We start from the raw sequence: 522,665 nt of genomic DNA on the forward strand, positions 1-522,665 counted from the left end.
CACTCACGCATGTGCACTAACACAGGCTCGCGCTCAGCCTCACCCAAGCACCGTTACGCACGCGCGCTCACACCCAGTCTCACGCACGCGCAGTATCACGCACCCGAAGTCACCAACCCCCAGTATCGTACACTCAGCGCCACAGGACACTCGCACGCATGCCCAATCGCACGCGCTCTCGCCCCGCCCCGCCCCGCCCCCGGCCCCACCCCCCGCACTACATGCCCCAGGCAGCCGCGCGGGCGCATGCGCAGTGCCTCCCGCCGCCGCGGGCCGGGACGCGGCAGCCCCGCACCAGCCGCCGCCGGGATTCGGGGTGAGGGGCGCGGCGGGCAGGGGGCGGGCGGGGCCGGCAGCCCTTTCCCCGTGGGGCGGGGGGGGCCGCGCCGTCTGTGAGGGTCCTCCCGCTCCCCCCGCCGGCGGCCGGCACCGAGAGGCGGCCGCCCCGGGCCCAGTCCGGCGCGCTCGGTGCGGGGCCGTCCCCTGCAGGCCCGGGGGGACACGGGCGCGGCTGCCCTCGCAGCAGGCCCGGCCCCTTCTTCGCCGCCGGCGGGGGTCGGTGCCGCCCGGACAAAGCCCCCCCCCCGCCCCGCGCCTGCAGAGTGCGGGGCGGGTCCGCGAGGGGCCTGACCCCGGAGTTAACTGGGGGTCTGAGGCGAGGGCGTCGCGGGGAGGCCGGGAGGCGGCTGCGCTGGCCGCGGTGGGTCTGTTGGGGCTGCCGAGAGCGGCCGGGGCCGGCCTGAGCCCTGCGGTAGGCGCTGGCTCCCCTCCGCAAGGTTCGGCCTTGCCCTTCCCGGCAAAAAGCAGGGAAAGAGCTCTCCTGGGCCAGCCGAAGCTCTCGGGAAGCTGGAGGAGCCCTCCGGACCTTGCCAGGTTTGCACCCCCACAAGCAGACAGTTTCCCCGCAAATAAATAGCCGGCTTCGGTGCCCAGAAGGAGCGAGCGAGCGGGATGCCGGGCTTGGCGTGATCCTGTGTTCAGGTGTACCTGCCCTCTTCTCCCTGCCTCAGCTTTCCTATTCATTTGTGCCTGAAATAAGCCCTCTGCCTAGCTGATAGGCAAATGCTTTGTTCTGCTTCAGTTGCGGTCCTTATTTTCCCCTCCAAAGGGAACTCTCTTGAAGCTTATTTTGAATGGAAGGAGTCCAGGTTTGGAGCGGTCGGGTTTTATTTCTTCTCTTCTTTTGGCTGTTAATCCAGCCACCCTGTGCCGTGAGGGTTGGGAAAGGCTGGAAGAGGGCTGGACTGTGTAGAGGGCAGATCGATCTGCACAGCTGGGGTTATTGATTTGATCTCTCCTCTGCCGCCTTGCTCTAGGATTACCCTTGGTTGCTGCTAGCTGTGTGCGGGTCAGTGCTGGGTGCATGGAAGGATGTGCTTAGGTGTGAGTTATCTCACAGTTAGAAGTGCAGAGCAGATGATGTGGGGGGCCCTGGCAGGGTGGTTTGGGGTCAGGGTCGCAAAGGGCTCCTTTAATCCTGCTCTGGTTGTGCACCCTGCACAGGGTCATGGGCTTATTACAGCCCTGCTGCCTCCCTGTGCTTTATGTGCTCTTCTAATCCATGTGTAATCTTTTCCCATGGGCTCTTTGTAGCCTTTCCAGTCCCATCTCTCATGGTGTTAGTGGCGCTTAACAACACCTCCTGGGCACCCTCTTTCCTGAGCAACCTGCTGAAAATTCTCTGTTTTACCAATCTGGTGATTTCTAAAAAATTTCCTTTTAGTGCAGTCCAGCTCAAGGGCTCCTGAGGCCTTTTCTTTACCAGGTAGAAGCTAGCGTATCTTTTAAACTTTTATCAGCACTGGCAATTTCAGTTCAGAAACTTAAAAAGGGACTTGGCATTTTTAGAAATCATCTCAGACCCATGAATTTTAAGATCCTGTATTTAAAATGAAAGAAAATTCTGCTTTCTGGAAGTAGAACAGGTTTGAGAGTTAAACATGTCTTTTAAATGCTTTAATTCCCACCTGCGCCTCCCCAGCTTTCTCACCACCACTTGCTGGAGCTTGAGGAGCAAGGAGTGAATCTGCTGGGAAACACAGCCGCAGTGCACCCAGTTCTTTTCCTGTCCAAGTCCCCGATTAAAGCCATGTGGGCAAACATTTCAGAGGTTGTGCTGAGGCATAAAGATCCAACCAAACAAATTCAAATTTAAGATCTGAGCCCAAGATACAAATTACTTCCTAGGTGGAAGGCAGTTGGCCAGTATATTTAAGTTTGCACTTCAAGTAGTTGTGCTTTTGTTTTCATTTGGGGCAGGGTGGCACATAGGATTTCTAATTGGAGCCAGGCCTGTTTGCTGAATAAACATAGCTTTTAGGGTTGGTATGATTTTTAGCTTTTCAAGGCATTTTTAAAGCTCAGGGTGAAGAGTTACAGTCCATGGGATTTTAGCAAGGATGTGTAGCTGCTCTGTGTGGGCTGCCAATCTTCCCGGGACAGAGCCACCGTGAAGGAGCTGGTGCAGCTGAACTGCTGCTGCTGGCATCCAAAACGCAGTGCTGGTACAGTGAGAGGTGTAACGTATCCCAGGCCACAGCCAGCCATCTCCATACAGCTGTTAGCTGCCTACCCCAAACCCTCTCTGCCTTGGTGTAACACACATGGCAGCCCAAGGGGGTAGGCTGAAAACCACACGAGCAGCTCAGGTATTGAATTTCTCAGCTTTTAATATTTGTGTGCTGCTGAATTCACAGAGAGAGGAAAGGAACTGCAATTTCAGGCCTTTTATTTCTCTTGCTTGCCTTAGCTCAGGGACTCGTGTAATTTTGGCTTATTGAAGCTCTCCCGCATTCCTTGCTTCCCAATCCATGCAAACAGCTGCTGGCTCGAACAGTGTTAAGCAGCAAGAACTGGCAGGAGGCTGAAATACACCCCTTGCTCCTGCTTTGGACCAGCAGTCCCAGCACAGGAAATATTTTTCCATTCTGATGGGGAAGTGAATGTCGGAGCACGTGGCACCCACGTGCAGCTGGTCTGGGTACCTTTGCTTGTATGTGGGAGCTGGTCAGCACGTGTCGCCCGGGATTCAAAGCATCGCTGCCTTCTGAGGGGAGAGCAATAGGCTTGTGTCACCCAGCTCTTCTCTGCCAGTGTCCCAGTGAGCATGAGGCAGTACATGAAGGAAGCAGATTTTCTGCTGGGATACCCTCTTTTTTTCCATTTCCTGCTGCTGTGTTTCAAAAAGGAAGGAAAATGAATCGCCGACCCCCTCCAGACAGCTTCCCTCTGCTCTCCTGCTCTGCACGTGGCTGTAGGATGCACAGATGAATATTTAGTAACAACAACTTTGGGAGAAAAAAATGGTGTTGGTTCTCTGTTTGGGATTCAGAGCACCTGATGCAGGTGGGTAGGACAGAAAAGCCTGCAGCCCTGCTTTGGCTCACCCTGGTCCAAGGTGAGCATGGACATGCTGGTGGTCCCCGAGGAGGAGATGTTTTGGTGTGAAACCTGCCATAAAAAAGCTGGCAGAGGCAGCTGTTGAGTTTGATACTTCAAGTATTAATTTGCTGTTTGAGCAGTAAAATAACCATCCTTGGTGCATTAGGGGAGAATGAGTTACATGGAAAAGTTCAGTTGCAGAGACCAGGGGTCTTCTGTTGGTGATCTAGAGCGGTTTGTCACCAACACCAGTCGAGCCGGGGGTGTCCTGTAAGAATCTCAGAGCAGCTCATCAACTAATTTACAATGAATTCCTGGAGAAAGTGTTGCTTTCATCTTATAAATGCAGACATGTGGGCGTGTCTGTACTTTGCTCACTCTTCTTCTATTTCTTTTTTAAGCTAGCAAGCCACACAAGCATGATGGATGGGACGCTCCACGGAGCGTGGGATCTTCCCCATCCAGCAGGGATGTCATTCTTTGCGCAGATGGCATCCTCCAGTGGAAGCCACCCACTGCTTCTCTGCCTCTTGGGAGACCTGAACTTTTCCATTTGAGGGGAAGGAAGCTCATAGCTCCCTGCTGACTGCTGGGAGTTAAGCGAGCAATCAATGACATGAGACCTTAGGAGGGAGAAGGCAACTTTATTTTAAAACAAAATGAATTTTGTTCATTCACAGTCATACCCACCTGTTCATGAGCACCAACATGGGGATCTCCCAAGTGGTCTGTCTGGCATTCAGGCATCAAGACACGTGTCCAGATGGTCTGGACAGGATTCCTTGCGATGCCACAGCAGACGAGGAATGCCAAGTATCAGACCTATGGTGTCTCTTGGACAACTTGGCCACCATGTCATGGCTTTGGGTCTGCTTTTTTACGTAAGAGTGATGGTGATCTTTTGTTTCTGCTTCCTGTCCCTTCTCTGTGAGCGGTTAGGATTTACTCACTGCCCTTTGTGTCTTTATCTGGATGTCTTAAGGCTCCTACCCCATTCTCTGTTCTTCCCCAAACCATCTCTTAATGGCTCAAGTCTCTGGCTTGAGTCTTCGCTGATGCAGATTGTCCTTTGTTTCAAGATGTTCCTTGTTTTCCAACCTGAGGAGCTGCAGCTAGGTATGCTGAGATCTTGCTAAATCACTGCCCACAGCGCAGGCTATTTATTAGGCCCTGCGTTCTTCCTGGTGCTTCTGTACTCACTGCCATCCATTCTTCGCTCAGATCACACTCAATGTATTACTGCGATTTGCAGACTGTGCATAAAGGATTGTCTTCTGGCTGTGTATGCATGTATAACGCTGTACAGAAGGAGTCAAGAGACTGATCCTGGATCAAAATTGAGTGATCAGAAGCCTGGATGGAGCTAATGTAGCCCTGGAGCTCAGATTAGTGAGAAGAGTTTGCGAACTGCTTGTGTAACCAAATCATTTGTGTGCACAAGTGCTCAGAGAGCTCCTGATCACAAGCTGGTAGCTCACATTGGGTTGATCAGAGCATAATGCTTCCAGGACCGGTGCTGAGCACGGAATGGGAGGCATGCAGAGTGGCCACTTGCCTTGGCATGCTCCTGGCTAGTGAGCAACTGAACTCTGCCCAGTGCAGACCAGCAGCAGCTCTGGGTTGGTTTTGTACAGGTCTGCAGTGACTGGTGGTGTCTGGGGTAACAAACCATAAGGAGCCGAGTCTTTCTGAAGAGTTTTTGCTCTAAATTAGCAAGAAAAATTGCTAGCATTGGCAGAGAGTGGGTGGTGGTACCTCATTTGCCCTTGACTGGAGGGTTTTGAGGCCGATCCACTTCTCTGTAGTCCCCTACAGAGAATCTTCTGTGAAAGGCCGAACTTGTTTCCCTCTCTTAAATGGCTTGTGTGGTATGGATTCAGGGTGGGGTGGATTTGGGGCATCATTCTCAGCTCCATGTGCTTTCTTTGTTTCTTGCTGCAGGTCCCCCAGAAGGAAATGGTGTAAAGCCAGCCCGCACAGCTGCCACTTCCAATCGCGGTGTGCCTAAACCTCAGGGAGGACCATGGCAGCAGCTCAGGGAGCAGGAAGCAGTTCAGCCGGGCCATCCGGACTCCCCAGTTCTGCCCCAGGGCACAGCAGCAACTCCACAGCAGTGGCGGTGTGGGAATGGCAGGATGAATTTGGCAGGTGGAGGCCATACCGAGGGAATGTCTGCAGCTACATTGAACAGGTTTTTCAAGCCTCTCAGCAGAAGGGCCGGCGTTCGGGGTCGGGGCTTGTCAGCAGCATCCCTTTGGGACACGCGGATCCTGTCCTGGCCCCCTATGTCATCGACATTCCAAGTCTGACGCAGTTCCGGCAGGATACAGGTAAGGGAGCTTCCCCGCCCCACCTGGGGTTTTGATGAGCTGCTTGTGTGCTTGGAGATAACAGGGACCTTGTTCTGCACAGGAGAGCCCTACAAAGCTCTGCTGTCGCTGCTGGGCAGTTCTTTGACGTGTGGTGTGTCTGCTTCTCTCCTGAGGCTGACTGCTGTGCAGCATATTAGCATGTGAGCAAATCAGTGTTGGCTGGCGTGAATTTGCGGGACTGGGTGCAGGCAGGTGGTGGTGATCTGTTAAGCAACCTCATCTTGGGACCTCCGGAGCTCAGATCTTGTGAGCCAGAGCCCTTGGAGCTGCAAACTTTCTTCCTGCCCCTACCCACATCCATTCAAAACCACTTGCATAAAAAGGTCTTTTTACGATTCAAACCCTCCCGTTTGAATCCCTTGTTCCCTCTGCAACTGGAGTGCCAGCTGCTTTACCTTGGCGTGCTGCCCTGCGCAAGCTGCTTTGCGAAAGCCTGCAGCCCCCACAGAACGCTGTAATGCTGCAGGAAAATATTCCCCGCTCTTGCACTATGTGAGGCTGGCTTGCTTCCTCCCAGGGAGGAAGGGTGGGCTGGTCTTAATAAGCAGGATTGAGACCTAATTGTCATTCTCATCTCATCTGTCTTGGGGTCACTGAGACTAGCAGCTCAGAATTTACTGAGATGACTCCTACCCTCTATTGCTCCAGATGTGCTGAGCAGCTGTAGCTTAGAGGGCAGGAGTGGAATGCATGCTCTTCATCTCTGAAAAATCCAGGGAGATCCCAAATTACCCACCTCGAATGAATGGCTGCTTTGGGAAATTCTCCATGCGTTGGTTTCCCCTTTGTCAACCTTTTTCCCATCACCCCAAGCTTTAGAGATGGGCAATGCTGTGGTTTCTTGCCAATTGAAACAGTAAGTGAGCAATATCTTGAATCAACTGCACAATTGGGCAATTCCTATCGGAAAGGGAAGTGGTTAGAGAAAATGTGAGCGGTCATCACAGCTGCATCCTTGTTTTCGTTCTGACTTGGTGACCTTAGGATTAGTTTTTCTTAGGGGTGTCCTGGGTGAGGAGCTTTCTTAGCTGGATGCCTCAGCAGGGCTGGCTCAGCATGGTCTATTTGAGCATCTGGAAGCCTTGCTGAGGCTGTGGCTTCGAGCAATACAGCATGGACTACTGGAGCTGGCACCAGCAGCTGGTTTTTTTTCTTGTTTTCTTCACACCAAACCTGGGAAGGAACCTTCCAGACTCTTGTCCTTTCAGCCAGTGCTCCAACACATGGGCAGCAGCCCAAGCTGAGCATTGTCAGGAAATGGCCCAGTTTGGCGAGGGTGAGCGGAGTGGCTGTGGGATGTGAGATGTGTCCCAGTATGAGTGGGACATCCTTCTCCACAAGTGGAGCTGTCTCTCCACAAAGGTCTTATATCTCTTTAGACCCTTGTGAAAGATCTCAAAACACCTAGCGAATATTGGCCATCACAGGATGATTTGGAGCTGGTCATCTCTGGGGGACAGCCCAATACAATTTTAGAAATTATGTTGGCTGATGTGATCTCATCTTCCCTGGGATGAGATCTGTGACTGAGTCATTAATAACAAAAAGGCTGATTCCACTTCACAGATCTTCTGCAGTATTTTCCACCGATTTAGAGGGATGCTCATCAGCATGGCCAGGTCTGTGAGCCTCCCTCCACAAGTGCCTGTGTGCTCTGCAATGTGAATATTGGAAACACTCTCATCTCCCCTTTCAGTGGCCCAGTTCTAAGCAAAGCTTTTTCTCTCTGCGGGGCTCTGCCTTATATGTGAACCTCTCTGAGTGAGGAGCCAGTTGACCTTTGTCATGTGCTGGAGAAAAGAATCTCTGCAGGAAACATCCCCGTGAAAAATCTTTAAACAGAGCAAAAAATAGGCTGTTGTATTCTGCTCATTAGCTATTAGACAGACAAATGGGCTCTTCAAAGGAAGCCAGAGAGAATAACAGGAAGCCAGTGTTAATGAGACCAGCATCCCCACCAATGGGGAATGACAGCTGTGCAGGGGCATCTTGAGGGCAGGATTAGTTGCGGGCTTCAGCTGCTGGTCGAGGCAGATTAGCTGGGAGTGAATGCAAGGGAGCAGCAGGAGTTGTCCTCTCACTACAGCTGTTTGCCCACCCTGGAGAGGAATGCCAGTTTTCCTGCCAGCGTGGGGGAAGGGGGATGTTTTCCAAGTGCATGGCTTTGGTCTTGTTATTGACTCCTAAAAGCTTTTCTCCCTGCTGCTGTTTTGGCATGTTAAAAATACAGGTTGCTTACAAATCCCTCATGTCCTCTCTGTGCTGCTTTTAACTTCTGGCTTGCCAATGGAGCAGGGGCAGCCTTGCTAATATCCTCTGAGATGTGTCCCGCTGGGCTTGCTGACACCTTGCTTTACCCATGGTAGTCCCCTTTCTCTGGGGAGCAGGTTCCCTGCACTCACCTCTAAATGTAGTTCACCATCTCACTTCCAGCCCAGTCTCATCCCAAGTCCTCCTGCTCCGGTCTTTCGTGATGTTGCTCACCTCTTGAGGCCATAGGCCGTGTGTTTCTAAAATTTGGCAGGACTTGTTTGTTGGATGGGAGCAGTCATTGCTAGAGTTTGCTTTTGGCTGTTTCACCTGCTTTCCCATGTAATGTGTTGATTCCTGGCTGGGGAAGGTCAGCTTAGTTCTGCTGACACATTCTGCCCTGAGTTCTGCCAGGAAAAGGTCTTGTCCTATGGGAATTCCTGGGCTTTTTGGTTGAGGTATTGGTGTTCAATCCTGGTTCTTATGGGGGAGGTTGCTGTGTTTCACTGGCTGCTAGTAGCTTTTTAGCTGTGCTGATAAGATGTTGTCTGTTGGATGGTGTCACTGGAGAGTCCTGCTCTGCAATAAGCAGGACGATTGGTGGTGCTCTGGCCACTGAAGCAGAGGTTGGGAGCAAGTGCTGGATCTTTTCTGGCTGTTCATCCCCTGCATGGGCTGAGGCAAGTCATTCCAGTCCCCAGCGCCTTCAGCTTCCCAGCTGAAACACGGGTCCTGCTATTCCTTGGTATGGCACACCCTGCCTTTGAGAGAGCCTCAGCCTTTATGTCAGCTCTGGAGCTCAGATCTGCCTTTCCTGATTTAGTTTCTGCAATGACACGTGAGACTTACCTGCACCCCAGCGCAGGGTGTTGTTATGGTCTGACCACCAAAGAGCTGTGCAGAAACCACCAGCACCATTTACAAAGAAGCACAGGAGTGCAACAGGAGCAGAGATGTGACTTTCATTCTTTCAAGCAGAATTTTTAGCAGTGAGGAGGCAGTCAATGCTCTTACGGTTTGAGTCAAGTCCTAGTAGTTTCCACACTATCCCAATACTATGGGGTAGAAAGGACAACAGTATGAGGTAGAGATACTTGAGCCAGCATTCAGCCGGCCAGAGCCTGAACGCAGGTAGCGATTGGGTTTTGGCAGTGTGGAGTCCCACATGGGCTGTCCTCCCTCGTTCTTGGAGTATGCTTGCTGGGTGCAAAGCTTGCTTGGATTGCCTGCCCCCAAAGAGCTGCAGTATCCTGGAGCAGTTCTCTGCAGGCTTTAGGTGCAGAGTGTTGTACATGTGCCCATTTTCACCTGGGGTCTGGGACCATAGTGTCATAACTCTCACGACATCTTAGGAGACTTTAGGTTTTTTTCCTCTTGGTGCTGTTCTTCTCTGAACTCCTCCTGTGTTGTAATGACTTGCCGCATCCCTGTTCACTCCCACCTGCCTGCATCCCTAGACTTGCTTGCCCCACGGCGTTTTCCGCTCCTCTTTCTCAGTGTGGAGTGCTGCTGAGGATTTTCCCAGCAGCAGCAGTTTTGACCCTGCTGCAGAAACCCGTTTTTGCAGAGGTTGCAGAGCTTCTGTCTTGCTGGGTGGCTTACCTCCCTTTCATTAGGCTTTCTCTTTTGTAAAGAAAGGAGTAAAGTAACCAGGAGTGAAGTCACACTGGAGAGCCAGACTTCCAGGGGGTTTTGAGCTCCTGCTGTTGCTGTCGAGCAGCCTTGCAAGAGCAGCATGTCTGCTTTCATTTCTCTTACTTTGTCTGAACAGCTGCTCTCTCCAGTTTCCAAATTACTTCGTTGTGTTCTCCTCTCTAGTCTTGCTACATCTCCCAGCAGTCAGGAGCCTGGAGAAGCTAGCTGTGTCTGTCCTCTCCAAAGCCCTCATCCTCACCCTTGTGAGACTTCACCCACTCCCCCAAGAGCAAAATTGCTCAGACCCTCATGTAGCAAAGTGGGCGTTTAGCCCCTTAAGTGCTTCTGCAAAGCACTTCCCTTGGTGTCGTGTCTCTATAGTTACTCTGTTGTCAAGGCCGTGGGAGTTGGTTTTTTTTAACCAGATCTGTGCCTCAGACTGATTTTTTTTTTTTTGTTACTTTTATTTTAATGTCAGGGAGGCATATGTGATCACTGTGCCTTTGTGCTTGGGTGTGTCTGTCTCTGCATCTTTTCTCCTTCCCTCCTTTCCCACCCTTCCTCCCATCAGCTTTTGAACCTGTTGCCAACCTGCAATCAGATTTGGCAGAGGGACAGGGATCTTGGGGATATTGCGTTTCTCTAAGCTTCTTGAGCAAACCCAGCCCTGTCAGGAAGAGAAAGTCTGTTAGTGCCCCTGCCGAGGGAGAGGTGAGGAAGGCCACCCTAATGTAGGCACTGCAGATCTGTGCAGAAACAAGTCCCTGAAACCAGGTCCCCCTGACTACTCACAAAATTATTTATTTCCCCCCCCTCCCCACGCAGGGACGATGCGGGCTGTCCGCAGACATCTCTTCCCCGGGGACTCTGCCGCCGGACAGGGCATCATCTGGGAGTGGCAGAACGATGAAGGCGGGTGGTCTCCCTACGAGATGAACGTCTGTGTGTTCCTGGAGCAAGCCCGTGCCACGAACCACCAGCGAGTAGATCTTGGACCGTTAGGCTACAACTATGAAGTTGACTTTGTGGCTCAAGTCCAGACCAACAAGACCACAAGGTTTCGCCGCGGCGTTCAGAGGCGTTTGGACGCCCCGTACCCAGTGACAGCCTCCCCCCCGGCTCCCATTCACACAGGGGTGGCTTGTTCCTGCCAGCAGTGCTGGCTAAATGGTGGGACTGGTCCCATCACCACGCGCTACCGGCACTCTATGATAAACTTTCCCAACTCTTCTGCTACTCATCAGGTTTCCAGTAGGACAGCGTCAGTAAGTTCTTCCAATGTTGGCTTCGTGCCCTATAACAAACCGACTTTGTCTGGAGCGAGGTCAACGCCAAGACTCAATGCACAGAGCACCTGGGCTTTGCCTCAAGGTGGGGGCCCCAGCACAGGACTGCCTGCATCTAACGGAGTCAGGTACAGACCCTAATTCACCTCTAAATACTGTGCATGTGTCTGAGAGACCTGCTGTGCTCACGTCTTCGTTACCTAGGAGCCTCTCTGTCCCAGAGGACTTTCCAAGGGTCCTCTCCCTAGGCTGAGGGAGGTGTTTGTGCCTTTGTGTCCTGTACAGTGGATGAGAAGGCTTCCGCCCTGTTTTTCCCTTCTTTTCTCCCACTTGAAATCTAATCCCTGTCTGCTAGTCTCCCTGAACCACTGGAGAAAGCAGTCAGGTTGAGATACTGCAGGTTTGAGGAGATCAAAGGTGATTGGTGGCATTTCTGGTGACACTTAAAAAGAACTTTGAGGGGGACTGAGGAAATGAAAAGGGGACTTGTGAACACTCAAATTTGAAATATGCAGTAAACAGAGTGGAAAACTGCTGTGTTCAAAGCTCCTCCCCTTCAAGGAGGGACTACAGGACTCGCTGCCTGTGCTTGAGACCTCATGAGTTCTGTGACAAAATCAGGAAGTCAATATTGGACATTTTTAAGGTGAACAAGCGGAAAACAAACCTAGGACATAGATTTGACCAAGGATTTTTTTAATCCATTGTGAAGATGTTTAGGAAACCAAATCAGTAATTTACTTCCCCCTTCCTTTGATACCTTGAACCATATTGATCCCTCTCTATCTGAAATTAGTGGGGTGACACAGGCAAGTCGAGTGGTGTCCGGGCTATTTGTCAGGCTAAATGCTGATGCAGTACAGAGGTGCCACTGGATAATCACAGAAGAGGTTCATTTTGCATGTGCTGAAGTGTTGTGGGGCTTCACTGTTGCAATGTTGGAGGACTGGAAGCACAAGGAGGACTGTAAGTGATTTAAAAATCCAGCTGGGCCTCACCTTGTGAGGATTGTTTGCCATGTCATTTCCCTTCATCTTTCTTCAGTGACCTCCTCCTGGCTGGGTGCTAGGGAGGGCACTGGCTCTCTGGAGGGAGCTAGTTACTTTGAAGGAAGCACTGGCAGTTCTTGCGGTGCTAGCTGAGGTCTAGCTTTCCTCTGTTCTTTGAGCTGCCACCCCTTAAACGCTCCAGCCTGTATGGGTGGGTCACCTGTGCTGGCTGCTGATCTATTTTCACCATGGTTCTGACAGGGCGGAAACTGGTGTGCATCTCGCAGCACAGGATTTCAGCTCCCGTCAGTGAGCGGCTGGAACTGAAGGAGGGCTGTGATTGCACCTTGCCAGTGTGGGAGGAAGGGCTTTGCTTCTATTCAGGCCTTTCAGCTGTTGCCAGCTAAATGAAAAGCAGTCTCGTGGGCTGACAGCTCAGCTCCTCTCCACAGCGTGGGCTGCTAGGCCAAGCAGCGGTCGGTCGTACCCCATGGGCTAGAGCAGGGCTGTGGCACCGGGCTCCAGTGGGGATTCTGTGGCTGGGGGAGACCAGTGTCATCCTTGCAAAATGGGGCACTTCCCTCCATGTTTTTGTAGGATGGGTTCTGTGAAGCCCGGACACCCAGACCCAGCCAGATCGCCACTAATCAGCTTTCAGGATCTTGACCCTTTTGTTAACCGAGGTCTTTGTGGCCTGTCTGGTGATAATGCTTGCACCGAGTATCTCTGAACGTTAAACTGAGGACCAAGCAAGGGCTGTCTGACTGCTCTCTCCATTTGTAAACTGCTGGAAGTGTACAGAGCAGTATACAGATTTCACTGTAAATAATCCAGGTGCTGAACTGCTGTGTGAGCACCTGAGAAACTAAAGGTGAACTTGCCAGGGCTGGCTTACCTGTCCAAGCTACCCAAAGTAACAACAGAGATAAGAGATCTAGGAGGGTGTTGAAAGCACATTCTGCTAATTACTTGAGGCACAGGGGTTTGAGGTTTATTTTGAATCTTGTTTGTATTTTAAACAAGATGATGAATCTTCAGATGTTTTCCTCAGTGTCATATCAGGAGTTTCCCTTTTCAGGGTCATCTGAGTAAAATGACTTCCTGCATCCTGTTCTTCTTTCTTACAGTCTCTTTCTGGTGCTTTCTTTGCACCTGGTGATTTTTGTGGTGTCTTGAGCATCCGCAATACTTCTTCGTTCCAGTCACCTTTGAATCGGGCTGAGAACCAGAGCTTGGCACTGCCTGCAGGAGCCCCGAGTAATGCTTTTGCAGTCTCCTGAAGAAGCTGCCAAATTTCCCCCTCTTGCAGGAGCTGCTGGTCAGTGCGTGGGGCTGCCCAGCTGCCTGGAACCCACATCCTTCCCTGGAGCCTCAGCGTGATTTGCAAGTGACGATCGGGGTGGTAATTGCTGATAAAAACAGAGCCAAATACTGCAGCAGTTGCCCTGCAAGCCTGTCCGGAGCCGATCAGGGTCTGGGTATGTTGTGTGCTACTGACTGGGGGGACAGGCTGTTCTGAAAGGAGGGAGGATGGGAGACAGATGTTAGAGAGGGGTGGCACAGGATCCTTGTCATGAACTGAGCGATGCTGGCTAGCAGGAGAGCCAGGAGGAGATCCGTGGGTGCCCAGCCAGGGAGGACATTGTTGTGGCAGCCTGCTGGGCTGGGTCCCAGGAGCTGCCAGGGCAGTGGGCAGCTCTCAACGGCTGGTTAAACTCTCTGACAGGCAAGTGCTGGCAGATCTTGTGCTGCATTAATGCAACAGCCCTCTGGGGCTGGTGTATGCCCCCATGCTCAGCTGCTCCAGCTCAGTCCTTTCTCAAGCACTGCTGAAGGTGGATTTTGTGGCAGGAACATCTGGTCCCCTCTGCGACAGCCAGCCCAGGGACAGCAGCAGAGGGCAGAGCCTTCCTGGAGCACTGGGACCGCGGCAGTACTGGTGACAGCGTTGGCCATGGTCAAGCAATGCTGTGGCTGGTCAAGGTCTGCCGGTTGCAACCTGTTTTGCTGCTCACTGTTTGTGGTGTGCAAGGGGTGAGGTGGCTGGTAACTTGGCAATGATTTGTGGCTGAGCCGGCCTTTCTGGGGGATGCGAAGGGATCGTACGGTTAAATCCTTGCTGGGGACAACAGAACATGCCACGTGGGGAAGGCAGCAGCTCTTTGGATGCTTGGAAGGGAGAATACAAGTGCTGGCAAACTTGTGGGACAGGCACTCTCTGTGTAAATGCTTCACTCCCAGCTGTGAGCCTTGGTCCCTGCTCTCTTGGCTGCCGGCTGGCTCTCCCCGCTGGGGTGCAAGCATGCCCTGAGCAGGGGTGCGCTGCCCGGGCTTGCCGTGGTGAGTGTGATGTGAATCCTTGGCAGGCGCTGAGCTTAGACCAGACGTGGGGGTGCTGCTGGGCACTTACCTGGCTACATGGCTTGTCAGGGAGGTGGTTTTGCAGGTAGGACATTGCAAGCTGTCTTTATCTCTACAACTCCCTTTCTGTTCATTAACACTGGTATTTTCCACTGGATGTATCTGTGAAAGCCTGTTTTTTCCATACCCCTCTACAGGAGCATACGTGGATCACAGATCCAGCTCGTGGCCATGCACTGAGCCCAGAGGGTGGCAGCAGCGGGGGGCTGACCCTAAGTGGTCCCCAGAGAGCGTCACAACAAAGATGTGCATTGGTGGCTCTTCATGGATGATGGACAATATCTGGATCTCCAGTCCTTTGGGATTAGTTTGGCATGGGGTGCTCTCCTTCCTCCCTGCCAGACAGACAAATGCACACAGGGGGGCAATCTCTGTCTTCCAGTTCCATGCTGTATGTGAAAGGGACTTTTTCAGCACCAGCTGGCAGCTCGAGATGGCTTTTTCCCTGTCACCCCAGTGCTGGGTTTGAGTTGGAAGCGCTGCTGGGTGGGTGTAATAGCTCCTGGCTGGGGGTACAGTCTCAGGCTCGTGAAAACCATGTTCCAGCAGAAAATACTCTCATTTCTGTGCATTAGGGGAAACCCGAGTAGCAAACTCTAACAATGTGTTTCATTTAATTCCTAAGCCCAGAACATTCCTGGGTTATTTTATCCCCTAGGTTCCCCATTTTCCCCCCTCGGCTGGGCGTGGCGTGGCGTGGTGGTTAGTTCCCCTTCCCTTGCAGTCGCTGCCCCATCTCCTCCTCCATCACTGAATACTGCAGCCTTTGTGGCAGTGAAGACAAAACATTAATTATCCTCCACTAATTATCCCACCAAGGGTTTCTGTGTCCAGCATGCAGCATTGCTCAGTCCTCTTAGCTGTGATGTGCTGACCCGTGCTCAGAGACCAAAGGGAAGGGAGCAGCAGGCTGCGGTGGATCCTCTGGTGTCTAATAAAGGTTGTGTTGTGTTCACCCTGCAACTTTTGGCTCTGAAGCAGCCCTGGCAGATTACTTGCTTTTACAAAACTGCTTATCTTCACAAAGCTTGCAGGGATGACCCAGCTCCTGCCTCTCGGAGCTGAGCTGCAACTGGCAGAAGGGATCAAAAGCTATTAGGGAGAGACTGAAAGATGGTGCAGTTGTGAACACCCAGTTTCTTTAGGAAACACAGCTAAAAATGGCAGTACTGAAGAAAACCTCTCTCCTGCAGGGCTGAGGAAGGTGTAGTTCATTCTGGAAAGCTGCCTAACTCCCTGTGTGGCTGAGACAGTTATTTCTAATATGCAGGCAGGAATAGCCCCCAGTATGGGCTGCTAGTAGCACAGGCATGCCTGAGCTTTTGTGGCATTGGTGGTGATTAAATATATTTCCTGCTTGCTGTGGGGCTGGAGGGCAGATGCTGGTGTGAGAGAAGGTGGAACTCAGGCGGTTCAAAATACAGGTTTAATTTCCTCATGTTCTCAAGAGGGTCAAAGTCACTGGAAAACCCAGAGAGGAGTGCCAAGGCTTAAATAGATGTTAATATCCTTGGCTCTGCTGCTAATGTATTAAATACACGTGGGCAAGTTATTTTGCTTTTTGGTGCATTAGTTTCCTCCCATGTATTAAACATAGTTAGCGAATCCAGCCTCCCTCACAGATGGCACTGAAATCTGCAGATGGAGCATGCCACAGTAAGGGTTGTGTCCTTATATCAGTGCTGTTAACCGGATCTACAAAGCAGGGGTCAGCACCTTGCTGTGTGCAGCTCCCCAGGCTCCCAGCTACCTCCTGGTGGGATCCGTCCCATCCCATGCAGGGAAGTGTCTGTCCCTGGGTCCGTGGGTTAAGAGCTGCCTCGCTCCCTGTGCTGTGCTGGCTAATTAGAGAAGGGCACTCCTGAAACGCGGTGAGGAGTGTCCTGCTTGTAATATGAGCAAGTAAAGCTGCAGGAAGCAATCTTCTGGGGGGTACACTAATTAGTGCCCCAGCCAGGCAAATCCCTGCTGTAGCTCTGCTAGCCCCTCTGAGCTTATGTGGCTTTGGGTGCCAGTCTAGGTTGTGCCTGCAAGTAAGGCAGGCAGCTTAGGTAGAGAGGATTTTGTTTAAAAGTGTGGGGAATGGGGGCCTTGGGAACTGGGGAAGGATGGTTATAACATTGTGTTCCTAGGAAGGGTCTGGTGCTGTGCCTGCCAGTCTCCCATAGCGAATAACCCACGGTCAGGGCTTTGTAGGATCAGGAAGTGTAACCAAAGGACCAGAAGCTGGGTGTGGCCTTTCCTTTTTTCTTTCCTCCATTGCATTTTTAGTGTCTTTGTCCATAGGCACACCCATGAGGTCTGGGGAGGGGAGGTGGGGGTTCTGCTTGGTGCTGGTTCTGCCCAGCCTATTGTGACTTGTCCCACAGCTCCCTGGTAGCCAGTAGGAGCAGGGGAATCTCCTCTGCCTGGTGCCAGAAGCAAAACCACAAATCCATGTGGCTGTGACAGCACACCAAAAGGTCTTCCTTTGGAGGGACTTGGTCTGGGTTTTGGCATCATCTTGAGAAGAAAGGTAGGGAAGAAACTGCTGTATGGTCATTAGTGTCATCATACAGTCAGTTAGCCCTGGGAGGAAGGTTACACCTTTGGATGTTGTGGTAGCACTTGGTGTTAATGTGAGGAGGGCTGGATGCAGCCCTGATCTGGGAGGAGGAGTGCTGGCTATTGTCCAGAGGGCTACAAAGATGCTGTGATACAGGAATATGCAGCGATACAGGAATATGCAGCCTGCTGGCTGCAGGGGGAGAGGAAGGAAAAAAAGACTCTGTCAGGTGGGGAGGGGGGAGTTGCTACAGGCTTCCCCACTTCTGTTTTGTTAGGATGTTGTGTTCATGCAGCTTAGGTGAAGTTCAGCTCAAGCCTGGCTGCCTGGTGCTTGAAATAGCAGCAGCCACAGATGCCACACTTCCTCTCTGGCCTTGTGCTTTGCTGTCTCACCGGTGTTGCAGTATCTTGAAATTCTGGAGAAGCGAGTGGTTTTGTTATGCTGAAATAGCAGTCTGCCATGTCTGCCCCCTATAGCCGATTCCCACCGCTTCTGGGAACCAGTGATGGCATATCTTATCAGGATCTTCTTGCTGAATCTTAGAGGATAGCGTCTTATTTTGCATCCCTTTCTCCACAACCTGGTGACCCCTGCTGCACTGAGTCACCTCGGGTGCACAGAGCAGCAGGAGAGCAGGAGCTGCAGCGAATGGCAGGACAGAATTCCAGGACCTCACCCCAGCCTGGCTCCAGCTTTCTCCCAAGAAGCCAGCACTAGTATGGTGATACTGGAGTAGCTTGAGTCTGAGCTGGTGCACTAGATACGTATGTTGGTGCTGCTGGCAAGCCTGCTCTGGGAGTTGAGGCACCGCCCGTGTTATACTAAATAGCAGTATCTTTCCTTGTTACTTTTTCCGGTTCCTCCTCCATAAAAACCTGCTTCAGACCCAGGGTAGGCTCAGAGGAGTGCTTCTACACTCTAATGTCGTGGCAGCACTTCCTCGCACACACTGTGGCTGCAGATCTACCTGGGAAGTGCTGTCGCAGAGGTACCTCAAAGCAGCATGGATTTCCCTTGATTTCATCAGCCTTATGTCTGGACTTTCTGCAGATGTAAAAGAAATCACAGTGTGTGGCAGCCCTGCCGGTACGCTCACATGTTGTCAGCTGGCTGGGTCAGCACATCCTACAACGTTGTTAGATGAGATGCTGCTATCTGAATGTATGTGTGTTTAGCCCATGTGAAATAAGAAGTATTAGGTTCTTCCATCATGACATCAGCTGGCTTAAAGACTCCAGCAGTCAACAGTTGACACACTTTGCCTTTACACCAGGAGTGCAGCTGATCAGCGATTGTTTCCTGGCTGACAGATAGTAACTCACCCTCAGTATATTTGCAGCTTCCAAAATTTGATTACTTGCAAAATGCATCAATTGCTCATCCATTTCCCTCTGCAAATCTCAAGGGCTCTTCTCCATTGAAGCTCTAGCTCCTGGGTGACTTTGACTTAAGCCTTGCAGTGCAGGAGAGAAGAGTCAGGCATTTCTCTGCTGGTCTTCTCAAAGCGTTACCAGCAGTCTCCTTCCCAGAGCAGCTCTGGGTTTGCGTTCTTCAACCTCAGCTGTAGTGACCCTGTGCTCCAGCCCTTTGGAAGGATCCCCCACTGCCACTGTGCTTTCCTGGCAGAGCTGAAGGTTCAGCTTTGTGCTCTGCTGTGTTTTTACTTTCCATGTGGAAGTGAAAGCATCCAAGGTGGCTGCTGCACTTCATGGTGTGATGATGAAGCACAAGCTCTTCAGTTTCAGTCACATGCAGCATCACAGATTGGGGTGGAGGGAGTGCCCGGGCACTGTGTTGTCTTCTCAGTGGGAGGACAGAAGGAGGAGAGGTCCAATGCCTGTCTGATTTTTGGGGGCAGGTCTCAAGTTCCTTTTCATTATCTGGTCTTCAAATACCCTTCTTGTCTGTAGCTGGAGAGGGAGCAGCCCCGCTACTAGCCATCACCTGAAGAGGATTGTAGGAGCAGAAATGGAGCAAAGGGATGAGAGGGAGAAGGAAGAGGGAAATACCTGAGAAAGAGCTATGATGAAGATGCTGAATCAGGAAAGAATAAAGTCATAAAGAAGAGTCACAGCATCTGATTCAAAGCCTTTTGAAATTGAGGGGAGGATTTCCTCTGTATTTGGTGGGTTTGAATTGGGCTGTAGTGAGAACAACCCACTGCATCATTTGAAGACATTGCAAAATTGGGGGCAGTGGAGGGGAAAAGTTTTTGAAAGAGACAGAATGGAAACCTCTGTGGCCTGGAGAGCTTTTTAAGGGTCCGGAAGAGCTGGTCTCGCTTGGCCAGGCTGTCAGCGCAGCACCAAGCCCTGGGTCCTGCCTGGGCGTTTCTTCAGGGAGCTCAGCACGCATGTCAGAAACTAATTTGAATGGTGGCAGGTAGGAGAAGAGGGAGGTGAGTGTGCGTCCCTGTTGCAAGGGTGGAAGACAGCCTTGTGTCACTCATCTTTTCAGTTCTGGTCATTGTCATGGAAATGTGGACAAAGATTTTAGCAAGGCTGAAAGGAGGGACTTCTGTCTGTGATGCTATTTTGGGCAGAGTGGCAGCTTTTGCATCTCAGCTGGAGAGAATTAGGTTTCCTCCCTAGGTAGTGGATGGCATTTGAGCACTTAGCCACTTTAGTCTGCTCTGCGAATTCCAAACAAGGTGGCCAGGTTTGATGTGATTTTGGGTGTTTCGGGGAGTCCTTGGAGATGGTTGTCTGAATACACTGTGTATTAACTGCAGCTGATGTGCATGAGCCTGCATCTATCCCAGGTACACAATGCCACCTGAGACAAAGCCCGGGGTGGCTTCTCTGTGCCAGCATATTGGATTTCAAATGTTCCACTCTGCTTGCATGGATCCAGCTTGCCTTCTCTAGTGACACACTCCTTGGCTTTCATGCTGCTGCTCACCCTTTCCTTCCTAACTCCTGCCATCAGCTAATTGCATGACCTTGGCTGCCCATGTATCCCAAACTAGCTTGAGGTGTAGTTGCCAGCGCTGGGAAACACTGCCAAAACAAGTAGGTTAGGAACCTTAAAGGGGATATTAGGTGTCCAAATCCTCTTGATTTCCAAAGGAAGGTTGGTGCCAAACTCTTCTAAGTCTCCTTCAACCTTTCCTCCCTCGTTCCTACATCTTGCAGTAACCGCTTGGATGTGCGGGGAGAGTCAAGGTTTGATTCTGTTCAACCCAGGGCTGCAGCTGCATATGCTTGAGCATTTTTCTTGGCCTTTCTCTGCCTCAGTTTTGCTATCTGGAAGGCAGTGGGCAGTGGTAATGCTTGCTTCCTTTGATCTGTACAGCTGCAGTTTCTCATACAGCATGGGGGTTCATCCACTGGTAAGCGGTGTTTCTCTGTCTGGAGACCAAGTCACCTGGAAGGTTTAAGGTGAACTTCGCTTTATCCTGGCAGTTCCTGGCTGGGTGGTACTGGTACATACCTGCTGGTGCAGCAACCCATTGTAGTGCAGGTCAGGTGCTCAAAGGAAGCTCTTTAGTGGAGCAGCAAGAGCAGAGATGTATCACGGCATCAGAGCAGGGGCTTGACAACAGGCGCCACCAAGAGGAAGGCATGAGTCAGGCCTAGCATCCAGCCAGGAAGAGATGGGGCTGCAGACAGCTACCTACGACATAGGTTTGAGCTCCACCTTGGACATCAGCAAACCTATTAGATAGCTCTGGTAAGGAGTGGGCTCCTTAAATGTAGCTGCTGGACCAGTGGGTAAAGAGTACATGGGTGGGGGTCCCAGGTGGGGCTCATCTGAGCAATTAATCCCTGTTAATATATCCAGGGCCCTGGCACTCCAGAGGCAACAGTGTGCTGCAGAATTGTTTCTGTTTTGTTAGTGCTTGATTGGTGCTGTTGAACTTGTTGCTTTTTCTCTTCTCTCTCTCCAGTGCACCAAAGCTGCCAGTCAAGATGCCCAAACCCAGCAAGGTGAACCAGGCCCTGGCAGGTAAGGATCCCGCCCTGTCCCTAGTGTTACATGAGCAAGCAGTTTACCTTTCTGAGGTACTTCCCTTCCTTTGTTAGTTTTTAGGAAGAGTCTGAAATGTTACTGGAATTTAGGTCCAAAGACTTTTCAGAAAGGCAAAGAAGCTAAACTTGGGGGAGAATAGGATGTTTAAGCCTTAGTAACTGGTTTTCTCATCAGTGCTGGTCCTGAGGCTCTCAAAGATGAGTGGGTTTATTTGGGAGTTGGGTGTTCATCTTTTCCTGTAGGTGTGGATGAGCAAGGAGCAGGGAGAGCACATGGCTCAAGCTCAGTGCTAGGTGTTACTTGCTACTTTTTTTCCAATTAGGGGGAAGAGTGGTGTGAGGTGGTGTGTGGTTTTATTGCAAAAGCCCAGGTGGTCTTTAGTTTAAAAAATTATTGTGATGCCTTGTCGTGGGGAAAGGAGGGGACAGAAGTTGAATCAGACATTGTTTCTTGTGGCCATAGACTAGAGGTGTGCTCGTTATCATCCAAACCTGTGAATACGATACTAAATATACCTGAGGAGCATGTCTGGGAGGGATGAAAGTGCCAATTTTTCATGCGCCTTTTCAGAGTAGATTTGGCTGTTAAACATGAAATGGCGTTGCCTTGAAAATGACAACTTGCGCTTGCAGCTTTCAGAGGAAGTGTTTCCATGCCAAAAACCATCAGTGCGTTTGCTCTGTTTTGACTCAGCCAGTGCCAAACCGTGGGACCCTGGCGTGGTGGTGCCTGGGGAGATGGGTGTTCTGCCGAGAGCAGATGTCTTCTCTGTACCGACACTGACTGTGCACTCAAAATCATATTGTGATGTGGTAACCCAAGTGTAGAGGAGTGGAAAAGACCTGGTGTATTGTATTTTCTGGGGGTTTTTGTACCCATATCAGGCATGACAGAATATCTGTTAACACTCTCCTTCATCTGGCTCTTGTCTGTGTGTGGTCTGTTGAGGTTTTTAGCTTCCTGGACACCAAACTTTGCTCCTGAGCATGTAGAGACAGTTATGCTCTCGCTCTTAGAGAAAATGGTTGCCACCTTATTTGAGGAAAGGTGATGGTGTTTGGTCTCCTCAAGTGTCAGGCCTTACCCTGCCTAAAAATGATTCCCGGGATTGATGTTTCCATCATCTAATGTTAGTACCATCATGAAAACCGTGACTTGCACGTCTCTCTAGCCAAACAGGCACTGTAAAGACTAAACCGGGTATCATCTGACAGCAAGCAGCCCATCTGTCTCCCCATTAGCAAATCAGTCTTTGTGGAAATGAGGTGTAAAGTCAAGCTCAGACTTTCTATGCGGACGACCTGGGTAGAAAAACTTCCCTTGCTTATAAAAGCTCTGAATTTCAGCCCCTGACTATTAGCACAGACTGTGTAATTAGGTACTTAATCACATAAAGGTAAATACAGCAAAGAACTGAAGAGCCCTGGTGAATCCAGGCAGTGTTGATGTTGGTAATGGTGATCTCATCCTATATGTATAGGTCATCCACTGTTAATTTGGAAGAGGTGAATACCCATGGTCCATTTGTGCCTTGTAATGCAACGTTTAGCTGCAAAAGGCTGCAGGAGAGCTCAGTAGAATAAGCTGTTCACCACCATTTAATAAAATAAAATGAAAAGGTTAAGCTTGTAATTGATGTCTCTGTTGAAGGCTGGGGGTACAAAAGAAAAAATAATTGCTCATTTTTAATAATATTCAGCTCTCCGTGAGGCAGCTAGCAAAAGGCACACCGAGTTGCAGAGGAGTGCAGAGCTGCATGGGCTGGGCTGAGCATGGTCAGCACAGAAGCAACTCCCTGGGGCCAGTGTCTCCTTCAGATCTAGGTCTTTCTAGGGCATAGCTTTGATTAGCACTCTGCTGCCTCCTGCCAAACGTGACAGACCTCAGAGGTGCAAGGGAGGAGAAGAATCTGAATTTGAGTCTGTCCTTAAAATCGCACAGAAGCAGAGGAAAAATCTGGACAAGTTAATTAGCAAGTGAAAGGAAAACAAATCTCTGGAAACATTTCTGGTAAAAAGCAAGCAGCAGAGTTCTGGTAAAAAGGCCAAATTTTATCACGAGGTTAATTGGCTGGGTCTTTAGGGACACCTTCTTCCCCTCCACACTCCCCTGCCTGTTTCTAGGACCTCTTCTGGGAAGTGGTATTTTGTTCATATTTAAATTCCTGCAGATGGTGTTTGTGTTACTTATTATTCAGGTTATTCTCTAACACAGGCTGGGCCCCTTTTGTTCCTCCGGTCCCCGCTGCACAACTCCTTCCTTCAGCATCAGCGGTGGAAAGGCTGGGGTCCTAAGGGCTCCCTGATGACTTGGAGGAGAAGGGAGTCTCAGACAGGAACTGAAGAAGGTTTTATTCTGGGAAGTGTGTCCAGAGGTCTCGCAACCCTTGGTCCCCATCCCGAGATGCCTCTCAGCAACTTTGGCTCTGGTTTGATGCAGAAGAAATAAAACCTCTGAATCTTATGGGTGATCTCAAGAATGCTGTAGGTGCTCCTCTTGGATGCAGAGGGAATTTATGGTGGATAAACAGGAGATGGGGGATCCCTTGGTTCTGAATGAGAAGCTGGGTTTCGTTTGTGTGACAGGCACCTGGGGATCTGAGTGAGGGATTTTTAAAACTCAGTCCGGTGTCTTCCAAAAGCATCACATGGGATCCCAGAAATCATGAAGCTGACTTTAAAATCGTGTTTTGTACAAAAAAAATTTTCCTTGCTTTCTGCTATTTTAATACTTCAAGGTGTGTGTGAAAACTTGGCTTTTAAGCTTTTTCTTTCCCACTCAGTATTCAGTTAGTATGGGGAAATGTCAGAACAGAGATCTGAGCCAACTGTTGTATTGGTGTTTAAGGATCAGCTGATCCTTAAATCTCTTGGTAATAATGTAGTTTAGCTGTGTGCCTTGGGACTGGGGGGTGGACTATGTGGTCATATGGAGGCCTTTCTAATGTTATTTTTAAGATGAAGACTGGGAGTTAACTTTTTGTTAAATGAAACCAAGTGTTTCTCATTTGCAGGATTCCCAGAGCTGGGGCGTTTGGGAACATACCAACCATAATTTGCTGGTGGATATAATCGTACAAATTAGCAGTACTTCTCTGAAATCTCACGTTATTTGAAGACAGGCTCTGCCCTTTCCCCTCTCTACCTGCTTAAATCTAGACTGGAACCAAAGGCATACCAGTCTGAGGTCTGTGCAAATACAGACCAGTAGCCAGAGCCAGTGGCCAGAGGGGCACGTTAGGCTGAGTATGGGAGCAAGTATGGTTAATGCTCATTATGTTATGTAAGGGTATTTTTCCCAGGCTCAGCTTCTGCACTGGATATTGCAAAAGTGACTTATTTACATGGCAGTCTGAGAAAAGTCAGTGGAAGTTGTCATAGTTCCAGTGAAAATAGCTGTACCCCAAGGAGTCGGTAACGTTGTACTTCTGGTCAAGTAGATGCTTTGAGCAAGAGAAAAGAGACAGTTCTCTAAGCGTGCTTATTGCAGATATTTGTAGGATCGGATCAGGTGCCAAAGGATGTTGTGCAAGGTTTTCTGTCTCTTCCCTCCTGCAGTCCTTGCAGGGAAAAAATCCCAGTGGCCAACGGAAAGTGTAAACATATTCATCAATATTTTTCAAGCTCCTGGAGTACCTAGGGAACAGCAGGAACCCTTGCAGAAACGCGTGGACATCCAAAGCAGTCCTGCTCTAGGGAAGCTTATCCTGCTACAGGTTGGCCCTTGGGTCTTCAGGTGAGAACTTATTCAGGTCCAGGGCTAGATTTGCTCCTGACATAAATCCACAGATGCCAACAATGAGTTTGAATTGAAATTGTGTCCATGGGTCAGAACTGCAGAATCGATCTGCAGATGTGATGTATGTCATTGTATTGTTTTGGCACTTTGTATGAACACACGCTCCCACAGAAGGCTTGGATCACAGGAGATCCCTTAGTGGGGACTCTTGTCACCAAACTTGTGGGAGGATTGTTAGAGGCTGAGATTTTCAGTATTGTATTAGAACTCTAAAGGAGGCATTGCTGCTGGGTTTTGAGATGAGCCAGAAGAGCAATGTAACACCAGAACAGCCCCTTTTTGGATGCTACCTTGATTTGAATCTGCAGAAGGTGATTCATTGTGTGTGTCTCTGAAGGCAGCAGAAGGTAAAAGTGGAAAATTACCTTTTCTTGTCTGGTTTAAGATTGTCCATGGGAGAACATCTGGGTGGGGGTAATTCTTGTGGTCCCATGTTTGCCCTGCACTGTATGTCTGCATGGAGTTGTAGATGCATTTGCAGCTCATAAAACAAAAGAGAAGGTTCCTAGAATATTTTTTTTTTCTTTGTGATGATTCATGATGCTGGCAGGCAGTTTTGGACATGTTATTCCAGGTATGAGAGGGGCTGTGTTAGGAGGTGACAGAACTCAGCTGAGGTTCTGTGGCTTGTGCTCTCACTTGGTTTGGTTTTGGAAGGCAACATTTTGTTCTCTGACATCAAGAGTCTGAAGTCAGTTGTTCAGCCTCTGCTTCTGTGGTATTCTTTTCTTTTAAAATGGGCTTTGCATGTTAGTGTTAGCAAGACAATATTGATCTCTTAGGCAAATGCAAAATTAATGCTTCTTATCAGTCAGCTGTGTGTAGGTGGTGATAATCCCTGTTAGTCTTTGGACTTGCTTTTCAAATGTCAGTCTCTGCAGTCAGTGTGATCGCACTGCTTAGAAGCAGGTTTTTTGGAGACAACTTTACCATTTCCTTTTCTGCACCAATTCTGGGGAATTGCATTTGCAGCCTCAGTGGGGTCAGGCTGAGTTGATCTTGTGCATGTTTCTCAGGAATGTTGTTCCTACAGGCTCTCTAATCAGCATGAGTTGGTACTGCTCTTCTGGGAGTACCTCCAACTGTCCTTTACGCTGCTGAAGGGGGAAAGTACCTGCCTGGCGCACATGCAGGCGGCAGCTTTGGTGCTGTTGCTGGGCTTCAGGTGTTCAGTTGTACTCGCTCAAAAAAACCCAGTAGCTTTTGTTATGGGAACCCTTAAGCTGCTGCTTAAGGCTCGAGTAGTGAAGGACTGCTGGCTTAGTCCAGGGTTGAGAGCATGCAGTAGTCTTGCAGCCTTCAGTTCAAGACTAGGAAGTTATTTTGATCGTGAAATTTCTGGATCCAATGTTCAGTTAGAGGCTTGCTGGCTTGTACTGACGTCAGGGGCTCTCCTCGGCAGTACCTGCTGGGAACAGCCCAGCACTGTCAGTAGGGTGAGGGGCACTAACTTAGTGTTTGTGTGCTTTGAAGATCCTCCTCTGGCCCTGCAGCTCCTGGGAGATGGGGGGGCTACACCTCAGATCTAGATCAACAGTGATGGTACCTAATGAGGGTGATCCATGGCTGCCTGGTTTGGTGTTACCTATTTCCATTTGGAGGCGCATGTTGAAACCATGCATTGGGCAGCCTGGTCTTCTGGCCAGACCAGCTCTGCCAAAGGTTTGGAGAACGCTGGGGAAATTATTTGATCCGTCTGTGCCCCTCTCCCTGTCTTGTGAAACCCTTTCTGTCTGTCTTTTGGTCCTTAGATGGATGGTTTTACTAAAACTTTCTCAACTATGTGTATCAGGAAAGGACTCAAACAGGTTCCGGAATATTTATTGTGCTTGGACCTTATGTGGAGCAGGCACAAAACGCGATCGGCCCTGCATAGGGGTAGTTCTGCTTGGTGGGGCATTGACACAGGCTTTGCGCAGGGGATTTCTAGTCACAAGGCATGGGTTCTTGACTAGTTGTGTGTTTGAGGCAGAAAATAGTCTTAACCACTTGCACACAAAGCTGCTGATACTTCCCTTCGTAACTTGATTTTCAGTCGTGTCTGGGCAAGGTAACTCTCATTTGTCGTGAACAAATGTGCTCCTATATCTTCTGTTCCCAACCCAGCCAAATAGATGCTTGAAAAAAGAAAATCCTTAGAAATCTCAGCTTTGGCTGTGAATTACTATGCAGGATGCTGGCAAGAGTTTCCATAGTGTTAGGATGTGGCTTTGCATGGTCTACTGTGATAGGTAACTTTTGGGGAAACACTGGCTTTTAAGTTGTCTGTTGTCAGCTTGCAACCATAAGCATTTTTATTTCTGGTGATGGCTGTTGCAGGTGGGGAAGTCACTTCTTGGGAAAGCAAAGGCAGGTGTTTTCCTTGAATGTAAGTTTAAAAGCAATATGCTACCGTAGAAATGTCATGACTTGTAACTGGCCTGTATTTCATGGGCAAGCATCATATTAGATCAGCATGATCAGTCCTGTAGCTCTCTGTGCCAGTTTTACCTTCAGGGAATGGCTGTCCTTTTTAATGATTCATTAGCTTTAATAAACTGCATCCCATGACTATAGCTGGCTGGGATGGGGTTGGGTGAGAATTGCATTGCAGCTGGGGGTGCTAGGAAAAACTGGAGTGCCAAGGAGGAGATGGTGTGGGGTGAATTGGGGGGGCTGCCACCGTGGGGCTGGTCAGGCAGGGGATTGAGTGGGGCAGCTCCAGCCCATGGTCAGCCCAGCACTGCTGCAGCATTTGAAGGTAGATAAGCTGCACTCTGGGGATTGGATTGGTGTGACACCTTTGAAACATGTAGCTTTAGGGGGAAGTAGCTGGGCAGGACTTTTAGGGGTTACCGGTGATGCCCCTCATCCTTCAGGCCCCCAGGGTTAGAGCTGCTTCCAGGGCTCTGGTGGGACTTTGCACCACAGCAGACTCAGTGCCTGAGGAGCCCTAAAGCCAAGACAGAGAGGAAGGTCCTGTTCACACAGCAGCTCAGAGGGTCACTGATGAGACTTGTGCCCATATTTCCCTGCTTTAATTTGCTGCCTGGGCTCCTCCCTTTAAAAGTCTCTGGATCCTGTCCTTGTGCTGACTCCAACCCCATTGCCTCTCAGATATTTTATGTCCTCTGAATCAAGGGCTTGGGTTTTGTTTTATTTTATCTCTTTTAATTTTCTTTGAAAGGTTAAAGTTTTTTTAATGAATGTGTTTCCCCGTTGTTTCCTTCCTGCATGTTGATCTCGTACCCGCTGTAGGCATGACGGCTATTCTGATGTCAGCCGCTGGACTCCCTGTGCACCTCACCTGTGTGCCGCAAGCTGCCAGCACCCATAAAGCCACTAAAAAACACAGCTCAGTTAAGGAGGGGAGGAAAGTGTCCAAGAAAGGTAGTTCCTGCTCAAACTCTGATATTTGCTTCCATCTCCTTCTCTTTATCTCTCTGCACTTGTTCTGCCTCACTCCTTTCCTCTTGTCTCTCCCCCTACCCTCTTGGCTCTTCTGATTTGACTGATGATGTTCACCCCATCAAGGGGAGAAGCAGGGCACGTCTCCTCTGGCCTGCACAGTCTCTGACAGGCTGTAAAATAAGATGATAAAGTAGACCCTGTCCAGTATGCTTCTGTCAGTCATTAGAGCTGGAGCAACCTGGTTGTTCTCTGTGCATGTCAGACTCTGCAGTCTCCCCCATAGTACTGCTGTACCCTCCTGGGGATCCCTGGGTGTCCACGTACCAGGACCTTCTCAGACTTATTGGTGGGACAAGTCTGGGAGCTGAGGGACCATCAAGGAGAGCATTTAATCCATATGTGCTCTCAAGAGAAGGTTTGCTTCTGAGCCATACTTCTCATGGTTGAGTCATGGGATGAGAAGGAGCTTCCAGACAAGCAGGTCCCTGAGTCATACAAGGCTTTCAGGGTCAAATTGCAGAGGATTCGTTCTCTCCACCTCTGGGTTGGAAGGGAGTGGAGTGGAGCCCTCTGTGGTGGATGTGCCTGGGCAGGAAGGGCCGGGTTACCCCAGCTCCTGCTGAGCTGAGCCGCCTCCAGGGCAGGGCCTTCATTTCTCCTCTTCATATCTCACTAGCAGCCCGCACCCTTGCCCTTGCACAGTTGGTGAGTTCCCAGTTTAGAGCCTGGTTTCCATCCATGTGTCGCAGCCCTGGGACCCCCTGGCAGGGGTAGGTGTGAATCCAGGCTGGTGTAACTGTAGAGGTGGTTTGCCAACCCCAGCACAGGTGTCCTGGAGTGGTCAATCACCACCAAACCTAAGGTACTTCCCCATTCAGATAAGCAAAGAGGGGATTTGAAGGGGGTGTGTGGTGTTCAACATGGAGATGCTTGCATTTAAGAAAGAGGGAAGAACCCTGAGGTGGAGGGGAAGAGGCATCTGGCTGTTTGGGGAGTTTGTTGGTGCCAGCATCTGTCTCCTTGGAGTCTGTGCATGCAGTGAGGAGGCTTGATGGGCGAGTAAGGTCCAAACCTGTCTAAAAGAGGCAGGAAGGTTGGTAGAAGGCAAACAGAAATTAAATGCAGAGAGAGGAATCTTGTGGAAATGCAATATGGAGGGAGCTAGGAGGAGGAGATGCAAATGGCAGGAAGGAGGAAGAGAGCAAATGTGGAGTAGGATGTGTGATGGAGGGGGAGGAGAAAGCAGGGGGCGGCAGAAGCAGTGAAGAACAGGAGGAGCAAAGGAAAATGGGAGGTGAAGGAAAAGAGCTGAGCAGAGGTGGGTGGCAGAGGGGCTGGATGAGGATCTTGCTCTGCAGAGCCAGCTGGCAAAGTGGTGGGTCATGTCAGCTCCTGGTACTTCACTCCTCAGGGTGGGCAGCATCCTTGCAGCCCTCTGCAGCTGGGGATGAGGACTGGATGGTGGGGACGCCTTGGAAACTGTGCTGAAGCAGAGCTGTGGAGGGGCCAGGCCCTCCCATAGAGGCATTGCCTTGCCCCTGTTGCTGGAGGAGCCTGAAAAACTGAGGGCCAGGCCTGCCATTGGTGTCGGTCACCTGCAGCTAGTTAATGACATGAAACTAGCTGTATTTAGGGCAAGGTGTGGCCACAAACACACAGCCCTGCTCCTCTGCAATGCAGCTGGCTGCTGGCTTTTCCTCAGTGGGCTCAGTTGGTAGCAGCATGCTCACAGCATTCAGCCCCTCCTCGGTGTGGAGGAGATGTGGGTGCAAGCAACCGCAATGCTTGCAAGAGTGTGGCCTTAATAGGAGGGTATTTCTTGCAACTTCTGAGCAGGGTGGGGAGAGCAGCAATGCAGAGCATGAAACGGGGCAGGTGGGGAGGATGCAATGTGGGCCGGGGGGTGAAAGCAGCACACACCATGTTAGGTATCTGCTGGGGGAGCAGAGGGGCAGCTGTAGCATACTGGCTGTTACACACCCTATCAGCAAGGCCTCTTCCTCAGCGAGATGCCGGTTCTTCAGTATTTGCTGCAGCACTCGGGTGCACGTGCATGTTGCCTGCCGGGGCTGCTGAGCCACACCTTGGCCAAAGGCTGGGTGTGCTGGGTCAGGGACAACACCAGCCTCTGCCCCCAGGGGTGTTTGGGCAGCTGGCTCAGCCCCAGGGCTGTGTGGAGAGCCAGGCTTGGAGGCCACCACCTCCCTGCCACCTCATCAATGCCACCTGCTGGGGCCAGTGCACCTCTGGGCTGGGGAGCAGAGAGGGGACACCTGCAGGAGGTATGGGACAGTGTCTGGGGAAGGGGCACCAGGCAGCTCCTTTTCCCATCTGGCACGGCAGGATTAGCCCCAGCCATCCTTGTCCTGCTCAGGATGTGCTGCAGAGGAGATACTTTGCCAGCTCTGCCCTTTCCAATGCTGACCTGTGAGAAGGGGCTGCTTTTCTCTCTTCAGTTTGCTAAAAATCCTGTCTCACTTTAGAAAGTGAGGTCCCCTTTTGCTGGGGGCAGGGAGGCTGGTCCTGTAGAGTGTGCAGCTCCTGGGTTGAAGAGGGTGCTCAGTCCGTCCAAGGAACAAGCTGGATTTGTACAACACCCCTCTGGGCTTAGGAACACTGCTCTGCAGTAAAAGTACCGAGCCTGACTTTCAGCTAGACTGTTCTTTTTCCCTTCATAGGCCCTGAAGCTGCCCACAGGCAGAGGTGGTCCTGTTTTGTGTCCTGAATTTCTGCATGACATGCCCTTTCCCCTCCCACACCCCTCCAGGTTTTTCCATCATGGAGAGCTCTAGGAAGAGCTGTACGTTCAGGAGCAGACCATCGGTGTGCTGACTACAGCCAGATGGTGTCAAAATAGGTGGTGGTGGGTGCAGCATACGCCTGCCGAGCCCCTTCTCACTCCCTGCTGCTGCTGCAAATCCTGGCCCCAAGCATTGATGGAATTGCAGCCAGCTTGGCAAATAGCTGGGTTGTGTTTAATGAAGGCGCTAATTAGTCAGGACTTGTTAACACTGTTGCTGTTCTGGCAGTGATGTCTCCGGCGCAGACCAGTGCTGCGCTGTGGGTGCTGTGGGTCTCGGGGAAGCCATAGCGCAGTGCCTGCCCGGAGACCTATCGGTGCTGGCACGCGGCCTGGCAGCGTCTGCCGTCCTGATGGATCGGCACTGCCTTCCTGCCAGCCGGCACAGTGCTGCGCTTCCTCGGGCGGCTGCAGCCGCCGCCTCGCGCCAGCACCCCTGACTGCGTGCTCAGCTGGGCTGAGACCCCGATGGGTGTCCGGGAGGGAAGCGAGTGGCTTGTCTGGCTCTGAGTGCTGTTCGGGAGTGGAGCTGACTGCCATGGAGGGGGACCGAAGGGAGAAAGCATTGTTTTGAGTCTGTGGTGCTACTTGTTACCCTTTCAGCTGTCTGCTTTTCCCCTGCGCGGAGGTTTTCTTGCACATCCTCTCTGGGGTGGGCAGTCATGCACAGAGTGCTGCAGTCACAGAGGGAGAATTGATGAGCATGCTTGTCCCTCCCTGCTGAGCAGGATGGAATCTGGCTAGGCGAGGGGAGTAATCCCAGCTGACTCTGGCTGCTCCCCATATGTCCTGTCCATCCGCAGCTGGGACTGCGGACTGTGCCAGGGCCTGTGGGAGCAGGGAGCCCATCAGAGCCAGGGGAGCTTGCTGTTCCCATGGGAGACCATCTCCTAAAGGAGACAGGCTGCAATAATAGGGCTGCTCTGTGTCGCGATCAGAGCAGCCAGGTTGCTTGGTTAGACTGCTGAAATGCTAAATATGGAGAAAGCTGTTTAACCCCAAACCTCCTCTCACCAGCCCTTCTAAGTCCGGGGAACAGAAGGCAGAGGTGATCAGAGTTGGGTGACTGTCCATGGCAATAACTAGAAAAAAACCTGTGTCTGGCCTGCACAGGATATCAGGAAAAAAAAGTCTGCTGCTAACCATATGGCTCATTTTGGGATACAGAAGGAGGTATGTTACTGCTGCAAGCATTTGGTTGCTGAGGAAGGATTCAAAACAATCTGTTAAATGTTGCCCATGGAAAGCCCTTGCTTCAGCAGGCAACTTATTATCTACAGGGAGGAAGGGGAAGCATTAAAAAAAATCGTTATTCCTCTCTTTGTAAATGAAAGAATGGTAAACATTCCTTCACATCCCAGATAAATCAATAGCACAGCATTGCAGCAGCTGGTGATAAACAGCATCGGTCAATTCCGCTATTGCATTTTCAATCTGCTATTGAATCCTGAAAGCTGTGGGGACTGAACGGGCTTTGATCCCAAGGGATGGCTAGAACAAAGATTTGGAGGCAAACACTTTTATGGAGCAAATGTTCCAGTAAGAAAGCAATTCATGTGCTGAAGCATTTGTGGCTTGTGCTGTGGCGGGTGCTGTGCCTCCCAGCCTTCTAGCTCCCGCCGTGTGCTGCTGTGATGTGGCCTGCCAGATGTGCTGGTCTGCCCAAGCAAGAGCCTGTCTTCAGAGGCAAGTTAGGCTGTGTGGGCTTTGCTACCCTTGCTGAAACTGAGTTCTTAGCATCAAAAGGCTTCCTTGGGACTGGACATTGAAGCACTTGAAGCTGGGGACAGATTTTTCTAAAGTATCTGGGCTCCCCAGCCCCTTCTCTCTCCAGACAACCTTGGTGGATCTAAATGCATCAGGCTGTTGTCACAGCAAAGTGACAGGAACAGATCAGAGATGCCACAGTGTAAACCCATCAGGCATGGGTTTCCTAAGGGTGGCTGAGGGCTGCATCACCCTCTTCTGCCTGTCTCATTGTCCCCAGCTCCATCCTAATGCCAGCTGGTGAGGTGGTGTAATGCCATTTGCTTTGCCTGGAATCCCTGCTGTACCCCACAGACTCTGCAAGGAGCTTGTTCTCACTCTTACCTGGCTCTGCACTGGGATTTTTGTCTCCTTTCATTGATTTGATTCAGATGAGCCTGGCTGGTTTTTAGGCAAGTCATCTCTTTGTCTCTTTGGGCTGAGGAAAGTCAACAGCAAGAGAAATGCACAGCAGGTGCTGCAGGGAAGGAGCATCCTCTGCCATCCTGAAGAAGGTGAATTGCTCTAAAGGTGATGAGATCTGCTGTGCAGGTGGGAGCAGGTGAGCTGGGGCGTTCTGCCAAATACTGGGCAGGCATTGCTGCTGGTGTAACACATCCTCCCTGCTCGCTTCCTTCACTGTCTTCACCACCTTGTCTGCATATCTTTTTGGCACTGCTTTCTCCAGCCCATAGCCAGCAGAGACGACAAGGTCACTTTCAAAAAGGGCCACATGGAAAACACAACCCAGACGGGGGACTTGGTGGTCAGTCTGGCAGGCAGCATGGGATCCTCAGGAATGTGAATGTGGTCGTCATCATGATCAGGTACTCAGGGAAGCAAATGGAGTTATGGTGGGTAGCAGCTAGCCCTGTTCACACGGTCCTCTCCAAAACCTGCACAGCAGAAGAAGCTGAAGCCTCTGTCTCCAATGTGACCATGAAGGTCTCTTGCAGTTGCATGCCAGAGCCTGGTTCCAGCTGCCATGCCTGGAAGGTGCCACCCTGTGTTTGGCATCCTGGAGCAGGGCTGTCACAGAGCACACAGCTAGGAGGGCTTCAGGCACAGTAGGCACTGAGCTGAGCTCTGATGATGAGCTGAGGCAGTTCAGACTGATCATGTCCCCTTGTGATTTGTTCCTGGCTGCAGCTTTTCATAGAATTATTAAGGCTGGAAAAGACCTCTAGGATCATCAAGTCCAGCTGTCAACACTACCATGTCTCCTAAACCATGCCCTGAAGTGCTATGTCTACATGTCTTTTAAATACCTCCAGGCATGGTGACTCCACCACCCCTCTGGGCAGCTTGTTCCAATGCCCAACCACTCTTTTGGTAAAGACATTTTTCCTAATATTCAACCTAAACCTCCCCTGATGCAGCTTGAAGCCATTTCCTCTCATTCTATTGCTAGTAACTGGGGAGAAGAGACCAACACCCACTTCACTACAACCTCCTTTCAGGTAGTTGCAGAGAGCGATAAGGCCTCTGCTCAGCCTCATTTTCTCCAGACTAAACAACCCCAGTTCGCTCAACCTCTCCTCATAAGGCTTGCTCTCCAGACCCTTCACCAGCTTTGTTACCCTTCTTTGGATGTGCTCCAGCACCTCAATGTGCCTCTTGATCTGCTGTGTGTGAGCAAGGTCCCAGTGGAGAGGATTCCTGGACCTGTTTCTTACCTTCAGAAGAGGCAAAGCAAGGAGCTGCATTCCCTGTGGGGTCTGGTGATGAGGCCTTGAAGCAGCTCCTGGCACTGCTGAGCTCTGAGCCCAAGAGCTGGCAGGCTGGGGCTTGCCCAGGCTCCTGTTTATCTCTTGCTCTTCTTGCAGCAGTTCTTGGAAGTGCTTTTCCTGGGAATTTTGGCATGCCCCTGAAGTGGAAAACACCTGCTTCCGTGTTTTTCTTTGGCTTAATGCTTATTTTATCCTGTTACCACCTTCCTGACTAAGGGTCTCCAGAGGGCGATCCTCACAGCTCTGCTCTGCCTGAGATGTCAGACATCTTTCCTCCTGCCTGGCACCAGTGCTTGGAGGGAGCATACATTTACCTCGAGGGCTCTTTTTCTTGTTCAGTGTGCTCAGTCATCCCTTCCACCTGCTCCTGCTGCCAGAAATCGTGTGTTTCAGGATGGCCAGGAATCCCCCTTCTTAAAATAACTCATCTTCATTTAGGAGAGTCCAACTCCTAGTTTATCAGTCTTAGTTAGCTAAACTCTTCCACCCCTCTTGCAGAGCTGGCGTTCACAGGAACAAGGGGCTCCTATGTGACACAGATTCTGCACCATCCAGGTCTTTGCCTGTTTAGTGACACCTGTAGTATGTAAGCAATCCTTCCCTTCTGCTTCACCATGTTTGCCTCTACCATGAAAAGTGGTTATCCAGAAAATAGCACCCTTCCTGCTGGTGACAGAGACTGCTTTTTGGGGTGGCAGAACAGCTGGTGCTGGCTCTGGCCTGACTGCCTCTTGATGCACAGCTATTTCAACCACAGAGGCAACACTTGTGAACCCTCCAACTTCCTTGAAAGCCCCAAAGTGGATGGGGAGAGCTGAAGGTGTGTGTTGTGCAGGTATACCTGCAGTTCTGATGCCTGGCAGTTGCACGTGGCGATGCTCTGCATCCACCTGGGAGCATGGCAGTTTGCAGTAACAGTACTCTGCTAAAGCACAGTTGATGTCCTACAGTGGCTTAGAAATGAGCTTGAGAGCAAAGCCCTTTGGGCAGTGTTGGTGTACAACAGGATGGAGGAGAATGGAGAAGGAAGAGCTATGCCTTTGCTGGCCTGTTCGTCACAGCACTGCTTTCCCTGACCTCTCCCAGAAGTAGATTTGGGAAGGGTGGGCAAGGTTCCCCCTGCCAGGTGGAGTCATAGTGCCACTTGTGCAAACATTGCCTTTCCTAGGCTGGAGGAAGAGTGTGGCAGCCTCTGTGATGGGCCTGATGACTGGTAAGGAGCTCATCTCCTCTTGCTCGGGGCTGGGTGCTGTTCAAAGGCACGCGATGCTTGCTGGCTTAAGCCAAGCCTTCCTGGGCAGCTCTAAAAGGATGGGATGGGAGTTGAGGTGACAACTGATGCTCTCAGCAGTAACTTGTAGTGTTGTGTGATGTTTGCGTAATCCCATAATGCATCCAAGGGGACCAGGGTGCTGGTGGGTTGCTTGGGTGCCCATGCCTGGGTGGATGGGAAGCAGGGATTATATTTAGGAAAACGTGAAGATATCAGTGTTGTGTGCTGCAAATAGGGTACCTGTCAAAAAGCTGGTTTGTTTTCTATACTCTGTGACTTGTGCTGTGTCTTGTTGGATTCAAATATGTGGAAGTTTGAGAGAACCACTATCTTATGCTAAGGATGCAAAGCTCATTCTGCCATACTTGAAACAGGGCCTGAAGCTTAGTGTATTGCTAGGTCTCTCCTTATCAGGTGCCAGCTGCAGGGTGTGAGAAGGCCCCATGTCAGCTGGGGCCACGTGGGAATGCCTTTTCTCCTTTGACACCACAGATGAGGTAATCCTCTATCCCAGTGAGACCACAGTGCCCTTGAGTTTGATCCCAGCTGGCCTCTGGTGAGCATGAAGTAAGTCCAGCTGGGACCTGGCTGGCATCGCTTAGGGTACATGGGGAGAACTGGAGCACAGCAGCTCCACGGCAGACCTCTGGGTGTACAGCACAGGACACCAATGTCTGCCAGTGGGTTCTCCCATCTGCAGCACTTGTGGTCCTAGTGGTAGCCATTTCTGATAGCAAAGCCTTTGCAGGGCTTGTAGGGGTCAGTTGGAGCAGCCTCTTCTCCCCCTCTAACCCTAACCTTTCTCCTTGGCATCCTGGCCAGTGACTTGCTTGTCTCCCTTCCCTCTAGCTCACCCTGCACATGCCCATCGGCATGTCTGATTCCTTCTCTTCTTCTTTCATCTCTCTCCTTGTGCAGCAACACCAACTGAGCCAGAAGCAGTGGTGAAGAGGTACCTGGAAGAGGTGAAGGGCTCTCCTGCTGATGAGGTGAGAGGACAGTGAAGCAACTCCAGCTCACCCAGTGGCCTGTTTGCTGGGGTGCTCTGAAAACCACGACAATGCTCAAGGACCATCCTTCCTTGGGCATCCTGTGTGGTAGTTACTGCTGCTTGCAGTGGCACTGTTAAAGCTAGGTGGAGATGCCTCAGCACTGCCTGAAGCCCACGCATGGTAACTGGTGACTTCTTGTCAGAGGACTGTGACAAAGCAAGCATGGTGTGGGATGAATACCTAATCCTGGCAATGCCTCTCCATTTGCCTTGGAGCTGGCTGCAGGGCCTGGGGTGGTGGAGGGAGTTTGACTTTAGTGTCTTCTCAGTGTTCATAGAGGTCAAAACTACAGAGATCAAAACCCTGCACTGGACCCGCTCTGTAGAGGAGTAGGACATAACCATACTCAGGTCTCACTCTGACAGCAGCTCTTGTCCTGTGCTGTCCCAGAGGTGGAGGAGTGGGGTGATACCAGCCAGACAAGGAAACCTGTCTCTGCCCTTAAACCTCCAAGGGAAGGATTTAAGTTGAAGGCAAATCTTCCTGAAGCATCTCCTTGATCAATTCCTTGGTGGGTCAGTCATTACCATCAGCCTGTGCTTGCACTACATGGTGGTTTTCTCCTTGCTGTCTTGGACTCTAGGACTGTATCATCTGCATGGAGAAGCTGTCGTCCCCCTCAGGTTACAGCGACACATGTGAGTGCAGCACAATCAAGCCGGAGACAGTTGGTCGTCTGACAAACTGCCAGCACTCCTTCCACATGCTCTGCATGCTGGCCATGTACTCCAATGGGAACAAGGTACCGAGCTGGCCCATCCTCACCAGGTCCTCTGTGCCTGGATGACTCAGCTGTGGAGCTCTGATGCCTGCTTCTCTCTGCAGGATGGGAGTTTGCAGTGCCCCTCTTGTAAAACCATCTACGGAGAGAAAACCGGTACTCAGCCCAAAGGGAAGATGGAGGTCTCCACTTATCCCCAGTCCCTACCTGGCCACAAGGACTGTGGGACAATCCAAATTGTATATCACATCAGCAGAGGCATCCAGGTGAGTGCACAGCATGCTCGCAGGAATGTCTGCTGCTGGGTAGCACAAGCTGTGAGAGCCTCCCAGATTATACAGGGATCTAGTATAGTACCTGCTGGCAGCCCGCCACTGAGCAGCTTAAGGTGCCTGGAGCCAGCAGCTGCACTGGCTGTTCTTTAGTGTACGGGTGGCTTGAGTCTCCTCTGTGAAAGATTTCTTCCCCCTTCAAGAGTGGCCCCAGGGTCTGCAACAGCCGTTTAACTACAATAAAGGCTAACGTCTGTATGAAGCAGAGAAGAGACTGAGCCTGGCTTACAAGGTGGGAGATATCCCAACATCTGGTTTTGCAACCCGTGTCTGAGGTTTCAGTGGTTGCAGTGAGTTTGCAAAGGTTTGAACCAAGTGGTGATCTTAAGGTGTCATCAGACCATGTGGAAAAACCTGTGGTTTGGGGTAGTCTCCCACTGGAATTTAATCTGAAGAGCTGGCTTTGTATCCCAGTGTGAGACCGCTCTTGGAGGACCCATAGTACTCGCATGTCCCATAAGAACAAGTCAGATACCTCATGCTTACTTCAGCAATACCTTGCTCCTTTTACATGGAAGAGCTGCTTTGAGATGGACCTATGTCAAATCCTGCTGCCAAGGGATTGTCCAACTCATATGAAGATGGATCCGTGCCAAAAATGTCTTACCTATTGCAGGGCCCTGAGCACCCCAACCCTGGGATGCCTTACACAGCAAGAGGCTTTCCTCGCTATTGTTATCTACCTGACAACGAGAAAGGCAGAAAGGTAAGGTATCATGCCCTGAAAACACGACCCTTCTCAGGTTGTCTCTTGGCCCTGTGTTGGTGGATTGGTGCAGCAGGGTTGCTTTTGGGAGCTGTCCTCATGATGCTAACTAGCTATTCTTAGTAGTTGCCCATGCTGTTTGTTCCTTACATGTATTTATAACCCCTCTGCCTTTGAAGATCTTTACCGCTTCTTCACAGTTTTGACTGTGAAGACTTCACTATCCTTAATCCCTTTACTAAACAGAATCATGTCTGATCTTTTTGGAAGACACTTCTGGCCTGTCTTGGGCTGTGCAGTTACAAGGGTTTGCACGGCTGAGCTCAAAGTCCAGTTGCTGGCTCTTCCCACCGCTGTTTCCTCTGGGTGGGTGTATTTGTCTGAACTTGTGCCAGTATTTTTCAAGTCCTGGAAGACCAGAGTATGCAGGGAATGGTTCTTCCCATCAGGGGAACCACATGGGTAACTAGGAGGTGAGGGAGATCCTGTCCAATGCTGGGATCTTGCGTTTCCTCCTGCTACAGCAAGGATATAGGCTGTTAAGCTTCTGCAAGCTGCTTTCATGTTTCAAGTCTCCTAGCTGCTGAAGGCCAACTTTGGTTCTTCTCTTTCCACCCATAGGTCCTTGAGCTCCTGAGGGTGGCCTGGAAGAGACGCCTGATTTTCACCGTGGGCACTTCCAGCACCACTGGCGAGAGCAACACGGTGGTGTGGAACGAGATCCACCACAAGACAGAGATGGACACAAACCTGAGCGGCCATGGCTACCCTGACCCCAACTACCTGGACAATGTGCTGGCAGAGCTGGCCGCGCAGGGTGTCACCGAGGACTGCCTGAGACAATGAGCTGAGGTGGGGGCCCGGCTGTGCCATGCACATGTCGGGGGGCCCACCTAGTGCACTTATTCCTGTTGCCTTAAGTTCCTGTGTCTGACTGCCTGTCACATTGAGCAATAACACTGTACTGCGGGAGCCCTGCCTGTTCTCTACAGTCTCTTTTTTTGGGAGGGAAGGATATTTTTGTAGAAACTGCGCTTGTGTCTCTGGATAGGGTTGATGGCTGCAGCCAGGACTGGCTGGGAAAGTGGTCCAGAGGTGACTGACACCCTTGTGAAGGCAGAACCTTGCCCTCGTAATGCCTGGGGACAGGATTGGGGGTGGGGGGGGGTGTCTTGCTCCCCTGGATCAGCTGGAAAGCAGATGATGGCCTCCCTGTGCCACACTGCAGCTCTCTGCCTGAGGCACCTCTTGGCTTGAAGCCTCCTGCCCCTGTATCTCTGCTTGGTGATAATAAATACTTCATTTCTATGGCAAGTCACTGCTTTGCCTTCAAGCTGCCTTGATGGCTTGGGGTGCCTCCCTGTTCGGGGGCCCTCTCTGGGTGACTAGCCTGCTCTGTGGAGCTGGAGACGCTTGATCCAGCCAGGAGACAGGAGGGAAAGCTCAGCTCTGCTGGAGGGACATGAGTCTCTGCAGGGCAGGACCCAGGGCACTGGTCCCAGGGCTCAGGGTTTGCAGGCTGTCAGTACTTCACCTGCTGGAGCCTGGTGGTCTGTGGCTGTGGTGCTGGCAGAGGTGACCCAGCAGTGTCTGTCCTGGGAGAAGTCACAGCCCACTGGCCTTGCTGTGAGCCACCATCCCTGCTCCTATTGTCCTGAAGCCCTTCTGGCAGGCTCTGCCCCTCTTTTCCCTCTCTCAGGTGAACTGGCAGCAGTTTGGGGCTGTTTGTGCCTGATGAAGCCTCTGCAGGGAGGTGGCCGTGTAACAGCTTTGTGCTGCTGCTGCAGGGAGCGCTGGTGCCACCAGGCGGTGACAGGCCACCTTCCTCCCTGCCTCTGCTGCCAGCTGGGTCTGAGCAGTATGGCAGTGATGCAAGGCTGCCAGCAGAGATGCTCTCCAGGAAAGACCGTGTTCCTGCACCATCAGCTCTGCCTGTTAAAAGATCTACTCCCTGCGAAAGGGGTATTGCCCCAGTCCCCGTGGCCTTGCTGGATGTTGTCCCTGGGCTTCTTGTCATGTGGTAGCTGAAGCCTTTCAAAGAGCTGTTTCTGCCTGTTCCCTGCCCTGTGGCCAGTTCCCAGGAGCTCTGCCCAGGGTAAGTCCCTTTGGCTCATCAGAGGCCGTGATGCCATCTGCTGTTTCACCTCCTTCCCAGGAGATCTGGGGCATGGTCATGCCTTGTGGGAGCTGCTGCCTCAGCATCCTCCTGAGACCAGCGTATCCTGAACCAGCACAGGGGCAATTTACTTTGTCACGCCAATATAAAAATGAAAGGGTTTTTGGAGCTGCCAAGGGCTGGGGCTTTCCCCAGTGTCCATCTTGTGCTTGCAGCCTCCTGGTCACCCTCTGCTGCAGGTTCTGGGGAGAAAGCCCTCAACCACCTAACCAAGTTGGGGTGCTGTAAAATTGGCAGCTCAGTGGGAGCAGCATGTATGTGTCTGCTTTGCTGAGCTCTACAGAAACAGCCTGTGTCTGCTCTCATGCCCTGGTTGCAAAAGGGAGAAATTTCTAGTTTAAACCTCAGCTTTCTATCCCTAGATCATGTTTTCTCAGCAATCAAAGCGGTGAATTAAAGTGAAAATTGAGCAGGGCTCACCCAGCAACATTTCCTGCTGAGTGTGGCCCAAGGCAGATGCTCCTGTGCGTGAATCAGCTGGAGCTTCCCCATGTCTGGGCTGGTTCAGGGCTGGGGCACCGCAGCTCATCCCTGGCTGTTGCATCCTCTGCCACAAGGATGAGGCATCTCCTAAAATCCTTGCCACGTTGGGGCTGAGCCCTGAGGCGGGTCAGCCCCCATGGCAGGGGGGTGCAGGCAGTAAAGGGGCAGAAAGCAGCAGAGCCATGTGGTCGGGCACCTGCTGTGCAGCGAGATGCTTTGAAGCCAGTCCCCTCTCTGTCCTGGGCGAGGGCTCCAGGGTTGGCACGGGGTGAAAGCATGACCGCGATGCTGTGGTGCCAGTTGGAGCTGGGAGGGGACAGAGCCCAAAATAAGTGCTTATAATGCTACTGGACAGGTCTGACCAAAAGACTTGGATCCCCTGGCCCTGCCTGGAGACTCAGGGCGGGTGTTTCTCCCTGTGGTGCCGACTCATTTGCAGCAGGGTGGTTATTATTAGGCAAGCCTTGACCCTGCAGGTATGCTGGCCCCACATCCCAGTAGTGGGTACTGGCAGCTGAAACTATGACTCAGTGTCCCCCTGAGTCACCCTGCCCCCCTTGCCCTGCCGGGGAGTGCAAAGGGGGGCTGGCATGTCCCCATGGGCACCTGCTGCTGGGGGGACCCTGGGGCAGCTATTGCTGGGGAGGAGGAGGGGAATAGAGCAGGGACTGGAAGAGGGAGGAGGGATATGGAGGCTGCAGCTGTGCCTGTTTATTCCCTCTGCAGCTGGACTAGGTAATCTTTGAATGCCCCATTTCCATTTAATCTAAAGGCCCAGTCTGGCCACTTCGGGAAGGAGGGGGAATCCCCTCCCACGCAGGAGTGGGCAGCCACTGCCCTTGGCAAACACTGGAGAAGGAATGCTCAAACCCTGCTGCCTGGAGAGCAGCTGGGGGGGCCAGCAGTGGGGGTCCCTGAGCTGTGGCGCAGCTCCTGTTCCAGGGACACCATCCCTGGCCCCATCCTAAGGGCTTAGGGGCCTTTCCCCAGGGAGGGGGGCCGTGGTCTGGCCCCACTCCAGCAAGGGGGAAGGATGGATGGGGAAGCGTCAGCATGGGGTGGCCCTGGAGCGTGGGTGCCTCCAACGCCCAAGGTGCTGGGAGGGACCGTCCACATTCAGCACTTGGGTTTTTGGGTGAGGTTTGGGTGCGGGTGAGCCTGTCCTCAGGGCAAGGCTGGCTGCACCCGAAAGCAGCTGGGTGTGGGCCCGCTCCTCACCCTGGCTCTGGGGGCCGGGTTAGCAGGGTGCACCCGCAGGGAGTCAGGTCCTGGTGGGGCAAATGGGGGTGCAGGACCACTCACTGCCCCCATAGCCCCAATAAAACCTCTGACTCCTGCTGACTCGTCCTTGAACGTGCCTCCGGTGCCTTGTCCATGCCTCAGATTCCCCTTTCACATCACAGGAGGCTTGTGCCCTGCATCCTCAGCTCTGGGCTCCAGCGGGACGGTTCCCTGGGGAGGGCTGGGACCAGTGGGTGACCCGGGAGGTGCAGACAGCCCCTTTGCCCGCGGGGTCTTGCCAGGCCGGCAGAGCCGGTGCAGGAATGTGAGGCTGGGAGGGTCTGGCACCTCGGGTCAGGCAGTCCCCTCTGTGGGGGCTCACGGGGCGGTTCATCCCCTCGGCAGTGGGACGGGGTGAGCGGAGCAAGGCACCACATCCAGCCCTGCTTGGACAACACCATGGAGCTGCTGCGGGTGCTGCTGGCGCTGGCTGGGATGGGCGCAGCCACAGGCCTGGGTGACTCCCCCGGTGGGGATGGGGCAGAGGGGGAGAGGGGCTCAGAGGGGCTGTGAGGGGTTTTCCCTGTGGGTCTTTGCAAGGTGTTCATGCTGGGGAGGGGATTATGGGGCCAGGCGTGGCTGGGGGGCCCCCGGACTGGTGCCACCCCCCTGGTGCTGGAACCGCCAGCACCCTGTGAGCTCCTGCTGTGTTGGTATTGGTGTTGTGGACCCCAGCACAGAGGCAGGCTGGGCTCAGGCGCTCGCTGAGTGGTGCAGAGCACAGGGTATGCCACTCACCGCCTGTCCCCCCAGCCCTGCTGCCCTACATGCCCCGCGTGCCCCCCACGGCGCTGCCAGGGAAGCTCACCGCCTCCACCTTTGCACTGGAGAGGCCCTGCTGCATCTTTGACCAGCATGCGAATGCCTCTGACACCGTCTGGCTGGTGGTGGCTTTCGCCAACGGTGAGTGCCTGCTGCTCCGGCACGTGCTCCCTGCCACGGCGGGGGACATGGGGGACCCTCACTGCAGCTGCTCACCCCTCATCTGTGCTGCGCAGCCTCGGCTGCCTTCAGGAACCCCCCCTCCCGGGCTGACGTGCCCCTGTACAAGAGGCTGCCCACCACCCACTTCTACATGACGCTGGAGGCGGCAGCAGCCACGTATGCCTGCTCAGCACCGAGCCCGGCCATCCTGCGGGTCGGCAGTGACACGGCATGTGGGGACCAGGGCGGCTGTGGCCCCTGCAATGGGCCCCTGCCCTCCCCGGGGCCCTACAGGTGAGGCTGGTGGGATGGACCCCGCCATGGAGGGCATGCTCGTCCCCCCACAGCTGTCACTGCCGTACCCATCCCGCAGGGTGAAGTTCCTGGTGATGGGCTGCCATGGCCCCAAAGCGGAGACGAGGTGGTCCGACCCCATCCTCCTGCGGAGAGGTACTGGTGGCGCTGCTGTCCCCGCACGAGTCCCTCACACCTGCCCAGTTGGGGTGCTGGCATGCGGCTCGGCATCAGCCCTATGCCATCACCCCAAAACACAGGTGGGGAGAAGCGGTTCCTGATATTTCCCGGCCACCCTCACCCTCCCCTTTCCATCACACCATCCCTGAGCCCCCCGTGTCGCACCACGTCCCTCATCCTGCCTCCTTACAGCCAGCAGTCCGAGCACCATCGACCCCGCGCCCACGCGCCGTGGCAGCGACGTGGTCGTGATCGCCTCCATCCTCGCCAGCCTGGGGGCTGCGCTGGCTGTGGCAGTGCTCAGCGCCATGGGGTACGGGGGCTGCGTGAGGCCGCGCTCAGGGGGTGCATCCGTGGGGGCCCTGGGAGAACACTCCCTCCTCGGCCCCAACAGCAAAGAGATGGAGCAAAGGAGAGGTTTTTAAGATTTAAAAAGCCTTTTTTTTTCTTAAATTGTGGGTTTGCTGTAGTTTGGCAAGAACAAAAGGCCCCTTAGGGGTGGCCAGTGCGGGAGGGGTCCGGCAGAGCCCTGTGGACCCCACTTGACACCTCTGCTTGTCTCTCCCTGCAGTGCCAAGGCATGGGGACTCCTGTGCCACCAGGATTCAGGGACCGGCGCCTTCACCCGCAGGTCCTACAGGACTCACCACATCCCCCCAGCGCTGCCCCAGCCCCTGCCCCCCGGCTGCAGGTGCAGCCCCCCAGGGCTGGGCTGCTTTGTCCCCCGGCCTCCTGGTCCGTGTCCTGCTGAGTAAACTCTCACTTGACATCTTTCACTGCCTCCTCCTTGCCTGGCCACAGGATGATGTCTGCCCTCCGCTTGCTGCCCCGCTCACGCACCAGCTTGGTGCTCTGTTCACCAGGCCCCCTGCCATCGGATGCCCAGGGCTGGAGCTGCTGAGGATGGGGGCAGTGGGACCCCCAAAAACCAGCCAAGGACTCAGCTTGGTGGCATTTGGTGTCAGGGGGGCACATGCTGACACCAGAGGGGTTTGTGGGGAGCCCCAAGGTGGGCATCACCCCAGGGTGGCACTCTCTGCCTGGGTGAAGGCTGTTGCCTGTGCCACAAGCACGGCAGCTCTCAGCACGCCTTGCGGACAGCCACTTGGGCATAGCAGAAGAGCAAAATGCTCCCTGGGGAAACAAGCCTGACCTGTTTGCCGCGGGGCCGTGGCCAGCGCAGGAATGTGGGTGGTTGGCAGCTGCAGGCAGGTCCCGTGGGGATGCAGAGCCCTGCTTGCCTTCACTCCTGCCCTCAGCACTCAGGCGCCCACACGATGCTCCTGCTGCTCCTCCTGCTCCTGGCGACGGCCCACGGCCTGGGTGAGTCCGCCAATGCCATCAGGCTGGGCTGGGGGTCTCCGCTGTCTCCTGCTTGGGGGGTCCCCTGTGCACAGGCACTAGGACCCCCACTGGAACCTGGAGGTGCAGGGCAGCTGATGCCCCCCCCCCATTCTGGGTGCCACCCCTAGTATCCCTGCTGTCACCTTCCTGGGTCTGCTGGCACAGCACGGGGTCCCCTGGGGTCTCACAAGGGTGTGTGTCCCTCCCCGGGTGGTGGCACAGGGGTGACTTTGCTTCCTCTTTTCATGAAATGCATGCCTGATCCCCAAAATGGGGGCGGGAGGGGAGCGGGGGCCCTGCAGCCGGGATCACAGGGGGGATCACAGGGGTCAGCTCCCTGCTGTCCCTGTCCCCACACCAAGCCCCCGCACAGCTGCAGCTGGTTGGAGCCACCGGTCAGGGGCTGCAGTGGGGTGTCCGCACCCTCCGCTGCACCCCCCCTTGGCTTCTCACCACAGAAAAGCTCCACTACAAACCAACCCTGGCCAGCACCACCCTGGGGGGCCTGACGACCGCCTCCACCTTTGTGCTGGAGCAGCCCCACTGCATCTTCACCAAGGAGCTAGGCGGTGCTGTCATCTGGCTCGTGGTGACCACCTCCAAGGGTAGGTGACCCGGTGAGGCCCCCGGGGAGCAGCCCTGCGCAGGGGTGCGCACCGGGCTTCCCGTACCCCTCAGGGCCCCTCCTCACCCCCATCCCCACAGCCGCAGGGAACTTCAACAACAGTGTGGGACCAGGGACCCCCGAGCGGGCCTTCCAGGGCTTCCCCACCAGCACCTCTGCCTACATGACCCTCAACACCACCCTCATCAACTACCCCTGCCCCAAACCCTCTGGGGAGATCACGGTGCTGCGCGTCGGCAGCGAGACCAGCTGTGCCAAGGATGAGAAGAGACCCACATGCAACGGCCCCCTGCCCAGCCCTGGGCCGTACCGGTGAGCCTGCTCAGGGACGTGCCCCCCACGGGGCCTGCCAGCACCCCACCAGCTCCAGGGAGCACAGCCAACCTCCCCTCCCACCCCAGGGTGAAGTTCCTCGCCCTGGAGGACTCCAAGCCCGTGGCTGAGACAAACTGGTCAGACTCCATCATGCTGAAGACAGGTACTGCTGCCAGGGTGCTTGTCCTGCCCCTCACATCCATCCCGCAGCTATGGGGCATGGGGGACCACAGGGTGGTCCTGGGCGGGGGGGCTGCACGCCAAGCACCAGCAGCTCGGCATGCAGCACGCCTGCAAGCAGCCGGGGAAACTGAGGCAGGGTGCTTCTGCGGGTCCTGCTGGGGTATGATGGCATTGTGCGATGGTGCACTGTGTTTGCGTGGTGCATCTGCACGCTACCATCGGTTGTTGCGCTTGCACGCTGCAATTGCACATTGCATTTGCACAGTCCATTTACACATTGGGGTCGCATGTTGTGTTTGCGTGCTGTATCTGCATGGTGCAACTGCACATAGCGATTGCCCATGAATGCACTGTGCCCCAGCTGGGACCCTGCGCTGCCCCAGGGTTCACATGCTGCTCCCTCCGCTCCCACTCTCTCCCCAGCCCGGCAGCTCAGCAGCATCCCCGTGATGGGCAGCGGGCGCAGCGCCGGCATGATCGCCCTCACCTGCATCCTCTCCATCCTCTTTGCCATCCTGCTGGCTGGCCTTGTGGCATTGCTGGTCTTCTGGGGGTGAGTGCCACCCCCATGTCCCACCGCACTGCCCAGGAGCCATGGCGGGTGCTGGGCACACAGGACCAGTGTCAGAGGGTGGCACCGGCACCCCATGGCCCCCACCCTCAGCCATCAGCCCCTCTTCCCTCCCCAGCTCCGATGTCTGTGGTGGCAGCAGCACCTTCAGCAAGTCAGAGCCGGTGACAGTGCAGCGGTATAACACCCACCATGTCCAGGACCAGACATCTGGCCGGCTCTGAGCCTCCCCCGCGGCCCTGCGCTGCCTCGCCGCTGCCCTCCCTGCCTGCTCCTGCACTGGCTGCTGCCACCTCGCGCACCCTTGGGTGCCCCGGCAATTGCACCATCAGCATCAGTGATAGAACACCCACCGATGCGGGGGCATGGCCAGATGTGCCCCATGGACCAGGGCCCCGGAGAGCTGTGACGGAGCAGATTAAAGGCCTTTCTGTGTGCTTTGTGTCCAGCCTCCACCTCCTGTTCGTGACCCCCCCTCAGGAATGGCACCTGCCAAAACCTTGCCACCTCCCGCAGTCCCTGGGAAAAGCCTCGCGGCCCTGCTCCTGTCCCTGTGCAGGGCTCTGAGCCCCCATCCCGGGGAGGGGATGGCTGCCACCCAGGGCACAGTGCGTCCGGGGATGCTCTGGGGTGGGAGAAGCATTTTCACACCTGGCTTGGGACATGCGGTGCCGCATGTGCTGGGATTGGATGGGGACCAAGCCCCCCTGCACCAGCCCTGGCGCTAGGGTGAGGGGCAGAGAAATGCCCCCAGGAGCGGGTGGGGGGGGCAATGGGGGGTGTTTCTCCCTGTTCCCTTTGCCCCACGGTGTTTTCCCCAAGCCCCAAACCTGGAGGAGGGTCTCCCCCAGGAAGAGCTGGCCCAATCCTGCCCAAGTGCTGATGTTCCCCTGCTAGCCACGAGGTGGCAAGAGGGGACTGGCAGCCCCGGGCCTGATCCTGCACCAGGGGCGTAGGAGCCTAATCCTGCACTGGGGTGTGGGTCCCTGATCCTGCTGTGGGGAATGTGAGGGCCTGATCCCACTCTGGAGTCATGGGTGCCCTGATCCTGCAGCCTGGACAGGATGAGACGCCCCTGGTGCTGAAGACAAGAAGGCCAGAGAGCACTGCAGAGTGGCCGTGCCCCACTTCGAGTGGAGTCAGGGCAGGTATGCATATAAATATGTACCTCATATACATATACATATATATATATACACACACACAGAATCATAGAATCATAGGTTAGGTTGGAAAAGACCCTTAAGGTCGTCGAGTACAACCATTAACACAGCACGGCCAAGCCCACCACTAAACCATGTCCCCAAGCACCACATCTACACATTTAAATACCTCCACGGATGGTGACTCCAACACTTCCCCAGGCAGCCTGTTCGGGAGCTTGACAGCCCTGTCGGTGAAGAAATTTTTCCTAATATCCAATTTATGTATATGCATATACATATATTTAAAACCCCATATTTTTTCCATAGGCGCCATGCCAAGGGTGGCATCACATTTATACCTGATCCATGGTCACAGCGCCCTTACCAAGGTGTCCTTACGCTGCCCAGGGAGGTGTTAGCATCCTGCCCCCATCCCCCGCTGCTGGCAGGAGCCAGCCTTCATGGAGCCCAGCCAAGGGAAATCAAGCAAATCCGGCCATTAACCCCTGTGGAGATCGGCCCGGGCGCAGCAGAGGGACCGTTTCACCCTGCAAACGCGCGTCCCCGCCACCCTGCCCCACGCCTGCCATGGAACACCCGCGTCGCCTCGCCCGCAAAGCGGCCGCACGCGGCCGGGGGGCGGCTCGGCCCCGGGAGGCGGGAGCGGCGGTGCCAGGGCACTGCGCCTCGTCCCCCCCTGCGGGGGAGGCAGGGCTGCAGGACGGGGCAGGCTGTCCCCGCGGAGTCCCCGTAGTGTCCCCGCAGCGGCCGGGCGAAAATGCCAAGGACCGGCGGTGCCTGCCGGCGCGGCCCCGAGCCCCGGCTGTGGCTGCCCGGGGAGGCCTCCGGCCGAAGCAGGTGTCGCAGGAGGGATCCCCCCCCGCCCCCGAAATCCCACCCGTCCCTCCGGGGGGTGCTGCAGCGGGGGGGGGGGGGAGGGGAGGGAACAGTGCCTTAAAAAAAGGTAAAAAACCGAAGCAGAATGTGGGGTTTTGGGGGCACGGGGCAGCCGGGAGCCGCCGGTGCTGAGCCAGGGGCTGCAGCTCCCCGGGTTGGTGGGGGGAGCCGGGGTCAGGAGGGACCCGCTCCTGCACTGCCGGCCCAGGCGGGGCGCAGCGCCCTGGAGCCGCGGCCGGTCCCCGGCGGCCGAGCCGGCGTCCCGGGGGGTCCCGGGGCAGCGGGGGGTGCCGGCCCCGCCCCCCGCCCCGGATCCACCCCTTGGCCGACAGCCGATATAATCACCCAATCACCGCCTTGGAAAGGGCTTCCTGCCCCGCCCTTTGTCCCGCCCAGCGCTCTGATTGACGGCCGGTGGCGCCGGCCCGCACATGGGAGCGGGGCCGGGGGGCCGCGGGTTCGAGGCTCGGCTCCGCTGGGCTCGGCTCAATTTAACTGCCCGCCCGCCCGCCATGGCCCGGCGGAGCGCACTCTCCATCCGCATCGTGGAGGGCAAGAACCTGCCCGCCAAGGACATGTGAGTGCCCCCGAGGGGCCGGGAGGGATCTGGGGAGGGAGGACATTCCCCAGGAGGGAGCCCCTTTCCCCCAAGAGTGATGTGGGCTGTCCTCCAGCAGGTCTCTGTGCTTTAGGGACACCTCCCAGGGTGGCTTTGGGGCATCCCCCCTGCTCTGAAGGCTAACTCAGGATGGCTTGGGGTACCTGCAGACAGTACCTGTGCTTTGGGGGTTCCCCCCAGGATGGCTTTGGGATGTTCCCCCAGCAGTATCTGTGCTTTGGGGGTTTCCCCCCAACTGGCTTTGGGGTCCTCTTGCACCGGGGGCTGCCCCCAGGATGGCTTTGGGTCATCCCCCCCAGCAGTGCCTCTGTGTTAGGGTTTACCCCAGGATGGCTTTGAGATTCCCCCTTGCATTGGGGGTTCCCTTCAGGATGGGTTTGGGTGCCCCCAGTAGCTCTCTGTGCTTTGGGGGCTCCCTCAGGAGTGCTTTGATGTTCCCCCTTGCTTGGGGACACCCCCTGGGATGGCTTTGAGGTTGCCTTCCAGGAGCACCCAGTGTTGTTGGGTGCCCCGAGCAGTGTCCTCACTTTGTGAGGCTCCCCCCACCATGCACCCTCCACCTGCAGTTGGCCTGGGAGCTGGGTCCTTTGCACCCCCAGATAAGCAGCAGGACCCCCAGTACAGCCATCCCGCAAAAGGAGCCCCGATGCTCTGGCCCCTGTCACCGCTCCGTTCCCGGCTTAAGCCCTCCTGGCTGTGGTTCAGGGGTCTCTGAAGTGGCTCCTTGGGTTGGGCTTTCCCTCCTTGGCAGTCCCCCAAGGGCTGCCAATGTGTCACGGCGTTATCCTCATCACTCTGATCCTCATAGGGTGGGATGAGGGGACAGTGTTGGGGTGTGACAGGGGGGTGGCATTGGGGTGGCCCAGAGCCACAGAGGCAGCGGAAGGCTGTGGAGGAGTGCTTGGCAGCTGGGCAGGGTCAGGGTTGCTGGAAAACCAGCAAAAATCCCTGCAGCCGTCATGGAAAAAGAGGATAAACATGGAAAGAAAAATGTCCTTTTTTTTTTTCCTTCTTCCTTTTTTTAAATCCCATGTGTCAGGGCCTGATTTTTAAATCCCTTGGCGTAACTCCCTGCTGGGAGCTCGAACCAGCGCGAGTAAGCTCGGATTTTTAGGAAAGCTTGTTGCAGAAAGCTGCTGTGCAACAACACCTTGAGCAGAGCTTTCCAGACCGCTGGCTTTGGGACACAGCTTTGGGCAGGGATAGAGGCTGCCCCAGCAGGGAGGATCCACACGCTGGATCCCGCACACCTCCCGCTGCCCGACCTTGGCCGCCGTCCTCCCCTGTGGATAAGGACTTATGAGGTTCCTCCGCTCTGCCTTGGCACAGCCTTTGGGCTTGCTGCCGGTTTCCCTGGAGGAAATCCATCTGCGGGGTGTCAGCACTGGCCCCGGGCGCGTTTGCAGGTCAGACCCTGCTTGCAAGCACCCATGGGTGATGGGGCACTGCCAGAGCCCCATGTGCCCCCCAGCTCCTGCAGAATTCAGCACAGGGAGTCACAGAAGCAGGATTTGGCCGATGTTGCTGTGGTTTGTGACCCCCCCCCCAGTGCCACCCTGCTCCACGGAGCCGTGCCACCGGCAGCCCCCTCCTCTCCCCCGGCAGCAGCAGTGTGATTTCCACAGGTTTTAGCACCGTGGGTCTCCTGCCTCCTCCCAGTGCAGAGGAGCTGCTGTTTGGTTTTGCCTTCCAAACAAGTGCTCACCCAGCTCCGGGCTTGGCACCGTGCAGCCACGAAACAATGAAACTGCCCATAAAGAGGCAAGAAGCCTGCTTCTGCTTTCACCCTCTGGCACGTCACTGCCTAGTGCTGGGGCCAGAGCCCAGGCAGGTGGGAAGAGCTGCAGCAGCCCCGGCATGGCTCTGGCTGTGGTCTGCCCCCCTCTGTCCCCCTGCCCAGGGCACAGGGGGAGCGTGAGCCCCCTCCCAGCTGGACGCTGCAAAATCCACTCTTTCTTCTTCATTGCATGAAAACAAGGAAAATGATCAGCTTTATTTTATTTTATTGTCTTTATTGTCGCAGCCCGCCGCCCCCGGGCTGGCCAAAGCGGCGCCGCTGTCTAGACCAGTGAATTTTTAATTGCAAAACTCTGCCTCAGCCCCCAGTGCTGCCTCCCGGGACGGATGGCGGTGGGGAGCACACATGTTTATTTCCTCCACCCTCCTAATTTATACTGTGCTATCAATCTTTAAAGCTTCAGTCTTCATTTCCTCTTTTTAAAGCCCAACCTTCCCCTTTCCTAGCTCCTTCCCCTGCACCAAACCCCCAGCCTCACTTGCCTGCAGCAGCCCATGCTGCAGTGGAGGGGCTGGGGTGGGTGGCCAGAGCAAGCCATGCTCTGTCTGAGCATCAGCAGGATGCCCAGTGCCTGGTGGAAGCCTGCAAACCTTATAAACCTCTTCCCCTGACATCTCCTGGGCCCTGGTTAGCATCCAGGAACAGCAATGCTGTGCAGACGATGTTATCCGGTGTGGTGCTGGCTTCCCCAACTGCCTTTGCAGTGGGGATTTATCCGGCACTGATGCCGATCACAGGCTGCCCAGCAGCTTGGGCACCTCTGCAGCTGCTCCTGCAGCCATCCCGCAGCCTGTGGAGGACAGATTTTGGCTACCCTGTGGTTTAATTCCCAGAGCACGCAATGCCCCAGTACTGCAAGGGTGGCTTCGTTGCACTCTGCATCCCAGGGGACGTGGAGCAGCCCGTGTACTCGAAAGGTCCCCATGTTGGGGACAAGATTTTCCTGCTGCTGGCATCAAGACAGCTCCCATCTGAAGCCAGCCCTGTGTTGCTGGGCACGGCTCAGGTGGGCAGATGTTCCCTTTCTGCCTGCATGCTCCCTGCCCGCTTGATGGTTTGCATAAGGCAGGAAACAGCAGCAGCAGGCTCTGGTTAATGGCGCTTCATCCACAGCTCTCATTAAAACCCTCTCCAAAGGGCAGCTGGAGATGGGAGCAGGCAGGCAGAAAGCTGCTCTTAGCAACGCGTGACCTGAAATGATTGGGGTGGCTCGGGATAGGGATGCCAGCATGTTGCGTGGGATGCACAGCCCAGGGAACCCCCCAGCAGCCGTGTTTTGCAGGGCATGGAACTCCCCAAACCCTTTTAATCCCCCAAACCCCTTTATTCCCCCCAGCAGCTGGCTCTCAACCTCCCTAGTTTTGCAATGGGAAAATTGCTCCTTCCTCGGGACCCCTCAACCCTGACCCTTGCGCACCCCCCCTTCTCCGGGACACTCGTGGCTGGCTGACGAATGCTGCCAGGACCGGTGTTAATGAGTAACCGTGCTCAGAGCAGGCTGCCCTGTGCCGGCTGCCTGCAGGGCAGGAGCCACAACCTTTCCACCCTCTTGGCCAGTACCCAGGTCCTGCTGGCTCCTCTGCCACCGGCCAGAGCCCCCACCCCTGCCTGCGACTGAGTCACCTTGTTTCTGGTGAACTGGGGCAATAAGCTGTAAAATGGTGACTTTTTTGGCAGCAGTGCACGGGAGCGATGACTCGGGTCATCCCTGGGGAGGAAGTGGGGTCAGAACATCGTGGCAGCTGCCAACAGCCAGCAGGGGCCACGGCACGTGCTGCCTGCCCTTCGCACCCTCTGCATCACTGGGGGTGTCCCCAGGGATGTCCCCATCCCTGTGGAGGTATCGGGGCTCTGGGTGTGCCCTGGGGCTAGAAGACGCTGCTGTGGCCTCGCTCCCAGTGCGTGCAGCAGGGCTGCGGGTGCCTGGAGCTGTTTCAGGGAAAGGGTGGGTTTTGTTTGTTCTTCACCTTCCTTTTTGGAAGAGAAAAAACGCTTTCAGCTGCCAGCGGGATGGAGTGGCCGGATGCAGTCAGGGATGTGTTTCCCCAGGCTGCGAATGAAGCTGGGGTCACCACATGCCTGCAGCCATGGCCAAATCTACCCGCTGAAGCCTTTGGTTTCTGGGGCTGCCTCTGTACCCCAGCACCCCATAGCCCTGAGGTGTCCCTACAAGGGGCACCAGCAAGGTTCCTGCACTGTGGGGGATCGCCCATGGCCATGAGAGCCCCATGGGGTTGGGGCAGGGGGCTGGCAGGGTGGCCAGCGGCGCTGACGGGGCTGTGCCGTGTCCTTCCAGCACAGGGAGCAGCGACCCATACTGCATCGTGAAGATCGACGATGAGGCCATTATCAGGTGAGTGCCTCCATGTCCCTGGCTGGTCCCCAAACCTGCCGGCACACCTGGCTCCTGGCGGGTTCCTCCACCTACCCTGCTGCAGGTACCTAATTATTATTATTTATTATTATAGTATTATTATTCTCTGCTTTGGGCTGAGCTGCTCCTCCAGACACAGTCTGTGATGTCTAACAGCTCCTGGCCACCCCCCACCCTGTAAGCCACCTCCCATGTCTTGCCAGCCCAGAGTCACAGGACAGGACAGGGACCCTGCCCCAGCTGAGGGATCAAAACTGTGGGTGCTGCCCCCAGCCACGTGTCACCAAAAGCAGGGAAGCTCACAGGGCTGGGGAGACGGGGAGTGCCCTGGCGAGGTAGCCCTGTTTCCCCCCTGCCCCGTCACTGGTGCCATCTGTCCCGCAGGACTGCCACGGTGTGGAAGACGCTGTCCCCGTTCTGGGGGGAGGAGTACGAGGTGCACCTCCAGCCCACCTTTCACAGCATCTCCATCTACGTCATGGATGAGGATGCACTGAGGTACGGGCAGGCTGTGGCACGGTGGGGGGTCAGCATGGGGCCTCAGAGGTTGGTGGCTTTGGCTGCCTGCCCGCTCAACCCTGTTGTAGACACCAGAGAATCCACACCTGGCCGTGCTGGCTTGGGCTTTGGGACACAGATGGGTGAAACCATTTCCTAAGGTTATTTCTTCAGCTGGCAGCAAAGGGTGGCGGACATGCCCCACAGGGACAGACATGCCATGGTGTCCCCAGCCTAAGACCCCCAGACGCCTTTCCCCCAAAACCGGGGCTGTCCCGCCCGCAGCCTGGTGGAGCAGGCAGGCTCTGATCCCGTGCCGTGTCCTGCTCCCGGCTTTTATTTTCCAGCCGCGATGACGTTATCGGGAAGGTCTGCATCACCCGGGACACGCTGGCGGAGCACCCAAAGGGTAGGGGGCCAGGTGGCCGGGAGCGTCCCAGTGGGGACCCATCTCCCCACCCCTGTGACGAGCCGGTCCCGAGGGCCCCCGGATGCCCCTCCCATGAGGGTGCCCCCTTTTCCCACAGGCTACAGTGGCTGGGTGAGCCTCAGCGAGGTGGACCCCGATGAGGAAGTGCAGGGGGAGATCCACCTGCGGGTGGAGGTCCTCGGGAGCCAGGGTGGTCGGCAGCTGCGCTGCACCGTGCTGGAGGCCAGGTAAGGAGGGGGGGCATGGGTGCCCGTAGGTATTTTGGGAGGGCACTGGCAAATTCTCCCTCTTGTTGGCAGGGATTTGGCCAGGAAAGACCGGAACGGCGCCTCTGACCCCTTTGTCCGCTTGCGCTACAATGGGAAGGTGCAGGAGAGCACCGTGAGTACAGCTTCAGTTCATCGTGATCCCCCACCTGCCGGTGGCGCAGGTGAAATCATCCCAGTGGGAAGCCCAGACCTCGGCCAGGAGCCATCCCTGTCCCCAGGCATCCCCAGCTTGGTGTCCCTGGCGGGGTGTCGGATCCAGCCGGTGAAGGGGGATAAAGCCGTTGCCTTTGTAGGTGGTCAAGAAATCCTGCTACCCCCGCTGGAACGAGACCTTCGAGTTCGAGCTGGCCGAGCTGGCTGAGGAGAAGCTGTGTGTGGAGGTGTGGGACTGGGACCTCGTCAGCAGGAACGACTTCCTGGGCAAGGTGAGCCCCCAAACCCCGTCACTGCTGCCGGGGGCCCTGCCTGGCTCCCCGCGTGACTCCCTCCTGCCTTCCCCTCCCAGGTGGTGTTCAGTGTCCAGGGGCTGGAGGCAGCCGGGCAGGAGGAGGGCTGGTTCCGGCTGCGGCCAGACAAGTCCAAGACAAGGGAGGACGAGTGAGTCTCAGCACAGGGGTGTTGGGGTGTGCCAGGGATGGTCCTGGTGCCCTCAGGGGCATTGGGGAGGGGGTTATTCTTGGGAACTATCATCCCTTTGGAGGGGCAGCTCCTGGAAATGCTTTTGTCTGGGAGGGAGGGCAAGTGCAGGGCAGCCCCACCTGCCTGCCCCATCTTTCCTGGGCTGTCGGGCCACCTCCTGCTTGGTGAAGTACTTCATCTCCATCCCCCCACCCACCCACACTGTCTTCCTGCAGGCACCGAGGCAGCCTGGGCTCGCTGCAGCTGCAGGTGAGGCTGCGGGACGAGACGGTGCTGCCCTCCCACTGCTACCAGCCCCTAGTCCAGCTCCTGTGCCAGGAGGTGAAGGCAGGGCACCAGGTGAGGGGTCCATGCAAAGCCCTGCGAGGGCACCCACCTTCCTCCGGCTCTCTGCCAGCACATGCGTCTCCCTTGGGCCATCATGTCATGGTGCCTCTCCCCACCAGGATGGCCAAGTGCACCTGGTCACCCTCTTCGATGAAACCACCACAGCTGAGTGCCGGCAGGAGGTCGCAATCAACTTGGTCAAACTCTTCCTGGGCCAAGGGCTGGTCAAGGAGTTCCTGGACCTGCTCTTCGAGCTGGAGCTGGCCAAGCCCTGTAAGGCTGCTGCAGGGAGTGGAGCCGGAGGCTTCCAACCATCTCCTGGGGCAGCAAAACCTCTAGGACATTCTGTGGTGATTTTTTGGGGGGTGACGGTTGAGGTTCAGCCATCATGCTATGGTCTGGGTGGGAACGTCTTGGGTTGACCCCGAGCCACTCATGGGCTGAGGTTGGCTGAGGCTGGGGGAGGAGTGGGTGGTTTGAGGTTAGGGAATTCCCATAACTCCCATGGATACGGGGCAGGGGGCGGAGGGCCCAGCCCCTATAAATGCCCCCCATGATTGCAGCTGCCCAGTGGGTGACCTGTAACTGTCCCCCAGGCCACAGATCCTCTTGTTTTGCAGGTGAGCCCAACACTTTGTTCCGGAGCAACTCCCTGGCCTCAAAGTCAATGGAGTCCTTTCTCAAGGTGCCACACCACCTGAAACCTGCTATAGGGCCGGTTCCCAGGGGAGCGCTGGGAGGGCTGGTGGGGCTGCGTCTTCCCCTGGGGCTGGGAGGTTGGAGAAAATCCCCTGGGTGACCCTTGTCAGGGAGTCTGGGTGTGTCGGGTGCCAAACCTGTGGCCATGCCCCCGTCACTGTTCCCTGCACGGCCCCTCGGCAGGTGACGGGGATGTCGTACCTGCACGCTGTCCTGGGGCCCACCATCACCCGCGTGTTCGAGGAGAAGAAGTATGTGGAGCTGGACCCCGGCAAGGTGGAGATCAAAGATGTCGGGTAAGGGGTGTACGGGGCAGTGGGGCTGGGGGGGGACCCTGGCCATGGAGATGATGGTGCCTGTGCCTGCAGGTGCTCAGGGCTGCACCGGGTGCAGACGGAGGGTGAGGTGATTGAGCAGAGCTGCCAGCACCTCCAGTCCTACCTGGGTGAGCTGCTGGATGCCATCGTCAAGTCGGCCCCAGCATGTCCCCCCATCATCCGTGCAGCTTTCCGGAAGCTCTTCTGGCGTGTTGGGGAGCGCTTCCCCCAGCACCAGGTCAGGCTGTGGCGGGAGATAGACCAGGGGTCAAACAGGGGCGTCCCCAGGGGACAGGGTGCACTGGGTCCAGTCCCCAGCTTTGGTTGATGGGATCCCCTCCTGGGCATGGAGCTACCACCCCCAGGGACAGGGTGCAGGGCGGCAGCAGGGCCATGCTGCACCCAAAGAGCAATCCTGGTGCTGGAAGCCAGCCCCCGTATCCCTGGCATATTGATGTGTGCGGTGCCCAGGGATGTCCCACGTCAGGACAGACCCTCACACATCTTCCCCTGCCTCCGTTGGCCACAGCACGCCAAGTTCGTGGCTGTCACCAGCTTCCTCTGCCTCCGCTTCTTCTCGCCAGCCATCATGACCCCCAAACTCTTCCACCTGCGGGAGACGCACGCCGACGCACGCACCGGCCGCACGCTGCTGCTCCTGGCCAAGGTGGGACGGGGGGAAGGAGACACTGGGGGGATGGTGTCACACAGGTGGGGTTTTTGGGGTGCCTGGCTGCTTCCCACTGGGGAGGGCTGGGTCTGCTGCCCATGATGCCACTGTTCCCGGGGGTCTCCAGGCTGTCCAGATGGTGGGCAACATGGAGCCAGTGGCTGGGCGGGCCAAGGAGGCCTGGCTGGCCCCGCTGCTGCCCGCCCTGCAGCAGGGCATTGCCCAGATGAAGGACTTCATTGGCCGGCTGGTGGGGACGGAGGAAGAGGAGGAGAAGGAGGAAGGTGAGGGGCAGCCACTGTGCCCCCCCACTATGGTGATGAAGGAGGGGCCGCTCTTCGTCCATAAGACGCGGGGCAAGGGGCCGCTGCTTGCCGCTGCCATCGCCAAGAAGCTCCACTTCTGCCTCACCAGGGAGGCCCTCAGCTTCAGCAAGAGCCCCGGTGCCGAGGTAGGGGGGTGCCGGGGGGCGACGGTGAGGGTGGTGGCAGGGTGAGGGTGGTACTGACCCCTTGCATCATGTCCCCCACCATCAGCGTAGCGGCGCTATCGCCCTGGCCGACATCCTTGCTGCTGAGAAGGTGGAGGAGAAGAGCTTTGGGAGCTCCCATGTCATGCAGGTGGTCTACATGGGTGCGGATGGGCAGCAGGAGACCGCCTACCTCCAGTGCAAGGTGGGATGGGGACAGCAGGGACAGACATACCCCCTGAAGGGTGTCACACCTCACTGTCCCCCTGCAGTGCGTCAATGACCTGAACCAGTGGCTGTCAGCCCTGCGCAAGGTGTGCGTCAACAACCCCCGCATGCTCCACGCCTACCACCCCGGCATCTTCCGGGGGGACAAGTGGAGCTGCTGCCACCAGCGGGAGAGGACAGGTATGGGGGCGGGCACCTGGGTCCCCCATGGGGGTGCTGGTGGGGTCCCCACAGCCATCGTGAACCTGCTGTCCCACAGGGCTCGGGTGCGACCGGACCCGGCACGGTGTCACCCTGCAGTACTGGAGCGACCCCCTGGACCCCGCTGCGGAGGCACAGCGCCTCTTCCACCACCTCCAGGGCCTCCGAGAGACCCTCAGGTGAGACCCCGCCCTGGGGGGGGACCGCCCTGCACCCCCATCTCCTGCCAAGGGCCCATCCTTCTCCTCCTCTCCTCAGGGAGAAGTACTGGGAGCTGCTGGAGCCAGAGGATGCCCAAAATGGCCCCCGGGGTGAATGTAGGTTTGGGGGGATTTTGGGGCCCCCATTGGGGGTGCTGTGGTTGGGACATGTCCCTGGGTGTGGGGGGAGTGGGCGGGCAGTGATGATTGTGGGGTGACCCTCCTTGGGGGATGCAGGGTCTCACTGCTGCTGCCCCCCCCCACACAGGTGCCCCCTTGTCTGAGGGGCTGAGCCGGCTCTTCGGGGTGCTGGGGGACCTGGAGGGCTGCCACCGCCTGGTGCAGCCCCCAACCCCCCCAACCCCCACCCTGCTGCAGCTGCAGACATGAGGGGCCTGGAGCCCTCCCCGCCCTGGGGGTTGGGGTCCCCACGCTTCGGGGAGCGCGGCGGTGGCAATAAAGGCACTTTGTACTCTGCAGCCCTGTCCTGTCCGTCGCTGGTGGGGACGCTGCTGGCTACGGGGACAGGCACTGGCGGCTCTGTGGGGAGCAGCGCCGGGTTGGGGACTGGTTAAAGCTCTGCTGGTGGCACTGGTTGGGCTACTTATGGTGGCACCGGTGACATTACTGGTGGCCCTCTAGGGCCAGTGCTGGTGGTGCTACTGGTGGTGGAGCGGGGCATTGGTGGTGGTTCTGCTGGTGGCCTGGGGTGAAAGCACTGCCGCTGGCTCTACTGGTGGCTGCACTGGTGGTGGTGCTGGTGGTGACACTGGTGACATTGCTGGTGGCACTGGTGGCATCGCCAATGGCCCTGCTTGTGCCATTTCTGGCGGCTGCAGTGGCAGAGTCTCTGGTGGCCCTGCTGGGGCCATTGCTGGTGGTGTCAGTGGTGCTGATGCTCCTCATGGCATCGCTGGTGACCTCGCCAGCGGCCCCGCTGGTGTCCCGGCTGGTGCCGCCAGCGGGGTGCTGCTGGAGCCACCCTGGGCTTTGTTGCTGTCACACACGGTTTAACTGGTCTCACTGGTGCCGTCGCTGCTCGTGGTGGCAGCGGTGCCGTCACCGCCGGTGATGCCCTCTCCGCTGCCACCGGCCGCCGCGTCACCCCAGCGGGGGGGGGGGGGCGGAGCCTGCGCCGAGCCCTCCCGCCCGCCTGGGGGCGCTGTGGCTCGCCGGGCGCCGGCGGAAGTGACGCAGCGGGGCGAGCGGCGGCGGCGGCGGCGGGATGAACGCGCCTCCGGCTTTCGAGTCCTTCCTCCTCTTTGAGGGCGAGAAGAAGTGAGGGGCGGCGGGGGTCGGGGCGGAGACCCTGCTCGGGCCGCCGGGGGGGCGGGGGGAGGCCCGGGCTCCCCGTACGGCCGGCCTCCCGCCGGTCCCCCGCGGCCTCCCGGTGCGTATCCGGTAACGGCCCGCCTGTCTCCTCGCAGGATCACCATCAACAAGGACACGAAGGTGCCCAACGCCTGCCTCTTCACCATCAACAAAGAAGACCACACGCTGGGGAACATCATCAAGTCGTGAGCGGCGGCGGGGAGGGGAAACAAATTTTGGGGGTGTTTGGGGCTTTTTCCTGGGGAAATTGCGATAGCTGGTGTCAGGTCGGGCACCGCTGCCTTTAAAAACGAGGGCCCGGTCTCCACAGACGTTGATAATGCCCAGTGTGAAAGTATGGTGGCGGAGCCCAGCAGAAACATGGCTTTTAAAATTATTTTTTGTAGTACAGAAAGCATTTATACTTGTGCTCCATGGTTGTTCTGTTGCTCTTCCATTCCAGGCAGTTACTGAAAGACCCCCAGGTATTATTTGCGGGCTACAAAGTCCCGCACCCACTGGAACACAAAATTATCATCCGCGTCCAAACAACCCCCGATTACAGCCCCCAGGAAGCTTTCACCAACGCCATCACGGACTTGATCAGTGAGCTCTCCCTCCTGGAGGAGAGGTTCAGGGTAAGCGTGTTTCTTGTTTCTTTTGACCAAGCTTCTTGCAATTAAGAGTTAAACAGAGAGGAGTAGTGTATCCTAGAGTTGCTATTTTAGGTCAATAAATTCGTCAGAGCCCCGCGGCATTGCGTTGGGTCCTGTCAAGGCGTGGTGGAGCCTGGCTGCTCTGAAGGGTTATTTTCATGCGCAGCAAGGGTGCAGCGGGTGCTCTGTAGCTCCCTAGGTGCCCAGCGTTAGCACTGGCTTCTCACAGTCGTAGTGTAGAAGCCAATTTTCTGTTCTTCCAGGTGGGTTTTTTTTTTACTTCTGCCATAACTCTGGGACAGTGGTTTTTTGTTTTGACCACTTCTCACTGATTCTGCTCAACTGTGCAATGGTATTTATTTAGCCCAATTTTTGTGCCTCAAATCTGCCCGAAGGGTTATTCAGACAAAACTGGGGGCACTCTGACCAGGATACTGCCTGTGTAATGTTCTCTGAGCTGCCCGTAAAAGGTAACAGTGCATCACCTTTGTAAATAGGTTTTCATTATAATTTAAGTAGTATTTTTCTGGGTGGTGTAGAGATTTCCACTTTTTCGGGGTGGAAACCCTTGTGCCCTTATATTTCACAAAAGACTGTTATAAATGGTTAAAGGAACCTCCTCCCATTCTTGTCTTAGCGCATGTGTTTTTCTGTGTTTTACAGGTGGCTATTAAAGACAAACAAGAAGGAATTGAATAAAATCACCCCGTTTAGAGCGGACTGTACTTCTGATGCAGAATGATGCACCTTGTTACTTGAATGCTATATTTAAACCTCTAGTCATGGCAAATATGTTCCCCCTTGTCCCACTTATGATTAGTTTTTGACAGCAGCAGTGGTATTTTTGTGGTTGGTTTGTTGGTGGGTGTTTTGGTGGGGTTTTTTGGGTTGTTTTTTTTTGTTTGTGGGTTGGTAGTTTTTTTTAAATACCAGACAGGCACTTTGCCAAGAGGATGAATGTCTTGTTTGATTTGATGGATAAGGCACTAACATGATTTCTACTTTTTTAATTTGAGCCTTAAGGCAAATATTTGTACCAGGCTGTTGGGGAGTTTACTGTCAGTGTACTTCCAGAACAAGAAGCTGCTGAGTGACAACTCTCTGCTTTTCCTTTTCAAAAAGTCTAGGCACTGCCACCTGAACTGGTATTCTGTTTTATTAAGTGTCATTTCTATAAAACAAATGCACAAATTGTGAAAACTTACAGTAAAAGAAACCGGATGTTTACAATGACTTGATGAGTTTAACAAACTCTTACCTTTTTTTCTCTTGCACGTAATAGCTGGTCTAGAAAACTTCATGGTTACATGGGTAACAGTCACTAATACTGCACTATTTCAAAGCACGGGAACGAAACTCTGTTACAAGGAACTATGACTTCTTCCAAATTGCTGTTATGTTCACACTAGTTAGAACAACAAGGTAAGTAAAAGTAGGGTCTGATACCACATTGTTTATTAGGACTTCGCTCAGCTGCTCCCCGTTTGCTCGAAGCTCTGGCCACTTGAGAATCTACGAGGAGAACAGAGTTTGGGTGGGAAAGGAAGGGTGATACCATCTCTGAAAGTGGGAGGCTATTCATTACTGCAAGGCCTGGTTTGATGATTGGGTCTCTGGAATCCACTTCCCTACTGACCTGCGGAAGCTGAATAAAAGGTTCTTCCCCTTTCTGAGGGAGGTGGTGCAGGTTTATGATACTGCTCCTGACAGAGCAGGGCTTAATGATCAGAAAGGAAAAAATGAAAGCAGCTGCCCCTCTGCTGGCGGAACTGGCTGTTGTCTTGGGCAATACACTGCCGAAACGTTCATGGAACACTAGGTTACCTCATACCTGTATATGATGGTAGCTCAAGACCGGGCTCTGGAGTGAGCCTGTGAGTGGGTGTGCGATTGTCCTTTCAGCGCCTTCGCCATGCAAGGGAACAGTAACTGCCCAAAGGAGGACTGGCTCTGGTGGCCAGGGACATACCAAGCAAAAAAAAAAAAAAAAAAAAAGCGTGGCGTGAGCATACGAAGGAGCAAGCCCTTTCCTGCGTGCCGTACTGCCAGGGAACGGCCGCTGCAGCTTCCCTCCCCTTGGGCCATCGGGGAAATAGTGTCTGCATGCTTGTATGCTCGGGCTCTCCAGTTTAACCATCGATTTTTTACTGAGGGTCCTTCTGCTAGGAAAAGTTGCCAAGCTGCAGAATGCAGGAGCAAACAGAGGTGCTTTACAGCTCCTAATTCCTGTCACAGTTGTGTTTGCATGAGATTTGAAAGATGGTCTTGGTCACGGTCTGGAGATCGCTTTTAATTGCTTGTGCGTGCTATGTAGAGAAAACACTAGGCATGTTCTGGTATAAATCTGCTCAGGAGCCTCGGGGCAGCTGCCCCGGGGAGGGCCGGAGGCCCAGCTCAGCCCAAAGGGTAAGTGAGACCTACCTGCGTGGGAGGGATCCTCTTGTCCGAGCGTTTTCCCTTCGCAGAGCTCCATGCTGTCGTGTAGTTTGAGAGGTTGTACATCCACACATCTCCCTTCTCATCACCACAGAACACATAGTCTTTTGCTGTAAGACCAAAAGCAGCAGCTGGAAAATGAGTGTGGACCTGAGAGTCCCCACCTCTATAAAGCAAAGCCCAAGACAGTGCTGTAGGATCCCAGTGGAGGGTGTCATCTCTAGCACAAATATGTTAATCTACCTCACTCTGGAAAGCGCCTTGGTTCATTTAAAGATAGAGTAAAATAGCTGATTTATTAAGAAAGGCTAGTGGTAAACGTTTTTGCATTTCTTCTAACTTTTTCAGCCATTTTGGTTTTGGAAAATGGCAGTCAGATCAGGGTTGTTTATTCCTTGTTCGTCTTAAAAGCCAGCTGCCCTGGGTGTGGCATTCCTACCCCTTACAACAGCTGCAGTAAGCATTAAAATGGCTCTAGAAAAGCTACAGGGCCAAGTCATCAGCTCTACATGGAGACTGTACAAGGAAGACCATGTTGGCACTGTACAGTTGGTGTAACACCAAGCCTGAGCTGTTCCCCTGCTGTATGGCAGATAGTATAGCTGCATTTCTGTATTACTTATTTATATACAGCTGGTGCTGGGCTGGCACTGCCATGCAGGGAGCTAAGGGCTCTTGTGGCTTGCAGAGGGGAGACCAGACACGCTCACTCTGATGGGCACTGGACCGCAGGCCTCTGTCTCCAATGACAGGCTCCTCTGACAGGTGATGGGAGGCACACACAACTGGTCAAAGTAAGTCTTGACCCATCTCTGCTCCAGTGACTGGTGCAGCCTCGCTGCTTGCCCCAAGGCAGGGTGCCGCCTACCTGGGCAGGTGCTGAGCGTCAGGTACGACAGGTCTGTCGTGGACCACTCGAGCTCAGCTAGGATAACTGCAGCTACTGTTCGCTGATATCCTTTCCCCTTTGTATCAAAAGACCGACTCCAGCTCCATAAGTATATGCATCCCAGTTTAGAGCTCTTGGAAACTAGGGAAGAAAAATGGGAGAGGCTGTGTCAGTCGCTGAGAAGTGAAATGCCTCAAGACAAAGGCTGGCCTCTGGTGAAGGCAGTCCATCCAGAAGGTGGCTTTTAAGACGTGGGACCTGATACCAGCAGCAACTGTTTCCACCGCCTTTACCTTATTCCCCGATCACTGGCGGCTGCAGAGGCATTTTCAGTCCCATGCTTATGTTCCTGAACTGCAGAACAAGCATAAGCTACTCAAAAAGACCCAGCCCACACTTCAACCACGCTCCCAGATGTGGCAACCCCCAATTCCCCCGCAAAAAAAACACTGCTGCCACCAGCCCTCGAGCAGAAAGGGCCGCTCCTCCCTTCCACTTTGGCGCTGCTCAGCCAAGCATGCTCTTGGGGATGGGGCCACCTGATTTCCAGTCCTGCTCGGGTGGGTTTGCACCTCTAGCCCACATTTTAAGGAAGGTGACTCTGGGAGACAACTCCAGTCTGTGTAGCCCCTTCCCCCCCCAAAGAATCGATAAAAGAGGTAGTTACACCCCATTCTGTTCCTCTGCCCATCATGCTGGCTTCAGCCTGCCACGTGCTTTTTCTGGATTGGCCTATTGTGTTTATACTCACCAATGACATCATTGTTCAGAAAAGCCAAACCGTCGACCCTGTGAGATGTTGTCATGTCTCCATCCTCATCAGGAAACTGGAATATGGCTTCAAAAGGCCTAGAGTAGGGGAAGGGTGAAATGAGTCAAGTCCTGAATGGGCAGCAACAGCAGAAGGGTGCTCAGGTACAGAACCCGCAAGGAAAGTAAGTCAGGTGTTAGTCTCGTGCCAAACTCAGATGCTAATTCCCACTTGAACGTAGGCTTTCAGCCACCTGGCTTTATTAATACAGCAGAAGCCATTTGCTTAAGCGATTGCTGTTTTACTTCATCTGTTTTTGTAGGCATCAGGATTAGTGTATGTCAGCAGGGCACGACTTCACTTGCTTCCTTCTTGCGATTTTTTTTTCCTCTGTGCTCCCACAGAGTGCCAGTTTCCTGGGTAACCTCACGTACCAGCAGCAGGGTAGGCCTTGCTGCGAGACTGGAACTCGATCCAAGATTTTTACGCTCCCTTACACTACTTACGGGCCTAGCGTCCTGAAGTTTTAGGGTATCGTATTACACTCATGTCAGCCCTCCTGCAAAGCAGCCTGCAACACTTGTAGAGTGGAGCACCACTACAAGCTCAGGGCTGCTAGCTTGGAACACTCCTTTAGCATTATGCTAGGACTTCTCCTTGGCAATATGGGAAGGGGAGCATGTTTTAAGTTTGGAAAGACGTGCTGCTTTTCTTGCTCCGACCTCCCTCAGTTAGAAACAAAGCCTTTGCTAGAACTACCTGTTCTTGTTACGAAAAGTGAAGGCATGCCCCCAGCTTTTGGTTGTCACCTGCTTTTTTGTCCCTTATCCAGTTTTATATTCCAGGCAAAGCAGCCACCTTCACAGCCAGCCAGCAGGTACTGCTCTGGGCAGGTGGGGACCAGGGCAATCCGTAAGGGAATGGAGAGTGCTTCCAGCACCAGCAGCTGGCTAAAAAAAAAAAAGAAAATATAACAAACAGTCAAGTGGTGCTGCGAAGTGACAGTTATAGGCTCCTGGACTGGCCACATCTGGTTTTTGAACCTTTACCTTGCTTTGAAATTGTAGTCACAGTCTGGAATCCCAATATCCCAGAGTGCAATTCGCTTGTCATAGGATGCAGCTGTGGGACACAGAAGAGAAGCAGGTAGTGACACCGCTGCTCATCTGGCTCTTCTTGTGCTGGCTGGCAATTCTACCTGTGTCACAGGCTGTAACACTAAGCCTGTGGCATCAGAGAGCTCATGAAAGCACAGCAGCAGTCGCCAAGGCTTCTGACTCAACACCACTTCACAGACATTGTCAAACATGCACAGTCAGTAATTTGCAGTCTTATCCTGTGCTCTAAGAGGAGCAGATAAAAGAAAGTTTGTTTCCTGGTGTCCATTACCAAGTTGTGGCTTCACAAGGTCATTAATTAGTGCCCCTTTGAGGTCATGTTTCTGGTCATGGGTTCTAGTGGAATCTAAAACATGAGCTCCAACCTCTACTCCCAGGCAGACCCCATTTTATTCCACATATCCATGGCTTACTGTGTTCATATCCACAGCAGCTCCCTTTGGGAAAGTTAGGTGCTGGCGTGAAGTGTGAAAGACATCATCTTTGTCACCAAGCTGATATACTGGTATCAGAAACAATCCTAATAGATTACTCAGAGTAACCCGGAGCCCAATTAGATGGCACCCCTCAAACTCAGAGTAAACAGGTTAGTGTCCAGTCCCCAAAGACACATGCAAAGACTCTCACTTTACTACTATACATTTTTCTATGCAGTATAAGGAGCCTTGCTGTCCACACCATTATATGGATGTGCTAGCAACCTCCTTATCCCTCTAGGCTTCTGCTTTCTACATGCTTGGGCTTATTCTTGAAAACTATCCACTACAGACACCCACGTTTTAAAAAAATGCCACTTTCAATGGTTCACGTAGCACTCTAACCACTCCAGGATGTGCGTAATTGTAGGCAAGAGAAACAATGTCCTGTGGGCTGCAGGTGTGGTGTGAATGGCTCTAACAGCTTACCAAACAGGCCTGACAATGCGGCTGCAATTTGTACTATGGTTCATTTCCTACCAGGCTGTAAGCCTCAACCTCTGTAGGCCCTACTGTAGCAAAGCTCTCTTCTACGTCCTGAATAGGAGCAGAATAAAAATTTCTGACGAGGCACAGAACTCAAAAAAAAATTTTCATTTATTCAAAAGCAATTAAGCACATAGTTTTGCTCGTTGGAAAAAATGAAATCCAACAGCCCATTATACGCTGCATTGCCCCTGTTGCCATGCTCGATGAGAGCCCTGGCAGCTGACCGCACAATGCCTGGCCCCCAGCAGGCTGCTCTGGCTATCATTCTTCTTACTCATCCCTGCGGAACGGATCCACTACTGGGCTTGTTTGTGGCTAATGCGTGAGCGACAGCCACCCTGAGAGCTACCGAGAGAAAGACAGGAGCTGCTGCACCTCAGCTGAAGAGTCAGGCTCTGAGGCTGAAACAATTTGTACCTTCTGTAGATTACTGCCACATGAGACTAACAACACCCTCTCTATAGCATCTGTCCGTGCTTTGTGTGTGTGTTTGTGCTCCCTACCCACACCTGCTTGCACTGGTGACAATCCCCGTTGTTAAGGAAGCCCAGCCTTTTCTACATTAGGTATTAAAGCTAAGGAGATTCTGAACCAGACACTTACTAAAGAGGTGAGTTTCTTGAGTCGGGCTGAAGCAGACAGTAGCAATGGGCTTTTTATGAGCCTTTATCTCTCCGTAGCAGAAGTCAGCTGCCACATGGATCAGTTTGACGATACCTCTCCTCCCAGCAGCCGCCAAGATATTATGAGATTTCTTCCGACTGTCACTGATTACCATTGTGAGGGTTGTCCATGCAACACTGAAAAACTCCTAGGGTAGAAAGAAACCAAGAACAGCGTGAAAGAGAACAGCCAGCAGGATGGCTGTTAGCTCATAGATAAGACAACTATCACGAGAGCTGTTCGGGTGAAATGACACAACTATTTGAGCTGGAGCATCAAATCTCAAGAACACAAACTATCCCAATAAGATGTTTATTCCTCTGTGCCATCAAGCACTCTTAGCAGACTGAATACACGTACATATGCCTGCGTGAGGAGAAGAGAGGCAGACTAATGTTTTAAACTAATAAAAAAAATAAAACCAAACCAGGCTAAAAGGGTAAGTAAGAAATGTTTACTATCTATCTACATCCTTTCAAGACCTGTCCACGCTACTGCCTGAAACCCTTTCAGAACTGTTTGTAAGATATACTATGCACACATGCATGTAATTATAACGGACGATGGTATTTCCATTCGATGCTTACTCTTCCCGCTTGAAACCTACCTCTGTAGCCACCTTATACTTTTTCAGCACTGTCCCCGTCTCACAATCAATCAGACAGACAGATTCCCCTCCACATGTTGCCACAGTTCTGGAGGAGCTCACAATGGGATCTGAAAGATGAAAAGAACAGGTGAGAGGTTCCCAGGTTCATGGATAACACATGCAGACTGCAGCTTATCACTGCCTGGTGCTCTCCCAGTCTCCTGTTTTCAAAGTCAAAGAAGTATGTAAGCAAGTCTCTTCCTGACAACGGAGACTACAGCTTGAAAGAGCAGGGGTCTAACGCATGGAGTCCGCTGGGATTCCAGAGCCGGGTGGTTCTGGGAATCCTGCAAACCTCTTTAAGAGCTCACCTTTCCTGGCTCCACAGTCTAGCAATGGCTCGAAGACACAGGACCAGAGCTGCGTTTTAAAATCCTCGCGGCTGTTGCCTTTACTGTGACACTGAAGAAAATGCAATGGCTCTGCACTGACATCCTCCTACAATAAACCATCCACATTTAGAAAATTCATTCCCTGACAGCGGTTTGCCTGTGATTGCCTTGACAGATCCTCTACTGAACACAGCAATCTGAGTTAAACGGAAGTATTTTTCAGCCCTTCTGTGCTACAGAGAACTGGAGAGACTGAGGTGCCACCAATGCTCAAGACTCCTAAACCAGCAGGCAACTGTTTAGAAAAGATGTGCCCAGCAGACCCCACAGCGAACCCCGTTTCCTGCTGCAGAGAAATGTGAAAAACCCTTTAGATCCCACTGGTCTGAGCTGAGGGGGAAACACCTTTCCCCATGCAGCCATCAGTTTGACCCAAGAGCAAGTCACGCCAGTCCCTTTTCTAAGAACAGGCTTTCAGAGCACCACCTCAGAGCACTGGTCCATCCATCCCCTGCAGGAGATTCACTGTCTCCATGGGGGGCCTTCCCTGATGCCTCTGAAAGATTTAAAACAACAAAAGAAACCCTAAACCAAAACCGGTAACTCACAATGTATCTGGCCAATTATGAGCTCCAAGCTGTGTAGAGCTCTGATGAAATCTGAATGCAGCTCCTCCCGCTAAACCAAGAGGTCAAAAGCCAGTCCCAAGGGAGCTGATGAACATACCTTGCCCTTAGAGTTCTTCACTGGGGTCAAGCTAACAACTCCATTGTCCTGCTCCTGGCTTTTCTGTTCCCCTGTCAGCTGGCTGGACCTTCTGTTGCTTTGCCCCTTGGGAAACTGCTCTCCATTCTTTTGTGTCCCTTCAGCTTGCTGCTCAGGGGTTGCCTCTTTGGCTGGCTGGTTCGATGTTCTTGGTTTATCAGGAGCTGGGTCATCCTGCGCATGACTGGACTTTCTGGGATTAACTACAGCCTCCTCCTCAGTGTTTGCCTGGGACTTGGACCTCTTGTTTCCAGAGCCTGGCTTTGAATGATTTCTTTTCCTCTTGCTGGGCGTTACCGTGACCTGTAAGGCATGTTGTCAGTTTCTGCAGAAAGTTTCTAGCTTCCCTAAGAAGTGCAGATGATTTGTAAATCAGAGATATTAATTATTCAAATGCAAATACCCTCCCACGGTTACAGACTGGGTTCCAAGAATCAGACAGCCCAGAGCTGCAGAGTTCCTAGAGGCAGAAGCTAATGAAAAAAATAATGCAGCCAGCCTCATTTTCATCTCCCTTCCCTTGTCCCAGTTCCTTGCAATTCACATATGATGCAGAAAAACAAATCCGGCCACAGACTGAGGGGGTTCAGTCTGCAGCCGTTTCAAAGAAGGCAAGCACCATCACAGTCTGGCCATGCATCAGCCCAGTCCTCTCATTAAAAACACCCCTTCCTCAAAGGAGAGGTGGAGTCAGTAGGACTATACTCATGGAATCTTTTGGGTTGCCTGTGAGAATGGAAGCACACTCCTCTTGCAGCTGTTGAACACAGGCTGCAGCCTGAGACTGCCCCTTCAGTTACCAAAGGGTCGTAAATGTAAACTGACAAGTGCTACTGAAATCGTAAGAAATAAGAAGGACATTGTTAATGTAACTGGAAAAATCACCTACCTGACTCAGGTCCTCTGCAGTTTCGCTAGGGCTTTCTGTACTGTCTTCCTCATTTTCATCCATCTTTTCCTCTGGTTCAGGATCTGTGTTTAACTCCAGACCCAGTGAGTACGCCAGAAACTCTTCTGCAATCATTTTCACCTTAGAAGCAAATTTGTGGATGTATTAGGGGGGGAAAAAAAAAAAAAAGACAAAAACGCAACAGCCGTCAAACTCTGATGTGTAATGACAAGAGCTGCTTTGCTGAGTTTTTACTGAAATTCATGTAGAATAGTGGAAGCAGATATAAGTGATGGAGGAGTCTTCAGCTGACAGCCTGGCAGGCCAAGTCCTCTGCTGCCATTGCATGACCCAAGAACTTAACTTTGTCATGGCCATCCAGGGTACACATTTGTGAAAACAACAGCACAGCAATGAAACAAGTCAAAGGAGAGATGGGAATGTGTGCACATCCAATTAAAACATTCGTTAAAAACTAAATGGTATCTTTCCCCACTGGGAGTAACTACAGTTCTGCCATTTTCTTTTCTTTTCTCCTTTCATACAGCTTCCATCAAGAGTTTGCCATTAGAATTATTTGCAAATAAATAAGTACTAAGGATACTTTTACTAATTAACAAGACTGCAGTATTATTATTGCTTATGAATTAAAAACAGTGTTTAACGACAGTCATTGCAACTTGGTGTACACTTACTCCTAGTGCTTCTGCAACTGCTTAACAAAGCAGTGAAGAAAACCAGAAAAAAAGTGATACAACCTGTCTACAAGAGCCCTGATACCCTTGAACCCAAATCCACAGAGCATTTTAATCAAATCCATTCAGAATCAGGCTGCAGAGCTCTTGCCTGAAGGACGGAAGGGTAAGTGAAATGTAACCTACCCGCCAGCGGGTGAATTCACTGAGTGAGCTGGGTCCATATACGACATTGGTTTGTACTGATTTCAGGAACTTTTTCTTGATGGACTTCACTTGCTCAGCTGTGTATTTCTCAGGAAGTTGGTCACGGAAGAATTTTTCCCAGTGAGCAGTAACCTAGGCAGAAAGACTGAGTTTATTCAACAGAATACTACGGAAAACCAGAGCAGAAAAGCACAAGAATACTTGTGAAAGCATTTAAGAAGCTGCCAAGTCTGAGGTGCTGCTAGCTACGATGGCACTGATTCCATTTATTTTATCAGTGTTCAAACAACAACTTCAGCTAACAAGAAATCTAATTCCTCTGAACCGAGCTTAAATGAATGTGGCTCAGCAGACACCGTCAACACGGACCCAGAGCAATGCCTGATTTCACACCTCTGGAACCACAGCAAATGGTCTTAAGGAGTTAGTTAAGATCAACTATCTAGAATATAAATGGTACTATTTGTGCAGTACTGCACAAAACCCCCCCTTTTTCGTAACAGAACAATAATTTTGCTCAAGATCACAACATGCTTCATGGGGACAATCTGTCAGGAGCTAAACTGCATATGTGAGTGAGTGAAAATACAGTTCCAAACACACACAGCTGAAGAAGAAAGAACAAATCCTTGTTTCTGATGTATGCTGGAAAAAGCAAGTTTATCCTTAGCTTGGTTTTGTGCTCCTCACTCCTGGGGCCAGAACACTAACACAAAATAGATGGGGAGGTGTATGCAACTGTTATGTCAGCACCAGGCTTCTTCCATTTTTGAATGATGATTGGAGTGACCTGAAAAACTAGAGGGTCAGATGCAGACCTTGCTGGCCCTGCTCCTGTGATTTAAACCAAAGGCAGAAGTTGGCTGCACAGAACAGGTAGAGCAAATGCAATCAGTGACCAGAGAAAGCAGCAGGGAGACATTTCCGAGGTGGCCCATGCTGCAGGCTGTGCTCATATGCTACCAGAATTATTATTAACCATTTGATGCTTGTTTGAAACTCTGTCATTAAACCCAGCACAGTATTTAGTTACTTCTCAGGTGTTTAGAGATTAAGAAAATATAACACATCTTACCTTGCTGGTGAGCTTACGACTGTTGACACGCCTCACATGATTAGCCAGTTTGGTTATATCCTTGCCATTGAGTAGCCGAAGATTTTGCAAAAGGAACATTACTTTATAGTCATCATTGAGCTAGAAAGAGAAGACATTGGAGTTACAAAAACTGTACACATGGTACTTGCTTTACCTTTAGTCCTTTATTAAAATACAGCCAAGGATAAGAAGAATATATTTAGTCAGGAAAAAAGCATTTCATAAAGTCTTCTCAGCATTTCTGACTTGAATATACCCTTTAGTGGTAAATTAACCTTTTCTTATGAGTTGGGATCTTAGCCTGCAGACAAAAGACCTGCCTCCCGCTTACGCAATACTAACATCCAACACAAGGTGGTAGCAGTGTAGCCAGGCTCATCTGCTCCGGCCCCAGAGCAATGCAGGGTATTTTGTTCACACCCTTTAACTCCGAGTGAGCATCTAGTGCAGAGGAAGGTCTGCCCTGGCTACAGTAAACGAATACCAGCAGGGCTGCTTTGGGTCAGGTGCGGTTTAGGTCAGACCAGTTCCCCACCCCAGTTTACCATGCAGCCATACATATACTTCTGCCAGCATGCAACAGCATCTGGGGACGGTGATGGTGGCTGATGCCAGTTTAAAGCACAAGTAAAATTACAGTTTCGGATGCTTGAACTGTAGAGTCAGAAAAGCCTCTTGGGAGAAGTCAGAAAATCTAAACTAGACTAATCACCAAGTTTAACCCCTCATGAGAGGGCCAAGGCTGCTCTTCCAGAGCACAAGGGGCACTAAAACGAACACATAAGGAGGACATTTCTCCACAGTCATTACTATGTTTTACAGAAGCATGAGTGTAAGATATCCTGCCTGGTAAGCTACCTAAGATGGGACTCTGGCATGGAGAATCAGGAGTTCAAGACAGCCAGATTTTAATATCTGAGTGGTTTTGGGCAAGTCACTTCTGCAGATTGTAAAATAGTGGCACAAAATGGTGAAGGGCTGCAAAAAAGACTGGCTGCTTCCTCGGATGCCCTAACGCTTGCTGCCTAAGAACAATATAGAAGAACCAGGCATAACTGCTGTTTGTTTCACCCTCTATTTAACGCTTAGCTTGAAAGGTTGGGAGGTAACTCACTGTCAAGTACACATTGTTCTCGTAGGTTAGCTCCTCGAGCAGAGGGAACTGTTTCAGAGCAGTTACATCTTCCAGTTTGTTGTTGTTGCAGTTTAGGACACGCAGATCAGGCAGGGTTAGACTGTTGGGAAATTTGTCCAGTAAATTATCAGAGAGATCTAGTTTCTGCAGATGCCTCAGACGGGAAAACAAACGCGGGTCTAAGTCTCCAGTCTTCAACTGCAGCTTGGACAGGCTGAAAACAAAAGGGAACATGAACTATCTGCAGTTCTTTGGAAAAACAAGTGTGGCTTTCACAGGATACAAGATCCCACCTGGTGGCACCACTCAGTCTAGCAGAACTCACTGGGTAAATCTGACTAAACCTGCTTTTTCTTGTCTGCAGCATTCTGGACTGCAAGCACACATATGTGGAAAAGATGCTGTGTCTGAGCTAACAGACACCATCAGAAGCTTAAAGTCTACCAAAGTATTCACAGTACAATTAACCTGCAATACAGATAAACTGCCTATGGGTAACAGAGCTGGCTGTGAGCAGCGAGTCACTGGGAAAGTTCTTGTTCACAGAAAAAATCACTACACCGCTAAGAATTTTGGTCTTTCATTCCTTTGCAATGTAAATTCAACAACACAAGCTGTGGCAATACAAGACACTTATTCACTGCACCATCAGTCTACCCTGTCCATAGAATACACTAGATTTGTTATTTCACTCATCTCACAACTGGTATAAGAAATATAAGACTACAGTGATTCCAAAAGGCTAGCCCCGTCCTCCCCGTCACGCCATGCTGATGCTTGCACTCACACAACGATGCCGCAAATTGGATAAGTTTGCTGATCTGGCTCAAAACTTTTCTTCTCTGCATTAGAATTTAAGTTCGGGCCAAGTACAGAGGAGGCGCCCAAGTCATTTGGCTGTTTCCAAAGAACTAACTTCATAAAAAAGTGTCATTTTTCCATTTCTTTTCTAGTGATTTTTGCTGCAGAAACTTCCAGCGGCAAATATGGAAATCTGCCTAACAAAATCCCAAGGCTGCCACCAAAACGGAACCATTCTGTCCTGAAAGAAGAAATGCTACAATATTTGTGAGGCAAAAAAAAATATAAAATGTTTTCTCTGTAAGAAAGTGAAAACTGCACATTATAAGAAGGGTCATTTGGATTAGATCATTTAGTTTTGCTCCAAAGCGAGCTTCTAGCCCTGGTAGCCAACAGCTCTTGAGGACAAAAGCCTGAGCTCCTTTAACAAACAGACTCTCCACCTCTAAGGATTAGGAAAAGAAGGCCTTTTAAATATAAATGAAGTGTGAATAAACAAGGTAAATAAACTTAGGAAGCAAGACAACTCCTCCTTCACTTGTCTTAGAAACCTAAGCAGCCAGTCAAAGCATGTAAGAAAGTTTGATGAGAATTCAGCTGGCTGCAAAGCTGAGTGTGACTACTGTGTCATTTGGGGAGAAGCTCAACAGAGTGTTCTCCAAATGGACTTTCTGAAATACAAACCTTCAAAATCACAGTACGAAGCTGTATGGAAAAAGCCACGCTCTAGAAATTCACTCCTTCAAACATCTCAGCACCAGTTTGTACCCTAATTACTGCAGCCTATACTCTTCAGGTAAATTTTTGAGTTTCTCTCTAAAAACAATTAGTTTAGCACAAGAGAAACTAAAAGAAATAACTTTAAAGGGTACGTATGAAGCCCAGAACTCTTACATCAGCAACAAAAACAACAAAGGCGCCAGCCAGAAATTGGCTAGCTGAGTCACTCAGCTTGACCAGTTCTGGAATAGCAAAATTCCATTGTATTAAACATTTGGAAAGACACACATTTTCAATGACCTCTGTTAAGGATCTGAGCAACAAAACTGTTTTTAGTGGTTTCTAAGTATTTCAGAGTTCATTCTCCCTCTCTGCAATGTTTGAGGTACCAACATAATTGGATTTAGAGGAGATGGAAAGTGATGGAGGGAGACTAAAAGATAGGGGAAATAATGCCAAAAATATTTTTAAAACTCTCTAAAAACAAGGCCAGAAAAGATTCTTTTCTTCGCATTAAGCAATTGCTAGCAAAGACAGAAGTGTTTTGGGGGTAGGGAGTATATCTTGGGGCTGGGAAATCAGGACCCAGCCTTAAGCAGTTTTACAGAAAGAAGGTGGCAGCATATATACAATATAAATGGTGAAAAGAGGTGGTAACTGCTGATAACTTGTCTAGTGAATGCAGTTCCGCTAGCGCTCACTGATCCTGCATTGAGAATGCCATCTCCCGTTCTGTGCTTTGTAACTGACCCTCTTTTTTCAGTAAAAATGCTTAGGGGAAGAAAGACAAAAAAGGGATGGCCCAGGCTGAATTCAGCTGGAATTTTCCATGGGCCTGTTTGCACTTACTTCAGCGTCTCGATCTTTCGGAGCCTCGTAGATCTTGGAACTGCTCTTTCCAAAAGAAGTTCTGTAGTAATTTTTGACATTTTTAATCTCCACCCCTCTGCTGGAATCACTGATCAGTCAGCTGTAAGATCTCTTCTTGTAACCTTCCTGGTAAAACAAACAGGAATAAGGGGAAGTCCCTTTAACTGACTTCAAAAGGGGGGAAAAAAGAAGTAGCAAGGTTACCTCCTAATTTTGCTGCTGTGTTTGAAGTCGTCTTTTTTACACAGTTGAAATGAAAATACCAGAGATTGTGATTACACTGGGTACACGCTCCCAACACACTAACCCGACCCATCCCCAAAACAACAGTGATACGTGTCTCAGCTATTAAAGCGACAGACTTGCTGGGGATGAAAGTTGTCCACGGTGTGACGGCACTCGGGACTAGGACAGTCTCACCGTTATCTATTTGTACCTCTCTTGAGCAACAGGGCTGTGCTCCAAGAACTCTGGCATGCTTTCAAATAAACAGCAACAGTAAGAATAAATACACCTGTTGTGAATGTCTTCCTCCCAAGGAAATGACACAGTGCACTCACTGGCCTGACCAGATGGGATAGACCCTTGGCTGACAACTTCTACATTCCCTAAGATTTTGGAAAACTGAATTAATTACCAGAAATATAAATACCCACTAGTCAAAAACATAATTTCCTCACCAAGGCAAAAAATCAACAGCATTCTGTACGTTATTGGTAATTAACAAATGTCTTCATGCATCATTGCAGATAGGAAAGTACACGCACACACACAGATACACTGATATTTAGAATAACAACACTGATAGGGCCAAAACAGCTTCATGAAATTACTGGTTCGTGGCTTACCACCCTTTCTGACACAGATTCCAAGAGAGGGAAATAAAAGAGAAAAGAGCTCCGAGGCCATGCTCGCTACTGTCTTTTTGTGTTAGTCTCACCGCTGCCTAAACACCCCTCCAGTAAATCACGAGGAACACGCGAGGCACTAGGCTGTCCTTAGGCTTGACTTCAGCACCATAACATGCCTACAGCACCTGGACCATTGGGTTTGATGAGCAACCGGGCACTGCTTTGTTAACGCCTGTAAGTAAGGGGGCTCCTTCACGTATGGAGTATTTTATACCAGCGCAAAGAGCACTGAGCCTGAAAAACAGTTTGAACAGCAGCTGTTTAGGTTTTGATCCTTCAAGCGATAGAGCTGTCATCCAAAGCCAAACCGCCGGATCAGGCCCTTACCTGCTGAACCTAACAAACCTCCTGAAGCTCTCTAAGAAGAATTTTATGCCGACGACTGTGGATGTTGCCCTCACCCTCTTTTTGACCACACCAACACCTCAAACACGGCCGTGCCACCCGTGATTCACGGGGGCTGCAGGGAAGACCACGACATAGCAGGGCCCCATGGCGGCAGGCGATGCTGCAGAAGACACGCTCGTTCACCCCGGGGCCTGGCAAGCCCCGCAACCCAGCCCAACCGGGAACCACCGCCAGCAGCGCCCACCGACCCTCCTCCTGCTGCCCCGCAGCAGCACCTCTCGAGGCCGGCAGGCCCGCAGCAGGGTGTCAATTCAGGCCAGACTAACCCGGCAGAGATTAAAACGAGTTGAGTTTTAACTCCCCCAGGCCCGCTGAACCGCCGCCTCGCCTCGAGTGGGGAGAGCCGGCCGCCGCACGAGGCCCGCGGCACTACCACCGCCATGCTGGGCGTGACACCGATGCCGCCGGCCTGTCAGCCCACCGGCGGTCGGCCTCCGGGCTGCGAGGCAGTCCCGCCGGGCCCTCCGGCGGCGGCGGCAGAAGCCCCGGGGCCGTGCCCGGGCCACTGGGCACCGGCTGCTGGGCGCAGGCCGCGGCACCGCCCGCGTGCATGGAGGGACAGCGGCGCTGGGCTTCGCGCCGAGGCGGCCGGGACGCGGTCGCCGCCTCACGTTGCCCCAAGCCCGGAGGACGCGGTGAGTGGGCCGGCACGGCCGCGGCCTAAGGCGCCCCCACGGGGGGTGTGCGCTGGGCGGCGAGACTACAACTCCCAGCAGCCCCCGCGGCGCGCCCTGGCCCAGCACCGCTGCTCGGCGCCGCGGGGGCTGCTGGGAGAGCGAGTCCGTGTTCCTCCCTCCGTCCGTTCCCCCCCCCCACCCGACCGACCGGCTGCGCGGCCTGGGCCGAGCCCGTGTGTGCGTGTGTGTGTGCGCGTGTGTGTGTGCGTGTGTCGCCCCGCCGCCGCCCCCGGCCGCCCCGCTCCCCTCACCTGGAAGCGAGTCGGGACGCGGCGGCGGGAGGAGGAGAAGAAGGAAGGGGGAGGTGGGCCGTATCCTCACAGCGCAGCCGGCGGGGATGGAGGCGGCGGGCGGCGGCGAAGGGCCGGGCTGCGGCTGCAAGGGGATCCGCTCCTGCCTGCTCTGCGAGGGGCCCGCGCAGGCCGCTCCGCCCCCGCAGGTACCGGGGAGGGGGCGGCGGGGCGGGACCGGGGGGAAGGCGGGGCTGGGGGGGGGGCGGGGGGCGCCTGCCATGTTCCCCTCGGGGCGGGGCGGGAGCTCAGCGCCTACGGGGGCTGCGGGGACCGCCCCCCCCCCGCACCCCCCACGCCGGGGAGGGGTGCCCGGCTTCCCGCGGGGGCTGCAGGGCCCGTGGTGGCGGTGCCGAGCCCCCCAGGGCCGGGCCCGGGTCCTCCCCTGGGTGTCTGTGTGAAGAGCCCGCATGGCTTCGCCTGACCAAGGTTCCAGGTGCACGCAGCAACCTCACAGATCAAGCCAGACCTTACCTGAGTTTCATACGTGAAGACAAGACAGGTTCGCTGCAGCTTAGCCTTCTGGCCTAGGTGATTTTTATCAACTTTTCTCATCCAACATTTATTGATATGACAAACCGTATCTCTACAGCCAGCCTGAGGAACACCAGCCATTAATCTCCTCATACATTTGGCACTGAGGATCATCTCTTCTTCCCTGTCTTTGCAGGATAAAGATGTTACTAGGAAAGAAAAGTGGCTTCAAGCAAGCAACACAGTAACGCTGGGACTCTAAAAAAAGCAGGGAAGAGTTGTTCCCTAAAAGCAGCTATAAAATTTCTCATGTCTACAAGAATCCTGTACAGACAGTTTTCATGCTGCAGCATCAAAGCTGCAGGGGTAAATCATGGAAATACCTTATCTTGCTAAGTTCCCCACACACATTCTTTTCTCCTCCGTTATTTCCACAGGGAGAAGATAATTTCACTTACTGTCCAGCATCAGGCCTAGCTAAAGGAAATGAGCACTTAGAATTTGCTGGCTGGGCATTTCCATTTCCAGGGGTGTTTCTGATGGAGGAGTTCATTAGCGAAGATGAAGAATCTGAGATAGTTGAACTGATGGATCGAGATGACTGGAAACCGTCACAGTCTGGCCGAAAGAAACAGGTTTGACTTCAGAAGCATATTTGTTCTTAGATCCCTCTGGAAAAGGAAAGCTAATTTCAGTTAAAACACAGAATATTTAGACGTTTCATCAAATGTTTTTCTGAATGTTCTCAGTTTTTCCTGAAATCAGTTACAAGAATTAGTTGTCATTAAAGTCAACTTGTTGCAAAAATATGTGATAGTCACAAAAAACGGTATTTGATGGTACATGTTCAGGCATTAAAGTTCACACAATCTCCAAGTGAAAGTAGTGGGTGTTTTGGTTTGTTTTTACTTTACAGGAGAGAAATCTAATTCCAGAGAGATTAATGTAGCTTCGCTGAGTCCTTTTGCAACCTAGTAACCAGGTCACTGGAATAGAGGGCAAGAGAACTCAAAAGTCTTGACCGTGAGCCCTGTGGGGATCGCAGCCCTTCCAGAAAGACTTGGCCTAGATTTTTCCCTAACACTAGGTTTTCCCCCACCCCCTCTTCTTTTCCAACAGGACTATGGACCCAAAGTGAACTTCAAGAAACAAAGGCTGAAGGCTGGCAGCTTTACTGGTTTGCCAAGTTTTAGTAAAAAGATTGTGGCACAAATGAACGCCTGCTCTGTACTAGGTGGTTTCCTACCTGTTGAACAATGTAATCTGGACTACATGCCAGAAAGAGGTTCTGCCATTGACCCACATTTTGATGACTGGTGGCTTTGGGGAGAGCGTCTGGTTAGCTTAAACTTGCTCTCAAAAACAGTGCTATCCATGTCTTGTGATTCAGTGGACAGCATCCAATTATTTCCCACTTTCGGTAAAGAAAATGGGGAATTAAGTCCCCCTGGATCTTTTACACAGACGTCAGCATGCAAAAATTCAGGCGAAGAGGGAATCAACAGCATTTTGTCCCCAAGGTTTGTTCCAAGTAAAGAGGTGACTGTTGCCATTCACTTACCCCGAAGGTCTCTGGTGGTGCTGTACAGTGACGCACGGTACAAGTGGAAACACGCGATTTACCGCAAGCATATAGAACATCGGCGAATCTGTGTCACGTTCAGGGAGCTGTCTGCAGAGTTCAGCGCCGGAGGAAGGCACGAGGAACTGGGTAAAGAACTGCTAGAAATAGCTCTTTCATTTCAAGGAAGACCAGTGTGATCAGCAAGAGGAAGGCAGAATTGCATTTTGTTAGGAAATTTGAAAAATAAAGTACAGAATTTGTGCAACTCGCTTTATTTCTGAAGTGCACGTAAGGAACCAGGTGTGTACAGAGATAAGCTCAATCAAATGGAAACTTAACAAAGAGAAATAAGGGAGTGCAAGGAAGGGATGGGCTGCCTGTTTCTTCAAAGGCTCTCCTGGGCAGTGGGAGGGTTTAGGCAAAAGTCAGATACTAGCTGTTGTATTCATTAGCTGTATTGTAACAAAATGCAAAAAGCAAATAGTCAGTTCTTAAAGACTTAAATTAAACTAAGAAAGAAACTTAGAATCATTAAGCTGTATTCAGCCCAAGATTCAGCCCAAGCCCTGCAGCAGATTTTAACCTTTCCTGGCCCAGGCTTGGTTCTGTCATCCTGCTTTTAGCCTTGCACTGTGCTGCAGGGCACAACTATCCTCTCACCCTCCCTCAGCTAGGTCCTTTAGAGATAGGCTCTCCAGGGGAGGAGGGTAAGCAAGCGTCTCTCCACAGATAGTACAACACACAGAGAACTAATTAAAGTAATTACCCTTTGCTGAAGATTCATGCTCTGACAGTGAGGATTAATCATAAATACTGTGTGTGACCTATATCAAAGAGCAGCAATTGCAGAAGGCCGATGCCTGCTCTTCTGCAGAGACAGCTTGGACAGAGTTCAGACCAAAGACTTGCACAGACTGTGCTATTTTCTGATCATTTGTCATCTCTGAACCCCGCTGTCAACTCTCAGTGGCAAGGGTCTGATTTTGGGAATAAGCTGGGCAACAGACTGCAACACTGGCGACTATCATTTTTTTTCTTGGCACCTCCAGCAGTCAGGTTTGAATCATGCCTTCTACCTAAGATTCAAGGAGTCATTTGTAGCAGAAGCTGATTTGAGGCCATCTGTCTGCTCTGAACAAACTTCTGTGCTCTTGAAAATTAAGTTATGCCGGGGAAAAAGTGCGATCCTGTAATAAACACAGTTGTGCCATCAAAACCAGTCAGCACAGTCACACCTGCAGCAGTCAAACAACGCTTTGCAATGCTGCCTGGTTTTAGCTGGTAAGGAAAGGGGACACGTTTATACAGAATACAGCTGTATTCTGCCCTAGAAGTACTTCCTTGGCACAATGCACGGGTTTTACTGTATAGTAACGTGCTTGTGCCATAGACACTGCCTTCCGCTTCAGGCACCGCGGGGGCAGGAGCTCTTCACCCAACAGTTACTAGAAATCAGTTGGGTGAATCAGTGTATTTTTTTATCAGTTTAAGCTACCAGATAAAATTACAGTCCTTTATGGCTGCAGTGAACTAGTTTTAGTTTAGCCCAGTATTTAAACCGTTGTGGACATCTACATGGCATTTCCAACAGGAACCCAGAAGCAGGGTTCCCATGAGGAGTCCTAAACCCCAAACCTCCATCCAGACTGGCTGCCGAGCGTCGCTGACACGCTCCAGCACCAGTTTCAGCAGTCACAGCATGCCCTCTCTGACAGAACCCCGTCACTGCAAACGCAGCCAGCCAACATGCAACAGGCAGGCCACCCTCGCTCACAGCGAACTTTATCCCTGGAAATTTCACATACACTGCAACTTAGAATCATAGAGTCATTGAGGCTGGAAAAGACCTCTAGGATCATCTAGTCCACCCATCAACCCAACACCCCCAGGCCTCCTAAACCATGTCCCAAAGTGCCATGTCTACACACTTCTTGAACACCCCCAGGGACAGTGACTCCCCCACCTCTCTGGGCAGCTGTTCCAATGCCTGGCCACTCTTTCAGTACAGAAAGTTTTCCTAATATCCAATCTAAACCTCCCCGATGCAGCCTGAGGCCGTTCCCTCTCGTCCTGTCACTGGTGACTTGGGAGCAGAGACCAGCCCCCCCCCCCGCTCCAGCCCCTCTCAGGCAGCTGCAGAGAGCAAGAGGGGCTCCCCTCAGCCCCCTCTGCTCCAGGCTAAACCCCTCCAGCCCCCTCAGCCACCCCCCAGCACACTTGTGCTCCAGACCCTGCCCCAGCCCCGCTGCCCTTCTCTGGACACGCTCCAGCCCCTCAAGGCCCTTCTTGTCCCGAGGGGCCCAAACCTGAGCCCAGCATTCAAGTATTGAACTTCTCCAGCTCACTCCCAAAAGCAGGGCCTTGTGCTCTCAAAATAGCAGTCCCTAACCTTTTGCCGGCAGGCTGATGTGATCAGCACCGTGCCACTGGTGGCCGCAGGGCTCAGCCGCTGTAGGGAGCCTGATGTCCGCAGGCCAGTGCATAGAGCTGCCATTGGAGCAGAGGACATTTGGCCAAGCAGGAGGACACAGCTGGCAGTCTGCTGGAGCTCAGCACAAAGCCACAGTATGGGAGGAAACCCAGGGCAGGCTTTCATAGATAAAGCAAGCGTTGAGCCCATATCCTCATCACCCTTTCAGTATTGAGCCTCTCCTGCAACAGGCTCTTTGCTGAGCAAACTGCTGCAGTCAAGTATTTCCATTAATATTTGGCCCTTACTTCCAATGCTCCCTTTTAGATTTATATTGCGCTTTCAGACTGTTAAAATACTTTCTGTGTGCGTACATGCCGCTTCATTTGCTTCGCAGTGAAAGCAGATGATGGCTTCCAATGAATCAGAGTGCCACAATAACAAGATAAAACAATATTAGTTCATTTTGTGTTCTGCATTTGTTAGCTGAATTTTTCTGCCTCGATCAAACTATACGGGAAGCTGCTGTTCCTGCCAGAAAATTCCAGCTCTTCCTAGTTGATGAATTTTTAAAAAATGCAAATAATTATATTCTGAGCCAGAAACAGAGGGCTTTGTCTAGATTATTTTGAAGTCCAAAACTTAATCTAGTCACCACACAGTCATTGCTATGTCTATCTTTTGACATTTTCCAGCTGTTAAACAGCCTCTTGGGCATCACCTTAGATCAAAATGCAATTACATACCCATCGGTTCTGTATTACTTTATGAAACTTTAAGTACATTCTCTCCTAAAAAGCCAGAATTGCAGCACTGCAGAACATTTAAAATTCATTTGGATTGTCAAATATCAGAAATCTGAGAAAAGTATATAGAGGTTTTAATCTTAATTAATTAGCTCTTAAAAGTAATTTTGGCTACTGTGCTACTATTATTACGACAGACTTTAATGGTCTTCATGTTATAAGAATTCCTTTCACAGCTGTTTATCTTCTTAACCAAGGTTAGCATTTGTAAAACGCATACCAAGAACCAGGCCCTCATTAAAAGGAAGCGCATCTAGTTGTTATCTGGTTGTGTATTTTGAAAGGACAAGGATAATATCCGACCAAGATTTTTAATTACAAAAAAAAAAAAAAGGCAAAACCCAAGTTAACCCATAGAGGATGCTGGAGGACTTGAGCTGCCTTTCAAAGAATCAGTCTGAAATCAGCAAGAAGCATAAAACTTGGCAAGTTTATCCAGTTTCTCTCAGGCAACTGGACAATAACTCAGATAACATTTTTCTACATTAAATATTGTTCATGCAAAGATAAAACAAGAATAGGAAAAGCTAAAATACAGAGATACTTTTTTTTTCTTTCCCTAGCAATTAGCACTCATCGTTGTTACAGCCCTGGGCAGAGGGCAAGCTCCCAGTTGTATGCACGGGTATTCATGGGAATGCTTCCCAAATTCAGCCAGTCAGCGATTACTGAAACAGCTTGGTTTGAAATGGGTGCAGAGGAGACAGCCCGTGAGAAGTTAATCAGAAAATAGCCCTGCTGGCCCAGTTGTGCTGGGATCTGAAGTTGAGATTGCAGCTCACGGGCAGGCATTGAGGAAGCTGTTTTAAAAGTAGATACAAGATTTAGAAGATAACAAAGCTACAGAAGCCTGCCTTTGTTTAAGGCAGGGAAAGAAGAGAAAGGACATTATGAAATCCCATGGAAAGCCATGGAAAGGCAAGAGGAGATGTGAAGTGCAAGCAACCAGTCCCGCAGCTGGCTGGGCACCCTGCACCTCCAAGCCCAGTGTCGCCGTCCCCGTGGCAAAAGTCCCAGCATCAGGGAACTGAAGGATGTTCACTCTGCAGCTGCACCACGCTACCAGCTCTATAAACACTCCCACATATTTGAGCGCTTACTGCAGAGCGCGCTCCCGCCGGGGCTCTTGCACAGTATCGCTTTCATCTGTCACGTGGGTCAGGCCCAGACAGTCAAATCCAACATCTGCTCCGGCTTCCCTGGTCATAAAGCCTCCCCAAGAGTCACATATCCACTGAAACAACGGGGCAGCAGCTACCGGAGCCAGGCCTGCCCCAGGGCAACGTTAAAAATAGGGAGCCGCTAACCACAGCGAAGGGAGAACCTGATCCTGCTCCAGCTCCCACAGCTCCCTCTGGCTCGTATTCGTGCCCAGTCTTGACTCCTGCTAATTGGGCAAGGAGAGAGAGGAGTCACCTCCTAAACCAAGGCAGGTGTCCAGGAACAGTATGAGGCAGGGCCGTACCCCTGTCCTTGACAGCTCCTTCCCCACTTTAGCAAGGGTCTGGAGCACTTTCCAGTGCTGGAGCCTGCAGAGGCATTTTTATGCTGGGCAAAAACTGTCAAAAAATCTGAAAGAGGACCCAGGACTCCGGAGTGAGATCGTGGCTCTCCCCTGCAGCAAGCCAAGGCAAACCCCACTGCAGAAATTGAAGAAGCGGCCCAAACAGGGCAAGACCTGGTCCAGAAAGTCACAGCCCAAGGGGGCTAGAATTAGGGCAACAGCCATCCCAAACTACAGCGCCCAGAGGCCCAAGGCTGGTACATGTTAGCTTACATACGAGCTAACACACGTCGGGGGAGCTCCTCGACACACATCCCAGCCCGAGGGTAGGACTCTTGGGAGAAGCATCCCTGTGCAAGCACTGCAGGAATGAGCCATACAGACCTTGGGAGATCCCAGGAATGACAGACGCCCCAGGAATGACAGAGAGGTGACAGCACAGGACAGACGTGGCCAGGCACCGGCAGGCAAACCCGGACGTGACAGAGCGTGCTGCCAGCCCTGCTGGGACACCAGCGACGGTGTGGAAAGGCAGATATCTCCACACTTGACTGATGGGAGTCCTGCTGACGGCCACAGAGGCAGCAGCAGAAGCAAGGAAGATTTTCTGGCGCTGTAGCAAACACCCATCTGGACAAGTACAACATCCCTACTCTTTTACGGATGAACTCCCATGGCTGATACCACAGGCCATCTTTCCACAATACAATTCTGGTCCTAACAGTGGTGAAAATGTAAACAAGTTGGAGGAAGGGAGGCAGGAACGAGAAAAGCAAATGCTGTTGTTGGGAAAGACAAGTTAGAGCATGCAGGTGATGGGTAACCTAGAGACATCCCAGACACCAGAGTCAAAGAGCAAAAATACTCCCTTGGGCTTCTCATAGAAGGGAGGACTCAGTGGTCAGAGAGACACAAGAAAGCAAGCTGTGAGCAGAGATGGGAAAGCACATTCATTATTTTTCTGTTTTAAGTGCATTCACCCTTGGGACACCATCTCAAACCATACCTCAGGCTCCCTGCCAGAGTAAGGTGATCCCACTCCAGTCACCGATCCACTGCCTTGAGGCTTATCTGGATTCCAATCCCACCAAAGCCTCACCAAGTTATTCTACAAAATTAAAGTACAGTTTCTGCTGCATTTCTCCATTTGCTAAAGTTCATTACATTTGCAAAGAATTAAAGGAATGATTTGGCAGTTTCCAAATGAGCTGCATTGCTTTCACAGCACTGTATGCACACCGTGAAACTTGATTTTATTTTTTTTAGATTACTGAAATGGCTCAATATTTTTCTGAACCTCTTGAGCTCCACAGCACACCGAGTCCTATTATTACTGATATTAAAGGAGACTGAAAGTACAAATGAAAGTTTCATCTTACCTGGTCTGGCTCTGGCCTCACAATAGAAATTTTGTTGGTAGAAGAGCCCATGTGTGTAATACTTGGCAGAAAACGCAACTCTGATTTTGTTGTATAAACCTTTAATTTTTACTGTGGTGAAAAGAGGAGGGAGAGAGGGCAGGCTCCTGGGGAGATCGTATGAATTTCATGACCACCCGCTTCCTGGAGGACACTCCTTATTTTTTGCTTACGTGCATAAGTACAGACTAGTCATGTAGCACACAAAGACTATTTTCTTTGCTGCACATCAGCCAATATGGTACATGCCAACTGCAGCAAGAACAACAGATGAAAGCCACAGACACAGTGCTAAGCAACTTGTTCAGCAACGCTCAAACTCGCCTGTAAACAAGAGACATGAGAGTTGGGTTCCCAAGGCCCTTGCCAGAGAGGAACACAGGGATAGTTTCACCCTGATGTGCTGGGATTTGTGTGTACGCTCCATTCTGGGAAGCTGACATGTAATACACTGCCATTAAATTTCTCAAATCCCAGTGGAATAAGGGACCAGGATTAAATAGAACATTACAAATATCCTTAACAATTTAAGAAACCTGTAAGGCCTGGGAGACTCAAACTGCAATGTTTGAGTGCAGAGCAGGAAATCGGCACAGGATCAGGGCCAAGAAAACATGCCTATGTTTCTTTCAGCCCTGGTGGCAGAAATCGTCTTACTTTCCCTTAAAAGAGCTGATGATTGCAAAACACTCTTTTCCCTCCATAAAGTTACCATAAATCATAAAAGCAGTTTTACAGAAGTTTTCACCCAAAAGGATGCTACAGAATTAACAAGCTTCCCTTGTTAAGCAATACAGATGTGCAAGTGTCATTTTATCCGCTGCTGAAAAAAACCAAAGTCCGTTCAAATGACACGTGATAGCTCTTTAATGGCACACAGCTCTCCTGCCGGATCCAGCTCTGTCAGACTTGCCAGTACAGCTCCAGGTTCCACCAGAGGAGTTGCCTGCTTTGGTGGAGGGAGAAGGAAGCGTTCATTTTTGACAGACAAATGCTACAGCTGACAAAAAAACCCAAACCCAAACAACTGATAAAATACGCAGGACTGGGGCTTGTTCTCTCCAGCAAACCAGGCAAAGACATTGCAATAATACATAAATGGAGACAACATAGTGACAGATTTCTACAATATGCTATATGCTGTCACTCCTTACCTCCTTGAAACTTGCTTTTCTAGTCCTTCAAAGCTTCGACTCATTAAATTCCCTGTCACTGTTCTCTTTTAAGAATGTCCTTGTTAAAACTAAAACACCTGTAAGCCCTCCCTGGGCACTCTTGTGTCTTACTGGGAAAAAACACATGATCTTGGCATTCATTCAATCTGAAGTGATAAATGCTGCTGAAGAAAGTATGACAGAATTTCCCAGCCTCCTCCAATTCGAAAATCTACCTCCCCAGCTGTAAAAATATAGTAAGCAATAGCAAGAAAAGAACATAAAAGCTAAGGCTGATTTCTTCCTCGTTATGTATTTATGGAACACTTGCTTTGGAACAAAGCTGATCAACACTGACAGTTTCTGTTGTGCTTTCCTGGATGTCCTCAAGTCAGCTGCAGATACCCTCACTAACCAGCTCAGCTCTAGAAACAAGCTGCCAGCTAATTGCTGCTGCACTGACAGCCACGGTGTTCTGACACGTAAGACAGGTCCTACACACACACTGGCTTTTTAGGCAGCTGATACAGTTTTACTTTTGGCAACAGAATATTGCATTTGTAAAAAATACAGATTTCTGGCTACCTGAACCCATGTAAAGGTAGACGAAGTTTTGACCTTGAACACCATGGCAGCGTCAACTTAAGTACGCAAGTGTGTAGGACCAGAAACACGACAGAGACCCCAGCATCTGAAGCAGCACTAGAACCCACAGCTATATACGGCAGGCAATTAGCGTTTACATGTTTAAGCCTCAAGACAATCCATCACTGGTGCATCTCACCAACTAGCAAAACAGGTATTTGCTCCTAGCCTTAGCTGAGCGGATTTGCTGGAAGCAGCCTCTGCCTCTCTGTCACACTACCTGCATGCCTCTGTCATGCCCGTCTAACTGCACTTTCAGTTTGTGAAGCTCTTCGATCTCTCGGTTGTGGCGCTCCGTTTTGTGCCGCACCAAAGAGCGGTAGAAGTGAATAGTGAAGACGACAAAAATCAGACCCACTGGGACCATGATGATGGTGGAGACCAGTGCTGACTGCCAACCTGCATGGCTGCTGGGCTTCTCGACGTTGGTGGTCTCATTTTTCGGGATGGAGCCTACAGGCAGAAATTTTATCCAGCACAGAAGCACGACTTCCGCAAGGAAAAGGAGGATCCCCAAGACAGTGGAGAAGCCCCACGCCAACTCAATGTAGGGATGCATGCGCTCATGAGGGGACTCACTGATGGAGTTCAGGTTGTGGATGTTGCTCACTGCTTCCACGTTAGGCAGAATGCAGGTGCTGATGAGAAGGGCAAAGAGATGAACTGCCACGAGCACTGTTGTGCAGGCACTGAAAGCGATCAGCAGCATCTGGGGGTACTTGTACTGCATCTCCAGCTGCACCTCCACCATGGCAACCTGGGGGGAAAGGAACAAAAAGCTTGTCAACAGCTGCTAGTTTTCCTCTTTTCGAGGCTTTCATCCAGGAAAGCATCTTATTTCAGGAAGAGCACCTAAGGTCAAGTACACACTCAAGTCCTTTTCAGAATGGCAGCCTAGATGGATCATTCCCATTTCCCATAAAGATGTACATGCAGTCTGCAGCTTGGCCTTTCTGAAGGCTCACGTGCGCATTTCTCTGCTGTAGTTTTCTGAAATAACATATCTCTTTTTGCAACCATGAGCCATATGAACTGCATCAAACCAAACACACAACAGAAGGAACTCATTAGACAACAAGTGGAGCTCGGAGGCAGCCGACAGCCTGCTAGCCCACCCGCCCATCACACGTTCTCCTTCCGCTCACCGCTTGCAGCTGCAGTGCAGGAAGTTTCAACTTCAGGCACATAAAGAAAAGGAAAAGCAAGCAGCATTTCTGGCCAGCGGCCAGCAAGGTTTTACTACCCCCCATGGGAAGCACACAAGCTACTTCACAGTTTAAGTTAGTCTGCAGTTAAAATAGCTGACTTTTACTCTGAGAACATTGTACATTCATTTTAATTACAGATATGCCCAGATACAAGTTATTTATATCCTCGAATTTCTCCCTTGAGAGCTAATAACTTACTAATATACTCAACAGAAGTGGACAGCTACTGGCTTATGGGTGTGTTCAACAACTGAGATAGGAATCTGTTTTCTCAAAACAAGAGCTTTCATATAGCAAGTCTCTAAAGTTGGCTATTTTTTCTTTAATCAAATACAGCTTAACAAGCAGAATAAGCACAAGAGAGCAAGGGGCTCTTCCTAGATCAGACTGGAGTCCTTGTACAGGCCCATTATCTGGTTTAGCAGAATTGGTAAAATTACTTAACCAACCTGTGAAATAAAAGAGTACTTCTGTGGCAGCATCCCCGAAAGGACTGCAGCAGCTTTGCGCTAAGAGAAGCTACAAAAACAGTGGACAAGCCTATCAAACATTCCTCTCTGGTAACTCTCTAGCAGCTTGCTTGGATCTGCAGCTGCACTTCATGATTCTCACGGATACCAACTTGCCTGGTAGCAGGCAAAACCTCTGGTGATCCCAGGCAACGTGCTGCTCCAGCATGGCACAGCTTGCTGAATGCGTTAAGGAAAGGAGAAGCTGATGCTTGGATGCCTGCCTCAGGGCAGAGCCTCTCAAGGCCATCAGGAGAAGGCAAAATCCAAACAAGCAGCTCCATTCTGGGGGGTAGGTGATTTTTGCACAACAAACTCATTACTCTATCCAGACTTTGCATGAGACCACCACTGAGCAGCCACTTCAGGCTCTGTGTACAAATCTGCCCCATTCACTCTGGCATTACTCGTTAATAATATAATTTAGGCACTGGAAGATTAGGGGTGTGCTCATGTTCTCCCTGTGAGTAACCCTGAAAAGGACCAAAGGGGATTGAAGCAAGTGCCTATCTTGGCATGACTGCTGCCTTACCTGCATTTACTCTGAAACCATCAGCAGCCTGAATGAGGGGATCACAGTCAAGTCTGAACAAGTTTAGTAGCAATCAAGACATAATGTGTATGCTGGGGGCAGCAAATGGTCAACCTCTGCAAGTCCAGTTTTTATACCTACATCAACTATTTAGGACATTAGAGACACCAAAAATATTGTGGCAGTTTGTCGACATTTCCAGACTTCTGTTCCGATTATGATGATAGAGTTAGAGCTGTTGTGACTAAAACTTGTTGCTTTGTGGGAGTCAGAAAGGCTTCAAGACAAGAAGCTCCTAGACAAATTTACAGTGACAACATTTGACCTTAGAAAAGCAGATATACAGAACCATAAAGATAAGGAACTGCAGAGCAAACACTAACCCAGAACAGACCATCCCTCAAGGACAGTACATATGTGATCTCAGAACTGAGTTCGCACGAAAGCAAAAGTTAACTAGCGGACACAGTGAGGAAGAGTATATCCTTCATCCAGAGACCCCTGACGACCACCCTGAGACACCAACAGGCATGTGCAAAGGACATTTGCATATGATAATGAGTTCTTGAAAAATGAAGGTGTATCTTTTCTCAGAAAACTAATGAATATGTATGTAAAGCCTGTAAAAGCTATGCAACTAACCCTGTGCGGGCACACACATGAGGAGGAGTGACCCCCTGTGTGTCCAGCGCTGCAATACAGAATACCTGCTGAATAGTTGTTCAGATTATTATGTCATGATTTTGGCTTTTCATGGCATCAATGAACATGTGCAGTTTTTACTTTTTTGTTTTTTAAAGGTTCCTGTTTGCAGTTTACAGTAGTTCTTGTCATAAGGCAGAGAAAATAGTAATGCAGGACTGGCTTCACCATCTTTTGCAGGGTCAATTTAACTAAAATACATGCCACATTGCCTTGCGTATGTTCTCTTTGCAGATTCCCCTATATCGATTTGAGAAGGAGGAGATCAAACTTATTCTCTGCTGCACTGTTCTGTACAATGAATTTGTCCAGTGCTGTTGCTGTCAGTCACGCCCTATGAGCCAGGGAAAGCTTCAGGTATATTGTTCATTATTGGGTGCTGTAATACCCAGAGACATGGTATTCAACAAGCTGAATAGGAATTGTACCTGCATATTCAATTTATAGCTTTATATTAAAGCTGGAAGCCTGGCTGATGTCAACATATCAATTTCTACTTGTTATCCTTCACATGAGCAGCACTTTTCAGCTAATTGGATGTTTCCTCCCAGACTAACCTATTCCCTAGGGCTAGCTTCAGCTGTGCAATGTGATGAATTTTTAACACTGACTGATGGCTCAGTAAGAGGTATTTCAGGGAAAAACATCAACAATCCAGACAGGGCAGCAAGGCAGAAAAACAGTTCATTTAATCCGAACAAGCAAGTACTGGAAAGGTGAGTGAGCTCTTATCACTTTACCCCATACAGACCATCATGTCATTCTCTGACCAGGATAAGAGAAAGAGGACAAGCTGACATAACCCATTTAAAAATCATTAAATGTGCTGCTTAGTCCGTAAAATTATTAATGTGGCATGTTTGATACTATTATATGCTTCCGTGATAACAGCCCCCTTTATTGCAACCTCTTACCGGAAGCCAAGGTGTCACGGGCTTGACCTGCAAGGCACTGAGCACTCTGCTGAACCGCAGAGTATCTCAGCATAGGTTTAATTTTAAGCTTGAGAATCACCCTGTTGAACTCCATGCTTGCAGGTTTACTAAAGGACCAAGTACTCAGAACATTTGAGAATTAAACTGCAATTAAATTACATGCAATTGTGGGGTTTTTTTTTTAGAGCAGTATAGCCCAATTGTCCACAACAATGATGATGCTCATCTTGAGAAATGTAGACCATGATAGATTGTATCAGGCAAAAGGATGACAAATGGCTTAACATAAACCATGTTACATTCACACAGATGGTTTGGCAGCCGCTAAAAACAATCACTCCAGTAGATCTGTTGGATTTTTTTTTTTTTAATCAAATACACATCCTGTAGCAATTGGACAAGTATCGAGAAGACTGACTAGCGGTAATAGCTCTTACTTCCACCAGGAAAATGATTAAGGAGGCTTTTTAAGCTCCCTCTGAACTTCCTTCATCAGCAGTCTCCCTGGGGCAAACGCGGTAGCCCTACAGCCCACCTCCAAATGGACCTGGCACTGCAAAGGACCCACGTCCTCCTGATCTGCCCAACTCTGCCAGAAATACCAGAGATAGCATCGAATAACAAGGAAGGTTCACATTATTTTGCAGCCTGTCCAGAAGGAGCTGGATCAAAGCCACCGCCTGTTGATTAAATATCCATCAGCTTGTAATAATTTTCAGCCAGTATGGAACTGGCTTGAATCAAACAGACTGACAGGGAAGTAAATAAAGCAATAGCCAAGCCCTGTATGACATTTGTTTACATAGTTAAATGTACACAGGGCTTCAGGGAAACTTATTTAACTCTAAATAGCTTCTCTGCTCTCACCAATAGCCAAATAGATGTTCTTAATAGACAGTAAATATCCATGTACCAAATACCCGCGTGCCAAATTACCAGCGGAGAAATGGCCTGGTAGGAATAGAATACCTCAGCTTTCACTGGAAGGTCCAGTATGATCAGCTGGGAAAAAGCTTGCTAATAAAGAAAATTCCTTATTGCAAAAATTTTTATTTAATACAATTACTGATTTCAGGTGTACTTATTATCTTAAGGTGGTGATTATACTACTTGTGTACACTACTTATAACAATGTGTTTATTTGACTAGCATTTTAAACAGTTTAAAGAGAATAGAAGTCAAATGGTTAATTCTGCGTGTTTGCCAAGGGCTTTCAGCAGCTTCCTGTTGCTCAAGTTGAGAAGGCACGCTTTGTTTTCAGATAGGTGGTTCAGCCCCACAGCATGGGTGGGCTGCAAGTCCCCGAGCCCCAGCAATGCTAGCGATAGCACACCCCAGCCCAGGCACCTGGCTTGGCTAACCACGCTGCCTAGATAGAGCGAGAGTTCACAACACTACAAAACGTTAATTTAATAATCATGTTAAAGAGAACAGTCACAAATGACTGATGCAGAACTCAAGTAACCCAGAGGCATGAAGGGCAAGCACATGAGCTGCTTTTTAAAGTAAGAAAGCTTCTGACTGAAAAAAATCTGCAGGAGAGCACTCAACTTGCTCAAAATAAGGAGGTACCTTCTGACATTTGAGCTCGCAGTCTGGGTTACAAATAAACATATGCTGCACGAAAAGTTTTTACAAGCATCGCATCCACGCGGTCAGCGAGCAGAAAAGAACTGCAAAGCAACCAAGCACCCTCTCTTCCCAGCGGCCTGCCCCCACTTAACTCCCCGCTTGCATTTTTGCAACTTCACTTTGGGTGACCAACTTTGTCATCCCAAACAGACTGTTGTAATGTTACAGATGAATCATGTTCTGGTGGATTGGGGGAGGAAAAAACAGCTGAAGAAGCTAAAATAAAACAAGGAAAGCTATCCAGAAAGTTCCCAAGATCTGTCTTCCCTCCTGCTCCTGAGCTGCAAGATGCAACACCTTCACATCATGTCCTGCTCACCCAGGCGCTGCCCTCTGCCTCTCTGCATTCAGCTGACAGACCTCAGGAACAACCAGACCTGCCCATTTCCTGAGCAGAAAACCTCTCCCAAACAGGTTTCAGTTCTCACTCCCAGTAAGCAAGAACTGGAGGGGAGATGAAGAGGCTCATACCGACACAGCATGGCTGTGTGTTGCTAACACCATGGCTCAGACAGGTCTAAGCACTGGATTGCTGACTGTCTCCATCTGGTGTATTCGCTCGCTCCCTGACATGGTTTTGACCTATGCAGGTAGCTTCCAGGTAACACCCAAGTGCTGCATGGAGGAAAGCAAGTACCAGGGATTATTCTCAATAGGCAGCACTGACAAAAATATACCAGGTTTGGCTCCCTTCAGGCTACAGAGTCCTCTGACACCAGGTCCGAGGCTGCAGGGCCTCTTCTCACACCTCAGCATATAACACGATCTCCCTGATCACGCTATGCAAACTTCGCTCTGGCAGACTGTGACCCAACCTCCACCTTATTTTAGACATCATGACCTGAGAAAACACATACAGAAGTTCAAATAATGTTCAGGACCACAGCAACTGCAGGGGCCGGGAGGAGCTCCACACCCAAATGCAATGTCATCCAAAGGCAGCCAGCAATGACTGGCCTCAGGGCCAAAGGACAGCCCAGGTCTTGTATTGTTTGGCAATACAGGTGGAGCACCTGGGATCACGTGCAGGTAGGGGATTAGTGTTTTCAAAGGGTTGACTTGGGATCGTGTGGGTTGACTGTTAGGCACCTCATGTATCCAAGCTGCCTTTAGAGAACCAGCCTCAAACTTTTCAGCAGCAGCCAAGCAGAAGCCCCCAGGCAGATGCCTCCTGCCTCTTCAGGAAACAACAGTACATCCTGCTTATACACAGGAGGAAGACACTGATTAATAGATGATTTTACAGAACTAAAACCCTCACTATCCAGAAAGCATTGCTACAAAGTACACATACCATTGCAAATCCAGACAGCAGGGCAGAGGTTCTGCTGGAAGCTTTCAGCTTGGCTCGGCTCAGGTACAATTTTCTCCAAGAAAGTGCTTGAACAGAGTGGTGGTTCGATGTGACCAATTCCAGATAGCTGCGCCGAACCCAGTCCCGATAATCCATGCCTTTTGTGCCAGGTTCAGAGCAGCAAGCAGGAGTGGAAGGATCCACTGGAACATTTAATTCGGAACTCATGATGAGAGAAAGGCTGAGGAAATAAGAGAGTCATGTCCAAAAGGAGGTAACAGACAGGACAAGCATCAACTACTGGAAAAGCTACCTTTAAACAAAGTTACCCTCAGTCAGTAGAAAAATGATGGACCAAATACCACCATGCTTGCAAGGCACAGAACAGAGAAAGGACCATCCGTAATTGCTAAAAATGGCCATGAGAACTAGGAAAGATTACACAAGGAAACCTGGGAACTACTCCAGCAGGAATTCAGGAAGGTTGCACAGCATCTGGCTTTTCGTTTCAAAGCTGGCATCTCAGCTTTCCCCTTTAATTCCTCCTTGCTAATAAAAAAAAGTTGTTTTACATAAAGAAACTTTGGAAATGGGGCACCCATCTTGTAATTTTGTTTTAAGCTGACAGTTAATTTCACAGTACATCATGGATTAGCTCCAAATGCATCTCCTTGAGAGTACCAAAGTAACTTCAGCTCATGTGTTCAGGAGTCACTTTTTGCCTTTTCTTTGGAAACCAGGTTTTCACTTTAACCACTGCTCACTGTAGCTTAGTTTAGATGCCAACAGCTCTTCCCCACACTTCCCCAATAGTCATACAGCTGAATGCCGTACAGGGTTAACAGATGAACTTCCCAAGCTCCTGCAGTGGGAAATTAAATTTCCTGAACTGCTCACACTCCACTTATCAGCCACATCTGACCAAGAATCCTGTTCCCTTACTTCCACTGGTGGCTCTTAGCATGAGGAAAGGAAAAGACAATTCCAAGGGGAAAAGCTAGTTGCCTTCCAGGTAGTTTCAGTGTCTTCAGATTCAAGAGGTTACACTGAAAGATGTAAGAAAGCAGCAAGAATATTTCAGGTGGTGAATGCCACAGCAGCCAGCAGAGACAAGCGCGAGGTCCAAACCACCCCCTCCTTACACCACAGCTCAGCCAGGCTGCTGCCGCAAGGCTCTGCTGGTCTGTCATCCATGGACACAGAACAGGAGTGCTAAACGTTTTGAGCAAGAATTTCTCAACTCTGACAAACATCTGAAGCTAGATGTTTAACTCAGCCTTCTGAAGAATGGAAACCATGATTCTCTGACTTATCCCCACATCCACAGCTCCGCCACTGACCACCACAGCCGCGGCAGGTAGCAACACCAGAGCTGCACCACACGAGACCTTTCTGGCTATAAATACTTAGCAGCTCCTAGAAGGAGGAGATGCATGCCTAGAATCACACATGGTGTGGGACTAATGAGTCCCAGCGCCACACCTCAAGGTCATCAGCACCTTGCTGTTCGCTTGAGAGGAGCCCCGGTGCTGCCTGCATCCTCCCCCTGCTCCACCCAGCTCTCCACGTATGCAGGCCACATGGTGACAGCTAATAAACCAACGCTTCCAGTGAGATTTGAGGAAGTGGCAAACATAAAAAGGTCACCAACTCTCCACAACTCTAAATGCTATTACTCAAAAGGAACAAAGCTGTTCCAGGCACAATAAGGAAGATTAGACTGCAGCAGCAAATAGTGTATTGCAGGTTGTAAAATTGTCTGTCCCTCCTGAGCCCAGTAAGCTTTCAGATTTCAGCCCCCTCAGACATAATAAGGATGGCAGCAGGACCACGAGACATGTTCTTCTGGGCAGTTTTTAACAAGGCTACTATTATAGCCCGTGGAGAATTCCAGGATGGCTCCTGAACTGCTCAGCAGTGTTCAAATTATTAAAAAGAAAAAAAAAAATCCCGAAACAAAACCATGAAAGAACTTCCACACAACAATAAAAACAAGAAGAGAATAACAGGGACAAACTTCCCTGCTTGCTCTGTGTTTCCAGAAAAGGCAAGAATCACCTATTTTACAGAAGAGAAAAAAATCTCCCCAGGCCTCCTGGGAGGATCAGGGCAGAGGCATTCTGTGAGCAGCAAAATTACAGAGCTGTTTCCTGTGACAACATCCTGTGTGGATTCTGCAATGTATACTGTGGGGTGAATTTATTAGCTTTGTCCTTAGCTGGGACACTAATGGCCCCTACCCTGCCATTTATTTTCACAAAATGCATAGGAATTTTGTATATAGAAAACTTCAATCCATGGGACAAATTCCACTGAAAAGACAAATGAATTCAGAGGTTACAGAGGGAGAGCAAGAGTACCCAATCACATCTGCTTCTTTCCTTAGAATAATAAGCTAAAAATACCACAAGGATGAATTTTCAGTCTGGAGCAGATCAAGAGATGTTCCCAAATAAGTAAACAGCTTCAGAATAAAATCCATAAACACAAATGTAGCCCAAACAAGCAGTAACAGGACAGCAAACTCACCTTGCTGGTTAAGGACATGGAGCGACTGAGTGGAGGGCTCCAAGGGCTGAAACACAAGACCAAAGAAGCATTTTACATGCACAGTATCTTAAGCAGTTTTACTCTGGAAATACTTTTCAGCCAGTTACCTGCATCAGGAGAGAGTTATTCTGGAGATTTCACGTTCCTACCTTGCAATGCTAAAGGTTCAGGACACTCGCTCTTACAGAAGTAACTATCTTACAGGGCTTTCCTGCACGGGGCTGTTGAATTTTGGATGGAGAATCAGGACTTCTCCAAGAGACCTCTTCCTCAGCCTAACAGCCAGCTCTGGCCAAGTCCATCCCAGCTGTGTCTTTACTCACTTCCGTTGCACCACTGATGCATTTGACCCCGCTTCACTTCACACCGCTGAAGACAGAATGCTCTCTGCAATTGCTGCCTCATATTGATTTTGTTAATTTGTCCAGTGCTGTCCTTCGGAGCAGCAAGTGTAGCAGGGAAAGCCTTCGCTGTGTCTTACATCTCAGCTGCACTGGTGCAGTTGCAAGCGCACATGTGGGGATTTCTTCACAGCAGGGAATGAAGCAGACACCGACATATGCAGATCCCCATCCTGCTGCTGGGCCGGCGTGCCCTGAGGCCCGCACAGCAGTCTCAGCACCACTGTCGGCTTCTCTGCCTGGCTTCAGGACACCGGCCCCCCTCCCGGGGCCCAGGTTTCTGCCCCACACCGAGACTGATCAGCAGCTTTGTACCAGCACCTTTCTCCCCTGTATAGCATCCTTCAAGAGTCTGTGCACCATGGCCAAGCCTAACCCTGGTCTCTGCTACTCTCCCTTCTTCTCCTGCTCTGGTCCTCATTGCTATAGGAAACCCCTTTGCATGTCCTCTTCAGGCTTGGGACCCTCCCAGCAGCACCCCAGGATGTCACAACACCCACGCAGGGTGTGAACACCCCACAGCTGTAACTGCCCCCCTTACACAGTGCAGCTCAAGCAGGGGACACCCCCCCCCGGCCGGGGCACTACCTGAGCAGGGGATTTCTCCTCTTTGCCAGCTGCTCTCAGCACACCCCAGGCAGGATGCGACACCCCCCCCCCCCGCCCAGCGAGGATCTCCTCTTCAACAACACCCTCAGACAGGGCCCCCCCCCAAGGGTGGGGATGCAACCCCCTCACAGCTAGGATCCTTCCCACCAAAGGCCAAGGCATCCCAAGGATCCCCTGCATCTCCTCAGGCAGGACGGGACCCGCTCCCTCCCCGCAGCTGGGATCCCCCCTTCCAACACCCCCTAGCCCAGAGGCTTCCCTGCACCGCGGGCAGGAGGGACCTCCCCAACAGCACCCCAGGGAGAGGATCCCTTTGTCAGGATACGACCCCCACGTGCTGACCTGCCCTCTGCATCCCAAGGGAGCTCCAGAACACGGCCGAGCGGGACGGGACCCCCTTCTCTGCCCGCAGCGTCCGCCCGCCAAAGCAGGGTTGCCCAATCTATGGGGGGATGAGGCGCGTACCCCCCCCCCCCCCAGGCAGGATGAGACCCCCTCCTCTCGGACACGCCGCGCAGAAGATGCTCCCCTCTATGCAGGATGAGACCAGCCCCGCTCCCAAACACCCCGGTGGGGATGAAGCCCGTTACCCCAGCGCACGGGACACCCCCTCCCCACAGTCCTCCAGGACTAAGCTCCCCACCCGGGCAGGACGCGGCCCCACGGGCCGAGTCTCAGCTCACCGTGCTGGCCGGGCAGGGCCGGGCGCGGCGCCCCGGGAGCTCCCGCCGCCGGAGCCGCCGCCGCCGGAGCCGCCTCCGCTGCTGCCAAGGCAACGCCGGGCACCCGCCACGTGACCCGCAGGAAATGGGGCGGTGCGGGCAGCCGCCCCGCCCGCCGCACGTGACCGCCGCCTCATTGGGCCGTGGCCACACCAGACTCCGCCCCTTGGCGGCGGGGCGGGGCCCAGCGACACGCCCCCTCACCGCATCCCGCTGTGCAGCGCCGAGCACCGCGGTGGCGGGGGTGGGGGGCGGAGCCGGGGCCCCGCTCGCCCCCTGGGGCGGGGGGCAGGTTGGCGCCTTCCCTAAAGAGGGGAACGTACGTAGCGGTTACCGGGGACGGAGCTCCCGGGCTGTCCCCCCTCGCACTAGGGCCATGCGGCCACACCTCAGTGGGCTGGGAGCTGGCGGGCCACAGCCCTCGGGGGCTCCTTCTGTGAACACGCACCTGTAGGGGGAAAAAAAAATAAATCAGTTCTGCGGCTCCCTAAACTCATGGTCAGGGTGAAACCTCCCCCTCGCCCCCAATAAAAACACGACTAGGTCTGAAGCATGCATCTCTAAATCTTTCCACGGAGAAGGCATTGGTGCAATAGGATGCAAATCTGCTTTTATTACAACTATTATACAGCAAAAAGTCACCCTTAGATAGGTCAAAAGGCAGTGCTGGCTTCTGCCTCCACCAAGCTGCAACATTCTTCGGCTGGAGCAGAGGAAAGGTCCCCGCCTAAGGGAGGGCTGGGGAAGCCAGGCCGGCATCTCCTCGGCAGGAAATCCTGGATAAACCCATCGGAGGAGCACGGATAGGGACAGGCCTATGGGAAAGAGGAGGAAGTTCCTTTCCTGAAAATGAGATAGATAAAATGCTGAAAAGTGGCACAACGGGTCAGCTTTATCTCACTGTAATCCCATCTTCCTGAATTCGCTTCTGCCTGGGGGAGTGAAAAGACAAAGGAAAACAATTCCTAAAAACTTATTAAGGAGACAAATACTTTTGTTATCCTGAGTGTGCTTTTCACCTCTGAGACTATGAATACCGCTGCTCAGTCACTGCACGAACACTGCTGTCTCTTGGGGTCCCAACGCTTGCACAGATGCGTGTAGAAATGGAACAGCAGCCAACCTTAGCCCCTGAAGATTAGTCTCCGTCAGCAGAAGGAGAGGGACTCTTCTAGAAGAGAATCCAGAACAAGAATTTAACATAAGCAGGTCAAACTCCTTGGCAGCTTTGAGCCTTCAAGTTATTACTGCTTTTCCAGTGCCATATTTGGAATCAGAAGCAATTGTAGAATTGTCCCTCTTTTACTACACATGTAAGCATGTCCCTTTTACTGCTCCACAGATGGCATTTGTCCTGTTTTGAGGTCACAGAATACTCGCGTTTTGTCTTAACAAAGAAACATCCCTTCAAGCCACTCACTTTGAAGCACCTTTGTATTCTGGAAGACATAGTACTGACAAGAACAACCACAACATGGCAGAGTATTTTTCAGAATTCATAGCAACACCTACCAAATACAGCTCCTACTGCTACGTTCAGCCACCTCAGCAAGAGAGTAAGGCAGATGCCACCTTCAGCAACACATTTGGTTTGCTTTTTATGGATTTCACCTACAAACTCAGCATTCCTAGGAAACGTAGTGTATGAATAATTCAGCATGGGTAACGACGGCGTCCTAGGGAGGCGGGATGAGGCCACACAACCTGAATTTGTTTAGTTCACCAAGACTCAAGTCCATCTTCCTCATGACTGGGAGAAGCATGTCCTCGTGCAGCAACATCTGCACTACTTAATGCAGAACAGCACTTGTTTTATTCAGCTCAAAAGCCCGACAAGCTCAGAGGCAGAACAATCTTTATTTGTGAGACTCTCACTTCTCCATCCACAAAAGCTGAGAAACATCAGAACGTTTTTATGGCTCATCCTACGACACAGGCTTATCAACACGGTTTACCTGCCCTAAGGGAGATTCAAGTGAGGCAATTCTCATAACTCATCTCTCTGCAGGGAAAATGCCAACAACTGCAGAACATCCATTCTGCATCTTAAGCGCTCGAGAATGAAACAGTCACAACCTACTCTGAAGCCCCTGCCTCTATGGAGATTAAGCAGAAAACAATTCCACACAGGGGGTTGGTGGGGATGTGGACCTTGCAGCTCGAACGTTACCCAGCTCTGAAGCCTTTGGGTACGTACAGGGGAACTAAACACAAATGCAACTTGCGCTTGATCACATCTGCGTCCCCACCACCACGGTAATACCACCGAGAAGCCATTACGCAAAGCCAGCTCAGGCAACATGCAGGATTTCTGGCAGCACTGTTTGACAAAAGCTAAATCTAAAAAGAAATTCTCCCTTTTTATTGTTTTTGCTTTAAATAATTTGGCATTAACAAAGGCTTGAGAAAAAGTAGCACCACATTCTGGATGCTGAGGTCCTGGGATGAGCGTGTCTGAAAGATAGCAGGCACTTCTAATTAAAGATACACTGAAAAGACATTACAAATAAAACCACCACTGCATATGCTTTTCATTTAAGCACCAGTAAGTAAATATATATATGGGTGTTATGATTCCTACCAGGGAACCGGAAGTTCAAAGCAGAGAGAGCTCAAGCAGAGAGAAAGGCAAGTGTCATTACATGAAGCTGAACACAAGCAAAACCATTCTGTTCCAAGCCTTTCTGCCATAGGATTTGGAGACTTTACAGCTAACACCTTCTTCTGTGTTTTCATGTGCGCCACATCACTTGGACTTTTTGCCCCTTCCTGCAGCACTGCACGTTCTCTTTTATTTTACTGAAATCCTCTTCAAAAAAAAAAAAAGAAAGACAGAACGATCCAACACATCCCCTTTATTCATTTAAAAAATGGGAGAAAATTAACAGGGAAATTTTTAGCAATAAAAAAGGGATCCTGCTTAAAAATCTATAGAACTTGTCTAGCAACATAAACTGATTTCTTTGGGTTAGAGATGACCCCATACAAAACCCCAAATTCAGTCCACTCACAGTGCAGGAGAGTCTGGCTACAGACCACTTTTCTACTTGAGGTTAAACCCTTCCCTTAGATTCATGTATCCCACTGCTACCAGCTTCGACATAAGTAGAATACGTAGCCCTCACAGTAATATTTTCCGTAAATGGTTATGGATATGTTTTAGCTTTCAGGCAGAAAACCACTCTGGGCCATGTTAGAAAGAACTCTAGGGTCACAGAGACTTATGGCTGACTCTTTAGAGCAAACTTAGAGCAGACTGCACAGCAGTTATACAAGCAATTAAGAAAAAAATCTCTTATTTGGCATTTCTCTATCAATAACTCTTGAGCCTGTGACGTGAAGGTCATTCACCATTAAGCAGATATAACGTACGCCAATGGGTTCTGCTTGGCTGAGATGAAAGACTTTCATGCTCCTGAATATAAAGCAATGAACAGTGTTTCCAGCTGTCCCTGAAAGGCCTCATCCTCTTCCCATCACAAAACTTGGCTCTTCAGCATCGTCTTCCTTCTCTTCCTCCTCCTTGCTATCCTCTTCATCATCCTCGCTGCTGACTTGCTCTTGAGATTGATCAGGTTCTAAAAACACAAACAGTATGAATTGATAACATGTTCCCATGTGTCTTCCTTGTTAAGTATTTCACAACAAAACAACCTCAGGTGCTAAGCAAGAGTGTATTAGGTCACACTAATTAGTACAGGTGGGTAACATATTCCCATGTGTTTTCCTTGTTAAATCTCTCACAACAAAGTAGTCCCAGATACTACGGAAACGTCTATCAGGTTATATTAATTTTACCGAGTCATGTAGTGCTCAGAATATCCAATTCTCCCTTGGAGAAATATTCCCTTCCCTCCAACGTTACAACTGTGCCAAGTCCATCATTAAACAACTCCACCTCCTATGGAACATTATTTCCAACAGAGGCAGTCAAACGCTGAGGCGACAGATCATCTCATTCCCAGTCTCGTCTCTGCACATCGGCATGAACTTTCAAGTATCGCAGAGTACTGGTAAAGAATGCAGGCACTGGGAAGTCACAGGCAAGACTTAGTGTATTTCTACACCTACCCAAGTTTACAGAAACTCTTACAGACCCTTTGGTATTCTACAAGTACAAGAACTTGTTAAGATATGTGTAAGATTAACGAGGGTGACAGAAAACTCGTGAAGCCTGCTAAAAGACCTGCTAGAAATTAAATAACGGATAACGAAAGTTAGGTACGTCATAAAGTGGGACCTGAATCCAACAGCCATTCTTCTGCTCCCAGTAGCTCTTGTACCTCCACTGTTTCTCAGGCCAAATCACACTCAGATTAGTTACACACAGGATTTAGGATTAGTGGTCTGATGCCACCACGTGGCCAAGTTCTGTACTTTAATTTTTTATTAGGGGTCTGCACAATAACACAACTTTAACAGCTGACTTTATTTAGCACCAACCTTTATTCTTCATGTTTTCACTACAGCAAAGGTGACAGATGGGAATGCAGAGGTTTTATTTATTCATTCAAAAAGGAAGATAAATGCTTTCCTGCCACATCCGACAAATACACTTCAATTAATTTGGAAGAGCTCTCAGATCTCAATCCAGGGCACACAAAACTAGAAAAAGACAAGCTTGTTCTAAGTAGACTACAGATGGCCTTCACTGGCTTCGGGCCCCACTGATTTTATTTATTTATTTATTTTAAAATAGAGAACCACAACCTGTAAAGAGCTAAGAACTATTCTAAAGACAGGGGAGTTGGGATTCTGGCTTCCAGAAGATGACTTGTTTTGCTGAATAAAAACAGTCCAGCCCAACAACTGGTACAAGGCAGTCCCATAGCACAGTGCCAGCCACTGATCCAGCTCCCCTCTCTCCCAGGCACTCCCTAAAGGGATGGGTGCTCTGTTTTGTTCGCTCAAAGTGAACAAAAGTATGTTGACTCATATGTAAATCCTCCTCCCAGTCACACTCTATAAACAAGTAGCTTAGAAAAAAAAACCAGAACAAAACCAAAACACCAAAAGAACCCCAACTCTGCTACATTCACTTGCTGTCACAAGCAAAACTAACCTAACGATTAATTTGTCCTCCCATGTTTACATGGGAGGCTGGCAATGGTTCAGCTGAAACAGATCCAATTTTGAAAAGCAAAGCAGAAATAAGGTAGCACTGTCAGACAAGTCACTGTTCCAGCAGAATTATCAGGAACTGTTGTAGCTTTAAGACTAAGAATTACTGCGGAGTTAGTGTGCTAATCCATAAAGGACAGCTATTTGAAGGAGTAAGGTACATTATACTCACTTGAAAGGAAGCAACAAGTATTCAGAAGTTTGAGCAGTTACACTGACATTGCTGAATATTAATTCTCAAGACTGCAGGAGAACAGAGGCAGTCAGGTTTTTCACATTTATTTCTATGCAAAATAAAATAGTCATGTAGCGCAGATGGCACCGAGGTGGCTCAATTTCCTACATACAAACTTGTAACTCAGTTTCTTCTGTCTAAGCTGTGCATTTTTTCCACCTGTTTCCCGTACACACTCAAAATATACTTGTCTTGGTTTCAACTGGAATAGAGTTAATTTTCTTTGTAGTAGCTAGTATGGGGCTATGTTCTGGATTTGTGCTGAAAACAGCATTGATAATGCAAAGGTGTTTTAGTTGTTGCTAAGTAGTGCCTACAGTAGTCAAGGACTTTTTCACATTCCCATGTGGGTGCACAACAAGCTGGGAGGGGACACAGCCGGGACCACTGACCCCAGCTGACCCAAGGAATATTCCACACCATATGGCATCATGCTCAGCACATAAAGCTGAGGGGAAGAAGGAAGGCAGGGGCATTTGGAGTGATGGCATTTGTCTTTCCAAGTAACCATTATGCGTGATGGAGCCCTGCTTTCCTGGGGACGGCTGAACACCTGCCTGCCCATGGGAAGGAGTGAATGAATTCCTTCTTTTGCTCTGCTTGTGTGCACAGCTTCTGCTTTACCTGTTAAACTGTTCTTATCTCAACCCACGAGTTTTCTCACTTTTACCCTCCGATTCTCTCCCCCATCCCACTGGAGGGAGTGAGCAAGTAGCTGTGTGGGGCTTAGATGCGACTGGGGCTAAGCCACGACAATACTTAAAGAACAGCCTGTAACAATACTGCCTTTTTTTAGCAGATGTTCTAAATCTGCGGTTTGTCTGAATAGCTGGGGCAAAACATCCACAAACAACAAATGCAGATTCCAATGTTTGCTGTCCAAAATTTCCCCTAATAAAGGGAAAATATTCACAAACAGCCAAGTTATGTGTAAGATTAAATCTCATCATAGAGGGCTTTCAAAGAGCACTTTTGAAACATTAGATAAAATAACAAGCTTCAGGCTCAGTCTTCCTATCCATGTACCGAGAATGCTTGGGGCCAGGGGTGGAAAAAACCCTTCTAGGCTTTAATTAGGGAACAGAACTAAGCCTTGAGAAAAGAAAACTAAGTTTCACTGACCTTTTTCCTGCTTCTTTTGTTCGAGTTTATTTTTCTTAGCTTGCAGTTTCTTCTCTTTTAACTTCTGGCTATAAAGCAAAGAAGGAAAGGCTCTTATGCAAATCCAACATGATAATGCTTCTGCACATTCATACACTGATATAGGACATATCACAGACATCTTGGGAATACAGACCTCAGAAGTTCAATTTGAATTTGGCCTCAACTGAAAATTCAGTGAGAGCAAACTTAGACACAAGATGAACAGAAACTTTTCTATGTTGTTTTTAGTCTAATGGATTTTTTTTAAAGTCTTCCATGATGCCACTGCAACCAAAACTACATGATACACAAGAATCTCCAAGAACACAGAAGGAACAAAACCAAAACTGCCCATACATTTTAGCTACCTAGCCTAATAAGCAAAAAGAGAAAATGGTGTTAAAACCCAGCCTGCTGGAACTGAACATTGGAAAAAATAAATTAAGCTATTACCAGTTATACTTTAATTGAAAAAAAAAAAAGTAGTGCAGTATGCTTTGACCTTTGTTTTTGGCAGTACTTCACCAATATGTGGGGCCCTAGGAGTAACATTAGGGGTAGGAGGGATCTCAGTTCATAGGACCCAGTTCTGTTTGCCTAGCAAATGTCACTAGGCAGAGTAATGGCAGACGCAGGGCAGAGCAGCATGGGATTCCTGTTCCTCTCTCAATACCATACATGAATTTTCTCGAAACAGAGAGACAAGTACTGTACCTGTTAGATCAGGACAGAGCAGAAAGGGTGGTGAGGGAAGTCAGAGGGGCTCCTACAGGGCAAAGCCACTTGGGACCTCCACCATTAGACTATGCAGGGAGGGGTACAAGGAGGTGTTGGAATATTTAGGCAGCATTTGCTGTTTGAACAGTTGTTCTCCATCTCAGCCAGGGAAAAGGCAGCAGGCCAGATCTGACTTGCTGGCCATCTGTTGGACCACACTAAATTGAAGTAAGATGGCAACAGTGTTTGTGTTGTGCACTTCTGTGCTAACATGCCAGTGAGTCACTCTGCACAGGCCTTTCGGCAGCAACTCTCAGCTACAAGGTATAAAACCCTCATTCTCAAAGAAGCAAGAGAGAGGCTGCTCAGGGTCAGATCCTCTGAAAGAGCCAAGGCATGATACCCTGCCATTTCCAAACGGCACTGGCTATGGAATTTAAATTCTTGCAGCACTGCATTACACTTCTCAGACCATTTCTTGAGAGCACCAAGCTTGTAACTTTGTCTAAAACTTAAGATAAGAAATGGTTTCATATTTCTTAATTTTTCCACCTGACTTAGTAACTTGACCTGCCTGAAATCGCACTGAGGCAGGTAGAAGCAGCTACTGATTTTAACAATACTGAACCCATCAGTGGCCTCTTCAGTATTCACAGACTGGACCAGTCACACCGACAGTGTAGAGGCGACAGCACTGTGCCCCATCACACTCCGCTAGTCCAAATCCATATGCATACCCATTAAGCAGCACCCATTTTTGCACTTAAGCTGCTTTGTGTCAGCTGTTTCAGATATTTATTTAAGCCAGATGTACATACAAACCTTTCCTGACATTCAATAGAGTGTGTACTTTGGTATAACAAATATGCAGCAAGGCATGTTGCAGTCAACACCACCGTGTCAGCAAAAGCTGCTCAACCAGTCAAAAGTTATCCTGCTAGCAATGGCACGGAAAATAAACTATGCCAGCAAACCCTGTCAAGTTTACAGCCGCCTTTAGAAACCAAACAATGACATTAATGAAATTAATTTCCACAGCCAGACTTCTCAGCTGATAGATGCAGACACAGAATGATAGCATTTACCCAAAGCATGGAGCTACAGATGAGGCACGGGGCATGGGGGTTTCCATGTCAAGCCTCCTGGGAACAATCTGCCCTTACCGCTTCCTTCTGCGTTTTGCTGTTTGTTCTTCTGCAATCATCTTATTCCTCTCCAGTTTCTTCTGGAATTCCTCATCTAGTCTTTGCTGTAATTGATCACATGTCATACTTTGGTCACAATCTAAATTAAAATACTTGTTTTATAAGTCATGTCCTTTTAGGGAGAAGTCTTTTAGCAAAATACAGAAGGGAGCTTTGCCAGATTTTGCCTGGCTGCTTCTTTATACAAAAGCCATATTCCTAGGTATGTCTTCTGTACAGGCAGCACTTCTAACCTGCAGCCTGAGCCAAACATTGAAGTCTTTACAGGGAGGAATCCTCACCAAAACAGATGAGGAAGCTTCTGCCCTAAAGAATGTTTCAGTAAAAACAAGAGAAAAATTTGAGACACAAACACTAACATACAGATCAAAGGACTCATCTTGGCCAAGAGAAAGTATAGCAATAATACTCTCTGAAAGAGGTGCTATTTTACTTGACCAAGACTTAAAAGAAAGAGATTCGGACTCTGTGCACAGGCACTTGCTTTGGTTCTGTCCATGCAAGACAGTAGTATTAGGGATTTCCAGTTTTTAAAGCATTTTCAATCCAACCTGAGAACACAGAGTATTCACATGCGGTCTTACTGTGCGCTAGGGCCCCCACTGAACAGAGAAGATGGAGCATGTCCAACACAAAGCACTAAATGTTTCAATACTGACAAAGATGCCACGTATCACATATTCCTACATTTTTCCTCTGATAAGGGGTGGTTTGAAACTGAACTATTTGTACATTACTTTAAAAGATTTGCAGTGAACACCAAATAGTTGGGGGAGGGGGTTGGGGGGGGGGGGTGGCAAATTATAGAGAGAGACCTGCTGACCTTCTCAGCCATGGCATCCATGAAGTCTTGCCTTTGGTACTCTCGCCGACGAAGATGCCTGTACACATGGAACTCCCCACTCCCAGCTCCAGCACTGGAACCTACAAAAAAGAAGAGTTAGTCTGCTAAAAAATAATATATACTAGATGCTCACAAATGACTACAGCTAGATGCTGGGGACAGGACACATGAAAGGGTACTGTAAGATAAAAATCTACTAACAACACAGAGTGTGTCACCATTTGATACAAGCTCAAATCACTCACAATCAAAAGCCAAAGCGAGCTGCAAAACCATACACTTATGGGTCACTGCAGTTTCTACTGATCAATTACTCCCCTAGAGAGAATCCAGTCTTAGCTGGACATTGAGGCAGTAAAAGAACTAGCGATCAAACGCCCACCCCAGCCTGTTATAGGCAGAGGTGAGCTAAAACATCCTACCGAGGCTGCTTCTCACTGGTTTTCAGCATTTCATACAAAAAATAAAGGTCAAGAGAAGGGTGACAAACCCCATCATATTATAACCTCCTATGTGAGACAGACACCACCGACAGTTTTTGACTGTTTCTTCATAAATCAAATCCCTATAGCGCTCTCTTCCTGGCATCAGTCTGCATGTTGAAGTCTCACAGGAGCTTTCAAAATTGCACTCCATTGTCTTCCTCTGTCTCCTGAGCCATTTCTCAATGCAAAGCACAAATACATGCCTAAAGACGACACTCAGTAATTAAAACACAGCAGCTGGGACTGCAATAGGGGTCCTCTTGATACCAACAGAATCCCAGGATGTCAGGTGTTCCCAGAAAAACAAGACAGTTCAACTCAAGCACACAGCAAAGCTATCTGAAAAGCCATGAGGGAATTACAATAAGCAGAACAGTTTATTCAGAAGTGTATAAAAGCTTTAGTCCAAGATCAATTATTCTGAAAATAAGAATAAGTCAGCCTCTAGAAAGGATCATTAATAAGGATGAAAGTCCCAAAGAAAGACAGAACTTCTACATGCAGATGAAATTTATACCACAACCTCTATATTTAATCCATGCAGGTAAAAGTAAAGTGTAAGCAGAATACCTGGGTTGAGTTCCTTGCATGGGTTTCATCTCCCTACCTGACCACGTACAATCATATCCACTGCACATGTCTGCTTCTCACTGCCTAAGATTCAGACCCAAAGCAGTCAAAAGAGGGACTTCATAATTCCAGAGCACGCCCACATCCGTAGAAAGGGCCTATTTACTTATAATCATTTACTTGTCATCACCAGAGCAGCAGCTTATTTCACTGCACGCAGTCCACATGCTGGAGTGCCACGGACACTGTTCACTTTGCATTCTGACAACAAGCAGAAAAGCAGAACCCAAGAACCAAATAACACTTGGAAAAGCAACTGTTGAAGCACATTTCATACCCCTTTTCTCCAGCAAAATGAGCAACAACAGAAATCTGTCTCTGGCCTTTTCTGTTAAACACTTTTCTAAGTTTAATATAGCTGACTCTACAGTTATCTGAAGAATAGTATCTTTACCCATCACATCTCTAACAAACTCCGGGGGAGGTCGTGGTGCCCACTCATTCAGTTTTTCAGGAATCGGTACAGTCTTTTCCTGCAAGAACAAACCAACCAGCCATCAGTATCTTCCAGGAGCAAAGTCTGCAATTTTAACACACTGTTGCAAGGTGGTATATATCTGACAACAGCTTCTTCCATCAGCTGACAGATCTCAAAAGGAGCACAGCTGTAGTAATTTCTTCATGCACAAGGGATCAGGAGCAGGCAGAAAATGAAAATCTGAAGGTATCCTCTCTTTCCCTCACATTCAGACCTCCAGGTCAACAAATCCCAGGAGGATTAGGAGTGTCTGTGCTTCTTTTCAGTATGGAAGCTAGAAGGAAGCAAGTCAGCACCTCCAAGCACTTGCAGAAGCTGAGTATACTCTCACTACCAGTAGTCTGGGAAGAGATGAAAGGCGTTTGTGCACCTTCCATGCCAGATCTATGGAGGACAGGGAAGAGCAGGGAAGGGAGAACACATGGTGGTGCAAGGTCAGAGGAAGAACAGGGTGCTGGGAAGTCTCAGCCTCCTCCGGCACACACGCAGAGGGAGGGTGACAGTCTCCACCCGGCAAACGCTGTCTCCTCCTCGGGACAAGGATCAAAACACCCACTTAGAAGAACCAGGGTCATGCTCCCCCCACCCCCAATGAAAGGCAGGGGGCAGAGGAAAGGCCAGCTGGGGTGGGATTCGGTCCCTCTCCCCCCCACAGAGCCCGGGGAGGGGAAAAGGGGGTGTGTGTGTGTGTGTGTGTGTCGGTCCCTCTCCCCTCACGCACTCCGGCGGGGTGGTGGTAGTGGTGAGGGGTGTCGGTCCCTCTCCCATCACGGACCCTAGGTGGGAGGAAGCGGCGGGCCCGTCCGCCTCCCCTCACAGAACCGGAGGAGGGTGGTGTCGGTCCCTCTTCCCTCACGGACCCGGGGCGGGGGGGTACGGGTCTCCCTCTCCCCTCCCGGACCCGCCGCCCCGGGTCGGGGCGGGGACCCGGCGGGTGCCCTCACCGGGTTCCTCATGAGCCGCTCGAGGCGGAGGCGCTGCTCCTCGGCGGCGCTCCGCGGGATGACGAGCGGCTGCGGCTCCTTGCGGGGCCGGGGCGGCCGCGGGGCCGAGGGCGCCGCCATCTTCCAGCCGCCTCCGCGCCCCGCCCCGCGAGACGTCACGCGGCGCGACGTGCCCGGCCTGCGGGGCCTGTCATGGCGGGGGGTCCCGCGGAGAGGGCCCGCGGCGTGTGGGGGACCCCCGTGGGGAAGCGGGCGTCTGGCGGGGCCCTGGGGCACGGCCGAGGGCCGGCGGGAGAAAGCAGGCAGCGGCGCCCCTCAGCGGCGTGCCCCGGCGGCCGGGGGTGGCTCCGGGCCCTGGTGCGGCCTTGCTGCGGGCTGACGCCGGCCCCTGCCTTGCTCTCCCGTGTCCCGGCTGTGCTGCGGGGCCTGCTTCGCCCGGGAGCTGCCTTTGCTGGAGCTCTGATGTCCCCCGTCCCCCCAAGCACGTTCTCCAGGCTGTATCGAGTGCAGTCTGTCCCCAGCAGGGCCCGTTAGCAGGGCAGCAGCTGCTTGTGCTACACTCTGGCCAGGCTCCGGGCTCAGCCCTTAGAGCAGAGCCCCGAGGAGGGTGAAAATTCAGTGCATTTCGCACTGGCACCCTCAGGCGTGCCAAATCCGTTTCCCGTGACGGTGTAAGCGATACGGGACTTCCTAGTGCCTCCCCAGCAGGCTGCCTGCGCCATCTGTTCGTGTCACTTCGGTAATTAACCCGCGCTGCCCGCAGGCTTTGTCCACTGACAGTGATGAACGGCAGCATGGTTCCCCACGGCACCATGTCGCTGGGCACAGGGAGAGGCAGGCAGGTAGCGGGGAGAGGGACACCGCACTGTTCGCAGTTGTACTCACTCCTGGCCTTTGCAGGAACCGCGCCTGGACCAGCTGAGGGCATGTACGCCCAGATCCATGCTTGCCTGATGGGGTCAGAGGAAGCCGTGAGCAGGGAAGAGGAGCCGGAGCTGGCTGTGATACAGGCTTCCTTTGCAAGCCAAATTTCATGTCAAGCTGCCGTGGACCTACAGAAATGGCATGGCATGTGCTCAGGCTGTGCGTGCGTCAGAGAATTAGCTAGTAAAGGTCAGCTGCAATGGAAGAGGGGCATAAGCCTTTGTGTAGTTTATGGAGATAAGCTGGAGCAGTGAAGTTGAGCTCCAGGTTTCAAACAGCTTCGTGCTGTGCATGTGTAGAGGGTGACAGAAAGGGGAACAGAGAGGCTGGGAAGGAGTCCTCCTGAGATTTATGGGTCATTTATAAGACCTGAAATTAACAAGTCCCCCCATGCTCTTCCCCATTCCGTGAAGAAAATCAGAGCTGATCCTCAGGTTCAGCCCTATGTTTACAAAAGACTTTTCAACCTCTACTGAGGTTGCTATGGCAATTGCACTAGTTTATGCCTCGTGTTTGTCTTGCCAACCTGATTTGTAAAAGAATGGTGTGAATTTAGGGTTGGATGCATTCCCAGCTGGCCGTGTTGGCCCTGGAAAGCATCCTTGCAGTCGCAGCCCTGGCTGGAGCAATGCAAACAGCTTTCCCCATGCCATCCCCCAGCTCGCAAGCTCCTGTGCCCGCTGCTCTCCCAGCCTTGGGTCCTCTTCAGTCCACCAGGACAGAAACTAGGTGGTGCCAGCCTGTACTCTGTCCCTACCAGGGAGACACTTCATTTGCAGAGGCAGGGCAGGTACATGCCCCTGTCCCCTCTCAGTCGCTGCAGAACTGGTTTTAGAAGCAGAATGGCTGCAAATCGATTTGAGTTTTCTCTTCCTTCCACTCTGCTGAGTCCTGAGCACAACACAGGCCAGTTTAGCTCACTAACTTGTAAGGTGGCACCCTGTTTCTTCCTCCTTGCCATTGTGGCCACGTCTCCAACACAGAGCTTCCAAAAGCAGGGGTGTAAGTGATGAGCTGTCAGGTCTCAGCCCTGTCATGCCAGTCCCCACTGGAGGAAGACAGAATGGCAGCCATGCCTGCAGACATTGCAGCAGCCTGAGGGCTGTGGGAAGCAGCTGGGCAGCTTGATTCCCTTGCCCTAAGCGTGGCTTGTGCCAGCGACACCTCACAGCCCTGGAAAACAACAGGCAGCTGCCTGTCATCTGACGGAGCCCACGCAAACAGCGTGGGCAGAGAGACCTGAGAGCCTCTCACGCTCAAACTACATGTCTAGGGAATTAGTGCAGACTCTTGATGTATTATGCATGTATTACATTTAAAATATATCTGTCTGGGGAGGGGGGAACAAGACTATTACTTGGGTCATACAAAAATAGGAAGTATTTCAGCATGCCATTAAAAAATACAAAGCCCATGAAATCAGAGTGCTGGGCTGGGGTATGGGCAGAGCTGGGCTTACTGGGACAGGGGATTTGCATTAGAACAGGGAAGTGTTTTCACATTTCAGTGCAAACCACACAAAATATCCAGCTTCCTGAGCTGCATCAAAGCAGCTCATTTGTGTTTCAGAGCAATGCCATTCTGATGAGTTTTCTTACCAAAGGGATCCTTCTGGAAGCACTGTGAGCCTTTCCTGAGAAAGACCCTGCATGTCAGGCAGGCAGGAGCAGCTGCGGGCCGCTCAGACACCTGCATGAAACGCGGAAGACTCTGCTGCTGAAATCCCTTCATATTTTTGCCCTCTTCATAGTAACTGCCAGGGTGCAGCTCAGCACCAGCACCCCCGCAGACCAGTCCTGCTCCATCCCCAGGCGGAGGGCATTGCTGGCACACAATCCAGCCCAGCCCACACACTGAGCCTGCTTGCCCCTTGTTTCACCACTAGATCTCTGCCTTTGTTGCATCCTGCGCCTGCCCTTCCAGGAACTCTGTGAAGGGAAAGCATGTTTTCCATCAAGACTAATGCCTTAATTAGTCAATTTGCTAATATGCTGAGGTGTGAATGGCTTATGATGAGGCAGGAGGAGCAACTGTCCCACAGGCACAGCCCTCATTGCCTGCCTTGTGGTCAACAAAGGAGTCGTCCATATGGAGGGGCTGTCACCTCCCCAGCTCCTGACAGATGATCTCTCCAGGACCGGTGAACAGGCTCTGGAGCCTTTTGGGGAGGGAATGTTTTTGTGAATGGGTGATGACACAACCATGGCCTGATTACAGAGCTGAGCAGCTCCCTCCATCCCCCCAAAAGCCATGTGTTAGCTGTGTCTGCAAGCCGTGTCTGTCACGCTGCTTAGCTGTGACAGTACAGTCTGGGACAACATACCAGTTTTTCATGGGGAATCTCAGCAGAAAAGAGCACACTGGAAAGACATGCAAGGGTGGAGTGTGAGGCACTGCCTCCCAGGAGAGGCAAAGGCATAGGAGGGGGGATGACACACCACAGGGAACTCAGCTGCTAGGAGCTGCCCGCACTGGCCTCTGGCAAGGGAGGTACATCTTCACTCCCCAGGGCTGCTGAGTCAATACTATCAGTGCTGCTTCAGGGATGGAGGCATTCCAACTTGCACCAGCAACAAACCAGACAAAGAAAGTAACACACTGGGAGGAGAGGAAACTCTGCCCTGCACAGCCTGAACCCATCCTCATCTCCTTCTGCCCAACAGCATGAAAAACACCCCTCTTCTCCATCCTTGATGCACTAGACCAGCTCCATCAGTCAGAGGCAGGCTGAGCTCAGCCCTAACTGCCTCGAGATAGCAATGAGGTCTACACACATGTGACAGGACAGCATCCTCCCTCTACTTCTTTGTTTTCTATGCAGCAAATCCAGCAAAGCCCCAGGCTTATGTGCTATCCATTTTGCAAGTGATTTTATTTTAAAACTGGAACTCTAGTTCTCCATTTGTTTAACAAGTCCCTTTTTCTTTAAATAAAATTAATTTATTCTACAGAACAGTAAACTCTTCCAGACTCTTCCCTATTTACAAATTAACATTTTTGCTTGCAGATCATTGCTTCCCTCTCCTTTTCCTATATCCTGTGACACAGAAGGTGAAAAATCAGCCATCATCAAAACATGTGAAGGTCTGTAAGGCAGTGCTCCCATCCACAACCACCTGGCCCATTGGGACCTCAGTGAAGAACAAGAGCAATGTCTGTGCCATATCTGAAGGTCCCCCCTCATTTTGTGTGAAGGAAGAAGGTCCATGTTAAACCCATCAGCCAAGAGCATCTGGCCTCTCCCTGCTGCATGGGCTCCTTCGAGCTGGGTTTTAGCTGTGCTAAGGAAGGAGAAATACCCCTGCGAGAGCAAACTGCTCCCACTGCCCTCAAAAGGGCCAAGGTGGATTTGCTACAGGAATGAGATCCAGCAGCCCTCATCTCACATACCCATGGGCCAGAAAGGCAACTCTCACATTGCAGGAGCAGGTAAGGAACCTTTGAGAACCCTTCTATGCCCTTCTGAAGCGGGAGAGACAAGTGCCACCAGCACTGGGGACATGCTTTGCTAGCTCAGGAAAGAAGGCACCTAAAAAAAAAAATAATTTGACCCAACCCAAAACTCCAGGCAAATTCAAGGGGTTTTGAGCTAGGTTGGGTCTTGGGGCATACCTCCCTTTGCACTAAGTGGTAACTTCTAGCTGGGTATGGTGGGGTCTGCTCTACCTAGAGAGCAAAGCCACCTCACTCAGGTCCTGCTAGCACTGTCACCCAGGTCTGGCAGCCACATGAGGAGCCAGGAGTCCTGGTGATGGGGAAGACAAGCTGGGTGAGACAAACCAAGAGGGATGTGCAAGCACTTTTTCTGCAAGAAAAGCTGCTCTTACAGAGGGTCTCCCACCCCACACAAGGCACACATTCCCAGAAAGGAGCCTGACCTCTAAAAACCACCCTAAGAGCTTCAGTGACCTGTAGGAAAAGCATCAACAACATAGTGCATACCTAGCCACAACGGGTTTCTGCTCTACACTCTGCCAGAGCTCACCTCTGGGTGGGGGCTCCTTTTTCCTGCTATAGATGCATGTGGCTGCACTGATCTATTAGAAAGTCAGAAAGTCACCACGAAGCGGTGACTGCTGCAGTGCCTGGTCCTTCCTGGCAGCAGTGCTGGTACAGCTGTCGCTGGCAGGGTTTTACATCTGCTGGGGAGGGACTTCAGCCATCGGTGAGGGCAATCCCACCTGTCAACTGCAGTCAGCCTGCCCTGGCCCCCTCCATGTCGGCTAGCCGTTCACCCACCTGGCAGCAGCCCCATTCTTTTTGCTCTTCCTGGGCATTTCTATTTCTGTAAGGAAAAAAAAAAAAAACCCAAAACCTTCAATAGCACCTACTGAAGATGTGTAGTGTTTTCATTCCTGGGAGCCCAGCTGAGCACCTGCAGGGCGAGGCTGCCCCTCCTCTCCTGACATAGCCCTTGCCTGGCCTCTGTCTGACCCCCCTGAGACATCCCAAATGATTAACAACTGATGCAAAGCAGGGTGGTTGTCATATTTTTCAAGGTTTGCCTTGAGCAACGGAAAACAGCCCCTAGCTGCAGCAGAGAGAAGGCAGAGCTGATGCCCTTGTGGACAGCTTAGGCTTTGAAAAAGCAAGGAAAAGAGGGAGGAAGAAAGGTATTATCCAAGGACTGTCCGTAGGTACAGCAAGTAGAGAAAGACCAAAGGAACAGAAATGGCAGGACAGCAGGAAAAAACCTTCCTCGAATGAGATGCTTTGGAAAAAACCCCTCTCCTGGAAGAGGGTGGAAACACTTGTCCCACAGGGAGTCTGAAAGCCAGCCTGGATAAACCCCTAGGCCTCTGCAGCAGTGCCGTCTCAGGCGCATGGATCCACATGTGTGAGAAAAGCTTCTGCATGGGGATCTGTCACTTGCACTGTCATCCCAAAATGCCAGAGCGCCTCGCGGCTGGTTTGCAGGGCAATGGTGCCAGAAGGGATGTTGGCCACACTGGGCTCTCACCCCAGAGGGGATGTGCTGCCATCCCAGGAGGGGCATTCCCAGGGAGGAGACACAGGGAGGCCAGCTCGGCCCCAGGAGAGCTCTTGGTCCAGAGGGAAAGGGAAGAGGCTGCAAGCTCCAAAATGGCACTGATGCTTTCAACCTCCCAAACTCCCAGCGCTGCCCCAACTTTGGGGCTGGCACTGGGTCCAGCTGAGAAATTGACTGCCACTCACACAGCCCCTGAAAGCAGCAGGGAACAAGAAGGATGTCCTGGCAGGGTTGCTGGTGGTGGCAGGAGGTGGCAGCGAGGCAGGTGCAGGGGTGAGGGGAATGGGTGCCCCGCATCCCCCTGCCATCCAGCCCCTGGGCATGGGGGCACTCAGTAGAAGGAGTATTGGTTTTCCACTGCCCGGGTCCGGCTCCGGGCACCATCAGCCTCGTGGTAGTCCTCAGCACTGGCGGTGGGGGGCTCCGGCCGGTGCTCAGTGCTGTCGCTGCGGCTCCGGGGGCCCAGGGCACCTTCCAGGCGGTGGTAGGGTGCAGGGATGGTGGCAGCGGGGGCCATGGGCACCCCCTCAGCAGGTGGTGGGGCTGGTGGGCCGGCAGGTGCTGTGCTGCAGAAGTAGTGCGGGGGTGGCAGGTCGACCCGGCAGCCCGGTGGCTGTGACACAAGGGCTGGCGGAGGGCCGGTGTCTGTAAGGGAGACAGGAACTTGACCCCTCCAATGCTGCCTGTGGGCTCATCCCCCCCATCTCCTTAGCTGGCACCTTTCCACACCCACCCTCTCCCTTGCTCAGTCTCTCCATCCTTGACCCTGTCTTTCCCCAACACTCCTTGCCGACTCTCTCCCAACATAGCAGGATGCTCTGAGCTCTGCAGCCCCCTCTGCTCTGACCCCGCTCAAGCCAGGGGACCGACACCCCCATGTGCACGTGTCCCTCCAGCACAGCTCTGCTGCTACATGGTCCTCCCTGCTCACCTTCAATGGGATAATGCCCACCTTGGGGCATCTCCAGAGCCATGCGCACTGACACAGGCACAGCTTTAGGGGGTGTCAGTGGAGGAAATCCCAGGATCAGTCCCTTTTGGGTCCATGCAAGATCCCAGCCCTAACAGAAACCCAGCCCCCCACGTAGCAATGACAATACCCTGGCACCTACCGGGCAGCGGGCTCTGGGCCACGACGTAGCTGCGGAGGGTGATATCGGCTGCACCGCCTGACTCGAGAGGGATGGGGTGCGTGTGGAAGTGGCGCAGCATGTCGAAGATGGTCTGGAACCAGAGGTGCTGCACGTGGCACTGCCCGCTCTCATTCAGTGACAGGCGGAGGTGCTGCAAGTGCACAGGGCCAGCGGGTGAGCTGGGGCTTGCAAGGGTGAGATTCACCTTTGCAGTAAGCAGAAGGAGCCACCTCCATCAGCCAAGGGAGGTTTGCTCATAACATGGGACTGTTATTTTTCCCCTGCCTGGCTAGAAGGGTCTCCTGCTGCAGAGTGTTTCCTGCAAAACCCCACTCGCAGCAGCCCCAGGAGAAGTTTGTCCCCTCCTGGTGATGAACGCTGTACAGAGGCAGCCAGAGAAGGGCAGCTGGGTGCAGCTGGGGTGGGGGCTGCAGCTCCCATCCTGCTGACACAGACAGCCTAGGGAAGCCCACAGCCCATCTGAACTACTTCTTGCAGGACAGTGACAAGACCAGGCAGTTATATCTCAACCCCTCGCAGCACATGCCCTCTGGTAGAAAAGGGACCTGGCAGAAAACTACACGTGGGCTGTTTTTTTTTTGCAGTGCATCTGTGTACTTCAGGACATGGAGCAGACAAGAAAAGGGCAGGGGATGATGTACCAGGCTCTTGCGGGTATTTAATCTCATGCCCACATGGCAGGCACTGATCCAGCTGGGAAAGTGCTGATGGAGCTGGGCAGGGTGCAGAGGGCTCTTGGGGTACAAGGGCAGGTGGTCCCAAGGGATACCCTGCCAGGGTGCAGCTCCCCACAGAGCTGCCTTGTTTGGGGTCACCGCACGGCGCCCACTTGCTTGCGGAGCCCCAGCAGGGCAGGAAGGAGCCCCAGGTGCTGGGCAGGGCTGACACTAACGTTCAGGGAGAAGCAGAGGACACCCACCTTTGCTTTCCCCTGGAAGTTGAAGGTCAGCACGTACTCCCCGGGCCGCGTTTCGCTCTGCCGGATGACGAACAAGCCGTGGCTCCGGGCACCCCCAAAGAGCACCAGCTGAGCCGCCTTGATCCGTGAGAGGGTCCCGTGGAACCAGGGGAAGCTGGAAAGGTTGATCTCTGCCTCTGCCTCACTGTCCTCCGCTGGCCACAGGGAGAGCAGGCTTTTAGGGAGCACCCAGACATCACCCTCTCCCACCCCTTCCTCCTCTCTCTCTGTGCACCCCCAAGAGTGAGGTGCTGGGGCCACATCCTGCATCCCGGTACCTGCGAGTTGCCCGCCAGTGGCAGGGGAGGACTCCAGCGTCTGCAGGAAGCTCTCCAGTGGGACGTGGGTGAGGAGCTCCCCCAGGGAGTCCCTGCCCCGGCCGTGGGGTGCAGGGACAGCAGCGGCTGTGGCGGTGTTGTGAGCACCGGGCAGGGCACATCTGTCTGGTGGCCTGGGCACATCTGGAAGGGAATTTGTAGAGGGATGGGCTCATGGCTTGGCATCACCAGACAAAGCTGGGGGCTGTCCTGCTCTGAAGGCCGCTTTACTGGAGCACCCTGGGCTCTCAGAGACATCTCAGGGTTAGGTTATGACTCTGGCCATAGATCAGGGGAATCCCTTTCAGCCTGCACTGGGTTTCCTTCTCCCAGTGCGACCAGGATGGGGGACACCGATGTGTCTTGGTTGGCCACAGAGACAAGGTGGGGTTGTGCAGGTGGAGGCTGCTCGCTGGGACCTGGAGACCCCAGTGGGGACTAGATTTTCACCATGTACCAGGATGTACAGGGGCAATGTTGATGTCTTAAATGGGGTGGGCCAACTCCCCAGGGTGGGGACTAGCATGAAGAGGAAGGCGATAGACAGAAGATCCATCTTTACAGGACCTGCTTCAGACTTTTTCACTTTATCACTGGCAGGATCTGGCCCCCAGCAAACCAGAGCTGGCACCCAGAAACTCCCACCCCCCCCAGCAGGTATTTTTCCCAGACGTATGTCCTTACCATCACCCAGGAACTCACAGCTGCAGGAGGACACCCTGCCCGTCAGACAGGCTCCCTGCGCACAGGACGCCAGCTCGATGTCGTCCCCGCTGTCCCTGCAGGGAGAGCACAGAGCAGACTTTCACATGCCAGTCGCCACACTGCAGGAATTCATGCATGGCACCTCTGCTCTGAGGCATGCGACGGGCACTCTTGATCAAACAAAATTTCAGCTGTGATCCAGGAGTACATCCCGATGCCCCTTGCTTCCTCCTGGAGGGGCTGCCACGGACAGAAGCGCCCGCAGCATAGAGAGGCAGAGTGGCTGGCAAAGCAATGTGGCCTTCTGAGGGTGAGATACCGGCGTGAAGGGAATTAAACCCTTGGAAGACCTCGCTATATGTGTCACGCCAGCTGGCCCTAGCTGAAGAATTTTGCTGCAACCTTTTTGGTTTGGATGGGAATCTGTCACCTTGATATTCAGCACTTTGCTTTGCAAGACGTACATAGATGCATGCACACTCCCTCCACTGATGTCCACCCAAGGGCACTTAAGCTTTCACCCTCTGCAAAGGGAATTACCAGCCCACAGGAATTACGTCCCCAAAAGACACCAAAAAAAATCAACCCAGGAGACAGCGAGTAGGAGCAGCGCAAGGTGGGGGCCGCAGCATTGCGGCCCCCATGGAGAGCATCCCTGTTGCCCAAACCCTGCCCATGCACTTCAGCACCCTTCTTGTGCAAGCCCCTGCACTTGCTCCACAGCCTATTTTCATCCTGGCTGCCAGCGGGAGCCTGGCGCTGCCGGAGCTGCCCATGACACTTGGCTACTCTTGCTTAACAGCAGCCACGTGGGCACATGCAGCGAGGAAGTGGCTGCGTTAGCAGTAATGGCTCACGAGGGAGCTGATGAATTATTTAGTGGCCAGTAAGTGAATCAGCCATTGGGAGTCATTCAGCTGCAGCCAGTTAAAAACAAGACGGGAGGAAGGAAACCAAAACCAACAACGCTTTGCAGAAAAGCCGTCGACGGGTGCTCACGCAAAGGCTCCAGCATGCAGCCTTTGGCAACAGCATCAGGAGCTGATTGAAAATTCATTCTTGGCACCAAGCATGTGTGTTGGTGTATTAAACAGCTCATTATTATTTGCTCTGGAGTTCATTATTATTTGCTTTACAGTCACGTCCAGAGGCCAAAGTGGGACTGTGCTGGGTGCTAAGCAAACATAAAAGGCTGGGAGGCTGCTGGCAGCAGAGTGAGGGGATGGCACAGGGCTGCCTGTGGCTTCTGCAGCAGCTCGAGGTGAGCACAGCCATGGCACTCGGCTCCGGCTAGAAAACACGTACTGGGAGAAAAAGGGCCATGTCTCCCAGCCTCACCTCCATCAGCAGCCCAGCTTCAGCATCACTTCTTGAATTATACACTTTAAAATGCAGCAAAAGGAGCTGAAGGAGCACAGATCTGGAGTCCATTAGTGCATCCTATCTGCAAGATGCAGCCTGTGCTGTGACCAACCCTGCAGTAGCCAAACTGCATCTCTTCAAAGAGAGGCAGAGGCAGCCTGGAGCCTGCCCAAGCCCCTGTTCCAGGTTTGCTCAAGGTTTTCACCTCTGTAAGCTTGGGCACCTGGTTTTTTTCCAAAATTGTGCCAAGAAGGGCAGTGCTGGGGTTTCCCCAGAGCCCAGGGAGCACCTGAGCTGATCCTGCCTCCCTGGGACGGGGCCTGTCTAGGCCAGCGGAAGGGCAGCAGTGCCAGGCACGTGAACTTCCCTACAGCATAGCCTAATGCATGCGCCAATGAAAAAACAGATGAGAAGTTTCAGCAGGGTAGGTGTGACTCCAGTGACAGCATTAATACCACAGTGATAGAAACATAAATAAATAATAAATTTAGCCAGCTGAATCTTAAATATACAATGGATGCTGGACTGGAAAAAAGCACAGAAAATAGCTCAAATGTAGTATAAAAGCTTCAGAGGGTGGGTGTTAGGAGCTTCCCGTATTGAGGGCTGTGTTCCCAGGTCACCTGCCTCTGCCTGGTCGAGGCAACACAGAGCAGGAAAGGGTGAGCAAGCAGCCAGTGCTCGGCGAGGCTGCACCTCTGACGCACACACACGGCTAACTTTGCCTCCAGACTTCTGCTGGCATGAGTCAGGGACTTTCTGTAATATCCTGAAGCAGCAAAAATTGCATCGGGGTAATAACCCATGCTTGGTGGCGAGGGCACCACAGCAGTGGTGAGCCTGGCCCCTGCACAGCACCTTCCTCCAGCAAGCCTTACCCGGGGTCGATGCAGTCCTGGATATCTGCCACCCAGGAGTGCTTCTGCAGGGAGTCAATGGTCTCCAGGATGTACTCGGCACCATTCTCCACCTGCAGACAATGTGGGACAGCGTCAGGCTGTGGCTGGGGTCCCACCACCCCCTGGGGCAAAGCACACCCCATAACCCAGCCAGACACACACCCCCCATTCACCTGCTGCTATTAAATAGCACTTTGTTTGAACAGGGTGGAATAAGCGCCCTCTTCTTATCCCAGCAAAGGGATGCCAGTGGGTGACCCACAGAAACGCTTTGGTGTATGTGAGTGTGACCTCTGACCAAAGCTGGGGCTTGGAGGAAAACCCCCACCCCACTGTTGTCAGTAAATTAATCACAAGGTTTTTACAGCCTCTGTGGCAAAATCGCACTTGGCCAGTGGCATTGGGGATGCCTGGCACTACACACCAGCACAGTCAGCATCCCTCACTTCCTGGGTGCCACAGTGTCCAAAAACTAGCTCTGCACAGGTAGAGCAGAGGCTGTGCTGTCCTCTCACTGCCCCAAAAGCCTGCCAGACCACTAAACCCAGGAGTTTAAAAAAATCTCTCCTGTCCATCTTTTCTGCCTGCTGGTCTATGAAGCTTCTGATTTCTGATTACAATGGTGTGGGACAGAAACCTACTTTAACAGGAAAAAAAAATTAAAATAAAAATCAGGACACAAAAGAGCCTCAAAAATTTCAGACCCAGAGGATCTGGGCCTTTCTGGGGCCAGGGAGGAACCAGAAGTCCCACATCAGCAACAGAACAGCAAGCCTCAGAAGCCACACCATACAATGCTGCGTGCCTCTGGCAGGTTTCCCCACATCCCTCACCAGACCCTGTATACGTTGCGTTCCCGAGCCGGCGAGGCAGCCCTGACTCCGGGAGGGTATCACATTGCCAGCTGAGACAACCTCCTAGCAAATTAAATTAATCGCAAACAACTGAATCACTGTCCTGAAAATAAGCAGAGCGTGCAGGAAGCGGTACCCAGCATCCAGGCTGGGGCCGAGCAGCAATCTGCTCCCCTGCTGCAGCCCAGGGCTGCGCACGGGCCATCCTGCCCTGAGCGGAGGTGAAGGGAGCAGCAAAGATATCCCCCCACCCCTGCATTTTGTTTGACCAGAGCAAAGGAGCCTCTCTGGCTTCTGAGGGTCATGCATGAAGCTGGCGTGGGAGACAGGGCTGCTCTCTCATGCAGAGCATGTCAGCCAGTGAAGCACGTGCAGGGCTTGGGTATTTTGCAAGTGCCTGCTTGTGCAATGGAAAAAAAAAACCAAAAACCATGTTCTTGGTGTCTGATGGGTGGTGGGGACACGCTGCCTGCTAATTTTTAGGCAATTTGGCAGAAACTGTTCTGGCATGGCCTTCCCAAAAAAAGGCAGGGGGCTTTTCCACCCATCATAACCTGCCAGAGAGTGGTGTGTTGCACACAAATGTTGAGATTGGGCTCAACATCAACCCTGTACATGGGAAGGCAGAAGGGAAACCATCTCCCTTTCTTACCTCTCTAATCCATACCCTGACACTGAGGGGTGCTTCACCCACTCGGTGAGTTCAGCAGCAAAGGGGGAACACAAAAGAGTACCAAGAACATGTCTCAGCAAGGACACACAAGGGCTGGGGCAGAAAATGAGTGACAGATAATAAAATATGTTGGGAATAGGGGAAAAGCATCCTGTGCTGACAGCTGGGAGGGGAAGGAAAAGGCTTGCCGGAGCAGCAGGAGAGGGGCAGCAGGAGATGGGGAGCAAGCCGATGGGCTCAATGCCTCGTTTGCTGCCTCGGCTCACTCAAAGGATCGATTGCAATCAATTAACCCTGCAGCAGTTTAAGTGTCCTGGCCAGAATGGGGCAGGAGCAGGAGGGTACCTGGTTAATCAGGCATTTTCAGACCAGTGGGGTTTGGAGTGTTCCCCAGGGTAATTAAAGAAATGGCTGAAGCAGTCACAGAGCTTTTAGCAGTGGGAGTGGAGAGAGCATGTCTGGCTCCAGAATATGCGAAGAGGTCAAGCCTAGAGCCCTCCTCCAGCAGCCAGAGAAACCAACCCTCCACAGGCACCCAGGAAGCACCCTGGAGCTGAATCTCCCCAGCAGGGGTCTGCCATAACCAAACCCTGTCAAACACATCTGGACTTGCTCGTGACAGCCCCAGGGACGGGGAGCAGCAGCGTCACAGCCTCAGCATTGGCCATGCTTTGAACACTGATGTGGCGCTCCAGCAAGGTCAGTTGCAAGGCACAGTTGAGATGAGACATGTAAGAGGATCTAGAAAACACGATCACAGGTAGCTGATAAGCCATATTCCAAGAGCCCTTAGATTGTTAATGGGTTATCAACAGCTAACAATCAAAGCTGAGGGCTATGCTCAGAAGCTCCTTCACATCAAGGACTCCCTCCATGCATGCTGTTCTTCGGTAATGATTAGGACAACAGCAAAGATGCCTAATCAATTCACAGATGACACCACATTGCAAGTGTGTTGGAGGGTGAGATGAGAATCCAAATGAACTTGAAGCTGAGAAATGATCTGTGGAGGAAAAAGCTCAAGCTATCCCCCAGCTCAAGGACACGGGTGAGCTCTGAGCTCACACCGATTGCCATGGGTGCCTGGGCTGGGGAACTGCAACTCAGTTTGCAGTTCTGCAAATTCTTCTGCAAAAATCATTGAGGGGCTACACCAGCCCACAAGCTGCATACGAGTCAATGTCATCATCAGGGTACAAAGAAAGCAACTGGATCAACTTGGGCTGGGTAAAGAGGAAGAAGAAAGGAGAAGCAATCAAAGGAGAAGCAATCCTTCCCATCCGCTCCTGGCCACAGCACCATGTACACTTTGGGGCACACACTCTCCTGAGCTTGCAAGGAAAGTGGGGAGGACCTTGGGCTGGTCAGTCTGGAGACAAGACAATGCATGAGGCTGGTCTTTGAGGCACAGAAGACAACAGCCAAATTAGCCTCCATGTCTGTGGTGGACAACGGCTGCAGCAGAGGTTGATGTTGAACCCCAAGAAGCTCTTGGGGCAGGGACGATACCCTGGAGGAGGCTGCCAGTAGAAGGTGTGGGACCTTTACAAGGAGCTGGGTTTGGTGGAGAGCAGTTTACCACAGCAATGTGTGCTGGGGCCAGATGGGCTACCACGCACGGGGGCTTCCAGAAAGCCAGGCTCAATTTTTTCCCTCCTCTGCTTTCAGTTTTCTAAGCTTTTAAACAGGTTCATTCTGCCAGGAAGCTTGGCCTCTCTGCTCTGCCTTTGCCACATGCTTTTAGGGAGAAGCATCAGGGAGAGAACTTTTTTTTTTTCTTTTACCAGAGGTAGGACACAGAAATCCTCAAAACACTGCTCTCCCACCCACATACACGTGCTACCTCCCAGCCAGCCATGTCCAACAGCTCTGGTGGAGAGCACGAGTCCATCAGCATGAGCGGAGAGGCACAGCCTCATTAGCTGGAAAGAAACGCCATCTCCAACAGCATGTCCATCATCACAGTGGCACAGTGCACCCCGAGCCGGGACCCTGCGAAATTCAGCCCTGATCTGCTGTGACAGGCTGCTGCCTTTCGGCGAACAGGAGGGACCATTAAGCTAATTAATTGCGTGATATGGAAGACTCTTTCTGGGGGGGGGAGAGAGACTCTTTGCTTGTGCCCCCAGACTTGTGGTGGTTGATCCCCAGGGCCTCAGTGGCCCCGCACAGCCGTTCCCATCACCCTGCCTCAAGGAAATGGCCACCACGTGCCACCAAACCAGGGCAGCGGTAGTCACAAAACCACGGGCAGCCGCACCAAAGAGCATTTTGCCTTGCATGTTGTCCCTGGACACTAATTTAATCCGTCTCCTGGTGACAAGGAGAAGCAAAACCCCATGGTGAGAGCCAGGCAAACAGCTCAAGCCCAAAATACCTGGGCATCAGGTGGAGGTTGCATCATTGCAGGGGCACAACCTGGGGAGGGGAGGCAGGGATCCTGCAGGGAGCATTAGTGCTGTTGGCATCTCAGCTTCAAAAATCAAGGCAACGATCCCCTTGGGGACTGAGCATCCCTGCAGCGGGGGCTGGATGCAGACACAGATGGGGTCCCCGTTGGGCTACACACCGCTGCTGCCCTGCTCTCACCTTTAGGACAAAGGTGTTGTCTTTGTCGGGCATCTCCAACGGCATGGTAGTGCGGACCTCGATGATGGCTGACAGTGGGATGCTCACCTTGGGTTTGGAAGCCTGGGAAAAAAAAAATTAAAAGAAATCAATAAATAAATAAAAAAAACATTGTTCAATTGAATCAAACTCTCCCAGGGGATGACGCAGCAGGGCTCTCAGAGAGGCAAGATCGCAGCTCAGCCTGCACGGTTATTACAGGGGTGGGGGGGGAAAAAAAAAGCACTGATTTCCCTCATGTGCCTGATAACTCTAAGCTCTTTTAATTAAACCAAGAGGAGGCCCAGTGGAAGATAGGGAGGTTAGTGCATTTAACTGCCAAACCTCTTCCTTGCTCCAGCACAGGCTGATATGCCAGCTCTGCCAAGACCACTTACTTCTCTCCTTTATAAACCCTCTCCTGACAGAGATGTGCTACCTGATGGAGGACGGTTCCTATGCAGAAAGCAGCCCAGGAAGACACCCCATTTATCCAGTGCATTTCAACAGAAAAGCTACAATGCAGCAGCCTTAGCCATGCAGGGAATTTTAATTACATTAAAATAAAGAAAAACTAATTTCCCTTGGGGCCCCTGGCACCCACTCAATGGGGGGCAGGACCCAGTGCCTCCCACTTGAAGTGTCTGCTGAGCAACAAATTCCCCAGATATTTGTTTTAATTATAACAAATCCTCCCAAAGGAGCCCGCAGAGCTGCTCCCCGAGGCCTGTTCTCTCTGGGGCTCCGGGATTCAGAGCATTGTGGCTGTGGGAAGCAGAGATGCAATTTAGTTGCTAAAATCTGCACCTGGTGCCTTGGGTGCACAGGGTGGGACATGGCTGGCTGTGAGTGCCGGGCTACAGGTTACCAATAATGGGTCCAGTTCCCATTATTTTTTTTTTTCTTTTTGGGGGGGGGGGGGGGGGGGGGGGGAGAATAAATCCAAGACAGAAGAGGAACTCCTTGTTCCCCTCCAGAAAGTTTAATTTCAGCCACTCCGCACTGTCTCAGGCTGTGCGGGGCTCAGCCCTGCCCTGGGGAATTTTTGCCTCTTGGTGTTTGCACAGGAGAAGGTCTGAAAGGAGCAGGCAGCTGCTTCGAAAGGAAAGAAAATATGGTGTTAATTCACCGGTGAGTCAGAGAAGGGTCTTCTCCAGGAGGGCTCTTCCCTTTAAAGATTTAAAGACATGATCATTGTTTCTGTAGGGCCTGAGCAAAAAGAAACCTGTGGGCTGCTGAAGCAAAGAGCTGTTTTCCTCCAGCTGTGCCAGGCTGGTGCCAGTTTTACAGCTGAATCGTTGCCAGATGGGAAGCAAGACGGGATGAGGGGAGGAAGAAGTAAACCAAAGGAGGGTGTGATTATAACAGGAGAGCAAAGTTCATAAAAGTTGTCATAAAATAATTTCAAAATTGATTTTAAGAGGCAAATCAAGATACACTAAAACAATCCCTCTATGAGCACTCTCAACTGTTTTTAAGAGCAGCAGTTGTTCCATTTTAACCCGAGTTTATTGCCCTTTTGGTGCAGCTGACTTGCCAGTGCTGCTCTGTGCAGCCTGCACCCACCAGGTTCACCAGATCCTCGTGCATCATGCCATGGGTGCAGTGGTTTCCTTCCAGCTGGGTCTTGTGCAGTCCCTGGGCTGAGGAAGCCCCTCCACCAGCTACCAGCAATGCACACCACCCATGTACCAGTGCTGAGCCACTCTATAGAGACGCACTCGAGTTTAAACTTACATTTTATATTCTATCAGGAGAGATGTGACGGTTAGATGAGAGGCACGGACTAACACCGTCAGTGCCGAGGTTCATTTTGGCCTCAGAAAATTAGAAAATACTGTTTAAAAATATGAACTATCCTGCTGTTCCTATGTATAGTGTATGAATCCATTCCTCTACCAAACTGAGGGCTACCGGAGGCTTGGAGCATGCCGAGACCCACACAGCCACAGCCCTGGGTGCACGCCTGTCACGATGGCTCATGTCAGCCCAGCTTTGCTACCAGAGACTGAAAGGCAAGCAGGAAAGTCCTGGAGAAGATGAAATAAATGAGATTTTTCTTCCCTAGGTATTTAAATAACCTGAGATTTCATTACGAGCACATACAAAGCTAGCAAAGCCCCAGGGAACAGCTTATTATTTGCCCTGTGCTCTTCAGAGAGGAGAAAGCACAGCACATACAAGGCATGATCATGGCGTTAACACAAGTGAGCCTTTGGTATCACAAGGCACCCCTTCGCTCAGCCCAGGAGCAAAGGCGGTCCTGCAGCAAGGAGGAGACTGGAGGTCTTATAATCCACATTTCTTGAGCAAACAGCTCCATCACTCACGCCTTTCCCCCAGGAAAACAGGGACAACATTACCCTGCATCGCGTGCAGGGCATTGCATGCATAAGGGGAGGGAGGATGCACCGAGGACGTGCTGCGATGAAAACCAGCTTCCAATTTTGATTAATTAAAGAAGGAGAGATGCAGACAAAGAAAAGTGATATTGTGGGTGGTAATAATAATCAGAATGTGTTCCTCTGCCCAGGAGGGGAAATAGCTGGGGCTGTCTGGGAAGATAGCTGCAAAACCCAACCATGGTAGTGGTGCTGCAGCCCCAGAGGGCAACGCCAAGGTCTTCTGTCCCCAGCATCAAAAAGCTGCATTGGAGGTGGCCTGGCAGATGCAAAATTATTCTAAATGAATTGTTATTTTTAAAAGGAAAAAAAACGCTTTCTGAAAGTGAACTAGCGACCCTCTGAGATCTAAAGCACAAAGCCCAGGCAGCGATCGCAGCCATACTGCTGCTGCGTGAGCCATCGGCCTGACACATCTCTGCAACATGTTGGGAAAAGAAAAAAACCCTTTGGATAGTCTGGACACCGCACATCTTGATGGGCGAATGAGCTTTTCCACCAAGATGGATGATGTTTGGGGGGCCAAAGGAACAGAAAGAGGCTTCAGCGTCTCTCCCAAAGGCTGTGGGGAAGGAGAACGCTATGCCCCGATGAACGGCAGCAATCGGGGCTTGCAGTTTGGATGGGCCTCAACCATGCTGTCCCCTCCGTTCGCATCTCAGCCACTCGACACTAACCCTGCTCCAGACCAGAGCTGGATTTCATCCCAACTCAGCAGCGGAAATAAGAAAAACCTCAAGGAAAGCCCAACTGCTGCTTGAATTTCTCGGAAAAACAGCAGAGAAAAGCCAGGACTTACCTTTGGAGGGACGTAAAACTCAAGGAGGAACCTCTCTCCTTCCACCTTCACTGCTTTCCGGAGCAGGAGGCGGCACTTCTGCCACTGTGAGCTCCCCACACAGTTCGTGTCATCGGCCACCATGTAGCGCAGCGTCCCCTCCCTCTGGATGTCCACCAGCTCCACCTTGGAGGAGGGCACCTTGGACAGGCGCAGCTTGTGGGTCCATTTCTCCCGCGGGTCGCTGGGCTCCTTGCCCCCGGCCGGCCATGGCTCCCTCTCAGCTTTCCGGCCACCTGGGGCAGCCTCGGCACCCGGCTCCGGAGAGGACTTGCGATGCCACATCTCCTTCATACCATCCACCACGCACAAGCTCATGTTCCTTAAGGAGAAACCTTTCTTGAACTTGGGCTTGGTGGCAGCATGGATGGAGACGTCCTCCGAGCTGCGGGACTGGCCATAGGAGGACACCTTGCGTGCCTGCGCCTGCTGCGCCGGGCTCAGGTACCGTCCAGCACCCAGCGGGGTGTCCATGCTGTCCAGGGACTCTGTGGATGTCTCCTCCTTCCTTGGGGTGACCTCACGCCCGTAGGGGACGTGGCAGTTCTGCAGCCCCACAAAGGGCACAATGTTGTATTTGGTGGGGGAGTCGGACACGAACACCCGGCTGACCTCCAGGCTGAAGATGTCCAAGAAGTTGGCAGCGAAATGGTGGGAGAAGGAGGTCTCTGCCCCGGGGGTGTCGTAGTGAGGGTTCTCCTTCAGGAACTGGCAGAACTTCTGGGCGAAGTCGACAGCGGCTGCCTGGGCATGCAGCTCACAGAACTCCCTCCAGTCGGGGAGCGGGGAGGAGGGCTCCTGGCACAGGGCATCGCCGTTCATGGCTGCCCCATTCCACCTGCCGGCAGGCTGTGGGGGCAAGGGGACAGCGTGAGCGCGGGCACAGACACTGGCAAGGACATGGGCAACTCACCCTGTGCAGCCGTACCCCCCTGCAAACAGAGGTCTCCCCCCACCACAGTGTAGGAACAGGTTTGCAGCCCTGGTGCAAAGGGAAGTGCCGTGGGAAAGTGCTTTTGCTCCGGTCCCTCTCCACCTTGTACAGCAGAAAAAATCTTGGCCCCAGCAGCAGCCATAAATTGTACTTATTTTACGATTATGACCATGCAAAAGCGTTATTGATTTCTCATAAAACCGCTAAGGAGTCCCCGACCGGAGGAGCCCAGGGGGATTCGCCTTCAGGATTTCTCTCGCCTGTGTGTTCTGCCTGGGCACGGCGGCAGCTCTCCCATGGGGTGAGGCAGCACCGGGCATCCCGGAGGGGCCTGCACTGGTACACAGGGCAGCACCCTCCCCTCCGCACCCAGCAGCTGGTCCTTCTCCTCCATTCGTAATTCTGTCCTGATCCTCTGCCACATCAATTATTTTTTTTTAAGAGACATCCTAGGAGACACAGATCTTGCTTCTTTTGATGGCAAGGACCAAGCCCAACACACTGCCAGAGCTGCTCATTCCCAGGCTTTACAGGCCAGACCCTCCTTAACCAGGTGACACCTCACCTGGGACAGGCGCTGCTCTCCTGTCCCCCCACCATGGCCGAGTCCTCCCTGTCGGGTCACATCTCCATCAGACCGAGCTGAGGAGCCACATGGGAGCTCAGCCCCTGCCTCTTGCCCTCCCCACTGAGCATCAGGCGCTGGGGCGTAATGGATAACCTCAGGAGTTATCCATTCGGATTCCATATCCAAAGTATCGGCAGAGACAAACGAGTAGGTAGGGTACAAGGGAATAAAAGGAGCCAGACCCAGGGGCCCACCAGTTGAAGGGAGCTGAAGACCAGACCTACATGCCCATGGGAGAAGCACCGCTTTGCCCAACCTGCATACTGGTCCCTCTCCCAGCAGCCACAGGACCCACAGTGGTCTTGCACTTACACTGCACTTCCCAAACCTCTACCTAGCTTTGGGCAGCTTGAACCACCTCCCTGGGGAGACCCCAGCAGCGATCACATCTCAGAAATCATCTCCCAGTGCCGATAATTCTTGTGCCTGCTGGTGGTGGTAAGCCTTCCCCACTGAGCAACTGGTGCACTGCTCAGCCCACGTCCCCAAACTCACGGTCCGTGTGTCCAGACAACCCTCTTTCCGCTCCGAGGGCAGCGGTTCAGCTAATCCACCTCAGCTGGCTCAAATACAGAGCCCAGGGGTGTCTGTGGCTGCTGTGCTCCAGATGGGGACCATGCCTGGGGACAGCCAGAGACCACACCTGGGGAGCCAGAATTCTAGAAGGATAGGGCATTTCCCCTGGATTTTGCCTTCTCCATTCACAGAGCAGCTCCTTTGCTGGCTGTGAATTACTACTGCTAAGAAATCATGCTCAGTGACCTGCCAGCAGCTTACATGGCCAATAATTAATTACCACTTGGATTGGGGTGGGCACCAGGGACTGAGCTAACCTGCTCCTCGTCCTCCAGACCCTGGCCACGTTGGTCACAAGACCCCAGGGAGGAACAAGCTCTGAAGGCCAAGATGTGGAGCAGCAGCAGCAGCCAGTTGCCATTTCCCCAACACATCCCTATGGAGACGAGATGCTGCCTGACCTGCCAACATGAAACATCAGAGCTTTCTGGGAACACCTCTGGCCCTGGAAGAGGATCTCAAACCCCCTCAGACGGGGGGAAACTCATATAAGCAGCAAAAACGCTCAATGGAAAAAGAAACCCTGAGTTGCTTAAGAGACAGAACCACGGGAGCTTGGCTTCTCCACTGTCTTGTAAGGACCACGCAGCTTTTCCCTCAGCAGCACCTCTGCCCCACACACGCAGCATCTTCCCACTTTTGAGATGCTGCTGGGTGTCCCAGCTGTGCTGGGGAGGCAGCGAGGACAGGGCACACACGTGGCCATCAGGGACCCGTGCTGGTGCCTCGTGTCCTGCAGCACCATCACTGGTCCCCGGCAGAGCTCCAGCCCCTGCAGAAATCCCCAGTGAGCCTCTCCCCAGCATCACAGGGCTTTCCCCGAGAGCCAAGCGGGTCCTGCTCACAGGGATCCATGCCAGCTGGGAAAAACCCCAACCCTGCAATTTCAGAACAGTGTCTGAATTTCCCCAAGAGACAGCGGGAAAGCAGCAGAAAATGCAAAATTTTGTTACCCTCCCAGCAAATGCAATTCCTACTTATCCACCCATCACCGAGCAGAGAATTTAAAGGCTCAACTTGTGGCAGCAGCTACTGTCCCTTGGCTTTAAAATTCACAGCCCCAGCTCCCCACCACCACCCCAGGAGTCGCCCTGGCCCCAAGAAACAGGCCAGGAGTATTTGGGCTCGGGGCAGATGGGGAGAGGATTCTCTGCTGATCCAAGCAGGCACAGTGAAAGCAAGGGAGGGGGAAAGGGTGCAAAGGTAAAAGAGTGGAAAGGAGTTTTAGTGGGGAAAAGAGTGAGCCCACAGCAATGGGTTTAACTGCATCTGCCAGAAGAGAGCGGCTTGGCTTTGCCCTGAGTGTTGAGCCCTGGGGCTTTGCTGGTGTCCACCCCCACAGATGGGGGAGAACGCTTCCCTCCATCCATCCATCTCTCCAGGAGGGACCAGTGGTACCGAGCAGGGCCCGCCTGCCTGAAATTGAGGGGTGGCAAGCCAAGATGCAATGGACTCAGGGAGATTAAGGAAAAAAAAAAACCCAAACAAAAAAAGGCACTTCAGAAAAGATAAAGCTCCAAACAAAAAGCCTTGCCACCCAGGCACTGCAGCCAGGCTCAGGCTCGGAGACACGCAAACAGAAGCATCACAGCATCTTCCTTTCATCTGCATGGGGATGACAGACTTTAAAAGGCCAATTTATAAAAATGAAGTCTAGAGGAGAGACATCTGGCAGGTCTGAGGAGGTGGCGGGGGGGTTACTAACCCTGTGCTGCGTCTCCAGCCCCCGCTGCCCAGAACAGGTCTGCGAGCCCCCGGCCAGCACCTCACGGCAGAGCCTGGGAGCAGGCGGGGTGGCTGGGGACAGCCCCCCCCCAGGACTCCAGAGCCATCATCGCCCCAGCAACCACCCCAGCGCATATGCATTCACCTGATTTCAGCGGGAAGCAGGGTCCCAATTATCCGGGTAGATTTACCTTTAATCTCAGTACCTCGCTCCCCTCCATACCAACAGCATTGCCCCACTTCTCGAAATAACTTATCATGCCACAGACAGCACCACCGGGCAGGGCGGTGGAAGCAAAGATGAAAATAAGCTCAGGATGAAAACAAGCAGCAAATCTGCGATTGCTTTTTTGGAAAGCAAGGGCCATCCACTTCCAGCCCAGCTTACCAAGTGTTGCAGCGTGCTCCGGGGCACCTTTTGAAGGAGCCAGATCCCTTTGGAGGTGCTATCGGACAACTCCAGAATTCGCTCAGGGGCCACAGCCTCAAGTCCTTGGCCTGGGTTACACAAAAGGACAGACATATGAATATATAAATGAGGAGGTTTGTTGTCAAAGGGAAGTCACAGAGTGGCCACCAAGGCATCAGGCTGCTGATGAACACCTAACCCACCAGCACAAGTCCCCAGACACCTCCCAGGGCAGAGCTGTGCCCTGCTGCTGCTGTCACTTGAGAGAGAAAGTCAAGGTTCAAGAAGGAAGAAAAAAAAAACAAAACCCCCAGGATTTCTGGGGATCAGCCAAGTGGAAACCCAGGTTGCAACCGCAGGTGAGAGCCAGCTGCTGGCAGCGATGTTATGACAACCTCTCCCAATAAGCCGTGCTGGTGTATCCCCTGCGCCGGGGATGCGTGTCAGCACATACAAGTGGAAAGATCTGAAAGCTGAAGCAAGCTACTGACCCTCAAGAAGAAATGAAATCTAAACTGTCAGCAGAAGTGCAAGAGACCATGGAAAAAAAAAAAAAAAGTCTCCAGTGAAGCAGGAGTTGGGGAGCAATGCCACTGGGATTTGCTGAACCAGAGACGTGGGGAGGAACCAACATCTAATAAGGCATTAACAACCCGAACGTGAAATGCCGGACATGGGACAGCTGGAACAGCTAGCCCAGCACTTGCTCCGAGGGCTTTATTTAAGAAAACAACCCTAATAAAGAGATGTTTTCTTTCTGCCTGGCACAGCAAAGCCAGGCTGGGCCAAAGTGATCCAAAATTCAACAGGAAAAAAAATACTGTTCGATGGAGGGTGTGCGAGGCAAGCCTCCATCCCTCCATCTCCGCTCCCTGGGTCAGGGATGTGCCTGGCTGGGAGCAGGGAAGGGCAGGAGAGGAAGAGCCTGCGGGGAAAGGTGTGCAGCAAAGCCCTGGCTCACGGCGAAGGAGGTCCCCAGCTCGGTCCCGACTGCCTGGGTCCAGCAAGCTGCTCAGTTTCCAGCAAGATCGATGCCATTCAAAGCCCCAGCTGGCGATCCTGAGGGAATGACGTGAGGAAACCCAGGCACCTGCTCCCCCAGAAAAGCGCCTGACCTCAGCATGCTGGGCCAAGGGAGATCCCTGAATCACAAGCAAATCCGAGAGCAAGGCAACACCTCCCCGGCCCCCCTCCCCGGCAGCAGGCTGCGAGGTGACGCTCCTGGCAGGCAGGCAGCTCCTGGCAGGCAGGCGGCCCCTCTGGCAGCTTGCGAGGGAGCCTGGCACCTGCCTGCACGGCCCCGAGGCGCTGCCTGCCCTGGGCAGATGGGGAAAGGCTAAAACCAGGATGAGGACTGCCCTCAGGGATGGTGGGGCAGAGTCAGCGGCAAGCAAGGCTCAGGGCTGATGGCAGAAGGGAAGAAGGCACATCATCTTTGCTCTTACTGTGCAAGCCCAAAGGGTTGAGGGACACATCAGCCATGGAGCTGACATTCCCCCATTCCACAGCAGACACCTGAAGCGCACAGAGACCAAGTGACCTCCTCCCGGGGGGGCTTCCTTTGCCACCTCAAGCAGCTGGGAAGGGTCCCAGCCCTTATGACCCATCAGAGCTTTAACCAGACACAGAGGCTGAGCTTAGGAAGAAAAAGGCATAAGGCAAAAAACCAAAAGTTATCTGCCTGTGCACATTACACATCCCTCCAGACCCACTTACCATCCCCACTGCAGCCCTGGGCTGGGAGGAGTTGATGGCTCTCTGCACTCCTTATTGCTCTGTGTACTATTTATACCCTATAGATCTTAAATCAGGCCAGCTTGTCCATTGGACCTGGACAAGCTTGAGAAGAAGTGTACCTGTGTGAACCTCATGACGTTCAACAAGGCCAAGTGCAGGGTCCTGCACCTGGGTCAGGTGCACCTATCTAGTTGAAGATGTCTCTGTGCATGGCAGGTTGGGCTAGATGACCTTTAAAGGTCCCTTCCAACACAAACTATTCTGTTTCTATGAATCAGAAATGGAAACAATTTTTGTTCCTCTCATTTACTGTTCATCCCACTAAAATATTAATTGAACAGCATTTTGGTCTCAAATGTAATGGTCACACCACCTTCCTTCTGCAAATCCCCCATTAAATGCATGCTTTGACTCCCTGCCCAGATGCACTACGGGTCTTCCTGTCATCTGGAGCCTAGAAAACATCTGCCTGGAGTGAAAAGGCATCACAAGGTCTTTTTCTGCTGCCCAGTGAGGGACCCCTCCAGCCACAGCGTTAGCTGGAGCAGCTCTCAGAACAGATGCCCCCAAAGCACCCCGCAGCGGTGGATGGCCGTCTTCCAGGGCAGGGTTGCGGGGTGCAGGCACTGAAGGGAGATGTCTTCAAAAGAGAAAACGGGCAAGAAATGACCCTTTGTTCCCCCTCTTGCACATATGACAGTCTCCCCACAGTTCTGCGTGCAATCCCCCCATTCTGCATCCCAAAGCTAACCCTGCAGGAACCAATGCCCCCACAGATATACCAGGCTTTGGGGGCCGCATCCCACCTGCAGCTCCAGCCCTGCCGTTGACTTGCCGAGCAAAGTCCCCAGCCCGTAGCACGAGTCACCCTGCAGTGGGAGACCTGCTCCTGGCCAGGACCCCGGGCGCTGGAGGTGGGGCACAGACACTTCTTCCCCACATGCAGCCAGTCTGCCAAGACCAGCCAGGCAGCGCTCAGGCCTATGACAGTCCCCCAGCAAAACCTAAGATTTTCTCCATTTCCCACTATCCTGACCAACTTCATATCACAGTTTCTCTTCAAATCTTCCCTCTGAAATCTGTCCCCATTGTACAGTTTACCAAGTTAATAGATAAGATCCACTGGATCTTAGATAATCTCTTCCTTGAGTAATCCCATCCATCTTGCAGGGAGCCATGCTGCCAGCCCATGTGTGGGGCTGGAGCGTCACCCAGGCCACTTAGGTCGCCACTGATCTGGGTGGAACGCAAGCGGTACCAACCTCACCCAGTGCCGGTGGTCCCCAGGGTGAGCTATGTGATGCTGTGCAGAGCATCGCTACAGCTGGGCATCATGAATGCAGCCTGGGGCTTGGGAACAACGTGCTACGTCTGGAAATAAAGCAAAGACGCTCCCTCAGTGCCCCAAAAGAAAAGCTGGACGTTTCACGAAAAAAATAAAAATAAATATAAAATAAAAAAAAATTAGATTGTTTGGCAAAGGAGGTCAGAAGCTGTTGTCCCTTCCCTCTCGCTCGGGTGCAACCTCACCTGCCCGTCTCCAGCCAGGGAGCTTCCCGCAGAAGAGTAACCAGTCCAAAGCCTATTTTTAACGGCCACAATAGCAGAGCCTCCCGAGAGGAACGGCCGAAGCCCTGTCCCCAACCAAGCAATCTCACATTTCCCTCGCTAAGCCTAGATTTCCTTCCGCCCCTCAGCCCACAACAAAACCCTCCTCCTCCTCTCGACTTCCCATCCTTGTAAAACTATTTGCATGTCCACCTCCAGACCGGACCGCTGCTGGTGCCAGGCGGCAGCAGGGCGCACGCTGTCGTGCGCACACACGTTGTATATTAACCACTGACCTGGTACCTCGGGACAGACCCTTCCCAGACTCGGATGTGCCAGATCACAGGAGATTTAGCTGCTCACTCACCACCCCTAGATGCACCTGAAATTCAGGGGATTTAAAGAAAAAGCCCCACAACATAAAACTAACTGCAGTTCCAAAACAAGTGCAAATTCCTTTCAAAAGACAACTCTTGCTCTGTGGATTGCTATGCCATTACGGGGCTCCTCAGGTGTTTTTGGGGAGTGAGTTGCATGGGTCAGGGGCGCAGGATGCCCAGCAAAGCACATCCCGACGCGGTACGGCACAGCCATCGCTGTGTGCTTCTGTCCTGGCTCACCACTGGGGATCCCTGCTTTTTTAGGGCAGAGAAGCCCCCAAGATTGTTTTTCAGTTATGGCACATAATAAACATAGGATAAAGTTACCTAGGTCTGTACAAAATTTTCTTATTATGTTTTTTTTTTTTTTTACTTTGCAGATCTAATTCCCCATACACATCATTGTCTCATACCCGCCTGCAAACAGCATTAAACTGCTGCCTAATGGTATCTGAGCTTGGAAAATTTAATTCTACCCAGCGCCTTACCCAGGACTGCTACAATCGCTGCTAATTGCTTAAGTGGTGTATTAAGCAAAACACCTCATAAAAATTCCAGTGGGCTTTGAAACCCCCCCTCAACCAGATGATGCCAAAACACCCTGTTATGGCTGCCATCCCTGGCTGGAGATTCAACCTCAAATATCCCCTTTCCCTCCGTTGTGCGGGCAGCGCTTTGTACGCAGCGTGGCAGCCGTGGCCACGCAGGAGGGATTTACAGGCTGCGTCCGACTTCTCTGCCCCCTTCCCAAGGCTTCTGGCCAGGCCACTGCCCCACTGCAGTGCCACTGCAGCCCCTCTCCAGCCCCAGAGTCTTGCATGCCAAATGCTCCCAGGACCCAGTGTCGCAGGGCACAAACCTACTCCCGTCTTCCCGATGGGACCCTGGAGGGGATGCACACTGGGTCCCTCTCTGGGTCTGCATCCTCTAAAGCATGGTAAGCATCTGCAGGTGCTGATGGATGCAGGGATGTAGTCGAGGGTTGCCCTGAGCCTGGACCCTGCGCCCAGCAGCATGGGCGCTCCCCCAGCGAGCAGATTCTCCAAGCCCTTCTGGTTTTCCCTTCAATAAAAATCAGGTCTGGGATGCAATTTTCCTTTAGGGATAACCTTTCCCCCTCTCCACTGTGATGGAGCCAGCTGGAATTCAAACCTGTATTTCCTGGGAGTCAGGGAGCACACCAGGCACTCCCCGCAGTGACAGGGTCTCCGGTGTCCCTCTGCCAGCCTCCGCTCGCACGAGAAGGCAGAGCACTGAGCCAGGCACAAGTCTCCAACCCTCACCCTGTCACCTCCCTGGCATCCACGGGCAGGGAAACTGGCTGAGGGCAAGCGAGGGCACCAACACACGGCTGTGCCGGGAGGGGAGTGCTGCCAGGAGCGGCTCTGCGGGCCTTTGGGCTGGAGAAGAGCAGGGAAGGCAGCACTGCCCCAGGGCATCCCACGCAGCCTGATTCAGCAAGAGCAGCAGATGTGCAACCATCATCGGGTTTCTCTGCCTGCCCTGGGAAGAGGAGGAAGGGCATCATCCAGCAACATCCTCATCTTGAAGAGATGGGCGATTTACCTCCAAGGAATAAGGACAAGAAGAGGGTGGACAAGACCACCCTGCCATAAGCATGCACAAGTTGTGCTCCCACCAGCCCAGGAGAGGAGGGGACAGACCTGATGCTCAAGAACAGCCAGAAGAGGTAGTAACCCAGTAGTCAAGCAACCACAGTACCCCTGAACCAACCGAGGGACTCACACTTGAGGAAGGCAGGAGTTTTAACCCCAAAGCCTTGCCCAGAGCAGGACAGGGGAGGCTCCATCCTGCAGCCCCCAAGACTGACTTGTCTCACTGATGGCACAGGGATAATGGCCACCTTGCACTGGGTGAGGCACCGGGCTCGGGCAGGCAAACCCACACCCTTCTCAAACACATGTCGACAGGCTGGAGTATCCCTACAAGAATTATGCAACTTTTTTAGAAATAAGTTATTCAACGGCCACCCTGGGGTGCACTGCAGTGTTACAGCAATGGAGAGGCACTATGAAGCAACACCAAGGAATGCAAGAGGGCAGGTCCAAGAGCACTCACGATCCCATCTCAGCGCATCTCCTGGCAGTGCACAACCACCAGTCTGTGCAAACCCAGTGGCCGAGAGCCCCAGGGTAGGAGAGCTGAGCGTTTCAGAGGAGCCAGGGTGGTTTAGCAGCATGATCCCTATGTAGAAGCACACCCCAGATGCCCAGCATTGCAACCATGGTCCTTCTCCACTCCCCTCCCAACAAACTGAACCAAAAATTCCCATGGATGGGAGATTTGAATAATCCACTCAAAGAAACAGTGGCAGGGCCTCCCAGGGTTTTTGGGCGGCGTGCTGGGTGGACAGAGCGGTTTTACCTCCTCTCCTGTTGCAGTTCACAGGGTCCCCGAGGTGCCAGCAGCGTGGTTCTTCCAGATCAAATGCATAACTTCAACTGATGAATTTCTGCACTGGAACAGGGGACCAGACTGACTCAGAGGGGCCTGGAAGGCAAAGTTTTACACCGTCAAGCCCCAGAGCAAGCGCAATCGGACTCCGAGCATCCCCTTAAGGCACTTTTCACCCCTAAGCCACAGCTCCCTTGTACTTCAGCCTGACGGGTCGCTTCAGCAGAAACTAGAAATAAGCAGAAGGGCCACAGAGAAAGTCCCTCTGCTTTCCGAAGGCCTTCATGTGATGCAACCCAGCTTCACCAGAGCTAGGGCTGAAGGAAGTTCAGGAGCTGCAGTTGCCCCACGGGTGCCCCCGGAGCCCCGTGGGAATTGGAGGCACCGGCTGCCCGGGTGGGACCGGTCCTGCTCTGCCCTTGGCAGGGCCCGGCTGCCGGGGGAGGGTCGGGGGGGCTGGGGGGAGAAGGCAAACCACCCAAATCAGCCTGCAACCCTCATGCAAAGCCCAAGCAAACAATAACGATTTAAAAAAAAAAAAAAAAAGAGAGAGCGCATCCACTGGGGGTCATGCGCGCTGTCCGTGACCCCCGCCGGAGCATCCCCCGCCCCCGGGCGCTCCGGACCGAGCCGGGAGCGCCGGGACACGGCCGGTTTCGCCTCCCCGGAGCGGTGCCTGCCCCCCAGTACCACCCTCCGGCCTCTCCCCTTCCCCCCGCCGGGGCCCGAGGGGGCGGGGGGCGGCCGGAGGAGCGGCGATATTCACCGGGAGGGGGGAAGGAACCAGCCCGGGCGGGGGGCGAAGGCAGCGGCAGCCCCCGGCCCGGCCGAGCGCAGCCCCCGACCGGCGGCGAGGGGAGGGGGCGGCCCCGCTTCCCCCCCAGCTCCACCCCGCCGCAGGGGCGACCCTCCCCGGGGGGGGGGGGGGAAGCTCCGCGCTCCCGCTGCAAGCGGGGACCCTCCCCCGGGCCTGGGGAAGGGGGGGGGGCGTCCGCTTCCAACCGGGGGTGGGGAATAACCGGGAAGACAAGGGGCCTCCCCCACCCCCGGCCGCCATCCGGTACCGGCGGGATGCGCTCGCTCACCCGGCCCGGCGCTCGGCGCTCCCGGCGCGGCTCCCGGCGCGGCTCCCGGCGGGCCAGCGCTGCCCGGCCGCCCCCCGCACCGCCCGGCAACGCCGCCTCCCGCCCCTCCCACCGCCCGCCGCTTTAAAGGGCCCCGCCCGGCCCCGCCGGGGGGTCCCGCTCCCCCCCCGGGCTCGGCCCAGCCCCAACCGGGTGTAACGCACCGGGCCGGGGTCCCCAGTGGGGGGTGGGGGAGCTGCACCCCGCGTGTGGGGTCACCCGTCGCATCCGACCCCACGGCCTGTGCTGGGGCGGCATGTCTGACAGGGCACCCCAAATCCCCGGAGGGCACCCCAGATCCTCAGAGGGCACTCCAAGATCCCCCCCACCCCCAAATCCCCCCCAAGTCCTCGGAAGGCACCCCCATGTCCTAAGAAGGGTGAGCAGCATTTTTGCGCCCCGTATACCAGCCCCATAGCCCATTTTTGCACTGCGTATGGGAGGGTATTTGGGGTGATCCCCCGGCACCCCCACATGCCTGGGGTTTGGAAGGCAGCGCTGTGTGGCCGGGGAGGGCTCGGGTGGAGATTTGGGGCCAGCCCCAGCGCCTGTCTCCACTGTCCTGCTGACATATTTATAGGGCCCATCTCCGAGCACCTTCCCCTGCCAAGGGGGTCAGGACAGATTTATAATCCACCTCTTACTGCAGGGGAACTGAAGCCCGGAGAGGTTTAAGTGATTTAGTCAGGGGTCACGTTACCGCAGGCTGCCTCCCAGACCCCACATGGCCCCCCCACCCCGGGCCTCCCAGCGGGGTGTCCACGGGGTGGGTAAGGATGACTCACCAAAAAAAAAAAAAAAAAGACTTTGCAGGAGGAACAAATCCTTTTTACTTCTGCAAAGCACCTGTAGGATTAAGACAATGCTGGTTATGTAAGGGGTGGAGAGGGGGGTGCATTTTTATCATCCTTATCATTTATTTATTATGCTTCCTTGCCATCTTCTTACCCCGCAAAAGAATAATCCAAGATGAATTTGGGAGAGGCTGGTTTGGGGGCACTGAGAGGGTACAGAAACAAGAAGAGAGGTTGGTTGTAGGGCTGTTGCACAGTGAAGCACCATTTGCTTTTTCTTCCCTCCAACCCCCCCCCCCCCAAAGCAGAAGATGGCAGCATCTTCCTAAACCTCTTTTTTTTTGTGTGCTTTAGGCAGCAATGTGAAACATGGGGCAAGGGGGGCTTGCAAAAGTGCTGCCAAGGAGGCATGACCGGGGCATGGACTCTTGCCTTCTCTCCTTGGTTTCATCATTGCTGGTTTTGTGATGATTTTGGGTGAATGCCCACCCTCCTGCTTCTGGCTGGTCATGTTTCCCCTTCCCAGGGGGTGTTTTAAGGATGAATTAATGCTCACCGAGAGGCTGGAGCCCGCTGGTCAGCATGGGTTACCCCGGACAAAACATGTTCACCCATCTCCCATGGTGGCTGATGGTGTGTTTCCACTCCCCCCGCCCTTCCCCGGCCTCTCCTCCAAAAAGCCTCTCTCCCATTCATATACATTTTTAAAGAAAATACACAATCAATAGTCTCTTAGGCTGGAATTTCATTAAGGGTTTCATTGCACTCGCTATCGATCGCCAGCAGGGCTGGGAGCCGCGCGCCGAGGGTCTGGCAGCCCTGACGGATGTGGAGGATGCCCTGCCCTGCGCTGCCTGTACCTTGGGACCATCCTCCGTGGGAAGGGCAGCGATGGTAAGGACCACCCTGGGTGTCATGCCAGCATCGCTGGCCGGGCAGAGGATCCGGCTGGGTCAGCAAAGGGGCTGGAGGCTGCTGGGGCATAGGCAGCATGGTGGGTGCAGAGCGCCTGGCAGGGCACGCTGTGACCCACAGTGCCCTGTGCTGCCCCGGCTTGTGGCCCCGTCGCCTGCAAACCCCTGCATATGAACAGCACATGCCACTGGGAACCACCCCAGCCTCTGCTCTTTACCCCTCCTACATTTCAACTACCATATGAGCAGCAGAAAGCCCAGCATCCCAGCTTTTACTGAATTCCCAGATTTTACTAGACAACACTCAAGAGCAAAACACTCTGGTAGCCCAGGGAAGGGCTGGGATTCTGGGATTTCTTCCATGAACCAGGATAAATGCTTTATGACTGCAAACACTTTAGTACCCAACAGGCTCTCTTCTGCCTTCCCTCTGTGGGTTGCTGCTTGTTTCAGGATGTGTGAAACAAGGTTGGAAAGCCTGGCCTTGCTTGCGATGAGACGCCGGCTAACCTTGCAGGGCTACAATTAAAAAGAAAAGCAGGGCTCCAGGCTTGGAAATGCACAGTTTGCAACACTGCTGGTCAGTCACTTGAAAAATCAAGTGAAAAATCCCAACCTTCAAAAGGATTCAAGGGCTAATTTTAGGTCTGCGCCTTGACCAAAGAGATTTACAATAATTGCCAGGGTGAAGGTTTAACTTCTCCCACAACTTTTCTCAGCAGTCCCCGAGGAACTGTGTTCCACTGCGCAAGGAGCATCCCTGGTCCAGCTCCCCAGATTATCTTTTTAAGGGTTTATTTTTAAACCTAAGCCACAGGCCACATTCAACAGGCTGTATATTCTTCACGAGTCCCACTCGCAGCTGATGTGAGCTCCTGTGGAAGGAGATGGGCTTCGGCGCGAATCCTTGGCCCCACTCATCCCATCGCCACGGATGTGGCACCGCTCCCTGGATGGACACCACCATGCCTATTTATCACTAAACCCTTTTAATAGGAACCGTGATGCAAGCAAAGCAGAACATATTGCTTGTAGAAACACAGCCTTTCTGCTATGTTAAATGATTTAAAACTGGTGCTGAACAAACCTAATATCTGCTCGCGTCTGCCAATTCTCATTACGCCGGGACTCCCCCGGAGCTATTAGCTGTCTTCAAAAATCGCTGGAAGGAGTCAAGAGAGCGGTGCAGCCAGCGCTGGGGAGGGCTGCTGGCAGCCACCCGGCTGGAGCGTGACGTGGCCTTGAAATCCTGTGCCCAGAGGCATCCGGCGCCCGAGCCGTGCCAGCTCCGGCAGCGTGCCCTCCGCCGCCCGCGCCTCCCGGCAAAGCCGGTTATTTTTAATTTCACCGCCTGTATCCTCGCTGTGTCCCAGGGCAGGTGGGGGTTTATCCAGGGAGCGGGGACCATAATGCTCGTGCAGATATTCCTGCAAAACCCCAATGCTGTATATTTGCAAAGCCACAAAACCATGGTGAGGAGAGAGGAGCGTGTTAGAGGGAGGAAAGCAGAGGTGGGAGCTGAAGCATTTTGTCCAGCATCCCAGGAAAACGCTGGAAAGGGAGGTAGGAGACTTTGGCAGCTATGGCATGGGGCAGCCCAGCCATGAACCTGTTTTCAAAGCCATTTCATGGCACAGGCGTGGCAAAAAGCCGGCTGCGTTTGTGAGCCGTCAGCTGGGCAGATGGGCCCTGGGCTTCTCCTGGGTTGTCACAGCTGCAAACTGTCCAGGAACAGTCTCTAATGAGACATAAGGGAAGGATTTACTGGAGAAAGATGTCACAGGGATGAAAGGGGAAGGGAGAAGAAAGCAGGAGAAACAGCAGTTTGGTTTTGTATTTATTTGTGCAGGGGAAATTGCTTTAAAATGTCCTTCGGTGCGTTAGAGAAGGCAAACAGCCAGTAACAGCCCTGCTGCAGGGCTGGAGGAGCCTTCCCGCAGGGACTGCGGCTGATGTGAAGACCTTGATGTGCAAATTCCCTTCTCCTCAAACCCCCCGACTCAGGACTTACCTTGGAGAGGGAGAAAGCCCTTTCCTTTCAGCACAAAGACTGTGGCTAAAATTTCCTCTGCTAACCTGAGCTTTTCCTTCCCCCACAGCCCAGGGTGCCTGCGCAGCCCTGGTTGAGCAATGCTCTCCCAACATGACCCTCAAAGATGGACAAGGCCAGCCACCGACCAGCGCAAAGCCAGACCAGCTGAAATCCCCTGGGGGAGAATACACAAACAGGACCAAACCCCACCCTCATCTTCCCCAGGGATGACTGCTGGAGTTTGGATGGAGTCAGAGAGCATTGGCCAAGTGGAGGAGCCGTGCAGTTGGCCAGCTTGCAGCATCAACAGTTCATCTCACAGCCTTCTTGTGTGTGCACAGCCTGTCCCCCACCGTGTCCCGGCTCTTCTGTGCTTCAAACATCTGTTCAGGATCGCGTCCAGTGGCCTGTCAGACCCAGCTAGGAAGGGAGTAATATTGAGGGTTGATGAGTGGGGAAGAGTATAATCTCCTGAAAACACTGTCAGATGGAGAGGGGGTTCGGGACTCAATGCTTCTGCATCTCTGGCAGTGCTGGGAGTGTTATTAGGAGCAAAAAGAGGGTGTCTAGCTCAGTGTCAGTGGACACGATCCATGGCTTCAAGATTTACCATCCTAAAGTGTTTCATTCTGCCTGATCTTGATGCCTCCACTGCATCCTGCTGGGATGGAGCTCACCAGGCCCCTCCAAACGCCCTGGCCCTGCACCAGCTGGATGGTGTTTGTGCTTGCTCAATATCCCCAGGGAGCATGTTCTGAAGAGAGATGATTGCATTCAGAAACGCAACCTCTCCTCTGAGGACATGTCACTCATGACGGAGTTGGGTCTCTGCAGGGGAAGCCACAGGAGCCCAGTGCTGATGCTGCCACTGCTCTTCTTCCTCCTGCCGATGCAAATGAAAAGCGATGCTTTTTCTGTGCTAAAACTTCCCCTCCACGCCCGCTGGCAGGGTGGCAGGTGGAGAGCTTGCCAAGCGTGCAAGCATTTGCAAGCAGGTGCAGAGCCCTGCGTTGGGACAAGCACCCAGACACCGGTCTTTGTGGCGGGGGGACATGAGTGGGTCCACACCTGGGGCTGAAGAGCTGAAACTCTAGCAAAAAAACCCACAAAAAATCCCAGTGTGATTTCTCCTGCCTCCTCTCACCCAAGGGCTTTGCTCCTTTGCTGCTCCCTGCGGCTGTGCGTGCCCTGCCAGGGCGACCGGGTCCGTGTCCCTCCCAGGGGGACAGGCACCTTCTGCACCTTCTCTTCCAAACTGCCTCCCATTTCTGCTGGAGGAAGGTGAGAGGCCATTAGCTATTCTCAGGCTGTCTCTTAAATATCCCTTTTCTTTGTGCTGTTCTGCTCTGCTGGGGCTGTGCTCGAAGGATGGTGTCAGAGGCTTTGTTTCGCCTGGGCAGAGCACTGTGTAGGAACCAGCCACAGGAGGAAAAGGCTTCAAAAAGCCTTCCTGCACATCCTCTGTGGCCATGCTGTCCTGGCCAGGGTTTTTTTCCAGAAGTGAAGCCCTTGCTGCATCATGCTTCAGTCACCTTCTGCAGCTGCATCTATTTGGTGGCCTCTGCTTAGGGACCCCTACTTTGCTGGTCCTGATCCACAGCCACACTGGCAGAGCTGTTCGCCCCGAGGACCACGGTGCAGCTCTCCTGCAGAGTCTGTCCCAGGTTGGATCCTTTCCCCCTTGCTCTCCCCAGGCGTCACACAGCCATGGGCTCCCTTGACACTGCTGCCTCAGGCTCCTTTTTATCCTGACACTCCCTCTGCTCAGTGCCCACAGCCTCCAGCTGGCAGGAGCCAAACCCCTGGAGATTTCAGGCATGCAGAAAGGGCTTTTGCCTCCTTGCTTGCAAATGCTCCCACAACGACAGCTCCTTGTATCTGGTGATGGAGGGGAAACCGCACTGCTCCTGCTGGCGAAGGGCTGATCTTGGCCGTGCGGGATCCTCTCCCCAGCATTTCCCACTGTGCTGGTCCAAGTGGCTCTTTCATTGTGGTTTCCCAGGGTTTTGCCTTTTCTACAGATTGGAGAATGTCCTTCTGGCAACCTTGGCTTTGAAGCAGTCCCACGCTGCTGGGTCAGGCTGGCCCTGGCGTTTTCGCAGTGCAAAGCTCTCCCTGCAGAAGCTCTGAATGCACGCTTGCACATGTGTTAAAAAAAAAAAAAGCAGCATTAAATATTAAAGGCAAAGCCATCTTTGCCTGGACTCAGAGCAGCTCTTAAAAATGTTAGCAGCTCCAAAATCCCAACCCTCCCTTAGCTATGAAAGCTTCTTCCATCTTTTTACCAGTCCTTAGGGAGCCAGTGAGAGGTGTGTGAGCAGCAAGGCTGGTGTGCAAAGTGCCTCCAAAGGAGTTCCCAAAGCGAAGCTACGCAGCTCACAGCAGCAGCTGGGAAATTCCTAAACCCTGTAAGCCTGCAGGGACCCGTGGGTGGAGGGGAACTGGGAAAAAGCTCTAGAAAATCCCAGTTCTGGGCCAGAGCACTGAAAGGTGGTCAGCAAGGGCAGCCCCTTCCCCACCCCAGGGCAGGCTGTCACCCCAGAGGAGGGTGACACCACTCTGGGACAGGATGGGTCCCATGCTGCGCCCACACACCTGGGAGAGGCATCTATTGCCGTGCACCCCAGCAGCATCTGCTCGTGGGGATGTGGTTAGGGTCCCCTCCATCAGTGGGGACACCAGAGGCTTGGCACACTCCAAGCTGCTGTTTTTCCTCTGCTGGGGAATGGTGATGCCTTGCCCGCACCTGCAGTGACTGCCACCCCCACCCCGTGCACCTCCCTGGGGTGGAATGCTCGATGGAAACGGCCTGCAGAGCAGACAGTGTTTGCAGAGCAAAGCAAGTTATTTTAATGCGAGGAGCCCTTTCCTGGCTGCTGTGGGGTGCAGCACTGGCTCCCTGCACCTGGGGAAGGGCAAAGGCTTTTGGGGACGTCAGTGGGACCATTCACGTGGGTCCAGCCCAGAGCCCTCCTCTGTGCTAAACATCTTCCCCAAATCTCTAAAACCACCAAGAGACCATTAAAAAAATACTATTCCCTACAGAGCTCTCTCTTACCCCAAGGGACCCTCACGGGGGGACTCCACTGATCCTGCCGTGACTGGGACCTGCAGGACCACCTCCCCCAGCATCACCTTGCAGCATCGCCCCTCCGGGAAGGCAGCAGCACTGGTAGACAGGCTCAGCGTGGACCGGCACTGTGAGAACAGGTTTCCATAGCGACGGGCACCGGAAAGGCCCCAGATCCTGGGTGTTCAGGCCAAGGATTTGGGGTGGGGGTCAGTGTGCCAAGGGGGTACCTGCACTGCAGCCAGTTTGCTGCTGGGGTGCATAATTCCCCACCCCGTGTTGTCCCTGGGACGGCTCCATGTCTCAGCTCCACATCTCATAAAATCACGCCTCGCATCGCCTCCCTTGATGACCCATGGTGCGTTTTTGCAGGATGCCTGGGGGGGTATCTGTCCTCCTGGGGGGGGTCGCAGCAGGGTGCTCAGCTCCCAGAGGGACCCCAGTGCTGCCAGCCTGGCCCTGCCTCCCCCGGGGAGCTGGGGAGCATAGCCAAGCTCCAGCGGTGTGTATGGGTTCCCCTTGCCCCCACTCCCTCCCTGGCTATTTTTGGCCACATACCCAGCAGGCCACATGCCGGTGTCAGGTCCGGCCCCCCTCCCCCCGCCCCCCCCCCTCGGTGGGGACGTTTATTCTGGGCAAGAGGAGATGTCAGAGGAGGTCGTGCCAGGGCTGTGGTGCTGCCTTCAGCCCCCGGCACCGCTCCTCTGTGGTGGGAAAGCTGTGCTTTGCTGCTGTGGTTTGCACTGGGGTTTTATTTTTACCCATTTTGTGTTACAGTGCTGAGCTCACAGGGGCAGCGTCTGTGCAATGGGGGCAAAGCACCGGTGCAGGGGACAAAGCACTAATGTGAAGGGGCCCAAGCTCCATGCCATGGGGACAACGACCCCTGCAATAGGGACAAAGCTCCATCGATGGGGACAAGGCACAGAGCATGGGTCAGCGCGGACGCCCTTGGGCAGTGGCACTGCCCATCCCCTTGCAGCCATGGACAGATGAAAGGAAGTGGGCAAAACCAGTTAGAAGACAGGAAAAGGGTGTTATTTCTGCCAGCTTGGGTGGGACTTGCCTCCCATCTGAAACCCACACGGTGCCCACAGCTGGGCCATGATTGTGCCATACCCGAGCCACTCAGGCACCCTGGCAAGAGCGGGTGCACCCCTCGGACACCCATGGCTCTGCCTGGCACCAGTACCTGCCCTGGGCTAGAAACTGCCCCCATGGCCAGGCACGTCTTACCTGAAGCCAAAAGGAGATGTGCCTTTTGCCTCCGGTGAGACCACATCGGCAGCACATGGCCCCGCATCACTCCCTCCCCTTATCTTAATTCCAGCACAATCTCTCACCCTTTTGGGTCACCAGGCTGTGCCAAAAGCTGTCACAAGCTCCAACTCGCCCAGCAGCTCACCGCCAGCCAGCAGCTAACCCTCGGCAAGGGCCGCTCCCAGCGGAGCTGCTGGGGCTGAGCAGGGCTCTCTGGCTGCCTGAGCTCTTTGTCTTCCAGGGGAAACTGCCACTGGGGACAGGGAAAAGAAACTGGCTGCCCTGAGACACCACGGGGCCACGAGCCGGGGTTTTCCCAATGAAAAGGCTGCACACAGCTAACGGCTGAGCTTTCCCACCCGGTGCTAATGGCTGGGCTGGCTGGAGACTGCTTGTGGAGAAAGGAGCTGCTGGCTTGGAGCTGTTCCTGGCATGACTCGTTGATTGATGGCTGGGGCATCATTCAGGGAAACGCAGCCAATTTCCCTCCCTTTTTTTTCTTTCCCATCGCAATGCTGGTACTGGGGGAGACCCTCACACCACCATCTTGCAGGGTTGGCAGCTCACAGGCATGTGTCCTGTGCTGGTCAATGTTAAAAAAACATAATTAAGGAATAAAAGAATAACCAGGGCATTTTGGAGGTGCAGCCTTTCCATGCCCACCCCAGCTTTGCAAACGGTTGTGCTGCCAAAGCAAAGCCACAGTGCCAAAGGTGGGCACTGCCCCGGCCCCCTGTCCTGGGGCATCCCCCGGGATGCAGCCACGCAGGGAAGGGCTTTGCAAACCCCCATGGGGTGCAGGCGTAACAGGGGGCAGGGGGACATCTAAGCATCCTCGTGTCCCCCCACCTTTGAAGGCAGGGCTGGGAAATGAAGGGCTTGGGTTTGGCTGAGCCCCTGGCACAGGCTAACGTCCCCGTGGGGAGCTGGGACTCCCTGGGGAGGGTCCCTGCCTATGGCCCCTTAACCATCCCTGGCCCTGGTGCTCTCCCAGTGCTCACCACAGTGGCACTGTGTTTCCACCTTATGCGCCTCATTTACGTTTTCCTGCCTTAATGAGAGCAGACTTTTGTGGGGGGGGGTGAGGTAAATATTTTTCCGCTTCCTCTCTGAGCTGGAAAAGCCTGTGAGGCCCATCTCCAGGGAGGCTCTGTAAATAAGGCGGAGGGGGAGGACCGGGGGGACGCTCCATATGCTGCACCAGCTTTTGGCCCTGGCTTGCCATCAGATGTCTAACACAACAGGAAGCAATAAAACAGTTCTTACCAGCCGGCACCTTCCAGCACGGCCGCACGGAGGGGCCAGCCTTTGCTTTCACCCTCCTCACCCAAACCCCGCCTTAATAACACAACTCCCCTATTAACAGGGTTATTGGGGCTCCCATATTATCAGAGCTTGAGGCAGAGATGCTGAACTCTGCTGTGGCAGGGCACGGTGTCACCCCACCGCTGCTATTTCGGCATCCAGATAACCCTACTGCAATTCCCATGTGCCCCCATGTCCCTCCGCTGGAGGCCGTCACCTCTCGCACGGGTCTGGGCGGCCCAGCTGGGGACAGCCATGTGGGAAGACCACCTCGGCAGATGCACCTTGGCCAAGGGGGTTCCCAGCATTCAAACCCTGCTGTTGTTTTTAAAACAACCCATCTAAAACCAGCAGCCCCAGCTGCTCCATCTATTAGGAAAAAAATGAGAGGGATGATGGTTCATAGACCGTAAAGCCGTGACATTCGCCCCCACGCCATGCGGGCCGTGCACCCTTGGCCGGTAATTCCTGCTGCGTGGCCATAACTCCCGGCTGAACCAGAGCATGTCTTTGAGACAGATGTTCAGCCTTGATTTAAAGGCAGCAAGCAGTGGAGATCCACCACCATTTCACTGCCTGCTTACAGCAGATAATTAGAGCCACTCTTCCAAAAATAAACACCAATCGATCCCTATGGCCTGGCTGGTCAGGCTCCTGCCTCCAGATGTCCAAACCCCTTATATCTTATCCCCCTTTTTTCCGTATGGGCCGTGTCCATGTGCTGACCCAGCGCAATGGACCCTGTGAGCTCCCAGCCCTGTGATCTGTTTATCTGCTGCATTTACTGGGTACATCCTGAACTTAAAATAACCTGCAGTACCCGGCACGTTTCTCCCGGCGCTGGCTCTGCGTGTGTTTTTGTTTGTGAAGCTCCTTTCCTGCTGGCGGGGGAGTCTCGCAAGCATCCTGCACGCCAGGCGCTGCCTCCGCTTCATTCAGCTCCGCTCAAACCCTATCGATCTTGCTTTTCCATTTGCAGAGTGGGGGCAGACACGTTTGCTGCCTGCGCATTAGTAGCTCTGGAGACCTGTTTCCAGCAGGAACTGGACCGGAGGGATGAGGCGCCCGGCCAGAGACCTTTAGAAAAACCATACTATTTTTTTTATAGCACTCCAATTATTGCTGCTGCAGCTTGCCCTGCAAACACTGCCGCATCGCCCGGCTCCTCCTGAGCGTGAACACGTACCGACCGGGCTGTCAGGGCATTCGGCATCCCCTGCACGGCAGGGTCTGGACCTGGATTGGGCCCCTCACCGCGCTCCCCTGCAGTGCACTGTAGCTGAAAATCAAGACAGCTTGGCCGCATTCTGGCAGTGATTTCTCTCCTGTCTCCTCTGCCTGCAGCAAAAACTGAACTTGTGACCCAGATGTGTGCAGCCTGTTATCTCATTAGCCAGCCGGGCTTCCCCAGGAGCCTTTTATTACCATATAAACCTCCACCACCCCCTGAAATTCAGCCTGGGTCTCTGAGCTGGGACAGAAGATTCACAGGTTAAATAGGTATAAAAAGCACAAAGTTATCCCATAATTATTTCCCTGAACATCTGTCGATACTAATTAAAATTGTTTCCCATAATCAAATTTAATACAGCAAGGGAGAGCAAGGGGTCGTGGCGATCCTTTTCTTTCAAGTCACTCAGGGATAAAAGGGGCTTTCAAATCAAATTAGCAAAAAATCCACTTCCATCCTCAAAAAAGGCAGGGACCCAGTGAGGGCAGGGCTGTGGGCTCTCTGGGCAGCACCGTCCCAGCTGCGGGTTGCTTTGGGGCTGCCCTCTGAACCTGGCCAAAAATGGGGCTCACGGGGTGCCAGGACTCAGGGTGGGTGCAGGGGTGTGGGTCAATAGGGGTGTGCATCTCTAGGGCTGTTGGGCTCTAGGGGTGTGCAGGGATGTCTCTGTGGTGCCCAGCGAGCTGCAGGGAAGCTGCTCAGCTGGCAGCGGTGGGGCGACGCAAGGCAACACCTGCTCTCACGCTGCGTGTGGAGGAGCACCGAGGCCCGTGCAGAGGTGCCAGTGCATTCGCTGCTCGCCGCGGCCAGCCCCGCGGCCGTGCCGATGCCACGGGCGGACGCCGCGTCCCTTCTCACGGCTGAGTCAGCCCCAGCCTCTGCACGTGCCGCTGTGGGCCGTGGCGCCTCCGGGGACTTCTGCATTTGGGGAACGGCATTTCAGAGCCGCGGCTGCTGTGCGGTGCGGAGGGTGCCTGCCCTGCCGTCGTTCCTCTCCTTGCCCGACTGTAAGGAGAACTGAACGGGGCTCTGAGCGAGCACATCCCCAAGAGGGTCACCCAGTGCAGCCGGTGACGGGCTGGGCAGGGCGGGACGAGCTGGGTGTACCCCAAACCTCGTGCACGCCAGGACAGTGAGGGCAGCCCTGCTCCCGCTCCCTGCTGGGCATGACAGCACTTACCCTGCCTATGGCAAACCCCGCACAGGGTGAGCTCTTTTGTAGCTCTTGCCCAAGGTTGGGCCTGCTGCTCCCCTTAATTGACCTGCTGCTTTGCTTTTCGGAGGGCAAGGGGGTTTGGGCACAATGCTGCCAGAAATGCTGTGCTGTGTCTTGCCCTTCCCCAACCTTGCCAAGCTTGGCTGGGGTTGCCAGGTGGTGTCAAGGGCTGGAGGAATCATCTCCTGGTGCCCAGTCACCTGAGGACAACCCCCACGTGCAGGGCATCTTCCCAGGCATCAAAATCACAGAATTTTTTTGTTTTATGCTATGCACAAGGATCTCACCAGCTGTTCCAGTGCCCACTGCTCTGCCTGGAGGGACAAGGCTTCCCCTGGATCCCTGCAGCCCCCTGGCTCTGCCCGAGCCCTTCGCCTCCAGCACGTCTGTAGAAAGGAGCTCCAAAAACTTGGCTGAGGCGCTGGCCAGCCATGGGCAGGTGGTGACCCCAGAGCCCTCCGCAGTTCGGGCTTTCCCTGCCTCCAGTCAGAGGTTTTTGGCAGCCAAAGCCGGACTCTTGGGAGCAGCAGTTGTTTGCTGTCTGGGACACCCAGACGTCCCTTAGCTGCCGTAAGATCGCCAGGGCTGAGATGAGCGAGTGGAGTGTTACCCCGAGTGCTGCCGGTGCTCGCTGCGATGCCCCGGGTGTGCGCATCCCCTCTCCGGTGGCCAGTGCCGGGGGAGAAGGCAGGAGTTGTGGGTCCTTGTGCCATGCCGTGGCAGCAGGAATTGCTGGAAGCTGCAAAACAGCTGCAAAACATGATTAGAAGAGGAAGCAACACCCTGCATCTAACCCTCGCCCTCCCCAGGAGGGAATTTGGGACAAATCAGGGAATTTGCCATTTTTCTTTTGTGTGGAGGGAGGCGACGGCTCTGCTTGAGGGATGAAACCCCCAGCTCCAGGGCCAGGGATCCAGTAATACCTGGGAGTCCTGGAGGGGTTGCAAAACCTCTGGCACAGCCCTTTGCCCTTCGGCCCCTCGGGGGGGGGCGGGCCATGGCTCTCAGCTCTCCTCAGACCACCTCGCACTTGCTGGGCTTGGCCAAAGGAAACAGTGGCTAAAACCCAAGGTCAGAGCCTGCAAAGTAGCCTGACCCCACAGGCTGGGGCTGCCAGGGTCTCCTGGGGCTGGAAAAGCAAGAAAAAAAGGAGGATGAGGAAGTGGGGGGATCACGATCAGCTTCCCCCAAAATTAACCAGGCAAATTTACACCATTCAACCTGAGTGCCTTTACCAACAGCTGTGTGGGGATATACAGAATACCTCTGCTTTTGGAGGTTGCCTGGGCTCAAGCCCTTCTGCTCCCGTGGTTCCTCTTCACTGGGACCCTTTTGCCTGGCCCATGGGATGCTGATGTTCGCCGGCAGCCAGGACGGCGGCTCCAGCACACGGGGACAGAGGTCCTGCCCTTCCTGGCACTGCGAGACATCACTGCCTTTAGTTGCTGTAATGGGTTTCTAAAATTAGCTGCACACTCTGCCCTTGGACTCGAGCAGGACATTTCTCAGTTGTTTAATATCGAAAGTCCAAAAAAAAAAAGGAAGCAAAGCACAAAAGCAACCCTGTCAATGCATGTCTAAGTTTATTTTATCACTTGTCCTGCAGAACTCAATATCTATTTTAAGTCATTTATGAAGAGTACAAGTGTGAATAGCTGCAGAAGTTTTGCAATTCCAAGACACCACATACAGCTTCTAAAAAAAGCAAAATTAACCTTCCCAACAAAGCCGCAACAAGCATCCCACCCCTCCCCAGATCAGCTACTGATTTCAGACAGCAAAAGCTCATCTCCTCCACATCTGAAGTCGGTTAGTTTATGAAGAGGTCCCCGGCATATGGCAGCATCACCCCCGAGCCCCTCGCTGTCATCTTGCCCTGCGGGTGCCTCCCTTCCGGACAGGCTTGATTTACCCCACACTGAGCAGGACAGGTGCAGGTTGGTCCCTTGGGGTTTATCCCTCCCTTCGATTTATGAGTATTTTACATTTTGCCGCAGGCCACAGCTCCTATAAATAAACCTGGGCTGCCCGTGGCAGATGTGAAGCCTATTGCTGCCTGCACACTCTGTTAGAGGCCTCGGCTTCCCAGCAGCGTGAATGTGAATAGATCTGAATCTGCAATGAAATATTAATTGGAAGCAACACTACTCTCCTATCTTCGGAGGGGAATTTTAATTGAGGCCCACCATTAGCTAACAAGCTAATATCTTCCCGCACCATACGGTTACAGCGAGCTGAGGCAGGAACAGGGGGTGCTGGGACCTGCTCTTTTTAATTAGAGCCTCTCATATCACCTCTTTCTCCCCAAATCAACCCAAATTAGCAGCCCAGTGTTCATCACCCAGCAAGCCCACCTCCAGCAATTGCTTGATTTGACCTGTAGTTTCCTAAAGGGTCAGATGTTGACCAGATCAACTACAAGGCAAGTAAAGCCCCGTACGATGCAGGTACTGCCTTGGATTAGGTGAAGCAGTTGCACCTAGAAGGGCAACCAATGCTTGGCAGAAACATCTCAGTAAGGAGAGGGCCTGGAGCATCCCAGTGACATCAGTCCTGACCAGCAACACCTCCCGTCATGCCCATTACGTCCTAATTAGCTGGGCTATTTTCAAGCCAACGGCTCTGGTTCAGAAAGAGTATCTGCTGGTGCTCAGCAGCATGGTATGAGGCTCCGCAGAAGGTCTTGAGGAACCTTTCAGATGGAGCACAGAGCTGAGCACCAGCTTCATTTGACTTGAGAAGCAGCAAGAAGGCAACGTGCTGAGCAACCCCGTCTTCGGGGAATGGCTGATTTTTATGTGCCGCTGTCTCGCTTGCTCCACCAGAGCCCAGAAGGACTGTTTGCCTTCGATAATTCAATAAACCAGAGCAAAACAGGAATTCCAAATATCATGACGTGAAAATGCAAGTTCAGGATGTTAGTTTTTCCCCCCATTTCTGGCTAAATTTAGTCCACCCAGTGTTGCACTGGATTTAAACAGGATGGAAAGAGATATTGCATCTGAGAGGAGTACCTCTTATCTTGCATTTTTCATGTATTCTGGTAAAGACTGAGCTTTCTGGGACATCAGGAGGACACAGGCTTCCTCCAGGGAGGGAAGGAGGGCTGGAAATGCTGTGTCCTGCAAAATGAATCTCCATTAACTGAGGCTTTTGCTTTCCAAAGGTGGGAGTGGGGGGATCACTGCCTCCATCCTATGAAGCAGAAAGCAAAGCTATAGCGAAGCAGCTGGCAGGACGTGAAGGGCCAGATCCTGCCGTGGGATGAAAGGGGAGCCGGCGCCAGTGGGGTCGTGTCCATCCATCACTGCCATATGTTGCCTGCGTCCGCGTTCTCATGAAACTTGTGGATGTGGTCGGCGTACCTGGGGAAAGGGCACAGCTACGTTAATTCACAGCAAGGTCCGAAGCACTTCGGTGGCTGAGCAGGAGCCGCTGCGTTTCTGAGCGCTAGCTACGATAATGAGCACCATGCTTTCCTCCAGCCACAGACAGCAGCACCTGGGAGCTGCTCAGGGCAGCTGGAGTCAAGGCATGGGCCTGATCCTCATCCCAGGGCTCACATTTGTGAAGGGATTTGGAAAACATGTGGCTGAAGACAGACAGTTGTCCTGCTCTGTGCACCTCTTCCCCACCATCCTTGTTGGGTTAAGGGTTTAAAACCCAATTAACCACCCTCATTTGCAGGACAGAGGTTCGCCAAGCGGTGCCCAAAAAATCTGCCGCAAACCAGCACGGTCTGTCCACCGAAAACAGTCGGACAATGCTCCCGAGCCCCAGGGCCAGGCTGACCCAGCCTATCCTCACACCCACTTCTTGGCGCAGTACGCGGCACAGTCCCTTCCCACGCTCTCACTCCAGGCTGTTTTGTAGAGCACCTGCAAAATAAGAAATGCAATCAGCTCTGCTTTCACCTGCCCATCTCCGCCCGCCCTCGCAGCAGCCCATGTCACCGCTGTGCCACCCCATCCCCGTGGCCACCAGCAAAGCCCTTGCTGCAGCGCTTTGCAGGCGCCCATGGATTTTGTGCATCAAGCAGAGGCCTAAAGCGATGCTCTGGGTAAAATCAGTTTTGCAGCCTTGCATTACCAGCATGGAGAAACCCAGCGTGTGTTTCAGGGGGGTGCCCTCAGGAAGGTCAGGATGACCTTTTCCAGTGGGTTTTTTTTGCCGGGGCGGTGCTGCCGCAGCTGCGGTGGTTTGGGGCAAGGCGGGCACGCTCAAGGCTGCACAAGGATGGAGAAGGCTTTGGGGATGTGTTTTTGGCACACGTTTTAGGAAGGTCACTGCTCGGTTTGGCTCCTTTTTCCCTTTGTGCCACCAAGTTGGCATTTCAAAGTTGTGGTCCGAGGACACAGGGAGGCAGCAGTGGGTTTTGGAAAGCGGGAGAAGCCCTCCTATCCCAGGCTGATGCATTAAAACCTTGGGGATTTGTACGCTGTTGTTATCTTGTCACTGGGGAAACATTCTAATTCCATAAACACCCCTCAGTGGGCCTCCAAATTAGGGTTAACTGAAATCACGACAAGCAGAAGGCAGCCGTGGGAAGGGGTGAAGGCTGCACTGTCTCCTGGGATTAGTGGCAAAGACATTACTCCCACTGCAGGGATGGAGGAGCCCTGGGTTTGTCCGGTCCCCATCGGACACACAGTGTGTGCCCAGCCCAGGCAGTGCTGGGTGCTGGACTTCAGGCCCTTTTGTGTCTAGATGAAGTAAGATCATTGCAGCCATGTAATATTTATGAATTTAACTTTTTTTTTTTTAGGTTAGAGCTTTAAAGTTTAATGATGTTTAACTTTTTATTTTCTTTGCTCCTTTCCTCACCAAAATAACACAAAGCCAGTTTTACTTTGAGAAGATCAGGATAGAAATATTGTTCTGATCTGTCTTTCATCTTGTTTCACTGTTTAAATATTTATTATTTTGGGTTTTTTTCCCCATGAAATTATAAATAAAATCCCAGAAACTGTGCAAGAATATAGGAGGAGTTTACACCACAACCATCTCCCAGGGGATTCAGGCTGGCTCAAGCCTCTATTCCGAACCAGACCTCTACTTCTCTACTTCCAACCCTAATGTACAGTTGGGGAAATTTGAAAAATAGAGGAAGACAGAGCCGCAGGGCAAGTAGGAAACGTGGGGACGACAAGAGCTCGCACAGGGTAGTGCAGAGCCAGGGCTCATCACCTGGAGGGGCAGTGAATGTAAGCGAGCTCCCCCGTGCAGGAGGTTAAGGGATGTGTCCAGAAATAGGAAGGTGGAACCACACATGGTCTAGAAACAGGCAATGTGGGGTCATGGGGCCATATTCTATTCCTGAAATTTCTTATGCTGTTAGCTTCACAAGAGTTAACCAAAATTTTGCTGCCTGAGAAGCGGAGGGCTTGCTTGCCTGCGTGCAGGGATGGCGACCCAGACCTGCACACAAATACGCTAAATGCCATGTGAGCTCCTGGCATGGTGGCACTGGGGCCCCACAGCTGTTTCTGGGCACAACATGAAGACACACACAGCTTCCAGCTCCTGCCCTTGGCCAAGCCTGTGCCCACCGAGGGTGGCCATTCCCACCCCATGAAGTCAAAGGGGGGGATATTCACTGGCACGTACGTGTCTCTGCTGAGCTGTGCTGCCCACAGTCCCCGCCACCCCGTGCCTCCAGAGCTGGTGATACACTAGCTGCAACACACTTGTTTGGCATAACATCTTGAAAATGCAAAAATTCCCCCTGAACAGGATGCTTGCTGCCATTTTAAAGGGGGTGCCCGCCCCACTGTGGCCCCCGCACTTACCAGGAAGATGAGGCAGTGCAGGAACAGGGTGTAGAAGAAGGCAACAGTCCGAGCCGTCTTGTTGGAGAGGATGAGCCGCCCCTGCAGCAAGAGCAGAACAGCAAATCCCGTTTTAATGTGGGTCAGCGGAAACCAGCCCTCCCCGCACACAGGCTCGGAGAGACCCTGGCCAAGATTGGGGCCCTGCTTCTGCTAGACCTACGTAAACATGCAGGTGAGGCAGGACGCTTTGCCACCCACCTGTGCCCATCTCTGAGCAGCTGCTCTCCTTCAAGGTGACTACCACAAGTACTTAGGCTCTCAGCCCAAAATTGCCCAAACTGAAGTGAATTCAGGGCTGCGAACCATAGGATTTCCCCACACTGAAACTCTCTCAGATTTCATTTTTAACTGCTTTTACCCCAGCTTTCTCCAGCGGCCCTGCCCGCTCTCCCTGCGCCAGCCCTGACTCAGAGCCTGCCTGCGGCTCAGCACCGCTCCAGAGAGAAACCCCAGCAGTAATTAAGTCTTGCACATTTTTAATTCATGAGCTCAAAGAAGCTGTGATTTGCAGCGTCCCCTCGCTGCCTCCTTGGCAGGGTAGCTGAGCAAACGCAGCACTGGTGTTCCCGACGACTGGCCCCGCTGCGCAGCCCTGCCTGCACCCCAGCTCCAGTGCGGGACCCCAGGGATGACCTACTTAGAGGATGATTTCATGGCCAGACTCATGACAGTGCAGGCTCCCAGGCACCCCGGCATGTTTTAGGGGTGACCACTCTGCACCCTGGGGTTTGTACGCTCCTCCAGCTCCTGGCATCCCTCCCTGTGAACCTCCGGCCAGCTCAGCCTAAAGCAACCACGGTCCCATGCCATGGCTCTGGACCCACGGGCAGCAAAGAGCTGGTAAAGTGGGATTAAAGGCTTGGTACAGTGTGGGGCACCCAGCTTTGGCAGCGGCAAGGCTATGTGTGTGCTGAGAGCTGTGTACACCTTCTGCCAGGCTTCAGTGCTGGCTGAGCACCTTGGAAAACATAAGCTCTCAAGGATGTCAGTCACTGCTGGGCTATAGATTTTAGGGGACCTGTGGCCGGACCCCTGGCTGCTCTCCCAAGTAACAGCCCTCCTGCTGCACGGGGGAGGCTCATGGATGGACCTGGTGGTCCAGACAGATCCCTGGGGTCCCACAGCTTGTCCCACTGCCCTTCGTACTTGTCACAGATGACTGTAGTTAAAGGAAGGTCTTCACCCCCTTTGCTCACCCATGGGCATGAGCTCGCAGGCATGTACTGCCTCCTCCTGCTGCCGGTCCTCAGCAAGGCTGGGTACCACTGTGGGAGAGGCCACGAGGTGGAAGACACCAACAGCCCTTGGAAAGGCACACAGCACTGCTCGGGCTAAATAAAGCAAAGCACCCCCAAAGCAGGGACTGCTAGATGGACATTGCCCTGGGGGATTTTGAAGAGCAACCACAAACACGAAAATTCCTTGGGCGTCTTCAAAACCTCACGAGTAACCTGGTCTGCAGGTTTACCCATTTCTCTGACCTATCTTGAAAGATGTACTCTCCACCTTTGCCAGTCCTGTGCCAGCCCACAGAGATGTCCAAGCCCACTGGGTCCCAGAAACCCTGTGGGGCCGGGCTGTGTAATGCTTTAACCCCTCATTTTGGAGAGGCCACTGAACAGCAGCCAGACCCTGACGATGTCTGAGCCCTTCTGGACCATGATACTGGCGTCCCGATGGGAAAACCTTCGTGTCCAACCCTTCACAAAAGCCAGAGTCAGGAGTAACCACAGCCTAGAAAAGCAGCTTATGAACGACAGATCCTACCTTCCGACATAGCAACTTTTTATTCCTGCTGTAAAAGCTAGGGATTCATTATGGACATAAGCACATTCCCCAAACCACCACGTGGGCTTTCCAAAGCTGGCATTAAAACCCACAGATCTCCCACCAAACCAATTCTGGCCTGAAATCTTCTTTGCTATTCACGGCCATGGCAGGGGCTGCTGTAACAAACAAGATTATGTTCTTAAATATTCCCAAGGAATAACTCCCCTAAGTCAGTTTTTTTGTAAATGCCTTTCATTAATTCTCCGTGGTGCTGGCACGCCACCCAATCCATATTCATGTTGGCATTTGCTTGGTTTTTATGCAAATGACAACTTTGCCTTTATTACAAGACATTTCTGCATTCTGTGGCTGTTGCAGACCAGTGGTCCCACATTAACCTCTGTTGTGCCGGATAGCCGGGGGTTAACAGCCAAAAGCTGATCCTGAGCCTGCTGCTAATGTCACAAACATAAGTCAGATCTCAGTAACAACATGTTTAGCTCAGAAAGCAGCATGCACCCCTAAGAGATGCTAGCCAATGCCCACGGTGGCAGCAGCATCTCTCCTGCCTGCCACAGCTCAGGCGAGGACCCCCTGCTGCTGCAGACACCAGCAGCTCCCCAGTATTTTCCCCGATGCTTTTTTGGAAGGAAGAACCAGAGCAGGAAGGATCAGGGCGGGAGAAGTGTTTTTTCTGGAGAATACAGCATCTCACACACAATCTCACACAGAGAACTATGTGCCCAAGGAAGCTGCGAGGCACAGCATCTCCCCTGGAGCGGGACCCTTCGCGGCCCGCCGCACGCCTCCTCCCCGGCTGCGTGGGGTGCTGGGGCTCTCTGGGTGAGTCTGCTACGGGGAGTCCAGCTGAGCCAACCCCACCTGCATGCTGTGTGCGAAGAGGCTTTGCCGCTTGGCTGGGGGTGCAGCACTGAGCCCCCCATCCACAGTACAAACCAGAGAAGAGGCATCTCCTGCAGCCCATTGCATCCACCTCCCAGCGCTGCCTGGGGGTCCTGCGGGTATGGTCAGCGGAGACAGTGGTTCCACAGTGATCCTCTGAGACACAAGCTGGCCCTGAGCTCCCGGGTTGTGCCCTGACACTGCAGTGGCCTGAGCTGCGGCATCTCTGGCTGGGTTGGAGCTGGGTCACCCTCTCTGGCTTGGACATCCCGGGACACCGCGGGATGGAGTGGGGGAAAGGGGAAGGAAAGGTCAAGGGAGAAAAGTGATTTCTCCTAAGCCAAGCCCCAGCGTGGCCCCAGCATGGTCTGCACCCCTGCCTGGGGGAGCGGGGATGGGGTCTGTCCCCCACCCAGGGCTAAACCCAGCAGCAGTGTTCTCTGTGCTGGACCGGGGCTAAAAACCTCTCGCCACCCACTGTGGCACAGCGGGTGCAGCCCACTCACCATGCTTAGCGTGGCTTTATCCCAGGGACTGAGGCTCAGGTATTTCCGCTGGCGTTCCTGCAAGCAAATGGTAGAAGCAGCTGATTTTGAGGCTCGAAGGGCTGATTTAGGGTTTGCAAATCATGGAAGGAGCTCTGTGCCCAGGGAAGCTTCCCCCTCCCATACACAGCCATAGGGGACATCATGTGGGAATAATGTCTTTTTTTTGTTTTTTAAAGTGAATGCTATTTGAATGTGTTTTATGCTTTCAGAGTGCTATCCCTGAATTTCATCTAATTAAATAATTTCCCTGAGAGGTTTCATTCTCCGGCTGCTCCTTCCCTTCCACACACCCAGCCCACCTTGCTGCAAGCAAAACCAGAACTGAGCAAAGCAACCTGCCCACCCACTACAGCGTGCTGCAAAGCCTCCCCCCTCCCTACGCCGGGCAAAGCTGTGCTCTGCAAAGCCAAACGGGGCTGGCTGAGTCCTACCCCGCAGGAGGCAACAATCCCGTGGCAAGAGGGGCTGATGCGGAGGGAGGTTGCCAGGAGCTTTTCATACCTTCCTGCTGAAGGAGGAGAAAGGGTCCAGGCGCTCTTCATACTGGGAGGAGTAGCGCTGCTCGGTGTCGTCCCTGCTGCCGCCCTGTGGGAGCAGAGGCAGGGTGAGAGCCAGTGGGCACTGGTGCTGGCATAGCTGCCCCTACCTAATACGCCCCAGTGCAAGCTGTGTATGGAGACCCAGCGCAGGGCCAGAACTGCCCCCAGCCCACCCTGAGCTGCTCATGTGGAAGATGTGACCCCCCAAAGGATGGAGAAGCACAGCCCAGCGCTGACCGATGGGGCCAACAGGATCCATCACCTTCAAAAAGGAGCAAAACAACAGTGCTATTTAACAAAGTCCTTTCTTCCACAGGGACTCCACCCATGTCCCCCTGTTTTTTGCCCTTTCTATTAATTATTAGTCATCCGTGTCACCAGCTTCACCTGGAAACACCTGGGCTAGTGCAAATCTCACCCTGAATTCCTGTGCTGCTGGACCAGGTAGGAGGAAGACAGTGGTTTAGGAGGAGGAAATGATTGTTTAAACATACAGCTATTATTAGCTGGGCAAAGGGCAAGGAAAATGAAGATAACTACTTGAGAGAAGTGAAAGGTGTAGGTCAGTTCAGACATGCTGGGCTTTAAACTCCTCCTGGGACAGAGGTTCCCCTTGTGCAGCCTCGCAGGCGGCGCTGGACGAATGGCAGCGGCAAGCCCTGAGGATGCCCCTGCAGCCTGCACATCCCTGCTCCTGCTTTCTCCAGTGCTACCTCTGCAGGTCACAAGAACTGGAGACTCCACATCGTTCCTACCCCAAACCAGCCTGGAAACAGCATGTGCTGTCACCGGGCACGGTCACAGTCTGGTGTGAGCCCTGGCTCCCAGCTACGTGGGCTGCACATCCCTGCTCAAGGGCTCCGGTGCTAATCCATCTCTCTCCCTCCCTGTGCCTTCTCCAGCTCTGCCCCGCCAGCACGGGGATGCTGACATTTACCAAGGTTTTTCTGGACCCGCTACTACGTGCTGCTGGTTGTCCTGCCCGGCCGCCCCAGCACAGTCGCCGGTGGCTCCGTTTCACCACGGGTAAACCCCGCTGCACACAGACCTTTAGCAAATATGCCCTTACGCGCTGCAATACGATCCCCGGGTCACCACGCAGTCAGAAGCCAGCGATGAGACCAGCTCCCAATTTAGGGGCAATTAATTCACTATAGCCTGGCCTTATTGAATGATCTTTGATGATTATTTTTAATGTGTCACATGCCCGATTAGGTGGTGAATTATGCAATCCCCCGTGCTGCTGCGTCGAAAGCTCTTGCTCTTTAGATCATGTGAATGGCATTCAGGGGTTGCCTTGTAGCAGCAGATAAACATGGATATGATCTTCCGCAGGCGAAAGGGGCAAAAATGTCAGAGGGGCTGACCCAGCGTCATCACTGAGACATAAATAAAAGAACCAAATAAGGTCCTTCACGGCTGTAGGAGTTTCCCATCCCCAAATGCTATTAAAATATCCATCGATAAACCGGACTCAGTTCAGCCAGCATGGAAAGGCAGCAGCTTCAGGGGAGGATGGCAGGGCAGGCAGGCTGAGGAGCCAGCATTCAAACCGAAGTCTCTTCCCTGGTTATTGTCACTTCTGCAGTTATTAGGAAAGCCTGAGGTCACAACAGCGCGGCTGCAACTGAGGAAGTGGTTGCAATCGAAATCTCCCCAGGTGGCAACCTGTCCTGCATGCAAAAGCCCCAGGGATTTCCAGGGATGAAACCCCCAAGGGACGCGACACGAGCAGAGCAGGTTCCAGCAAGGTCTGATGCTGCTCCCCAGCCTCCTCCTGGCCTTACTGGGATTACTGGGCTGGTTTTGGGCTGGTTTCTGCTCTTTTGGGAAGGCTCTCTGGTTGTCCAGGAGAGTGGAAAGCTGAGCAGCTCTCTCTGCTGGCCACAAGAAATTCAGGGTGTCAGGGAATGAGCATAGGTATGACAGGATTAATTATTTTTCAGGCTGTAACTGCAGGGATTTATTGCAGGAGGTCCCGATTTAACTGCTTGCTGCCTGGTTGGGAAGGAGCATCCACAACTTGCCTGCTGGAGCATCATGCTACCAGCAGTAAGCATCAAAGGGCTTTGCAGCAGCTTTTTCAGGGAGGAAATTCGAGCTTCTGCCATCAAAGATGTCAGTCACCCTTCAGCATGGTTAAAAACCAGCTTCCCAGCAGAGGGGCTGGGTACCTGCTCCTCTAAGCAGTGCACTACACCCTTCTTCACCCCAATTAGCTCCCATTTCCCAGCTGTAGGTAATGTGCAATTTCCTCATCGCTCTTGTACACAGAGGGCAATGGTCTATGTCTGGGGTCGGTCCATCCACGTGAACCCAGCCGGAGGACGGACAGCCAGCCACTCACCCGGCCAGGGTAGCTCTGGAGGAACTTGATCTTCTCATAGAGCTTGATGTTGTCAGCTCTCAGGTTGTCCAGCTCGCTCTGCAGGGCCTGCACCGTGTGCTGCATCATGCGGTTCTCCTGCATGGGGGAGCAAGAGGGTCGTTAGCAGTGAGGCCGGGGGAAGGACAGGATCTAACTGGGTGGGAGACAAAGGGGTTGATTGCTGCATCCAGTCAGGGTTCAGTCCCCTCTCAGTAATTAAAATCCTCTGGCTTTGAATTAAAATTGCTCTCAAATTAAAATTGTCCCAGTTGCTGCTGAATGGGGCCCCCAGTCCAGAACCATTAATGAACCCAATCGCTCCATGGCTGAATATGGGCTGGGGCAGCCAAGGTGGCTGCAGGTGGCTTTGGGCTAAGACCTGGCCCCCACGGGAGGTGCAGAGCCAACCTGCTGGCTTTGAAGAAGTTATTTTAAGCAGTACTTCAACTTACAGAGCTATTGGGTTTTCTACCCCAAACCGTTGCTACATGGTTCCCTATGTGCTTTTTCATAGGGCACCCCTGAATGCTGTGCCAGATGGCCAAGCACACCTGCAAGGCGACAGGGATTTGGACCTGTCCTTGAATTGGAGCAACACCAATGGGCTGAGGGAGGCTTTGGTCCTGCTAACAGCAGAATATGTTTTTCTCTTGCTTGCCGTGGTGCTGCCTGTGCTGTGCTGATAATAAATTCCCCACTGGTCATTAAAGCAGCCAGCCCCAGGCTGCAGGTCCTGCAGTGTGCGGCTGCCCTCCCCACCGACGTACCCCCTCCAGCTCCTGGTTCCTGGCCCGGAAGCGTTCCCTCTGGCTGGAGATGATGGAGAGGAGCGAGTCCACCTGCCCCTCGGGGAATGAGGTGCCGGGGGATGGCGGGTGACCTGCAGGCAATGCTTGGCATGAGAGACAACCCAGCAGACGCCCACCATCTACCATTGAGCAAAGGGGGCTTGCTTGAGGTCCCCCCTCCAACAGCACAGGACCTCGGGGGCACCCAGGGAGATACTCCTGAGCACAGCTGTTACAACATGGACTAGTTTTTGTGCTTTTTTCCATTTTTTGGGACTTATCCTGGGAATGGACAGGGTCAATCCCCAGGGAAGACCAACTGCATTATTTGGTGCAACCCGTGACTGCCTTCCCATGACCCAACCCTCCCAGTTGCTCCCAGACTCTCCCCCATAGCTTCAGCAGCAGCCGTAGCCCTAACCAAAGACCCAGTGCCACAACCAACCTCTCCATCCACGCACTCTTCTATCCCCTTCCCCTCCTTACAAGAGTCACCCCCATTTTGTACTTTCTCCTCTTTCAGCCACCCCAGCGAAGTAGGGGCTGCTCACCCACAGCCATCGCCAGCTTGCCGTGCCCAGGAGCCCCATTTTGTGGGTGCCCCACACAGCTGCCCCCCACAATGGGGGTCTGCAGGTGCCCTAGGGGCTGTGGCCATCCCTCCTCACGCTGCCTTCCTGGCAGCGGGAGGCATCCATGGCCAAGGAAAGGTATATGTCCCTGAAGCCATGACTCAACCGGCTGCACAGAGGAGCTATTCATAGCGCAGGATGGGTGGCTGCAGGTTGTTTGGCTTGGTGGGACTGTTGCTGTGATATTTTTTATTGTGTGTTTTCAAAACAAAGCAAACCAAACAAACAAACAAAAAAAAAAAAAAAGAAGGAAAGGAAGTGGGTTTTCTTCCAGAGGAGCCAAGTGTCATTATTTGTCTGATTCATTTTCTCCTGCAGACCTCCGTGCAAGAGCCGACATAAAGGAAATGTTTAGCTTGCTGGCTCTGGAGGGGATTTGGTGTGGAAAGAACAGGAATTAAAGGGCAGGGTGTTTGGTTCAGTCTAGGTTCACCAGCTCAGCTCGGAGTCAGGCCAGGCCTGAGCCCACTGCACTGTCTCCGGAGCAGCCAGAGGACAGGCAAACCGTGCTGAGCATGGAAACCCCATCACTGGCCTCAGTGAAGGACACACTGAGCCAGCGATGTCTGCACCTGCTTAGCAGCATCCTCATGCCATCATCCGCGGAGGTGCCCACCCTGCCCTTGGTGCCAGATGGCACCCACCAGCACCTCGGCGCACAGCATGGCCCCGGCTTTGCGCCCGCCTCTCACCATAAAACAGCGCTGTGGCCTCCTTGATGGGCTCAGGTATCTTCTCCAGGCTAGGGACTGCCGCACCCTGGGCAACAGAGGCAGAAGGGATGAAACATTTCCCACCCACCCAAAGGTCTCTGGTCAAAGCAAACCCCTTCTGGGTCCCGCTACCGCCCTGGCGCCTGCAGCATCATGAGAACCATTGCTGCCAAACAGGCACTGTGCAAGGATCAAGCCCGAGAGAACATGGAGAGGCTGGTATTCAACTCTCAGAGACCACCCTTTCCCCGGGAAGAAGAGCTAGACAATACCTGGATGCCACCACCACTACCCCCTCCCACGCCAGCACCATCCCATTGCATGGGCATCGTGCAACCCTCTGCTGGGTGAGTAGTGAGAAAGAAAAGGGAGGGAAAAAAAGAAAAACAGAAGAGAGAGTAAAACAGCGTCTGCTGTTGGCCGTTCCACCAGTAATAATCAGCCCCGGGGACATTTTGACTGGTCGCTGCCCGCTGCGGGGAGCTGAGTGCTGAGGGTCAGGGTTACCTCCGCATCCGGGCGATGTACGGTGGACAGGGCCTGGATGGTGCTGAGGTCGTGTTCCAGCTTGGCGATGAGCTCCTTCTGGCCAGCCAGCGTGGACACGGCCTCGGTCATCTGGATCTGCAGCTCCGCACAGCGCACTGGAAAACAGAGCCAGGGCTGTCACCCACAGGTGACCCAAACCCCCAGATTTTGCCAAGGGGACACCGAAAAGCTGAGAAACCCCAACCTCGAGCACTGAAGCCAACTCACAGGCAGCAACCCTGTTTTCTCCTTATTTCTGAGGGCAGCAGGAGGGACCACGTCAGCAACCCCTGCTCTGCTCCAGGTAGAAATGACCAGGGGTCCAACCCACCCCAGTGATGCCCCAGGACAGGCAGCCACCCCCAGGCAGGACCAGTGCCACGTCCCAGCACTGGAGGCAATGTGAGCAAGCAGCTGCTTGCACAGGCATGGCTGCTTCAAATGCATCGACAAAATATTTTTGGTGCCCCAGGGGTACCTGGCAGCATCCTGGCTGGGAGAGCGGGGCTACCTGGAGAGAGATAAGGGGAGCTGAACCCACAAGCCGATCCCCAGGTCTGGTCTGCACAGAAAAGGCATGATGGAGGTGGCCTCTGGGCAGCACATCCCTGGCTGCGGATGCTGGGACAGGCACACACGGTGCAGACGGTGCCACAGGGGGTTGGAGCAGGGTGGGGGATGTCTCCCAGGAGGGGCTCCGGTGGGACCAATCCTGCTCCAAGGTGCTGGGTGAGGCTGCGCAGCCCCCGGCATCCCCGCTCAGCCAATTTTTGACAAACAAGGCCTCCTTCCAGTTGCCCCCCAGAGTAAAACCCACGCCCTAAACCACAACAGGCGCATGCTGGAATGCTCCAGGAGAAAAACAAAAGCCTCTCGTTCCCCTCGTATAACCCCAGCCCAGATGTGAAGCAACAGAGAGATGGGGCCAAAACACCGCTACAGCAAGAGGCGCAGGACCAGCACCTCAGGCCAAGCTTCTTGCTTGTTTGCAAATCCATCCCGAAACACAGAGCATCAGCAAGCAAGAGTCCTGTCCTGCAGCAGAAATCTACTTGGTTCACCTTTCTCCCTTGTTGCCAGCAACGCCTGGGCCTCTGCCTGGCTGAAAAAAAAGCTTAGATCAAGGTTCAGACCCTGCATTTTGCACCGCCAGCCTCCCCGCTGCAGGGATGCAGGATACGTCCCTCTGTGCCTGGATTTCCAGGTGGGTGAAAGCTCAGGTCCCAGCTGTTCCAGTCCCTCCCTGATAATTCCCATTGTAATTATTCCCCTGAATTCCAGACGGCTGGAAGGCAAAAATCCTCATTTATCAACAGCCAGGAAGCCAGAAACACAAAGGCTGCCTGGGAAGCAGCCGCGCTGGGGGAGAAGCGAGGGCAGACTGTTGCGCCCACAGGGCCTCCTACCCTCTCTGAAGACTTCAGACGAGAGGCGCAAACTGTGTACAGCTCAATTCCAGCTCACCCAGTCCTCCCGTGCCGGGAGCTGCCCTGTGCACCCCAAAAGTGGCTGCGGATGGGGGTCCTTGCACGGGGCTCGATGCCCTGCAGGGCCTGGCTGGGAGGGTTGGACTCAGAGTGGCAACAACGGGGCTCGAACGAAGTCATGCCTGAAGCCAACGCTGCTTTCCCATGAAGCGGGGGCTTTGCCGGTGCAAATTTCCCCCCCTTTTTGTCAGAAATGCAGTTCCTATGTTATTTGTAAGTTACCAAGCCTGTCTGCAGGGAAAGGGAGGTGGCACATGCTTCAGACACAACCCATGGATTTATTTTTGTTCCCCCCACCTATTCGCATTTTATAGGCCCCAAATAAAAGGCTCAGGAAAGAGCCAGGAGCAGTTGCGATAAAGGCACAATCCCACTGGAGGTCAGTGTTTCTCAAGAAATGGGGAATTGCTGACTGCTCCTGAAACATGGGTGGCCTGATGCTAAAGACTTGCATTAACAAGATTTGGAAAGAAGAAAACCTCTTCCCTATGGTTAATTATTTAATTGGCTGTCTCTTTAAATTGCATTAAAATGTAATTGGGAAGCTATTACTAGTCAAACATGGGCTGTGGGGCCCAATTCTGCAGCCCTGATCAGTGTGCAAAGGGCCTGATGCTGCTGCTGGCGTGCCTGGGCTGCACCACGGCAGGAGCGGAGGGGCTGGACGAGGCAGGACACGTTCCCTCCCTCCCACCCTGCCCAAAAAACCTCTGCAGAACTGACCTTTGGCATCCTGCTGAAGGAGACCCGAGCCCTGGATCCCAGCTCCCAAATTTCTCCTTAAATGACTTTTTTTTTTTCTTTTGAGTTACATGGACTGAGTTTTTCAGTTTGCTGAGGAGAAAAAAGGGTCACAAAAGAAACACATCTTCCCAGTTTCAAAGAAAGCCGTGCCCTTCCTCCCTTGGGTTTCACTGCCTCAATGCTGGCCAGTCTATGAACCCGCCATGAAAAGACTGGAACCACCCCTAACACTGAAAGCAACCAAAATGCACGGACCTTCTCTCTCATTTCTCCTTCAGTATCTCTTTTCACAGTTGTTTTTTGGTGGTTTTTTTTTAATCATAACTTTCTTTTTTCAAAAGGGCAGTGGCCACCTGCGAGCTCATCACTTCTCTGCCAGCAACCCTTCACCTCCAGCAGCGGGTGGACGCCTCTCCCAGGAAGGCAGGTCAGTTCAAGTATTGAGACTGAGCAAAAGAAAATCTGCCTTTGTCTTCTCTAAGCTGCTGTGCTGGAAAGCCCTCGATCTGACCCTTCAGATGTGCAAATACCTCAAAAGCTGCGGAAGAAGGAGAGGTACTGCAGAAGATAATGGGACAAAGAAGGTGAAGTCCTGCGGAAACTAGGATTTTAATCCATGTATCTTTAGCCTCAAACTCCGTCGTTCCTGACTTTTGAGGCAAAGGAGAAACGGGCCTGACATTGCCATCACCTAATGGAGAAAAGCGATGAAATGCAGCAAGTGGGCAACTGAGCGCTGGCAGAAGTCACCCGCCGGGCCTGGTGCCATACCGCAGCGCTGCTTGGCGCAGGCAGGCCTGGTCCTTCCTTGCTGCCTCCACCTGATACGCAGAAAACAAGCAGCTGAGACCGGGTCATTACTGACAAATATCTTCTGCTTTTCTCGGCGTTCTTGGGAAGGTGGCAGAGCAGATGGGAGCTGGACCAGGAGTTTTGCATGGGGCTCTTGTGAAGTTCGTTTCTAGAGAGCAGTTGGCTGGGTGAACTCTCCTTCTTGATCAGGGTTTTCTTAATTTAAACTCCCCATGACAATGATCCTAAATCCCTAAGCTTTCATCTGGCCTGGCTGGCCAGTAACACAGAGGTCACTAAAAGCAAGTTTCTGTGGACGGGCTCCCGGGAGTTTGGCAGAAACCACCTGCAACAAACGTGGGGCAAGGAGCAAGTCCCTGGTGCAACCACTGAACTTTGGCTGCCAGCAGCTGAACCTGGGCTAGCACCTTAACACCACAGCCAGACCCTGCTGGGCTTGAAGAGAAGCACCTCCCAGGACAATGATCAGCCACAAGCTTCCTCCCACACACCGCATATGACTGACCAAATCTTCAAATATTTTTCGTATCGCTGAACATCTGGCCCATCATGGCCCAGCATGAGTGGGGAAGGGGACCAGGTCCTCTGCAAGGAACCAACCACTTTGCAAAAGACTGGTCACCTGTCAGGAAGAATAATATTGGTAAGGCTCTTGAAAAACATCATATGCTGCCCAAAACTGAATGGGTGATTAGAGAATGAGTGATCCTCTCTGCTCAGAGAGGATGCTGTAAAGAAGATGTCTGCCCTGGGAAGTCTAAACGTACCTCCAACCCACTGCCTGAGGTCACACTGCCGAGAGATGCGTGTTTCTGAAAAAACATGTCAGTGCAGACAGGCCATGCGGTGAGACACAAAGGTGTCTCACGTGGGGAGGAAACAAAATGGCCCTAAACTGAGAATAAAAGGTTTAGATGAATCTCACACTTCTTCCTTGGTGAATAGCACCGTCAGCCTCACACTCCTCCAAAGCTGCAAGTTAAAATCCTTGCAGTGAGTACCGAGGAAAAAAGTCCCGGATTCCGAGGCTCCATGGGCACGTTCGAGGGTAGCTCCGAGCCCAGCAGATGTAGGGGCTCATCGGGAGCGCCTGCAAGACAGCGAGCCCAGCGCTGTCACGGAGCAACAGCAACTTTGACTCCTACAACAAGCCCCAGCAATTGGACTCCCTTGGCAAATCATCCAAAATAAACAGCATCTGTTTTCACAGATGGAGAAAATTAAGACATACTAGCAACTTAGTTTGAAGTTATAAGGCCAGACATAAATAAATGAGAGGCAATCTTTCCATAAGATGGTGACTTGATTACTGAGGATACAGACAGATGAATAAATCACCTTGGGGTGAGATAGGCTGTAACTTGCTACACATCCATGAGACTGGAGTAACTGCTCATGTGTATCCTCTGAGCCTGAAGGAAATGAGAGGTAAGTGGTATTGCTGAAGGGATCTGCAGAGTAGGAGCACACACATGGGCAGTTACTGCAAATTAGCTGATGCTTTGCAAGTTCACACCCTGATTTGCCTTATGGTAACTTTTTAATCTGCCTCCGCTACTGTCTGGCCTCCTTGAATTTATGCAACTGTAAAAAAGAAAGCAAGCAGAGAAGTGATGTGGCAAGCTAGGAGCTTTCTTTGAAAAACAATCCTCTCAGAAGTCAACTGAAGTGCATTGAAACCCACTACTTCAAAGGCTTTAAGACAATTTTATTGAGTGGAAGGAAGATGATGGTAAGATAACTAAATCTTGACATGAAGACTGAGAAACCAAGGCACAAAGCTGGAGACTCGCTCAACACAAACACTGGTGTTTGAGCGTGCCTGGGCGAGGAGTGGGAGCCAGAGGAAGAAGCAGGAAACTGTGTCTGCCACGGGTCCTTTGATTTTTCCACCTTTCCCCAGGTTGAGCCACTCTGGTTAGTGGCCATGTTGCTGTGGACAGTTACCTAGGAGTTGAAATGGTCATTCTTTCCCATGCAGAAGTAAATGCTACGGCTTTTTGGCATCTCTCTCCCATGAGTCTTTTCAAGCCAACAAAGTCTAATCTCAGGTTCTACCTGATGCCAGAGCTCCCAGGTTTATACATAAACTAAGGTGCAATTTCAGGCTCTTGAAATACTTGGCATTTCGCTTTTAAGGAAGTCTGAAAAAGACAGTACTGTTATTGCCCAAAGTCCTGTTCCCTTTCCAGGAGAATCAAAGGGAGATGACTTGGCTCTGCACTTTGTAGCTGAACGCATGAGTGGGACTCTGGCCATGCACTGCACATTGAGTCCTGGATGAACCAGGTCTTTCTCTGTCCGCTTTTTGGTCTATGAAGACACCAAGAAAGAAAGATCTGAGCTAAAATCCTTCCCGCAACAGGAAGGTTGTCAAAGGCCTTTCAGTGTTGTACACCTCAGTGGTTCTGTCCTGACCTCTTCGTGGAGCGGGACAACATTTCTGCATGGTCCAAAGCTACGTGGGAGTCATCCAATCTGTCTTAACTTTATGCAAAGCCTTTTCCTTGAGGCCATCGTTGCTGTGAGCTGTCAGAGGCTGAGAAACAGGACAAGGCAGAAGGGAATGACGTAACATTTCTTTTCTACAAGGCATCAGAGCTCTGTCTCTCAAAACTAGCAGAGTCCTCTGAGATGCAAATCTGTTCAGAGGCAAAGGCTGAAGAGCAGGTCATAGCGCAAAAGCCCAGCTGAGCCATCTCCAGAGGTCCACCTCACATCACATAAAGCAATGAAGAAACATCACCAGCACCCAAAGGGTGTATATTCTTCCAAGAATCTCCCCAGAGTGAACAAAGATATTGGAGACTGAGTGCTCCAGAGATCCCACCAACACTACAGAAGTCACCCAAGAATCAGGCTTTTGGGACATTTTAAAGCAACCTCTCCAGAAATCTCCAGAGAGGGAGGAAAGGTCAGTCAGCTCCAAGAGCGCCTGAGTAGCCAAAACGCCTGGATTGTATTAGTCTTCGAATCATCTCAGCCTGCTGCTTTTCTTACGGGCAGCAATCAGGCTGTCCTTGTTTATCACCTCTGTACCTGCCACGAGATTATTCTCTGATCAGCCCTTCTGCAAGCTTTCTAAAAGGGCAAAAAAAGAAAGCAGATGATGAAAAGAAAGGAACGACGACATCTCTAAAAGCCACCTGCAACTCCTAGCACAATCTACCTAGTCTTTAGCCACAGTTACCAGCCCTAGAAAAGCTCCAAGAATGAAGTGATGAGGTTGCCCTAGAGACATAGAGGCTATAGAAGACATTCAAGGACTTTCAGGGATGTATGCAGAAGACGTGCAGTCCTAGGCAGCAAGGGCTGGGACTGGCACCAGCGAAAGCAACACGAACAACCCTTCTCACTTCTACTTTTGTGTGCTGTCAAAGAGACAAGCAAAAATAGGGACAGTAGAAAGCCGATCACATCCACCACCCTGAGGACAAAATTTGAGGCTTCATCTGCCCAAGTGACAAAGGATTGAGACCACAGGAAAAGACCCCTTCACCCTAGCTGCCACGCTCATCACAAAACATGAGCATCCTCCTTCGAATCCCCTGCAGGCCTTTGCATCAGTGCCCTTAGAACATCTGTGAAGCGGCCTTGGGGAATCGCAAAACAAGGCTACCCAACTGCAGGAAACGAGCGCTCGCCCTACAGCAGCTCACTACCCAGCTCCTCGGGGTTCTCTGCCAGCTGCCGGCAGAGGAGGTGCAGGCAAGGTGTCTGCTCCCTCCCCTCCTTCTCCCTCTTTCTTTTCATGATGAATCTGGAGTTTTGAGGACCTGCTGGGAAGGGGAGGTTTGAAGGACTTCTCCTTCCCTTCCCCCCGGCCCAGGCACTCCAAAATAAACATCCCCCAGCAAAGAAACAGAGTACCACTTAGTAAGTTCTCCCTGTAAGGACAGACATTTCATAGAAGAACGGATTATTTCCAAGGGTACTAAGATAATTACATGGGTAACTAGGAAGAGTTCAAGAAAACAGTTTGAATTTTCTTATCAGTTTCCCATAGCTTGGAGCAAAAACAAAATAAAATGCTCTACTGTAATCAAATCATGTTTTCCGAAGCCCTTTGTTGGCAAGTATACAATTTCTTCACCACTTCCATTAAAACAGAAACACTTAGAAGAAAATGATAGCATTTTGAAATGGAAAGAAGCAGGGCCCAAAAGCACCACGTCAGCTGCTCACAGTATGCTCTTACCCGGTGGGAATGATACTGTGTGAAAAAATACCCCCCTTCCCACCGAAAGGCAAACTACCTCTCGCTGACTGTGGGGCAGGAGCGGGCCCATGGCCAGGACCTGCGGCACTGAGGTGCTCGCCTGGTGCTAACATATTCCGCACCTAAGGATACAGCAAAACAAGGCTTTCTCTCATTAACGCAGCAAATGCCGGTAGTATTTCCTACATAAAACCTCGCCCTTGCTACAACATCTAACTCCAGAAGCAGCTATTTACTGGCAGAAACAGTGGTGAGATACAGGTATGTCCCAGTGCTGACCAGTCTGTGGGAACACACAGCGTACACTTCTCCTTCCAGAAATGAGATTTTCAACATCCTTTTGAAGGGCTACCAATAAAGCTATCACAGAGGATCCAACTATCTCCATGGAAGACTTAGGCTTGGGAGGACAGTCTGGTTTTATCCTTGATGCACGCTTCCAAGCTACAATAGATCCTTCCCAGCTTCTTCTGTACCAGGTCTGGGCTTTCACAAGTATAACACATCTTTTGCTTATAACCATGTGTGATTTTAGTAGTTCAGTGCTGATACCACCGTACCTAAAGAAAAGTGCAAGTTATAAGTATACAAAGGAATCAAGTTGAGTCATAAGACCTTAAAAGTGTAGATGTTTAGTACCAAGCTTAAAGTGATTAGGGTCAAATTATACAAGATAATGCCACTGATAGCAACCAACAGTTTGAGCAGTCATTAAATAGTAGGAGGGGAAAAAAAGTGTTAAACCTAGGACCTTTACATCACATGGAACAACCTGTCCAGATGTTTCAAAAGCAGAAAACACACTTTTATATAGAAACAAAGGCATTAAATAGCATTTTCAGTACATCTTGAAGAGTAGCCCACCCACACCAGCAGAACTAATCAAAGCTGAAGAAGGCCAAGCCACAGATTGAACACAAACATTGCCTTGGGTGCAGTGCTACGCTGCACCAGGGTGCCGGGGCGCGACACCAGCTGGATGGATCCCGGCACTGGCTGGAAGGAGGGAGCGCGTTGGGAAAGCCCAGCCCGACTCCCTGCTCTCCAGGACAGACAGCTGGACTTTCTGGGACAGAACTACAGCAGATTTTCAGCCTGGCCCTCCAAAACTCATGCCACACTGAGCATACCCTAATCAACACAAAACTCAGCCTACAAGGAGGCACCCAACACATGAGCTTACAGCCTGGCAGGGAAAAGATGTAAGATACGTACTGCAGGAGACGATGTCAGTAAATGCAGGTCCCTCAAAATAACCTCCAATTCACAATTCAAAAACGAGACATGAGCACACCAGGTGAAACAGCAGCGCACAGCCAAGCACACACACACTGTCTACCTGAAACCCAGAATGTTCAAGCTAGAGCTTTATTTCACTGGTTTTAAATATATAATTCCACTGATTAAAACATCTGTTCCTTACCAAACTTCAAATTCTAGACTCTCTAAATACTGAGTATATTTATATGAACAACATCTCATAAGGCACTACAAGATGAATTTATATAAAGCATCTGTATAAATAAACAATGAGTCAAATCTCTGGCAAAATTCTTTTACATTTTCATTTTTGAATGTAAAGCACTTGTGACCTCAGACACCTGTAATCTAATTTTTTAAAATTAGCGAATATATCGTCATGGTGCTCAGAACAATCCCTCTTGCAGTCTCAAACCCAAAATACATCTTTGCTGTCCCCAAAGCCAGGTGTCCAACTCCCACCGACTGCAGCAGGCATCATCACACTTGAATTTCACTGAAAAAAGGATACAGTCTGGAAATCTAACGCTTCAATATTTAAGGTATTGAACACACGCCCCCCCTCTCCCCAAAATTGATACACAAAAAGTAAATTTTCCTCCCCTGGAGAAACACAGAGCCCCACCAAACCCGGCCCCGTCGCTCCCCTGGACATCACCGAAACAGAACCACCAATGTAAATGTTTGCTGCTTGGACTCAGGTCTCACCTTTATAACAAAGACAGCCCACACGTAATTGTGTTTGTATAAAAGATATTTACTTCAATTATCACACCTAGGGTGCTAGTGAATAATAATAATAATAATACATCGTGTGAGTTTCATACAGTGATATTGCTTCTCCATATCATATAGGGACCGTTGTACAGTGCTGAGAACAAACATTATATGGCTAACCAAACAAAGACGGAAGAAACAATGCCATTCTGCTGACGGAGGGAGCGCTGCCCTGCTACTGCCAGCCATATAAACTCTTACTTTTATGTTTAAACAAATACCAAGAAATAAAATGTTACAAAAGATGAGTCACAGCAACACAATGTGGGCTTCTCAAAGCTACTTGTACAAAAAAATGACACTTTTTTTTTGGTCAATTGGGTCTTTGTGAGGATTTTTTTTTTTTTAAATCTGTGATTGTGAATATAACAAACAAGCTCTAAAAACATCTAAGACTTAGTGCGTTACAGAAAAAATATAAAATACTGCTAAAAATGTAAGACACCACAATACACTGGGGTAAAAACTGAGCTTATTATTAAAAAAAAAAAAAAAAGTTCTCAGGAAAAAGTACACCACTTTCTGTTTGAGTTCATCTTGTGCTGTGTTAGTAGTCGGGGCATTTCAAAGGTCTGCCCATTATCATGGCAAGTAGTTATTGCACAAATGCAAAGAGTTAATTTTTTAATAAAAAAAAATGAAAAGGGATATGAGGGAAACAATTAAAAAAAACAAAACAAAGAAGAACACCCCCCCTCAGCCAGCCTCCATCTGCTTTGGAATTAACGTCCTAATTCGTACATCCGACATCCTCGCGGCATTTCCAGCGAGTGGGGCGCGCGGTGCCCGCTTTCGGAAAAGGAACGGTAGAAAATGCTTTTCAACACAGAAATGCATAGAGTAGTCTGACAGGAACAACCTTTTTTGTTTTGCAGAGGTTATCCAATAATTACCGTAGGGCTTTTTTTTGTTTTTGTTATTTTCAGACTATGCCGGAAGGAAAGAACCTCACGTGGGAAATTCATCTGATGGTTTTTAGTGGGACACCCTCGAAAGGCAAAGTGCAAATTTGCTTCCAAATCCACAGAAGTGGTGATGTGCCCTGCAACTAGCTCAGCGCCCGCCACCTTTGCCCTCTGGAAGGTTTTATCGTGGGGCCGGCTGGCTCAGTGCTGACCGGAGGCCCTTTGCATCATCCCTCGTGCAGACACACGCTCCCCTGCGACGAGCAGGGGCAATTTCTAGCGCAACGGTTTTCGGTTTGGCTTACGCAGCTTTTCTCCCGCTCGCTCGTGAAGCGTTACCTAGCCAGGGGAAGCCTGTCTGAACGTGTTTCGACACTGCAAGAAACTAAATGACTCCTCCGTGACAAAGATCAATTCACAATGTGTATTTCCAGAGTTCACACCAGGAAAAGTTGCTGCTGCACAAGGTGATTTTTTTTTTTTTGGATTTTTTTTTCATTTTTTTTTCCTTGACCAACTTTGAATGAGAAGAAAATCAGCTCTGAATTCAGAAATTCAAACATATGCCAACAAAGATGAACATCACAGGAAACCAGTCTCTCATTTTAAATTAACACTCGAGTAAATCGCAAGGTACTTTGACAAAGGGGCACTGCATCTTCATGAAATTCTCAGTAGAGGCTCTAGGAGGCTAAGGGTATTTTCTCTCTCTGTATATTTTAAGTCTCTTCTCTCACAACTGAGGCTTCTTATTCTCAGTCCTAAATTATTTTAAAACTATTTAAATAATATTATTTATTAGGCATTTAGATAAAATACTTTTTTTTTTTAAAATGATTGCTCTAGAAAACACAACAGGGGCACAATGATATGGATACTACAGCGAGCCGACACCACCCCGCTCCCTCGCTAGGATAGCCCAGACTTTCTCCAACGTCCGTTTAGGGGATATGCATACTCCTGTTGTGTTTATATCAAACAAAAACAAACCTCAAAAAAGAAACTGTTAAAATTAATCTCATAAATAGGAAATATTAGATTGTTTTCCTAATTACAAACCACCTTTATATATTTCACCTTATGATGCCGTAGAGAGAGCAAGCTTGAAAAATAACGCACAAACACTGGTAAGGGCTGAGGATGCTGGTGGGTGAAAGCCTGTTCTTTACCAAACCACACTAAGAGTGGAATGACTTCCGAGTGCCTCGCCATCCGGAGACGGCACAGCTCTGGGCACGGAAATGAAGACAGCATGTACTACTAATGGCACAAAACGACACAGCGGCAGTTAGCGACGGCTGAAGTCCTCGAGTGTTTCATGGATGCTGACAGACCTACGAGTACGCCGGGTGAGACTGAGCCTTACGAGCATTAGTGGCGCCGGGCGATGGTGGACTTTCTAACCCAAGACCCCACCGTGCTGGAGCCAACCCAGAGGGATTATTTTTTTTCTTTTTCCCAGGAACCTGAATTCTCCTAAACTAGAGCTCGCTCTCGCCTGCGTTCAGGGGTTTGGACACGAACCTCCGAACACAGAGTGAGAATTTCTATTGCACAAACTTAACGCACAGTGTTTGAAGTGCTCGTTAGCAAAGGGGCAACTCCTGTCGGGCCACTGAAACACTCCTCGATCGGTGTTTTCTTTCCCCCCACCCAAATGAAAAGTGGCTGTGAATGCTGCAATCTAGATCACTGTGCTTTAGATTATTCTCCATGAAGAGATTAGGAAATAAGGCACATAGCTTTCCAAGTATAGAAAGTTTGTTAAATAGAAAATTTTAGGAAAGTAGCAAAAACTAAAAACTTAATGGGAAACGTGGTAACATACAGGATTTTGATGACATGCCTACTGAATGAAAATAATTTCAAGCTAAACTAAAATCTTTTACCCCCAGAAAAAAAAACTGATCCATGATCTCCATCTCTCTAGAGGAGGCGAGATGGAAATGGAAGCCCCAGTCAAGAAAAAAGTAGGATACAGATGTGACCTTGCTTATTCCCCACACGCCTCCTTTATGAACTAGATGCTCAAGCACTCCCTGTACAGCCTGTACCAGCATCCAGAGGTAACTAAGTACTTTGGAAACACTTTTAAAGCTAGTAATAATTTACCCACATATAAATAATACATCAAAATAGTACTAAGGGTCTAATGGAAGCTTAACAGAAGCCAGAGAAGTCTGATTGAAAGACTGATTGTAGAAAATATTTTTTGAAGTTACTTGGAGATAAGATTGTACTTCAGAGCAAGTCAAGTGCCAAGTTCTATTTCTTCTCTTGAAAACACAGACACTCGCCTTCTGAGAGGAGCTGCATAACAGAGAGTTTCTGTCTCATTCCTAAGAATACTTGAATTTTCAGCTTGGGGGGAGCAAGAATGGACCACGTGCTTTAATGAGATGCTTGGCTTAACTTACTGATCAGCTGTTTTTGCGATCGTTTTAGAACACGTTGCAGGTGTCTTTACTCTTCACCTTCCTGCTGTACAGATAGAGAAAAGTGTATTTTACATGCGCCAATACCTGGCATATTAACCTCCTGCAAGCCGTATCAAAGCAAAGCGTACAGACCAACTGTTACAGGATGCTGCAGATGAGGCTTGACCCGTCATTTCAAATTACTTGGCTTTTGCACATCTCAGACCCTTGGAATTATTTTTATGTATTCTGAACGTGAACTTCCCCCTCCTTGTTGGCTGAACCCGCGTTATCTCAAACAATCCGATCTCTCAGATGGCTAATCCCTTCTTCACAACAGGGAACTTATCTGACAAGCGGGAAAATGGCATTCTCTATGCATTAAAATACATATTGGTTTTAAGCCCTCACTCACCTACACCCCAAATGATTCCACGGATTTGGCTGTAGCAATTCTACTGCACCATTAAGACCAAGCACGCAACTACTACATATACAGAGGGGCTTTTCCATACTGGAATCATGTACATATACACATTTAACAACCCCTAAAAATGCATATTAATTACCCGCATAGACAGAAGAGGATAATGCAATTTAACACCGTTATTCTTGCTATCAGTAGAGAGACTATGCTGTTATGAACATTACTATAGAATTACACAGTAACTATGCAAAAAGCAGGTATGTCACCATAACAGCAGGAAATTCCTGGCATGACTCTCCATTTCCAAGGATCTTTGGATGAAGATTGTACCACGTAGTACAAACACCTCTAAAATTCAAACAAAAAGTCAAAAACGCGACGTCACGGGGACTTGGAGCATCTACCTTTTGCTATTTCCCGCATTATTTCGTTATGGTTAAAAATTCAGTCATTCTCTGCACTTGGCTGTTTCAAAATATAAAGAAACTGAAATGATACTAAGAAACCAACAATTTTACTAATAAGAGATCTACAGAACTGTGGCAAAAATCTACTAACATCACTGTGAGTAAAGCAAGCTTGAAAAATGGCAGCAATTGTCCTTCGTAGAGTAGCCGGGTAAGGAAAAATACAATAATCTTATTTATTTTTTAAAAGGAGGCTTTTCCTTTCAATGCACTTTAGTGCCAGACCATGCTTGTAAATAGTAATGAAAATCAAGGCCAGGAGTGGGATCAGGTTTTTTCCCATTCACAAAATAGTTGTAGAAACGCAGACTTCATAGACAGCCAAGGACTCTGGGTTTGCCACGGAGTGCCCAGGTTTTGGGAGAAGCAGGTGTGATGCCTCCATCAGCCCTTGGCTGTACCAGAGGGTGTCAGTGAAGAGGTTCACTAATAGAAGTTCACTGAATGACTTTCTTCAACTGCAAAATGACCTTACAACTAATAATTTATATTAAATATGCCACAGTACCACTTGGCTGGGGGGGATATCATCCCTGAGGAGAGAGATGGCACCACTTACCTATTTTTAAGGCTTTTTGAAAACTTAAGTGCACAGGCCTAACGCTAACCTTCTCCAAAAGGATGAATTTCACCTTCAGAGCATAAAAAAATTTTATCCTTGCATATTAATTGGGTAGGGTATAGTACATGACCTGGTCACGTAGGACAAATCAGTCCCTAGGCATAGCATAAAGGGCTTTTCTTGCGATAAAGTTCATTATTAACTATATTTTATATATGGCATAGTCAATATATCCCATAAAAGAGTTGGGGAGGAAAGAACAAATTGGTGAAATAGTACTTCTACATTTTAGAGCTCAAATACATACGTGAAGGAGACAGGGACAGCTAAGTCACTTTTCAAAATAAGAAGGCTGAGCCAGAAAAGAAACTCACATCTCATGCTTTCCATGCCAGTGATTCTCCTTGCAATTTAAAATCATCTGGCAAGATTTTAAATGGCTGGAAGTCTTTTGTCTGTACAGAATTTTTAAATTCTCTATTTTTTAAAACTAAGTTGATTGTATATGCAACACAAAGGGAGAAAATGTTGATGTTCAAACAGTGGGGCAAGAGAAAGTGCAAGGGGAGAGTAGCCGGTCAACATATGAGTGAACTGAATACTGCTTTGCAGCTGTTTTATCCATGTGAGTTAAATTTAGGAATGTGAGGCTGTAAGCAGCTTGTCTCAGTCAGCAGGGCCAAAACGGCCACTCACTTATGGGAAAGACTTGATTTGGTTTTAGTGAACGTTAAATCCGGCCCCCACCTAAGAACCAACTTTTCTTCTTCTTTGCCTCCTGTGTTTCTGATAGTCAAGAAGCGCTCGCAGCTCAACCATACACAGTGGCTTTAAGAGAGGGAACATCCTAGGATACGTACACTGGTTGAAGAAGAAAGAAGAGAGAATTTAAGAAACTCATTTGTTAGAAAGAGCCACAAATGAAGCAAAAATAGTGCCCCCACCTGCATGTTAAAATGTCACCGCTTTACTTTCGGTTTGCAACAAATTGCTAAGATTACCGATCTCTTTACAACCTTGCTAAAGGCACGAGTCCAGATTACTGTAACGTTGCAGTTGAAATAAACTGTTTTGGATTTAAGTGCAAAGAAGTGTCCAAAACCAATTACTTTTTTTGGTGTATTCTCATAATTTATATATGGTCAAAATTATGTGGGTTTTTTTTTTCTTTCCTGTTTCTAACCTGCCCTCTTTTTGCCAGGAGCATTTTTATTTCATATAAGTTTTAAGAACACTCAAAATTAGTAATTTTAAGATGGAAAATGACAGACTTCTGACTCCAATTGTGCTAGTGGGGACTGAAATCACTGTTAGCATTTTCCAGTATTTCACTATATTATTTTGTCAGACTTCCCTCAACCCTATTTTAATTTATCAGCTTTGTAGTTCGAGTTACCACCAGAATGATGCACTTCTCTAACTTACTATTTCTCCCATTGAAGGACTGAAAAATAGCAACTTTTAAGTAATTGGATCAGAGAATATTGCATAGAATTCTGTTGTGTTCATGAACCCTCTTCTCTACACCACTCTCATACGAACAAGTTACATAAAAATAATGCAAAGATCTTTCACCTAATAAGAAAGGCACAGACAAGTTTTTTCTTTTTAACTGTAAGATAGCAGATAGCTCTTTCCTACTACAGCACGGAGTTTATTACTGAAGGACTCACTAATTCACGATACGGGCAGAGTTCACTGATACAGGTTCCCTTAAAGAGTGGCTCTATTTATAGCCATTTTACAGATAAGTAAAATGGTCAAATTTTATGGCATCAACAGCAATTGTAATTAAATGCATTTCTGCCAATAAACATACGCAATTCTTTGTCTGAAATCTGTGTCCTCAAAAATGGAAGAGTATCAGCAATCATACTGTATGACCCTTCTGCCAAGGGACACCCTTCCCTTGCTTTTAGCAAACAAAGTAGTACACTTTTTTCCTTCCCTAACCATCCAGACAGAAAAATTGACAATTTCAACTGCAGTTTAAAGGTATTTCTGTTAAAATAGCCCGGGCCCTTCACTCATGGCTTTAGGAAGAGCATGGATCTGGAAACAGAAAGCGAAAATAAAAATGCTTTTAAAGAACCTCAGGAAAAAACAGACTCTGGCATTACAGGTTTTCTGAAGTCCCCCTGTGCTTTTACCCATCAGGAAAAGAAACGCCACCAGCGAGGCTGTTGCCACGCTCTGCAAGATGACTGCCCGTGAGACGAGCCCCACGTCACACGTGCCTAAACAACGCCTTTTCCCTTCCCACGTAATCGGTGACCCAAGAGGGTAAAAAGCCACTGCGCTTTTCTTTGGCATTTCGTCTCCTCCAACTTTTTGTCCTTTTCTTTAAGTAAAAAACGCTAAGTTATTCCAATACATATTTCCTAAAAGTGTTACTTTCAAATGCGGTGCTTGATCAGAAATACAGCTAAAATCTTTCAGTGTTGCTGAAGTTCAGTCCCTAAACCGGGGAGGTCTCTGCCAGTTTGGAAAGCCAGTAGGTTAACTCATCTCCAACAAGAGAATCTCAGCAGTAGTTCAAGCTAATCCATTTTATACTTTCCACTGAAACAGAAAAGCAGCTGTGACCTTGGCTAAAATCTGGAACAAACAGCTGGGAACGTCACTTATACTCTAGAGCTCGATCTGAGGGTGTTCATCTGCCCGTGCCCTTAGATAAGGTGGTCACTCAGGAACCCAAAGTGACGCCCGGCAGGACAGCCCGGGTCACCCCGATAGCATCTCAGCAGGCTAATCCACATTCAATGGATTAAACAGATCATTAAATATGAAACAACAAAAGGAGCTAAGCCATTAATAAAGTGCCAAAAATATAGGAAATACTGACAGCATTTTATTTGATTAATTTTATAATAGATACCAATGACAACCCTTGGCAGGATGGAGCGACTTCTGACTTATGAATGCTGTCTCTATCCAGCGAAATTACACAATTCAAATGTAATAATGGAGCTTAGAATTAACAGTTAGTGTTATAAAAGAACTATTTCCTCTAGGGCAAGCTACAGATATGCTTTTTAAAAATCATTACAGCATTACAAACTGGGCAGATGCTAAAGAATCCTAAAGAACTAGTGGAAACCTGAAAAACAAAACAAAAATGAACAGGGGAAAAAAAAATAATCTAAGTTTCAAGGCACTTACGTATTGCTTATTAAGAAGAGAGATTGACCTTAAGTGCTGCATTTGCGTTCAACCTGTGAATACAGTTCTGCTGACATATAATGCAGCAAGAGCTCTCAGTAAGCATCATGGAATGCAATCATATAGACACAGGCACCAGAACAGTTTGGGGAATAATAATAATAAAAAAAAAAATCAAACAGAAAAAACCCTCACTATTGAGAAAGCCGAGAGTAACCACTTGACTGCATCAAGCACCTGGATCTCAAATCAGCAGACAAGGACAGTAGAAACAGACTGGCAAGCGTATTGCCTAGAATTAATTTAAAAAACCCAACCTGAACCAAACAACAACAAAGAAAAAAAAAAGAACATAAGAAAATATCCGTGTCTTCTAGTCAGAAGTTTTGCTTCTTGGCTGAAGACAGATCTTGTTATGACTTGTATTAAGGTATGTGTATTTTTACCAGGATGTGCATTTATCTACGGAGCTGTGCTTTGTAAGTCAAACCAGGACACTGTACAGATACAGAGAGGTAACACTCTGCTTCACCACGTTACTCCCCTCGCTGGCCGTTCTCGCGGACTAACTGCACTCCAGAAAAGACGCTGTAACCGCATCCAGCACGTGCTGTCACATACTGGTGTCTGTTATTACAAATTGTCTCCTCAGCTCATCACAGAAAAGGGCAGTTGCTCTCTCCGTTTCTCAATTTTAGTTTTGCATCACAAGTCCCCAATTACCCAAGGAGGTATCCTGAAACAGCTAGCAGTAAAAATAGGAAATAAATCCCTGCCTTTCAGCCTCCTAGAGCCTTCTTTTCTCAATCATGGAAAGGATTGATTTTAGTGTACTGATTCTTAATTTGTGAAAACTTGCGCTAAGTGCTGCTGTTGCATGTTAAGAGACTGTAAATGAAATACATAAGTTCTAAAACATCATGCAAGAAATGTGGTTTCACATCTTACAGTCAAAAATCCTACTAATGAATTAATACAAGCACACTGAGGTGTAATATTGGGAACATACCTTTAAAGTCGGAACTCCTCTCCCCATCCCTCCCTCCCCCAAAATCAGAAAAGTAATATTAATTAAACTTAAGAAGTAATGAATGCACCATTAAAGTGTCATCAAAAAGATGCTGACCTAAGACAAAAGTTCAATGATACACAATACGGTCAAAAAGTCTTCAATCAATAATATACAGTATGACAACTACATCTTGTAAATTATACCCAATACTGCCGGCAGTCTATCCCTCTAAAGAATATTTGCCCCCTTTCATCCCTTCCTAACAATCAGATAATAAAATACAGCACCTATAAATAAGCAAAAAAAAATTATATATATATATATTTATATATATATATATATTCCGAAATCATCTATTGTTAGTTTTAAAGATATGGCAATAAAGGAGTCTAAATTAGCAAACTTGTAGAAGCCATAACTGATAAAACAGCTTATTGAAAAAAGGTGGCAGTAATGCACTCTATGTGTGCACAAGTACGTAAGAAAATACACAGACGTATAAAATTGCACGCACACACTCACGCACACACATCCTTCCACACACCTCTATGCTCACGCATATACATATAGACAACAGGAGGAGTTAGAGACAAGTTAGAATTTGATTTGTACTTTGATCAGCCCTAACCTGTGCATAAAATAATGGAAAAAGGCTGTATTTATGCAGGGCAGAATGGTCTAGACTGGGACTCGAGAGCATGAATGTTTTGGTTTGGAGTTTGGGCTATTTCCGTCCCGGTAAGAGCCCGTCTGGTCGTTGCCATGTACTCTTTTCTCCACGCAAAAATAAGCTTCCCACAACTAAAACGTATTTAAAATCAGTGCTTGTGGCGGGAAGAGAGTCAGTAAATGGCCACCAACAGCAGGAAAAGTTCTCTGTCTGAGGCAGCTCCAGTCCCCTCTTAGTGGTGTGTGACAGCAATCGTACACGTGAACTACGCTTTAATCGGTTCCAGGTAAGCTGAGTATTTCGGGTTATGGAATACATCTCCGAAGTAGCAGGCTGAAATGTTACTGGCCAACATTTTTTGAGCGATCGTTCTTTACTGAAAGGAAATTCTGTACGCTACGAACCAAGTGAAATGATCAAGTACATGCTGTTTCTAAGTTGTCTCCTAAACCTCCTAGATATGAGGTCTGATCAGCGTGCTCTGTGGTTAGAGGTTAAAAAGCAGATTATAAAATACCTAGATTCAGATTTTTTTTTTTGTCCTGATTTGGCCTAAAATGGAGTGTATTAAACAAATTCTGGTCTGCAAAAGACCAGAATCAGTTAAAGCTATGAAACAATGTGCACTACGTGTCAATATTCTATTTCACTTACAAGAAAACACTAAGTCAGCTACCACAAATTAAGATATTTTCCTGATGTGACTTTTTTTTGTTTTGTTAAAAAATATGTGGAGTAAATGTGTTTTTTTTTTTTAATTCAAAGTTTCAAACAACAAGATTCTTTTCTTTTCTTGAAAATATGTAGGAATCCAAACTAGTGTGTTTAGAGTCGGTTGACTGTGCAATCTCTTAGTGGCAACTGAACAGCTACAAAAAACTTTCTTTTTTTTTTCTTTTTTTTTGAAAAATCTCCCCTTTTTTCCTGGTTTAAGAAGATAATAGTGTATTATCGCTCTGTAGCCATTAGATGGCAGATAAAAAGCCCCCTTTTAATATGTGGGTTTGATTTTTTTTTCTTTTTTTTCTGTTTTTCTTTTTTTAAAGCCCACACCAAAGAGGAGGGCACAAGGCAAAGCTGTATGAGTTATTCCAGAAATTGTGGAAATCACTTAGGGCAATAATAAAAACACTTCAGGGTACAAAAAAGCTTGACTACACATTTCAGTTTTCTTCCTTGAAAACACAAACATAAATTGGGCTTAACGCTCCTTTTTGTTTTCTATATGCACCTTGGCCTATGGCGTTTTTGCCCTGTGGCCCGCAGGGCGGTTAAGTGCGCAACACAATAAAACCAGTAGAGGTCCAGTTTCACTTCCCAGCTCTCCAGAGTTGGGCGAGTTTAATCTCAAAACTCCCACTCGACGGCCTCTTCTCGACTCGCGGCCTTCTCCAAGCGGTGGATGATGTTGTTCAAGTTTGCCGCTTTCTTTTTCCTCAAGGAGCTGTCTCGCGTGTTCCTGGAGCTCACCGCCTCGGAGAAGCCGAACAAGCTCTGAAGAGAGTTGGCTTTCTGCGAGGCCGCGGCCGGCGTCGAGCTCGTACTTGGCACACTGGAGATTTTCTCTGAACTTTCTTTTGACTTGTAGGAGCTCTCCCCTGTAAGGACTGAGGTGGAGGCAGCTGAGGTAGAGGCATCCCCTTCTGTGGCAGAGTTTGGCAGTGTCTCCAGAGCTTCTCCCGGGCGCTGCGATGCCGGCGGAGAGCTCTGGCGCGGTGCTCTGAGCCTGCCCTCGTCGTCGGTGTCCTCCAGGCTCTCCGCCTGGAATGGCTCCGCTTTCTCCGAAGACCTGGCGCCTTGCAGTGCCTCTTCCCCCGTTTCGAAAGCCGACTCCGCTGGCCCTCCCTGAGACTTTGTGGTTGCATTGCTGTACTCATCCGCCTCCGGGCCACTCGGCTTTCCTTCAGGTGGGCCTTCTGCGTCCACGCCATCACAGCTGTCTCCCTCGGAGCTGTGAGCGGCCCTGCTGCTTCTGGCGGAAGGAGAGTCGCTCGACCCAGCCTGGCTCTGGCTCCCGGCTTGGATCTCCTCGATGAACAGCTCCCGGCGGATGCGAGACCTACGAGACAGGGGAGACGGATGGTGAGTCTTGCCGGGGGTCACTCAGAACCACCCTGCTCTACCAGATACGCCATTCAAAATGACCGTCCGTAAGACACCATTTCGCCTTGGCTATGGGACAGCCGCACCAAGCTGGGTCAGCGGAAGCACTCGCACCCCTAAAACCCAAAGGACTGACTGAAAAGACGTTTGAAAGAACATGAAATATTGTCAAGGTGCTCTTAATTTCACCTTCCCTGGCCACACGCTCCCTGCGAAGCCTGCTGTGCCAGAAGGGATGCAGGCTGCAAACCCCAGACCTTCATGGCGCAGTGGGAGGGCAGGCAGTCGCAGCCAGGATTTTGAGCAGATAAGCCATTTTTGGTAACTTCTGCAGTGCTCAGTGTGAGACTGACCCTTCTGACTCCAATCAGGATTTTGTGTATTTATTGTAAAGCTGACCTGGATGACTGCCCCTTCTAGTAACCGTAACACACATTACGGAATAAAGCAAAAATATGAACTTTATGCAGATAATATATTTGTACTAAAATGATTGGTGAAAGCCAATGACAGATCATCTTCCCTTTTCTTTTTCAAGTTTAAATTAAGTAACGTTTGTAATTGTATGCTCAATTTTTACAGCACTTGGATGTGGTTTAAGGGACAGAGCTGAAAGGCTCTGCAGCCTCCCATTCCCACTAAAAGTCTGACATCAAGAAGGTGAACCTTTATAATACACTGAATCAGAAAAGGGATGATTTTAAAAATGTGAATACATCTCTAGTAGATCCAGAAGAAAATGGCTTGTAAATACAACCCAGTTCAGATTTCTACTAGAAATGAGCCACAATTTGCCTAAACAACAACAACAAAAAAACCAACAAAGGAAAAATCTGGACAACCCCCTTGGTGTTCTCCTGGGCACCAAGGGGAAACGAAGATGATGTTCTGAAACTGCTCTGCAGAAGCACAGCCTTCTGACTGGTTGTCAGTCTATGAGCCAGTCTGATTTCTGCCTCATTTTTTATTTTAAAAAGATCGATTTCAGAGCATGAATAGTGATAAGGCAAGCTGTGCATTTTAAGGTAATTAACACACTGTACGTGTGGTTAACATTGCCTGGTGTGACACCTTGTGCCTCCTATTACTTGAAGTGTGCAATAATACCCCAAACACACTGCCTTGGCCATTTAACTTGGCCCTTCCTCCCTCTTCCTTCTCTGTTTAGGAGCTCCCAATATCCTCACAAGTTCTGAACAGTTTATGAAAGTATCTTAGAGTCTAGGGCGACCCTTTCTCTGTACTGCTCTGTTAGTTGGAGAAGTTATGACCATTGTTCAGGTCCTAATTTGCAACCAAGAGGGAGCCTCAATGACCTGTGGTCAGGGACAAGACTACAGACACAGGGAGAGTTTAGCAAAACTATCTTTCAGAGTGAAGACAACACTTCTGGTTTTAGCCAGGGAGAACTGCTAAGGGTCTTGCAAATCACAGGTGAAATGCTGTCCCAGCACTGATGGCTGTACCAATTTTTCATTTTTCCCTAAATGTGCTACAGAAGATAGCACACAATGGGAAAAAAATTAGGATAAATGCAGAACACTACCCAAATACTGTGTTTGAAGCTAATGATATTATTGACTTACTTGAAATGCAACAGAGTCTTTCAGCAGTACTTGCTGACTCTATGCTTTTGAAGGATTTAGGGGGTCTGTAATATCCCCTTTGAGAATATTATTCACCTAACAGAAGACCACAGCTGCTAACATTCATTTTCTATTACCATTCATTGCATGCATCCTGCAACATCGATTATCAGGCTCTATTTATGCCTATAATCTCCCTGCATGGACATTGATCCAGAACACGCTGCTTCTATAACATTCCCCAAGCCAGGAGAGGAAATGGGTAAGAGCTTTGTGCCTGCATGGCATTTAAAATACCTCAGCTCTAGGACGATACTGAATGATGACATGCTCACTGAGTATCTGACCACAGCCCTACAGAATACAGGTTCAATGTCTGTGGAAATCCCTGGAATTCACACCCAATATATTGCTTCTGGAATCTAGTCTGGCTCCTGAATAACACAGTAATTAAATCCCTACAGTAAAGAAAAACTGGTGACAGGAGCTAGGAAATTCCAGAGAGCATTCCTCTCCAGTGGAAGGTGTCGGCCTCAACATCAACACATCCTGTCATCATTCATCAGCATAACACAAAATATCAGAGATCTCCTGGAATATACATTGAAGTTCCCTGTACAAGCCTTCAAACAACTGCAGGAACTCATCTAAACAAGCATAATGCTACACTGCATTGGAAAAATATGCCCACAGTAAGAGCAATGCCATTTAGGATCCAAGAGCACTAGACTACAATTCAAGAAAATCTGCTTTAATTCCTGATGCTTCTGTGGTTTCATCTCTGTGACCTTACCAAGTTTCTGTGCCAGTCTTCCACATGGGAAAGCGAAGTGGGATAGAAATCCCTACCTCCTACTCTTTTGTACAGTCTGTTGTCTTAAGACAACAGTCCCTCAAACTGATGAGTCCTGTATATGCGCTTCACTAATGCAAAGCAAGGCATATCCTTAATTTTATGTTCTGAGAGCTATGTGAGTGGTATGGATGCAAAGCCATAGACTTGGAGAAGCCTGCACACATGTCAAAATCCTTTATACCTATTTATATTCTGAAGTGAATTATTTCTTTGCCTCCTGAGGATTTTTTTGAAGTTTCTTTTGTTGCGGACAATAACTGCTAGTGCTGACTTCCCATTTGGTGGATATAAAGGTAGGTTGCGCTGTAGCAACCCAACCACCTTTGGAAAGTGAGGCTGAATCCCAAAGGAAAAGTATCATTGCAAGAGGATTCCCAAGAGACAGGAAGGCAAACTTGTCCAAATCTGTACGCTGCCTCACCTGAAGTTACTTTAAAGAAAAATTTATACGGTCTGAGGTGTGGAACTGCTTCTGTAGGAAGACTCTTCAGTTTGGAAAAGTGAAAAAAATGGCTGAGGGAGAGTATAAAAGAGATAAACAAAGGTAAGTGTGGCCTGGAGAAGATGAAGAGTGGGAAGACTACCCATTTCCTATAATGCATGAGCTGCAGAACAGTCAGATCCTGTTCCCCCAGCAGAACATGTAACTTGTACCTCTTCTGCGATGTCCTGCAAATGATTTAGGAGTACTTCATGCATGAAAGCTAAGAAAGTTATTGTACAGAGAAAAAGAACAGACATGTGTTTTGATTTTTCAGTGGTGGCAACCGCTCAGAGCACCCAGGGCTCCAAACAGGCTTGAAAGATCTCTTTAAAGTCCTGGAGACTCAGCAGCACATCTGGGAGCAGGTCCAGATCACGCAGTGCTGTGAGGCTTGTGCTACCCACCAGCCTACAGCACCTTGTTTATACATTTTTTATTTTGTATACAACTGTCAGCACCTAGTCTACATTAGTGTATAGCTTGGTGTGGCTAAACACGCTGATCAATCATGACTTGTCACGCTTTCTCGCAGCACGCCTGAACAGGAGATCTCATGATAATGAGGAAGATGACACATGCCACCAGTGCTCCCGCACTCATCTGCGTAAGTGAGAACAGCACATTTTGCTGTCAGGCCGAAGGGAACATATTTTCATAGGCATTCCTCCAACTTGTGTATAATTGCCTAGAAGTGGGAATTGGAAGAGAGGCCTGCATTTGGAGAATTCTGAGCAGTGAAAGAGGCTGCATCTGTAGCGAATTCAAGTCAATGAAATTCAGTGTAAATATGATTACTTGTTGGTTAGAATTTTAAAATTTTATATTGTTGAATATAAACATTATTTTACTATTGTGCGTAATATTTCTGAGATATGTCATTAAACTGCTGCTTCTGCTTCAGCAACTTCCCTGCTAAAAGCTGAGAAGGGCCAAGGTGGAAGATACCCTTTAAATGTCAGCAGTTTCTAAAAACAAACAAGTTTAGCAGTCTGGACTAATTAGGAACATTACTGGCTCCAAGTGAAGGGGCAGAATAGTATTAAATCTGGCGTCTCAGCCGTACCTGTTCAATATTCATTAGCAAAAGTTTCTTGAGGAAAAGTCTGCCGCACTAATTAAGATTCCCAATCCCAAGCACAGTTGATAATATATTTATTCAAATCCTTATAATTCTTATAAGTCATTCCATCATTGTTCCTTTTTATCGGTGTCTCTAGGCCAAAACCTACTACAATGCTTCAAATGTGGAGAAGGTTCCTTCTAATATGAGACAGGAACTAAACAGACCAACATCTTATTTCATTTCAGCAAGACTCAATGATTTAATCGTAACAATGAAACAAATCTGTGGCCACATCTGACTTCAGGGTTATCTGTTCTCTGTCCTTCACGCCTGTGCAGAGCTTCCCAGAAATACAGCACACACTGTGCCTATTTTCAGAGCTAAAAGAAAAGAGAAAGCCTCTAAAAGAAGAATCCTCTTTTTGCTCTTACGTGGGGAAAAAGATATGATGGAAGCAGTGCAATTCTGATGCCACCCAGCAGAGGACACTTCCAAGCACTCCCCACCAAGTGACCCAGGCATTACACACGCAACGCACACCTCTGCGTGTGTATATATGTGCGAGTGTATGTCTGTGTGAGCGCGTATACGCAAGTGAGAAAGACCAGTCTGGCTTACTGCAACGGGATTTATAAATATTCATTAGTGGACATCTCTAAATCAACGCCCACTCCAAAACCGAGCCTGTTTAAAAGCACTACTTACATCAATATGTGAATATTGCTGTTCCTCAGGGATGACTTAAAATTAGTCTGGAGCATTAGCATTACCGTTAGTTAGAACCTCCCTGCTGTCGAAACTGTTCATTTTGTACAACCACTCAATGCTAGCAGAAGCAGACACAGTCTGCTGAAGCAGAGCAGCACCCCACCACAGCGCATCACATAAATCCTTTATGAGTAGGGCTCCCGGGAGAGCTCATACCTGTAATTGTGGAACCAGTTGATCACGGTGCTGGTTTTCAAGTTGAGCTGTGTAGCGAGTTCCTCAATGGTTTTTGGTGATGGGTATGGCTTTTGCTGGTAGGCTCGTTTCAGCGCTTCCTTCTCTTCCGGTGCCAGCACCACCCGGGGCTTCTTCAGCTGATGCTGCGGCTGCGGGCTGGCTCCCTGGCTGTAGTCTATTCCAGCAGATGAGGACTCACAAGACTGACTGTCGCTAACAGAGCTGTGTCGCCGTTTCATGTAGGCTGAAAGAGAAGCGCATCAGATCAGCCCCAGCTGAATACAAATGTAAAATCAATGAATATATGAGCTGTGGAACAAATGCGAAGATGACAGGTTGTACAAGCTTGGATGGGCTATTTGGAGAGGACAGAAAGGAAGGGGCATCATCCGAGATCAGAGGAAAGCTAATGTGGGGAGGATGCAAGAGGCAGAAAAAGAAGAAAGAAGGGAAAGAGAAGAGGGTATATCGACTGGAAACCTGCCAAGAGTTTTACGCTTTTTCAATGAACGCGGGACATGAATAACAAGGTTCAGTAAACACGACTTATTTAAAATTCACTCTTTCAAGAGTGGCGAACTTCCAACATAAGCGCCTGAATTAGGACAGTTGCACTCCATTTCAACTTAAATTATTTTGGTTGTTAAACACTTAAGGTGTACACTAAGGTGTCTCTAACACTTAAGGTCTCCGAATTAAAAATATGACTGTGGAAGCCGAAGGCAGCCGCAGCCACAGCCCCATCTCCGACACACGATGGCGCCCGGAGCCCACAGTTCCCAGCGAGGTGCTGCATAACCCATCAGGCGTTTGCTGCTTTCTCCTACAGATCTCTGCTATAGCGGTGACAGGTTGTGAAAGAAAACCAGCCCACAGCATCCTCCTCCCCTATGCAAGGCCCTTTCAAAAAATGCATATACTTTTACGAAAGCTCTTGCTGCACTGATGGAGCCGGCGAGGCCGATGGCAGAAGCCTTGATACCACTGCTCACTCTCCTCCCCAACGGGGACTGAATTATCCTGGCAAATTCTGCAAGGAAAGAGTCCCAGCAAACGCTGTCACTGTCTTGATTGATTTACACCAGGCAAAGAGAGGTGGGATTTACTGCACCTGGCAGTATTATGCACAAGTATTGCTAATGAGGGGGCTGAAAATGGCAAATATAGATGAATCTTGTCAATAAAATATTTAATGACCTGTTAAATACCTTCTAGATATTTAAGAGTTTAGGTATTCAAGAGCTGCAATTTGATAACCTCGGCTATTAAGTTCCAGATTACGCTAGCCTGACATCAGTCTAGCAGGCACTAAATCTCCGACAGCCAGGAGCTCTGACTGAAGCCAGGGACCAATGTGGGGCATGTCATTCCGGTCAGCAACCAAATTCTTCAAAAAAATACATTTCTCCCTCCCCACAGCTCTACCTTTAGGCTGAGGGTGCACAAAGAATAAAAATTCAATGCAATCAAATAAACTGAAATGTTGAAAGCCCTTCTCACACAAGCCAACTTCTGGCAGAGCTCCCTACAGGACTGGCTAGGTTTTCTGTCTCCAGCGGGTTTCAGCATCCTGTCCTCTACACGGTGGTACATCCAGAGGGACCTTTTCACATTGTGTCTCACTATCATCAAAGTGAATTTTGAACACACTCTGTAACCTTTGGGGGTATCTGCATGGCCCTCATTTTGTTTTTCCTGAATATGACAGATTACCTGTGGATTGCCTACTCTGTAAGATCACTGATATGGAACAGAACGTGAGTTGCTCATGATCCATCACTCTGCCATGATACAGTCCTGCAAGCTTTTGAAATAACCATAAAAAGCAAATCTCATTGTTGCTTTTTTCTTTTTAAAAAATAAATTTCATTTTAAAAATCACCTATTGAAGTTGTTGCAACCAGATATAAAACTGCGAAGTCACCACAGGTAAATGTATTATTTCAAGGTGACCTATTGGCCTTATTTTTGCAGCCTTCAAGGAACTGTTACAACCTTCAACCACGGAATTAATCACTCCAGCAACATAATCTCACGTTTATACAAGGTCTTTAATCTCAAAGACTCCTACGTGTTATTTCAAACTTGCATTGACATCCAAACTACACACAAGGTTCCCTTGTCTCTTTTGATAGCACAACCAAGAGGGCTGAAAGACAGCATCTAACACTTCAATGTGCAGCAGCTTAAAGGAGGCCATGAGACAAAACAGAACCTCACGTGGAGTATGTAAAAGGTGTTTAGGCTATCTCTGACCGAAGTTTCTGGAGTTTGCTCAGGCGACTGACTTTCCATGAGACACCCATGCATCAGGATGCTCTGAATCTTTGCTTTCTCTGCTCTCCAAAGGATGGCATTTCTGGCAGCTCAGAGCTCCCATCTTTACACTCCTAAGGACAGCACAGAGCTGTGATAGCTTGTGAAAAATTTCATGCCCTGTGCCTACCTCTGCTTTTGTAACCCCACACTGGGATCACAGAAGTTGCAATAGCTTATCTGCGGCTCTCTCACGTGAATGGAACAAATTCTATAAATGCACCTATTTCCTTAACAGAAAAACAAAAAGGATGCCCCACTGCTCTGTTATAACCATTTTTTTTTTTCTGGAGGATAATATATCATCAGAACAAATTTCCATTGGGCCAAAGGCACAGTCCTGGCACTTGGCCATGTGCTGAACTAGCACCTAGGCTTTAGGCTTTAATGGTGCTCTCTGGAAACTTTACATGATGTTTATAAAAGCTTTTCCTTTTTAATTCTTATTTTAAACATATGTGCTGTGTGCAGACAACATAAGGAGATCATTCAACACGTTTGCGGTGACAGCAAGCCTCAAACTGGAATCCAAGTCACAAACACACTTGATTTTTGGAGAAGTTTGATTTTTGTCTGTGATTGGTCTCCACTCCTCAGGAGACCTATGGAAAAAAACCCAAGTATAATTTGGGCAAAGGTCTAGATCTGGGTCTGAGACTAATTTGTCAAGGCCAGCTCTATCCCCTGAGTTCCACTACCTTTTTACCCCCTGCTGTTGCCATCCCAGCATCACCGTGTCCCTCTGGGAAGACTCCCCAGCATGCGCTCAGCTAGAGATGCCGCAGACGCTACTGCAGAACTAGTGGCTGCCCACTGAGGTAAAACAGAGCCCCTTTTAATATCATTTTTATCTTATGCTGTATTGAACAAGATTATTAAAAAGCGAAATAATGGGGAAATAAAGGGAATTAAATTTTCTCCTGACAGCAGGTTTCTGTACTGTTCAGTGACGAGTGTGACGTTACCAGCAGCACACACACTGGGAGGTTCTAAGAAAAAGGAGTGAACTCTGCCAAGGCAGGAAAGGTGGTGCGGAGTGTCTCAGCCTAGTGAGCACGAACCCCTGGCTTCCTCCAATGAGGTTAGTTAATGGACGTTGCAAATTTTCAGGACCTCTTAAAAGGGACATTTATAGCACAAATGTCAGCCTAGCAGAACAGAAGAAGAGATATATGCAGCTCACCTTTATCATAATTATTAATTTACTCCCTTAATAAAATGTGGCAGAGAAATAATTGATAATAATGTTTCACTGGTAGCAGATACAGTTGCATTGTTTTTTAACTGACATTAGCTGAAGGGAAAGTTAAATTCTTAATGTGGCTCTAGAGCAATTTAAAAGGTTAAATCACAGGATTCTCACCTGCATGAAAGGATTTTGCAGAGAATACAGGGTTGAATTCACTTTAGAGCGCTCTGCTATGAGGACAGCACTTACACAGTTCAGGAGCTCAGTACAGAGTCTCAAATGATTTATAGCTTTATCTCCGTTCAGGTGCCATCTATAGAGCATATGTATTGCACAGTGTTTGATAAGAATCCAGTTTAGAAAATAGTTTTGAGAGGATATTGTCAGTCCTACTTTTAAATTATTTTTATTATATTTTCCTGCATTATGGGCGATATTCTCTTTGAGGCTATAAAAATCCAGCTAGTTGACAATTTTATTTCTGCCATATTTCTAATACAGCAAAAACCATCATGGCTCCCTTTGGTTTACAGTTGTAAGTGGGAAACCCAAGTGGATTTTACTCCCCGTGGAAGATCATACACAATTTGCGATAAGATACTGCACTGCATTATATTATACTGGTTACTATGACAAGGATTTGAATTTCTTCTTAAAAGCATGCAAGACTAGAATTTTCCCAGAAGCTCCCTCACTGCAATTTTTAATATAATCACATAGTTCTTGATCAAATGTGTTAATGCTTTCAGGACATCAGTCAACAGCAGCTCTTTCAGTGTACACAATTAATGCTATGTGCACTAATATCATTAAGGGATAGCTTGAGAGATGTATGTATCATTAATTAGTTAATGATAATGGCAACTTAAGAGTCTCTCTTGTAAAATCACACAAACATACTAAAAACAGGGCTCTGAACAACCACTGTTTTTTAGTCATGAATTTAAAATATAGAGTAGGATAAATTCTCAGCATACACTCCCTACTAAGACCCGATAACAACTTAGATCTCTCACAGGTACATACTCATGACCTAGATGTTTTATGTGATTATGTATTAACACAATCGCCTTCCCCATCCCTATAAAGGCTACAAATTTAATTATTCTCAAACACCCCTTTATAAAGACTGCATTTTTCTTTCCTCCTGGTGACCATCAGTGCAGGACTGGCAAGAAGCTCTCTCAGGAATCGGTGCACAGTTCTTCCAGCCCAACATCTGTGCCCAGCTGCAGCACTATCAACTAATAACCCAAAGCCAGCCCCCAAACTCACATTTCTCATTTGGTAAGGCAAGTTATCAGTGATACACCAGGGCCTCAGTAATTAATCTATAAGAGAATATAGCAATGATTTCATGACAGCTGGTGAATATTCAGGGTTTGGGATTGGTTTTTTGTTTGGTTGGGGATTTTTTTTGAGATTTATCTGCTTGAGCTAGCATCAAATAAAGCTATGAAAAAGCTGTCATGAAGTCCTTTTGCATAACCTTCATAATACTGGATCAATGCTGCCTCTACATTATTTACAGAGAATTATAAAAGGCATGGTCATCTTTGAAATAACGGAAAACATGAGTCAGCAGTCTGCTCCAGGTTACCTTTTTTCTCCATTCGTTTCATATCCATCAGCTTCTCCACGTTGTTGGGATCGTTCAGCCACAGCTGCATGCGGACAAAGGGTTCCCGTCCCTTCAAACTCAGTTTGTGCCAGGGCTTCGGGCGAGCCAGAAGGTCTGAGACAGAGCCTTGTGTTAGCCCTAGGATTGTCTCCCCAAACAAACGCTGACCTAATACGAAATTGAAAATCGCATGAATTCATTCAGCTAACAGATGAGGCTAACTAAAAAGACACAACACGTCTACGAGATAATTCGTCAATTATTATTACTTTAGAATCGCTTGAAAACCCAAATGAAACATTTAGAAGAATAAAAGCTCTCCCCCTCCCACAAAAGTGTAAATATTGAGCTTTAGTTTAATCCTTGGGATCTGACTGTGGCAAAGATGGGAGCTCAATACCTTTGGGGACCGGGACCTTACAGTGAAACAGTGTGCAAAAAATAAAATTAATGAGATTAAAAATAAACTGAACTTTTAGCTAAGCAGGCAGCTAGCGAGAGCAGTGAGGCTACTTAGCTCTTATGCGGGAGGGTAGCGCAACAGCTTCGTTCCAGCAGGGCAACGCAAACTTTTCAAGCAACCAATGAACCAAGACCAACGCAACCCCCCATTCAGAAATAGTCGTGTAAGTGTCCTCAAAGACACATGCACAGATTTTCTGTGTTGTACTATCTGTGGTGTTCTAACCGTGTCTTACCAGCTAGAGATAATCACATTTTACAGTATAACAGCTTTTTTTACAGCAACCCTACAGTACCTGTAGTTAAGAATACTTAATTTTAGTGCTCTTTCAAAATGCTATTGTCTAGCAAGGTAAAACTGTGTATGCTTTTCAATGTACGGCATTTGTATGTGCAAGAGTAACACTAGTTTTACATGGTTAAGATCTAACTTAGCAAGGACTGGGGAAAATGCTTGTGCAGCTCAAACCCAACTGTACGGCTGGCTTTCTAAACCCCTTCAGTGTTCTTCCTAAGCTAAACTGCCTTGATATGCAACAGCTTTTGTTACAAGACAGAGCCTGAAGTCATCTGAGTCATCGCCAGTGATTTCTGATAGAAGTGCAGCTATTATGTATTTTCAAGGTAACCCGAAGATCTTTCTGTACCGATCAAGTTTAGGCCTCAGGGTCTCGTGTCTGATCCATAGTTTTTGAATGCCCTAAGACAAAGCAGAACACTTTTCCTTCATTTCCTAGCAATGCCAGCAGTCTTAGCTAGTGGCAACAAACAGATCCCTAGGGGACAACACAGATGCATGGGGACTTGTGCTCCTACAGCTCTGCAGGACACGCCTGTACTTGCAAAAGCACCATCAGCTCTTGCCTTCACAGCCTCATCTGATCCTGGCAGAAACAGGCTGTGGAAAATATCTACTCCATAACCTCCTGCTGTGTACTTAATTCCATTAATCTCCTCTTCCTCTTTAAAAACACCCCAAAACCTTTGGCCTGGCCATTTTTTTTTTGCCTGTATGGGGAGAGGAGGGCACGTGGGACCAGTCAGAAGCTGTAGAACACCCCATTCAGATGCATGGGGCAGGTGGGTCTGCAAAGCTTTTGGAGGAAGCAGCAGTGATAATGAAAGACAGAAAGGGGAAACAAGGGCAGGGCTAACATGACAGAGCCTGCTAATACACTCTAAAACTAACCCTGAAGATGGTCCTTACAGACTGAACAGAAACCTGAATTCAGAATTCACTTAAGTTCCCAAGTAATAAGTGATTTTCAACTACCCTCAATATCAGGAAAATCAGACAAAATATGTAATTCAGGGCCAATTTTAGATCATGCGTATTGCAGAGTTAACCTACTCCCTGTTTGCCTTTCTATTTAAAAACATCAGTAAAGCCTTATCCATCTACCTTTAAACCTGCCACCTACTAGCCAGATAAGACAGCTACTTTAAAAATATTTTAATTTGTCTTTGTAAATAACCTTCCTTTAATGTTCCCCACAGTTTCTAATCCCAGGCCGTGCTCAGGCTGCAATGTGAGCAGCATTTCTTCCAGCGGCCGCGAGAGCTCTGACAGCTGCTGCGCAGTGCCAGTGTGGCCACTGCAACCGCTGTGTGGCTGCACAGTAAATCAGAGCAGCGAACTGATCTGAGTCAAACCAACCTGCCAAGAATAAAATCGCCACTTCTGACCCAGACCAACTGGCCTGGTTTATCGTGTGGCCACACGAACAGGAATACTGTCACAAATCAGCAAAAAGGACAGAAACAAGCAGCCCAGAGCAGGCACCAGCAATGCTGCCGAAGGTAATGAACTTCAAACGGCTGCCTAAAAATCAAAAATGCAAATGTAGGAGGAGGTAACGTCATGTTCTCTCGGTGTTAAGGACAAACCTAAAGATGTTTTTGTCTTTTATTTTATCCCAGGATATGGCAGGCCAGGATAAAACACCTGAAAGACTCCCAAGCTAATGGGGAATGGGTGAGAAATCATTCTCAGGAGGTAGCAGGTGTATCACACTCCATCTTCATCAGCGTGCTATTAATAACTGGAATATTTTTAAGCACAGGTTTCCTAAAACTCCTGTTAATTCTCTCCATCTTTTTCCCTAATATCCTTCATGCCTGTTCCCACTGATGTAGCTCCTCACGGACAAAACTTTCTGTAAATTATGCTGGTTTTATGGTTAGTCCTGGCTCTTTCTGCAAAATCCCCACCACTGCAACCTTTCAATAGTTCACTGCATTTGCTTCCCTCTGTATCTAAGTTATATGTTGCCCAGCAGGGAACCACTGATAATACTATGACATTTGGGACTAGGAATACTAGCAACATCTCAGTGTTAACGCTGGCAGCATCACTTGCTAAAATGGTGACTGTTGAACGAATGCTAAAAGGCATGGGAGGAGAGACCCGCCAAACACATCTTTGAGTGGTTTTGCACAACCGTGGTCTTTATTGGCTGATGATATTGGAACAACTGAGCCACCATCAGTTGCCTAAGACAGGTTCACAAGGCCCTGTGGCCTAAGACAAAGAAACCTGTGCACCGAGTCAATCTGGTGCACTAGCACACTGAGGGCGCAAAAGGAGACATTGAAACTGGTTCCACACCTAATGCAGAGTTTGGGGCACATTTCCTGGCTCTTCTGCTGCTTTTTAGGCTTGTCAGCCACACTGTAGGAAAACAAAAATCATGGGAAATAAAAAAGACTAAGTAAAAATGGCATCAAAGCAAATGCAAACAAAAATACTTTTTCAAACCTCTCCGGAACACCAGAGCAGGTACAGCACTCAACAGTATTTTGCCCAAAAACTAGGGGCTTGAGCCTGCAAACCCTTACCGTGACTTGTGGCTTTATCTCTACATTATCTCCACTGAACAAGCAACCACAATCTGCCCATGTCAACGTGCATGAGCAAGTAGTTCTGCTGGGTTCAGTGGAACACAATCTCACGCAGGGTATGTCCATGATCAGGGTTCACTTTCTTTCTTCCCAAATTATGTTAAAAGAGTACTTGCAACCTCCCCCATCCCAGTATTTTTCCCCTTTTAAAAAAAATAAAATCTAAGATAATAACACATTATTCTGTGTCTAGCTGCAAAAAAGGCTTTCTTACATACTAAAATAAGGGAGTTTTTACTTAAAACAGTCATAATGTTCTGATAATATGGATGGAATTCTTCTCACTTAAGTATTATCAGCAGTCTAAATCTAAATTCATCTTTTTGGTCTCATCTGTAATGGATGGAGAGAAACTGCTGCTTCTGGAGAGAGATTCATCCCAGCCAGGCTTAGAGGGGATCTCATCACCACGTACCAGGACTTAAGGGGCAGCTACAAAGAAGACGGAGACTCCCATTTTACATGGAGTCCCGTGGAGAGGACAAGGGGGAACGGACACAAGAGATTCCGATTGGACACGAGAGGGACATTTTTCACAGTGAGGACAGTCACCATTGGAATAATCTCCCAGGGAAGGGGTTGGCTCGGCCACGTTGGGCACCTTCAAGAGTCGCCTGGACAGGGTGCTGGGCCGTCTTGTCTAGACTGGGCTCTTCCTAGAAAGGTTGGACTAGATGATCCCTGAGGTCCCTCCCACCTGGGACTCTGTGATCTCAGACATCTATTTGAACATCTAAATGCAGGGAAGATGAATCCCATGCTAAGCCCCATAAGCACGTGCAGGTAACACTGGGGCAGCCTTACTGCCTTCCCACTAGAGACTTCAAAGGACTCCTAAAGTTTTCGCAATGCCTTGTGAGGGAAGCAAGTGTTCGACACATATGGAGAACTACTGATTTAGAGGCATAGTGGCAGTATTAAGTGTGGATTTCCCGTACTCAGATCAGGTTATTCCTTTTGACTATTCCAAATATATAGCCATGTCAACATTACACTCGATTTGACACCCAAAAACTCATGTGAAAGCCAATGCAGCCCCAGCTTTGCACATCTCTAAGCAAAATAACCCAATGGCCCCACACACTTATCTACAACCTGAACTGAGTCTGAATTTACCCTCCTAGCTCTACAGGTACACTATGCTTTTGCGTGTGATGCACCTCCCTCTGCAATCATGCCAGACTCCTCTACTTCACCTATGCCTAAAATGCTGGGGCCTTGAATCTATACGCATGGGGAAAACAGCATTTCTCAAGGAGGGATCTCACTGGCTTCGGGGTTTTGGTCTTCTTGACAGCCTGAGTGACTGTATTTAGGGAGGTGGGAGCAGTATCTGGCTTGCGAGGCAGGAGCAGAGCTTAAGAAGAGCAAGGGTATGATGACATTTTAAGTAGAGTGTGACAACCTGAAGGGATTTTTACAGTGGTTTAAATAAAAATAAAAGTCTCTTTTAACAGATTAAAGCTTAGGCAAGAATCAAACCCAAGTATTCTTGTAAAAGTCTACTGAAATGTCGCTTAAAATTATGAACACTTTCATTTTATTTCAGTCAAGAAATGAGAATAAAGCAATTTACCAAGATTGTTGTCCGTTAGCACTTCTTTGACCCTTTTGGTAATGCCATACGTATCCAGCTCAGGGGACATAGCAACCAGTTCTTGAATGCTGAGTGCCGAGTGGCCCGACAGTGGCAAAGGTGTTGTAGATTGGGATTCAGAAGCAGGCGGCTCGCTAGATTCTTGGGATTTGCCATCCTTACTTGTGTCTATAGCGGGACAGGGTTGCTGTACCAATTCAGTCAGGCTTTTCACTGATTCACTGGAACTCATAGGAGATTCAGGAGCAGGACTGCAACTGGCAGAAGTCTTTGGAGTGCTTTCTGTAATTAAAGAAAAGAAAAAAGTCCCCATTTTAGCATAATTGTAATGTTTTGATTGCAGGATATTTAACTTTCCTTCTCATTTATATTCTACCTCTTAAAGAAACGCCTAAGTATGCAAAATGCTACTTGTTATGACTTGGTTACTAAAAAGCCTCTTTTTAAAAACAGAATTATTTTCTGATTTTATCTTGAGTCATCTCTGCTTTCTTAAAAAGACAAGATGTACAAATAAAAATAAAAATCAGGAAAAAATGAAGTGCAATAGTCTTTAAGGTTGCAAGAAATCTCCTTGGTCAGGAAATCTTATAGTTTTGCTTTCCAGAACATTTTCATATATAAGGATACTCTTAAATCTACCATTATAGACTGGTTTAAGCCTCCTTCTGTGACTTGTAAAAACCTCAGCCGCTATTTTGTAGTGTCAAGGATGGATTTTTCTGTAACTGATACAACTTTGTATCTTGAGAGTGTTACTGATTTCATATTGTTTCTTATCACTCGCATCGCATTTTTGCACTTCTCTTTGCCCAGAAATAGCTTAACAAGATTAAAATACAGTTTGTAATTATGTTGTATTAATTAACATGTTTGAGAATCTGACGTAAAGATAGCTAGTGGATCAGGAGACACCCAAATCTGTTATTGTGATGCTTTGTTTAAAAGAAAGCTTTCTGAGTCTGTTAATTTGCCAACAAAAATAGGTTCTGTACAAAATGTTGTTTTCCCCTAATAAATTCACGTTTATCTCTAACGGAATGTACCAACTGAGCTTATGCAGAAAATCCAGACATCTACGAGTACAGTCTAAACATTTTTTAAAGCAACAACACGTAGACAATGTGGTTTAGAAGAACAATTCCCTTCAAAAGATAAAAGACCACATTTGATTTCTCCATTCACAGTTCTTTCCCATTTTTGTGGGACTGCTTCCTCCTCCTTGCTATCTCGCATCTCATTACTTGACACGGGTAATTGTATGTATCTCAAACTCATACATCAGTGGATTCCTCTCAACACCTCTGAGGGAGCTTAAAATGCTCTCAATCATACAAGGATGAGGCCAGCCTACATCAAAAACTTAGTTCCTCTAACAGAATTGTGTTTTCCTGAGCACTACAACTGTACTAAGAGCGGTTCACTCTGCGGCGTCAGGTCCCATCACTACCACAGCGATGGCTAATAGCAAATTTCACTGTTTTTCAAGTTTGTTTGTTATCCAGAATACTGTCAAATCATTGCAGAACACGCAGCTTGTGTAGCACGGAAACATACCCCAAATACTAAAGGAAAATACTACTTAAGTAGAAGTAGGGTTCAAACGAAGCAGGATGCACAGTATAATTGTGTTGTCCAAGGTAATAGAAGCTGCATTTGAGAGAGGTTCCCTGACACACTTACATAAAGTTGCTCTCTCAAACCAAGCAATTGGACTTTTTCCTTAGCATTTTATGAAGGATGCAAAAGAGGCAGACATAAAAGGAAAGCAAGGCGCATATAAATCTTTAAAGCAATCGGGCTCCTACAAATCTTGTTTCTTTTCTCTGTTCACCCTAGGTCATCATACAACTGAATATAAAACCCAGCAAATGTTATTTTTGTATCAGGAGCAGCAAAGGAATTGTACTGTAAATTTGCCCTGATTCACCCATGCGAGGGACCAATTTGGCAGATCATCCATCTTGTTCACTGTACACTGTCAGGGATGGCATGAATTCCCTACATGATAAACAGATTTCTTCTCAGGTCTGTGTCCTTTAACCCACAGCAAGGTCAAAATTATGGCTGCCTAGTTAATAAACTGCACGGCGCTCGTTCAAGTTCCCTCTAATTTTGTCCCTTGTGCCAGCTTATACAAATCTTACTGAATAACTAGAGCAGCTGCAAATTTCCTATACAATTCCTCATCCGTGCACAGCAAACCACATGCGCACACGGAGTGCAGAAAATATCCAAAATAACCCCCCCCCAACCACACAGGACTAAACAAAAGCATTTACTAATGCTTCTTTCTCCCTCTCCTTTCCCTGCCCAGCCTAATTATGTAAACAACAAAAGTAATCTATATTATCATCTATCACCGAAATGCTCTATGTTGCTCACATATTAGCTTATTTATTTTTTATATCACATATCAAGAGCTTACTTGAATTTCATTTTTAAGACCAATCTGCTGCCTATTTACTCAAAAAGGTAGGATTATCTGAATCTAATTTTGGCAGGCAGTACAGATGACAAACTGCTTTTTTCTTCCCCCAACGAAAGGAAAGTGTGTAGTGATTTCAGATGAGGCATTATGCGCATATACTACAAATAACTCAAAATATGTTCCCCATTCATTTTTAGCATTTTTCCCTTATGGAAAAACGTTTTCAAGATCACATAAATATTTGAGGAAAAGATCCATTATTTGGAAAAGTCAATTCAATAATCAGATAATGCAAACATTTCCTGTTAATCTACTTAAAAAATTAAATAGACATTTAGAGTACAAGTGACTGCTGACAGAACAAAGGGGAAAATTGAATGTATTCACTATTACAGATTTAACTGTCAATCCACAGCCATTTCGCATGTTTTATGAAATAATTTGTCTGTATTCATTTCTCTCAAGTTCCTCACAGGACAAAGAAACAAATTCAGGACATCTGAAAAATAGATATTAAGATTTCCAAAGTAGCAATTGAACATTTCCAATTAAAATTATACATTGAAAGCTTATTTCTTTAAGATGTGTTCTGCTTTTTTAACCCCAGACTGCACTGAAGAACAGCACTAACTTAGGAGCGATCCAGTTTCTTATGAGTGAATAAGTGATGTTCACCAAATGCTTACGCATTTGTATTTAGTGAGGAAGAGATCGTTTTGTCAGTATGAATGTAAAAACCGCATTACGGCAGGCAGTACAACCTGCAAACCCCACGGCCACCATTGATTGATGAAGTTACTTCAATAAATTCCAGATAAATTTTGCTATACCAAAGGGGTGTTGCATTTTGCTTTCCCACAGCCTCTATTCAGTTTAAAACCTGAAGCAAGAGCCCAAAAGCTTCAAAAATAAGGTGCTAGAAGTAAACAGCTGGAGACACTATGAGCATCACCAGCGACGAGGTCACTGCAGAACCTGGGATTTTTTAAGTCTCAGGTACAAAAGACATCCGCCATGCCCTGCGCCTTATAGGGGATGGGAGAAACAGGGTCTCCCCAAACTAACTTGGTGGAAAGATGGTGTCTATTAGGTCCCGAGCATGTGATGAAGACACAGTTTAACACGACAATTTTAAGTAATCGGGGAACTGGTGTAACTTTTGCAAAATTACAGGTTAATGTTGACAAATGTCATTAAAGACTCAGATACATCATAAATGCATTGAAGTGATCCAAATCTTCTAAAGCTGCAAATATAACTGAGTCATGAAAGGTCAAAGGCTCTACAGTGCACTTTATACTTTATTAATTCAAAATATACGCCTAGGGTATAGGGATGTTAGGCACTTCCGACCAATTTTTAAAAGCACATTCAAATATGCAGCACAGAAAATAATAATCAAATGCAAATCAAGTACTAGGAAGTGATGTCTGCATAAATCAGCCAACAATCTGAAATATTTGGCAAGTGCAATTGGCCTCCATTCATAGCAAAAACGTGAAGACAACTGAAACACCAACACTGGCTATTTCAGACTTGATGAAAACAGCTAAGAGAGAGCGATGACCATACAGTGAAGGGGAGCATTCAAGACTTTGAGAGCAAGTATGTCTTCGTAACGACAAATACATCTGATGCAGTTTGCGAACGCTAGGGAGCCGTACTTGGGAGCGTATCACTCCTGTCAGAACACATGGGCCCTATTCTTAAGTCAGGAAATTCTTCTATTTTGTTTTTCCCTACTACAATACTAGAGAGGGATACATAGTCTCAAATGAAGATATATAAACGAATGGAAACAAAGTCAACATTATACAAATACTTTCTGTTTTCTTTTAAAATACGATTTTCCCAACAAAAAACTGCTGCTGGAACGACCGTTTTACTGCAACAAAACCCCAAACCACCGTCACAGCTTGCCCATTCCCCTCCCCACCCCTTAGAAGTTATCAGTTAAGAAACTAAACGAACTTTGCCGACAGTTCAATATACAGTACTAGGGTCTGTCTGAGCGTTTTACAAAACTGGTTGAGAACCATAACAAATTGACCTTGCCTTAATTATGTGAACGCAGAACATCTTTTGTGGTCCTGTGCTCCTCAGCACAATGGATGAAGCCAAATGGTGCTTTGGTCCCATCCATCCTCTACACTTTCCCCATAGCTTCTATCACGACACTGTTTTAGAAAATGTGAGAAAGTCTGAAAACAGAGTTCTAGTCTCAGTTCATTGTTTATGGTGGTTTCCCCAAACTTAACATTAGATTTTCTTACTCTTCTCCATCTACAGGATTTCCCACCCCCATGCTGGGGTCAGGTCCCCAGTACTGGATCCTGGGTCCTGAATTGCTTGAACACTGGCTCTAGAACATTTTGGACTATGATTATTCCACCAGTTGCCTGCAAATTACCTGGAAACACTTCCCCCAACACAGTATTAGCCTGACACATTCCTCTACGAGGTCTGATCATATTCTGCCATTAGAACGTGACAAAATCTCTATAGGGTGTAACGAACCATAGGCTGCACTGGGCTTCCCTCCTGTAGCACTCCTGAGCGTCACCTGCTCAGCTGCATGAACTCAGCAGTCAGAAGCGTTTAATTATATTCTGCAAAACTGCAGGGCACTGGTCAAGAAGGACCATTTTCACGATGTACAGGAACTCTTCCGACCACAGGAAGTAACCTAACCCGGCCCTCCATACAAATGCAGTGGCACAGCTCAGATCCACCGCACACTTCAGCTGGATGCTCCTTCTGAAGCTCAGGACGCTGCAGATGCAAAGACTTGCAGGTGACGTCTGCAACAACCTCCCCAGAAAATCACAGATGTCAACGTGACCTGACACCAGTCCCGGATGTATCCCCCTCAACAGAGGTATCTAGATGACGGAGCAGTGTTGAGACATGGATATGGTTTCACCAGTCCCAGAGGCATCATGCTGCTGTCTGCCAGCACGGGCAGATTCCTCCAGAGAAATTTCCTATACAATTTTGAGAGCCGCAGGTTTGCCACTTTTGCTCATACCCCGCCTCAACTCCTACAGCCATGGCAGCAAACTGACTTTATTGCCTGCTTGTAAATAAAAAGTTCAACGACTCGAACAAAAGCACCTGAATTTGCAAGCACAAAACAGGAGCTCAACGTACCGAGCCTCTCCTCCCAGCATACTCGCCTGCCTATAAAGAGCACACTGTGCTTCTGCAGCTCGGGAACTGCTGTGAGAATAGACTGCCCAGCCTTCGTTGCAAACACAAGCTTAGCTAATAAGCTGCAAAAGGGCTCACGGGGAACGAGGTACAGAACATGGAGAAGATGGGGAAGACCATGCAAAACACCAAAGGTATTCAGAGGCCTCTAAAAGGATTATGAAAAATACTATATTCTAAAGACAGCAGGCAGACAACAGCTGCCTTAAGTTTCAAAGTGGATTGAAAAAGCAGATCCACTATAATTTTCAGAGACAAATCTCTGTAGTTTATCTGATCCACTATTTAAATTTCAATACACAGTCCTCTATCTGCAGTAATAATAACCTAAATTCCATTTAGTGTTCATTTGAGCAGTCAGGATAAAGTCATTTCTTATTATCTCCCCACTGTGTAAAAAACAGCTTGAAGGTAGGAAGTCAGCAAGCATTTTCACCAAAAAGTAATTATTGTAAGTGACATTTTTACTGCTGGCATGCCATAAGGCGAACTGCGCATTTGGAAGGACAAGTTGCTAAAACAAAATGACAGGGTACTCTGTGACATTCCGACAAGAACCCAAACATGATTTAACTGGCGCCTGGTTTGATGCACCACTTTTCGTAATGTCCAAAGCTCAGGCTTCGGGTCTTTGCCAAACTAGTCAAATTCAAAGTTCCTTATTGAGGAACAACGAGAGTCGCCACGTCCTGCGCACAGCGGAGCAGGGAGGCAACGAAGCATCCCGTGCTCTGCTCATTCCCGTTACGGCGAATTAGTACGGAAGATGAAAGCAGACAAATGTGGACAGAAGATTTCTCGGCAACCTCTTAAAAGAGCATTTGCTACTTCAGGGCCTGCATTTACCTCCTCGTGCAGATGACTTAATGGACAACAACAGACCTGGCAGGTTGCCTGAGATCAAAGTGTCTCATACTGGGACTGGATTAGTTTCTGTTTCCTCCTGATGATTATGCTGCCCATTCTATGCAATTTGTAGACCAAAAACCAGGGTGTGCTGCCCCGAGAATCAGGACCTGATCACGCAGCTGATCAACGGCAACATCCTCGGGACAAACACGTCACTCTGTTTCCCAGGGTCTGAAAATTTCAGGGAGAGATTTTTGCTCTCCGACCCTCCACCTAATTTTCCTTTAGTAACAGCTTTTTTGCAGGATCTTCTAAAGCACCGTAACAACCCCCCTCGCCAACAGTGGTGGAGCGCGTTTGTGGAGCAGCACTGCCATACGTCCCTCTTCTGACTAATTAGAAGAAAATACCTGTGAAAGCTGAACGCTTCCTCACAGGTAGTCGTTCTGGTGGATTTACTTTGAGTGAACCTTGCCTATTCACAATTTGCAAATTAATGTGGCTTATGAAAATACGATCCTCCCTACAGTTATGAACTCCCACAGTTATATGTAGGGAGTACACAAACCTCCCTACAGTGCGCACATATAATGATGTACAGCATGTAGGTACGTGCCGTTATAGTTGCAAGTGCTTGGTATAGTTACAATTATAGATTTCCACTATAACCGTGGAGATTTTGTTTGTTTCTTTTGCAAATATTATAACTCTGGGGAAAATGTTATTTTGGGTCTTGGCTGAGAGGGAAATTTTATGTGGAAGTGGGGGAGGGATCAAAGAAAACCCCTTTAGGAAAGTGTGCAGATGTGTGCGTGTCTGCACTGAAAGGGGAGGAAACCAGCTTTGGTTAACTCTGAGATTACTGGGGCAATACTAAAAATAAAGGTCCCCATTCTGCATATGAGTGTATGTTAGATGATGGAGCACTTAAAACTATCTGAATGATGAAGGTAAATGTTAGAAGTACCTGAAAAAAACCTGCTTCTGAATATTGTTAAAGAATTACAACGTTTTGCCGCAATTTTATGCTGCATTTTCAATAATTATGTTAGCTTTGCACTTGTATTTAAAAAGTATGTTTTCAGCCACCCTAGAAACCAGAAGGAGCTGGAGAAATCAAATGAAATTCAGAAAAGTGCAAATAAGATCGGAGCTGGCAATAGACTCATGGAGAGAGATTTACAGCTGGACATTTAAAAGCACTTAAAGTGGTCAGGCAACCAATTCTCCTTTCAATGAAAGCACAACCACAAATGCCTCAGACAGTCTTGGAAATCCCACTATTGCCCCCAAACCTAGATTAAGACTGCAACTTCTCATAGCCAAGAACTGGCATCAGTACCAGTTTAAGGTATTCCTGTCCTGGCTCCACCCTTCACCTCCATTTTTGCCTGACACTGAACCACAAGAGAATCAAATCTGTGCACCAGATTTGAAACACAGCCACCCACCGCCACATACCTGCAACAGTGTGGGTGAAGGGATTAAGAACAGGAGTCTGGGCCTCTTTCCTGATCCCATCTGCAGTGCAAGCCCATCTGCAGAAGGATGTTTTTTTTATGCCAGCCCCAGTGTTAGCATAATGAGGAAAGTCCTGGGGCAGCCTTGTGATTTCAGTGTTGCTTGCGGAACGACAACTGAAGAACACCCTGTGCCCAGGGCCATCCAACCAACTTTATAACCAAGCAGAGGCATGTCTAGCTCCTGCATGATCTATGCCTGCTCCCTCTGGACAGGATGCCGCAAGGAACCAGGGCAGGGGACTGCTCAGCGCACAACCTTCGATCGGGTCTGATCTTTCTCCCTGCACCTGCCTCCTCCAAAGCCTTTGCCACGTGGAGGACGCCAATGCCATCGCCTGGGTCTCACCTCTTTTTCTCTGGCCGCTGCAGGAAGGTATCACTGAATGCCCTGGCTGGTGAACGCTTGCAGCCCCTTATACAAATCCCTCAAGCCCACACGTTCAATCAGCAAGTGCCTTATCGCTCCCCGAGAGGTGTTTTGTGCCCCACTAGTGCAAAATGCCTCAATAGCTGAAAAGTTCTGTTCTGCACCGTACATGCACCGTGCTGCACCTGGGTGCGGGGAGGCCAGTCCAGGTACTCACACAGGAGGAACGGCTCAGCAACCTCGCAGGGAGATGGACAACTGTAAGGCTGCACAAACTCAAACCATCAAACTTTTACTGAGTTAGGAGGACTCTGGTACTTGGCTGTAGTTAGGAGGACTTGGTACCCTGCTGTAGCGCGCATGGGCTTGGATGGGGAGTACGGGTTGCTATGGAAGGGCAGTCTGAACATCCAGGATGTCCAGAATCTCATGCAGAAAGATAAAACTGGAGTTAATTAAAATGAAAAGTTGCAGTGAGATCTATCAGACTTTGGAACAGACACGCCAACCCCGACGAAACTGCACCACCTGATAAAACTCTCATATAAGTAGCGTTAAAGGACACTTTTGAAACACCTATAGGGAAACACGAGGTCTCTATGTAGCCGTGATTTTAAGCATTATTTTACAACAAATGAAAGGGAAACAAAAGGAACTTTAGAATTATTTTTGCTAGATGTAGAGACACACCTGGAAACATCAGAGCGATGCTCAGGTCAGCAAAACCCTCTCCCAGTCTCATTGACCAGAAGTGGATGTCTACGGAAAAGGTAAACAACACAGCAAGCACGTAGGGAGAATCTCCTCAAATGCCGACCTGCTCATGCACAGCTTCTCGAGCCAAAAGTAGGGTCTCTGCATTGAAGAGTGCTGAATGACAATTTTTTGTTTCTACATATCACCTTTAAACAATTAAAAAATCCCTTCTGAACAGAATTCAGGTTTTAAATTAGGTGATTAATGGCAAAATCATGGCTGCCTTAAAAAACATTGCTCCATTCTGCTAATCTTTATTTAATATTCAGATTTTTCTGTGTTTCCGTAACTCAGTCAGAAGTCAATATTTAGAAATAACTGCTGGAAAATATTTTCAATAACCTTATTATTAAAACAGCTTGTGTGCAGAAACTTTATTAAGGATTTTCTGAATATTAAAACAAATATGTCACGAGAGCAATCAATCAAGGTGCCACAACGCCACATAGTTGTACTCTCAGTATAATCAAAATAAATGCATGCACAATACCTTTTGGAAAACCGAGTTAAAGCTTTTAGAGGTTCTGCTGCAGTTTATGGTGTCTTTGTTGACTTGCTGACCTTGTGATTAGAGACTAACGTGTTACCATGTTTATGACTGTTTGTTGGCCTCCTCTGACATAAGCCTGAGTGTGAAGGTATTTCTACTTCCTCCTTTGAGATTTTAACCTCGCCTCTGCTCCAGACAAGAGTATGAAGCAGAATGCATATGTGCACTGTGTACTGCATTTAAATATATCTCCCCCCCTAAACAATGTGGACATTCATTTGCTATGGGCAAGATACATATGGGACGGATCCAAGGCTAATGACTGCCTGCCTTCCCCAATAGAGAAGTCCTATGTAACATCCGCGGCACAGTGGGTTGTTCTTCGTCTTAGAAGAAAGCAGTCGAAGAAGAGTGACCCTGAACATTGCTTTACTAAATGCACTCCTCTTCGGGAGGAGTACAGGCTAAAGTACTGAAACAAAATGACATTTACATTGTACGCAACAATATTATAAAAGCTATTAAGGTACATTATTTTACACATCCTCATAATCTCTCCATACTGCTTTACTTAATTTGTGATAAAATTGTTGAGAAAGGGTACTTAATGTAGGACAGTCAGTAAAAGTAATTTATCATCTTCCCGCTTCGGTGCTCACGTTATCAGCGAACTCATTTTCTGCATTCATCATGCAATCAGCCTATTATTTGCATATTAATCAGGCAGTGGACCATGAAAGAGCCGCATCCCAGCCAAATGCTGCACTATCTCAGGAGGAACACTCAGTAATTATCATACATCAGTGTTATGATGTGGTAATTGATTATAACATCTTTCTGTTGCCCCTGGGGAGTCCCACTGCTAACCCAGCTTCAGGCATTCTGTGCAGATTTTTCTCTGAAAATTAGTGAAACCGTTGCTGTCCTTTTATTAGATTTTTTTTTTTTACCTTTGCAATAGACAGCTCTCTGAGCATTTCCAAGTTACTTTTGCCATTTTTTTCTTTTTTTTTAAAATGAGACCTTCATTAGGGAAAAAACCACCTGCCTCAGATTAGAAAAAGTAAAAAAAAAACCACCAAAACACAAACCCCAAACAAAACGCACCACCAAAAAAACCCCAACAAACCAAAACCCCCAAACAAAACAATTTGGCTGGTTCTTATTCACCCTTGCTCTGTCAAGGCCTGGTGGCTTTTTAGGTGCCGGTGTTGCTTACATAGCACCCTTCCCCACCAAACACAACAAAACGATGCAACTTCAATAGACAGTAATTGCAAAGTTCGCATAAAGGCAGTTAAGCTGCTTTATTTAGGTGCCAAATGAGAGGCTAATTTTGGTCCTCTCGGAAAGGACAAATGAAACATCTGCCAGTTCAAACTTGCGCTATTTTTAGGACCCAAGTTCCAGAGGGGCAAAAGAGAGAAACAGACATAAAACACAACCGTGGCTACACTCAGCTGCTCTCACACCTCCTTCACCTGTGCCACCCCGGCGGAGAGGAGCCGGCGGGGGCAGCTCCTGTCTCTGCACCCAGCCCAGCCTCCCTTCGGCAAGCAAAAAGGAAAGGGGGATGTCTCAGGAGAAGACGCCGGAGGGGACGATCTCACGCCACCCGACAGAGAAGGGTGTTTTGGCCAGGCTCTGCAGCGGGGCCGGGCTTCCCGCGAGGAGAGCTGGTGAGAACACCTCGCGGGGACGTTACTCTCCAAAGCAGCTTGTTGCCCTGGGATGGGCTCAGTGGAGAGACCCCGAGCACTGACAGCAACATGGGGGTATTTTGTCAAGCTCAGGTTTTGCCAATAAATAGTATCAAACAGTGCCCAAACTATTCTGGGGAACAATCACTCTTTTCAACCCCGCTATAGGGCATCACAGATACAGCCAAAGAAACACGTATCTTGCAAGTTGCTCTCAGCGCTATCTTTGACAAGTATAAATATGGGACATGTACTATCAGCCCTATTTTACGTTTCTTGTCATTACATTTTCTCCTTTCATTCGGCTTTTTAATTGGATATTTTTCTATTTTCACTTTTATTTAAATTTGATCTCAAATCCACTTTGCTTTTGTGTTTCTCATCAGATTTAAAATAATCACTGGATTTTTTCATTTGCCGTTTCTCTGGATGGCTGCTAGCAAATTTAAAAACCTCCAATACCCATCAAATTGGGTGAGACAAAGTCATCAGTTTTCCTCCTACCCTAATGCGAACGTCAGGCTACAAGGTAACTTAGAAGATATTAATTTTCTGGTAATTTTCTTTTTTTTTTCCCCTACTTGGGAATTATTTGCTATCAAGTAATATGTAACTCTCAAATCAGAAGAGGATTTCATTGTTAGAGTCTAACAGGCTGTTTATTTCCCTGTTTCAGAGGTACTTGCTGGAGAAGACTGCTGCCTTGTAGCTCCATCCCCATTATAAGATGGGAATAACAACTCGCATGGTGTTCAGTGCTAGCACACCTTTTTTCCAGTATTTTGGGAGGAAAACAGCCTATTATCTGTTCTTTGAATTGAAAGCAAGGTAATTTTCATCCAGCGGAGGAACATTTTGTGATCTGCTGAGCAGCGGTTGGGCTGTTGCCCGGGATGGCTGACGGCGTGATGGCTGTCTCCATCTCACCGGTGGCAGCCACGTGGCCACGGGGGCTGGGCCTGCAGCCCCCTCCTTTTCCCACAAGCAACCAGAAGACCAACATGAGCTTCTGCCAGCTGCCAGAGCCTCCTATTACCAACAGAAAAATATCCGCTCCCTTTGGAGAAGAGCCTTTCCGACCCCTTCTGCAGCTGCCAGCCCACAGGGGACAGATCCCGGCCATCACCCCGGCTCCTGACACCCCCTCCCCGGAGCTGCCTGGCCTTCCCACGCCGTGGGCACGACTGCGACGGCCTTGCTCGCGTTTCAGTCGTTTCAGTGCTGCTCCAGTTATTTTTATATTTGGCCTTCTAACGTATCAGCTCATGATTTTCCACCCAGCTCCTCTGAGGTGAGCAGCTGGCAGGAGAAGCCCCCTGTGCCTGGAAGCAGGGAGGGGAGGTAATGTGGGCCCCCTCCCCAAAGGAGGCTGCTCATCTCCAAATGCACAAGCAGAGGGAAAAGAGAATGCTTGGTAATTAATGAAATGAGGTAATAAGTAATGAAATGCTGAAGAGTGCAATTTATGGAACTCTAATATTCAACAGCCATGGTTTCTTTTAAACAAGGCCTGAAGAGAGCGCAAGGAAGTTCCATGCTCAGATTGATGCTGAAGTTACAGTGGAAGCACACAGTCACAAAAATACACCCACTTTGTAGCAACTCTTACGCTAACTGGTACTCCTATACACTACCTGAGAAGCGTAGTGGCAATAATGGTCAGGAAAGTTTCTTATTTTCATACAGCTTAAAAATATATTCATTCATTACTTCTAATTTTTAAAAATTAAGACTTTGAGAATGAGGCATTAGTGTGCCTGGCTAAATGCTACTGCAGAGCTGCACACGAGCCCCTGCTTGGAGACCTTTTCCCACACACCAAAGGGGAGTGAGCATAAAGGACCCGCATTCCCAAATTAACCACAGAAATAAAACATAGCTGCAACTTCACTGGGTAACTTCTCCAAAACGAATGCTATGAACCCATAACCACACTTCAGAGTGAATTAAATTTGTCTTCAGAATCCAGCATGAGTCTCCTCTTTGCCATGTTAATATGAAAAGCGTGTTGGTTCTTTGTCATTGTAATTCAGCCGCAAGGAATATCTGCCTGGAAAATAGTGTTCACTCTATGATTATATATTTTACTTTAGCACTTTTATAACAGTAAAGATATGTCCACAATGAGGATGGAGTAATCTTCTGCAAGTTTAATCACTGGGTGGTTCAATGGACAGAAAAGAACACAACTGGGACAGGAATTTCTCTACAAATACCAACTATTTGCAAAGCATCGCTGACGGACAAAGGACTACAGCCATGCAAGACAGCCTGGGGAGGACAGACTGAGGCGAGAGGCAGAAATGACCAGGTGATGGCTAGCAGCGATAGCCAACTTTATATATTAAGAACGAACTTGAAACACTGACTTCACGCTGTATCCCCAAGGTCCCAGTAAGGTGCCTTGACAGCGATTCTCCCAGCTTTATTGATACCAGAAAGGCTGCCAGGAAGGTTTTCATGGTCCAAATGTCAGGGAAATGGCACAGAATACGATCACACACATTACAGACAGACTACAACAGCTGCCCTTATGAGGAGCCAACTGATATCCTATGGTTTGAAATCAAGACAGCCACAGCCAACTGCTTCAGAGCCGCAATCCCAAGCCACACACAAAGAATGTGGAAGCTTCACCAAGACGCGCCAGTGTGCTTCAGGATTAGCATGAAGGTAACTCTTGGGCTGACTTAGTTGTTGAGCTCCAAACTTTAAAAGTGCATTTGCACCTAGCACAAAAGGAGACAGCCCTCTCAGCCAAAGGCAAAGACTCTAAAATCGGTCCTCAAACACAAACCACCTATGCAAGGAATTCTTGCAGTCCAACTACTCAGCTATTAAAAGCCACGTGACCTCCCGTCTCTCCCATTTTATAGACTACATTAACCGCAAACATTTCACGTCATACAATTTTATTAACCCGGAATGCCAGCAAATGACTGCAAGACAATCTCTCTCTTCTTTTTGATAGCTCAAATTTGGTATGACACAATTCCAAGGTACTAAGGATCCAGGTCTCCCCGTGCTGATCCTAGTTGTGCTCTGGAGCACCATCTCAGACAGCTCTGCCCGTTCAGAACAAAACAGTACAGTGAAAGAAATAATCATGAACCATGGAGAAACTGGGGGTAAGAGTGTCTCCCTTGCCACCATGTGGCCAGTGAGCTCTTCCCGTAAGCACATCAGGATGGCAATCCTGCATATGGATTGCAAGCCCGAAATATACTCTCTCCCCGCTTGGCTCCTCTCAGCGCAGTCAGTGTGACAGCATCCTTCTGTTAGTAGGTAAATGGGAAGATCTACCCAGCACACAGCTGACTACCTGCCCGCTGAGCAGCTTCTGTACTGAAAAATACTACAGGAATATGTATTACGTAAATAAAAATATAACAGATACCTGGGTTTGTCATCATTCCACAGTATGCCTGTTAATATCATAACTACAGTAAACCACAGATTGCATTCTGATTTTTTTTCAGATTTTCTTTCCCAAGGGATGATAAGAAGTAATCTCCCTGTTGCTACAAATGTTTTATTGTGAAAATAAAGCTTTTATGCATATTTCAGTTGATCTAAATACAGTAGATCTTGGGTTTTTAAATCACCAGATAATATGCAATTATCTCAAGCTAGATTCTGATTTTGAAACAAGCTCTAATTAGCTCCCCATTTTATGCTGCTATAATCCTTTCTTCAACTCCCATGAGTGTTACTATTGCTAAGCAGCATGAGGTTAGGAATGATGGATGATACCCAGAAAGGAAGACAAACAAAAGGGAAATTCAAAATCCCCTGAGATCACCCGCAGCTGTATCGGCAAATGAACATTTCCACATTAGGTCATAAGACGACCCTTACAGAAACACATACCAAAAAGGCACGTCTTTTTCCCACTGAGTATTTGCAAGTCTTTAATGTAGTATATAGAGAGTATACGTCCTTCACAGAGGATAAATACAAAAGTGAATCAAAATTCATCTTTCCTGGGAGTAGCTAGGAAATCAACAGCACCAAAAAAGAAACTTTGTCTTAATGTCACAAAGATGCTCAGTAAAGACACGAGACCCCCAAAATAACACAAACTAATAAGAGCCGTATACAGTCCGAGTATTTAGGAAAATATCCAAGCACATAAACCTTCTTTCGGCACATGGCTACTGTCCCAACCCAGCCCAGCTCTGATCATCAGTAATGGCACTAAATAAGGGCCAAATTCATCATGAAAAAATGCTGATGCAGTTGGGTGACACTAATTCTACTTTTTTTTCCATGTGATTTGGTCCGTGCTTTTGACACATAAATCATTAAAAAAGGCAGATTTACCCAAGGGCATTAGAGCATTTAGGTGGAAAGAAATACACAAAGAAAAAATGTTAGAAAAGGCACAGTGATACTCTTTTTGACCACCTATGGTACAGACATAATTTTTGTGTAAAACACATTCACTGAAACTTGCACAAAATCACAAAAGCCTTGATGAAAGGTCACAGGCAGAAAAGATAGATGTATATCTGGTTGTCATTTCTGTATAAACTGTTTTTTTTTTTTTAAATTCATAAATATAGCTTTTAAAGAAGAAAAACAAGCCAGGCTTCTCTTCGCTATCACTAAGCAATATATATATCTATCTATAAAGCTTATCCATACATTCCCACATATAAAAGACTGATGGGTTCATCTGTCCACGTGTGACAATGGAAAATTACTGGACAAAAGAACAGATTTTCATGAATGAGGTGTTAATCAAAACCTCATGATCTAGAAGTGTAACTAACTGGGTCAGAAATCCAGAAAATCTTGTTAGTTTGATAGAATAGTGCCAAAAGGTAATGAAAATACTCACAGCTAATAAAAGTTTGAGACGTTGCTATACATGTTGACACTCTGTACACTGAAGACCTTCTTGGCAAAGCACTCAGGAGCCACTGAATGTATTAGTTTAATTTCACTTCTTTCCCTTCATACATTCAACAAGTTCCAAACCAATTATATTACATGGAAAAGGCTCCAGACCTTTTCTCGTTTCAAAATTGTTCTGATTAATTTCTGTTTTAAAATTACAAGTAGGCAACCTTTTCTGCCTTGATTTTCCTGGGAAATGTCTCAGAAGACCAGAAAATTGGAGCCGTCTTTTTTATTTTTTTTTTCCCTGCCCTGGAGTGAAGGATCTTTCACAAATGCATAATTATTATTACCTTTTCCAAACTGTTTGCTGCGCTTTTAATTACAGAACAGCTGCTAATAAAAGAAAATTACCAAACTGCCCTTCCTCATTCAAATAACTTGGTTTTGCTCTTTTGTTCTGCATGGTGTCACAACCTTCCTTACTCCTTTACACAGAGAAAGGCGCCAAGAAAAGAACATCTTGTACATGAGTTTTATTTTTAATCATCAGAAAGGGCACGAGCCCATTTTCTCACTTGTAAGTCTGCTTTAAGGAAAGAAGGAGGGCGATCACCAATAATATGATTTTATTAGCCGATAGGAACGTGTCGCCTCACAAAATATTAGCTCAAGGGCAGGAACTGACAAACGAGATTGGGAGTGTGGGAGGGGAGCAGAATATCACGGCAGCAAAACTGAACTTCCTGAAGGAAATCACTTTCAGCTACCAGCGATCCTCATGGGAATCCGTAAGGTGGTCGGATTTTAATACTATGGGCTTGTCTTTCAATCTTTTATAATTACAGTTAGTCATAAATATGATGATTAGCAATAACAATGCAGCCTTGCCCCAGCTCCTCTGATTTCAAATTCCTCTTAAAATGGCTACAATTAATTACTCATATTTTCCATGCTGTCTTTGGCGCTTGTAACTGTAACAGTTACTCTTACATAGTATTGATGCTACAAAAAAGCAGTCACTGCACGCTTTTAAGGAACAGCAGCACATAAAATGTCACAGGAAATTTCCATGTTCGCTAAGTGCTTGGCTACAAGTAACAATAGCCCTATGATTGCAAATAATTTTTTCCCATTTGGTTTTGTTTACATGGCTTGTTTTCACCGGGGCAATTTTTTTTTTTTTGCTTTTATCTATTCGTTTTCAACTGTTCTTAAGAAAAACGTGGACTGAATATCATAATGGATTTTCTTCTAGTAAAATCTTTTAGAATGCAAAACAGTTTCTCAGTAGAGAGAAAAATCTCTTTGGTTGGGATATTCAGAATAAGCCCAGCAAGCTCCAGAAAAAAGTGTGTTTCAGAATGTCAGAAAGGTGGAAAAAGAGCACAACCCATCCTTCTCTGTATCCTGAAACGCAATAGCTCTCCACGACAGGGCCCTGGCCATAAGTACAGAGCAGGGCACACGTATTTTTCTAGAGTACAAAACAGCCCAAGTGGTTTACATCAGTTAAGCGTATCATTGGTAAAAAGTCTGTGTGGGTAGAGTTTGGTATCTAACAGCAGGAACACAGCTGTTCTGTTCCAGCCTCCTGCCTATACTGTGGCCATCTTATAAAACCTTTAGCAATTCTCTTCTCTTTGACACTCATCTTTGCTGCATCTGCTTTTTTGCAAACGGTAGGGGGAGGGAGAAAAAAAGGTCAGCTTGGAATATTTAACAAAGCTTGAAAAAGAAAGACATAACATGGTCTTTTCCCCACCTTCAAATTAACAAAGCAGATTTTGTGCAAATGAAAGCGGAAAAAAAAATACGCCAGCGAGTAAGGCAGCTGGAGTATGTAGATCACATTACAAACGAAAGGCTTGTTTTACAGCCATTGTCACATGTCAAGTTGATAAGCTGAACTATGGTAAAAAAAAAAACCTTACAGAGCCAATGATCTCCAAGATCAGACAGAGCCTCTTTACTTAATATATGCAGCTAAATATGTGTACTCCCTACATCTGCCATAGCAACAAGGAGAGAACGAGGAATTAACTGTGTTAATAAAAAAATTGAAGGGTCTCCTGTATGATACAACAAAATGCAAGAAACCTCTCGGCATCAAAGCAAAAGAAACGTAACAAAAGCACAGAGAATTATTTCAGAGCAAATCATTGAAACCAGCTGATTACCTGAGCTTGCACATCCCTGCTGTAGGGAATCCTGTAATGATGTCACAGAGTGAAGGACTAGATAAGAGAGGAGAGGAAAATCAGGGAACAATAAAAGGAGATGCCAAACCACAAACTAAACAGTAAGCAGGCTCAACAAATAGCAAACCGCTTATCTCTGCAAGGGCACGCTGCTCATTTAAGTCAGTGGCATTATAAGGGTACAACCAAGGCCAAACTCTAGCCTGGCCTTTCTCTATCAATAGGTATTAGGGTAAGAGAAAGCCACAATAAAAGTGTAATTGCAACACAGCATTCCCCCTTTAAAGCTTAGTTCTTCTAGCTCAGCTCCTGAGAAAGCAATCGATATTCTCCTAGGGACAATAACAATCCCCTATGCAACCCTAGAAAACAGCACACGAGATTTTCCAGCTCTTTGGCCAAAATTTTTTGAATTACCTATCGTATTCATGCCTAGATAATATCATCCTAATTAGGAACTTGATAACTGCTGCTTATCAATTACCCATAAACGAGTGCTTCATTGGTAAACATTCCCAGCACGTCCCCCCTAGGGACCAGCTGGGCTGCGAGGGTGGACGCTGCCACTTCCAGTAACGCCTGGACTAGCACCGGGCGCAAGTCTCGCTTACTGCAAATTTAAAAAAAGAAAAAAAAAAAGATTTCCTCCTCCTCAACTCAAACAACATAGTGGAATTTTAATTACCTTGTCCTTGTTGCTGCCCTTGTGCAGGCAGGACACACTGTCCCAGCTCACCATTCAACCAGAGCTGCATACGAATAAATGGTTCTCGGCCTTTTTGGGTCAATTTACTCCATGGCTTTGGCCTGGAGAGCATGTCACTGACACTTCCTTGGGACAGCCCCAATACCTGAAGTGAAGCAACCAAGAACGGCACGTTAACACATTTGATGTGAAAAGGGGAGTAATTTAAGTCACTTTGGTTTCCTTTACTGCTACATCTCTCAAATTGTTTTTATATGGACAATTAGTAAAACTGCAAAATGACATTGGTAGGTAATTGATGGAAATGCTTTTCTCCTGCCGTGGTTTCCTTCTGGAACATGGGTTTTTTCCTGCAGGAGTGGAGCAGCAGCACAAATGGCAAAAGGATGGCATGAGATTTGCATGCTTTTCATATTTTGTGTCAAATAGTTCCATCAGTTCTAACAGGAAAAACACAGAGTCCAGGCACACACAGGCAGATAAAACAGGAAATGATTGGCATGTATTTTGTTCTCAAACAAAAATAATTGGGACTTTTGAGACTAGGCCTATATTTGGTTGATTTTTTTTTGGTATGAATTATAACGATGTGTGTTTTCACCTGTAGCAGCGGCTGCTCCACATAAGTAAATATTTAAGAATACAGCCGACTGCAGCAAAGGGGGAATTCAGACAGGCAGAATGAAATTACTTGCCTGGAATTCAGCACAGGTACAGGGGTTAAAAATCATACTTAATGAAAGCTGCCACGGCATCTTTAATGACCCCAAGAGGTCAGGCTTTTCATTTTACATCTTAGTGAAAAGGTAATAGCACGATGCCAGCTCCTATTATACTATTATATTGATGCAATTCTTTATAGGAAGAAGAAACACCAGACGTCCACCACGTCTTATAGCCTGGGAAGCGTGTTCTGGTGGTTGGGGACCCTCCTGAAATCCCACATGTTCAACACTTAGGGCCCACAACGTCAGAACTTCAGAAAGCCTTATCGTGCATTGCGTATCTGTAATCAAACATTGCTCAAAAATGTCTGAAAGCACACTAAGGTACCAAGCACCAGGTATAAGAAATGACCGTGAATTCTTGACTCGAGCCTAAGGAGAGGTAGGGGATTTTCCATGTGTTTGCTTAAATACCCTTGTGCACATTTCCAAATATTAAAAAAAAAAAAAAGGGGGAAAAATGCTCTTGTGTCCATAATCTTCACTTACAACAAATTCAGAGACTCTCCAGTCCTGACAGCGGTTATTACTCAAATATTCCATGAATTCATTACATTAAGCATGAAATATTGAGTCTCAATAATGTTTGCTTCAGCTTTCAATGTTTCTAAACTCAGGGGCCTCATTTCTAATTACAAGTGGCTGAAACCAATCTTTGTATAAAAACCTACGCAGTTCACAGAATACAGGAAAACTAATACTTTCCTTTGTGAGCTCATTTTTAAAATACTTAACATACGAAGCAAAAACATTTTTCTACAAGACATACGTGGCATATCCCCCTCCGTTAAACTGAGCTCTGTACCAACGTAAGGAGCACAACGCACATTCACAATACTGGTGGAACAAGAGATAACCAGTTCTTTACCTTTTCCCCAAAGATCCTTTGGCAGATGCCATTCTTTGCTAGCTTTTCTTTGACCTGCCGCGTTAGCTCTATCGTATCCACTTCCTGGTACATATAAATCTCATACTGCTCGGGTGTCAGTGGAGGAACTGAAGGTTTGGATGGCTTTGACAAAGACACGATAGGGGATGAAGGGAGGGGGCTATTTTGTGGTGTCTCACTGCGACTCGCCCCAGTCATGCTCAATTCAGAACTCTGGGAGTACGGAGATTCAGCGTTTGGCCACTCTTTCCAATACTCTGAAGAAGATGGTCCTTGGAGCTGGCTACGATCTGGCCTAGTCTGATTGCTGACCTTTTCTTTTGCACCACTGGCTTCCTCAACTTTTATATCTTCGGGAAGAGCTGTATTTCTTCTCTCATGCTGCACAGTATTCCACCAATGGTCCTTCCAAACACCACCACGTCCCAACTCATTTTTAACATGCCTCAACATACCCTGGGCAGAATCACTTATTCCATGAAGCTCTAAAACAGGTGCCTCCTGAGGCTCCTTTTTGAGCCCAGAGAGGTTCTGCAATGCAGAGATACTGGAATCAGTGACAGATGAATGTTTCTTCAGGGATATGGCCAAAGGAGAATAGCTGGAAACCGACGACATTGCAGGTGTAGATACTAGTTTGGGGGACAGGATAGAAATGTCAGCTTGAGATAAAGGTGGTGTTTTTAAGGCAGGTTCAAGGGCAGCCTGCTGTGCCTCCATTTCGCGTCGGGCTTGTTGCAGAATGGATCGAATAGCATCATCAGAATTGCCACTGCTAGATGCAGAAGGCGGCTGAGCCGGCTCAGCTATGAAAAACAACCAAAAGACTAAATGCAACAGAGGAATATGCTTTATATTCAACACGTGCTACTGTAAATATCTCCCTGTCAGAAAAAGGGCTGCAATACATTTCTGGATGGGAGGGAAGGGTTTTCACTAAGCAAAGATTTGCACTTTTCAAAATAAGGTAAGTTTTACAAAGTTCTTCACTGGAAAATTTTCATAGTTGCCAAAGTGCTGGACATTTGCACGCACAGACTCAACTGCAGAAGTCTAGTACTACTCGCATGTTACCCACCATTCTAAAAATTTGCAAATTAATGCCTTTGAAAAATCAAGCCTTCTCCTCTTCCTCCCCCACCCCAAGTGCTCAATAACATTTTACAGTCCTATTTACAAAGTTATTTAACATTTCACGTCTCTCTATCTCCACAAATGAATCATAACACACGCTCAAAACTGAACACAGCTGCATTCACCTGGACAGACTATTTTAATACCCCCTTACAATATAAATAAGGTGAATCCTTTTAGCTCCAAAAATGTAACATACAAATTACAACAAAGCAAGAACTTTAGTAAGAGACTTCATTATTTCATTTGACAAGTTAAATAGCTCCTGCTTCCTGTTTTCTTGTTCCATGGTCCCAACCACTGAAATAAACAACTCTACAAAAATCAGGCTGATGCCTGGCCATCACCCTCTGCCTTATCCAAAGCCCTAGAATGGAACCATGGGTGCCTTCAGAAGAGGTAACACCTAAATCCAGTATTTCAGCAGTGAACCAGGACTCATGTGGCTGTGCTGCAGCGGTCAGGGATGAGCAGAGATTGGAACGTGTGTGTAGAATTATCTCTGCAGAGCCAGGAGGTTTTTGCAATGGTATCTGTTTCCATTTAAGTTAGCCTCCACTGAGGTCCCCAGTGCTTGAAAACCAATTCTTCTGAAAGCTATTCTACAAAGAATGAGGAAAGTGAAGCACTACATAGTAAGAGGGAACCCACACACTGCAAGAAGTGGCCTCAAAGTGAAAAAAGATTTCAAACACGCTGCATATTATCCTAGTAATATTATGCCTCATCTGAACACATTTCCAAATTTGCCTCCCTACATTCCTTCCTGTCACACACTATAAAACACATGAAAACCTAAGAAATGGGAAAAAAGACAGTGGGATGATATTTTCTGTTTCATCTACTGGTTTCATAGGGAGTTTTGAGACTGAATTAATATTTGAAAGGAAGTCTGAGATTCTCAGCTGAAACATGCTATTGAACAACATGCTTGCTGTTTCCTGCACACAACCCACATTTTTTCCTCAATGTAATCATTACTTGTATAATGTCATATTATTCAAATCATATACTAACTAGCCTTTTATATTTTGCCATGAGATTAGCTTAGTTTTCATTTAAAAGACAACTATCCCAAACTGTAAATCAGTATTTGCTTTAAAAACCGAAACAGAAGTAATGCACAGTACTCTCTACTTCAGCGTTCACCCTTTAACAGTGCTGGAAAGTTGGGAGGGCTACGGAGTAGACAGAGATGTTTACTACATGACAGCATACAATGAGAAATTAAACTTATCTTGGACTAAGATGTTAAACTAATGACGTTTTGGGGAAAGGAAATGCTTTTTGGATTTGCCAGTTTATTCACTGAATACATTCTGTTACCAAAAATAAAGTAATCTAAAAATTAGAACTGAGTTTGCCTATACTGTAATTTCAGTACATGATGTCCACAGTACGATGGTACTATGTGACTGGAAATTGCTGGCTAGATCATGACCTTCACCCCGCCAAATCCATTCAGTTCCCTCTCCCATGCAGTTGTGTCCCTGGGGCCCAAGTTAGAGACAAGACAAGAGAAAGCAGGAGTCTTTCCCTTTCCAGGGAATAAACTGGTAGAAGAAAGGATTTTGTAGGTTCAACCTGCAAAGTGAGTGCCTGCAGGTCTGGAGTGGTGTGAAGAAGGCAGAGCTCTGCACTTGGGAAAAAAGGTGTTTAGAAATCTCCCAGTGTTGCTCCCCTGGGAGGAGGGCAGAGCACAGCAGGCAAAGCACCGAGCAGAGACCCCTCCAAGCCGTGACACGTGTAACCTTAACTTGAGCTGCCTTATAGGTGGAAACAACTCCACTAAACAAAGAAAAAATAAAAAAAAATAAAGAAGAGCAGCTCTTCAAACCTACATTCAAGGTTTTAAGAATATAATTAACTGACCAGAAAGCTCACGGTAATTGTTTTAATTAAATTCTGGAATAAAAGGAGCAAGAGACAAAATGAGACCATACCTGTTTTCTGTACTTGCAGCTCCCTTTTGGCTTGTTCGAGAATGGATTTGATGGCTTCATCAGAGCCAGTCTCTGTGGTTCGGATTCTTGTGGTTATGTTACCTGAAGAGGAAAACAAAACTAATGACACCAGGAAAGCTTTTATTTGTTTGTTTGGTTTTTCAGCACAAAGACAGACAGCATATACTGATAAACCACCAGCATCACCTGACAAAAGTTTACATAGGACCTTTACCAACATTATAACACCAAGAACACACTTAACAGAAGAAAAATATCCTTGCTGTGCAAAAGCCTGCCCACTAGCTGCACTGGAACGATGAGAACACTGACATCATCAGAGGCAGAACTAGGGGTCGTATATTCCTTTTCCAGGATAACACATACAGATCTATTTCTTTCCTTTTCTTTGTTTCGGAGGGGGAGAGGAAGGGAAGAAGGGAAAAGAACCAGAGGGGAAAGGAAGAAAGCTAAAAACATAAGGTCAGGAATCACCTTAAAAACTGCATCAGCTGCTAGGCAAAGTAGGATGAGAAAACGTTCAGCCCAAAACAGAATTAAAAAGTAACTAGATAAAAATAATTTTTAACTTTCTAGAGGTTAATACATTAAGAGAAACAGTTATTCAAGCGCAGATACCTTTTGAAGTACTCTCCAGCTAAGAGCTATTACGTGATTGTTTGGTTTTGGTTTTGGTTTTTTAACCACTAAGGGGAAGAAAAGGAGGGAAAACTATGACTCTGAATGCTATTGCACGTAACTGCATTTTTCATTACGAGATTGTAATTTATAAGTGAGCTAGATAATTTCTGACTGGAGTCAAAAGAACTGCAGACTTTCTGGGTACCTGATTTTGTTTTTCCTTCTTCCTCGTCTTGCTAAAAGAAAAAATCTGCAACTAATCTATAAAGAAGAAAAATGTTCGTACTTTCTGTTCAGTGATAATTTATCGATCTGATGCGCACTTATCCTGTTGTCTGTTTCATACACCATACTGAAATAAGTATCACACTAATTTAAAAGCGTATTAAAGGGTATTTGTCAACATAAGCCCCATGAGAAGAAAGAAGTCAATCTAGAGCAGAAGCTGTATGTGACTGATGTTGGATTCTACGTAATTATGCAACTTTCTCCCTCCAAAATCACAAAAATAGCAAAGAGAGCATTTCAATAGATCTGATGATTTTATAAAGCCACTTCTATCACTTATCTCTTTTGATCTGCATACGCAGTGATGTTGGGAGTGGAAAAAGTATCCAAACAGGGTTACGTTAGTACAGCAGCAGCAGAATTAGAACAAGCAAAGTGTTCGTCTAACCCATGGTTTGTTTTATACTTACTGTCTGTTTTTCTATCAGATTCCAGGCCAGAATCAAACTGCACAGTTTTAAGGAAACACACAGCTAAAGCACACTCCACTTCCTAGGTATTGACTGCAAAGAAAAACACCTGCCTGTGACGTACCTTCAGACCCATTTCTTCGTTTCGGTACTTCCTGAAATAGTCTGTTCAGGTTCTGGCCTGGATTCTCTGTTGAAAAACAAGTTTGGTAAGAACAAAACAATCAGGGGATGGTTGCTCTGACATCATGGGCTGTGTGACATGAGAAGCTAGCAGCCTGTCTCTGAGTGCGAGGGTTCGAGCTCTCCTCGCCCCCTCGAGCCTTTGTCTGAGCGCTGGAGGAGCTGGCTACTTTGGAAGAAGCAAGGCTGGCTGATTTGTTAATAAAGATTACAGCTACGTTCGGAAAGGAGATTAGACAGATATAAATAAATGTCTAGAGATACCAAAAATGAAGAGGTTAAAGATGGGCAGATAATCCCCTCAAGTACAATCATCAAAAGGAAGAACAGATTATAAATCTAACAGTGTGCACTTTCAATTAAACAAAATCTAGGAAAATCCTGCCTGTCCTTTCCAATATTTCTTGACTGTAAACAACCTACTTTTCAGTTTCTCTAAATGTAAATCTCAGTCTTCGCTTAAGATGAATCACAATGAAATGCATGCTGTTTCTTAAAATCACTGCCTTAAATACCCAAAGCTGCTTTAAATTAGGATTGTTTTTTAATTACTCGTCTCATGCATCACCTATGATATTTTGTCAAAACACTTTGGGGAAAAAAAAAAAAATCACACAAGACACAACAAAAGTCTGGTCTCAATTAACAACCCTAAATAAAATTTTTCAAGTATTTCTGAGGGCTGATACCCTCAGTAGCTACTGACCCTCTTCACTGTGTATTTAGCTCTGACACGGAGCTACTGGGAAGGGAGGGATCTAAGTGTCCCTGCTGCTTGCCCCCGCTGACAAACACAAGTCAGCGGCTAAAAAAAGCACAAGCAAAGATACTAACCTGCTTGAGTGCTGAAAAGCGGAGTCAGAAAGCTGTACTTTCTGTACCTGACATCTGATTCAGGTGAAACCAGCAGCAACGCACAAACGGCCCCATACAGCGAAGCTTCCAATTTTTAACGTTTGTAACTAACAGGAAAATAGGGCGAGACCCTCGGCCGGCAAGCGCTTACCTCTTTGTCTGCCCTGGATGCTGCGAAGCGCCAAGATGTTCTGCTCATCCGAGAGGAACTGCTTCATCTTATGAAATGGTTCCTTGCCTCTGACAGTCAGTTTATTCCATGGCTTTGGCCGGGCTAGTATCTCACTCACAGACCCTTGCGACAGTCCCAACACATAATGTCCAAATATCCGCTGTCCAATATTGTGCTTGATCAATTGCTCTTTCACCTGACGTGCAATTTCGGCTGTGTCTATCTCCTCGCCTTCAGAGATGCTCCCAGCACTTTCTGACTGGCTGGGAGACGGGGCCATGCCATTTACATCCGGACTTTGTTGTAATGGACTTTGGGAAGATATGGAGTTTGTGCTGTAAGGACCTGTTGAAAAAATCATGCTTGTGCTTCCTGCTTCCTGCATTGCCTTGGAGTAGAAGGACTGCATTAGCTGTCGCTGGAGGAGAGAGTTTAGTGCAAATTTTCCTGTGGAGGCCAGGGGTAAGCTGGGGCTCGCCAGGGATGAGCTGAAAAAGTCTTGACTTAAACCCGTTGGTGAGAACTGGTGTGTACCATTAGTATTGGAAGCCTGCTCCCCCGTGTTGCGGAGCAACTGAGAAGGAGGGGAGGCCGGCAAGGTTGCAGGACGCTGACTCTCAGGCTGGTCTTTCCCTTTTCTCCTGGCTGACCCTACAAGGAAGGTCAAACATAATGCATTATGGGGGATCAAAGAGGGAAAAACCAAGATAAAAAAATGCAAAGTTTGCCCCGCAAAGGGAAAAAGTGCAGATTTACAAGGGCCAATGAAGTGGTGGTGGGATTTTTGTTTTCATTTTGTTTTTGGTTTGTTTTCTTTTTTTTTTTTTTTCATAATTGAAATTTCAGTAAGCCAAACAAGGCCCCCAAAACAAACAACATGCATTTCATGTTTGCACCTTTCTTGTATGTTGCAGCCTGGAGAATCCCCCTTACAAACATTAAAACTAGAACAAGTACATGAAGTGCAGTTATACATTTAAAATAAATGCAGTTACAGACAGCAAGTCTCTTTGTTGTCTCTCATTCAAGGCATTACTCATTGGACCTGACTGAACCCAAATGCAGCAAACATTTACATTTTGGAACAAACCAATTTGAATAAAGGAATCACCATTAGGTGGATACGCCAAGATCACTCAGTTAAAGTCATAAAATGCTTCAGAATTCAGTAATCCCAGGGCCAGTGGCAACTTTTAACTTTCTTCCAGCTGCAAAAACCATAAGCATTCAAGTATCTGGAAATTCCATGACTTGCCATTTAAAAAATGTGCACACAAGATGTAAAAAGCCCACATTAGGAAAGCTAAACGGCAAACGCACTTTGCTAAAAAGAAAGTATTTTGTTTTTCCAAGCTGACCTGCTGGTAGTATATCTAAGTATATCAGACAGGAAGATTATTGTGTTCTACATGCAAACATTTTGCATAACATTGTGTGTGGGGGAAGAGACTTCTGGTGCCACGGATGAATTTGTTCCCAAAACAGAAGACAGCCTCAAACGCTACCACTTGGTACATCTTGTAATGCCTCTCTTTCCTAACCTTTAAAGACTCTCTGAGGTCTCCAAGTTTTATTTTATTATCCAGCCTATAAAACTGTAGAAATCAAACATTATTCAGTGTTCCTGCTGCCTCTTAATCTGTCTGCCATGCACTAGCTCAGACATTCATCTCTCACTCAGCCCTCCCTCCCTCTACAAGGCAGCAAACAAACCAGAATAGCTGAAAATCGTGTCAACCTACCACTCAGGTCACTATTTGTGATACGCAGTGTGGCGTTCTCAGACTGCAAGGAGCGGTTCTTCTCCAGCAGCAGCACCTCCAGCGGTTTAGATGCATCCTAAAGAAAATCAAAGTGGGAGGTTTGTTTCTAAAAGCATTAAGAGTCTCATTCAGGCACTAAAAAGGATTTCAGAAGAAGAAAACAAGTGCTCGTCTCTGCTATGAACGCAGCTAGGGAATTCACCATGCATATATTTGCAGGAATCACTCAGTGCTCCTACGTGAGCCATAGAAGAGATTCACTGTTTAATTTTAATTGTAAATCATTCATCAATTCTGCGTTATTTTGAAACGTGTAACGGAACATTTTCTTAATCCTACTTATTTTAAAATGGTACTGGCAAGCTTTCAATTTAAAAGCTGTAGACTTCTTTTAATCTGATTAAAACAGGAGTTAAGATTATATTATTTCTTCCAGGTCAACTAACCCAAGTTAAGCATTTCCTTGAAATGCTGTGTTTCAGCATAAACGGTTTGTTCAAAAATAAAATCAGTTACAGAAACCTGCCATTTATCTCCCACTAAATATCTAACCCTTGATCATAAAAAAACATATTGAAAATGAATCCCAGGATATTGATATTCAGTTCAGATTTCAGAAGCAGGAGTTTCATTCATAACCTTTAAACTTAAGTAAGATTAATTTGCTGGAATAGCAGAGCTTTCTCCTGCTTTTTCAGTACGCAAAGGTTTGTTTTCTCTTGTGAACATTATTTTCAAGGCTAACAAAGACATAAAAATGCTAAAATCCTTGCTCAGCATACTGTCAGTACAAGAAACATGCAAATCTCAGCGTAGCTGTACACTGGCTCTAGTATCTTTAAAAGACTCAACTTCACAACATTATGGTTATCCACTGCAGCACAGCTGAAACGTCATTCTTTGTCCTTGACCACTTAAAAGGAATAGGCAAAAAATGTTCAGTTCAGCTTTTTACATAAGAAAACATCAGGAAAACAACGATCAACCCATATGTCCCAACATCAACAGGAAATTCTCCATGCTAACACAACGAACTGCAAGACAAATTTTGCGTTAATTAACTGAACTGCTGAAGTAATTAAGAAAACAAAAGTAGGTTCAGTACCTGAGCACCAGAGCTTTCAGATGGTGTGAACTCCATGGATTTCAATATACTGTGGAAGGCAGAAAAAAAATTATTTTCTATTTCTTCTTTTCATAACAACTGCACTAATGAGCATTTACTTCACCATTTCCTACTCTCCAGCAACACCACAAGTGATAACAACTTTCCTTGCAGTAACACAGCCTCATAATGAATACAGAATAACTATTCAAACTAGTTACTGGATAAGAAAATTTTCTCGAGCGTCATCTAAATCATTCCATATGCAATCCCACCAGGCCAGTTTAAAGCGTAAATTTAAAGGTTAATAAGGATATAACATTTTAAGCTGTCAGAAGTGATATAAATTTATCTGTGAAGCTTGAAGGGAATGAAAAAGTTGTAGCAAAGCAACAAAACGGGGGAATCACCACCACAGTTACAGTATTTTATATAATATACACCAGCTCACATATCAAGGAAAATATGCACAAATAATCTTCCCGACCAAGACGCTACAGGCTAAAGGGCAGTTTTTCATTTTAATAACCTCCTAGCTCTACGGCAAAGGGAAGACACAATGGCACAATATTTCTTAAGAAATGTGAAAGATCCAAATATTTATAAGTACATTAAGAGAAGAATCTGATAGTCTCATTGTCAATATTTTATATAAATACCGAGCAGTCAAAGGATGCCTCCCTCCAAAGTCTTTCAGTTAGAGTTGTATCATCTGGCAAACAAGAATCTTACAGGAATACAAACTTATAACTTTTTTTTATACAGGCCTGCTGCAGTCAGGACGTTGAGTTCCTCAGACTGAAGCAATAAAGGATTTCAGCTTCTCATTGTACAAAGACAACATTCATTTGTTGAAGAAAAATACGTAAACAGATATAGATAGTGTTTATACAGCATTTTTCATGTATAACGCACCAGGAACTTAGTGAGGCTGGGAGAATATGTTTAAGCATGTATTAAATGTGGAAACTGAGTCAAAAAAGCAGAAGGCTAGTATTAACATGTAGGGACTAGTTCGGGATGCCACTAGGAGTCAGCCAGGAACCCAGCACTCATTAACTGCTGCAGACCACGTGGCGTCCAGCTCCTCTATAAATCTGTCCGTGCATTAATCCAGATTTACACGTCCATTAAGTGGCACTCTGAAAATCAGTGGCCTCAGTGACTCACTCAAGATCACACAAAGTCATAGCAAATCCAAGAAAAAAAAAGTCCTTCTGAGATAGAAACCTCAGGTACTTCGCATCTGTGCATACTCATTACGTACAGTGTTAATTCTGACAGGCACTCTTACAAATATAACAATTAATAAAATCACAAAATTCTGCCCATCAGTTTCATCATACGGCGTCACTGGATGACACCTCTTGTCAGCAGGAATCACTGCAGATCACAGCCATCATCCAATACACAAGCACATGAAGTAATGCTGTTATGACTCCGCTTTCCGTGGGCAGAACAGCTCACCCACATGCAAAAGTGCCTCTTTTCTGCTATTAACGGAGTCATGCCAGTCAAGGAGGGAGGTTCTGTGTTAACGTCTCGAGTTCTTAAAGATCCTGACATTATATTGACATCACAGGCATATTTCTCAGGTTGCTAATCACTGCTGAAAGCAACTGTTTCTTGGGACACCGCTTCAGAGGCACAGCTCTGTCTACCAGGACCCCAAGGTACTGGAGGAGATAAATATACAGAGACTCATCTAGGGAAAACCCCAGTCACTGGTAGGTAACTGTTTTCATCCTCCCATGGACCCTGCAGGGTATGGCCTCTGAAAGGACAGCAAGTAGTAACGTGTGTCCTCGTGATGGTCAAATAAGAAGACCCATCTGAATGTTTAAGGAAAACAACTGGTAACAGCAAGTTATCATGTGGCAAACTTCCCATGGCAAATCACAGGCGTCTCTCCCATTTCAGTCCAGATCAGCAGTACACTTGCGACGCAGGGCTCCCACTTACCACGCTTTGGTTCGCCATGCAGAGCAGTCCTGGAGAATACCAACCAGGTTCCTTCTGGGGGAGACTAAACCAAAAGAAGCCGTACGCTCTCAAAGGAGTGGGTGTGACGTGCTCTGACCACTACTGTGCTGCCTACAGAGCCAGACCGAAACCAGTCGGAAGTGCAAAGTAAGCCTGAAAGTATTTAGTGTGTGTATTGGGTTCTCAGCACCAAAACTCTGGCTTCAAAGCCCTGGTCCTGGTGTGCCCTCCACTTGTGCAGGCCGCTCTGCCAATGCCTTTTGGTTCCAAGCACCTGCTGGCAGCAGGGACCTTCGGAAAGGATCCTGATCCTTACAGCAGCTGCATTTTTCAGCGAGCTTGGAGCAGGCATGCATATTCAGACCTCAGCTGGAAACTTACTGACCTCTGCCTACTTAAAGCGGATTCTTTGCTACCTGAAATAGCCTTCTGACAATTTCACAGGTAATTTCCTATACACTTAGAGCACAAAATACACTAAAAACCGAGTTGATGGGATCTCAAATTGTGCTTGGAGGAATATGCACTACAGCAGGTTCATCTTTTCAAAAAATATAGAAGTTAAACATGTCAAAAATGACTCTCCAAATGCATCCCAAAAGAGACATTTTTCTTAGGACTGATGAAGCAAAATGTTTCCCCTTTGGGTTCTGGGAATATCTTTGCCCATGAGGCCTCGACTCACTCTGCTGCTCAAGATCACTTATCTGCTTTTTAAAAGAATGATCTTGTGACTTGAATCCGCACATCTACAATGACTTGAAAGATCCTGCTCTAAACCAAAATGTGCATTGGGAGAGCTCGACTTTCTGTTTGTATGATCCTGACTGCAAAGGTGGAGGGTTAGCACTGTCGTATTACTCGAGATGGAACTGAAAGGACACACAGAGCGCTCAGATGTCAAAAATAGGTTTAAAAGCCATTTGACACAAAAGCCAATGCAGAAAGCAAGGAATCCTCCCATCCCAGATCTTGACGTTGACCCAGTTTGGTTCCTCCAAGGTTAAAAGCTGGCTGATATTGAGATCCCTCAGCCTAGAATGCCTCTAACATCCTTGGGAGGATTAAGGAAAATATATCAGAGTGCCAAAACAACTCAGAAGTTTATTCTCTTTCTTCCTTACTGACAAGATATCATTTTTCTTAGTGCATATGTGCATTATGAGCAGCTCATTTTTGTCAGTGTTTCAGGACACAAATGCAGGTATAGTTGGATTCAGTCTAAGGGATACCAGATTTACAGCAAAAAGCTTTTCATAGTTTCCCTTTGGATCAGACTGTCACTCTCAGGTGATGCACATTTAGATTTTTGCAAATCTTTTGGACCAGATGGGAGCAGAGAGGGTGGCGTGAACGAGCTGCTGCGATGATGCAGCATTGCAAACACCTACAGTGTTCTCACGGAGGGCCTGAACCCGCAGCACCATCCAGCAGGACGGTGTACGGACCCCAGGCCACCTACTAGTTAGCTGGCTGTCTCTCCAAAGTCAGGCTGCCCAGATAAAAATGTTACCCACAAATTATGGGATATAAAAGCTGTAACGGCCAGGAGCACTGAGTTAATTTACTGGCACCCAACAAGAGCCACTTCCTGGAGATTCCCCCATCTATTTCACTGCAGACTCATCTCGAAATAACAGGGACAGGCAGAAATACCATATGAACACTGCTGTGTCATGGCTTCTCCTGGACCTCTTATCTGCCTTCCCATCCCTGCCCTCATGTACGTCTGTGTGGTTAAAAAATTAAAACAACAAAAAAAGGCATTACCACCAGGAATACCGGGATCTAAATGAGTTCGTATCTAAAGTAAAGGCAATAAACGAGGTAGGATTTAAAACCCATTTGCTGTTTTGGCACATTCACATTTAGGAACTCATGTAGCAAACTGGAAGGCTGTAGCCTAATTCCCACTCACTACTTTACATATGAGGGCATAAACCAGCTGAAATCTGAAGCTGTGTTTCCTTAACTCAGGAGAGAACATGGACATATTTACCCATATCACTAAAACAATGAAGCTTTTTTGAGACCAGTTAATATTCAGGTATAACGATCAAAGAAATGGACAACTCATTTCACTTGACTGAAACTATACACCTGTATCGGGGTGTGCTGCAGCTGGCAGTGAACCAGAACTACAGCCAGCGTGGCTTGAACGTAGCAGCACTGGTGGCTGGGCAGCCACCGGGCTTGCAAAACCAAACCTGCTTTCCATATTCTCCAGGGATGCGTAAACAAAAGCACATGACTACCAGCCTCATCTGAAATACCTCATTAAACAAGGTAACATTTTTTCCGTCTTCTTAAAATACACACAAAAATGCCACAATGATGAAAGAAGAGATGGAGTTTCTTGCAGTTATTTAAACCTTGACACTAAACATATTTCCAGTCAAAAAACTTCTCTTCTGAACCTGACAGCTTATCTTGTTATAGTTTAAAATGAGGCTCTTTTAAGCCTCTTAAAAAAACCCTTGAAATAGGAAGAGGCTGTTTGTGGCTTTCGTTTAAAACTACAATATATTAGCAAAAATATACAGCGAAACAGGCTCAGTATTAAAATGGTAAGTGCTGAACACTAGCTGGCAAAATCATAGAAAAGGTACTGGGGCCAAAGGCCCTGCATTAAATTCTTGGTCCACGTTACATTCAGCTGTTGGCTGGGGATTTTTAAAGAGTGGTCCTCCTAAAATACCACAGATTTTCAAACTTTTACCCTAGGTGGTTGATAGTTTTAGTGCCTTTTCTTCATGGACACTTGTATTATTTGCCATTGCAATACTCTGCTGGAACATAAAGGACTACTCTCAGATACAGCAGTTGCACTGGTTCTGGATGCAATTTCTGCCAATATTCCCAGTTTCCCCGTCTCTGTGGTTTTGACTGAATTCCTTATTGTTCCAAGAACACAGATTTGTGGCTTCATTTAACAAGCATTATTAAACTAGAATTTGTGAAAAAATTATGTAAGCATTTAACACTTACTTTAATTCTTTCTTAACCTCTTCATAATCAGCCTGTCCTTTCAGTTTTTCTTCCAGTTGCTTTAAAAGAAAGAACATGGATTTAATTATTTACACTTTTTTCTGCCAGCTTTCAAAATCATCTTTAAATTATTCCATATATACAGCAGCGCACAAGTGAGGGTTAATGACTCATACCTAATTTACATATATTAGAAAACAAACTATAACCAATTCAATGTAAACACAATTATACCGCGCTCTTCCTTTGTTTGCAGAGTGCCAAGCATTACAGAATTCAGTAGGTCCCAATTCGGCTGTTTGCAATGTCACTGTCATGTGTTCAATAGAGAGATCGGGGAAGAAGGTATTAAAAATGGGGCAGCTGATGTTTTTACGAAACTGATAAATTCAGTAATCAAGCAGGATGCTTTGGCACATACTGTATTCTTAATAGGGCAGCTCTTGATAACCTTATCTACACGAAACGAAGACTGAAGAAGCTGTTGTTGACTGGAATGCCTTAGGCTTGTAAGACTTCTACAGTGCCTCGTGCCCAAACAAAACAGCTGTACCAAGTCATCTTCCAAGCATTACTTGTTGCAATAACTAATATGATTACACACCGGAGAGGAAGCACTGAGACCAACTCAGCAGGCCTTTTTGCTCAGGTCTGCCTGACCTGAGGCAGTCTCAACGGCTTCTCTTCGGTTTGAAGATGCCACAAACATTGAAACAAACCTCCTAATACAATCCATAACGCAATACCACACAATTGGACCTTACCCAAGAGCCCCTGCTCCCAACAACAGTGCTCATCACTACAGGATAAATGCTTCAGGAGGCCTAAAACATAGTGATACATAATTGATGCCGTTACATTGCTTGCAGAAGCCATGTTAATTTCCCACTAACAATTTCTTTGCTTAGTACAGGCACACCTGATCTAAGCAAAGAAAGAACAGAACTTATGGCCTGCAACTTCCATGGATTCAGGCTAGCTCTGCTTTGCTTAATTTTTTGTGTTAAAATTGGCACAGAATCCCAAAGGTCACAGGAAACAGAAATAACACAAGGACGTACCACCCTCAAAGACAGAGGAAAGGAATATATGACATGAAAAAGAAAAATGGGGCTTTATGTCTGGGAGAGGCTGCCTTCAGTGGAGAAGTGAGCTCACGAAGATCCTACACCCACTCCTGGGCTGCTTGCTGAACACAGGAGGAAGGCAGCGAAGGGCCACTGTGAACTTGGATAATTTTAGCAAACCTGTTTAAAACGCAGCCCCATGAAGTTCAGCACCAGCCCAGTTGTGGGTGCGTGAACAGCAGGGCTGGGACAGATGAACAATTAGAAGTGGGAACCTCTTAACCATGCTGCCTTCTCAAGTAAGCCAGTGCGTAGGTATCACCCATCTCAGAGCTATCCAATGGGTACAGGCAGCAAACCTAAACACCGTGTTACACAGCACCCACAGATTAGCGAGTCCATCATCTAAGCCATCTTAATAACTTAACTGAGGCTTCTTCAGATGGCAACAATAGCACGATGGGGCTTTGCTGGACTTCCAGCTGTTTTGCCGTCTTTTAAAGGATTTCCTGTCATGCCCCTTCCAGCTTACGCATTGCTGGAATTCCTGCCTTGCCATTAGTACGTATTAAAAAGCAGTGACAAAGTGGACATCCATGTTATCAATATACAGCCCTCTTAAATTCCTCTTTCTGCATTTTGATACCATAATCCGCAATCCTTAGTCACTGCTGACAAGAGGCATCTCCCAGCAGTAATACATGAGCCCCTGCTCTGGCAGCTGCTCAACAAGCAACTTTTAAAGGATCACCACCACCACCAGCTGTTGCAAGAAAGCAGAAACTGTTGTTAAGTGTGGAATTTGCACCCTCTGGGACAGGGATGAAATGAGCAGCCTCTTAAAAGTCCTTGTGTCCTAACATCCTCACCCACCAGTAACTTGTGCAGTCATTCAGACTGTGTTAAAAAGAAAAAAAAGACTATTTCAGCTAATTTTTTTTTTTCACTTGAATAAACACAGGGCAAGTTTTAGTCATCTCTTCTGACATGTCCTGCCTTACCAAAGTCCAGTAACTAACTGCAATTACAGGGAGTACCTAGGAAAATTCTGGTTGATGTGACTAGGAAAATCTTACAAATATTAAAGATGCTTGAGGTTTTGATAACCTCCAACATATGTTGAAATCTCATTATAGAAAGGTACTACGTAACCTCTGGGCCTGAGATGTCACTTCAGTTCTCCAAGTTTTGAGGCGGGCCAGCTACAACATGCCACAAGTTGAGGCAGCTTTTCAAGCTACAGCTCAGTGCTGAGCAAAACAGAGTTACTTTAACAAGGAATTCAGCTAGACTTTTTAATGCACCAGGTTAGGCTCAGTAAGACTGGAGAGGGATCTTTACATGAAACCAGTGAGCCAGAGAGCCCTCCGTACTGGGGAGGAGACTCAGCATCATGGCTGACAGCTTTAAAACTCGATGCAGGCAACGGGAGGACCCTGCCGAACACCACGCGACATCTTTCAGCTCTCCTGGGCCATGTCACACTGCTGGCCGCTTCTCACTGCTTTCTGCTGCTCTACAGCCTGAAGTAAAGATACACTGCAATTCACCTCTTCCTTAACTTGCGGCTTGTTATATTTCTGGGTCTACAGCAGATCAGTTTTTACAGTATGGATAACTGGCTATTTACATTAGTCATCAGTATAAAAAGTACTGGAATAAATATAAAACAAAAAATAACCTGGATTAATATGTTAGTTACTTATGCAAGGATATGCTAAGAAAAAAGCCTTTTGTAGAAACAGATATAAAATACAGAAAAGCTAATGATTCCCATCTGAATGCAATCTGTATTAAATGTCATTCTGTATAGGGATATGCTATATACCTTGAAAGTATTTCTGGAAATTTTAAGTACAAAATACAGTCAGGGTGAAAAAAAAAAAGAAAAAAGAAAAAAAAAGATGTTGACAGCATGAAGCTGTTGCGGACTCTCAGGTACTTGTATGCTGTTATAGCAGTATGGCAACCAGCAATATTTTACCTTGAATTGTATAAAACCCACATACATCCATCATTCCCAAGTACCTAATATAGAGATTGTTGCCATGGAAAATCTGCACCTAAACGCATACTTTACTAAACAATATAAACTAACAACTGAGAATGCAATGCCTGTATATAAGCAGACCATTTAAGCACTTGGCATCTTCCCAGTCAATGACTGTTTTAAAATGTATTAGTATGGTAATTGTCTCAAAGAACCCTGTAAAATGCACAGAACATGGTATAACAAAGGTTCAAGCTGTGAGACAATCTGGAGGAACTAATATCTTGCACTAAATATCAACCTGGTTAATTCAGACAAAATATATTCTAACGTCCTCCAACACACCAAAATGCAGGGAGCCAAAGGACAGAGGAACGGACTGGTGGCATTCCTGCACACTAAATTTGCAAATATTCCATGTTAAGAATTGTCTTGCATTTGTTGTATGAATGAACCCATTCTAAAGCATGCATAGATTGGGTCCCCTCTGAAGTTGTTTAAAAAAGAAGTCATTACTGTATTATTAACTCTAGTGTCTTAGGTAAATGGCATGGGCTGTATTAAGGGGCTTAAAACATTTAAAAAACCCCATTGGACTAACGTCATACTTTAGTTTAGAGCGATAAACTAAAAAGCCCGTATTTAACCCAGGTTATCTGATGTATCTCTTTGCTAAGTAGCTCTAACTCCCAGCAACAAAGGGTTAATATAATTATAGTTAGAAAAGTCTTGTTACTAGAGGACATGTTTTGATTATTAGATCAGATGAAGATAAAGAAGCAATAATTTTGAAAGTATTTCTGTATTGTTTCATTAAGTCATAGAGTATTAAAGAATTCCCCCAAGATATGGTCTGAGAACATTGCTTTAATTTGTGGAACTGTGATTCATTTTTTGTGGAGGCACCATTACAATCTCAGTTATTTTAGAAGCAATTCCTCTGTAATCAAACATGAGATCAACACATCACCACTGAGATTTGGTTCTTTGTACAACAGATCACAGACACAGGTTTTCCCAGCACTTTGGGGTAAAAGTATGTATTCTGAAATATTTTTATAGTGCAACAAATAAGGTTAAAGAGGGTTGAAATGACTAAAACTTTATCAATAGAGTCACTGCATCAGACATTATCAACAGGAACCTAAATACAGAGCATTAGCCAGCAAGCCTATGAGAAAATGGAAGGAGATTACTGAAATGAAAATCAAAGACTTGCTCTGTCATTTCTATGATCCTATTCCCTTTGAAGTTAATGGCTAAACTAATACTGACCTCACCAGGAACACGCTTTATTCCAAGAAAATCTGTCAAGTGCAAGGACTCAAGATATTTTCTATCAGGCTTTATGAAAAAAATAAAAAAAATCCCCAACTCTAACACAATGTAGCCAGCAAAATGTCTCCCTCAAAACCAGGCCAGCTCCTTCCTCCCCCATTAAGAGTGGTGCCCACATGGTGACAGATGGGCAGAGGCTGATACTGTCAATATAGGAACCAAATAGGTTTCCTTTGCTCTACTGAATTTTCATAATAATTCTGCAAGGCTGTCTTAAAACATGCAGAAAGCATACTGAATGCAACACTTCAGCTTTCATCCCTAACAGACATTTCTCCACATAAATTACTACACCAGAGCAAAACTGGTAACCTCTAAAAATGTCAGAATTAGAACAATTTGTAAGAGTTTCAATTGAGCATTAAATCATTCTGATGGAGGAAAGCTACCCACACCACAGTCAGAGCTAAGTGGGTACTATCAGCCTCCTGCTTTCAAAAAACTCTCAGACTATAAAACCTGCAAAACTATGAAGTCTTTAATGGAATAGATAAATTTATCTTGTTTACACTTTGAAGCTCATAGATGGTAGAACAATGAAAGAGACAGGAGTTACAGGAAACTGATTCATAACACACGTCAGGAAACATTTCTCATGCTTACTGATAGATCAAAACTGTGTGGGCTAGCGCACAAAGAAAGTAAAGCTGCTGAAGCAAAAGGTAAAAGGGTCACTCACAAAATTGTGAAATGTTTCTTCTGGTTTTAGTGCAGTGCAACTCGTATGCAAACGAATATAGGACTGGACCACTAACTATAAATGGGAATTATGGTGCGGCAAATATACAGTTAAAAAAACTTAAATGGTTATTAAGGCTAAAAAGCTGCCTCTCTGTGTCTTGATTTTACTTGGTTTTATGCTCTAAATGATACACTTCCCTTTTCCAGTGGAGAGAACTGGAGGGGGTAGCATGTAAATTCAAAGACAGACCATAGCACAATAAACATTCCTGGCAAATCTGCAAGTCCAATCACTGGAATGGGAATTAAAAGTTTTAAAACCTAAGAAGGATTTTCTGTGCCTTTTCAGTTCAGCTATTTCACTACATATCCATAAATGTACATATATGTACATAACCATACATATACAAGCATGGTAAATACAGGTCGGGTTTTGTTAGTGGTTTTAATTCTAAAGGTAGCCGTGCTTTACAAAAACAAATTTCATAACAATGAGAACTAGCTAAATTAAATTTCAAGAGAACTGTGATCACTTTGAATAAAATGTCACAGAAACCAGAATTCAACAGCATCCTGAAGAAGTCAATGGCTTTTACGGTGCCTCTAAGAACCACAGAAAGCTTCCATCAGTAAAACCCAATATTGGTACATCAGTTATATCCTTTGAAAGCTGCTGAGCACAGAACCAAGCCTTACTTTAAGTGTGCTGTTCTTGGCGGTCAGCTGCTGCTCCAGCTGTGAGATTTGGCTACTGGAGTTCTCCCGCAGCTTGGTGAGGCTGCCCTGGAGTCTCTGGACGTCTTCTACGAGCTGGGCGATTTCCCGCTCCTTTGCGGCCAATTCTACTTCCAAGCTGGACCGTGTTAGCACCTCGATGGCCTGCTCCTAATAGGAAAAAAATGTATTAGAACACATAAATACAAAAAAGGCAACGAGCTTGCATTCAGGGCCGTTAGGTAAGGACCAAGCATGGCATTGCGTGGCATGAGAAACAGAAACAACTTCTAAATCTGGAACTACCAAGATTGACCGCATGAATCTGGAAGATGAACCCTTCTTCTCCCCAGCTCTTTGGTAAAATAGGGATAACGGAGAGAATAAATTTCCCTTTTCATAAGTGCACTGGAAAGACGCAGCCATGAAAGTCAAACGATTCTATTTAGATCTATTTATTATTAATAGTCCAAATGCTCTGACAACTATGAAAATCTGTGCTTACAAAATACTAATCAGATAAAATATTCTGAAGTAATGGAGCAGAATTTCTTAATCAGGAACAACAGAGTCATGTGCCTTTGGCTCTTCGCATGCATACTGCACGTTTCAGGCAAAATTGTCAAAAAAATGCCCCAAACTGCTACTTCCAATGAACTTGCTCCTTGCATGAAAATTGTTCGCTGTTAACATTATTGCTGGCAGCTAAAGCCTCTCCTCCATGGAGATGAAGATAGATGTGGCAGCTGTCAGATAAGGCCATTCTCCCTTTGGTCTCTACTTTCAGAAATTCCCTTTCCTAAATCAGGATCTTTCTTCTTCCAGTTTCCCACAGCTGAAAAATCTGTCCTCAGGTCTGAAACTTCCTCACTAGACCAGCTTTCTAGTAGGACAAGAAATAAGAGAGGACAGAGAAGTTAAGAAGAAGGTAGATCTATTCAGAAAAGATAATACAGATTAATTGTACCATCTCTTTTGTCTCCCTTTGTGTTAAGAGATCAATAGCTATAATGCACTGGAGAGCTCTGAACCTCTCTTCCATGAAGAATGTAAGGAAATCCTCGTGCAGATCTGGGGAGCACAGGATAGCCCAATGATGAATGCAAGTTCCATTAAAAAGCCTAAAACATGTCTTACAAAGGTTAATGGCTGTTCCTCCGAAAACACCAGTGAAGTAGGAAAGAATCCATTTACCGAGAGAAACAATGATCGTAAGCATTATACCAAAGATCCTACAGTGAAACAGCTGAAAATTCAACCCACTGCTGCTGTCACCCAAGCGCTTTCCTTACAATTCAAGTTGACATTGCAGCAGATTGAAATATACTCCATACCCTCTTTTCTGGAAAATACTGGCACAACAAAATACCTTTTCCATATCTTCTAAACACTTAGCTTGATTCTCAGTGACTACCTACCATTGTATCTCACAGAAAGCTACATGTACGAACAGCAGTTAACAACGCTCTCCTATTACACTGAATTATACTTTTAACTTGAAAAAACCTCTAATTTGCTTGCATGAAACATCACAAGTTGTATAATCATCTGCTGCTTGTGCCTATTGAGACTAGAACGTAGAGTCTGAAATAAGATAGATAATGATCATTTTCATCCTGCAGTAGTTGTCATATTAAATATAAATGAAGTGCAGAAGTACTATTAAATACAAGAAAGACCTAATGTTAAAATAATGATAAGACTAGGACACGAGATAGGAAGAGGCAGGTAATTCAGAGTTACAAGTGATATTCAGGCTTTCTATTTTTTTATTTTTTGTTTTGCAGCCTGCTTGCCTATCTTTTGACTTCTCTGAGAAAATACTGGGTCGTATTAATAGGCGACCAAACAGCTCTGGAGGACTTATGGTTTGTTACTCATTCTCTGCAAATGTATTTTAAAGGCAACCATGTATTTCTCTGATATCAGTGTCGAACATGGATATGGCTTGCAAGGAAAAAGCAATATAAGGAGTGTGATTTCTTTTGTTTGTTAAATCTGCTGCTTAGAAGTAGACTAAATTTCACTTAATTGCATATTTGCATTTAAATACTCCTATTTCTCCTTTGGCAAACAAAAATCAAAATAATCTGTCTGCTCATCTGTGATACCTGTTAACCCAGGACCAGCTGGAGTCCTGTAACAGCACCCTGTGCCCGCAAGGTCCGATCAGCAGAGTCACCACTACCAACCTCCCCAAAGAATGGTGGCTGCTTTACTTAGAAACACAGAGAAGGCAACAAGCAGCCAAACCTTGAGTACAGGGCATCGCCTCACTTTTCTGAGCTTCTTTTATTATAGGTGTAATTCTCAGTTTAGATATATTCAATGAAAACTGGAATGATACAGAATTTATTTCTAGTTCTTCTGACAGCCCATGCACTAAGAATAACAAGACCCAGAAATGTGCAGGCAGCGGGTCCCCGCTAACGCAACCAGCTCTGGGCAAAGTAGGCCCCCTTGGTCTGAAGCTCCACGCCCTTGCTGTGCCCTCCAGGCACACCAACGCACCCTCCATTATACCTCATTGCTGCCTTTCTTTTTTCCTCTGCTGACACTCTTACCACCGTGAAATAGTTTCTGAGAGCTGCTGCTATCTGCCGGGCCTGGTAGCCGTGGAGAGCTATGGACCACTGCACTGGTCACCATGGAGCAGAGCGACCTCTGTCCTTCCCGTGGTCTTGTGCAGCCACCAGCCTCCTTAGAAGGTTAACCAAACCGCAATCCCAAAGGAACACAATTCCATTGCAGTTAAAATATTACTCCAAACAGATATTTTTATAGCTGTGAGCATAAATTGAAAGAGCTGTACTGCAAGAATGTCAGAAACCTGTAAGAGTCAGTAAATATTTTCTCTCACCACATCAGGTGCCTTCTGGATCTGCGTAGCAAGTTGGAGAGATTTGTTAGCTGACGAGAGCTGCTCCCTTAAGGTCTCTGCCTCTCTCTGAGCCACCTCTGCCCTCTGAAGGAAATGAAAAGGGGTGAAAAGAGAAAGTACATTCAGTTTAACAACTGACAATTATTACAAGAACATTCATCAATTCATGCCTGACTGAATATAATTGATTTTCCTAAACACTCAACCTAATAAATGTTAGAAAAAAACATAGAATGTGATGGATTTTTATTTTAAACAGTACAAGGAAGAAATAATTGAGCGATTATGACAGTAATTTAACGCTAGGAGCAAGGAATCCCCTGCTGATACTAATGCTGCGGCCCACTGAATTTCCCAGACTGAATAAATACAAGTGGAAATGGAGTCTTTTTATTCAATTTCTTTCTATTCTCATAGACCAAGCAGATTTTATTGCAGGGTTCCTCATGGGAATAATTCTCATGGGCAAATGCTGAATTAAAAGATATTCTGACCATTCTCTCTAACACACATACAATGTTGTGGGCTGTCTTTCTTCAGTAATTATTTCCCAAAACATGAATTGTTAGATTCTGTTCTTTCAGCAGGTCTATTTATTCAACAATATTTAACCCTAAACTGACAAATTTGCACAGATCAGTTACCAACTGCTGAGGATTTATGCAATATCTGATAAGCCTGTGACTTGGCTACCAGACATAATTCTCATACAAATATTGAATAACAATAGAAAGGAGAACGGCAGAATTATGAGGAAAGATTGTCTGTACAAGAGTTTGGGTAGAGACAGATGGATCAGTAACTTCAGGCAATAAATAGCAGCAAAGTCCTTTCCATAACTGTGTATAAGCTTCTGTTCAGAAAGTGGAACAAAACCTGGTTGTTTTTACAGTATACACTCCTCTTGGTCAGACCCTCTCCTCTTTTTTACAAAAATCTGAAGTTTTTTTTACAAAATCACATTGCTTACCTCCTTGAGTAATGACTGCTTTTCACCTGAGCTACTCCATGCAAATCATCCTGCACTTTCAGCAGAAAATAATTTTCTATCTCCACTTCCAAGACGTACGTCAACTCTTCCAAACCCATGAACTGCCACCAATCAAGGTCAAAGCTTTTCTTGACCAGCCTTTACACTGATGGGTCCCACCTTTTATTGCATAATAAATTCATTTTTAAGCCACCAAAACTGCCATACTTCTGTGTGCCAGACTCCCTGCTTTTTCAGCTAATCCTTTTGAAAACCCAAGTCATCTGAAAGAGCGAATATAAAGCCTATACCCCTGTGTGTGTGCATGGTCTTTGACTAGTCAAAGCAGAGACCTTGCCTGCATGCTTAATCAATCAGTAAACTAACGGCAATCAAACACTAAATGCATCATCTGTGCTATTTGCTCACAACATTATATTAAATGATTTTGCATAGGTTCTACAGCTGTAATTAAAATGTAATTGTAAAACGTACAGTAACTTGGCTCTAATAATCAGAGCATGGGACACAACGTATTCTGTGCGTGGAAAAAATGGCAGCAGCATTAAAAAGGCACAAAAATAAAGTTTATGTTGTTTATGCAACTGGATAATATTAAGATAAAAACCTGACCTACCAACACCGATTGAGATAAATTATTTTCTTGCACTTTATTAGATGTGGATGTACATATATTGATCTAATAACTGCTAAACAACTGCAGCAAAGGAGGACAAGTTGCTACACTGTGGTGCTCGCTCTTGCATCTACTGCTGCATAAGTAATGGCTTTTGCAGCCTTAAGCAATTCTGCTGATGGCTTCCATTCACAGCAGCATTGTTTTGAGAATCTATTCAGCTTGCATGCAAGCAAACCACAGAGGATATTTCTAATAGATGTTACATCTGCATATACAGTAAGCTGTCAGCTGCCCTTTCTGCCTAGCCTCCCCAGCCAATTCAGAACACCTGTTGTAATCCGGTGAATAATATTAGACAAGATTTCATGCTATGCATTGTTAAAAATACATCAACAGAAACTTTGGGCAATTCTGTTTGGGAAATACTAGTCAATTATTCTCTTTTTTTTTCCAGAATGGAAGCTTTTTAGAGCCAGAATTATAGATGTGTTCAGTGTCTGGAAAGCACTTTTGGGTGCTATTGCAATATAAATTATAAATTACACAAAAAGACCTGTTAAAAGAATGGCAGTTTCAAAATCACTTACACTTAAAAGTTTTGAAAAGCCAACCCTAAGGCTGCAGGTACGTTCGGCACCCCCGTGCGCAGGGCTTCGGGAGGCAGGCGGGAACCACACAGTAACATGCTATTGCTTTTTCCCGACGAGACCCCCTGCTTCATTCAGCTCTCGGGATGAATACTGCTCAGTGAGTGAATATTTTCCTTTGTCCTCCTTGTTCTGTGTGTGACCTCTGTGGCTTATTTACTGCAAACTAATCCCACCCTCCTCTGCAGATAGGATTAATCGCTTCCTCACGGGCTGTGCTCTGGTTTCCACCATCAAAGGATCTAAGTGCTTCAGAAGCGTTAATGAATGCACTGGCACAAATGCCCATCTTGAGCTATATGGGTTCCCCAAGCCCCCAGCCTATTTCCATGCAGGTGCTCTGCACGGCAGTGTCAACCACAACCCCACTGCGTGGCGCGGGCTGTGCCTGGCTGCTTCTAATCCACTCGCCTGCACCTGACACCCCATACAGTGGCTACGGTGCTGCTCCTCTGCAGAAACCTCTGGCGTTGCCTGACTCCTACCCCTCCCTGCTTGTCACTTTGCCCCCTTCCCAATTCATTCTGGCCACTGGAAGCACTGTTTCTGTCTTCCCCGAGCTTCACGGTGCCTTTAGCTTCAAAGAGGCAAAAGCAAGCTCGTACCTTGCACGACCTAACGAATACATACAAACTTCCAGAACTTGCCTTACCCCCGCAATTTCCTCCTTCCTCTTTCCCTCGTTGTTTCTTCTCCAAATGTCCTCACAGCAGCCCCGTCCTGGTCCTTCTCCTCCCTCCCTCCCCACCACGAGCCCCCTCTCCACTTCCCGCTCTCCGTGCTCTCACAATGTTGTTGCCCGTCTCCCCGTCGTGGCAGTGGCAGCCTGGAGGAGCATCTCCCCTCCCAGTGCTCCCCCTCAAAGTGGCACCGAACCTTACATTACAACCAAGAGAAGAAAAACCTGGCTGGTTAATGTTCACCCAGCTGGCGCAGTGATAGACTGCAGCATGCTTGGGACAGGCACCGACATCAAAGCTGACAAATTCAAACCAGATTCTGTTGAGTTTGTGTGAACTTGGCTTTTTTTTTCAGACGCTTATAGGCTAGCCAAACTTGGGGCATTTTTTTTTCTTTCGCCTCTTGAAGCAACAGAAGATACAACCCTGAGAAAAACGCAAACCCTCCCTCATCGAGTGCCAAGCCCCTTCTCTTAAGTACGGGCACAGCAGGCTCCTCACCAAAACAGCAAGACCAACTCGTAACATGTGGGGAAAACTGTATTTTTTTCCCTAATCTTGTTCTTAGAAATGGTTGAACAATTTTTCCTGAAATAAGAAAAGAGTGCAGCCAGAGACAGACGCCCAGTATGGAAAATGGCTAAAACCTAGCAATCTTGCACAACTTGGAGCCACTGGAAAGTTCATGCAACCTTTTCTTTGTGTGAAACTATCCCACTTTGGCTAAGAAATATGTATCTCATAATGCAGTTGCTTTTCATAAGTCAAAACTCTTGGTTTCTTACTTCCAAATCTACAATGCACACCCTAGAAAAACCATGACGACCAGTGAAAGTCATGCTATTAGCCTTGATAGAGATCACACAAACCCCACATTGTCTAAAAATGCTATTTTTCTGTATAGCTCAGTCACACAACTCCTCCTAATTTCCGTACCACTGTTTTTCCAGCACCAAGCTACCTCTCTGGTAACAAAATATTTCAAAATACTTTCATTCTCCTTAATACAGCATGTAAATATTGTACTGTTCACAGTGGAGCCAGTAGGTCATGATTGTAATGCTGCCATGCGCTTCCCAATTAAAAAAAAAAAAAAAGAAAGAAAAAAGCCTTACACAATATTTCCAGTTTAAATTATTCTCATTGTTTCCTGACAGGATAATGAATAGCATGAACTGAGTGCTCTTCTACTTACAGTAAAATGTTAATTTGATCAAAGACCAGTGGTATGAATAGCAAAATGAGATACTTGCAAGTAAAAAAGTATAACCTTTCTCTTAAAGTTCCACTATCCAAACTCTATTTCCTTATTACATGCTAAATTCAGCGCTATACTTGGCAAAAATCTTCCTGTAGGCTAGGAGTGTATATTATCACAACTAATTCTGCTGAAGTTAATGAGCCCGGTTATGGCAGTAATCACCATGCTTGGTTTTAAGTGCTTGAAGCTGACATTCTTACTTGCAAGCTGCCACAAAAGCTGTGTTTCTCGGAGTACGAGATCAATTAAAGCACGCTGGTTCAATGTGCTTTAATTTTCTAACTTTTGAGAGATAAGAATTTATTTTAAAACCTTTAAATGACCCTAGATTTCACAGAACAACAGCAACGTTATCAGAAAATCTGTGACATGAAAGATTCTTCAGGGCTCTGACACCTATTTTTTCCAGCAATGGAGAATTACATTTAAAAAAAAAAAAGGGAAAAAAACCCTCCAACAGAGAAGGTTGGGTTGTCTTCAGTCTCGTCTTCAGGCTACTGCGCTTTCCTTTGCGCACCGAAAGGCTGCCAGATAAATGTATTCCCAACTGAAAGCCAAGCATTTACAGGAAACTCCTGTTTGTACGAAAGTAATATTAACCATATTTTGCCTTTATACAGCACTTCTCCATGCAAGGATCTCAATGCACTGTATAAAGTAAATGTTATTATTTCCATTTCACAGACGGTGAAATCACAGGATTAAGTGAATGACCTCATCTGCTACGAAGCAGCGTAACTTTGCTGAATTCAGCGGGGCTATGGCACATCACGGCAGCAGAGGATCTCGCTCATTGCAAGGGGAGTCAGAAATAAAAAGCAAAGACTCTGGCAGCATTTGTGGGCAGTATCTGTGCTAGCCCTGGTGCAGACGAAGGAGTCACGTCAAGGCGAATACCCCTCTCTGTGGGAACATAAAAACAAGGACTGCCTTCTCACCGGTGGTGTTACCACGGGTGGGTCAGTGCAGCACTCGCCCTACCTAGAGTGTGTTGCTTTTGTGTTGCTAAGTGGAAGAGGAGAATTTATTCCATCCGCTGCTCAAAACCATACATATTTTATAGCAATCTCACTAAGTGGGAATATCTTTTCAAACCATTTTCCAATGTGATTTGTTAGAGATAGAAAGGTACCATACTCAATGAAATAAAAAAATAATCTTGAGAACAGCATTTCTGCTAAGTGCCCTGATGAGATTTTCTTTCTGCTTCTATAGCAGACACTGTTCTATGTGTTTTAGCAGTAGTTTGGTTCTGAAAAATGCTTAAACTCACTAACTCTTCCTCTGCAGATCTTAAAATCTAAGACTACATTTCTGCAGAATAAATGGTACTGATCCGGTCTAGATTCTTTACTAAAAGGTTATGTATTTCAGAAAGAACAGTTCTTGTTTTATTGATAACAAGTTTCTATATTGGACTTTCTTTCCCCAGAAAAAATCAGAATTAGAAATCTGGGAGCACTACCAGCACTGTGAAGATGTGAAGAAAGCCAATGGAAACTTTTTGCTTTTCTAAAGGATAACATAGCATAGACACAGAAGAAAAAAAGATTAATTATTTTTCTGTACCTTTCACAACATAGTCCACACACACACACACAAAAAAAAAAAAAAAAAAAAAAAGAGTCCCATGTTCTCCTTCTGTAATTGCTCCCAAAATCTAAGGATACCTATCTCTGAGTCTGTTTTTCAAATCTGTTTCCTCTTCCTCAAGATTAAAATACAATAACCCAGGACCAACCAACCGTAACGGAAGTTGTTCTCTTTCTCTGTTAAAAGTGAAAATGCACTTTTTTTACTTCAGGAAACCCTAAATTACTAAGCCCATTAGACTTCTTTTTTTAAAAAAACCAGTGTGAACTGAATGTATAAAGCCAGTAAACAGATCTGGATACCTCAACGACATGAAACCACAAACTTAGACTCACTATTAAGACCTTAAAATGAGCCTCCCTCTCTTTTTTTAAAAATTTAACACTCAAAAATATTTCTGTTTTCACAACATAGCAATTATTCTTCTCAACAGAAACCTCAGTTTTTCTCATGCACATCTGGGTGATTCCAGGTTGCTACATGTAGTATAGAAACACAAGGATAATTCATTTGAATAAATTTGTGATCACAAAGATTTGTGACTTACTGCCATAAACACTTATGAGAAAGGGTAAACTTGAAATGGCACAGAAAAGTGCTAACCATAAATATTTGTATAAAAATACATTCACGCAACTGTAACCGTAGCAAATGCAGAAAAGTACACTGGAGCTTCATTAACTTCACTGATTGGAAATTATAATATTCTGGGAATCAAACAATAAAAAATTCAAAGATGCTATATCCCAAACTATGATAAATCATTTATTTTGACAAGTAAGGGTAGTTTAGTTTTAATTATTTATTATTATACTTCATAGCATATCAGAAAATATGCAGTGATTTATTGTGCAAAATGAAATCTTAATAAAACAAGTCCCTTCCCCAAACTGCAGGATTATTAAATCTTCATGGAAATGCGAGGGTGAACTCTTAGGTTATTTTCGTTATTGAGCTGGCAGGTCAGTAAAGTGAAAATAAGCAATTCCTATTGCATTTAGTTCTATTTTGACTTCAGCCCTTCACATACTCAAGCCATGCAAGTCATACAACCTCAGGGATGAGGAGGGAAACAGAGAGGGACAACAGATGCCCGCTGCCCACAGCAATTCTGCTGTCTTGCAGATGGTGCAGTCCAGTCTTACTGCTGAAGCAAGAGGGGGCTATCGGCTTCAGACTTTACACCCCTGCTAAAGCTACATGTCATGGAACCAATGGCTCTTCTTGAGGCAGGCATAGGTAGACCAGCCATTTTAATGTACAGTTCTTGTCCTTTTTGTACTGGTTTATACCTCTCAAGTCTTTAAAGTGGAAGGGTTACTCCCAAGGCCACCGCCGACACCCACCTCCCAGCTGGACCCGCCTGACCCTAACAGAGCGTGTGAATTGGTGTACTTAAATTACTCTGTTAGAGCTTTGTGAGCCTAGATGAGACTAGTGCTGCTGCAAACACCCACTCAAACTCTTGGATTAACTGCACTGAGTGCCTGGATTAGCAGCTGAGAAAGGGCTGTCATCCCAGCAGCCGTGCAGCCACCACATCGCTCCCTCCAGCACCCAACTCCAAACCCCTCCGCCCCAGCTTGCTCTGCTCAAGTGAGGGATTTATTTCTCTCATTGGTTAGGGTTAAGGTTTGGAGCAAAATTCAGTTTATACCTTGACTTAACGACACACTGGAGAGAAACGGAGCATCGTGGCCACTACGCCTTTTTCTTTCTAAGGACAAAACTGCAAAGCTCACTGGTATTTAAAGGTAATTATTTCTATGAGCTGTAATTTCTTCTGGGGATGATAGCACACAAACAAGCCCAGAAAGCTCCTGCATGAGACAATCTGAGGATCCAAATGAGGAAAAAACAGAGGGAGAAGAGAGGGGATAGAGGCTGATGACTTAAGAAGAATGGTCCATGCTTCACCCGACAGGACACAAGGGTGGGAGTTACATCAACTCTGTCCCCGTGGCTTTCATCACCCAGAATACGGACACCTGGATCCATGCTGAGTACACTGACCCTCTTGTTACTGCAGATTCAGAGGGGCAAACGGCACTCCCCGCCTCTCAGGAGTGAGAGGTGTCCTCACATGAAGTAAGGGAAGTTCAGAATTGCCAGCTCTGGATTTAAAAAGGGCAGTAACTGAGAAAGGGATTTTCAAGAAATATCAGATATTTAAAAATTTACAGCAAATATTTTTCACATTTTCAGTGGAAACATTTTGCTGTAAATTTCTGCTCCGAATCCCAGTCATTTGGGTCAGTGTTAATTCCAGAGCAGCAAAACATCACATCAAAATCAGCAAGGCAGTCTATCCTCAAAGCAGGAGTCATGCTGAGCATTACTCTTTAAAGGTAGCCTTAATAATAGGGAGTAAGTACTTAGTGAAACGGTAAAAGGAAATGTTAATTTAACTATTAAATACATAATTATGTTAAGTACTTGTTTCTGCAATTGTAACACTTCAGCCTGATGCAAACTCACTTTCTGACCTGTGCAATGGATTTAATTTCTTCCAATTTTTTTTTCAACTGTAAAGATGTAAAACACAGGAATTGCTGCTACGCAGATTACTTAGCTATAATTTATAGAAGTGTTTTATAAAGGTAAAGCATCTCACAAGACAAGGACTATGGGCATGTTTCAGGGGATCAGCTGAGCTAGTCCAGGAGCTCGCTGCTCCTGCTCCTCCACCGGTGAACTTTCCCTTCCCTGTCTCCTCCCTCATGTCGGCACCGCCACTCCTCCGATGTCTTGTTGAGCTGCCTCAATTTGCTAAGCCCACAGAAAACTACCCTGGTCCCTTCACCCCAAATTCAGGCTGTTCTGCAGTTTCTGAGCTCCACGGAGGCAACGAAGGGTCTCCCAGCTGCAACAGCTGCTGTTAGGGAGGGGACAGCACCACAGCAGCCAGGAGGGGGAAGCAGAGGAGGGGGAAACGGGGAGAGGGGACCTAGGATCACCTCTTCTGGCTTTACGACAGCTCAGATGAATTGCACACTGATGTTTACATACAGATTCAGTGTTTGCTGAATTACAGCCAAACTAAGGGTTATGCACCTAAGCAGTTATAAATTTTGACTAATTTAAAAAAAAATCCAACAATAAAGTAAAAAAGAAAAAACAACCCACTTCGCAGGTTTGTTCAAGTTGGATAGGAAAATATCTTTAGCATTTCTCTATACATTTTCCATTTTAGTATGGCAATGAGGGAATGAGAAATACCTGTTCTTTAACTACCTTTCTACTCTGAGAAAAAAAAACCTACTGGGTAAATCATTGCTATAACTTTGCAAAGTGTACTGCCTTTGCAGAAAATACAAAATAATTCTACCAAAACATCTAACACCTACGCCATTTCTAAAAAGTCTACAGATTTACAAATAATTACTAGCACTTTCACAAATATTTAATGCTGCCTACAAAAGTTCTTTGGCAGAACTAAAAACCCACTGTGCAAACCCCAGTTTTCTTTTACTGACTAAATAATTAATCCAACAATTCACAAAACTGCCTTCTGCTTCATTCGTATTTTTTCAATTTATAAAGAATGTTGGGCAAAAGTCCCAATTTTCAAGAAGGGCAACAGGGGTGAACTGGTAACTACAGGCCCGTCAGTCTCACTTCTGTGTCTGGTAAAATTATGGAGAAGATTATGCTGGGAGTTACTGAAAAGCACCTGAAAGCCAGTGCAGTCATTGGTCCCAGCCTGTACAGGTTCGTGTGGGGAAAGTCCTGCTTAACAAACTTGATTTCCTTCTATGGCACGGTCACCCACCTGGCTGACCAAGGGAAGCCAGTCGATGCGATCGTTTTGGATTTCAGGAACGCTTTCGATACGGTCTCTCACAGTGTCCTCCTGGACAAGGTGTCCAGCACGCGGCTGGATAAACTCGTCATGCAGGGGGTGAGCAATGGGCTGACGGGTCGGGCTCAAAGGGTCATAGAAATGGGGTTACATCGGGCTGGCGGCCAGTCACTAGTGGGGTTCTGCAGGGATCCATCCTGGGGCTGGCATCTTTAATCTCTTCGTAAATGACTTGGATGCAGGACTGGAGGGAATACTAGTTAAGTTTGCTGATGACACAAAGCTGGGAGGAGCTGTTGGCACTCCTGAGGGCAGAGAGGCCCTGCAGAGAGCGCTAGACAAATCAGAGAGCTGGGCATCGCCAACTGTGTGAAGTTAACAAGGGCAAGTGCCGGGTTTTGCCCCTGGGGCACGGCAACGCTGGCTGTACAGACAGCCTGGGGAACGAGGGGCTGGGGAGCAGCTCTGCAGAGGGACCCGGGGGCTCTGGCCGACGGCAGGCTGAACACGAGCCCCCAGCGTGCCCTGGCAGCCAAGAGCGCCAGCCGTGCCCTGGGGGGCACCGAGCCCCGCATCGCAGCCGGGCGAGGGGGGGGATTGTCCCGCTCTGCCCCGCGCTGGGGCGGCCTCACCCCGAGCGCTGTGGGCAGCGTTGGGCGCCGCAGGACGTTGGGGGTATAAAGGTACTGGAGAGTGTCCCGAGGAGGCCACGGAGCTGGGGAAGGGTTTAGAGGAGAAACTGTACAAGGAGCAGCTAAAGCCCCTTGGGTTGTTCAGCTGGAGCAGAGGAGGCCGAGGGCAGCCTCATGGCGCTCTGCAGCTCCCTCCCAAGGGGGGGAGGAGGGGCAGGGCTGGTCTCTGCTCTCTGGTGACCAACGCCAGGGCCCGAGGGAACGGCAGGGAGATGTGCCAGGGGAGGGTGAGGCTGGGCATTAGGGAAAGGTCCTTCCCCCAGAGGGTGGTGGAGCCCTGGAACAGCTCCCCAGGGAGGCATCACGGCACCAGCCTGGCGATATTCAAGAGGCACTTGGACAATGCTCTCAGAGACACGGTGTGAATTTGGGGTGTCCTGTGCAGGGACAGGAGTTGGACTCGATGACTCTTGTGGGTCCCTTCCAGCTCAGGACTGCTATGATTCTATGAAGGAGGAATGATATACCTGATATACTTGTCAGCTGCACCAGGGGAGCGTGGGGGCTGAAAGCTGATCTAGCAAAAGGAAAAGGACCAAACAAGACAGCAGCTGGAGAGTGGGATAGTTTTTAACAGGATCAGTGACCTGATCTGGCTCATGGTGCAGCTCGACAATCCCTACTGACAGCACGAGGTGTGAAGCAGGACTGTGTGGTGGGGAAGGAGGTGCAACTACTCTTCCCGGAAGTGAGATGCTCTTAGATAAGCTTCAGCTGGATTATAAAACCATAACCTGAGAGACTCGAGATCTGTAATCTCTGATCCTACCAGACAGTATTGATTAATGAAGTTCACTGATAAGCAAATGCCTGGTCGAGGTTTCCCTCTGTGAAACCATCACCTGTTGCATATATCACCCGTGAATCCTGCATGTCCATACACATCTCCTTCATCACCTCAAGTAGTCACTCAAAGTACAGACTGGACCAGGAGAACACTTTGCCTGGGTGGTAGGTTTGGGTTTTTTGAAACTTTTTATTTTAAGAAGTTCCATATGATTGTGCCACTTTCTCAGGAGTGTATGCACTGGGAGGGAACGTGGGAGAGACATTTCACAGTCTACCAAATTAGCATCTGCAGGAACAAATTACAATTTCTTTGTTCTCCTGCACAGCACAGTCTGATCCAACCCTTGCTAAAAATTAATACGCCAATATAACATATCAGAAAAGGAAGAAAAAAGAGAAGTCCAGACAAGTCCACACAAGCTGGAGCTGCAGCAGAAGGTTGGGCCTCCCTAGGCCAGGCTGTTAGCAGCCCTGCCACTGCTGCAGGGCAGAGCCCTTTAATTTGGGTAAACCAGTTACCTGCACATCCAAATAGGGGCCGACATGATGGATTTAGAAACATAAACCCAAGAATAACTATAGCAGAAGACTTAAGTTTAAATTATTAGAAGGTAAATATATGGCAAGCATTATTCTACTGTGCATACAATCCTTACAGAGTATCCCTAAAGAGCTGTATTTTTCTCTAAATTTGCATATTTTCTTACTCTACACAGTTACGACTGCTAAGTGCATATAAAAGAACTGTCATGAAATCCAAAAGAGAAGGGGGAAAAAAAAGAGTCAGTCACACTTCGGATTTTATGAGGGACTAATTTAAAATCATACCTGATTTGCTCTTTCAAGGTCTGTCATGATCATCTCGATTTCATCAGCCCTGGGAGAACAAGAGAGCAGAAGTACTGTTATCATATGAAGAATGCCTGCTATATGAGTTCATGCACAGTACAATTGCAACATTCATACAAACAATACCAGTTTTCAGGATTTTCTTAAAAGACACAGATTGATCAGCTAATTTTTTGACTGGTGAAATCCTCTTGGTTTTCAGCTCTGTGGACTGGTTTGCAAGTCTCCAATTCCTTTGCCTGTTCCCTTTTTGCAATAAAATAAGCTTATCGATATCTGAGCATAGTCATTAGATCTTTGAAGATCTTACTCCCCAATCTTCTGCAGAAGGGCAGCATCATCTTGCCCACACATAAGGGTTCTTCACAAGTGATAATTGTGGGGAAGTCAAAGACTACAGCTCCTCAGTCAACTACTTGCATATGTGACACAGAAGTAGCCTGTTACTCTTCTGTTTCAGCATGCCTAGAAGTTTGGTTCTAAATTTGGCTAAAAAAATAACATGAGGTCAACGAGACCAAGAAATTTAATTTTACATTATTAGGAATTTTTTTTTTTAAACACAAATTTATGAAACTCTAAATTTAGACTCAGGCTCTTAATGCACTTTACAAAGCTGAACAGGGATGTCAAAGGATTGAAAATTATACAAATAGTCAAGGAAAAATAGATCCTTCAGACATGTGTGTTAGGTGGCAGCTACCAGCCCTGACCCTTTAAAAAACCCAGCACTTCTAAGACTGCTCACACAAATGGATCCAACCCTTAAGCAATCTTTTTTTATCATCGTGCTGAATCATGGGCAAATATTTCACACTCATGGTCTCACCTGTGAAAGGTACCAGGAAAAGGGCTTACAGACCTAAAGGTATGTTCTGTATCAATATAATAAGACATATTACTTCTCTCCAGACATTTTGCCTGTCTTGTATCTCTGGACCATATGGAAGCAATAAACACTATCCTCATCTCCTATGAACAGCAGCTTTAACCAGCAAGTCCTTTTGCAATCTGCCAACACCATAATGTCTGTTTTTTGTTTTTAATCTGTAGCAGATCATTATCAGTAAAAGCTGTGAAATACTGGAATTCCCTTCCTCTGCCAATGCAGAAAAGTCAGGGTTTGTTTTTCTGCTGATCCCACAGAAGATCCATTTTTCTATGCAGGTGTTTGCTGGGAAAGATGGTTAATTGAAATACATCAGGGTACTGGCACACTCGACACTGGATCATTACCCTGAATATTGAGTTACTCTTCAACAGCATTTTAGGTTTCTGTGTGCACACTTAGGGAAATGCAGTAAAAGATCATAATAAGTAAATGTGTATGTATATAAATTAATGGAAAATTATTTTTAATTACAGCCTTTAATGTTGTCGGGGCAACATGAATTGCCTTTTGAAAAAATCTTTTGGACAATAATGGAAAACAGATTAACATGTGTTTTCTTGTGCCGGAGAAGCTAATGTGCTCTTACATTGGAAAGAAATCATGCACACGATGTTTTGAATTAATAATAAATAATAGACATTAGTTACTAAATTGAACAATCACTCCTTGGGCAAATAAGGACTCAAAGTGTGCAGGGAGTAGCCAGAAGGCTAACTTGGGCAGGTTAACATAAGCCTATGATAACAAAATTCTGATCTTTTCAGCCTCTGTAGTTGTGAAACATCTTTTGTTTTAGTCTCCAGTCCCCAAATACTTGTGAACGCACTTTCACATGGAAAAGATGTCCCTAAGAACATGCAAGTGACCCCATTCTGTATCTGTAACAGAGATAAGAGGGAAGAGATCATCCTAACGCGCACAAAAAAAAAGTTTCCCAGCATTTTACAAATATTTTTAGCCAGGATAGTTTAAGGATCCTCTTTATATAAGCTTATGCATTCAGGCTGAATTTATGTGTGAATGCCTCAGGTTATATGGAGCCAGTAAATGATGTCTGGATTATGTCACATGCCTCCCAGATCAGAGCTGGGAATGTCCCATCCCAGCACGCTGGCTACAGCTTAAGTGAATTCAGTTTCTGCTCGCTTCTCTGTAGGGTTTGGAGAACAATAAAATCACTGCCTTTCCTCCCAAAAAGAGGGTGCCAGGTATCAGCCAACAGTCTGAAAAACTGCAGAACCTGAGAAGAGCAAAGGACTCAGAAGCACAAAACCCTCGGACTAGGAGAGGAAGAGCGCCCTGCTTTGGGAGCAGGGTTGTTTTTCAGTTCAGCTAAGGTGGGGTGTTTTTTTTTTGTTGTTTTATTTATTTTTTTTTTAAATAAAAAAGGTGAGTGATGCAGAAGAGATAAGCAGGGACAGAACTGTAAGGGGGTCTGGACCCATCAAAGGACCCTCAACCACCTTTAAAGGTCACAGAGGCAGGTGAAGGGAGCCAAGGGTAAGAAAACAGATGAAGACAGCAGAGCGAGAGAAGAAACAGAGGGATGCCCAGGGTCAGAGGACCAAAGGGAGATGGGACCAAGAGCAGTAAAGCAGAGGAGAACCCCGGGCCAGTGGAAAGGTGCGCAGCTACCAGTAAAACAGGCTGAAACACAGGACGGTGCCTGAAAAATGAGGCGGAAGGACCCAGGACAATCCTGCATTTAAAATGGACAGAGGTATTAATACCGGTATTTGTATGCCATTTCGGCTGGGGTCAGGATTTAAGAGCTCTATTACAGCACTGGCATACGCAGCCAATTACCAAAAAAAGCGACCAAGGATATAGAACGCCATAAAAATGACATTTCTGCCCTTCAGCGTGCACAGATAATTCTGACTGAATCCAGCAGAAGTGTCAAACTGTAGCCAAGGGCAAAATTGTCCCTTTGTCCTTGTATCCAGACATACCAGCTGACTGATCCCGAACTCCCATTTCCCTCACACGTTTTTTCTACCTAGCTTTTCTCCACACAACCTGTCTCTGCACACCTAATACAAGGATGCAACATCCCCAGAAAAAATTCAAGCAAAACATCTCCAGCCTAGCAGTCTGCACACCAATGGAGGTTAATGCTGCAACCATAAATGTTATATTTAAGTGAAGTAATGAATTAAATTACTCTGTATTCTTTCCTAGCACAAGTGTCAACAGCATTCAGAAGAATCTTCAAAAGGAATTCAGTCTTTTCATTTTAAAAGCTCAACTACCACATCAGTAGCTGGCACTCAGCAGTCTGAAATCACTTATTTGAGAAAGTCTCTAATAGCTACATTCACTGTTTGCTCAGCAGAAGTATTTATTATAAAATAAATTACAGTTCTCACACCTTTTATGCACTCACAGAAACAACTTGCATTGATTTATTGTTTACAAAGCACCGTGTCGAATTCAAACCTGCAAGGTACGAGGAAACTCCACTTTGGCTCACTGAATTAGTCCCACACAGGTAATTTTTGATGGATTCACCGCCCGCCACATTTGCTCATTTTCAGCTCTTCCTATCTATTTCTCTTTGTTTCAGTGGAACTACTTGACAGGCAAAACACCATCCAGCTCAAGCCTGCCAGCACCTTGTCCTGCAGGTTTGCATTGAAAGTCTGGTGGGAACCTTGAAGGGAACAATGGCCATGTTTAGCAAATCTGTGGTTATTCTGACCCTAAGTTTCTGACCAAAGTCATTCTGTGTGAACTCAACCCACTTACAAGAGAGACAGATCTGATGATTTTACTTTTAACTTCCTTCCTTCCTGAAGCAACATGCAACTTGGCCTCTTGTGAGTGCCTGGATTCTCCCATTACCCCAAGAGCTGAAGGCAAGCAGAAAAACCCCCAAAGTTCTGTCTGTCTTCAGATAGATATAGAGAATGAGGGCAATTAATATCAATACGACCTTTTGCTAAAATACACTGATATTTATGGTGTTCTACAGCAGATTTCTGTGTTGCAACCCAACATTATTCAAGGTTTGTCAACCTTTCTTAACATTAAAACAGATTATAAGAAAAAAGAGTGGGTAAAAGCTGTTTTCAGGAACTAATATTATCTACCCTGTGTTTTCTCATTGCAGTTAGTATAATCATTTATCTGATCTAATTCCTTATAATCTCTGTGTTAGAGCAAAAGTAATCATGTAAGCAAGACAGTTTTTCAGTCGGTATTGGAGATAGCTTGATGATGTTTCAACACTTTCAGGCTACACAATTTAGGAAATAAAATTTTAAGCCCAAGCATTTGGATCTACAGAATAAGCATCACCAAGTAAAAAGGATCTGAACTGTTGAAACAGCATGACCATGAAATATTCTATTATTTCTTCTCCTGCTACTGTGTTTGAAGTGAAAACCAAAATGCATTAAAAGCTATAGATTTTACAAGGTATAAGCTTTTACCAGTCATGAGAGCCCTCAAAGCTAACATGCCATCTAGTAAAAAAACAAGGAGTTTAAAAAATAAATCAACCAAACCAATCACCCCACTTTTCAATTCAATTGGGAAATAAAAACTGCAGAAAGGCTCAATTTTCTTAAGATCAGGGTAACCGATTAGGTTTGAACAACACAACAAGCAAGCAAATTCAAGAACTGGTAACACGGAAGAAGCTCAGTTCTTTTTCTAAATAAAATTAAATCAGATGAAAACCCTAAACACCATGAAACTCTTCACTTGCAAGCAAGAAGAATCTGGACTTTATGATTAAAATCCAGTTGATCCAACTCCTTCATTTAGATACTAGTTTAAAGAGGCAGAAACAATTCCTTTTCTATTAACATGACAAGTGAATGGTTTGCCAAATCTTGTGGCTACAGCCCCCTAAACATTCAAACTTACTGAACCTTGAAGGAAACGGCTGTTGGATTCTTTGTACATGGAAGAAATGAAAAATACAGATGACACTTTTGAAATTGCAGTCAGTGGCATGGCCAAGAAACTTCACTAGCAGGGCAGATTAATGTTTTGGTTTGGCAAAACACAAACAACATTTTTTCCCACACATTTATTTTCTTTAAAAACATGTATAAGTTTATTGGTCAGAGCAAACAGTATATGGAGCCACTGGGGCTTGTTAAAATGTTCTAATTACTAAAACATTTATGCAGGCAATTTCGAACTAAAAGCATACATTATCAACTAATGTGCATTTATGTTTAATTAAGAAAAAAAACCCAAACCTACTTGTAACATGTATCTATGACTGTCACAGATCAGATTTTGGCCGAATTAGGTAAGCATCTTAGCCTCTTAAAATTAGAGGCAGTATAACCTAGTACTTTGCTAGCACAAGACAAAATGTGAAGAGTTATTTGGGACATTTGGGAGGGGAAGAAAAGAAGTGCCAGAGCGTTAAAAACAAGGGGGAGGGGAGAGAAAAAAAATGCAAGCAGTGCACTGAATTTTTTCAAGTTTCAATAAAATTTTTATCAGGGAAGGTTCCTGGGTCTAAAAGTAATTTCAGATCACTAAACAACGTCAGAATTGCCTGCAGCCCAATGATCATGGCATTGACTCAGGGCACAAGAGCATTTGAATATTCAATTTCATTTTTTCTTTAAGCAAAAAAGAAGGACGACAGATTTCCTACCCAAATTTGAGACTCTTTCTAAGCTCTGCTGGTAGATGCCCTCATCTAATCCCTGCACCTCAGTGACCATGCCAAGGTGCTTGTGGTGCTGGCTTGCTTCATTTCTAGGAAAGAAAGAACCACCAAACACTTTCTCTGAAGCTCTTAGAAAGTTTCCGATAGAAGGTAATATAGAAAAGCACTCATTCTATTTTTCTTGCATCTTGTATCACTGTACACATAGTTTAGGCATTTTTAGAATTCATAATGATTCTAATCCAACAAACAACCATATTATATAAACCCACCTGCATTGCTAATACAGCCTCCAAAAGTTATAGATACAAGGGTCGTACAAAGACAGAAGAAAAAATTGGTATTTCGGCATAACCAGTATAGCACATCAGAGGGCAAGAACTCCCATGCTTTTTACTACTAAGTTCTCGAATCTACTTTTCAAATTGCAAGAGCTATAGGTTAATATTTTCTTTCACAGCAACTCTCTAAGGATCTTCAGATCAGATAATCCTTTTTCCAATGTCATATAAATCCAGGCCTCTTGTAAAAGAATTTCTCTGTTCAGGGATTCATAAATCCACCAACTTTAGTAATGAATTGGGTGTTTCCTTTCCTAGGAACTCAATTGAAGAAAAAATCCTCTCTCCGCTAAGCAGTGAAACACTGAAGGCTTTAAATTGAGAGATCAAAGAAACGCTGTTTTCAGGTGCTCCAGCGACTGCACAATACGTCATCTGGATTAATCTGGGGAATGGTTAAATGTCCACTGTACACTGTCCAGACCCCTCTTTGCAGTTATCCTACGCTAAATCAAGTTTCTCCCGTAACAAAAAGGGGAAAGACTCAATGCTAACTTTTTCAGTTTTTTGGGGGTTTATTAGAATTAATTCTTGCTTCCTCTCATTGCTAGCACTGTATCCATGCAGTGCACCACATACAGACCCGAGCTGAAAACAAACTAAATCTCACAGAAGGATTTCTCATTTAGCACACCAGGTTAGTATTGTAAGTACCAGGATCAAGCAATTGCACCAGCTGCAGGTATGATCTTCAAATAAACGATGTCCTAGGTGCACGAAAGATATCAAGTGATCATCAAATATTGATAAAGGTTAAAGAAACTGCTTATAAAGCCCAAGATATTGGGCAATACCTGGACAAGACAGCAATCATCTTGATCGGTAGAAGGAAAAGACCCTATAGAATGAAATATCCTTCAGCCCATAGAAAAACTGCTTTCCAAGAAAACCTCCACAGCACTTTGTTTTCTCTTTCATGGCTTAAGTCAGGATTTCAAGGATAAGAAAATCATGTTTGCAATTATAAAGTTTTAAGCACAACAGAAATCAGCTTTATTCCAGCGATACACTAGGGAGCAGAGTTTCTAAAGATCAGCAGTGTTTTCTTAATAATTTCTACAGAGAGAAATTGGTATGAGTGACACTAACTGATATGTTCAATAAAATATAAAGAGCAAAAGTAAGAATTATATATAACAGATAGCATCAACTCATAGAACCCCAGAGCTGTAATTCCCGTAGTGTTACGCACACGTGACCTTGGCACACTTTGCAAACCAAAGAACAGTGCTTAACGTAAGCAGCGGGAATAAAGAAAAGGAATATTGGTGGTATTAAATAATGGCCCAATATTACACAGATGGTACATCTTTTTTATTTGATGACAACACTATTTTCTTACGTGGCACATATTCACATATATTGCGCCACAGCCAGCATGAATCTTAGGTCCTCCATTTAAACACCTCTTGCTCAACTTTCATTTTGTTTTTCTCTCCACAAGAACAGGTCTCTTGAGAACTCTGTGTCCAGCCATCATGCTGCCCATTACAGAAAGAAAAAGAAATGCAATAAATCCTTTTTATCCTGGTCTCATCAAACACGTCCTCTTTCACAATGTGTTTTTGCTTTACTCAGCAAAGCCCTGTGCGTAGTGTTAAAATCAGGAATTAGGAGTGCCTGGATTTGGATCATTCTGGGTTTCCTCCCAACTCAGACCACTGGCGACAATCCTCTGGGCCGTAGAGGAGTTCAAAGAAGGCTGTTGAGAAATGAGATAATTTCTGCACCTGAAATTTGCGGAAACAAATAACCTTGTTTAGATGGACCTAAAAATCAGTTTCCACTAACTTCCGAAGAACATGAGCTGGTGAGAAGTCTGCAACCTCATGAGCTGTGGGCTCACGCAGGTTCTACTACTGGCAGGCAGAGAGAGGAGTCCCTGCAATTCAGTTCTGGTGTAATAATTTTGACCTGCCTTTAGAGACTACGGAGAAAAGCAGAAAGAACTTCCTGATGTTTATTTTGTGATCTATTTATGCCTGAATCCCGCCTGCATTAATGCCCTGAGATGGCGATACTGCGCCAGTACAAACCCACCAGATTTGCAGGATCAAGTCCTCAGGGTGAGGAACACAATCTCCAGGTTCAAGTTATACCAAAGATTCACGCTCAGAGGAGCCCATTTAGACAAACAAACATTTCCAGCTGCCTTCCTGGCCACTGCCGATCTGCACCGTGCTATGCCCTAGGTAGCAGGAGTCACTGTCTGATCCAATACTATGGCTCTGAGTATTTTCTAACAATGCAAGATGACACAGATGTGGCAAACTCTCTATTTCCTAGTGCCTCCTGTTACAAATTGAAAGAGCTTGCTGCAATTCCCCTCTCCTGACTTCAGTTGATTCAATAACGTACCAGAATTTAAACACAGACACCCTTCCCTCTCCCTCACTTGCACACAAAGCATATCAAAAGCATGGAATTACTCCTGACTTGGCCTTGAGCAGGCAACATGATGTCAATTTTACATGTTTTATAAAGCAACAGCATGTAGAAAGCAACTCAAATGCAGGTCATATCAAGCATGTGACCCACAGAGCAATCAAAGGCTGCCTGAAACTGTCATTCAAGGTTCAATCATCTTCTTGCAGGAAAAATGAAACATCTGTGGCCCAGAGAATTAAGTTATGTATTGCATAATTCATCTGGTGTCTGCCACAGCAGCCATTTTAATGCTCTAGTGATAAACATGTTTGATTATTTTTGTTTTGTTTCCTGTCGCCTCCATGGTATTTCTATTTATCTACCCGTACTAGAACGCATAATGGAGATAACAAATATACAAAACAGCGTTATAGTCGGCTGATAAGACGTGGGAAATCAGCAGTCTTTTTAATCACATTAAGGCAGCATCGTTATTAAACCTCATGTTCCCTGTAATTGTATTCATTTTGGTTCTTTTGGGTACACTCTGTAGTTAGATTTGGTGATGAAATCATTGCTTCCCAAGGATCCAAACATGAGCTTTGGAGGACTTTCTAATAGAAAACTGCCCTCCTCATACACAAAGGAAGTTGCTCATTGTTCCCTAGGTTTTCAATCCCCTCATTTCTTTTTGATCCCAACACAAGCAGGTGGAACTTGCATCTCATACCAGACAATGCAGAGGACCTCTCTCTGTTCACTTATTCCACTAGTGGATTTGTGCTCTGCAATGTGAGAAACCCTAATCTAAAGCGTCCTTTGCAAGCCTCTTTGGGAAGTGGCTGTTTTATTAATGGTAGCTTAGTTCAATTTACTCCCAGACTTGTAAACCCCAACACCTTCTCACCTGCCATGAACTTCACTGACTTTCAGAGCATGTCCCTGCAGCGCAGGTAGGAATTTAAAGTTCCAGGTCCATGCTCTGCTGTCTGGTGTCTGCTCCTGTTGCTGGGAGTTGACCATTTCTGCAGCCTACTCACCCAGCTTTGGGGGTCACTTAATTTGTTACACAATTAAGCAGAGCAGCTATAGTTTGCACAAAATTTAAAAGATTTGGTCCATACCAGTTTGCTCCAAAAAGGTGCTTGGCACTGGCCTGATGGAAGAAAACAAGCAACAGCCTCTGAAGTGGTGGAGTCTCTTACACATTTTCATGATTTAGAGTCTACAGGATTCCCACAGTGAGCAAAAACTTCATTAGAAAGCAATAAGTCAGCACTATTAGTGAACCTGATTTGGTAGGACCAGAGTTTTACCCGATACCCTGAAAGCTTGCACGCTGTTTCCTGCGATGGTCTGCATGGAGGTGAGTCAGTGGATAAAACAACACATTCTCCCGTAAGCCCAAATACAAATAAAGCACTGTTTCCTATCGATTGTTCCTATAAAATTGTTTAGACAGTATCTATTGTAATAATATCAGCTGTCCCATCTGTGCTTTGTAGCTGCCCCCCATTGCTACTTCCTCCTGCAATATTTCTAGGTCACTCCCTTATCCCCTAAATGCCATCTCTTCACCTCCCAGCCCACGAATGGAAATACAGACCATGGATGCTTTCCAGCAACACATACACGGCTGATCACCCAGCAAGTGGCGAGGCAACTGCTCCTCTCTCAACCTGCAGCCCTCCACTCAAATGGATTATTTGTCTCTCTCTCCTATCCATTCGCAATTCCTGCAAGATTCACCAGAGCTCCCTGTGCTGTGGATTTCTAATTACTGTTGAAGTCAATCATCAGCTTCCAAGTTAATTTAGGAGGGGAACTGACGAACTGCAAATTGATCACCATGCAGGCTGGCAGTAAAACAGACCACAAGCTCATGGAAGCCTCATTTCCTTCGGAAGTCAGGCTAAAGGCTGTGGCCATGAAGTGCTGCTGCCGGCTACGTGTGCATGGACACACGGACAGGCGGCTCTGCTCCCACTGCACAAGAGCAGAACTCGCCATTTTGTGCTCTACTTGGAAAAAATGTATAACAAAGTATAAAAATAAGAACTTCCTTAGAGACCAAGTCTTAACTGATTAACTTTGCTGCTCTACAACTTGCATAAGCTGTTTTATAATTGTTTCTCTAAATAAATAATAATAATAATAGATGGTTTGGCATTTTGGAAATATAGCACCTGCAACAATTTACTTATTTTTACTGATGCAGTTAAAATAGATAATTTATCCAAAATTAGAAACCTTAATTGCAGGCATCTCAGGTGTCATTCTGTTTTATTGTAACAGCAATACTTTAAACGGTGAAGGATCAGCAGGAAGAACTGCCTGTGCTTTGATTAAAGATCCTCTAAAAATGCACACAAATATGTTAACAATGTCACTGGAGTTACAATGTGTAAAATCACTATACATATCTTGGCAAGGTCATGGGTTTTTTGGTTATTTATTTTTTTTTAAGGAATCACCATGCCACACCTGGAACATTACACTAGGTTTTTAGTAGTTACAATCCCAAAATGAACATTCTTCCCTCATCCTACAGCAATGCTAAAATCACATATTTCTGTATGTTTGTTTTCTTTAAAACAAAAATAACCTCAGAAGTTGGGCACTGTTCAGTTTTTACTACAGCAACATACATATTCCAGATTCATCTTTAAGAGTTTCCTTCCAGAGACACTTGGCACCTCTTCTTCTTAACTGCAGAAAGAGCTGAGGAGCTCAGTAATTTGGAAAATCTAGGTATCTATTGATTTCTCCTCTTACTTATTCAGCATCTTTGTCCGTCACTGTAAGAACCTATAAAATGCCTTTCTTCAACTTACCTCAGTCTATATTCAGTGAAACAGATTTAAGTCAGTTTGAAAATAAAACACTACAGTAAGCAATTTTATGTATAGGTGTCACTCCACAGGCATACATCAAGGGAAAATTACTGTTTACCACCACAGCAATGACATACCATCAGCTCCTACCTTGTGGAGAACTGTAATTTTCCAGTGGCTTGAACATGTATTAGGGTAAATACAACAGACTAAAGAAGATAAATCCATACCTATTTCAATCTTAGCTGAAAAGCTCAAGTTCTCAGAATTACCTGTCCCCTCTATCCAGTCTGACTTTGGTAACTGGTACTACGAAGTATAAGTCAACATCCTACAGGGCCTTTTGAAGGATTTACTGGCATGAGACAAGACAAATACATCGACAAGGCCAATAGTCTCCCATTTACTATTTCTTACCAAGCTGCTTGAGTATCCCCCCAAGCACATTTACTAAGAGGCACCCACATATGATAATATTCTGCTTCCCTACACTGTCAAATGTATGTGTAGCATCTGGTCAGTGCTTTATGATGGACAACAAAAAGGAATTACTTAGTGATAGAATCTGGATAAAAATACAACTTATTTTAACCTTTTGCCTTTATCTATGTAAAGGGCATGCACATTGTGCAAAAGAAAAGCTAAATGTTGACTCTGCAGCAACACAGCATTCAAGTGGGAGATGTATTTGGGGAATATTTTAGATGCTTTTGGCTTTAGAAGTGAATATAGGTGATGTGCCTATTCTCTGCTAGCTACTCAAGCAAGTATTTCCTTCTGGCTATTGAAGAAAACAGCATTACATGGTCTCTGATAAAGGCAACTGACGTCCTTTTATCCAATAAATGGACTGAAAATAGCATAAAGCATGATGGGAGATGCGTTTACTGTACATTTTGAGCAGGTTTTACCTTTCCCATGAGCTACACTGAAGATTAACAACCAGGATGATTGCTATCTTTATAATAATGTATCCAATTACCAATATGGTTTTCTCTCTTCCCAATTTGTTCCAGCTTTGCTCTGAATGGAAACACTACTTCTGTCAAATTGCAATCATGTCACCATTTTGCAGTTTTGGTTTATAGCTATCAATAGCATGAATGTTGCTGACCTGAGTGACAAAGCTGCAAAAAAACAGGCAGAAAGAAACAAAGGAGGGAACAGAATAGAGAAAACGAGGAGGAGGGAGAAAAGGCAGGTACTGTCTAAATTACACAACAAGCACCAGTTCATTATTACTTAATGGAGACTGATGCCTGAGACACAGAAAAACCTCGTGGTCTTCAGATGAAAGAGTTGCCTTCCTCACTTTCCCTTCCCTTCTCTAGATTTGCTCTCACACCTGTGGGGCATCCCGAGAAGCAGACTCAGCCTCCAGTTGCCCTCAGGAGTTTTCCTTGGTCGAGGAGCTGGATGGTAGGTTGGCAGCAATTAGATGCTGTGCTGGTGGGAATCAGCGCACTTTCACTCGAGTCACTTGTACCAGCACTGTATCCGGCATATTTTATTTTTACATCTTTGCTGAATATATAAAGCTGCTCAATTCTTTTCTAACTTAAGCCTCCAGTTGTATCGGATGATGAGAGATGCTCACTAATATGATTGACAGATTGCCTGTCTACACAGAATCTAAGCTAGATATACATTAGACAGTGAAATTACTTTAAATAATCCTTTGTGGCAAAACCCAACAACACTAGGTACTACTGCAACCCCTTGGAGTACATCTTTTTTTAACTTTTTACAATTTTATTTGCAGAAACACTTTTCAAATTCTCTATTTCCCTTTCAACAGTTCTTTAGCCTTTAAAATACTGCTAAAGTAAAACAGCTTCAGGCTTGACTAACATTGTAGTCTGTGGTATGGAACTATTTCATTATTCTGTTTCAACAGTTAATATAACAGATTTAGTATTTCTACAGAAGGGGACTTTGAACTGGAAATAGTAAGTTTTCTGTTGCTAACGACAACTCCTCAACATTTCTACTATATCCAATAGATACAGTGATGTCAGAAGCCTCTTCAGTGGATGAAAACCATCATTTCTAAACATAAAAAACAACTGCAGCACAGAAAGGAGGTAAGACAATGCCAACCTACCTTTTGGATTCGCCTATCTTTTAATGCACTTCTAACTCTATTAACCAATTAACAGCCACAAGACCAGCATGTGCTTAATGAGCAAGTTCACACTGGCTAGACCTTCAAAGGCCAAACACCCTTCCCTGGTTATTCCCCAACCTCGGAAGGTGTAAAGGTAAGCCTATAACCAAATCAAGGTGTCACACCTCCACCTCACTCCCCTCTCCCTCCTGCTGCAGCACCCACATTTCTCCAGGTGTGACATCCTCTGCCCAGCTCTGTGGTCCCACCTGCAAGACCTGGTGAGCCGGCCTGATCCATAAGCTGCTGAGCTGGACACCTGGGCTGGGTGTGAGCTAGGTGTGGACCTACACACCAGGCTCTGTGCTTGATGGGACACCCCAGGAAGACATGCTATTTGCAAAGATGCAGCTTCTCTGTCCTCGGTTCATTGGGTTCAGTTGGGTGCTTATCTGGAGCACAAACTCGTACATGAGCATGGCCACAGAGCAGAGGAATTTCCCCTTCTACCCCAGAGTGGACAGTTTGTGTCATCAGTTCCTGCACTCTTTGTGTAAAAGTTTTCAACTTTCCAAATAAAGCCTATCTAGTCTTCTGCTATTTTCTCTAGGCTTAGCTCCTTTTATGGCATTAAGTAGTAAATCAGTAATTCAGGGAACCTTACTTTGCTTCTGAAGTGTTATACAAACAGAAGAGGATGGGGCCAGACTTGCTGGCCCCTCGAGCTGCACACAGCTCTGCCTCCTTCCCCCACCGCCTTGCCTTCGCCTGCAGGTTGTTGTAGCTGCATCATCTTCCCAAGCTACGGGCTAAAGTGTGCAACAAAAGTTTATTTGATGTTATATCACAAGTAAGACCACCCTGCTGCCACACACACAAAAGAGGTGTGGGAGGGGAGGGTCTGTATGGGTAGGATGCACGAATACATTGTAGAGCTCACAAATTTTATCCAGGGACTTTTTTTTTCCCCCTTAAATTTGTTCCCAGAAATGCTCAATAATGAAGTCTTCCACGAGCCCTGACCATGTAGCTTGTTTTAGGGTATTCGGTACAGCTGACCTTACTACAATACCAATGCTATGTAGGTAGAAGATAGAAGGGAAAAGGAAATAACTAGAAAAAAAGTACTGGGGGGGGAAATGTTGAATAAAAAAGTTTAGTTAATACAGACACCAGAGAATATATTCACAGAAAAACAGTAACGAAAAGCATTAAGAGAAAGAGGAAGGCTTATCCACCATACATTACACAGACAGATTGTTAAATACTGACCCGGGTGAGAACCGGCATGTGCCCGGCACGTCTCACCGCTGCCAGCCAACTGCCTGGCTCCGCTCCGCGCAAACACGGCGCCACAGCATCACCGACGACGAGGCAGTGACAAAAATCAATCCAACAGGCAGCAAGACAAATAAGTCATCTGTATCACAGCTAAAATATGTTTTTGATCAATAACAGAAAATTAACTCGTACTCCTTTGCCAAGAAAATAGATTATTTAATCAGAGCACAGACAGATAGAGATGTTACATAATCAAAAATAGCTCGCTCTGCTATATTTAGTGGCCACTGTCTTTCAGTGAAGAGGGCAAAAGTACAGCCATTATCAGTTACAAGCCCTGTACTGAAATGGTTTTCTGATGAGTTAAGCTAGTCCGACATACTTAACATCAAGATATTGTATATTTAAAACTGCAACAACAACTATGACAGTATGAAGGCAACAAATAGGGAATAGACAAGAAAGTCATTGCTGTCCTGTGGATAGTTATCCAATGGGGTTAAAGGGATCAAGTCCCAGCTAAAACTTACACACCAGGGGATCTACAACAGTGATTTCTAACCTTTCTAACTTTCAGGCAAACTGGAGTTTTCCATTAAAGGATGAAATATTAGTACAGCACATTTACAGTTTATGACTGGCTGCCTTTCACAGTTATTTCTGTGATCTCTTAGCAATAACCAGGGGAATTGCAGGAATTTGCAGAACACACAGAAAATCACTGATCTAGACCATCAACACAGAGCTCACTTAATACTACTGCAGCCTGACTGAGCACACTGTGCGTTGCTAAGAGCCTTCCACCATTTCCAAGATCCACAGTATCTTAATTAGAAGCTCAAAGAAATGTCTGTCCATGGATAGTCCCCCAAATGCGAACACCACTATCATCAACTCAATCGTCTTTCCTTCCCTCCAGCTTCCCACCAAACAATAAACACTGGGAAAAAAACCGCCATTAATGCTGAAGTCAAGCACCTCTAGCTTTTATGGTTTCAGATATGGAAAAATTCAAATAAGGTGTCAGAAAAACCAACAGTTAAACTAAGAGCTGGTTTATAGGCCTTCCAGACTTGAACAAAAGTGAAAGAAAACCCCCTGTTCTTAACGGGAACATGGATAAAAAGAATGTTTAATAGAATAGCCAGTGAAAAACATTAGTAACTATAATTTCTTGTATTGTTTTAGGTATCAAAAATAACAAGCAACTATATCAACTGGTATTTGCATCAGGTTTATAGAGCTGATTGACTCACGTGGGTGTCCAGCCACAGCAGCTCTCCAAGGACACTGAAGGCAAAGAAGCCATGGAAGACGGTGATTCTGCAGGGCCATGCCTTTAAGGTATATTTTTCCCTGGGATGTCCATTTTAGACATTCAGGAGAAACAAAAACTTCATGCAGACAAAAAATTCTTAGTGATCACAGCATTTTAGAAAGATAAGAGAACAGTATATACAGAAATCAAACACTGCTGCTTCAGTGTAACAGATACCTTAAAGATCCCTCAAATGTTTAGGAAAGCTAGAGAGGAAAGAAAGCACTATGCCCATTAAAAATAATAATAATAATAGAAGATAATTATAGCTGGCTCCAAATGTTAACAATTTAATAGTTACAGGATCTAAGTACTGTAAATGACTAATGCATGCAGCAAACGTATTCACAACAGCACACAAAACAAAGCCCTTAAAAGTAGATAGCTCTGGGAAAAAAAGGATAAACTGTTTTATAACATAAGCTCTGAAGCACATGACATTGAGAAAGTCTCCGTATTATCTTCCTTTTGTGACTGGCAACAAGAACATCATCTTGATTTGCCAAGGTGGCAAAAGACCAATAATGCACAATGTGGGAGCTCCAAATACCTGCACGAATAGAGCAACAATGTTGTATCTTTACAAATTGTAGAAGGATGAGAAGCGATGCCTGAATTTTTTCTATCTGCACAAAAATTTGTAACATGTTTTAGGACAGTCAGCTATACGTAAAGCCAAGGAACGACTGCCGGTAAGTTTAAGTGACTACAAATTGGAATAACAAACAAAAGTATAATTATTTACTATTTTAACAGAAATCTAATTATTTACTATTGTGTGCCTACTTTTTACCAGCAATAGCCACAAATACGACTTTAATCCCCACCCCCTCGCTGTGACTACAAGTTCTACTTTTAATAAACAGTCAGCATTTCTCCCAAATAATTAATGAAATAGGAGCATGGAAATCAATCCACTCACCCAAAAGCATGTCTTGTAAACAAATACTGATTTGCCGTTTATTTTATTCAACTAAAAGAAGCCTTAGTACACGTAACTGAGTAGGCACCGGTTACAGGTTTTAAGCTGCTTGTTAAAAGCGGACATTTCTGCCTCAATCTGTGCATGTTACGGCAAAGACTGGAGTGTGACAGGGTGGGCCCCACCGGCAGGACAGCTCGGCGGCCAGCCCGAGTCTGGAGTGAGCGAGAACACAGAAGCATTTCCTTCTCCAAACATGCCCACATGGAGACCATCACTTATCTTCCTAAACAAACAGCAGCGCAGGTCACTCCTCCTTGCCTCCGGTTAGGCACTTCCCACTGCTGTGGGCTAACGAGCAATGTCCTTACGGCTCAGTGGCAGGGGCTCTGGACACCTATTTATCAAACAGGGAATGAACGGAGAAGTCACAGATAGCAGTAGCCTTCTGGCCCTCATTTCCTTTGTGGATGGTCTGCTATTGAGCTAAACGCAGCAGCTCTGCTAGCTAAACTTACAGCATATTTTCTGTTATCAAAACCAGAAATTCTGTTGAGTAATGCTTTCATTCAATTTGCTCACGATGTTCTCTGTTGATGAATGTATCTGATTTCATGTAAATGTGATTAAATAAATCAGACAATGCTAGGCTGTATCAGTCTCAAGAGGTTCTAGTTCAAGATGTGAAATACTTGCCCCAGTAAGCACAACTTGAATTAAACCGTGTGCATTCTGGATTTTTATTACCTTCTTAACCTCAAAAAACCTCTTGTTGCCTCCTTATTTTTGTTAACATGGGTCTAACATCAGAATTACAGATTTTGCATAAACTGCCAGGCTGATTCAAAGGCTTTCGTAGTATTTGAGGACTGAAAAGGAAGGGATGGGAAATTAAAAGGGAAAATAGAGAAGACAGAAAAATTCCTGCAAAGTATTTTGACTTATTTAGAGCTCACGGCTCTTGGCACACAGAGGGATCAGGTAACAGGGAAACGAGTGCTGTGGCCGACATTTTCAGATAACAGAAATCAAAAGGAACAACTCTAAAATCCAGGTCGTTTATAATCAGTTGTCTACACATGATGTTACAGGTCTAATCTTAAGTAGTCTAAGTGTTAAGTCTTCATCTGCTGTGCAGAAGTTCACGTTACACCATTCTCTTTGAGAAAGAAAGGAACATCAGCCAAAGAACACAGTGATCCCAACACCGCATATTCCTCGTAAAATAAAAAAGGATTTTTTAAAAAGATACCAGTTGAAATGCAGCATGATTAAGAAAAGGAACTGTGTCTGCAAGTAGCAATGCCACCTGCCTCTGTTGTCCGCACCAAACTCTCATTCTGGAACAAGTAAAATGACTCCTGAAGACGACAAGGTTATCACCTCCAGTACAACTCTTCAACAAAAATTGCTTTCTAGCTTCCAGGTACTAGGGCATCATATGCAAAGGACATGACTGTTTTTCCTGACAGGCACTTACTCTCTATGAAATGAATTTCAGATAGACCACAAAAAACCCCCACGCCTCCTACCACAGATTATCAGTCGCTTCATCTTCATGTTAGGCGCACCTTCTGACAGGAGGCATGGATTTCACCCCTTTATCAATAAGCTCCCAGTCCTCTACTCAGAGAGCACATCAGTAAAGGGATGAAGAATCTCCCAGCCTACGCATTTCTGGGATTAAACACATCTGGAAACGAAGTCCACAGATGAAGCTCTTCCTGCCCGAGGAACAACTGCTGCCACAGAGGCAATGCTGAGTTTGCACTTAACTAATAGATCAAGGCTCACCCATACCCCAAAAAGGGCTTTGTCAAAAACAAATTTTGCATATGAAATGGCAGACAATGCACCAGCTGAATGCTGAAACAGGGAAGCTGTTGGTATCTTCAGCAAGTTAGGGACAACACTAAACTCAGCTTTAAGTAGAACATTATTTTCTCCGATATCATACGCAGAAGCTGCTATTTAATTAAAACTAAGCCGCTTAAGCCATTAAACTGGCAAACGGCTATACCAAATGACTTGTCAGTTGTTAGCATTCAAATAGCAGGAGTTGTTTGTTGTCACACTCAGATGGCAAGCTGCAATGCTAATGCACATTTCCCTATTGGCTCCACAAATCTAAACCACCCAGGACTGTGAACTTATTAAAAGTGCTACTGTATATTACTGAGGAATACCTTCTTACCATACCTTTAAAGACACCAATATCATGTACTCTGCTGCAATTTAATTATTTCAACTTCTGCCCTAAAAATATAAGCCACTCCAGTCATTTACTTGCATTTTTAAAAGTAGAACTTATATTAATTCTGGCTTTGAACCCCAAGTTTAATCAAGTTCAGATACAGCCTCCTGATTCAGATCCTGCAGATCTCAGCATCAAAATCTGTAATTAAAAAGCATAACTTACTACAGTAGCAACTTTCCTCTGATCATATGCAGTTTAAAAAAAAGATTTAAAAAATCAATTTTTTATCTTAGGTCAGTAACAGGAAAAGATCATTCCAGCCACGCAGGCAAACTTCAAAGCCACAGAAAGTGAGCATCACTGAAAGGGCCTAAACTGAGACACTCTAGAACGCCCTCTGCTTATCACTAGGATTTGGGTCAAGACAGGGAGCATCAGGCAGAGATGTCTCTGGAATTCAGGCTGGGAGACTCTGTCTCTTGCTCCTCTGCAGTCTTCACTCCCTTCCCCCAAAATGGGAAGGGCAGTGGTGAGAAACTCAAAACAGTTAAACTCACTGAATTTGTTGATCTTTTGACTTCCTATGAGTCATGCTCCTCAACTCTACCACTATGCATATAAAAATCTGCTACAACTCATTAAATAAATATTTCCACTTTGGCTCAGTAAAAGCAGAAGACTCCCACATTAAAGCACCACACAGGTAAAACAATGAAAAATGCTATAATGATTAAAGTTGTCCATTCCAGTGAGTTATAATGCCCACACTATGGGGCAATCAGTGGTAATACAGCATTATACAGTGACAGATGCCGTATGCATCTTTTTTCCTTCGGTGTGGTCTCCAGGAAAGAAGAATATTTCCATTCATCACAGAATGACCTAATGGATGGTGCTGTTCAAATGAATGGTCAGCAAATGCATTTTATATGCTTCTATTTATGTACATTTATTTTTACAGGCTACAATGCAAGCATCGGAACAGCACTTCCACTTTCCTATCCAAGGACTGAAAGACTATCCACATTAATAAGGTCTTGCCTTACCCCATGTGCCCTTTTTACATATGGCAAAACTGAGTCATCAGCCTTCTTTTAGGTAGCATGCCTGACACAACAAAAATAAGATGTACGCCTAATTACTAGTACAGTGCATGAAAACAGGAGTGCCCTTTCTGTAAGACAAAGTCTTAAACTAAATTTTCTATCAAAATACAGTGCTTTTTTAATAGAAGTAAAGTTAATAGATGCCTACAACTACTGAATGAAGTGACGGGATCTCTCTGCGTTTAGTAACAAGCCTTGAAAACCTTAATCTCGTGAGTCGGTAATAACAGTGGAAGAAGTAAAGACGATCTTGGGTCTATAATCAATAAGACAAGCTGCTTAAAAGATCTCATCTGAAACAAACGTGTAAATGTCTCACCAAAGCAGAGATGCTGATTTATGATTAAAAAGTGTAAATGCAGTCCTGTGGTATCAGTTAAGAACAACTTGCGTGTCTCTTTCGCAAGGGCTTAAGGCAAACGGTTTAACACCACCAGAGCACAAACTCCTCACAGAGTCTTTCCCCGAATGCCATTAACACCTCTGCATGTTCTGTGTCCCCTCTAATTCTTTATGGCTTACACCAGTCCTATCACAATTTAAATATATCAAACTCCTTCTCCATTATTGAAGTTAAACGTACAAATGCTGCATTTTTCTCTTGACAAAATCCTGCCAAGATCCCTGACAAGGCCGGTCCTGGCTGTGACACATTCTGCTACCAAAATGAACTAGCTCCAAAAGACCCAAAGGCTATACTAACAGACTTAAAAGGATTTTGAGAGCAATATTCCTCCAGATAATACATTAGGACTGGTGTTTAGTAAGTAAAGGGATGATTTAGAAAAGCCAGTGAACGGTACAGTGGCACTAACTGCAGTAAAGCGGAATTATTATTATGAAGACTGCAGAGGAGTAAAAAGTCCAGACACTAGAACAAGCCAGGTGAACAGGCGGCTTTATGACAGATGAAATTCAACACTGACAAACCTGTGCTAATGCCCTGAAGAGTAATCATTTGGATTACTTACCTCCACTGCTGGGCTCCACGCTTCTGGCTAGGTAAGTAAGACGATGGACTAACAAGAACATCCACACCTAGTTAGGATCATACTCCAAACAGTGCAAAATCCCCTCAGATAAACTATCATGATTCACGGCATAAACAACTGAATGATATGATCTGGAAGAACATTCCTATGGCAAATTAATCTACAATGATGCAATACAGAGCTAATTTATTTTTTCCGCTTTTTGGACATCTAGCATACCAGCACGGGTCATTATCGGAGATAAGAGAGTGGACAAGACAGCGCCGTTTTATCCGATACATAATGACTGTACCATTGTTGAGCCCAGGACAAGTAAATAGCCTTAAAAATTCCCATTATTAGCAAAAGAAGGAATATATGCCACAGATAACTTTGGGAGTAAAATCCCAAGTTATTCTGACACTTTTCCAACACAGCAGTATCTGGAATCTTTCCCCCCACGTCTGTATTAATCTACAGGGAAATTAACTGCTACACACTTGGTAATGTAGGGGTTAATTCTGACTGCTGTCGAATGCCCCAAGTCTGTGCTCTGTTCATCAGAGCATTAAATCTGAAAGCTCAAGAGAGTAGGGCAGCCGTGCTGCAAGGGCTATGTTATAAAGTTCTGCATTAAAAATTCATATCGCAGGCTTGCCACAGTACTCTGCTCTGGCTGAAAGGAGAGCTGGCGGGGAAATATTAGACACCCCACTGTCTTTCTGGCAATTGGAGACATTCCTCAACAAACAGCACCTCAGGAAGGGAATGAAAGGGCAAACAAACCGTGAAACAAATCAATGAGTTCAATTATCTCTCTCTCTCAGAAAGGAAACTTTTCATTTTTAAGGCTGTTTCATGAAATCTTTTAATGATGGCCCTGAACATGGATGCTGGGCACTCTGGCCGCAAAACCAGCTGCCTGGCAGTGCTTTTTATTTGTTTTACATGAGACAGAGATTCCCAAACATAGATGGTGAACACAGAGCAGGGGATAGGAATCTCTCCAAAGAACAACTCTACTTACCCTTTACATTACCCTGACCACGTGGGATAACAGGCTGCAGAATTGTTTCCACTTCCCCGAAGTGTGTCCAGCAAAGAGTGAATTTAGATTTATCAACATGGTTAGTTACTCCATGGTTAAGGTGTGTGCTCCTCACTGCTGGTTAAGGCTGTGTGTATTTCACAGCGATTTATGGCAACCCAACTGGCAGATGACACCATTCACAATGATGGAAATGGGTGTTATATTTTTATGAAAGCCGTATGCACCCTTCAGCTTATCTGCCTGGTGTAACCTCTGTGTTCAGGCAGGTTAATAATCCACATACCGTAAATGGGAAAATACACAGGAAATGAAACATGAGTAAATGTAATTTCTTGAGCAAACCGTGCAAAGAAAGTTACCTGTTTCACTACCCTCCCAGGCAACTCTGCCTAGCACCAACCGTAACAGACAGATTCACTTTTCCCAGTGCTGAATTTTGAATCAAAGGAAGGAAAAGGAAGAAAATGGAAGCCATTGGATAAAAGTTGCTGTGGCACTCCCTGGGTATTATCTTTTCATATATATATATGTGTATGAACATATAAGCTTGTTATGGAGTTGGAAATCAGACTAACTTCAACCCAGCAATCCAGGTTATGAGCGGTTCAACCATGAGCTCATCCAGAAGGAGGTGCAGGAGGGCAGGTTTACCATCTAGCAGGTGCCGTCCACAGGGAACTGAAGAGATTTATGCCTGGTAGCCAGCACAAAACAAATTACGTCCAGACTAGCCTAAAAAGCCTCACAAATAAATAAAATACTCTATCGGGTGGAGAAAAAAAAACACAATTCAACTGAAAGTTCATTAGTTTGAGGGAAGGAATGAAGACAGGTTGTATAGTTGGTGAGCCCAGGTAACCGAAGATCATCCATTACAAGCCACTGAAAAACTGCTACAAAAGATTAGTATCCCTAAGGCAGAGCTTCAGTCAAATTTATTTTTTGTTCAAAATTTGTTACAAACAGGCATTTAAAACTTGCAATCACAATTCAATCAGCTAGGTTTTATTCTGCACATCAAGAAGCTGTATCTAAGCAAAGTAAGGGAAGAAGTTCTTTCTACTCTCCAGTGATTTGATTTCTTAGTTTTGATTGTTGCTGTAACAGTGTCCCTCTGTGTCCCTGACAAACCTCCCTGCGACTCAATTCCTCAACATGTTAAAAAAATGGGAGGAAAGGCTGTCACAGGCGCAAAATCACAGCCTTTTGCTATGATCTGCCCCTGCAGTAACATGCTAGATAAACATTAAGGGTTAATAATATCAGGCTTACAGGACTGCAAATGCATTTGTTTATTTAATGCTTTACATGAATGCTAATGAAGTTATTAACAGGCCTGCATGTTGTCTATTGTTTTTCTTGGGTTCAGTGTCTGCAGCATACTGCCTTATCCCTTCTGTTCCACGAGCTGGCCAACATCCTGCTTTCCCAAATCCCTGAATTAATGCTCAATCCTGCTTCCTAGCTCCTTATGTTTGGGATTCTTAGTTTCTTATTCAAAGATATTACTTTAAAAAATGCATTCATTAAAACATATTTCTAAAAAGAATTCATCAAAATAATGAGATTTAATTTCATCATGCCAGGTATTTTCTGTGGCATACAAAACTGCAATCCCACATGGCGTTATTGTCTTTTAATTGACATCAGATGATATGTAAATGAGAAAATATTTCTTAGGTCCCATTAAGTGATGCCTCCAGGATGATTAGAAGGGGCTGAACGAGCCAGGATGCGCGGCTCTGACATCCGCACACAGCACGGCCAAGCCGCACGCTGACCTGCTCCAAGCTGCAACTGCTTCTCACAAAAGTCTTTGATTTACTAGAAATGCCACTGTTTCTGGGCCACTTCATGAGATAGTCCCTCTAAACGTCCCATGTTGTATCACTGCCAAAACCTCTAAAAGTCTGCAGACCAAAATCCCCTCCTCTCCTGCGACCAGGGCATGGGGCAGACACAGAGGTGCAAGTGCTGAGGGTGACTCCTGCACCTGATGCCAGCAGAGACGCTTCCCTCCCAGCTCTGCTTCTGCCATAGGCATCGAGGATAAGGGTTACAATGGAAGTCAAAGATTTACACGGGAGCGGGCAGGAGAAATAACTGCCGGAAGTGTTAAAGTCCTCGTGAAGGCAGCAGGGACGACCCGTACAGCAATGCAGCTGTAGGATTTCATTCTGCAGCCTTTACCCTGCATAACATGAACACCCCAAGTTCCTGACGTCAACAGTAAAATATAGGCAGTATGAAACAGAAATACTTTTTTATTTTTAAAGCAACTGGGGAGAGGATAATGTCTGTTTTTGTAGTAAGGTGGCTTCTAGCTGTGGCGTCGTAGTAACATTTTAAGGCAGGCAGGGACGGGATCAGACAGATTTAGGTATACACTCAATGAGATGCTGACAAACCTGCCTAATGAGGCAACAGCACAGGGATACTTTTATGAAAGTTGTGCCAGATACGGCCACTGACAGTGACAGTACACATCTTCCTGTTCCTGGAAGAGGCAAACAATAAAATGAAAGCACTGAATGAATGTGAAAGCTGTCTGTATGAAACAACGGGGCACACGGGGGAGCAGGTCCACCAGCTCTCATGGCAAACGCATGGCTTTCCAAAGGGAAAGAAGATAAAGGCAGAAGCAAGAGACCATTTTTCAGGGTACAGACTTCTGGTGCTTGGGACCTTACAAAGTTTCCTCAACTTCCACTCTCATTCAGGACAGCCATCTCTTTCCATTAAATGAGGGAGCACAACAAACACTACATGACTCATTTTTTCGCCTGCGCTGTCATCGCGTGGGAGTGGGAAAAACAGCTGGAATCCATCTACAGAGCATAGGGAGAGTTTCAAAGAAAACCTACACATTAAACACGTGGCTAGGTAGAGACAACTACTGCAGTAACTGCCAGTTTAACTTAGAGCCTGATGGAGAGCTTTGCTTTGCGATTGGAAATAAGTAACCCTGCATACTATACAGGGCAGGTCCCGATTGAAAACAGATGAACCATTTGTTTCTGATGATTCAAGGATTTATCCTGATTGCCTTCCCCATGATCCCAGCCCAGCTGTAGCTGTGCTGAAGGAGCCACGGCAGAACCACGTGCCCTCCTTGCTTTCATGGACAAGACCTCACAAGGAAGTGGTACTGTACCAAAAAAGCTCTGTTGCTTTGCTACTTGCTTTTAAAAAAAAAAAAGAAGAGACTATTATAATCTGTAGACATACATGAAAGGGCTGCGTGAAAACCAAGCTCAGCTGACTGGGATACAGAGGCCCAAGGACCTTTCCCATGCTTGGGGGCATAAGTGCCTTTGCGAGAAGTGTAATCCTTCCCTGTAACTTGCTCCTCTTCTTCCTCACAGAGCTCTCCCAGGCATGTTACACAGTTCAGCTGTTACAGATAAAATGAGCTACCACGGCAAGATGGCTCAAAAAATTGGATTGCCCTTTTGTCGGACTCACAGGGAAAGCCAGTTGTGGCTGGCACACTGGGACTACAGGAACAGGCTCGTGGTCCCTCTGCCCAGTGGACTAAGACAGCTTGCAATAGCCTGAAGAGGTTTGGCTGCAGCAAGTGTGAGAACAGACGGGACAAGGATGCTTCTGCCCCTTGTGATTTCATACAGACCCATGCACCAAGGATGCTGCAGCCTCCTCCACATGGTTTCACGCCCAGGAAGGAACCACAGTTCCAGCCATGGTCAGGATGACCAACAGCATGGCTGGCACAGCAGCCTAAGACCCTTTGATGCAGTACTTTGCATTTATTTAAAGATTTCCACCTAAGGATCTCATGTCAACCCAAGGTTATAGATAACAGGGTGACGACTAGAATATGCTGGAATACCCTACGGCTACTTTTTTCTACTTTGGCCTGTTAAATAATAACGCCAACTTCTAGGCTATACTAGAAAAAGGAACTGAACAGTTTCGCTTGAGGTTAAAAACCAAACAAACAAAAAAAAAAACAACCCTGAAAGGACTGAGGGCACTTCTGTGCTGTCAAAAAGTTTCATTAACTAATTGCAAGCCTTACAAGTCTAACAAAAGAGACAATACAGCCCAGCTACAGCATTAACTTCTACAAACTCTAAATGCTCCATTTATGTGGAGTTCTCAGAAATGCACCCTTTGAAATAATAATAATAAAAAAATGTTTTTGCCAGTTCGTGGTTTATGATTGTCATGTCTGAAAATATTTCTAGACTCTGGCCAAGATCAGACTTGTTGGCTTTGAGCATTATACTCACTCCTCACACCTCAGTTTCCCTACCCAAAAGTCAAGGCAACATTTCAAAACAAGCACTCAGCATTTCACCAAGGCAAGTGTTTCGCGGTAGCACTGTAATACACTCCCCACAGCATACTACCTTGCAACTTTTCTGGTTTGACTGTAGGCTGAACTAGAAATTTGACAAAAAAGGCTCTTTTGCACATGGGCTTGCAAGCTCTATTTCACACAAGAGCTTTAGATCAAAATAAGAAGCAGATCTCCAAAGTATTTTCATTCATCTTCATTTCTAGGTTTTTAAGAAAATATTCCTGTTACATAGTGACTTTCAGCCTGCTGAGCTTTGCATAAGGCACAGTTAAAACTTCTAACAACTACCTCAAATAGAGAAAGCTCTGTCTGCATTTTACAAAGACATTCAATTTTTCTTCCCTTTTTTACCTCATTTTTTAAGAAAAAAATTAGTTCTCTGCAGCATCTTCCCTGGTTTCTCATCCCCCATTACCACTGCTCCTGGGGTTTCACTGATGGCAGTATGACTAGCAAATTTAAGAGAAAAAAGCTGTAAGAGACGTGGCCTCTGAAGTTCTCCACCTCCTGTTTTTAGGGAAATCACTTTAAATACAGCAGTAATTCCAGAGACGAGCATTAGAAGTTAATGACTCATCAAAAGAACAGGAAATAGGAAACTTTAAGACCTTAAAGGCACAGCAAATAGAAGCTATTTCATGTCATGTACAGCACAACCACCCTAACTACAGTATTTCATGCTCAATGGGGGGAAGCAGCTTTGGAGACCATCTATCACAGTAATTATGTGACGCTGGAGGGAGCATGACTTTATTTTTTATTCAGTTTGACCCTGAGCACCATCAAAATGGAAGACTACAAACATTTGAGAAGTGATATATTGGTACCAGCCAGCACTTAAACAAGAAAGATTTGTTTAAAAAATTAAAGTAAATAATTCACAGGCCGAATTCAATTCTCGCTATATATTGGGAACTCTTCCCCTGAAGTCCAAGTTGACCGAAATTTGCCCCGATATAAAGGAAGATTTCCTCTGAATACTTGAACTCCAATTCCGTCCCGTAACTTCAGGCAGAAATAATTCCTCATGAATTCTCTAACTACTGGTCCCTCTGTCCTTAAGCCCAGTCCTACACTTCTTCCACACAGAAAGCCACACCTTCCCAATTTTATTTTAGACCGATGCCTGAAGAACACATCTGTTTGATAACGAGTAAGGAAGAGGAGCACCCTTCACCCAAACAGCCAAAAACCACAGGCATCCCTCTTTGTCACTGTATTTTTGGCATATAATCCATGAAACCTCCTCCTCTCCCCACAAGCAGAGACTCCAGCGCCTTGCACTTGCGTGCAGGTAACGTGAGGAGCTGTTGAGCTCCCCGCGGTCCCTCCCCGGCAGCTCTCCTGCCTGCCTCTGCCCCAGCACTCCCCATCTGTCACCCACCTCTGACTTTGTGCAGATTACTTGAGGATTTATTTTCAAGCAGGATATAGGGATGAAAATAGGCATTACTTTGTCCTCCCACTCCTGAGCTTCTACCTATTTGTTTCATTTACTTCTTTTACGTTGTCATGATATCATGCTGTAAGCTCTTTAGGGCGGAGATGGCCTTTGTAAGAGATACGTGCACCATGCCCACCCCGGTAGCCGCAGCATCGCAGACCAGGGTCTGTCCCCACTGCAAGAAAAGAAGTATTAAATACTGATACTGAAATCCTGTCAGTCACCTTCACAGATTCAGGCCCCAAAACAATGAAAAACTATCCTTTTTGTAAAGCAGGGACTGCCAGCTCGCAGACCGCACTTTCATCAACCGCACTCTGTTCATTTCCAGATTTAGTTTTCATTAAAATGCAGTCCAGGATTAAAATAAATCAGCTGGATCTATACGGTGGAGTAATTTGCAATATTGCACCAGTGCACAGTCTTAATGACGCTACACCAATATGCCCTCTGTGTTGTCCTTAGCTGTGTTGCCAAAAAAGATAATAATCAGTCTAATCTATGAAAGGGCAACAATCTCTGCTTGGTATACTGGAAGGCAAAATATTTTTCTACAAGTTATTGGAAGTAGTTGTTTTAGGTTGACTCCTTTAGTAAATATGAAAACCTCCTCCTCCACTGCATTTTCTATGCATACACTACTTTTAGAAGAACATAATGTCTGCATCTTTCAGAAAACCACATGGGTAACAAAACTGGTAGCAGAGCGCTTTGACTGACAACTTTAACCTAAACATCTTTTGCCTTGTGTTGTTTATGAAGGCTTTTTATTGCAGAAGGGGGGGCAGTACCTAAAATCCTCACAAGACTACTTAACATTTACTGGTGAAAACGTAGCATTTCAGTGAAATTCTATATTTTCTTTCATCAAAGGCAGGGAGCCCCAGCCCACATGTTAACAGTAATGTAACAAGCCAACTATATGTGCTACAAGGGAAGATCCTTTTCCAATTAGAATTCATTTAGGCTGGGGGAGAGGCGGGGTCAGAGTGAAAAGGTGGCTCTGGAGTTGATCTAAAACTGGAATTCGACCATTCTGGCTGGGAGCCTTAAGAGCTCAGCTGGGAATCCCAAACACTTGCTCAGACTCTGGAGTGAACCAGAAGTGAAAGAGCAGCGTTAGCAAGGAGAACAGTTTGTCCCCAGAAAATGAAGGAAATGCATACAAGAATGATTCTTTTTCCACAGAGGAGGAAGAAAAAAAAACCGTCTGTTGCACTAGGAAAAAAAAAACCCAACATTCTTTAATTTTCCTGAAACTCAAGTCTGAGTTTGCTTTTCAGTTCCAGCTCCGATAGAATCTCCAGATCAAGCTCATTAGTGTTGGTTAAATCCAGGTTTGCTGATAGAAACATGTGGGACAGCAAACAAAATCAGTATCAGGCCTCGAGAGAGGATGTGCCTCTTTAATTGAAAAAGGCAGAGTAATCATTCATTTATTTAACCCAGAGATGATTATAATCTGAAAACCTTGAAATCCTCTTACACAACAACTGTTTTGGCAAGCCCTTCTGTGTTCCAACAAATATTAAACTGTGCTTGCCATTTGTCTAAGGAATCTTGTATTAATAAACATGAAGAAGAACACTTTTACCTCCCACACTCAATGACAGAAGAAAACAAAGACCAGCTGTATTCATCAATGGATCCTTGTTCTGCACATAAAGGCTAATTACATTTTACTTCAAGCCTACACATGGAAAACTTTGCTGCTGCCATCTTGTCAAATTCAGCTTCTGATATTCCAGCTGACAGACTGCAATGACTGCACATAATATACTTCTTTTTGCCATTAACACCTTCAGCGCCCCGCTCGCAGGGTATCTGCGGGGCGCCGGGGCCAGGGGAAGGGGCAGCGGCAGCACCGCCGCCCCCGCTGTATGCCCGGTACCTGCTCGCTGGCGGAGGGAACGGGGGGGGTTTAGAGACTGGGATGACAGCAGATAATTTGACCAAAGATTTTAATCTCAGCAACTGATCCCATTTAAAGGTGCCTTGCTACCATCAAGTTCAGATGGTACCTCTGTACCTCAGTTCACACATACTGCTTTGAACAGGGGCGTTTTGAAAAGACAAACAAACAAGTTGACGTAATGATCCCCAACTTTAAGATCACAACAACCAGTCGCCAGGACAAGATCCAGACTCCTTCATGCTGATACTGAACACTTCTTACCGTGTATTCCTTTTGCTTCTTTTTTTGTTTGTTTCAAATATTTTCAAAGTTACAAACAGTTGAAAGACAGCTTTACTCCAAAACTGAAAAATCTTAAAAGCACTGTTAACTTTAAAAAATTGACAATTATATTTTTTTTTTCCTGAAGGCAATCCAATTCATCTGCATCAAATAAGCGTCTGTAAAACTAACAATTCTGGCCTAAGATAAAAATCACATGTTTTTAAAACATAAAATTAAAATTGGCAATACAAGTAGCTTTTCAGACTTAGATCAAAAGAGGGTTTCTTCTCAGAAAAGAATCAAACTGTCTTTCACCGTTTTTATTGGTGTTTTTTCAACATTTCTCCCAGCTTTTACAATTAAAAGAGATGACTCAATTTCACTGTCTACATTCCGTTCGCTTTTCATGTTTTTCTAGATTTCCATATTGCAAAATTTGGACTACAAACACCACAGATGACTGTTGTTATGCAAGAACTATTCGTGCCATAAATATCAAAAACAATGACAAAATATTTCTGCTGTTATTAGGTCCTACAAGTTTGTTTTACATTGGTTTGGGAGATAAAGTACATATTTAATGTCTGCTTCAGGATTCAGCTCCACGATCACTATATTCTACGCCCAGCCTTCATAATCATTCTGCTACAGAACACAATAAACTTCTTGTTACTGCAGATGCTACTAATTTTATGTAATTGTCTATATATTAGGTATGAATCATATTCAGGATCATATGAAAATATTTCCGCCCGAATGCCTCTGAAAGAAACACAAATGCAAACAAACATTTTAGAGTACATCTTTTGCTCAATATAAGATAAATTACAGTACTTAGGGAAATAGTATTAAAAAATGAAGCAAACACTCTGCAAATAAAAACATTACAAAGGGTGAGGGGTTATTAGGTTCAGTGCCTACAACCACTGAGCCCTGATCTCTGACTGTTCCCGCAGAAGCAACTGCAAGACAAAATAACACCAACAGAGCTGCCAGCATCAGTTATGTGCAGGAAGAAAAAATACAAAGGCGACTTGCAGTAATTTAAGGCTTCATCAGAAACACCATCATTAGTATGCATCTCTTACAGAAGGATGAAATCAATGAGGGAACAAAAATACTTTTGATCACCTTATATGGAACTGACAGGAAACTGGACTTACAGAGCAAAACCAAAATTTACCAAAAAGATTATCCTGAATGATGTAAAAGGTGTTTCAAGTCCAAGCGCTGATTCTTAACTACTATGGACTGAATTTTGTAAGCTCCAGGCTCCCCATGTACTCAGTGGGGAATCGGATCCTCAACTCTCACAGAACCACATGCTAAGAAATTAAAACTTGTTGCCAATTCGGCTGTTTTTGAAAAACCTGTACTATCTAGACTGCCATGAGCCATACCAGAAAGCACTTACAGACAACAACGAGAGCATGTCATTCCTCCTACCAAGCCTCGTTTCTGTTGCCCCAGCACGGAGACTGCCAACAGCCTTCCTTTACCATTTCTCTTGGACCAGAAAGGGTGGTAAGGGCAGGAGAGAGGGCTTTCCTCTCCATTCACCCGATCACCTGCCCACTTGGAAGCGGAGGTGAAGCTGGGGCTCTGCGGGATGCAGGCAGTGGGCACAGGGCTGTGACGTGCATTTTCCAACCCTCTGCCCTTACAGCAGGCTAGGGACACCCATCTGAAATGGCTGCTTCTTTCCCATCCCACTTCCAGACACAGAAACGATTCTTTGGGCTTAAAACTGCTGATCGTGAGAATTCCTGCTCATTACTAACTTTCCTTAAATATGAAGGGTTCAAAGAAAAACAGTAGAAGTCTCTCCCTTTTTTGTTGTTTCCTGCCTGCACGGATGGTTAATAAAGCCAGGGGATAATTGAAAACAGGAGCCATTAAGAAGACAAGGATATATATTTTTGAGACTACCTTCGTGTTCTACTTGAAACCAAGAAAAACCTGCCAAAAATGCTACTCTCTCTAATTTGGGGTGAATTTAACAGAGTGATGACTGCTACCCCAAAAGCAGAAAGAACCAGGGTGCCTAACAGTGAAACAGAAATCCTTTACTAAACTAAACTTCATTTTCACCAAGATTGGAAGATCACAGTAAGTATCTTATATTTTATTTAGAAATAGGGCAATTTCAGAAATAAGAGATATATAGTAGATGCAGCACCTGAGAATGAAACCAGGAATGAAGCAGCATGTGTGCCAGGAAAAGCGTCTTGGTGGGTGGAAGAAAATATGAAAACTAATAATCTCTCTATAGGAGGCCAAATTATGACCATGTTTTTCAACAAATTTGGACTCCTGAACCTCTTCCATCTCGTCTGTCTCCAACAGACAGATGCAAAACAAAAAAGCAGTGATACCCTGAAGGAAGACATAGAAAGAAAACAGTGAAATCTTACTTTGCAGTAGTTTCTTCATCGTATTTTGTTTTCAGATCAAATAGTTCTGTTCTGGTTTTTTCCAAGGCTAAAAGGCATAAACATGAAGCATTACAGCACTGTAACAGCAGTGAAAAGCAAAAAGACTACTCGTTTTTCTTTTATTCAGCCATAAATAAAACTACACCTCCTGATGAAAAATTCCTTGCTTCATCTTTCTACCTAGGCAAACCATTATAACTTAGAAAAAACATACCTTTTGTTTTTTCAAAATTTCTTATGGTATTTCTTTTACAATGCAAAAGTTCCCAGTTTCTGCTTTAAAAAAGCTAGACGTCACTAATTTCTTATCAGGCTGACTAAAGTGCTTATCCATTTGAAATACTTATTGCAGTAATTTAGTGAATAAAATTTCTTGTGTTCTCACAGTAAATAAAACCAAATGTGGCCTGACTTGGAATCTGTAAGTACGCAGAGATGAAAATGAATGGCAAGCAAGTCATAGCAACAGGCAAGACACACTAATAGAGACTCGGTTCACACTGAACCCAGATGACTACATGTATTTATCATAGTTCAGAAATGCGTGAAACCAGAGCAAAACACAACATGGAGGAGAAGTTCCACAGCCTGCTTTAATTGCAGCGATGCTCTAATGCTGTACGCGCTTCCTGCTTGGCCTTGTCCACTGTATTTACCAACAGACTGGCTGCAGCACAGGCATTCACTTAAGGTGTGAAGCCCAAAAGAAGCTCCGATTCACAAAGCACGTTCAAGCTCTGTTGGATCTCTCTGCACTTGCAAGAGCTGGTTCATACACAGTCCTGATACATTTAATGATCTCTATCCTCTCACCTCCAGCCTGATCATTGGTATAGATCAGAATAGCGATGCCAAACCTGTTTGCAAAGCTTGAACTTTGTGTTCGGCTTCTTCCAGCTTCGAGGCTGTTGACATCTGTGTCTCCTGCAATTTTCTACAAAGGGAAGAAAAGAGGTGAGAACAGAGCTCATAATCACGTTAAACAACTTATTTGTATTGTGCAAATTTGGAAGATAGAGTGATTAAATATCTCAACTGTAATCAGACAACTGACAACACCACACAGACTACAAGGTGCTTCAATGGGACCCATAAATCATGTCACATTGCAATACTGTTCATACTTTGCAGTCTCACTTATTAAAATTTTAACAGTGTAGCCACCTCATAACATAAGCTGTGAACATTATACAAGAGTCGACTGCTATATAAATGACAACTTTAGTGGAAGGTTTTCTTGAGCATAATTTGTTTTGGAAATGTCACACACATTAAGAAAATTGTCACCAAGCACCCTCTGTTGTACAAAGTTAGTACAAAAAGAATGATACATTTCCATTTTACTGTCATAATGAAGAAATTTGTTGCCATAACTGATATAGCGAATAGATGCGGCAGCTGTTTCATCATAGCTGTAATGGGTGCCAAATGCAGTAATATTATTAGCTACTCTTAAAAACCCCCGTGTATTTCAAAACAAATCTCACATTGGTATTTTCTATACAACATGAGCAAACCTTTAACGTGGTGACATTTCTTATGTCCACAGGCAACATATTCTTGTTTGTGTCAGTTATACATGTTTTAACATCATCTGGCCATCCAGTCGCTACACTCTTTGCTAAAGGCTAGACTATAGGAGTTGTAAAACTCATTTTTGAAAGCGAGTTGCTCCTTTTTCAACATTAAGATATTCTGCAGATTTGAGAATTGCGAAATGGCTTATGAAACTACCTGCGTCCTACTTGCACTCCGTAGGGTGCATAAATTTATTCTCCAACACTGCTGACCAGGTTAATAACTATTTATAGCAAGAACCATGTGTCAGGTCCCTTCGTACCAAATGGTATACTTTGAGAATTCAAACCCTCTCTTAAACACTTTTATTTGCATCCCATGACCTGCCATTTTATTTTATTTTTAAGCATATCTAAATTGCACTTGTTAAAGCCACTGCTTACATGCTACTTATCAAATTCATCATTTGTATGAATTGATGAATTAAAAAAAGCTTTGCATTCACTGGTAGATTCTTCCCACTCAGGCCTGAATTTAAGCAGACAACCCACCAACTAAAAAGCTCATGTACACTGAAGGGCTTCCACACCAAGCTGAACATATCGCAGCTTCAGTGTTACTACTCCATGAGAGAAAGAAATTCTCAAGGTGGGGAACGCAGCCTGAAACAACTCCCTCTTAAGACCCTCTGTCTTGTCCTGCCTGATTTGTTTGCCCACTAACCTACACGATTCAAACATTCCCTGCTCATTCGCAAAAGATTAGAAATGCATCCAAGATTCTTGCAAAAATCAGTAATAAATAATTAAAATATTTCTTAATTTTGTCATGTAGGAATATGCAAGCGTTTTCAGGGTAATTCGGGAACACACACACACACACACACCCCCCCGACGTTACCACAGGAGCACGGGTGATGCATCTTTCACCCAGGCTCTTGGGTACAGTGTTTCATCTTGAACAGCTCAGGGTTGTACAGATTGTACAATGGTACTGTGACACACAAAGCGGACACAGCAGACTGAATTACACTGTCAGCTAATGGAGAAAGATTAGTGTCACAAAGGACAATACAGCTAGTGAAGACTAAAAGCAGGTTTGCACCCTTCTGAACATGACACCCCCCCCCCCAACACTACCGCGAAGAAACAATCTGTCCTTGTTTTACTTTCACACTTTCACAATTGTTTTTCCGTGCAAAGTTGAATATCAAATAATTCCGTGTCAAACACATAAATCACCAGAATCGCTCAATATATGAGCTGTCTCAGTACCCTGAAGAGAGAGTCCTGGCTGGGAAGGCTATACAGAAAAATACATCCCTCCTCCTCTACAACACCTACAGATGCACGCACACACTCACCTCTCCTTCTCCGCGAAATCATTTTGTAACTTTTGTTCTTTTTCAAGAGCTATATTCTCCGCTTGGTTCTTCAGGGTCTGTTCATATTCTCGGATTTTCTCTTTAAGTGCTTTTATTGTAACCTCTACAGAAAAACAATAGGGGATGAATGAGTTTACACAGCTCCACGTGGTTCCACAACACAAGGCTTTCTTTACCCTGTAGGCTCAGTGTGTTTTAAACTTCAGCTCTTCAACTCTGACACAAAATCAATGGATATGAGTCCCTTTGGAGACCTTTTACTCCCTAAATGTTAAATTGAACTTTAAGTGTTTAGGTTGAGAAGGATCAATGGAGTTTGCTGGAAAGCAGAGCGAGGAAGGTTCCTCTAACATGACTTTAAAAAAAGAAGAAAAAAGAAAATCAATTGTAAAATATAATATCACCTTATTGACTAGTCTCAAATTAGCTCGCTGCTGAGTGGAGATTAATAAAGTCCCAGTGTAGGTTTAAGTATGCATTTACACATAGGACAGTTAATTCACATAACTGTGCTTGTGTAAAAAGAGGCAGCTTTGCTATGGTTCATGCACAGATGCAATCTAACACTGACCGAACATGTATCTGGGATACAGCTACATTCTGCTTCACAACTGATGAAAAACACAGCAGTTAAGATTTAACTGCTGTATTAACAGTAGATCAGATTCAACAGACACTCTGGAGCCCTTCATATTCTAGTTGCTCTAACTGCCTTGTCATCGACACTGGCTTTTACCCACAAGCATTAACTATAACTTTCTGAGTGCACTTGTAGCCTTCCAGGGAATTTGCAGAAACCCTTCTCTCAGATAAAGAAGCTATCTTGCATTTACTGTGCCTGATAATGGATGAGAGAAGGTGCAGAAACCTGCAGACTTACGGCGCAGGCTCGGATGGACAGCACCTTGTTACGTGCCCTGATCCGTTCCTGTGTGAAAGCCCTTTGATCCTACCCACAGGAAAGGATGGAATCCTTATAGGGCTCCTAAGAGGAAAAGCAGGACGTTCACCAGAGTCTGTTTTGTAACAATAATGGAATTTGGAACAGTGTTAGACTGCCAGAAGACTCGCAGCTAGCAATACATTTCAATGTACTTACACAGAGGTGGTTTAAAGACATCAGCTTATTAGCAGATGCCGTTACCAATACTTTAGGAAAAAATACCTTTGGGCAAAAGAAGTTTCTCATTCTGCAGAAACATCATAGAAAGACAACTCTACTATGAAAAGTAAAGCCTATGGACTTGGGGAAGAAAATCTCAATAATACCACAAAGAACCATGCATAATTCTTTCAAATTCTAGACTTTTAGACTTTGAATAGAGAACTGTAAAGCCAGACAGTAGATAGCTGGTGACAAGGTCCGCTGTCTGGGAGTTGCACCAAAGGCAGCTTGGGCCACTGTCACCACAAAAAAGTGGGAGAAGAGTGGTGAAAATGATTACCAGCAAACCAGCTACTGTTGAATACAGGAGCAGGATTTTGCTAGCCATGCAAAAATCAGATGAGGCTCATCACTGAGTAATAGGTTGTGAAAAGGACACGCCACTTTTTTTTCTTTTTTTCTTTTTTTTTTTTTTTTTTAATAAGAATAAGAAAAGTAAAGGGAAATTCTTCTCTGACATCTGGGAAGTAATAAAAATTCTGATCTTTTCCTGAATAAGCAAAGGATGCTCCTTCACACAGACAAAAGGATGCTCGTTCATACATACAAAGGATGTACTCTTTGTACTGGAGACGCCTTTACTCCAGGTATTTTCAGACATAAATCTGCAGAAGTATTCAGGTATATGGAGAAGCACAGAGTTAAACAGTCTCATGGAAATGCATATAGTTGTATCTTGACAAGGTTTTAACGTAGGAAACAAAGCTACAAAACTGAATGCAAGAAGCGCACAAATAGGGGGAAAGAATTGTTACTTTTGTGCCAAAATCTGTTTTTACCTTTAGGCACCTAACAATAGACGCATTGGACAAGCACAGTTTAATCCTTTACAGTGCTTGAAGAAGCAAGTGCCTTCTTTACTGTTCAGGTCAGCTAAAGCTTGTTAGCCACTGCCATTTATATCAGTTTTGGAAGAAGTTCTTCCAGGAACTGTATAGCTCTCACACAGCCCTCCAACCAAAGAGATTAACTGATCAAAGCACCCTTAGCTAACAACAGGCTCTTCCCTGGATATCTTACTAATCCCTGTTTGAAATACAGTGTAAAACTACTGCACTGGAGTGAAAAACAATGCAAAGGCTACAGTGGCAAAACAGAAAGGAAATGAGTGCACACCGGGGAAAATAAAAAATGCCAGTTGATGAGAGGATGCAGCAAAAAACCCTGGAAGTCGAGATCTGTTCCTCTTTCTGGGATGAACCCCTATGTCATGCTGGACATACAGGATGCACAGCCTCAGGGAAACTCTGCACAGTGACCTGCAATTATGGTACGTTACCAGTAAAAATACCATCAGGCTTAGAGCGTATGGTTCCCACATGAAATCTTTTACAGTCCAGCCTGAATCCTTGCATGCTGATACCTGTCCTCTCCATAGGTCACACCCTCTATGTTAAAACAAAATATATAACTGCATATGTGCTCCTTCTGCTGAAAATGAGATGTAACAGAACCGACTCAGTTGCTAACACAGCTTTCAAATGTTACCCACTTGAGTGCAACAATTCCACAATACTTAAAACAAACAAACAAACAAAACCACCTCAAACATTTTCCCAAACGCCTAGAAAATTTACCTTTCCGCCACCAGAACTAATAGGCAAGCAGGTGTACAACCGAGCAAATTTTGTTTCCTGGTGCAGGAAACTTTTTTCTGAATTACAAGAAAACTTGAACAGTCTTAAATACAACAGGCTTTAAATTGCATTGAGATTTTCATGTATTTTCATGTACTCTGGTCTATTAAAACTTACTTAAATAATTAAACAGTATTAGCTTGTATTTACATTGCTCTTTGAATAGTCTCCAGTGTAAATATAAAGCATGTATGCTGAATGTACTCTAGTAACACATTTCAGATAGAGACAAGGAAAAACAGAGCACACACAAAGGTCCGTTTTGTACAGATTTGTACGTGTGTATAAAATCCTAGATTTCTGTGTGTGTCTGCGTAAACGGTATGTGCTACGCGCACCCACACATACATTCAGCTTGCTGTCGGCAATAGCACCGCCTCTCGTAAAACGTCTACATATAACTTCAGTCGGGGGTGAAATTTTCAGGTAGCGCTGAAGGCTACAACCGAACACACAGGATCACAGCTCCATTCTCTGAGTTGGTGCTACAGAAGACGAAACCTTTAAAGAAATCCAGAGAGTCTACCCAAAGTCATACGTATTCACATAAATACAGAAGCGGCTATAATGGACTATTATACTTTCTTTACTGAATTTCAACGCTACTGCCAACCCTACCTGTAAGAAATAAAACTGAATTTAATCCCAGTCTTCAAATTTCAGTATGCATTAAAAGCTGATAAATGAATACACTTGCAACCTACCCTGATTTTTCACCTCGGCGAATTCTTTATTGTATTCCTCTAGAGTCTCCCTAAGTTTCTGGTTCTCTGTTTCAATATCGTGCATACGTTGAACCTTCAGCTGAAGCTGCTGCCCTAAATCCAAGGCTGGAACCGGATCTGAAAAAGAAACAGTAAAATAAAGTGTAAGATAATAGGAACGCTTCTGAGACTCGCACAGTTCAGAGCACAAGTGTCCTCTTTTGTCCATTAATACCCACTTTAAGTGCCAGTAAGGCCCTAGGTTTGTTTGAGATACCGTTCCTGTATGTTCCTCACCTCATACGATGCAAACTTCCAAAAAATAGAGCTAGTTCATTGTATCTATGTTACCCTTTAAATTGGCGTGTGCTGCCTTCATCCTGCTGTTAATCCCAGGGCAATGTCCCTGGGTACAGCCAGTCATCATACGAAAGCATGCCAGTGCCTTATGTTTCAAATTTTTGTTTGCAAAATGAGGATTTTGGGGTAAAAGGCAACCAAACTGCATGGTTTACTGACAGCTAGTGTCCCTCACATACCTCTGCTTCTGTGGGAGTGAATTTCTGAAGCAAACTGTGCCTCCCTGCACAGCTGAGCTCAAAAAGGTTATTTGATCATGGAAATCCAAGCTATACTTTGGCTAACTGATAGATATAATACAATAAAAAATATTGTACGCATGTAATTAGTTCCATGAACCTTGGGTTTCATGACTCTTTTCCCCTCTTTTTCTTATACTACTAATCAAATAGAGATTGGAAATAATTTTGAATGTCCTCTCAGTATTAATTCCCTGATGTTTGTTCCTTCTGCTAAAGACAGTCCTTAACACACACCTGAATTGTGCACAAGTGATTTATTCTGGGACTTCTTCCCAGTCAGAATAGGAAAACGCTGGAGTCTGATGGACTTATAAAAGGTTATTGAATACATTTCTGTTATGGGCGCCAGCATCTCTTGTGAAATGGCTGCAAAGATTTAGTCTCCTGTTGAGGAATGCTAAACACCAAACTCAGTGGATCAACAACAGTATATATTAGGGAGTTCACTTAATTTTCAACCACTACAGTCATTAATTTTTCAGACCACCCTCAGTCTCTGGAAACACATAATAAGTCTATTGTACCTCTGTTAACACATTAAGCATGAGCTTGTGTGTTTTTTCAATATGCCAGCGTTGTTTCATAGTTTATAGAAGAATAGTACTGGGTTATGTTGAGCTCAGAGACATTATAAGTAGCAGCCTGCTGCATTTTGTTACTCGGTTCTTCAACAGCTTATGGCATTACCCTGTTCATAATACAAAATCTGGGTTGCTTGTCATCTGTTCTCTGTACATACATAGTTTATGACTACATAGCTTTTTCATTTATGCTTTTTAGGCCAAATACTTTTCGTTATTATTATCTGTATTAAAATATTTATAATAAATCAAACTTAAAATGTTATTGTGGCAGAGAGGGGGTACAGGTAAGGAATTAAATATAAAGTTTAAGTCACAGCAGTAGCACCAGTTAAAGGCCCTGCAATATTTATGTATGGTCCAATTAAGGTACGGGCTGTCACAACATCACCCTTCTCCCATGTAGGTCTGCCGACCATTATCTGGAATGACCGTTTTGTCACACTTCTGCAGCTCAGCAATTCTCCAAACGAGCTAGCCCAGGACATTCATCTGCTGAACATAAAGAAAGGCTAGATCATCTCAATCTATCCGCATCTTAAGCTGTTACAGGAACCACAAAACATATCAGGCAGGGATCTTAAGCTTCAGCTATGATATTTCTAGAAAATAGCGTTAAAATGCCACAATGAAAGAAATTTAATCTTTCTTCCCCTTGGTTTAACATGCCCGCTGTAAAAAGCCAAGACACTTGCAAGAGGTATTTTGCTCCAAATACACAGGGGTTTTTATATTTAAATCAGCACAGAATTAAAAGAGAAAAATAACATAGGCATTATAAAGTGAATAATGACTAAACCTGTAGTCAAATTTGCAATCCCTGAGAAGCTTTATGTACAAAATGAAAATGCTTGCAATCTCATCATTATTCATCAAGACATGTATATTTAATTTAGCTCTATTAAAGGTTAATGTTCAAGTAGCAAAACAGTGGCAGAACAAACAAAATGTAAAAACAGTCTCTGTGCATTAAACTTCAAACTTTACTAGAGCCTATTTGAAGGACTAATGGCCTGCAGCCACTAAATACTGCTTAAGGACATGTAAAAAAACCCATGGCTGGAGCAGCTCTTAGACTTAATTTTTATAAACTGCATTAAAGAAAACTAATCACTGCATGACAATAAAATGACCAAGACGTTTTGGGCAGAGAGAAATACTTCATTTCTCATGGCAAGCCCCAACATGCTCTTTAACGGCAAAAAACAGCCCCCCTAAAACACCACGATTTCTGAAGTATTTATAAACACCAACTATTCTGAAACAAGTATAAACTCTACAGTCAGAATGACTTCTCTCTTACCTGAGTGAAGTGGATTTAAAAATAAATAAAAATACTCTCCTTTTCCCAACATATGCATGCATGAAAAAGCATACCTTTTTATATTAACCAGACTTACAAAGTGTGTTTCATGTCATTTAACAGGAGGTCACTGAATTTTTAAACAAGCAATGGACCAAAACTTTCGATTCATTACACAAACAACAGGCATACACATTTCAAAAAAGATCAAGCGGTACTAGCTTATGGAGAGAGGCAGAGAAGGAAATGCCTCTTCTGTAATCTGTAAAAGAGAAAAATCACCTCACTTAACACTGAAATGTGGAAAACTCATCACAAATTATTCTCTTGGTTTGAATCTTCTCTAGCTTGCAAAAGCTCAGAATCCCTGCTAGGCACAAGGTAAATAAGGAATGAGAAAACTGGTCAAAGGAATCTGGTCATCCAGAACTTTAAAAAGTGTTTAGCAGAATCATTACTGCCCAAGAGTAAATTGAGATGTCTAAATTTAGCATGTATTTTCCTATCGCTTCCCATTCTGTTCTACTTTCCTAACCCACTTGTTGCATACTATACCCATAAAGAAGCCCTTTGCAGCACGGGTTTGTACGCAGCCCAGCATGTCTGGACCCAATCCTCGATAAGGCTTCCTCCACGCTACCATACAGGAAATAGTAACTGCCATATTTTAAAACCAATATCTGCAAGGCCTGTTCCTGCCTTTACTTCCCAACGAATTGCCCTTTCGGTGCCGTTTCACGGGCAGCCCCCCGAGCACGTCCCTGTGCTCACCGCTGGGACACACCACACAGGTCCCCTTGCAGATGAGCTTCTGTCCTCCTGAAAAGGAGGTGGATGGACACGTCTCAACAAACGCAGATGTGAAAAAAATTAATGTTACAAAAGTAACATTATTTTATAGCAGTTAATACTTCACATCAAACAAGTTAGTGCAACGCAGCCGCAATAACACCTCTCAAACTGTTCTCATGCCACATACATGGCCTGATGATAAACCTTTTTTGAATAGCAGCGCAAGAGTACCAGGGTGTTTTTGCTGCTGTGCATGCATGCAAACTCCATATTTTACAAATAATTTTAAAAGGACCACAAAGACATCTCACCAAAAGAGCGCATTACATGGCTAGCTAGAGGCAGCACCTCGCCGCCCGCAACCCCACGCTGCTCCGAGCCAACCCAGGAGATAAAACAGGACTATCGATGACCAGCTGAATTTCCAAAGTGAGTTTTGTTTAAGAAACCCTGTTCCTCCCTCATTCTGAGAGCTGGAAAAAGACACAGACCTTAATAATTCAATATAAGTGTTTACACAAAGAGCACTGTGGGTACCTTGCCCTCCCCTGTCATTAGGCAGAAATGAATGCACCCCCTTGTGAGCGCTGCTCGTGCAATGACATCACGCTCCTGCCTGCGTTACTTTTCGCCAGGGCACTCTAGGCTAATGTAATCATACGATTACATAATTAACCCAGCTGTCTCATTAAGAAAATCAACTGGAATTCAGGGCATAATTAGTCATACAGCAATTAGCATGCTGATGAGCAACTGATGAAAAGCTGTCTCGATATAGAGTATGCTGGGACCACCCTCGTTATTTAAGATGGGGGGTGGGGGGGAAGAGCCCACCTCAGCTCAAGGAAAATAAGCTCGGTCTGGCAAGTTGAGGTTTAAAACCCCTCGGCCGTAGCTGTTGCCGTGCGAGGCGGGAAGCTGCCCGCCGACCAGATCCGCTTCCTTCCCGCTGCCGTTCGAACCTGCCGGCTAATACGGGGAGACTGATGGCGGGATGGGCTGCGGGAGGAGAATTTGCCAAATGAAGTGGAAAAACTATGTCATTGTTTAAACGTACGATTTGCAGAGCACCCTGGCCCATCACCCTCTTTCTCTCCCCACATGCGCGTGTGGATGTGTGAGTTTTTAAGACCGCCACCGCGGAGCGCCGCTCGGCGGGCAGGGTGCGGGGCAGGGTGCGGGGCAGCGGGGGGGGGGGGGGCGCTGGCCGGGTCCCGGCCGGGTCCCTCCCGGGAGCGGGGGCGGCGGGGCTGCCCGGGCCCGCCGGCGGGCACCGGCCGCGGCTGGAGAGCGGCAAGGCCCGGCCTGGATCGCGCGGGGCGGATCGGGAGGCGGCCGCGGGCCCCGCACCGGCGCGGGGTGGGGGGGATTTGGGGAGGGGGCTGCAGCTGTGGGGCCGCTCACGGAGGGCAGCGCCCTCAGAGCCAGACCCTCCGCGGGCACGGCGCGACGCTGGCAGGTGCGCCAGGTGCTGCGGGAGCCCCGGGCCCAGGCCGGCGGGCTCGCTCCGCCGCCCCTCCGCAAACTGGGTGTCAGCTGCTACCTTGAAGTGGAGCCCCTGAAGAGGCTCCTCCAAAGCAAAGGACTTTTCCCAAATCCCCCTCCAGCCTTTTCATTACAGGCCTGTAACACTGGAAACGTTAAGAAAGCCGGTTATGAAACATTGCCAGAACTACAGGGGCAATTAATATTTTATATCACTGGAAATGTGTTTCCTAAGGTTCAGATCTAAAAATAATTCATCGAAGGCAATGCGTTTCTTTCAACAAGACTGTATTTCTGTTGCCTAAACCACACTGCAAGCAAAGCTCTCTTCGCTATCGCTCACAAGAAACGCCCACACAAAATGATAAGGGAGGGGGGAGAAAAAAAATCATCCTCAACACAACTTTATCAACGTGATTTGACTTTTTTAAAATGCCAGAAGTTCAGCGCAGCTGTCACAGTACTTTCTTCACCAAGTAAAAGAAGTTTTTGACTTTGTGAACGCATCGCTGCTCAGCCCTACCGCTGCTCTTCGCAGCGCGCCTTTCTCTTGGAGAACGGGCTCTGCTTTACAGGCAGGAAGAGCAGGAAAAGCTCTATTAGCTTTTGATGCAGTAAGTGCTTTCTTGGGAGGCTGCGTATCCGAAAATAACCTGAAAATGTGTTTTAGAAAAAATAATAATTACATTGTAGCTTTTGAATATTCAAACACCTCACAGCATACTTAATTAATTCATTAATTATTCCCCAGAAATTTCAGGGGTAAATTGAAATAGCCTAGAGAGACTGAGACAAAGATTTCATGGAATAAATGATAGCTTTCCTCCTTTTCCCCTATGACTCTGGTAGCCCAGGGACAGAAGAGTTATAGCCGTAATACCGCTTGAAACAAAGCTCATCATCTCTCCAACTCCTCACTTCATAAAAAACATGAAAAGGTTCTTCCTTCAATCAAGAATTATACATACTTTCTTACTCCCCCATCCCACAGGACTGGGATCTCTCTCCTCCTTTTATTTTTTCCCGCTTTTTACAGTGTTCTCCTCACCCTCCTGCTGTCAGAGCATTTTGCAAGGGCTGTACCAGTGAATTCCAAGCGCTCACGAAAGGGTGAGGGACTCTCGTTTTCCTTACCAGCAAAAAAGCAGAATCCCAAATTCTGCTGACCTCTGGAAGCAGTAAAGCAGCAAAGCAATCCTGAAGCGACCCCTCCGTATGGGGATGGGGGGGCGTTGCAGCAAACTGGCGCCTTTCCTCCCCATTAATCACGACAAAAGTTCTCCGTGGCAGCACTCTCCAGTGCTTGCAGGGTTAAGCAAAACAATGTGAGATGGTATATGGCCAATTTGACCACAATCATATAGATCCCTTCACCAGAATGTGGTTCTTAGATCTCATGGGCTATTATTTAAAAACATCCTTTATTTGTCTACCAATTCTAGAATGGCTACTGCTGGAAAGATGCTCTGGCCCTGCCCCAGATTATGGGCTGGATCTCTACTCAAGTATCCAAAAATGTCATATAAGGCAGAGTATATGATTTGACTCCTTAATGAACTGCATTGCAGTTCTCTGTATTTTCAAAGGACTTACCAAATAAATCCTCAGAGAAGTTTTCAATATTAAAAGTGGGGTATGCACAATAGGTGATACAATATCTTATGCCACTACAATATATCAGCTGAAGAAGGACCTAATGAGTTACAAGAGAAGCCACTGCAACTGAAAATACTCCAATTTGATCATTAATATTCAAATAATGGCTGAAGACATTGGAATTTACTGCTTGCACAATGAGCTCAGTGCAAAGCAAAGGACAGTTATAGAAAATCACTTGTACTCTTAAGTTCCATTTCTTCCTACTCTGAGATTATAAAAGAAACAAAAACCTTCCACTATGTTTGAAAGCATTTCTGCCACAATCATCCCTTCTTTCTCCTAAAAGCTTCTGAATAGACTTAGCACTAAACCCTCCGAAATCTGGGGTTTATCCTAATTCCAGTGCACATTCCTGCAACCAAGAAAGGGAAAGCCCAATATTCCCCATCACAACCACCTGCCTCTTTTGCTCTGAATGTGCAGCACTGCTGCAGTCACCGGGGTTAGGGCTTCTCTAACTCCACTCCCTGAAGCAACAGCTTTCAAAGGGTGCTGCAGTTAAAACCTCTAGGTGAACACAACCAGTGCCCGCAGGGGTATCTTCTCTCTTATACCGCACATTCTTCCTGCTTCTATTCATTGCATGCTCCCCCCTATCCGCACCTCCCCTCTTCCTTCCGTGCCTCCAGCCTACCAAGTAAAATAGGGCTTGACAACCACACAATAAATTTTTTAAAGTGTGTGCTTTAGGGATATTTCTTCCTTCGAATATTTATTCCAGCTTTTACAAAGGAATTTATCAAATTATTAATTCAACGAGAAAAACAAAAGAAAAAATTATGTGATCAGACAAGCCCAATTTTAAGCCACATATTCAGGTAACGGAGCTATTTTTAGTTATTTTGACATCAGTTTCAAAACACAAGGATAAAGTCAATGAATACTAAAGACGAGAATTGGCCAGGACTTTGCACTTCACCTGAAAATAACTTTGTAATGCTAACAGCATGCCCTACCAGCGTGCATTCATCCACTACAGATCCAAAATTGTATTTTATGCTGTGTCTCTGAATTCGAACCCAGAGGGAAGGAGGCTGAAGTGATTATGAGATACTTCTACATTCCTCAGTGCTGGACTACCCAGAGGCTGGAGCAGCATCCCAGGCGATTCAGACCGTTTTGGAAAATAAACCAGTAGCAGCTGCTGACTCTACCAAACCGCTGCTCAAAATCTCCAGTCTGCACCCTGGACTTTAAACTCTGACCCCCACCTCGGGCATTTCCTTGTGCACAGGTGTGTGGAACAGTTTGGGGATAATCACCAATGTCTACAAACCCTAATTTTTTACTGTACAGACATCTCTTCCAGAACTGGGGCATTTTTCATATGTTTATGCAACTCCATTTTTTTACCTGGTTAAACATGCTCATAAGGCATCAAGGATTTTGTCTTCCAATGGGATACAGTCACAAGCTAAATCACTGCCTGCAGCCACAGGGGTTTATCGCTTTTCACTCTTTCAGGTATTAACTATGCTCAATTTTCTGCTTAATTAATCAGATTTTCAAGTGTGTTTAGAAAAATACCCTACTGCTCTGTTTGAGGGGGTGTCTGTGCGCCTTCTGTTGTCCATAAGCAAGTTTATTTTCCTTCCTTTCCTCCTAACACTACTCACCGTAATATTGTTTTCTTTTCCCTTTAAGGTTGAAAAAAGGCACCTTATGAATATTCGTTTCCCTTGTAAAGTTAGGGGCAGCAAAAAGATAAGCCTTTTCATTTTATGTGTCTATTTTCAATTTTATTCAAATATATTTTATTTGGAAAGAGGTGAGCATTTTGACATATATTATTAACCAACCAGGAACTGCTTAAAATTTTTCACACTGTTTGTAATGACACCAAACGTTTCTCAAAAATTGTCTGTGCTGATCAGTCTTGATACACCACAAACTCAGAGTATGCTATAACCCGATCTTGCTCGCTAGACAGTTTTGCCAAACAATTAGCAATTAGCCCAATGAAGAGTGCTTTATTAACTTTTTCAAACTATGTTTTTAGTATTCTAGTTCAGGGATATGCTTAACGGTCCCTTGAAGTGAACCTATTTTCCTTCTCCCCCCTACATCTCCCTTAAATTTACGTTCAACCAGGTCTTCTCTACCGGCACAAAAGGCTGAGTGTGCTTGTGTTGCAATTTCAGCGCATCGTGCAACTTCTTGGTCACCGGGGTATGTAAAAGCCTATACAGGCTTTCTGCTATCAGAGCTGGCATTAACCTTTATGCTTTGTGCTTAACTTTACACTTTACAAAGCGATCCAAACACATCACATAACATATATAAATACAACAACTTCATATGCATTTATCACCTCCAACATAAGCACCAGATAATTTTTCTGAAGGGGGGGGGGGGGGAATCAAACCTGTTTTGTATCACCTTTAACCCCAGAACATTGATCAAATACACTTTAAATGGAAGTTTTCTCTTAGCCCAAATGGGAATACAAGTCTGGAGAGTGTTGCTAAAAATTGTAAATAATCACAAGCCAACGGAGTGATAGCAGCAAGCACTGCATCTCACACTGCTGCTAATGGGCTCCATGGTGAAGGAATGAAACTCTCTTTTTAGGTGAGAAACAAATTTTCATTTCCGCCTTTAGAAGTAATTCCTTAACACTTACTTTGTGCTTTACTGATTATTTACTTTAAAAGACGATTGCATTTCCTCAGCTAAATCATTCTTAGGGTTTCTTTTTCCAATGCAGGGCAGTTTTAATTTGGTAGGCTGAACTGCGATCTTTTGTAAACAAAAATACTACATGTAAACATGGGGGTGTGGAAAACTCCCTTGGAACTAGCCTGCTCCTCCTTCAAACCCCTTAGTAAGATGCAGCCCCCATGGCAGGGCATGCAATTTAAGATGGCAAGGAGCAAGGGAAAGTTAAAATTTCCGTTTTGGCCATCTTTCACTGTTGTTGCTTTTAATTGTTTTGACAGAGCACTCTAACAAAAAAAAAATTATTCTTTTTATCCTCTCTGTTATTTTATACTTTCCTTAGATAGTGGGTCCTCTGAGCTAAAAAAACCACATCATGCACATTATATAGCACCAAACTTATGGCAAATCTGATCACAACAGAGACCTGTGAAAGCTCTCCAATAAAAACAAGCATACATCCCCTTTTACACTGCAAAAGTCATTTAGTTTCTTGATGAGAAAATTCCCATTAAGCAGAAATGAATACCATTTATGGCTCAATCCTAGAAGGCTGCAGAGTCCCCACCAAACTGAGAGCAAATGTTTTGCATTAATCTACCCTACTCAAACATGTATATGCTAAAAAAGCGCAACACTTTTTCCTATTATATCATATGTATTATATACAGGGCATAACCGAGAGGCAATCCCGTGCCTCGAGCGGAAAGGCAGCACAGGAGCGAGAGGGTCAGGAGCGCGCTTCAGCAGCGGCGAGCGCGGGGAGGGGAGGCAGGCGCAGCCCGTGCGGAACAGCAGCGGCGAGCACGGGGCGCGCTGGGTTGCCTGGCCACGGCTGGGGCTGGCACTGCTGCACCTACAGCCCTGGGAATGCAAATTTTACCTTGGAGTAAAGGGAGAAGCGGGAAGGAGACGAGCTTTCAGGTACTCCCCTTCGGTGGCAAGCTCTGAGCAGCATTACGGAAGATACGCCATCAAGCTTTTGTAGGAAAACAGCCACTGAACCCAAACTCGCTTTAGTTGTTGCCACATCAAGACAGCAAATTTTCTGTTTAAAGGCAGAATACTTTCTTTGCCTATACAGGAGCTGTGCTTAGCAGGAGCAATACTGAAAACTGAGCAAATCCAACTGTGGCATTGTGCAGTAACTGCACAGTAATAAAGACACAGCATAAAGTGAAATTCTATTTAACCAGTTTATCCAGATACTGTCATCTGGCATTCAACTCTGGGTCTCCACGTTTTAACTTCTACTTGAAAATTACAGTGACTTTTGTTTCAAAAAATAGTAGTGAACACCGTTCCTTTTTAAAAGAAAAATATTTAATTTTTAGTATTTTTAATTCTTAATGTTTTTCTTTTAAAGCTTTAGAAAAACAGTGTTATGAATATACTGTTACCGCAAGGCAACCCTGCTCCTCCAAGCACTTACACAACGGGGCTCCAATTTCACTTGAAGTGTTTGCAAGATTAAGACCCTAAAAGCCAAGGGTGTTAACATAATATGCTTATTTTATAAAACTAGAGAGAAAGAAATCTTGTACAGATGGAAGAAAGCTTCCTCATAATACAACCCCAACCTCCCTTTACTTCAAAATAAATATATTCACATTATTTTTAAAGGTAAGTTGTGACAACCTTGTTGATTAGTGCAATTCATGTGGCAGCATTCACTTCTCTCTAGCTCTCTACTGCATACTGAAAATAAGGCAATTAAATGAGAAAATTAATTCCATTAATTAAAAATGTTCAGTCTCAAGCAAGACAGAATGATCTGAGTGAGAATTATAGCTGTATAAATGTACATAAACCAAAATGTTTTCCTTGACATGTACTTTATTTCAGGAAGGATAAATTTTGCAGCACAAACCACTGATAATGCTATTTTAACAGTATCATAAAGCTGAAGAGAGATATGAAGAGGTCTGGTTTATCATTTAAAGCGAAACCCCCTGCTGCATATAGGAAAATTCACAAGTAAAATACCACCTCTTCCCACAAATCCCTTACTGGTGAGCCTGAGTGAAAACTCTGGTAAGTCAGGGAAGAAAATCATTAAACTTAGCTGAATCCATAAAGCATGTAGCTGGAGTTTCAATACAGATCATTTTATAGTAAAATTAAAATAGAAGCCCTTTTTAATTATATAAAATGTGCACATTATTACTGAGGAGAGGAATACATGCTTTCCTCAAGAACCATAAAATTGGCTGCTGGGAATTAGACTTCAGCTGCAATTATTATATGGTCCTATAAAGGATATTGAAAGTCTGATAAAATTGCACCCTTGTCATGTAACAGTGATGCTTAATGCTAAAGAACCACTCTGCAGCATTCCAGTCATACCTTTCTCAAAACATCATAGCTCCCTTCTCACACCGAAAAGAAAACATAGCAGGATTTTGGAGCTAAAAGTATACCTAAATATTTGAAATACCAAATGGACAGGTCAAAAGATATGTAAAGCCACACAGAGGCAAAACAGCACATGAGATAAATGAATACTGATGGTCTTTTCTAAAAGAAAGCCCTCCATGGGTACATATCCAACATCAAGTCTACACACGATGAGAAGGAAATAAAAAACGCCAATACAATGAAGCAAGCCCCTAACTGCATATGCCTAACTCAGCCCTACCAGGAGGTGACGAATACCAGCGCCATACCTTCCTAATGACTGTTTTCCTTTCCGTTGCAGCATGTGTTGTAAATGGTGAGTATTTGTTATGCCTGCACACAGCTACAGGAGACTGGCTGGACTTGTGCTCGAGACCGTGGAATTTGCTTTTAGCAACATGAGTACACTCCTCGTGTGCCTCTTGGCTCTGCAGATATAGCACGGGGCTAAAATGTGTAGATATTTCTAATCCCGCAGACTCCATCAGACTCACAACTTAGCCAGGCCGAAATTTTTACATGTAGGAAGAATATCAAAGAAACATTTCTCCAACACATGACATAAGGCATGCGCAGGGGAAGGCTGGACAAGAGAGAGATTGTGGCGTGTTCAACAAGGGGTGTAAATTTTCCTTTTACAAATGAAGGAAAGGAGAAGATTCCTTTTCCTGCAAAGAAGTACTGATGAAGTCCCTCACCCTTTACGTCCTACAGCGTGGGTGGGATATATGTCCAACCTTCTGCATAAAGCTTCAGTCTGACTCTGCTGTTCAAATCCCAGCACCTGTGATAATGCCAGGCTTCAGAAAAAAGCCTCTGCATAAGAGCACGCAAAGGATCCCACACAGCTCTTGTTTGACACAACTACTCAGTCGTGAAAAAAACCAGACCATTAGAAATCAAACCTACTCGCCTCCCAAATTATGGCAGGGAACAAGTACCCTGGGCTGTGTTAGTATGGAGATGGAAGGGCTACAGCTTCTCTCCTTAGCACTGAATGGTGGACTTGCAGGCTGCAGGTATGCTGGGTGTGTTTTCACGGAGGGGTTGCCTTTACAAAACAGAGCTGTGAGAGCCCGTCCCACGCCTACGCCGCTCGTGCCAGTACAAACTGCCTGCACCCTGTAAGCAACGGGCAGGAGCTTCTCCGAGTCACCCGCCTCTTCCCACAGCACGAGCAGACGGGCAAGGGAAGCTCTTCACCTACGGAACGTTAGTAAGGCTATGAGCAGGAAACAAGTAAACGAAAACTCAGAGACCACAGCTGATGAACCTAAACACATTTCTGAGGCAACTGCGGTCTAGGATGAGCCTTGCAAGCCCCTGCATCTCTCTACGTATGCTGCACTTAGCACAGCAGGAACTGGCCACTGGGCACTACTCGACTATAAATGTGAAAGCAGAAAAAAATACGTTAGCTCTGACTCAGCATCTGAAAAACACTGACCTTTTAACCAGTTAAGCTGTAAACAAAACATTATAAAATTAATTTATTTGAAGTGTGCATGAAACGTGCTCCTCAAAAGATAAAGGAAGTAAAGGCTAAGGTGCACTTTGCAGCGAAGCCTTAAAAGCCTTTGGAAGTATTATTTATACCTCAAAACCTCTCTTGAGATAAGTATTTTAAAGATTATATATAATGTCAACATTTTATAAAAGTATAAAATCATACACACACAGAGTCATATGCCAAAAGCTCAGTCAGGCCAAGGTTTGAAAGCGGAGACCTGGACTCCTAACTCCCTCTCAACTTTGGGTACAGTTGCAAAAAGAAAAATCTATTCAGACAGAATTTATCTAGCACTGGGAAAAACAAAAAAATCAACTCCCAAGATGTAAAAATAAATGAACTGGAAACTTCTGATGCCAAACCTAAGCTAAAAACACATACAATAAAGGCCTTTGAATAAAATTTATGATCACACACTGAACAGAATTGAAATGTGGTAGTGAGTTACTGTTCCGTAAGCGTTTGGTTGTTTTGGTTTGGTTTTTTTGTGGGTTTTTTTGGAAGGTATGAAAAATTTTCTCTGTCCTTTGAAAGTACAAATATTGTTGCTTCTTGATGAAGCTTCATGATGTATTTTTTGTTAAAAATGTCTGAACCCTCTAGTAAACAAATTACTGAGAATCACAGAATATTGTGATAATATAATGATTCATACAAACATTAAAATGTAAATGCAATGAACGCTTTTAAGAGAAGTCATGAAATGTGCCTTAGTTATAGTTCTTTCCATTAGAAATAATACTGGAGCATATCAGTTTCAGAATAAAGCCATTGCTCATATTTACCTTATCAAAGGTAGAAAAAAATGCCCAGTAGCACTCACACGAACATAAGCCATTAGTTTTTCAGAATCAGGAAATAATTTGCTTACCTGGAACATCAATTAATCTCTTATAAACATTCAAGAAGGCTGCCTCTGCTTCTTTGCTTCTTTTACCCAATGCGTCAATCTAAAAGGGGTGATGAGAGAAGGCTTTTAGACTTATTTCAATACAAATCTTACACTCCAAGCTATAAAAATAAATGAATATATTTCATATACAACTAGCTAATACACAAAAAGGGAACTCGAGTCTCCTGTGTACAGCTCCTATAGAAGCAGCCTTGTAAGAATATTTCTGGTACGTTTGTACTGAATATAATTTAAAGTCCTGTTTCAGCACAATAGCAAGCATCAATATTTTTATGAACACTACTGTCTGTTGTGATTCTTTACTTTAAATCTTTATACAAAGCATGGCGTTTGCCAGGCAGGTTCTCTCCTCAACAACTGTTTTCCTTTACCGCTTATTAAGATCTAACACAACAAATGGGAACCACGTGCACTTCTGATGCACACTCTGCCTTCAGTGTGGCAAATATGTTTTTCCATGATTTCCACTAAGCCTTTGAGAGGATGAAAAGATGTACTTGTTGGGTCCCCTGTGATACTTAACACTGAACAACTGTGAATTTCTACATGCAAATAAGTTTTCTAATAAATCTTAGGCACAGACCCATAGAGTCCATACTGTCTTGCACTTGCGAGCTCAAGCCATGCTCCTCTGACTGGCTTCTCTTTGTATTTCGTAATACATGCAATGCTAATCTAAGAAGCTGTCTGCCCAGGTGAGAGAAACCACTACCTCATACAACCTGTGATTTTCCTCTAAATCTGTCTTTTCATCTAAGACTTCATTTTAGAAGGAAATGCAGCATTATGGTTCTGAGAATAAAATACTTATTCCACAACAGCTTTTTTTGGTAACACATACTTTCCCAATGTACTAGAAAACAAAGGATTTACAATTACTAAATATTGTCAAAAACAACAAAACCAACCCAAGACCAGGCCCACTGAATTAATATGCTGAAGCAGAAAGAGACAGAAAGGAAACAGTAAAGCCCGACACGGTTCTGCAGCAGTTCACCGACATCAGGAAACTAGAAGTATGGAGATTATCGTTCCCATATTTTAATAAAAAGCAAGGAAGGATCTGAAGAACTACGGATACAAAGGCCTGATATAAATTCTTCTATGTATTTGAAAACCAGTTAATATTATGAAACCACTGAAAGGTGTGTACATCAACATGTACTAAAAAAGGAAGGTCCTGTCTGAAAAACGTCCTTCAATTCTTTCACTACATTATTGATTTGGTAGATAAGGCAGAAACAATAGACAGAGTTTACTGTATCTGTATTTCAGGAAAGTATCTCATATTTTATTACAGGGGAGGGAGATTTGCAGAATTAGAAAGCGTGCTACGAACCCGCCCAGCTGCAGTGGTTTGCAGAGCGCTCCGGCACAGGAAGCAGAGGGTGCCAGGGAAAGGAAGCGGTGCAGGGAGGAGGAGAGATAAGCAGGAGGGTGCTACAGGGTCAGATTTGGTGCCACTTCTGTTTACTTTGTATGAAAATGACTTTGCGAAGGGAAGGAATTGGGGCGGGGGGGGGATCCTACAACGTAGATGATTAAAATAATGGAGGGAGTCAGGCGCGAAGTGCACAGGAACGGCACGTGACGTGGATAGATTAGTCTTATGGCTGGTAAGTGACTTGTAGAGATCATTACAGAGAGGATTAAGGCCAGAAAACCAAAGGACAAGGACAATCGCAGAAATTACACAGAAGCACAATATACAACGTATAGCCCAAGAAGATACTCGAGGGGAGGGGTCATGGGGGAAAATAAGGACACGGAAAGCATCTGGACAGCGTTTGGCAGCAGCAATGAAATCTTGAGGTACGGCGAGTGCCTGTAAAGAAGCAAGTGGTTGTACCACAAGAGAAGACTGTATTTAGAGAAACAAGCCGAATTCCCATTTTGCTCGCCTCCCCCCAGAATGTGGATTAGTTCCTGGAGCAGCGTGGTGGTGGTGTAGCGTAACTGAAACCTGACCTATTTGCAACATTCTCTTATCAATTTAAAAAAAAAAAAAAGAAAAAAAAAGGCAGGCATTGGAAAGTTGATAAACAAGCAGCAGAGGCCAAAATGACTGACAATGTGGAGAGCAGATATAAATTCACAAGAAATGCTGGCCATACTTGTCTTTTAGAGTTTACCAAGAAAGGCTACAGAAAGGCACTGGAATCTCACAGGGCGTATGATGTGCTGGAGAGCAACGGATTGATGGTTGTGAATAACCCATTTATTAATTTGAATTCAAGCAATCACAGATGGACTGATGCTCATTAGGTAATGAGAACATAAGTAATTCGGTTAGAACGTTTTCACACAAAGCATATTTGAAATTAGAATATGGAACAACCTGCCAAAGACAGAGAGGCACCGGGTAGTGTAAATCAATGCTTGGGAGTATCAAACACCGTTTGCGAACGGGCGAGAAAGGAGGGGGCAGCCATCAGAAAGACTTTTGCAGTTGAGATATTTCATGGGTACATAAAGACAGACTTTGAAGGCCAAAGTGCACCATATGTTCGACTTCTGGACTTTAACGTTCCCACCTACAATTTTCTCTCTCTGCTGCTCAGCAGAGTACAGCCAAATTTAAATTACTATTATTAAATACAATTAGCATTACAGAACCAATTCTGTACTGTATTTTGAAAAATTCATTTGCCCCTTTGATGAAAACCAAAGCATTAAAAATGCTTCCATTTCTGTGAAATAACAGGATGGATTTGTTTTCCTATTACAGTTTTTTTTCCTGTTTCAATAACGGGCATTTGTACTTATATTCTCCCTAAGTATTACAAAAGGTATGGTTTGTTCACTCCTTACCAGTTATATAGTGATTGAAATATAAACCAGAATTGAAACAACATCTTCCAGGGAGATCAAAGACTTTCTGATGGAAGCAGTTAGTAAATCACAGGAACTTTCACACTTACCCCCCCTCCCCCAGTGCAGAACCAGAATTCCAAATGATCCCACCAGTTGTTAAAAAAAAAAATTAAAAAAAAAAATCAATCTGTCTGGTTTGAAGTTTTATTGAAAGTGAGCACTGCAGCTATTTTTATCTTAAAATAAAATTTAGAAAAAGCACGACAAGTTTAACTGGAATTAAAAAAAATAAGTCTGCCATCTTCCAGCTCTGTAAGGAAATAGGAAATATGGGATGAAAAAGACATCGAAAATAGCAAAGTATAAATGAAGTCCAGAAAGAGAGGAAGCAGAGCACTGAAATTATATGGAAGTAAGTATTTGGAAGTTCACTGAAAATTTTTCAAATCAAGGTAAAATTGGTTCGGGAGCCAACAAGGATGAGCTGCAATCAGCTCACATTAGAACAGTTGAACTACATAATAAAACTTTTGCTGAACATTTTATTTGACTCTAAAAACTTCAAGGACCATGAAAGAAGTCAACTTATAATTACACTAGCGTAGTCTTGACATGAGCTTAGCTCCAAATCTTAATTTATCTAAACTAGTCCCCATTATGTCTTCTCTGACTAGAAAGAAACAACGGTGACCTCTGTATTCCCCACCACCCCCATAAACATATGTTCACTTTTAAGTTTTGGCATCCTATTTGTCTTGATAATACCACTGGCGCTATACTGAGATAACAGAAATGAAACACTAGGAATCCTCCCTCCTTAGCACACTCTTCACCTTTAAAGTATCACCGGAGCTACATGGAGGGAGCCACAGCAAGATGCCGGTTTGAGAGCAGACCTCCCTTTACCCACCTTATTTTTCCAGGTCAGGTGCTTTCGTGAGTTGTTGCTCAGGGTACCAAGTTCATCCCGGAGGCTGAATGACACCCCTCCCTTCCATAATCATCATCTCCAGCTTCTCTAGGAAGACTGTCTTGGGCTGCTCCTATTCTCCCTTCCCAGAACGACAGCTGTTGCCCGATACTGCTGGTGTGCTACTCCTATAGCACAGCCAGCCTATCTTAGGAATGCTTGGTCACAGTCTAATATCTACTACACCTGGCTAAAATCAGAAGATTGTCAATGAAATCAGTGGTTTTATCTCCACATTTAGCTAAGCACCATAAATCCAGCCACCTGTGTCAGGGAAGATGCTGAATGTAGTTTTGTCTGAACACTGCCTCTTTCCTCTTCAGCTAGGTCCAGTCAAGTTCAAACACATAGAAGTAAAGTCTATGGCTTTATTTTGGAGTCTGTCACTCTTTATGCACTAAGAAATTTCTTCGTTAATTAAAGTCTGATGTCTACTGCCCCACAAATCACCTGGATTCTGTATTCAGGTTTGCAGAAGTGGGATGCTCTTCCGTGCTGTACTGCATGTGGTCTTGTCTCATCCACTGCAGTCAGATAGAAGGCTGCACAATTGTACTTCTGAATTTAAAGATGAAACAGGAAGATAAAGCTCACTGCAAGAAAGCTGGGACTGCCAGATGCTGGCGTATCTGCATCAACACTTAAATTCTCTGAACTTATAGATATCAGCACATTAACACATTTGCAGAGCATGAGACGGGCACATGGCCACGATGTGTTGCTCCTGACAGGTCGACTGGGATCACTCAGCACTGCTGTGCTTCTCTTTTGTTGTTAGACAACTCGGCATCCCGAAGACAACGCCTTGGTGAAGGTATGACACTGCTTTCTGTGTCTGTACGGCATTACCGAAGTATTGGTGATTTACTTGCAGTACAATTAACTGCATATCAAGTGTCTCAAACACGACTATGCTAAACATGAATTTTGTAGTCTTAACTCTTCTACTCATCCTCACTGTTCTTGAGTTCCTATTCTCACTCTCATTAGCCATCTTAACACAAAAGGTAAGTATATTACTGTCCTGCACCCAGTCTGGAACTAACTGATCGAGTAACACAGAAGTTATTTTTCTGTTCTGATTTTTAATAAATAGATGCCGTAACGAGACACCCATCCCCCTTCACGCGCACAGCTCCTTTACACATCTTTTGTTGTATTGTTTTGCATCACAAAGTTTTTCCATTTGTCTTCAATTACTTTGAGCTACCAAAAAGCCATTAAGACTTGTAAGAAACGTATTAAACAAAGGGAAAAGCATGATAGCAACTCATTAACACACCATTATTTTAAGCCATGCTATATTCTGCCTTGGAATCAAATGGCTGTTATGGCAAGCATTATTAATCCTACGCGATGGCATCGGCCTTTCTTTGAAGCCATTACAATAGAGTTCGGCTCCTCTTTCATACAAAACAGTACATCAGTTGCTAAGGTGGTGCACTGCAACAGCCCTACGACATACTCTGTGCCTGTGGATTAGGAAGCACACAGGGTGTGCGTGCAGTTGGCTTGATTTCCCTTTCTTAATACCAACAGATATCTGTATTAATAAAAATATTACATTATAATTTTACAAATTAATAAAAAGATATAGTTTATCATCCCAGATACTTTATTCTGCAGCTGACAGAAGTAAAGATACTATTTTTATCTTTGCTGCAATTAAAAGATTTTAGAAGCAAAATTAAAAAGACATTATTCCTGTGCAGCTGCTTAAAGCATATGGTGTACATTTTGGCTGTGCTATGAATTCTTTAACAAAAATAAGGACTTCACAGTGGATACAATACCAATCTGTTTCACAAAGCTGCCTGGGTGCAGTGCATAGGTACACTACCAGGAAAGAGCCTGGGAAGAGCATGCCTGCCTCACCAGCTTGTTGGTTTAACCTCAAGTTAAGAGAGCTTTACGAAGGACTCAAATCCTTCAGCTTTTCAGTTCTGCTTCCCTCCACTGTGAAACAGCTGCAACCTTGAACCCTCGAAACCTTCTCTTCCTTTCATGCCCAGATAAATCCTGATTTTCCCAGACAAACAACGCTGCCATCCCCTGAGGAAAGCTCAGCTCCCTCATTCTCACAGGACAGCTTCTTGTTGCTTTTCCAACCCTTGATCTTCCTTCCCAGCAAAACAGCCAGCCCAACATGTGCCTCAAGATATTGACAGCAGAATGACAGCTTTGTTCAAATAGCTTTTACTGTTTGCCACCCTGCCTTCAGATCGCTGCGGCAGTCGGTCTGCTATCACTGCTGAACCTCTCCTGGATCCTTTGATAACCCATGCGTCTCCCTCCTCACTCCTCTGCATTTCTGAGCAGCCTTTCTCAGTTCCTGCTCTTGCTCGACTCCTAATCCATCCGTCAGGCAGGCACCAAACGGAGCAGCCCTGCTCTCTCCTCCTGCCTCAGGCCACAGGCTCCTGCTCCTCTTGCATCAGTTCTAGCAATCGCACTGTTGTAGCATGATTCAGCTCGCTGACTTGATGAAAAACTAAGCAATGAAGGAGAGAAAGAATTTATTTTCCATCATGCCGGCAAACTGAACTGACTCATCCTGTGCATTTCCTAGACTCAGCACGAGGGAGGAGGTGGGCACTCAGGGCTGGGGCAAGGACACTTACCAGCATCAGTCCTGCACTGGCACGGATTGGGTATGGTGTGAAACCAGGGTGACAAAAAATGGATGGCAAAAGGAGGGTCAAAGTGCCAAATGTTATGAAAATTCCCTTCCTTAAATATTCTACCAATCAGTCTTTATAGTATAAAAGTGTATTAACTTTTATATATATATATATATAAGTTCATAATATATAGTGTAACATAATGAGGTAGTAGAATTTTACTAGAGACTTTGGTATTGTTCATGCTTAAATAAAGCAAACTAAAGGACCGCCTAGCCTTGGAAATAAGGATTTTGCGTTTTGGAAACTTAGAGCTGTCCATGAAGGACAGAGGATACCCCTGGACAACCAAGATAATGCTGGCATCCCAGCCCCCCTAACATTACTTAAGGCCTCCCAGTGTTTTCTGGTGTCGTAGATAAGTGACCCTAGCAAGACTGACTCCAGAGACATCTGGATCAATTGACAAGTGGCAAGAATACTGCAGAAATACGGTTGATTTTGCAAAGTTTTCTCTGATCAGTAGTGTGGGTGCTAGTGATCGGTCAAATCGTGTTGTACCCGAACATTTGATGGGTATAAGAACCCTGTGTGAACCCACATTTGGGTGCCCCAATTTGGCTGGGGCACCTCATGCACATAAATAATTACTTACCCTTGTAATTCTATACTTTGCATCCTGGCCCCTCTCCTCAGTCTGCACAGGCCAGTTGTGAAAATTTTTAATGCAAAAAAAGGTAAAACACATGGCAGGAAGTAAGAAAAAGACGACCTCCAAAAAGGGGACGTGTACTTCCCCAAAAATTGAAAGAACATCTTTCTAGGGAATAGATCAGCCAATTATTCACTACGCCACTAACCAGGGAGATGGCAGAGCTTGCCACTTTTGATCCTCAGGGTTCCGCAAGAGCACAAGGTGGGATGGAGAACATCTCCTGCCGGGGCCAGCCCAGCCATGCTTGGTGTGGCAAACTGGGGCAGGGGACGAAGGAGAGAAAGTGGTGCTCCTGCCAGGTCACAGCAGCCTGTGCTATTCGACATCACCCCCAGCTTCCCAGCAGGAGAAGGAGCTACACAGTAAAGTGAGTGGGTGCTTTCACCTGTCCGGCCTCTCCTCCTGCCTCCGTGATCAGTGAGCTAGAACCCACAATTGCTTTTCTGCCTTATGGATGATCCAAACTTTTGTTTAAGTATTTAAAAAATTAGGGCAGAGGAATCCTTGCAAGAATGAGCTCATTAACTGCCTTTGTGCAAAATCCACCTGCACATAAATACCAAAACATAACCTTTTGCTAATATTTTATACTGAGCTTATCCTCTTGCTTCTCTGTTACAGCAACGCAAGACCAGACACTGGCTGGTATAGAGCCTCATAGTAATATTGTAATAAATACAGGAATAATTCTGTATTTGGAGAAACAGGGACTGGATTATAACGACGCTTGGCAGAACACCGCACCCAGCACAGCCCTCCCATCCCCATTCCTTCCAGCACACTTCAAGCTCTCTTTTTTTAAAATGATGAGAAGATACTCCTGACACTGTGAACTGAAACAGTGCTGCCTGTCTGAATTTCGCATAAATAGTTTCCCACCACTGTTAGCATTTAGCAAACGCGTGGCAGCGGCATAGCGGGCCTTAATATAGACAGCCCACCAGCTGCCAACAGAAATTTCAGCACTTTGTCAATTACATAAAAATAAGAGGATTTGGGCTGATCCTCCCTAAAGTTACCCTAGTAGTAACTGCTGTCTCAGTACGACTTGCCTGCACACTGTATGGGATGGAGTGAACCTGCAGGAGCTTCGGAAAGGGGCATGGTGCCTATTGCTTGTGGACGTTAGGTTTGGGACTTTGCCTGTTATCCCAAGAGCTGAGGTTTGTCCCAGGAAGGTATCAGTATGGGAAGAAGAAAGAGGTATGCACAGGAGCGGCTCTGACTGTATTTGAGAGTTTCTACAGTTCTGTCCATCAGTCTGGAGTTGTCTCTCTTCTCTTAGGGATGTTTTTGACCCAAGACCCCACAGCCCAGTGGCAGCAGCAGACATCCTACATGCTCATCAGGGAAGGCGCATCTGCCTTTGAGATGCTGAAGTATATTTAAATCACCTTCCTCAGGAAAGATGTTGTTTAAACTGCAATCAAGCCAGCCAAAAATAAATAAATAATCATTTACACACTTGTGTAAACAAAGAAATGAAACGCTGCTGTGCCGCTGTTACCCCAAAAGCATGCTGTGCGCCCTTCCCTGCTAGCATCAGGGAACAGAATGGAGACGAAGCACAAAACTGTCCCCGTGCTCCTGTTATACAAAGGAAATTACCCACCACCCACGCCCTGTGGAGTGGACGTTAAAAGAAAACAATTACCCTCCAAAAATATTACGTTTTCTCCATTTTGTTACATGGAGTGTTTAACGGGACTTTCACTGAAAAGCAGGAAAGCTCTGGGCCTAAATCAGCACGACGCGAGCTCTGAATTTTGATGTATGCTGTTGACTTCCCCAACACAGAGCAATTTGTAATAGCTTTGCCACGCTGTTGTTTTCAAAGCTCCTGCTACATCACAAGCATTTATTTCTGACCACAAAATTACATTTATTCAACAGAAGGCAGCTCAGGGTCTTTAAGAGGTTAACTTCTGGAGTGCTTGGCTGCTCTCCAGCCTCTGTACTAGAATCAGTGCTAACGCAACAGCACACAACAGCACCCAGGCTAGCCGTGATTAATAGAGTGCTGAATATGCTGCTTTCCACATACACACACTTTTCATTCCCTTGCTTCCATAGATCATGGACTTATCCTCAAAATATCTGACTGAAATTGAATTTGGCTTCTCTCTCAACCGTTCATTTCCTATGTTATGCAAGGTTATATCCTTTTCTGCATGAGCAGAACCAAACCAGCTGCAGCTTTTGAGACGAAAATGTGTTTTCAATTATGAAGCTGGCCTGAATATTGAACCACAGTTCTACTGCTACTCTAATTGAGCCATCATGGAGTGAACCTACAGGAAAGAAATTGTATTAATTAGGTTTGTAAATTTAACATAAGGAAATTAAAGGGGGTTAAAAAAAAAAAAAAAGAATATCAGCTCAGGAATACCCCTTCAAAATGCAGAAGAAAAGTAGGTCTGAAGTTAGAGTACTCCTTCAAAGGCATGATTAGTAGTTCCAGCACACCAAACTGATTTTCAGCTTCTGTTGTCTGTATATTGAAGATTATTAAATTACTCTACTGACTGAATTAATAGTTTAAAGAGCAATTCAGCTAAGTGGGGAGCCAGAGTAGTCTCATCAGAATAACAATATCCTTAAAAGTACTTGCTTTGTGAGAAGAATATGAGAAATGGTTTTCACAGAAATAAAGTCCAGTGTGTTGTTTTGGAGTATGTGCCTTAAAGGGTTCTCCAAATGAGGGATTACTGCATTACTGTTGGACAGTACTCTTATGCCACATGAAAAGAATGCTAATGACCTCAGGAAATCCTTTCCCAGCCTTAAAATATCTATTTGATGACTTCACAAATACGGATTCCAACATTAAGATTTCCATACCACAACTTTAGTTCTGTAAATTAACACAGCTCAAGAACATTACTTTTTTTTTTTTTTTTTTTTAATACTTCATGTACAAATATATACATCCACTGATGTAAACATGGTAAAGCACAATGACCTACTTGGAACACAGATTATTTAGATGGCTGCTTGAAGGAATGCTTTGCCAACTTGAAAATGATATATAATCATTTTATGATTGAATGATAAAGCTCTTTAGCCTTTTCTGATTCTGTCCTGTGCTTAGCCCAGCATATGGTAAACCAACCATTAATAAGTTGCATCCTCAGGTTAATGGGAAGGTGGGGGGGGAAGGGGGAAGAGAGAGAATTAAGATAGAAATGACAGGAATTTTACAACTCTTAAATTAATGACTTCTGACTGTCTTGCTCACAATAGCCTGTTTGCACCATCCAGACCTTAAATCCTCCTGGAAAGCTAGAGAAGTTACCCACAAAAATCAAAAGAACAGTACCATCAGCTTTGAATCAGACACAACGTTCTGATAATTAAAAAAAAACACAAACCAAACCCACCGAAACCTGCATTCAATTTTCCATTAAAATCCTAAATAAGGAAAAAGTACTATAACAAAATTATACTCCAGTGATGAATTAATAGGGCCTCACATTGAACTAGGAATGCATTTTAAAATTTGTAGGATGCTAAATTCCATGTCATAATGCTTTTACCTTAACTGTCATAAAAAAACCCAAGTTACTTAAAGCTGCAAAAAAAGTTATTTCCAGCTACTAATGGAAACTGCATATTTGATAACTGGAACAGTTTTCATCTGAATTAACAAGATAAATATCTATGGAATACAGAATGTTCTGGATCCAGGGGTTTTATTTATAAATTCATATTGTAAAAAGGGAAAATAGGGCGGGGGGGGGAAGAGTATCAATATCCATGCTGAAACAGAAAAATAAAATTGGCTAAAGTGACCTGTGGATTTATTTAAAAAATGTCAGCTAGCCACAGGTTTACAAGCAGATGTCCCATAAAACATGCTCGGGAGGATATTTAAATACGTGAGCTTAAGTTAACCTCTCTCCAAGTCACGTCAGGCTCACCGAGGGTACAGTTCAAGGACAGTTTAAGTCAACCTAAGCTGGCACATTTGCACTCTTCCTGCCCTTGGCTTTGCTCTCCTGGCCTCTCCCCTGCCCAGCAGGCGCCTGCCATGAGCTGCTCCAGTGAACCAACCTGGCAGAAAACTAAGCCAGCAAAAAAGGGGAAAAAAGAAAACTTTGTGCTCACTGTGGGATCACACTAGCAAAAGTGCTGAGGCAAGACAGGAGGCGGGGAGCCAGTTCTGAGGTAGGCAGGGACACAGCAATATCCATGTAAAGGTACTCAAATACCTTCGGTTAGGGAGCTGTCTGTCCTTTCTGATCTTCTGACCCTCCCTAGTGCCCAGAGCCCTGTGAAGCACAGTCATCCCACACAGGATTTGCAAAAGCCTGCCTCCCTGCTGAGGCAGATTCATAATTTAATATTACGTGGACATGCAAAAAGCACCGACTTAGTTCTGTCATTAGGGATCAAGAAAAGGATGGGGCAATAGAAGTAGGGGTGGAGATAGAAGTCAGAGGCAAAAATGTGGTGGAGACAGTAACCAGAGAAGCTGCATCAGGCAAGAATCTTGTGTCCTAGCCTCCACATGAGAAAGCAATGAGAAGGCGGTGGTGCTCTGAAGTTCAGTAGTACCAACCACAGTGCCCAGAGGTGTGAACCAGAGCACTCCTACAGCATTCCCTACCTGCTGCTCTAGGACCCTCTCTCCCCCCAGCAGAAGACACTTCTAGAAACATCTGTTTTCACTACTTCTCTGCTTACCTCTCTTTTATTTACTTACTCCTGTTGTTGATTTTTTAAAAACTACCCTAGTCTGGGGCTGATAACAAGTCCTTGTAGTAGAAGCAGGGAACCTCTTATGAGCAGATCACTCCCTATTCCTCCTCGCTCATGTCCCAAAGCGCTGGTACTGTGTGACCAAAAGGCCCTTCTGCCACCACCTCCCAGGACGTTAGCTATCACCTAACAGGTAACACTCATGCTAGTGCAAGGCAATCTTGTGGAGCTCGGGGGTGGGTGTCCTGCCCCCAGATATACTGCTTGCTGAGCCGTCTCGGGGGAGAGTAAGACATGGCACCTCCAGTGGATTTGAAATGCAGAAAAGCCTATACGCTTACCACAGTTTGTTCTTGAGCTACCTGGAGCGCTCATTTCATGATCTTTCATAAAGTCAGACTTAACAATAAACAGAAACCAAATCTATATATTGAACCATAAAATACAACTCAATGGAACAGGCTAATATTCTTGGTATTTTGGTTTGTCTCCAAAACAAGATACAGTAATTACAGCTATAATCCAATACCACAATTCACAGTTTAATGTTCTACACTTCTGTAGTCAGTCGTGATTAGTTCAGGGTTTTTTAGGTTCCTAAAACCCTGTCTAGATTAGGAAGACTGCAATCACCAGCTAAGAAATTCAGCAGCACAATCTTGTAATTGTGCTTCATTTACCTAAGAGGGGATTTCTACCAACAAATTTTACTCTTGTAATTTGTGAGGTGAATTTACACCAACATAAACTTCACTTTTACGTTAGTGAAGCAAAACTCCAGAAGAAGAGCGTGTGTGAGCCATACCAAGGTAACGGTGAGCTGTCTCCAACAGGCAAGAGCTAACGAGAGAATCTACCTTCACTGTAGCCAAATTTGGATTTATGATTCTTACTTGATCCTCAGACATTGCCTTCGTTATAGAACAGTGCTGAAAGCACACATACACTTTTCAGTCAGCGTGTTGTAAGTTTGAAACTAAAGTGAAAAGGTTTTAAGAACACTGCAATCCACTCGGAGCAATTTTAAAGTGTAAATTTCCATTGGCAAACAGACTCACACAAGTCATTCTTTGTTCTCACAAATTACTATTAGTTATATCAAGGACAAAGTTGTCCTGTTTATTTATTTATTTCTAGCAATACTTGGGAAATTGAGTTGTAAAATAAACAACATCATACTGCTTTTAACATGAGGAATTATTGCCTATTTGGGATCTGTATTTAACAGGACGTACAAGTAATCAGAAATGCAACCCTCATTACGAATAACAGGAGTTGTGCACCTCGTTCCCTGTGGAGACTTCTGAAAACACCTTCCTGAATTTCTCTGTGCTCTGATGGGAACTGCAACAGTATAAAAATCAGCCAACAACTTACAGACGAGAAAGTAAAAAGTGTTGTTGCTTTAACACAGCTATCTTTAAGAGCAGAGCTCTACAACATGTAACAGAGTGTGAGCTAAAACCTAAATCTACCACCCCACGCAGGCACTGATCTTTGTAAGGAGAAATATAATTTGCAAACTTCATACATGGCGTTTTCCTAGAGGCAGTACAACAGCTCCCATCTGGCCTAAGCACTCACGTGAAGTGAGCGCTTCAGTGCGTCCACAGCTAAAATGTAAAATTCTGTAATTGGCCCAGCTGCCTTTTGCTATAGAAATTCTTCAAAATAACAACAGTTGGCTTTTAAACTTGTGATCGCTCTAATCATGTGTTTCTTAGTGGAGTGGTGTGAAGAGAAATCAAAGTAAGAGCCAGCACCAGAGCTGTTAACGCTTTCCATTGGTTTTCCAACAAACACCTGCCAGCTTAAGGTTTTCCATCAAGCCCTCTAGAACACGATGTTTTACAGCTGAAAAGGTTTACAGTGAGAACTGTTTGTAGTATCTTCATATTTTTGTATACATATATTACATTGTGTTCATTAAGCGTTCAAACCACCAAGTCACCAAGGCATAGCGAGTTAGCATGTGCCACCTGAGTCACTGCAACGGTAAAGCTTATGCTCAGGTATGCTGAATGCAAAGTGATTGGACCAGTTTAGCCTGTCCAGCACAAATCCAGCGTACCACACACATATCCTGCACACAGCAAAATGCACAAGGGCTGAACCCCTGCAACGCCCCCTGTGCAAGGGCTCTGTACCCACCCGGGTCACGCTGAAAGACTGCCAGCACATCAGATGCATGTGAAGCAATATCGAAAGCACCATGAGAAGCATAAGCTCTTACCTCTCCCTGGAAACTCTTCAGTAATGGAGCTACCTGTTTGCGCAGGTCCTAGAAGACAGAAGCAAGATATTTCATCAGAAAAATTGGAAAGGACAAGTCATTGTCAAGTTTTTGCCTAACGCTGTTTTCAGTTCTGAAATACTACTTAAATTCTGATCACATTTTATGGTAGCTTTGATTTAAAATAAAAGTATACCTAGAAATCATTTTGAACAGGTCTGCATTTCCAGTTTGACATGTACCTGTATCTGTTGCAAACTGTATTAATTAACAAAACTGTAGTGATGTTGGGTAAGCACTGAACGCCTTCAATCTTGTAATTCAGCTGAAACACTAATGCGATTAGAAGTAAATGCCTCTATCTACCTAAACAGCAGCTACTCCTCTGAACTTACGCCAAAGAAATTTCCACAAATGGAAGCTAGGCTTAAAGGAAGATGACTTCGGACCATCATTTCAACTAAGAGTGTCGCCATTTTGTAAAAGGTCTATTTTATCTATTATTTTCTCAAGAGCGCTCTGACTTGAGCCACACTGAAGAAGACAGTATTATTCACTGGTTTCTGTACAACTCAGCATTTCTTCTTCCAAATTACAACATACTTAGTGCTACAAAATTCATTACAATACTGCCCACAGAATCACTCTGAAAGTTGATAGCATATTTTTACTTAGCAACCAAGATAATTTAGGAAAACAAAGGTATATCTATCCTGCATAAAATTCTCAGTGGCTCCACTTTTAAGCTGGTTTGGATCTAATTCACTTACAAATTAGAATCACAGAATGTCCTGAGTTGGAAGGGACCCACAAGGACCATCGAGTCCAACTCCTGCCCCTGCACAGGACACCCCAAATTCACACCGTGTCTCTGAGGGCCTTGTCCAAGTGCCTCTTGAACGTTGTCAGGCTTGGTGCCGTGATGCCTCCCTGGGGAGCTGTTCCAGGGCTCCACCACCCCCTGGGGGAAGAACCTTTTCCTAATACCCAACCTATCCCTCCCCTGGCACATCTTCCTGCCATTCCCTCGGGTCCTAATTCTCAGAATTCTCATTATGTGCATGCCTAAAGAGTAAAATCCTCTAACTTTGCAGAGGACACTATATTATTCATGCACAGCCATGAAGCTGGACTCCTATTTTTGCTGTGGTATTGCACTGACAAGGCACAAGCAGTGACTTCATAGTACACTTACAGCTAGAAATAAACCTGTAAGAGGTATAAAACAATAACATGATGCTGCATTGTTTAGCACTGCAGCACTGATGAGGATTACCCACGAGAAAGGTGGATTTGCCATCCTTGGAGATTTCCAAGGCACAACTGGCCAGACCTAGTGTGGGTGCTAAAGACCCGTTCTTAGGGCCACGTGAGACCTAGTTAGCCTCTGGACATCCCCTCCAACTAAGAGTCCTATGATGCTCTGAGAATACTGCTCACAACTGGGACAGTCACAAACTGCTTAAGAAACCATGAAATCTTCCTAGCTTCACACAGGCCACAGTCCCTTAGCTACCCTGAACCTCATGCAAGAGTTCACGAAGAGGTTTCTGAAGTATTTTCTCTATAGAAAAAGGGTCCACTGAAGCCATGGGCCTTTCAGAAAAGAAGGTGACCTTAAAAAGTCAGGGAATTCTCTTTTCCAGTGCATTTACTTTTACATCTAGAGTCATGCAACATATTGGACATAAACCACTCACCAAAACACCCTCAGCCCTGGATTTAATCTGATTTTCCTGAAGGAAAAGTAGGCTTTTGAGGGAAGTTATTTTTGTCATTTAAATGACAAGTCATGCAGAGAGTTGGAGTATCAGGAGTTCTCCCACTCCTTGAGAAATGGCTTAGGGGGGCAAATGCAAATGAAGCTATCAAAGACAAATGATCAGCCAAATTTCACTTCTCGCATGGTTATTGCACTAACATGCAGCTAATCCCTATCAATCTAAGGATAATGTTGCAGCTTTATAAACTCTGTCTTCGGCACCACACCAAACAATGCTTCTGTTCTTAGACCAAGACAGGTCACATAAATGTTTCCTGATATTTTCTGTTGTCTGTTCTAGGACAGAAAAAGGTTAGATACAGTCCTTGTATATCACGAACATCTACAAATTATGCCTCTACCAAAGCAAACTGGCAGGTTGAACAGCTTTTCCCCACTTCCTGACTACTCTGGAAGACCAAAGGGCCGTGCACATTTTATAACATGTTTTCTTTGTAACCTGATGATGATGATGATGACATTGAAGAAAGTAACAATAACCATCAACAGCAAAATAAATGCCCACGTTCAGGGCCAAAATCTGGCATGGCAGGTTTTAATGCACAGTGAAATGACAAGCTGAGACATTGGATTTACAGTCACGATACTGGCACCCTTTAAACTTTATAAAATCAGGAAAAATTATACCATCCAAGCAAAGCAACATTTCTTGAAATAAAAACCTCAGCTGGTAGGAAATCATCGGTTTTAGGGCTTTTGTCCCTGCTATTGCCTCTGAATTTACTGACTAGTTTGGCGCCAGCCAGCAAACTGATGTCAAAACTGAAAGGAGAAATACAGGAGATCTAATTCCAGAGTGGCCCCAAGTCTCTTGCTTGCCTGGCTCTCAAGAGCGGGGCATTATTCCCACTGCATCAGCACATGGCGTAAGCATCAGAAATCACCCTAGGTACACTGGCAGATGACAAAGCACTGCAATGGCATCCAGGGAAATAAAGCACAGTCAGCTCTGGAGACAGGAGAACATAAACCCTGCTCCTCTCTGTGTGCGTGGCGAGCTCTAGCCAAGAGCCTGCTATGGAGCTGCATCATCTGGCACATACTTTTGAAAGGCAGGTTTTGAAGCACCTTCTATTTCATGGTATCAACTATGTCAGGACTCTGCCTTCATATTCATCTTTAATAATGAAATATGTTGTTGTTGGTTGTTGGGGGTGGGGGAGGGAGGAAGGAATAGAAGGGGCATCCCGAAGCCAAGAAAACAGTTGGTCAAGCTGTCAAAAAGGGAGAAAAGCTTTCAGGTACAAGATTTGATTCCCACACATCCTTTATTTAGCAAATTCAGGATGCTAAACACTCATCCCAGCAATCAAAACGTTACCAAGCACAATTCATGCCATAATGCGAAAACGTGTTGTGCCTCATTTAGACAGCAGCTTTTGTTGTTGGGAAAACTGTTTTTAAAACATTTCATGACAGAGGAGAACTCAGCTCAAAGTGATTCAGTCCCACTGGCAAGCAATCGGTTATTCCGCAGGAATCAATCTGGGGCAATCCTAGGACATGCTGATCATTAGAGCACACAGTTTAACAGGATAAAATGCTTTGACAACCTGAAATCTTAGCAATAACTTGAAATCTGTTGCAGCTGAACAATAGAGACAGAGCATCCCACTTCCATTATCTTCACAGAGCAAACAGTCTAAGAAAAGTAACTGCAAGGAATTTGCTCCAGTACTTTAAATGCAACCAAATATGCCATGCAGGTCAGCGGATAAGTGGCACACACCGTAACAAAAGGCATAAACACCTTCTTCACACCATTTTTCGTTTTCTGCCCTTTCTCCGCTCCTTGGAAAGAATTTATAGGCTACTTCTATAATTCCTTCCTTGGCTAAACTGCATCAAAACTTTAGACAGCTCACAACAAAAGGGAAGTAAAAATAAACAGACAGAAGTCTGGAATATATATGCCTCGAGTCACCAGCTAAAACTCTGCTGGTGAGATTTATTTTTGGCAGTTTGGAAAAATTCCTCATCAGACTTTGTCTCAAAATATTACACTAACATCAAATAGAATTTTACCTTCTTTGCACTAAACTGAACAGAAAGAAGGATGTTCAGTTCAGACCCGGGGGAATCTGTAATGTCGGTTAGCAAGGACATCATATGATTTATTATCTGTTTAAAGTGTAGTGGCCTTTACTGCCTGGGCTGTGATCAAAACAGGAAAAGCAACCAGCTCCAGCGCTTGAATACAGCTAGCAAATCATTGCGACCAAGCAGAACAGCTGAAAAGGGTACATGCAATTAAACATTAAAACAAATGATAACTTATCAACACAAATGCATTTAAATATTTGAGTATTCCTGTACAATCACATTATTAGCCTATTTTTCCATGCCATCTAAATGTGCACGTTCTCTCCCTCTGGAAGATTTATCAGGGTAGAGCAGTTTTCTGAAAAAGGCTCTATCACAGACAAACTCAATAGCTGAAGTAGAGACTACGAATTAGGATGCTGTATCATCATCTGAATCAAATCTGATAGCTGAAAGCTAATGTAACATTTTCCGTTTACAAAAGTATAAACAATGAGTTTATGTTTTGATCAAGTATCTACACAATGAAATTTGAATCCAAATAATTTTTAACTCCCTTTCTAGTCTCATTAAAAATAACCCTATGGAAAATAAACCGAGAATAAATCTATAGCAAAAACCTGGGCAACAAATGCATCTTTCTGACAACTAAAGTACATTACTTATCTGTTGCTATCTTAATACACTGTGTACAGTACAAAGGACATATCAACGGTCAGGCTACCAACACTGTATTTGTAATTTCCTTCAGGTCTGAAGCTACACAGCGTCTTCTCACCTCCTCACAGACTGCTCCATCTCATTTACCTCCAAAATGCTTACTGTAAATGTCACAACAAGAGCCCTATGACCCTGGTTTGATAAAGTGGTCCAGCAAGGCTAAGCTTGACCTATACACCTTTATCATCTACGGAAGTACTGTGCTCTTGTAAAATAGAACAAAACAAAAACTGGGCAAATGTTCTATGGTATGCCTCCTGCGCTGCATTTCCTATGATTTATCCTATATACTGTCTACTCGAGCCCCACACGGGCTGTTGAGTATCACTGTCTCTAGCAGAGAAATCATAATGAGAAGCAGCCCACTTGTATCAGCATCAGTGACATCATTAGTTCAGCTGTCACAACCTATTTTTGAGCTGCCTTATCACCAGCGAGATGCTACGGCTTTCCTGCCATCTTACCCTTTCGCATTTCCTTCCTTTTTAGCCCACATGTAATAAGGAACTAACAAGTGGCCCTGCGCTCAAAACTGGCAGGGCCGAATGTTGTGACTCCAGATACTTTCTTGTAAGAACTTACAAAAAGAAAAGAAAAAAAAAAAAAAAAAGAAGAAAGAAAGAAAAAACCCAACCCAGAACAAAACCCAATACATATTGATTGTGCAGGAATATGTTTGTCAGCTCAATCAACATATAAAGAAAAAATGGCGTGGCCTCAAGAGGAACTCGTGTATCAAAAACTGGCAGCCAGGTTTCAGCCCCTCTTTGAACAGGCAGCATGCTGGTATGAGGGATGTTTGTTCCTTGGGACTGGGAGGGTGTTTAGCTGTGCACTCTCACAGGCAGGGCTCCATACACTTTGTCCACACACCTATTATCTCGACAATGCTGTTGAGCTACTCTTTCATTTAAATATAGCTGAAAGGGGGAAAGGCAAAAAGCAGCCGAGCAGGAAGGATTTGGGAAGAATGCTGGCATCAACTTCCGAGGTGTGTTTGATTATTACGTACTTCAAGGGCACAACTTGTCACTGTGAAACACAGAAATCAGCAAGTCAGCTATAATTAGTAGTAAGCAGTTCTGCCGGTTCATTAGAGCCAGCAAGCAGATATGCTTCAGCCTGCTATGGGGAAATTGGTGAACAAGTTGGGATCACTCAATCAGATGCTCACCTACCGATACACAAGTTTTAAATATTATTTCTTTGCACCCACAATTAAAAAAAAATCCAGAATATGCAATTTTTTCACCATCCTGGGCATACGTTGGAGGTGCGCTAAGGGAAAGATTTAAGTCTTTATGTTTAATTAGTTCCAACAAGCTCCACTTTGCTTTTCTCTAAAAGATACGAAACTGAAATCCCAGATAGTTGTCCAAACAGGTATTATAAAGTAGCTTAGATGACTTATTTAATTCCTCAAATATAAGGCAAATTAAATCATATGAGCAAACAATTTATTGCTCAATTTACACTATGATTTAATGAGATATAAAATCTCTTATTGCTTAAGGCTGCTAAAGTATTTACTTGAAATCCTATCATTAAAGAACGAATCATGATGTTATCAATTTTCTACGATATTTTAGTTATTTTAATACACTAACATGCCAGCATTTTCTCTGGAAAAAAAATCTTTTAAAGTTACATTCATAGATATGCTTCAGCTGAGCATAATAAATAAAAAATCTTGATTTACAGTAGCAAAATATACACCACAGTACTTTCTGAAATATTTCAGCTCACAGATCTTGTGCAAATTCCATTAGCTTTAATTATTTATTAGCAGTAGATTTAGATTACTGTTCTTGACCTATTTTTCAGCGTATGGACCCACCCAGCAAAAAGTGAAAATATATTCCATTTGTTAAAGGCTGGTTTAGTGAGAGCAGACTTTAAGCTAAAGTAGAATATTAAGCAAAAACACATGCATTGTAATTCAGGGGGAGAAGCTTGCACTTCAGAAAGGTTACGAAGCAGGGCATAACCAGCCTACAGAATAAACACTGAAAGAGATTCCTTGAACAGAAATGGAATTATTGCTGTTTATCCACCTCAGACCATTTTGTAAAATTGCAGCCAAACGACAATTCCAGAAGGAAGTGAGCCTCGACAGCAGATGTACAGAGAAGTTTCAAGACTTACTTTGTGGAAAACCCCTTGTTTCTACCAAACTCTGTAGATGAGGTGGCTCCTAATAAGCCATGGGGAAACAGGTCTAGAGAGCGAGCAAGCATTTTGGGGCTGGTCCTGCAGCCCCTTTCACTGGTGAGGAGGCAAACCGTGCTCTTCCCAGGCACGAGAAAAATGGAGCATCTGTGAAGGCACCCACTTGCCACGTTGCCTTGGGTCTGGGACTGGAGCTTTACTTTCAATGGACTACTCACTTGCACAAGTCTTAATGGAATCCTCTTATAGCTTCTTCCAAGTTAAAATAAACAAAAAGCTAACAAGTTTACTCTGTGCCTATGCAGCAACGTATAAACACACTGGCTACCTTCATGACTGTTTAAAAAAATCAACTGTGTGAAAGAACTGTTGCACCCATATATATGTATGTATATGTGTATATATATACACACACACCCACACATACTATATGTAATAGAAAAATAATTTTTTAAACGAACTTTACAAATTTATTTAACTAAGGTTTTTAGAATCATGCAAAAATGTTGCCGTCATTTATAAAACAGGAAGTTAACATTGCTAGAAAAGACCCTGAATAGAAACAATTCATAACTTAAAAATCAGAGTTGCTAGGAAACAAAAAATTTAATTCAAACAAAAACGATTCAGGCAGACCTTTGGAAGGAGCTAATTCTAATGAAATGAAAGCCTGGTCACTAAAATTCCAGTGTGTGGGGGAAGGATTAATTATTTAACTGCTCACCGATACATGCAGAAAATCAAGCATCATTCTTAACAAACATATTAATTTAAAAGGCTACATACTGGCTAACGGCCCATGGAGATTTTTTCCTGCTAAGTTTGTCCTGCCTTTTTGTTAAACCCTGTAGTCCCTGCTGAAGGCTGCAGGCGACACCAACATGTCCATGACAGACCCTCGTCATGGGAAAGAACACACGCTCGTATCATCCCAGGTCAGCAAAACTACTTACTTATGTAATGAAAGACCATTTGATTAGCCAAATAAATATTTCAGAATCTTTGAAGTGCGCTGTTCTTGCCAGCAGGATAACCACGTGTCAGCGAAACCCAGGAATCGCTGTTCTTAGGGCTTAGGCCAGTATCTCTGCATATACAAGATAACTACCTGCTACCGAGCTTTGTTAAGTACCTGCAGATTTTATTAGCTGAGTACGCCTGTCCAATAAAACTGAAAGCAAACTGACTGCTTAGTTGTGCATCCCACTAAACGGCCTCACCTACATTTGTCAAGTTTTAACCAGAACCACTCTGTCCCTCCAAAATCTCCCTGCCGTCCCGCAAGCTCTCTGTGCCACCAACTGAGGTTTCCAGTGAAAAAGATCCTTAACACTCCTCCCAAATCACATCCTGCAGGATCTCTTTCTCCATCCACTGTAACACTCTCATTTTCCACTTTGAAAGTCTTTAGAGAAGGAGTTCACAATGCTTCCCTGATTATTCAGAATTACAGCCTGCAGAACAGAGGTTTCTCTTCAGTAAATGGGGAACTTCTGAAAAAAGGTAATTATTACGAGTCTTAAAAAATTAACACATCTAATGAGAAGCTAATGACATGGGCCATGACTCTGCAGAAAATGCATCTGAGTACTGCGGTCCAATTAACAACACCAGTTCAAACACAGACTAATGCTTCATATGGTGGATTTAAAAAGAATATTTAATGTGAAACCATAATTGAGCCTGTAATTTTCCATATTGCCTCCACCACTAGCAGAGCTGTGTCTGAATCAGTGCGCACCCTGCTTCGGCACTCGGTCTCGCCTTCTTGGATGATGAAATCAGAAACCTGGGTGCTGAGCACCACGCTCATGAAATTTGGATTTCTCCTCAGTCTCAAGGAAAAGACAGGTGTCATTACTTTCAACGCACAGTTTTGATTAGGAAAAGTGAGAGTACTAAAAACCATTCATGTTTTAAAACCTGTTATTGGTCAAGTGGAAAGATTTCCAAAGTACGAGCATCTTGCTTTAAAATCAGGTTAAGTTTCCAGGAAGAATAACTCTGTGTGAAATATTATAAAGGACCAGGCTTCATCCTCACAGATCCTGACTATACGTAAATTGGGAGGGGGGTGGCAGTCTGTGCATTGCCGAGACATCAGATATTGCAAAATTGTTTTCCCTACTTACCTTTTAAATACAGGTTAAAAATATAGCTGTGAACAGACCAGGCATTAATCATACTCTGACATACCTGCGTGTCAGAACACAGGTGTGTTTACTGGTTTATATCATTATAGTCAGCCTTTTTCTATGATTCCAGTGCAAGAAAATCCAATACTAAGCAATCCCTCTAATAATCTTTTTATAAGATTTGCTCACTTAATCTTGATCCTGACCATTCAGTTTTATTCAAAAGCCAGTTGCTCCTACAGAGAACAAGTTGTTTCACGTGGGTCAGAGCGAAAAGCCTGCCATCCTGCAAATCCACATCCTATGTTTGCTAAAACTCCCTCTGCTATCTTTCTGTTCTTTGCGACCTCTTCTATGCAGGGAGTCACTGGCTACTTGCCTGCTGCGACTCATAGGTTACCATGCCTTTAGCAGGCATCACCCTTTAAATGCAGCTAAAGTGATTAACTTCAGATTCCTACAAAAACAAGAAATGTGAAGGGAAAAAAAATTGTCAACCTTGAAAACATCAGGATACAGACCCAAAGGGTTTACTACATCTAATTTAGCATACCTGGTAAAAACACCTCAAAATTAATATATCTGTCATCCTCCTGACCTAAATAAAAAAATACAGCACAGATCTTTTCATGTTGCTTCAGTACATGAAGCAATTCAGTGAAAACAAACTTTTGCTGCCTTTACACTTCCTGGCAAAATTCCTACCGAAACACGCTCAGGCCTATGATGCATATGCTTTGGTAGGACACAGTAGATATAAATGAATCACAAAGATGAAAGAAAGCAAAATCTCACTACAGACTTATTCAATACGTTTACTGTTTGTTAGTTGAACTTGAGAAATAGAAAGCCCACATAAAGTGCTTTTGAGCAGCAGCATCTTCTCACAACTGCAATATATAGTCTCAGCTGGGACTAATTCCCAAATTCATGCACTGAACTGTGAACTGTCCCAGCATACGGGGGTGGGGGGAGATAAAAAGATCAGGAAAAGAAACACAGAGGTCTGAAGATTAAAAAAGGAGAGACAGAAAGACAGAGACAGAGCAAGCGCACAGTCTGTCGTTCCTGTGCATTTTTTTCCCCTTCGTTAAAGGCATGCAAGCCTAGCACTGAATCACAATGAACTCCACAGCAGATTAAAATGAGACATACTTGTACGATAATAAATCACAGAATTAATACAAGCTTATCTTCTACTAACTTAGAAGGGGGAGGTGACAAATTGCACTTAAGGAAAAATAGTTTTACTGTTGCTAGCGTAAGCTGAGCATCTATAGGAAAGTGCTAAATTTAGAAAGCCAGCTTTTGATGATAGCAACGGAAATTAATTCAAGTTTTTTGTGTGTGTATGTGTGGGTTGTTTTTTTGTGTGTGGTTTTTTTTTTTTTTAAGAGCTCTATAATGCTACTCATCATCTTTAAACTCTTACCAAAAGTAGAGATTTCATAATGCACTCTCCTCCCTGCCTACTCCCTCCTACTCCTCCCCCTTAAAAAGGCAGAATTACTCCTTTGGGCTACAGCAATTTAGGAACTTAATGCAGTTTAACAAATTCCCTATCTCTTGGCTGGAGCTGTTTGGCTCTGACAGATGAATCAGAGAAGTCCATAAACGTCTAGAGGATTTGTGCAGACTTTTTCTTGTATGACTATATATGGCATCTACAGATCAAGCTATCTCAAATCATTCTAACCTAAGCTTCAAACTTTTTACCTTATTCCTATGTTTGTGGCAAACTTACTTGACCTGCAATACCGCTAAATAAAACCATAAACTGTCAACTGCTTTTCCCAAAAGCATTTTCCCACTCTTTACAAGATGGCAAAAAACTTAAATTAAGATACACTTAAGTAAAAACTAACTTCCATTGACAACTTTTGCTTCTCAGAAATACACTTCTATATATGAGCAAACCACAATGAGATGCTGCGAAGCTCATGTTTTCATTTACACTATTCTACTATTATCGAAGACATGTACCTCGATGGACAGCAGATGTCTTCCATTACTGCTTACCTGAAATATCCATTAACACCAAGTGTCATGAGAAGTCTAGCACTAACTGGTAAAAGAAGTTAAATCTGCACTCAAAAAAAAGAAGGGAGGTCAAAACTTGCTGACTGATGTATGCAGGGACTTATAAAGGAATTCCAACAATGCCTGCAACACCCAGAAAATCCAGAAAAATACTCTAACTCCTTGTAATCACCATCTTTTATACACACGGTAATTTCTACAAGGTGCTTAACCAAATACATCAAGACCAATAGGATGTGAATACAATATTGAAGGCTTTTTTTTAGCTGGATCAAAAAAACTTCTTTGTCTATCCAAAGCAAACGGTACACCAAGTTCAGGCGACTTCTTTAAGCTAAATATTCCTAACACACCTCAAAATGGACATCAAGTGCCACTGAGGGCTCAAAATAGATAAGATTACAGCTCCTCAAACCCAGGAGTGAAACCTGGGTAAACAAACTTGAAAGACTGAAAGTAAACATTGAGTTTTCTATGCACAAGGGAATAATAGAGTATGACACACAGAGGAGACAGTACCATCTAGAAAAGCTCAACTGAGGAGCTGCATGAAGAAATGTTTAGTAACTTCTTTATTAAACAATTTTCTTTGAAGTCTGTTATAAAGAAAATACACATGCACAAAAATATTTTAAGAAAATATTTTAAGAAAAAAAAATCACCACAAACCTCCAAAAAAAGCAAACCAATAGACAACACTGTCAAAGTGCAACAAACAGCACAGTACTCGGTGAGAAACCAAACCAAACCAAACCACCCTGATGGGGTGGGGACACGTCCACAACAGCACAGAGCTCGTATCTGCAGCTCTCTGCTCTCCCAGGAGTTGCATAAGGCAATAAATATCACAAATGACGGCTTAGCTTATAGGCACAACTGTTGTTTTCCGTACTTGCTTCAATTCCTCAATATATATACACAACCATATTTGACTGCTAAAACTGTACAGCATTTAAACCTCAAAGGTGTTTCCCAGGGAAGATCTGATCCTGAGTGAGGAGATGGCATCCTCCTCTCTCAGAGATTCAAGATGCTATTACTGTTTTATTTTACAATGCCTAGTAATCCATTGAGTCCCTGACCTTCACATTCAGAGTCACAGGAATGCAAGTGATTTAAAAAAAAATAAAATCCCACTTAAAACACTTTGGGGTTTTAGTGGTGTTTGTAGGCCTGCTGCCAACACCTGAGTGAAGACTGCTCACAGGGCTTCCACAGAAAAGCTAAAACACTCCTACTAAGCTGTTAAACTGTGATGTTTCCTTGGACATATTCAGGTCCTTACTAATTTTGCTGAAAGTTCTGAAATTCTCCTACTTCTTCTCTGGCTGTCTTACAACTGCCTGAAAAAAGTATTAGTAAGAAATAATCCTGACGCATAGCCCCCTTCTGAAATACCACAAGGGCTTGCTTTAAAATATTGTTTAAAGGAAAGATCCTCAGCCATCCTCTTCCTGTGCAAGATGCAGACAACAGTTAATTGCCCTAACGACCACGAGCAGCTTTGAAACCTCAGCAGATGACGAACTGCAGCACAGCCACCGCCCGATCGCTAAAAACTGTGGGCCAGATTCACAGAGGATTGAGCGCTGCAGGCTGAAAATGCCAGCGCAGCCACACTTTGTCCTGTGAAATGGTCTTAGGAAATGCAGAGATAACAAAAGGTACAGAAGAGATTGTATCTTACCCTGATGCTTATTAACACCATGCAGTTAAAACATGTTATTTTCAATTTCTAAAGGAATACTGTATTTGGAAATGCAATATTTGAATAAGCACTCTTAAGACCCAAAGCATATCAAGTTTTCCCAACTGATTACAGCCTTATAAACCCTGACATTTCTGAGCCACTGATCTCTTTCTTAGCTAGGGCAGGACAAACACTGAAGACCATCCTTAGAGGGAGGGGAAAATAAAGCACAAATAGGGCAAGTGAGATCATGGACTCTCAGAATCAGTATTGATTAAGCAACTTATTTGACTTTACAACTTCTACTTATTGGATCCTGATCATCTATGCTTATAAAAAGATGTAAAAATTAATTTTTCAAATGAATTTTGAATTTTCACCTTACTAAGACTTTACACTAACTCATGCATTTTTTTAATTTTCTCTCATTTTAAAAGGAGGCTTCCAATAACCTGTTTTTTAGGTTACCTGCTCATCCGCAGAGGATTCTTTTCCTACTGGAAAATGCAGAGAGACACTGGACAACCTACAGACGGGGTTGGGGGTGATCAAGCCTTTCGTAAACCACTTGCACATGAAAAGATAGGAAAATTAAATTGAGTCCACATGAGATTTAGACGAGAGGAAGGTAATTTTTCAGGAGATGCCGAGAACAGGAGCTCTGGCACCGCACGCCACCAGCCCTGCTGCAGCTCTCCTTCCCGCCACAGGGGTGCGGGGGCAGCTCCTGGCCCGCACCCTCCCACACTGTACATGGCGACGACGGCCTGGCTCGCTTTGGGAGCTCCTCTTGCTGCTCCATCACTGGGCACCTTTCAGGTTCTCACAGCTTTTACATAAATGGGAGTAACCATTTTTGATCTTTTTGTCAAGCACACCGTGACACAGAATCGCGCTCCAGTCCCCTCACCCCGCCTGAGCAGCCTCGGAGCGTGCCCTGCTCTGGAACGTTCTTTGAAGCACGTTCTGCGTATAGAACGTTTTCACCGCATCACGTGTAAGTAGACGGCTAGCAGCAGTCAGCTAACTTTCAAATTAGAAAATGGTGCTATTTTGTTCTAATGCTATTAACACAGTGAAATGTCATCACTCTGGATGTAACTGCGAGTTAGAATAGTGAGTCCCATCTGGGAAAAGAAATAAACATCTTTGCGCTATTGTAACTGCACCCATATTTTTGTGTATAATAAACTGGTAACAACCAAAAACCCACACCCCCGCCCACTGCTAACCGACATTTATTTCCACACAACTTTTGAGTGTAAACTAGCCTTGGGCTTTTGTGATTTTCTGAAAGACGGGCTATCTCCTCCGCCCACCCAGCCCTCTCACCCCTCCTCAGAAACCCCCTGAGCACTGCCCACCTTGGAAGCTTTTCTGCTTGACAACGCCAGGTGAAGTCACCACCTCAGTGGCTGGAACAGCTGGTGCAGTGTCTGAACGGTCCATCGGATCTGAGGACTGAGTTAATTCATTCATGCCATGGATTCATCAAAGCAAATAAGGGTATCTGATGCATTGTTTTTGACGCTGCTCTCAAAGTTTTTATAGGAGCGGGAAATGTTTCATTGCCATTATCAGATAATGGAAGCATAAACAACTGTTAACACCTACCGGAGGAGAAAAGGTATCACCCGGTTATATTCCACGTGATTTTTTAATAGTGCAGAACGCAGGGAAAGGACGGCATGACAAAAACTCCTTGTTGGTCAAGTTCTAGATGCACCAGAGGCGAGTGAGACGATTGCATGGACTGACTCTCTGGCTTACAATCTGCTTTTTTCCAACCGTGTCAGACCTAGACCCCTAATTTTCACGGTGTTTCTTCCTTCTCATCTGCCTGATGAACTCCCAGCACTGTGCAGCAGGCCCCACTCCCTGCAGCTGCCGGCTCGCCTTCAGATGTGCTCCCTGCCAGCCCCCAGCTGGAGGCGGGATTTCTCAGGCAAACTTGGCAACTCACCGCAACCTTTCTGTTCCCTGTCCCCCCAAATCCCCTCATGTTAAGCATCCTCCTTTTGACCACAAGTTCACTTTTTAGATAAGTAACCCATTAGTGTAATCCAAACCAGCCAAGGTTATTCCCCCATAAACAACTTGTCCAGTATTTCCTCAAGGACTTTGCTCTCTTTCATTTTCCTGCTCAATTTTTTTGACAGCTCTAACTGACACTTTGGAGCGTTACCCATTAAAAGCCAGCACACTGAAGTGTGTAATATGTTTGTAAAACATAAATATTTGTTAGATTGTCATACAGAAATACTTCATTATCTTTTCCATAACTGCGTAAAATACAAAAACTTACACTGCAACAGCATGAAACGCTACTGAAGGTGTGAAAATTACTGCTCATTTTCATGTAAACTGGAGTATTAAAATATAAATCATACTGTTTACATTAACTAATCAGAAGAATTTCAGTTGATGCAAGTAGGAAGCTAGAATTAACAATTTTTTCTGAACTACGTCTGTTAACTAATAGCTTTGTTTGCCCCTTATCAGCTGCACAAAAAACAATGGATTTTAAATCAACTAAGTGACCTGTGAACTTTGCTTAAACAGGGGGCATATAATTTAAGACAGCCAAGAAAGTTTCTCGGAAGTCAAAAGGGCTCCTCACAAGAGGCACATGTGGAGAGAGTTAAAGTTTCAAACCACTATTTCCCCCCCTTACTCAAGTGTCAGCTGTGATAAGCCAAAATTAACAACCCTACAATGTACCACTTCAAATGAAGGGGAAAAAAATTTCTTCTTGCTATTCGAGGTATTTTAAGTTGCATATGAGCATGGTAGCTAAATATAGACAGCAACAAGAGACAGCATTGTCCCTTTGGGCACATTGAATATTATCTCAGAATTCCCATCTTCCTGGGCTGAGTCTCGGGGTTTGTTTTTTTACTATTATTTTTCTTACTTAGCAAAGTGTGTATTAACCCCTACTTCATTTTAGATGGATCGGTTTAACAAAGTGTACTTTTAAAATTTGGGGGGTGGGGGCCCGGAATAAAAGGAAAACCTGATTCCACAAACGCACCAGAAAGATTCCCAGTAATTTTCCCAGCTCTGTGCTACCGAGAGCAGATGCCTGCTGCTTTCTGAGCGGACTGTCAAGCTGTTTTTAAAATGAGGAGGGCATCAATATGAAGTTTTTACTGCTTAGTAAAACAGAAAGCTAAGTTAATATTTTTAGATGCAGAAGTGTCTTTTTCTCCAGGAATCATGCACTCTACTTTCACATATCAATCAGAAGTATAAGAAATAAAAATCAATAATTGCTATTTTCAAATCACTTCCTAGGAGCACAACTACATTATCTGGAATGCAGCAGACTCATATGAGCATTTAATATTGAACACGACCAGACTTTCAAATGACATGGTTGCTCCTGACTTCTTAAGTATTTAAATACCGTTGAGTGAAGCATACATCTTCACTTAATGCACCTAATGCACTTAGAACATTGACAACACTTCATTTTTAAGCCGGCTTCTATATAAAGTTTAATTTTTAAAGCCATCTATAAATTACCAATGACATCTGTTCCAAAAAATGTCAATTTCTATCCTTAGGTTGGCAGAATCCATCTATTTTGTGTAACATCCTCTTCATATTCAAGCAATTTTAAAGGCCTATTGACATATGGTTTTCAAGTGAGATATTGCTCTTGTAGGATTTCATTATTTAGACAAGTCCCATCCTAATGTAATGACGACAGTAAGTAAGCACAACTATTTCTGGACTAAATCCCATGGCTCTAACTACAAATGATGAAATGGTTAGATAAGCAATAGGCCCAGACACCCCACAAATTTCACTGCATATGACACCCCTTCCAAGTCACACAGACCGATAGCATACGATGTAAGCAGCAGCTGGAGATACCATCTTGCACAAGCCACTTAATCTTATGATCAATGAAGTATAGTGGCACACATCATCACTAATACTTGCAACTCAGATAATTGTTTATTGTGACAATATACAAACACGGGACTGTCATCACATACCCATTCCATCAGCCAAAATCTGATTTTGGTTATTCTGTTCTGTATATCTAATTTTACTATACAGTCACAATTTAGCATGTCATTCTTTAATTTCTTCAGTTGCTGTGCACTAACATTGTGGCTTGTTAAAATGCAGTTACGATTGCTTTTTATGCCCTTATGATGTTAGAGAATGAGGGATAAAAATAATTTTCACATGTCCACAGTGATCTTCCAAACCCTGTACAATACACACTACTTCCACTTTTTAAAGACTACACAGATTAAAAACTTCTCAACTTTGTTTTCAAGTCTAACACGCATGTCTCTTCCTGTTTCTTGTCGTTCCCTAACCAGTAAGTTACTGAGTTCATGTCTGTATGGAGGCATCCTCCAAATTCAAAGCTAGGTTTCAAGAAAGTTTAATCTTGAAACAACAATTGCAACAAGTGCTCTGGCTCTATATGAACATATCATAAACTGTCACCATCTTCTAACAGAATTTGTCACACAGCAGCAAAACAGACACTGCCTGCCTCAGATTCTGTAATTGTGGAGCACTGTCTACTGAATGCTGAAATCCTGCTTTCTGGTCATGGCAAACATAAATCAAAGAAAAAAATCTGTTGTGCTAAATCTATTTGCTCTGGGAGAACAGGGATTTATCATCCTCTAAAAGAAGTGGTCAATAAGATTCAGAAGTGCTTAGTACAGATCTTGATGAATCGGGATGCCACAGGTGATGCTGTAATTGTATTTGAAAGGAATCCACAAACAGAAAGGTGAACGCTCTATTTATTTCAGTGTATAGAGAGGCTGTGGATTAAATGCCTCACAAACATAGCAGGATCTTCCCTCTGCATCCCCTCAGGGAGAATCCTTAACAGATTGTCCCGAGAGGCAAAAGCAGTAAGACAGCAGATAGGGCTGCTTTAACAAGTAAATCTAAAACGGGTATTTCTTATTCAGCCACCACAGAAGATATGGCTTCTAGTAGTTTTTCAACACCACACAAACCTTGAGCAAGTGGGGAAAAAAAAAACCTAAGTTGCAGCAGCCGGGAGCATCAGCAAGAGTGGGTCAAGTCGAGGGGCGCCTCAGGGAACCCATGGAGTCTGAAGGCAGGTCACTGGCGAATACCATTTAATGACTCAGGAATGGCTGAGGCGTAATCCTTGCCTCGCACAACGTGATGGTTCACAACACAAAAGGGAGCTTGGTTTCTCACCCAGGACAAGAATTTGGTCCCAAAGGACAGAAAGGAGGCTTAAATAGCACAGCCATGTAATTAATAAGGAAACAAATATAGGTATGCTGCAATGACAACTTTGGGAGCTATTAAATGAACCACAAACCAACTCCTTTTTTTCCTGTTTTTAAATGGAGGGTTCCAATTCTGCTGTTTGATGTGTTTGAGTTTTCTTCCAGCAACTTAAACACTGTGAGGAATCAACATCCTTCCATAATGCAACGGCCAGTTTCAGTGCAGCACACAACATACTTCCAAAAAGATAAAAACGCCTATCTTCCACAGCTTTCAGCCAGCGAGAATCTGAACTTGGATGGCGAATACGCATCTGGCTTCACTTTTCAGTAACAAAACAAAAATCACAGGCATCACTCGTTATCTGCGAGGTCCAACATGAAGGTTTTCAAGTACACTTTAAGAACTAATTAAATGCTTATTTAAAACTGAACTGAATGTAAATACTAAACTGAAACTGAACTGATTAACTTGCAACGTTTTGTGCCTGATTATCTTCCTGAAGAATGAGCTTTTGGCACTCTGGACGTTTGTGCTGGAGGATCAATTTCCTGTTCGCATCAAGACTGCTAAGGAAATCTTCTACACATTTGATTCAACTTATATTTAAAGTGTCTGCTTAGCCTTGGACACAGGACTAGACAAAGATAATGTTTTTGACTGGGTAAGATAATGTTTTGAATTCAGGGACTACACTGTATCAGTTTTGCCATTAGACTACAGGACAAAATTCAAGGATGCTCAAGGCAGTCTGGCCAAGCTGTGTGTAATCAGACCTCCCCCTTTCAACCAAGGACGCTACAGACACCCCTCATATGAGTTCCATAATGCCCTGTTTTGGTTTAAATTTTCTTTACACAGCAGCACACACTTGTGAGATATACTCAACTTCTGCCTTTGATATAGCTAAGGAGGGAAATGAGATTCATAAGCCATAGCCTTCATTCAGTTCCAAAATATTATCCCGGTAGCTAAAAAAAGACAGAATTTGCTCCTACTATTGTTCCTTTTGACGTCTCCTTATTACAGCCAGCCTTTCTCATGTCTCTGAAGTTAGGAATTCAGGTTTTTTTCAGTCCTGTAACAACCTTTATATATTATTTCTTTGCTTCTTTCACTCAAAGGTATAAAGCATATTCCCAAATTTTATGCACTTGCATTACAGTAACACAAACAAAAATCCAGACAAGACTCAAGCTCCCTTCACGCTGGCCTCTGCCCCAGTGAGGATGCAGCGTTGTATCAGACAGGATATAAGAGAACAGACAAATGTAGTCTGAGGGAGAGGTACTAACTGAACAGCATTCAAAAAGAAAATAGGAGAGTCTGCTGCTTACAAGAGCCAGGAGACATTTTTATGCAGCATATTTCACTAGGAACATCACAGGATTAAAAAAAAAAGAAGAGTCTACTGTTTGCACTTCAATATATATCCAATTTCAGTCTATGACAGAAGAGGCAGCACAACCAAAATTAAAAGCATTCCTAACAGAGACTGTTGCTCTTTTATTGTGATTGTTACAAGTCATATTACTATAAATTTGTGAAGCGTTTTAACGCATTTTCATTTGAGCTTAATTAATTTTCATTGGAGTTTGAGCTTAATTAATTTTCATAGAAGTTTGACAATTTTCTCATTTGTTGTTGAAATCACAACATGAGTTTTCCATATGCAAGGCAAATATAATAATATCAGCTCACAAAGTCATTTTTGGACTTGTTTTTGTATTTCACAACCAAAAATACTTCCAATGTAAACTGTTAACTGAAGCTCTGACAAGTTTTATTATAAATATTCCTAGCTTTAAAGAGAAATTTGAATATATTCACTTAGTGTATGTTCAAGACACAGTTTAGGTCTGACAGCTTCAGATTATGCCTCATTTATATGGAGCAGTGATCAAACTCGTTAATATGTGAAAGAACTAAAGGAGCAGAGGATTGTGAATCAAATAGCATGAGCAAAGTTGTCTAGTAACATGAATAGCTTATGAGGATTTACGTAAGGTGATAGTTTTCATGGTCCCTTGTGCCAAGGTTTCTAAAATAGATGAATAAACAGGGAGTAGCTTTGAGCAGCACTTCTTACAAGAGGCTGAGGTTGTGTCATTAGCAGTCCCTGCAAAGCCAGCGAGGCGTGCAGCGCTGATACCGCCACCGAGTCTGCAGTTCGCTCCACACGCAGAGCTCCACTGCATTAAGTCAAGGAGGAAGCATTTAATCTGCCCATAATTCAACCCATATGTTAAAAGCGATAGAGCCCTTTCTACTCAGTCGAGGTGAGTGATTTGACAAGACAGGTAAGCTGGTTCAAAACTTTTCTTCTTTTGGCTTTCGTACTGCCAAACGTCGTTTGCAGTGCAAGTGCAATGGCTCAATAATTTAAGAAGTATTCTTGCAGAGGAAAATCAAGTCTCACTGTGAAGCAGTCTCCTTAAGATTCATTTAATCTTCTGATAACACAAGCTGTGCACCCTCAATCACTGAAGATGATAATCTGTTCTATATAACACTAAGTCTACTATTATTCCATTTATTAAAACGTGCTATAATAATGTTTCGTGCATACATGTACTAAAAAGACAAGTGGATTAGCAGATGGAAATTCAGGGTACTTCTTTCTTACAACGAATGGCTGCCTAATACCTCCAATTTATTATGTACAAACGCGCGCCTTAGCGTGTTTTGTTTAGTCTCCCCTGTATGACAGCTCTGCCAACAGCAGTTTCTCCAGCAAGAGCCAGAGGCCCCCACACCTCAGACTTCTGGGGGAACGATAACCTGCAAATCGAAGGCATGCTCGCTTGTTACTAGTGCTTTTTCCTAAGTAAATAAATCATCAACAGATGTAACTATTAGGAAAAAAGGGAGTGCTGATTTATTTGGCATAAACTCTATGTTTCTGAAACAAAAATAACCGGTTACTGCTGTCCAACACATGCCACAAACGACTTCTCAAAGTGACCAAATTTAATCTTTAAGAGATAGAGTGGTTTTGAACCAGAAGTCAGAGGATTAAGAAATCTCTTTCCAATATTCTCCATTCAACCAGTTTTTAAGAGCTGATATACCCATTGCTGTTCAAGTCACAATGAAGCACTAACTTAAAGTGTTACTGTTCATCCAGAGACCTACAAAAGGTCTGTGTGAATTAAAGAAAATAAACATTACTAGGAACGTTGTATTTCTGTTTGCAATTTTCTATTCACACGCACTGCTTGGGGCAGCTGCCAGGAGAGAAGCCAGACCTACTGCACATGTGCTGCACACACAGTTTGAGAGCATGCAGTGAGCCTCGCGTGCTCACGAGCCCATCCAAGACTCCTGTTCGCACTGAAACTGCTTCGCAGCACATACACAAGGCTTCCATCAGGGACAAAACATTTCAGGCTCACGGTGCACGCGCTATCGTGTTGATCTGCACATGCACGGTTGGGCTTTGCCTGAGATTTCCTGTTCAGACCAGGGCACCAGACAGTCAGGAACCCTGGGCAGAGAGCCAACCTTCTCCACTTCTGCCTGGACAAAATCTCCAGGCCAAAAGAAGGAGGAAAGAAAAAAGGGGCGGGGCAGGGGGAGTGGAATTAAAAGAAGTGGGAAAGCACAGTTGGAGAACACCAGGCTTATTTTAGCACTTCACATTACTGAAAATACCTGTTTAATTTTTCATGTAATTTATGTGACTGTCAAGGAAACAAAGCTGTAGTTAAAGACAATACAAACAAGTGCAAGTTACTTTTGCTTTTTCTGCAGGTACGGATCTCCTGACCCTCCCTCTACCTTCTCTCCCATTTTTCCTTCATCTGGAAGTTAAACCTAGCTGCATTAGCACAACGTTCCTCAGGGCAAGAGCTAGTAATCAAAGTTTATTAAAGTCCCTCAGCACCAATTTCAAAACCCTGCAGGCTCTTGTTCACCTGCAGCTGATCCCACTTCTACAGCTGCTTATGTAAAAAAAACTTCACCTAACCATTCTTTTGTACTAGAAAATTAATGACAATCATGTCTTGTATTTTTCAGTCAAGCGATACTTCGAAACTACTGACAAAAAGACCACTTCTAAATTATTCTGACTAACTTTCTCATTACCCAGGCTTTATAAACCTGGTCCCAGCAAGCTCTCTTTTAAATTATAACCCACGCTACAGTTACCTGAGACAGGATTTCTGTTGAATTTTCCAGCTTAAGCTGTCTATCGCAAGCTGCTAGAAACTGGTTCCAGGTAACTTATTAAACAACATCGTTAATACATGTGAATTGGCCTTCCCAACCATCTTAACATTTTCCAACCTTTGCTGTCCTTGTCAATGGCCATACTTAGTTCCAGATCTGGACTCTTGGTGTTCTTAGTGCTTAATCTCTGTTAGCAATAGTGGAGAGCCAGACAAATCACAGTAACATGCTGTTTCCTGACTTGAAGCCAAAAGAGGAAAACAGCTAAGGGCAGGATTTCTGATGCTTTTCTTCACTATTTTGAATACAAGCCATTAGGGTAAGTAGCATTTAGTCAACCAACTCTGATTAACATGGTATTTCATTCCAGCAATCTCCTTGCTTTCTAAAAATTATAGTTTACTATTGGTTTACAATTAAGGTATGCAATAACCATGTTGAGGTCCAAATCTCATAGGACATAAAGAAGTCTTAGGATGCTGAGATTTAGTAAGTAGTGATCTCTCAGGCTCTCAAGGAAAAAGGACTTTGAAAGCAGTTTATCACTTCTTATAGTTCTTTTGAAAATTAGTACTAAAAATTTAATCCTACAATCTACACAATTAAGTTTTGAACTACTAATGTCTCTTACACAACAGCTGCTGTTTTCAAGTTGAAGCCTGTGTATTTTAAATGCATGTCGATAACCTGATTTATCATAGAAGTATTTGTGAAAAGCAAAACACCCATTTTGCCAACAGCAGCAGCTCCACCACAGGAGCACTCTGGAGTCCAACAACGGCATCACACCCACAAGCTGTGCAGGAGCACAGACCTGGTCGCGATCCCTCCCTTTGCTTGTTCCCTTTCACCCCCCTATTTTCTTCTTGTTTCTATTTTTAAATGGAGCTTAAAGTGATGCTTAATCCAAATATTACATGTAAATCTTAATAGAGAACATTTAAAAGTGATAATTGCTAACCATTTCCCTTGATAATTAGCTTATAAAAAGTGTATTTTTAATGTGGATTGCCAAACTCTCCACTAATCATCTCACACCACTTCCCCACAGTAACAATTATCGAACAACAGTTTAAAAATGCATAAACAAGAGCCTTTAGTGCTCATTTACTTTAGACCAAACGTCAATAAAACCTCAAGATACTTCGAACTGCATGCATTCAGAAATTCCGTAGGAAGCTACCACAAAGAACCCGCTGGGCCTGGACTCAAGTTGCCTGTTTAACTTCAAACTTACTTGCTCCTTTCCCCACTGCTACTACTCTCTTTAGTTTTCCAAAACTTCAATCTCCCAACAGCATCATAAAAGGAAGCCCAGCCTGCCAGAGCACACTGAAACACATGAGACTCAGCATGCATTTTCGACCCGGTGAATAGCCAAGAACTTTTGTGTTTATAGTACTTAGCTGTTCATACCAAGTTTCAACAGAGCGATTTCAGCAGCAGCTTTCGTATCGCTATCGCACCTGAAAAAATAAGTCGTGTTTCCTATGGCATTTACTTTGTCTTGTGAAGAGTCAGGAAGCCCTTTTGCAGAGGCGCTCCTTCGCGCTCGCTGCCTTTCGCTTCGGTCTGACGCAGTGACTGCGCGGCGCTGAAGGTGAAAGGATCTGAAAGCCAGCTCTATATACAGTATACACACAGCAATTTGTTACTGTGAAAAACCATCTGTTTCTCGGTATTACAATCCTCAGAGGGGAAATTATAGCTAGCGTTCAACATAAAACATCAATTTAAACCATCAACTATTCATAATTTCAATTCTTTATTGGAAACCAAGGACATAAATGTCAGGGAATAAAGCAATATTTCTTTTATTAACTGTTCCATTCATCTGGCTATTAAATAAAACCAGGACCTTAATAAATAGCATTAGCCTTTGTACTGACAGCCACCCCAACTAGCACCATAATTCTAAATAAAATGCATTATATTTCTAGTATCTTTTGGTTTTAAAATAAAAATCAGGATTAAAAGCATTTAAAAACATATGTATAGAATATTTTGCAGGTTGTTCTTCCTATACAGTTAAATGTTCTAAGGAACAATACCGACCAAATAAACCCCCCTCTATTTATATGCAAGTTTCCAGTCAACCAACTACCTCCTGATAATACTCCACCAACATTAATATTAAAGGACAGAAAAGATTCTAGTACTGATGCTGCCTGCCTGTTGCCAAATAAAATTATTCTTTTAATCCCCTCCTTCCAGAATCGATGCCTACTACAAAAAAAACACCAAAACAAAAAATAAAACCCCAACCAACCAAAAAAAAAAAACCAAAACACCACACAACCAAAAAAAACCACCCCAAACTAACAACAGTAATAATATTAAAGGAGTGGGTGGATGGAGAGTGGGAGAAAGGAAGAATGGCAGAGACGAGGAATGTGTTCTTCGTACAGCATGTCATCACCCATTACTAATGGCAAAAAAAGTCTGTATTTATGGTGACAGTTATAGAGTACTTCTGCAGTTTGGTATTTAAGAATTACACACAAAACACTGAAGTCCCAGCGACTGGGACAGCGAATGCAGAGATCTGTTTGGAATGCTTTTGGGCAACAAATCAAGGCCGATCTCCATTCGCTGTTAGCCAGGGCTTGACTGAGAACTGCGAAAGTTAACTTTGTATGATTAGGTAAGACTATTCAGGAGTTTCCCCAAATCTTAGAGGAAGAAAAAAAGAACTATTCTGTAAGAGCTGAGAAGTCCTAAGAAGTCCATAGATTCACTATTAATGTTCACATAATTGTCCATTATTCCTCCTTAAGAATAGCTCCCCTGCTCTTAGTACTACCAGCATGGGGTACTCAAGAACACCATTATAAGGGAAAGGAAGCACAACTGTAATCAAAACAATGATTACTATCGTGTTCATTTAAATGCAGAGTGAGAAATGAATACAAAAATATTCACTTGAAAGTGAAAGGTAAGAAATTAACTTTTTCCCCATGGACATAAGAAACCCAACCTCAAAACCAGGAATTACTTGTAAATTTTTTACATCCCTTTGGAGCACACATTAGTTTCTCCTTCTGCATTTAAATGAATGTGATGGTAATCATTGTTTTGATTACAACTGTGTTTCCTTCCACCCAAAATGGTGTTCTTAAGGACCCCATGCTGGTAATTCTAAGAGCAGGAGAGCTGTTCTTAAGAAGTAGTAATGGACAATTATGCAAGTGTTAGCAGTGAATCCACGGACTCTATAGCGCTGCTCATCTACTTAATGCAACATTTCCGTACAATTTCTAACAACTCTGCACACGATAAAAACCATCATGCCAACATTAAGAAAAAAAACAGCGTGATTAAAATACTGTTGCCTTTGCGGTTAACAGAAGACCATCTTTCTCCCTCTCGCAAGGTTTATTTATGAAGACGGAACCAAGAACATAGTCAAAATTGGAGCATAACAATGAAGATCGCATAGCTATCATGTCTCCTGATAAATGCCCAAATTCACCTCAGACGCTACCTTCAGCATATATTCTATTGTCTTCAGTCATTTCTACCAACCCTAAATTACCATCTAATCTTATCCTTTTTTCTGTCTCCTGGCAAATGGCTACCACCTCCTCCCTTCTGCTTTCAGTTTTAACTGCCCTCTTTTATTTCTAACTCCCTGGCCTGATGTCTGTCCCAATTTACTGTGCCTGAGCACCAGGAAGCAGGAGCTAAGCCTTCCTTACACATGGAAAGCTGCTTCCAAATACCTGCTTCTTGTTCTTCACTGCTCCCAAGCTGACCATAGCAGGACTGAGTACTGGTGAGGATGGATTTTCAGCAATACCCTGGTCTGCAGTTGATGGCTGACCCACTCTCATAGCCTCCTTTTTCCATCAACCTCAACACCATCCGCCTTTCAGAACAACTGCATAGCACCAGTGGCAAAAGATAATCTGCTTAGCTACTTCCCCAACTATATTCCCAAATAGCCAGAAATTGGGCTATTGAGGGAAAGTAAAAATCGTGCTCAGGCTCATTAATCAAATATCAAGCGTGTGCATCAGCTACAGGGTTAAAACAGTATTATAATCCAAGAAATTGCTGTGGTATGATCACAGGGAGGAATGGCAGCTCTGCACTGCTTGAGAGCTGGGATTTTCCTCCAGACAACTACTCCTAGCTTTGAGGTACTTGATACTGTTCATGAAATTTCTTACGAAGGTGTCTCCTAACGGCACCTCTACTGTAAGCGCTGAGCAGCAAATGACATTTCAGGAGTTGTCAGCATGTCTAGTTAACCAAGTTTAATAAGATACTTAATTTTCTTGCAGTATCTATTGCTAGCATCCCCCAGAAAGTTATCAATTCTGCCCTCCCACCCCTTGTCTTCATCAATTATGATCAACGAGCTTCTGAATAAATACATATACATATATACTCCAACTAGGTCTCCAATACACACGGTCAGTATGTATTTACATTAGTGAATTTGGCAAATTCAATCACAGTGTCAGTAGAACCACTTGGCTTGACTCTGCACATTTTTAAGGAATAAAAATCAGGGCAATCAACTTCTGTCACACCTTGTTACTGCTGCTTTCAGGTTTCATAGTGTGTACTTGAGCATAATGCTGAGCAAAGAGCACCCTGGGATTCTGCTCGAAGAGAAGGATGCCTTCTGCAAAACACAGAATGAGATGAAGCCAGGGAGAAAAGGGGCCAAAAAAAGGGAAAGATTGTTTCAAACATCAAGGATTCAATACATATACTCCAAGATTCAGATACCTGTAGGAGACAAATTGGCCAAAAGCCTCAGGTCATGACCAAAAGCAGAAAACAAATATAGGAGCTTTTACAGTGGGAATCAACCCTCAACTCCAAATGTGGAAGATTAGGTACAGGAGCGGGTTTTGCGAGACACGCATAATTCAAGACAACAGAGTAACAAATTCACATAATTGGTAGATTAAGCGTGAAAGGACACAAACCTAAGGGGGAAAGAAGTTCAGAAGAGCTTAGCAGAATCTTAAATAACTGCAGTTAAGGACACAGGTCCAAATCTCCCTGAAGAAGAGAAGGAATGTGAAAAGGGCCCCATGGCTACAGCACAAGGTCTTCACTGACCTCCAATGAAAGAAGAAAGCCTGAGGGATGAAAGATTTGGTTGCGACTGCCAAAGACATATAAACGTACAGCATAAACATTTAGAAATAAAATCAGAAATGTTCCAACACAGAATAGGATAAAACTAGCAAGAAATCCAATAAACTGCAAGAAATCCATCTTATACATAAAGGAACAGTGGAATGACAACCGAAGTGACCGCTGGCTTACCGTATGGTGAAAGAGGACATCAACAAGAGCACAAGGGATGTCTTTTTACACTGGCCTTTTCTAGAAGACCTGCCAGTAGATGGCTAACATGAGGAGAAAAGAGGGGAGGTTTTAAAACTTTCTCTGGAACAGATTACAAAGATGTCAAAGGGTTTAGGTATTTTCAAACTGGCTTGGCCTCATAAACTTTGTTGTTATATATGTTAAAAACTGACAAATAATTCAAGACATTAGCTGTTACCTTAAAAAGGACCTAAAAAGGCAAAATATACAGCACATTTTTATAGTGGCAGAAAAAAGGAGCAGAAGACAGGGAGGCCGAACACCTTATCAACAAGCAAGAAAAATTCTACAACAACTAACCACCTACTTGTAAGCACCTAGGAGAAAACAGACTCAAAATTGTCAGAAAAAAAACCTTGTTAAAGCAACCTGATTTACTACTTTAAGATGCTAAGGAGCTTAAAGGACTGAGGAAAAAGCAGGAAATGCCACAATTTGAATTGAGGAAGGATTCAAGGAAGTCTCACCTAGCTAGTCTTAAGCTAGCTAAGGAAACCTGGTCTAGATCTGCCTATCTAGGTTAGACATCAGATGGGCTGGGTAGCTCCAGCCTCCAGCCACAAAGTAGCATCCAGAGAGAAGTTATCAATAGCTGCTTATTAAACCACATGGTGTTTAGAGAGAGGTTCCTCCAGTGTCTGACCTGGATCTGGCCCTGCTCAACTGTCCCCAATAACCTTGTGACAGAGGATAAATTCATTTGATCCGCTAAGAACAAAAACCTGGCATGAACAGAAACAATGACAGATGACAGAATTACAATTCAAAGTGAACTTTACAAACTGAAAACCTTAACTGGGTTAAAAAAAAAAAAAAAAAAAAAAAACACTACGAAAAAAACTCCCAAACCCCAAGATTCAACAGAAATACATTTAATGTAAAAGCTTACACGTGAGCAGGAACACTGGGTACTCAGCAGTTCTAGAAAAAAAATCTAGGGATAATACTGGATCACAAGTTTAACATGACTCAACAGTGTCCTTCTGTTTCAAAGGAGGAAGATATCGTACCGAAAAGAGCAAACCCATACGAAAAGCCAATAAGATGTGAAATAATTCTTCTGCTCTAGTAAGCGTTGGACAAAGTATTACAGCTGAGGCCTTGCTGGCTTTGGGTATTGCATTTCAAAAATGATATCGCTCAATTTGAGAACATCCAAAGCAGTGGAAATGATCAGAGGCCCAGGAAACATCATCTGCAGGGAAGACAAGACATGAGGGCAGTTCAGCCTGTTCAGGAATCATTTCTGTAATGAAACCAGCACCCCTGGTAAGGCATAAGCACAAGCCAGGCAATGAAGTGACAACAGCAGTTCTGCGATGAAGAAGGAACTGGAAAACAAAGCATGGAGTGCTTCAAGATAATTGCTGCCTAAAATGAATAAAAGAATTCCTGGTTAGGAAAGAGAAGATGATGGGGAAGATGGTATTTCGAAACATAAAACATTGCTACCAAGAGGCAGATGGCAATCTTCTCCCCGTGGACAGAACTTAGAAGTACGGCATCATTAAGGCTACACCTCAGGGTTATTCAGTAATGGACCTAAAAGCACAGGAAACAACTCTCTGTGACCCTCCATCAACAGGGGGAATTCAGAGGAGGTTAAACAAACATCTGTCAGGTACAGCTGACTCAGGGCAGCCGATGGACCAGATACCCTCCTGAGCTTCTGCCCAGCCCAGCTTTTCTTTAAAAAAATAAAGCACTAGGTAAGTCTCCATTTAACACGTAAAGTGCTAATTCCCCCTCTGCTCCGTACCAAAGCCACGTGTTCTGTATACACTTAACATCCCTAAGCAGATCATCCTATACCAAGACTAAAACAAGCAGGAAAAATGTGTAGAGAAGAGAATATTTTTAATGCGCTTTGCCAATAAACTTCGCAAGAAACTCCAACAGAAGGATAAATCTAGCTTTCCTCTTTCCACAGAAACTGTAATGCTTAAATAACATGGAGCCATGTCCTGTTTTCTCTACCTGATTACTACTGACGCACTATATTGGTGTTTCCAATTTCCAGCACTAAAATGAAAGTTAATTCCTCAAGTGCAATATGAGGCTCATTTATTTTCTCCCAATGCTCCTTTTTAAAGCATATCACACTGCTCGGAGGAAGGCCCTACATCCTGAAATTCATCACCATGATGATTGGGTTGCAGCTTCTCATGCCTTGCTCAAATAGGAATGACTTCTTTCTTTAATTGGAAGAAAAATGAATTTATTTACTTTGAAAGCATTAACGTTTTGAATCTGGCAGGAAAAACTCCCTGAACTTATTTGCTCTCAGCTAAGCAACAGATAATTTGAACTTGAACCTGCAGCCACATACAGGGAAGATGCAGTGGAAGAATATGCACTTTTGGCAGGAAGCAAGATCATTATGGAGTGGGAAGCTTCATGCTTCTTTGATACTTTGTACCTTCTACATTTAATAAACCTGAATTAAAGTTGAAACAATTGCTTCAGTCATACAACAAGAAAATCAAGACAAATAGCATAATTTATAGACAGGCACATTTCCTACACTTTCTAGAATATTCCATTCACGGTAAAAAAAAAGGTGGGGGTTTTTTTTGTTGTTTTTGTTTTGTTTTTGGTGTGTGTGTTTTTGTTGTTGTTTTGTTTTAGGTTGTTGGTTTTTGTTTGGGGTTTTTTAAAAAAAAAACACAAGGTCTACTTTTAAAGGCTTTTTTTTTTTTTTGCTTGTTTAGTTGGTTGGGTTTTTTTTTTTTTAGTAAAATAGGAAGAAGGAAAAAAAATAAAGTCTTATACAGTACATAAAACATAGGTTTCCGCTCCAGCATGGGTAATGCATTTCCTTGTAGAGTCTGTGGACATTCAAACAGCAAGAATCTCATTTTCCTTCGCTTCTAACCTAGACCTTTCCAGTAAGCGTTCATATCTCCTGGGACCAGCATTAGGAACAACAATATTTGCACAAAGGTCTCCTTTGGTCACTTCTGTTTTCATTAGCACAATCTGACCTTAAGCTGCATAGTCAGAATTTACCTTATGTCGTGCTTTGGTAAATCTGGGTGTCAAACTATGAACTCCTGCTATAGATAACTGCCATCATGCGGATGGGAAATTGAATAATTCTAGAGACAACTGAAGGGACGCTTTTAGAGAAACAACGCATTTAATACAAAAATGCATTTCAACATGATTTTATTGCACAATTGAAAAGGCTTTGAAAAACTAAACAAGAAGCTGACTCATGCACCTGTATAATAAGAAGCAGAATCTCTTGTTTGATTTCTACACTTTGAGCCAAGGCATACGAAGCCATAAAAACAATGCAGTTCCTTGCAACAGTCTCATAATGAATCTGGGACCGTGTTTCTTTCTTACTTCGAAAAGCTGCTTTCACAATGAAGCATTTAGGATTCTGGCATGGAACTTTCCCCAAACTATAAAATTCTGAGCATGACTTAACATGAAAATCTGAGGACATCATGCCTTTTGGAGGCTTCATATATGAAGCTGTGATTTCCTCCTAGCATCTCACTTGTAGGAAAAAGAAACAGAGGCTGTGATATTTACTACTGCTCTAGTTAAGCTGCCCATTGTAGCATCTCTTAAAAAGAGGAATGGCCACATTACTGGTCTATATATTAATTCTCTCCACTTCCCCTTCCTCTCTCCCCTGCTGCTGGTTATTGTCATAACTGACAAGAGGTAATGCATGATGGCATTTTTAGGAACACAGAAATATTTATAAAATCTGCCCTAATTACGGTCTCCCAGAACTACCTGCTTTCCCTCCTTTTTCTCAAGACCTCTTGCTAATTGGGTTTTCTGCACTGCCAGGACCCTGTGTAGCACCTCCAGTGGTACTGCTAACGCTGCTGTAGAGAAAGCTAATTTGCCAGCTTTCTCCTTCTAAGAAAAAGACGCCCAGGATGCTTTTAAATGCCAAAATATCAGCAACTGCTTTGTGATCTTAAAATGAACATGAGAGATATACGTAGCTCATTGCTATTAAGCAGGAAAGAACACATACCTACAAACTAACCAGCAGGTTAAAAACATGAATTTGAAGTTTTGCTAGCTTTGATCCTCAAGAACAAAAACTGTTTTACAAAATAATAATATATGCATTTTCCATATGTGTAGAGAAATGCTTTACTTGCCCATATAACACAACCACACTTCAACAAGAACATGTTTAACTGCACATAGCAACTCAAATGGTTTGGACCATGTAAAATGCAACATGCAAAAACTCTTTTAGGCAATGAATTAGTTGCCAAGGAGAGACAGTGAAGACTCATTCACTTGCAAGATTCAAAGCAAGGCTCTAGAAAGCACAAACTCAGAAAATAACCCCACAATAAACTACGTGTCATATAGTATCCCTTCTAACAGACCCAGATCTCGTCCAACCCTAGCATCATCTATGTAACTGCTATTCATAGAAAGCGTTGAAAACTTGCATGACTACAAGAGATCAGCACTTCTGTTGTAGGTCTTCCACATAAAACCAAGTCTAATAGATCAGTATCTGCTGCTGACATAATGAGTCTATCACCAATATTGGGGGGAAAAAGCTCCTTTGGAATTGCAAACATTTTTGTGCAGCTCCTGCAAAGCAGTTAAATCTACCCTAATTCAGGAACAACACGTGACGGGACTGTAAAATGCTGTTTCATTTGGTGCTTCAGAAGTAGAATATAGATACAATTTCTAAAAGGAGATAAGCTATTAATGAAATGAGTTGTGAGCACTTTTTCAACTCTCATTCTCTGGTTAATCAGTTACAAGAATAAGTTAAATCAGAAGCATGGTTACTGCTTCAGGGAAGCCCCTGCCCAGAAAGAAAATTATTCTGGTATATGTGGTCCAGAGGAAAACCTCACAGGGCAACTCCAGGCAGCTCCTAAAAACCCCCTCTACCTCGTCAGTCTTTTTATGAAAATAGTGTTCGTTTAACGGCAGGGCATACCTACTATTTCCGAACCACTCCAACTTCAAACTTAAAAGTACTGTATCAGTCTTCTCACACACATGTGGTAGCACCTGGGAGACACTCAGGAATCTTCCATGAACAAAAATGGTCTATAAATATAAAATACATAACTGAAATTTCAATGACCCTATCACGACAAGCTATTGAGCAAAAGTCTGTTCTTTGGCTGCATGCAAACAGTTCCCCATCATCTGTTTTGCTACAGGAAGACAACTTTTTCAGTATTTTGAAAATAATGTACTTTTTATGTCCATCAATTCAGAAATCTGCTTGATGATCTTTAGATTTTTTTATTATAATAGCCTTTTTGTAATATTTTTTTTTTATGGAAGTATTTAAAATGCTATTAAAGATGAGATGAACAGCAGTCAAGAAAGAATGAGATCAACACGGTTGTCTATGCAGGTAATCAGAAAACCTTTTTCCCCCTCCTGTTTGTTAACTTCCAGGGTATTTTTTTTAACACTATCACTAGACAGTTTCTGTTCTAAGCTACGTAATGTCACACAATTTCCTGAATGACATATTTCAATATCAGATAACAGAAAAGTACTTTATAAAACAGAGCTGAAAAAGGCATCAGAAAAATAATTAATCTCATTAAAAGATCTCAGAAATGAGGCCCTGTGCAAACTGAAGCTAAGGAAGTGATGTTCGAACACAGGTTTCTTGAACAATAACAAAGTAATATTCAAGCAATTAAGATTTTGGAGTTTATTGCTGCATGTCAGTGTGTTAAACACTTCAACTGTAAATGGAATTGGGATCACCAAAAGGACATTTTCCACAAATGAAACACAGTTTTTAGTGAGCCTTACTATCACTGCTAGAAAAAAAATCTAGTTGGCACAAGGACTGGGATTATACAGAAACAGGAAAACTCCTACAAGTTTTAACTGACAAAGAAACATGGTTTTAATAAAAAGGGGATTTGCTTGATAAATTGTCCTTTTATCAGTAGCAAAAGGGCTATAATTTTCAGATGTTGCTCAATCATTTTAAGATTTTAGAAAACTATTTGAAAGTACTCTCTAATAAAAATATAACCGATAATGGAACGATGTTGTAGCAACTAAAAGGGTATTAAAATTGTGCTTTCGTTAGTTCTGAGTTAAGGAACAATGGCAGGATTAGCAGGAAACTATTACGAAATTAATCTGATTAATGTCTTATAAATAACGAGGCTATACTTAAAAGGGTCCACAAGCTCTACCATGTCAGAACATGGATCTAATAGATGATGCAAGACTAAAACAGAGGATATTTTCCCTACTAATTAAACAGCAAAACCTGAATCCTCCCAAAACTCAAGTAAGAACAAACAGGGAAGGAAAAAAAACAGTACGACTTGTAAAAACACAATAAAATTAACTGCAACGAACTCCACCCTCTTTATAATCAGCTTCAGAGGAAAGAGCAACACTTTATTCCTGTCGTGTTGCACACTATCACAATTTCTCCAGAAACAAATATCTCTTCCATACGATTTTTTTTGTTAGCTGGATGTGAAATCCTTCTCAACAGAGCACCGGCATGTGGCCAGGCAGGGAGAAGCACAGTCCCTCCAAAAGGGACACTGCTGTTGGCCGCAGCCTTCGTCCAGCTCTGATCAAAGCAGTAACAGAACCTCAGCCAAGTGGATAAAAATCCATTTTAGTTATTTAGGGTTCATTTTATGTACCGTGGTCAAAACCAATTAAAATCTGTTCATCTCTTACTCACTAAAGTAAGTCTACAATCAGTGATTACAGCAACCATTCGAAGTCCAGATTAAATGAGCTGGGATAAAGCTGTCAGGCCATTATCTAATCTTAACGCTGGTCCCAATATCGAGTGAGTCTTGGTGACGTTATTCTGGCCGTTTGGCTTTGTCTGTGAAAATTCCACTTTTGGTCTGAAAAAAAAAAAAACCAAACCCCAAAGCCAAAAACTTTCCTTTTTAAAAAGTAAAGCAAGATTTATTGTGGACAGTAAAACACAAGCCTCCTGCTCAGACTGGGGGAAAGCTACATTACTATCAAAAATATCTTTTGCAATGTAAACGGTTTTCAGGACCCTGAAAAATAAGACTGATTTTAATGACAGTCATAATAAATCACAACTACGCAAACTCACTTTCTGAATAAACCACAATCAGGGAAGAGAAAACAAGTTAAAATTTCCCACCATCAAACCACTTTATGAGCAAAAGCTGTATCAGTAATGCACTGAAATACCAACTGCAGCTTCTCACCATTTCCACCCACCACCCAGCCACAGCAACAACTATCACTCCAGAAACTGCCACACAGAGCCACGGTCCTCACGGAGATGTGACTATCACACACTCTACTTCCAAAATAAGAAGATTAAATCAAAATGTCCCTGCGTACAGACACAGCACACCAACAAAGCAGCGGATCTATGCATCGGAGTCGATATTAATCCCGTATTTCTAAGTTCTGCTTGCTCACGGCTTATCGGCGTTCAGTAAACACCCCTGGGCTCCATCTCCTGCTGACTCACTAGCAGTTTTTACCCTTGCATTATGTTTCTGGAGCTATTCAGCTCAGCTGGTGTATCAGCTGCTTGGGCACGGGACAGAGTAACAAACCGCATCTAACCTACAAACGCTGCTTTGTTTTAACAGTTTAAGGAGGAACTGCTTCACACCTCGCCCTCATCCAGCCTCCACTCAACGTCCCTCAGACCTAACTGTGGCTTTGTTTGTTTCAAACGTCAAGTTAAAAATAGGAGGGAAAACAGTCCTGATCTGAACTGTCACCAAGCTACCGCCGTGACCTCAGGCAGATCTTTTAACTTCCACGTAAATTATTTTTTTCCAACTGGATACAACCATGATGCAGTTCAAAAGGATTTGGAGGGAAGATAGCATGAAGTACTGAATATAATTCATCAGTGTGCAAAAATAATTCAAGAAAAATTATTCCTGCCCCCACCCAAATATTATTTATCTACAGCACTCATTCATATCTGAGATACCACCTTCTATTTTAAAAACATCTCTGTATTTTATGTATACTTGCTATTGTTTCTACAGTATGCTGTACTTCTACTGAAAATTTTCCTTTCAAATAAAAGCCATCCATTCTCAAACATCATTAAAACAAGGTCACAAAGAAAACAGTAGAAAGAACCAGCACTTTAAAAGTTATTTCACATTTTCAATCATGACTCTTTCAGCAGCTAGTCAGTATGAAATACTGCTACTCCATTTTACGAAGTGTGTGACATTCTTTGCTGTTCTCAGGACATCGCACAGCGGGGGAGCAGCGATACTCCGCTGCAGGAGTTCAATCACCGGTGTTCGAAGCTTTCAAACCAAATAAGCAAATGGCTTCCCTAACAGCAGCTGGCTGGGCAAAGTTGCAGTTGGGAAAAATCATCTTCTTAATAGGTCATCTTGGGACCTCCTAGATTCATGAAGCTTAAAAGGCTAAAATATAAAAATATATATGTATTCTGGAAGTTTGATAATATTCTTCATATACCTTGCCTAAAATGCCAGTTAAGTAAGAAAGATGAATCTGGTCAGTGAGAGGAAGATTATGGAGATAGTGGTAAATGATATTAGTAGCAAAAGACTGTTAGCCAAAATAGAGTTACTTACTGCATTAAAAAAGGACAGAAGAATGTGGAAATGTAACTTCAGAGTACTTACTGCAGAATAAACTTTCCTGGTCATCTCTACAATACTTTTAATGATGTACTTCAAAAAACACTCTGCTAACAAGGAAAATGCTAATAAATGTACCAGTGACCGTGGCCAGCTTGGGCTAACAAGTTTGCTGTATCGAAGTTGATCAACTACGATCTTTTTCAAAAACATATCTTTTAACAGCCCTGTTCTAAATTTGCTTGAAAGGAACTGGTGCTTTACAACAAGAAGTTACCCAGAGTTAAGCAAGGCAAAAACCTGAACTGTGGAATGCCACAGACCAGAAAACCGCCCTGGTTGCCATGCTACTGGCCATCTGGGCACAGGCCGATGCAAATATGAGGAGGTGTGAAGGGAGGGTGGGGGTTTTTTGTGTGTTTTGGTTTGGTTTTTTTAAAATATATATCTACACACACACATGTACATAAAACACTATTTCTTTATAAGATATTGCTATTGTGCCAACCAAGAAAAGTGAAAATTTTGAATGTGAAAAAGTGAAAATTTTGAATGGTTTTGCAGGGTGCAAATTTTGCGTTTCATGCCCACTCAATTCATCAACGCACCAACTCTGGCTAATGACAGAGTGAAAAACATCATAGTTACAGTAGTTACAGCAGTTTCATTAATGGTCATTAATGGAACTTATAATCAAATTACAAAATTTATTTTTGCTGTTGGAATTAAACCAGCTTATTACTCCTAAGGATGTTACCTAGGAGTTCAAAGTAAGCTACAACTATTAAAAACCATCAGTAAATGTGTTTCAATGAACTACTGACATAACCAATCTTCTTGTCAAAACCACTATCTACTAAGGAACCTGAAGCCACTGAATTAAAATACTGCCTACCCAATGCTCCAGCCCTTAAGCTAATGTTTAGAGAAACACAGGGCAACCTACTAATTCAGTTCTCCATATCAGATTATTAATAGGTGACAAACCAGGAACTCAGAATGGGATTGAAAGAAGTTTACAAAGAGATAATCACATTTGTTGAATACTGAAGGATAAAAACCGGATCAGATCGTCCTGGCAGGATCTCAGAAGCGCAGGTCATAGGAATAACTCCTCTGTTAGAGCCATCATCCCACTCGAGGTGTTTCAGAGCACATCTAACAACTACAGACTCCATCCTCCAGATGAGAAAAATGCCAGAGGTTACAGAAGGTTATGTCTCTACCACCTGCACGACAAGCACTGAAATATGAAAAATACTTTGAAATGCATGATTCTGTCAAGTATATTGAGTTAGTAATGTCGTGTCCCAACTCCCCGTAATATCTGAATCTGGTTATGGAATGATGGAGAAAACCCATGTGAGAGAAGCCAAAAAAAGAAATGAACGATTTAAATAAGAAACCAGGTATCAAGAGGACAGCAAACGCAACAATCTGAAAGGTAGTACATGTAAAGTGATGAAAAAGAAGAAAAAGTCAGGTTTCTGAACATATTTTCAGTTGCAGTACTGATTTAACTCCCCCTACAAGAATCTTCTAAGTGCAGACACAGTTTTGATCAATCCTAAATACCATCTTTGTTAAGCATAAGGAATACACCTTTCCCCCCCGCCCCCCAGCCTTTGGTCTGTGTTAAGCTGTATTAAAAACAAGCTGTAGAACTCTGGATCTACTATATTTATATTATAGCACTGCAATTACCTGATGAGAATTTTCTGAGATGATTTGTAACTCTCCTTACAACAGTAACTTAATGGAGTCAAAATAACAGAATAAGAAGCAGAAAATAGAAGACGAGTGCAAAAATGGTAATTTTGCTATGGGAAGTTGGGACTTGCCATTTCAAATTAGTAGAAACTGTGAAGCGGGCATTACGGACAACGTGAATATAGTAATTGGGGTTGATTTCTTGGCACTTTGCCAAATCCTCTGACTAGTGCCTTGCAAGCTAATTATGGCTCTCTTAACAGAGTGGGGACACGTATCAGTGACGCGGAGATCCGATGAGCGCACAGGCCTCCAGTGAAGCAACCTTGAAGCATTATGTGAGAGGCAAAAGAACTTTACTGCTTGTCCCATTAAGGGAAATCCATATGGAAATTCAGAGTTAAACGTGCAGTAGGACTGTCACAAATAAATAACTTGTTAGGCTTTTACAAGGAAACAAAAAAGAATCTGTTCAACCAAAGGGTCATCGTTTCACCCATTAAAACAAGTCACCTGTATCCAAAATTCAACAAGATTCTTATCACTAACCTTTGATTTTAACTGGTAGTATTTAATTAATTTGGCAGAACTACATAACTGCTTCCTGAGCAATGACTAGCTACCCTCTTGCGTTCTTTCTGTAATCATTTCCTTTGATTGACTTTACTGTATTTACTCAAATTAACACATGTATTTCATACATGTTACAACAAATTAGAACAGAAGAATTAAAAAGCAGCCTGCCAACTTAAAAACTGAGCAAGTGGAACTTTTGAATTAAAGCAGAGAGTTATTACCTGATTATTATATGGAGAACGTTCAGAAGAAAGAACATGCCCTTTCCATTTTCATTTTGTATTATTAGTGATTACATGATATATCTTAAATTATAATTTGAGGTAAAACTATGATTAAAAATAATTTAAATATTGCACAACAAGTTAATTGCTCTGGAATTTCTTCATCTCTGTTCCTGTTCTTTGATTCAAAGATTCTGTGTGCAGGGTATCTGCTCCATGAGTCTCACCCAAGGAGTGGGGGCTAGGGCTTCCTCAAGCACGTTGCTCTGTGGTCTTTACCAAGGACAAACAGCGATGGGAAACTGTTAAGTACCACTTTACGTATCCCACTTTCGTTGCAATGAGGCAGAGATATGTGGCAGTTGTCCCTTCCCAGAATAAAGGAAACAACCAACCCTCTCCTCAGACATCCAAAATTGGGTAAAGTACAAGGAAGGAGAGATGGAAGCTAATAGTGCCTGCTTTGTCACTGCCCAAAGCCAAAAGTGACTGCCTTACTCATAAGTCTTTGTGTTTGCAGGATTAGCCTGTCTTTCTGAAAAATTATAATTCAGGAGAACAAGCCGTTCACCTTAAAACCATAATCTCTCTTTGCACTGTAAGTGAAAAAGCCTCCACAGTAGAAACAAATTCAGTAGGTCAGCATTAAATCATTTGTGCGTGGTGTGGACGACTCTTGTTTAATTCCACAGTATCACTTAAGCAAAGGGATCCTGACCTGAATCCCCCTTGTTCCAGACAAGGGTTCAGATCATCAACCCAAACCTCATCTCCGATCATTTCCTTCACCGTTGGATGAGCTGTCTGGGAGCAACCATTCCCAGTCAAAGTTTTATCAGAACATCTGCCCGTGAAAAGTCTAGTTTGATCAACTGGCACTTCAAGACAATTCTTTTATGAGAAACATTCCCAAATACCTCTACTTGGGGAATATTGCACTTCCAGCTTTGAGGCCAATAACAGGCTTGCACATGATAAGATGGAGCTAACCCAGAATAAGGCAGTTGGTGAAATTTGAGAGTCCTGTCTGGACCTGCTTGCTTCAGTCAATGAGAAAAGCAAGAACTTCAGGCAACTTTTTTTAGTTGGGGTCAAATTAGGGGAAAGGAGGAACTGTGAGGTTGCCTGATTGTTCCAATGCAACCCAAGAATCACTCTCCTCCAATGAAAAAAAGACTGATTTTAAGACAGTGTCTATGCCCTTGCTGCAAGGGGAGGAACCATTGCAGCACAGGAACGCTACTGACTTTTGTTAAATTTTTATTGGGAGTTTTATCCTGCAAGATGCGAGTCTTGAGAAACGTGTTACACAAGCAAATAATCCCACAAAAGGATTACTGATCGGTTTGCCAGTCTTTAAATATATAAGTTTCAAGCACAAAGAGAAACAGAACCGGATCAATGTAAGAACTATCCACAAGCGAGGGGATAAGGATACTCAGGCAATGCAGGATGAGACCATCTCCTTTAGCAGCACCACAGTTGGATCTGCTTAAACCAGCAGAGAAATTCTACCCAGAGGTTTGTTTTTCCAGTTTTTCCTCTACTGTGCATTTCTACTTCGTTATTTTACATGGATTTAAGAGAACTAGTCAGAATAAGTGCAAGCTGGAATACATAAACTAACTTCTTGTATAAATAAGCCACCAAAATTACTCAGACTACCCACCTGACAAAAGCAATGCTAAAACATCAACCATCTCCATGGAAAGAAAACACCACCACTAATCTTGCCAGCAAAGAAAAAATCCTGAGCTGCTAGATCTCTGTAAGAATGAACAGATAAACCCGTAAGAAACTCATGAACATAGTAGCCTGATCAGTCATAATCACGATACCAATCACGATACAACAGAGGTTGAGAAAAGAGATGGCAAAACAAAGACAGATGTCGATGCAGTGCGTGCCGGCCAGGAGGAAGCACTCCACTTCCCTGAAAAACAGATCATTTCTGTCCATTTGGTACTCAGAGGACTCCTCCATCTCGCTCACAATTCCTAAGAGAGAAGGCATTATCTTGTCCTGTGAGCTATGGAAAATTACACGCCTTTGTATGTGAAACCTCTGCCTTTTAACATCTTGCCATTTTATATAGCATTCAACGCTATGACTTGATCGATAATGTACCGAGCTCCAACCTTTTTCAGGTTAAGGGTTAATTACCACTAAGAGATATCTTGATGGTCAGCAAATAAAAACGAAACTTTTATCCTACAGGCATTTACAGTATATATTTTCAATTCCAGTGCTACTTGTAGACAGGTACTTAGAAAGCTAGGCTTGACACTTCCTGCTCTTGAGCAACAAAAAACCCCAAACAAAGACAAAAAAAAAAACAAACAAAAGGCGCATCAACAAAAGCTGGATCAAGCGCTACCACCTGTTTTTCTAAGTGCCAGATTCCAGAACTAAACGTGAAATTTTAGCTTATAATAATTCTAATACTACAGCAAACAGAGAAAATACTTTCAAAATAATGCATAACTATTTTGCTGCCAACCCTCGCAGCCATCTCCCCTGCCACAGGTGTCCTGGATGTGAACTCTTCTGTGCAGCAAGTTCACTATTGATTCCGCTGCCATCTCATCCTCCCTGCTCAATAATCACACTGCTGAGCTTCAGCTCCCAGCAAACATTTCTCTTTCACAGCTGAGGGGGAAGTTTTTTCTGGGAATTCCTGCAGCCTCTGGCTTGGTTTCCTATATTGGCAGGTCCAACCTAAGGGCCAGAATAAACACATAGTGTTCGTAAAGTGTTAAGTAGTCCCAGGAGAAGAATCTGTCCTGATAGTCCGAACAAGACTTCCATGATATAGATTCAGTGATTTCTTCCTCCAAATGATGGTGCCAAAAGAGATGGCAGAAAGTGTTTTACTAGCATCACTGAGGATAGATTTGAAACAAATCAAGGTAAACAGATAAGAATCTAACATCCAGTTTTAATGTAAAAACTTAACAGTAAATACAAATCAAACAACAAAAAAGCATGTTTTGGGCAACAAAATACCGAAATTATACAACTAGGAAGTTTCCTCAAAGTAATTAAGATGCTTTTTCACAGTCAAAAGGATTTCTACACCTAATATTTTTTGTAAATTCCAAATTCTATAAATTATCAATCCCTGGAATTTTTTTTGAAGAAAGTAACTGATTTTGTGTGGAGAACAATCTCTGATTTTTAATATTCTCATCAACTTACTGTGAACTATATCCTAATAAGCTCATGCATAAGAAATATAATAGAAAGGTTCAGCTGAAATGTTAAAAGCATGAAGAATTACTGATGGCAAGGACACAGATCTCCACCAATCTGTTCCATCCAAAAAGTGTTTATCTACAAAGCACTTTACAGATATTAAAGCAACACATCCTGCTCCTTCTCCTTCACACAGACCTACTGCGTCACATCGTATATCAAAATTTGGCATCTACCCACAACTGCGGCAGAACACATCATGCTCTGTAAGAGCTACTAGAAACGTCAAGTTACTTATACTGAAAATTACACTCGAAAAATTTATGGTTTTGTTATCTCAATGCTTCACAAAAATGCAATTTTACACATTCCAGCAATACAAAAAGGGAAATATTAGAAAAATTCTCTTCTACCAGGAAATTGAAGGTTTTCGACCCCACTTGGACTTTTCCCAGTGTTTCTTTATAGGTCAAGAGTCAGTGCTATACTGCACCTCATTTAATTTTCCATTTCTTTCACATCTCATGTCCTTTCTGCTCTTAAATACTAAAAAGCATCCGACGGCACATCTACCATCATTGTACAAGCAGAACATATCTATCCTGATGAAAACAACTACTACACTTAACAATTCTGGGAAACTAAGTTATTTTTAGAGTATTGATAAGTGAATAATCTTTGGATTAAAGAATTCCAATTAAGGAGCAATTGTTTTGTTTTCTGGGAATTTGCTGGTACCAGTCTAGGAACTCCACCCAGCAGCTTTGGGAGTTGTCTTTTCTTACTTAGTCATCCAGCTTTGGAAAGCCTCCAACCAAAGATCCCAACCTGCAAGACCCTGTTTTTAAAAAGATAAATGTCATGATTTTTATCCGCTAAGCATCTTTTTTTAATCCACCCACTGATATTAAGGTTAATATTTCCTTTTTAACTAATAGAAGTCACTACAGTTCTCAGAACTAGCTCTTTCTCATAGATGTAAATACCCTTCTGTTTTGGCTCCAGAACGTTAAGCTTCTACGGTGACTGTACTGAAGTCCAGACACCAAGGTTCTTTTATTAAGCAAATACCATTCTGCTGTTGGCATCACTTCTGATTGTATGTCACTGCATAAAATTCATACTACAAACATGTTCTAAATAAGAAAGGAGGAAGGGAAGGGAGAGCGCCACTAAATATATCTACTTGCCATTCGGAAACCATGTTTCACTGACATTTAGAAGCCCATCTTTTAGCTTTTAGAAGCTGTCAACACAACAGATTACATGCAGGTTTTACTAATATACACTTCAGTATTATTGTGTCCAAGGGTCTTAAATAACTGAATTAAAACCTAAGATGTTTCAAGCACAATGTATTTACAGTCATCCCTTTATTATCGTCTATAGTCAACAAATGTAACTGTTGAATGTTCTGGACTTCAGTTAATTCCAACATTAAATTCTGAATCCTGGCACAAATTTTAAAAGATCAGATTGAAGAATATCAAAGCATGGAGCACAGTATGTTTTATATAATATATAAATTATAATGTATCTGACAACAGATAAATCTTTCCCTAAGACTGGGCTATTGGAATACTAATTGCCAATTTTCCTACTCTGAGAGCAAGGAAAAGTCAGTACATTGGTAAAATCAAATTATTAGCTTCAATAAAAATACTTTATTTCTTAACAGCACAGATTTGGCAATAAGATTTTATATAACATCATTTACACCTGGTTGCATTTCACTTCCATTTTTTTTTAATCCTGCAAGGTAAAAAGCAAATACTTATGAAAGGGGCATGCAACTAGCGCCAAAGTTTCAATTATAGACTTTCCTATTTGGCAGCAACAAGTCAGGACTTGTGAGCCATTTTCCTTCAAATCATCGTGCTAAAGGAAGAAAGAAACCTAGAGATGCTATTAGCACATAAGTATCTGTTTATTCTTAAGTGCTGCAGATGATGCCATATCTAAGCATTTAGTATTTACTTGTAGTGACAGGGAAGAAAAACCTCCACTTTCCCCTCTTCTTTTATAGAACTGAAAATAACACAAACAACAGAAGAACTATTACTGAGAACAGTCAACTTGTAAGTGGTAAAATTTTAATACTTGTATTTTTCCAAGTTCCTCTTCCCTTCACGTTGTACAGGCTCACATCTACAGGCATAAAGTAGTGGTGCATTTAGAAAGGCTACGTTCTAAAGAGATTGTGCAACTTAAAGGAATAAGTGCAGAATACAGATAGTGATGCCCCTGAACTCCCCAAAACACCAACTTCCTCCCTGAACTGTATTCCAAAGCAGGGAGGTATTTAAAAAATAATAATAATTTTTTAAAAAAAAAAAAGGACTTTTGGAAAAGTTATCGAAGTTTTTCATCCCAGGCCTGTGACAAGATAATCCATTTTTTAAGGTCACAAAAATTAATGTATGATCAGATAAACAGAAGATAACAAAACACCAGTACCCACCAAAATCTATTTTTGTTTCTTAACAGCAGTTCAACAACATACATTTTGCCAACTAATCTATCACCCCAAAAGTCTTCTAATATTTCAGAAGTTCACACACAAAAGCATGTTGTGTCTCTTATTTAAGAAAAAAAAAACGGAATACAGAATTTTTTTCTTTGCTCCAAAATTACACTGATTTGGAAAACAGAACAGCAATATTTAATTTTGGACCAGCAACAGGTTTTAAGAGTCAAATATCCTATAAAACATACCATCCATACTTACCTATTTTACCCAGTTATTGCTCATGTAGAAAACTCCTTATCAGATGCTATTTTATAAGACTTATTTCACATGTATTCACACATCTAAAAATGTGCTAACACTATTGTTCAGACACAGAATTTACTGGAAAAGCACATCCACTTGAGGAACACTGCGGCACACTTGCTCTAAGACACCATTACCAGTTTCATCTATAAGTAGAACTACATTTATATGTGTGTACTTATATATAAATATATATACACAAATGTATACACATATGCAGAGCATCTGAGTGCCTTTTCGCTAGCTCACAGTTACAGAATTTCAACAGAAATTTAAATAAACAATATGAATTCACAGATTACTTTAATACACAATCTTGAACGCTGGGGGGGGGTTTGAGCAAATTATAACTTACGGAGATCAGCAAGTAGTAACCTCCACAAAAGACAGGTACAAGCCTACAGAGAGGCAGCCCAGCATCCAAGGGCACTTCGCTTACACACTCAACACTTCACACTTTGATGCTGACAAAGAACAAAGACAGCTCTAACACTAGTGAGCTGCAACTTTAAGTCTAAAGATATTAATTTTTTGGCAAAGACTATTACTGTTAAGTTCAGCTTGTCTGTATGTGCCACCATCCAGTGGGGAAGAAGCCCTCGAAGAATTAAGCTTGCTAATCTCTTGAGCAGAGAGAACTGCTATTAAAAATGCTATTTAGATGGACAGGCTTCTATGAAAGTCTGCTACACAGGCTCATCAAACTCATTAAAACTAACTTTAAGACCTAGGCTTTGGAGTGTAATCCCTTCAAGAAACCTGCAGACTAGGCGAAGAGAATAAAGATACGGTAGTTACTGTACTGAAAAATGTATGAGCCCTGTTCACCCCGCAGTCAGCATGGGTAAAGAGTACACCATAGCACCGATCTCCTCAGGTATCACCATTAACATGCTGCTGCACACTGGCTCCTTCGGGCACTCAATTTAAGCACAACAGTGGAATAATCTCTTATGAACCTACACAGAGACTTTGCACCTTTTAGTTCAACAGCAGAAAGGATGCTGACCTGCAGCAGTGCCAACCCTTTCGCCTCTACCTGATGTGGAAGCTTGTCATTTGTACTACGTTAAGGTGTGAGCTCTCTCCAAGCTGACATGGTACAAAATTAGTGACCATCTTTAACGGCTTAACAGAAGATGGCTCGAGTGTGCACCTCCCATCGGCGGAGGCAGCGTTTGGATAGGTAAGGTGAATACTTGTGCTATGCTGCATTGCACAGCCTCGTAAAAAACCTCCACCAGGAGCTATAAAATGCTGTGCCATGGTTATGCATTTGGACAGTCCCGATAACTGGCCTTCAACTCACATGCATATATGTAAAGCAACCGGTAGAGCTGACTTCCAGGCTTCTTCCTGCCTACAAAGCTGTTGTGGCCCATGGGCGACTGGGGAAAAAAAAAAAAAAACAAAAAACACCAAACAAAAAGAAAACCAACAACAAACCACCAAGTGCTAAGGCTGCAGGGAGGCAATGTGCGATGTCGCAGGCATCTCATTTACAGAAATATAAAAACAAAAGCTGTAACTTGAAAAGGCTGCAGGATGCAGGAGTCACAGCAAAGGCCCCCTGCACAGGACGGCCCTCAGCAGTACCCTGCCTTGGGAGATTCTGCTCGGGATGCCATGGCAGAGGGATGTTTTCAATCACTCCAGGTCCCAAACAGAGTGCAGGACTGCAAACTGCTGTGCAAGCTGTATCTTCTCAGCTGACCATCAACTAAAGGGCTGCAGGAAAAAGCCATGGCACTGAATTGTAGCCTCCTGATACCAGTTCTTTTAGGTAGATATAACAGCATTACATCTTTAAAATGCAAGAGACTGGATATGAAGATTCCCAGTACAGTGACTAGACAAAACGTAAAAACATGAAATTAGAAGGTTCCCTATGGGGTCAAACCAGTAAAACTGATTCTGATTAAGCTGCATTACCAGACAGAAGCAGGTTCTCAATAATTTACAGCCAGAGACAGGATAAGTGTCCATTAGCATCAGTGTCTATGGATGTATGCTTTCTTTTTTCCACATTTTTAAGGCCTCTGAGACTACGTCTGGGTCTCCGTCTTTCCCTCTTCCTGGCTCTCAAGAACCATTGAAGTAAAACCCCTTTCCTTCACACAGAACAGGAACCTTTCTCTTTGCACCCACTACAGCCCCGAATGGTAGGGAAGGAAGAAGGCGAGATTATTTGATGTGAATCTGGACACAGTCAGTGGTCTGTAATGGTATCTAGTACACGAAACTCAGGATAATTTTAAAAAAGTTATGAGATCAGACATGATCCAAATTGCAGAAGAACACATCAGAGCTGGATGTTCTCCAGATGCGTCAGTGGCTCTTAAGTTTAGGAACACAGGAGCCTGATTTTTATTTTAGTACGCTTGCCTTTTAACATCAGCAGTCTTGAAAAGGGCAAACTTGAAGCCAAACAAAAATATAACATGAAGTACTAACAGAAGAAAAAAACAAAGCTAGATCAATCATTACAGAAAATTGGTCTCATGATATTAACGGTGTCTGAACCTCTGTCAATGTGTTCTTGCCCTTTCTTCCTTCAGAAACCAGTGCAGACTGGCTCATTTGTGCCTCTTCCAGTAATGAGCAGCGCACATCCCACTTCAGCACCTCTTTTCTCCCAGAAATTACTCACTCAAGAGTTAGAACTCATTTGACAAAAATCTATTCTGCACGATCATCGCCAGTTTCTGGAGGTTTGGAGAAACCACTGCAATGCATTTACTGACAGGCTAGAGCTAGCTGTCCATCCAGTCTCCACCAAAAACACATGAGCAAGAATATTCAGGGAGAGGCTTGGATTTATTTTTTTTTTTTAATAACTGCTTTATATTCAAGGTACCTGCATTTTTCACATGCACATTTTTGAAAGCAATCATGGCAAGTTACTTCTCTTGCTCCCCCAGACTCCAGAGACTGAGGTATTATTCAGACTGAGAGTACGCGGTGGGGGGAAATAATCACAAAACAAAACTAGCTATGGGGTCGCAAGACCATAGTCATGGTTCTTCTTTCCCATGTCCCCAGTTTTGGGGTGGACAGAACATCTCTGCACTGGTTCTAGCTCCCAGTCGCAGGAGATGAAGGCGCCATCCCCTTGGGATAAAGTGGGATCATCTCTGGGTCTTTTACTTTTCCCCCAGTGCTTTTATGTGAATGAGGAAGGCAAGGGTAACAAGCTGCCAGCCACTACTCCGGCTGACTAGCACCAGCCACCCAAGAGGTGGTTGCACGATTTTGTATATATAAAGCTTGTAAAGCACTTTAGGAAGCTGCAGGATGAAAAGGACTATATAAATGTAAGATATTATTATTATTAAACCAGTGATCTGACAAGAAGAGACAGCTTTTCAAATCTGTACAACAGCTTGAGCTGAAGAGATCAGGGAGTCCAATTTGAAAAAATAATAATTTGAAACGAATCTGAGGATTAGAAGTGGCAGCTCTTTTGTGGATTCTCCATGGCAGGTAAATTTAGTAGGCTACTTTAATTTTGCATCGTTTTAACTCCTGGCAATGTCCTGTGCATTGAATCTGACAGAGAGACAGAGTGTTTGAAGCTGTCGTGGCTACATTTTAGTCTCCCAATTTTACAATCAGTGTTTGAATCTGCTGCTACAACTCGGTACAGAGATCAGAGGCTTATCAAAGAGGCATCCATTTCAAAGACAAGCAGCAGCTTTGACTTCATTCTTTCAATGCTTAAAATTCCTGAAAAAGCAGATGAGCATACCACAAAACAGGTCTGAAGGAAATCTCTCTATCGGCTGTAAACCTATTTCAGTATTAATTTTTTAAGGATCTATTTTGGTCTCATGTAAAATGAGTGTGTTTAGCAGAGATAATCCTCTCAACAGGTGAGCTTAATATATGCCTTCCTCTGTAACTGAAAGTATACATAAACTGGCTTATTGCTTTACCAAGCATTAATTGAAGAACTACTTCAACCAGTTACCTGATTTTGTGGGGGGTTTTTTTGACTAAAAATGTCTTCCCTTTCCTCACAAAGCAGTACTTCATTTCTTTATTGCTGCCCTTATTTTAACTGCGTGGATGAACGAAGTGCACCGTAGGCAATAATACACGTTGTTTGCAGTAAGACTGCACAGTTTAAAGGTGTATCACACTCAGGGAGCGCTGCACAGCTGCACTTTAAGCCGAGTTTCAGCATTCACATGATTGATATTACTGATCTCATCAGCATCCCCTCCTGTCAAGTCTGCAGTCAGGCTGCTGATGGTCCCTGCTCACGGGGGACACCAGCTGCTCTGTACCATGAAACATCCCCACAGAGGGCACAGCACAATGAGAGGAACAGAACAGCAAGGACAGAAATCATGCCAAAACAGAATTAACTTTTACTGTTGGCAATTCTTCCTTTTAAGCTAGAAATGTGTTTTGTCTGTATCTCTAATACAGAAGAGAAATGCATTTCAAGAATCTGAGCATTTTTCTTCCTTCCCTGCTCATAGAACCAGCACAAGAATTGCCCACACACACTGCCTGTCATGGAGACCTTTGTACACCCACAAGGTCCAGCCCCTCAGTTGCTTTTTGCTAGAAAGCAAGAGTGGATTGCTGCGAAGTGCCAGAGGGATGCGCGCACCTGATCCGAGTTCCTCTAGCTGAGCACCCCCATGCCAACGGAAGCTCTTGCACTGGGAGCAAGGGATAGCATTTCAAGGCAGTCAAGCAATAGGTATTCTAATGGTCACTGCAGTTATTTAGGGGTACCTGGATCCCACCAAAGGGCAGGTGATTGCAGCCCCACGCCCACCTGTAGCTTCTTGTTGGCACTGCAAACCTAGTGCTTCTTATTTGCCCGCTACAGTTCTTCAGCTGCTTATCAGCAGGAGTTAGAGGCAAAGGGGATAATCAGCAACACGTTAATTTGTCCGATTAAGCCTTCAGAGATCTGGCATTTCGAACTTGTGATACAGCACGGACCCCGAAGCTGTGCCCAGCCAGCTAGCTCGAAATGAAGCCACATGCTTCTGACAGCCAAGGGTGGTAGCAAGGCTACACTTGAAACCCACGGTCATACCAGCAGACTTAGCAAAGCCACACTGCAGGTGCAGACGTGCCCTAAAGTGCACTGGAAGCGCGTAAGAGTTCAGCTCTTCAGTGCTCAAATCACTTCTGACAAACAGGACTTAACACATTTGGGCATTTTCAAACAGCACTCCCAGCACTATATTGCACTAGATGAAAGCTTCAGTTTAAGAAGTGTGTTTAAAACTCCAGAATGTTTACGAGTCCCTCTTTTCACAGACCAGCTCGTTTATCAGCATTCAGGCTATACACAAGAATTTATTCTGTGTTGTACTGCCCATTAAAAGGCCCCCAATGTCCCCCACGCTCAAACTGATGCACCTAACATATGCTTCACTATACTTTAAAGCATGGTTATCTACCAAGTAGGAAACAAAACATTTAGAGAACCACGGTAGAAGTTTTTACAAGATGTGATGATGCTGTATCTACATTAGCCAATTCAACAAACTGGACTGCTTTTGTTGACAAACTGAAGCACGTGGTATTTTTCATGGCTTCCTGTATTTCAAAGAATCACAAGAAAAGACAGAAAACCATTTTTAGGCAGAAGGGCATGTGCTCATGGTGGTCTTTAACAGCTTTAATCTTTAAGAGTAATCATCGATGAACTTGATCCTCCAAGCATACAGGTCCGTATAACTTGCTGCAGAAGCCGGCGCATGCGTGACTCCCGCGTCACGTAGCATCTAAGCACGTGCACAAAGCTCATTTCCAGCTCAGCAGACGGGTCAGCCCCGTCTTTACTGCTAAACGCTGGTCTAGTGCTGCAACTTCTGATAAAAACCTTCTTTTTAGAAAATCAGTTTAAAAAAATGCAAAAGTATAGCCGTAAATAAGCATTAGTGCTTTAAAAATTGTGAAACCACAATTATATGGGTTTAAACAGAAGCAAGGTGGAATCATGAAGGGTAGCAATGTATTTCAGATGAAAGCTTTCAAGCAGATGAGAAATAGTTACAGGAGTTGGAACCTGAGTAACTACAGTTGTATTAAATTATTCCATCTGCAAGTCCATTAAAAATTGTTAATGGTTTTGTATGGCTTTTGTATTTATTGGGTGGGTTTACTCCTATGTGAGTCATACATATTTATTACCAGCGTCCAGATAATGGTTATTAATAAAACTTCTTGCATTTGCATACTGTCTTGATGCTGGCCTAAATATTTATAACATGACTATAAAATAAAAGAATCCTCAAAAATTATGAATAGCACCAGGGATGCATCACAACTTTGCTTTTTGTACTTTGTTACATTTTGGTGGTTTGGGGTTTTGGGTTTTTTTTTTCCAAAAATGGGGAAAAAAACCCTCTGGTAAACCCATTTCTTTTTTCAAGTCTAAAAAGTACTAATTCTTTCAAAGGCTTAAAGCACAATTTGTGTTGAAGAAGTAAGAGGAGATCCAAAGCTAAATCAAGCTAGTTTTTATAATTAAGAAAATACATATATTTCTACACATAATTATGAACAGTAACAAAAGCTCAGTATTAAAATAGGTCCACTGAATCCCTGGAATTGTGCCTGCCAACTAAAACACCTACTATGAATTTAGTAATGGGTTATGCAAACATAAATTACAAGGCCAGACATTTTAAAAGGAAAAAAAGTTGATTTATTGTCACATTGGAGACACGGCAGGATAGAAGCACAATTTCATTTTTCCATATATTCATCAACACTGCAGATGTGTTAATGCAAAAAGAATTCTAAAATAAAAATGACTCTCAACTGCTCTATTTCTCTTATGTCATTTCATTTACTTAAAAATAGTTACCAGGAAGCTTTTTTCGTTTGTTTGTTTTAAGCAAGCAAAACACACTTAAAATTTCTGGAACAAAATAGGTTGTAAGAGCATTTTATAAACATTTCTCCCCTAAAAATTTACCTCAAGACTTCACCCAAAATTGACCATAGAAGAGTAGACCTGCAGAAAGCTGGGGCGTGTGGTTGGGTTTTTTCCCTAACAGGAAAGCTTACAGCTACAATCTGCAACCTAGTCGTCTTGTTTGTGAGCACTTTCGCTCAACATATCAATCGTTTCTGCTCTTGTTTCAAGCAGATCCAACTTTTCCCTTACCCGCTGTCAGAGCAATGACAAGAATCTCTCGTAACTAGCAACTATTATTAGAGAGTTATTCATGACAACATAATAATTTTAATGAGAACAACACGTTCTTTTAATTACACCTGAACGACTTTGAGGTGGTCCAGGAGATGAACTGAAGTAGGTTTACAGCAGATCTGTTCACAGTGTAAAAAGGAAAAGCACTAACTGAAGGTGTTTCATTATTTCTTCTTTCGGTAAATGCACCTAGGACGGCAGAGCAGGTATCTTGCTTGCCTGTTATTTTTATCAGTTCCATCTTGAAAATGAGTCAAACTGTTGTTCAAATGGCTCAAAGCAAGTTCAAGAACTGAACTCCAGACTTTATTTGAGAGTACTCAGGCTTATCTTTGTGTGTTCTATATATAAATTCCCAGTTTTACACTTACCTTTATAAGTAACTTAACAGAGAACGTAAGAATGGCTGTTAATTGTTGGTACCAGAGTGAAAATATCACCTCAGCTATTTCAACTAAACAAATGGCAATATTTTCCCATAAAAAACATTATTTACCAAATGCATCATTTACTATTAGTCTTAATGCACACTTATTTAAACTACAACTGTTCTTCAGGAGGGAGGATGACAAATGCCCTCTAAGATCAAGTTTTTTTTCCTTCAAGTTCTGACCTTGGAAAATTTCGCCTCTTTCAGACCTCCACTCCCCCACCTTCCCCCTACCCCGGCCACTCGCTCTGGACGGCTTCCAAATGGGTCAACCCTGAAAAGTTCAGGCAAAGGCAAGTACAACCTGAGAAAAACAAACTATTTGCTTTGCACTGTTTCATTCTTAGTGACGGGAGATTCATGGTAGCATCGAATGTTTAACAAGAGAGATTAATCTGTAAATATTTGCTTACAAGTATGTCCCTTTGTAAACCACAGTAATACCAAAACCATCCCCTGGTCTCCTTTTCTGCAATGGAAAATACAGCACCCTTGACATGACGGAAACCTAATACCTGCAACTGGTGTGGCTAGAAGAAAAATGCATTCTTCAACTCTCAAGCACGTATAACCAGAAAAATGCTTAAATAGAATAAATCTAAATTACTAAGAGCAAGTGACTTCAGAATAATTAATTTCTTCATCTACTTTAACATGTTCAGTTTAATCAGATATGTCTCCCTCTTGAATATTTTTGGAACTCTTGAATAAAGTAATCACCCATATATTTTCAGCTTTATAACAAGACTTTTGAGGTAAATGTGTTGGAGAAAACTCAAACTATCCTAAAATCGCATGGTTTCAGAAAAATGCTTCAAATGAAACTTCTCTGCCTAGTAACACATAATGCACAATCATTACTTCTGTGGGTCAAGGGAAGTATTTTCCCAAATTTCAGACCTTTACAAATGCTGCTGTACAGCTGCAGTTATCCGTGAAATCCTGCATACCAATAATCCCCAAAATATGTCCTCAATTTGTAAAACGACGTTCTCTAGTCCCGTTATCTCATAATAAATTCTACACGTTCAGCAACCCAGCAGCCTGCTGCCCACCTACAGCCTTTGCTGCCATCTTTTCCCTGCTGAGAAAAGCAAAATTGCTTGCTTTTGGGAAACAAACCAGAAACAAAGTTTTACTGAACCAAGGACACCAGTTCAATCAACAAACCGCCCCAGTGTTTAGGAGAGGTGGGGGGAATATTCCCAACTACATTGTAACACAAGAAAATTAGCCAGGTACATCAGATAAAGGCTTACGTGCTAAAAAGGTTTGTTCCTGGCTTGGATTTGCTGCTCCTCAATGCACCAAGCTCTAGCAAGCATCACGGCGAGCATCAAGTAGTGTGTGTGCAGCAAACAGCAGGGGAGAGATGCCATCTGCCAGAGATTCTGGCTTAGCTTTTTGTGGGTGAAGACAACAATTTTTTGAAAAATTAATAATGTCTAGTAATTATAGTGGTGAGAATGGTCAATGTGCAGAGAAATGGAGGTCAGTTTTGTGAGCATCCTAGAAAAATACAACTGAGAACTATAATTCTTTTATTGTTCTTTCACTTCCAATAAGTGAAAAGGCAGCGAGAGATCATAATGTAGGAAAGCATGTCAGTAACACTGATGTTTTCCCGATTAACAATTAGAATATGCTAAAGTCAAATATGTATTAAATAATGACAACAAAATTATTGAGAACTCATGAATAAAGGACCTCCAGGATAAGGTTTGATCTGATTTAACCTGACTCTACAAGACTAGTTTTTAGATTACATTTTAAGACATGGAGCTATATTATATTATTTTTCTGCAAAAAGTCACATAATAATAATATACTACTACATTTCGCTTTTGAAAGAACAAGCCTGTCTAGTATAAATTACCATAAACATCATTCGCCTTGCAAACAGAACTCTTCAGAAAATATTAATATTCAATAAAACATTGAAAGGGAGGACATAGCACCTAAATATCATTATTCTAAAGGGGAGGTATTCATCTTCATTCCAAACCTGCAAGATAAGTCATACTCCACTGTTCTTATAATGTTGTTTGTTATAGAAAGAAATGGTGATGTTTTAACTCAATAAAGAGGAGAGTATCCTATGTATTTAGCGTTCAGCTAAGGTTTTAAATATATAAAGATTCTTAAACAGACAAAACAATTTTAGAATACTATTAAACAACATTGATAATTGCATTTGCATCATACAAATTAATAGAAAAATATTATTTTTGAACAAACTGCTTGACTGCAAATTCATTTCTTAACAAAATTCTCTTAAAATGTCCTTTTTAAAGTCAGGGCAAGAGAGAAGGAAGAACTTAAGCAGCATTTCTCTTCCTCATATTTCCCCTGAAATAATATTTAAGTAGTAAGTCAGGAAATACATAGTAAGGTAGTATTTTTTAATTCCCTACCATGCACTGAGGCGTTTACTATTTACAAACAGTATTAACTGCATTTAGTTATATTACGCTAACTAAATTTCACATAAATATGGCATGTATGTTCTTCCATAGTCAGGACTCAAAAATAACAGGATTCCCATATGTTCCTGGCGATGGGGAGGAAAGAACATCCACACGCTATGTACTGTCAGGCACCCTGGGAAAGTGAATTAAAAAAAAAAGAAAAGAAAAAAAAGGAGTAGAACAACCCAGCTCTAGATGGCAGCAAATCAGTATTCACCCCTATGTACACACACGCTGAGAGCATCAACTATTTTCAGACAGACTCTATGTTTTCAGACATTTTTCTAGGCATGTTATTATTTTCAGTTTGTTACACAGGCTAGACCAAAGTTGACTGTGCAGAGTTGTTAGGAATCAACCACAGTTCACTACCAACAATTAGAAAAATACTCTTCACATTTCAAGAACTAATTCAACCAGCAGAACTGATTTTCAGGGGTTTTTTTAAGCTTGATTTGATTATCTTTTGCTGCAGAGACTGGATAATTCAATAGAATGATGCAGAAACACTGGAGATTAAGAATTTAAGAATTTTAAATTTTAAAAAGTCGAGCCCTGCATAATAATTGTGTCCATTTCCTTTAGTTAGTTATGACTGGCAATTATAATGTGTTTTGGGGTTTTTTTCCCCCCTAAAAACAAACAAACAAAAACCCATTAAAAAAAACAAACACAAAACCCCATGGCTCTTAAAAACACGTATCACCCTAATATGTAATGTCATTAAGAAAACTTACTTTTGTAACAAAAAATTCTACAGACTCTTCTTTCTCTTGCAGCAGTGGCACCGCAGAAACAGAGCTGAGCAGGACGGGGACGCTGGCAATAGCTCAGGTAACAAGAGCAACAAGAAAGCCAGGTAACCGTCACTCAGAGATAACCACGGCAGCACAGAACTGGTCATGTAAAGTGATACGTACGGTGTAAATACATTGGAAGTGGCTGTACCAACTGCTGTTAACACACGCACACGAGCTCACGGAATACACACCACAGCGCAGCACCGGACCGTCCTCAGTGGCAACATCACTGTCAGATGCAGAACTTGTATTTTATTTGTAAAAGTGCTCGGGGTCACCAGACAGCCACAGCCATTCAGTGTTAAAATATGCTTTTCATACGCTCGTTTAGTTTGTTTTCTGGCACACTTCAATATTCCATTTTCCAGGGCATTTTAAAGCTATTTATTTGAGAACATACTTATGCTGTCTGTGTTTAAAGGTTCTCCCATGTCCCTCCATAACTCTGCCGATCCAATCTTTAATCTGTGTTACAAAACACAGATGTCAATTTGAGCATTTAAAGGTAACCTGGACTTTCTAAATCTCACTGATAGAGTACATTTGCAACCCAGAAACAGTGGAGGGCAACAACAGTGGGGAATCATCAGTTCAAATTATCTTTAAGGGGGAGAAAAAACCCAAACCAACAAACAAAAAAAAACCCAACACAGTGACCAAAGTAACAAGCTCCCAGAGTGAGCTCCTGTATCCAAATATATGCTTTAGGCAGGCGCGTCACACCTGCCTGCTCATGCTCTCACATTAGAGAACAGGTATCTTACTTTATTTCCCAAGAGCAGCTGGCCCAGGCCTCTCAGGCTGCTCTTTTGTCTTGTGCTCAGTTTAATGCCCCATGTTTCAGGTGAGCCTGGTAATAACCAACATAGCTCAGCAATTACCTAGTTTACATGGCTAAATCATAAAGGAAAGCAACGGAGAGTTATAGGCTAAACAGGCCAAATATTATTGTCTTCCCTCTCCCTGAGTATTTAACAATCACATATTATGTATTTACAAAGTCTAGGCTTACTCATTTTCTGTTATTTTTCACCATTGTTGTTGGCTAGTTTAACAGTATGCACCGATGGAAGAACTGGATAAGCTTTTCAATGTTTGAAACAGAAACAGGTAGGTAGTTACTCTGCTAGGAATCTGGGTAGAAATGATGACAAAGGTAGCAATATTACGAAGTATCTTCATTTTCTGTCAAAAACTATTAACCTGTGCAACTGGAATTATCTAGAGACCAAAAAATTCAAACATTTGCTTATTCACACGAGAATCAGCGTATGAGGACATGATGAATTAGACCAAGAATTTCACAGAGGTTAAAATACCCCAAAAGTATCACAGTTAGTCACAACCACTCAGGAATTATCCTTATAAGAAAATAATCAGATGCAGGGTGGCAATTCCCATGATGTATTTTGAGATGTCTTCCAAGTAACAGTCACGTAAAATTGATGTTTCATGTAATCTCCTGACCAGTTTCAGCCTTCTGCAATAGATGCTCAGGATGAAACAAACTGAGACTGAAAACACCCCAAAACACCTACGAGCAGCAGGTCTGATACGACCTCTGAAAAGGTACGAGGACGTAAAAAGCATTTTTTTGAATAACAAGAATTAAGAAGAACCCTTCCCAAAAGTTTCTGTACGGAAGAAGCACCACCAAATCTTCTGTTCTCATAAGGTTCCCAAACATGAGGTACTTCTTCCCAGAGTCATCTCCCAGTATGCCAAGTCAGAAATAGTATTTTAACATTTGTAAATACCAAAAGCCTTAGACTCATTCCTATAAACATGAAAATATTGTATTTCGTTTGCAGCAATTTGATAATTTGCAAGGAAGGCAGAAATGACCCATATAGATGTGTCACATTTTTTAAAGTAAAAAGGAACAGAAGTAAAAATATCCTCAACTTCATTAGTAATTTTTTTTAATCCTCTTCTGCTACACAGGAGACTGCTTGCAAGCAGACATTATGGAAAGTCTAGAGGACATGCCAGACAGCAATGGATAGGAAAGTCAAGGCAATCGACACTTGTCTCCTGATTTATAGTGAGACTGGCTACAGCAAAGGAAAAGAGATGCTGGAACAGGCTAAAACGCTACTGCACTGACAGGGATGCATGCAGAATGAAAAAAAAAAAAAAGATGGAAAGTAGAATTCTGAAACAAATTGTTACATTTAACAATTCCATCTTTGTGGTTTGGGGTTTTTTTTTTGTACCAAGAAAGATGTTGCTTCATCATGGAAATTTAAATTAAGCCGTACACTGGGTTATTTATTTATCTGGAGAAGGGTTCTGCATGCAAGCTGGTCTTCTGCTACAGAACTTTCTTCTGTAATTACAAAGAACGTGTTTGATATTTTAGTAACATCAATGTATCAGTCTGGAAATGGCTCGGTATATCAGCGTACTCACTGTGCCTCTCCTGTCCACCTCAAGGATGTTTTCACCATACTGGGCAGGTTTTCAGCCAAAGTTTTGGAAAAAATCAGGTCAAGTAGTTAATAATCCTGCCATCTCATTTTCAATTGTCTTCCCAAAGCTTAGACAGTTTTGGAAGTATTCACAGGCTTCCCTTCTTTTTGGGGAGTGCAGAAAACAGCTGAAGATGAACACAGCAGTGCGCAAGCTTAAACTTCCGTGTAACAAGGAATGCCAGTGAATTTTTCCAGCAAGGACGGTTGGACACTGCCTCGCTCAGTTTTTGCCTCTTGCACACCCACGTCTAGTACACCGAGCACCTTGGACGGGAGAGGGGAGAGTGGCCCTACCAGACCTTGTACATCTGAGCTACATCCTCCATGCCTCTGGGAGCAATAACTGCATATCAAGTCTGTTACAGATGGCTATTATTATAGTTCAGATACTTCCGCCTAATTCTGTGATCCCATTTTCATTTTTTAATTCTGTCAGAGAAAGTAGGAGTTAGATTTTGCTGCTGTTCAAAAATAAAGCTGCAGAAAGAACACCACAGCAGAGGAGACAAAGGAAGAATATTTAAAAAAACAAAATCCATGCAAGCTTGAAGAAACATGGTTTCATAAGAGTCCCAGGACACAAGATCAGGATATAGAATCTAGCACAGATCCAAATTTCCAAAAAAACACTGGGGATGTTCAGAGCCATTGTTTTGAACCTAGTCCCTGAACGAAACTCCTCTTTTCTCTTCCAAAATATTATATGGAAGGCTACAGAATTATATTTTATTATAAAAGTATATTTAAAACCTCACCATCAAATGATTTAACAGCAGGGGCCATTCACTTCACTATCTTGCTTACTGGAAAGAACTAATTGCATAACATTTTCCCACTATATCTCTTCAAGCAACTATACCGAGTATATAATTTTCCTCTGCACATCAACTCCCACTGTGTTATCAAGGCCCTCTCACAACACACTTAAAAGTGCAGTGTTCGGGGGTGGGTTTTTTTTGTTTGTGGGGTGGTTTTTTTTTTTCCTCCTCTCTCCCCTCAGCAACCTTCTGCTCCATAAAAATAAAATCCTGGAACACATCTGCAAACACGCTGTCAGCGAGGAGATGGCAGCTATAGCCACGTTCTGAAGAATCTGTCATTTTCCTTACAGGAGAAAAAAAGGAAGGAAGCAGGCAAGTCAAGTAAGTCTTGCAGAATGAACTCACGCTTCCAGCAAATAATTTGAAAATGTGACCCCAGAAGTCTGTCTATTTTCTGGTTTTTGTACAATTTCCTACACCCTCCATAATCTTTCACATTTCTCCTTCCTCCTCTTCCTCCCAATAGCTGGCTCTCTCCTGCAAAGGGAATCAACTCATTCCTCGCCCTCTCAGAGCTACTGCATTCACTCTCCATATTCTTTTGATCATTTTTGAAGTTCTGTTCCTTCAAAGCTGCAGCCCCCAAATTCTTCCCTTCAAACAAAGAGGACTGATTTCTGCCCCACAAAGCCTCCTCAGGGCCTCAGTTAAACGCTCCCCCTTCCCCGCGAGTCACTCCTGCTCTGCCATTCCAGGCTCCTCCAGCAGTTCCAGGCTCCTCCAGCATCTCTCCCTCCATACGACCAGGAAGCAAAGCAGCATCTGCTACTTGAGAAGCAACAATAAATGTTAGAAAAACTGCCTGCTGCTTCACCCCCAGGAAGAGACTTGGAAGGAATGGATAACTTCTGTATCAGTTATCTGGGATGGGCTTTGAAACCCTAGAGCACTCCTGGATGAGGAGATTGCGGGCAATCACAGCGGGAGGGAACCACCCACCACAAAGCAAACCAACCATCCAACCAACAAGCCCTACACATTGCTATGCGTTCATTACAGTCAGTAAAATTAGTTTATATGTATTTTCTATTCAATTACGCGTACATGTACACAGACACACACCCTGCACATGCTAACATGAGCATGGAAGAGTTTAAATACTCCCAGCTCCCTACGCGGCACGTTCGCCTTCCCAGGGTTTGCCTAGCATCGGTCCTGACACCTTTTACACACCACCTGCTGCGTGCGATGCACATCCTCCGAGTGGAGTTCTCTGAAGAGCTCAGCACCAACCTTGTTGCATTCCCAGTGAAATCAACAGCAAAACTTAATCGGATTTTTGATGGAAAAATGAGCATCTTTGAAGTTATGCCCTTGATATAGATTTATTTAGGCAGTGAAATGTCACTTTCTACATCCAAGTGCTAAAAGAGTTTGGATTAGTGAAGAATAGATTTTTATTATTTTTTTTTTGCAACTGTGCAGGTTTTACATTACTACAAAATCTAGAGCAAGCCCGTTTGAAGGCTAATGTTCATACTTCCTCTATAAACGTCAATTCATATTTCATTATTTACAGAACGCAAAAACTGCCTGAAGAGAAAGCCAAAGATAAGTAGTCTTCGTTAAGATGGTGGATTTAGCAATACATACAACAAAATCATGGAAACAAACCATTAAGAGAGAAAAAAACCAACACACACTTAAGTAGGTCTAATACCATATACTACTGCAAGAAACTCAACAGACATGAATAGCTTTTCTCCTTACCTCTGGAGTGTTTTTCTTGAACTCACGACTTTGCTCAATAAGTTTTTTCCTAGACTGCTCGCTTTCATCTTGCCGGTTAGCCAATATTGTTGCTGTGGCATCGAGCTCTCTCTGTCAAGAAAAACAAAACAAAATAAAGGAACTATCATTAGAGCTCAGTTTCTCACAGCAACAAAAACAAAAGCTCATATGCACGCTACAATTTGGAATATTGAGACGGCTGGACTACAGCACAGTACAGAACAAAGCGTCACGCTTCCACAAACGAGACCTCCTAAATAACATCAAATGAAGTTCTACAACCTTTTGATTCCATCTCGCAGCCAAAATATCACTGTTTTTCTCAAAAGCAGTCATGGCATTACCACATTACACAGGACAGCAGCAGTGGCATGCAATATACACCTCCTAATATTTTCCCAAATTCAGTGAAGATTACGGATCTTGGACATGTTCAAGACAGTTTTTGTTTTCATCTGCCTGCTTTTTAAAGATACTGGATTTTCCCTTTTTGAGTTATTCTATGGAAAAAAAAATATTATGAACTCAAATACTGGTTAACGTTGTACTTCAGCCTAGACTGGTTATGCTTCACTCACTCTTAATTTCAAATTACATACTGTATATAATTCTATACTGCCACTGCGATGCTCTTTTTCCATTTAAGTCTTTCCTTATTTGAAAATTATATTTTCCTACTATCAGAATCTATTCCTCTAAAATTATTAGCAGATATCCCTGTTTCCTCTCCTAAACGTATTTTTTTTTAAAATCATCTGTTGAATGCAAGAGTATCTTCCAACAGCTTCTCCTAGGCTGAAGTACAGGCTCAGCCTACAGACCGCTGCCCAGCTTTGTACAAGTGCCTTATTCCCATCCCAGTTTCTTTACCCAGTGCTGTGCTTTCAAATGTCACCATAATAGATTGAATGGGTCACTTATCAGTGCATAAACCAACAACACTATCTTCCCTGTCAGTTTATTCCTTTTCTGCAGTATTTCCACATAATATGAAAAAAAAAAAAACAACAAAAAACAGTTAAACCCTCCACTCAGCTATGTACATCATTCCCCAAGTCACTTGGAGTTTTAACCAAAAATTCGTAAGAGGAATTTGGCACTGGTTCCTCCCTTATTCATTTGGAAGGAGAAAAACCTGGCTATGAGAAAGAAGTTCACGAAAAGTGAGAACAATGCACTAGATCAAGGCATAAAGCGGGTCTCGTCTGCAGCTATCTTAATCACATCACACTGCCAACATGCCTCCAATCTGCATGCAAAATGGCCAGTATTCTCCACGAGAAAACCTGCTGTGCCACTGGCACTTGTTTGTAACTCAACAATCTGTAACAGACCAGACCAAAAAAACCAAGCCTGGGACCGCCTGCTGGGTCTAACACCACATCCCCAGTAGTTGGTCACGGCACTGAGCAGGTCATCTCTTGATACCACCACACACAAAAACCAGGCTAAAAGTAAAGCAGATTTGGTTACTGCTAGGTGGCATTGGGGTCATAGATACTTCCCGGTGGAACTGGGTGCCCAGTATGGGGAAATAAAATGGGGAAACAAAAGATTTGCCTCTTCCTATTTTCGCCGGGGCGTTACAAATAGCAACAGACAGCAGGTACCTATGGGACACCTGCTAAAAGCCCTGTTCTGCAACTTAAAAAAAAAAAATAAAAAATGTACAGGACTAGCAGATAAAAAGCAAAAGGTAATTCAGCTCCTGAATTTTTTTTCAGATATACTGTGAAAAAAGCCTAATTCCAAATTCTTTCTTACACTTTTGTATGGGTAGACCCTGTAACTCTGAATGACTGGATGGATGTTCATGCGTTTTGTGCCTCTACAGTTTGACCTCTGGAGGAATTAAAAAAAAAAGCATTCTGCAGTTTCCACCTCAAAAGGACCAATACCTTTTCCCCCTTTAGGTTTATTACCACAAAATTTTGTCTGATAAATATATGGACCATAGTTACCTTAATCCTTGGGAATAAGCTAAATATGACAAATAGATTTGAAGGTAGGAAGCATGCTGGAGCCAGTGACCTAAATATTGTCACTGTAATGCTTTAAAAAACACCCCTATTTCTGACTTTGAGGAAAAAAAGGGCAATATGTCCACCAGATCTTGGTTTGGAATTCTGTAACATATGTGAAATCTATTGCAGAAAAGTGGGAAATACTTAACAGTTGGATAAACCACATTTGAAATTCATCCCAGCTAAGTTTATGCAAGAAAAAAGAGCAACAGAAACCAATGTGGTTAAGCAGTACTATAAAGAGCAATATAACGGCTAAGCAGAAGGCTTTTAAAAAATATAAACAATCTGGTACGGCCAGCAACTTGGAAAACTATATTTAAAAAGGAAGCACATATTTAAAGCAAAGCAAAGAGAACACAAATCATGAAGTAAGAGGGAATTTCAGTAGACCAAAGAATCAAATGCTTTCTTTTACAGTATGGAGTGCTAGCAAGCAATGCTACAAACAGAAAATTAGATTTTCAAAGACCTATACTTCCAAGTTTAGAGACAAGAAAGAAGGTGGCAACTGATTTAAAAAAATAAACCATATTTCACATTTTGTGCTATTATAAAGAGAAAGACTCAGGTGGCAAGTGAAGAACAACCTTCTCCCCCTCACTGCTTGACTGATACCAGTGCCCCAGTGCACTTACTATGGGCAACTTTCAGAATTCCTTCTGGGACAGGTGTGATAATTTCTCACTGCAAAACATTTCCTTATGTGACATCTCAGTTTCAGATATCACCAAGGAGAAATGCCATCACGCAACTACACTGAACTCTTTGACGCTGTGGGCTGAAGCCCAAAAGCTCAAGATCTTGACTAGCATTTACAAACAACAGATACAGTAAGACGCAATTCCAGAGAAGAAACAGTAGATATCTAGCTCTGTATACAAGATCTGATATAAACCAAGGTATTAAAATCTTCAAGCTATGACATAGTTAACAAGCCTCATATCAAAACTATTCAGAAAAATCACAATTTTTTACTCCCTTACTTGATCTCAACTATGTACGCTACAAGTTTCATTTATTTAAACATACTAATAGACAGAGGTTTACAACCCACAAATGTTTTGGAAGATCTTTCATACTTTTGTGACTTGATCTCATAAGATACCCCATTTTTTACAGAAATTCAACATGGCCAATGCATTATTTCTGCATGCAATCATGTATTAAGGCATCAGTAGTATTAAATCCAGCATTTAAAACCGGAGTACTGTATAACACTCAAAAGGTATACAGGCTTCCCACGCCTTGCAACCACTCACTAAGTAGATATTAAGGAAAAGGAGATGCAATACCATACAGACAGAAGCATAGTGGTGTGTCCTTTAGAGTGTAACAAAAATAAGAGTCCATGTCTCAGTACCATTCTCCACACCTTTGAAATCAAAAAGGTTCCAATGAAAAGAGAACAGAAACCAGGGCTCAGAGGTGCCGCAGTGGTGACCTGACTACAGAAAGGATTCAAAGCCCAGAAGCTTTAGTTCCACTGATTCAACACTGGCTAATAAACTTTCTGGCCAAAAATAGGCACCGTTCAATCACCCCTGCAAAAAGTGAGTCGCTACTTGGAGCACAGTTTGAGAGAGAACAAGCAAGCCCATTATCTTTCCCCTTGCCCCAAAGTCCCATCGATTTAGGACAGACACAGTTCACATTGCTTAAGCCACAGATAACTAAAGAACTCTCTCCAGGCTTTCTACTTTGACCCATATCAACAAATTTATTAGGGCGGGAGGGAAGCAGTGGGAAGAGAGGAGACAAGAAAGTCTTGTGCTCTTAAGTGCAGGAGTCATTAAAAGCAATCCTCAGAAAACAAACTTAAAAAGTTTCTTTCATGCAGTATGCGGTGGGGGGAAGAAAAACCCTAAAACTAGGAGGGTCAATCTGCTCTCCACTGTAACAATAATCAACTTGAAGTGAACGTTTTCCTTTAATGCAAGTATTTCCAGCCTCTTTTAGGCTCCCCAGGAGCTGTCCCTCTTCATTCTGCCTCTGTCACCCCGTGCCAGAGCGTGGTGACATGGCTGCGCAGGGAGCCACAACAGGAAAGCAAGCCTGCTAAAAACCAATATCCCACCTTTCCCCTCCTAACTTTTATTGCATTGAATCAGTTCCATGTTCAGGCCCGCCCCACAGCTATCGGGGGTGGACCATTACAAAAGGGAGGTGGGAAACCACACTGGAGGGAGGGGGGCTGGTAGAATCCCCCGTCAGCACCAACCACAATTAGGCTGACCCCAAGTAATTACAAAAACTCCAGCCTCATTGCAGGCAGGTTTCAAGGTTGTTTTCTTTTACAGTCTTTCCCTACAAGATGCATACCTTGATAATCACGTAGCCAGCAGGTCTGCACCACACTGACAACTGACCGGTTTAGCACACCAAACTCCTCCTTCCCTTTTTACAACAGGAAGCTTCAAACCAGCCCCTCTGTCTCCAGAGCCCTGCAAGTGGCCTGCTGGCATCTCTCAAAGTTGGGTCCCATGGGCTCTCCAAAAACTACTCACTTGGGAAAACGGTTCTAGAAAGAAATTGGGCTTTCTTGGATGTTTATGAAGCCTCTGTTCGCCCATCCAAAAAGTGGAAGGAAATGAGACTATGTAAGAATAGAGAACCCCATGGTGCCAAGGCTGCTCGCTCCTGCCCTGCCCTGCTTTTGTGGGTGAGACCAGGCTAAAAAGAAGAATTTCTGTGAAAACCAAAGGCAGGGGCAAGAGCAGCACCCTCTGCTTTATGGACACTGTGGAAAGAAACAGGGGATAAGCAGAAAGCATACATAGGAAATGTGAATTTGGGAGCGCGATGGTGAGAAGGGTGTACGTGACTCCATGATGCATCTCAATCACCAGGAGGGGAGAGAAGAAACAGCAAAATTAGACTCGTCACCTCTGGTCTGAAGAGGTGCGACGGAGGCAGAGGCTGGGCAGGCAGGTCCCCATCCCCTCCAGGCAGCAAGAGATGGGGCCCAAGCGAAGCTCCCTGAACTTGAGGGTGCCTAGGACAGGCACTCACTCCATTTGTCTATAGCTGTGCTCCCTTTTCATTCTAAGTAGCATGAATGGAACAAATAACACAAACCAGCGGTTCCCCATGCTCCGGCTAACTCTGTTCGTACGACCAGCTCTCAGCGATACCCTTCTCTGCCCACACTCACCGTGGCTGGCCATGGACCTCAGACACCCATTTCTAACAGCCATGGCCACTGCCTGGCACAGGCATTTCAGGACACAGGAAACAGACGCTTCAGCATCCCAATCCCCCCAAAAGCTGCTCTAACATGATCTATCATAACCAGTATTCAGTCTCTGCTTAGAACCAGTATTTCTGTGTTTCACACATAAAATATTATTAAAAGCTGTAATAATCATCCACAAGTACTGTGATGTAACAATATCAGAAAATTTTATTATTCTCCTATTTTAAAATGCTTAATGCCTGCTGCACTTGCCACAAAGCTCTTACACTGGAGCAAGAAACATATATCACAACTTAAAGACAGATTGATTTTTTTTCTGGCAGACTCCTAGTCATGGACGCAATGCCTAGGCTATGCCTTCAAAAGCCTTAAGCGTGGCTGCAGATGTTAACAGCACATTTTCACCACAAACCTCGTTTTACTTATTACAAGGATAGACACAAATCACAACTGCCTGTAGATTAGGCATTTTCTACCAGTAACTGTAGTAGTAACCACTTCTCCTGAAATCTTGTTTCTGTGTATTTAAGGTATTTCCCTTTATCATCATTTCAATCTGTTTCCTAGTCTACACGATAATCTGCTACTGAAAGGAGTTTTCAGTAGTCTCATTTTTGTTTTCATCCTCTCAGGACTGCGTTTGTCAGATCTATCAAAGCTCTGAATGTAGCTTTTTGCAATTTTTAATTTCCTATTAAAGGAAAATTTCTCGGTGCAAAGATGACACCAATGCAGACGTGTCTGGCACAATTGTGCATACGCACAGCCTACTTGTCTTGGGGAAATTTCACACTTCCCTAACTGGTATATTAAGCAACCTACCCTTCAGTCTTAAAAACCCCATAGTTTTCACCTGTTCAGAAGCCTACGTACTGATTACATAAGTATTTCAGAAATATTTCAGAGATGATAAACTGCGTTGCGAGCTTGATGTGTTTCTCTGGAAAAACAAACAGGCATGCTCACTTGATAAAGCTCTACATTATGACCAGGGAAGTAACCACAAAGCTGATATTGGGAATTTTTGTTAATGTCTATTTTGACTGTAAAAAGCAAGCACCAATTCCAGTCTGAGAGCGCTCAGAAAGGTAGAACATATTCTAAGAATGCAACAATGGAAGAAGTTTCAGTAAAATGAGTTCACGTCTGCCTCGCTGTAAAGCCCCTTTTTAACACAAGCAAAACAAAGATCAGAGTTCAACAAGAGCACAACACCAAGAACCGCCATTCCTCTGCCTTACAAATCAGCAGTGAATGACAAACAAATAACCAAGCAAAGACCAGAATACCTGATTTTTACACTCCGGGGTGGGGGGGGGTGGGGGGAAGAAAAAACCATCAAACCCCATAAGCATTTTGCCATTTGCAAACTGATGCAACTACCTTTCACACACAGAATTAGTTAGGAAATATCAATAAACACATTTTATTTCTGTGTACTCAAGTAATTTGACCCCAAGTAGGTTTTTAAACAAGCTTTAACCGGAACAAATTTTTGTGCTCTGTGCAATACTTTTGGACCGTGAGTCAGTGTGTGTGGTGGCCACCCTATTAAGCAAAGAAAGCCACATTGCCACCTCTGTTTTTGTTCTACCAATAAGATACCTTAATTAACAGACTCTTAAAAACACACCAAAAAATGCGCAAAACATTTAAAAAATGTGTTGTGGCTTTGTGTGTTCACAGTAACACCAGCCACTACCACAAAGTTAGGGAAAGCCTATCAAAAAAATCTTGCAATAGGGCAATGCTAGCACTGGCTTTTCAGAAGGAGCTACTATCGGCACAAACCAGCCGCACAAATATCTCCGCCAGCAGCGAATGCACTATGAGGGGAGAAAACTGCCAGTGCCACAGCCAACATAATATTATGTCTGTCTTTTCTTCTACATCTTGAATTCAAAACTTTTTAGAAAATGCAAAGAACGGGAGACTGTTCAGAGCTATAAAGACCTTAATTCCGAAAGTCTGTAGTAATATATTAAACAAGCTTTTCCTCTCACTCAGGAAAATAATGAAGCATTACCTATTTGTTCCAAACAGTAGTTTTGATCTTCTGGCAGTATTTATGCCCTCTTTCCACCCTCCTCAAAGCCACCTGCAGTCAGGGCTGACTGCGAGGCCTGATGAGCAGGAGCTGGGCTGGGTCTCCACTGCTGGTGACAGTGGCACCACCCTGGCCACGCGCTCCGACTTCTCTCCAGAAACAACAATCAGGTTCCACTGATAGTGTCCCCAACCCTCACCCCAAAGCTTCTCTCCTCCTCCCCACATTCCTCAGCTTCTACACCAGGCTTAGTCAGCTCTGCCTTCATTCCCACCAGGTCTACTTTTACCTCATCGCTACTGCACAGCGGTAGGCATTCACCTCAAGTGTCGGGCAGGCTAAAACCAGGTGGAAGGTGTCACCCAGACCCCAGCAGCACTTGCTGCTCTCTGCATCTCTAAGCCTGGCCCTCCCCAAGCCTTTTTAAAAGACGCTGTCATGCAGATGCTACTCACTGCACCGCAGTCCCTACTGCGTTACACTACCACCACCTTCCCTTACCTCACCCGAAGACCTTGGCAGTTTGGTTTCAACATGGGGGGGGGGAAATCACCAAACCCAGCCTTTCAACAAACCTGCTCCATCAGTTACTGAACATTCTGCTAGGTTTTGCATTTCAGTTCATTACACTTTCAAAGGACATAAGTTTCTTAAAACATAAATGCAAGTGTTTGCTGGGCAGGGCTCCCTTATTTTGAAAGCACAGCACGTCCACAACCAGCCTGCCGCAGCTCCCATCCCAGTGGGGTACTGCTTACAACTTCACTGACTTCCCACACATCAATTCTCACACTCTTCCACTTAAAAGCAGAAGTTCAAACTAGTTGCTTCAATAGCTACAACAGAAAAGGCCAAAAAGTAATGAATTAATTTAAATGTCACTGCAGTGAGGCTTCCCAGAAGGTAGGATTTCAGACTGATAGCAAGTGTATGGCGTGAAGCAGCAAGCGCTGCTCCAACTCGGAGCAACCTGCTCACCCATCATCCCGCGGCCACGCAGCAAGTCACACCCCAACTTGCATTACAACAGTGTGAACTCCTGCTTCCCTGCCCAACGCAGCTGACGGCTTTCTACGTGATAAAATTAAGTTAGCTGATCGCATACACGCTGTTCATTACTTCGAAAGAAGCAAAAAAATGTCTCAGCTTCATATTTGTGACTTTCATAGCAGTACAGGGTGGTGGGGAATCAAACTACATCTTCTTCTGCCAAATAAAATAAATTATGGGAAACCAAAGGAAACCCACTGTTGCTTGCAAAGACTTTGCCTAGGCAAAGCACAAAGTAAAACACATCTGCTTGACTTTCTGTCTCATCAGTTCATCAAAAGCTGACCAAGACACAATGCCAGCAGCCATACTTACCATAGTTCTCACCGCACTACAGCAGACAAATTACCCCTTCTTTTAAGTGGCAACAGAGAACGCGAGAACCACACTATCAAGATCCCAGCACTGGGTCCCATGCGGGCCACGCTGCCCTCCCCGCGCCCCTCCGCTCCCGCCGCTGCCGTTCGGAGCAGCAGGTTGGGGCGGCGGGTGTCTCCCCTGGTCCCCTTCGCAGCCCTCCCCGCACGCACACCAGCACTGGGGGCTGGAATAGCTGCACGTGGAAAGGACAGCGAGGTCAAAAAACAATGGTCTAATCACATTTCTGATACCAGCAAATCATTTGGGTTTAGCTAGGAGGTGTACAGCAGCCATACCCTATAACACGTTTTTTAATAGACGATTTTTAAAGGAGCTTTGGCCCTAAAAAAAAAAAAACCAAGGCAATTACCTGACAAGTAATTACGAACTGCTTAATGCACTATTCTTATCGTTTGTTCCAATCCACTAATGCAGCAGCCACTGTGTTCAGGTGGAAAGGGATTACACTGCCATTTTGTAATGAAACACCTTCGCTTACTTCAGCTAATGTCTTACTTCCAAGTAAGATCGGATTCATGAGTTACACTAAATAACTCTTTTGACCACAGATCAAAGTAGAATGTGGTCTTAAAAGAGTGGTTTAAATAACAAAAAAGTTCAACCCTTTTAACTAAGCTCTGTTGCATCATTTAAAGTAATTAGTTACTCCCAGTTTCAGCCTAAGCTTTGCTAGGAAATGAAGCATGACCATGCTTTAAGCAAGACACATACTGTAACACAGACCAGGATTTATAACGTGCTACACAGGTTGCCACCAATAAATCAATAATATATACACAGAGTCTTGTTTCAGTGTGAGTTCTGGGAACTTACTGTTTAAAAAAAATAAACTCAAGCTTTTTTGTTTTGTTTGATTCTAAATGAAAACAAACTCATTGCTCACCTTTTATTTAACTTCACCTGAATCCTAACTACAATAAATGTCATTTAGAACAAAAACTCAAAATTATTTTTCCTTCAACAACACGTTATTATTTTTAGATTATTTTTTTTTTTAACATGGTTAACCACTACCGACAGACCAACTGTCCGCCCTGAAGTCCATCACAGCTACCACTCAATAATCCTTCAGTCTCCAAATGCAATCACCAATCTAAAAGCTGCTTAAGCTGTTTCCTAACATTCGGACATAAAATATTTACCAACAAAAGTATAAATACACACTGAAAAAGCAACCTAAAAATACTTTTAAAACCACATTCCAACATAGCAATTCCTTGAGGGACGGGAAAAAATTACCACGGACTTGAACTAACACACCACCTCATGCTTCGCTCCCTTCTCCTGGTTTTGGGCATTGCAGAAGTGGTATAATAGATGCATAAACTATCCTACCGTACGTATGAAAAATATGGTTTGGAAAGATGGGGCTAGTCTTAACCTAGTAAAAAGAAATTCCAAGTTAAAAACCTTAGCAACAGGCATGTGCACCAGGGAAAACCTACGAAACACATCCTGAAAATGTTGTCCAGCTGGAAGGCTTAATTTCATCTTTTACTGCCGATCAGGGACACGTCTAAATGCCAACGTGCTCCTCCACCGATGGTCTTTCGCCCTGCAGAAGAGCTGGAATCTGGTCCAGAGGGGCATCAGGCACAGGACAGGGACTGCAGCATCTTGCAGAGGAAGCTGGATGGGGAACTTGTGTTAAGAAATACGTAGTAACAACAAGATCAGAAGAAACTTACTGGCAAATGAAATTGTTGTTTGATAAACAATTTAAGCAGGAAGAGTATTTGGCAGAGTGTTTTTAGAGAACGGACCTTGACTCCTGACTAACACGCTTCCTCCCTTGGTCCGAGTTTGTTGACTTTCTGGGCATGCTGTACAGTTTATGCATTTTCCCATCATGGGAAAAATATAGCTTTTTTGTGAAGTTGCCTGTTAATGCAATTGGTGGATGTTTTCTGAAAAAAAGTATAGATATAAATAGGAAACAAGAAAGCAACTTTTTTTTTTTTTTTTTAAGGCTTTTGCTACTACTAAAGTCCCATTTAGGCCTCTCAGTATTCTTTCAGATCCAAACCCCAAATAATGACTCAGCTTGGCATGACAACACACAACGGTAAAATGTATGTCTGGCATTTAACACTGAGAGCAAGCCTTACACATTCTGGACCCTTAAACAGAATGCCAATTCTTGAAGCCTTTCAGAAAATTTTTACAGTTTTTAATATTTTATCTGGACGATTACAGTTCGGCATAAGTATCACACTTTATACAGAACTGAAATCAGGAGACAAGGGCGGTGGAAGGCAGAATGCCTTTTCTAGCTAGGTGTTTCCCAACAACATACTGCAGTACTTTGTTAAGCTCATTTTCTATGACATGAAAAGGAAAATAGCAGAATTGACTCATGAAGTAAAATTAGCTGATGTACAGTCACAAGGAGGCTGGCTTGGAGGCGACAGCATGCATAACAGCGTGTAACAAAAAATAACATGCCTAATGTTAATAACGTTGCAAGCTAGTTTAGAACCAGAAGTACTATTCTCCGTACAGTATTTTTAACACGGACCATCCATTTTTTTAAGTCAGTGTTTCTATTAACATACTCTAAACCATGTATCAGGAATTATTATTATAAAGGCCTCCTAGAAATCATGCATTAACAAAGGCATACATAAAATATTTTTTAAATACTGCAAATCTGGCATTTAGAATCAGGAAAAGGCATGCTTGCCAGGATGAGCACTGAACTACGGACAGCCGATGTCTGCTTGCTCCATGAACACAACTAAGGTAGACAGTACAGCTAAAATACTTTAACGGTAAAAACTTCTTTGGTGATAATTTATAGAACTCCCCCACTATTCACTGCGACAAATCACACTCAAATGAAAACAACAGATTTAGCTGCAGTGGCACTGTCAACCTTGCTATGATACACTGTCACTAAAAAGTCCTTAATTTTGGCTATCAAATACAATTTCAATTTCTTGCACTTTAGAGCAGTAAAAACAATTCTGTGAAGACTCTGTGTTTACAACCCCTCAGTAAAGAATGCAGCTGTCTCAATCAATGCTGATTGTCTGTTAATTAGTTCAGTTTTACAAGCTGATGGAACAGATTACTTCATTCCGTCCTCACACACAGAAAGGAACTCTACAAATACAGTCATCTACAATACAGTAATTTTTGCTTCCCAGCAATCTGGGGAGGTAGACGATGTACTAAGGATACAAGTGATCTCTTCACCAATAAATCATTTAGGTTTGTGTCTTTTCAAGGCATTCTGTCATACAGTGATTTTTCAGCCCATCTACACACACACCCCCGTCCCCCCATCTGAAAACTGAAATAAACAGCAACACTTTCCAATACGGTGGGACTGCCTCTGCCTCCCAACTTTTTTGCTGTGGCTGAATCCAAGTCCAGAGTTATCCCAAGTCCTTTAGGAACGTAAGTCAGGTCATCATGAATAATTCCCTATCTATATTATGTGTTTAATCAGTATCACATTTTTGAACCGAAAAATAGCATTCAAATTTGTGACATATAGCAGCAAGCTAAAGGTTTTTAGTGAACAGTTTGAAGTTGCTGTCACCATTCTCCATCCCCATGTGCTTTTCAGACTAACTACAAAAACAGCTGGATTACCTCTGAGCTACTCACTCTCAGATTCACTGCCTCTAGTATCGCCATCCTTTATCTAGACACTCTTTAAGAAAAGCCAGATTTTAGCTTTCATGTATACAGACAAGAGTGTTGGGCACCCTCACCAAAAAATGCCTTTTTCAAGATGACATAACATGCTACATGTTATATCAAACAATAAGAGTTTCACTTTGAGACTGGGTTTCTTTCTCTCTCAGTTTAGATCCTGCACAACTGGGGGTGGGGAGGTGAGAGGAGAAGAGGTCAGTTAAAGAACATCTATGTATTTAGAAGAACACACATTTCTGGTATGAACTGAGTATGTAACTACTAAGCTTACTGCAGCAGCAGCAAGTGAATAAATATGAAGCCCCACTAAACCATGGAACTATCAGACCACCAGAGCTGGTTTCTGCCAGTGTATCTGGCTGATACATACAAAGGATAGATAATCTAAATAAAACAATAATTCTTCTACACAAAGACATCTATAGACATCTGCTTCAACAGCAGCATCGGAGAGCCTAAAACCTTTTAATGCTTTTCAGAGCTCGGTATTTCAATATACAAAAAAATATGAGAGTTTAATGTTAGCATCATGAAGACAGTCATCCAAAGCAGATCACTCAAAACATCTTGCAAAAAATTCTCTGGATGCACAGAAATGGCACTGTGGGAGAAAAAACTTTGGAGCACAGTGGCCATCTCGCATTATAAGTGTTAACCTGAACAATAAGGGAACCAAGAACAACCACCGTTCAGCTGAAGCCTGATTATTTTCTCAGCTAGTGTTTTTCAGTTAACTTTAGCTAAATCGTACTTCTACAATCCTGTAAGCAAAAGTCAAAGTCTGCTTAAACCCACCACTGGTTTATTCTGCTTTCCTGCCTCTCCACTTCTTGCCCATCACCCAGGAAAAAGACATTTAGAATATGATCCTGGCTTTCCAAATTTCTTATGCAGGCCAGAATAAAAGTGCTGTTTGTTGGGTTTTTTGTTTTGTTTTATATTAAAAAAAAGTTTTATCCTGATATTGCTTTGGGGTTTTTTTGTAGTCTGTTCCTTTCTGCAAGCTCGCTTAGCCACTCAGTCTTGAGGACAACTGGTTGGCTTCGTCATTTAAACACCACACAAGCCACCTTTTCTAAACATGCTCCCTCAAATGCTGTGCTTATTAACGCAGGCTTAACTATTATTGCTACAACACTCGGATGCTTCCTTGGCTTTCATGTGCCAGGGCACAGACAGTTACAACCCTGGGAAGTTTCACCAAAGTTCCTCCTTGGACTGGTGCCATTCACTTGGCTGCCTGATATCGCAACACCTGAGTTGCATCTTCTCCCACACGGGGACGAGGCAGAGCTGCAGAGCAGCGTGAGAAAGCCTGCACGGCTGCGGCGCGCTCTGCGCCTGCTGCGGTGGCTTCAGGCTCTAGTGCAATCCATCCAGGCACTCACAGTAACATCAGATCCCTATTAGAAGAGAATCATTTGGAAGGGGATTGCTAGATGCCACCTGATGTACCACTGCAAATTAAGCATTACCTGTAAGCCTCCAGAATTATTTCCCACAATGTCTCTGGTTATATGTTAGGTGACTATAAATCAATCTTTAATTTTTGTTCTTTGTGTGCAGTCATACACAGGATTCTGCAGTTGCAGACAAAAAAAAATTCTCAAAAGAACTTGCCAACCTTTCTCGATCTCTGTTGGTTCTCGGTGGGACACAAGCTTTAGAGTTTAACTTGCGTAGGTTTGCTGCGGGGTGAACTCTAAAACGATGAGGCACGTTTGGGAAAAAACAATGCATGTTACGTCACTTACTTTTTCAGGGCACGACCATTAAAGAAGTTACAAGGCAAAACAACCACCTACACACACTTTCTTATTTTTGTGTAAAATATCACTTGATTTGTTTCTGTATCTTTCATGCTTTGTATTTTATACATATCTAGACAGAGAGATTATGCTCTATAAAATTGGCAAGAAGGGGAGGGGACCTACACTATGAGGTTAGGAATTACACTTCAAAAGTAGTATAGTTTCTCCTGTGTTTCTGCCCAAACAACAATAGGTATAGCAAAAATAACCAACAACTAAACTAGAAATGAACACAGAACACAGACTCCTCCTTGCCCATCTATTCATGGGGCTGCAGCAGTCCTGCGCCGCCTTGCCCTGTTCCTCTCGTTACCACGTGCAGAAGCTATTCAGAGAAATGATAGAGAATGACTTTTCTTCTTTTGATACTCCTGCAGTGCACCTTAATCTTGTGCTTTAATCTGGCCCTTTGTGGGTAAGGAATAAACCTACTTCTGCATTTTAATACTGACTATACACATCAGTCCTAAGTTCAGCTTCAAAAACCTGTATACAAAGTGCCCTAAATATTCAGCCAAAAAAGAATGACAAAATTACACATTACTTTCATCATTATATGCTCTACTTTACCATATGTCTAAGGTAAGCAGAATGCTATCTACATAATGGATTCAGCCCTGGAGTAAGTCTGGACTGCCGAGCTGGTGAACCTGAGGTAACGCTCCATCACTTATTTACTGCATCTCTAAAGCATTTCAGATTCTAAGCTGAATATATATTTCACACAGTACCAAAACTTTTAAATATCCACAGGAAGATTTCATTTTTATAGGCAATAAACATTAAATCTAAAGGACTGGAACATAAAAAGTGTTTTAATACCATATAAATCACCTTTCCCTAGACAGAATAAATCTCTGAAGGTTTTAAGGACTGCAATATAAATTTTTATGGCAAATTATCTACATAGAAATTACTTGCATGAGATGCACTTTCACTTCTCTTTCTCATTTGCATAGTGCTGACAATCTTTTCAATCGCAACGTTCAATCCAATTTGGAAAGTCCAGAACACAATGCACAGAAATACTAGGCTGAACACTGGGTGGTTCCTCCTTCTCTTCATCAAGATTCTTCTGCCTGCTGCTCTATCGAATACAGAAGTTCGCTTTGCAGAGGTAACAACACTAATATATATAAATTAAGGCTCAGATGAATAGCTACATCCTCTTTCAAAAGAATTTGTTGGCTTTTCTAACACAGAAGCCCTGCTGCCAGCCCTGACAACTAAGAGGAGCTCGCTTCGTGCTGTCAGTGACAGTCCTCTAAAGCAAAGCGTAACAACAGTCTTAGCTGGGAGGGTTTGAATTGAGAAGCAACAGCCAAAATTGTTCTTTGGGATATACAGAAGGGACATTTTCATTGTAAAGGTGGTACAGCACTGAGAGGTCATGACAGGGGAATCTCCGTCCGTGGAGATTCCCAATGCTCTGCTAGGACAAAGCCACAGCAGAGCTGTCCTAGTATGGCAGTCCCTTTTCAAGCAGGACATCAGACTAGAGACATGCTGGAGGTCCTTCTTATCCAGTGCTTCTACCATGCTATGATCTTTCCTTTGGATGCCTCCAAGGGAGACTGATTATAACAAGATGGCAGCCTCAGTCAGATTTCTAAAAGGCTCCGAATTCCAATAAACAGTTAATAACCGCAGAAGGTGAGTGGCCCATCATTATGCACAGTGAAACAATACGTGATCACTCCTGAGAGCTTCTGTCCCAGCCTGCTGGCCTAAATACTTCCTCAGAACTAAAGCAGAAACATACACAAGCTGTGTAACTCCCAAGTCTCCAAAGCGCACACATCCTCAAAGGATGGGCACCGTAGAGGTGTGGTGTACCACTATTACCAAAAATACTTTGTTTTATTCACTATTTCATTACGGCAAAAATGTGCTGACAAGGATTCTCACAGAAAAGGCCAAAATTAGTTCTTGGAAAACCGCCTGTTGCCTTGGAGTCAGTCTGAAACGTGCTCAGTACTTCACTGAATCCTCCCCCCTTAACTTTGAAGTTACTCTCATTTCCCTTAAAGCACCTGAAGTACAGCAAAGTCCCAAGGAAGAAAAGAAGTAGGAAGTTTGCAAAAAGAGCTAAGAATAGCACTGCATTATTTCCAATGTAGATTTCCCTTTAAAAAAACAATATTTTCAGGACTTCTGTACTACCAATCAAATTAAGATAACACAGCAGAGGAAGAAACACAAGTTGGTTCCCAGACAGCTTCCTATGCTTCAAAGGTATTTACTTAATAAGTACCATGTATGGATAAAATGAGATCACCAACCTAGTCATAAGACAGTTCTCCAAATTTTTAATGAAATCTTGCACTGTGTGATTTAAAGAGTGATCATTTGTGCACACTGACTACAGGCAGCACATGCAGTAAGCTGAATTGCCAGAACGCCCCAAGACGCTGGAGGATTTAAGATTACTATTTAAGAAGAGGAGGGAAAAGTCCATTGAAATATATGAAACTCGGTGACTTGCAAAAGGAAAAATTACAAGGTCATTTCCAAGACACAGAGTTTTGGCCAATGAAATGAGGTATTTGCTTTCTATCTGATGAAGGACTGAAGTGACATAAAGCTTTCTTCCGTATGATTTCACAAGCTTTTATTACTTTCCTGAATTATCTTTGAATCTAGAGGATGAAATATTATTTTCTTTTGAAATACCAGGTTGTTGCTAGTCTTCCCACTTGTTCAATCCACAAAACCTATTAACATTTTCAGTAATTAATGCTAATACTTGAGAAAAAAGCCATTGTGTTAAGAAATGCTTTAACAAAATCAAGGAAGAAAACAAGTGCTTCTCAGACTGTACATAATTTATTTTGCTACATTTTTTTTTCCCCACAGAAAACCAAATAGGGACTACATACCACTGCGTTCCAGCACTCATCTTCAGTCTTTGTTTTCCCTCTTTCCCCACAAGTAATACTGTGCAAATTTTACAAAACATTTACTTGTCTCATCACAGAGAACTACACACTTTCATAGACCATCTCCTCTCTGAACTTCCTTCTTTGAGGGGGGGAAAAAGCCGGGGCTGGGTGGAGGGGGGAAGTTTTTGGGCTTTTCTCTGCCCACAGTCTTAAGCAGTTTGGTAGAAGGTAGCTGCCTGGGATTTTTCTTTTTAATACTTTGAATCTAGGTTTATTTTTAATGAATTGGGCCCCTGCAAAAGATGAGTTTCAGATGCCCCAAGATCATGTATATTGCTGTCAAGACCCACAATGACGGAGCTCTGCAAGCGGGATATCAACACTGGCTCACCTGGATCTCCATACAGTATAAAAGCACATGGATTAGTTCAACGCACAGGAGGAAGAACAAGCGTTTCCCTTTAAATCAGGCTGATGAACTTCATAAAAGTGGAACCAAGACATACCAAACTGGAAAGTTTGAGTCAAGTTATGGCCGTTTTCCCAAGCAGATCATGAAAGAATATTCAGCCCTAAATTCAGAGCAGCCCAACTATGCATTTTATAGGATATTTATCTATGAATCAGCAGATCACAGACTTGAAGGCCAGACATTCTTCCCACTCCAGCCTTTAGTCATTCAATCAGGAGAGCCAAAAATGAACTCGCTGAAGGACTTTTCACACATACTATTCAGGAAAAAAGCAAGGGTTTTAGGAAGAAAAAAAAAAAGAAATAGAGAAAGAGCAACCCTGAAGCTAGCAAATAGAGAAACTCGAACAGGAAGAAGCAGGGACCTGAAATGCCAAGGCAAACCACGCTTGCTGCTTTGGGGTGTGGTGGAGGGTGTCTTCAAGATAACTACCTTTTAAGTAGCTCAAGCTTACAGTCAGCCCCCGCGGCCTAATGCATCTAATCAAAAGGTAAGTAAATTCCTTAGAAAATTATTTATTGTAAAGAAGAAATGAAAGATTAAGAAAGGCTTGTTACATGGGTCAGAAGTGGCCCTTCAAGGCTGCAGAGTTAGGAAGAGTCACTGAGCACAACCTGCACTTGACACTCATGACTCCATTCCACCGTCCCGTCTTCCCATAAACCCCTACATTCCTTCAACATAGCAAACCCACCTAGGAAAACCTTCTAATTCAGGAAAAAGAAATACAATCCACAAACCATTGTACATCCTGCTATAATCTGGTGACAGAAGAAGGCAGAGAGTGCTCAGCACTTTGGGAAATAAACTGTTACTGTTTACTAAATTATGGTTTTGCTATTATAAGTTATAGTCATTTGAACTTAAATATTACTGAAAAATAACGCAAACCTATGTCTGCCCACAGGCACCAACCAGCAGCTGGGAGTTGGCTCCCAAGTTTGCCCAAAGACAGGCTGCACTATGTGTGTGCCAAGCGCACGGGGACGGACGTGGGGTTAGAGGGACTAGGGTTTGGGGTTGGTTTGCTCCACATGGTTTTGCACAAAGGCTACGTTTAAGTGTCCCCAGCAAGTACCATTACTGGAGCGCGGGCCCCAGGCTGGGCAACATGGGCACAGAAGGATAATACAGAACTTTACCGTCGGCACCTTCTTCAATTACTTACCCTAAAATAATGTGGTTCTTTGTGGAAAACTGTAATCCAAAGCCTAAACCACAAGGCCTTTCTGGATAGTACTAACAAGACCATAGCATCTGCTGTCAAGTTTAATGAGTTCTCCCAAAGCTACACACAAACCTCAGATAAATCTGTAAAACAAAATCTTTCCCTTCTGGGTATAGGTCAGTTCCAGAGTTAACTGACTTCTTCAGACTTTGCCCCTAAGGGATGCCTCATCTACAAAGCAGAAGAAATGGAGATATATGGCATATATACTAATGTGCTGAGTAGCAGAGTCCTCTGACAGAACTTCAAATACATTGCCCCACAGGAAAGATGAAATTTTTACTTCCACTCCCCACCCCCTGAAAACCAAAAAGGTTTGCACTGACATCAAGATCCGGCCAAGATACCTGGTTACTTCTGGGCAACTTGTCTGGCTTGGGCAGGTTTGTTCAACTGTATGATCAAACTACATTATCCCCTTCAAATATGTGCAGCAACTTTTCCTCAAGCAAATAGTCTTCTAAATGCATGAGCTAGAAGGTAATGTCCTCTGGTTCTGAAGAACAATCCAAATGCTTCATCACCTACACACCAGGAACTTCCCAGACTTTACATAACATCACAGACCCAGCAAAAATAGCCTGCAATCTTCCTGGCACAGGTATGTATTTTTGATATAAAATCAGGATTAAAAGTTCTTGGTAGGATTCAGGGCATACGGCTCAGTAGTTTTAAAATACATATTATCATCTAAAGAAAACCCTACTTCTGTAAGAGTAATATAGTCTGCCCTCAGAAACCATCCACCGCTGGGCTGCAGCTGACTGCTTAGACAGGGCTCTTATGACGAAAATCCGAGGCCGGGCTCAACCCTAGATGGCACTGCTTATCGCTCATTGGCATGTTCCTCGCTCGGCTACAGGATCCATGCCAATGAACGTACTCATCGTATCACAGATTATGCATTCGAAGGTATGCGTTGAAACCTCAGCCACCCTGCACGAGAGCAGAGGACCTACAAGGCTGCCATGCCGCTCTACTGTTCTGGGCAGAGGGGCAGAGCAGCACCCCCCATTCGGGGACACCATCTCATTTACATGTGCCAGCGCTGCCATCACCTTCTACCTGAGTAAAGGTGTGACTGGGGGACAACCATTCTTCAGCCCACCAGACCCCAGTACAGAGATCTGCTCCTGAAGAGCTGGTTGATAACTGCGTTTAGACACAAATATCAATGGGAATGCCTTGCTCTACAAAGCCAATGAGTGAACTCCCAAACTGTTTTCTTAAATGATTTACTGAAAAAGATGCCACCACAAAAAAAAAACAAAACTCAAAACCTGTGATATTAGAGATACCACAAACACTGCTCTGTTCTGCACAGCAGGTGTTGGATCATATTTTTTTAACAGTATTTCTCAAATACAAGCTAGAATTACATTTCTAAATCACTGACAAAGAGTTAAACAAGATTTGAGAACGGCTATTTTCAGAATACCCCATGACTGGCTGGTGCTTTTTTTCTTTTTTCTTTTTTTTTTTTTAAAGTTGTTCACTTTCCTACAGAAGCAAAGGATTTTACAATTTCAGGACAGACTCTAGGGTTCTCATTATTTCCTACAGAAAACTTAAGTAGCAACCAATGAACCCTCTCCTATTGCTGCCCCAAAAGGATCTGACTCCAGCTGACAGCGCAGTGCTCTGCCCTCCAATTTTAACAAGTCCCCTTGTACTTCTGGGTGTCGATCAGCAGCGCAATAAACAGCATCGCAGGGCACCACTTGAGAAAAGAGGGAATTTGTTGCTCCCCCATCACATGAAAAAATTAAGAAAAGGAACTTATCACTATGCTTTTTATAACCTGTGATGTTGTTAAACTGTCACAGATTATTACGATTTCAGATAGATTTGATAATAGTTTTGACGTAAAAACACAAGTACTTTTTTGTTTTCAGGAGATTTGAAACGACAAATCAACCCACTGTCAGCTCACGGTCTCGCCTATCTACTCTGATTTATTTACTTATTTCTACTGTCAGTGAGCCAAAAACCAGGGAACAATACCTGTAAAGGTGACCCAGTAAATAGGAGGGACAGGCATCTTGTTGGAAAGCAAGCCAGGAATGCTCCTTCACGTTCTTCACCCATCCTTCCCTCTACACTTCAACATTAACCATTATCAAGGGGCTTTTTGTTTCCAGCAAAAGAAACTGGTAAGGAAAATGTGTTCATTGCTACTCTGTTTCTAAACCAGGCTTAGCATACCGCTGTGTTGGCAAGGGACTAGTTTTAGATGCCAAATTGGAGACAGAATTCAAAGTTCCATTTTGCACAAAGTAATCAGTCCTTTTAAAGATGTCCTATCTCCAGACATGCTAAAGGTGGGCATCAAATAGTTAAAACACTAATCAAATTTGGCAGGGAAACACTATCAAAGTTGATAACTGACATGATGTTTAAGAATTAAAGTTTGAGATGCTGGTGTGAGGTAAAGTTTCAAGAGGCTGATCTCAGTCTTCTGCGTAAGAGGAGATAAAGCCCTTCCAGAGAGCACGGGCGCATTCACAACCGAGGCGATACTCCTGTTCCTCCGAAGAACTAATTAAAAGGCAAATTGGCACTACTGAACTCTGGGGAGAGGTTTAATAATCCAACTTAAAGTGTCTGGTTACAGGAGATCTTTTGTTTACAGGAATATCCCAGAGTTTCTTGTTATCTTTTTTTTAACTTTATAAGAGTCTCAAAACTACATTAAAACATAATATGATCTCCCTTCGTAATTGACATTGGCATGACTAAGTTAGAATTTACTTAGTACAAAGCAGGCACTATTTTTTAAACACTGTTTACAATAAAGATGTCATCAGATTTATCTTGGTATATGGTTGCCCAAGTGACCCATACCCCTCCAACACTACTTAGTAACCAATGCCCAAATATAAATGGAAAGTATGAAAGAACACAGACTGTCTTCTACTACTTGTATGTGAATCAAGGAATACAGTAAAGTCAAACAGCAAAGGGCAGGTTTTCGATTTGAATAGGAGGAGCACAGACAAAAGAGGTGTCTGTAAAACAAAAGAAAGAAAAAAAAAAATATACGGCCCTAGATACACATCACCTTGCAGGAAATCCTGCCAGATAGCATCTGCTATATAAAACTGGGATTTTTCACTGCAGTGACATAATTTGCATAGGTTGTTTAGAAAAAAAAAAAAAAACACCACCACAGAGAGAAAGAATCTTTGAAAAAAATACCGTTATTCTACCTGGCCCAGTGCACTGCACGTTCCAGCGCAAAGAAAAAAAGAAAAGGATTGCTATGACAATTTAAAAAAAAAAAGGTGGGTTTTTTTTTATACTTAATGCTTGGTATTCCAGTGTAAGAATGTATTCAGTTTAAGCTACAAAAGATAAAGAGAAGTTGGGAAACCTGTTTACATTTTTTTCCTTTGCACAATCTCGTGCATTAGCAGGCCAGCAATAGTAACGAAAGTAACTCGTCACAAACAGCTCAAGCCTGCCAGCAACGAAAATTAATGGGAAGGCAAGGATCTTCTTTTGATGTTGGAAAGACTCCAGTAAAAACTGGTTTGTACATGGGAACATGGTGTCAGACTAGAAGAGAATCAGCTTGTCTGACTTGTGGTTTTCTTGACAACATTCATCTTCTCCTGGCCTGATAGAGAGCAATTAGTGCTTGTCAGTTGAATCATGTGTTATTAAGATCATTCAGGCATTTTTTAATTATGATTACCTAAACAGACAGCAAAAGAAATTCTCAAGCAACTTTAACAATCCACTTCCTTTTCAGATGCTTCCAAGTCTTTTCTCCTTTAATGTTTTAAAAGCAAGGTGTAACATTTTACCTGCAAAAACCTTAGTACCTTTTCCATTTTAAACACATTAAAAAATTACTGTAGCTTAAAATCCATGCACTATCACTTTATCAGAAGCCGAGTAATGATTTTTTTTTTTTTCCGGTTAAAAAGTAAATCAGTCTCTTATAAACCCAGCAAGCTGCTCTATATGCCAAGACTTGTTTTAAAACATCTAAAACAATGCCTAATAGGTTTGTAATGATACAGCATTCCTAATACACACTTCTTTCTTTCACCATCACAGATTTAGAATCAGGATATGAACAGTGTCAGGAATGACATCATCCTTGGGTGTTGTTTGAAACTCCTCCCCAAATAAAATGGTTCCTTATCACTGACTTGGACAGTTTTTCCCACTGAAAAGAAAGCTAAAAGCAAGACAAGACTAGACATAAAGTTTCTAGTTATTTAAATTCCAGATATGAGAGTAATTGGATTTTATAGCCCTTGCACAGATGAGATCAGGATAGTTTTAGCTTTATGTTTGGGCTTAGAATACCACTTTTAGAGCAACACTATTGTTTCTTCCCTTTGGCATGTCTCCCTTCTCTTTATCAGGGGATTTTTCAAGTTTCTATATTAACATTTCCTTTTTTTCCTGCTTGCTATGAACCTTGGCCCGCAAAACTTGCAGGCTCTTCTTGCTATACCATCTGCTCCTGTACAAGGCCAGCAGAAGGCCTGCTCTGCCCCTAGCAGGAATTGGGAAATTAAGGTCCCATTCAGTGGGAACACCAATATCCCTGGGAGCCTATGAACCACCGACACTTCACGCAGCGGTGAGCTGTGCATTCACAATGCAGATGCAAAAGACGCTGTTTTAAAAGGAATACACATTTCAAAACAAACAGAGTAAATATTTAGCATGCACATTGATTTTAATAGGCCTCAAAACCTTGCTCCTAAAATGAATGATATTCAAGTATCTATTACCAATTCCCAGGAGTATATCTAATGAAGGATCCTTGAGGATTTTTCTTTTTGGAAAGATCCTTAACGTTTGTTTGCAGCAACAGCAGGAAAACAGAACACTCATAAGATGACTTTGCCTACCATCAGTACCATATTTAATACCATACCTAAGAGGGCAAAGTCTCATACAGGGAATAACGAGTATTTTAGGAAGAAAACAGACGATAACAGCCAATTTCCTGGAGTGGAACAGATGCAAGTTAATGGCACACTTTCCAATAAACACCTAAAAGCTTATTAAAATGGCAACCGGGCAGATGAAGGATGAAGGGACTACTCTGCACATGCAGATACACAATAAAGTAAAAAAGGAATTCTTAGGATTATTTTAATTTAAATTTGGTTCACTTATGGGCTCTGGTTCCAGTATATTATGTGTCTTATTCTTCCATTGGGGAGAATCTTACAGACTAGTTCCGGAGTACTGTGAAGAAAAAAAGGAAATTACTCATTTTTGGCTGAGCTCTGAGCAGAACATTATTTGCAGGTTTATGAACTATTATAGAAATATAAAGGCTGGAACAGGTAATGCTGACCAAACCAGTTAAATCTCTATGTACTATTGCTGATCCCTGAGAAAGCAGACAGAAGACTAAAGCGACATCCAAGACTCTACCATCTTCTTAGGAAATAGTTTGCTGTTGGCTGGCCAAGTTTATAAAAAAATCAGCATTTTGCTTCCTAAATTAAAAATCTGAGTGAATCCTTTTGCTGCAACAGCTGATCATTATCCAAAGCAACTACCATCATCAACATCAGATTGGATATATTCAAGGCATAATTAAATAGGTCTGAAAAAAGTCTTAGAAACTAGAAGAAACAGGAGTTCTTTTATCTTGGATTCAGCATCCCTTAGTAACAGGCTATTCTAAGGAATGTGATGTTCCCATTTCATTACTCAGTCTGTGCCTACCTTTAATAACTTTTCTTACTCATGGGTGATATAGTATTTTTATACAAGGTTTGCCTTTTGTACAGACTTGAAATATTTATGTTTAAAAAAAAGATCATAGGAATAGGAATTTCTTGCAAGATGCTGCTTTATGGTTTAAATAATTTAGGCCTATGATAACTACTGCTAGAAACACTGTACACATGAATATTTTTTTTTATTTAAGGAAGAAACTGCTCTTGGAATCATGCCTTCTCCCAAAGTCGTCAAAAACATGTATTTAGAATTCTCGAGTCAGTTGATCCTTATTTCTAGACACCAAGGATGCGAGTAAATATGAATAGCAAGCCAACAATTTACCTACTGTAGGTAGTTTCTGGATCAGAATGACTTCTAATTTTTGGTTCAGGTTCTTTTGTTTTCTGAAGGGTTAAATGACAAAAACATGCTACCATCTATTAAATACCATGCTCGCCAGACAAACATACTTTAAAATACAGATGAGGCTCTTTAGTGCTGCCGTACATATTTTTGAGTCAAAGCCTCAAGCTTACTGAAGTGCTACCCAGTAATACCACCTTTTTAAGCAGGCTGATTTTTAATACAGTGGTAGATTTTGATTACAGGAATAAAATTCTCCTCCCCCTTCCCCCCCCCTTTTTTTTTTTAATAATATCTTTCTCTGGCTACCAGTAAAATACTTGAGCAAACCAGTTCTTGCAGAAAAAATGACATTGCTCAGAAATTCTCCATCTGCAAGATATGTTGTGTTACCCTAATGTTGCTCCCCTCAATGACAAACACAACTCACCTTCTGTTAACTTAGAACAGATATGACAAATATTTCAACTCCCTGCTCAGGACAATTCCTAGTGCTCAGTAAATTGCCTAATATTTGCTGCCACCCCTCCGTTAGACTTTTCCAGTCTTACAGAAATTACCAGAAGGATGTCAAGTATAAAACAACTGTACAACAGTACATAATTCTACAACTTTCCTGTTCGTTAGCTACTTTTAGTTAGTTGTTTAGTGTATTATTAATTCTTGTTTCTAATACTCCTCCTGCAGATAATCCACTGATGTTGATATAATCCACAAATACCACCAGTCACATCAGTTTGCACTGCTGCCTTGGATGCTACTGCAAAATGCTCCAGCACGCCATTTAGATTAGATTACAACGTTCAGGCGATGACTTCAGGGCAGCCACCTTGCTGCTCCTTTAGGAGAGTAAAATGCAAGCCCTGTTAGCAGGCTTCTTCTTACCAGTTTATCAGACTTGCTCACAGGGTATCCGAACACAGAAGAACAGGCGGCTCCCCCACTCCCAGAGTATCAACAGAGGTTAACGCTCACTTATGAGTATTTTAAATACACAAAAGAGAATCCCCCATTTTAACACAATTCTGCAAAGTCTGTAAAGCCACACCCAAGTCAGAATACCTATAATAAAGTGCACTCTAAGAACCATGAAGTTACCTTGATATTACACGCTAATGTATTTGGAACAAAATAGGACCTAGAGTACAGCTAAATATTTTCAAGTGAAACAAATCATCATGGAGCCTCATGTACAGTTTTTATGATTTTCATTAGATTAATTTTGAAGCAATGTGTTCTTAGGTGGAAACCACCCCCCAAAAAAGTGAGGTAAGCAGAGATAACGGAAAAAGATAAGAGACGTGTTTCTGCTCTTAGCTTACGCACTCCGAGCATACATGAACTATTGCACATGCACAGTTCCCTTCCTTAAAAAACTCTTCCGTACCACAACAGTGAAGAGAACTGCGTTTAAGAAAATGTAATTACAAGACCACAAAGAACAAAAGAACTGACTAGAAGGCAAAACTCTTAAACCCGGTAATGTCTGTATTCATCGTGTGAGACAAAGGTTTCTGCCTGTCTCTTAGGTCAGTACAGACATTTGAGCAGAACTGAGCATAAAGTAAGAGCTTCACTGGTAGAGCCATAAATGCCACCAGCGCACATGGCCCCCTGCACAAACATGCAAAAGCATCTGATAATTCTAGGCTAATTAAAAAAATACATTAAAATGACTCAAAATTATGAGCAGCCATTTGTTACATATTTTATTTAAAAACAGTGTTTTGCAAGAGTCCAGACAGATTCTTCTCATCATCGTTTCATTAAAAAGCAAAATTATTCTAGCAGTCCTCAAGAATTTTGCTGATTTTGAAGTATAGTTTCATTACAAAAAAAAATTATACCAGCAAACTTCTGAGAAAGTACTGAAATAGATTGGAGGTGTGGGGGGGTCCTTCCTTCCTCTTTGTAGGGGACAGAAAGGAGGAAAATTTGTGTATTGTGTGTGTCTTAAAATTTGAAACCAAATCTGCAAGATATTCCTGTTCAAATTCATCTGCTAACCAGCTACAGCAAAAGATGTATGAACATATACAGAAGCACCATACCAATTTGAAAACTACTGCTTTCAAAATAATTTGCTTACACACGTAATTTATTTGCAGTGCCATCAAGAGCAGCTACAGTTCAGGCAGGCATGCATACCTCGCTTTGCAGCCTTCTGGTAGGTATAATTTAGCAGTTTGAAAGGAGTCCTCTAACTAATTTTGAAATGTTAAGCACAACCTCTTGAAATCTAAAGAAAACAGTGAAGCAAAGATAATCAACATAAGTATTTCTTTCACAGCTGAGAATCATCCAACTTTAAACCATCCCACAAAACTCTACTGTATTTTACAGAAAAATGAGAAATTCAAGCAGTCTAGAAAAATAGGTGGTCTTACTTTCTAAAATGAATGACACTCTAAACATACCCACTAGCTAAAAATACAGTATGTCTTCTGAAAATACATGCCAGTGCCTTCACAGTCCCCTGCCCTCCACCCTAATCCTTCCCCTCCTCCCACGTTACTATAAAAATTTAGGCAGTTTTTAGGGGCTGAGAGTCTCACTGACTTCATTAGGATCCACAGATGTTCTTAAATCTGTTAAAAAAAGAAAATCAAGTCATTAAATATCTGAGTCTGTTTTCTTTAATAACAAATGCTTCCACTGAAATCTGAATTAATTCTAAGGATAACTAAAGGCCCTAAAAATTAAGAGCATGAAGCCTGTCACTTCACTGTATTTATATTAAAGACTGAATCACCAAAATTAAAAGATTACTGAGTTTACGGGAAGAAGCCACTACTTATTCTCACCCAGAAAATATCAACTAACAAAACGAAGCTTCCCGCTGTCAAAGAAGAACCATCCATTGATTGGAAGCATCATTTTATTCACTACAAGATGTTATTTGAAAACATTTATTCCTGCATTACAAAACACAGAACTTGACTCATCACTTGATAAAACCATCTAAATCTTTTAGAAAAGGGCTGTAAAATAAAAAAATTTAAGCATGCAGCCAGATGAGCAGTAAGAACAGGCATGAAGGATTAGCAATTTTATTCGCTGGTATGGGAGAATTCATGAACAGCTGGGCAGAAATGCAACAGTTTGATCAGTTCTACAATTTATTTTTATACAGAAGAAAAATAGCAAGCCAGAGGAAGACTGGAAAAAAAAATGTTTCAGGGATTCACTTCAGAAACAACAAAGAGCAAGACCAAAGTAGTATGAAGTTTGGCAGGGAAAATAGGCCAGGTAGCAGAACATGCAATGCAGCAGACACATGGGTGTTAAGGGACCTCAGCAGCAAAACCAATTTTCTAACAAAAAGAGGTACAGCCAGAAAAAAAATGTGATTTCCCACCATAGGAATAATAGGTGAAAAAATATGCTACTGTGCTCTGAACAGGGCGAGCTTAAACTTAAAGTTCTCATGAAAATTATGGATTTTCAGAAGAACATATTACTTATATGTAAACAAGTGGCTAATATAAAAGTCTAAATTGACCTGCATCACCATTACTCATTTCCACTGGAGGAAACAGTATTTTCCTTACTCAAGGAACAAAAAAAACCAACCAACAAAATGACATTGAAGTTATTCTTTTCCTTTTCCCTGAGAAAAAAATAGGAAACGACACCTCTTGTTCTAAGTATTATTAGAAAATAGATAAGCACTATAGTAAGGTGAATTACAGTTTGACTGGATAAGCAAAGAACACCTTTAAAAGACTCCACAGCATCAGAAGACTATAAACGAGTAATGAGAAAGAAATAGCTGATTTCTGCAAAACAGGCAGTTGTTCTCACTAGCTGGCTTTTTTTTTCCAGGTCCTAGGTCTGGCTCAAATCACACAAACTCCCAGATTATTCAGTATTTCTTTCAAAAGTGGTTTGCTGTAAGAATCATTAATCTTAATAACTAACACTATTCCTGTATTATGAGAAACACAACAGCAAGATGCTTCAAAATAAGGCAGCTGGAAATGGAAAAATTGGATGGGAGAATAGGCCAGATATCTGTTGAATGTGATGCAAATCTGATCAGCCTTTTTTAGTTTAAAAGCAGACGATGGTTTTCAGCAGCTGTAGCACTGCATGGTGCTCGCAGCTATATGCCATTCAGAAACTGCCATATGATTGTGAAGGCGTCCAAGAAGCCTCTCTCCTACTTAATGCTAATCGATTTGCAGGCATTAGTACAGCGATAGTGTCGATGTCTGTACAGTTCAAACACATCATTATATACGATAGAAAAATTTTATGGATCAAAGAAGAGGCAAGCTGAGCCCTCCCTTCCTAAGCTGGCTCTCTGCACTTTATAAATGTCTTTTTGTGGTCAAGTTGAGGGTAAAAGCTCCACCATGTGGGAGAAGCTTAGCACTAGCCCAGGTGAATGCCGTGTTTACTCATGGTGGATCCACAATGCATCATCCTGGCAGGTACCATGCAACAGCACAACCACCAAGACATTCAGACCACCACGAGACCCGGAGAAGGCTCCTGCGGCTCAAACGCCATAAACACCCGGTGCCATTTGTTCATTTAAAACACACTGTTACTGCAATACATACCCACAGATCATTAATGCCTGTCAATTATGAAAACGAGGTAGCTCAGAGTACTTCCTATGCTTTTGTTTTGTGGAAGAGTAACTTTTTCCAGGACCATGAATAATACTTGCTGTATGACTGAAAACAGTGAATAATCGCAAAAAAAGGAACTGTTCCATGTTACAGTGAAGAGACAGCCTGCCAAAACAAACATATTATGGCTGCAAAGGAAAGTAATGTGTCTGTAATTTTAAACTCTGTCCACTTTAGTAGTTCAACAAGTTTTTATCTCACTCAAACAACCAAAGCAGTAACATGCAGCACAAAAACTGCATGAGCCAACCTGTAACGTGTATGTGTGCAGTGGTGGGGAGTGGCAGACAATTCAAACACAATGATACCCGTGAAATTTCATGATAAATCTACCTTCAAAGCCCGATACAGTTATGCTAAACAAGCAGGATACTACTTCTAAGCAACTAAAGAATAATAATTAAAAAAACAGGAGTACCGCCAAGTCTTTTATTCTCACAAGCAGTCACAGAACTCATCAGTACGCCCAAAAAAAAGCAAATATGTTGACTAAGAAAAACATTAGAAATAATATTAGAAAACACTGACACTGTTTCAGGATTGCATTTATACCAGTAAAAGGGAAGAAGTATTAAGTATTCTTCAGCATCAGAGCAAGCAATTTTAAAAGTGTACTTTAGAAGAAAATAATTGGGGAAAATACCTTCATTTCAGAATTTAACAAGTTTTTTAAAAACAAGAACCTAATCAGCATACAGGGACTAGGGTTTCAGCAGTGACTACTGATTTTGCAGGTGCTTTTTAGTAGCCCCATTGAACAGCCACTCAATTTACCTAGTTTATTAAGCACGCGTGGGGAAAAGGCAGCACTGTCCGTCAGGGCGTGCATTAGCAGGAGTGCATTTTGAACATGCTACCCCACGCTGCCTAGGTCCAGACAATTCACAACTGACACGAACCGAAGGCTGACCATCTTTCACTCTCACTATTTCAGCAGGAGCCCAACACAGTGGATACCACAAGTAACGAGACAGCAAAATATGGAATGGTAATGCCTAAATAGACAACAAATCTCCATTCTGCTTGCAATTTCTCACACAGCTATAGAGGTGCATTTGATCTCTATCTTACTTTATTTTTAAAAATGTGGATCATAAAGAATATCCGGTAGACTGCATTCTGAAGGGGACAATAAGGAGGAAGGTATCGGTGATCCCTCACCTCTGCCTCCTGCCCCCAGCTCCAAGCCTGGGGCCAAGGGCTGGTCACCTCATGCTCTGCAGCTGCACCAGAGCCAAGAAGCAGCCGCAGCACCCAGGGAGCCCCTTCCTGGCACTGTGTCCCACCACCACACCAGCTCCCTGGCCGTGCCACTACTTCTCCCAGGCCAGGGCTGCAAACCAAGCACTCCCAAGCCAGAAGAGGCAAGTAGAGATCTACCACCCTGCCCACTACAGGATACAACCATGAGACCTGCTTGGCTTGATCCAGACGCCGTCACCTGAACAGCACAGGGTAGCCACAGGTACAGCTTCTCGCTCCTCCACCACACCCTGGGTTTTCCACATTGCTAACGCATTGCATGTGGATGATCTGACCCAGCTACTAAGCAGCCACAAAGAGTGGGTCAAACGTGGTCAAGAGGCTGGCAGCTGAAAAGTCCTGCTCTGCATGTGGAGCTTGCGGAGACACCGAGGTTACCAGGCAGATCAAGACAGGTTCAAAATGTTTGGAGAAGTGTACGAGAGTTTTCAACACTGACATGACAAGCTGGCTGGGCGCCACGAACAGCACTCGCCAGGGAGTTGCACGACACGGGAGAGCTCGGGGTGCCAAGGAGAGGCGTACCAGCCATCCACCTCCGACAGCCATCTCCAGAGCCTCCATCAGTGTCCCCCCACTGCTGGACACCCCTCAAAAGCCGAGCAGCAGCATGCCAGCAGCCAGCTTCTCTGCAGCAGTCCCTAGTGAGATACGCATGTACAAAACCACCCCAAACAAGCCTTCCCTTTCAAAATCTCATCCCTAGAGCCTGATCTGGGCTGCTAAGTAGGTTGATTTTCAAGTATTTAACATCCAGTCGGATATTGAGCTGTCTGGGTGGGAAGGCAGTGGAGAGGGGGATAAAAATCAGCCTCTGTCATCGCTACCCAGAGCTGACTCTTACATCCACATAGCCAGTTGGCACTAGCCAACCATATCTCCATTAATCTGAATTTATGCTAATTCTGTCACTCATCATTACCAGTCAGTCACTCCTAAACCAGCTCTCTGGGAAACACCCCAATTAAGCTGTATCCTTACTAAGGAAGGATGAATACAAATTTTAATAACGATTTTTTCTTAAATTAGGCTAAAATATAACTGAAGTTCTTGAAGCTGGTAGAAAAGGTCCGCTCGAATAAACATATCACAGGAGCACCTATTTTTTCAAAGGCAAGCTATCTTTTCAAAACTAACTTAAACATCTCAAGTGCCCATAAGATAAGGCCAGTTCTACCAAGCATGTTGCTCCTACCCAATCTGTTAAAAGACATACTTGCTCTTGGTGTCAAACCACCTCAGCCGACTCCACCAGGATCAACGTTAATTTTGAGTCGGACTGGACTCTAAAGTCAGCACTGCATCATCCACATATGATTTAGGTGACTATTTTCAAACTACAAACGATCCTTCGACTAAAGATTTTTACAAAGTAAGACTCAATTTTAGCTTCATGTTTCCTGTTAATCTACACACACGTCCAGCGAGTTCGTTGTCAAGGCACGAGCATCCCACTGCATTCATTGTAAAACACTGCCTTCCACAACACCCCACCTACCCTTAATGCTTATATTTGACCAACAAGGAACAGTTACTTACCACTTGGTGTGTTTACACGGACGGACAGGCAACATCTCTCTTCTCTTCACCAAAGGCGGAACTATACTACTCCAAAGCAACCATCATACGGGCCAGGCCTCTCGTGCCCAACAGAAAAGACTTCTGCTGTCTCATTCCAGAGCTGGCTGGCAGCTTTATCATAAGGGTACTCTTACGAAACCTTCCTTCCTGTTTAGTAAAATCTGAACTTTTCTGTATTACAAATATGAATTGTATTAAGAATACTAACTAAAGCATTAATGAAACTTATGGGGGAAAAAGCCTTAAAACATAAACCATTTACATGCACAAAAACTAAGTGTCTATTTGGATAAAATGCTAATGCCTCTGTGCAAATGGAAGAGAAAGCATCCAGAGATGCATAAATCTATTTTATGTCTCATCTCTGGAATTACCATTATATGTCGGTATCTGCAGTGGAACTGAAATGAACTCAAGAGACATACAATGTATTGAAGTCACCAGCAGTACTGCCTATAGCAGTGAAATATTCATTACAGGTTTGACATCTAAATACTGACTTGCACTGATCACACTTAACTTGTCAGATGTCTGATGATCCCAGAACAAAGCAATATATCCATAATCATTCATTTCAGTGGTCCATAAGTTTTGGATTCAAAATACCAAGTACTAGGGCATATTTTATTTATATGCTCAATGGCTATAGAGCATAATCTTGTCATCGTTCAAACTGCTTAATCTGTCTCAGCATTTAAAATTAAGTTGAAAAGAACCACTAGTGCTTTTAACTGTCTTTAAATTACATTAATTGTGTTGTTAAGCACTTTAACCACCTTATGAAGGAAGCTAAGTAAATCACTGCTCAAAAGTCTATACAACCACCTCCAAACTTCCATGCACAGAACAGAGCTGTCGATATCCCCGAACTGCAGAACAAGGATTTTCCCATACACAATCAAATCAGAAGCAAATCAAAGCAGAGGCTACTTTTACCACTTGCCCAGGCAACGAGCTATGTCAACATCAGCTACTGGAACATCAATACATTGTATGCATGGAGAAACACAGAGGGCACTGAAGTTATGCTGTCATGATTCTATTTACGCCCTGTCCTGCTAGCAGGCAACTGATGTCATACGCCTGTATACAACAGAAACAAATTCACAACCTAGAAGTTTCTGCTGGCAAGAGATCAACAGGCTGTAAGAAGTACTGAAAACAAACTATCCAGCCTTTAGCCAGAGCATACTGATCTCTGCTTGAACTATTACGCTCGGCTAAAACTTCACTGCTTCAACTGCGAAGATGCCATTACCAGTGTTGGCAACAATCTGAAACAAAGCCAGTGTCAGCGACCACAATCTTCCGATTTTGAGATCTATAAACTCACTTTATGGGATCTGCTTTCTACATCCTGTGTAACTGAAGAATATGTACAGGTGCGGTGGTCAAACAGCTTGACAGAAATATTCTTGTGCATTATAAATGAGCGTGCCTGTACTGACATGCAGAATATTTGAACTTACGTGAAATAGCAGCCTTTTGCGGACAAATTCTTACAGCAACAACAGGCAGAAGTTGAACCAAATACTGTTCAGATTGTTTTAAGAATAGCAATTATATACCCAGAGATACCTGATATACTGAGAAGAAACAATGGAATGAAATAAAGAAATTCAGAAGTTTCAAGCCATCTGTATATATCTGTACTGAGTATCAAACCATCTGTATTATATTCTTAGATCAGCTAAAGCAAACCACTGGCACCAGTGCCAAGTTTGGCAGCAGAGACGATTTGGATCGCCACCAACGAGAATGAGCTACCATGCCTTTTAGAATAAATTTTGTAGCAAACACCAAAAGGGTTGATCAACACAGATTATCACAGTTACAACAAGCCAACTAGTTAAAAAAAAAAAAAAAAAAAACCAACCAGTATTTGCCATCCCACAGTATTTGACTTTATACTCTTATGATACACTCTATGCCTAAAAAAGAAGTTAAACTCACTATCCCTGTCCCACAGGGGAATGGCTAAAACCACTCAAACAGGTTTAGTACAACAGCACATACATGGTGTCACCAAGCCTCATGCCTCACATCAGCTAATGCAGAATTCACAGCCATATTCAAGCACATCAAAACCCTGTAGCAGACAGCTGACATAGGCAACCGCACCACAAACTGATTCCTCCATAGCATTTTCCGAGGTGCTCATAAGTCCTCGGAAGGTCTCCCACTTCAGTGTGGGATAAGGCTTGGCTTCCTTCATTTGAAACACGTAACAGGCCAGCAGTACCAAGCGACCCGCACTCATTTACATCATCTTCTCCAACTCCAGCCTCTACCATTCTACAGCACGCTGTTTCTCCCGGGAAATTCCATCTATCCTTTGAAGTCTAGCCTAAATTTCAAAGGCAAAAATACCAAAATATCCTTGAGGATAAAGGTGCTGGTGTAAAGAACATCAACTAACCCCAGTAATTTTATTTTCATATTTTAAAAGGGCCCAAAAATAACTATTCACCACCTTTGTCCTCTGCTTGAGATTTTGAGAACAACCCGCCTACCAAAAAGTCTAATTCTCTTAGCGCTAAGAATTTTGCATGGGTGGAACTCTTTAGCTAAAAGTGATGATAAATAACACCTCCTCAATCCCGCAATCTCTAGAAACAGTTTACAAGAATTAATATAGTAAGTTGATTTGCAGTATTAAACTAGAATTTCCCAGCCCCCTGAAGTGCACCTGAAGTATGCCAGGTGAGACATCACCATCAGGGCAGTACAACACAAAGTTCAAGTGTCTCGGTTACCTTCTATCCTCTGTACTCTCACCATCGTGAGAACACATACATAACACCTTGATACTTTTGATAATTCTGCATGCAGGAAATTTAATATATTACCACAACCAAACGTACTGATAGTTCATCCATCGCACCCTACAGGCAGCTTCACAGGACCCTCCGCTTTAGTAGGAAGCTCAAGATCAGCTCTAAGTTGAAGGTACAACCCTCTGATGCCAGATTTTCTTTTCAGTACTCACAAAGCACTTAGGTGTTAAAATAGCAACATTAAGCATAATTTTTTTTCAACTTTTTGTACAGTTTCTATACAAACCATGCTAACTGATAAAAACCAGTGCCTAGAAGTTCAAGAACTTGCCTGCACATTCTTCTCAACTATAAACCTGCCATAAGAAAAGGTCCCTGCATACCTCCCATCTATGAAAGGGGTATAACACAATTTTTAAACTTATGCATATACTTAATGCAGAGCACCTTCTGAAGTCTCAAATTAAAGGTATCAAAGAACAGCAGAATAATCTCCTTTTCCCAATAAAATAAATCTGCACTTTAAACTATGCATATTGTTTAACTCTGTTAGGAATTCTATTACAAAAAACTTATTTTATGAGTCTGCCAAAAAGGATGGTTATGAGAAGCGTAATCACAGTAAGCAATAAAGGCTGAAATGGAGTATATTTCTAAGCAATTATAACAGGTGTTTTAAAGCCATAAAGCTACAGAGTTATAAATCCATTTAAAGTCACAGGCACAAAAAAAGTGAAAGGCTACCAGAAGGTTCAAACCCTCACAGCAGCCGAATATTGTTCCTCTTCCCCTGCAGACTGAGGCAGGTACAGAACCAACTCCACTGTGAATTTCAGCAAGTCAAAAGAATATAATATTAAGCACTGAGGTACAGCAATCACTAAAAAACTAAGAGCCTTCAAAGGAGAATGCAGCATATACATGCGCAACAAAACTCAGAAAAACATTATCACTTAAGGATTTCTAGATCTGTTTTAAAATACTGTTTCTTTCCAATTTAATTAAGCAGCATTACATGTAATATCTTAGATTGTATGAAGACCTTTAAAAAGAGAGTCTAATATGGGGGGATGTCTATGGAAAGTAAAGTACTGTATGAAAGTGTAGTACTGTGGATGTGACAAGTCCTACTCAGACTTTACAAAAACTTGTACATTGAACCCACCTACAACACAGAACTGGCGGAGGAAATTCAGGGAGAGCTGACTTGCCAATATAACACACAACTTCACAGAACAATTGCCGGTTATCAAAACTGCATAAGCCAAGAGACAACGCTGACTATAAACATGACTACCAGCTATTCCACACAACCCAAAAGTGTCCTGCCAAGCCCTCCTTCGTGTTCTCTCTCACACAGACAAAGGCCTCAAAGCCATGGGACATCTGCCAGGGAAACAAATGAAGTTAAAAAACCAGAAGAACATGAACATGTACTAACCTAAACTTGCGTGTTCTTTCTTCCCAATTCCTCCCCCAACACCTCCCCCTACAAAGAAGACTTCTCAGTTTACTGTACTCCTTTCCTTCTCCCAACCAGTCTTCACTCTTGAACCAATGTTTTAAAGTTTCCCTACCTTTGAAAAAATAATGTTCAGTTCTTAAATGTTTTGCCAGATCTGGACCACACCCTGCCCTCTCCCAAAATCTTGGTTGTTTGTCTCCTATTGCACATAATCAATTATAGCACTTTCAGGTTTGTATTTTGCATGGTGGGAGCTGATCCAGAAAGGAGATTGTGCTTGTGTGAGCTTGTGTGTTTACACAAACATACACACATACAGACACACACCTTTACAAAACTGTTTTGTTTCTAAAGAACTTTAGGGGATTTTCCTCGAACCGAGTTTTTCACTTGTAAGCAGACAGCACTTGATAGAAAAAAGTAGCTGAAAATTTTCCACTTACCAGGACGTGCTAATCACTTAAAATACGACAGATTTTGCTTTTTCCTTTCATTCTAGCACCACATGAATTGAGTATCAATCATAAGCAATAACAACAGTAAAATGCACAAAGACACCCAGCAGATATCTTCAGCTTCACTGTACGTTTCACTCTCCCCGTTCTCGTTCCCGGATTCAGTGTCAGACACCAACTCTGATGTTTGACAAAAAAGGGATACGGCAGATTGCCCACCAGCCGCATCATGTGCTGCCAAGTGAGAAATACAAGCTTGGAAACAGTCTCGAGATTCCAGCCAGGACAGCAAGGCTCGAAGCATCACGCAAGTGACATAACTAAGCATGGTGGGGAGAGGCTGGAGGGGACATGGGAAGTTATTGCATGAAATAACTCTGGAGGGCACGCAAAGGAACTGTTTTCGGTACCAAGCAAGACAACTTAATCATTTAGGATTACCAAGAAATAGCTGCAGTTTTCGTCCTTCTGATCTTTCCTTTTTAACTAAGTCTAACTGCAAAATCCCCTTAACTACTTGAATCTGAATTTTCCAACATTATTTTCACTTTCCCGGGAATGTTCTCTACCTAACTTTTCTTTATCAGCTACTGCAAAGCAACACAGCAAGCAGCTTTCAGAACATCCAGCAGAAGAAGGACCATCCTGGGTCTAGTTCACAACTTAGGACTCCTGCAATATTTAAAAAGAAAGTTTACATCCTATCAAAGTCAAGAATCATGTTGTTAATTTGTTCGGCAGCTAGCACAACAACAGTGTGAACACCACATGTAGACAAATACTCAATTTGTCTTCAGACAGTTTTTAGAAGACAGACATTTTATCAGCGTATCTGTTAACACTTTCCTTCAGAAAATATGTTTCGCCTGCCAGCAAACAAACAACAAAATAATGTGTCATATCTGTAAAATGAGGGAGAGAAATAATCACGATTAGCTTCAGAGTGCTGTAATAAAATCACAGTAATCAAACGCTGGAACAGGTCGCTAATCTTTCAGCCCTGTCCTCGCAATCTGCATTCACTTTCATTACTTTGCAATACCTATACACACGGTCACATTACACAGAAATTCTCTCCATTTCTGCTATTTAATAATAACCAAAGAAATTTGACGGTTATGAACGCAGCTTGCAGTGGGATAGCTGGTGGAAAAAAGGCATCTTACACAGGCTGTGCTACAGCTAGATGCTCCGAAAAGGCAAGTCAGCTACAAGCTGGGAAAGGACACTGGAGAGCAAAGCAGAGACGGCCCTACGTGTTTGAACCCCTCTCAAGTCAAGGAGCACCACTGCAACTGACTTACCCTCTAATTTAAATGACAAGAAAAAAAGGGTAAAATTCTGTTATCTTTCTGTTTAACTTTACATAGCCAGAGCTAGGTAGGTTCTCTATTTCAAATTCAGAAGCATAGGAGAACAAACTTTAACCAGCAAACGCTATATGGAAGCACTTTTGAGTGAGGCTTCCAGGACCCTGAAAACATTTTTAGGGAGTTCCATAAATTGTAGTTCTAATTAAGGATTAAATTTGGAGACTAAACACCTCTTTATTTGAGGAGAGGGAAGCTTTAATTTTTTGTACTAATGCTGAGCTATATCATCTGATATTTTTGCTATGACCAACCTATAAAACCTGTCAGCTTCACTCAGTTTACACAGGGCTCTAATTATGTTTAACTAGAATCTGAATGATCTAATTACTTAACATCTTACAGCACAAACTACTAAGGACATCTGGTTGAGCAACTGGCAATGGAGTCGGAGAAATAAAACTACTCTTCTGTACCCTGCTCAGGACCCCTGCAAACAGCTCTCCCACCAGACAGGCTCATTCTTCCACCCCACCTGAAATTTCTGCCAACTGAAAGCTGCCCTTCAATCCACCAGTTCAAACAGCGTAGTCAGGTGAAGAAAAAACTCTGCGAGTGCCACAAGTAGGATGACAGCACTTTGAAGTTTTTCATTTTGCTTTGTTCTTCATTGGGTGAAAACCCAGATCATTCTCTTGCATCTCTGGGGTTCTTTCTCCCACCGTTCTCCAGAAATCGAGAAACAGAGGATCACCACAAGCACCAAAACTGACGTCAGCCCAGCTACATCAGTGTCAGCAGGAAGCTCGTGCACCAGCGAGCCTTGGAAGATCTTAAAGTTTTTACCATTGTGATAGTGTAAGGGAGCAGACTGAAGCAAAACCAGGGAAGACTCTGCTGGGGCACTGTGAAGTCATTTATACTGAGAGCACCAAGGTTAAACTGGAAATAAGCAGCAATATGACCTGAAGGATCTTTTTTGGCCATGAAGCACTGTGCTTAAATGGTTTCCATAATGTCAGTCTTGGTCAGAGTCTTTGCCTTGGCCTGGCCATCTGCCAGGGTGATATCATACTACATACCTGAGGACGGTTCAAAGAGAAGGGTGCCCGAAACACAGGAAACTGCTATCGTGACCCATATTGTGCAGACACGCTCCCACTTTGATCTCTTTTCCTTGAAACCACAGTGCGCTGTACCCAACAGATTAGTCTGACATGGTCAAAGAAGAAATAAAACCTAAAAGTTCCAGTTAAAATCCAGTTAAAGCTCCAGTTTTCTCTTTTCTATAACGAACAGATGGAAACCAGCAATAACCATCTGTGTAAAGCAGCAATAACTGTAAAACACAATAATTCCACAAAAATACACTAACAAGGTCAGTTAAGTGTTTCTCTAATTGCCTATTGCCCGTGACCTTTTTCAAAGATTTCAGAAGAAATCCAAAACAACTTGTGAAAGATTCTTTGGCACCTTTGACAGTAGCACAGTTCAATTCTGTATCCTGGGGAAAGTCCAGTTTGGGAACAATGTTCTGCCTTCCCAGATTTCTCCCCCCCATGCAGGCGTACTCCTCCTGACCTGCTAGGTAGAACATCCAGCTCCCATGCTCCACGACAACATTGGTTATCCCTGAATGCGCAGTAAAACTAAACCACTCCTGTACGTGCAATGCAGCAAATGTTTTGGAATCCTTCAAGATCAAAGTTACTCTATTAATAAACTTGTATTTTTATATTCCTTGCAGCTGAAAAATCCAATTAAAACATTACAGTGACCTTTTACCAGAGAACTACCTACTGTCACAGTGAGGATATAGTATCAGAAGACACCCTAAGTGGGGTTCCAGCAAAAATGGGCTAGATACTGAAAGATACTATTACAGTTTTACTTCAGTCACTGGGGTGGTAAAGGATGGCCTAATTCAATACAAAGATCTGAGAGGCTTTTATTAGGTCTCCAAACTAGAGTAACTGACAGTTAAACAAACAAAGTGTCAGGCCTTAAGTCAGCATTTAGAAAGTAAATTTATAATGAAGAGCTGACAATCAAGAAACTGTACAAAGGGGCTGCTGCCAACTTAAAAAAAAAAAACAAAACAACAAACAAAAAACTAGGTGTAGAATAAAAATTCCTTACCACTGAAATTAACTTCACAATTTGTTGGTAAAATGATTATATCAAATAAATTGGGCATAAAACCACTACGATCTATGACTGCATTTTCTCATGGCGTATCTAGAAGCGAACAAGATAAAGAGAAATTAATGCCCAAAACCAACAGAAGTAGGTGGGTTTTTTCAAACCAGGCATGCCTGCTAGCTTACCAGCTTCCATTTAATCCATACAAAACCAAAGTTCACTTAGAAAACTAAAAATAATACATATATCCAACATCTCCTGATATCAGGGGCTTCCACATTTGCTTATGTGCTCTAGAAGAAAGCCTCTAATACCGAATGCCTGCCTACCATCACCTTTCACCAGCAAGGATCCTAAAGGGTATCAGCAGCTGCAAACCCGTGAGACCGGAGACATAACAACCTTTGGCATAGCAGGCAGCAGCCAAGCACAGAAAGCACCTTTTACAACACTGGGAGAGACAGCACTGAATGGCCAAGCAGTGCATGCTGCAGTCCCAAACTAACTTTTTAGCCACTGCAGTACAATTAATTTTCAAAAAGATGGCACATACAACAGCTCTGGGGCATAGTGACCACTTTCTAAGATCCTGAAAACAATCTGAACTACTAAATTCTTCTTCTAATCCTAGTTAAAGTAGGTTTCCCCAGTTCCAATTTTAGACTTCAAGTCCTATTTACAGGACAGAAAATCCCAGATAGTGACATTAATCAAGTTTTACTTAGCTTGGCACATTAAAGAACTAACTATTCTCAGGATATGCCAGGACATCTCAGATGCTAACGGATTTTAATTTATTATCTAAAACAAGCTGATCACAGCACAGTGTGTGTGCTGCTTTAATCCCCTATGCTGTATTTAACATACCACCCCACAAAAAAAAAAACCCCACACAGTTCTAGTTTTACGAGTTGATGGCATGGAGCACAGCAAGCGACTCAAAGACAGAAATCAGTATCAGAAACTGCACAGAAGAAAGCAGCTCTACAACACAACTTTCCAGTCATGGGACTGACCAAAGCTCTGCCTGCACATACATAAAAAGCCTAAAACTAGCTCCTCCTCATGAGCATGGAAACAGCAAACAATGTTTTATACATAAAACTGAGAGCATGGCTTCGTAAGACAATTTGTTTTGATTCAAATCCTTATCTAAAACAGGGAAATAATCCCCAGTTCTGCAGGGGTTAAGGACTGTCAGTAACAGACAGCACCCACAGTCTCACCGGATCAAGGCTCACACTAGAAAAGCTTTCTTCGTTAGGAAAGTACACGAAATAAATTCTCAGAGACCGATTCCTTCCCTCCTTACTGTCTGCTTCACCACGTACCTAATGCTTCTTGCATCCTGTGAAATAGCAGCTTCCGAGTTTAGCCCTACAAAGCAGCAAGTATTGACTCACTTTTGAAAGCAATGAAAAAAGATAAAATACCAAGCAGTAATTATGAGTACAGAGTATGTTTGCCTGAGAAAATGGGCAGAGTCTTATGAACAGCAGCGGAGAGATGAGCTGAAGACACAATATTAGCAAGCTGTCCTTTTCCAACATCCAAAGAATTTCAACAGCAAGACTCCATGCCAAAGAAAACGTGCAGAAACCTATAAGCAAAAGAAAACTAGAGCTCCTGAAAGAGACAGGACAGTGCTAGAAGGAGGGAAGGGAGGAGTAACCGGTGTATTCACAACTTTTTTATTTTTAATATATATGAAACACTTCTTGCACTCACATAAAAGAAACTAAGGTTACAATTGTGTAAGCAACTCTGCATAGAAGTCTCTCCCCAGAAAATCAATTGCAAGACTACTGGCTCCTTGTTTTTAAATGTTTAATATTATCCCATCTCCACAATTAGTATTAGGAGAGCACTCTGCTCATACCAGACATACCAAACCAAAGTTGAGCACTATCAATATTAACATGCACACATGAAAGTCACAACAGAAAAACAGATATGCAGTTTGCTGACAAAATTATCATATTTCAGACCACAGACAAAGCATACATTTTATTTATGCCTGAAAATGAAGCAAACATCTTTAAGTGATAAGACAATACAACTTTACTTTGACATGCACATGCAATAAAATGTGTAAATACCCAATAAAAACAAAACGAAAAATAATTACAGACGAAACACAAGTACAAATTTTACTGAGCTCTTCTGGCAACATCCGTATTTCACATCAATGAAACAACAAGAAAGAGTTAAGTTGATGAGAAACATGAGATAAAGACAGAGACTGAGAAGCCACTGGACTAGTATGGAGAGATTCATCTCTATTCCCAACTTAACCGTGGGCTGGGGTAGAAAAGGCAGCTCCTTCCCACCCAAGCTCAGTCAGAAGACTACAACTACACACGTGTTAAAAATTAAGCACATGCGATAATGCTTACTGGGTCAGGGCCTTTGTGTTATGCTAAACAGGGATAAAGCTTATTCACCTTTGCAAAGTTCACTGAGCTGAGACCTACCAGCAGCAGCGAGCAGGGGCTCAGCAGCGCCTCTCCAGCCTCATCGCTTGAGGAAGCAAACGCACGCAAAATGAGCAGGCCATCAATACTTCTGATGGCACGAGTAGACATCTAAATCGTAACCTCTAACCCCGCTGACAGTCTTAGCAGGCTATCAATGGCTAGACTACGAAACCTGAACAATTTGGATAAAAGATGAAAGTTAATGTAAGAAAACGTTTCAAGCTACCCCATCACATGCTTTTGGTGAATAACGGATTTTGGCCTTCAGGTACGAGTCTAACACCTTAAATAAAAAACTGCTCTGAACATATCCCCCTCTTTCACCATTCGAGGGCTCGCATGCTGCCATGGACTGTCCTTACAACCACCGGAGCGCGGCTTGGATAAAAGCCCTGCTAGCGACCAAAGATCCTCCTTCACCTGAGCTGGCAGAGGCCAGCCTGTCTTTCTGAAACAGGGAGCTGTTTCAAACCTACGGCTGCAGCTAGCTGAGGACTACAGTTTTAAATGATGCAACCACAAACTGTCACATATTAAATTCAACACTGAAATCACTGGGTGCCTATAATGTGAATTTTAAGCAGCCTTTAATATACAGCGAAATCTGAAGGAAAACTTGATAAATTGCATATCTTGCCTTCAAACGGTATTCCAAAGAACACAGAGATATGTTTTAAAGAGCGTGTGTATGTATGAATAACTCCTGATTATAACTTTATAACCATTTGCAGGAGACATTTTCTCACAGTGGTTTAGTACCAATCATCCACAATATTCTTTTAGGACACCCAACTACTCAATTCTTTCTTCACATTCATTTCTATAGACATTGCTTCCAGCAACAAGCCTGAAAAGTACCTACAAATCAACAGCACTATATCCTCTGTTTAATCCATTTAAAAAGAAAGCTAACAAAGGTCCAGAAAATGTAACAACTAAGTCTTATTTATCCACAACGCAGAATTAAGTAGTAGCAAAAGGGAATAGTAAGTGCTAACTCACAATCCTGTATCTCAAAGTGCTCTCAAAGAGGGATCAGAAGCATTATCAATGTTTTCCAGCTGGAGAAGTAAACCAGCAGAGGCCGGGTGCCAATGCTCAGAGGCCTGAGCAGACCCATGGCAGAGCCAAAAACAGGCATGCAGCAACTGCTAACAGCAAGACCAAAATTCCCAACTTATTTCAAAGTCACTATTACCTGGTTACTATCATATCACTCAAACTGAACCCGAACCAATTAAAGGCTTTGTACATTAGTACCAGTCCCCCTAAGCATTATTGCCCAAGGGAAGTATTCACAGTGTATAGATTTTTGATGGGCTGATGCATACCAGCTGAAGCTTTTCGTTCTGGTTAGAGAAATTTTTTGTTTTCCTTAAAATAATGGATCAGCAGCACTATGCAACCTCAAATACCTAGAGCAGAGGTACCAGCGAGAACAGGACTAAGTCTTAACCCATCAAACTTCCATGCATTTCATCATCTGCAGCACTACCTTTTAGCTTTGCAGTTTACTTTCTATGGGAGTAAACCAGGGCATTTCCATGCAAAACATACGTCCTTTTTGCATCTAAGATGTATCTCATCTGAGTCTTCATTTAAAAAAAAAATTAAAATCAAAAGCTATTAAATCGCCTTTTTTCTTCTTTTTTTTAAAAAGAACAATGAGAGTGCTTCTACTGTTCATAACACCTTAAAATACCATCCAAGTGGTTAAAAAGCTATTTAAGTCTAACAAGAACATAAGCCTTACTTGTCACAGGGCAACATTAAAAATCTGTCAGTGTACTCTGAAGTCATACCATCGCCCTGGTATCTCACATACAAATCTTCCCAGGATGTTTCCACAAGAACAGCTCGGTGGTAAACCCCAGGCTATCCTTTTATATGATCAGCGAGTGCAGGTGAGCTGGATTTGACTGCAACACTACAGCTAGGCATTTGTTGGGAGACCCTCCACACTCCCCAGCTGCACTGCCGAATATTTATATAAATTCTAAAATAAGCTCTCGTCTTCTCCCAACTGCACTGCAATAAGAGTTTCATTTCCAAGTCCTAGGCTTAGCTCACTCCTTAACTCCTTCCTTTCTTCACCACGTCCCTCTATCCCATCCAGTCCTTTAAACAGCGTCATTTCCCCCACTCCACTTGTTTTTATTTTTACTTCTGTGCAGCATTACTGTCCTCAGCTTGTCACATGCGAGCCACAGACTAAAGCCAACATTTCTCAGCAAGGGAAGACCTCTATTACGTAAACATCAAAAGTGATTCGGGCTCCCTGTACATACACACACCCCTCATAAGAGCAATCCCATTGCAACATGGTTCAGCAGCACAGGACCATCTGATCTCCATAGCTCAAGGGGTACTATAAAATGCTGGCAGGAATTAGACCAGTTTGCTCTCACCTGCGTACTCCTGTGCAATGCACGCCAGGGTTCACCTCGCCATTAGCCAAACCCAAGGCCGCTGCATTCAGTGAAATGACGGGTCTCCCTCCACTGCAAAATGAGTCCAGCTGTTTACCAATAATTTGGTCTGAATGTGTATATCCTTCACAGAAACCTTGCACTGGCACTTCCAGATGCTTGCTTATGCACTAAGGTACATTTCCACACAACAAAGATAGGAACAACAGGATCTGCTCATCTCTGACGTATGAACTCCTCTGAAAAAGCCTCAGAGACAGACATGGCCTACACCCTGACATGCCTTAAAAAGCTCACGGCCCGAAACACAAAGATATGGGGGAATTTAAAGCATCTAAATATGGCAGCTTAAATATTTTTGTGCATCTGCTTTTCAGCTTCTCAAAGAAAGGGTAATCTTTACCTCTGTTTTCCCAGAGCAGATCATGGTGGGCCCATGAACCCAACCGGGAGGCAGACAGTGCCTCCCCTCCTGCCACACCACAGAACAGCAGCACAACTCCAGCCCCCACAGAAACTTCCTTATTACCCCAACCGTCGACAAAGGCATTAAATTACTGCAAGGCAAGGAAGCAAGCGAATTGCCAGTGAGGCAAAAAGCTATTATACAACATTAGCCTGAAAGGCTCCAACTTCAAACCTACGTCTGCTATAACACATCCGCACAGAGCCGCTGGGCCACCGCCCGGCTCTAGCGCCTTCATACCAAGAAGTAAGTTTATTTGTGCTAAATATTTAACTCTGCTAAGTCACAGAAGTGACCAAGTAACAGCGTAGTAAGAACTGCTGTATCCTGCTAGAGTCAAAATGCGAGCACGATCAGGCAACCGCGGTAGATACAGTACAAATTCTTTCCTTCCTACTGCTTTCCCAGAAATGCAAGTACTGTTCGACAACAGGGAAGACAACTGTTACATCCAACAACCTACACCCAACATCTGCACACTTGGTCCTTAATCTTTCATAAAAACTTACTGCTGTTAATGCTCAGTTATCTCTCTGGATTTCCATGTCCCTCACAACCCAAGCATTGTAATAGCCTGTTATTTTCTTCATTATAACTAACAATAAAAGCTGAAATTACAAACTTATTTGCCTTGTCAAACCAGAGACAACAAAAATGAGCTTAAAACATGTATGTCACAAAATGAGTAAGATTTATATTATCTTTACTAATTTAAGGACAGTAACTATTCTGATCATAAGATCTAAGTTTCTCTCCTCTTTCCTGGCAAGGTCAACACCACACCTACAACCCCATGTGCGAGCACTCTTGTACAAACCCCTTCGCCCTGGACTCCTTGTCTCCTGCTAACTACCCCATTTCAGCTTTCTGCCCCTCAGCTTCACACCTTCCTCCTTACTCGTTCACGCAATGCTGGAACACTGTCGCTGTATTGTCGATCCAGAAAACACCGCATTTTCAACACCTTGCCCATAAAGTATATGGGAAACAACCAAGCACAAAGATAAGCAAAGAATGAAATGTAAAAAACACGTGCAAGAGAATCCTGGACATACAAGATGGGAACTTACTGCTCCGCTTCCACAAAAAAGACCACGAGTCAGTAAGCCCTGCCTGTTTGGTGTCTTAAAAAAACCTAAGCATCCATACATGTATCTGTTCTCCATCCAATAAATAAACTGCCTTTATTTTCAGCTTTAGTGTGATCAGACTGAAACTTTGGATTATGCATTTTTCTACATCCACTTTTTGCATTACAAATCAGCTTGCAAATAAAGAATAATTGTTCATTGGAATTTTAGACTGCATGTAATTTCTTCTATAGCAAATGTTTCACCCATTACTTATTTGGTATTGTTCTACACAGCCAAGGAGTGCAATCCTTTCTCAGAAAAATCCCAACCATTACCATATTCCAAATCCTCACTACTGCATTTCTCAATACATTATCCAATTAACCACAAACTTGGCATAATAGCAGAGCGATTGGAATACGCGCTAATTCTGCCATGTTTCAGATGGGCATTATTCCACTTGAGGAACAGGAAAGAGTGCAAGAAAAGCTTTCAGAAATTTCTTTCCAAGGAACAGGATTCAAGGAACCCTATGAAAGCCAAATTCACAAGCCAGAAGTATACCGAGGGCCTTTCTTCCAGTATGTCGTGTGTGCCAGATGTCCAGGGACAGCACCCCGACCAGCACAAAAAGCCAAAGCCTTCCTGCTGCAGGGAAGCAACGACAGCTATCAGAGCATACTGGCAGCAGCACCCTGGATTTTACTTCCCTCTCAGCTCCCTGTATTGCATCTTCCTGAAGAACCACCAAGCTGCTTTCACTACAAATCTCTGATCAGGTGGGAGAAGCAGAAATGTATTTTCAGTAGCTAGACTCTTTTCCCAATACGCATTTAACTACCATTATAAATAGTAAAGCACTATCTACTTTTAGGACAGAAACTACAAGTTCTACAGTGACCTGCATGGATAAACAAAATTAAACACTCAGACGTGATCACTAAGTCCACTTCCTACGAAGCACATTAACTCCTTCACTTAAAGCAAAGCAACCTGTGCTCTGGTACGATCAGATCCAACTAAGAGATGCCAAGAACTCCACCTGCTTCTAATTAAATAATAGAAGCTCTTCAGTATTTAAAAGCTACTCATTACTACTTAGTTTTTCCAGATTTTGTTGCAAATTTTATGACGTTGTAAGATCACAGCATGCGTAGAACTAATGCTCCATCCTTACTTTAATCATATATGATGCAATACCAGGATGAGATTTTAAAAAACAGACGCGTGAGCAAGATTTGACTTTAGATTTCCTTTCCCTAACTTGATAGTAACATGCCATTATGCCATTCTCCTCAAAAGCAATAAAAAACCATACTTTTTACCAGTACATGTGCTCATCCTAAAAAGCTCTGATGACATTTTGAGGCTTGTGTTTATTGTCAAAATACTTCAACACATAGTTCATTTAGGTTTCAAATGGTATTAACTTCTTCCATTCATCCTGCAGATTCAATTTAGATCTGAGAGCCAAGCTAGACTTACTCATGCAACACCGCTGGTCAAAAGGATATAGCAGGACCAACTGCCTCCTCTGATATAGGTATATACATGCACACATATTCAGAGATGTTAAGCAAAGTCTTACAGGACTGTATGCTGTACCCACAGGAACACCACACTCATTTTCCTGCTCTCCAGCAGAGGGTTGTTTTTATGGTGAAGCTGATGGTGACACCAAAAACTACAAACTCCAGACAGGACCACACAACAGCAAGTAACCTTCACGCTGCTGTACGTCAACCTGATTCAGATCACACAACTGCTTCCAAACAGGACATGCGGTTTTAACTCGAGGGCGACAGCCTTTCTCCAGTGATTTAATTTGCATTTATTGCCACAATATTCACTGCTTGCAAGGATCTGTTTTCTCTACGCACTGGAATTCCCTTGCCATCAGTTATCGAACGGGTCCATTTTCAACCACGTGGCAAACTGATGCAGAAACGCCATGCCAATTCCACCGTTTCCTTAGGAAATATAACTAACCTTTGCTAGAGAAAAGGGTTAAGCGTTCAGCTGCGTGCCTTTCAGGTACAGTCGCAAGTGAAGAGCCACGTTTGATACCTGTAGGAAACTGCCATTTTTGCATCTCATATTCCATTTGTGAACAGATCTTTTTGTTCTTTAATCCAAGTTCTGAATTATTTAATCCTGCCTCTAACTCTTGAAATCTCTCCTCCTATAAACAACAGGTTATTTAGTGAAAGGAAATAAATAATTAAACGAGTCAGACCCTAAAGTGTTCCTGGCTGTTTTTAATTAATATTGATACAATCTTGAGAAAGCTGCTGCTTAATATTACAAGGCAGGTCGAAGCTCATCAACAGTTAAACATCGTCTTCTAATAGAACACAGAAGAGGAAGTTGCGAGCAGACGGGGTGCGCGTCGCTCTGCTGCCAGCGGTGCGGGACTGCACAGCCTCAGCTCCTTACAACTTTCTCGTGCAGAAAAACGATAGGTTCGAAGCCATCTAGACGTCAAGCTACAAAAGGTGGAGTTTCCAGGGCACAGGTGGAACTGCGTTAAGCATAAATCCTTCAGGTTTCTGTCCTGGAATAGGGTAACGGAAGTGCAGGCGAAGGCATTTTTATTTTCTATAATTCCACCCTTGAAATACATTAGTACAAATGAATGATGGGGGAGGGAGGGGGGGATGGACAGTTCTGTAAGACTGAACTTCATACTCAGTAACGATAGCTTTTATAGCATATTGCTTCATCCGCAAGTGGGAGTAAATATTACACTACCTCTTCTTGCAGATGGGTGCATTAAAAAAAAAAAGCTAATTTTAAACAAATTAACTATTCTGCACATGGATGAAGGTACTCTCTACCTCTCTGGTCACTCTAGGACTCTCCACAGACAGACCACATGCAGTTAATAAATTTTGCACTGCGCAGAAGCTGCCCGGTGAACCTGCCAAAAGGTGAACAGCCTCAATCCACGACGTGGATAAATAATCACAAGTCCTCAAAAGCAGGTAATGAATACCGTTCAAACAACCTGAAGCTAGCGTTACCAGAATGCTTCAAAGGAGAACCTACAAGCCGTTCGAGTCAGACTGTCACATTCAGTCTGCAAAAACGAGATTAAGGTTTGTACAGTGATACTCCACAACAGGTTTTACAGTATGCACAGAAATTAAATTATGATAAAAGTGAGCTATTTTTTACTAAAAACAGAATAGAACAATCTATCAAAATGCCATTGGGCTGCGTTCATTACATTTTAGAACTTAATTTACATGATAGATACTTGAGAGTAATACGTTTTAATCAATAAGCATTTCTGAAGTCTTTATTTTTATAGGAAATATTTAGGCTTCTTGGCTGTTAAATGTAACACCGCAGCAGCGACGTTAGGAGCGTTTATTTCCCTATGCTAAGCGACTACAACCACATTTACGCAGAGGCAAAAGCAAAAGTCCACAATTAAAGATGTCAGACCTCGTTTAACTACGTCTTAATTTAATCCGTTTTATTTTATACATTTCTACATCTGGATCTCATTTTCTGTATTCCTGTAGGTATTCCGGGTCACTATTAAGAACCCTTTCAAGTTAGTAAAGTTCAGCCAAGTCTACCTTAATCCAAAGCCTTTAAGAGAAACAAGAAAACACGGGGGGGGGGGGGGGGGAAGAAAAGCCTAAACCAAAACGCTACTTTACCCCACCTCCTAATGCACCTGAAAGTCAGCAGGGACCAGCCTCCTACTACCGATCCTACGTAGCACTTCCCGTTCTGGGGGCTGCTGGGGTTGGCTTTTCGGCATCCCGCCCGCTCGCCCTCTGCGAGCCCCGCCGAGGGGACGGAAGGGGGGGGGGGGTCGCGGCCGGGTCCCGCTCCCCGGCCCCCCGCCAGCACCCCCTCACCTCCAGCGGCGCTGCGGCTCTGCCCAGCACCGCCGCGCCTCCGCGGGGCCCCGGGCGGGCACGGCCGGCCCGCCTCGGAGGGGGCCGGGGTGGGCAGCCGGCGGCTTTCGAGCCGATTTATTTAAACGGGAGGCAGCGGAGGGTCTGAAGAGGCAGGGCAGCGCTTTCCTGCGCCAATCAACTGGGAGAAGCACGCATGTTGCAATCCCAGTCAGCGGCGGGAGCAGCACCAATTCATCGTTTGACAACCTTCCCCCCCCCCCCCCAACCCGCCCTGGCCTTATCTATGCCCCAGCAATTATGCTCAGTAGTGGATCTGCCATTTCCTCAGGGCACGCACCCAAAGGGTGAAGGCAAGCTGGTTCCCGAGGACTTTCCCTCGGAGGAAGCACGACTTCTAGGCTGCTTTGAGCCAGCACAGTAACGCATCAATATTCCACTCATCTGTCAGATCCTGGGCGGCAGGAGCGGCTGGAGAGCCCGTGAATTATGTAAGCCTGCCCTGCCGCCGCCGCCGGGCGGGACTCCCCCGCACCCCGCCGGCCCCTCACCGGCCCCCCGCGGCCGGCGGGAACCCCCCCCGCGGCCGGCGCTGCCCCCGTGCCCGCGCACACACACACACCCCCCCCCGCACGCCGCCGCGCTCCCTCCCCGGGCCGGACAAGGCCGGCCGCTCTCCCCCTTCTCCCCTTCCCCTCCCGCCCCGCCGGGACCCCGCCGCGGCTCCAGCCGTCGCCTCAGCCCCCGCCACCCCCGGGGCGCGGCGCTGGCGGGGCGCCGGGAGCGCGGCCGGCCGGAGCCCCCTGCCCGCCGGCGGCGGAGGGCCGGCACCCCGCGGCGAGCCGAGGCGAGGCGCGGCGGCGGCGGCCGGGCAGCGGCGGGGGAGCGCCCGCCTGGCCGGCACCACAGCGCCCCCAGCCCCCGCCGCTCCGCGCCTGCACGCCGAGCCCGGCCGGCTCCCTGCGCCCCCACACAAAGTCCCAGCACTCGGTAAACTTTCCCCGGCTCCCGGGGAGAAAAAGGCGGCGGGGAAGCGGCGGCGGGAAGGAGCAGAGCGGCGGGGGGGAGAGAGGGAGGCGGGCAGGCGCGGGGTGAGAGGAGCGGCCGCCGGCAGCCCCGGCGCCCCCCCGCCGCCCCGGCCGCCCCGCACGGCCCCGGCCGCCGCGGGGGAACGGGAAGCGGGGAAGAGAGCTTAGCCCGGGACGGAGCGGGCGAAGCGGCGGCGGCCCCGTTAGCGCCGTCTCCGGCGCCATCTTGGGCTGATCGATGAATTGAACAAAGAGGATCAATTTCCGATGGGGCCGGTGATCAATGGCGGGGGGGGGGGCGGAGGGAGCGGAGCGCCGCGGCCGGGCGGAGCGGGGGGTTCCCTTTAGGCGGCGCGGGCCGGCAGCGGGAGGAGGAGGGGGAGGCCGGGCCCGAGGGAAGGCGGAGAAGGGAAGGAGGGGGGGGGGTCCGGCGGCGCGGCCCGGCCGGTGCGGCGAGCGGGGGAGCCTGACCTGCAGCTGCTGTAAATCAAAGCGCTTCCAATATTGAAACATCGATCCCACATTGGCCGCCATCTTGAGACATATTGAGACAGAGTGAGCGGCTGATAGAGAGAGAGGGGCTGGAGTTCAGGAGCCGGGAGGGAGGGGGAGGGAGGGAGGGAGGGAGCCAGCCGGGAGGGGGGAGGAGGGGCGGGGGGGCAAGGGGGAGGGAGGCGGGCAGGGAGCGCCCAAATCCCGGCCTGGAGCCCGCGCCCGCCCGGAACACGGACTCGGCCCGTGCGCTCGCGGGGGGGGGGGAGGGGGCGCCGCGCCCGCGCGCTCACAGGGTGGGCACCTCCCCCCCCACCTCCCCCCACGCGTGTGTGTGTGCGTGTGTGTGTGTCCCCCCGGGGGGGGCACGGCGGGGCGGGCCTGCGGGACAATGCGGGGTGCAGCGGCGGTGCAGCGATGAGGGGTGCAGTGGGGGAGCGGAGGTCTGCGGGGCGATGTGGGGTGCAGCGGGGTGTAGGGGGGGCTCGGCGGGGCAACGCGGGGTGCAGCGGGGGGCTCGGCAGGGCAATGCGGAGTGCAGCCGGGGAGCGGGGGGGCTCTGCGGGGCAATGCGGGGTGCAGCAGGGGAGCGGGTGTCTGCGGAGCAATGCGGGGTGCAGCGGGAGCTGTGCGGGGTGCAGCAGGGGAGAGGGTGTCTGCGGAGCAATGCGGGGTGCAGCGGGAGCTGTGCGGGGTGCAGCTGGGGAGCGGGTGTCTGCGGGGCAATGCGGGGTGCAGCTGGGGAGAGGGTGTCTGCGGGGCAGTGCGGGGTGCAGCTGGGGAGAGGGTGTCTGCGGGGCAGTGCGGGGTGCAGCGAGAGCTGTGCGGGGTGCAGCTGGGGAGCGGGTGTCTGCGGGGCAATGCGGGGTGCAGCGGGAGCTGTGCGGGGTGCAGCTGGGGAGCGGGTGTCTGCGGGGCAATGCGGGGTGCAGCTGGGGAGCGGGTGTCTGGCGGAGCAATGCGGGGTGCAGCCGGCGGGGGGGGGGGCTCTGCGGGGCAGTGCGGGGTGCAGCGGGGGGCCCCTGGCCGCGGCGCGGAGCCCCCGCGGGTGCGGTGTGCCGGGGTTAACGGCAGAGCATGGCGCGCCGCAAATGGTTCCCAAACACGCAGGGAAGGTTGTTGGCCCTCTCGGGGAGCCTGCAGTCTAAAATTAGATAAGTGGAGAGAGTTTAGGGGAAACAACAATGAAAAAGTACAGTCAAGGCGGCCTGATTCACTATGTCCGGGGCGGTACGAACACGTCTTTAAAAGGGATTTATTTAAATGTAGACAGGCACTTACTCATAGGGTTAGTGCCACTGACCACTGCCTTGGAGGGGACGACTTGCGTGAAGGTTGGAAAATCAGACCGTAGCTCCGTGCAGGATATCCATAGAAACAGAGAGTAAAAGGATGAAATAACTTATTTTGTTCTGAACAATAATGTTGCTATAAATACGAACATTTTCCTTGTTCCCTTCCTGAAAAGCACAGAACATTTTACCAGGCTCATCTCTTAACAAGCCAGTGTACACAAACAGGCTGCAAATACGTTGCCCCCCAGGAAAACGTTCCTTATTTCCTTACTGGGAAACGGGCAAAACCACGGTCTGTACCTGCCCCCTTTGAAATCAATAAGCTGCACGGTGCTTTTCCGAATACAGGTTACTTTCACTCTCTTGCACTTCATCTGTAAAGGAACATACATCTTCCTCTGGGTAAGTGAGCGATTGTAGATTTTTCCTCAAATTGTATTTGATCATCAAGTGAATTTAGTGCTCGCTCAAGTCACTGGGTTGACTACTTGAAAATGGCTCTGTCTATCTTTTGAGAAGTTACAGCAGAGACAGCGGCACAGCAATTGCTACAGATTATTTCCCAATCTGCCGCCGTCCTCGTTTGGAGAAGCACCATTATTTCAGCCTCCATTTCCACTTTTTGCTGAGGCTGCTGCTTGCAAAGATACTAATTGCGATGGCGGGTTTTATGTTAATGGGTTCCACATAATGATCAGCCCAACTATAGACCTTCAGATTGTTAGTTGGCTGTACTGGGAATAAAACTAATGGCATTCGGTTATGAAAATGTCAGGCCTCCACCTGGTGAGCTAGACTGGGTGCCCAACGACACCGAAAGCCAAGAGGGTCCGCGCCGCGGCACATGCAGCTGGCGCAGGGCTGGACCCAGCGACGCCTTTTGAGAAGGAAACCCCTTTTCCTCCAGAAGCACCACGCTTGGAGGGAGGGCGGCTCTTTGCCAGGACAGTGTCTGTGTCCCCGTGGCTGGGGTGGTGGTACTGAGGCATGGGGTGCCCGGCTGGGCTCCCCCCTGCTCGGGCGAGAGGGTGTCGGGTGCAGTGGGTGACGGACAGCCTGCAGGGATGGAGCTGCGCGAGCCTCCAAATTCTGGCTAACAACATAACCGGTTTGGTAGCTCTAAAATAGGATTTTAATCCTGGGAAGCATCATTTCACATTCGAGTGATCTAATCAAAATCCTCTCCTCTAATCTCTCCATGGTCCCCTCTTTCTAGATGAAAGAGGCTGGAGTTCCTGTCTTCACCCTTTCTCTGCTGCTTCCCTGTTCTACCAGTCTGTTCTGTGTCCAGGCAACTGCAAAGAGACATTTCAAAGACTCCTGCCGTGCCATGTAGATGTTTTCTCTTGTTAGTTTGGACTGCAGGTGTGTAAGCCTCAAGGATGAAGTATCATGGTGCTGTCTTAGGTTGGGGGCATACAGTCGTAGTACAATAAATCACATAGTAATGCTCCACTTTGAAGGCGCACGCACAGAAAAAGGAAAAGAAAAAAAGCATCTGACCTGAATCATTTTCTGGAAACACATCTGGTTAAAATCCAAAGTTTTAAATTGAGTAATATTTTAAAATACATTTGGTAGGTATTAAATTACAGTGTTATATCTGGTAATATTTATGATACTAATGTGTTAAGCAGAGGTTTATATCTGTCAAGAAATATGAATGATTGTCATATGGGGTAACAAATGTATCCTAGTATAAATAATATTTTATGATATTTTTAACATTATTGTAGTCTTTTTTGCAGGAGTTACATCTTGTCACATTATTGCCAATTTGAAATAAAAGCTCTGTGGCTAGATACCAAAGCTTTTAGCTATATAATTTTGAAGAAGAATAAACAGTACGGCTGATTTTAGGAAGTACTGAGAAACCCTAACTCTGCCAGAAGACAAATGCTGAGCACCTATAATTCCTATTGTCTTCTGTGCAGGATCAAGTCCCTTATTTGCCATTTTGTGTGGCAGCAAGCCCAAGGAAATCTTGCTTGACAGCTCTGTTTTCTCAAAGCGCTGTATTTCTTCGGGCTGGATTCCGCAAAGATCCTGCAGGGTACGGAGCTCCTTGGAGCAAGCGATAATTTGCTTTGTGTTGCTGCTGAAACATACCTCTGTAAGATGGAAGAAAGATCTTGGAAAATTTGGTGCACCCTGGCAAGAAGACAGGTAGAATGAAGTTTCCTTGGATTATTTTGTTTTGAGAAATCAGTCTCGTCTGTTCATTTGAGGAAAGTTTTCTTAAGGTTAGATTTGATCTGTGTAAATGCTAACTTCTTTCAACATGCACTAATAGAGTACTGAAAAAGTAAGTACAGTGTATTTGAAGTTTAAATCTAAAATTATGGCAGTAACTAATAGTACTTCAGAAATGCTTGCTACATCCAAAGTCTTTGTAAGTACGTTGTACAGATTTATTTTTCATTTTCTCCCAGGTAGAGACATCCAGGCACTATTATTAGTGCATATACATAGTGCAGTGTTAGCCAAATATCTGATTCAAATTTGTTTCCTATTAATGTCACCCTGTCATAAAATGTTGCTAATACAGATCTTTAATAAACACATTTGCACCTTGGGCCCTCAATGGCAATTGGTCTTGTTATGCTTCAGTGTCATTGTCCAGAATACTGAAGAAAATGGACCTTTATTCCAAGGGTCCCAAACTTGTCAGGAAGAATTAATTGTCACAGCTGCTCCTCTGGGCAGCAGCCTGCATTCATTAAGATATTTTGGACCATGAGTCCAATTTTAATCACTGGTCTTAGGCTTCTGATTGCCTTAGCGAATCTAGCTTATTTCTTCAGCCAGGACACTGAAAGATGAGCTGCTGCTTCTCCCAGCAAGGCTGTAACTTTGGGTCTCTCCTCCATGGATTCTTGTTTTTTTCTCCTCCTCCTTTTCACTTAAACTGACTCCCAAATTTCTAGCAGCTCCCATGAAAGAGTTCCTCTAGGGCCGTATCTGTACCCTGTCTGCTTCTTGGGCAGCCCATTCCCTCTCACTTTCATGGCTCTCATCTTTGCATTTTCTTCAGCTGCTGCTTGTCCGCAGCTGCCTGGCTCCATGTGCCTGTGCCCGCTGAAAGGGAGTGCCTCATTCCAAAATCCCATCCCTCTCCACTGTGGAAGGGTTGTTCTGTTCTCTCTTAAACTGGATTTGAGAGCAAAGTAAGCTGTGCTCCATCTATCCTTATTATACCATGCCATTGCATAGTGAGACTCCAGAGAGATGGCAGAGAATAGAGACAGCCAAACAGACAGATAATTTATGTTGCTGGGAGATTTAGCCCAAATTAAGATCAAAACTCATATGTCACAGAGGCTTTTTCCCCCCAATTATTGTCAGTGACTCCAATTCTGCTTGATTTATATCTGTTGTAGTAGCCAGAGGTTTCGCAGCATATCAGTTGGAGAGGATTTGTCCAGTGATGTGGACACGATGATTGCAAACTCAGGAAACCCCCTGAGCAGAAAATGACTGGAAACTGGGAGAGTACCGGGGAGAAGTATCCCATCTGTCAGCCCACTCTTCCCTGGGTGTCCAGCTATGGTCGCTGGCAGAGGCAGGAGACTCAGCTGGGTGGACCCTTGTTCTGAACCAACACGGTGATTCCCACGTTCTTTGGTAACCCGTGAAAGTTTTAGCACAAATCGTGTAGATGGTGGCATACATGATCTAAACATGAAATCCTATGACTACTGTGTAGCCGCAGATACACACTGGTAGGTGGAAGAGAAGAGAGCAATTCTCATAGAGGGCAGGGAAAACAGCCACAATTAAAAGCAAAGCAAATTTGGGTGGTGTGGTTACGTGCTGTTTAACTCTGAAGACGTTTATAAGTATCCAGCATAACCCACAACAGATCTTCTTTGAGGATTTGTGGATTAACCCATACCAACAAAAACGTGTGGTGACATTGTAGCGGTATTCTCTGGCACATACAGTAGGAGTCATTGAAGACCCCAGAAGAACGAATGCATCAGTGTGGCTAATGAATTGAGTCCGTCTTCCCAGGCTGAGTACGCTTGCAACATCTCTGTCAAATAGCTACTTTTTATTCTGTATATTCTATCCAGATGCATGGTCATGGTTTGGCCAACATAAGTAATAACAATACCCATAGGCAATCAAGTGAATTAGAGAAGAAAAGGACCTCTCAGATTATCCACTCCCTGTAGCTGCCAGTGAATAACAGTTTCATACCAACTTTATGTAAGTACATGGTTCATACCAGTTTTAATTTGTAAGCGCTGTCCTTGCCTTCTTGTCCTTTATCCCATGTGCAGGATGATATCCGAGCTAGCGTGCTGCTGGACGGGAGGCACGCTGAGCCCTTTCTCGGCTGGGCAGGGCTCACACTCCCCCCAGCACTGTTCTCTCCGACTTAGGCTGTTCTGTTTGTTTGGGCATTTATCTTCTCTGTCCTTCGAGGGATTGGGAGACAAGTTAGTAGGTTATGTTCCCAGGCAAAATTCCCACCTTTTTTCTCACTTGGAACCTTTCGCTTATTTTTTATCTCTTACTGGTTTCTGTTAGGGTTTTCGTTTTTGTTCTTTGGACGTCGTTTTTTGTGGTATTTAACTCTTGCTATTCCTACCATGAATCTCCTCACCCACTTCATGCAGCCACTTCCTCACTTCAGGTCCTTGCTCTTCCCATCTCTCCCTCCTTGCTCGCTGGGGGATCCTTTTTGGCTGTGCTTTCCCCACCACTAACTCTGTCCCAGGCAAGTATTTCTCCCAGTTTCTGCAGAATCTTCAGGTCCAATACCTCACATATTACTTAAGAATAAGAAGCTGAAACCAGCATTATTAGTTTAAATCCCTTTTTGTTTTCTGAACCTCGGCTGGGGTGATTATATTCTGCTTTCTTTGTGCCGCTCCCCCTGTGGCAGGAGAGCTGGTTTAGTGACTGTAGCTGGGGATGAGGGCTGCGTTCAGCTGCTGTCACAGGGCTCTTCATGACATGAAACAATTCACTGAATGTACCCTCAGTTTCTCCATTCTGTAAAATACTTGTGGTCACTGGGAGATAAAAATCTCGTGGTGACTGTCAGACACTTGCATCTCGTGGGCTGCAGAACAGGGAAACTGCAAGAAGGAGATGGAGGGAAATACATAAATAAAGCAGCTCAAAGGCTGCTCCCTCACCTACCAGTTTCCCTTTCATTCTCTTCCAGATAGGGCCTATAAAGCGGGCGAGTGCAAAGCTGACGCTATCTTGGAAAAGAAAAGAGAAAAAAGGTTTTTCTTTCACTTTCCAATCACAAACACTTCATGCGGGGAGGTAAGAGGGGAACATCCCTCTGCTCCCTTCCTCCAGCTGGGCTTTTTGGTCCCCTTCTCCTGGCCCGTCACCACCCCACGGTGGTCACACGCCTCGTGGTGGGTGCCCCGCGGCTGCCGGCCATCCCCAGGGCGGCTCAGCCCCACATCGGCACAGCCGGCTCAGCACACGGGTGCCAAGGGGAGAGGCGTCCACACCTGGGCCCTGTTGCAACACGCAGGGACGGGAGAGGAGAGGCAGACGGGTGTACGGGGACGGAGAGACAGGTGTGTGCGGAGATGTGGAGATACCGAGACAGACTGACTTGCCTGCCTCTTGCACTGCTGTAAAACCAAGCTCTGAGCACAGGGCTGCAGTACTTGCTGGAGCTTCAGGGCAACTGGGAAGCTGGCTTTATTGTCATATGTCATGTTTAGGATGTCTGAGGTGGTTTTTCTTCCAATAATGAGTGTGAGATTTCGTTTTAGGAAGTGCATCTTTTCTTAGAAACACAACTGTGATTTTCTGCAAACACAACTGTGTTTGGGGTTGTTCCATTTGTATGCTAGGGTAGGAGAAAGAGTAATTCTGGGTTAATGCAGAAAGGGAGAAAATAGACACCCTTAGAGGAAGCCGTTAAGTTCACCACGGCTGCCATATACTGGCAAAACCAATGCTGCGTCCCACAGGAAACATTTTAGTGTTGAGAACCTCCGTTTTGAAGAGAGCACACTGGGTGTTTGTCATGACACACACAAGTGAACCACAGTGCTTGGGACAGCATATCAATCCAGTATTTCTTTAATAACATGTACGAAATAAATGTATTTTTTCCCCTGCACTTTGCATCATTTCCTATTTGGTGTTCGGGTGGTGATGGAATACCGAATAGAAAAAAAAAATCCATATAATTTTTTATATCTAAACATTAGCTTCTCCTCTGGAATAAACAGATCCAGTTTTATTCTGGCTATGATTCTCCATATTTACATGCTGGCCCTTATTTGCATCTGCTTGGCATTATCCTGGATTGAGGCTTTAACCTGATGTGAATCCAAAGAAATTATACGGGAATTGATGGGATCACTATGAATTTCCAGGGGTGTAGGCTGGCGCAGACCATAGCCTATTAATTTTGTTGTGTTCTTTCTGTAAATAGCAAGCTGGATTTGGCCCAACAAGAGTAAAACAAATTGAAAGCATTCATAAAGGGAAGTAAATGGGTTTAAGATGTAAGAATAACGTATTGGTGGGTTGTCTCCAAGTATCCAGTTTTTAAAAGTACCAAAGCATGTACAAAACCTTAGTTTAACATGTTCTTAAACGCCCTGCTGCGTGGGGCTGGCTGCTGAATCAGGGCCGTATGCATAAGACCTGCTTTCATGAAAGGATTATATAAAAGAAATTTTTAAAACTGCAAAAAGGAGAAAAATGTTCAAGGGCAGCCAACCTGGAGGAAACAAATATAATTTAGTTATATGAAGTGTTTATAAATGCAGTTTATGAACACGTATGAAAGAGTAATTATTTACTTTTCAGACTGCAACTGTCACACAGAAAAGAAACAATTGCTTATTTATCTTTTTCAAGGAGTTTTAGAGAATACATTGCAGTTCGGATCTTTATTTTGACCTGCTTTTTCCTTTTTAATAGATTAGACAGTTTTATGTGCACTCCTTCATTTGTGATTGACAGAGAAACATTTACCTGGTTTATCTGAAAGTGGGAATTTATTTTAAATTTTGTTTAAAATTTTAGACTTCCGTTTCACATACTCGGACTACCAAATTTTATCTATAAACCTCACTTTTTATTTCTCTTACATCACCAGTATAAATCTGAAGCGACACAGAATGCCTGGAATTGCAACAATGCAGTGTAACAGAACTGACTATCAGGCTTCATATATAGATTAGATTAATGCATAAATCTAATGTGATATTTTACATTACTGGGCTAATATTTTACAGATGTAATGCCAAGTTGTTAAGTAAATGAAAATCACGGAGAGTCCAATTCTGAAAGGATTACTCAGGCAAAAATCCCTGAAGTCAAAGGGAGTATTGCCTGAACGAAGTCTGCAAAATTAGAACTAGAGCCATATTCCCAAAACAGACAAGCAGATTTATCTTAGAGATCTGCCCATGAGTTGAATTCTTGTAACAATGAAAGATATATAGGGAAAACGAGCAAGTAGGTAACCTGAAATATAAGGAGAGACTGATAAGATCACACCAACCCTGAGCAAGCACTTGTGCGGTTGGTGATGTCAACGGGAGCCCGAGCTGTTTTAATAAACTTGTTCATAGTTGTCCTATACTGTGTTTTATATACTGAAGTACATAGATCACGAAAGAGCTTAACAAGAAGAGGGTTCATATTAAATTTGCACATAAAATACTTCCATGAAATATGTGAAATGCTTTTCTTTTTTATATGATTTCAATAAAACATCAATCATAAAACTCTGCCCTCCTGCTTCTTTGTACTTGGTTTGAGCTGTTGCTTTGTGTTTAAAGTTTGAATTCATGACACTCGGCAGATATAATTGTGGGGCAGTTTTAATTGGTTAGACCGTTGCTCTGCTTGCTCACTCAGGGGGTATAAATCAGGAGAAACCCCACTAGAACTGGTGAAATATGGTACCTGTATAAGAGGCTGTTGGGCCAAATGATATAGACGGTTGCAGCTCCTATGAAATATGTGGTATTGTATCTGTTTATAGCTGCTCAGGATCTGGCCCACTGACTTGGATGGAGCTGAGCCAGGGATGATTTCTGCCCTTTATCATGAGTTTGCTCGGTGTTTTGCATTGTAAATTCTCCTGACTCTTGCTGCCAAACTCAGCTCCTTTCTTCACAGTTTCATACTCCGAGTGTGAACCGATACTGGTGGAAATCCAAGGGTAAAAAAGTGGTGAGTATAAAGCACAAATCTGTAGCCTGGATCTGAGAGGAACAGCTTGACCACAGAGGAAGTTATTTGCACAAAAAGTATTCAAACAGATATGCACGGTTTACATGTGTTTAGTAAATCTTGTCTGAAAACTAGAACCAGCTGTAATGGCGGCCCTGATCCCCAGCTCTTTCTGAACAGCGTTTCGTACATTTGGATGATACATTTCAAGTCACTTCCTCCATCTTTTAATTCAGGGGCTGCTAGGGATTGAAAAACAAGCAGCGCGATTTCCATTTCAGTTTGTAGCGATTGTCAGCATCCTCAGGTAACTGTTCACAGCTTTAGCTTTCCTACTCCTGGAGACATTCTTCTCACAACCCCTTTCTTCCCTACCTCCACCTGCAGTCTAGAAGCAGAGGTAAGGCAAAAAGCCCCTATGGTAGCTCAGGGGCGTGAAGGGAGCCTTTCATGCCAGGCTCGTCCTTCCACGCTAGCATTAGGGCAACAAGCAGAGACTAGCTGGAACCTTAGAGCACAATTATCCCCCAGCGTTTGCCCTATGTGACGACAGCGAAATCGATTGAGCCACTCTTGGTTCACTCAGAGACGAGAGGAGAACCAGGCCTGAAAGCTGAATTTGCACGCCAGATTAAGAAAGTTGTGGATGCAAGCAAGATCATTTTTCTTTTTTTCTTCTTTGTGTGTGTGTGTGTGTGTCTAACTATGCAACAAATTTTGTAGCTGAAATTTACATACTTCTTGATTCATGAAATTATGAGCAGCTGCTATTTTGCTACATTCTTAAATTGCAAAGGCAGCGAAGAAAAGAACAGACACATTAGGCAAACTCCATCTGCCCCTCATGTCTATCACTTTCCTTCACTCTCTCCTTTGCCAAACAGGATACAATGGCATAATCAGATGTCTTGGTTTGCCTGGGAGAGTCCCCAAATTTATATAGCTGTCGTCTAAGATGGGATTTTTGTTTTTAAGACAACTTCTTAACATGGTCTCTTGTTCCCCCCTGAAATGTGTGCACATATTTTCAGAGGAAACCACAGAACACAAAAGATCTTCAGGAAGAGAATAACCTTCAAAATGCTTACAGGCTTTTGGGGGCTCCTGGAAGCCTTCAGACATCTATTCTTAGGGATCTCAGGATCACTTAATTTAACAAGTGTTCCTATTTTTATTTTTTTTGCTTCCATCTTTTTATTCAAACTACAGAAGTCGAAAGACTTGGGGTGAGAGGGTAAAACGTAGGATTCAGACTTAGGACAGACGGGTTTTATTTCCAGCTTTTGCAGTGAATCTCTGAATAAATCCAATCTACAGGTAGTTCCGTGCTTGGAGAAAAGGGTCATTTAAGCTCTTTGGAGAAGACAGCTTCTATCTCTGGCATAGCTGAAAACAGCCTGGCCCTTTCCTTGTACTAAACGCCACTAAATAAATGATAACACTACATTTCATCGTAGCGTAAATGTTTTATTTTTCCATTTTTGAATTAAAAGATGGAAGCTCAGAATTTTAGAGCCATTTAACACGTGATTAAACACTTAACAAACTAGTAACAACTGAGTGCATCCCTGTTAAGTGGAGTTTTTTCTTTTTGTTGCCCCACTTAAGAAACAGTCATTGTCATTCAGTCTCATTAACATAAATAGGTTCCCTAGGAGATGTCCCATTAAAGTGGCCATCCCTATTAAGCTTGTCCCAATTAAGTAGTGTTTATTGTATGGCAGGTTCCAGACCTCAAAGCAGAATAATTTTCAGTTCCTAGAGGGAAAAAAAAATAAGTCAAAGAAATTACTTATTTAAAAAAGGCTTAAATTGATACAAACTGATAAGGGCCCAAAAATGAAAAATGAGGTCTGACACTTCATCCTTTTGTTTACCGTGTAATGCTGCTTTTCTGGTTTTGAGTTAAGAATGTAGCCTACACCCTAACTATGAATTTCTTGGCTTTGATTTGATTGTGTCATAACTTAATGTTTTATGACTTACAATCACATTAGTCATAGGAGTCACTCAAGTTTAGAGATGATGGAAAAGACATAGGGGATAGACAAATCCATACTTAGAAAGACTAATAGTCTTGTGATTGAAACGGTGGACTGGGACCCAGGAGATCCAAGTTCAGTGTCCAGGCCTGTGCCAAATGTTTCTGCCTCACTTAGAGCGAAACACCGAGACTCTATTCACGATGTTATTTAGATACCTGAACAGACATTTAAATATATTTATGTATGCTTCTGTGCATACATAATCTATTTTGTTTTTTCACTCAGTCAAGGTGGATTTAAGTCGGGGGCTTATTCAAGGTGCTAACAGACAAGCTCTGGAAAATCTTCCTACTTTGGCTGAAGATGATACAACTCTCAGTTGTCTGCTGCCAAAGGCTACCCCTTATCCCCCAAATAATATTAGTGTCAGCCACTTCAGCATAAAATCTAGTCTTTAGCACAAACTTACCTTCAAAGAGCTGAAATTACTTGCCTTGATTTTGTCTCAAAGCAGTGGAGACGCAGGCAGGTATCTCCTGCCTATTATGCTTCTGTGGGAGGTAACCTCCGGCGCAGAGTCTGAGCGGAGGAGTAGGAGTAATGCCATCTTTAGCAACCGAAGGGAGTTCAGCATGTGTGCACCTTCAGCCAGGGCACTGGCAGTGTTTACCCTGCAGAACCAAGACATCCCCTGTGTAGTTTGTTCTATCCCAAATTAGATGACCTGTCCTTCCTGAAAAGAAGCTTGTACCCGCAGTTCAGTGAATATATGAAAAATATTCATGTTCCACGGCCATTAACAGAAATCTGTGGCAGTACCCGCTCCATTCCTTGGGGCAGCCTGCAGCACAGGGACTCGGCTGAGACGTCCAGAAGATTCCTTAGTACAGCTAAAGATAGAAATACGACAGATCAAAACCTTCTCAGTAAACATGATTTTGATTCATATAGAGTAATGCCTTCTCTGCACCACAGTTTTTGGTGTTTCTGGGAAACAGACAGCTTGAGTTGTCCCAACTTCTTTCTTTACTTCCATGCAAGCTTCCATGAAAAGCAATGTACGTATGTTAGATACTTTTCCTTAGTCTCAATAATAACCTTTTTTTGGGAAAATTAATTATCCCTGGAGTACGGTTTCATACCAAAAGCTGTGATTGGTACAATGGTGCACAAGCAGTTCACGTATTTAATACATGGCCCATGCTCTGAGGAGCTTAAGATTCCTTGCTCTGTGATTCTGTGATTCAAAATGAGGCTTTGTGAGTAGGTGGTAAACGTTCTTCTGGGTCACCAAGTAGCAACTGGGTGCTTTGAAAGCATCTCCCAGGAGCCAGGTAATCTGTGGTTGAGAGGTGCAGATGTTCAACTGTGGTCAAATCAGAAAGAAAGACTTCTATCCTTAAGGCAGTGAAGTAATTACACCTGGTATCCTCATATCTTACTTCCAGTAAATAGGTGTAGAACAATGTGGCTTTGTAGTGCCCATTAATAATATTAGTAGCTGGGAGAAAGAGCCTCTGAGAGTCTTCATAAGGTTTACTGAAACACTACGTCAATACGTGCAGGAGAAATGGTTAATATTCCGAGTATTCAGGGGGTCATCCCAGAACCATCCCAGAAGTCCTGGCTTTGTATAAACCTTGTAAGTTTGTATGACTGGGATGACAATCTCAGCAGAGGACGCTTGGTCTCATTTCTTAATGTCTCTTGTTTGAAGATAGAGGTTATGCCTACAACTGTTCCAGTCTGCACGTCTGTAGAAAGTGCAAAACCAAAACCCCAGCTCCAGAGAGCCGCTGTCCTTAAGAGAATTTCAATTCTGGATCCAGATTTGGGCTTGATCTTTAAAATCTCCAGTTAATCTGTTCTTTGTTAAATAGCAATACTGTAACAGCGCTTGCTTAAGTTCCAAGTAGATGTTGTGTCAGCATTTCTGGTGTGAAACCATTTATCTCAGGGGTTTAGAATTTGTCCAGGACTTCCAAAGCAGGTGTCCACAGTAGTATAAGAAGACTCAAACAGGTCCCAGCGCAGAAAGCCAAGCACAGCAACGTACCTGTGTAGAGGCTTAAGTGTATTCTTTCAGCTCTGACACAAATCAACTGCAGGGCACTTTGACACATCCCAACCTTTCAGAGTGTATTTTCTGAGCTCTGCTCATTATCTGAGACTCCATTCAGATGCTCTCAGCACAGATGCCTTCCTCGTCAGCTCTGCACTAAAACATACAGTAAGTGAAATTCTGCCATATGTTAATACATATGTTTCAGTTTCAATAAGCATTTGATGCAGGGCTGTTTCTGGTTTTTTTTTTTTCCCAGGCAAAGAAATTACAGAGTTTATGCTATTACCTTCACTCTCTATTTAAATATACTAGTGAGCTTAAATAAACTAATTAAATTAAGGTTAGCTATGTGCAGCCAAACCTGTCACGATGGTGGGAGCATGTATTGATTCTTACTGATTCAGCATTTATCTCTTTGGTCCAAACCAGCTGGGGATGGCAGAGTCAAACTGTCTGAGACTCTCTGTGATGTTGTAAAATGATGGACAGGGAGATAGCCTGGAGAAAAGGTGTAACCAGCGTTTTCACTTCATCCCCACCTCAAATTTTCCCATCTGGCATATCACAACATAATGATTTGAATGATGTCATCAAACTGGGAAAGAGGATCTGAATGGGGTAGTTTTCTCCTTTACTGAACTTTGTAAGCTGGCCACAAATTGTAATTAGCAAGTGTCTACAGTTTATTTCTGGCGGAGGCTCAGTCCATTTTCCACAGGCTAGAATCAGTCTGTTCAGCCACGATGATTCTTTTTGCTTGTTTGTTTGCAAATAAACTCTTGGAAAGATACTGGGCACATTACAAGATTTACAGATCAGTTGCTATGTGCAAGTATGCTGCTTTTACAGCAGCGCAATACCTCTGAGTAATGCTTTTGATTTAAATAGAGCTACCCTAGATTTACACCACTGTAGGAGCCAGATTAGGCCCCATAACTCTTGTACGCAGGTTGAAAGCATCCAAGCAGTTATGAATGAGAACAGCATTTGAAAGATAGAACAAAGAAAAACAAGCAAAAAAAAATATCCAACTTACATCAGCTTTGCCTGCTGGATTCTTTGCTTTACAGCTAGAGAAATATCTAGGCAGACCCTCAGCTAGCAGAAGCTGGCACAGCGTTGTTAAAAATCAGTGGAGCTTTGCTGATTTATATCAGCTGAGAATCACTATCTGCCCCAATGACAAAATGAGGCATTGAAACATAGTGGGAAGGCAATAGGGTTTATCTATGGTTACAGCATTAAAGCAGCATCATAAGACAAACTAATTCTTGTCTAAAGCTTCCGAAAAGAAGGTGTCTATGGGAATAGAGTACTGACTCTGCTTTCTGACTGTTGGCTTCTGATCACTGTGCCAAGACTGGCATCTTCTCTTCCCTTAACAAATCAGCATGGCTCCTGCAAACTCTTCATTGACTGCCAATGCCGTGCTACCAATAATTTACTACTATTGAGAAACGTCTCTGCTTTCACTCTGCACAAGAGAGTTTGCACCTACATGCCTGGATTTGTTCAGTTACATACTTTATGAACATTATTAAAAAGAATCAAAGGATTCTTTTGGGTTCATTTTTCATAAAATGTCTCAAGCATTTGATAAATAAATAATCTTCTACTTAAAATGGGCATGAATTCCCTAAAGACCCAGAGGTGCAAGCAGGTATGTGCCAAGCCCAGCTCTCCTCCAGGGGGATGTATATATCTATATACCTGTAATTATAGGCTGATAATTATATAATTCACTGTATGTATATCATCATTTGTGAATAACTGGGTAAGCTGGCAACACAGAAGGGTGGGACTGTATCATAAGCTAATAAAAAAAAGCAATTATATTTCTTTCTGATCCAGTTCTCACCTTCCCAGTGAGATTGGGGCATTGTGCAATAAGTGAGAAATGAGGAACCTCGGAACATTTGGAAGCAAGATAAGCATCCAAACGTCTGACTGTGTCATTTAGAACTCAGCAGAACTGTTTCAGTCAGGAAATTATGGACTGCCATGGGAACAAAGGTCCCTTCCCAGATTACCAAAAAGAGGCTGAAGTGGGTCAGAAATGTTACAGGAAAAGGCTTTCAAATGGCATTTTTATTATTTCCCAGGTTAATGGAAGTTTGAATCTAAGCACTAAGGCTAATATGAGAACTTTCAATCCAGCTTTATGCAACATCTCCTTGCTGTACTTACAATTCACCCTCAAAAATATTCCTGGAAGAAGGTATCTCCACAGTCCTGCCTGCACCTGTTGCATCTTGTTTTATACTAAGTTTGCAAACTGCTTAAAAGGGTACCATTCGTAACTTGTATTGATGCAGCATCTTGCAGAAGGTGCTTCTGGAGCTGACATACCAGAAACCACAGAATTTTACATAAGCCTTAAAAATGTGATGAATTATGAACAAGTCCTTTTGTTTTCTAATTTACAGTGTTCATGCAAGTGTCTTAATTCCCCTCCAAGATTCGCAGCAGAATGTCCCCAATTGAACCAAAATGTTCACCCACCATCTTAACTTTTAAATCCTTGGGACTGCTCATACTTTTAAAAACCTACAGAGAGTGCCCAGTATCAGGGTACGATTGAGCCTCTGGTGCGTAATCCAGAACTGAACAAATCCGGGCATGAAGGAGGTAATTTAGTTGTGCAGAATGAAAGCACAAAAGTTTCTCAATTCTGGTAAATTATTGGTAGCACAGCATTGGCAGTCAATGAAGGGCTTGCAGAAATTGTGATGATTTGTTAAGGGAGAAAAAGAAGCCAATCCTGGCAAAAGAATTCCAGGCCATGGAAAAGAGAAAAAGCCAGCATTGTATTTACACATGCAGTCTGTCCTTAGAGCTCTAAATAAAATATAATTTTTTTTTCAGAGGTTCAGATGCTGAAGCACAGATCAGCCACATTCTCTCTACCATTTATTACAGCTTTCTGTCACTATGTCACTGGCTGTAAAGCAGGCAGAACTGCTAAGCTGTTTTTATTGTGGGAATGAAAATGACTGCAGTGGGACATATGTAGGGCCACGCGCTCTGTTTGGAGCTGAGCTGGTTATCTCACTCTTAAGTCCTACTCAGCAGAAACCAAATCAGTATCATCAGATAGTTTATTTGTACTGGAGCCTCTGTGGCTATTGCAAAGACTTAAGAGTTCTACAGGATGCTTTTCCTACTGTCACTATTGGCTCCTTTGCCCTAAACCCAGGAAAATCATAAAACAAAGGTGGCTCAATTCTAATGACACGGCCTCTGATCCAGCAAGGCATGGGAGCATATCCTGAATTTAAACAACCAGGTATCAGGTAGGGTCCTCATCAGCTCAAGCTAAGCATGTGCTTGTTACTTTGCTCAATCAGAAAAGCTGGTCATTTGAGGTTTGAATGAAGCTTGAGATAAAGTTTCAGGTTTGGGTGATCTTTACTTCAAGAAGGAGAAGGCGTGCTAGGAAGAAACAAATGTGTCAGAGATTTGAAAGTGTTGAGACTGCCTGCAAGCTGATAGAACTGATATTATATTTCACTCATTTACTTTTGAAAAGCTATCTCTTGCAGGTAAGCTGTCCATGTTCAATTTATATCTGTATTTGCATGTTCATACTTATGCACTCAGGTATGTGAAATGGAACACTAGCCATTTCTAAGTTCTGCAAAAGTGAAATTAATATATTGTCCCTGTTTTTGATAAAATTATGCCATGCTTTTCTACACCACGCAGATAATTAATATATCAAAGAACTTTGAAACTTGCTACTTGGCACATAAACAGTTCTCACTGAAGGATACGTCCGCAGCCCCTATAGGGAAAAAATCTTGCGTGGATAGTATTGAAGCCTGAATGACTGAAAGTTGGCTGTTAGATGCAACAGAATATTTCAGTGACTTACAAAAGTCTGTGTGATAACATCTACAGAGAGTGGTGTACTGTCAATTCAGTACACACACTGGGATAATTACAAAAGTACTTTTTGTTTGAGGGTTTTTTCCCCTCTTTAGGGTCAATAAGCCCAACGTGGCCCAAAGGACTTAAGATAACTTACAATCTTTCCAAAGAGTATGGTAAGAATATGCTTAGTACCCCTCCAGAAGTCAGTATGATGTTCACTTAACTGTAATTATATACTGTGCTGAAACAGGGCTCAGATGTTCATGCTTCTGTGAAACACTGGCTTATGCTCCCTTCCTTGTTGAGGGCAGTACAAGATGCCATGGCAGCTGAGAACACTCTTAGATAGTAAATACACTTTTCTAATGCTCTGTGGTCAAGGATCCTAAATGCCTTCACATTCAGTAATGAATTTAGGCAAAAAGGTCTCTGTAAAACAAGTTAGGAATTAATATGACAGCTTAACACATGGAAAAAAATCAGCCTCAGTTGATTAAGAAAGCTTTTCAAGAGTGTGCCAAGTTTTATTTATTTATTTGTTCGAAGTAGATTAGATTAGTAGTAGCAGTTAGATTTTAAGAGGTACTAAACAACCTAGGGCTCCTGTTGAGTTTATACCATTAATGATTCCTAGAAAAATTTATATTGTCACCCAAAATTCCGAGTTCTAATGTGCAATTCTACTTTTAAAAAACAGATAATACACATCCTACCACACTGAAGTTTTGGGTTTTGTCAGTATCATTACCAAACATACTAAAATTTGGATGCAAAAATCAACTATCGTAGAGCCAGTGAAGCTCTGAAAAAGTGAGATGGCATCTGTGCATCTTCTGTCTCACGAACAAAATTATTACTGTGTTCGGCTCAGATACATCTGTTGCTTTTTAGGTTTCAGCTGTCCACCAGACAGTTAACCAAGTCTGGCTTCATTCACCCGTTTATTAAATCATGTATTCCATGAAATTGTTCAGATAGGCCAAATAGACTTTTTTTCTATAGCACTAATAATTCAGCACTTTTAGCAGCAAGAAGGAGTAAGGAGTGAATACTTAGGAGGAATAGTTGTGTTTTGTACAAAGCTCGGTCTGCAATTCCCTCCTGTGATGGCAGGAGAGCATGATAGAAATCTATCTGTTCCCAAGGTGAATTGCTTGAGAATCTCATCTTAATAGGGTGGGGGCATTGCTAGATGGGGAAGGTAAGAAGTTTCTTGAATTTCTGAGGGCTAGTCTGGGCTAATTCCTTTGTGCTTGTCGGGAGGTATCAATTCCTGAAAAGGGAGTTTCCTTTCTCTTTCCTATGACTAGTCAGGATGGTGCCTACACGCTTAACATATCTACATATGGGCTGACTTCCCCGCCTGCTTGGTGCCTACTGGCCCCACTCCCTTATCTAATCAAGGTTCAATCAAAGTTAATTAGGGATCTGGTTTTCTGTTCCTACATCAGGGGTAAAGCAAAAGAAGCTCCTGGGCATATCTGATCAAGAAGCTGATCTGTGTTATAACTATGTAATAACTGGCACAACTGTGTAATTACAATACAGCGGTATCTAAGGTTACATCATTATCATTATGCTTAACACTAAAACAAAATGTGGTTATCATGATTGGTGTCAACACATTTGTGATATGCCACCCAGGAAGAGGAGGCTATACACATGTCACCCAAGCCCTGTTTGAACCTGGAAAAAAGTGTGTTCCCGCAGATAGGGCATAAGAAGAAAAAGAAATACACAGGACTTTGACTCTCTGAGGTTAAATTTACCCTTCCTTTTCACCCTTCCTCTCCTCATTGCTTCCTTAGCCTGACTTTTACTTGTCAGTGAGTACATTGACTCTGGAGTCACTGATAATAAAAGTGTAATCTACATATGTATGTCTATAATCTATATCCACGGGGAAGAGAACAGTGTTAACTCAAAGGTGTTGCACAGAGAACATACATTTTAGTTTTGATTTTCTGCTTAAATAGGTAGTTTAATGAACCAATATATATCTACAAAAAGTAGATGCCATTAAACATATATAAGAAGTGCAATTCAATTGAAGGAAGGACAATATAGAAAATATCATTTTTACATCTTCCGGTTCTTGCTGGGTTTAGTTATAAAATATTAGGGAAAGCATATGCACAGCTTTTAGTGACTAATACTTATGTGCAGTCTTAAATATCAACAGCTTCAGCCATTTTTTGTTAATGATAGGTCTGGATGTGATTTCTTAGCTAAAGACAGCTTCCTTAGCTTACCTCATATCACGGCATCTGGTATCTCTAATTGGAATCATTTTCATAATAACCATGAGCAATATACATTACCATCTAAATATGAAGGCTGACTACAATACAGACTTGTCTACAGCTCTTTAAGTATCCAGGATCCAGTCCAAAGCCCCTTAAACTCGAAGGAAAGGCTCCTGCTGACGTTAGTGTTATCTAGCTTAGGCACAATAGATCAAAAAACCCCTCCTGAAACTCCATATAAGAAAGCAGAGATATATTCAGAATTAATAAGTTTCAGTGCAACCCTGTCAAATCCCTCCAAAGGTGACGTCCCATTCTGTAACTAAATAAGGCATAATTCAGTCAGCATTTAGATACTTGCACAACTTGAAATGCTGGAGTAGTTCTGTGGATTTTTATGGAAGTTCAAGGCACTCAGTAAGTTAGTCTGCTCAGTAGTTTACCACTTATGAGCGCTTAATTGTTCAAAATTTTACTGTTTCATTAGTAGTAATAGAAAATCACCTAATTCATAGATAAACACATGCTCAATACTTATTTTTTATGGTGTTATGAGCTTGTCTTGAATTATTTCAGAAAAATCTTTGTCCTATGCAACACTCATAAATTCATAAGCTATCCATAGCCGAAGTCTTCAGCTACACATTTAGCAGTAGACATTTATGTTATTTTCCAAGTGTAACAATTTATATAAATCACAATCAGCAGTTCTCAATAAAATAAAAATACACGACTTCATCTCAATCTGGAGAGTTCCTCCAAAAGGGACAAGAAATCCTACTGTCAAATTGAAGGGAAAAGAAGGATTAAAGAGTCCCCTAACAACTGCATGCACAGGGCTTGTCTAAGCTGAAATTTTACATAAAAAGGTGAAAATTCTTTTAAAGAGAACCATCCCAGATTGCATTTTCTCTCGCTCTCTCCCATATAATTGTAAACAGCTTTGATTTCAAAGGGAAAATCAGACAATTATTTTATAATGAGAGGTGTGGTCTAGTGATTCGAGCATCAGACTGGCAGCCAAAAACCACTGGAGTTTTAATCCTGGCTCTGACACTGACACCATCTATTGCCTTAGGCTAATCAGCATGGGTTTGACTGAGATCGTTGCACCTTGTGAGTGCAAGAGGTAAGGACAGCTGCAGAATTCCTCATTCAAAGCTGCAGAGGTGAGCGAGAACCTTTCCTCTGCTTCACTCAGCTCGTGCCCAGCATGTCCCTGAACTGAAGGACAGTATCCCTGACCAGAGGAAGAAGTTAACCTACGCAATATTCACCTTAAGCAAGCTGAGGTTCAGGAAAGCCATAGTTGCTAAGTGCTGTCAATAAAAGCTTTAAAACCTCTTTGCATAAGCATATTTGAGTAGGTCTCTGCTTTGAAGAAAGCCTGCTGCTTAGGTCGAGGGGTGAGTAAAGCCAGTCTTGCCTTTAGAACACTCCCGGCACCTGGGGAGATTTTTATTTCCTTTAAGCACCTTGTAGTTAAATCTTTAGTCATTGTTTTCTTTCTTCCTGTGCGTGCCCATCCCCCAGTGACCCCCAGCTTTTCCCTGTTCTTTGCTTCTCAGTACAATTCCTCCTGTCTTATTGAGTTGTCTGATTTCTTATCCTTGATTAATACAAACACAAACAAAAAACTCCCATCCTTGAGCATTTTAATTGGAAGGTTGATTGCCTTTTCTTCTTTGCTTGTATACTTTCCATCGCTTTAGCTTCCTTGGGGTCCACAGACAGATTGAAAAATCTCCCCCCTCATATTCACCATCATGTTCTTGATCTTGGTTTACTTGGAGCTTGACTCCTTCTAATATAAATATTAGGCATCTTGCCATTTCAGATGACAGATCAGCTCTTTGATGTGTCTAATTATGATGGAGAGGGGGCAGAGAAAGCAGGACCTCCTGAAGCCAGGATAAATTTGCTGTCCATACAAACTCTAAGCAGCAATGTGTCCCTCTGCTTCCTCTCTTGTATGTGGCAACATCCTAGACTCAAATCTTTCCCAACCTGAAACAGTTCCATGAATACCCCATCCAAGGGAGGTTTTCACATTTGAACCTGTTTAATTTGAAAGAGAGAAGCTGGCAGAAGCCAGGTTGCCATTATGATAGGGAGGGGTAGGAGTATGGGGAGTTCTACCTCAACTTTGCATGGCAAAAGCATAGATGGCTAACTGAAAGCAATCTAGTGAGAAAACCTTGTTCCTCCACTGCACATAACTCCCCCTTTCTCTTCCTACCACAGAGTGACACTCAGTATTTATGTTAGTGCTTTGCAAAGGTAATAAAATTCAACCTCACCTTTCTATGCTGAATGTTCAGTTCAGTTTTATGGATGCTGTTCAGAGAGAAGAGGCACACTGCTCTAAGAGCAAGAAGCTTAGGAGCACACCAGGCTTCAGTCGCTTCTCTTGCTCTTAAATCATTTAGACATATTCAGAGCACCCCATCAGAAGTTCTTGCTCTTTGGTTAAGAACGAAACCTGTGGCAAAACAGGAACTGGACTCACTCCGGAGTTTGTGACAACCAGACCTGAACTCTACCCAACAGCTGTCCTCCAGGACTTTAATAAACATCCCTTGCTGGCTATGTCTGGGGTGAAGCTGCCTTGCTTGGTAGGAGAGGGGAGAGAAGAATGGATAGACCATTTAGCACTGAACTGTTAAAGGGCTGCACTGCTAAACTTGTGTTGTTCCTCTGTTGCACCTGTATGCCCACAGAACTGTTGTACAGTTCTTACCTTACTGTAGTAACATGTGGCTGCCCTGCTCAGGACCAGGGCTCTATTGAGTTGCATGCTTTATAAACACATGAAAGGCCATGGTCCCTGCCCTGAGGTACTTGAAGTCATTAGCAAATCTCACAGACATTTCTTAATATGAATTTATTGCTGATCTGTCTGCCCCAGAGCTTGAAATTCTTTATTTATCTGCCAAACAGGCACAGCAGGAGTTTCAGCATTGCTTCCCCTTATAATACCCAGCTAATATGCTTCAAGCCTGACCTACAATGATCATCTGGGAAGAAAGGTTAGCTCAGTCCTCCTTCCATTCAGCATTCCGCCCTTGATCTTTCTACCAAAATGGGCAATCAGTACTAGTGAAATGAACACTGATCAACACTGACAAAACCTTTCACCTCATTTCATGCAGTAAGCTGGGGTTACATTTGTGCTGTTGTCCTTGAGCAGAAAGTCTTGAGTGGAAAGTTTCCTACCATATATCTCTTAGCTCCTCACTTTCCAGAGCAAATACAGAAACCTGCTTTAAATTAAACAGCCAGAAGGTGAAGTAATGTTCTAGTCTACAGAGACGGAGTGAAAGGCAGTGGTGAAGGGGATCGCTGTGCAACAGAGGTAAGAGGGAGTACAGGGAACATCTATCAATATTTACTGAGCAGCATCGCTTTTCCATTTCGTGTTTCTCAGCCCTCCATCTTTACAGAGCCCTGCCCTGTAATAGCTTTGTGCTCATTCCTGTACGTTGCCAAACAAGAAACCTACTTTCTGGGTCTGATCTTTGTTGACAGGGATGAGGAAGATTGTGGAAGCCTTTCTCTCCATCGGTCCTCTCTACCCACCCCAGAGGAGAGATTAATAGTTTCTGAAAGCATTTCCACCCTGCAGAAAGGTCACCATAGTCCTGGGGAAGATGTATAAACAGGGGTTCATCAGGGCTCTCTAGTAAAATGGGATGGGAGGGACCTCTTCCAGCAAAAATATTGCCAGCAAATTCTTAACAGTGGGGCTTTCAGAGTAGCTGGAGGTAGGCAGGTGATGTCATGGGTTATCATTTTTCACACAGTGCAACACAATCCAATCACTTCCACAGGTGTATATTTTTTATCAGTTTTTGTTTGCATCAAGTGTTTGTCATTGTGTGGACTGTGATCGGTGGGGCATGCTGATTAAGGCTGTAAGCGAATATATCCGTCATCTTATCTCCTGCATACAGTCAGCTGTCTTTTGGATTCACTTGGAGCTGTGAGTTAGGGCTGGATTTTGCTTTAGTTATTTTTTGCCAACTCTATCATCTTAATATTTATTGCTCTGGCTCTGGACAGTAGAGTTAGCCTGAATTAACTTTTTAAACACTTTTGTGTATCCTCTTAGTGCTTTGCACAACTTTTGGGGCCTGATATACCGAGTACCCTATTCCAACAGTATTTGCTTCAGTTTTAAAGGAGAAAAGCTAGCAGCTCAGCTAGAACAGTGGAAAAATCTTCCCTTTAGGTTTTCCATTCACTGATCTAGGATGGGGTATCTATGTTGCTATGTGTTTACTTTCTAAATAAATTCCATATATGTGGAGTATACACACACATATCCACATACACAATGTAGTTCATTATCCTAAATTGCAAAATCAAGCTACCTATGCCTAATGTTCTTTTAAAATGTGATGTTAAGTAGTCATATTGCTGAAAAGAGAGGAAAAAAGTATCTGAAATGGACGGATGCAATTTTGTCAGATTATCATAAACTACCAAACCTAAACTACGAGAATAGATGATCCTGACAGATGCTTGCGGTCAGAGTGCCCACATAGGGAGAAGTCTGCGTATGTATCTAGTGGGAGGCATAAAGACAGAAGAAAGTTGATTTGCTTTATCCTGTCAATCTAAGGATTTACTTTGCAGGTCATACTTTATCTACACACAATGTTTATTTAGACAATGAAACCATCAGTGTCATTGATAGAATCTAATACGCCAGCAGAGATGTTTTTCTTTCTCTGTATTTTTTGTTGTTGCTGGAGAATGCATTCCTGCCACAAAAGCCTTTTTATGGAAATAATATTTTGTTATAAGCACTATCATCGTGTATTGTAATTATTATTTTGTTTTACCCTGCCCACACAGAAAACTGTTTGCATTATATTCCATTGAAAGATACATTTTAAGTTAGCTCTGCTAGTCATGAATAATGTAAATTGACAAGAACTATTATGGAGGGAGGTAGACAAAGAAACAGAAAGTTAAGTGGTTTCCTTTCTTTTTATGACAGAGTGACATTTACCTCTAAGTACATTTGATTTTAATACAATAGGATGAGTCTCTGCTGTGCTGGATTAGGATTGAGGCATGTGGAGGAGTTCAGATAAAGAGTGGGCACTGAGAAATGCCCTCGCCAGACCTCTCTAGGGAGGGTACTTCAGCAGCAATAGCATATCAGAACGTCTTTTTTTTAGTCCTTGTATTCAGCTGACAAAATCTTTCCATGTTTCTGTCTCTGTAATTCCAAGAGATCTCACAGTGCTTCCCACAGCTGTATAACAGTCTAATACTTAGTGCTTGTCACATCACTTTCCAAAGAGGGTCAATGTCACTTTCCCACCCTGGCAGAGAGGGAAACCAAGGCAAAGAGAAACTGTAGGTGAATGACGGTCACTTGGAGACCCAGGACCAGCTTTTTTGGTGTGCATACTCATGGCTTAGACTGGTAGTGCCTCTCACATTCAAGCTATGAATTTTACTGGTTCCCCTCTTCCTCAGACTTGTCAGAATGTGCTAGTTGGGTCTAACTCTCCGACAGTTACACTGAGTTTAAATCAGAAATAACTTCAATGGGTTAGATTCTTACTTTTGTAAACAAGAGTGTTCCCCCTGAAACTAGTAGGGCTGGTCATTTTTAAGTCTGAAGTGGCATAACTGCTCTCATGTCTGAAAACATCCAACTGGCTGCTTTGTTTCTCTGGGGCGGCACATTTACTAACCTCTGTGATCCAGCTTTTCCCTGCAGGATAACTTTCCATGTTGGCAAGGTTACCCTGGGGAAGAGGGACAAAATTTAGTCAACCCTTATCTCCGCTGAGCAAACAAACAAACAAACCAAATAAGCATCACATCCTGATCAAAAGATTCCCTTCCCCAGGGGAGTGCCAAGTCTGCAGGGGGAAAGCTAACATTCTTTTGCTTCTGCAGTGCCCTGGGTACCACAGTTTAAGCTGTCCTATAATCCTTGTAGGAAAGCTTTGGAGAACATTGTCCAGACTGCCTCCCTGAGCTTTTCTACTTTTCTGATCCCTCCTTTAAGTTTCTCTGCAGGAGAAGGACAGGAACTGGCTGATTATATATGTGACCTGTCCCAGTGAGTTATTGTTGCACACTGTGGGAGACAAGCTTTTGCAGTCTTCTGTTTTCTGGTGACGTAGTCCTGGGTGCATACACACCAGAATTGTGTCTTGGGGCTTCAAATGCCTTTATCTATGTCATCCATTGGTTTTTACAGTTTGCTATGAATCACTGATGCCTGCTGGGAACACATACCCGCTTCTGGTTATTTTTGTTACAATGTTATAATGGGCACAAGGACACTTAAAAGTGGAACAACTGAGCATCTCTTGGTAGCCAGTGCTGTGCAACTCTCCTGGGATGCCTGAGAACACCAAGATCTGCTGCTGAACTGTCTTACCGTAGTGAAAAGAAATTAATTCTGAGATTATGGCATAGTCTGTGTCCCGTATAGCAGCTCTACTCATGTGAATGATGGAAAAGTAGTCCGAGCCCTGTCTGAAGTCCTGGAATACGTGATCAGAGACCTCAGTATGCTGCAGGTTTCCTAGGTGAGCGTGGATCAGCCATTTAGGCACTTGGATTACATTTCAGCTGTGGGGCAGCTGTTCTTGTTCCATGACCCTGTGTCTTGGGATGCCCAGGAACTAAACTAGAAAGTTTCATGACTCCCTTCAAGCCAGTATTTTCTGGAAGGCATTTTCTGGTCTGCTGGCTCTCTTACCAGGAGGAAATCGGTGGGCAGAGGCAAGGGGTGCATGACAGGGTCTCCTTCTGTCAAGGAGCTGAGACATAGTTTGGACAAACACCTGGACAGCATGTGAAGAAAAAGGGATTAATGGCATGATGGTGTTGTTATACCATGCTGATGCTGTGTGGTGATGCAAGGATGAATACATGAATGTCTGTAAGCAATTCAGTACTGTGGTAAAAGGAAATATATAGAACCCAAGTTAGTTGATAACTACTTGCCAGGGGTGTGAGGGTTTCAGTTTTGAAGGTCATAGTATTTGAAGGACAAATATTTCTGTTCCCAGATAGAGAAACAGGGAACAAAGAAACTAACCTGAGAAACGCTGTGCAGTCAGCTCTTTTGGTATGAGTGTTTAGTGTTCAGTGACTTCTGAAACGTTTGTTATGGATGGCGAACATGTTAGAAAAACATTAAGATACTTAGAGAAAACAGTAAGGGCAATACAAGCAATACTAGATATAAAGTACTAATATTATCTGGAGTTCTATTAGCTCTGGAGGTCTCAGAGGGCCCTTCCTTGTCACCTCCATTTTACGAAGAAGTTCAGACACGAGAGGGACTGTTGTGCTCAAGGCACACGGCCAGCAAATGGTAGAATTGGAACTAGAATCCAAATATTTTTTACTCTTAACAGGAAGCGAGAAGATAGGTTTATGGTAGTTTCAGAAGAAATGCCTACAAGAGGACTCAAACTAGCTGAGGTGGATTTTCTCACTCCATTGCATGGGCTTTGGCCATCTCCTTGTGTTCTGCTTTGTGCTTTAATTTTCCTGTGCCACTACACAAAAAGTAATTGTCACTTTTACAGAAAATTATTATGCCCAAACTCTGCCTTTGAGTACAGAAAGAAATGGCAGAGAAGAGATGCCACCGAGTCCAGCTGATTGGGATAGTGGCCATGTGCCAGACATCATCTTTTGTGGTAATAACCCCTTTCCAATGGCAGCCTGAGCTATTCGCCTGTCATGATTTGTCTTTTTGTGCTTGGGGAATGCTGCCTGACCTTTGTCTTTGATGTTGCTGGGCCCTTTCCTTGCAATAGAGCAGTTCAGGAGGCCATGACCACATCTGCTTTGGCTGGTTCTGTTATCAATTAATTTGTCCTGCCACATCAAAGAACAGAGATAAAGCTGTAGCATTTCCTTACCATAGATTTTTATCTTTTATCTCCCCAGTTCACCTCACAACACACGCACCTTCCACCTCCACAACAAGCAGAGAGAGAGAGACCGACAGAGAAAGAAGCTGAAATGACATCCTAATAGCCTCCCTTGAGTGCTGATGGCACCTGGGTCTCTGTGTGCTGAGCCTTACACCCACTTCCAATCTGGCCTGGCCACAGCCAGTCGGTTGCTTACTCCCCCAACAAGTTATTTGTTTTTCTCTCTAGACAAATCAGTGATGTTAGAATGACAAATAGCAGTTATAGCTTTGCACTTAGCTAGTATAATTTCAGCCCATCAGTACCATCTGTCTCCCTTCTTGGGCTGCAGCTCCATTAAGCTGATGCCAGAGATCCTCAAGGACAAAAAGCAAAACTCACATGGATAGACATTTTAGGGGTCAGAATTTGTAAGTCTTTGCCCTTTGCAGTTAATTCCAATGGTGACCTGAAAAAAAAAAGAAAGGCTGGGACGTAAAACTTAATCCAAACTAAAACTTGCCCACTGGTCTGCCATGATGAGCCCTGACTCTGCTTGTTCAGGAGTTCTGCACTGAGGTTGGTACTAACCACCATCCAAACATATCTGAAGACTTGCTGGGGTAATGCTGTTTGTCTTGGTTTTGAGACAGCACACAGATTATTTCCAGGAAATTTTGTTTAATTTACTACAAATCATAGAAAAGATGAGAAAATTCTTATGTGTAGTGGGGAACTTCAGTATGACTAAAATAAGCTCATCTATTTATGATAATCTCACCTTGTTTTGTTGAACTGCCTTGTTCTCCAAAGAATTATTCCTTTTGTCTCATGGCACTCACTAGGAAAGAAGATGCTTAAGGAAACTTCCAATCTCCTCCCAGATTTCAGGACAAGGTGGCTTCTATGCTGATTATGTTTTCCACTTTCCTTTCTTATGCCTCATGCAACCTTCTCATTTCTATCCATGACCTCTCAAAGTTCCTTGTTCCCATTTTGTACGAAGTTCCAGCTCCTCTTCTTAGTATATCTATCACCTGTACTGTCTATCAGTAATTTATTTATCGCCTCCTCCATCTTTCTTTTACTATTTGCCCTACTGAAACCTGGCCATCTGTGTCACCTCCTCAAAGTATGGCTTAAATTCCACCCAGGTCCCTCTGCATAGAAAATATAGCAGTGAGGCATTTCAAAGAGTTTTTAGAGTTGCTGTAAAGTGACTCTTACCACATTAAAGTAAGAAGACCACATTAAAGTACTGGCCTGGGAGCCACAACCTGAAAGGGAATACTAGGGACAAGGATTTGTCTGAATGAATATGAAATAATTTGTTCAAAGTCTTTGGGCACTTTCCTTTCAGGAGTTCAATTAAGCCACACAGAAAAATGAGCAGATTTGCAAAACAGCTTGGTTTGCTGAGCACAGTCAGAATGCTGTGCATGTTTGAAAATCTGATCCTTCTGTCACGACGCATGCTGGGGACTGGGCTAGGACCAGCACCTAGGAGTCCTCATTCCCAGCTTTGGCCTCATGGCCTCAAACTTTTCTGGTTTAGTTATTTTCTCCACAGGCTTTCTCTTTTCCCTTTTCTTTTCTCTTCTCTTCTCTACTTCTTTCTTTCTCTCTCTCTTTCTTTTTTTCTCTCTTTCTCTCTCTTTCTCCCTCTTCTTTCTTTCTTTCTTTCTTTCTTTCTTTCTTTCTTTCTTTCTTTCTTTCTTTCTTTCTTTCTTTCTTTCTTTCTTTCTTTCTTTCTTTCTTTCTTTCTTTCTTTCTTTCTTTCTTTCTTTCTTTCTTTCTTTCTTTCTTTCTTTCTTTCTTTCTTTCTTTCTTTCTTTCTTTCTTTCTTTCTTTCTTTCTTTCTTTCTTTCTTTCTTTCTTTCTTTCTTTCTTTCTTTCTTTCTTTCTTTCTTTCTTTCTTTCTTTCTTTCTTTCTTTCTTTCTTTCTTTCTTTCTTTCTTTCTTTCTTTCTTTCTTTCTTTCTTTCTTTCTTTCTTTCTTTCTTTCTTTCTTTCTTTCTTTCTTTCTTTCTTTCTTTCTTTCTTTCTTTCTTTCTTTCTTTCTTTCTTTCCTTCTTTCCTTCTTTCTTTCCTTCTTTCTTTCTTTCCTTCTTTCTTTCTTTCTTTCTTTCTTTTCTTCTTTCTTTCTTTCTTTCTTTTCTTCTTTCTTTCTTTCTTTTCTTCTTTCCTTCTTTCCTTCCTTCTTTCCTTCTTTCCTTCTTTCCTTCTTTCCTTCTTTCTTTCTTTCTTTCTTTCCTTCTTTCTTTCCTTCTTTCCTTCTTTCCTTCTTTCCTTCCTTCTTTCCTTCTTTCCTTCTTTCTTTCCTTCTTTCTTTCCTTCTTTCCTTCTTTCCTTCTTTCCTTCTTTCCTTCCTTCCTTCCTTGTTTTCTGAAGACTAATTTGATCACATCTCAAAATATGGAGAGAAAACCACTTTGGAAGCATTTTGCATGTGCTATGAAAAAGCCCAGTCTTCTGCAGTGTGGTTGTGAATGTCCTTCTCTATCATTGACTATACGCCCTGTACACCTTGCAGGATCAGTTGCACTCAAAAACCTGTCCTTTCAAATTTGTTTAGGTAAAGTGCAGAGTGCAGATGATTCCCAGAATAACTCTTCTGGCTTCATTTGGAATGACAGCAAAAACAAATCTGGACCTAGCTTTTCATCTCGATGGAAGGGCATATAAGAAGCAGTGAGAATATGTCATTGTTCGTAAAGGACAACATTACATGAGAGAGAGAGCACAGAAGAGAGGCAGAGAGAAAGACAGATTTTTTTTTCCTATCTGCTAAATAAGGGCCATTTTCAGGTGTGTGGGGACAGCAGGGGTCAGCGAGTGCTGGAACTGACTCTGAACTTCTGGCAGAACAATCTCCTGGAACTAAAACCAAGAATACCTTTATCTTCAGCAACCTGCCGGGAGATGTTCCACAGCCAGCTTTCTCCACAAGAGCCAGGTTACAGTGTCCGTACATGACAGCAACTGAAGCAAAAGCTTTTGTCTTTTAAAGCAGACTAGCTCAACATACAGCACAGTAGACTCCAGCCTGAAACTGTTTAATATCAGACACTGAACAAGAATCCATTTGTAACAGAGGAGCCATAAACCATGATATTATTTGCCACATAACAGGGAGATGGTAGGTCCAGATGTTCACACACCATGTCTAATTAGAACAGGGACAGATATGTTACAGAAATTAGAATTCCTTCAGTAAGGATCTCGCTCTACACACTGGTCTGTTTTAATTACCAGATACTTTATGTGTCTGAGCTACTTTTCACCCATGAAGCCAATCTGTTTGGCAGACACTCCTTAAACCTCATTGCTTCCCTGTCTTGTGAGGGGAGTAAAGACTATTGTCCCCACTTGCAGGATAGGTGGTTTCACTGAACTTTCATGTTACTTGCCTATACATGCAGTCAGTGCCAGAATTAGAAATAAAGCCCAGGAGTCCTGATGCTTATTCCTCTCCCATCAGCCATGTTCTTCTGAGCTTGCTTTACCTGCATATCAGGAATTTTGTGGGCAACTACAGAGACAGAGAACAGATTGCCCCCAAATGGTGTCTTCAATCACTCAACTTTTATCACTGAGACAGTAGCTTCCCTCCCTACCTCTTTGAAAAGCTTTTAAAATAAACACAGGTACATTAGAACAACAGTCCTTCAAAAGGGTCCCTTACTCCCCCTCACCTTTCTTGCTCTCCTGTCATTAAGCAGAGCAAAGCCATCTTTACATGTGACATTTGGACAGATTGACTTAAGCTATTTACTTTAAGCTTTTTTTCCTCCCAGTCAGGATCACTTTAATTCATTTTTCAAGTGTCTCAAATTTTCTTTTGCTAAATCCATAGATCAGGTGATTCAGAATGAAGCAATGGGACATGTGCCACTCTGATGATAGAAGCACAACCCTGGAGCCTCCCTACTCCTCAAGTAGCCCCTTTCTGCTTATCCTTTAACTCATTAATTCTGCTGACAAAGGGAAAAATACACTAAGAGAGGTAAAGGAAATCTCACTTTTTAAAGCCAATTTTATTTTCTTATCATAGAGGCTACCTTGCTGGTTAAACTACACAGTAATTGTTTTCTAGGCTTAGAGTCCATGGGTCTGATTCTAATTTTAATTATATCAGTAAAAACAACCACTCCAGGGCAATCTTTCATAAATACACTTGCTTTTAAACTAATGTGTTCACCTGGTTAAGGAAGCTTTCCTAAACCAAATTTTCATGCGGAATGACTACATTAATGTCAGTGGAATTTACTGACAGGTGACAGAGTTCAGACTCTGAACTCCATCATAAGGGTTTTCTTTTTCTCCCAGCAGCAGAAAACCACCAAGCAGTTTTAGCACAATCCTCTCGACTTACATTCTCTGCTCAGCAGAAGCCCAGGAGCTTTGCTGGGTAGGTTGAAGGTGCAGTGGTAGAGATGTATGTCTGAACTGAGGATGTGTCATGCTGCTGTTGAACTAAATCTTTCTTAAAGCATTGCTGACCAGAGCACGGCATTAAATTCAGACCAGGATTTACAGAAAATTAAGACCAAAGAGAGACAAAAAATTCCTTTGCTCTGTTGAATTCTTTTTGTTCAAATATTGCTGGGCTGTGGCCTTTAGAGTATGAGTGTTTGCAAAGGGTGAGGATGCTTTGTTGCAGGGGAAGCACAAGGAGGGGGAAAGGTGAACTGCTGAGAGGAGACAACTGTGCTCGTGTCTCTGGATTAGCTCTACTATAATTTCCCTTCATTTTTATTATGTTTGACAGTAAATATTCAGGTTCTGTCTAGGCTTAAAGACAGTGATGGCTGGTAGAGTTAAACTGGTGTTTCTATTGGAAGAATGGAAGGGGTTTTCAGAGAGAGGGCTTCAAACTCCCAAGGCTATGTTAGTTTCCTGCAGAAACCAATCCGGCATATTAAGCCCATTATTGTGTGGTTAATGCCCATTCCTTGGGATTCTGTCTCTACTTGTAATGCAGAAGAAATCAAGTGGGCACAAGATGAACTATCCCTGCAGAGTAGATGGATACAGGCAGACACTCTATATGCCAGTTGAAAGACAGCCACAGCAGCAAAATTTCTACATCTATCATTTAAAAAAGGCAAGGGCACCCCTCAAACTGTCATGCAACAAAAAATAAAAACACTCTTTTCAAGTTAACTTGTTTTCATGTTGTCTCTCTCTGGTTTCCATGGTCTTTGGTAACTGTTCCAGCTTCCCTTTTACCTGAGTGAAAATAGTGCTGCTTCCTTCTGCCAACACAGGACGCAGAGGAGCCCAAGATTTTTCATAACCTCAAACCATACCAAGTGTGCAGATGCCTAGCAGGTAATTTCAATACCCAATAAAACAAAGTAACAGCTATAGCTCTTAAACAACATTCAGAGCATCTAGTACTACAGCCTGAGACTTCCCAGGATTTATGGAAAATTGCAGGAATTGGAAAGCCTGCTACAGTGACAAATCAATCCTGGGGCCCTTTTATGGGGAACTGCCTTTGTCAGAGATGGGCAGGGCCTAAGAATATTTTTCATTTTTTCAACTGAATCCTTTTTTCCCATGTTCGTATTGCCTTGATGCTCCCTTTTCACACAAGCTTGGCAGCCTGCCTGTTATCATGACTTACATAAGTCATGCCAGCAGGTAGTGGTCCCAATAGAGACCAGGACCCTGCTGTGGCAAGGGCTGAAAAGGATCTGCATACTACCCTAGTATCATGAGCTTTGGCAAGCTATTCTCTCTCTCAGCCCCTTTTTTTCTCATTGCCCTTTCTTGCTTAATGGCAACTGGAAGGTGTTGGGTGCTTCCTCAAATTTCTGTATCAACTCCTCCTAGGGGAAGTGTGATCTAAGTCACCTCTTTTCAGAACATACAAAAAGCGGGGATAGAGGGAAAGAATTAGGGATGCAGGAGCAGTTGAGTGATGCTAAGGATGTTCATATTTCAGAATTGTCACATCGGCACATGGTTGTTGGGTAACTGGAACTGCAGTTTGTGCTACTCCTGGGACAACAACTCACAGTAAAGTTAAGGCTTTCTGTGTGCATATAGAGTTTGAATTAGGGGAAGTGCTCAAAATATATAAACAGGAACTAGTCTTGCAGAAAAGATAAGCTTTGGAGTAGGGGGGGCTTTCTCTTCCAATGTGTATCTCGTGTCTACCGCAGTGGGGACTAATCTCATTTTGGGCCTCTAGATGCTGGGCCTCTCTTCATGTGTATACTGCCGTAATACACATAACTACTTCCTTCCATTGACTGCCTTTTTGTTGCATTGTTTCATGTAATTGACTCCCTTTTTCATCCAGAGGCCAAAGAGTGATTATTGGAGACTGCCAGCTCCAGACCTGAATTGTTTCATTCAGGAAGTTAATTAAAATCAACCCACCTCTTTAGAAAACCCTTTCGAATATGGTGTGGATGCTCCTTTCATCTCAGTGTTACTTCTTTTTTTTTTAATCAGTGCTCCTTAAATCATGGAAATAACTTGGCAAAGGAGCTGAATTACAAGAAAAATCAGTTAGGAACGTAGGTAAAGGCACATAATAGGTCTTTAGAGGAGAGGAATGAATTTAATTGAGTGAAAGCTCAGAAAACCCAAAAGTAAACTCTGGGTCATCAGCGTGCTTCTTTCACTTATCCCTCAGTTGCACTTCATAGATCCAGGCTTCCTTTTGCTCTGCTGTTATCACACTTTCCTTTTGCTGTGATTTATTAACTGTGGAACTGTCAAATTATGAAACTGAGGTTCTAGAAATACTTATTAATGTTTGAGAAATTCATTTCATGGTTGAATACTTTTTCTAACACTTACTAATGTCCCTCATTTTGGTCATGTGGGTCTACAGGGCAAGAAAACAAGGTATCTTATTATATATTTAGCTTGTGGAGATGAAGGATGAAAAAAATGTATTTAAAAAACCCCTCAAACATTGCAGTAACTTTATGCATTTGCTCGTTGTGCTGCTGCATGTGGTGACTGTGTGTGTATGTGCATAAGCAGGGCAATGTCTGTATGTTCAGTGACACCATTCCAGTTTCCTTTCAGTCACTATTAAGAAAGCACTTCTAATCCCCTCTGAGAAGCTTGAACATAAAATTCCTTTCATGCCAGTTTTGTCTTCCTCAATTTGGCAAACACTGACCTTCCCCCTGTGATTCCAATGGAACTTGTAATTCAAAAGGCATTTCTGTTTATTATTACCCTGTTAGTGTACAAGAATCATCAGGGATGCCAGCACCGCTAAGGCAACAAGGTTACTTTCTGAGCTTTCTGTTGCAGTTTTGTACTGCAAAACAAAAATATAGCAGCCCATAGATAAAGGATGACTTATTCACTATTTAATCAGAATAATGAACCTAAAAAAATTACTGAATAATTACTTGCCTCAAGATCCTTGAGAGTAAGCTTGCCATTTTTATTTCCCACACAAAGTTTTCTGATGGAAATTGATTTTAAAAGTAGAAACAAAGACTACCAATAGTGTCAAAATTTATGAATTTGCTCTTACAGGACTGGAACATTTCTACTTCTTATTTCAAAATGATACTCTGTTTTGAAATGCGTTATGATACAACAGTATCAAATTTAACCGTTCTAAACTGGTATACTCTTACTTAAAAGGATGTTTTCCTTCAAAACGTGATTTTGCACAGGATACTAAGCTCTGTGTTTCCATCAGCATTAACAAAGTCAAGTTTAGTATTTAACCTAATCTGCTCAAAAAAGTCCCGTTACCCTGCATACTTAGAGAGACATCATCTGATAGGAAATGGCTGCAATACCTCTAGCTTTCCTAAAATACTGACAGTTTCAACCGTTTCTTAAGAAATACTTACTCACTGGGGACTGCAGCTCCAAAGAGATGTTTCTGCTTTAAAACACGATCACCTTCTTTAGCTTAACTGGATGACTCCTTACAAATAAAGCAGTGGTATTGCTGGCATAGTAGCACCGAAGGTCACCCAGAGAAATGAGTGACCATCAGGCATTTTTCGTCAAGGTATCCCTGCGTAGTCCTTTTCTCCCCTGCTACCTTACTGTTACCATCTATGATTTCTTAAGGACCATAACGTTTCTTTCTTCAGGCAAGTATTTCATGCCAACATTTGGAACATTGTTTTTTCAAATGGCAATTTCTGCTTTGAAACACTAGCAACCATTTACAGTTTTTCACATTTGATAAGCTACTCCTGATGAAAACTGAGTGGAGCAAAAATACCCTTCTACAATGCAGAGCTGTCCACTGCATGCTCAATATATCAGACATAATGATAAGGGGAAAAAAGAAATCTCTTTGCATCCTTCCAGGTCTGACAATACCATTTACATGATAATGAAAAGAAGCAAGTGGTGGATTGGCAGAAGTAACATGGAAGACATAATTTATTTTTCTTACCTACTATGAGAGGTCTGAATTCTGGTCTCGTTTAATCCAGCACAGAAGCCAATGATGGGATGGGCTGGAGTTCTTGCTCTGCCTTCTCTGTTTAAGCTGAGGACAAGACTAAAAGTTAATATAACAGTGAATCCTTGCTGAGACCCGACCCTGATCACAGCTGTGCCCCACGTACCAGCATGCCACTCAATGCACATGTTTTCAGATCTGCCAACTGGCCTGTATGTAAGTGTTTAATTTTGGTACGTACAAGAATGCTCATGTGTGAATGTAAACCTCCCTAAACTCTGTGCACACTAATTTAGCAGATCACTCAGATCAGCATGTGCCCATTTGAAAGTTTGTCTCTGAACATCCGTCTTGTTGCTTTTTCTTTGCTACTGCTCTTCAATGTTTGTAGGCTTGAAAACTTGTGCCATGTGGAAGTGCCCTAGTTAGATTAGCTAATGACTGCTTCTTCCCTAAAACTGTACACGTTGGTTAGTATTCACTTTGCAAATTGCTCTGGATTTTATAAATGCAACTTACTGTTTGTGTGGAACAAATTTTAAAATATTATCTCCATGCACATTTTTACACTTCAAAGACAAGTTCTACAAATTATTTATTTGTTTTAATGTTACTTAACATCCATGAATCTAAAAGTGTTTCATAAAAATCATTCACTGATCATTTAATTAATAATGGTTTAGCTTGTTATTAATGCTTCCATTTCACAGGAGCAGAAACAGAGATACAGGTATCTGAAAGAAGTGCTATCATTTTTAGAAGGGTTCAGCATGCATAATTGGCTTCTGATTTCTAGAAGAACTCACCTTGCTGAGGGCTCAGCTCTTCTAAAAAAACCTGGCTACAAGGGTCAGAAAGAAACTATTAAAATGCCCGACACCTATTAATCTACTCCTCCTTTAGGTATGTAGCTGTGAACTGAGCTCATTGAAATAAAATCTCATACTTGTGAGATCGTGTATTAGAAAATCAGTCCTGGTGTGCCCAAAAAGTTGGTCCCACATTACATTTTCTTATACAAATAGTAACAAAATGTTTCCTCCCAAAATATTTTATTTTAGGGAAATGCAACAGCAAAGAACAGAAGTAAAATTCCCATTTGAGAAAGCACAGCATGTGTAACTTCACTATAACAGGCAGCAAAAGGTCTAAGAACAAAAAAAAGGACTACTGAGACCTGCACACAGAGAGATTCTCATAAATTAGCTCAGGAAACCAAAGGTAGAGCACTGCATGCTATGGAAGGCTTGTTTCATAAAATTTTTTTAAGGTCCTCTAACAGTATTAAAACCCTGCTCAGAAACAACTATTGTAATAAAATTTTCCCCTCTCCTTGCTTGAAAATCAATTGTGCAGCTCTTTGCTTTGTTAAAAATTTCCAAAACTCCAAAAAAATGGAGTCGGTTCCCACCCTGGAAAAATGAACGAAAGTGCTTAATCCATTGGCGCTTGTGCACAAAGTGCATTTGTTGTGCTGCTGAATGTAACACGATCTGAACCAAGGAAGGAGAATGAATGCTTTGCGGCCCCTGATGGATTTCAGATTTATTAGACATTGGAATGTTTTTTTTCCCCCCTTGTCTATAAGAACATGGTGTGTAAGATGATAAAGGACAGGAATAAAGGGAGCAGACATTGTAGCCCTTAAAATTAAAAGAACTGTTTCTAGATTTTGAAAGTGTCAGTGTATGAAAAAACAGCCTGAATGTAAGTGTTGCATTATTCAGTATGCTTTCCTCCTGGAAAGAAAAACATTTTGCAGCCACTGACAAAGCTATAGACATGTGACTAATACTACTTTTATTTTCCTATATGGAGAAAAACATCATCACAAAGCATAAATGGAATATTTATGCTGTAAGATAATACACACATACCTGTAAATTATGAGTGCAAGATGTAATAATTCATCTTTAGTTTCATTACTCATGCACTATGGAGCTTTCAAGATTAGGGATGGATTTGTTATGGCACTACATTCCAGTATATGTTTTCCCTTCCTTAACTCTCTCTCTCTTCTCTGGCACACACGTTCTATACAGTAGGAGCAATTTTCTTTGCACCAACATATACAGACCGTATAAGCCACACAGAACTGGCATAATTTTCAAAGGACATATTCATGATCTATTTTATGATATTAATGAGGCTGAAAAAAAATTAGCTCAGGGTATATGGACATAATTTAAAATAATTTTTTGGGGAAAGTTTCCTATTCAGAGAAGAGCTCCAAGGTGTAACATTAATAAAAAGATGCTTTATTCTAATGTTACAAGATAGTTCTCTTGAGCTGCCAGGATGGGAACCACAGTGGTCTGCTTGTAGTAGTGGTAGTTTTGTTCAGTATCTATATGTTGCTTTGTGAAAAGGAATAGCAAAAATCTAGAATGAATTGCTTCAATAATTAGAACTCCTATGAAACTGTAAACTACAAAACTATTCACTGAAAGCAAACTAATGTTTAATATATAAGCAGAGGAATAAACAAGCTCTGTTCTTCTATTTTTGACTCTGTATGTATTCTAACTGTCTGAAAGTGATGTATGTCTGTCAGAGATGACACGACCAAGAAGACAATTTGGGCTAGTGTTCCAAGCTCTGGGACTCCAGACTCCTGAAATGTCTGCTAGGGTCTGCTACTGAGTTATTGTGTAATCTCGGGTGAGTCATTTAAATTCTTTATGTGCTGATTTCACCAGTCTGTAAAAAAGGTGTAATCCTCCCCCATTTAGCTCAGACAGCAAAAATATCTATAAAACATCTTAGATGACATGTTATGTTCAGGCAAATTTTTCTCCAGTAAGAAATTCTCTGTATGAGCTATATTTGTCCACAGATCTTTTTGTCCTGCAGATCTCTGCCCCCAGACACACACATACACAGTCATGTCAGTTCTGCCTGAAAGATGGGATGAACATGCCTTTAGTGTGAAATCAAAAACATAATTCTGCTCCTATAACTGCAGAAGAGAAATTACATTAACTATCAAACTTCAACTCTTTTCAAGAAGACTGCATAGGCCCAAATCTTGCTTATCTTAATCAAGTAAGAAGTCCCAGCAAAAATCAGTAGGATACTTCAAGCCATTACGGAAAGCGGAATCTGGCCTCTCGTAGAGCCTTGAGGTAAAACAGACACACTACTGCAGTTTGCATTGGACAGTTCTCAATTAGAATGTCAAGATTTATAGTGTATTTTATCCGGTTTTCATTCTTTGCTGTTCAGTTTAACTTTTGACCTACGGTTATTGGCAGAAGGGGGCTTGTCCCAGAGGGCCATTAGTCCCTTCCAAAGAGGCCTTCTAAGAAGTGCCAAAAAAAGTGGGTAGGAAACAGGTCTCTCTGTAACAGGACCCCTTCTCCTCCTCTGAAATGCTCTCACATTTAACGCAATAGTCAGGATACAAGAAAACAGGAGATCCTCTGGATTTTTCTGGGATGAGTTTTTAAGGTCTTGCATTCTTCCTCTTCTGTACTGTCCTGCCAAGAGGTCAAATGGAAACAAATCTTGTAGAAAGGATCAACACTAATTGTGTCCAAAAATCTGCATGGAGTTAGAGCAAAAGAAAATGGAGGTTATAAATGCAGGGAACCTATGCTGAGACCCTAATAAGAGCCATAATAAGGTGTGGCATCCAGGTGTTCTCCAGAGGGCTGAGGTTCACAAAACTCTCGGCCAATATAGGACATACCATTGTTAAAATATAGGACAGAAGAACATGAGTTACATAGACGTCCTTGAATCTGAAAAAAGCCTGTATGGGAATGGATAGATTTACCCAGGCCAGATAGCCCTGCCCAGGGCATTCCCTTCAAAAACAGAGATGATAGCTGTGCTGAAGGGGAGCCTGCTGGCATGTAGCTGGCACAATTTCTCAAAGTGAAACCTTAAGATTGCTAAAAATATCACATAAAAGTAATGATCTTGCTGTAGGACTGTGCTGGTGACACAAATTAAGTGCAGTGCTGTAAATGTGGAGGGCCAGAGTATTCCAGGGGAAGACCTGTATGATCCCGGGCATTCGAGCATTAGGAACAAGATGAAATGTAATAGGATGAGATCTCAGGCTATGCAGTTTGGGATTAATAAAAGCAATGCTCCATGGTGAGCAAGATGCTCCTCAGATGGAGATGTCCTTACAGCAGCGAGGTTCTGCAAGGGCCTTCCCATGGACACAGGGGGACAAAAATAACCTAGCTGGCTTTAGGGTAGAGCTAGCTTCATTTGCAAAAGGGATTACATAACATAGTTGCCTCTAACAACAGAGGACTAGTTTGATGAACCAGAAGGCCCCTTCCAGTCCTATTGTTCCTGCTATTCCCAAAGTTAAATTAACACCAACCTTGCCTAGCAACATCATGTTCCCGTGCATGTGGAGATGGAGTTTGCCCTGGAGCTCCTGGGATGAGATGTCTCTTTTTAAATGGGAACTGAAAAGCTTCACGATGAAATGAATAATTAGGAGATGTGCCAGGTACATAATTTAAAAAAAAAAAAAATTAATAGATTTAAATCCTTCTGCTTTTGGGAGCAGAAAGACCTGTAATAACACAGTATGCTATAGGACACAAACGTTAAATTCCCCTCAGATGTGGCTTGTAGCAGTCTGCGCATCATTCAGTCCCCTCACAAGGCACCTGCTATCCTCTGCCAACCTGAAGAAATTGGGGCAGAAACACTCAGCAACTTTTCTCTAGAAAGCAGGGACCACTCAAGTGTTTCCCACCTCTTTCCTCCAACTGTGGTTTCTCACAGCCTTACCTGCCTGTCAGGATGACAGGGCCTCTATACCCCACAGCCCTCATCTCATACAAATCCCAGCACCTAGGAGAAATCTCCCCCACCTATGTCATATATGTATGTTATATATATTTTTTTAATATAGAGTATGTAACATAAGGTGAAATACAGCCCCTGTCCCCGCTGCGTATGGCTGCGGGGAGGCTGTGAGGTGGCTGAGGCAGGGCACCCTAGCGGGGCCTACCCGCCATGTTGGGTCCTGAGGCAAGGAGTCAGGCAGCCCCATGGACCATGGCCTGCCCCTATGCCAGGGTGTTAGCTATGTGCGGCGTGAGGGGCAGCTCTGCCACGTCGGGGAAACAACGTGGCCTTAGTAAGAGTTACCAAAATGGGGAAGCCCAGGTTCTGCAGTGGCAGTGGCAGTGGCTCACTGCCTGCCTTGGGTCTCTTCAGGTCATAGTTTTAGTTGTAAAGCTGCTGCCAAGCCTCAAGCTGAATAACAAAGTGGAGGGAAAGCAGTTTCCTGCACCTGAAAGCTGGCAGAGCCATCTTGGAGCACACATCCCAGTGCAAAGGAGGGTAAGTGATATAACAGCAATTAAAAATGTGTGGGAATAGAAATTCTCCATTCCTGACTTCGGCCCTGTTGCAGGCAGGCCCCTGTGGAGCCAAGGAGAGAAACAGGCACTTGGTCTGTCAGACCAAGGATGAGATTTCTCTGACCTGCTTTCACCCTGTCTGGGCTTGAGCAGGTTGGATCCATCCCCACAGATGCTCTGAAGGGAAGGGGTGCACTTCCCCTTCCTTACTTGCTGTCAGCGTTCCCTTACCTCAGCTCAGCCCTGGGGAAATGGCGCAGACCGCAGGGAACAGGGTGCCATGGTTAATCCTTGGGGCATGTGTGGCAATGGCTGTTGTTGCTGTGTAAGACCATACTCTGGGATTGTCCCAAGAGCAGAGCCTGGACAAGGCCGTGCGATGTCTGGCACTGCACAGGCTAATGGTGAACGCCAGCACCTCACATTCGGTGAGTGACCCTCGTGCTGCTCTGTCACCATTGCCCCTGCTCCAGAAGGTGGGCCTCCAAGGTGGAGATGGCGTTTTAGCCTGTGTGACCTCTTTTCCTGGAAAATCACAATTAGAAAAGCTGTAGAAACAATTATAGAACCTTTGAAAACGACTGTAGTAGGCATCTCGGTTTCAGAGCAGTGACTTGCTGGCATTCATCAGCTGGGACAGGTTCAGGTTGCGGGGCAGGATGCAGGAGCAGGGTGGGGATGGGTGTGCTCCTCCATCTTCTCTCACTTCCAGAAAAGCAGCAGTAGCAACGTGGGAGGGGAGCTGTTGCAAGGACGCAAGTGTCTGCCAGGTGAGATGTCCTTGGAAGGGAGCTGGAGGGGAGTAAGCTGAGGACACCCTCCTCCTGGCACCCACCCAGCCTCCAGAAGGTGCCAGGCCCCAGTTTTCTGCTGAGATTCTGTTGCGGTTTAGTAATGCAACAATTTGCTCACAGGACACAATGCAGAGCCCACCTACTCATTCCTCTGAACAGCCATCAGACGATAATGAGTTTCAGTCCATGGCCTAGCTTTGAACAGATGCCTAGAGGTGAAAGGATCTGTATTCCATTACTAGCCCCTTCAACTAGCCAGGGTCCCCTAGGTTAAATATTTTTAGCAACAACTTGTTTACATGTCAAACTTGTCAATGAGCTTCTGGGGCACTGCTGCCACAAAGCTGTGTTCGTGGCAGCCAGTAAGCTTTCTCTATGCACAAACTAAAGCCTTCTAAAGAGCTTGTCAGATATATTCTTCCTACGGTGTCACAAGAGCAAGACTAATTTCAAAAAAATGCTCTTTATTTCTACTTAAAACTGCTAAGGAAAATATCCAGCACTGTCTTTTTTCTTGTCATCTGTTCGACAAGTGTCTCATAAAACAAATTGAGAGGTTTAAATCTCCAAGACAAAAATCAATAAGAGGATAAGTAAAGAATAGGAGGAAGTCAGCAGGCTGAGATTTATTTCACTGGAAATGTTTTTTCAATGGATTTACTAATAAATCTAAAGTGGCTGGTGCAGCTGCCTTTGATATGCAGTATCCCCTTTACTTAGATGGAAGCTGCACATGAAAAGGCGCTTTGAATACTGATTTTTACAAGGGTGTAAATCAGTGAAGCCCCACACGTTAAATATACCACCAGCATCTGCTTCAGGTAGAACTTTAGAGAAAGGATTTGTTTGTGTGCCAGAGTTTTTTCTCTGTAGTTTTGCCATTTTTTGTTTAATATATTGCAGTACTTGTGATCAGGGCCTTGATGTGCTGGATACTGAATACACCACCAACATGACAAAATCTTCTCTGTCCCAAAGAGTTTATGGAGTTTCAAGGGCAGGAAACTCCACTGAAATATTAAATCTGGGCTAACCAGCAGTGAAATCACAGGGAATCAAGTGTGTGATGGTGGAACCAAGCTGTGGTATCTCTTGAAAATCTGCTCCAGTGAGTACTTCCCTTGTGGTGATGGGAAACTGGGAAAAATTTAAATTAAATGGATGATTCAAAACAGACTTACAGATAGAGAAAATTAAATAAACTCTTGAAACAGTCCAGAGAAGGTCAACATGGACTGGCTGCCAGTCATTTTTAGGTTGATCCCACAGCTGACCTATGTTCTAGGAAGAAGGGTTGTTATCCTAAGTGACAGTAATAATAGTTGTTACTGAAATGCATAGACTTTGATGTGGACAAGTAGCAATGGAAAAGACTGCACCCCAGTCCAGAATGCCTGTCCTCCCTGCTGCACATTCCCGAAGACTGTGATCTTTTACAAAAGCCCTGTAGATGAAGAGGAAACTATAATGAGCTCCTTGTTGAGTAGTATTAGTGGTTTGCTCCAATTGACACACATGACAGATGGCTGTGGGTAGGGAGCTTGTTACTGGGGTCTGTGTGTGTGCATATGTGCTAGGAGGGGTTCCAGAACGGCATGGTTCACTATCCTATTTCAAATTAAACAAATAGTCTTAGATGCTTTTACAATGTCAGATGGGAAATCAGCCAGAAACTAGATGATATCTTATTGTTCCTTGTTCTTCTATCGATTCTGCATTTTTCAAAAGACTTCTCTGCACCAAACATGTATCAGAACACGGTTAAGCTCTGTTGTTCCAGTTCACAAATTTGATGTTAGGAGGAAACGTCAAAAGTGCGAATAAATCAAGAGAAATGGTCATTTTCATCCCCTTATATGGTTTTTCTCAAGTCAACATGAGAAACATTTCATGGCTAACTGTGAAAACCGGCACCTCATTACCTACTTTATTATTTCTTATGACTTATTAAGGATTATTATAATTGTTCGTTATCCTTCTTAATAGTGCATACCCTGGCTATCATACCGTATTGTTACTGGATAGTAGTAGCAAACTCTTACATTTAGGTCACTTAAACAGTTTGTATTTAAAAATTCCTATGGCTATTAGTCTGAAGGGTGCAACCAGTACTGGGATTTGCGCAAGGCTTTAGAAATGGAAAGAGGAAAAACATGGAATGAAAACTGTGTCTGACTATATGCTAAATGACTGTGTCATAAAGCCATATGCCCAGTGGGGCTGAACTGAATTTGCATGGCCCACCTAAAGTCTGTAATTTCCTTCATTTTCGAGCACTTTGCTTTGGAATCAAAATAATGTTGCATTAACACAGTGTTTGATAATGAGGTTATTATATGTACAGTATACAAACTGACACACATGTATACAAATATGTTACTGTGGAAAGTCAGACAACCTTCATAGTAGACAATGCTACCAGTGTTTTCCATAACACACACACACATTTAAATCTTCATAATTGAAATCAGGATGATATATTGCCTATGTCACAGAGCTTTAAGGATATATTATATAGCTATATATGGGTTTCACCATGAGTTGTTAAATGTCGTAAAGTGATGACCATAATTTATACAACCCCCAACTCTATACCACAGATTCAAAGAGGTCAGTACAGTTCTGCAAAACAGGGAAGTATGATCTCCGTCTCTTTGAGGAGGATGCAGAGAATTGACAAAATCCGTATTGTGAGTCAGCACTACAGCTAAAATTAGAAACCAAGCTTTAAGTATGAGCTTTTGCCAAAAACTGTCCAGCAGTCTTTCATGATGAGGGCTGGCCAGACCTTAGTCTACCTTCCAAGTCAAGACCAGGACCCTTCACCTTTCAGCAATAAAGCAGTATACATATACATATATACTTTTCAGATACTCAATGGTATCTGCAGAGGGAGAGCGTTGCATGCTGTGCTCCACACCTCACCACATCATCTCCACGTCACGATGCCCTGTCTGGGTTTTCATTCAAAACCTACCATCCATGTCCTGACCCTGTTTGATCTCTTACAAGATCAAAGTCTGAAGAAGTTGAAAGACACACAATGACATGATTTATCCTCAGGGGAGCATAATGACTTCTGAAATTTCTTTCTCCCCTGCATACCACACGCTACCCCCCTGCCCATATGATGGAAATACTGATTTTGTTTCTGATCTGGCTTGTCTAAATATATGTGGGAGAATAGCAAATGTCATTGCACAGGGACACAGAGCACGATGTTGCAGAGAAGAGGGGGATATTAACTCTTCCGCTTTTTTAGATTTCCAGGCTGCAGTATAATCCTACAAAATTAAATAATATGATCAGGATTTCCCCCTTTCCTCTTGACCTGAATTTCAAGCTAGGGCTAAGGGTTGCAGCACATTTCTTTTCCCAAAGCAAAACACGATCCTGGATAAGAGTCAGTTTAGTTGAGAGAAAAAAAGTAAAACAGAAATAGATCTTTTCCATAAACAAAGCTGCTTTCCATTTTGCTAACATAAACAGGCAGATGCATTAAGAGATCATGCCACCCAGGCCCTGGAAAAAGAAGCAGGAAAACATATTTCTTAGTATTTTTCTGAAGGTGCAAGGATGGCTGAGCCTAAGGCAGACTCAACAGAAGGACAAGGCTTTATAGACAGGGCAGCTTTACAGTTTCACCTGAGACTCAGAAGAACTATACTTCCATAGTTTAGGTCCAATACAGTATCCTCTTCTTCCCAAATGAAATCTATTTATAGTAGGCACCTGTGCACTTCATATGCTTTTAATCGCCCTGTATTCTTATAAAATATAGGTTTTTGCAGCAGTCTCTATGGCTGTGCAAACAGAATTTCAGGCCTCTGGTCATGGACATCAATCTAGAAGGGTCATGGCAAAAAAAGCCTTTCAGAAATGTAAGTGCTCCCCTTTACAGACCGAGAGGCTACCAGGTACTCTCTATAAGATGGTTTTCAGGCTCTTGCTGTACCAGCTCTGCAGTGAATAAAAACACCCTTCCCCCAGGGACCAGAAACAAGGAGATGAAACAAAAGAAATAAGAAATGAGTGGAGTACTAATTACTGATTGGATTTTCCGACAACCAAGCTGAAGTTGTGCAGCTGGGACAGAGCCTGTTCTGTTAGAACTCAAGCTTCTTTTACTCTATTACTTGAATCACTCCCTTGGTGGGAAATTAATCTCTCTCTGCTGCAAGACCCACATACTACTTAAACCATCAAAACAGTCTTTCTGTAATTGTCTAGAGATGTCTACAGTCTAGATATCTACAGTCTGTAGGCATCTGTAGTTAAATGATGTTTTGCAGTAAACTGCAACCAGAAGATGCTGCAGTCTTCTGATATGGCTGGTTTGTGATGTATTTTAGTCATGCATTTAATTCATGTGCTGTCGCACACAGCTCTTCCCAAGGTAACATCCTCACAGACCCCCTTTTGTTGTGTGTTTTTTTTAACATCTCTGGTTATGTTACTCAAAGCGATCTGCTAATATTAATCTCCCAACTAGATACTGCAGGGCAAATTCTGCCTTCATGTATGTTGCATCTGATTAAAACTGGTGTGTATATATATGCATATAAAGCTGCTAAGAGCAAAGCTCTTCCTGGACTTGATACCATATCTGATTCAGACCAATTTAAAAGACAATTAATACACCCAGTGCAAAAATGCCTTCTTCCACTTTGGCTAATATCAGAAAGGAAGATTGGGCATTTAGTTTAAATATTTGGATTCAGCCTAAAGATACGTCCAGTGACTCAAATGCTGCTACTTCAAATTCTCTGTTTGGAAAATTGTCTCTGAGATTCTCAGCAGAACAGGATGATTTCTGCTTTTTCTTGCTTCCTCCTGGGCCATAAATGCAGCAAGAAGGGCCTTTTGCAGAAGATTTTGACCCTCTGTACAGGCAGTTCAAGTCCATGTACAAATATTTTAGCCAATATTCCATATCTATTTTTTTGTTGTTGTTGTTGTTGCTGTTGTTCCCCCCATCTCCCCGCTGCCCCCATCTGAGAAGAAGATCTGGTTCAGGTTGTGCTGGAGGTATATTTAGGCTAGTATTTTCTCTGATCTGGTTTTGATAACCTTTAGGTATGCCATCCCTCTATTACTTTTCTTGAAAAATAATAGCTTAGATTAATTTATCCTTTCTGATATTTTTTTCTCCTTTACTCTCCTATTCCTTTTTCATTCCTCTGTCCCTCTGCAGCTCCCATTAACAACAAGTCAGTGACTCATAAAGACACATTTTCACTCATTCACTACATCACAGCCCTACATGCTCATCCACTACAGGGTTCCATGGTGCTTGATCTTTGCCACCAGGAGCATCCAATTCTGTGGCCAGCTTTAAGGCCAAAGGGAACTCTACAAACCAGTTATTCTCTGTTTCCCCCAGGAACAAAACTGTGGCTGTGTTACTGCCCTCTAAAGATATGTGGATCAGCATTAAAGTGCTGACCTGTTCAACACTTCTAGGACCCTTTGAACTGTAGATCTTTGAAGCGAAGGCTGTAACAAACTAGTGTATAATAAGCTGCTGCCCCATGCCAGGAAAAGCAGAGGTATCAGCGACTGATGGAAGCTTTTGAAGGCACAAAATGCTATTAAAATCTGAGAGGGACTAGAGAAAAAGAGACAGCGAAAAACAAATCTCTTTTCCAAGCAGTGATACATCTAACTTTGACAAGTTAGAACTAGGGTCACTAAACCCGATTTGACGATTACAAAATTTGGGGGTTGCTGGCTTATGATTTTGGCTTAGATACACTTTATCTGAAATTGGGGCTTTAGCAGGAGAGACACTTAGTTCAGTTCAGGGCTTTCCTTAACTTTCTGCACCAATAAGTTCTTAGGGAGGGGAGAACCAGTCTGCATAGCAATAATTATTATCAATTGTATTGTGCTTTTTATCTTCAAAGTGCTTTACAGACACAAACTAATTATTTCTCTGCAACACCCCTGTGAAGAAGATGGTAAGTATCATTATCTCTGTTTTACCAATGGGGAGACTGAGCCAGAGCATTTAAGCGATTAGCCTGGGGCCACAGGGGCAGTTAGTGTCAGGGCTGGGAATGCAGGAGTGTCTCTGCTCCCAGTCAGCACCAGGCAACATATCTCTTTAGTAGGAACAAAAGGGAACCTTTCTCCAGACTTGGAACCTAAAAGAAGCTCATTTTTTTTGGCAAGGGATTATAAACTCTTTCTTTAAAATGTAATCATAATTGGAAAAAAGACTGTGAAGTAATGGCACTAGAGAGGGTTGAAAGTCAGCATGCCTGCTTTATGGATTATCCTAGAATTTGGAAATTTGGGAAAATTCCCGGAAAATGTGGGTAGGGGATGAAGAGTTCTCTTTCGGTGCAAAAAAGTGACATATTTGAAATTTCCCATGGAAAAGAAAGTAAATTATAATAATTTTTAAATATCAAAATGTTTCATTACAGACATTTCAAAATGAAACTGAACCTGAAAGTCTGTGCTCTGAAGTTCCTGGTTCAGACATAGCTTCAGGGCTTTTAAATTCCTGCATGCCTATCAGCTCTCAGCGAGGTTCTCAGGGCTTCCACAGGTATGTTAGTCGTCACCTCCAGACTGAGCACAAAGCGAGCTATGGAGTGCCTCTACCTCAGTGAAAAAATAAAACTCATTTAAAATGACCGATAGCTTGGCATAACTATTTGACTTTGTGCTGGAACAGAAAAGGAGCAGTCATGCAAAGAGGTCCAGATAGGAAGCAAAGAACACACAAAAGCAGGAGGTCACTGGCTGGGCCAAATCTGTAGCAGGAACATTCCCACTAGAGCTGATATTGTCAGCTTCATAGCTCTCTGACCAGTCTGATGTGGAGAGGCTGTCCCCAGACTGTACATGCCAGAAACCTGTGCTCCATAGTACCCTATTGGGCAGGCTACCTATAAGCTTGGTCAGGACTCCGAGTCTAACAAGCCAATAAGTTTCTTGAACATCAACGATTCTGACACTTTGGGGGCACAAATCTTTTTTGATAGTGAATTCTCATCCAGCTGTGGGGGACTCCAACTGGGTTGTTCTCCCAGTGCATCAGACTCCAATCTGCTGAGTTCAGAGACCAATGTGGACTTCTTTTCCTTCTCCTCCATCCCCTTCTCCTTTAGCCCTTTAGTGCCAGCCCAGCTCAGAGGAGGTTGTGCTTTTATGTATCAGCTCATAATTAAATGCCAAGAGTTGTGCCCTGCAAACATGCCAAAAAACATAGAGAGTTGCTGACAGCCTGTCATACTTTCAAAGAGCCTTGATGGGTTTTGGCATGAGATAGGAGGTCCCCCTGGTCACCCCAGATATTCCTTGGTGCTCTACTGTGAGGTGCAGCAGTGTTGGAAGGTGCGGAGCTGGAGCAGGTTGTCAGCAACCCAGTTACAGCAACCCTGTCCTGTCCCATTCAGAGTGTAATCTGGAGCAGTGGCCCCAAGTGACAATCCATCACGCAGGCTACTGCTTGTCTCCCTTGCTCAAAAATGAGTTATGGATTAGGGACAGTGGGAAGGAACATATACAGCTAGTGCTCCCTGTTCCATAAGATTTCCTGTTGCCTGGCTGTGACCCTTAGAGAACTGAAGGGCAATCACCAAACTCAGGCTCTGCCTAAGGAGTGGAGCTGGAGAGAAGATGAGTTTTCAGAGCAGGAGAATAGGAAAAACACCTTTTTACTCTGAGCTTTGCTCTTTTTTTTGTTGGAAACAAGAGCTGATAGAGAACACAACACTTGCATGGCTCATGTTGCAGTACATAAGAGGGACTAGAAGTTCTGAAAAATTAAGAATACCCAACACCAAGTCAGGGTGACACTTTTCACATAGCTCTGGTTCCTTTTCAGTCTGAAAAGCTGAGCTAGATCCTCTAATACTCAGAAACTGCCATGAGGGCTGGCTTTTTTAGAGAGTTGTGTAGCCTGCCAGCTTGGCACTTCTTAAAATCTAGATACTGATTTTGGTGCCTAAATGGGAGCTGAGCTCTTTTGCAAATCTCCTTCTGATCGTGCATGCTGAGCTGTTCTGCAAATTCTGGCTATCACTGCTCTGCATTCTTGTACTTCCTGGTTGTGAGCTGTCCTGGGGGCAAAACTATCAAAGCACCACAAGGAAACCACTCTGCTATAATCAGGAAGCACAAAAAATCTCAGAAGGCAAACTGTTCACCCTCCTATTACTATTTGGGTGATGGTTGTACCTCTGGTACTGCTTTATCCTTATATGGATCAGAGCTGTGCAATGGCAGGTGCCACAGAAACCTCTGAAATAGAGACAATCCCAGCACTGAATAGTTTATAATCAAAATAGAAGATGAGGCAGAAAGTGCATGCAACAGATGGACTGATCTAGCATAAGGAAGCCATGGTGTAAGTGTTCTAATGAGTGTCTCCAGCATAGTTTGCAGAGCAGAAAAGAGCAGTCAAGGATAAGCTTAGCTGCTTACCTTACCTGACCCCCTAAACCTTTTGAGATTTGCCCACAACAATTAATTATTCCTTTGACTGGCCAAGATGACTCACAGCTGCTCATGCCATCCTAAAGCTCAAGATCTAAGTAAATTTATTGAAATTAGTGGTGGCTCCATTCCAGGAAACTTGCATTTAGTTTTGACTCAAAGAAGCTCCGCACCCTTCCCACCTCTTGTTTATCCCCTCTTCTCTTCCAGCCCTCAGAAAATGTGAAGCTTTACAGCTTCGATCTAATAGTGATTAAGACTCAGGAATGGGAGTCATGAGATCTGAGTCCTATTCCTGTCTTTAATACAGGGTGGTTTTCAGTGAGTCACTTCCCCTCTCTCTTCCTCAATATACTAATTTGCAAAATGGGGTTAACAATACTGACCCATCTCACTGAAAAGTTGTGAATTTATTAATATCTGTAAGCATTCGAGTAGCTGACATTCTGGAGACTTTCCCTGGCTTTAGTAGCTTTGTATCTGGCACTAACCAAGTACTTGCATAGTGCAAAGGAAGTTCAGGGTGTTAATTAATGGGACTGTTATGGATTGGTTTTTTTTTACTTCTGAATTGACTTACACCTCCTTAATAATTAATATTGCCAGGAGGGCAGACAAAAGGGAAAACAGATAAATGAAAATAACCTAATTCTCATTTGGGAGAGTTTACCATCTTCTTACGGAGTGAATTTACGCACTTTGGTGTTTACCCTTACAGTGCTGTCTGCAATTTCCTAGGCATCTTTCTTTTTAGTATCACTCTTTGGTTTCGAGTATAGACACATACTTGTGTCACCCCCAGAACTAGCTGTAGTCTCCATTTTGTAGATGCTGATGCAGAGTTGTAAATAAGTGAAGTCACTCGCCCAGCTCACTCACTGAGTGTCAGCTGTCTGGGGAACCCTCCCTGTCATGGCGTTCACTCATTTCACAAAGACCATTCATTGCTCCTTTGATATTTTAGACTTTTAGGAGAACTAGAGATTATCAATGCCAGATCTTAGTGAGTTGAAAATGGACATTTCAGATATTCAAATAACACTGTCCTTGAAGCCCTGATCTCAGTTCCTCCTCTGTAGGGCACAAACCTACAGCTTTAAGAGACCAATTCAAACTTTTTCTACCTCCAGCAAGGTCTGTCCCGGTAAAAGCTGATACTGTATCCATCTCTAAATCCCTTAATTAGGTATTTCCATATGGGGTCAGTTGTCTAGACAGCTGTGAAGTTTGCTTTACCTAGTTGTACACGAGTCTTTTGAACATAGCCTGCTGTTGGTGGGCTGGGAGGGCTTGAGGATGGTTCAGTCAAGTGTTTGCCCTATCGCTCCACCTGTAGGAAGGTGGAAGAAAATCCTCTGGGGTTTTCAAAAGACTGGAAACCCTCGTTTTTTCCAGGAAGGGCTTGTGTCTACTGCACAGCTGGGCAGGCCTTTCTGGGTACTTCTCTTTTCCTTTGAATGATGCCACACAGTAGCCATGGCTGGCTGGTAGCTACAGCAGCTGCACCAACTGTCAGCTTGAGTGTCTCCTCTTGATGGAGTTTGATAGACTACAAGGGCAGGAAGGAGAAACCTGCAGAGTCATCGCCTTCTACAGCAGCTGAAGCCACAACTGCCTGTAAGACACAGGAGTGGAGTGGGGAGTTTGACTTCCTGAAGCAACCCTGCTGAAACTGTGGAGAGAAAGAAAAATCACAGGGAGGAAAGGCAGGCAGAGGAACTAGAACTGGTGGTCTGGGTCTCTCCCTAGCCTGAGAGAAGCCATGGCGCTTTTCTTCTGACAGTGCCTCCCTGTATAGAATTGTGGTCCTGAAACAGTAATAGCTACAACCTGGGGTTTTGAAGCTGCATGCAAGAAGAAATAGGAGGCACCCTTGACATAGTACAGTATGTGTGTGGTCCTTGTTGAAAAAGTGTATAAGGCAAAACCAAAAAAGATAAGAATATTAAGCAGAACTTTTTCTTTGACTAGATCTTGTTGGTTTTACCATCTTACTTCTAGACTTGTCATATACCACAAATTCTCACCTGCGTTTAATGTGTAAACTCATGAATAGAGCTGCAGTACAACTTCATCAAGCAATAGAAGAGGGCTGTTCAAAGGGCTCCATACGTATGGTCGATTTTTTTTAGCTAGTGCGGTGAGACACACGGAGCCATGCTGCAGTAATGTGCATTTGGCACTGCGTCTCTCACCTGATTACACCATCCTTCCCCTCTAGTGTGACTGGCACTGCTCAGCTTCTGTGCCTGAATTCATGGCTCCCGCAAACTGGGCGAGTTTCCAGCCCTTTATTAGTTACCTTATGTCTATGTTCTTGAGATCAACTGCCCCACTCTTTCCTTACCTTTTCTTCTTTATCTTACATTATTTGGAAGACAAAATTTGCATGAAGGATTGCATCTACCTCACATTTGTTCATTGCAGAGCACATAAGAAACATTAATAATAGCAATATTACAGTCAATCACAGCAACACATGAGTTAATGTTCCTTAAGATCCAATGTCAGCTTACTGAATTACAAGCAAACGTATTTGGTACATTAACTAAATGACTCATGTACTTGCCAAGACTCAAAGCCAGATCACAGGTTCACATTCCTCTAACACTGCTGCTTGTTCTAGGCCTCCCTACAGAAGCGTAGGGTGGCCATTCTTTCCCTACACCTGGAGCTAGAGGTGTTAGCAATTAGAAGAAATGCACACAAACAAAGAGAAGAGCTACAACTTGGTTTAAAGGAGGCAGTGATTTTAAACAAATTTCAAAGTGTGCATATTTGATGTTTTAAAGTTTGGCTTTGGGATGTCAGCATTTTGGGAATGCAGGCACTTAGTTACTAGTTCATCCACTCATAAATTGAAGGCTTTACATTCTCAAGGAATCTCAAAGAATTTATACCAGTCTAAATTGCTATAGCTCTGCTGATTTGAAAGAGGAAGGAGACAAGAAGGATGTCCTGGCTGGGGGTAGGTTAACCCCTCTGGGGTTGCTAGGCTGATGTACTATTCCCTGTTTTCCTACAGATTTCTTGTGTGACCTTGGGCAAATCACTCTCCCTCTTGGTATCACAGTTTCCCATCTATAAACTGGTGAGAGCAACAACCGCCCTGCCCCAGAGGGGTGTTTGGAGGATAAATATATTAGAGTCTTGAAGCTGCCAGAGTACAATAGTACAAGGTTCCGACAAATACTGAAGACAGATAGAAGCTGACAATCAGGCAGACTGCTATTAGCAGCTGATTCATTCTCTCTGGTTAATGCATATTTTTAGCAGGATGTTATTGACTAGACAGGCACACAAGTCTGTCAATTAACAATGTTATAATGAACTAAATCTCTGCACCAGTAGCCTTTGCAGGGTGAATTCAGAACTCCCCAACCCTGTGGCATAACACCTGCACTACTAATAAAGGGTGAGGATTTTCCTATAAGTCAAGTGGAGATACCATGTGCTGTGTGAAGCAAGTGCCCAAGTGCAACTGGCATTTCCACGGTGGGGTTCTGAGCAGCTTTGGTGTGCAGTGCACAGACAATTAAGAAGTCTTAGGTGGCCATGGATTTATTACAATATGTTCATAAAACCTTGTCAAGGCACCATTTCAATACAACTCATGGAGAGACATTCCAGTGACTGGTGCTTAGAGCCCCTCTTGCAAGCTGCCCTGCAATACGATCAGGGAACACTGCTTAATTGTATTTCTTTTACAAAGTGATGAAATGTAAAACTCTGCTCCTGGCATGCTGGCTGGCACAGGAGTCTCAGCAAATATGTGATTCTCGCACTGCAGCTGGACTCTAATGACATGAAAGGTGCTAATGCAATGCAACTAGAACCTTTAATTATCCTAGTGACTAATAGGAAATCTCTCAAAGGGTCTAGGAGAAAGAGCCTTATTCTTTGCTGAGAGTTCCCTGAACTGTGCTTAGAAAAGGGGACAGACAAATGGCAAGTCTAAAAGGAGGCCTGAGTCCCAAAGCTACAGTGTCTGGGAGAGGGTTTCTCTTTCCTTTGACAATTAACTTGTCAAACATAGTAAGTAGAGAGAAGGAGAATAACGCTGAGCTGAGTTACACTAGTTGGTACCTAAACTTGTTCTGCATCCTGCAGGTAACTGGATAAACCTGCTGATGAAACAAAAAGGTTTGGAGTGACTTTGAATGTGTTTGTGTTCAAGGAAGAGAAAGGGTGACAGACAGCTGTCTCCCACTTTGTAATTGAGTGGAGACTGTCAGATCTTAATGTATCTTGGGGATGATTTCTGTTTGATATAGAACTTCAGACCCTGTTCCTTAATCTTTTTTTATCAAAAATCTTCTTTGCAGAACCATCCAAGCTGAAAACCATGCAGGCCACATTGCCTGGATTTTATGGAGCTATGCCCAATGCATGTAGGGTTGGGTCACATTACTCAGTGTTATTGCTGCCTGGTTTTCAGACTGATGCAGATTCAGCTTTATGTCACCATCAGCTACATCAAATCTTCTTCACTAATTATGGCAACCAGGGGTAGAAAAGGAACAAGGGCTAATATGACTTATATGATATTACCTGGCAGCTCAGAGGTAGGAGTAGTCTGCAGTCATAAGAGAAAATCTTTGTCTATGTTTTTATTCACCCACTCTCTCAAGCCCTTGAAAAAACTTGGTGATACGAGATAACATCAGTTACAGGGATTTTAAGGACAGAATAAATCACTGAAGAAATGAAAAAATCAATATCATGATTGAAACCATGGAATTTAATCCAGTGATTTCTGCCCCAAATATTATGGAAGTTAGGAAGCTGTTGAGCTGCCAAAGTGACAGTGGTGGTGCTGAGAGCATCAGGGGTCAAGGCAGAGAGTCAGAAAACCAGATCAAGTCTTGCCCTTCATGTCATGTTCCTGTGGCAAGGCACAGATGGTGCCTACAGCAATACAGTGTGTATGAGAGTGTGTGTGAGCATGCGAGAGTGTGTGCATGTATGTGTGCATGTGCATACTACTGCCCTCTACCAGGTAGAATTACTCCAGTTTCACAACCATGCCATGTGCAAGGCATGACCTTGAGTTTCTCAGGTGAAAATGCTGGTGCACTGGCCTTAAGCTAAACCAGATCAAAATAAGAAATTCCTGCAAATTAAAAATCACCCATTACCAGCCAGTTCTAATCACAAGTCCCCCAAAATGCAGAAGAAACTATATCAGTGCCTTTGAAGCATGTAAACGTATTTGTTGCTGCCACCATGCAAGCCCAGGCAGTCCCAAGTCTGTTACTTCTTTCTGTTCCTGCTTTTCTGGTTAAATGCACCTGGGAATATGTAATTGTTTATGTCATAAAACATTCATCATAAACAAATGGGATGGGCAAGCCAGCTGAGCAAATGCTAGGGAAATGAGTGAAAAAACCCTGGAATTGGTATAATTGGTAGTGCACTTCTTGTGAGGAGGATGAAAGATGCATGTTTTCTATGAAAGTATAAATAAGGGACAAGCACTGTGTGTACCTGCAGAGAAAAAGCATTCCATGTGTAACTGTGGCTTGGCAAAAGCATGGGCACTGTTGATAGAAACACGCAGAACAGACCACTGGCAGAGCAGAGGAGTGATGTGATAAGAAAGTTAAAGGCCTATTTTAAATCTCTTACAGTGATCTCTGATTTACATCAGTGCAAACAAGGGCAGAGACATGGCCTAAGTCAGAGCTGTAGGCATAGTTCAAATGTCTCGGTTGTTTTGTTTTTGTTTTGTTTCCTATATAGATAAAAGATAAAGAAAGCACATATTCTTTGTTAAATAATGCTCAGTGCTAAGGGACTTTCCAGGTCTTAAAGCTGAGGCTGAAGAAGTTAGCTTACATGTGGAATTGCAGCTGATCCAAGAGCACAGAAAATAAACAGTACCTGTACCTTCATCCCTTGAACCCTGTGAGCTAGTTTTGTGGTTATTGTTACCTTCAGTGTTGCCTTATCTCTTGCCATGTTTACGGGATTCACCTTGTCTGATACCCTGAGCCTCCCTGCCAATCACGAAGCATCTGAAAGTGCATAGAGACGTTGGTTAGAGAGCAACACTTGGAGTGGCGGACCTCACATTGATAGTGCCAAACAAAGTGGTGAGGAGAAAACAAATTTAAATGTCACTGTGGCTCTGTAGAGGTAAGAATTAAACAGACTTCTTATTAACAGTATGCTGAGCAGGGAGGCCGTTAAACAGGGGGAATATGTATATGGGAGGATCATTAAGGTATCTAATACTCAGTGTTGCTGGTTTTTTCCAGCCGTAGTCAACTGCATCATGATTAGATTTAGACCATTTCTTCTTCGTTGTTCCATTAGCAAGCAATAAAGCACGATGAATGTGTATGAAAGAAAATAGATCTCAGATCTAAAGTGCCCAATCATCTTTGCAAAGCTAGACCCTTCCAGAGCAGATAGGAGACTTCAACCACTGCTTTGCTTTTTCTTTTATTTCCTGACTGGCTCAGGGAAAACTGCTATTATGGATGTCTAGTCTTTGCATTGTGGTAGAGTTGCCCACTGGTGGCAGCCTCTTCCAGACTGTTGACCAATCTTAATCTGTTATGATTCTGTCACACCTATCTTGGTCCTAAATAGATGGATGCACATACCAAGTTGTAAACACATTTCTCAGCAATTAAGTGTCCTGGCTAGGAAACAACCCAGTGGCGATATTACATGAACTTAAGTTGCCCAGGAGGTAATCCAATTTTCTTCTTTGGCTGCCTGTCATTTTTTAATTGAATGGCAAGAAGTTTGTGTCATTGCTGCATGTTACAGTTGTGCAACAATGAAGAAGCCGCCAAATGGCTGGAAGTCAAGAAACACACAGAGCCTAAACCTAGAAACTACAAAGCCGGTCAATTCAAAAAATATTTGGTGACCTTAAGATAACTCTAAGAAGTTAAAAATGAAAAATGCCTGCTAAGATGGAAGTATATTCCTCTACATTGTAAACAAAAGTGAAAAAATGCAACTTGCAAATATTTGCCTGTGTATCCCTCTCCGTGCTGCTGAGTATGCCTCATTTTGTGTTTCTAACATGGAACATTCTACAACTAGCCTGAATCACTGCAGTATTGCTCTTGTACATCAGAGTGTTTTGATTTCTTTTGGCTTGCAGCCTCTTGTGTTGTTTGGTAGGTTCCTTAAACACTTAGCTATTGGACACAAGTGATTAGCCGAAAAACTCCACTTTCCTGGGAAAAAAGTCCTTCAAAGGCTGCTTAAGTGCTTAAAACCATGGCCTCAATACTCTCCCAAAGTTGCAAAACCCAGAGGCAAATAAACCAAAAATCTTTAATTTGAAATGAAAATTATGATTTTTCCTCAGTCTCATGATTTTTGGTGAGCCTGAAACATGATTTTGAATGTTTAAGATTTGCAGTACCCCATGAGGTAGATACAACCACTGCAAGACAGGTCCAAACAGCCCCTTAGAAAATCACTTATTAGCTCTCGCTCCCTTTGTACTCCCTTTTGTTGGGTGCATTCAATTAATTAATTTTACATGTTCTTTCTGCCTGTCATTTTAAAAAAAATGCTTGTGGATTCAGGGCGCCAATAAAAAATCCTTTTATTTTAAAATTGAAAGATGAAAACCAGCATAATGAACTTGCCACTTCCTCAGAGTTCTGGTAACTTGGGTGTGATCTGATGGTACAGAATGATTCATGGGATAAAATTATAGACTTATGCAGGTGTGTACAAGAGCCTGGGTGGAGTGTAGGCAAACAGGGATTTTTATTCGGCAATAAACACGAACATGTGGTATAAAGAAACTGTACTGCCTTAAAAAAGTCTTAATTTATTTTCATTTGATAAGGACAAATTCAGTGACCTTTCTGGTCAAATGTAAGGACATTGCTTTCCTCTTCTTCTGCCAGAATCCAACAGAGATAGCACTATATTCCTTCGAGCAGGTAGAAAACTTGTCTGATTCTTAGCACCATGCAAAAGCAATGTGCAGTTTGTGCCTAGATTCATCTTGTGCCTGAAGTTTCCCTCTATAGCAATTGGGCAACATGGCAATATTTCAGCTCAGGTAAACCTTCTTCCGAAGATGGTGTTTTTGGGGCTTTCTCTTTGTGCAGCCTTTAACCCTGCATTCTGTCTCATAGAGGTAGTCAGCTTTTTCAAGTTCTGTGGTGGAAAGGGTAGGCCCCATCTAGTCTGGCTGCTGGACTAAGTGAGAAAGCTCTGCCCCTCTGAGCAATGAGTTACAATCTCACACCTGATCATGGTGCCAAATACAGTGAAGGTCAGAAGGCCAAAGGTTGAGAAATCTGGCTTGCAAAGCAAACAGAAATGTTTCTGTTTGCAGACAGAAATGCTGACTGTACATAGAGCCACAGGAACTTCCAAACCACAAGAATTGCCTCTCACTGCTTCCCTCTTCATCTTCTGTTCCTCCACCACCAACCTTTTCTCTTTCTTGCCACTCTTGGCCTGAAATTCTTCTTGCCTGAAGCCCCTGCTGTCTGAGACAGCCTACACATGTCTGCCTGAACACCTCTGCTGATTTCAGAGCTCGTCAGGAGAAAGATTTTTAAAAAAGAGAGACTAACCTCGAAGCTGGTATGAAGTTATACAGCTCTGCTGAAATCAGAGGAGTTAGGCAAATAAGAATTTTTGAAACACCAGGGACAGATGTTTTGCTTTTTTTTTCCCCCTCATGTATTTTCTCCCTCCCTGTATGGTTTGTTATCATTCAGCTCTGTAAGGCTTTGTTTAACTCTAGGAAAGGCCATAGGGTTGGAGTTAGATCCAATTTTGTTTGCACAGGAGTGTGTGGCTAAGGCTGGACCTTTGAAAAAGGGTGTATTATACACTCTGGAGGTTTTGGAAGATCATCGTAACTATTGCTTGAGGGTCAGACTACCAGGCTCACTCTCCTTTTATAATATCTTACTCCACAGAAAAGTCCTTTTTGCCAGAGTAAAGGCCACAGCCAGATACTTCTGAAAAATTACAACTGTCACTTGTCCTAACACAGCTCTAGAAGAAATGTGCTTTGTGCGATGTACGGGGCTCTTGCCCATAGATGGTTCTTGCATAGGGACCATTATCCCCTTAAATGCCAACATGCTCAGATCATGACCAGAGCTGTGTGTTGAGCCTTGGGAGTTCATGGGCTCCTTAGCAAAGAGGCGACAGAAATTCCTCCATTTTATACCAGCCAGGTGTAGGTTTTGGGCTTTGGACAAAGTCAGCATAGGTGGTAGGTTGGGTTCATGTACAGCAGCTGATCAGCAGTCCCTGATACCTGGACACCTTCTGCCTGGAGGAGAGATGAAGTGCTGAAGGACACAAGCAGTAACATTTAGAAGTACAGATCTCTTGCCATATTATTACTACCAGCTTAGCATAAATCCAGTCTATTCAAGTGAACAGTAAAGCCCACCCCAGACTGTCCAGAAAACAAAATCAGAATGCAGTACTTTCTCTGCATAAATAACTAGCAATTCCTGAGGAAATGGGTCCCAGATTTCCCTATGAATTGGGGCCTTAAGTTCTGACATAGGGAGCTATTCATGGAGGAAATTCTAATTGAGTCAGGTTGTGCTTTTTCCACAAATTGTTTACGCTCTGTCTGGGTCTTTACTGGATTCCTAAAGGGACCTGTGTTGCATCCAGGTGCCATGGTGGTTAGGCAGGTTTAGGTGAGCACTCTTTGCATGCAGAAGTCAAATACGAAGGATAAGAAACATGTCTATGGTCCACAAGAGGGACAGATCATATGGTCACCATCTGGGGCTTAGGGATGGCTCTGTGCACTGAAATAGCAGTTGCCGTGCCTTGCTATGTTTCCACAACAGCAACCAAGATGGTGACATGGAGGAAATTAATGCCAACTGCCTACTCATTTCCTGATTCTTTGTTATACATGCTCCAGTGTTTTTAAAAAGAGAGACTGCAACATAAGGAATCTGGAGTCTCATCTCTGTCAGGTATGGATTCAAGTGAGTAAAGTTTTCCTGGTGTGATCCAGGTTAAAGGGTAGAAACAGGCCCTGTACTCTATGCTGAAATTCTCTCATGAAATGTTTCCCAGAAATATCAAAGAATATTGAAGTTCTTTGGGAGCAGGGACTGTCTCATACTGTGTGTGAACGGTATCCAACACAATGGGGCTTGCTCTTGGCAGAGACCTCTAGGAGCTACAGCAATACATGTAATAACATCTAACTACACCTTCAAGACATGGTGTAGGGAAGTACATTGTGTTAACTCAGTTGAGTGCCTGCCTAACCTGTGATTTAGAGGGGCCCCTCCCTCAGTGTTCAAAGGAGGAAACGAAATGTTCCCCAGGGAAGAAGTATTCTGACCTTTCAGCAGCAGGGTCTGTGTATTGGCTACAAAGGAGGAGCAGGAACTGGGACGCTTAGGATCAGTTCCCCAGTTTGACTAACTGGCCTTTGGCAAGTCACTTAATTAGTCTGTTTTACAATTGCCAAATTGTCATAATAATTCTTTTCTTTCCCATAGCAGGGTGGGGATGGACAGAAGGGAAGCAAATTCTTCCTATGTTTATGATTACAAAGTGCTCTAAGGTGCTCTGGTGAAAGGGCAGAGGGACAGTAATAGATCACATTCATCTCTGCTAGCTGCTCCCTAAAAGCATTTTCTTATGAGACTGAAGCTTGCTCCCTGTCTTCAGTGGTAACCCTTTGAGGAAACAGTTGCTTAAGGTAATATTTTCCAAAGGATCCAAGTGAGTCTCCCAAATCCCTTTGAAAGTGAAGGAATCTCAATCTCAGACATTCCATTTCAAAAATACACCTGAGCCCCCACCACATTTGAAAACACCTGCATCAGTTTTTCCCATGTGAAGAGTATGAAATTATAGAGCCATCAACTGACCCAAGGAATTTAACACACATATTAGTAAAATCTAGTAAATTAATATCCCATAACTGGCATGTCACTAAGCAGAGGTTTCCCTTTATTGTAAAGATCATATCGAAACCCTCAGCAGACTTGCCTGATTCACTAGCCATGAAATCTTGGCCTTATCCTTTGATCTTTCTTCAGATACTACTTCATGTAAGAATAGGCAGACTCCCTTGGCTTGCTTCCAGCAGGGAGAGACTAAGAGGGTTTCTGTGCTTCTCTAGGCTAATTAGCCATTTGCAGGACTCGGGAGAGGTGTAATCCAGTTTTCCTTCACTACATCCATTCCTGTAAAAGCCTGGATCCTGGTCTTTACTTCAACACTGTGAATTGTGGGGCTGACAGAGATTTCTAATCTCCAAATTAAAATAAACTCCTAGCAAGGCCCAGTTCTAATGAAAGAGTCATACTATTGAGATAGGAAAGCAGTATCTGAGGAGGTTTGTAGATACTGAGGTATTAGATGCTATGGATGTACAAAGGGTTAACTTCTTTTTCTCTTAATTGCACAGTCACTCCACAGGCTGCACATAGATGTGTCAGTAATGGAAGAAGGAAAGGCAGAGAAACTGTGGGAAAAGCTGCATTCCATACCCTGAACCTCCACAATGCAAAGTTTTTCCTGCCTCCCTCTAAGTTATTTTGTTTTCTTGCTGTATATCTAAGTCCCAAGGAAAAGACCTTGCTAACTCAGCCTGAATCCTTTTTATGTTGAGTCACCCCCTTCAGCTTCCAAATTAAAAGGCCAGTAATTGCCTGTATATGAAGATTTAGACGATTGCTGCCTTATAACCTCAGCATGAGCTTTATGTGGAATTTCTCCTGTTATATGTGAAAAGACAAGCTTAAGTGAGATTGTAGTTAGAGACAAAACTATTGGATGAGCTGTTCTGTCCTCCCGACATGGAAGCAGGACTCCAGACATCCAGGTCCCCCAGTGCAAGATAACCCCTGCTGGAATGCTGCATTCTGAACCAAAGGCTACTCAGTAAAGGTAAGATCTGATGCCAGATCCCAGCTGCAGTTAAGAGCAGGAATGTATTTAACATCAGGCAAAGGACAACCTGGCCCTCTCTGCTATGAGCTCTTTGGGTCTCACATCCTCCATCCAGTGGGTGCTTAACCCATTTGCCTTTGTCAGCTCCAAGTACTAGAGCTACCCTAGTGCTGTAGCCCAACACAAATCTGCTCCCCACTAGCAGCATCTGCATCCTCTAGTTGCCCTGCTGGGTAATCTAACAGTGCTTCCCCTTTCCAGGTCTCTGCCTTTCCTTCCCGTGGTTTCAAGCCCTCTGCTGTGATCACTTCCTCCTGCTAAAGCCTGATTCCCCTTGCTTCTACTCTTGTCAGCCAAGATTTATTATTCTCAAGGGACACTGATGCAGAACATGAACCGTTTCATATAACCCCTTGAATGCCTTTTGCTGCTACCTTGCATTGGGGTAGGCAATACTGCCACCTCCAATATGAATGAAGGACATGCATAAGACAGTGAACAAAGAAGAGTTCCAGTTTGAGTCTGTGCCTTAATTTCTTTCTGCCTCTGTTCCCTGGCCGTATCAAAATACATGTGTCATTTCTCTTCCTGCCCTTGATGTTATGGAAACAGGGTGGTCTACTAGGATAATGTCAAGGTGCAGCAAGACCAGCTCCTCCCAAAGAGACAGGGAACTGGAGGGGATAGTGTAGCTGCAAGGTCAGAGCCCTCGCCAGCCAGGGGCCCTGTCCTACAGCCCTCAAGTGAGGCAAGCAGGGCAGGCCTGGGAGTGGTAGCCAGCTTCAACCAAGAGACCAGATTATCAGAGATTTTTGTGGTGATGAGGCAGGTCTGACCTCAAGCCAGGAAGCCAATCCACAGGTCAGGATCAGGTCTAGTAAGGCTAACCAGGGTCAGACACAGCACAGTGGTCACCAGGCAGGTCCATAGTAATGAGGCAGGTCTGAGGTCAAGCTAGGATCAAGATCAAGATCAAGCTAGTGGATCAAGAGCAATAAGGTTCATGGTCAGGCACAGGCATGGGTGTGTGTGAGCTGGAGACAGGCACTCCTAACAGTTTTGCTCATAAGGTGACTGAAGACCCGGTGTTGAGCTTAAGTGGGATGGAGGCTTCAGGTGGGACTGGTTAGGGTCAGTAAGACTTATTAGTACTCTCAGGGCCCTTACAGACAAGTGCTATTTCTGGCTCTGCCACTGGCTACCAGGTGATTTTGAACAAATCCTCTCCTCTGTGTTTCCTCATCTTACTTGAGTCTCAGTTAGAAAGAAGACCAGTACTGTCTTCTTCTCTGAAGCTTCAAACTGGTAGAAAGGAGCAGTGAAGGTAACATTTTTCAGTGTGCTTGTAATTGCAAGTTGTGTGCCTATTACAAGAGTGGGAGTCACAGTAGCTCCTCCACACAAGAATCTTTTATTGTTCACGTGAGTAGATCCTCATATTTTACTCTAACAAGCTTCTGAGTATTTCCGGCGGAATTCCTGTGAGATTAAACATCATAGAAAATGTATTTATCTCACACAAGATCCGACTTGCTTTTGAACCATCAGCAATCATCCCAGCAATTGCTGGGATACCACTGTATTTTTTATTGTTATTACTATTTTTCCACTTTCTGTCCTGGATCTTGTAAGACACCAGTCCTATCACTAATTTTGCTAACAAGGTCCTGAGGTTGATTTAGAGTCTCTGTTATAATGCCAGCCTCTCAGTTTACATCTCAAGTATCAGCATGTTTATTGTAGATGTCTTTTAAGAGAAGCTACTTTTTCCATGCTTGTGTGGAGAGTGAGAGTAGGAGTCAGAGTTGGAGGGGAGTAGTTCAAAATAACACACAGAAATGAGAAAAAGCAAATATCTTTACTATATCTGCATCTTTCTGACAAAAGGGCTGACATTTCCATGGGGCACAGAGGTTTGCCTGTCACTTCTTACAGACACATAAAGTTTGGTTTCATACAGTCTTTCCCCAAATAAAATCAGACTCATGAAAGAATAGCTCATTCCGGAGGGCCTGCATCCTGTTCAGAGTGTTGATAACTTTCCAGAGCTGATGTGTGTATTAGTCACCCTTGCTGGTTCATTGCTGATCTGAAAGACAGAGGTTAAATAATTGCAAAAGCAAGGCTGATGTCATCATGGCGCCTGCCTGAAGCTGGTACTTGGGAACTGTTGAGAGATGTATTTGCTTTGCTTTTGCCCAGGAAAGGGATCACACTGAGCAGCAGTTCTCAACCTTTTCTCAGATGTGCACTCCAATGCACAATGGCTGGGTGGTCAAGTCACTCCCACCTTCCTGAGCTGCTCGCCAACGAGCATCATGAAGAGGTGAACTGTAGACAACATGTCCTCCCTCTGCAGTCCTCCTTTTCTCTGCTTGTCCCTGTTTCTCCCTGTCTGAAGGGATCCTGGAGACTTTTAAAAATCAGATGCACGTGTGTACATTTACAAGGGCCTCCTTTATGCACTGTACCATGTGTGTATGCCCTGGCACACAAGTCAGGATCTGTTTTGTTGCGTATATAAGTAGAGCGGTTTCTTGTCAGGCCTGTTGCACTGACCATATCATGTGTATATCATACACAAGCTAGGCATATATCATGTAACCTTGTATATGTGTATGGGCCTTTTCTACTTACTGTTTATGGGCCTTTTCTACTTACTGTTTAATGCTGAGAATATGACTTGGCTGTGTGTGAGACACAAAAAGTAAAGACAGACCCTGCCCTAAAAAGTTTGTACTCTAAATGTCAGACAGAGAAAAGACAGGATGCGCTGTGGTGAGGAAGATTTCTGATGTTTGTAATTTAAATAGGAAAAAAACCTAAACTTGCTTCACCACTTGCTTCACAGGAAAAGAGTGTGTGCCTGTTTGTTTTTAAGAGGACTTTAGAAAAGAAAAGTAACAGTTTTATGACAGTTTGCTGGGGAGAGGTTTCTCTTAACACCTGCACTGAAGCTTGGGAGAAGGAAATGGGTATACACGTCTGTGTGGTCTAGAGCATCTATGCATATTGTTCCTCTGTTCTCCAAGTGAAATTCGGTTTTGGCTTCTGAGAGTGCAACTTGTAGCTGACACCAGGCCCAGCTTTATTGGCACATGTGCCAATACTTCTACTCCTTGAGCTCTTCCCTGTGGCTCTGTTGTGTTTGCCTGCCTCTGCATCTAATCCCTATCTTGCGTTGTGTTTTATGCTTTTAATGAGAAGGGATAGACAGCAAAGCAGAACTTCCATACTGTGATCATAGAAGAGGAGCTATTTATTTCTGTGTTTCATGTGATGCCATGAAAACAGTCATCAGTCTTACAGTAGAGCTCTGCAGTATCCACAGCACCTTTGCTGATGCCAGCTGATGTTATGTAGCACATGCCCCTTGCAGTGGTGTTCTACATCATCACTGTGGTGGGCAGGCTGTAGAAACTGAAATTAGTGCAGGGGGCACATTTTATCCTTTTCTGGGTGCACAGGTTTTCAGGTCTAAAACCTCTTAAACTCTGACTAGGACTTGTCAGCCTTTTTATTATACATGGTATTTGTATTTTAAGAAAATGAAGTGCTGGGTGTGGGTAAGTGCTAATACTAAAACATATGAACCTTCCTAAAGCCTTATATTAAAATACCAGAAGCATTTGTCTCCAAATCACTGGGTTGAAGAGGTATGTGGAAAAGCCTTAGTCCACCTTGCTGCTAAAGACAGAAACTTCTCATGGGTTCATTTCAAAGTGATCAGGCCCACAGATGTAAGCAGGAAAGTTCTGTAGGTCACACCATCTTAATGAGAGACTGCCACAGCTGGAGGGGACCTAATGCCACTCTGAGAGCTGTTTCAAGGTTCTGTTAAATGGCTGAATTCCCTTAGTGATGTCTATCTTGTCAGCTCTAAACTTCAGGAGACAGCTAAGGCCCAGATCCCAGTTTGTCTAAACTGCCTCCTTCACACTAGCATTTTCTCCTGTTTTGCTGCAGAGAGACTCAGCTTCCCTGCCTTAAATTTATACCTCATCTCTAAAGGAAGCGTGAATACAACTAGGTCAGTTTCTGTGGCTCTGTGAACTCAGAATTCAGCACAGTGTCCTGAAGTGATGTGTGTATGTAAGGACTCCAGACCAGTTGTACTGCAGATTTAGTAGTAACTACAGCAACAACATCCTTAGCACCTGGATGGAAATGAAAAATAACGCAGCGATAAAGCCAGAACACAGGACAGATCTCTTGACCCTTTGGTACTGGCCATTTCCAGCTGCCTATAGCCAGCATGCTAGTTTGGTTTGGTTATAGCAGAGAACACACAGCAGCTGGTGGGAACAGTCTGAATTGCCTGTGGGAAGCTTTTGGTTACAGTCCCTCTGAGCTGTGATCTGCCCAGGACAGAGCAGTGGTTACGGGGGTGGAACTAAACCGTATTGTCTGTCTCCAGTGTTAACCTGACAGTTCTACCTGCTTTTTCATTCTCTGCTGATTACTGGGAATAACCAAAGTAGGCTTTGCAGCTAAGATTATCTAGAATACGGTGCTAGTCTGACCACTGGCTCTCTTCTGCATCCAAAGCAGAATGATCACCTGTCTTGGAAATAACTACATAATTAAGAGAAGAATGCCCTTTTTGAAGGGGCAATTTAAAGAAAAGTCATTTCCCTTAGCAAATCCTGTATTTTTTTTTTCCTCCTTATGTTCACATCTACTACTCTTGAATATACAATTCAGCCCTGTAAACTTCAATTTGTTACTGGAAATAGTACTTATGACCAGTTCTGATGCTTTCCCAATACATTTTTAAAGCAATTCATAAGACTCTTTACAGGAATAACGGAAATTAACCTTCATTTGTGCCTTAATTTGAAGTTCAAACTTAACATAATCAATATTTTGTGGTCTTCTGCAATCTGTTCAAGTCTGTTTATCCAAGGAAATTATTTGTTCCACTTTTGCATTTGAGATAGAAATAGACATAATTCCACAAACGATAAGAGATTGAAAGAACTAGGACTCTGAAGATAGAGAAATATACCATGTCCACATTCAACACTTGTGAAGTACATGCGCACTCCACTTGATTTTTCAGTGTATCGTATATCTGTTTCTCAGCAAACCACCCCTATTCAGCCTTCTGTAAAATTTTAGCTCTTCAGCAATGACTGTAAAGCCTGCTTTCCCCCTCCTCAATAAAAGTGATTGTATAAGGTGAAAATAGTCGTATTTGCTGAAATCGGATATAAGAGCAGACATATACTACCAAATAAAATGGGTTGTTTTTGTCATGATGTGTTTTTAGATGAGCTACATTTATAACCAAGTAATTTGCTATCAATGTTTCATTGTAATTTACTCTCTAAAGAATTCATCATGTCATAAACTTCAGTAGGTACAAGATCAGTTCATTCTAATTTTAAGATTGTATCATAAGAAACATTTAGCACATTGTGAAATAAATTCAAGAAGCATTTAATCACTTCAAGCCTGTCATGCTCATCTTTGTCATCCTTAACAAACTTAAAAACTGCAACTGGGCAATTCTCTGCTAATGTAAAAAGTAACATCTAATAGCTTTCAACTGCAAGTCAGCCAGATAATCATCTTGTTGGGACATGCCTCAACATTTCTGTGCATTGAAGGTTTACAAAATGATATAGCTTCCGTAATTCTGAAATTTCTTGGCAGCTAGGGAGAAGTGATTGAAACCCTTGGTTACACACCCCTCGAGATCAAATGATTATTTGATCAAACACGTATTTATAAAATAATTTGCTGTGTTTTGCAGAAGATGAGGGTGCTTATTTTGCTTCCGGCTAATTGCCAGCTCATTTTCCTGTAATTTATAGACAGTGATGGCTCCAAAAGTTAACGTTAGCCTTATTAGCCGAATACAAATAACAAAGCTCAACCATTTGACTTTTTTAATACTTCTTACATTTTCAGATATTCTCATACAGTTTCACTGGTGCCTTGCAATAACAATAAAACAGATTTGTCTGTTGATGTACAGCTGAGAGCAAAATGGCTATCAGGAACACTCATTACTTCCACGGTTTGAAAGTTTGTATGTGCAGAGAAATGCTAGTGTAAATCACCTAGAGTTAGTCAAACTTACTTTTGCATGTTTACTTGCTATTTTCCATTTAAAATTTGTAATTACATTTCTGAGAAAACAGAAGTCCTTGTTTATGAGTGAGTGGATGGAATCTGATCTCGTACAAAGTGGGCAAAAGATGTAAAACTGTCTGCTTCAAATATAGTTCCAGTTAAGTCAGTCAGCAGCATCCTTGTGGGAGTGAATACCCACATTAAGTCTCCAGGTTGTTCTCAGTTCTCTGCCTCACTGTGGCTGAATCTCCAAGAAGTAAGCTCAGTGTAGGAGTTTACTCCATTCTCCCTCAGTTACCCTGTGAAATCATAATTAGGTTTTTGTGCTAAACTCAAATGCAACCATTTCCCTTTTGGTTTCCACCGTATACCTCTGATTCCACCCTCTATAATGCTTTTAGAAGCTCAGAGCACACCAGCAATGCAATATAGAAAATCATTTTATTGAATAACAGAGCAGCTGCTCCGCTCAAGAACAAACTCTGTTTATATACTGATAAGCTTGGATAAAAATTTCTAAAAAGCTCTGGAAAGACCTTTACCTAGATACTTCTCCACATCTGCTCGCTTCTGTTTCAAGGTCTTGTGCTATATGTACCGCTGTAACTTAGTCCTACTTTGAGCAGGATTTTGAACTAGGGATCTCAGAGGTCCCCTCTAACCCAAGCTCTGGGACTGTTGTCCCTGATCTGCAATGATGAAAATCATTGGTACCTGTATTTGGCTTAACAAAACATTCTGTCTCCATAGGGGCTTAAAACGGCTCTAGCTCAACAGAAAGTTGAGTCCTCAGTTTAGATTCCTCATTTAGCTTTTTACTTCCCAAGGGCTGAAGATAAAATTCAAGCTGGGTATGCAAGACCTGCCACGGCAGTGAGTTGGCCCAACAGCATCCCCTCTGGTTAACTGTGGAGAAGCTGGAAATAGGACCCAGAGGGACCTTCATTTGCTCTTTGTCTACTGGATTTGGGTTGCTGCACTGGCTTGACCTTGCTCAGACTTCTGATCTTTTGGGAAAATTGAATCTGGGTAAACTCAGGTGTGCACTCAGGTGTAGCCTTATGTGTCATGCACATCTAATAAGGGTTTTGTGTATTGTTTTCCACTTGCAGCTGGTAAAAAACAAAGGATAGTAAAAAGAAATTGCAATCAGGCAGTTCCGTGAACCTGAAGTGTTTGAAACGGGGCAAACTTGATGTGGGGAGAGACGTAAAATGGGGGCAAATGTGAGAATTTTCAGAGCTGTGCAAGATAGGCAGAGAAACCGCTTGGGGGCAGGGGTAAAGTCATCATCGCATTAAGTGAGTAGTCTGTTATGATTGTTCTCTGATGTGAAATAGAGTGAAAAATGATGGGATTTTTTTCCTTTAATTTATTGGAAATGTGAATTACTCACTTGTGCTTTAACTTATTTTATATCTGCTTTATTTGGAGTGTGCTCTGAATAAACAGGGCTTTCTGTTTTCATACTCCTGTAGATTTTGCTTCTTGCCTCGCTTCTTTTTTTTTTCTCCTTTTTCTCTTTTTCTGAAAGTAGAGGTTTGGGTGAAAAGTAACCACAACACTTCTGATATCAGAAACACACTAAATTAATTCCTTTTAAGCCAGTGATAATGAAACTCCAAAACTTTTCAGAGACACTCAAGAGGTTCTGCTCATGAGAATTGTATCCAAACATTTCTTCCCAGCCCCCTCTTAGATGTTACCAGATGGGCAAGTCTTGAACCCAAGAACTCTTCAGCAGCAAACCCACCATTCCTTCTTGCTAGCCTTCTGTCCTATTGCCCATCAAAGGACATAGCTGTTTGCAAACTAACATCTGAAACAGCTTGATTTGTGAATAAGCAGCACATTGTGGTCAGCTGTGAGCCAGACTACAACATTCATGAAAGATGAGGAAGGTGGGTGACTCACGTGGTCCAGACAGATGGAAGGTGACCTCTGGGCCAGCCCTTGCTGTCCAGTTCAATGTAATCTCAGAGCTGAACAAGCTGAACAACTCTAGCAAGTCTGTGTCCAGTTCTGATTTTTTGGGTAGAAATCAGATGACATGCAGCTTAAGGCTGAGTTTGTGTTTAATTAGGGGATTATCTCAAATCTGAAATGGAGCCGCTTTGAAGCGTGTGAACCAAAGCTAGATAAAGACTCCCACAAAACCCTGCAAACTGGAAATTTATAGCTTTCACCCTGTATTTATTTGCTGTGGCTCAGTTTGAGGTAAAAGGTACAGCTCAGCTGCCACAGCTGGACTTTTTTCTGGTCTGCATTTCTTTCTGTAGGCCGCTCTAATTTGTTTGTTGAGCAGATCATCTGAAATCAGATTGGCTGGAGCTGGAATCGCTCTGCTTCCCTCCCTTAGCAAATACACGAGGTCTGAGAGGTGCCTGGCTGCATGTAATGAAATGAGCTGACTGGCACTTTGGCATTCCCCTGTGTACGAGCGTCTTAGGAGTAAGACACTTAATTATTATTAACATTATAATTGGCCTGTGTGAGTGCAGATGTGTGTGCACGGCTGCGTTGCCTGGCTCGCTGTTGGTAAAGAAGCCACATCACTTACTTCCCAAACCGGATCCCTCTGAATCAAGCAGATTGTGTATCTTCCAAAATACATATTTCAACCTTCAGCTATTTCCAGCAGCAAAACCCTAATCAGATTAAAATTGTGGGGAGGTGGAGGAAAAAAAGTAACTGTGTTGAGGAAACATTAACAGGAGAAGAACATCTTGGTAACGTCTGCAGATAAGAGTGGTAAGGATTGTTCTCTCCAAGCAATGTCTGCAGCACAACTTGTCCTGTGTGCTTTAGCCGCTGCTCTATGCCAGCATATAGGGAGGGCATTAGCTCTTAATGGGAAACGTTAGGTGTTTAAATCAAGAGCATTTTTCCAGAACACGAAATTCTGCCAGGTGATTGCTGAGAGCCTTGGTTGAGGCTCTGCTCCCCGAAGTTACTTCTTGTTAGAGGCTTGCCACCTAGTGCTTTAATTCGGAACTGCTCTTCTCTGTCTTCCCGAACTTGGTGCTGGAAAAGCCGATTTTTAAAAAAATTGTTTATTTAACATAAGTAGCAGTTACTACATGCTTTGACTGTTTCGCATTTAGCTTTTGCAGAGAACTATATCTGTTGTTCCAGTGAAATGTGCTGCTTACACCGACAAACTCTGTCAGAACGGAGGGTTTATTGTAATCATGTCCTTTCACCCTGCTTTGGCAGAGTGAAGCAGCCTAAAAATGAATGATTATAGTTTATAGCAGGGTGCTTGCCTTAGTGTGTAACTGCAAATGACAATCAGTTCTGCAGGGTACAAAGATTTTTTTGATGCATCCATGATTGTCTGGCAGAGAACAAACACTATTCCTATAAACTCACACTTTGGAAAAACATAAAAGAAACCGGCAATTTAAGATAGCTTCCTTTGTGTGCAGACCATCTCTCTGAAAGACATAATCTGACCATTCAACTGTATTTACAGCTGTCCCCTTCTGCTGAGTTATAATAAAAACAGAAGCAAGATCCTTAGCTTCCTGTATCTGCACTTAATTTAGCACTAACACTAAAATCATCTTACTCTTTCTATATTACCCTACTATAGGAATGATTTCTACTACCTTTACCCTGTCAAGAACAGTGTCTCACACTGAGTTTTTACAGAAATCAGTGAGACTTAACTACCCTTATAATCGAGTTTAGGGTGCCAGAACCTGACCTAAGATTATCTTGCTAATGGAGTGCTCTCTGCTTTGGCAGTGCCAGTTTTCCCCCTACATATTGCAAAATATACCTGAGCTCAGACTCTGAAAGGTGCCGAGCAGCTGCAGTTCCCACCAAAGCCAGCGACTGTTGAACGTGCTCTGCATCAGTCCAGGCCCTGCTCATCATGCTTATTTGACAGGCAATAACCTTTTTATTGAACCCAGCACATTACACTGATGATCCACCCTTCAGCAAATATGATTGTAATAATCACTTGGTATTTATTTAACAGCCAATTGCTGTCTTTTGGGAAAGAGTCAATTTACATAGTTCCAAATTAAAATTAATACATTTTGTAATGGTTATTTAATAAAGGCCATTGTAGGGAAGTTGCCTACTGGTGAGAGGTGAGGGTGGGAGACCCCATGTCTGTGTGTACGAATTGATTCTGCCACTGACTTGCTTAATGACCTTGGGCAAATCACTTAGCCGCTACATCCTTTTATTTATTCCCTTGTAAAAATGGTATAATAGTGCCCTGGTGCCACAAAGCTTAATTACTGTTTGTAAAGGATTTTGACCTCTCCAGCAAGGAACTGCATGAATTATACTGTTGACCCTAAATGAAGGAAATGTATACAGCTGTTTATCTAGAGGAATATCTAGTTAGAAATACATTTTAGGCCAGTGAAGTATCTTTCATTTAAGACAAAAGAACACCTTCTTCCTCCTATGCTCTCTGCCAAATGTCAGAGCTTTCTGTTGCTTTTAAGTGCAAAGTCTAATTTTCTCTGAATATATGTCTTCAGGAGCCTGGCCAACCCCCCCGATATTGATTTCATTGGCCAATTGATGAGGCGTGTAGGAATTTTCTTCTAATGCCTAGCTTGGGCTTTCCTCATGGTATAGTATCAGACTCTGACTCCTTGTTCTGTGTCTTTCCTCCCCCTCTCCCACTCCTCCTTAGCAATATAAAGGGCTTCAGAAATGGGACTAGGTTTGTAATAAGTTATTTTAATTGGATTTTTTTTTTTGGGGGGGTATTGGTATGCACAGGTTATCTTCAAATGATTTACTGATGTACTGCCAAGCACTGCTCATTTAACCTCCTTCCTTCTCTTGTTGTGTATGGATTCCTCTAATGATACTGGCAAACAATCTTTTAGAGAGAGTGAAACACATTTCTGCAACGAAAATCCCAAATGGAAAGCTAGAAGACATTGCTGTTTCAAAGATGTCATGTCCCAGCCTTGTAGGTTTTGGCACTTGGTCTCCAATGGCACTGGGGGGCACCCAGCACCGTGCAGGGTGGGGTGCTTACCCATCCCAGATCCCAGGAAGGTGGAGAGGAGCCCTTTTTTTTTTTTTTTTCCCTTTCTGCTTCTTTTTTCTTTTTTTTTTTTTTTTTTTCGTTTTCTTTTTCTTTTTTTTTCTTCTCCCTGTGATCGTTGAGCCACTCTGACGTGAATTTATGTGTGTAATCATCTGTGTTGTAATTGGCAGCCTGGCATATGAGTCACTAACCAAATTAACTGAAGTTTCCTTTGGGGAAAAATGTAATCAGTTACTACACTCAGATACATTGCAACAAATTAACTCTTACTGTTTGCATGGGTTTAGAGTTAGCTGGCTGACGGTTTCCTTCCCCAAAACCAATGCGGGAGAGGCCCAACAACAGAGAAGGCTGAAAAGCCCTAAGGATGGGGGTATCCTAAAGCATCTTTTTCTCAATAGCTCCTGGAAAGTTATTTGCAATATTGGCTACCCTAAGAGTTCAAAAATCACAAATGATATCCATCCCGTACTGTGAGATTGACTTTAAAACCGGTAAGATGGAAAAATACATATTTTGCTTGTTTGGGGCATTTAAGCCTTTGGTGCTCCAACATGAGAGCTTTTGTTTGCAACCCAAATTATCAGACCTCCAGTTTCTGTGGGAAAGAAAGCTGAGATTTTCATATAATCACATGATTCAAGAAGCTGGGGCTTTAAGAAAAAATCCACTGTTGCAGAACTAAGAATTAATTGGTCAGAGTTAGCAACACAGCACTTGATTGTTTTTCTTCTGTACTGAAATCTGTTCAGAGCCCAATTCTAAGGAGCACTGTGGAAATAATTGATAATAATTTTTTGGTTTTCTGGCTGAATCAAAACATTAATAAAAACTTTGTTTGAAGTAAAATGAAATATTTTATTTGAACTGAAATGAAACGTTCATCTTCAAACTTTTTTACTTAAAAAACATTCAGATGCTTTATTTTAAAATGTTTTCATCTCTGTAAGTGTTTCTTCTCCAAGTCTGGCAAATAGTCCCAGCTGAACTTGATCTGCAATTGTCAGGAAATAAAATATTCTACTAAAAAGGTCACAATGGCTGACCTGAGAGGTCCTAGTCCAGTGGGTGACTGAGGCATTGGAAGACTCAAGCCTTTCAAGTGGTAATTGCTGCTTAATAGTCTCAGGGGCCCAGGTATACAAACGTGTAGGTGTCAATCTCTTTAATTTTAATCTCTCAGGCTTTGGTATCTGGTATTTTTAGCCTCTTTACTGCCTCAGGAGCATAGGGCTTTTTCTGCTCACTGAAATGTTGTTAGAAGGTAGGTATGTTAAACGGTATGAAGAGATATGCAGTAATGCAACAAGGAAGGAGGCAAATGGTGACTTGAGGAACCAAGACAGCTTTCAGGAGGACCTTGCAGCCTGCTTTCTGGGAAGTCCAGCCACAGCCTCCTGAACGATTAAGATTCTGTAGTGTCTTCTGTGTAGGACTGAACTTGGTCAGTTAGAGAAAAATAATGTATGGTGCCCAGGGGAAGAGAGAAGAGGAAGGCTGTTTGAAGAAGATAACCATGGTGGGCAAAATCTGTAATTCAGGCAGAAACCCCACACACTGATCAGAGAATGCACTGCATCTGCTGGAGGTATAGCTAGAAGATTAAAAATTTTGGGCCTATTCTTGCTCCCACTGAAGTCAGTGAGGTGGTGCATTGCAGGTTAAGTTATGACATCTGCTTTTACTTTAACCTTAAACTGCCTTCAAAAAGACTCTCTCTGAAAAGCTGCGATTTTTTTTCCTTTTTGTTTTTCTTCTTCTGGGATTTTTTTTTCCTTCCTTGGTGCCCCTGCAAAAATACAGCACAAGTATCATAGTACCACTGTGATTCTTTGGCATGACTCTGACTTCTGACTACACTAGTATTTCCTTTCTCTTCTATCTTTTAATTTTTTTTCTTCATATATTTATTTTAATAACTAGAACAATCTATTTTTGCAGTTGGAAGAATGCAAAATTCAATTTATCACACAGAACACCTAATATTAATTCGCGCAGAAAGGGGGTGGTGGAAGATTTAGGTCCTGACTGTAAGCTTTTGACTGGAGTCATTTGTCATTTTGCTTCACGGATTGGAGCAATGAAGGTTTTATAGTGTGAGCCCTCAGTGTGACAGGGCTGCGTGTGATTTCACACTGCTGTGTCAGGGTTTCCTCTTCCAGGCCTTCATAAGCAGCCTATACAAATCCATATCTGCTTGAGGGTGGTGTAGAAGGGAGTTGGACTGGACATGGCCCTACTGTCTTTTACACTCCGTGTGAAATTAGCTTTTTTGCTGACAACGAGCACAAGGCGTCTGGATCACTTGTGGTCTGCCAGTGGATACAGACATCGTGCACATAGGATGTTTACGTGAACTTCTCAGTGGTCTACCTCGGTTCTATAAGATGGCCACTGAAATATTATTGCTGTAGATATCAGAGAAAATAGCTACCTGGAGGTGTGTTTGATGCTGGAGTTTGATGAAGCCAAACTATGGATACATTCAATCTTTGAAGGTACTGCCTGGGATCACAAGGCCGAATAACCCTTTGAAGGAATTAGGTTGCTCACTGCCTCCTGCTGATCAGTTGTGTTTTCAGCTGGTGGCATCAGTTTCCTGTGGCAAAATGGTCCTGGGACAAAGAGACAACTGTAATAGAGTCTGTAGAGTCTGGCTTTAGTGATGAGATGGAAACACGGGGCTGGGCATATCTTCATGGTAGGTGCTACCACAAATCCTCTTTGGCAGAAGCCTCCAAAAGACCAAGTATCAAGGGCTAGTTGCCTATTTCAGCTGAAGCAGAACTTCCCTGAAATGCCTTTTCAATGGAAAATGATTCACAGAAAGAGCTGAAGGGTCTGATGGTGGGGATGCTTTGTGGCTGTTGAGGGAGTCGGGGGAGGTGAGTGTGCAGGTTCCTGATTCTTCCAGTCAGTTTCCACAAGTCCTTGCTTGTCAACACCCCCTTTTCCAAGGTTATTTATCCTCCTGTCTGTTGCTGAGAGCTCTTGGATCCAAATGAACTGAGTTAGTTCACACCTGCCATATAAACCAGTAATACTGTAATAAGTGAGTGGGCTTCACTACCCGAGAGCTGTGTGTTTCAGGTGGGATGCAAATCTGTGCTCTTCACTGTCAGTGAAGAAGAAAGCAGGGCAGCAGGGCTGGGTCAGGCCTCTCTGCTGACATGCTTTCCTGAGTCAGTGGGAGCTCCGGAGTGACTTGAGACAACCTTCCCCCTTTTTCCTTCACAAAGTGAGCAGCGGTGGCAGGGGAGGCGGAACGGCAGTCAGCTTTGCCTCATAACATCCTACTAATGCATCTCCTTCCTCTAACAGTGACTGATGGCCTGGCCCCCATCACATCACAGTAACACCAAGTAGCACCCAAACCCTCTCACTTCAACTGAATGCAGTGAAAGGAATGGAGGAAGAGCTAGGAAGCAGCAATGAGGCACTTGGGAAACGCTTCCTTGCTAACACAGCCTCTTTCATTGCAACTTTCAGCCTGCTCTGGGCATTTGCTTGTTCAGGGTGTGTGTGACATCTCAGAGTGTCAAGGGAGAGGAATGTGCCATCTGATCTTGCCCAAAGTGGCCACCAGTACCCCTGGTTCCTCAGCCTTTCATTGTTGCTATGTTAGTATTATGCCAGAGCTGCAGAAAGATCTTTGAAACATGCATTATAATTGGTGCAAGGCAAAATTTGCACTTGCAGTGGTATAAATAGTGCATAAATGTCCTTCTTGCTGCCTGCACTGAGGTGAGTCTTGTCTCCAGAGCTTCCACTCTTCTTACTGCCTTTTTTTTTTCCCTTCACAATGCTGAATCGACTGACTTTATCTTGGCACTTTCTGTGTCTTGCCAAAAAAACAAACTCAAAATATCTTTCCGGGGTGCATTTTGGATGGTTTTTCTGTGCCACTGAAAGAAGAGATGGTTCTTTTAAAGAATGCAATTTATTTTACTCACTTTCATCCTGAGTTTATACATGGGCCATTAGCTGCCAGCTGAGTGGTAAACTCATAAATGGTGGTGGTACTGCCTACATTTCAGATCCACTTTCTCCCCTCCAAAAGCTTTTCCATTCTCCCTAGCTGTGGTTATGAGCTAGAAAAACTCACTTAACCCTTTTTCACCAGCAGAATTAACTTCCATTAATGTTATGAGTGCTTCAGGCAAAAGAGCATTAGTCTGTTACACCTCCTCTGAGATGCCTCCTCTACGGTTTTGAACAGGTTGAATGACAAAGCAGTAATTTAAAAACCTGTTTGAAGATCATTTACCAAGAAAGGGGAGTTTTGTAGCTGAGTTGTTTGGGAAGTGGAAGGTCTCAATTCAGCTCCCAGCTCTTTAGGAGTCCCTTGGCATTAACCTAGAATGCGCAGTCTCTGGTTTTCCTGACCTTCATCTTTTTTGTACCAACTTTTTCCTCTGGAAAAGGCTATCAGTGAGCTATGCTGGGGGCATGGCAGTAGAAAATTTAGTCCTTTATCTCCCTGAGCTCTAACCCTTTGTGTATGAAATGCAAGATAACACTGCTTCCTTGTTGTGCGTTTTCTGCCCTTTATTTAGAGTGGGAGACCTGATCTCAGAAAGGAGTGTAATGTATAACATAAATATAAAATGTAAATGAATTTCAGTGTCTTAGAATCCCTTGTCCATGCAATTTCAAGTTGACTAGTATTAGTGGAGTGACTACAGACTCATATTCCACCTTTGTAGGTCATGTTTATATGCAGGTCTCATTGAATTTCTGCATAGTTATGAGATCTTCAGGAATAGCCAGAGCCCATTTTACTTAGTAATGGAGTAGGTTGTGAATAGGTCTGTTGTTGAAGCATTTATTGTTTTTCAACTTAAGTTATGGTTTCATATAAATAATATATGTAGTTAGTCAATGCCTGGGAAATGCATTCTTTTCCTTGTGAAATATTTATAGACATCAGTGCCTACTAAGTACCCAATCAATTTTGAGAATACAGCTCTGGCAAGAAGGCTTGGTTGCCTTTAAAGTCTTGGCCAGAGATTGGCAGGGTGGGACAGACCTGTTTTAGCTGAAACATACTGGAAATCTGCCATATTATCTTTGAGTTCCCCCCACCCTTTCCCCTTGTGTGTGTGGTCAGTCTGCCCCCTGAGGATTTTGAAAACGTATTTTATGTTTGTGAAAGTTTCTGTACGACAGCAAAGACAATGAAATCCTCTACATCACTAGGAGACAGATACAGCATGAACTGGTAAAAAAGATAGTTCATACTGCAGTTGAAATCTGTTGGGATTTTCACCTGTCAATCAAATAATCAAAATTATCTGAATATTTTCTGTTATAAATTATAACCTCCAAAACGCTGTCACTATTCATATGTGGTGCAATTTTGCCCAGTGTAGAATTCCCATATGTGACTTCTGCATTTCTCAAGTCTTCAGGATGGAAATGAGGATTAATCCAGGTATGGGTTTACTGGTAGGATAATCCAATGTGACATGCATACTGGGGGTCATCTGAGACCTCCTTTGACTTATCTAGCCTGGTAAAAGGTGTGCCTATGTGAGGCCTGCTCTGATTTAAGACAAAGAAGCAATAGGCTCAGCCTTTACTTCATATGATATTTCACTCTTGAGATTCACTGTTGGAAATCACAACCTTTTTGTCACAGGGCTCTGTCCTGCTCTTTGACTGTTGACTGGATGACAAGTCTTAGTAATGAATGAGACTTCAAGGAAGTGGACACCTGAATTTTTTTTCAAGAGATCAGCATGCCAACTCCTGAACTTGAAACAGGCACTTGGGGCACAAAGGCGGGTGAGAACTTTGAAGTATCAAGGCCTTATACAGGCAGCCAGACAGGAGCAGAGATGGCTGAAAATCTTCCATGATGAAGTTCAGTCCTGAGAAACCCACCCTGAATTAAAGAATTTGCAAATCTGTTTCAACTGACTCAAATAATCTGAATCATTTCAATAATATCTTTTTTTTTTTTTTCTTTTTGGTCCAGTTCTGACTCCTACAGGCTGCAGAGAAACAGCACTTGCACAGACCAATGAAAAGCTCCCTCTGTAGTGCTTACTGCAGTTTCCTGCTCTGGTGGCCTGTGAATGAATGATTTTCTTTTTTTTGCTTAATGAAAAGCCTTCATGTATCTGTCTGAAACTCACACCATTAAAGCCTTAACTCAGCAATCTAAAATGGTGTATTTTTTTCCCTTACCTAGATGTCAAATCATAAACATCAGCTTTAGTAATAAATATTTCTATTTTATATGTATATTTTTATGCCTTTGTCCCAGTTGTATTTTCAAGGCTAAGGGCTTCAGCATGAGATTCTTGCTGCATGTCTAACAAACAAATAGTGAAAAATAAGATATGATTATATGGAGATTATTACACATAAATCATTGAAAAATGCTCTTTTTTAGAGAAGGGAATCACAAAAGGAGTCACTGACCTGAATAAAAGAAGCTCAGCTATACTCCAGAGTATTTGCCATTTTTGATACATGTTAGTGCTTGCTAACAATTGTGATTTGTTAATCACATTCTCTCTTCTTTTCCTCTCTACTTGTGGATTTGCTTTTTATTGTAAGCAAGAATTGTATTTATTTTCTAAGAGTGTAAATTGACCTTGTGGTCAGTGATAACCACTAAAAGCTACTTGATAGTCAAAACAATCTCTCAAAAGACCCATAACCAAAGTAGGTAGAAAAGGCCTCCTCACTGGATCATTCAATTTTAATATTTCTAAAAGAAAAGGCAGTATTTGCACCCTGAAACAGAGCCAAGGATATTCTGGTCTGATTTGCAGGTCATAACTCTCCTCATGGTCTGTTTGGAAACAGAAGCTCCCTGCCTAGTGCAAATTGATGTAGCTCTGCTGCTCCTAATGAAATACAGTCAGCTATGCTGATAGACTCCAGGATATAGAACGGTGATAGGATTTTTCATAATCTCTGGAAAACCAGGATGTCTATTTTGCTATTTAAATGGGAGCTGAACTCTTGGGAATTGTGCTTCTCATGCAGAGGAACTAGAAAGAGAATTTAGAGAGAACAGGTAGATTACTCTGTGTTATCTTATTTTTATTTACATCTTGAATATATCTGTTGTATAGACGCTTTAGTTGTTAAAGAGCTATCAGGCCCCTGCTTCCATCTTTGGCATCCCAGAGCTTCCATCTACATTCAGTATTTGTCAGATGTGTATTTATATCTATGTACAGATATATGTACGTGCCCACCTGCACTAACAGATGTGATTGTCTTTTTCCTCATGTCTCTGTTTTCCAAATGAAGATGCAATAGTTCAGTATTTTATAGCCCCAGCAACCAGAACTAAATTCTGCAAAAGGAAGAGGCAAGAAATTAAATATAGTCCAGAGTTAGGTAATCTTATCTCAGTAAATATCCAGGTCTAATATGTAATCACCAGATGTCTGCCTGAAGCATGAGTTTTCTCTCTCCCAATACTTCTTCCAGTTACCAGTAAAATTGCCTAGCTTCACTTTGAATTGAGCTGTAGTCTCATCACCATCTTTTGTTTTATTTAACAAATGTTGACTTTTTTTATATAAGATCTGTTTTATTCCTTTGTCAATGCACTCAGAATTTGTCTAAGGAGTTTTTTGTGCATCTTCCCTGTGGTATGTTGTAAATTTACTGACAGAAGCAATCGAGTACTTAACTGATCATTAGTGCTCGAGTTTCCCCTTCAGCTGCAGCCATTCTATTTCTGAAGGTAGGCTGTGATGTGCCTGCTGACTGTATTCAGTTTTTAGGTCTTACTCAGATCCAGTAGGTGCTGTGCATAGCGCAGCTCTTGTCAAGTCTGGAAATAATTTTTTTTCCCCAGTTATGTTGGTAAGATGACGTGCTTGCCTGCTTGGAACACCTGTCCCCCCACCCCCTCCTCTTCAGTGTCTTAAAAAAAATATTATTGGGGAAAAAAAGTATATTGAGTAAGCCAGCATGTAAAGAAAATTTACCAAGAAATATGTGGTATATTTGTGCCATACATTCTAGTAAATTCTTAATGTGGACACAAGAGTATCTGACTCTGTGGACAATTTTCTATATTCTTAGCATTTATTGAATCAGCAATGTACCCATTGATTACGTAAGACTAGCAGCTGGTCAGCCTTTCATGTGATGCACAGTTTCCTTTTCTTCTTGTAGTAATGATAGAATAATACTACTATTCTTCAGCACCTTTCAGCTAATGTTCCTTTAGACTGCCATCCAGCTACCAGTTACTTATATGTAAATGCAGATCCTAATTTAGAAGAAGAACTAGCTTTGAGTAAAGCATTAGTTTATACTGATAGCGTTAGAAAAGACCTTCTTTCCAAATGGAAACTGTTGGACAGGTTAAAGAAACAACTGTCAGTATCACTCCTCCTGTGTGCCTGAGCAGTTTCATATAGATTGTTCTAATTATCAGCCTCAGTCAAAAGGAAGCATATAAAGGTCTGTATTTCACAATCTTCCCTACATCATAGGCACCTCTCTGGCCCTCTGAGAAAACCTGTCACTGCCTTCCTCAATACTAGGAGGTCACAGTATTCTTTAGCACATTTGCCTTTTTCTCCCTTCTTTCACTTCTTTCTGAATTCATTTACTATCTGTGTTGGGGAAAATGTGACAGTATCAAAAATGGAGTGTTGGTGATTTGAAACCTTTCTTCCTGGTATCCACTGATAGGACCCATGGGAATGGTTCAAAGCTGCACTAGGGGAGGTTTAGACTAGACGTTAGGAAACGTTTCTTTGCCGAGAGGGTGGTCAAACATTGGAACAGGCTTCCAAGAGAGGTGGTTGATGCCCCGGGCCTGTCAGTGTTAAAGAGGCATTTGGACAATGCCCTTAACAACATGCTTGAACTTTTGGTCAGTCCTGAATTTTTCAGGCAGTTGGACCGGATGATTATTGTAGGTCCCTTCCAACTGAAATAGTTTATTTTATTCTAAATAGAAAAGGTAAACACATTGATGACAGATCCCTTATTTTCACTCACCTGATAAATGCCATGTTATTTCACAATAATTAATACCATAGTGAGGAACAATCAGTAGTTGAAGGGAGTGGAAACCAGTTCTCCAGTAGCTACAGAGCTGTAGCAACAAAGCTGTAGCAAAGAGATCATCTGATTCTAGCTATGCAAGGATCTTGCACAATTCCAATTCTTTCCAGTTTCTCTCTGAGACTAGGAACAGAAAAATAAGATGTTAAGAAACAGCAATGTACAGAAGGCAAAAGAGCAGACCACTGGCCTTTCCAGTGTGGTCTCCTGCCATGCTTTTCTAAATGATGTTATACTGTAAAAAGCACATCTTTTATTTTCTATTAAACAAACAAACCAACCCAACAACACACTTTGGGGAACTGTCAGAGAATTTGGGGTCTGATTCACAGCCTAGCATTGAGGTAATAGAAAATGCTTCTCATTATGCATATATTGGTTGATTTTTTAGAAATGGTTGCAATGGAAAACCTTAAGTTGGACAGATGTTAAATGTCAGACCAAGGGCTCCTTTCTACAAAACGCTGAATAATGCTGGCTAGAAAGCAAAACATCTGTTTTAGGAGAAATGTGGATGTTCTAGAATTTTTGTCTCATCAAAATAAAAATAAGACCTCTTGTTACAGAGCGAGCAGAATAGAGGTTCAGCTCACAGTATGCCAAAGCCTGGTGCTGAGGGTATTCCTATAGGATATAGGAGACATGTTTATGGTCTGCAACACCTCCTTGACTAGGATCAATCTGTTAAGCACTGCTGCTCCTGTTGGATTTCTTCTGGCTTCATAAAAATCCCATTCCTTGCAGCAGAGGAGGCATGATGACCCAGAGGTTGGGGTATTTGTAATGACTGTGGGAAGACTATGTCAAACCCTTGCTCTGCTTTATTTGGAGCCAATTCAATCTTTCCTCTGTCACATGGTATGAATCCACATCACCAGGGAATGTGCTAACCACTGCGCTTCTGGCTATGCTGGGATCCTTTCCCAATCAGGTTTTGTCCGTCCATCTCAAGTTGGGCTGGAAGATTCTTCCCAGCAAGCATTTTGTTGAAACTGATGCATTTCCCACAAAAAGTTTCTGTTCTGAGAGGTCAGCGTTTTCTGTCCCCCCACCCAAAAATAATTTAAAAAAAAAAGTCTTGTTGGAAATTTCCTGACTAGCACCAGAGCTGAGCACTGATGAGGTCAATTGACTGCTTGCATCTTTCCAATGTTTATGTCTTTTTATTTCAAAACAGTTAGAGAGCTGCTTTTCTGGGCAGGAAATTGCAAAAAAGCCAAGGCTGCATTTAAATAGTGCATTCAACTGTAACTTGCACTGAGTGCAATTTTGAAATAATCTTTATATAGAAGATGTTGTCTCAACTACCTATTGAACACATTGAACCTCCCACATGCCTAATCTTCCTGCTGTGCACAGAACATAAAATTTATCTCTTAAATACCAGAGCCAATATGGTAAGAAAGAGACCTGGAAAATGAAACTTTGGTAATATAACCCATAAGTTCATCCCAAAGGGGCTTTCACTGTCAGATGAAGACTAACTGGGAATGTGTATGTTGAGAAGGGAGGGGAGGAAGAGATAAGGGGGTCAGAGAGGTCTAAACAATTCTTGCATGAGTTTGCCCTGGCAGAAAGGTAAATAATGCTAAACAACGATTTTGTTGGCATTAGAACAGTGACAACTATAGGCAGCCTGTACATTGGGCAGCTTTCCTAGTCAGCAGATTACTGTTTGTATTCTGATCTCTGCTGTTCATCTGTTGAAGGGTTCTCAGACAACTAACTTTCCCCTTTGTGCTCCTGTTTCCCTAGCTGTAAAGTGGAGTCAATGACATTTGTTGCCTTTGTAAAGCACTTCAAGTTCTATGGGAAAAAGGGATGTGTTAGGGTTGTTCTGAGTTCAGAAAGGGAAGTCATCCTTATTTTCCTATGTGTCTTTCTTCTTAGGGCATTTTTTTTTTTCTGTTAGAAAGAAACTACTCTTTGCAAACTACTGAATTTAGAAGTGGCCAACAGTTTTGTTCTCTGAGCCAAGAATCAAACTTCCTGTAGCTTAGTTGTAGGATGCAGATTATGTGCACTGAAGGCATATGCAGGTATTTGGAAAGTAATTTACAGGTGACAAATAGTGACAATGCTCTGGGTGTCCCATTGCAAAATGTGTTGAGCTAAATGGAAAGCTGGGTCAGGCAAGCCAGCAATGATGACCTCAGAGCAAGCATCTTTACGCAGCTGGAATTCAGACCACTCAGCCAGAATTGTCCTATTGCTGGTCACACGATTTATCCTGGTATGAGGGCTGTCTTGAGCTACGTCTCAACTCCGTGTACTCCAAAGCCCCAGGCTGGCGAACCATGGCACATACTTACACTACTGCCTCCTTCAGGTTATTACTGCTTGTGCTTGTTTGCATGGTCACAACACTTAACTATCCCAGTATTCAGTGACTGTCCTCAGAAGCTTCTAAAGCAGGCACAAACAAGTAATGTGTTTGGCTCATGAGTAAAACAAGACTGAAACAAAGATAATGTGCATTAAATAGAAATCATATAATATTAAAAAAACCAAACATTGCAATATTGCCATTTTCTATATGCGAATTACCTGCTTTTAGGTCCTAATAAAAAATGTTTTAATGCCTTTGAGCCCTTATTACCTATTGC

At 44.9% G+C, this 522,665-nt stretch overlaps 11 protein-coding genes across 37 annotated transcripts; 6 read left to right on the forward strand and 5 right to left on the reverse strand.

Moving 5' to 3' along the window:
- Positions 1 to 225: 225 nt before the first annotated feature.
- DTX2 (deltex E3 ubiquitin ligase 2) lies at positions 226 to 39,380 on the forward strand. 3 transcript variants are annotated; one of them, XM_064467566.1, is made up of 10 exons: positions 226 to 316; positions 5,323 to 5,711; positions 10,464 to 11,052; positions 20,772 to 20,830; positions 27,890 to 28,021; positions 36,510 to 36,580; positions 37,227 to 37,385; positions 37,469 to 37,630; positions 38,313 to 38,402; positions 39,024 to 39,380. In XM_064467566.1, the coding sequence occupies exons 2-10, from the start codon at positions 5,405 to 5,407 to the stop codon at positions 39,246 to 39,248; spliced, it is 1,794 nt and encodes a 597-aa protein (XP_064323636.1). In that variant the 5' UTR covers positions 226 to 316; positions 5,323 to 5,404; the 3' UTR covers positions 39,249 to 39,380. The 3 variants fall into 3 exon arrangements, with proteins under 3 accessions (XP_064323636.1, XP_064323638.1, XP_064323637.1); XM_064467567.1 differs by lacking the exon at positions 226 to 316 and adding an exon at positions 394 to 873; XM_064467568.1 differs by lacking the exon at positions 27,890 to 28,021.
- A 3,361-nt stretch (positions 39,381 to 42,741) lies between these two features.
- Positions 42,742 to 44,641, forward strand: UPK3B (uroplakin 3B). The gene is made up of 7 exons (XM_064468220.1): positions 42,742 to 42,811; positions 42,982 to 43,245; positions 43,341 to 43,560; positions 43,640 to 43,782; positions 43,933 to 44,053; positions 44,312 to 44,431; positions 44,542 to 44,641. Exons 1-7 carry the CDS (start codon positions 42,742 to 42,744, stop codon positions 44,639 to 44,641), a joined length of 1,038 nt encoding a protein of 345 aa, XP_064324290.1.
- Positions 44,642 to 44,792: 151 nt separating this feature from the next.
- On the forward strand, positions 44,793 to 47,200 carry LOC135316087 (uroplakin-3b-like protein 1). The gene is made up of 6 exons (XM_064467876.1): positions 44,793 to 45,063; positions 45,543 to 45,689; positions 45,790 to 46,021; positions 46,111 to 46,187; positions 46,631 to 46,760; positions 46,897 to 47,200. Exons 1-6 carry the CDS (start codon positions 44,868 to 44,870, stop codon positions 47,000 to 47,002), a joined length of 888 nt encoding a protein of 295 aa, XP_064323946.1. The 5' UTR covers positions 44,793 to 44,867; the 3' UTR covers positions 47,003 to 47,200.
- Positions 47,201 to 49,238: 2,038 nt separating this feature from the next.
- LOC135316092 (ras GTPase-activating protein 4-like) lies at positions 49,239 to 59,037 on the forward strand. Of its 4 annotated transcripts, XM_064467897.1 has the most exons (21): positions 49,239 to 49,397; positions 53,534 to 53,590; positions 53,996 to 54,109; positions 54,457 to 54,518; positions 54,637 to 54,766; positions 54,839 to 54,920; positions 55,102 to 55,233; positions 55,314 to 55,405; positions 55,663 to 55,786; positions 55,894 to 56,047; positions 56,395 to 56,459; positions 56,657 to 56,769; positions 56,842 to 56,873; positions 56,979 to 57,028; positions 57,320 to 57,457; positions 57,588 to 57,911; positions 57,997 to 58,134; positions 58,202 to 58,337; positions 58,417 to 58,537; positions 58,617 to 58,675; positions 58,827 to 59,037. In XM_064467897.1, exons 1-21 carry the CDS (start codon positions 49,252 to 49,254, stop codon positions 58,946 to 58,948), a joined length of 2,391 nt encoding a protein of 796 aa, XP_064323967.1. In that variant the 5' UTR covers positions 49,239 to 49,251; the 3' UTR covers positions 58,949 to 59,037. The 4 variants fall into 4 exon arrangements, with proteins under 4 accessions (XP_064323967.1, XP_064323965.1, XP_064323966.1 ...); XM_064467895.1 differs by having other exon boundaries at positions 56,842 to 57,028; XM_064467896.1 differs by having other exon boundaries at positions 56,842 to 57,028; positions 57,672 to 57,911.
- Positions 59,038 to 59,710: 673 nt separating this feature from the next.
- On the forward strand, positions 59,711 to 61,758 carry POLR2J (RNA polymerase II subunit J). Its single transcript, XM_064468324.1, has 4 exons — positions 59,711 to 59,836; positions 59,986 to 60,075; positions 60,333 to 60,507; positions 61,189 to 61,758. The coding sequence occupies exons 1-4, from the start codon at positions 59,784 to 59,786 to the stop codon at positions 61,222 to 61,224; spliced, it is 354 nt and encodes a 117-aa protein (XP_064324394.1). The 5' UTR covers positions 59,711 to 59,783; the 3' UTR covers positions 61,225 to 61,758.
- LRWD1 (leucine rich repeats and WD repeat domain containing 1) lies at positions 61,657 to 77,871 on the reverse strand. Its single transcript, XM_064468319.1, has 16 exons — positions 77,754 to 77,871; positions 75,486 to 75,632; positions 73,095 to 73,329; positions 71,960 to 72,079; positions 70,864 to 71,016; positions 69,983 to 70,123; positions 69,055 to 69,396; positions 68,308 to 68,434; positions 67,955 to 68,064; positions 67,288 to 67,495; positions 65,651 to 65,723; positions 65,411 to 65,551; positions 64,602 to 64,699; positions 63,830 to 63,991; positions 62,947 to 63,071; positions 61,657 to 62,037 (listed from the first exon to the last, which is right to left on the reverse strand). The coding sequence occupies exons 2-16, from the start codon at positions 75,563 to 75,565 to the stop codon at positions 61,897 to 61,899; spliced, it is 2,256 nt and encodes a 751-aa protein (XP_064324389.1). The 5' UTR covers positions 75,566 to 75,632; positions 77,754 to 77,871; the 3' UTR covers positions 61,657 to 61,896.
- Positions 77,059 to 80,096, forward strand: ALKBH4 (alkB homolog 4, lysine demethylase). Of its 4 annotated transcripts, none has more exons than XM_064468320.1 (3): positions 77,059 to 77,460; positions 78,704 to 78,901; positions 79,386 to 80,096. In XM_064468320.1, exons 1-3 carry the CDS (start codon positions 77,206 to 77,208, stop codon positions 80,025 to 80,027), a joined length of 1,095 nt encoding a protein of 364 aa, XP_064324390.1. In that variant the 5' UTR covers positions 77,059 to 77,205; the 3' UTR covers positions 80,028 to 80,096. The 4 variants fall into 4 exon arrangements, with proteins under 4 accessions (XP_064324390.1, XP_064324392.1, XP_064324391.1 ...); XM_064468322.1 differs by lacking the exon at positions 77,059 to 77,460 and adding an exon at positions 77,808 to 77,941 and having other exon boundaries at positions 78,463 to 78,901; XM_064468321.1 differs by lacking the exon at positions 77,059 to 77,460 and adding an exon at positions 77,813 to 77,941.
- A 3,245-nt stretch (positions 80,097 to 83,341) lies between these two features.
- On the reverse strand, positions 83,342 to 101,552 carry ORAI2 (ORAI calcium release-activated calcium modulator 2). 5 transcript variants are annotated; one of them, XM_064468252.1, is made up of 6 exons: positions 99,504 to 101,552; positions 99,185 to 99,309; positions 97,109 to 97,154; positions 94,580 to 94,820; positions 87,988 to 88,524; positions 83,342 to 86,917 (listed from the first exon to the last, which is right to left on the reverse strand). In XM_064468252.1, exons 4-6 carry the CDS (start codon positions 94,805 to 94,807, stop codon positions 86,813 to 86,815), a joined length of 870 nt encoding a protein of 289 aa, XP_064324322.1. In that variant the 5' UTR covers positions 94,808 to 94,820; positions 97,109 to 97,154; positions 99,185 to 99,309; positions 99,504 to 101,552; the 3' UTR covers positions 83,342 to 86,812. The 5 variants fall into 5 exon arrangements, with proteins under 5 accessions (XP_064324322.1, XP_064324323.1, XP_064324320.1 ...); XM_064468253.1 differs by lacking the exons at positions 99,185 to 99,309; positions 99,504 to 101,552 and adding an exon at positions 98,823 to 99,112 and having other exon boundaries at positions 83,342 to 86,914; XM_064468250.1 differs by lacking the exons at positions 99,185 to 99,309; positions 99,504 to 101,552 and adding an exon at positions 98,823 to 99,111.
- A 149-nt stretch (positions 101,553 to 101,701) lies between these two features.
- Positions 101,702 to 110,830, reverse strand: PRKRIP1 (PRKR interacting protein 1). Its single transcript, XM_064468255.1, has 6 exons — positions 110,664 to 110,830; positions 109,636 to 109,714; positions 108,106 to 108,206; positions 107,241 to 107,326; positions 105,340 to 105,407; positions 101,702 to 102,439 (listed from the first exon to the last, which is right to left on the reverse strand). Exons 1-6 carry the CDS (start codon positions 110,781 to 110,783, stop codon positions 102,324 to 102,326), a joined length of 570 nt encoding a protein of 189 aa, XP_064324325.1. The 5' UTR covers positions 110,784 to 110,830; the 3' UTR covers positions 101,702 to 102,323.
- A 2,047-nt stretch (positions 110,831 to 112,877) lies between these two features.
- Positions 112,878 to 140,863, reverse strand: SH2B2 (SH2B adaptor protein 2). 3 transcript variants are annotated; one of them, XM_064467686.1, is made up of 10 exons: positions 140,784 to 140,863; positions 139,669 to 139,794; positions 129,308 to 130,195; positions 126,089 to 126,190; positions 121,952 to 122,043; positions 119,709 to 119,785; positions 118,968 to 119,150; positions 118,651 to 118,844; positions 117,690 to 117,861; positions 112,878 to 117,222 (listed from the first exon to the last, which is right to left on the reverse strand). In XM_064467686.1, exons 3-10 carry the CDS (start codon positions 130,166 to 130,168, stop codon positions 116,909 to 116,911), a joined length of 1,995 nt encoding a protein of 664 aa, XP_064323756.1. In that variant the 5' UTR covers positions 130,169 to 130,195; positions 139,669 to 139,794; positions 140,784 to 140,863; the 3' UTR covers positions 112,878 to 116,908. The 3 variants fall into 3 exon arrangements, with proteins under 3 accessions (XP_064323756.1, XP_064323754.1, XP_064323755.1); XM_064467684.1 differs by having other exon boundaries at positions 119,691 to 119,785; XM_064467685.1 differs by lacking the exons at positions 139,669 to 139,794; positions 140,784 to 140,863 and adding an exon at positions 136,886 to 137,174 and having other exon boundaries at positions 119,691 to 119,785.
- Positions 140,864 to 154,210: 13,347 nt separating this feature from the next.
- CUX1 (cut like homeobox 1) lies at positions 154,211 to 437,590 on the reverse strand. Of its 13 annotated transcripts, XM_064467856.1 has the most exons (25): positions 435,752 to 435,918; positions 385,142 to 385,252; positions 324,829 to 324,876; positions 310,733 to 310,811; positions 296,875 to 297,012; positions 293,348 to 293,471; positions 291,324 to 291,400; positions 290,446 to 290,512; positions 258,038 to 258,086; positions 246,115 to 246,219; positions 243,237 to 243,425; positions 237,465 to 237,523; positions 232,494 to 232,542; positions 231,368 to 231,464; positions 229,605 to 229,970; positions 228,540 to 228,605; positions 227,076 to 227,177; positions 223,978 to 224,804; positions 222,364 to 222,529; positions 221,658 to 221,714; positions 203,289 to 203,591; positions 201,420 to 201,482; positions 198,329 to 198,517; positions 193,203 to 193,467; positions 176,524 to 188,245 (listed from the first exon to the last, which is right to left on the reverse strand). In XM_064467856.1, exons 1-25 carry the CDS (start codon positions 435,836 to 435,838, stop codon positions 187,534 to 187,536), a joined length of 4,395 nt encoding a protein of 1,464 aa, XP_064323926.1. In that variant the 5' UTR covers positions 435,839 to 435,918; the 3' UTR covers positions 176,524 to 187,533. The 13 variants fall into 13 exon arrangements, with proteins under 13 accessions (XP_064323935.1, XP_064323934.1, XP_064323926.1 ...); XM_064467854.1 differs by lacking the exons at positions 201,420 to 201,482; positions 435,752 to 435,918 and adding an exon at positions 437,438 to 437,590 and having other exon boundaries at positions 229,605 to 230,276; XM_064467860.1 differs by lacking the exons at positions 201,420 to 201,482; positions 435,752 to 435,918 and adding an exon at positions 437,438 to 437,589.
- Between the last annotated feature and the right edge of the window lie 85,075 nt (positions 437,591 to 522,665).

This window comes from Phalacrocorax carbo, chromosome 17 (genome assembly GCF_963921805.1).
Source record: "Phalacrocorax carbo chromosome 17, bPhaCar2.1, whole genome shotgun sequence".
NCBI lineage: Eukaryota > Metazoa > Chordata > Aves > Suliformes > Phalacrocoracidae > Phalacrocorax > Phalacrocorax carbo.

What these genes read in the sequence shown, in the direction of transcription:
- DTX2 (XM_064467566.1), top strand. Translation starts at nt 5,405, where the DNA reads ATGGCAGCAGCTCAGGGAGCAGGAAGCAGTTCAGCCGGGCCATCCGGA. An exon ending in GCAGTTCCGGCAGGATACAG is followed by an intron (nt 5,712 to 10,463) that starts GTAAGGGAGCTT and finishes CTCCCCACGCAG; the next exon opens with GGACGATGCGGGCTGTCCGC. An exon ending in AGGGCTCTCCTGCTGATGAG is followed by an intron (nt 36,581 to 37,226) that starts GTGAGAGGACAG and finishes CTTGGACTCTAG; the next exon opens with GACTGTATCATCTGCATGGA.
- UPK3B (XM_064468220.1), top strand. Translation starts at nt 42,742, where the DNA reads ATGGAGCTGCTGCGGGTGCTGCTGGCGCTGGCTGGGATGGGCGCAGCC. An exon ending in GGTGGTGGCTTTCGCCAACG is followed by an intron (nt 43,246 to 43,340) that starts GTGAGTGCCTGC and finishes TGTGCTGCGCAG; the next exon opens with CCTCGGCTGCCTTCAGGAAC. An exon ending in AGTTGGGGTGCTGGCATGCG is followed by an intron (nt 43,783 to 43,932) that starts GCTCGGCATCAG and finishes GCCTCCTTACAG; the next exon opens with CCAGCAGTCCGAGCACCATC.
- LOC135316087 (XM_064467876.1), top strand. Translation starts at nt 44,868, where the DNA reads ATGCTCCCTGGGGAAACAAGCCTGACCTGTTTGCCGCGGGGCCGTGGC. An exon ending in GGCGACGGCCCACGGCCTGG is followed by an intron (nt 45,064 to 45,542) that starts GTGAGTCCGCCA and finishes TTCTCACCACAG; the next exon opens with AAAAGCTCCACTACAAACCA. An exon ending in GCATTGCTGGTCTTCTGGGG is followed by an intron (nt 46,761 to 46,896) that starts GTGAGTGCCACC and finishes TTCCCTCCCCAG; the next exon opens with CTCCGATGTCTGTGGTGGCA.
- LOC135316092 (XM_064467895.1), top strand. Translation starts at nt 49,252, where the DNA reads ATGGGAGCGGGGCCGGGGGGCCGCGGGTTCGAGGCTCGGCTCCGCTGG. An exon ending in GCTGGCGGAGCACCCAAAGG is followed by an intron (nt 54,519 to 54,636) that starts GTAGGGGGCCAG and finishes CTTTTCCCACAG; the next exon opens with GCTACAGTGGCTGGGTGAGC. An exon ending in GCAAGAGCCCCGGTGCCGAG is followed by an intron (nt 57,912 to 57,996) that starts GTAGGGGGGTGC and finishes CCCCACCATCAG; the next exon opens with CGTAGCGGCGCTATCGCCCT.
- POLR2J (XM_064468324.1), top strand. Translation starts at nt 59,784, where the DNA reads ATGAACGCGCCTCCGGCTTTCGAGTCCTTCCTCCTCTTTGAGGGCGAG. An exon ending in CTGGGGAACATCATCAAGTC is followed by an intron (nt 60,076 to 60,332) that starts GTGAGCGGCGGC and finishes CTTCCATTCCAG; the next exon opens with GCAGTTACTGAAAGACCCCC. An exon ending in TCCTGGAGGAGAGGTTCAGG is followed by an intron (nt 60,508 to 61,188) that starts GTAAGCGTGTTT and finishes TGTGTTTTACAG; the next exon opens with GTGGCTATTAAAGACAAACA.
- LRWD1 (XM_064468319.1), bottom strand. Translation starts at nt 75,565, where the DNA reads ATGTCAAAAATTACTACAGAACTTCTTTTGGAAAGAGCAGTTCCAAGA. An exon ending in GATAAGGGACAAAAAAGCAG is followed by an intron (nt 64,700 to 65,410) that starts GTGACAACCAAA and finishes CCCCTACTCTAG; the next exon opens with GCCTTTTGAAGCCATATTCC. An exon ending in GACGCTCAGCACCTGCCCAG is followed by an intron (nt 63,072 to 63,829) that starts GTAGGCGGCACC and finishes TTGGTCTTACAG; the next exon opens with CAAAAGACTATGTGTTCTGT.
- ALKBH4 (XM_064468320.1), top strand. Translation starts at nt 77,206, where the DNA reads ATGCTGGGCGTGACACCGATGCCGCCGGCCTGTCAGCCCACCGGCGGT. An exon ending in CCCCAAGCCCGGAGGACGCG is followed by an intron (nt 77,461 to 78,703) that starts GTGAGTGGGCCG and finishes TTATTTCCACAG; the next exon opens with GGAGAAGATAATTTCACTTA. An exon ending in AGTCTGGCCGAAAGAAACAG is followed by an intron (nt 78,902 to 79,385) that starts GTTTGACTTCAG and finishes CTTTTCCAACAG; the next exon opens with GACTATGGACCCAAAGTGAA.
- ORAI2 (XM_064468252.1), bottom strand. Translation starts at nt 94,807, where the DNA reads ATGAGTTCCGAATTAAATGTTCCAGTGGATCCTTCCACTCCTGCTTGC. An exon ending in TGCTGTCTGGATTTGCAATG is followed by an intron (nt 88,525 to 94,579) that starts GTATGTGTACTT and finishes CTTTCCCCCCAG; the next exon opens with GTTGCCATGGTGGAGGTGCA. An exon ending in GGCATGACAGAGGCATGCAG is followed by an intron (nt 86,918 to 87,987) that starts GTAGTGTGACAG and finishes CCTCCACCAAAG; the next exon opens with CAGGCAACTCCTCTGGTGGA.
- PRKRIP1 (XM_064468255.1), bottom strand. Translation starts at nt 110,783, where the DNA reads ATGGCGGCGCCCTCGGCCCCGCGGCCGCCCCGGCCCCGCAAGGAGCCG. An exon ending in GCAAAACGCAGAAGGAAGCG is followed by an intron (nt 105,408 to 107,240) that starts GTAAGGGCAGAT and finishes TTTGCTTTATAG; the next exon opens with CCAGAAGTTAAAAGAGAAGA. An exon ending in ACAAAAGAAGCAGGAAAAAG is followed by an intron (nt 102,440 to 105,339) that starts GTCAGTGAAACT and finishes TTGTGTTTTTAG; the next exon opens with AACCTGATCAATCTCAAGAG.
- SH2B2 (XM_064467684.1), bottom strand. Translation starts at nt 130,168, where the DNA reads ATGAACGGCGATGCCCTGTGCCAGGAGCCCTCCTCCCCGCTCCCCGAC. An exon ending in CAGGACTGCATCGACCCCGG is followed by an intron (nt 119,786 to 121,951) that starts GTAAGGCTTGCT and finishes CTCTCCCTGCAG; the next exon opens with GGACAGCGGGGACGACATCG. An exon ending in CACTGGCGGGCAACTCGCAG is followed by an intron (nt 118,845 to 118,967) that starts GTACCGGGATGC and finishes CCCTGTGGCCAG; the next exon opens with CGGAGGACAGTGAGGCAGAG.
- CUX1 (XM_064467853.1), bottom strand. Translation starts at nt 435,838, where the DNA reads ATGCCGAAAAGCCAACCCCAGCAGCCCCCAGAACGGGAAGTGCTACGT. An exon ending in TCAAGAAAAACACTCCAGAG is followed by an intron (nt 324,877 to 385,141) that starts GTAAGGAGAAAA and finishes TCTGTCTTCTAG; the next exon opens with GACCTGCGCAAACAGGTAGC. An exon ending in GCTGCAAGTACAGAAAACAG is followed by an intron (nt 224,805 to 227,075) that starts GTATGGTCTCAT and finishes TGTTTTTCATAG; the next exon opens with CTGAGCCGGCTCAGCCGCCT.